The sequence below is a fragment of the Podarcis raffonei genome, chromosome 1 (assembly GCF_027172205.1).
Source record: "Podarcis raffonei isolate rPodRaf1 chromosome 1, rPodRaf1.pri, whole genome shotgun sequence".
Taxonomy (NCBI): Eukaryota; Metazoa; Chordata; class Lepidosauria; order Squamata; family Lacertidae; genus Podarcis; species Podarcis raffonei.
This window is the reverse complement of record NC_070602.1, coordinates 77,323,659-77,858,900: the sequence shown is the minus strand read 5'-3', so window position 1 is coordinate 77,858,900 and position 535,242 is coordinate 77,323,659. Positions and strand designations below refer to the sequence as shown.

The following is a 535,242-nucleotide window of genomic DNA, read 5'->3' as shown; positions in this document are numbered from 1 at the left end:
GCATGCAAGGCTGAGCTTCCATTGTCAGAAAAGCCCTGTATCTGTGCAGAAGCAATTGCACCCACTCAAGAAGATCTTTGTAACCTGAACCAAAATCTTTTCTCTTCTGGCCAGTTGACATAAGCAAGCCTTGCTTTTAGTGCCAAAGTAAATTCAAGAAAGGACAGAAAGAAAGAAGGAAGACTTTGCCTTGGGATTTGAAAGCTGCTTGTTTCCCCTCCATCCCTGTTCTCCAGACATTTGGCACAGAGGGGAGAGATGATTGGGGAGAAGCCTACAGTGGCTCCTGTTTGACAGATCAGGCTCCAGGAAGCTGTGAGGCAACAACGGCAGCTGCTGTGTGCTGCTCTGCCATTTTCAGACAAGAGACTGCAGCAGAAAAGAAGAAGCCAGCTGCAGTCAGGGGGTTCAAATAGATGAGCATTGTCTTCTTTAGGGTCTGTAAAATGTCTTCCAAGTGGGCCAGGACATCATTTTAAGGTGTTCTTCAGTCCATAATAACCAACACATTAAGACACTGTGTGTACTGTTTACAGTGTAGATAGTAAGAGAACGATTGCAGTATAATTCAGAGTGATAACGTGGAGGCTGGCTTCAATAAATCATAAATTAGTCATAATAATAAGAGCCAAAGTACAGCTAAACTGCTGTAATCAAACAATTCTCCAGAACAAATTAAGTGACATTACAGGGCAGCTATACATAACCAGCTATTGCCTACAGCCTCTTTAGCTAAGTTGCCAATGGCCCCGCCCTGTGACATGACTTGGAAGACGCATTCCAGTGGTGCAGCCTCACACCTGTGTATTATGTGTCCAAAGATTGGAGCAGTGTGAGCAGGGCTGATGGCACATTTCTTTTCCACCTGATTCCTGCCCTTCCTCCTGGAGGTGGGGAGGAAGACTTTATCTCACCCATATGGTAGCAGGATTCTCATATTTATTGCAGCTTTGGGAAAGTGGCTATGACATTGTAGCAGGAATGCAAAGGGGGTTTCTGAGGCAAGATTTCAATACTGATTCCTTGTAGTCAAATATAATGCTGTTCTTTGAAGTCTGGAAAACACATCCTAAAAATTTGAAAATTACCAAAGGTCAGAAGCCCCACCCCCATGAGGGAAGGTTACAATGTTGGGACTTCCAATTTAGAAAAAAAGCTAAGTGTGGGGAGAAGTAAATGGACACAACAGGATTGTATAAAATTATGCATAGTGTGGGGAAAGGGATTATAAAAAGTTTTTCTCCGTTTCTCATAATAGTAGAACATGGGGTCTTCCAATGAAGTTGACTGTTGAGGGATTCAGAACAGATAAAATGAGGTAGTTCTTCATACACCATGTAGTTCACTTTAAAAAATGCAATTGCAACACCAGCTTGTCCTATGGGGAGTGGCAAAGCACTCTTGAGGCTTCTCCAGGCTACTGGTACAGTGGTACCTCGGGTTAAGAACTTAATTCGTTCTGGAGGTCCGTTCTTAACCTGAAACTGTTCTCAACCTGAAGCACCACTTTAGCGAATGGGGCCTCCCGCTGCTGCTGCAGGATTTCTGTTCTCATCCTGAAGCAAAGTTCTTAACCCAAGGTAATATTTCTGGGTTAGCGGAGTCTGTAACCTGAGGTGTATGTGACCTGAAGTGTATGTAACCCGAGGTACCACTGTACTTTAATTAGTCATTTTCTCCCCCCGCCTTTTTTAAAGAATCATTTGCTTCTGCAGGGATGGTTTTTCTACATGAATTTGCTAGTTCTATCATTTTTTTGAAAACTGAGTTGCTGAGTGTTAGAATGACTCCATGAAACTTGGGTACTGAGAAAAGAGTCATCAAGGGATTCAGAAACCATTGATATTATACAGGTACTCTCTTGAGTCAGAGAAGGATGTGAGTAGGGACAAACCAACCCCAGAGCTCTTTAAATACTAAGTTGGACAAATCACTGCAAAGTGATAATGTTACAAACCACACTTTCACTGGGAAGATGCAAAGGGTTATATCAAAACTGGTCCAGATGTGGGAAAAGACAAAGTGGAATTATAATTGGATCTATCTCATTGTTTTAAATAAATGGCCCTATTATTGTTGCAGCTGGTGGAATTGTACATCAGGGACTAACTAAGAGCTAAAAGAACTTTTAAAATCATTTAGCCTTATTGATTCACATGATGTTAATAGGTAGGTTTCAAGGAAGTAAATGACTAGAAGAAGGAGGGAGCAGGGAGGAAACCCTTCCAAGATTCAGTTATCCTTTCAAGAGTACGGCAAATGAATGGAGAATTCCAGTGGTAGATAATGGATTTTAATAATGGACAAAATAAAGGGTGGGTTGTGGGGCTTGTGCAACATGCTTAAGAAAACAATTGTGCAAAAGAATAACTCAACTAGAATGCAACAACCAAGCTGCAGAGAATAGCATGATCCAATAATGATCTAAAGAGATGAGTCCTGAACTGAAGAGAGGGGACCAGTTGTGGTGGAGAATGAGCAAGAGGGAGGAGGATGTAAGAATTTGGGGGCTGCTAGAGGAGAGCTTAAGGAGATGGGGAAAGGATGCTGGAATGAAAGGTGGATGTTACAGCGGAGGTTAGCAGGGATAGCAATTACATTGTGCAAAGGCACTGATAGGAATTAATCAGAATTGAACCTCCAGGATGAGATACGTACTAACAATTACCCGTTGGCAAGTAATAAGCTCATGTTGAGTTTCAGCAGTCTTTGGGGAAAGTTTACAATTTGGAATTTCAGTTTCATTGTAAAAACAAACAAATGCTGCCCTTATAAGCTTTAGGTATTTTCTATCAACATATTTTCTTTTTCTCTCCTTATTTCTCAAGCAGATGCCATGCACTGACAGATTTCTTGATTTATTTGTAGATGAAGCGGAAACAAGGCAGTCCTTGTCTGCCAAATGAGGAAAAACAACCTGAGGAGAATTGCATGCTCTTGTAGACAAATGGAATCTTTTTCCCTCCAAGTTTTAAACAAAGAGTGATGGGTCAGAAGCAAAAACAAAATGCTATCTTTCAGGAAATTCTTTAGCTCCTTTAAGCCAATTTATACCCATTAGTTTCTAAAGTTTTGAGACTTACAAAGTAGAATTCTGTGGTTTGAATAGATAAATTGTGTCACTTCAGTAGGTGGCTATCATGAGAGAAGGTTTCAAACTTTCCCAGTTCCACAACCAGGGTAGTTGCTGTTACAGGCTGCCTATTCCAGAGAGAGAGTTCCTTATCACTCTCTCATAGTAAGTAACTACAGTGGTACCTCGGGTTACAGACACTTCAGGTTACATACGCTTCAGGTTACAGACTCTGCTAACCCAGAAATAGTACCTTGGATTAAGAACTTTGCTTCAGGATGAGAACAGAAATCGTGCTCCGGCGGCAGGAGGCCCCATTAGCTAAAGTGGTGCTTCAGGTTAAGAACAGTTTCAGGTTAAGAATGGACCTCCAGAATGAATTAAGTTCTTAACCCAAGGTACCACTGTATTTTGTTTTGGACCTTTTGCGACTGCAATTCTGTTCACACCTACCTGGAAGTAAGTCTCATTGAACTCAGTGGGACTTCCTTCCGAGAAGGTATGTGCATGATTCCACTGTCAGTATTGCAAAATGCAGCTGAGGAAGGGTAGTAACTACGATAGCCAGGTGAAAAAGGTGGGATGCTCCTTCACCTTTAATACATGTGCTGAAATAACCTATTTTCTATTAAAGGTATAGGAGCCCCCTCTTTTTCAGCACACTGCCCTTAGTCAGAACTAACTTACAAGAAAAGTGTGAATGGAATAGTGATAAATACCTCCACATCTGGCATGTGGTAACTGAGCAAGAAATAAATGTCACTTTATAGGAAGTGACAGCATGGTATGTGGTCCTAACAAGACAGGGAGGAAGTGGCAGAATGATCAATGTGATGAAGAGAGAGCAAATTAGCTCCTCTATCTCCATCACTGCCATAAGTGAGTTCTCTTTATACGAAATCTCCAAAAGACAAAACTGACCACTTAGTGAGAAAAGGAACAAGGAGTAAAAACAGCAAGAATTGGTTTAGAGACAAGGTACAACCACAGCTAGCACCAAAGACAATATAGTCAACTGGTTTATATAACTCCAAACGAGGATGAGCTTGCTTTGAATAAAACTTTGCACCATATTTTAATATCATCACAACATTTGACAAAGGCCTCGGGGAGAACTGTGAGGTTCAGAGATCTTGTGTTTCAAATGTACACACTGCCACAGAAGGCTGGCTCTGGAAAGAATTACTTCATCAAAAGAGCTTTCTCAGAGCTGCTTGTTGACCGTCATGATGGTATGATGTAAGAGAGGCTGGCATTTGATGACCCAACCACTTAGAGTGAGTAGTGTTCACCTGTGTAAAGAAACAAAGGGAAATTTCTAGAACTCCAGCTATGAAATACTTGTGAGTAATATTACCACATGATCAGGCCTTCATTTTGGTCACATGGTTGCTATACTAATTATTTCCCCATGATCCCTGGAAGACAATTTCATAATCATCAAAGAGCTTTAAAAAAAATTTCAACATTTTTTATTTATTTATAATCTACACTTTCTTATAAAATATCACAAGGCACTATGAAGACCAAAAACATAGTATTACAATGAAACTAATTAAAATATCAAGCACATCAGTAAGAGCTGCTTGGTGATATTTATGTCGAGATTCAATGATGAGGGAGAAATGGCAATTCAAAAGTTTGACTAACAGTTCATCCTGAAGCAGACATATTTTCATGCTTTGGATTCCATGTAAGTGACAACAGAATTAACTTGTGGATAGATTTTTGATTATTGCATTAGAGGATTCTGCAGCATGATTTCCAAAAGGAACAGAGGCGGTCTCTTCAGTGGCCACTAGTTCCATTTCCCTAGTGACTCCAAACTTACAATACAAAAGCCTGGCCAATTGAGACCTGTCAAGTCATTGTATAGTAAGGCTTAGCTGGAGGATGCATATCCAGAAAAAATACAGTGGGTGGTGACTGTCTATTGAAGGTTAATTGCAGGGGGTTAAAAATAATAATAATCCATATGCTGAACTGCTATTGTCAGAGTAACTCTTCCCTCCCCTTGTCCAGTCACAACTGAGCCACTAAGACCTTTGTGTTTTTTCCATGGGAAAGTTGTGAAATAGGTGCATGTATACAGATATTGTAGATTTCCTGCTTACTGCTAGTTTGGGGGAATGAACCTTTTCCCCACCTCAATACTAGCTGTTCTCTTCTTCCTCATCAGACTGTTGCAGCTTTCAATTAAATATGTGGTGTGTGACAGCAGCTGTAGTCAACCTATCTATCTACATTCAATTCTGGAAGTCTGCAGCATAAACAGAGGGAAAACTAGGGAAACGAGACCTGCTCCCACATCTCTGCTGAAATACCAACTCACTTTGCCTTTTTCTCCCTGAACTGTTTCAATTCCAGCCTGAATGTGCTTGTTTTCTCCTTTCCTCCTGGTTCCCTTTTCTTTTTGTGTCCTGCCTTTTAGATTGCAAGCCGGCTGGAGGGCAGAGACTATCTTGTGTTATTGATCTTACATAAGCAGCTATAGGAGCTTTTTCAGGTAAAGAGTGGGGAGAAAATACTACAACTTATTTAAGTAGTCACAGCTCATAAACACCATTCGAAAAAAGGGAAATGGACATATATTGGTGGATGCGAGAATATATTTGGGTTGCTGTTGCTTGCTTTGAGAAAAGAAGGCATCCGTTCTCTGGAGATATTACCTCTGTGCAAAATCCACATATTTAAAAGGCTGTATTGAGGAACATGTGAAAGATCAACACATTCAAAAGGTTATATTGAAATATTTCCATATTTTATTAAGATCACTTTCCAGTGCCTGATATAATACAATGGAGTACTTCCCCATAGGATGGTTCCAGCTGTTAACAAATTACGTTGCCTGCATATTAGCAACTTATCACATCGGTAGAGCCCTCAAATGAATTACAGGCATTTATTTTTAAGAGAATGCCATCTAGTATTGATCACCTGTAAACTCTGATGCTGTTTTTAAATAAATGCAATACATTTCAACAACTGTCTTCAAGCATTTTTGTATTTGTCACTTGTTCTTATTTTCTGTGTGCAAATGTCAATGACAATGAACCTTTAAAACAAAAACATAAACAAATGAGAAGCGGTTGTCTCTCCTATTCTTGGGACCAGAGATTAGCTCAATACTATTTTCATTTCCTGATTGTAAAGTCACGGAAACTAGCAGCAGAATGTGTGTGTGTGTGCACATGAAGCAATTAATTACCGTACCCAGTTGGAGAGGGTGCAGATCCAGCTAAGCGGGTGTAATGAGCTTAACCCTGAGGTAGAACCACCACTAGCTCCTTGAAGGATGTGTCTTCCCTCTGAACTAGAAGCCAGCCTTGCAGACTAGGAAGCTCCTACCATCAAAGACCCATATCCCAGTAGGCTCATCAAAGGATGGTGAGTCAAAAGAACAGAGCTTAAAGTTCCACAGAGATGGAATATCCATATAGGACTTCTCTGCAGAACATCCTATAGGAGCAACAGGGGAATTGCTTCCTGTAGCCAGATGTCGACAAAGATCCAACGTCATCATAAAGCAGCTTTCCATGACTAAATGGGAAGACACCCAATAGAGGACTATACTTGTTTGGCTTTGTGGGGAGGTAGCCTAAATAATACATTGGTGTGTTAAGAATGTGCAGCAGATCAGGGCCTCTGTTTGCCAGACAACAGAACCACAGCAAGTATTGTATGTGAACTGCTGTACTATAAAGATTCTCAATGCTATGGAAACAGTTGCTTGTGCCACAATTTATGGTAGTCCAGTTCTCTTGAGTTGAGATTATGTGGAAATGGTGTTTTGAAGGTAGAAATTCTGAAACCTCTGTTTTACAAGAACAATTATACATCATCAGTAGGTCTCTTCAAGAAAGATGCAAGTTTGAGTTGGGTTGTACTGGTTATCCTCTTCTTGTTTCCATTTCACGTTGCAAAATTATGACCAAGGGTCATTGCACTGCTCTATTTGTTTGGGGCAATTCAGGGTAATCCATAGGAAGTGGGTTAATGCAATGCATAATCCATCAGGGCACTAACAGCATTAAAACACACACATGCATCTGAGTTCATATTGCCTATTGTCACACTTAGTGTTCCTGCACACTAGTTTAGGCAGCCTGCTATATGTGCAACTGAGTAACTGAGTAACTTACACTGTAACACTCACGCCCCTGACTTTGTGTACTGCAGTGTTTTGAGTGGACCTGCCCTACCCACCAAACCCCAGCTCTCCTTCTGTGCCTTTAATGTCAATGTGACAGACAATGTATCAGATGAAGCTTTTCCCAGGATTATTCTTTCCTTATGTAGGAAAAAGCTTCACTGGTTACATTTCTGTATATCAAGCTGCCCTTAAAGGTACCACTAGAGTAAAGGCAGTTTGTTTGTTTTTAAGTTGGCTTCCCCAGGGTTAGTGGCTTATTAGAAGAGAAAGTGGTCATAAGGCCAAAGTTTTTGTTTTGTTTTGTTTTTTAATTCAACAGGTAAAATCTAGAAAGAAAGTTATACTGAAAGATTTGTAAAATTGTGCTCTTGACACATGACCTTGGGAACTTATGGGGAGAATGTTCAAATTTTCCTCAGATTCCACACCATTCATCTTATTTGATTCATATGTTAATATGAAGCAATTAAAAGCAACGTCTCTACCATAATGCCCTCCCTCTTTCTCAATACACAACAGAAAGGGGAGGGGGAGAGAATGCTTGAGGAAATGCTGTTGGGCTCTAGACAGGGTTTAGAAAGGAGAAAACAAAGTGCTTGCCGGCGCAGATATTAGCTCAGCCAGCTGATCTGCGAGTAACTTGCTCACACAAGAGGCCTACTTGCATGAACAGTGTAACGTTTGACGTGAGGACACACGGGAATATTGCAGCTGCTACTTCCGCGATCAGAACTGCAAGATACATTTCCCCCCCTAAACACGGAAGTAGCTGCTACGATCTAAGTTTCACTGCTTCAGACGTTAAAATGAACATACGCAAAAAGCTAATTTCCTTTTTCTTTCGGAGGCATCAAAATTGCTTGCAAACGGCGACTAGACGACTTCCACATCTATGGCAATGAAAGGGGAAGAGATAAGATAAAACCTTCCATTTTTCTCTTGCAAATGCTAACGATCAAATCAACGCTGGCCAGGCCCTTTAAATGTAGCCCTCAAGGCACACTGAAGGACTTGGGTAGAGCAAGTAAAGGAATTCGTCTCTCATTTTAAGGGCATTTGTTCGCAGGACACCTTGCTGCTATATTCTCTTGTGAAGCCTATAAACACTGTAGCACCAAACAGCACACGGCATGTTAGCAGGGCACAGTCGAGGTCCTTCCTATTTACAGGGAGTCATTTTTACTCTTGACACCCAAAGTGGTGCGAATAATTCTTTTTCCACGAGGCGTTTATTTAAAATGCTGCTTTGCATACTGACAGCATAGACCCGACTCCCCAGATGACAAGCACCCTAATGCCTGTCACCTTCCTTTTTGCTCGATAAACTTGATAGGACAAGGAAAAGAAGGGGGGACCCTATGAAGCAGAAAAGCCCCCGATGAGCTGGGGGTGGGGGAGTCATGGAGATTTTTAAACCCCACCCAAGCTGGTGATGGAAGTCAGGAGGGGGAGCGGGTCTGTATCAGGACACAGTAACGCAGGTCTACACAACGCGGGACACCTTGCCCCCAAATCAAACGGAGCCCATCAACCATGTCGTCTCTTCAGCTTATCTAGGGACTTGACAACCCCATTTCTGGCAGCAAAAATCAAAGGCATGTCGAGTTCCTGGTGGGCCATGACCGGTGAGCCACGTTCGGCTTGGCTAGTTACAACGCGCAAGGATTATTAGGTAGCCTGCCGTATGACGACCCACCAAATCTACACTCAACTACACTCAACTCAAACTGCCCTGACAGTCTTCTCTTGAGGCTCCAGCTTATTTAAAGGGCTGCGGGGAAAGGGGCGGATTGATTTTTTTTTATGGTTTCTTTCGGGTTCTCAAACTATTACTGAGCAGGCCTTGTTTATATGTGTATCCCTCCGCATCGAATCTTGCGAGTAAGCGTGCAAACGGCCTTCATGGTGTCCTTCCGCGGCGGGGAGAGGTGTAGAAACTGCAGAGGCGAACGGGGATGGGTTGCTGTACCTCGCTCCGGCCTGTGGAGTTAAAACGCTAAGGTAAGAATCTCTTTGGCGGCGTATTCCTCCGCTCTCTCGCAAGGAGGTCTTCGCCCAGCCTGCCGTGTCCCTCCGCCGCTTTTGGAGCACACAAGCAGGAGGCGCTTCTTCTGGCTGTGCGAGGAAAACAGGGGGTCTGGAAGGAAGACAAAAGACTTCAGCGCGCAGCGAGGATTTGCCTCAGTGGGTCTGGCTCGGGGCGCCCGGTGTTCCTCGCGGAAGGAAGGACCGTGCCTGGGTTTGTTGTTGCTGCGCCGCAGGGTCGTCGTGAGGGGACTCGAGGACTTTTTCTCTCGGGGCCTGGCGGATGGATCTCTAGGTAGCTTTTCCAGATATCGTTCGCCCTCGCTGCCGCCATCTTGGATTTTAATCCGCCATTTTTCCCCTTGGAATTATTATTTTTATATATATAGATGATTATTTTTTTTCGCCTCTGGCCGAGATTCTGGACGGCGGCGGCGGAGGCTTTGTGGACCTGCGAGGCCGCGGCTGGCGAAGAGGACTGCAGTGCCCAGGGGCAGCTAGGAGGTGAGTGCTTGGCGGAGGCGGAACGAGGGGAGGGGACGGAGGTGTGTGTGTGTGTTTGTGTGTTGGGGGGGTGTCCTGGAACTGGCACGGCGGCGGCGAGGGCCCCACTCCTTCCGGGGAGGGGGCGGGATGGAAGCGAGGCCCCCTCAGGCTGGGCAGGGCCCGAGGTGGGGCGACTACCCGTTGGCGAAGTGGGGGGGGGAGACCTGCTTCTCGTGACGGAGGAGACGAGGGTCTTCGGGGGCAGAAATGTGGGGAGGGGCTTCGTTTCTCTAAAGGGCATCAAATAAAGAGATGGCATCGTGCGCTTCGTTCCCCCTCCGGCGCCCATAGATGAGGACAATACGGTGGGGCTGGGAGGGCGGGCGGCGAAGGAGGCGATGGGGATGGCCGGGGCTGGCAGGAAGAGCCAGGCAGCCTTTCCTTGGAGGTGGCGGAGAGGGTCGTGTCAGCACTTGAGAAGGGCCACCAAGCGCACCTGGGGAAGCAGTCGGGCAGCTGTCCAGCCTTGGACGAGGTGCTCCGAGCATCTCCCCCCCCCCCCTTAGCGGGGATCTGGCACCAGGTGCTGCTCATCGCACACCTGCCCGCTGCGTCCGCATTTCCAATGAACTCTAGAGTGTCATATTAATGGAGGTTCCTCCGTGACTCCCCCATCCAGGCCTAGGCCTCTGCTTGGCTTCCCGAGATGGTATTGCGCACGGGGCGCCTTCGGACCGCTTTTATGGGTCTGGAAGGGGAAGGGGAGCCACCCCCGAAGATCGGACGGGCCACTTAGGCTATTTAGGTGTTAGAAGCACCCGCAGAAAACGGCGCTGGGCTACCAGTGGCTGTGAGACCCGCAACACACCCATCTCCCGGTTGGCTGTGACAGCTGGCATCCCTCCTCCTGCTGCTGCGCTGCTTCGGCGTTTAAGGGGATGCGGATCTTCGGAGAGGTGGAGCTGGCACGGGATTTCTGTGATGGGTGGCGAAAAGGCAGCTTGATCCTGGGTGTCTCGTTTTCCCAGCGTTTGAGCTGGGGTTGGGGAGCGGTGCCCGACACGGAAAGCAGATGTGACTGGATCGGGCAGGGCTGCCTTGAGTGGAGAAGCATTGCTCCCGGCCTTTGAAGAAGGCGAGAGGCGACCTCTAGGGGGCACCGTAGTTTCAGCTAAGGGTCGGAAAGTAGAGTAGACTTACCTCCCTGATCCAGCTGAGCTGCAAAAGAAGTTTGTTCTAATCCTGTCAGCTGTCAGGATTTGCCGGCTAGTTTCGCTTTGCATGAGATTCGAACAAAGCTGTGTGCAGAAATGCTTATTAAACGAGGAAACTTGTTTTGGCTTTTCCACCACAGACACCTGATCACTGAAGAATGAATATAAAAGAGTGTCTTTTAATTACTGACTGAATTATTGACTGAAATTCCATGATTTTTTGTTGATGGTTTTATTAGTTTTTTTTTCATATGTAAAATGAACCCGGTTTCTTCTAAATACAATATGATCAGTAATCTCCTACAGGGGTATGGAACATGCAGCCCTCTAGATGTTCCTGGACTACAACTTCCATCATCTTCCTTGACCACTGACCATGCTAGCTGAGGCTAAGGAATTGGGAGTCCAAAAACACTTTCAGGGCCCCAGGTTCCCCAGCCCTGCTCACCTGAGACAGAACTTTATTTCCACCAAAATGCTTGTTTTAAAGAACATTGTTGTTTTGAAACAGAAGCAAGTATTGGTAAGCAATTGATAGAGTTACTGGTGGGGAATTATGTTCTTGCCTTTTGCTTGAACAAGCAAATGCTGAGATCTAGGTGATGGGGAGTAGAGTGGTTTGATTATTTTTATACTCTGTTCATGGATATCTTAGCATTCTCAGAAGCTAATTGGGATCACAAGCAGACTTTCCTAATCTCTTGCCCAACCACTGTTGCCCTGCAGTATAGAGCTGCATGGGATTGCTGGCTGTGTTCTTCAATCAGTTCATGCAAGGCAATGATGTTGTCCATTAGGGTGAATATTTGCAATGCACAGGGATTTCTTACTGATGTCAATACAGAAAGTGCCCCTGTAGGTTTGAAAACTGCTCCTATATATATTGTTCTCAGAACTATTTCTTACAAACAGCTATTGAAGGCTGCAGGTGGGTCCCACATGGTAGAATTATTGCCTACACACAGAAAACTAGAGTACTAGGGAGAGGTTAGGCTAGAATCCTCTCTGACCTCCTAGTTTCTATGCCTAGGCAATTGAATAGAGCAGTATTCAATCACATGAATCCCACCTACTGAAATGATGAAGCCTAGATAGATTTCAGACCATCTGCTCTTTGTGAGAGCTGTGTTGAAGGGATGCAAAACAGATACAGTGATATCTTTCATTAGAACCCATTGTACACCCTTTTGAGCTGTGGAGAATTGGAAAAGTATTTCGTTGAAGTAGCTTGCCATAAATTTGGCCGACAACTACTGTATTTTTACATTTGTTTAGGTCTCAGTATTGATTCCTTTCCCTTGCTTACCTTAGTTATTTAAATAATATAGTAACATAGTATATCCACCATTGTTGTGGACAAATGTTTGTTCATGGTGTATCATAACAGAAGTTATATTTTGCATTTGTTTTTCATGCCAATTCATTGGAAATGTAGGAGGCATTTCTTTGTGCTCTTAAAGTAAAAACCTGTCTAGGATGCATTCTTAAATGCTTTATTGCCTATTAGTGAATTTAAGAAGCTTTTTCTTGAGTTGGATGAGTCTTGAACTGTGTGATTTGACTATGTGGATAACATTTCATGAGATATTAGTTAAATAAAACTTAAAAGAAAGTAGCAAAACCTAATTGGCAGAGCATTCCAAAACCCCAATCTTCTGTGCTGGAGAGGGTTTAGATGGAGCAAAGTTGCCACTCTGCCCAGCCCTTCCCTGTTCTGTCACTGGAGCAGCCCTGCTGGCAACTGGCAAGGAGTGCCCAAATTTCCCAAAGGGTGGGTATAAGCAGCCACTGATAATACCCCTTCCAGCGGTAGCCAGAGGAAACACCTGAAATTTGACATTTCAGAGACAGAAAGGGGCAGGGGCAGGACTGGCACAGGACCTATCCCTGCTAGCATCAAATGACAGTAGTGGAATTGCTCAATCCAACTCCTTTGCTGTGCCAGTCTGGGAGATGGCAGAGCATAGGGGCAGTTTTCCCTTCCCACACCTTCCACTCTGGTTAATGTGAGCAACAGGGCTGTGGATGCAGTGGTTTTTGGTGCCACTTCACATAGCCATGCTGTTGCCTGTCAGGGATTAGGACAGCCTTCTTAAACTCATTTTTGAATCTCTGTAAGTCACTTCGTGTGCAGGTTTTTTAAAAAATTCTGTACTGTTTTAGAACTTATTATGTTGTAGTTGTATTTGGTACCTGTCCAAAGTGAGCCTAATAACATAAAAACAGAAAAAATACACCAAACTTTTGTCCTGTAGTTTGTTTGTTTGTTTGTTTGTTTTTGCCAAAAATGGACAGCCTCCAAACTACCTTTAGTAAATGACTAGATTAATAAACTTTACGAATTATCATTAATGTCTAAGGTCCTAGAATTAGATGATACTAAATTTAGGGATTAAATAAAAATTCATTTAATTCATTAAAAAAAATTAATTTAATTCTAGCCACTAGGTGATATTTTGGTGTTTAAATTATAAATTCTCCATATTATTTCATGATTCTAATATTTTTTATTCTGATCAAATAAATGTGTGAAACAGTCATTGTGATGTATCGACAGAGCACCACTCTGTTATACCTATTAACCCATGGGATTGCGCAAAAGTGCAGTATCTATTGCTGATGTGATTCTGGCAAAATACCCTAGTTACAACCTTACATTTAGTGCAATCAGTTTGTGCATCATGTCAGCTCTATCACTTTGCTGGCGAGTTGCAGGATTTATCTATTTGAAGTGGAAAACATCTTGGTTAATCACTTTGGGCTGACCTGGGTCTGGGTCAAGAGGTGTTTTCTGCTTCATGTAGGTCAGCTCTGTAATTTTCTGGAGTACACAGGTACGCATACAGGATTGGACATAAACGAAATAAACTGGTGCAGCATTTTACAGAATTGAGCTACCTGCAATTAATTGTGTTTAAAATCAGTGGCCCTTGCTTCCAACAATAAATGTATGCAAGTTGCAGTTGTAGTGAGTAGTTTTTCTAGCAAGATTTATAAGTCTTCTTATAAAGATTCTGAACCATTGATAATGTAATTAAATTGCACTGACTTCATCTTAATATCGAGTCATTGGCAACCTCAAGGGAAAAAAGCTGGTCAAAGGGACAGATCTTGTGACTCTTTATCTTCCTGAAGTTGAAGGTAGACTTCCACAGCAATTCAGTTTTAAGTAAAAAGGATATTAGGACAGAATGGGTATTCAACTGAAAGTAATTGAGTATGGGTAAATAACGTCCGCGCTTGGATTATAGGGATCAGTGGAATACTTGTTCCTGTTTTAATGAGATCCTTGTTTCCATGTATACTCTCTTTGACCTATAGTCTGCTTCCCTTCCTCCCACCCTTTTTCTTTCGTTTAGCTTAGACCTGAAATGAATGCTACATGTTGAACTTCCAGTCTTTGCCCCCTCCCTTTATTCCTAGTACAGTTTGAATACGTAAGAGTCACTAGCGGAGTTTGAAAGCACCTGCAGTACTGTGATGAACAGAAGCTGTAAATGTTTTGATTACACTTGAGTACAGAATCCTATTCTAAACCAACTCTGGTGCTAGGACTGTGCTTTGTGGTACTGAAGCAATTTTTTTTTGTACAAAATGGTAGGATCATTTTTGTTTGTATTTGTTGGATGGCTTAGGATACCTGGGCTGATGTATATGTTTTAGTTTAAACAATTTATTCTGCTTCTGATGAACCTTTAAAATAGGTTGTTATTAATAGCCTCTCCCCATCAATTTTTCAACCACTGGTGTTTGGTACAATACATCAGACTAAAAAAGTTAGCAAATAATGTAAATACTGTGATACTTAGTATTCAAATCACAGTTTTCCAAAGCGCAATGTTTGCTCCCTGGGAGGGGCGCTCCAGCTGCTACAGGTGCTTTTTGCTCTTACCTAGATTATTAGATCTTGTGTGATACTCATAGCGAATAGCCTTGACAGACTTTATTCAACAACTTTTAGCAGTTTTCTTTCATTTGGGATTAAATACTTCAAATAATAATGAACCCCATGGTGGATAAGGAATAGTGGATTCAGTTCTGTGCATTTCCTTTATTACATATGAATACAGTGGTACCTTGCTTTACAAACTTAATCCGTTCCAGAAGTCTGTTCTTAAACCAAAGCGTTCTTAAACTAAGGTGTGCTTTCCCATAGCAGTGTGGGACTCAATTTACAAATGGAACACACTCAACAGGAAGTGGAACATGTTCCACTTCCAAGGCAAAGTTCACAAACCAAAACACCTACTTCCGGGTTTGCAGCGTTCTTAATCCAAGTTGTTCATAAACTAAGCTGTTCTTAAACCAAGGTACCACTGTACTAATCCATTATCCCATAATATGTGGTACACAAACTGAAAAGTTATTTTAAACTTATAAATAATTTTGTAAGCTACTATCTTCTCTCTTAAACACAAAGTTGATTAGCTGTTGGTGTGTAGACAATTAAAAATTTTCATAACCTTCCATAGTGGAATTTTAATATCAATAAAGATACGGCTATTTTAACTGATACTTCTATGTTCACTCAAACCATCGGGATATGGTTGGCTCCAGTGAATAATAAAAATGATAAACTGCTATATTAGTAAGTAATTCTAATTATAACAATCTGGATTTGTGCATTAGAACATGTAGCTGTTTGGAAGACCTCAAAGCTGGAATACCTACATGTTCTTTGACAATCTGAAATCGGTATTGGAAGAATTTTGTGGGGAATTGAAAGAAATGGGTGGGGAAATGAAACAGGCCCAGTACATTTTATCAAAGTGAAGAAACTTAAGAGTTTTTAAGAATCATGCCTTCCAGGACTTTGATCCCTCCATCTTGATAGTTTGGTACGTAAGCAGGTGATATCTAGATCAGTTAAAATAGAATGTGATTATGAGGTCTTGCCCATTCATTTTTTAAAAAAAAATCTTTCCAGCTAGCTATTGATTGATTGATTGCTGTGACCCAAGCAGGTAATAAGTTTTAAGTGAGGAAAGGACCACCCCCAAATTTGCAGATACTCTCCCATAGAGCAGTGGACTCTCACCATCAATTTGACCTTTTAAAATAGTTGGGACTCAAAGCTCTAATAGTGCTAATAATTTTATAGGAAAAAATGTTTCTGAAATTCCCCCCCCAAAAAAACCCCATCTAGTGGTGCATACAACACAAGAGTCCAGTGCATGTACTCTGGAAAGTGGGGGGCAGGAGAATATTGTGCAGCTTTCTTGTGTCTTCAGGAATGAACAACATCCACATTTCTAGACAATAATTCTGCATAAAACTGAAACATTTCTTCTCATTCTAGGACAAGCATCCAATGCTAGGCAGTTGTTCTAGAAACTGCCATAAGACTGCGGCCAATCCATCATTCCGACAGCTTCAACACCCCTAACCATCAAGATGACGGACGTTTTTCATGTCTGTTAAAAATCACTTTAAACATGTTTTAATATTTAATATACTTCCCATTCTACTATGGGGCTGTTGGTGGTCTCCCATTAAAGGGACTCATTGAGACCACATCCACAGTTTCAGCAATGTTGCTGCATTAAATGCTTGGGACCACTGACAGCCTTTGATGGACAAGCTTGCAAGCCCACCCAGAAGCATCTTGTCCAGACTGAAGGCAGTTATGTGGATATGCTAAAGAACAGTTAACCTGAGCATTTACTTGATGCCCTTCCCCAGAACAATCAACCATTATTCAACCACTGATCTAGATACAGATACCTCTGCTCCACAATGCCTTTACAGCTGCTTTGCCAGTAGAACACTGATGCTGACTACTGCTGATGGCCTGTCAAATTCTGCAACACTTTCTTCCTGAACTTTGTACTTGCATCCAGTCCCCTCTGCTGACATCACAGTATACTGCTCCTGTATCCTGCTTCATACTCCTTTATGTTCCTGTCTGCTTTCTAAATGAATTTGCTCATCCCCAACTTTGCCTTCACTTTTTGCTTTGGAGTGGATCTCTTGGTAGCTGGTCCACAATGGATTAGACCAGACTATTGCTTTTTTCTTTTCCTTCTGTTCAGGCAGTGGAATAAGGCTCCCTACAACTCAGCTGGTGAAAGGCAGCAAATCAAGATTCAGCCTGGAGTCACTCTTGAAAGGGACTGCCTTTGCTTGTTACTTTCAGAGTGCCTCACCAAACCTACAAAAAGGATAAGTGTTTGAGTACTAAGAGTGCTGCTGTGTGCGTTTCAGACTGTTTTCTCTTTTAACAAAAATGTAATTACTGGGAAGTGCAGTTACATTTCTGCAGATATGTACTTACAACGAATCATCTTTTTCAAGTCAGTTTCTTGTCATGATTTCTCATACTGAACCAGTGCTGCAAAAAGTTATTCCAGAAGATATAATACAGGTGACTCTGAACTTATGCTGGGGTTACATTCCAGGGATAGCCAAAATTGCATATAGTCAAAATGTATTGGGTTTGATGACGGATGGGATTGCCAAAGTCTTTTTTCTTGGACGCTTGCCCCCTTCCCTCCTCCTTTTTTATTTATTTCATTTTTTTTGCTAAGCACACGAAGCTAAATGCACACAGTTTAAATGTTAGTAAATTGTGAGTTGCTTTTAATCCTCAAAGTAGAAAAATGAAAGAGTTAAGGCCTAACACTTACTCTCATCAACATATGGAATATAGGTGAGCATTGGGATCTGGAAAATACTGAGTTGCTTGCTCTCTGTATTATTGTCAATTGTGAAACCAGTGGTCAGTTTAATGACTAACAGTAGTTAACAGCTTCTAATTTGAAAGAGATGAATGCAGTTATGTGTATTGAGTTACCACGATTAAAGCTTTTGCTTTCATGTTATTTAAAACAGGCTTTTGCCTGGTAGCTTTTACACAGTAAGGAATTTCATGCAGGGAAATGCATGGATTTCCATGTATGTGAATGACCAGGTTGATAGTAGAGAGACAGATCACTCTGTTGTCTCCACCAGCCTTCTGAATACTGTGGTGGCTGTGGAGGAAGGCATCCATCACATCTTGCATGGAAATGCAGTAAACTGGTAGAGAAAAAGACAGAGGAATCTGTTCTTCCTCTACCTGCTATACATGTTAGTCATGGAGAAAGGAAAACCCCTTCTTCCGTAAAGGACTGCTAACTTTTCTGGACTTAATTTACAAGACTGGATTTTAAAAGCTGAGGCTTACTCTGGTAGTAAAAGGTACTTTGTTATTGTATGATCCAAACACTTAGTCTAAGCTTTGTGGTTGACCCTTCCATGAGTTAGTACAGCAAACTCCAGATCAGGCAGTATTATTGGAAAACGAATTACAGACAATGACTGATTAACACACATCCGAATTTTGCACGATTGCACATGAGCACCAAACCTGGAAGTGACCTTAAAACATCACTAAAAGGGTGGAACAGGGGAGAACGAGGCAGGGTGTGCTTATATGCACTCCGAGGCCAGGAATGGAACCCCTGCATGAAATGGTCATCAACTGTAATACACCGTCGTACCTTGGTTCTCAGTTCAATCGGAAGCCACATTGGACATTCAGCTTCCCAAAAATGTTTGCAAACTGGAACACTCACTTTTGGGTTTGTGGCGTTCAGAAGCCAAAACCTTCAAGTCGCAAGGCGTTCGAGAACCAAGCTACGACTGTAGAACTCTGGCAACTTAAATGTATCGTAGTGGTAGTTGAAAAATGACTAGTTTGAGCTGAATTTACAAGTATGTATGTACACTGTACAATAGGGATCAAATAGCTCATGTTTTCTTTTAAGCCAATCGGGATTTAGGGTTCCTGTAAAGATGAGTTCATTCACAGACAGTATTTGTGGAGTATATTTTTTTCAGAACTGTATTTTATATGTTCTGTTGCTTTTTGTTTTAATGTTGTACACTGCTGTGGTATTATTAAGTGTTTAGCAGTCTCTACATGCTCCAAATACCTAATATTCTGTGCATTGCCCAAAGTATGTCAGTTATAGGCAATCAGACATATGCAGTAAATAAATAAATACATCACAGCGGAGTTTTTGACTATTGTGTATTCTGTTTCTACTAGGAAGCTGAACTACAATTAACTTCTTAAAGCCTTTGGAAGAAGGACTAAATGCAACGGGGACAAATTGCCTGTGGGAATGAAGTGGCTGGGAGAATCCAAGAACATGGTGGTGAATGGCCGGAGAAATGGAAGCAGATTATCTAATGATCACCATCAAAACCAGTCCAAATTGCAGCACCCTGGAAAGGAAAATCCAAAGACTGGCAAAAATGGCGTTGAGAGACGGTCAAGCAGATGTATGTATATGCTAATGTGATAGGAGTGATCTCTAGTTAATTATTTGTAATTTCTGGTTTCCTTATGGAATATTGTGGTGTGCATTTTTAATGTAATAAATGTATTTGTTGAGTATATTGTTTTCTCTGTACCTATTTACATTGTTTCTGGTTAACAAATTGCTTTATTGCATGACAGATTAATGTGGTTGAATAATTCTTTCTTATTTCTGAAATAAATCTTAAGTCCCAATAAATGCTTAAATGTGAATATTCTTCTATATTAAATGTGAATTATCAGAAAAATTGTGCATACCTCAATTTTTCCACATTTATGTTGTGTCCCAGAAAAACAAGGGATTATGCTGCAGTCTACAGCTATGAAATCAGTGGGAGATTTGTTGTTTACTTCACAAGGATATGGATTGTGGTCTTGGCGTTCATGGAAATAGTTGCAAGGACCTTGTGTTTATTCAGTTTAATTTCAATTTACTTATGTCTTAGATATTAATAAAAATGATAAAATTGAGATTAAAAATCTGATGATCCTGCTCTATCATATCTAAGGAGAAGGTTGACCATTGTGCCCCAAGACACACTGTACTACTAAAAGGTTATTGGTATTGCATAGCCATATGCAACTAATGACAGAAATAAGTTTGCCACCTTCAGGCATGTGTATATGGTGTTGAAAGATAATCTTTATACAGTACTGACAGAAAGATCCTTTGTAATTCATTCTAATTATGCAGGTGTTTGTATTTCATGTGCCACTACAAAATTAAGTTGGTACAAAATTTGGCTGCCTGAAATTATTAGCTCTAACTTTTTAAAAAAGCAGTGGTACAAATATTTATTCAGAGAGTGGTCACCTGTGTTTCCCTGCTCCCATCTGCCTACAGCATGGGCTGCTTTTCCTTTTGCACTTTTAGAACCTAGAAATTAAGAGCCTTAAAAAGGGGATAGGGATCCTTCAATATCTGTTCTCCATGCTGGACAGCAAGTGGGATGCTCTGTCTCATGTTTCAGGCCTAATCTGAAGCTGGAAGGGGCTCTGCTAATAAATTTTGACAACATGGTCACATTTTAAGCAAGACAGAGCTCATGCACATGGTCTACTTGCATGATTTTTCACTTTCACAGAACAGTATTCATAATCTCATAAGAGATCACAGCTCCCTTATGCTGGTCATAAGCAGCTTTTTCTGCAAGTCAACTGTTGGCATACAATTGGAAACAACTCCGCTATGTTAAGTAGGGCTATACTACTGATGCTTCCAACTGCGCTTCGATTATATTTTAATTTTAAGCAGCTGTTGTTTAATGTTATAAGGGAAGTGAGATAGCTATGTGGCTCTTTATCATTAAAATAGAGAAAGATTTGCCCAAAAGCAATTTCTGCATGTCACAGTCAACCAAGCATGTGCTAAGTATAAGGCCAGTTTGAGAAACTGTGTCTTCAAAATATTCAGCATTCACTAACCAACTCAGCATTCACTATGCTGAGCATTCACTATGCATTCACTAACCAACAGAAAACATTGTTAGCTCTCTGGTTGGCAGGTTATATAGCTTCCATGACTCATTTCACCAGCTCCAAATGTATGGCCCTGATGTCTTCTTCCTTCCCTGTTTTTCCAGAATAGAGCAAAACTTTTGAAAACCCAAATATTGACTTTGGATACCAATTAAATGCATGCATGGCAATTTCTATAATTTATTTTGCATATGCAAATATTCCCAACCTGAGCTTTTCAGGATTAAATAAACATTGTGTGCTTCAGTTGGAAATGTGCAAAGCAAGACCAATATAAAATGAAATACAATATACCTCTTGCAAAAAGTTTTGTGGGGGCATTTAGGATGACATGTAGGCTTCATCTGAAAGGCACCACTGGTCATTTGGTCAAATACAAATAAGATAGAGGACTAGTTTCTTTCTAGAATAGCATCACTGCTGCCCCCCTGCCAATCTTGTTTAGGATATATTTGTTTAGTGCTAGTTATATATTTAATATTACTAATGACACCAAACAACTTTGGTGTCATTTGGTGGCTCTTTATGAATATTCAGTGATGCTGAATTAATCATTATGTCACCAAATAGTTTCATGTGGTATAAATTGGTATAAACTGAAGTTTAGGGGCCTCATTCGTTACATTTAAAACTCTTAATTCCCCAAGGTCAGAGTGATGTATAAATTTAAAAAAGACTATAAATCAAAAAACAGGATGTGATTGGAGTCATACAGCAGAGACCCATTCTCCCATCTTATGCTGCCTCCACTTTGAACTTCTACATTGGGACAAATCACATTGGTCTCAAAGCTGTTGCTCATGTTGTTGTTCTTCATGGGATTGCCTCTTAAATGGGGAAGATCCAGAAGAGTCAGTAGTCTATTTTGGCTAATGCTAATATTTCTTTTGATTTATGCAGGTAGTGGTGGTTCGGGATTTGAGGGCCAAAGTCGCTACGTGCCTTCCTCTGGAATGTCTGCCAAGGAGCTGTGTGAGAACGATGACCTAGCAACTAGTTTGGTTCTTGATCCATATTTAGGTTTTCAAACACATAAAATGAACACTAGGTAATTTGCTTTGCTTTATCTATCTAGAAAACATAAAACCTTGTGTGTATTAATAGTAAATAAAAACGTAGATCTGAGCTCTCAAATTCTGCTTGCTTTAAAAAAAACACCTTTCAAATAAAACAGTGTGTTCGGAATTGTGCTTCAAATATTCCCTTGGGGCCAGAATGTTTGGCCAAGTAGACTCGTTCATTTATACTTTGTTTAATCTCCATTGTCTGCACCAGGTGAGGCTTTAGGCTAAATCCTATAACCAAAGCTACAGAAATTCAGCTGCCAAAATCTTGAATTATCCAGACCATTATATAAGTGTTCCCACATCTTACTATTCATGTGCTGATTAGATTTCTCACTCTTTAACAACATGGACAGCCATTACGATCAATCATAATTTAATGATTGATTGCTGCCTTTTATCACTCAGATTAGCTTTTATTAGGTGATTTGCTTGAGGTAATATGATTTGCAGATTGAACATGTGAGTTCTCCATTTATTGTTGTATTTTGTAGTAGGAATCTTTTCTTGTTATAATTCACATTCTTCTTGTTTTTCTATATACTATTGAGCCCACAATATAATTTTTAGTTAGGTGGGTTCCATTTCTGTTTACTATCCTGGCACCAAGCTCAGTCTTCAGCATAATAAATAACACTTTTAATAGCCAACCTCTAAAGCAGGGGTGTCAAACTCAAATTCATCGGGGGGCCGCATCAGCAGTTTGGTCACCCTCAAAGGGCCGGTTGTATCTGTCACATCACAGGATGGCATGCGCTCAATATAAAAACAAGTGGAGGTTTCCTGAATGCATGTAAAGTGGAGGTTTCCTATGTAGAACGGCCAGCGCTACACGGGCCACATGACGAGGTCTGGCGGGCCGGATTCGGCCCGCGGGCCTTGTGTTTGACACCCGTGCTCTAAAGCATCTTGCTGAACTTAACATTTCATACTGGCTCAGGAGTGTACACAGCTTAGAAGCTTCTGGAATGCTCTGCAGCAACTGCACCACAGATGAAACAAGACCGACTCCTCAAAACAAGTTTGTCTTCGGTGGGGGGAGACACAGTCCCATTGTGCAGGCAGAAGTCCTTCTGGTTACAGAGCAACTTTGTTGAATGTAATCCTGTGAATTGTAAACCAAAGAAAACTTAGGTTACTGCTTGTGGCTTGTTTCAAAAAATCTTATATGAGTCCAGGTTTGGATGGCACGATAAACCAGACTTTGACTGACTTTATCTGTCATGTGGCAGGAGTGGGGTAGCACTCCAGGAACCTTTGGGTAGGATGTGCCAATAAGATGCATTTTCACATTAAACCACAGTTTGTTTTAAACAATAGCTTAATGTGGCATATAGAGCAGGCCACTGTAGAGTTTTGAGATTCCTGTGGGAAGGAGATTCTAAGAAACTTGGAGATTTGTTTCTGTGTAGCTGTCTTTACTCTGGCTTTATTAGATGAGATCTTTCTGCTTAGACACACTTTAAATTGAGTTTGAATAATCTGTCAGATTGTGGTGGCTTCAGGTATTAGGAGAACTTATTTCTGGTTGAAACTCATAGAATCATAGGAGGTTATTTTTCATAAGCCCTTGAAAAGAATGTTGCTTTAAATATTTCAATTCTGGATCTTCCTGCATGTTGACTTGGTGGGGGAAATGTTCTAATTCATAAAATGGTTGCTCTTTAAAATACCTATAAGCCTACTTAAAGATAATGCTCTACAAAAAAAGATAATGTTCTCCAAAAAAAAAATGGTCCAAAGTGATGTCTTTTGAACATAGAATCCACATCTGCTTGATCAAATCCTGGTTTAATAAGCTGGGATATACATGAGCTGCTCGCACTCGCAAGCAGCCTGTTTGCTCCCACCTCACCCTTCACATGAACGAGGAAACAAAGCAGAACATTGTCATTAACCATAGTTTCTTGTTACGTGGGCACTTCGGTTAATGGCTTCCAGACAGGCCAGAATTTGAAAGGCAACTTTCAATTACAGTTCACTGCATCTTCCTGATGTGTTTCACTGCTCATGTGAAGGGAGAAACAAAGCTGGAGCAGAAGGGTTGTGTACAAATTTATGAAACTCATGCGTATCCTGTTTTATTAAGCCAGGATTTGATTGTGTGAGCTGAGCCAGTGTACCTTGTCATCTAAATGAAATTATTAATGAATTTCTGAAGAACACATTTCAGCTGTTTATAAAAAAGAATCCAATCACAGGGTTGTTGTTGTTGTTTTTTTTTTAAAAGAAGTCTTTATTCACTCTATATTCATTAATCTCTTCAGTTCCTTCCTCTATCCTTGTGCTGGAGATGTTTTTGATATATTTAGTCAGTAATGGTTTCTGACACAGTGGTCATGAAAGAGTCGGGATAGATTAACCACTGCAGTAAGAAGAAGATGAGTTAGAGATGAGATTTTCAGAATATTACATTTTCGACTTTCACTTTTATTTTAAAATAAGGGCAAATTTTGCAGCAGAAAGCAACTTGCTGGTCCTCAGCCTAACCACACATACATTTTGACTTCTTCACAATTTGAGGCATAGGTCATCATGTGTATTGGAGATATGAAAGTAAAGTAGTCCTAGGGAGCTAGGTCTGATGCCTTGCTCTTTAATAACCGACTGAACATTTGTGTAGAAGCAGCACACATTGAGTCAGTTTGTAAGTGTTTCTTTACACTGGCAGCATAATCTTTTTCCTTTGACTAACATCTTAGACTCGTCTTGCTATGGCAGGCTAGAGAACCTGTGGCCTTTGAGATACTGTCAGCCTCTATCTCGCAGTGGCCTCAGCCAGTGGGGCCTGTGGTGAGGGATGACTGGAGTTACAGCCCAGCAACATCCCATGGACCACAGGTTTCTTTCCCCCATAGTATGGTTTTTTGTAGCTTGTAATTATTGATGGATAACTCATTCAGTGTGAAAATCGGTGCTCCTGTTTACAGTTGCAGCTGGGGAATACACTTGAACTGGATAACATCTTGTTTGGGTCCTGAGAGCCATTGAATTGAGACCTACCCCAATAAAGTCTGAAATACAACTGTGAAGGTCCATCACGATTCCTCAGCTGCTGGTTTTCAACAGTTTGACAGTCCAAGAGGAATAGGCCTCTGAAATCCCTAGGTTTTTTTTAAAAAAAGTTATTTGTCATAAATTCTCTTCCCACTCCATCAATTGTTTGTGATGAGTTTGGAAAATGCTTAAGTATTTCTGTGTTCTGCCCAGAAGCTTATTCTTGCTTTCTGATTATGCTTCCAGTCAATGCTGTTTGAGCTAGTGTTACCTAGTGTGACCCCAGAGTCAGCCATGACTCTTTTTAAATAATGTGCCACTTTTCTATAATCAGTTTGAGAATAAGTGTTTACTACAAGTGATCTTGATGGTTTTACCAGAGTACCTTGCTGGGGAAAATGCTATTACCTTTTAATACCTCAAGAACTCTGCATATGCAGGCTAGAGCCCCAATAATTTTCTATCCCCTATTTGTTAAGTGTGGAAACCAATATTTTTGCTTGTGGGAATCTTTGATTGTTAGAGCTCTTCCTTTGTTTTTGTTTGTTTCCCATATTAGAACTCACTTTGCTTGCAGTAGTTTGTGGAGAGAGCTGCACAAAATGCTCTGTAGGGAGCCACCTGGAGTGGCTGGGGAAACAGGCAGATGGGTGGGGTCCACAACTGTTCCCAGTCAGCAAACATAATGTTGTGTCCAACGTCTTGTGCCCATTTAATCATAGCAGATTTAACCGTTTCATCCTGAGTATTCCATTTCAACAGCAAGTTATACATTCTTGAAAGTATCTTAGTTTTGGGATCTAACAGTTCTGTTTCCAATTTTGATTTTTCCACCTGGAAGCCAATTTCCCCCCCCAAATTATAGGCCTCTCTTATTTGATAATAATGAAGCCAATCTCGCACTTTATCTTTTAATTTCTCAAAACTCTGCAATTTCAATTTGTCTCCTCCTTGTTCCAATATTTCCCAATATTTCGGCCATTTGGCCTCCATATTGAGCTTTTTCTGAGCCTTTGCTTCCATTGGTGACAGCCACCTTGGGGTTTTATTTTCAAGTAAGTCTTTGTACCTTATCCAGACATTAAACAATGCTTTTCTGACAATATGGTTTTTAAATGCTTTATGTGCTTTAACAAATATGCATGCCACCCAAAAACATTATTAAAACCTTCTAAGTCCAAAATGTCCGTGTTCTCAAGAAGCAGCCAGTCTTTCAACCAGCAGAATGCTGCTGATTCATAGTAAAGTTTAAGGTCTGGCAGGGCAAATCCGCCTCTTTCCTTTGCGTTAGACAGATATAACTAGTATAGGGACAGCTATCTAGAAGCAGCACTGGCAAGAAGTATATACTCTTGGGTGTTTGGTTCAAGATGCCAATAGTGGAGTCCTGTACTTTATTATTATCAAGTTGCAAGCATGGGTGAATGTCTTATAGACACACTCAGTAGAATTCCAAGTGGCTGAAAAGCATATTGCTATTTGTCCATGGTGAATACATATTTTTTTTAGTTCAAGATTGGGTTCTTTTGCATACTCTCTGTATTGTTTTTAATATTCGGTTAGAAGCCGCCCAGAGTGACTGGGGAAACCCAGCCAGATGGGCGGGGTATAAATAATAAATTATTATTATTATTATTACTTAATCCATGATATTTTCAAGTAAGAAACACTCATTTGCAAACGAGGGCTTGCAAGAGATATTTAAGAACATGTTAGGAATTATAAAAATGAGAGAATTATTAAATGCAAACTGTCCTACATACAAACATTTAATTGAAAGCAGACATCGATAAAATATCTTTAAAATGTTTAGAACACAGTTTCACTTCCTCTCTTTTGACTTGTTTTTCAGCCCAAATAAAATTGATACTAACATTTGTTGTCACCAGACTAGAAAATATTTAAGGTTTCATACCCACATCTAAAGTCACTCTGTGTCTTGGGATATGTGCTTCTAAAAGCAAGCATTTGTTCTCAATACATAGTAGTTATATTTGATTTTTGGCTAGGATTGATGAAAGTATTTTGTACACTTTGAAAATTTTGAACTTACACTTTTTTCTATGGCCTATGACAAAAGGAAAGGACAAAGGGGGGGGACTTCAAGAGTATATTGAAAATGATTTTGTTTAGCAGTTGTGCAGTGCGATCCTATGCATGTTTACTTGGAAATCACATTGAGCTCCATGGACTTGCTCTGTAGAAAGTGTTCAGGATTGCAGCCTTAATGCTTCTGACAGAAATGTTGGGTCGGGTGGCTTCTTGACCCCAGTAGCTCACACAGGGAAACTAGACTATAAAACTGCAAGATATTCATAGATTTACACTGCTAGTTTTTGAACCCAGGCAAGTCCTTTATTCTAATGGTTGCAATTTTAGAAATTTGTATTTGTAATGACAATACCTGCCTGTTACCACCTGAAATCTTAAGGTTCCAGTTTGTAATAATTTATTGTAGCCAAACTCTTCTTAACCTTCTGTTTTAGCTTTCCTCAACCTGATGCCCTCCAGACATTTTGGAGGACAATAACTTTTATACCTGACAACATGGCCAATGGTTACTGCTGTTAAATATTTGAAAGTCTCTTTCAAACTTCCCCAGCACTGATCTCCTAAGCAGGCCAGGTTCTTTAATTGTAAAGATAAAATCCCCATTCCCATAGCTGTTCTTGTGATTCATCTTTACATCTGAAAGTCAACAGCAATACAGGATGATATTTTTAAACAACATTCCAGCATTCCAGATGTGGCTTCCCCAGTGTCTTGTGCAAGGGTACTGATGTTTCCCTATGCTTACTGGAAACACTACACCCCAATGTGTTCATTGACTGCATTTACCTTTAGCGTCATCTCATAGGGCCATATCCTGACCAAGATCAGCACTTCCTAACTTCTTGGTGTGCACAAATTTCAGCAATACATTCCTTTTCCTCTCTCAAAGTAATTCCTGAGACTGTTGAATAATGTAGTCCTTGAGGAACTCATCCAGTTTATTCTTTGTTTGTGTTAGTAAAACTGTCTGATTTTCACTAGAAGAAATAACTTTTCTAAGGAATGAGGGCAAGAGTTTTGGAATCTTCCTGTGGCAGACTACATACCTTAGAAATGTGGCCATTGTTTTGAATTTGTGCCTAGAATACCAAATCAGTTGCACAAGATTTTTGAATTCCACTGCTGGTGTCAAGAGGGAGACAGAGTGCCTGCTTGCTTGTAACCATTTTTGGCTATTGGTCTGCAATGCTATGTCTGCATTCTAAGATTATACTTGAGGTGGTCATAGATTGTGGGGATGATGCCATACAAATTTACAACAATCTGTACACAGATCGGGGCCATGCCCAGTTTACAGCTTTGCTTGCTTGGAAATGTAATTTCTTAAACAATGTTACATGGAATGAAGCACCACTCAATACTTAGAGCTGTGTTGTGTGTTAAGCATCTTTAAGGGTTGGTGCCAATGGCTCTAATTTTGAGGGTGAAGTGTGTTGTTTCAGTGCTGCTAATCCCTGTAACCCAGATGTGTGGGATATGTCAGTCTAGACTGCTCTGCTGCAAGACAACATGACTGACAAGAATTGGCACTGGTTTTGTTTTGTTTGTTTATTTATTTTGGTATTTCTGTGCTGCCCCATAACCGAAGTTCTCTATGTTACATCTGCACAGCTGGCTTCCTACATGAGTGCAGGTGCCTCAGAGGAAAAGACTCTTGTCATTCCCATTAATGGGACACTTCCAACTGTTAACAGCTGCCAGGTATGCTGCTTAGAATACAACATTCCAAATAAACATCTCCACAGCTCTGTAAATAAGGAATCTAATAGCTGTGTTTCTGTTACATTTATTTCCTTTAATACTCAAGAGTTGTGTAGAGCCTGCTGATGGCAATGTTCATTTTCATTTATGGCCCTCTCTCAGTGATTGCTCTAGACATATATAAAGTAAGTAAGCAAAACATGACTAATATCTTGCTTTTTAGATTTCGACCAATAAAAGGAAGGCAGGAGGAATTGAAAGAGGTGATTGAGCGTTTTAAAAAAGATGAGCACTTGGAAAAAGCCTTCAAGTCCTTGACATCAGGTGACTGGGCCCGGCACTATTTTCTTAACAAGAACAAAATGCAGGAAAGGTTGTTCAAGGAACATGTAGGTATATTTATACTTAATCCAAGTCCAAGTTAGTGTTTGGTTTACAACGTGTTGTGAATGTTACTCAGCTGAAACTGCTTGTGTTGTCTACCCTTCAGCAAATACTGCTTTGGATTTTTTTTAAAAAAATATCAAATTGATAGAAATTAATTTAATGGAAATTTATGGAGACTGTTTTCCATACTTAACTGGCCAACATGGTCGAAGCTATAATGGTCTGTAGGTACACCACTAGTGTGAAGGGACCATGAGGGCCATCTAGTCCAACCCCCTGCAATGGAGGAATCTTTTGCCCAACGATGGGAGAAAGATGCAGTCGAAAAGACTGTTCAGAAGGAATAATAGGAAATAATTTATTATTTAGTAAATGCCCTCCATAGTTACAGACAGGTGCAGATTGAACACTGCCGATTGTTTAACCATGAGTAAGTGTTCACTGGGATTATGTCTGCACTGCCCCCAACTGAAGGTATATATGACATTGAATTGATGCATTAAAATAATCAGGCTACAACTTTGCCTTTGTCAGTAAGGTATGGGTGGTATTTATGTAGGTTTTACTCAGAGTACACCCATTGAAATTAATGAACGTGAGCCCATTAATTTCAGTGGATCTGCTGTGAGTAAAACTAGTTGAATGCCACCCTAAATTTATAAGTATTGTAGTGGGGTGGTGATAAGTTTTCCACTAAAAGGCCTGGAGACTGAATTGAGGGGGGAAATGAGGAACTCTGAAAGTACTTTAGAAAGATAAGACCTAGTACTCAATGTATTGTATTGAAGCTTTTTTTTTTTTTTTTTTTTTTTTTTGAAGCATAGAATTTGAGTTCCAAGCCATAGATCTCTGGAGAGTTCATTGTTGTACAGTACTTGATGTCTAGACTAAACCAGCTTCGGATATCTTGGGCTAGGATATTCAAGAATGAAGGCCAAACTCTTCAATTATGAAGATACTTTCCATCCTCCCTTTCTCAGCATAAGAGTGAAGGACAGCACTTTTCATAAAACCGTAGAGTTGGAAGGGGCCCTGAGGGTCATTCAGTCCAAAAGCTGCAATGCAGGAATAGGCAGCTGTCCCATATGGGGATCAAACTTGCAATGTTGGCATTATCAGCACCATTCTTTAACCAACTGAGTCAATTTAAGGACAATGTTAAAGGGGTTGTTTTATGAAATCCATATTTAGCCTGTATTTTTCTTTAGTGTAAAGTGATGTGGAGTGAGTTTGTGAGAGAGGATTGGCCATATAAAAATAATAAGCTTGTACACCAGGCATCCCAAAACTCGGCCCTCCAGATGTTTAAGGACTACAACTCCCATCATCCCTAGCTAACAGGACCAGTGGTCAGGGATGGTGGGAATTGTAGTCCCAAAGCATCTGAGGGCCAAGTTTGGGGGTGCCTGTTGTGCACTCATCAAACAACAATACAGTGGTACCTCGGTTTAAGAACAGCCCTGTTTACGAACTATTCGGTTTATGAACTCTGCAAAACCGGAAGTAGTGTCCTGGTTTACAAACTTTACCTCAGTCTAAGAATGGAATCCGAATGGTGGAAGGGCACCGGCAGTGGCAGGCCTCATTAGGGAAAGGGCGCCTCGGTTTAAGAACAGTTTCGGTTTAAGAGCAGACTTCCAGAACGGATTAAGTTCATAAACTGAGGTACCACTGTATAACATAACAGAAGCAGCAACTCTATCTCTGCAACCCAGTAAAAATTGTTCCATAAATGCAACACAGAATTAGTTTTTTTTTAAGGTCCATTTTAAAACTTCTGGTGCTTGTCTAATCTCATTTGAAATCAAATTGCCATATGTGGAACAACTGATTCACATCAAGTAGAGCAGCTGTTCTGGATAATTTCTTTTCTCCCCCCCCCCCTTTGCAGGTATTTATTTATTTACGAATGTTTGCAACTGACAGTGGATTTGAAATATTGCCATGCAATCGGTATTCATCAGAGCAAAATGGAGCCAAAATAGTTGCAACAAAAGAGTGGCAAGTATTGCAATAATATTAGTGCTACACCAAGTTCTTGTGATGTTCAACTTCTGATATGAAACTTGCTGATGGGAGAGAACGTGGGGGACTTGCTTTCTATCCCCCCCCCCCCAGTTTTTAATGTTTGCTTGCAGCCATTGTTCCTCAGATCTGCTATCTCTTCTTCAGTGCTACTTTTTTTATTTCTTTGAGTGATCCCACCCCATCAAGCATGCACCCACCCACGTTTTGGAAGCATATTCCAGTGCCCAGTTGGACCAACTTTACCTGCTCTGCTATGATACATTAGTTTTTTTACCACAGTGTGGTCAGATGGGGAGCATTCTCTGGGGATTGTAGGAAGCTGAATTACTGTTGGAAATGACATGTACTAGAAGTGCAGTGAATTGCTGATTACAGTGGTACCTCTAGTTGTGGACATGATCCGTTCTGGGGTGCCATTCACATCCTGAAAAGTCTGCAACTAGAGCGGCACTCCTGTGCAAGCACGGAGCGCGATAGAGCACTTCTGCGCATGTGCAAAGCACGCAGAACGCTTCTGCGTGCGCACGGCGAAACCTGGAAGTATACACTTCCGGGTTTGCCATGTTCGCAACCCGAAAAGCCACAACGTGAAGCAAATGCAACAAGAGGTATGACTGTAGTTGGAATTGTTTCACTTCAGAGATACCATGTACAGTCTCCTGACTTTTTAATAAGAAGTTATCAAAAAAGATTTCCTTGCCTAGCAAGGGGGACAAGTGAACAAACAAATGTACAGAATGCAACTATATTTCATCCCTTTAAAATATTTTTATGCTGGAGAAAGACTGCATTAATAATATGTATTGTTTGTTCTGTTAACGAAAGAGTTTCTTCCTTCATTTGTTAGGAAACGAAATGACAAAATAGAGTTATTGGTGGGTTGTATTGCTGAACTCTCTGAATTAGAAGAGAACATGCTGCTCAGACATGGAGAGAATGACTTCAGCGTCATGTACTCAACACGGAAGAATTGTGCTCAACTGTGGCTTGGTCCAGCTGCATTCATCAATCATGGTAAGTAAAAAAAAAAATACAGTGGGATTAATTGTTATATTCAGGACTACTTTTAATTTTTTCTTGATTTGGAGTACATTTCTCTCCTGTGTTTTATTAGAATGATCTAGATTACCTTTAATGACCTTTTAAAATGTGCAATATTTTTCTTACTTAGTGATACACCTAATTGTTCAGTTGAGTATTACCATAAGTAAATTAGTATGAAACCTTACTTTAGATGTTTGTAACTATTCATGTTCCAGGTCTTATCAGCAGTTAATTGATTTTCTTTTGTACTTTTTTCAGATTGCAGACCCAACTGTAAGGTATGTGGTCAGGGTTTTAAAATCCTCCAAACTAGCTTTTTAAATATATGGATGTTTTAAAATTATTTTTGATTAACTGAGTAATGCTACATGTCCCTTATTGCCCTTCATAGTTTGTGTCAACTGGCCGGGATACAGCATGTGTGAAAGCTCTGCGCGATATTGAACCTGGAGAAGAAATTTCTTGTTACTATGGGGATGGGTTTTTTGGAGAAAATAATGAATTCTGTGAATGCTACACATGTGAAAGGTATGTTCTAGTCATGTAAACAGTGAACTGAGATACAGTGCAGTTGCACTGTACACCTGCATTGTTGATCTGTGCGTGTGTCGGCTAGTCTTGCAAGAACTTGACTTCAGCATCCAAAAGTAATTCCCCTTCCATAAGAGGTACATTGATATCTCATGCATTCTTGTTGAATCCATCTGTGAGCCCTTCTCTGATGTCCTCCAAAGAAGGACTGAAAAGAAAACATGTGAAAACTGGACTGCTGTGAGTAGCTGGCATTTGAATTGTTGCTTGAAATTCAAGCAAACTCTGTGCTTGAAGAATTGCCATGAGTGAGGTATTTCATCAGTGCCAAAACACTAGAAAAGAATGGTAACTTCGTAGATTGCCCATCTTCTCCCCTCTCTCCCACTACCACAGTAGACATGTAGAATTAAGTGTGGCAAGTAGCTCCAGAGCTCTTTCTGTATAATTCCTCTCCTTCTCTGCCATGGCTCCCAGTTCCTACTCTAAAGGCAAATTTGCATGCTGTGTCAGCCAGGTTCTTGAAAATCAACCCAAGAGTGATCATGCTTGGGATCAAAAGAGCTGTTCAAGGTCGCATCAGGAGCTTCTGTTAATTCTGGAATTTTTACTTTTAACATAGAAGAGCTGATCCCAATGCCATGTTGCACAGACAGCTTTGGAAACCTCATTTGCAAACAAGCTTCACAGCTCTCCAGATTTTCCATGCAATGTAGTATTCAATTTGCATAGAATTGAAGCTTTGCCCCCTCCAGTGTACAGTTATTTGAATCTTTGCATGCCTCACACATTAAATTAAATCATACTTGAGCAATGCTCTTGTTTTACCCAATTCCTTATTATTCTATAATGTTGTGTGCCCATTAAATAAATAAGTTACACTGTACCATTTTTCAACTTAATACTAATAATTTTATTATTTGTACCCCGCTCATCTGACTGGGTTGCCCCAGCCATTCTGGACGGCTTCCAACAAAATATAAAAACACAATGAGACATCACACATTAAAAGCTTCCCTATACAGGGCTGCCTTCACACATAGTTGTTTATCTCCTTGACACGGGATGGCATTCCACAGGACGGGCACCACTATCAAGAAGGCCCTCTGCCTGGATCCTTGTAACTTCACATCTTGCAGTGATGGAACCACCAGAAGGCCTTTGGAGCTGGACTTTAGTTGCAGAGGTAGTTTAAGATCCCTTGGTTCAGTTAAAGTAAAAAAAAAACCCCAAAAAACCCACCACTGCTGCTTGAAAATTTTGATTCTGATGTCACACTATTTTCACTATGATGATTTAGCTGTAGTTGCCTTTTCTTTCTTTATCTTCATCACTACCACACATTAAGAGAGGAAACTGCAATTTAGGAAAAAAAATATGCCCCAGTGTGCTTCCTCTACAATTTTTGCTCTGAGTTACATAAACTGTTGTTTCTCTGGGGCCACTTCACATGTTGCAGGAAGTGCCACTGTGTGTATCATACTATCTTTTGTGAAATGTGAGAGCTGTGTTTGACGATGTGCACATAGTACTAGAAAGCTTGGAAGCCTAACAACATTTGTATACGGCTTTATTGTAGTAATTTAACAGTAAAGGACAGTAAACATGTGAACATCTACATGTCTGTCTAGGCTCACCTGAACAAATTGTTTTAAGTCGGCACTGAAAGGACTACTGGGCAATAGAGTGGTCAGTAAACCAGCAGCAACCCCAGTTGAGCTCTCTGGCCCAGACCCTCTAAGTCCATTCCAAGATAAAGAGGTTTTCTGGTAAAGGAGTCTAGCCTGGTTCTGTACAGGGTACCCAAATGGGCACAGCTTAGACAGGTCAGACCCACCTCGCTCACCCACCCAAGTCTTGGTAATATTTGCCAAAACAGCCCCTTCATACATGATCAGGTAATGAATGAACATGGTCTTACTATGGACTGACCTGGAATTCAGTAACTGCCCCACCAGATCAGTGGGCTCAATGGATAAACTACCAGTAGCTTCTAGAGGAGTAGGAGGGCTAAAATGGGGGTCAGGGACCAAACATCTAGGCCTGTGCCACAGATGAACAGCCTTTCCACTCCAGCTATACCTTTCCTTGCCCACCATCACTGATACTGGAACAGCATCTTCATAACTCTCTGCTACCTGCCTACCCAGGCACATCCTAGCACCATCACTTGGTATCACTACATACAGCTGAGAGATTAGGACCACAGATAATGAACAAAGGACTGGTAGTAGGCACATCCCACACTATTAGACAGAAGATAGTAATGCATGTATATGCATATGGTCAAAAAATCAAATTGTGGATCCTGGGTAAAAGGAAACTTCACAGAGAAGCAGGCATTTCTGTATTTTGTAAAGTTGCTCATAGTAAAATAAAGGTATGAATTTTCCTACTCAACATTACCATCCAGAACTTGGAAATAAAGAAGATGGTATTAAAATTTGCTTGAATTGTTCAGTATATGTTCAAGGTGTTGTTAAGAAGCCATGTTGCTTTTAAAAAAATGAAGGTATGAATTTTCCTACTCAACGCCATCATCCAGAGTTTAGAAAATTTGTTTTCATTTATGCATTCGCTTCCCCAAGGATGTGCATACCTTCATGCACAAAGAGCAGAAACCTCTTTTTCATATGAAAAGTAATTTTGATTATGTTTCCTGATACTATGTCATTATTGTCCTCTATAGATACTTACTTCGAAATGGAAGCTAAAAAAAAGCCTGTTGTTTTGGAATTTTTTATTTTTATTTTTTGGAAATGTTTTTCTTTACCTCTGGTATGCAAATGTACACATTTCCTAGTGTCCATACTACATTCATTTATAGAAACACAAGTAGGATGAAAGAGTATTCTCCTATAATGAGGGGTGATACTGAGATCTAGGGAAAGGAGCTAACATGAAACAGCTCCTTTTATTTAATTTCATACAAGAATCTTCAGGTACCTACGGTTTCCAGGTGGTCTCATCAAGGTGTAACTAGATTGTTCATGCAAACATTGTTACACTAGTTGCAGATTCACATCAAGGACAAGCATTGGTTCCAATTTCATATTTAGCAGGTGTTGATAGATATAGTGTATTCACTTGAGATTTATATGTTTAAAGAAAGGGGAAATAATTTCAGAAAAGTATGAAGAATCCTTTCCTGTAATTTTTACTTCAAGTAATTCCTTCAAAATTGTAAGTGGAATGCTGACAATGTTGAAATGTTTGCATGAGCTCAGATTTGTCTAAATATGTGGTATTGACATGGGATTCAGAATACTGTTTCATCAGATATCCTTTTTTATTATTGCTATGCTGAAGTTATTCACATGTTCTATTCTCTTTTCTAGACGTGGAACTGGTGCTTTTAAATCAAGAGTGGGACTGCCTGCTCCTGCTCCTGTAATCAATAGCAAATATGGACTCAGAGAAACAGATAAACGTTTAAACAGGCTTAAAAAGTTGGGTGACAGCAGCAAAAATTCAGACAGCCAGTCTGTCAGCTCTAACACTGATGCAGATACCACTCAGGAAAAAGCTCATGCAAGTAAGCAAGGGGAGCTAACTTTTTGAAGGTCTTTTTTCTATGCTTGTTGTCCTATAAGAAGACACAATTTGGGCTTTTCATTAGAACTTTTTTCATTCAGAAGTCAAGGGTTGGGGGTAGATTCTGTTCAGAAGTATAACGTGCTGTTAGGCCTCTGAAAATTTATGTGAGTACTTAGAGTGGAGGGTTCCAGGATATATATAATCAGTGCCTCAAAATGTAATAAAATGACTAACAGTTTGTACTAAAAGGGTTTTCCCTATCGTTATAATTATCAGTTATAAATAAACATTAAAAATTACAGAGCAGTTTTTGACTTGGTGTTAAGTTAGCAAGTTGAGTAGGAAAAAAACATTTATCTTTACAAATGTCAGCTATTTTGGTAGTATTTCTAATTATACTCTTTGCCTGTCACTTAAATAACCATTCAGTTTGCTTTCATTGTCTGGCAATAAATTATCACAATATGTGAATCATAGAGGGTCAGAAATTTAAATTTGTTCAGAGCCATGAAACTGTTGCTGTCATGATAAATCAGGGATAACCAACGTGGTACTTTCTAGTTTTTCTTCGACTACAATTCCCATCAGTGTGGCCAGTGCTCTAGGATGGTGGGAGTTGTAGTCCAATAACATCTAACGGACATCATGTTTGCTAACCCTCTGCTAAATCACTGTTGACAACTGAGAAGCGGACAGAATTCTTGGAGCCTTAGACACAAGAAAGACATAAGGATAGCTTTTTCCAGTATGAAATTACAGGCATCCTAACAATGAAACACGATGAGTGTAGATAAGCCCAGAAACTTGTTCTTTTTTAAAAAAAAATTATCCATGAGCAGACAGATCTTGTGTTTTATCCACAGGCAGAACACAGACAATGCGGTATCTCAAAGTAATTATAGTCCATTAAAAAGAAATAAGTGCATAGTAAAACGGGAATTCTTATGGCTCTCTCTTTTCAGTGCTTAAGCAGAACTGAACAGATTGCATGCAGTTAGTTTGTGATTACTGGTACAGTACTTTTTATAGTTAATAGGGTTATACCAATGTAAATTATTGGTGAATAACTTGGGTTAGGAGCCAAAATTACAAATGTGGCTTAGAAATAGCAGACATATGTCTTATACTCTCCTGGATAGATTTGCTAGTGATTTTTAATCACTATTCATTAATATTTTAACCATATTTTCAAAGGTCTGCATAGGCAGTATTCAGTGACTTTCTGTGGACAGTTTTTGATTTAGCTAAACTTCAACACTGTGTGCTGTATGTACATATAATAGAGCCCCTGTTTAGATTCAGAGGAAATGTTACTACTACATGCTAGCAATCAGGCGTGAGAAATAACTTTGAAAGAAAATCTAACTTTATTCTGTTTACTCTTTCAGCTAACCGCAAATCTATTGGTGTAAAAAAGAGCAGTAAGAGTAGAACATTAACAAGGCAGTCTATTTCAAGAATTCCAGCTTCATCAAATTCTACCTCATCCAGACTAACTCATCTAAATAATTCCAGGGTACCAAAGAGATTGAAAAAGCCTGCAAAGCCTTTACTTTCAAAGATAAAATTACGAAACCAGTGCAAAAGGCCAGAGCAGAAACATGCATCTCGAAAACTCGAAATGGGAAACTTGGTTCTGAAAGAGCCTAAAATCGTCTTGTATAAAAACTTGCCCATTAAGAAAGAAAAAGACACAGAGGGACCAGTAAAAGTTGCCGTCTCTGGGGGCTGCTTAACGAGGCATGCAGCACGAGAATATAAACTAAATTCAGTGAAAGGTGCTCATGAACCTGGGGAGATATCACCCTGTACGTATATAACAAGGAGGTCGATGAGAACACGAATGAATCTGAAGGAGACCTCTGACTTAAAGCTTGAACCAAATATGCTGAATAGCTATAAAAACAATTTGACTGGTGTGAGAACCGATAGCTTGGAGGAGCAGTCTCTTGTGATGCACGAGAGTGAGCCGGCTCATGGGACATCACACAAGCGGGAGGGTAGGTGTCAGAAGAGTGACAGGGTTGTGGCCAAAAAGAAATCCCGACAAGGAAGACTGGTGAAGCCATCTTTGAAAACGGAGGAAACTGATCCTGCACACAACTTGTCTGGCAAGGACAAAGTGCCAGATTTGATCAGTTCACGTTCTGACCTAGGAGAGATGAACAATGCTGTGGATTCAGCCATTGGCTATAAAGACTGCATCCCTTCCTCCGGTGGCTGCTCCATTGTGACTTCGGACACTTTCAAAGTAAAGGACCGTTTTAGAACTGCAAAAAGCAAAAAGAAAAGGCGAATCACAAGGTATGATGCACAACTAATCCTTGAAAACAGCTCTGGGATTCCCAAACTGACCCTTCGGAGGCGGCATGATAGCAACAGCAAGACAAACGACCAAGAAGATGATGGCATGAGTTCTTCAAAAATAAGCATCAAACTTAGTAAAGACCATGAAAAAGATAATAATCTATATGTAGCAAAGCTTAATAATGGGTTTAACTCAGGATCAAGTAGTAGTTCAACAAAATTAAAAATACAGCTAAAGCGAGAAGAAGAAAACAGGGGAACATATTCTGATGACCTCCATGAGAACGGGGTATGTTGTAGTGATACTCTTTCTCTGTTAGAGTCACGAATGGAAGTGGATGATTATAGTCAATATGAAGAAGAAACTGTAGATGATTCTTCATCTGCAGAGGAAGAGGAGGAGGAAGAGGATGAGTATGATGATGATTTTGAAGATGATTTTATTCCTCTGCCTCCAGCTAAGCGATTAAGGCTTATAGTCGGCAAGGATTCAATAGATATTGACATTTCTTCCAGGAGACGAGAAGATCAGTCTTTAAGGCTCAATGCATAAGCTTACAGGTCTTAAACTGAACAGGATGTCCATTTTTTAAAAAACAAAATTCCAATTAATTATTCCTCAACTGATGAACTTTCTGAAAATGTTAGTGGAAGCACTTCTTTATTGTTTATTCACTTATATCAACATAATATTGTAGAAAGTGTACAGCATACTGACTCCTTAAGTCATTTGTGCAGATTTTTATTGTACTTTTTAATAGCCTTCTTATGTGCAATTCTAAGTTAGAAAAATGCTCTATTGTAAAATAAAGGCTCAAGCAAAATTACAAAAATGCCATCAAATGTTTCCATGCAGGTTAATTAAATCACAATAATGTGGCTTCACAATTATTTTTAATCCGTGAGAGCATTATTTTGCTCTTACATCTGACTAAACAATCTTAAAAAAAAAAAATCATAGTAGCAGCCTATTTAAGGTTTTCTAGTATGTTAATATCACCAGCAATGAACTAAAGCTTTTCAGTTTATTTGCTAGATGTTTTCCCCCTTGGAGTTTGTCAGTTTTAACACTGTATGCTGTCCCCAGACGTACTGTTTGTGGCCTTTGTTATAGTAGCAAACCGTTGGTTTGAAGTCAAATTGATTTCTTTAAAAAAAAAAGGTGTTGACAGTTTGCTGACTTTTAGTACATTATATGTACAAAGGTAGCAGTATGCAGAATACCAAGTTTGGATATGGTGTATTTATTTCTTGTTATGTAAATTAAAACACCTTGTATTTAACACTTTTTCGATACTTTTAGATAAAATTGTTCTTTGCAAGAATGATTGGTGCTTATTTTTTCAAGAACTTGCTGTGAAACAATGTGATTACAACAGGCAACATTTATCCAATGAACTGCAGCTATCCGAATTGGATCCTCATAGTTTTCTGTTGCACTTGTAAAATGCTACAAGGAATTTAAAGAAACCTATTCACTTTAACTTATGATAGTTTTATGAAATTTAAAAGAAAAAAACCTAAGTCACAGCTTTTGTTCTGTGGTGATCTATAAAAATGTTTGTCTTTTGAGATCCAGTGTAAAGGACTGAAAAAAATGTATATGTTGTAAATATTTGTGTGTTGTGAGAAATTTTGTCATAAAAATTGATAACTTACAGAAGGGTTTTTAAGTTTAGAAAAACATTCATGCCAATAAATAGGAAATTATAAACCTAGTTTTAAATCATTGATTTTTTTAAAAAAAAGTTTTGTTTTAGCTCACATTTTGAGTTGTGTTTTTTTAAGAAGTTCACTTTTTTAGAACTAGAGTGAGAAATTAACTGGTGGAGAATTTAAGGATATAAGTTAACCATTTATTTGAAAGCACATCTCAAATGGTTTGAAAAGACAGTTGAAGAAGAATCAATCAGGGCTGCTCAGCTTTTACAATTCTGTGCACTGAAATTCACACAGAATCCTAGATACAGAATTTCTGAGAACATTGGCTTGCTTTCTACAAGTTTCTACTTCACACAATAATGGATATATGTTTACAGGCAGTTTTTACCAATCGACAGATCTTTGTGCACTCAAAAATGCAAATTGAGCCCTCCATTGAAATGAATAGGGGAGCTCTTCTGAATGGGGAAATTGTGTTCTCGGGTAAGCATCTCATAACAATAAGCAGTTGTTTAATTGGAGAAGGCTGTAATGTGTGGTAATCGGTGAGTCTGTGCACAGCTGTCTTCTCCTCATTGCTTCCAGTTATATTCCTTTTTCCTGTACATTACTTATGCAAAAAAAAAAAAAACCCTACAAAAATTTGGCCACTTTCAGACCAAATTATTGATCTTGTATGCAATAAATACATTCACATATTTGGGTGGTGTATTACTTTTTTCTAGCAAAAAACAACAACCTGATTTCCTTGGAGCAGAAACTGTATTTTTGATTGAATTATTATGATACTTTGGCATAATAGCTACAACAGTGCTGCTGCTACTTCTGCTGCTGTCAGAGTAGCATGGGAAATTCTGGACAAAGCAGAATTATGTTCACACTTATATAGGGAAGATCCACAACATGGGCTTTCCCTCCATGTATTGGGGCTTCTCTTGTTACTGTAACAGCATTCCAAAGACCCAGCACTGCTATAGAGTCCATATTGCCAAGTAACGCAAGGATCCAGTTTGTTTTGCTTGACAGCAGATGAGGATTACAAAAGCCGTTGATCGTGGCATGCTTTTGGAGGAATGGGTAGTTCCCAAAACTTGGATGGTCTGCCCAAGCCTGCAGAAATATTGAAGATGTACAATATATTATTATGAAGCACAATTGTACTGTCCAGAAGAGCTACACCCCAGGCCCCACCCCATGTCACAAACATCAAAACAAATTTGAAAAAAGGACCCATCCTTGGCCAGTTTTGTGTCATCTCAAAGCACATGCCCTTAAACATCAGTTAAATGAACTTGGGCACAAAACTGCCCAGTCATTGTCCCAGGAGAATTAAGAAACAAGTGCTGTCGGACTGCCCACAATTATTCCTGAGCAGTTCTTTAATTTTATAACTGAGACTGCTTTTAATGATGCCAGAAGGGTTACATTTAATGGAAATCTTTCAAAAGTTTGGAATTTGACTTGGAAACTGGAAGTTTTGTCATGTGAATTAGTGGTAAAAGTTTGTATTGCTGAAATTTGATTTCAAGATGTTTACATTGAAATTTTATTTCAGTTCTAGTAAAAATAGAATTGCGGAACTGAAATGAGTGTTTGGCATTCCCCTCTTCCCCATAACTTATGTTGTCACGAACATATTCCAAATGCAATAAATATAATTGAATTATATATCTGTAATATTGATGACGGGTAAATATATTTAATATTGATGCTGTTAAAAGGATTTTCTTCAGCTTTTGCAGTAATCTATTGAGTATCAAATAACTTTAACGCTTGCTCCGAGCTGTATCCAGTATATAAAATGGAACCATCAAAATGTATTAAGAGAGAATTAGTGTACATAGTGATCAATTTTTATTTGTGCCAATATGGATTCGAAATAAATGGGACCAAAAATTTGGAATTTTAAATTCATTAAATACTGAGCTGGCTCTGAACAAGTTTTTACCTGCTTTTAAAATGTTTAATTATCTTTGTGAACATTCAGATTTGCGTGTAAAATATGGAGACTGTGTAACTGAACACTTGGTAGCTCTTGTTTTCAGCATGAACCTGTGCAAAGTTGTTTTTTGGGCAAATAGCCCAGTCAAGTACAGCATTGGGAGCATCTTAACTGAATAGTCCGGCCGTGCAAAAAAACAGAAACTCTATTCACATTAGACTATTGTGATATGAGGCTGTGGCTGTGTTGTGTACCACAACAAAATTGGATCTAGTCAGACAGTTTGAATAATGGGAATTCAAGTGTCGTTTCCTCTAATTGCTTCTCACCTGACACTTTAAATACTGAAGAACACAGGAATCTAAAATAGGGGTGCAGAAGGAGACGCTGCTCCAGTTACTTTTTAAAAAAATCCCCAGTTCAGAACAGTTTCTTCATTCTTCATTTTACTTCATGATGAGAGTTGCCCAGTTCAGATGGAGCAAACTACTGTGGTTTGTTACTCCATGCAGGAGTTGTGGGATTGTGAATTCTCTTATCCCCCTCCATGCAGGAAGTATTGGAATTTAAAGCTATTGTTGGTTAGGAACAGCACGTGGTTTGTTGCAGCATCAAGCTCAGGAAATAATTGGTGGAGTGGGAGCCTTCAAATCCTGAAGCTGTGCCCATCTCTAGAGCTGCTTATCAAGAGAATCAGAGAATTGTAGAGGTGGAAGGGACCACAAGGGTCATTTAGTCCAACCCCCTGCAATACAGGAACCTTTTGTCCGATGTGAGGCTCGAACCCACGACCCTGAGATTAAGAGTCTCATGCTCTACTGACTGAGCTTCTATGTGGGTTCCTAGTTTGATGTCCGGACTTACTAGCAAACTGTGGTTTGAACAAACAATCATTTGCTGTGTTTAGGTCTAGGAGCTTTTCTGGAAGCCTTTTTGGCTGAAGAATGGAGTTAACATGCTTTATCCTCTTATTTTTGATAGTTTTGTCTCTTAATCTTCATCCAAGGAGCACAGTGCCACGTTTTAGACTCAAAAAGCAACCTGTGAAGTATGTAAATCAGAAATCACTTGAGCAGGACCTCCCTTATCTGTTTAAAATTGTATTAGTGGGGAGTAGAGAGACAGAACAGCCCACTAGACCTTGGCTTTCCTATATCCAAGCCTGTTTCTGTTATATCTCTCACTGAGTTGTAAAGCAGATGAAACAAGGGAAATCCTTCAGCACGCCGGTGGTGATGGTATTGCATAATTAGCTTGTGTGTTAAAATACATGTTTCTGGTTTTCAACATTCTCTGTTAGCTCTTAGTGGGACGTAGTTCTGCTGACTCTAGGATAGTTTCCAAACTTTAGATGCCCACTGAACAGTCTTATTTCTGGATTAAAATTGGAGGCACACATCGTGCTTAAGCTGAAATACAGTCAATGTGTGTTCTCTGAGCTCCCAGAACTGTGAGCGCATCCTCCATGCAGCTGCTGGATAAAATGTAACTTTGATGTAGGCACACAGCTGTCTGCCCTCTCCTTTGTTCAGTTAACTGGATTTTGAGGGCAGGACCAGAAAAACTGAGAAACGCAGTTACTGCTGGGCTTTCCCTGTGACTGCTATATCTTCAGCTGCACTGTCCATATATTAGCGGAGGGGTGGAGGGCTGATGCCGTACAGGGATTCCCTTCTGCAGCTACAGAGTGGGGGGGGGGCATGTGACCTTTCAGATGTTGCTGGATTACATCTCCCATCAATCCTGACCATTAGCTATGCTGGCTGCGGCTGATGGGAGTTGGAGCCCACAAGCACATGATTTTAGAATTGCTCCTCTACCTTCCCACCAGCTGAAAGGGAGCAAATCCTGCTCCTTGTCTTTCTCAGTGTTCCCAAGGGCATCTGTTTATTTTCTCCCACTTACTTGAATAATCATTCTTCTGCAAAGGAGCAGCACTATAATGGCAAAATCTACGAGTCTGTAATGTCAACGACTATTCTATTTATATAGTTTTAATATTATGTTCAAGGCAGTTTACATCCAAACTGACAAAATGTACCAAAATACAAATCATAAAATAATGCAATAAATCATAAGGCAGTAGTATGTAAATGCCAAGGTATTAAATGGCTATCCCTTAAAGTTCAATTCAGCAAAATAGAACTACAAAAAACAAGCCCATTCATACAAACCCGTTCATAATACCGTAACTTCATTAATCTTAACAGTCAAATAGGGGGAAATGACCCCAAGTTAAAGGGTGGGGTGCACTGTGTCTCCCCAGGATCCATGGAATATAAAAAACATTCCTACGCTTTCTGTTTAACTAGCATGGAATAAAGGCCAGTTCTCCAAAATAAAGGGCTATGCTGCTGCTGGCTATTGTTGGCAACCCTGCTGCTGGCTATTGTTTCTTTCTTGGCTGAACTTCTATAAACCTTTAGCTTGGTAAGCTTCAAAGTGCCCAATGGAACTTTGCTTTACTTTAGAACTTTACACCTTTTCCTTGGAGGTTCTCAAGCTGTGACATGCTAAATCTCTTGTAGCAGAAGAGAATTTTCCTCCAGCTGGTGCCATCTGAGGTCATCCAAATAAGTTGACTAGTGGTTAGTTTTGCCATTAAAAAAAAAGAAATAACCATGTATGGAACGAAACACTGCCTTTCGTCACATTGGAGGGAGGTGAGAGGTTTAAGTGAACGGATGGTTGTTCACTATGTTTACCTGTGTTGAATTGACTGGAAAGAACTGGACTGGTGGCTGCATTCACAAAATCTGAACTGGCAGAGGTCAGTGAGGAACACTTAGCTACCTTAACAACTGCCTGCTGCCCCTCAGCCTTTGATTTTCGCAGTGAACCATATTTAGTACTCAGCATAACATTTGACTCCTATTCTTGCTATGCTCCAGTGCATGGCTTGATGTTTTCACATTTTGGAGACTTTCATTTTGCATAAATGTTCCGTAGAGGCAGAGCTGTGTGTGGAGCTTTTTATTCTGCACCCCATCCCCGCCCCCCAAAAACTGAGCCTCTTGGGCTTGCCAATCAGAAGGTTGGCGGTTTGAATCCCCGCGATGGGATGAGCTCTTGTTGCTCTGTCCCAGCTTCTGCCAGCCTAGCCGTTCGAAAGCACACCAGTGCAAGTAGATAAATAGGTACCACTGTGGCAGGAAGGTAAATGCTGTTTCAGTTCGCTTTGGCACTCATCACAGTCCTCTGTGCACCAGAAGCGGTTTAGTCATGCTGGCCACACAACCTGGAAAGCTGTCTGTGGACAAACGCCGGCTCTCTCGGCCTGAAACAAGATGAGCACCATGCCCCATAGTCACCTTTGACTGGACTTAACCGTCCAGGGGTCCTTTACCTTTTCCTAGTACCTAATAACAAATATATTCTGTCCACACATAGACACTGATGTGAATAGCTGCCTTTGGCTCATTGATGGCCTGAAAGTTGCAAGAGCATCCTTACCTATTGACTATTTTTTACAGGCTAGAGGAGATCATGTGGCTTATTGGTCCTTGCATAACATGCAGGATGAACTCTCCAACTTAAGCTACTTAAAAAATAATGTGTAGCATTTGCACAGAAGTTTGTTTTTTAGCATTCAAAACTGTGTCATACTATAGTAATCCTAACATTTAGAGCATGGGTCACCTTTGGCACTCCAGATGAATATTGTCCAATCCTGGAGGAGAGCTGGAGTCTAACAACATGGGAGGACCACAGCTTAGCTACCCCTGGTTATTGTGTAGCTATATGCGCTCTTAACTACACTGCATGTGCTCCCACCAGCAGAAGTGTAGCGTGGGAGGTGCCAGGGGTGCTGTGGCCCCGGGTACAATTTTGAGAGGAGCACAAACAGTCACCCCCCACATTAGGCTTCATCATCGGAGCCTGGCTCAGCGCCAGGAGGAACAGCACCTTGGCTGCAGCACTGCCCCCAGGTCAAGCCTGATCCAGGTCTGATCCGGCGGCGGAGAGCAGGTGAGTCGGCAGTGAGGTGTACCCACTGCACTGCCAGGTCAGGCGCGAACCAGTAGCGGAGAACAGGAGGAAAGTGGGCAGCAGCTTCCTCGCCTCTGAACTGTGGTGCATGGGAGGGCGCCCTCCACGCCCCACCCCCTCGGGGGCGTATGTACCCGGGTACGCCGCTGCCCACCAGCATATGGCAATTACACTTGTCACTTTAACCTGAACACCAGCTCCTATGTGCTATTGCCTATTGCCTACATCACCTCATAGAATCAGATGTTTGCTTTTTCCTTTTTGTGTGTGTGTGTGTTTTTAAAAATACGTTTGGATTATTTTCTTTGGGTAGGGTGTGGAATGACAGGTTTCTACCTATACTTTAAAACAGACATTTACATAAAGTCCTTTTTCCTTAGGAAATCAACTGCACACATTGAATAGTAAGTTGTGCTAAATGTCAACATGAGACTGATATAAGCACCACAGCCACCCTACTCAGAATAAGCCTATTTAGGAGACGGAAGAAGAGATTGTGTTTTTTTAAAATAAATATTTATTGAAATTTTAAAAAAATAAAGAAAAAACAAAAAAAAATTGAAAACACATAAAATTTACATTCCTCACTATCAATAACCAATTTCCTTGACTTCCCCACACCTCCCCTTCTTGTATTCCAGTTCCAATTTTTAGCTCAGCAAGTTCTTGTCCCCAAACTTTACCTTATTTTCTTTAATTCATTTTAGTTAACCAATTTTAACTTATAAACCTCAGTCCTTATACATCAGTACTTATTCTTAAAAATCTTTTTCTAAGGTCGACCCCAATTCCCTTCCACGAATTCCCCATTTTTATATTAGTAGCAAAACAATATTAAAAGAAACAGAGTATAATTGTACACCCTTTGGATTCCCAAAGCCCCACCCCCTCTTTCCCGGTTTCGAACCCCAGCAAATGTCCATCAGTCTATCTGCTGTCAGCCTGGCGACCTCACATCCGAGGCTCTTAATTCTCTCTCAATTCCTCTCTGCCGGTTTTTTTGATAGTCCTTTATATTGAACTCCAAATCTCGAAGAAGCTCTGTCCCAATAAGGTCCATGTTTCTACCAGCCAGGCCTCCATATTTGAAAGTGGAGCCAAAATCTTGTTTCTTGCTTCTCTTATGTCCAAATGTCCCAAAAGCTCCAGTTTCCACTTTAGCCAGGTTTGTGATCCATAGGTCTTCAGATCTCCACATAAGGAGATCTCTCCATTCTCCATTCTTCAATTCAAACCAAATTTTCATCATCCTGATCTTATTTTCCTTTGTATCCATCTTAACCGGCCTCTGGCTCTCCTTAATCATCTGTGGCATTATAGCTCCTCCTTCCTTTTCCTTCAAATCATCATGTATCTCTTTCCTCACATTCTCAAATTTCTCAGATTTCTTTTCTTGTTCAGCTGCCGAGATTTTTAGTTCAGCTACAAAACCTTTTTGTTCAGCTGCAAAGACTTGAGTCAAGTCCCTTCCAGGCTCAGTAGATTTATTTACTGTTCCATTCAATATTGTAACATTTGTAGCCAAAACATCACTTTGTTCTTGTAACTTTCCCAAGAGAAAAAAAGTCCTCTCCAGTTCAGCCAGTGTTTTTCCACTTACAGCCATTCTTGTAATGTCCTGAACCCCCTCTAGAGGGGTTCTGGTTTCTTAGTATCTTCCAGTTCCAACCCAAAAGTCAAATTAGCCTTTTCTTCTTTATTTTTAACAATTTATTACCAAATTGTAACAAATATAACCAGCAAAGACAACAGAAACAAAGTTCTCCTTTTTTCCCAACTTTGACAGCTAGTTTGACAGCTGTCAAAGTCTTCTATATCTCTTCAGCAGGCTTTCTCACCGATCGCTCCCGGGTCCTGGGGGAGGGGTGACAATTCCGCTCTCAATATTAGCTCTTATCCTCCAGCACAATCACTTATATTGCCAAAACGTGGAGTTAATTGCTTTTATCCACAAAAGAGAAAGGTGTTCTCTCAACCTTAGTTATAAAATCCTTGCTTTAAGATGTTTACAAGGCGGGTAGGCGGACTTCCTCTTTGCACCTTACCCGGTCGTGCCTAATTCCCAAGAAAAATTTCCCTTTTTAAGTCCAATTTCCGTATTACTCACGGGTTGTTACTTTTAATCCAAATGTTCAGAGAAAGAAGTCAGCGCTCTCCGTCCATGGCATGCGGCTTCACTCAGTAGGGGAAGCAGTCGACTCTCAGCACCGCACCGCTCTCCGTCCCCCGTTCCGGAGCCTTTAAAAAGGCTCCTTCGCGGGTCGGGGGGGCGCAAATGGTGCCCGCCGAGTCACCAGGTCCACAGGCTTCAGCGCCTGTGGTTTCTGAGGGTCCCCGCGTCGCCGCCGCGGCAGGACCCGACCCCTACTAAGCCGATTCCCTCCGGAGCTCGGAGGGAATCCGCCATTAGGCGATGGCGCTAACCCGGAAGTCCAGGAGACGGAAGAAGAGTTTGGAAGAGTTTGGATTTGATATCCCGCTTTATCACTACCCGAAGGAGTCTCAAAGCGGCTAACATTCTCCTTTCCCTTCCTCCCCCACAACAAACACTCTATGAGGTGGGTGGGGCTAAGAGACTTCAGAGAAGTGTGACTAGCCCAAGGTAACCCAGCAGCTGCATGTGGAGGAGCGGGGAAGCAAACCCTGTTCACCAGATTACGAGACTACTGCTCTTAACCACTACACCACACTGGCTGTGGTGTAGGGGGCAAAACTGTGTCTTAGCAAGAGGCAGGTTTGCCTCCTGGGATCTCTGCCTAAAAATCCCAGACAGCAAGATTGGCAAAGACCTCCCCAAAGAGCTTTGAGAGGTGCCACTAGAGAACAGATGGCGCTGGGCCGCACATGCCAAGGTTATAATGTGATAGCAAATGCTGGGATAAAGAAGAATGGAGCTCATAAGGAAACTCTTCGTGTTCTTTATCTAGATGCCTTACTTCTAGCATTTTATATAACTCGGGAGCAAAATGTCCCTCTGCATTATTCTGTGGTACCACGTTGCTATGGTGCATTTATTTCCCAGCCCCTCCTCCTCCTCTCATGCAAATAGCTTTTCAAGGGAGCTTGTGGATGCTTTGATAACAGATATACACTGCGCTCCCACCAGAAGGAAACTCTGGGTTGAATCGAAAGTTGATGGGCTGCGATATGCATCAAAGCGCTCACAACACTTCACCGCGCCAAACAGAACTCATGACTTGGTGCCTTTGGCAAAACGGCTGTGTGGATTGGCCTGTCTGATTCCTTCGCTGTCTCCACTTCTGGAAAACTTTTGGTTACGAGTCTTAAATAATTTTATCATAAATAATTGAATGATCTATCAATCTACATTTATATCCTGCCTTTCCTCCAAGGAGCTCAAGGCAGCATATGTGTTTCTCTCCACACACCTCCATTTCCATTTTATCCTCCCAGCAGCCCTGTGAAGTACAATAGAAACAAAGTAAGGAAGGCCCACTGTAACTCAGTGAACTTCATAGCTGAGTAAGGATTTGACCCTAGGTCTCCCTAGTCTTAGCCCAACGCTTTTATCAGATGTGTTGACTGGGCTTCACCCCCCCACCCCTTTGCAGTGCAGAAAAATGGCTTGCCTGAATTCATTGTGACATAAGGTGATTGACAGGTGGGTGGGGATCTACCCACCCTTGGAAGTGTTACAGTGGATCTTATGGAGGCCAATGGCGTCCGGCACTCTTCTTAGCTGCGTCACTGCTGTCCGTGCCGGTAATAATCTCTTCCCAGCCTCTTTGGCCTTTGTTTTGCATAAATCAAACCCCTGCGTCCAGTCACGCTTCCCTTTGCGCAGCTCTGTTCAGAAGCTGACCTGGCAGGGAGCAGAGTAGCAGCGGTCCCGTCCGTGTGAGATGAGGGATAAATCAAGTCCAGAGACAGTTCAGTTCTTATCTCTAAAGCGTTTATTTACAAGGCAATAAATCCGTCCGAAACTTCCGACATTCTCATCCGTGCTCCAAGAGCACACTCGCAGCTTCTGTTCCAAGCTGCTGCTCAGCGAGAAGAGAAAGTGAGTCTGGAAACAGAGAGACGCGCTGCGTCACTGCTCTGCGACAGCAGACTCCTCCTTTTTCTCCCCCTCCTTTTCTTCCCAGACGCAGGACACCTCGGAGATCTGACCCTGTCAGTTCCAAACTCCACACCCCCTCTTGTCCTGCGTCTGGAGACAGTAGCCATCAAAGCTTTCCCCATACACAGACCCTCACAGAACTCCTCGTGCTTCTGGAAGGTTAATGGTTTTGTGAAACCATCAGCGAGGTTCTTTGTTGAGGGACAGTATCTTAGAGCAACTAGCCCCTCATGAACGCTCTGACATACATTCTGGAAACGTATGTCCAAATGTTTGGTCCTCGCCTTGAATTGCCCTGTCTCAGCTAATTTAAGGCATGGTTGATTGTCTTCATGCACCACCACGGGCAGACAATCCTCTTCACAGATTTCCTCGACCAAACACACATAGAACTCCAGTTCTCTGCAAACCTCTGATAGCGCACTGAACTCAGCTTCAGTAGATGAAAGCGCTATGAGACTTTGCTTCCGGGACCTCCACCCAATCACTGAGTCCCCAAACTTCACCACTAGGCCTGACACTGATTTGCGGTCCTCAAGGTTAGCCCAATCCGAATCCACCCAGGCGGTCAGCTTAACATCACCCTCAGCTGACATCTTGAGGCAAAAGTCTTTGGTATCTTGCAGGTAACGTAGCACCCGCTTAACACCATTCCAGGCCTGTACACTAGGACTTGAAGCCTCTCTACTGAGCAGATTGACAGCAAACGCTATGTCTGGTCTGCTCCACTGTGACAGATACAACAGACTACCCAGAGCTGACTGAAAGAGTTCAGTGTTTTCGAACACCACGCGTTCTACTTGCTGACACTCCTTCACATACCCAGCCTCCATGGGTGATCTGGCACCTGCACAATCAGACATCCTGAACTTCTCAAGCAACTGCTCAATCTTACCTTTCTGGCGAAGCAAAAAGCTTCCATCACTTGCTCTTGCGATTTCTACGCCTAGATAGGACTTGACATCTCCAAGTTGCTTCAGCTTGAACCGCTTACCAAGCTCCTTAGCAAACTTCTCCACCTGTTCACTTGTCCTTGCCATCAACAAGATGTCATCAACAAACACCTGTGCCACTTGCTGTTGCAAGCCTGAATCTCTAATGTAAAGACAACTGTCTGCAAGAGATCTCTTAAAACCTAGCTTTTCTAAGGCTTCATGTAGGCACATATTCCAATTCCTGGCAGATTGGCGTAACCCATAGATGGATTTGTGCAACCGCCACACAACGCCTGGCTCACTGACTTCGAACCCTGGAGGAGGACGCATGTACAACTCCTCCTGGAGATCTGAGTTCAGGTAGGCGACATCCACATCAAAATGGTTCACCTTCCAACCTCTCTGTGCTGCTACTGCCAACAGCATTCTCAAAGTCTCCGCCCTTGAAGTCGGCGAATAGACCTCTGTGAAGTGGACTCCGCGTCTCTGCGTAAATCCACGCGCCACTAACCTCGCTTTGTACTGTGGCTCTCCTGCTTCTGTGGGTTTAAGACGGTAAACCCATCTGCAGCCAACAGCTTGCTGGTTAGCCGGCAGCTGTGTGAGTGAGAACACTCCAAGAGACTCCATTGAGTTCATCTCCTTCTGCATCGCCTCATGCCATTTGCTGGCTTCTTCCCGAGGCAACTTCTGAACATCCTCAAAGGATTCAGGTTCACATCTAGCCACACCAACCCAGACACTCGTGGCTTCATACCTTTCAGGTGGCTTCCCTTTGGTTGATCTTGCTGACCTCCTCAGCGTGAATTCTGGAACTGCGCCTGATTCACCTGGATCAACCCTCCTATCCTCTATGTCAGAATCATCCCCCTCTGACCTGCTGCGCCGTTTAGGGCGAACAGCTGGTCCTGCTGGCGAGGATGGTTCACTCCTTGGCTCAGACTTGACAGAGACCTGTGGAGGGGTCCTGGGACTCCCCTTTGGAGAGATACGGAGCCTCTCCCTTGGAGATCCCGGCTCTGGACTCTGTGGCTGTGGACTGTGCTCATCAGCAACAGGTTCAGCCTCACCCTCCTCTTCCTCATCTGAGTCTACCAGAACATCCGGGTTTCCGTGAAGCCGCTTCCACCCACTCTGCTCGCAAAACTCAGCACTGCCGCTAATAAGCAGCCTGGACTGGTTGCCAGTAGGGTATGCGAAGCGCCACGCCTTCGAACCCGGCTCATAGCCCACAAAGATCATTTTCCTGGATCTTGGCTCCCCTTTCCTGCGCATGGCCTTTGGAATCAGAACCCAAGCCGTTGACCCAAAAGTGCGCAGAAAATGTACTTTGGGCTTTTTCCGATGAAGCAGAAAGAACGGTGTGTCTCCTACACTGGAATTGAACACTCTATTCTGCAGGAAGCAAGCTGTTCTATAACTCTCGGCCCAAAAGCGCTGTGGCAGCCCCGAGTCTGCCAGCATAGCATTCGCTGACTCCTGTAGCGTGCGAAACTTCCTCTCTGCAACCCCATTCTGTTGCGGAGAGTGGGGGGCCGTCAGTCGATGACTGATACCCTTCTGCCTGAAGAACGATTGCAGCGCAGAACCTGTAAACTCCCCCCCACGATCGGACTGAAAGGAAACTACTTTGGTAGAGAACCGTAGCTCTACCGCTGTGATCCAATCCCTGATCAGTGCAGCTGCCTCTGACTTCTGTTGCAGCGCAAATAGCCACGCATGTTTTGTAAAATCATCAACCAGAACCAGAACCCACTTCGATCCAGCTAACGAAGGTGTCGGCATGGGTCCCGACAAATCTGCATGGACAAGTTCAAAGGGTTTACTGGTTTTCCTCTCAGACCTGGGATATGAGCATGTTACGACCTTGGATTGCTTACAGGCTTGACAATCTAGGTATTTGTCACATGCTTTGAACCTGCACCCAATGGTGTTGTCTGTGGCCTTCTTCACATATGACCACCCTGCGTGTCCAAACCTGCGATGCCATAAGTGTAAACAATCATGGTGTGGTGGGACATTGGCACACTGCCCTTGGGCATCGTCAATGGACTCTCCACTAGCCCCATTTTCCACCAGCCCCATTTTCCCACCAGCCCCATCTTCAATGGGCATCTTGACCAGAAAGAGCGTGCCTCTTCTCTGGACACTGTGGATCTTCTTCCCATTCCTGAAAAAGGAACACACATTGTTAGAAAACAAAACATCAAACCCAGCAGCCATAAGGGCTGGCACACTTAAAAGAGAGTGGGCAAGCTCTGGTACCACAAAAGCTTCTACCCAATGATCTATGAAAGAGCAATAAAGAAGACCAGTTTCAGTCAGTGGTCTTTGAGACCCATCTGCTAAAGTAACATAGCGTCCAGTTTTAACTGACTTGCAGTTCCTCAAATGCCCTCTAGAGGTCACAAGACAATGCGTGGCTCCGGAATCGATCACGAGAGATAAAGAGTGTCTCTGGTTATTTTCCACAGATGCCGTGGCGTTGCTAGCATTCCCATCGGTTGCCATGGCCACAGCCTCTCCCCGGCTAGGGCTCTTGCCTTTTCTCAGAGACGCCAGCGCAGCTGTGAGGTGATAAGACGCCTTGTCTTTGTTTTTCTCCTGGCCTGCTGCTTTCCCACGTCGTTTCTGGGAACCGGCCCTGGAAACCTGCTTTGTTGACATTCCACGCCGGCCGGTGTCCTTGGCAGCCTGGGCCTCTAGCGGATGCTTCCCAGCGCTGTTGGACGTCGCCTCAAAGCACAAACAACTTTCGAAGCCTTTCGCTTTCTCAGAGCTCTTGGAATGGCCTGCCTGGCCTGCCCCCCCACTGCCTTTTGGGGTGCAGCCTGCGCTCTCTTCCACAGCTCCCAGCTGCTCTCCAGCACACAGAGGTGTCGAAGCATAGAAACAGCCTCCCAGAACAGCCCCCTCTGGTCTGGCTCCCTCTGGGCGTCCTCTAGCCCCCTCTGATGTGGCTCCCACTCCGGCCTGGAGCTTGCTCCCTTGGCCCTCGGCTTCGTCCCGGCCCTTGGCTCCTGCTGAGCCTTCGCACAGACTCCTCAGCACCTGCCAAGCGGCCTCAGCCGATTCAACGCCCTCCAGGTGGGGCAACAGCAAAGCGTCCACACTTGCTTTCAGCAGGCAAAGCTCTCTCTGCGCTCTCTCACTCTGCAGAGCAGTAGCCTGCATGGGTGGGGCCGGCTCCTTCTGGACTGGACTCCAGAGCCCTTTGGCCACAAACCACCCCCTTGCTCCTCTTGACCAGGCCTCCCAGTTGGCCCCATTCAGCCTCTCACCGGGGTAGCTCTCTTGGCTCTGCTGTGCCTGTGCAGCAGCCATTCTTCTCCCCCCCGGGGCTTCAGCGTACTCACAAGTTTGCCAGCAAGCCGGACCTCCGAAGCAGCCGTTCCTTCTGGCTCTTGGCTCCGCTCTCCGGCACCTCCCTTCTGCCCTTTCCTGGCAGGAGATTACAGCAACACGTCGCTGGCAGCCTTTTCCCTTCTCACACTTGCAGGAAACGCGACACGTCCATAACCTTTGCATAAATCAAACCCCTGCGTCCAGTCACGCTTCCCTTTGCGCAGCTCTGTTCAGAAGCTGACCTGGCAGGGAGCAGAGTAGCAGCGGTCCCGTCCGTGTGAGATGAGGGATAAATCAAGTCCAGAGACAGTTCAGTTCTTATCTCTAAAGCGTTTATTTACAAGGCAATAAATCCGTCCGAAACTTCCGACATTCTCATCCGTGCTCCAAGAGCACACTCGCAGCTTCTGTTCCAAGCTGCTGCTCAGCGAGAAGAGAAAGTGAGTCTGGAAACAGAGAGACGCGCTGCGTCACTGCTCTGCGACAGCAGACTCCTCCTTTTTCTCCCCCTCCTTTTCTTCCCAGACGCAGGACACCTCGGAGATCTGACCCTGTCAGTTCCAAACTCCACATTTGTAGCAGAGTTTACACAGCGGAGGAAACTGCTGCTTGTGTGAGCAATAAATCAGACTGCACACAGGCTTTCCTCTTATCTCCAACAGTCTTTAATGAGTAGAATAACATCGTACTTCAGCCCGGAGAAAAACCAGACATGATCTCCGCTTCTCGGTCAAAACCGAAAGAGAAAAACACACAGAGAAACACTCCCCTCTGTAAACATAGCCACGCCTCAGAATGTGAGACGTCACTCAGAACTTCTTAACCCTGTGAGTTCTGAGCCTCTCTCCACACCCCCTCTCGAATCACATTCTGAGAGGACTTCTGAGTGTTCAACACTTTCCCCATTGCCTTCCGCCCCTTCCTGGCATCGTTGTTAGGCACCTGTTGAACCTCACAAACCTCAGGTTCGCACTGTGCGAAACCAACCCACGCATTGGTGACCTGAAACCTCTCAGGTGGAATTCCCTTTGTAGCCCGTGAAGACCGCCTGGGCACAAACTGGGGTGCTCCTCCTGACCCACTGGGGCCAGCATTTGCGTCTTCCTCATCAGAAGACTCCCCCTCTGACTTGACGCGTCTGTGAGCTTTCTCCATTATGCGCACAGGAGATGAGGGCTCACTCTTGGACACTCCCTTAACAACCTGTGGAGACGCCCTACTCTGTTCAGGGACCTGGTCTCCACCAGCAGGTTCAGGCTCTGGCTCTCTTTCCTCCTCAGAGTCGCACAGACAATCTGAGTGAACGTCAGAGCTCGCTTTGCGCCTTGCCCAACCATCCTGCTCATAGAACTCAGCCTGTTTACTGACCAGAAGCTTGGTCTGATCACCTTCTGGATATGCGAACCTCCATCCCTTTGTCGCAGGCTCATATCCACAGAAGATCATTTCCTGGTACCTTGGGCCACCCTCCTGCTGCAGAAACTTTGGTACAGGCACCATGGCTCTGCTACCAAAAGTGCGAAAGAAATGCACAAGCGGCTTCTGTCGATGAAGCAGGAAATACGGGGTGTCACCTACCACTGAATTGTAGCACCTGTTCATCGTGAAATTGGCTGTCTTTACCGCCTCCCCCAAAAACTTTGAGGCAAACCAGAGTCATCCAGTAGGATCTCGGATGCTCGAACCAGAGCTTTACTCCTAAGCTCTGCCACGCCACTCTCCTGAGGAGAAGTCACTTTGTGACGTATCCCTCTCTGGCGAAAGAAACCCTTTAGAGCAGACCCAGTGACCTCTGAACCTCGGTCACACTTGAACCCCTGCACCTTGGTGGAGAACCTTAGTTCCACCTCTGCAACCCAATCCTTGATCAGTTGCGCTGCTTCCTCCTTAGCTTTCAGAGAAAAAGCCCAGGAGTTCCGCGTAAAATCATCTGTCAGCACCATCAGCCACTTGGCCTTGCCCAGACTTGGCTGTGGCATACCTAAAAGGTCTGCATGTACAAGCTCAAAAGGCTTTGTGGTTACTCTCTCCACCCTGGGATAATTATATCCCTTGTTCCTGGCTTTTCTGCAAGCCCTGCAATTCAAAGGTTGACCACATTCTCTTACCTTGCACCCTTTGGTGCACTCTGATAACATCTGAACGTCTTCACAGGAACCATGTGACATTCTCTTGTGCCACACGCAAGCACACGACACATGAGTGTGATCAGTGGCTTTCCCAGCATTCCCCTCACCCTCCAGAGGTGTTTCCAGAACAAAGAGGTTGTTCTGATTTCTCTCAACACGTACCAGTTGCTCTCCACCTCTGGAAATTGTACAAACATTTTTTTCAAAACAAACCTTATACCCCTCCTGTAAAAGACATGATACAGATAAAAGACAATGTTTTATCTCAGGGAGAACATAAACCTCTAGCTCCGCCTGCAAGAAAGAAACAAACACATTTCCAACAGTGGTTAAATGTCTCTGTGACCCATTAGCAAAAACAACTGTTTTCCCAGTTGAAACAGCCCTGCAGTTCCACATATGTCCATCAGGTGGCGCTGTCATCAGGTGATGGCTGGCTCCAGAGTCTATGATCCAACGCAGCACTCTCTCCTCACTGGAGTTGTCCCTAAGCATTGCCATGGCAACAATCTTCTCGCTGCCCCCATCCTTGGAGCCTCTGCAGATGTCCTCTCTGGTTGTCACGGCAACAGACTCCCCCCGGCAGGAAGACTTGCCCACGACCTTCACAGCTTCCGTAGATGCAACTCTCTCAGTTGCCTTGGAGACCGGACTTATCTCAGCGTTCCCACACAACTCCATAGCTCTTATCTCTCCTTGCTGCAGGTGGCCGGCCTTGAAGCCTTTAGCTCTTTGCAGCTTCCCAGGCTCACGACGTAAACAGCTCTTGGCAGCTTTTGGAGCTTTCAGAGGCATCTCTGAGCTTTCACTGCTCACTGCCCCCCCACTTCTCACGGGGCTCCCAGGACGCTTTCCTGCACCCCCTCTGGTGGGTAAAGGGCTCCCAACACTTGGCCTCTCTCCTGGCTCCTCACACAGACACGTTGCAGCATCCACACAGCCCCCAGGCTCAGCATTGCCAGTAACAGCAACAGTAACAGCAACAGTCCCTTCGCCCCCCCGTGAGGGCTCACAGCTCTTCCCAGCTGTGTGTCGGCTCTCAAGAATGTGGCCGGCGCCATCTTGCCTCTCCCCTTCGGATGCAGCCCCATCTTGGCCCTTGCTTCCCACCCCAGCTTCACAAGCTTCACGGAGTGCTAGCCAAGCAGCCTCAGGCCTCTCAGCATCCAGGACAACCGGCACCAGATGTGCATCCACATTCTCTGCCAAAAAAGCAAGCACACGCTTCTCAACTTCACTTTGCTCTGCAGCTTTTTCAGTCTCTGCGTTCCCAGTAGCCTTCAGTGGGCGCTGTACAACATCCCACAGCTGCTCCCCAACTAGCCAAAACTCTGCTTGAAAACTCCACTGCAGCCAATTATGGCTAGTCAGTTTCTGGCATGGCAGCTTAAGCTGAGCCATTTTCCTTCTCCCCCGGGGCTGAGCCTACTCACGTAACAGAAGCTCCTCCTCAGCTGGCTTCTCCCACACGCAGGCACATCTCAGCAACAGCTTCCAAAGCTTGGCTGACCTCCCATAACCTATGGAGGCCAATGGCGTCCGGCACTCTTCTTAGCTGCGTCACTGCTGTCCGTGCCGGTAATAATCTCTTCCCAGCCTCTTTGGCCTTTGTAGCAGAGTTTACACAGCGGAGGAAACTGCTGCTTGTGTGAGCAATAAATCAGACTGCACACAGGCTTTCCTCTTATCTCCAACAGTCTTTAATGAGTAGAATAACATCGTACTTCAGCCCGGAGAAAAACCAGACATGATCTCCGCTTCTCGGTCAAAACCGAAAGAGAAAAACACACAGAGAAACACTCCCCTCTGTAAACATAGCCACGCCTCAGAATGTGAGACGTCACTCAGAACTTCTTAACCCTGTGAGTTCTGAGCCTCTCTCCACAGATCTAGCTCCCCAGGCCAGCTCTGATCCATGGTGACAAATGTATACATATCACAATTCAGAAGTGGCAATGTAGATTCCACAACCCCACACTCAGGGTTATCTTAGTGTGAATATTCTCTTATAAAAGCTGCCTAAGAGACAGTAAAGAGTAAATAATGATATCCATTATTCTGTCACCTGGTTCTCCAGCAGGTGGTGCTAACACTCCAAATCCTGGCTCTTTCTCCCAACATTGCCCATAATCACCTTAAAATAAAAGAAAAAAAGTAGCTGTGCTTAACTTCCAAAAAGAGCCTGGCAGCATTCAAAACTGCCTGGTCAGTCCACATTGAAATCCCTTCTCTTCATTCTTACATCTATGGAAGAGCCTGCCATTGCTCAGTGGCGAAGGCACTCTGCCAATTGGAAGGGCAGGTTCCTTTATTATTGCTGGAGATAATCTCATATTTGAAAATGCATTCCAAAGCTGAGCCTTTATAACCCTGCAACTAATTAAACTTTGAATCCAGAAGTCCTCTGAAAGAACAGCTGATCCAGTTGGTATTCTTCCTATTTTAACAGAGTATCTGTAGAATGAGGTACGATGCTAAAAAGGAAAATGAGATAATCTCAGTTGTAGAGTGACAGAATGAATCCTAACAATAAAAATAATTGCTATGTGGGGCATGGTGTCATCAATATGGCAATCACACACACAAACACACTTTCTCCTTTCCTTCAGCATGGATGTAAGAAATCATCCTACCACTGACTAACGTTCTGATAGTGTTATTCGTACTTTTTGAAACATAAAAAGAATGATAAAAGAATGGGGAAGGAGCTGATCCATTCTTCTTTTCTTTTTTACTAATATCATGCTGGGAGACGGTACTAATTGGATGCTTGGGAGACAGTTTGAATCTGGATTTGCTACACTCTTTGGATCTTATAGCACAGAACTCTAGAGATCCTCTGTGTGTTCAGCCCAAAATCAGAGTGGCAGTGGTGTACATGTCTTATTCAGGTCAGGGAAAGCCCACATTCACCCTATTGGCTCTAGAGCAGGAAACTGTGCAGTGACATATATGAGTGTGCCTGTCTGTGTCAGTGAGCATTTTCTTAACCTACCAGGTCATTGAGTTCTGATGACGCACAGTGTTGATTTTGGAGATTGATTGCTAGAGCTTCCCACTGACTGACCAGAGTAAACAGTTCACACTGCAGCCAAAGTTCACTGTAGCCAAGCTGAGTTGTCATGTTCCAGTTCTCATTGATAAAAAGGAGGGGTGTGGGGTGGAATATAGAGCTGGAGTCTTGCCAGATTGTTGATGTGTCCATTCAAAGGGCAGCATGGAGCCAGATGGCTGTATTGTTACACACCGCTCCAATCTCCATGAATGTTGCGAGATTCCAGGGGTTGCAGACATACTTACTGGGGTCTGTGTTCCCTTTTGGGACAATGAGGCACAACAGATACTGTGGTGTCTTTACAATATTTGATTTTATTTACACACACACACACACACACACACACACAACTTGTGCCTAGATGGACTGCAGGGCATTCACATCCTATGAGGGTCTGTCTTCCCCCTTATGGAAAGCATTGGATTCAAAAGGCAACCAAAAGCCATCCTCTCTGTCTCTTGGTTCCAGCCTGTCATCCCCTGCTCACTTGAAGTTCTGCCCCTTCTTTGCCTTCTTGCTGCTGACTCCCAGGACCTCCCCCCAGCGTATGCCTTCAAAGCGGAAGCCCTGGCTAAACCTCACCTTTGCCTCTGTCCACTTGCACTCAGAAGAGAAGGTAGCCTTGCCCTCTGATGGGTTCCATGATGGGCCATCACTGGAACTTTGTCCCCTGCTAATGGCCCATCCAGCTAGCCCTGCTGTGCTTGGCTTGGCTCATCCAGGGCATCGGTGCTGGGGCCCTGGGTGCCCAACCACCCACAAAATTCCCCATGAAGAGACCGGGCACCCACAAATTTCAGCACCCATAGCCCTGGGCACCCACAGTCGCGGGGTCATACTGTCACTCCTGTTCTATGTTTAATCAAACCTTGATGAATTAAAGCTTTTACTAAATCCAGGAATTATGGGGAGAATCTGGCCCTCCACAAACCCACATTCATAACAGCATGTTCTCTTTTATGGCAAGCTGATCTTAAGACACTGATCCTCCACAGCTCTGGAAGAACACGACAGAAACCACCTTTCAATACTTGAGTGACACATCCATTAAACAAAACGTTGACTTGAACTTTGGGGTAGATATCTGCTGTCACAGCAATCAAATAATTTGGCTTGTATCTACAGCTTGATATGGAGCTTTGAAATACCATAATACTGAATAATAATCCCGCTTGGAAGAATAGAGAATGTGATCTGGTCTGACATGTTATTTCTATTAGCTTCTGTTAATGTTGTGAAAACATCAGTCTTGTGGCACTCTAAAAGATTAAGGGAGAAATTCCATGTTGCACTGAAATAAATGTTCATTTCTACTTGCCTGATGGAATGACCTTTCCTCTCCTTCCCAGGGCGGGGCTCTCTGATCCCCCAGAGCTGCTTTGTGCTGGTTCCTGATAGGGGAACTACTTAATTGATCTAGCCCTTACTGCTTACTTGTAGCACAAGCTTTCATGGATTAAGATGCATGGAAGGTTGTACTCTGTTGGCAGGAATCTGTATCCATCTGCAAGAATGTGGAGGAGCACAGCTCTGGTCTTCTCCCTCCCTGCCCCCCCCCCCATAGCAGAATCAATGATGCCACATGGCAGAGCAGTCTTTGCTTGGGACACGCCAGACGTTGTCTGGCCCAAGGTCACCTAATGGCTCATGCATGATCAAAGATGTGAATCGAAGTCTCGCCAGTCAAAGTCCAGGTTGCCAGCTCAGTATTGCACAACTGTCAACTGATCCATGACTGTCAACTGGATGTTATTTTGTGTTCTGCTGCTTCTTTGGGTTAACAGAGCTGACACGGTTATGGGCTCTCCATGAGGGTGGGGGGGTATGGGGGCTGGAGTGGTGTGCTCCTTCAAAATTTATCAGGGCATCTGTCCCTCTCCCTCTATGGGGCTGAATGGCAGTGCAAGCAAGGAGAGCCTGTGACAGTTCTATAAAAAATGTAAGGTAAATAAAGTGACCAGAAGAGCAGTCATGCCCAGTTTGCTTTGTTGACCTACACCTGCAGTGGGACAAGAACGCTTGGTCTTTTTTCAGCCCTAAACAAAAATGATCAAACTCTTTAATGATGGTGCTGGTGTTCATTTATTTATGAGTTCGTCCTGTTTTAATGAAATTATGGAAATGATAGGGCTTGAAGCCAAATTCCCTGAAGAAGCTCAAAGCAGGTGTAGCTGGTGACACCGGCATAAGACAATGCAAAAAGGCTGGTCGTGGCTTTTCAATATAAATAATAATAACAATATAGTAATTTATTATTTATATCCCGCCCATCTGGCTGGGTTTCCCTAGCCACTCTGGTCGGCTCCCAGCAGAATATTAAAAACACTATAAAGCATCAAACATTAAAAACTTCCTGATACAGGTCTGCCTTCAGATGTCTTCTAACATTTGTGTAATTCTCTATCTCCTTGACATCTGAAGGAAGGGCATTCCACAGGGAGGGTGCCACTACTGAGAAGACCCTCTGCCTGGTTCCCTGTAACTTGGCTTCTCACAGTGAGATGGAGCTCAGTGTCCGGGCTGAACGATGGGGTAGAGATGCTCCTTCGGGTATACAGGACCGAGGCCGTTTAGGGCTTTACAGGTCAGCACCAATACTTGGAATTGGGCTGAGAAACGTACTGGGAGCCAATGAAGGTCTTTCAAGACCAGTGTCATATGGACTGGAGTTATATGGTCTCGGCGGCTGTTCCCAGTCACCAGTCCAGCTGCCGCATTCTGGATTAGTTGTATAAAGCATTAAAGAACCATTGGGATTTCTGATTCATTTTAAAAGCTGATGCTGTATAATTGCCTGTCACTTACATTTACTGCTGGCGTCATCCAGTGGGATAAAGATATTCAGTACCAAACTCACCAACAGCAGAAGAGGTGTAATTGCCAGTTAACGCTGCTGCACTGGACAGGGCTGCCAATTAGGTCCCCAATTTGCCCCAAATAATGGCATTGTTACTGTGACTCACCAACCTGACTTTATCCTTTAATGGCCCAGGAGGAGTAGGGGAATGTTTCCTTTATGGAAGGTGATGACTGGGAGAATTACAGAGATCATCTCTGGAATGTGAAGGAGCTTTGAGAAAATAACCTTCGCTGCTGGTGGAAGCAGAAGCAGTTTGATAAACAGGGGGAAAGAGAGATTGTGGGTGGGATGAGTTGCGAGCAAAAAGCTAGACGGATCTTCAGGTGTAGGATGCCTGATATGAGATAGCGGTTCTTCTGTCTCGTAGGAGTGCACAGGCTGTTGCTGTTGGGAGAGATCCAGCTGCAACCGAGGAGAAGAATGCTGAAGGTCATCCTTGAGAATATTTGTGGGAATGTGACCTCAGTGGTCCTGCTCTCTGGGTCTTGTGAGATTGTTGTAGCAGCCAATCAGAAGCGGTGTTGGGGCAAAACAAGCAACATTCTGGAGACAGGGTGTGTTCGCATTACCTGCTTCACAGCTATTTACCCCTTAGCTGTTCACATCAGCAGGGCTTCAATTATATTCTGACCAAGGGGCACTGATGGGGTGGGATGTCTTTACTCTAGGCACAGGTTCACACACCTTGGCTAGAGATGAATTAGGAATGCCTTAAGGACTGAACAACGCATCAAACAATAGCATGCTATAACAAAGTACAGGATACATATGAATTTTGGATAACGTTGAGTGAACATGGATTGTAAAACGGCACTGGAAATGAGGTTAGTGCACAGGAAACAGGAGCCCACCCCTAGTTACGCCTCTGTTTGGCCCATGTAAAATATAGAAAAGGGAGTTAACCTACCAAGTTAACCCAGAGAATAGGAACTGTTCATCCTTCTGCCTCTCCCCACAGATGAGACGGCACAGATGCTTGAACTACCGTAGGTGCAGCCAATTTCTAGCTACAGCGCCACTCACTCATTTGCTAAGGCTGTCTTTGCCCCCCTTTCCAGGTTCTTGCCGAGGGCAGATCTAGACAGTGCTTCTTAAGGGATCAGCTGTGCTGCTGGAGTACAACCTGTTCCACACATACCAGGAATATTAGCCCATGCTGGCCTCCATGGGCGTAGACAGGATTTATGGGGGGGGGGAGCAGAACTGACATGATGGGTCAGTTAAGTATTTCTATTGTTTTGCTGAAGACAGGAGTGCCTGGCGTGCTCTGGTCCATGGGGTCCTGAAGAGTCGGACACGACGAAATGACTAAACAACAACAAATTGTTTTGCTTGATGGGAGGGGGGACCTGCTGCCCCCCCGGCTACGCCCATGGATAATTGCTGGCCTAGAACTATCTACCCAGACAGGTTTCTACTTTTGGCAAACAGGCAAGAGTCTCCTGGAGGGAAAATGTTTGCTTTTTCTGAGGATTATTCATGTGCTTTCATCGGAGTGTCCACAAAAGTTGCTAGCAGCTGCCAAGCAGATATGCTCCAGGGGTAAAGGGAAGCATTTTGTATATTGGAGCCAGCCCTGGAAGAAATAACTTGAAACTAACTTCGTGCAGGGCATTTTAATACACAAGGTTTTGAAAATTGTCAATACGGGAGAGAGGCATTTGAAGTGCGGAGGAGAATTTTGGCCAGTGTAGGTTTTACTTTACTAACGTATAGGATTTCTTGGTCCTAAACATATCTGCTCAGAAGTAACTCTTGCTGAGTTCGTATTACAAACTGAAGCACGAATCACTCTGAGGCTCCTGTGTGAAAACAGTCTGGGTGGTTTTGCCTGCTCAAAAGGGAGAATGAGGGAAAGCAAAATCCAGGGTTGTGTGAGTATTCCATGATTTTGTCATGCAAGCATGAAATAAGTTGATATTAGGGCCTGTGTGCAGAGTCATGATAATCTAAACGTATTCATTTATTTTAAAGCCAACAGGTTTCCAACACATATGGCTCTGAAGATAGACTTGAAAATGTATAAACAAAGCCCTGTGAAATCTCACACACTGGACTGAAGGCAAGTAAGATTTCCAGAAGCTGCTGTAAGAGAGAGGCAGGGCTCAGAATCACACCTTGCCCCACCCTGTGGCTAATAGAAATGGAACAAATTCTATATAAAAAAGCACTTTTGTCCAAATCAGGGGTGGAGAATCTCCACCTGTGGGCCAAATTTGGCCTAGGAGGGATCCCAGTTTAGCCCATGAGGCCATTCCTCACAAGTTACACCTATTTGCCTCATACTCAACATTGTATATGATGTAAGGTATGGGGCAGATGCCAACATGGCTACAAAGGTACCATCAGGAGCTAAGGTGAGCCCTTTTGCTGAAGCAAGCACCCCTCCAGCAGCATGAAGCAGTGTGCATTGAAACTGCTGCAACAACTGAAGGCCCTCACCTCCTTTTAGCAGCAGATTCAATGCAAACCACTTTGTGTTACTGGACCAAGGCATGCTTTCCCCTTCAACTCCAGTCTAAATGTGTCAGAATTTGGATTTGTCCAACTTCTTCCTTGATGTAATTCACATCCTGACCTTCAACCAAAACCAATATAAATGAAACAGAAATTTAGAATAAAATAAGAAAGTCAACAGGAAATCCAGCAGCAGCTTAGGTCTTGCATCAACTATAGACATGAAGAGAAAAAATGTGCAAAAACTAGTGCAAAAGACAACTGTAATCTCCATGGGGAAGAAGTTCCACATCCAGGCTGCCACAGTAGCAAGTGTATTGGTGGTCCTAAGTAAATGCCATCCCCACAAGCCCCATTGCTCAGAACCACAGGGCACAGAAGAGGTGGCTAGCTCTGCCAGAAGGTGCCATGGCTAAGAGTGGAAGCAGATGCATACCCATATTCTTATTTAAATTGCCAGCAGGTGTGTTTTACAGTGCTAGATGTATGTTAGCCTGGTCTGGCCTTCAGTGTCTTGTCTGTCTGCAGCAGCAGCCGAAGCAACTCTGCTTCGCCATCTATCTGTTTCCCTGGTCTCAACCAAATTGGTTTATATATTTAGCATCACCCTGTTTTGTAAGTTTTCTTGGCATGCATTTATTGACAGGTAACAATTGTCAATGGAAGGACACCAAAGGGAGATAGAGGAGAAGGAAAACAAGGACATCTGGAGTGGGAAAGTGTCAAAGGCAACAGCAGCAGCAGGAGTGTGATGAAGTCAGGAGGAGGTAAAACAGGAGGAGGCAGATAAGCGGCTGATCTCAGGATGGGAAGACCTTGGAAAGGGAAGACTAAACATGAAGGAAGGGCCCAACACTCTGGAGATGCAGGCAGCTGTTTTGCCACAAAACAAGGGGCAAAAACCTTCACTGATTTTGGCACATAAAATCCACAACCAGGTGGCATGTTTGCTCTTATTCAAGCTGTTTTAGGAATAATGAATAGGTTTTCAGTTGCATCATCATGTTAAGACTAGAAGTATGGTATGATCTTAAGCAAATGTATTTACTCCTATGTATTTGATGATACATTATAATGCAACTATAACCATAATGTTAGCCTTTGGCTACTGTTATTAGGAAGAAGCTGGTATTTCTTCTGCAACATTTCTAAGACTTTGTTGTGTCTATGTCCATGCTTCAAAACTAGATTAATTAATTCAGGGAGGTCTAGTTTTCTGACTTGGTCAAAGCATTTCCTAATCTGAGTATCTGGTGTGGAAGATGCAAGGTCAAATTCTTCCCACTGCCTTGTCTTTATACATGCAGTTTTATTTTGCCCAGTCTTAGTTCGCATCCAATTTATTAATGGGAACAATTCTTCTATCAGAAGTTTAATGTCAGGCGCAGCCTTCAGAGTTGTGGGGAGGGAGGATTTATTATGCTGCACAGCTCCTGAACTCTCCCCATGGTTGGGAGATGCAGTATTCTTTATTTATTTTGCATACCTTTGGCAAAATAAGCCAAGGGAAGCCAGGGGGGGGGGTCACCAACATGGTGCCCTCCACATGCTGTGGGCTATTAACCTCAACCAACATGGCCAGTGGTTGGGGATGGTGGGAGTTGTGGTCCACAGTGGTGGGAATTGTGATTTGCAAGGCTCTGCACTTGCTAGTGCACTGCATTGGCATAATGCACCTGCACTGCTCCATCTGCAAACAACATGCAAACACCTTGGGCCAGGGCTTGGATGTAACTGCAGGTGGCACACCACCCCCCCGCCCTTTTTTTTTAAAAAAAAAAACCTTCCAAGGGCAGACAAAGTGCAGGAAGTGGAATAGCATTGGCACTTCCCCCACCCACAACACCTGTGATGGCCTGGGAATCCGATTCAGAGGCTGAACCGGAGGAACCCCAGCCTGCACAGGAGTCCCCGCCTCCAGGGCCGACTGAACTGGGGCAGGGCCTTGATTCTGAAGCGCCTGCACCTGTGCCGGATCCTCAGGAGCAGGCACCAGGTGAATCCACTCTGGCTCTGGAGGTGGTTGAGGACTCAGTGCCTACAGGTGAGTCTCCCCCTGGGTCCAGTAACCCTTCAGCCTCTCCTGAACTGCAGAGGCTTAGGGCAGAGAGGCGAAGGGAACTGGTTTCTCCCAGGAGGAGTGCTCGCCTTAAGGCCAGGAGAGGCGGGTCTCCTGGGGGCCGGGACTGCCCCTGGCCTCAGAGAAGATAAAGGCCAGTCAGCCCCGTCCCAGGTTGCGGGAGCAACGTCGTTGATGAGCTGTTTCGGCCAGCATCCAGTCCTGTTCCCCAGAGTTCCTGTCCTTGCCCGGCTTCTCGCTGTGGACCCTGCTTTGCCCGAGGAGGACTGTCTGGCGACCCTCAACTCAGGTCCTGGACCTCGCCCCACAGTAACCTCCCCCCTGGACCAGCACAACACCCTCCAAAAACCCAAGAGGTGGCAACTATCCTACCACTCCTCTCCATCTTTGGCTGCTCAGGCAAATGCTGTGCTGCAAAAAGGAGGTCAGGCATTGACATCATGGCCAAATGGTGATGGAAGTAGGCAAGCTTTTCCAGCTCCATGTTGCAGAGCCAGAAGAAGCATTATGCCAACTTGCATCAGGTTGGCAACCCCCAGGTTAGATGCTTGCCTGTATATTAAGCTTCATAACTTTCTTTCCAGAAGGGCTAAATACTTTTCAAAAAAAATAAATGTAAGCTGAGTCTTCTGCTGGCATAGGCCCTGCTGCAGTTAATCTTTTTGTACCATTATGAATTCAGTCCTGCTGGACTCCAGGAAATGCTATTGCCTAGCGTCCAGTCCAAATAACTTAGATATCAATCAGAATTCTGACTTTGCTCACTGGTTAAAAACACTGATGGGCAGCAGCAGCCAAGCTGGCTCATGTAACAGAAACTGGTTAGAATGGTACCTACACAATGTGTTTCGTAACATTGCAGGTGACACCAAACTGGGAGGAGTAGCCAATGCCGCAGAAGACAGAATCGGGATTCAAGATGACCTTAACAGATTGCAAAACGGGGCCAAAACTAACAAAATGAATTTCAGTAGGGACAAATGAAAGGTTTCGCACTTAGGCAGGAAGAACCAGCTGCACAAATATAAGGTGAGGGACATCTGGCTTGCCAGCAGTACATGTGAAAAGGATCTAGGGGTCTTAGCAGACCACAAGCTTAACATGACGCAGCAGCAAAAAAGGCTAATGCTGTGCTAGGCTGCATCAACAGAAGTATAGTGTCCAGATCAAGGGAAGTAATAGTCCTGTTCTATTCTGCCATAGTTAGGCCACACCTGGAACACTGTGTCCAGTTCTGGGCACCACAATTTAAGAAGGATACATTGACAAGCTGGAAGGTGTGCAGAGGAAGGTGACCAATATGACAAAGGGTTCTGGAAACCAAGCCTTATGAGGAACAGTTGAGGGATTTGGGTATGTTCAGTCTGGTAAAGAGGAGACAGATGAGATGATATCTTCAAATATCTAAAGGGCTATCACATGGAAGATGGAGCAAGCTTGTCTTCTCCTGATTCAGGGGCTGAACAAATGGATTCAAGTTACAAGAAAGGAGATTCCAACTAAACATCCGTCATGTATGATGATGTTGAGATTCCTGCATTGCAGGGGATTGGACTGGATGATCTTGGAATCCCTTCCAACTCTACAATTCTATGATTCTATTATTATTTTCAGAAGGGCTACATTTTCGTTTTTAAAGAAAGCTCAAAGTTGGGGGCTGTTTGGGGGAGCCGATGAAGACCTTCATGGGTGCTGGGTTGGCAAAACCTGCCCTAATTGGCTGGCTTCTGCTGACTTTAACTGAAGAACAAGAGAAATGAAGAGCGAAACAATGCAGCAAGCTAGAATTCAGCCATGGTGCTCCATTGCTTGTGTCCTGTTTCAAAGGTATCCTCTCAGTTCACAATCTATTTATTATAACAATGAAGGGGGATGGAGGCAGCTTCAGTGCCCTGATTCTGTGCATACCTATAAATCTGCCACTGGTAGTCCAACAAAATCTGTACTGCACCATGTTGGCTGCCCCTGATGTAGACCATTTGTAATTAATTCTGTTTTCAAACCTTTGCTTTTCTCAGTGTAGAATCTGGACAGTTATTTTAAGCACAGAGTGGACATGCTTCCTATAAGGTTTTCAGTGCTGTAGACACTATTGGTCATCAGCTGGGGGTCATCACAACCCACAGCAAGTGGGGTTCAATCTGATTCAAGGTGAGGCAGCTATTTGTAGGCACTTCCACTTCAGTCTGTTGAGCAAGCCCTGACTATGGCATGCAGGAGAAGGGAAGCATCAGAAGATTGGAGAGATGGGAAAGTGTAAAAAAGTGAGGGTGCGGGAGGTTACAAAATAGAGCCCCTATTGAAGGCTGGAGTCAAAATCTAGATAAACAGCAATGGAAGACTGCTGGTCTATCCAGTGCCAGATGAAAAGAAGAGCAGGGCTCCTTCACCTGTTGTGTTGCAGAGGAATTTCAGCAGCCATAGTTCACATGGTGAAACTCCCTCTTCTATGCAGCTATTAAAAGGTGCAGGAGCCCCTTCGTCTTTTGCATCCTGTCACTCTAGCCGGAAATGCAGCTTTCAGAAAGCCCTTGCACCAATTATTGATGACTTTCATGGTACGTGCTCTAAAAATAAAAATTCTGACAAAGAGTTGGCCCCCGAGCAGCAAGCCTGTAAATCTTCCAACAACAGGCCACTGTGCTCTGATGAGCAAAGCTAATTTGGAGGAACTGACATTGAGGGACTTGGCTCTGAACAAGCTGTGCAAACAGGAACCCAAGATAAAAAGCCTTGAGTAAGAGCTACTAAAACAAACAGTGTGTGAAGTGGCATGCTGGTGGAGTGGCCTCCTCAAGGCTAGAGTAGTGAGTGGGTGGGAAGGAAAGTTCCCTGAAAACGCTGCTTACTTTGTGCTGCACATCTCTCCTTTCCTCTGTGAAACATTTCAGCACATGATCCGAATTACCGTAGTTTGCAGGACTGGCTTGACAGTCACTGAAAAAGAAAGGGGCAATTTTCTTTCCCTAGGTATGTGTTAATCAGCTATATGTACTGTATGTACAATACAGAGGTAAGGTTTAAAAATCTGGACTCTTATTTCTCCTCTCCCCAGGGTTTCCTCCCAGGCACTTCTGGTAAAAGTTAGCTTTAAGTATTTTCAGAACAGCATTCAAAGTCTAACCAAAAGGATGGCATTCACCTCACCAGCCATCCCTTACCTTGACAGAATATTGGGAACTGCAATTGTGTACTATAGGATACAGTTGTACCTTGGTTTTCGAACAGCTTAGTTCTGGAACGTTTTGGCTCCTGAACACCGCAAACCGAGTGAGTGTTCTCATTTGTGAACTGTTTTTGGAAGCTGAACATCCAACGGGGCTTCCACGTCTTCTGATTGGCTGCAGGAGCTTCCTGAAGCCAATCAGAAGCCACGCTTTGGTTTTCGAACATTTTGGAAATTGAACAGACTTCCAGAATGGATTCCATTCGATTTCCAAGATACAACTGTAGTTTTATGTTTCTTATAATAATTTTTATTATTAATAATAATAATTTATTATTTGTACCCCGCCCATCTGGCTGGGTTTCCCCAGCCACTCTGGGCGGCTTCCATAGAAACCAAAAAGCACTAAAATATCACATATCAAAAACTTCCCTGAACAGGGCTGCCTTAAGATGTCTTCTGAATGTCAGGTAGTTCTTTATCGCTTTGACATCTGATGGGAGGGCGTTCCACAGGGCGGGCGCCACTACTGAGAAGGCCCTCTGCCTGGTTCCCTGTAGCTTTGCTTCTCGCAATGAGGGAACCGCCAGAAGGCCCTCGGTGCTGGACCTCAGCATTTTATTAGTTTTACATATAATCACATTGCGTAACATCGTATCCTCTTATTAAATCTCTTTGGCTCTACTGAGCCTGTCGACTTCCCTCCCTCCCGCCTAATGGTTTTCAAAATTAAATTTTGCATCTTTGCATTTCACTTCCTTTCCTATTCTTGTTATATCATTGCCTAATATATTAAATTACTCAACCTGACTAGGTAGCAATTTCATCTTACAAATCTTCAGACAACCCTGCTAGTAATGTTAGTTGCTTACAGTTGTCTTTCAAATATAATATAAATTTATTCCAGTCTTTTTGGAATGCTTGATCTCGCTGGTTCCGGATTCTTCCCGTCAGTTTAGCCAGTTTTGCAAAGTCCATCAGTTTCATCTGCCAGTCTTCTTTTGTTGGTACTTCATGTTTCCATTTTGGGGCTAACAAAATTCTTGCTGCAGTTGTTGCATAGAACATTTTTTTATCTTGTCTCAGTAAGTCTTTATCTGTAGTTTTAAGTTTCTATCCCTCGTGACTACAGCATGGAAACTGAAGCCATGACCACCAGCCTCAGAAAGCAGATGGCATCTGAACATTGCTTCTAGCAGCCTGGTGCTGTAAAACCTGGCATTTCCTCAGTTTGCCCAAGCCTGCATCAGCACTAGCAAATGCTTATAAGAAACCTCAGCTGTTTTCTGACAAGAGGCAACCTGCATTTTAGGCTCCATCACTCAGAGCCAAGCTAAACATACCTGGGGGTAGCCATATTTGTTCTTTACTTGTCTCCCTCATTAATTTATAAAACAGGGAGAAGAGAGAGTATCCAATTTTTATAACAAAAGCGGAGGTAGAAGAAGCTTCTGTTTCCTTCACTCACACAAGAGCTCTTCATACACAAATGTAAATAACAATAACAATAACAATAACAATGTCTAGTTTAGACCCTGGAGATCTTCTTACTCATTGCCATGGAGAACTCTGCTAAGATTCTGCTTTTCTTGGTACAGCATTTGATTTTGATTTTTGTTAGCAGAAAAAAAACATTACCCCATTATGGTTTTTATTGTTGTAAAGCACAACTGATATTCACTTGATGAGTCATAACTGGACCGAAGTTTAATTACAGCAGTGCTGCTGCTACCACATATTTTTCTTTTCTTTTTTCCTGATGGGCAGCGGAGTGGGGGGGTGAGTTCCATAATGCAATTAAGGCAAATGGTTTAGCTGGTAGCACTTCTGCTCATCACAAGCCAAGTGGGCAGGGGAGTAAATGTACTTGCAACAAATAATGGATTGTCCCAGTGTTCTTAAGCACCGCCAATCATTTCAAGGGACACAGAGTCCTCACACACACCTCTTCTGGCAGGTTTGGAACGCCAGCAACCCTGTTGTTAACTGAACCAGTAACGAGGCAGAAGCTGGTCTGGGAAGGATCAGAGAGGACCCCACACTTCCCATGACTCTGCTTCTAAACCAAGAGCTTCCATAGAAATAATTCAGAATATTGTATTCTGATTAAAGTTTAACCAAGTTGTAGTTTTTTTTAGGACACTAGGTGATATTCAGCCAAGTTTTATGCAGAATAGACACACTGAAATGAATGAACATAACCATATTAGAGCCATTTATGTTTATTCTGAGGATAATAATAATAATAATAATAATAATAATAATAATAATTTATACCCCACCCATCTGGCCACTCTGGGCGGCTCCCAACAGAATATTAAAAAGATAATAAAACATCAAACATTAAAAACAGGGCTGCCTTCAGATGTCTTCTAAAAGTCAGATAGTTGTTTATTTCCTTGACATCTGATGGGAGGGCATTCCAAAGGGCAGGTACAACTACCGAGAACGATGGGGGTGGAGACGCTCCTTCAGGAAAACTTAGTTGAATACTACCCTTCATGTTTCAGTGCTTGTCCAAAACCTACTACCAAATCATTTGTCCCCCCCCCCACATTCTTCTATATAATGAGCTTCCAAAATCCATTACCTCATCTTCCCCTATTTCCCATCCTTCCCACCTTCAGTCTTTCTTCTACCCAAATAGTACTTAGATGACCACTCATCTAGCTTCATTACTGTCAGGGAACTGCCATCGGAGCCAGAGGCAGAGGCAAGGCTCCCAAGCGATGCTGGAGAAGGGCCCAGCAGGGAGAGAGGTAGCTCATCGGCTGGGGAAGGAAATCAGCGTAACACCAGGGATAAAGGGGGGCAGATGGGGGAATCGGTGAGGGGGCTCCAGGACTCCTCGCCGGAGACCAGCGGGGAGAGCACGGGTCCTCCGCTACCCACACCCACCCTGCGCAGAAGACTTCCGCGCAGGGAGAGTAGGCGTAGACTTGGCGTCAAATAACTTCTTTGCTGGAAGAAGTTCAAGAAACGCCCACTGGCGGATTCTGCTAGCGACTGAAACAGCCACGAAGTGAAGGGCTGTCCAGACAGAAAAGGTTTAACCAGGCAACCTAGCCAGGAGTGGCGGCAACTTACGCACGAGCAACCCCTATAACCATTACAATTACCTTCCCATCCTAAGACCTCCACTCCTCTAGCCTTTAACCCCATGGCTCTGCCAAATTCCTCCAGCTTGAACACAATAACAACTGTCACACTTTCCTCCCAGTCACAAGATCTACCTGCCCTGGGCCTTGGGTGATAAAATGAATGGATGACTGCAAGCCTAATCTTCCTCTTGGTCTCTGCTTGAGAAGAAAGGAAGGTCTTTACACTGGAGGGGGTGTTTAGAAGATCCCAAGCCTGGAAGAGGAGATCATTCCAGTGCCTCCAGGATAGAACCAGTGCTGATCTGATATTTAACACATTTACTTGTTTGCACAAATATGGATATCCAGATGGGAAGAATTTCCCCCCATACACATTGACTGAAAAAAGACACTTAACACTCCATCAAGACAAAGCACTGCTCATAACAGTGGAGGCAAGAGTCTCCAATAATTTATTGTAGTTTGATAATAGGTCTGAAATAGTTTGCTTTAAAATATTTTGGATATAGTGCACTGTAGAAAAGTAGTAAGCAAATAAATAAATATGCCCAGGACTTGAACATTTCCCCCTTGCGAAAATGTTGACAGCTTTTTATTGCAAAACAGAAGTTTACAGAGAAAGATATATAATGAAACCAGAAGTACATAGTTTTAGCTCATCTCATCCCAGTTGCCCCAAAAGTCCCTTGGTCTGTTGTGCATACTGTCAGCAAATTAGCACATGCTGTACATGGGTGCTACATAGCTTGTACAAATGGTAAGTGCATTAGAGTTCAAGAAATTCCAGTATGTGAACTTTTGAATGTCAACAGCAAACTCTATCCAGATGGCTGCAGGAATTTGGTTACTATATTCTTAATGTCTGTTTCTTCTTTTTACAGAAAGGTAGCCGTGTTGGTCTGCCATAGTCAAAACAAAAAATTTTTTTCCTTCCAGTAGCACCTTAAAGACCAACTAAGTTAGTTCTTGGTATGAGCTTTCGTGTGCATGCACACTTCTTCAGAAGAAGTGTGCATGCACACAAAAGCTCATACCAAGAACTAACTTAGTTGGTCTTTAAGGTGCTACTGGAAGGAAAAAAAATTTTTGTTCCTTCTTTGTTCTCCTTTTAAACAACCCAAGTTTTCCAAATTCTAGGTGGCAACACAAGCATTACTGCTGTGCTGAACAAGGTGCATTCTCCTTGTAAGTGCATCAAGGTGAGTGGAGCACACAGAAGACAATTCCCCCCAACTTTGGGATAGCAGTAGACATTTGGGATAGCAGTAGCCATTTCATCCCAAATAGGGCTTTGGTCCTGGCCATCTACCTGCATGAACCAGCCTCCATCTACATTGGATGCTCACCAGCCCACCCATATACCTTTACTGCTGCTCGCTGCTCCACAGATGCCACGAGGACCATCGTTTGGTCTGTTGGTGCCACTAGAAAATGCAGCACAGCTCTGTCCAGCAAGCTAGGTAGGAAAAGGGAGGTGGGCTGTGTGAAGAGCCTCTTGTTTTCATGTGGAACTTGCTAGAAATAAAATTCACGTATTTGTTGGTTACTCTTGTATCCCACCCTCAGGAGCATTTGGAGGAACATATTATCCAACAACTTTGTGAGGTAGATTAATATATGAGAGCCAGTTCTTATATGGACTGAGCCCTTAGCTGTGATCGGGCAGTAGCATGTCCACCCAGAAACAAGAGGTTGGCGCAAAAACTAAAATCCATACACTTTCTCACTCGAGTCGTCTTTGCCTTCGGTCTGGTGGGGTCTGTATTTATACCTCCTGCTCCCCAAATGGTTTCTGTGGCTTTTTGTCAAGAGAGTGTTTTTCTTTCTGAATGGGTCTTGAATCCTTGTTTCAGGAGGCCTATCAGTGCTCTCTGCAAGCCTCCAGCCCTGGGAGCTATGTGTGTGTTATATGTCTTCTTTTTCCCTTGTGTGTACTGCTTTTGAGAGAATGAGGAGGTTCAAAACCCAGCCTGGAGGTCTGAAGGTTTTGTTTTGTTTTACCATCAAGCACTGTATGAATTTTATGAAATAAATACTGGCAGTACTAGAGCTTTGCCACTGGGGCTGGTTTTCGGCGTTTGGGAACCAAGGCGTTTGAGAACCAAGGTACCACACTGTACTGTATGTGGTCTTTTTCTATGCTGGGGAAAGAGGGAAGTTTTGGAACCCTCAAGGTCATCTTTTAAAGGTCTAACAAGCCTGTATTTCCACACTTTACTTTGCTGCATATTTTGTGATTTTAAATCTCTGCTGGGGTTCTCTCATCAAAGAGAACATACCCCAAACTTGGATCTTGGCATCCACAAGTACTCCTTTTTATACCCATAGTACACTGTTCTGTTCAGCTTGTTTTGTAAACTTTACCAGGATTTTCTCTCTGGACTCCGCCTGCCGTATTCAGCAGCAATTGACTCGGCTGGTGCCCATGAGTACAGCCTGAAGGGAATGTTGCTGTTCAGTTTGCTTAAGCATAAAGAGAGGTGATATGTAAGGCAGTGCATGCTAAGAGCAGTGGTTCCGTCCCTAGCTTAAGCCAATATTTGCCTAAAGCCTAATGGTGATTTATACGGGAGTTATGTTGCAACAACTCCCACGTTACTCATTTGGATTCTTAGATATCTGGTTAATAAATGCCAGGCCGCATCTGTAAGTTCATCAGGTTCACAATATTATCAAAGTGCAATGGTGAGAAGTGAAATGGTTAGAATACCACAATTTGTTTATATCTATATTTTGTAGGATTGTCTTCATAATTTTTATACTTGATTTCCTTACTCCATAAGCTGATATTATCTCTTTTTAGGTAGATAAATATTATCCATGTTTAGGCTTGATGAGGTAGAAAGCAAGTGTGGTCGCCCCATACGCACTAGTTCTTGTAATTGTAAATACTGTAAACAAGTCACAAGGTAACAAGTGAGAAGGAACTGAGGAAAGTCACGTCCTGTGAATCGTTCATCAGAGAGAGATCTGAGAGCAAGCTTACCTTGGGGTTCTGTTCTGATAAAGATTAGGGGGATGTAGAGTGTTTTCATTGTTGCTGAAGCAATAAATTATCAAGACAGTATTTTTTTGCCTAGTCATGTCTTTCAGTACCAAGTCCCAACAATGACATTTTACTACACAGCAAAATGCAAGCAAATAAGAACCGAACTATTAAATTACAAATTGCCCTGGTAAAGTGCAATCTCATTAATGGAATTGGCCTGGGGAAATCCAAAATGTAAGGTTCAATTGGCATAGGTTTATGGAGGTGATGCAGGGAGATATAAAGAAAGAAGTTAGGATAATCAAAATTTGTTCAAGGATTGTTATAGTTTCTTGAATTTGTGTTAATGGGAGAAGACTTCAGATATAATACCTGAATTGTATCCTACACATTCGTTCTAATTAGCCCAATGTAAAAACACATGCCTGATTCTTTGTTAGAAGTTTAGCAATTAGTGACTCTATATTGCAGCTTCCCCTATGCCTTTAATTGTGTAGGCACAGCATAACGATACCACCCTGGATTGCCATGACCCCCTTAAGCCTTTTGCAGCTTGGTGACCTCTACACATAGCAAACTGTTCTTACAATAATCTCACTGTCTATTGAAGGTGTTTCCCAACCCCTGTCTTAAACTGGTTTTCCCCCTAGCCTGTGATTAGGAATGAACCAAGTGGACTGGCTGACACAGAAGCTGGTCCAAATATTTGCTCATAGAAGTTCTTATGCCTCTAGGTGCAAGATAAGCTTGGTCCTCATAAAACTGAACAAATACAAATACTTCTGAGTCAGAATTACTGCACGCACCTTTTTATCAAACACACCAAGCAGAGGGAGCAATTGACTATACCAACCATTTTGTCTTTGAAGAGCAAACCTGTTATTCGAGCAAACTATTAAAATTGATTTACCGCGATCAGAATAAACAGTTGAAGTGATATCCCTCATTATGGTGATTATGATGATTTCAATTTGTCAGTCACCGAAAACACTGCAGTCCCTAGCCAACTGACAACAAATTGAAAAGCAATACAAAAAATTAAAATATAAACAACCTGCAGTTATTCAGCATCATAAAGTATCACCAAATCCTTCATAAAGTAATACTGTACTATAAACAACATACCACCTCAAAGCAGGTGAGCTCATCCTAGCTCATCCTGTCCCATCAAATGCCTGGGAAAAGAGAAAGGTGATTAACCTTGTGCTAGAGAGATGTTAATGTAGGCTCCAGGTAGGCCTCTCTGGGGGCAGCATTCCATATATGTTCAGGAAGTGTGTGAGGATGTTTCCATCTACCATATCCACAGGAACAGCAAGACCCAGCTAGCAGTGGATTGAGGTAATACTTTAAATCCAGCCCTGTACATTGAACGGTTTCATCTCAAGGACTTTTCTAAATGGGACTCTGGCTCCATGGGTTGCTTCTACCCTGGGGTGCAGGGGAGAGGGCCTAGGCACACTTACCTTGTTGGAATCCTTATGCAACAGGCCAGCATATGACCTGAAGGGTTATATGCTTCCCTAATATACAGCAGTATATTAGATCGTACAGTAGGGGATGCTGGAGGCCTCCAAATCGTATGGGAATCAGAAATTGACCACCCACTTACAGAAGACCTTGCTGAAGGTAATCTTGCACTGCCACTAGACTTGTCAGACTTGCTAAAATCAATCCCTCCCTCTCCCCTTTATGTTGGAAGTGTTGTGGAAAACTTGGTTCAATTGTTCATGTTTGGTGGGAATGCCCCGATGCTTTTTTTTAAAAATCATATCCATAATTACAAACCAACCTCTCTCCAAATCCTGCCTTAGCCCTACTAACACTAGACATAGACTTTGGCTCCAGCTTGCAGTACAGAGAACTAGTAGGCTTTTTACTGATTGCAGCACGACTAGCAACAGCACAACAGTAGAAAAACCAGTCTGAAATAGCCCTGAACATAGGGGAAACAATATCTGGATACAGCAATGTCTGAGGGTCTCACTACACTACAGAAATGGATTTAGGGCAGTGTGACTAGTTCCACAACACTGGGTGCCAAGCCTAGGGGGCGCTGTGGAGCATTGCAACTATGACATAGTGAATTGAGCAGAATGGAAGGCAAGGGTGGGGGCTGAATTTTGGCCTTGCACAGGATGCTGCTGAAATGTGAAAGACTAAAGTTCTTCCCTAGTCACTCTACATAGGAGACTGATCAAATGCATGACCAAAAGAGACACCTTTCAGGAAACCAGAACCCTTTTCTTGAACCGTGTTAACAACCAAAATCAAGACTTTGTTGTACCAAGTGCTCAGTCTTCTCAATGGAGAGATTATATTAGTTAATGTGTTTGACTATTGAATGTGTGAGATTATGTTTAAAGTCAGAGAATAGAACAGACACCATTAGATGTACTGCTGGGTAAATGTTTAACGCTTCTTGTTTTTGTATCTATTTAAAAACCAATACAAACTTGTTTTTTAAAAAAGGTCACCAAGATCACTTCCGAATGACCTGTTTATTGAAAATTTATCCTGGCTTGCTTGCACAAAGTTTGCAGGGGGAGGTATGCAGCACCTGCTAGTTACTGAGCATTCATTCTGATTTGTTTGGCGGTTATCCACCGTCAAGTCAGACAACTGTTATTGCCACAGTTTCCAGTGCATTTTCCTGACCCTTTCATTTTTGGAAGTGGGTTTGTTGTGCAATAGGGCAAAATCCACTTTGATTGTGCCATCTGAATTTGCTGGTATGTTCACAGGATTTGGAACTGGAGACTAACTACATCCACTTCAGTTATGCAGTGATGTACTTCTTGGTCAACATAAGAACTTAAGAGCTCTTCTGGATCAAACGAAAGGCCTACCGAAGGACTAGCCAATGTGGTCTCTTCACACGTGAACCACAACTCCTATTATCCCTGAGCATAGTCAGTGTGGGCTGGAGCTGATGGTAGTTGTAGTCTACAGCATCTGGATGGCACCATATTGGGTTATCTATTCTAGCAGCCCGTTTTCCACAGTAGTTGTAATTTTTTTCTTGATTTTCTTGTTTTATCTTATTGTAGACTGCTTTGAGGTTTTTAACAATCACACGATGTATTAGTTTTATGAAACAACCAAAATTGGAGAACCCCTTATATCTGATGCAATAGCAAAATTGCAAAATTTGCTGTAATAGCAACATTTGAGTATAAACAGCAAGTTTCAATCTTGGAGCAATTCAAGTTTCTTTGCACTAGGACTTACCTGTTGACGAGAACAAGCAATAGTCTGTCTGCCGCTTGCTGTTACCAAGGAATAAAATGCCTGCTGTGTTTGACATTTCTCTTTCTTGTGTTTTCTTCAAGGTTCAGGAGCTTTCATTTTGGCAAAGAATAAAGAAAAACAGAGGGAACACGTCGTATCAAATCAACCAGATGTTTTACCCAGCAAAACATAATGATCCATTAAATTTCAGCTAGGAATTGGGAGAGCTGTAATATTCAGTCGTTAATGGGACTGTCCATAAATTATATTAATTGCACTTTTAGAAACCTTCCAGAGCACCTTTTTCCCTTGCTGCCATTTTTCAGTGTAGTACAGACCCATCAGAAAGTAAGCCACAGGTATCACTACACCCCTACCAGTAAAATATTTTATGCCTGCCGTGATGGAATATATTATCTTTATTTTTTTGTGTCAAACATAGAAAGTAATGAATAACACTTTTTTATTTTCTAAACTACTCCTTGAAAGAGTAGGCCCAAACTAGCCACCATGGGAGAGGTCTTCCCAGGGATGTCTAATGAAGGAAGATGCATATTATTACTTCCTCATGCCCAGCACATCACCAGCACACTTCACTGACTTCTTCTGGGAGCAGGGGAAACACTGAGCAGTGCAACATCAAACCGCATATCACCTTTCCTTAGGTGTTATGAGGGAGGTGTGAGTGGCAGCCATATGCTATCTCACAGTTCGGCTTCAGGCTATGAAAGGCGGTGTGTGTGTGTGTGTGTGCGCGCGCACGCAGCGGAAAGCTGGGGGAAGCCTGGGAATAGGGAGAAGCAAAAAGGGCCCAAGGGACACTGGAGCATCCGCTTTGAGTGCAGAAGATCTCCCCAGCATCCTCAGACAGGGCTGGGAATGTCCCCTTTTGAAACCCTTGCTACCAGTTCGTGCAGACATCACTGAGCTTAATGGACCAATTGTTTGAGTCATCATGAAACAGCTTTTTGTGCTAGGCATTCACACTATTCACTGAGTGTTTCACTACTGAACAAAGTTCCATTATGCTGGAAATGGGTTCCCCTGTCCCTCACCTTTTCCTTGCACTTGAATTTTGCTCAAAGAAAACCCAGTATTTGCATTAAAAGCAAACTGACCACATGGAGTCATGCTTTATGTAAGTGATATTTGGGGTCTCTGCTCTGTGCTTGCTGTGCTCTTTCTTATACATATTATTATGTCATTGTTTGAAGATGTAATCTCAGCTGTCATTGTAAGCCATCTTGGAAGCCTTTTTGGCTGGGTGTTTTCAACCAACCAAAATTCTTCCAGCACTACCAGAATCCAGCAACACTGCTGAATCTGAACAGTGTTCACCTATGGAACATTTCTAGCATGTATCAGCAGTTCCATTGTGGTTTGTACATTTTGACCTTTCACCTTAAAAACAACCCTAGCAAATTTAGCATCCATAGTAACAGGAAGTTAATTTTTTCATACTCCAGTGAGCTGGCAAAGAACATCTGAGGCAATAAGAAAACTGCTTCAATCCAAGTCAGTAAGTCCATGAAGTGGATGGAAACCAATATGCTGTAACATATATTGAGTCACTTCTTACATAACCATAGTCAGTGTTGCCAGGGAACAGACTTTAGTTTTCTGGGATTGGTGCCATCTAAGCCTTTTATCTCATGTCTTGCTGTACCTGGGACAGGTGTAGCCCTTTGCTCCCTGCACTGTTATCTGAAATCCACACTAAAGAGCCATGCTATACTTTTGGAAAATAATGGCATCATTCTACAAACCTCTGAATATCTATCTATCTATCTGAACTCAGTGGAGAAATTCTCTGTAATACAAAGATTATCCATTTGACCTAGCCTGCTTCCTCCAATGATAGCAGATCCTGACATTTTAAATCATACTTCATACTCTTCGGCAGGAAGCAAATAATGTGTGAAGCAGCTTCTGGGCCTTAAAGAAGAAATAGAAGGAGAGCACGGATTCTGGTCCCAGCAGACCATTACTGAGACACGCTAGATTAAAATATTGTACAGTATTTTAAGAAAGAATCTCCACCCCAAAACTAGTCAGATCTCTTGAGCAAACATAGATCATAGTTATTACTCCAGGAAGCCCATCCTTCTTCTCTTAGTTGAGCAACAACAAAACTTTTGTTATGTGGACAGGGAAAGAGGATTGCATCCAAGATGACATAGATACAGGAGGGTGAGGAATAGTGATTTTGATGATTCTTGTTTTCATTTAGCTCTTATGTGGATGAATTAAAAGGGGGAGGGGGCATTGTTTTAGGCTCAATGCAGAAGCAGCACAGACTCAAGATCTGAAGAGCTTTTTGTGATTTGTGAGTTTGAAATGTAGCTTCTTTGCTTATTCCTTTATGACAAAAGAGGCTCTTTCGCAACCTGCAAAGCTGACACACTGGTATGTGGCATCACATGATTATGATGTCATCACGCCAAGAAATTGCCCGTTCTAGGGAGAATCAAAATGAATCCCAACCTGAGCGGATTCTTTTATTGCAGAAGGGAGTGGACTTAAGGATACTAAACAAAACCATCCATTTCCTCTAACCACTGATGTCACATTACGTTCAATTCATTACACTATGAGTCAGCACTTGGGACTTTTTTTCAGCCGTTAACTTTCCAGATGCTAAAGTGAGCGGCAACCTTCCCCCTCCCCGTTTTCCCTAAATTGTTGGTGCGTAGCACTCAAGTGTCCAAAATGAAATGCTTCAGTTTTGCACTGCTGCCGATTACTTGGCACTCGGAGCCGTCGCCTTCAAAGGAGACTTTGTTGCCACCAACCTCGCGACAAACAATGCCGCAAAGATTAAATACCGAACGGAATGCGGCAGAATTGCGTCGTCTTTGCAGCCCCGGCGGAGATGTTGATACCCTGAACCACATCGAGGAGGGGGAGGGGGAGGGGGAGGGAAGCCAACTCGTGTCTTCTTGCGTTTCCTCCAATGATGCGGTGCATTTTCATACCCATCCCACCTGCCTCCGTTTCCGATTACTTTTATTTAGGTTTAGTTTGAGATGTGAATCCTGAATAAAATCACCCCTGGTCCACGTGCCCGGGGAATGGGAGGAGGCTGGCTGAATGGATCAAGAAAAGAAAATGGAGTCTACAATACAAACAAGGGAGTGGAAATAAAGAAGTGCGGTGTGTGCGAGGGGGAATACACAACTGGCGGCGAGAGAGGGAGCGTGCAGAGAACCGCTGGAAGATGGAAAGCGGAGGAAGAGCTGCAGGCTGGACTCGCGGGGCGGGGGATGGAGGGAGGGAGTCTGGGCACAGCCGCCACTCCTTTTGTGCGCGCCGAGAGGGGCAGGAGGGAGGAAGCGGGGAGAGCAGCTGCCGCCGCTTGCCGCCACCTTGCTCCCTTCTTCCCCTCCCCCACAACCCCAAGGTTCTCTCCTCTGCATTTCAGTCTATGCGTATCGCAGGGATACGCGCGAGAGCCTAGGCAGCGCCGGATAACCAGAGCAACGGGGAAGGCAGCCAATGGACTTCCCGCGCCGCGTCTTCCCTCTGGACCAATCAGGGAGAGGCGCGGCCGCAACCTTGCGGTTGGCTCGGGCACCTAGCCAATCAATAGAGACGAAGAGAGAGGGACGGGGGGGGGGGTTGGTGGTGCGGAGGCGAGCGGGTGGGAGGGGGCAAGGCTGATGAGCGCGAGGTGAACGCGCGCACGAGGTCCGCGTGTGAGCGGCTATAAGAACCCTCGCGAGCGCGGCGCGCCGCATACCGTCTGCGGGGCTCGAAGGCAGGAGGTGCGCAGCGAGGCTTTTCCTGCGTGTGCGTGTGGCGCTGCCGTTGTTCCTTCTGCCTCCCGAGCTCGCTCTCCTCTCGCTCGTCGGCCATGAAGACCAAGTTCTGTAACGGCGGCGAGGCCGACCCTTCCCCGCTGGGGCTCCTGCTGGGGTGCGCCCAGGGCCCGGTCTTGCCCGCCCTCACCCAGTCTCCCTCGTCGCCGCCGCTGCCGCCTTCCTCTCACGCCGAGGCCGAAGCCAAGCAGCAGCCCCTCGCCTTGCCGCCGACGCCGCCGACCCCTCCCTCCCCGCCGGCGGAGGAGCAGCCCGACCCCCGCACCCGCCGCAAGGCGTATTTTTGGTGCAGGGAGTTCCTGCGGGGGGCGTGGCGGGGGTTGCGGGAAGATCAGCTGCGCATCACGCCCATCAGGTCAGCCATATACGGGGGAGGGGTGGGGTGGGAACATCAAGGGATCAGCCTTCTAGGGTGAATGAGATTAAGAGCTGTGTGTCTCTGAGCGTGTACAGAGTGCGTTCTCGTCGCCACGAAGCAACCACATCTGGCATCAGGTTTCCATGACGGTGCGGCCACTTCAAACCTGAAATGAGGGGAAGGGGTGGGGCTGTTGGCTCTTGTCTGACCTGGCACCTTTTGTCTCCCACAGTCTTACTGATAACGACGTTATGGAGGGGAGTCCTTAAGGCTTCATATCGGATCTATACGCACTGAAATGTTACAGGGAAACCATAGTCCATATGGTGGTACTGTCGTTTTCTACCAAGGGCAAGCCACTGACCTCCCAAGAGTAATGGAAGGGCAGAAGGAGACCTGTGTTTTGGGGAGATGGCAGCTTCACTGCTGCCAAGGACCTGTCCGTGGCCTATATGTATCTAGAGATGTTTCTGTATATTGCAAACATAGTGTTGCCTTCTGTGTGAGAACATTTGAAGGTCTCGCAATAGATAAATTAGTTAAATGAATGATTGACTCATTCCTGATACCTTCCTAGGCCATTGTTTGCACTAACCATGGTTTAGAATCCTAACAATGGTTCGAGCTTAAAAATGTATAGGAATATTGTAGTCTAGCTTGACTGCTTTTGTTTCTCTTTTGCACTCCTACGGAGATAGAGCAGTGGCCCCAACTGTGAATTCAGACATCACAACCATATACAGTTGGCAAAGCTTCTGGTTAACAAGCCCATTTTAAGACATAGTTTGTTTCCTCTCCCCCCAGTTTACTGGATAATTTATGAACCATAGTTAGTGAATTGTGCCATTATCCACTCTTCAGAACCTTTGACACAAATGTGTGGACGTCCATTAACTTTTGGGAGCAGATCTTTTATCTCTTTGTAGTATAGTATGAGACAGATTTTTGACCACAAGCAAGAGTAGGGTGTGCATACATCTTTCAAGCCATCCCACAGGTTGTTGTCTCTGTTAAGACAGACTTGAGCTGTTTTGTTGAACTCAGAAGTTACTTTCATCTAGGACAGAGTTTCCCAATCTTTGGTCTCCAGCTGCTGTTGAACTACAACTCCCATCACCCCTAGCTAGCAGGAGCAGTGGTCAGGGATGATGGGAATTGTAGTCCAAAAAAAATCTGGAAGCTCAAGTTTGTGAAACCCTGATCTAGGAAATTAAATGAATTCCACTACATGTGTGGCTAAATAGATATGTATGTTTGTGCCAAAAATGTGTTGCACTTCACAAGTTTGATTTATTCAGTTTACTATTTTGAATTGATTTCTATACAGGAATTGCTTGTGTTCTACGATTTGAGCTGATGATATTTCTGGAGGTTTTTGTTTGCTTACATTAGTCCATAGTCCGAAAGGAAAATCAATTTTTAAAAAACTCTTTAAGTACACTACTAAGTTGACTTCACTGATTGTCTAGTAGCCATTAAATGGGAATGTACCATTCAAAAAAGCTTCAGAGGTGATGAAAAGTTTAAGGCAATATTTTAAAAATGTGAGTCAAACTTAACTTGTAATATGGTTTCTGAACAATGAAATGTGTATTCTACCCTGTGATTATTTTTTTTGAATGAGACTGCTCAGCAGTATGAGTCATTTTTTGGCAACAAGTTACTGTAGTATCAGGTGCCTTGCTCTGACTCTCAATGCCAGCAATGAGTAGATAACTGGCTTGGGTATAGTATGGGTAAGTAATCAGGAATGGAAAGTTTTTTAGATTTTGTATAATTGCGTCTGAAGAAAAGAAGTAAAACAAAAACCTTTTCTAATCACTTTAATTTTCCAAGAATGCCCAACAGTTAATACTCATACCAGATATGTCAGTGAGGGATTTATTGCCTTGTAATTTTTTTTATTTAAAATGCTTTGTTTAAAATATTTGTCCTGTCCCTTATCCCAGATCCATGGACAAGTAACATTAATTTTGAAAAACTAGAACAAATCCATGGGAATACATATACATATAGCATTTCCCCATTTAACATGTTTAGAATTTTAATAGTTAAACTGAACTCTGAAAGCCATAGTTCCAGAATGTTCACAAGTAGCTGGACTACTTGTATATTTTAAGGGCATTTGGCAGAATCACACTGGTGTGTAAAAGAGGTCATAATGTAACCCAAGAGGTCACAATATAATAGTGTTGAATATTATTACAGCCCAATTCTAAATACTCTATGTTGACTTAGAAATATGGAATACTACTGAACTTAGTTAGAACTTAAATTTCCTTTTAAATATGCTTAGGAATGTAGCTTTAATATCTCTATAGTTTATTTAAAATAGACACTTTCTTAAACACACAACTGTTTGCAACTTTTAGCATGCAGTTCCTGCTGTTGAACGTTAATAATCTTAGCAGCATTGTATCTATTCTTGGAGCTGCCATTTATAAAACTCATCTGAATCCCTGTTTTGTATACATATTACTTTAGTGTACAATCCAATACATGCCTACTCAGAAGTAAGTCCAATTGAATTTAATGTGATTTCCTCCTAGGAAAATGTGTATAGGATTTCAGCCTGAATTATGTTTTAGGAACAATCAGGAATTGTGATTAAATTTGCTTCAAATATACTAAAACTATCCAAATAACCCATTTTTAGTTAACTTTGAGAAGTGGTCTTGTTCTATCAAAACATGGATGAAAAAGATGGGTGCATACTGGTCCCCTTGTGGTATCAAAACCAGAAACCAGCTTCTAGGATATCTTTACTTTTCTATGGGTTCTATACTGTATAAATACATAAGAATACAATTCTTTTAGATACTGATATAGCTGTATTTAAAATAATCTAGGACTGCTGCCTATCTGTTGAGCCATGATCCTCAGCATCGGCAGTGCTTTTGTTTCTGAGCAAGTCTGCTGAAGCTTCAACTGAGAATAGACCCACACGGTTTTTCCCCTTCAGTATCTCTTCTTTCTCACATGCCCTGCAATAAAGACTTTACTCTTGCAAAAAAAAACACCCCCCCCCAAAAAAAACCCCACACACCTGGGAATAGTTCCTTGCTGCTTATCTTTGTGTGGAGCCTCACTTCTGGAGCAGCCTTTGCCAATTCTAGCTTGGTCTGATGGGAGTTGTAGTTGAAAACATCGGGAGGGCAACAGGTTGTTGAAGGCTGTTCTGAAGTACCCAAGTCTTGGGGGTTGTAAACTTTATGGGGCCTTTAGGCACATTTGAAAACCAGAGAAGCAGTTGTTAGATCTATCTAACAATAGGTCCTTCTTTCAACCCTAATTTTAGCAGTTGCGGGGGGAGGACCTTGTGTGTGCCAGGGAAGGCTTCTGTGGGTGCATACACAGGTGCAAGTGCCGCACTGAAGACCCTTCACATCCTCCAAATGTTTAAAATGTGGGCATGACGAAACACAAATTTAGGTTTCTTCTATAAGGTTTTGTTTAAAAGGTGCTAAAGCATTGTTTTTCTGCTACTGTAAACGTTCACTTGTACCTGAAGAATAAAGAAGTGTGTTGTGGAGGGAGGTGCTTAATTTTGCCTACCTGTTTTTCTGGTACTATAGGTTTGTTAGGGTAAACACAGAAAACTGTTGAGAACACACCTGTTTTCTAGTCCGAACCTTCCCCTGCTCAAGCTGCTTTTCTCTCAGAAAGATATGTCAGGTTTTTCAATATAGCATTCAGTTCATCCTTAAAGTGCTGGTTGAAAGTTTTTATTTTCTGCTTCTTTGTCATCTTTTTCTGGTATATAGCTTGAGTATTCTCCATGTAGTCTTAAGGTTCTTAGTGATAGCAAATCAAGGGCTTTTCTTTGCAATTGAAAAAAAAAGTGCCCCAGCTGCACTTCAGTATTGGGTTTCTTGTAAAAGATTAGGAGCGGGGAATAACTCCAAAGGTAGTCATAGTGTAGTAGAAAGATGGGCTAACTTGGCAGAGAGTAGTTTCTGGTACTGTACTCCTTTCCGTTGTGGTATCTTTGTGCAATTTGATGCTCTGGACACAGATCGAGAGTAGCTTTTTGTGGTTTAATTATTAAATTGGACTATTCTGCATCTAGGAAAAATAATCCAAACTAGCAAATGCTGCCTATCTCAAATGTTTGTTCATTTAGCTTCATACATATTTCTTCATTTAGCTTCATAAACCAGTTATGATGGTATGCTTTTCCTCCTGGATGGAAGTGCACAACAGGGCTTGCTTTCAGATTTATTGCTGCTACTACTTCAGCAGCACAAGAAACTGTAAGGTTCCTTGGTGTTCAACTGGTGCTTTATTAAAACGAATAAGGCAGCAGATGCTTTGCATAGGCACATTCTTGCTGAAGGTTCCCCCTCCCCCAACAAATAGATGTGTTGGCAGCCCAGTCCATTTATGAAATAAATGAGTAGCAAATTGCATCAATATGAATTGGTTTAAGTTTCTTCTAGTACTTGAGAACTTCAGCCAGGAAATTCCACCCTTTTAGACTTGCTTAGAAGCAAGGCTACATCATCATCAGCTGGTCTGTTTGGGATTGCAAGCTAGAGTTCTTTCTCTTTCTTCTTCAGGAAAGAGAAAGTTCTGCCTGCCACAGTTCCCACAGGGCAGCCCTGTTCAACACACAGGCAGCATTGCTGAAGTTGTGTGTGAGAGGAGCCTTGTTAGCTATACATTGTGTAGAGGAGCACATCACTAATGTGCCCCTCAGATGAGGGATGGTCCTGCCTGCCTCTTAAATAAGAAGCGGGTGGTGTCAAAGCTATGTGCAAAACTATCTGCATTCTTCTGTTTAGTAATCTCTCTTAAATTTAGAAAGAATGAATGCTAAGCAGGGGGCATCACAGGAAGCTGCTTTTATATCAAATTGGACCATTGGCCCATCTAATTCCATATTGTCAGCACTGTCTGGCAGTGATGCTCTAGTCTAGGGGCTTTAAAGCAGGTTCTTTTCCCTTCCTGGAAATTGCAAAGCAGGCACTGAGCTGCAACCCTTCCTCTTACACAGAGCAGATACCCTAATGGAACATTCCTTTATAACTGTGTATCAAAGGAGTTGTGCCTTGAATTGCTTCACCCTATGTAGTTTGTCATGACAATTGCACTTTGACAGTTGAAATTAACGTCGTAAAGCATAAGCTTCAAGAGGCATCACTTAAGAATAATATTTTATTTATATGGTGCCACCCAATTTGGGAGAAAGGTGGGCTTATATGTACATGAAATGAACACATTATAGAATCGGTGCATGTTGGAGGCACCCACAATAGTGTCCATGGCAAGGGCCCCAGTTTCGAAGCTTTCTTTTAAAAAAGTAAGTCTCTAGCCCTCCTAGAAAGAAAGTAATGAAGCAAAGTGTGCAGCTATCATTCTAAGCAATTTCTGTGAAATGAGTCCGCCTACTCCCTGTCATTTTTTATCCAATCAGTGAGCTGTCTGGACACAAGGCAGTAGGAGTCCCTGGGGTCCTAAATAATTACTATTTCCCCCTACACTTGGGTGCACCTTTCCTGCTTCTGTCTTATTTTCTAGTCCTTGAGTCCACCCATTTGCTGCTCTGCTTATTTTGTTTTGCTGCCTATCAGCTACATGGAGCAGGCAGCTCCTTCAGAGACTTTAAAAAAAGATGTGAGTTGAGGTAATGACCTAAATTAGTCATGGCCATTAATTTCAATTGGTCTACTCTGAGTAAAAGTTTATTACAACCCATAATAATTATAACATTTCCCCTGGTTGTTCCCAAGTTGCTGTTGCTGTTGTGGGGGGGGGGAGTGGACCCATGTAAGAAGAAACATTATCTTCATCACCTTTTCCTCTGCCTGGGATTGTTCTCAAATTGCTTGGGAAGTGGAGAGCATTATCTTCTCATCGTACAAAATTTAAAAATTTTGAGAAGCTTGTAGGTGATATTCAGCCTCAAACGTTACACTAGTTTGGGCCAGTATTGCTCAACTACAACTCTGGTGATTTATTTAATTCATTTTCTATGTTTTTTTCCCTTTTTTCCTTTTTTAATTCAATAAAGATAATATGCGTTTGTATTTCTAACTATGCCTCTGTATGGCTGACTGTAGCAATTGAAAATTATTCCTGAATTCAGTTATATTTTATTTTCTAGCTCTAATGTATAGCAACACGCAGCATAACAACCAAGACTTAAAATTTTGTGGAAAAGGAAGTTTTTCAAACATTTTTTGTTTACCAAAAAAATTTGAATGGATTTTTCCTAATTGGAACAAGTTTTGTTCCTGTGTGTCTCCTTTTTCTGCTCTTTTGGAGATGGTAGTCATTTTGTATTAGGCAACACCTCTGGTAGCAGCCATTTTGTGACTTTGCCCTTGGTATTGCCCTTACGTAGATTGTCAGTTAGGAATAAAGACTAAGGGGTTAAGCTGAACCAATGGCAGAATATCTTAAAGTACCAAATTAACTCCATTACAGCACTCATTGGTCATATACGCACCCCAGCCATCTATAACTATATTCTATCTTCTGAGCTTTCAGAAATGTCCATGAAGTTCCACCATAGCACAGCAGTTTTCACTTTTCATACTCCTGCTGTAAATGTCTTTGGTTTTACAATAACTGGATGGATTAGGCTAGCTTTTTGAACTTAAAACATAGCATTAGTTCTCAATAAGGATATGTTTTATTGCTCTCCTAGATGATGATCTGTGAAATTTTAAGAGCACACTAGAGGCTTTTAATGAGGTGGGAGGTAGTTTCTCTTGTATCCTCTGCACCACAGTCAAGCTGCTTGCAACTTCTCCTTCAGCACCTTGTTGCTAGGATCTCAAATGCTGCTGTGCACCACATTTGCACTGCAAGGAAGAATGTGTTATGCCACTTTGTTCCAAGAGGTAGCCATCCCAGCTTTTCTTCACCTCCACCTGTTCTCAGAGTAGAATACATCCTGGACTGAACAGGGCCCAACACCCAGATGACTTCACCAGTCCAAAAACTCATTTCAGAATGGGGTGGGGTGGGTGGGTGAGGAGAGAGGCAATGCATCACTAGTGCATTGCACCCCTTCTCATCTTTCCAAAACCAGTCACTAAGGTAGGAGCCATGCCCAACCCAATAACTGTTTTAAGGAAGCAGATAAAATAGATGTTCCCTCAAAGCTGATGTGAATATCAATCGTCATTATAGGAAAAAATGCAGACTGCTTAACTTGACTGAGAATGACTAATTGTGGTCAGCCCATTCACTATACCTCAGTATTGTATACCTCATGGTGGTGTTGTGATAAAATCGGATAACTCAATGTAGAGTGCCCTGAGTGAATGTCTTAGAAGTGCAGGATATATGAGAATACGCTTTATAAGCTCAGGACTCTTATATACGGTAGCATTTTATCATTGTAGAGAACTGGATCAAACTGATCCTGTATGTTAAGTACTTGTGCTCATTGTTATAAATAATCTAACAAACATGCTTTGCCTCTAGTCACATATTATGGTCCTTCCCATTGTCCAAAATTATTTATTAGCTGTTCTACCTTAAACAGTGACTTCGGAGACATAAATGCAAAGAACTAATAAACATAAATTTCTTCCTAATTCTTCTAACTTATATTTAAATACAGATTTGGGAATGAAATTCAAGCTATGTTTTAATAAAGTTAGCGTTAGGAGTAGAACCTGGAAGACCAGGGTTTAAATCCGTACTCTGCCATGAAGTAACTCTACCTCAGAGGGTTGTTGCATGGAGGAAATGTGAAATGTAAATGTAGACATAATATAGTCAGTGCTGAAAAAAGAAAGTTAGGCTGTGTAGAATAGCTCTTTCATGGCCAGTTGTCTAACTCAGGGTATTGGAATCTGAACTTCAGTCATGTGAGAAGTGCAAGTGTTCATATGTGTAACTCATAATTCTTTCCTTCTTAGGGGAGGCCTCAGCAACATGTTGTTCCAGTGCTCATTACCTGATACCATGGAGACTGTTGCAGATGAACCACGCACAGTTCTTCTTCGCTTATATGGTGCCATTCTACAAATGGTGAGTATTTGGTGTGGGGGAGTGGGCTGATGTTTAAACATCTTGCATTAGAATAGGCTTGAAAATATTAAAATTAGATTTTATTGCACATGCATACTCTGTGATTTGAGAGCTCTTCAGTTTAGATTTGTTCATTTCTTATTGCCTAGAAATTGCTTTCTATGCAGATCTCGGATGTATAGTTTTTTTTAGTTAGTTTTGCACTGTCTTGTCACTATGCATGCGGACGTTTCCTGGAGTTTTACTATTCAGAAAAATTGTCACTTATTACCCTCTTTGTGCTTTGCAGACTTAAACTGAGAAACAACATTCATGGTAAATCTGATAACTATCTAGAATTTCGTTGAATCATTAACTACAAGCATATAGCAGCTTCAAGTCTTTCCCCAAAATTCCTTCCAGGAAACATGTACCAAGCTTTTACTGTCAGTAATCTAACGGCATTTGGTAGAAGCACTTCATTTTCCCTTTTCTCATTTTGTTGCTTCCAAGTGCATTGCTCTGGATGCATGCAGATGGAAATTGAAAATTGAGGCCATGATCAATTCACTGGTGCCGTACCTATGGACAAAGGATTCCCATAGCTCCAATAGTGCTCCTGTTTATTTATGTCAGGGTTTTACGTTATGCTTCAGCCTCATTTCCGGCATGATTCACAATATATAAATGACAGGATAAAAATACAAAACCCAGAATTGTGATATGCATAGCTGCAACTAAAAGCAATTGAACTTAAAACATGGGAGAATACGTGTCTGTGCTTGGTGCTGAAAAAAATAACATTGTGTGCATCAGACAAGCTTCCCTGGAAAGGGAATTTTACATGCAACACCAAGTAGGCAGTTTCTTTAGTTGCCATCCACTTGTTTCTGATGATAAGGGTGCCTGGAGAAGTACCTCCAGAGATGACCTCCAATAATGGACACGCTGACATGGAGGTGGGCCTTACTTCTGGTACCCAAGTCTCAAGCTATGTAAGCCTTTAAAGGTAAGCATCAGCACTTTGAATTGTACTTGGAAATGGACTAGAAACCAGTATTCTTTAATTACCTGTGAGGATAGATCCCAGTTAATAGGAATATTTTGAGCCAGTTGCAGATTCCAAGCAATCTTCAAAGGGAGGCACACATACAGTTCATTACAATAGCTCAGGGATGGCAAATTAGATCTAGCCCGCTTGTCAGTGGGAATAATTGGGAGTCTAATCAACGTGTGTTTCTGATTCTTCCTTTCTAGCCCTGGCTGGACTGCAAAGGAACATTAATGCTTCCATTGCAAAAATGGGAGGCTTGCTCAGCTTTCCCTAATGAAAATAGGTCTTCTGTTTGGCAACAAAAACAAGTCCAACTTGGGGCAGGAGTTGAGTGCAGTTAGGAGCTCCCAAGTGGAATCAATCCCACTGAGCTTTTATTTTGCACCAAATTTAAAAGGTGCTGAATGAAGGCCTTGCTTGAAGAGGAGCAGTTAATAGTGCACTATAACACTCCTGATTGTTGTTTCGCAGCTGTGGCTGTATCTGCTGTACACCTGACGTCACAGGATGTTGGTGGGTTGGAGTTTTCCAAGCTATATTAGTTTTCCAAGCTAATCCTAGAGGTTACCAGGGTATGGTCATGCTATTCCTGTCTAGAATGAGACTGCAGCTGCCATAATAGTCTTAAGTAGATAAAAAACACTTTGTGTCGCAGAAGCTACCTGAGCCATGTGACATAAGTGGATCTAGGAGCACCTCTTGGACTTCTCTGTTGATTCTGTGGGAATCCTTCACACACAGGTACTGCACCAGCAGTGGAGTGAATCATGCCTCATATTTTTATGGAATGGTTGTGTTTAGCCACAGAATTTACACACAAAAATGCAAGTCTGTTTATTTCTTTTAGACATACGATTCACTGTGGCATGTCTGACAAGAGTTGTAATGTGCCTCTGAGTAAGTTTTCCATTGAGCAGGAAATGGCCTTAGGTCCTAGGTATAGATCTTGGTAGGTCTGTATTAAAACAATATGTCCATGTAGACATTGACATACTCCTGAATTTCCATTTGTGAAATGAACACACGTACAAGATTGTTGTCACTTCTGTGTTTTATACACAACACATTATCATTTAGAAAACGACCAAGCAATTTAGATTTAACGTATCCTGAATTGCTTTCTGACCAGCTATTTTGAATCTAGATTTATCAACAACTGTGCATTAAAGCAGTTAATGATGTAGTAATCTTGCTAGAGAGTGTTGAACTCATTGGCAAAATACAGGTAATCTATGACTAGTAAAAGGAAGATTTTTCTCCTTGCACTCTCCAAGGGTGGCAAAATGAGTTCTGCTGTAACACTGAACAGCTGATGCATTATGGATAAAGCGATAAAGAAAATGCATTCACATATCCAAATGATTATAGCAGTGGGGTAGAGTTCCCACTCCTATGGAGCTTCCTCATTGTAAACATATGGTTAGCCCCCAAAGTATCTCCACTTGCTTGTACTCCATGTTATAAAACTGATATACATGCTATTTCCATATATTGAATTGAAGTGTTCTGCATGCCTTCATATAACTGAGAACAATGAGATTACTGGGGCATCAGTTGGTGCTTGTAAGTATGAAGCTCGGATTGTGTATTGCAGTATACAAAATACTTGGATTTTATGTAAGCAAAATACTTGGAAATATGTAAGCAAGTTACTACTGCAATGTCTTTCTCTGGTCCATCTTAGCAATGTATTGCAAAGAAACAGTGGCTTGAACCATTGGCACTAGAACTATCAATTAAACTAACAGTCTAGCGATAGTTACACTGAATGTTTTATTTTAACAAATTATTTAAGCCACACCCCTGGCTTTATAAAATCTTCAATGTATGAGCTGATTGCATATTATAAGTAACCTTTATTTGTACGGGCTGCCTGTACAAAGTAGTTTGTAGAAATTAGGGCATCAGTGATTTGCTAATGTTTTCATCTGAAAAAAATAAGGCAGCGTTTTCAGGATCTCAGTAGTAATTTCCATCATATCTGTTGTAATCATAGTACTCTGAAGAAATTTTCCTATGAATATCCAAGTTTGGAGAATCCTAAACCAGAACATGGGCACATACTGCTTTCCCTCAATACCCACTTTTTAAACAAAACCTTCTGTGTCCTTATATGAAGAAAATAGCACTGGAGCTCAGACTTTTCCTCCAAGATCTAGTTTGGCCAATTATTTGAGTGTTAATATCCTAACCTTTTTTGTCTTGGTATTTAAGATCTTTTGAGATTTCTAACTTCCTTTATTTCCATAGTGGCAGTGAAATGACTGCTCTTGTTGGTGCAGTTCACTAAGGGTTAAGTAAGCAGAGACAGTCCCAAGGTAAAACTTTCAGATTATATTGAGGGTTTCAGTATAAGCATTTGTCTTTTCCAGATCAATCTTCAATGCATAAGCAAACTGATTGTGTTATAGTTTTAGATCTTCATCTGAGATCTTAAGGAACTTCCTTGTACCAAACAGGAATAAATTAGAAGAAAAAGAATTTCAGTGATGCTGATATTTTTAAAAGTTCCAGGGATGCTGGTTTTAAATACCGTATTTTTTGCTCTATAAGACTCACCTTTTCCCTCCTAAAAAGTAAGGGGAAATGTGTGTGCGTCTTATGGAGCGAATGCAGGCTGCGCAGCTATCCTAGAAACCAGAACAGCAAGAGGGATTGCTGCTTTCACTGTGCAGCAATCCCTCTTGCTCTTCTGGCTTCTGAGATTCAGAATATTTTTTTCTTGTTTTCCTCCTCCAAAAACTAGGTGCGTCTTGTGGTCTGGTGCGTCTTAAAGAGCGAAAAATACGGTACTGATGCACATACGTATAATTTTCTTGCACTATTACTTACCCTCAATATCCATCTGTATGGCTTAAGACAGAAATATAGCTACCAACAATTCCAGCCAGCATTAGCAATCATCGGAGTGATAAGAGTTGTAGTCTAACGACATCTGGAGGGCCATGTGTTCCCCATCACTAGTTGAAACAGATGACATTTTGATTATAACTTAATTCTTCTTTGTTTATGCCTGCATGCAGAAAATAATAGTATCATTATCAAATACACATGTAATCTGAGGTTCAAAGTTTTGCCCCGCCCCACCATTCGTTGAAAAATTTACCATAGAAAACCAGTCCAGTAAATTTCAACTAAAGCCTTCTTTAAAAACAAACACTATTATTTACAAGCTAACAATGACTCCAGTTTGCTTGTCACATAAATTCTGGAAGACACAAATGTCAGTACATACTGTTCAATAAAAATTGTTTCAGGTTGGCTAAATTTACCATGCAAAAATTGCATGGGGCCTCCCTTAGTTATAGCTGTTATTTTAAGCCACATTTTATGCATGCATGATATGAAGGCAGGAAGTGAGCTTAGTTGGGTTGATCTGTGTAAAACGTGAAAGCCTGGTTGAGATTACTATAGTCTCCAATCACATAGGTGAGCTACTTTTTAAACAAGCTGAATATTTGTGCTTTTGTGGAATTGCTATTGTAATTAAACATTGGTGTGTTTGAAGGCCAAATGCACATGCTATATCTAGGATTCCCCTCCAAAAATCTGAAAGGATGTCTTAATAGCAGCAGTTCAATCCTGTTACACACACACACACACACACACACACACACACACACATATGAAAACTAGAGTAGTTGTTGACACCAGTGCTTAGCTTTAAAAGGATTCATTTTTAGAAATGATTTCCTTGTAACAAAGAAACTAATGTTGGTCCAACAAAGCAATTTGAATTTGGAGTTCAAATACAAGTTCTTGCTTCTGTACACTGACACAAACTACTTTGCAGAATTGTTCATTGTTTCAAAGTAGTACTTAATACCCATATATCCCAATTAAAGGAAGAGCTGGCGATAAGGGCCCATGCCCTATTTTTGATGGCCAGGTATAAAACTTGGTTTTGCTATTACTAACTGTAAAATCACAATATTTCATAATAAAGGAAGCATTTAAGACTACTTAATCTTCCTATAGTCTATCATTCACAGTCATTTTGAGAAGAAGGTTGTGAGTACTGACTGCAATTCTGTGGTATTGTATACTTACTTTTTCTGCTTGTAACTAAACAAATATATAGAATTCTGCAATTGTAAAACTCCTTTACTGATGTGATTCTTGCTCTTAATGTCTTGTAGCAAGCAGTAACCACAAATGCCTCTTAGTGGCAGATAATTTGATAGCTGCACTCCTGTTAAGGGGACACTTGTTTTGTTGGGTGGCGTTAAGGGTCTTCTGGGGGTGATGTACCATTTTAGTTGTATGTGCATGTGTTCTCTGCTGCAGGCTTGTCCATGCGATCGTGCCTAGAGCACTCTGGTTTCCAGGTGACAGACACGATTCACGGTATAGTATGAGATCTCTGAAGTTGGAGCATTCTCTACGGGTTTCATTTCTTTATGACTCAGAGTGTGAAGTTATCATGAAAATGCTTGCCTTATTCACATTTTTATAATGTCCAAACTGTTGAGAACTGACTACCAAAATAGTGCATTAAACACCCCACCTTCCTTTTGCTCCTTTTAAAGAATGGTAACTTGATCAGAAGTAAAAAGGATTAGGGATGTTCTTGGTGTTAGTAGGACTGTTGTAATAACATCTCTTATTCTTTCTGCTTTAGCATATTTTATTAAAAATAGTTGACACCACCTGTTTTGATGTTTCTCAGTCTTGAGAAACCTCCCTCTGTAGTCTCAACGTTGCAACTTTTGTACTTATATTTTAAGCCTGGAATACAATTGGGTACAAAACTACCAGAGATAAGTAATTTCATCTTGTAAAGGTTAGGTGCATGGCCTGCAGAACTGGTCAGGATGATAAATAATGCCAAACTCTTGCTAGCTTTTATGATGGCAGAGGAATTGCCACTCTGTCATTTTATTACTAAAGTCTGTATTTGGGTATTGACATAGTAAAACTGAACCTTAGTTTTCCAGGCTGCATTTCAGTTTATACTGGTAGCTTTTCTAGTGCTAAACTTCAGAACTTATTGTTATTACATGACAACCCAGTACAAATATGACCAGCTTCATATTTTGGATGTCCTGTCTCCTCAACTAGATTCATATTATCATGGAATTACATTCTCGCCTCTCATCTGTTATATATAAATAGAAACTGTGAAAATCAAAACATAATGTTTAGCCTAAAGTGCAGTAATGTATGATAATCAGTATTACTAGTTAAATTTTGCTGTTAAATTAGCCTTGCACCCTATTTTCATTTTTAAAAAATCAAATTGTACTACAAAAGAAAGTTTGGGCCACAACAGTGAAAATGGTATCCCCATCACTTCAATTTTATATGGAAGATCTGCACAATAGCGGTTTGTGCATTTTATAGTATTAAATTGGAAAATGACTACATTATTCTCTAGTCTCTTACTTCATCAGAATACTATGGCCTTGAGAGACAGAGGTGGTAGCATCTCTTCATGTTTAAGAGACCAACTAGCTTATTCTATTAAGCAGGTCTTGCCAACAAGCAGGAAGGAGTCTGACAGCATGATTACACAAAGATGATGTATTAGATGCCTGCTCATCTCAAGCCTCTGCAGGATATCAAACAGCTACAGCAGCTTTTTCCTGCAACACAATCCTGTTAGCTTAGTTTTTGGTAGAAGCTGTACAATAGGTTTCCTGTTATCTCCTTGGAAATTGGCCATTGTCCACACAATAAGAGTCCTGTTTTAAGAATGTACTGGGTCACTATCTAAGCAGGTATCTGGAATGTGGGCAAATTAGTCTGGTGGTTTTTGCTTCAAAGTTCATGAAGCAAATACCTGAATATACTTTAGCTTTAATGCTTTCCAGGCCCACTCTTTTTTTGGTTGATACAGTCAAGTGTAGTATAGAATTCTTTAATGATGATATTTGGATATCATATCCATAACATTTTCTTTCACTTCAAGCTAACAAACCAATTTGGACAACTGAGTTTTTTAGCGAAGTGTTTGAAGAGTACTAATGAAAAAATACCGACCAGTCTTTTCAGTGTGTAATCCAAGTACGTTAGGTGGGTGCTTTCTATGATCCTGGGAAAAACCTCTCTAATCCAATTTGCTTCTGATAGATTATACCATCACAGGGGAGCATCAAGCAGTAACTACTTCTGGGTGATAAGCAGCTTTGACTGCTATTCAAGAAGTAGTCAAGGAGAAAATGGGGGCACTGAAACATTATTTGTATAACATTGCTATTTTAATATGCAGTTGTAAACTTGCCCTTGTGAATATTCAAGATATGTGTGTTCATTGAAAGGGATGTAGTTTTACTGTAGCATATACTTATTCTTCTTAATTATAGCATTCTAATGGAAATAATTATTATTTATGGAAAGCCATTTATTTCAAGTTGGAGCAAGGCAGCTGTGAGAAATTCATAGGCCTTTAAACAATTGGTATTGGTTATTTGTCCATTTGGTTCTTGGTTAAGGAATATTCGAGCAGAAAAAGTATCCTCAGTTCCATTGTCCTCATTTAATTTTAATAATTTTAACTGAAGGCTTCCTTTAGGAGCCTCTAAAGTAGCGTTGCCGATTTGCATCATTAGTAGCCATAGTAAACTACAGTACTGCTTAAAGGAACTGCAAAGTGGAATAGGCCTTATAGCTTTGAAGTTCTTAATGAACTACAAAGATTTTATTTCTGCAATTATAGTAAAAGCATGTGCCATTGAGTCCAGAAGCTAAAGCACAACTTGGGACCTTAGAAAACCCTTTGCGATAGGTCAGAACAAGCATGCTTCAGTTCACTAGGTCTGGAACTGAAAATTGCTTTGCTTGCTTATATTGCTTTGAGAAATGACGTAAGATTATATCTAAAATGCCTTAAATATTGTTGTTACTTTACAGTAGAAAAGAGATCTGTCAACAAGTTGTAACTGGGATAAGTGAGTGCCTCCTTTATGTGTTAAAACTAGATAAAGTATTAGGTTTAAATAGTTTGTGAATATTGCTATATTTCCTTTAACTTGTTTCCACTGTTCTACTGGCTTGCTAGCTTGCATCTTTGTTGCAAAACTGAGTTTATAGTAAAGCTTCACTTGGTCCTTCCATATTTGGATGCTTCTGTGTACAGTACTAGGAATTTTGGGCTCCCAGCTGCTGTAGTCATACAGAAGACCACATCTCGTGCTAGTGGTCTTGTATGTTTTGTCTCTATAGGCAAGCTGATATATTAGGTTTCAATGGCACATCCTTTTTTTAAGTATCTAGAGTGATGTCTCGTGTGAAGTTGCATTTCTCAGCCTAATACTCGGTCAGATGAATATCAAGTAAATAGTAGTAAGACTTTCCGAACCCTCCTAATTGTGATGGCTGCAACTTATTGCTTATGTTGATTTTCAACATCTCATTGTAAATGTTGACTTTTCTCATTCATAGAGGTCCTGTAATAAAGGAGGATCTGGACAGGCTCAGAAAGAAAATGATTTACAAGTAAGTATTATCTTTTTTTTGTTACCATATCAGGCTGCTGCTATAAAGTGCAATATGTATTTGCTTTTTTATACTCTTAGAGCTGTTTTTAAAAAACAAAAATCAATTTGCTCATGTCTAGGTCCTGTTTATTTGCTCCAGTGTTTCAAAAACAGTGCTTTCCCCACCTGTCTTTGGGTTCTTACGTTCTGTAATTCTAGTCTAGAGGGGTCTGCATGGTTCCCCTGCATAAAATAGGTTTCAGTAGCAAATACATGACACGCATGACTGATATTACAGTTTGTAAACAGATTTGAAGTGTAACATTTCATCCTAAGGGTTCATACAATTTATTCGCTTTAAGGGTTGTTAACAGTAAAGCATGCAAAACTTCTGAGATGACCTAGGCTATTTCTAGGCTATTCTTCTGTCCTGTCACATTGTGTAACCCTGCAGCTGTGTTTGTATATAATTATGTAGTACCATAATTCACACTGCAAGGTACAGCAGTTCTTCATAAGCAAATCGGTTTAAGAAAAAAGGTTGCAACTTGCTGCCTGATCCAGCACAGACCTGCTGCAGAGAAAGTACTGCAGCCTACCAAAATGTCCCCCATAAGCAAATTACTCATAGGGGGGAGACCTTTGAGGAATAAGAATGCATCTTAAAATAACTACTTAAACATGGATCCTATCTCTGAATCCTGAGTCTACAGTTTCGTAAATGCCTAACTAAAACACTGAAGGATTAACCTTGAAAGTCTCCATTTGAATTAGTCCAATAACTTTGAAGTTAAAAATTAACACCATTCATTGCCTAAAGCTTATTCTCAAATTGCTTTCAAGAGTTCTTTGAGTAAATCATTGGTAATTATAAAAGCCTTTATTTCCAAAGGTGCAATGAATCATTCATAAGATAAAGACAAAACCGAATTGAAACTAGTGTATTTTTACTGAAGTACATCTGAACTAAACAATTAGATCTTGGATCCAAAGTATATGGCAGTACTTTCTAGTATGCCTCTTTGAACTAGCAAACTTATGCAGACTACAAACATCATTTCTAGAATCACTCAATGAATCACATCAGCATTCTGCTTAAAAGACGGTCAGTAGAACAGTATATATTGGTATTTAGTGTAGTGGAATGTGTGCTGTAGGTCTACTTTGTATAAAACTGGCTACCATACATTGGATTGGAATTAATATGGTATGCCAAATCTAATGTAATCACTAGTTTTAGAACTGCAAAGGTAATAGCAAAATCAAGGTTAATTTTTAACCAACCTCATAGCTTAAATTGTTGTATTTTATTTTTATATTCAGTGCAAAAATTCAGTACACAACACAAACAGTTAAATATTTAGAATTCCAAGTCTTCATTGACTATATATTGTGAAGGATGAAAACAGCTGTTTTCTGTTAGTGATAAATTACAGTTTAAGGAATTAATACAGATACAGATTTGGATAGTTTTGGTTAATCAGGAAAGTATTCAGTGTACATGGCCTGACTGAACAGAATAAGATTCTTAATCAGCTGGTGCTATTCAGGTCCTATTAAAAATTGGGGGGGGGGACTTCCTCTTGAGCAGTTGTGAGCAGCCTCTGGCCTATGGGCCACATTACCTTGCCAAAGGTCCTTATTTAGCTTGCAAGGTTGTTTCCTCCCCATTCTTGCCCACCTGGCATCATATGCAACATCAGGTGTAGGGCAGTAAAAGATGCAGCTGCAAATGAATAATGGGGTATCTTAAAAGTGTGCTCCTGGTTTGTTCCTTTTCCAGCTGGATTTGTGCTATGGTCTTATGGCTGGTGAAAGTAGTAGTCCAAACATCTGGAAGACACTAGATTGGTGAATGCTTAGACAAACTTAAAGAGGCGTATTAACTCTCATAACAGGGAACTTTTGTTTGTAAACTCAAATGGTACTCATTTATTATTTTTTAAGCCACTTGTTCTCATTCTTAGACTGGAAGCTAGTATTACAACCCACCCAGTTGGTCAACAGGTAGCCAGTAATAAATTCTAATACTGTGATAGCATAATCTAAGTCTTACACAGTTTTTATTGCATGTTTTGCAATACTGTAGTTTGAATACTGCAATATTCTGTATCCGATTCTATATCTGAATCTAACTGATAGTTGTAAATCTCTTTTTGTTAATCTCCTCAACTGTATCTCCCTTCATATTATATATATTATATAAGTACCTGTTTCAGTTACTTTGTTTTCTTTAGGGTGCAGAAGCTGTGGTTCTGGAGAGTGTTATGTTTGCCATTCTTGCAGAGAGAGCTCTTGGACCAAAGCTCTATGGAATCTTTCCACAAGGCCGGCTGGAGGAATTCATTCCTGTGAGTGCCAACTATTAGTATGTGGTAGTTGTAACTGAATAGGACTGTGTCCTTCCTTGTGTGCTAGCAAAGATAAATGTGGGATATCTGCTAGTGTGTAGCTTTCTGTAGTTTGATTTGGCATAAGGAGAATGGAAGCTGCTGTCTCAGTTTTTGGATTTAATTCCTTATAGCTCTTAATTAAATGGAGCAGAGTGTACTGTACCCTACTCAGTAGTAGAGGAACCTGTGGTAAACTATAGCAGTGGGAAACCAAAGTGCACCCCACTCACTTCCTAGGTTCCTTATATTTGTTTTTCATCATTATAGGTTGGTTGTTTCAACAATAAAGTTGATATTGAAATTTCCAATGCTTGTTTTCCTCCTAATTAATATCCATGCTATATGTTTCAGAGCAGGAAGTTGGATACGGATGAACTGGGCTTGCCTGATATATCAGCAGAAATAGCTGAGAAAATGGCTAGATTTCATGGTATGAAAATGCCATTTAATAAAGAACCAAAGTGGCTCTTTGGAACCATGGAGAAGTAAGCAATTGTAATTTTATTGTCTATCATGTTAGATAACTAAGATATTAGTTATTTAATAATAAAATAAAAATAAAAATTGTTATATTACATTATTAAATTTGTATACTGCTATATACCCGCAGATCTTAGAGTGGCTACAACATAAAATCACAACATAAAAACACTGTATATGTATATATATAACCCCACACGTTAAAAAGGGCATTAGATGTTGATCAGCCAAAGGCCTGGTTAAAAAGGAACGTTTTTGCCTGGTGCCTAAAGGTGTCTAATGAAGTTTAATGCCACTTCTTTCAGCTCAAAGAAGCTTGCCTTCTTTTTTATGGTGTGGAAGGTATCTTTCCTTGCGCTAATTTGCGGTTGCCAGAAAGTCCCTTATAAAGTTTTTGTTTTATTTTTATTATACAATTACTTTGTGATGGTTATAGGGAGAGGAGGGGGAACTGTAGAAATACTAACTGTTCAACAAAATCTTTGTGCAGGTATTTAAACCAAGTGATGAGAATCAAGTTTACCAGAGAGTCACGTGTTAGAAAACTGAACAAGATCCTCAGTTACAACCTGCCTCAAGAAATGAAAAATCTACGGTAACGTTCTAACTCTTGACAATTTTCATTTGCTTAACAACTCTCAAGTGACTGCAGACATTTTCAGTCAAACATAACGTTAACTAAAGAAACAAGTAAACTCTTCCTTGACTTGCATTTTATTATTGTCAGTGGATATTCCTAAACATCTAAGTATAGATGTATTGTAGCCGACTCAGACAACAGTGTTTTGATTGCTTAGGTTGGAAGTTTCCTTTTTAGTGCACCACACAATGAAATTCCAATATAGTCAAATGGTCTAGCGTTCATTGGGTCTGTGCACAATGTTTCAGCAAGTTAGGTCACTTCTGCAGAGTGTTGTCCATTGCAACTTGGATCCATAGAGATAGTCAAGGTAATTTGGGTTTCATACTGTGGTATAGCAGAAGTCTTTAACCTAGTTCTCCAGTGAGTGAAATAAATGATTAGATGCTTTAGAAATGAAAGCTGCTTCTTCCTTGGAAATATTTTAACAAGAGACTCTTACCATGAATTATGATGTCAGCTTCGCTGTCCACACACAGGCAGTAAAGGAATCTCTAGTAGGTCTCTATGGCAGAATGTAGACTTGTTAAAAATAATAATTCTGGAGGCACTACGTGGTTCCTCTGCCCCACCATCCACAATAAGCATACTAAAGGGAGAAAAATAATTTGATACATTAGAATCTCTTAAGCCCTCCAGACAGACCATCACTGTTCCTAGAGTGGGGAAAAGGAAAACCAGCAAGTGCCTAAATGCACTTATTTGCAGTGCTTTGCCTTTTACTTGGAGTAGGAGTAGGTACAAGAAAAAGCAGCTTTAGTGGACACACAACTTGAGGAGTTTTGATTGAGAAGCGTTGTAATGTCTGCTCCTGAGGTTCTTCAGTGGAGGTAGGCAGCAGAGAGCTGAAAAGTATTCTTATTTGCCGTACACTTTCAACACACTTTGCTTGCTTGTCTTTTACTGCTTACGTGAGGGAACAGTTGACATTAGAACTACTATTCAGTTTAGCTCTTTTTCTCTCTCTCTTCCAGGTCCTTGCTTGAAGCTACTTCATCTCCAGTTGTGTTTTGCCATAATGACTGCCAAGAAGGTACCATAACACTGTTGCATTATTTTTAAAATGTAATAACTTTGCTCGAATGTTGGTCTGTTACAAATTAAAGTCATTAGTTTGAGATAAATACCATATCATAATTGAAGGAATATTCTGTTTAGAATCTAGAACTGGTTTTTACTGGGGAAAGGTCTTAAGGCTGGAGCGAGACAGGCTAAGTAGTGATGCAAACCATGTTGTATCTTCATTTGTTGCAGGTTACAGTGAAGAATAATCTGGGCTGTATTAAAGCAAATCAACTTTGTACAGTAGCTCCTGCTTATATTGTATACTGTGATAAAATAATACGGCATGGACAGTGCTGTTCTACAGCAAGTTGCCAATATCCCATCACAAGAAATGGAACCTAAGTTGAATAGAAGTAGGGATAGGTTATTTCAGTCTTTCCCAGTGCTTATTACTTTATATCTCTCTTCTCCCAGGAAATATTTTGCTTCTTGAAGGTAGAGAGGATTCTGAGAAGCAAAAATTGATGCTTATTGACTTTGAGTACAGCAGCTACAATTATAGGTAAATGTTGGACCTTTGTATTTTTTCAAAAATGAAATTTCCATCTTAGTTTTCCAGCTTAGTTTTCCTCAACTGTATTTCTGTACTTAGCCTTTTATTGTTTTATTGAGATTTCCAGTGTTTCCCAAGTTTATTAAAATAACTTTGTGTTTGCATCTAATGCTTGAAAATCAGACTACTTTGCTAAATACTGGAAGGATTTTGAAAGTTTTTGCTAGATATATTTTGATTGTGTTTATGCTAGACAGTAGCATTAAAAATTGCCTATATGTACTCACTTTCAGTTAGTAAAATGTAGCTGCAGCATTTTGTTTTCTTCTAACATGCAGTCTCGACGGTACCTGGCTAACTTACTGGTGTTGTTACAAATGGAAATAACATCCACTGATAATGTTTATGGTAAAGCTCATGCTTTACATGTATAACATCCCCAGTTCACTTGTTTGTATTTTCAGTTACAGCAATTGTTTGTTGGTTAAATTTGTTTGTTGCTTTATCTTGCATAAGGTAACCCAAAGCCACTTAAATCCTCAAGAGAGATACATTAAACCAAGAGGGAAAAGTAATATATTAAAAGCATCCTCCTCACTTCTAAAAGGTCACAGATAGTTAATGACCAAAGACCTCGTTATGGAGGCAAGTTTTTGCCTGGAGCCTAAAGATATATAATGATGGTGCCAGGTGAACGTCCCTGGCGTAAGAGTTGAACAATACTGGCCTTGACTAATGTGATATTTGATGCTAAATGGCATCTGCAAGCTTCTCAAAATTAGGTGTGTATGAGATGGTAGTGATAATTTTTCTGCCATTGTACTGTGATCTCCCTTCCCCAAACACATTGGGAACAATCAAATTGGTGGTAATAATGATGCTACTTGAATCCTGCTCCTAAAAAAAAAAGTATACCATATTACTGTGAATTCCCTATACAGTGAATTCTTAGTGAATGTCTGGTCTTTACCTCCTGCACAGCAGAGACATGCCTAAGCCTCATTCCAAAGTTTTCACTTTTGCCTGTGGTTGGAAGGTGGGATTCTTTAACATCTACCCACATTTCTGTGTAATCATATTTGCAAAAAATAAGCTTCTAGGAGCAACCTGATCTCAGATATTGGATTGAAACTTGTTATTAATATATATGACATGGATTTCTATGTTTGTGGACCAGTAATAAGTAGCCATGAAATGTTAATTTGGGAACAAGCAATAGAATGTATTTTAGGGTTTTTTTGCAAAGCTTAAAAAATTCCTTATGTTTTGAATATTCTTCACTCTAGAGGGTTTGACATTGGAAATCATTTCTGTGAATGGATGTATGACTATGTGTATGAAAAATACCCATTCTTTAAAGCAAACTTCCTGAAGTATCCCTCAAGGAAGCAACAGGTGAGCAGTAAAACAATTACCTTGAATTTTGAGGTCTTCTGGCTTCCAATTCCATTTCTAACTATCTGGATGTGAAAGGGATTTCATTTCAGAGCTTAGTCTGTGGGTGATTGTAGCCAGTGTTGAAGCCAATGTTGCACAAGCAGATTTCTAATCATACATCTGGACCTCCCCTTCCACTCCTGCTCCTTGCAGGTCCCTCAAAGTCTGCTCTACAGCGCCACCCAACCCCAAGCAGGTTTTGAGGGGCATGCAAGGGTGAAGTCTTATTATGTAGCCAAAGTCCATTTCACTGACAGACAAACATAATTTGCTGTATCTTCAGCTTCAACTTTACAACTTGTCATACTCAATTTTTTGACATTGTAACATTTTGTAACATGACCTCAGTAGCAGCTGTTCATGTTGCCCCAGAGTAGTCCCAAAATCTCAAGTCCTCTGGAATAAAGTTTCTGAATTTCAGTGTTTGCTTGAAGAGCAGCCAGAGATGGAGGCAATGTTTATTACAATCCTTCAGGATATCTTTTGTTAACTTCAGTACTCATGTCCCATTTTATACATGGCCAGTTAGCAATTGTTTTGCCACTATAACACTAAATCACATTTAGATTATTATTATTACCATATTTTTCCATATATGATGACCTTTTTTCTGGAAAAAAATAGTGATAAATTTCTTACTTTTGGGATCCCAAAAATAGGGGTTGTCTTATACATGGGGTTGGGTTATACACAAAAAAATATGGTAATTAAATTTCCACACCACCCTTCAAGGATCACAGGTTGGTTTACAGTATAACACAAAAATACATACCGTAGTAAGAAACGAAAACAATAACCACTCCAGCATAAAAGCCATAGATTGTTTATTTAGCCAAAGGCCTGGGAGAAAAGGTGTGTTTTTGCCTGGCGCCTTAAAATAATGTAACAAAGGCACCAGGTGAGCCTCTCTGGGACGAGCATCCCACAATCTTAAAGACTGAGCAACTTGTTTGGCCTCATGGAAATTTGTTAAAAGCAAAACTGGAATACAAAACTCTACTAGGACCAATACTTAGCTAAAAACAAATGTGACTGCAGGTATAAAAACTTCTTTGGAACTGTGTCAGTGATTTAATAGCTGAAAATACCTATTTGCCCAAATGACTGAGCCACTGTTCTGATTGCTTTCTGTGCTTTTCAGCTCCACTTCATCTCCAATTACCTAGTTGCATCTCAAAGTGGGTTTGAAAATCTGAGCAACGAAGATAAGTCCAAAATAGAAGAAGAAATGTTGGTTGAAGTAAACAGGTAACTTCTGTCTTCATTCTGGATTTACAGTATGTGATCCTGTTGCTGAATCTTGCTTTTGGTGAAAATGTAAATTGTACATGCTGTCTTAAGAAATCTTAGCAGTGTTTAATCTAGCCTGTGCTCTGAAATGGTTAATTTTCAGCATTGAACATCTAGAAGCTATATCTCCTTAAAGTAGGACAAGTGGGGACCCATATGGAATATTATCCATAATCATTTGTCCTGACTGAGCTCATTTGCTGCCTGCTTTGAGAACAGCTCCTCCGATTTCCTAGAACTGAAGCAGCGGGGGCATCCAATGGTTAAAATCACAAAAAGCATTCACTCAGGGACATTTTTAGTTCTAAACAGCAATTCAAAGTATTGTTGTTGATCTTGAAAGCCCTAAATGACGGTTCTAGGATACCTTAGGGGCCATTTTCACTCATTCCAGCCTTCCTGTGCCCTAAGAGGCCCTTCTGTGGAGAGGCTGAGGGTAACATTGGTTGGCGTGAGGGCTTTCTCAGTGAGTGCACCCAGATTTTAGAGTACCTTTCCCCATGAGATCTGTTTGGACATCCTGCTTTTTCAATGACTGGTTAAAAGTTCCCTGTCCTGGTAAGCATTTGTCTTGCTGGGCATGAGAGTTTGAGGGGACGGACCCTCACTTTTAGAACGTTTTTCTGCTGAACCTGCATGGCAGATTCCTGCATTGCAGGGGGTTGGAATAGATGACCCTTAGGATCCCTTCCAACTCTACCATTCTACGATTCTATGAACGTGATTTCTGTTTTTCATGCTTTTACTTTATTTTTATGACTGTGGTTTTAGCTGTTAGAAGCTGCCTTGAGTAGTGCATATGTTCTGGAAGGGTAGAGCATAAGTTTTCTACAATAAACAAATCACTCCGGAGGCAGAGTGAGAACACATCCTTTCTTATGTATTCTGTATGGTTGAAATGAGCATGCTGTTGATGTAACAAATCCTAGACTACTTCACTTTGGTTAAAAGAGGCAAGGGTGAATTTTACATTATATACTGGAACGTCTAAAAAAAATACATTGTGTATTGACAGGTTTGCCCTTGCATCTCATTTCTTCTGGGGTCTGTGGTCCATTATACAGGCAAAGATATCATCTATTGAGTTTGGGTACATGGTAGGTCTTCAAACTTTAAATTCTTAATGCTCAGCAGTGTGATTATTATGTCCATGTAATCTAGATTACTCTACCTGATAATTATCCCCTACCAAGCCTATATTTGTACATCATTCAGTCTAACTGCCAGCCAGCCAGGACTGATCTTTGTTGGTGCAATAGTGGAGTAGGTAGTGTATACACGACCTTAATGAAGGGGCAAGAACTTCACAAAAGAGCCACATTCCCTCAGGCGTAATGTGTCGGGGGCCGGAGGCAAAAGTGGGGAGGGCACAGGTATGCATGCACGTAAACATAAATGGATTCAGGATGGTTGGATAGATAATACTTCCCCCCTGTAATTTGTCTTGGGGGAGAGAGCTCCCATTTGTTCTAGTGGTAGTTTCCCCCCACTGTAAATTGCAGGTTTGGGGCGCCTGCTCTAGTTTTAAAGCCAGAGTGGAGAGAGAAAAATGTTAGTCTCCTGAATTTGCTGCATTTCTGAGCTGGCAAGGGAGACAGGCATCTCTCCAGAGACAATCTGGAGGAGGAGGGGAGGGAAGGTCTACCTGCCCAGATAAAAATATTCACCGGACCCAGAGGCTCACCATCCCTGCCTTTATGGATGCTGTTCTTAACACCCCAAAGAGCTGTCCATTGACATTACAGATGCCTTGCTTCAGTTATCTCATCAGTTTGATTTCTCCCATCTTATTATTGCTCTTTGACTTATTTTGAAAAATATGCCTGTAATATTCAGTGAGAAGACTTTGAGTGGAAATGTAAATGTAGTTATCCTTTGCATCCATATTGTATCAGTAAAGATTTAACATATGTGACAGCTGCATTCAAGGCAGGTTTCTGGCATTTCATGCGAAATGTGATAGTTTGGCATTCTTTAATTGCTCTGGCATTAGGACAGAATACAAAATGGCTCAACGATAATACTTTTACATCACTTAGGACTATGCACTCTCAAGATTTGATGCCTACTTCGACCAAAAGAGGAAGCTGAAAGTGTGAAGGTTGAAGACTGGACAATCTGTTTCTGTACTGTATAAGGAAGGCAGCTGGGCAGAAATTCCACTGTGCTTAGGCTACTGTAGTTGTAATGAAGGTTTTGCAAATTCCAACTACTCGGATGCAATGCTGAAGACTGCACAAAATGGCTAAGTTTACTTTTTTTTTTACAGTTTCATAAGTCCTTGGAACGAGAATTGACAGCTGAAGTATAATATAACAGTGCAATATCAAGCTTTTTAATCTAGAAGGTATTATGAGGGAAACCTTGAGTTTTAATGTGAACCATCCCATACTTCAAGAGTAAACAGTGTTAACTGTGGGTACCTATTTTAAGTAAGATATTTTTATCAAATTATCTTAATGCATTCTACATTTCTAGCATCAATGGGAAAACCACAATTCTGTTTAGGGGAAGTTGATATACTGTGAATTTTGGCTAAAAACCCATTTGAACAGAGGCTGTTCTTATGGGATAGGTCAAGCCATTCATCTCCAGAAAACTACTGGTGAACTAACACTAAAACATAATGGCTAAAAACCAACGAAAGGGTGCATTCTGGCTTTTCTTTCCATGCAGACTAAGGTAGCTTTCACATTCTGATATCTCGGTAGAACAAGGTACAACAGCTGCATCTCCAACTGGAACGCACGAATTGCTGTCTGGTTAGCTCATTCCACATCTCTGACCAAGGATGTGCATTCACTGCCCAGCAACAGTCCTGCAGTATTGCATTGTTGTACAGGATGTTCCCTGCGCAGGCAGCACTGGGATGAGTGCCTTGGATTCCTCTACCTGCCCCTCTCTGGCTTGAGGGAGGAAGAGAGGGGCAAATGAGATGGGGAGCAAGCGAGGAACATTTGACCAATTGTGGCATGCTGGTGCCTTGTGGGGGCACACGGCTCCTTGTTTAAAACCCTGCTGCTTTCCCCATCAGATAAGTGGATGTTTCTTGTGCAGAAAAGACATTAAAATATATACGTGAACTTTACAATAAGTGTATGTTACTTTGAGAGCTTCTAGAAACATATCTTTTACCATCCTTATTTGACTTGTGCTTTCTGCTAACATGTATTGTACAAATAAACTTTTTTAAAGTCTTTAACCTTTTGCACTCTTTGATTCTTACTATGTGGCACATGTCATTTAAATTTTACCAAATTCTCTGAATGAAAGGTATGGTAAATATGGATATTGTAGCATGCCACAAATGAAAGCGAGCTTGAGGCCTTTATGGTGTTAAGTGTGAACTTGTAATAGCACAGAAATGAAAGATTCCTCATGGTGGGCTATGTTGATCTCAAGTCCTGTGTTGAATTCGAGCCAGATACAACCCAAAAGGTGGGAACTAAAATAATAATGCCTCTTAATAAGAAATAGCCAGGTGACAAAATGTAATGGTAAGAAGGTTCTGGTAGTTAGGGGGAAATGCAGCAATAAAGATGATTAATTGCTGGCCTTGTTGGGTTGCAGGAGGGATTGTGTTTCATACTTTAGCAGCATGCTCTATTTTCTGGAAGGATAAAATGATATACAGTATGCAAGTAAACCTGCATGGATCAGTAGGAAAATTCCATCATCCACTGTATTCATGAATTTGAGAGAACTGTGCTGTATATTCCTTTGTTAACCCAGAGTGGGATTCACTTAACCAGCCCCGTTAGTGGAAGCCTTGAGGCAGGCGTCATATTTTTAATGCTCTCTTTTTTAAAAAAACAAGCTTTGCATGTCAACAGCTCGCAGGTCATAGAAAGGTTTAATGCAGCCTTTGAGATTTACTATAATAGTTTTGCTACATGTTGGACATTTTTGTAGATGGGAGAGCATTTAGTGATGTGGCCCCTCTTCCTCCACCCCCTGGCAACTGCAATCAAGGGATACGCTCCAGAATGCTACCACCTCAAGTCTACTATCTCTGAAGTGGTTAATATTAGCCACATTCTACATTAGCTCCTTGCACACACTAGGCAACTTCCTCTGGCCCAGGTGTTGCAGTGAATCCAGTTTGCTCTCACCAGTAGTTTTGCCTGAACAACACAGTGAGTCATCTAGCTGTATGTCACTCAGAGCAGGCACATGTAGATATAAGAACACTGCAGTGAGAATGGAACATGTTTCCAAATGCAAGTGGTTGTACTAATTATCAAGCCCAGCAAGGGAGAGGAAACTCTAATAATAGACTTCTTCCTGAATCAAAAGGAACGGAACACAATTTGTTTTCAAGTATGATGAACAAGGAAGTTCACAAGGTGATGAGTTTTAAACATAAAAAGGCGCTTGAGGGTGATTGGCCATCTAGGCCTCATCTGGATTTAGCTGCATCAACACTTGCATAAGTGGTGCTACCGCTACTACTTAGTTTGGTGAGATTAACAACACAGACGTTAATAAGCAAAGGGGTTCTACAAAAAATAGGCAAAGCAAAGGTAAGTCATCTGATCCCCCCCCCCCCTTTTATAAATGATGAGCCTTGGACACAAATTGAAGCAGCAAATGGAAAACATCTCCTTATAGAAGTTGTGGCTTTTCTACCTTAAGCCCTTAAATAAATTGAGCAAGTAATCAACTCTTAAAAACTATCCTCAGTGTTTGGGGGAAATGACATATAAAACCACAGAATTCAATTTTTGTATCAGGACATAATAGCAATAATTTGTTCCTTAGCAGGCGTTAAAATTGGATAAATACAATACAACCTCAGATGAGCAACAACACATGACATATTACACTGTTAGGAAGCTCACTGGGTGACCTTAATCGAGTCACTGTTTCTCAGTCTAAATGACCTCACAGGGTTGTTGTGAGGAAGAAATGGGGAGAAGGAAAACTGCACACCACCTTGAGTTCCTTGGAGGAAAAGTGTGATAAATTGCAAAAATTAGGTGAACAAATAAAATATTCCTAAATTGGCTCTACAAAATGTTTGTGATGGGGAAAATGAACATCTGTTACTGAAAGAATGGTTGAATTCATGCTGGGTGCAGTCAGATTGGTGGTAGCATGATTTTGGAGAGCAACCAAAAATGTGATGTCAGAGCAAAAGTATGCCAAATTCTGGTTCGTGGCTTCTGCAGAAAAATGATAACTTTTCAAATACATTTGGACAAGGGGCAATCAGGGAGTACGGATTTCTTTGCTGTATGGCAATACTTTAATTTTACAAATCAACAAGAAGCACAACAGCAGCTGCTGAAAATTTACCTTGAACTCAGGAAAAGTAAATTGAACTGTCATCTAAATTAAAGATTACTTCCCAAAATGTGAATACTGTGATCAACTCAATACTTCAAGACCAATAACAACAAAAACCTCTTAAAGTAGAAGATTTATCACAAGAAAGGGCCATGGGAAATAATTTCTCAGCTAGCTGAACAAAAATACAGATAAGGAATCAATATAACGGTAGTTGTTGAAACGGTGGAGTTCACCTAACAAGTCGTGTCAGCGTAAGCCGGGGGTCAGCAACCTTTTTCAGCCGTGGGCCGGTCCACCGTCCTTCAGACCATGTGGTGCCCCACAAATAACCCAGAGATGCATTTTAAATATAAGGACACATTCTACTCATGTAAAAACACACTGATTCCTGGACTGTCCGTGGGCCAGATCGAGAAGGCGATTGGGCCGCATCTGGCCCACAGGCGTTAGGTTGCCTACCCCTGGCGTAAGCTCTGCACAAGGTCTTCGCTTGCTCAACAGACCTTTGTCCGGCTGAAGACAAGTCAATTCCCTTCCCCACTGCAGTTAGTAGAGAGTAAATTGCCTCCTGCAGCCATCTAAATTAAATGACCTTGAGCTGGAATAAGGCAAACCAAGGATGCAAGTAGATGAAATGTGGGAGAGCCATCAGGATCTTCCTATCTATCATCTAAAAAAGCATTTTGTGTGTGGGGGAAGCAGAATAAGTACTGGAGAAAGTGAGGTTTAACCTTCCTCACCATTTTCCTGATTTAAACTAGTTCCTGCCCTGTCTCCAGCTGCTATTTTCCATGCAGGAGAAAACATACAGACACACTGCACTTTGGGGCAGAGAGGCATATAGAAACATGTTAAGGGTTTAAAAGCCTCAGTACTGTGCTCCCTGCATGAGTGCTTTGCATTTCACATTTAATTTTATTTTGACCCAAGATCCGTTATACATACACCCCTAGCAGCACACTTGCTACTGCCTCTGTGCCTGCACTCAAATCTGTAAGGAGCATCTAAAGTCTTCCAGCCTACATGGTGCTTTGGCAGGCATACTGCAGGCTGGGTAGACCCTTAATTCTTCACCTACCTAACACCCAATTCTGTAGCTAAATGTTTCCCCAGAATAATCATGTTCTCAGATTAAATTCAATGTTCCCTAGAAAATTGCATTAATCCACCCAATACTAAGAATTTGTCAAGAATGTACAACTTGCTGTTGAAATGGAATACACAGGATGAGACGGTTAAATCAGCTATGATTAAATGGGCGCAGGACATTGGTCATGACATTATGTTTGCTGACTGGGAACAGTTATGGACCACCGGTATAAAGTTCACGGCATGCAATGCCTTAAGAGAGAATATCATGAAAATGATTTATAGGTGGTACATGACCCCAGTCAAGCTTGCAAAAATTTATCATTTGCCCAATAACAAATGCTGGAAATGTAATGAAACTGAAGGTACTTTCTATCACCTTTGGTGGACGTGCCCAAGGATTAAGGCCTTCTGGGAAATGATTTATAATGAAATTAAGAAGGTGCTTAAGTGTACCTTTCATAAGAAACCAGAGGCTTTCTCCTGGGCATGGTAGGCCAATTGGTGTCAAAGAAAGATAGGACGTTTTTTATGTACGCTACAACAGCAGCAAGAGTTCTACTAGCAAAGTATTGGAAGACACAAGAACTACCCACGCTGGAAGAGTGGCAGACGAAGGTGATTGATTATATGGGACTGGCAGAGATGACGGGCAGAATCCGTGACCAAGGGAGAGAGACGGTGGAAGAAGATTGGAAGAAATTTAAATTTTATCTTAAAAATTGTTGTAAAATTAGTGAGTGTTAAAATGTCATGGGTAAAGCATAGCAGATTTGCAGAGATAAATGATTGGACAAGAGGAAAGAAAAGGGTTAAAGAAAGGAATTTATAAGTAATTTAGATCAGGGGTTGCTGAAAAAGTTTAAAATAGGGATGCAGAAAAGGGAGGCATGGGGAAGTCGTTGAAATTGGGTACATGAAAAAATTCATGAAATTATACATGTTTCTATGTTTGTTTGTTTGTGTTTGTTGTTTGTAATGTCTTATAATGTATGTTGAAAAGCCAATAAAAATTCTATAAAAAAAAAAAAGAAAATTGCATTAATCCATGTATCCAGAAATACTTCTTCCCACCACACAGAGCATGTATGTTCATAATGCTTTTATCACACTTAAATAAGCCCAAGAGGTTCTCAAATTTGTTCACAAAAGATGTCTCATCATAAAAGAATCACATTGAAATCTGGTACCAGAAACAACACAGTGTCCCTATGGGACCAGGGTTATTCAGTTGTTTTTTCCTGCCATCGTCCTTGTCTTCCCTGGTGTTGCCTCTGCCTACATCTTCTGAAGCAACAAATGCCTATGGACTTCACTGCTTGTGGCAGGAATTCACAGCCTTCCTTCCACTGTAAACCACAAGACGTTGCTGGCTTAACACTGAGCTCCCTGAACTCCCTGACTTAAAAAGTGCATCAGCAGGCAGGAGCTTCCTGGACATGAAATGGATTTAAAGTTTTCCTCAAATCTGTCTCGGAGCACACTGTACCTACTAAGTACAGTGGTACCTCTAGTTACGAACTTAATTTGTTCCGGAGGTCCGTTCTTAACCTGAAACTGTTCTTAACTAGAGGCATGCTTTCGCTAATGGGGCCTCTAGCTGCCGCTGGGGCAAAGTTCTCAACTCGAGGTAACTCTTCCAGGTTAGCAGAGTTTGTAACCTGAAGCATTTGTAACCTGAGGCATTTGTAATTTGAGGTACCACTGTATGAGGTTCCCTAATGCTCAGAATGAAGCTTGAATTTAAAACTTCCCAGATAGCCCATGATTGTGACTTGTTCAGTGTTAAATACAGATGCCATTATAATCAGCCCCCAGCCAGCATGAAAATGAATGAGTGGAGCATCTTATTGAACATGACAATCCTCTTATATGAAGGCACCATCTGTTTGAAGAGCTAGCCAGTCCAAGACCAGCATGATCCACAGTGGTCCCTCTTTCCTCCCCCATGAGGGCCTTTGATTCTCACTTTGGCCATCGGATGAGGTTGATTTGATCCCCTACCCCATGTTCCCTACTTAGCTCTTCACTCACCCCTTCTTCCCTGGCCAGAGTGTGTGTGCCATTTTGTGACTCTCCTTGCTGGCCCTGCAAATGAACCACAGAGACTGGGTTAGGAGGAACAAACTTTACTTAGCAATGAGCTGCTACCAAATTTAGTATACAAAAAAACTGAAACTAGTCAGCTTTTCCTGCTGCTCTCACCCAGAATTCCCCCATGCAACCATTTCTAAAAGTCTTAATTCCTGCTCACGTTACACTTGACAGCAGACTGAAAAGTATTGCATTTCTATAGAAATTATAGAAATTGTTTTTAAATTGGCATCTAAATGTTTAATTAGCAAGTGCAAATAACTCCTCTTTTTTGGTGGTGCATTTCCTCTCGTTTGGCGATGTTTCAGGGACCACCCTAGTAGCTCCCCTCAAATCTGGTAGCCATTTTAAAGCACAGAAAATGGCTCCACCCAGCTCCCCATCTTTAATGAGTTTGATGTGTCTGGGCTTCTATAAATATCACTTCAGCACTAAAGATGCGGAGGGAATCATTCCCTCCACCCTGACCCTTTTCTTTCCCTTTGGGCAAGTTCTTTCGAGGTGTGTTTGTGAAGAAGCTCATGACACAGAGATGGGAGAGGAGGAGGAGGAGGAAAGATTTCTTCAGCAAGCTTTGCCAGATCGCTGCTCTTCCTTTCTATGCACAATGCCAACTGCTTTGTCACAAGGCCCAGTGGCAGCACAGCCTGGCTCTGAGGCTACAGCACACTAGCTCTGCTATTCAAAATGCAATCCATGCTCACTTGCCCTGCTGCCAAAGTGAAGTCAGTGTTGGAAATAAATAGCACGAGGAGCGTGGGAAGGAGAAGTGGAAAGGGGGGGGTGTCAAATTGGGATGCACAACACATACTCACTCTTTAGATCTTTTGTCTTTTGCTGTTACTTTTGCCTCCTCTGAGCTGGAACTTGCACAGCCATGGCAGATTTCTGTGTGCAAGTAGCAAAGGCTTGTAAGGAATTCTGCCCTGTTTCATCCCATCCTGGGGCACAGCAAGTTGGGAAACAAAAAACCTTGGTGGGGTATAAGAATGTCCACAGTGCATGGCAGGGCTGCTACAGCCCAGGGATGAGTTTTACAGATCTGTGCGACTAGAGCAACATTACAGGACCGGATGAGTTCTTTTGTGTTTAATCTGTAGAGCTCTAGGGAGCTGGGGCTCTATGCTCCATGCATTCTGATTTCTGATAGATAGATAGATAGATAGATAGATAGATAGATAGATGATAGATAGAGTCTAGCCAAAGCCATTACCAACGATTGCCTTTCAGGTAGAATCAAGACTACGTTCAAACCCTTTCAAAATCACAGAGCCAGTGGTTGAATTTGGGCTTGGGAGAATACAGACTTCTTCGGCCAATTCAATGGTGTCTCTGGTCTAGCTAAATGCAATTGTGCCAGGATCAGGTGTTCCTGAGCCTGCCTCTGTAACGGAACAAAAGATACTCAGTGTGGCACTGTGCAAGAGAGTGAAAAGCCTACAATGCAGGGCAGTTCAACATTTCATACCAAGTGGGCTGCAAGAGTACTTCAACACAATGCCTTGTCTTGCAGGGCAGTAATACAAGGATGGCTAACGTTTCTTGGCCAAAGAACCGGGGGGGGGGGGGAATGTGCCAGTAGTGGGTGTGACCACTTCACATTTGCTCTCGCTCACACACTCTTGCAGGAAGATACCGGTACACACATAGGAATGGATCCCTCCCTCCACAGCTTATCTATGCAGATCAGAAGAGGTGGGTTATCACCCCATCTTTCCTTATCAAATGACAAATTGAACAACTAGGAAAGGAGTACTTGGCATTCCCATCAGGGAAATGGGCAGCACCCACCCCAGCTCTGTGTCTATTTTATTTATGTGTCTGCTGCCAAAATCAGCAGGGAGTGGGACATAGAAATTTGCCAGAGGAGCCCCCTCAAACGGGGACTTAGCAAGCCCTACGCTAAACAACTAAAGCAGGCAGCTTCCTACAGTGTAGGTTGCCATCCTGCAACCTACACTGCGAGTCCCTGAGCATTGCACCCATAATGGTTTTGCTCTCTTTGTCAGCCATGTAAGGAGAGGCAATAGGTTTGCGTTGGTTTCCAGCAAAGTGAGGAGCAAAACGGGACGTGCAGTGAACCATCTATTTTGTCCGGTGTCCCAGCTCCAGAACAGCACGTGCCACAGAAGGTAAGAAATAAACAGAGGCTTCAGGCCATACTATTAATGCCTGAGTCGAGAAGGACGTGTGACCAGTGGGTGGGTAGGCCTGGCAGAGTTTACATTACCCCAGAAGCTGAAGAGATTATATCCAGTGTCACAATTCTGGCCAACATAGCCCATAAATAGCACACTGAATAAACTTCATTTGCCTTGCCAGCCTTCACAGAATGATTTAAGGAGCACACTTAGTTGCACTTTAGCACAGTTCTCTACGCAAGGCCGAATACAGAGAGAAATCTCCCTAATGTCAGTGAGAAGCTAAATAGTTTAAAGTTCATCAACACAAGAGCCTGAAAATTCCTTGAAATCGGTTACCATAGGAAACAAGACTTGGCAGGAACCTTAATGGCTACGATACAAAAGTGTGCTTGGATTTTATGTTCTTCAGGCTGCTGGGGTTTTTTTTTAGCTGAAATACATGTTACACCATGTTCTTGACATCATCCCGAGCATAAACAAGTAAATCAAAAGTGAAGCCCACCAAGAGTGTAGAACCACACCCAGTTCTATGAAATAATTCTCAGAAACGACATGAGGCTAGCAGCAAACAGAGAACAATCAGCCTACCCTGCACTGTGATATTAACAGCTTCCATTTGTAACTTGGTTTCTCACTGAATTAAATTCACCTAAAGAGTGCAGGGAACCATTTTTCAGATGCAGCTTGCCAAAAAGTGCAGCCTCCACGCCATCCCATTTTTCATGGCTTACCACAGCTCTGTATGTGCATGTGTGAATCAACCCTAAGGCTTGTCTCACTGTGAGATAAGAACATAACAGCAAGAGAAATGCAAGCATGCATGGGGCACCCATAGTAGAGCCCACTATTTGTATTTCTCCAAGAACAGCACTTGTTTAACCCTAATGCCACTGCCATGATGCCAACCAGGCAAACCCAAATGCAGTGTGTCTCCTTCCCATGGGAATCCTTTAAAGAATGGACAATCCCAACAACAAACACTTTGAAAATAGGCTGAAGTTTTTCTTAGGGGGTGCTTTAGGAATTTGACGTTTGTTTCCAGTGCCAGCAATGGTGTTAGCCACACACACACACACAGGGCCTTCTCCTCAGCTAATCTGCATGATATATCATCTCATGGTTGAACCAATAGCTCGGAAGAGGGCAATTTTCATCTCCATCAGGGCACTAGGTCTGCATCAGGTGTGTGGGGAATTCTTGGCCTGCCAAATGTTGCTGAACTAGAACTCCCACAATCCCTGTTCACTGGTCATCCTTGTTATAAGGTGCATAATCTCTGTTGTTTCTTCAGCTTTGTAAACCACCTTGTGTATAATAATACAGCAAGGCGGTTTACAAATTAAATGCGAAATGAAATGAAACTCTACCAAATTTATATTGGCATAAGCTTTTGTGGACAATAATCAAAACACAATTGATCATGAAGTAGACCCTAGCCCACAAACACTTATGCCAATATAAGCCCATGGGCATTTCCAAACTATTGTGATTTGGAGGTGGGATCCAGTCACATATCAGCAAATTCAGACTGCATAATTGAAGTTGATTTGGAACACTGGTGCAACTCCGGTTCCCGGCAAAAAGGATATTTTTTGCTGAAAGGAAACTGAAGGGAAAATGCACTAGAAAGTATGGGACAACAATTGCTCTGTCATATAACCTCCTTGCAAATAAATCAGGATGAATGCTCAAGAAACAGGCTGTCTGGAAGCAAGCAAGCCATCTTTAAGGTGCCTAAAGACTTCCTGTTGATTTCACTAGTGGTCTTCAGGGTGCTATACTAGAGGACAACAAATATAATAAGGGATCCCACAGCCGTTACATGAACAAACAGGGCTGAATATTGAGTTAAAATTCTGCCCCTTCAGCACTCCAGTGCAAGTTATAATGAAGGCACAAGGTGAAGCAAAATGGAAGGCACTGCCAGGGTTTATACATGCTCCATGATTCTCAGTCAAGAACATACTGTTCTGGGGCAATCAGACCAGCACACCATACTAATGGTCCACTATTTGAAGGCAGTCATCCTACACAGCGTCATGGAATTACCATATTTATCTCTAGAAGGATTCAATATCCTCAGAGTTCGTTGTAGATATACCACTGGATACTCAAGTCCACCTTAACAGTTTAGTCACCAGCAGAGCTGTAGCATGAATTAAAGGTTTCATAATGGGAGTGTTAATGGTTTTGATATTCTATTCCTAGTTCCTTTCCCCTAGGAAGCAAACATGAATAGAAAACTACCCATTTACTGCAATAAATGATGCAGGAAGAGTATATTGATGTAAGAATCCTCACCTACTGACTTCACTCAAGCGGCAGTGATTAACATCCAGTATGAAGATCCCGTTTCTCATTTCCACCCCACAATGATTTTATTAAATTGTAGGTTCAGCAGGGCACCAAAGCCTTCCAAGTCCAGCTCTGCCAGGCCCCAGGGAAGATTGCTTACCACAACACACATACCCCATAATCCTGTCCACAGTGTAGTGCATAATGCAAGGAATCAGAGCAAACAAGGTTAAGCGCCACATCAGAGGACCTTCAAATTAGCCAGCTCCAGATAGCTCAAGAAAGTGAGCCACCCCACATTCTACAGGAGAAATAAAAAGGATTAACTAAGGCAGGGGTGGAGATATTGCTGGGCTACAACTCATTACCACCAACCAACAGCCTTGCCAGCTGAGGCTGATGGGGGTTATATTCCAAGATGATCTAAAGGGCACCACATTAGGCACCCCTAACCTGAGTAGTAGAAGAGTCTGAGAGGATACAAAATCACACAGTGGAAGGTGCCAGAAAATTCATAGCACTTTTTCTTGTGAAAGGGGGATATATATGTGTGTCAGTTGGCTTTATGTTAAAAGCAATCAGATCAGTAAACCAGGGGTTTGCTGACATGCTTACACATTTACTATGGAGGGTCAGCGGTCACACAGCAATTTCTTTTTACTTAGCCATTCAGTTTTCTATCTGCTTCTGGCAAAGCAGGAGCAGGGCAAGGAGTTCACATAACTCAGAGATCATCCTCCTTACCGTTCATTCACTTATGCTGTACTTCCACATTTAGCCTGCCCCAGGGTCACAAAAGTCTGAATTCAAATACTGCATGTTTATTTTTAACTTCTTGAATGGCTAAGCAAAAGATCCCTGATAGGCACACTAGGACATTTAGCTTCCACATTCAGCGGGAAGCAGATCTGTTCCTGAGATTCCACACAGCATTTAATGTAGCGTAATATCCCTGATACGGAAGGGGGGGCATGTCTTCTTCACCTTCTTTGCTACAATATATCCATTTATTTCCGAGTCCAATTGTCAATGTCAAAAGGGACTAAAATCTATAAAATTCATAGAAAATCAACGTGCCAATTTGCTCAATTTCTCTAGGACTCCATGACACCTCCCCTGTCCTCCATAATCCCTCAAGCAAGGTGTCAAGACCCTAATCCTGTCAAATCACTCTGCCAAGCCTTTCCTCCGGGCAATGCCAGGTGGCAGACTATGCATACATGGACCATTGTCTTCTCATCACCGGTACTCAGGATGTACTTATCTGTGCATATCTCCAGCTCTGCATATTCCCCCTCCCTCCTCCATATGTAATCTGTGTAACCCAACCTCTCCTTAATGTATTCATGATGTAATTGGGATGTATTTTGCACTGTATTCTGGGACATGGAGGGAAGTCACCCCTTTCTAACTGTTCAATCTCGCCTTGAACCTGTTGCGCAATAAACTTGGATCTTCTGCAGCTTGCTCCTGTCTCCGGCTGAGCTCTTTTTCCTCCGCAAGGACCCGCGGACTTAGTCCGACGAGCTGGGTGGCAGAGCAGCCTCGCACCCAGATTTTCCTGTAACAATCCCCCATTACAATCTAGCAATGCGCACCACCCCCAGGGTAAACACTAAAGTGCACCAGCCATAGGAACCTCAAGCAAGTTTGTATTTTGTCCTTTAACTTTCATTTGCATGCTTTTTGTTTTTTTAACACAAAATCAAAACAATTAAAAGAGAGAGAGAGAAAAGGCAAATTCCAGTTATTGAAAAGCAATGGGAGAAGGGAACGGACTACAAGGTACATAATGGCAAAGGGACAAGAGGTTCAAATCCTGTGGCTCATCACTTTGGTAGTGGAGACTTAATCTAATCTCCAATTCCTCTTTCTCCCAAATCTGCATGGAAAAATGTAATCTTTTAGATTACTGTACTGTTGTAATGTGCACAAATAGCATCTAGGGGCCTAGGAGCCAACTCCTAGGGGCCAAGGTCCCTTTGCCCCCCCCATAAAATATTTGAGGGGCCCCCCACAGTTGAGGGGAATTCCCATTCAAATGGTGTGTGTGCTGTGTCACATGATCGATTATGCGGAGCAGGGTTTATCTCCCCCCCCCACACAATATTTTATTCAGTATTGGCTGATTAACATTCTGTGGCCTTTTAAATGTGTTTGTGGGAGGAGGGTTATTAGTTTGTGCTTGTTTTTGCTTTGTGATCTATTTTGTGTTCTCATTTTAAGTTTTTATGTTGTAGACCGCCCTTTGATCTTTGGATGAAGGGCAGTATACATTATTATAATTATTATTATTATTATTATTATTATTATTATTATTATTAAGCATACAGGCTTTAGGGCCCAGTTGAAAAGTCAACAATTATATCTGGGATAGGTATTTGCAATAGAAGTCAGTGGCTGCTACATATTCTGCACTCATTCAGAATCCAAATGAGCTTCACTGACATTCTATCTCAAATGGGTGCTGCTTATTAAAATTGACATGGCTTCTATCTTCTTCATCATTTGTTTGTTTGTTTGTTTGTTTGTTTGTTTGTTTGTTTGTTTGTTTAAAACACCCCATTCAGCAACAAAGGCTCTGAGGGCAGGGCACTGCAACAGTAATAATATAATAAAAGCAAAACAAGAATACAAAAACCAACATTCAGCAACAAAGGCTCTGAGGGCAGGGCACAGCAACAGTAATAATACAATAAAAGCAAAACAAGAATACAAAAACCAACTGAAACTGACACGAAGACAAACAGAAGAAGACACCTTCACCCCGGTATGGCTCCCCTTTATCCCATACACAGCCCAACAAGTCAATGACAAAAACCCACCAATAGCATACAAATCAATATGGCTAACCTGATCCAAAACAGCCACCCACCCCACTCACACATGAAAACAAAGACCACCACAGCCAACCACAAATGAATATCCACACCCTAGGCCAACCCCAACCTCTCTCACCACCAAAGGAACACAAGTGAACAGCAAAGAACCTGCACAAGCAATGCTGACACCAAACCCTACATATAGTAAGTAAAATAGAAACATTGCCACCTGACCCCACCCCCACCCATCTCTCCCCCCTCCACCTCTTTCCCCCTTTTCTTCCTAATGTCTCAACAAATGAAACTGACTTGTTAAAATGTTACATGGGGGGGGGGGAATATGAGAGAGAGACATTGCACACACTTTTGTAAATCAAGAAAATCTTTAATAATAATAATAAAAAGAATACAAAAACCATTTCCATCCGAACATGAAAAAGCACAGTAAAATGGCACATCTTAATAATGAAAACTCAGCAGACAACCACAGATAGATATATACGGATGTGTTGGGGGGGGGGGAGAAGAGAGAGAGAGAGAGAGAGAGAGAGAGAGAGAGAGAGAGAGAATCAAGCGTGGGAACATTTAAAAGCTCTTTGTCTGGCACTGAAATGATATAAACACAGGCGCTTTGCAAGCATCCCTGAGAACACTGCAGAGGTGGCGTACCAGAAGCAAAAAGACTCTCTCCGGTCATCACTTACTTTGAATGACTAGGGCACCCCAGTTCATATTAACATCACAGTGACTGAGCAGACCACTAGGGAGGAAGACAGTCAAACAAACATCTGCCCACTAAAGTATGTAGGGGTTTAAATCTCAGTACCCACAAGTTGAACGGACTCTGGAGCCCATTGGGAGCTGGTCAATCTGCTAGCATGAGCTGGAAGTGTAGAGGCAGCGTGGGGTGGGCACACAGTGGGTTTTCATCACAAATGATGAAAAAAGTGTCTTTAGCTTTGCTTTCATCTGTATTAGATGCTCCCTTATATTATCATTATTTCTTGAATTTATATACTGCCCTATATCCAGAAGTGTCAGGGCTGTTCAGGAACACAGGAACTGTCAGGAACACAGGCAGCTGCTTCCTACCAAGCCCAGCATTGTCTACACTAACTGGCAGCAGCTTCAGAGTTTTCAGACGGGAGCCTGACTTGGAGTTGCCAGGGAGTTGGAGCTGTCTACCCCTGAGCCACAGCTCTCCCTTCACTACTATGCTGGCAACTATGCAGGCCCTCATGCAGAGGTCTTCCCCACATATGTTAGCTGTGATCTTTTTAACTGGAAATGTCAGGGATCCTATATGGGATTTTCTGCACACGAAGTGTGTCCTCTGACACTGAGCTATAGCCTCTTCTCAGCTGTAGGCCAACTGGCAGAAAATGTGGCAAAAGAACTTGAGTTCCAAATAGAGAAGGAACACAGGTTTCCTATGCAATCCTAGGCATCCCATTCCTCTTCCTCTCCATGTCCAATTCTTCCCTTGACTATTTTAATGGCAAGGGGGTGTCTGTGTTTTCTTAGTGTGTTTAAGCCCCAGTTGTAGCTACACCATGCTGCCATTAGGTTCCCCAATGCAGTGCCCGTGAGCACAAATGGAGCCCTCAGAACATCCACCTTTGGCACCAATAAAAAATACACAGTTATTTTGGCTTTTTGCTTGTTTGTTTGGCAGGAGAGTTGCCTGCTTTTTTCTTAGTGTCATGGGGCACATGTGGCTGTTTGCTCTGTTTTTTTTGTGGGGGCTGGGTTCTGAACATTGCCAGTTTTTCTCCTGTGAAATGGGTATTTTTTTGGTGCCCACAACAGTTTCTTTGATTTCCATCTATGCCCCTCAGCCCAGTATCCTTGTTTGCTATAAAGTACAATGGCACAGTAGCAGTGATGGGGGAAATCCTTTTCTTCAATGGAAACACCTGTGAGAATGAAAAGAAATAAGTTTTGCATGAAAGAAGCCACGTGGCCTCTACTACTGCTGCTCTGACCAAACTCTGCCTGTCATTATTCACCTCTGCTTAAGCGGGCTTGCTTGGATGCTGCAGTAGCTCCTAGTGTTAAGGAGGAAAGTTTGGGCACATCCACATAACTGCAAAATCCTCCTTTTAAATGAGCAAAGGGTGCCACTTAGCTACAGGGTGCTGGATGGACTGTGCCATGCGATGCCAGTGGTCATTCATATCGTTGGGTCCTTGTTTCCCCAGCACAGCCTGTCCTACAAGCTGCTTGCTTCTGGGACGCAGCTCATAAATGGAAATGAGGAGAGCACAATCCCAAACTATAGGCTGAGGCAGGTGGAACAGGAACGTTTCATTGAAGACAGTAATTGATGTGAGGGTCTTGGGCTTGGATTTCTGATGCTTCTGCTTATGGAGATTGCAGAAGACATCAATCCTTGCATAGATACCTGGAACAGAAAGAGCATCAGAAGGAGTGGCAACATGAACACCAGAGTCTCTGTCAATCCTGGAGTTATTGTCCCAAGATCATAACTATTCCTCTGAATTGGGCAGAGATTTAATAATTTATCTTTTCCTTGCATTGAGGCTGAGAGGGAGGAATTTGATGATTATTGGAAACAGCAGTACCTTCTAGCTCTGTGAGATGAAGGACTACAAATATCTGTGACACAGCCATACAGGAGAGGCAAAAGGAGGAAGAATCGAACACTGCAAATGAGATATAAGCTAAGGCTTCAGAAGCACTAAGAACAACATACTCTGGAGCAAACTGGATATGCATATTAATCTCTAACTGGGTCGCAAGAAAGCAACTACAGAATATAAAACAAGGGTTCTAGTAGGGTTGCCATATTTCAAAAAGTAAAAACCAGGATACCTCGAAAGCTTTCTTTAAGGAAGACCCCAAAATTCTTGAGCTTTTTTTTTTTTTAAGGAAAACCTGAAAGGGCAAAGTGTCATTTTTCGGAAATTCACCCCACCTTCGAAATCCCAGTAATGTCCATGAAAATACGGATGTATGGTAGCCCTAGTTCTAGAGATCTTTTGGAAATTTAGATAAACATGAAAGTCATATTCCAGTAAAACAAAAAAAGCAAGCCTGTAGTCCTCATCTTTGTATGGAAAAGCCTTGTAGTTTTGTATCTGCTGGTGTCAGAGATCAAACCTGGACTTCCATTTATCAGAAGATGAGGGTTCGGGTCCCTATATAGTTCCCCCACTCCCTTCAATTACTATTATTTGGTCATTTCTCCAGCCCACCTATCTCAGTTTTTGTGCTCTATTGCCTTTCAGCAATATGCTACATCCATTCTCTTCAGTCACACCTTTGGAGCTCTTCCTGCACTACAGCCTGAAACAACTTCAAGGGGACAGAGATATTGAGCTGGGATTTCAAGATTGACTTTATGCTTTTAATGCATGGGATGAGGAGAAAATGATCATTTCCCAAGACACTCTCCACCTTCAACTATTACTGCTACAGTGTCTGTAGAACTTTAATCTGGCTCTAATGATACCAAGACTCTACATCTCTGGGTCAGTTTTTATCAACATATTCAAGAATACACCTCTCTTGTGAGTCACCTCTTTCCAGGTGGGACAGCAGGTCAGAAGGAGGCAGCACCAGGCAAAGAACAAGAAAACAGATATATTTACGTTTCTCTGGACTGTTGTACAAGAAGGCAGTTTTCACTTTCAGTAGCCCAACCTCTATCTTCTGAGAGATCGGAAGACACTTCAGTGACACAAGAACTTCTCCGACTGTGTCCTGTGAAAAGATGTAAGGGAAACGCTGGAGGGGAAGGCCAGCAAATCCACTTGCAAATCTCCTTCAGCCTTACCAACCTTAAGGCCCAGGAATTTCCTTAGGATCGGAATGGGGGAGAGAGAAATCAGCTATGGCTTATTCCCACCCGCTTTTTATTTTGCGACTGTTTCTTACTCTGTTGCTTCTATGAGCAAGGGGTGGCAGTTTCTTCCTGTAGATGCTTGTGGGCAACAATTAATGGCGGTGAAAGGTATTAAGTTGTTCAAAAGCCACAGCGTGAAAGTCTACTTGGCACAGAGTGGGCTGCTCAAAGTGAAAAACAGGGTGGGAACTATTACTAAGGCCGTTGGTTGGTTAATCTGTTTGAATGTATTGTGTGCATGTTTGTGTTCTACCCAGGTATTTGATTAAATTGGCTTAATTTCTGTCGTCGTACTTTTGCTTGTTTTCCTTACAAGAGAATAGTTAATTTCTTGTTTATTTGATTTGGTAAGACTCAGCATGGATATTGAAATCCCTCTGGCCTGTTGTCTTTTACATTTCATATTGTTGGTTTCAACCTGGTTTTCTAGTTTGCCAAAATTACATTAAATCTTAATTCTGTCTTTTATGGTGTTAGCTATTCCTTCCAGCTTTGTGTCATATGCAAATTTATAAGCATCCCATCTATAAATGGGAGCTCTGCAGCTCTGGTAATGCACAAAACATGTCTTCGTAATTTTGAGAATTTTCTGGGTGATCTCTCTATGTGGCAGTCTGCTTGTGTGACAGAAATCCACTTGCACAAAGGCACTTACTATTTCTCTTTTTCCACTCCCCTCTAACCCCTCCTCACCAGGCACCCTCAAAATCATTTCTGGAGTGTTCCCTCAACACTTGGGAGGAGATTTTGTGGGCGAATTGAAGGCTGCAGGGGTGAGAAAGGGAAGTAGATGCCCCGTTCCATGAGCAAGTGGCTGCTTGCACTACTCTTGATCTCACCTTCTGTGTCAATAACCTGGAATTTTTATTTTGTAATAAAAAATTTAATGTAGGATTTTGAGAATTCTCCCAAAGTAATGAAGAAAACCCACAGCTACCTTTGTCGCCTTCTGTAATTCTTCACAGAATTCGATCTTTCTGGAAGTATTAAGTGCATTCAGAGCTATTCTCACTTCCCCCAGAGGCATATGCCGGGAATATTTGTCAAAGTGTTTAACCTATGGAATAATTGACATCATAAAATAACAATAACAGTAATAATCTGTATTGATTTATGGTGTTTATTCCTGAAATGCTTCACATGCATTTATCCCTGCAATTCATATATATATATGCATAGAAATGATGATGATGATGATGATATACTAATGGCCCTATAAATTAGGCCGACGGTATTATCCCTATGGATGGTGGACTGAAGAGAGATAGTGGTTTGCTTAAAGCCACACAAAGAACTCAAAAGTGAGGCAAGATTTAAACTGAAGATTTCTACACGTAGACCACCATAGTATATGAAGTTTGAAAAGACAAATCAGTAGGTCGTAGTCAATTAATCTTTACTCAGAGTAGACCCATTAAATTTAGTGGACATGACTAACCGAGTGTACTCTGAGAAACAGTTCAGGCTTCCTCAACCTCGGCCCTCCAGATGTTTTGAGACTACAGTTCCCATCATCCCTGACCACTGGTCCTGCTAGCTAGGGATCATGGGGAGTTGTAGGCCAAAAACATCTGGAGGGCCGAGGTTGAGGAAGCCTGAGTTACTGTAGTTGAATACAGCCCAGTATTTCCTGCAAAGGTCATAAGACCTCAGGGGAATTTCCACTCAGATATGTAAGACGGTGTTGAAATTCCAGGCCTTACTCTGCTCACACAAATTGCTTAAGGAACATTTTCCTGCGTCACGTAGGTTGACCCTAGATGCTGTTTCTCAGTTCAGGTGTTATTAATGTGATTTCCACATGAATATTTTGCTTTCATTCTGTATTCCTTCTTGGTTAGTACTGGGAGGGAAGGGCGAGTGCAAAAGTTTGCACTCCATTAATTAATTAATTAATATTACATTTATATCCCACTTTTTCTCCAAGGGGCTCAAGGTGGCATATATGGTTCTCCCCCACCCCGTTTTTTCCTCACAACAACTTTGTGAGGTAAAGTTAGTCAGAGAAAGTGACTGGCCCAAGGTCACCCATTGTACTTCAAGGCTCGGTGTGGATTTGAATCCTGGCCTTCCAGGCCATAGTACAGCAGTACAACCACTACCCAACACTGGTTTTCTGGGAAATAATCTTCATAACTATCTTACACTTATTTGAACAGACATCCCACCATATTCCTTATTATAACACAAGTTCCATGCTGTTGCTTTTCCCATTATCTGATTTGTTCAGTTGCTGCCTCCCTTTCACACTGGGGTTGATAAAAGCACTATTTCGTTCACCTCCTCAACGAACACATCAAAATTTTATCCATTTGCTTTTTTGTGTAGCTCACAAAAACAGTTTCCCCTACATGCAAGATAAAATGTAGGTATAAACCTCCACCAAGCAGCCTGAGAAGCTTGGGGGAGGATATTATTTTTAAAAAAGTTGGCTAAAGATCCCAATATATTGAGAAAAAAGGAAACATACGCTGACAGGAAATGCACAAATAGCAGTAATGGGGCACCATGTGTCAAGCCAAGCAAAAGGAAATTGAACAAAGTGGAACAGAGGGCAACCGCATGTACCCCATGGTTGCAGGAAAGACATGCACTTATTGGAGATTTCCACAAGATGGAGGCATTGCTCCATAGGCAGCTGAAAGATCAGCAGTTCAGATCTATGATGCACCTAGTTTTTTATTTACAATTTGAAATTATATCATTACATGCTTTGAAAGGGTTTTCTGCCCCACCCCACCCCTCAAACCACATGACTAGAGCCCTGTGTTTATTTGAGGCGATTTCTTGCCTCATTTTGAGAACAGCCACTTCATGTATGAAATGCCATAAAACTTCAGCTTGCAAGTCTCAGTCTTAGTTAGTTGGTGTTAGGGCAACGGTGATGCTTAGCATCTGTATGTATCGGAAAAGCCTACCAACCTGGAGCTTTCTTTTCTGTGTATAACTTCATCCAGAGTTGTTTTCTAAGCCTATTATTTATACAACAGCAAAAGATCTGGACCTTTCTCTGCTTCTGTGTGGTGGCTAGTACTGCAAGCAAGATCCACACTTTCACTGTGTGTGTGTCTTATATCAGATTCCCAATGAATTACAGTGGTATGTTGGTTTTCAAACGCATTGGTTTCCAAATGCCAAAAACCCGGAAGTAAGTGTTCCAGTTTTCGAACATTTTTCGGAAACCGAACATCTGATGCAGCTGTTGGCTATTGTTTCTGGGGCGCTTGCACCAATCAGAAGCTGCGCCTTGGTTTTCAAACATTTTGGAAGTCAAACGGACTTCTGGAACGGATTAAGTTTGGTGCTTTTGTTTTTGCTATTTACTTTGCGTTTTTGTTTTTGAGGCTTTTTCGGTTAATTTGTTTTTGTGACTGTGTGGAACCCAGTTCAGCTACTGATTGATTGATTGATTGATTGTGTGACCGTGGAAATGGATAAAAGCCCCCCCACCCAAACAATGACTATCAGCAGTGCAGGTAAGAAAAAATATTAATGTTAATTTTTCTACAATACTGTCTTATTCATTTTATAGTACAGTACATTGATTATTGCTTTCATTTCATGGATCAATGGTCTTGTTAGACAGTAAAAATCATGTTGAATTGCTGTTTTAGGGGTTGTTTTTAGAAGTCTGGAATGAATTAATCCATTTTGCATTACTTTCTATAGGAAAGTGTGCCTTGGTTTTGGAACACTTTGGTTTTGGAACGGACTTCCATTAACGGATTAAGTTTGAGAACCAAGGAACCACTGTATACCCCAGCCAATCCACACTTCACAAGATAACAAAGATTGCAGGGCGTAGGGGGAGGGAAGAGTGCTCAGCCCCACCTGCAGCCACTGCTTTCCCCTTGCAACTGCCCTCAGGCCTCCCCTTCCTCTTCAGATAGGCTCACTTCCATTTTTGGAGCCTTGGGGGGGGACATTTGCAGTGAGGAATCAGGAGCCGGCAGAAGAGTTCAGTACCACCTCCTCTTCCTCACCATTACACCCCTGCAAGTCCCTTTGCAGTCCAGGCTGGGAACTGTGTCTTTCCCTCAGCTAGGAGTGATGGCACCTCTCAAATGTGTGGGAAGGACCTATACATGATTTTGGCAGCTCAACTGTCTATTGCAGCTCAAAGGAAAATGGCTCAGAATCTCACATTGGACCTTACTGCATGTAGATGTGACTTGAGATTTAAACAAGGGCTGTAACTTCCAGGTGCTTTCCACATGATATGGCGTATTCTTACACATACATACAGCAAGACCAACATTTGCAAGGCAACCCTCATTACAAGCCTAGGAGATTTGGAATTACACTTGACTTCAGTATACTTTATTTATACGAGAACAACCTCCATTTTCATCTCTCTCTCTTGGGACTGGACTTGGTTACTCACCTTAAATACAGACGAACCTATGTTACATACCTACTATTTGTTCCCCCCCCCTTTAAAAAATATTTCTTATAACTGTTTTTCATGTTATATGTACACTGGAAAACAGCAACAGCAACAACCCGGGGGAAATCAACATAACATTTCACAAGGACAGGAAGAAACACCACGGACAGAATATTTGCCAACCAGGAAGAACAAGGATATAGCTTGAGTGCCTCACTTGTAGTTCTATAAATCATCTAATGTGTCAGCACAAATGGAAGTTATTCATGTTGCAGTTGTTGTATAAGGGATTCTTATTTTGACTGGAATGTAATTGAAATTAAAAGATTTTGGAACGCAGAAATAAAGAAAATAATCAAACCATCAAATCTAGCAGGCAGGGGGCCACCTAAATTATATAATTCAGTACATTGGTACCTTGGTTTACAAACTTAATCCATTCCGGAAGTCTGTTCTTAAACCAAGGCACGCTTTCCCTAATGAGGCCTCCCGCCACCAGTGCCCTTCCACCGTTCGGATTCCGTTCTTAAACCGAGGTAAAGTTTGCAAACCGGGACACTACTTCTGGTTTTGTGGAGTTCGTAAACCGAATTGTTCATAAACAGGGCTGTTCTTAAACTGAGGTACCACTGTATTTGAATGATTGGTATTAGAAATTGTATTATAATTTGGTATTGTTATAATGAGGCTATTATTGGATTGTAATTGAAAATTTAATAAAAATTATTATTAGAAAATATTTTAAAAGTCTATTTAAAAAAATAGGTGGGGAAGAGGAATGGAAGAGAGGAACCTTGGGTGAAGCAGGTCTCTGGGCTACCGAGGAGAGGAATCAACATAACAGAAGCATAGAAGGGATCCTGAGGATCATCTAGTCCAACCCCTTGCAATGCAGGAATATGCAGCTGTCTCATACTGGGATTGAACCTGCAACCTTGGCATTATTAGCACCATGCTCTAACCAACTGAGCTATCCATGCTGACATCCTTAATATTCTGGGGCATATCCACTCCCTTGAAGCCACTTGCCACTAATTCACCCGAGTCCCCACCTGCTTGCACTACAGCAACAACCAGGCTCGCCAAGACTCCATTAACATCCACTGAGACACACTAGCATGGGACTCACCCATATCATCTGGCCTGCTTTTTTGTGGGAACAGAAGTTTAGTGCTAAAACACTGAACCAGGAATGTGGGAAGCTCTTCTCTAAATGCGCCCTTCTGTAAAACTATAGAAGACTACCCACTATCGCTCTCACCTGTAACTTGATGCTGCTCCTTGTCAGTTCGGCCTCCTGCAGGGTACAAGTAAACTGGTCCCCAAAGTCTGGGCTGCTGGAGTTCTTTGCCACGTGGGTCTGCCATTCGTGGACAATATACTGGAGATCAGGAGACTGGGAGGAAGCGCAGCTCAGCAGCCTAACCTTGACAAAGGTGTTGGTGCACTGTTGGGTGGGTAGGCCCAGGGCTCCTGTGACGGTCAAGAGGAGCTCCAGCTGCTCTTTGTTGTAGAGAAGCGAGAACTTCAGTTTGCCTGGATACTCATCAGAAACAACTGCATCACTACTCAAGTTGCCCATTTCGTGGCTATTTTCTGAAGCTGGTGGTGAAAAGCAGATCCCAAGCTTCTTGAGCTCCTTTTGGATTCTTTGGATCTGGACAAAATGAGAAAGGTGTGCTCTTAAAACTGACTGACTTCTGAGTAAACAAACATTGGGTTGAACTGTTTATAGGCGTATTTATTTATTCATAAAAATACTTGTATACCATCATTTTAAAAGGATCAAATGGTGGTTTACAACAATTATATATACACAATTAAAAAACACAGATCACTAGCTATTACAAAAAATGTTTTTCTTAATTGTATAGGCCTGGCAGAAGAAAAGTCTTCGGCAAATGTTTAAAGGTTAATGCAGAAGATGCCTACTGAATCTATATTCTACAGGGCTGGGCCAATGAAAGTTTCATGTGGATGTTCAAGGAGTTTCACCAGCTTGTGGAACAACCAGCGACGCTCCTATGGATGATCTCAGTGATCAAGCAGGGGAAGAAGTGTTCAGGCAGCCCCTAAGGTATTTTGAACCTAAGATAAATTAATACAAGGGCCCGGAACCTGGCTCAGTAGTGGATGGGCAGCCACTGCAGATGTTATAATGGTGATGCCACATGTCGACAGCCATGTGTCCCCATAAGCAGTCTGGCCACCACTTTCTGCAGCAGCTGGAGCTCCCAAAGAACAGACATCCATAGAGCACATTGCAGTAAACCAGCCCCAGTGCATGAACTACAGTGGTTAGGCTATTCCTGTCCAGGAAAGGTTGTAGCTGACCAACCACACTTTGGCTTCTAGTGACAGGAATGTACCCAAGAGTACCCAAGCTTACACATCTGCACTTCCAGAGGAAGTGCGACCCTGTCCAGAATGGGAAACTTGCCTACCTCCCAGACATGGGAATCGCCCTCTCAAAGAGCTTCTATTTTTCCAGGATTTAAACAGTTTATTGGCCCTCATCTAATCCAGCACTGCATTCGGACACCAGTCCAGAGCTTGCATAACCACTCCTGATTCAAATGTTATGGAGTAGTAGAGCTGCATGTCATCAGCATACCAGTGACACCTTGCTCCAAGACTCCTAACGAGTGCTTCCAATAGCTTCATATAGATGTTAAATTAATTATATAGGTTCAGTTGATTAAAATAACAAAAAACAAAAAACCATTTAAAAGAGTTGGAAAACTCTTCAGGCATTGGAGGGTGGGGTTCTGATGTTACCAACACCAGCCAATCACTGCTATGCACAGCTGCACACTGGCACAACCAATTTACCCCAAACTCAATCCCAGGCAGGTAATTCCACATATGGTTGCAACTGGGGATTATTATACTTGCCTTGACCTCTTGAACATACTCTCGAGCGATGCCAAGAAGAGGTGTCTGCGATCTTTCCCCCTCGAAGGCATTCTCTTCTACTATCCTTCTCCGGGCTTCATTGGCAAATTTTCTTTCTGCAAGAACAAACATAGCTGAGTGCACATCATCAGAGACAAGTAGGTCCATACATGAATATAAGGAGGGAAGGAACAAATATTTTTCAAAAAGGATCCTTGATGGGTCGGAGCAGGAAAGGGTGATATCCATTGGCCCTGGTTGGGCAGAAGACAGAAAGGATAATAGGCAGAGCTAGGGTGAATGATAGGCAGAGCCAACTAATATCAGTTTCATCCCCACCCTCCTCCCTTCTGAGTTATGTAGCACTGAGACTAAGGAGGAGGCTGAAGTGGAGGGAAGAAAGCAGGTAGGTGGGGGCTGGCTGAGAGCAGACCAAGGTTGGTGGGCAGTGCCCCATTCTCCTGGATGGACCAGCCTCTGCTTGGTTGGAGGAACCCACAGAAACTTTTTATTACAAAGTAATGAGGTCATAAGGAAATGATACCTCCTACCAAGTTTTGCATTAGAGTATTGTAAAATAAAATGAAAAGCTTCTCACATAGGTACTTTATTGGTATCATGCAGCACCTGAGCCACATGTTTGTCATCATGCACCTAGATATAATGCCCTCTTTGTGTTTTCATGCAGCTGTGCAGCTTCCATGCTTGCAATTGCCCCCATTCAGATTAATGGAAGGAGAGGGGATGTGGAAAGGGGATCCGCTTGCAGAGCTATGCCTCCATTGACATGAATGGGGAAGCTCTTCTAAAGGGCAGTTGCAGCTTTTGCATTGCCTTCAGTTCTTTCCTAGTTAGGCTGCAAGTGTTCCTGACAAGAGTAAGAAGCAAGCCCAGGAGAGCGAGGCTTATTCAAGTCACACTCCAACAAGCCTTGTCTCTTTGTGATAGGTCATCGTGATTTTCCGCCTAATTTGGCTTAGTCCTTGATATAATTGTTCAACCCAAAGGAACACATGCTTCTTATCCACAATGTTCTCTGTAACGTACCTTCCCATAATCTGCTGGACTTCCGGCATCTGCTCCGTTGGCAAGTCAGAATGATTAATGCCACCACCAGCAGGAGAACAGACAGTGCCAACATGCCATATTTCCAGATATCAGGGAAGGGCAGCTGAAGTAGGCTGAGCTTTGGTTGGGTCATAGCTCCCTGCTGGAAACAGAATGGATGCCCTTCAAGACTACTAGCAGTCACATCATGTTCAATCTGTACCATGGAAATGGAATCACATGGAACAATGTCCTCCAGATGTTGGGCTCCCAATCCTCATCATTCCTAGCTAGTATGGCCAATGAACATCTGGAGGGTACCACATTGGTAATCCCTGGCCTAAAACAACGTTGGCAAGCCTGCAGTTCAGGATCTAGCTAGGCAATGGATTTGATGTGGCTGCTAACCCCCTTCTTTCCCCCCACTGAAGGCTGGTCTCTACCATGAATGGAGAACCACAGCTTTGTACTGGGGAGGAAAATCCCCTGTCCCTAGACCCATCACTCAGATAAGAGGTTTCAACTTTTAAATATGTAAAAAGCAAAAGCAAATGGGCAAGTGTTGCAAAATGCCTGAATATGTAACTGCAGGTGAAATAACACCATATCTACATGGCCAGAATTTAGTTTTCAATTAGGCTTATTGCCTTTTCCTTCAAGCTGCATTCCCAAGCTATCCAGCTTGCGAAGGCCAGGCCAGTGTTGACCTGGCCTTTAACCCTGTTTTGAGTAGCTTGCTTATTAATAAAAATAAGCAGTGCAGATAAATACGGTTCTTCAAGCCAACATGTAGACATGTCACCGCTGCGAAAGCAGAGTTTAGACAAGATCCAAAGAAGCCAACGTGAAAACCTTAACTGTGCCAACAAAGGTGAAAACTAACAGGGGGAAAGCGGTTGCCTGAGTTACAGTCCTGAATTATGGGATCTGCAGCTTAGCAATCGTACTGTGCAAAATATTAACAGGTGTTCTCTTCAAAATATTTTACGCACATATATTTATCCATTCTTTTCCAGATATCTTGTGCCCCAAATTTAAAAACCAAAACAATGATGAGTCAGTCATGCCTTGTTATTCATGCTTACTTGACTCTCCCTGTTGTGGCTGCTGCTGCCACAACAGGGGAGAGGGATCTTGGGTATGCTGATTCAGTGCACCCAATTCCCAGAAGCTATGCTGCTTAGTTCATGTGAATGGATGGGCAATGTGCAGATTTGCTGGATGCAGACAATCTCAGACTGTGCACAGGATGTTCAGTCATTGGAACTCAGGAGGAGATGCCAATGCTGGCAAAGTGCAGCCACATGCCACACCGTGCCTCCTCTTTGCAACCACCTCTTTCCACAATTCTGATTTTCCTCTAGAGTAGAAAGGCATATTCCATGTTATCATGTCTCAGTGGGAATCCACAGGAGAGCCAGGTGTCTCAAGCTCCTGGCACATTGTGAACCTACCACCTCCACTTGCCACAACACACCCACCCACCCACTCACCCACAAGCCACAACTTCGAATCATACCTTTTCAGACGCCTGCTTGAGAAGGGAGATCCTGGTGCTTGCTGCAAAAAAGTGGTGTAGGACTTCCAGTGCAGAAAGGGCTGGCATGCTTCACCAGAAAAACAAGTTCTGCCTCATACAGCAAGAAAACTGGGATACAACTGATCTGGATTCATTCTGCAGAGCTGAAAAATAAGATCTTTATCTCCTTTTCCTAGAACAAAGTGCATGTGTCCAGGTGCCCAGATCTCTTTTAAGGCTCAGGATCAGCATCTGGGACTGTTTTCAGATGACACCAAATCTATTAGCTACCTTCTTGCTAAACATGGAGCATCTGCACTCCCCTGATTTATGTTGCCCCAAAGCATTTTGTACTTGGCCAACACAGAACCAACTTCCTAGAGCTATTGCACCGTACATTTTAATAGGTGTGTTCATTCACCATGAAACCAGCACATGTTTAGGACAAGAGTAACTAACTTGGGGTGGCTTTGTGTTTTCCTAAAAGTAACAGATTGCTCCAGAATTCTGATTAGAAATATAGAATTCAATGGAAATTTGGATGCAAGTGTCCTAACAGGGGCCAACTGGGCAATGTGCGCTCAGAGAGACATGCACACACCATCGTTCCTATAGGTGAGAGTTTTTCAGCATAGCTAGATTGAATCGCCATAGTCCCACTTTCCAGGACTCCACAGAATCTTTTTAAATTCCATTCTCCCTGATCTAACTCAGCTCTCTACACACTGGACCGAAGTGTATCAGATGAGCCCAGATGGCTCATTTGGTTAGAGCATTGTGCTGATAACACCAAGGTAGCAGGTTCAATCCCCATATGGGACAGCTGCGTATTCCTGCATTGCAGGGAGTTGGACTAGATGATCCTCAGGGTCCCTTCCAACTCTACAATTCTATTCTATTCCAAAAGAAGGAATGTTTCACACATGCAAAGTCTGCAGCTGCACTGATGGGCACGTGCCTGTTTCAGGCCTTCTGAATTCAGAAATACTTTGAAATTATCACAAATGCCAGAATTCGGAAGCTATTAATGATGCCATGGTGTGCCAATTGCACCTCTTTTTAGACTAGCAAGGAAAACAAAGAAAAATTCAGCAGACATTTTTTAAAAGCAGATGTGCTTATTATATTCCAGTATTGTGCCAACCCACATAGAGTTCCCTGTTGCGCATCATCTTCTGCAGCATAGCTGATCCCATATAAAGTAGACTGCCAGTTCCAGTTACTCACCTGTTAAAAAGCCAACTGATATTTTGCAGAGGGTTTGGCACAAGAGCAAAGGAAACAAATTCAAATAGAATGGAACAATAGAAATAGCATGTAAAGAGGGCTGGCAAAGTACAGCAGAATTTCGTAGCCCTAAGCAGGGGGAAAGGTATTCCCATATAAACCAAGAGGGCACCCCAGATTTCTCCTGCAACAGAGGGATCAGGGGTGCATGGGCTTCCTGGCCATACCAAGAACAGTGCAACAGCTGGGCTCATGTGGGAGGGCAGCACTCGAATTCTGAAACACGTTACATTCTCTAGCTTACTAACCTCAGGTGTAGTGGAGGATGCTACCCTGTCACCAGTTTTGAATAAGTTTCAATTGCTAGTCCAATCATCTTCAGAATGTGAAATGGGGGTGTCATTCTGACCTTTGCCTCAGAAGGCAAAATGCCTTTCATCAGCCCTCTAGTTATCACAATTACACATTTTCTGAGATGCTCAATGAAGCATATGTGGTTCCCCACTTAGTTCGGTTTATCCTCACAACCACCCTGTGAAGTAAGTTAGCTTGACTGGCCCAATGTCACCCAGTAAGCTTCATGGCAGAGCAGGGATTTGAACCTGATTGTAGTCCCACACTTTTAACCACTGTGCCACACTGACTCTTACCCATCTAAGGCATTTGCTACAGGAAAAATACACATCATTAGAGGTGTTCCCCTCACTTACATGTGATCATCTCATGCGTGACCACATATATGCGTGCTGCTGAGAAATAACTAAATAATTCAATTCATACCTGGAAATGGCAGGAAAGAGCTTGAGAGTCCCTTGTGGCTCATGAGAAGACCTTCCCCAGAGCCCAAAGAGGACATCAGTGAGGGCGGAGAAGAGACTGGAGGCATGGCAAAGCTTTGTTTAGGCTGTTCAGCCTCCTTGCCTAACAGCTGGTATGTCTGGCAGTGCAGCAGTAGCAGCCATTTTCCAAGCGTCCTCCAGCAAGAAGCAGAGCTTCAGTTCTTGTGAATATTTTTGGTATGGATCAAAAAGAAGGCGGTACAAAGGGCATTTAAAGTCCTCTGGCTGGGACAGGACGATATGGGATTGAGGGGGCAACTCCCATCTCTTGCGGGGATGCAATTAGTGCCAGCACCATCCGTTAAGAGTTTGGGTGTAATCTTCGATACCTCCCTCTCTATGGAGGCGCAGATTACAGCTATAAAAAAGATGGCATTTTTTCATCTCCATCAAGCTAAGCAGTTGCCCCTTATCTCTCTCGCCCTGACCTAGCCACTGTGATCCACGTGACGGTCACCTCCAGACTGGATTATTGTAACTCGCTCTACGTGGGGCTGCCCTTGAGACTGACCCAGAAACTCCAGCGGGTGCAGACTGCCGCGGCGAGACTCCTTATGGGGTCTTCGCTGCGAGATCATATTCATCCGGTACTATACCAGCTGCACTGGCTCCCGGTGGAGTACAGGATCAGGTTTAAGGTGCTAGTTTTAACCTTTAAAGCCCTATACAGCCTAGGACCCTCGTACCTACAGAACCGCCTCTCCTGGTATGCCCCACAGAGAAACCTATGGTCTGCAAATAAAAACATCCTGAAGGTCCCAGGCCACAGAGAGGTTAGGCTGGCCTCAACTAGAGCCCGGGCTTTCTCAGCTGCGGCTCCAATCTGGTGGAACGCTCTGTCACAAGAGACTAGGGCCCTGCAGGACCTGACATCTTTCCGCAGGGCCTGCAAGACAGAGTTGTTCCACCAGGCCTTTGGTCAGGGCGCAGCCTGACTCCCTCCTCTGGCAACCTGCACAGAATTTTGCTTAACGGTTGCCATTAATTTGATTTTAATTAATTTTTATAATGAAATGTTTTTAGAATGTTGGATTATTTGATTGTTTGATTATTTGATTGTTGTTAGCCGCCCTGAGCCCAGCCTCGGCTGGGGAGGGCGGGATATAAATAAAATTTTTTATTATTATTATTATTATTATTATTATTATTATTATTATTGAGTGAGCTCCTGTTGCTCTGTCCCAGCTCCTGCCAAACTAGCAGTTCGAAAGCACGCCAGTGCAAGTAGATAAATAGGTACTGCTGTGGCGGGAAGGTAAACGCTCTGGCTTCCTTCATGGAGTCCCATTGCTCAGAAATGGCTTAGTCATGCTGGCCACATGACCCGGAAAGCTGTCTGTGGACAAACACCAGCTCCCTTGGTCTGAAAGCAAGATGAGCGCCACAACCCCATAGTCTCCTTTGACTGGTCTTAACCATCCAGGGATCCTTTACCTTTACCTTTTTTACCTATATAGGCAGCCAAGTCAACTAGCACTACCTATTATTCTGGTGTGGACTTAGTGAAATTATTCCCTCTTTATCAATTGTAACCACAAAGGCAAATGAGTAAGCAGCAGCCTTCCCATCAGGTTATTCTGCACCACTGAACACAAAGCTCATATGCCTTCAGGCTGGCCATATCCCAGAGCAAATACTGAGCACAAGAAGATTCCTGCCAGGAATGCCAAAAGACATTTCAAGGGTCAGAGAACAAGGTGTGTGGGGCCAGAACATTCCTTTGTCATGGAAGCCTAGCCTGTATTGAGAGAGGGAGTGCTGGCACTTGTCCCCTTGTTGAGACTACGGCAGCATGAGAGCATTGAAAGCTTTGAAAACACGTCATCTAACTTCCCAGCAAACCAATCAGAATGAATGCTCAACAAAGAGGTTGCAGGGAGGAACCCTAAGTCTCAAACATATTGTGGAGCCCATCTTAGACATAACATGGTTGTGTGTATCCAGGCCCCTGTTTGCTTTCACCAGGGGAAAAAATGACCCAGACAGTCTGCAGATTTAGCAACCTAACTTCCTACCCATGTTAAAACCACCCAAGACTTGCCAGAGCTCAAGATCCTGTTTGGAAGTGTTGCAAGAATATTTGAACTGTGTTTGCTTGTTTATTCCTTGTGGACATCCAAGTAAGTTTTTAGCAACCTGTTTTTGTTTGGATTTATGTGTTTTAGTATGGTAGCCTGTGTTATGTTCTGGGTGTAACACAGGCTTCAGGTAAAAGTTTACAGATGCCTTAGTTATATACCACCCTTCCATTAAAAATAAATTAACAGGGCAGTATACAGCTAGGGTGGCTGTGTTTCTACTTTACAGAGCAGGGTCCTCTCTTTGAAGAGCTGTATGGTCCAGATCAGCATGAAAGATAAAGGACTCTAAGAAAAGAGTGTTGCTGCTTGTCTAGGCCCAGTGTTCCCCACTATGGTGAGATTCATTGCCATACATTCACACACACACACGAACATATGGAAGTCTGTGTACTCTTATGGATTGCCCTCCAAAAGTGGCCATCCCATTTACACTAGAAAAGCAAATCATCAGGCAGAATATGAAACAATTCAGCAGAAACAAACAAAACAGCTGGAAGCAAATATTAAACAGAATTTCAGAAGCCCAAGGTTATACAGAAGTTTTAAACAAAGCAGCTAATGGCATGAGGAAATGTAATCATTGGTTTCCATCTTGATTCTGGGCATGAAGTTTTAAGGTGTCATACGACACCTAGTGGTTGGTTCCACAAAAGGTAGCTCAGTCAAACAGAAAACCAAACATTAGCACCTCTTCACATTCTATTATCCATTGGAAGATGAATTAAAACAATGAGTGCTTCCAGGCATGTTTATTGTGGGATCACAATTTAATGCAGATTTACCCTTTTCCAGGGAAAATCTGATGGGGGGGGGGAGTTGCTGGCAATGCCTCTTTTTTTCAAATTAACCCCTAATCCAGAAAAACAGGATCATTTTGCCTGACTCCAAACAGAGCACAATCTTCTCCTGAAAACCTACAATGCTCACCCATAATGCAAAAAGGAAATGATGCACGTTTCTGAAGATTATGTAGGGGAGATGCACTTCCTGAGTAAATATTTTAAGATTATTAGAACAGCGCAATTCTACTCCAACATCCTACCAACAGACCAGGAATAAACTTTTTTTTGGCGGTGGTGCATACCTCAGTGTTAGAGCATTTGTGTTGCGTGCAAGAAGGTCCCAGATTCAACTTCCGCCGCCTCTAGTAGGGCTGGGAATGTCCCACCTGAGACCCTGTAGAGCTGGGCTGCCAGTCAGAACAGGCAATGCTGAGCTAGATGGACTAATGGCCTGACACTATTTAAGGCAGCTTCCTATATTCCTTTGATCTAGGACCTTGGTGTTATGTTCCTCCTTGCCAGCAATGGAGCTGCTCCAGTCCCTCTGGGGTAGCAGAGCCATCCTTTTCCTTCCTCATCATTGTACCCTTGGGATGCTTCTCCTCCTTGTCCACCTTGCTAGATGGAGCTTTGCCTTCCCAGGCCCTTCCCCACTCAGAGACTCTGCAAAGGAGAGCAAAATCTCACTGTGAGTGATCAATTTCCCCTCTTCTCCTCCATAGCCTCAGGCTTGACTCCTTTTCCCCCCTCTTGTCCAGCCCAAGGCTTTGAAGAGCACATGGTGAAGTGGTTAGAGTGCTGAGCTGAGACCAGGGTTTGAATCCCCCTATCAGTTATGAAGTCCACTGGGTGACCTTGGACTTGTCACCATGCCTCAGCCTAAGCCACTCACAAGGTTATGGTAAGGATAAAATTGGGATGAGGAAGAATCCTGTAGGCTGCCTAGGAATTAAGGCACATTAACCGGGTGGCGTTGTGGGTAAAACCTCAGTGTCTAGGACTTGCCGATCGCATGGTCGGCGGTTCGAATCCCCGCGGCGGGGTGAGCACCCGTCGTTCGGTCTCAGGTCCTGCCCACCTAGCAGTTCGAAAGCACCCTTAAGTGCAAGTAGATAAATAGGTACCGCTTTATAGTGGGAAGGTAAACGGCGTTTCCGTGTGCTGCTCTGGTGCCGGTTCGCCAGAGCAGCTTCGTCACGCTGGCCACGTGACCCGGAAGTGTCTGCAGACAGCGCTGACTCCCGGCCTCTAGAGTGAGATGAGCGCACAACCCTAGAGTTTGTCAAGACTGGCCCGTACAGGCAGGGGTACCTTTACCTTTAACCATTTATTCAGTTGAACTGTCATCTTTAGTGTCTCAAGACAGTTACTGAACAATGAGAATGAACAACACCCAGAGCACCAACCTTCACGTAAACCTAGTATTACCTTACTACAAGTCCAGCTACACTAATGATATATCATGATTAACTACAATCAGTCAAGAAGAAAAATAGTATACCACTGGTGTTGCACAGAGCCATACTGTATAGGTAATATTTTCTTTTTAACTTGGCTGTGTATATGGGCTTATTTAGACACTCATGAAATGGTACTTCAGGTCTGAGCTTCTGAATATCCAAAGGGACCAAGATGTGAGCTTTTGGTGTTCTTCACCATCAAAACCATAAGGCCATAAACCAAAACCATAAAATCAGAAAGATAGTCTCTTTGCAATCAAACTTTATTTTATATTCCTACAGGGCTAGATTTGTTGATCAAGATACAAAAAGTTCACTCCTTGCATTCTCAGCAGAAACTATTAATATCAGAGATACTTAACGGGAGGGGCAATGTTGCATCCTAATTTTTGGCAATTAAAAAATGGGCATTATTCCCCAATTTTTCTAAAAGTCTCCAATATAGTTCTTCCCAAGGGAAGAGTTTCAAGTCATCTGCAAGTAACCATTATTGCTTTATGGCAGCTGGCAGGAGACGTATTCTACTTTGTGCTGATCTTAGTATTTCCCAAGAGGCAGAAAACCCACCAGCATATGCATTCTGGACTCAGCAGATAATTCCAGAACTTTCCCCATGCTGCCTCACCACTGAAGTACCAACACATTCCTAGCTTTGAATGTGGTTTCTAGACATATCACAGCTCCATGAAATCTGGAATCATAAAAGTCCATCATCATATGGTCTGGTGACTTGGTATACAAAAAGAATCCCAACAGAAGAAAAGGCAGTCGAAGTGGCCACAGCAATGTTGCACCACTCATGTAACAACTTTAAATCCAGGCTTTGATTCTTCCAGGGCCTTCAGCTCATTATCCACGTCAGCAGTCCAGTAAGTGTCGTACAAACTGCAAGAGATGAGAGTTCAGACATTAATGGTACCGAGACGTCATGCAAAGCAGGTAACCTCCCTTATCTGTAAGAAAGAAGCAGCACACACAACACTCTATTTCCCCAAGGTGAAAGGGCTTCCGATTGTTAACTTCCATTTGTACAGAGACAAGTAGTCTGGCTACTACGCCTGCCACAAATGGAAGTAAAACTTCCTTCAATATTAAAACTAGACAGCGGCTGTTCCTGATTAACAGACCCATGTTTCCAAAGAAGGAAGTCTAGGATTCATATTTTCGTTCAGGGGTACAGAACCTGTGTGCTTCCAGGTGTTGCTGAACTGCTCCATCTCCCATTAGTCCCAGACAGCGCAGCCAATGTAAGGTGTTGTAATTATGGATGTTGGAGGAATCAACTGAAAATGGGTCCTCATGCAGGTTTCATTCTATCTGCTCTTAGGGGTTCAGATGCCATTTTAATTGGGGTGCACTTACGGACTTCTTCATCAGACCCGCATCTCTGAAACGCCTTCCCCAACCTCATTCCCTAAGCCTATTACAGCACGAAAGAGTCACTTACATCAGGTACTTCAGGTTACAGTTGGGACTTCTCACTGCTTCGCAGAGCTTACGCACACCCTCATCTCCTATATGGCTGTAGCTTACATCCAGTTCTTGTAGGCAGGGTTTTCCAACGATGACTTCGGCAAGCTTATCGCAGCAAACCTCTGTGAGTTCCGATTGTCCCAGCCTAAGAAGAAGGGCAGAATAAGCACCAGACATATCCACAAGGGAGGAATATCCCTGAAGATGTCTCCTCTGCTGAACCCACAAACAAATTTCACACTGCTGCCTTTCAAGCAGGCATTCAGCCATGTGAAGAGGAACAAGTCTCGGCCTAGGAAAAACGTAGTTCGCCCTTTAGTTTACCCAAGTGTTCCAGCATTAAAACATGTTCCAAACTGGCAAATTTATTTTTATTAATTGTAAAACTTGTAATTGGGTATTTCACATCACATGCCCTTCTTTTCAAGTATGGCAGGCTGTCACCATAGATGAAACATAGCCATGGAAGAGATCTGTTGCCAAGCCTTAAGGCAGGCTTCCTCAACCTCGGCCCTCCAGATGTTTTGAGACTACAATTCCCATCATCCCTGACCATTGGTCCTTCTAGCTAGGGATCATGGGAGTTGTAGGCCAAAAACATCTGGAGGGCCGAGGTTGAGGAAGCCTGCCTTAAGGCAAAACAAAGAGGCACCAGAATGCCAAACAAGGCAGCCCCCTCTCCTCCGTATTTACAGCAATAACACAAGAGTTCTAAGCTCAATAACGTTTTAGAAAAACCTTAACACACTGTTTTCAAGAGAGCAACAAATGTCTAAGGTGACTTACCAGAGGGATTGCAGGTTACAGCTGGGGCTCAGAACTCCTTCACAGAGATCAGTCACCCCTGCATCACACAGATTATTTCCACCGATATGCAGCTCTTTCAGAGTCCCGTTCATGCTGAGAGCAGAGCCAAGGCTCTTGCAACAGGCTGAAGTCAAACCACATTCTCTTAGCCTATGGTAGACAAATAAGAATATCTCTGACAAGCCTGACAACTCTGCAGTGCAATAGGCCATCTAAGGTTACTTTTCCTTTCTGTGGAGTAAATCATATCTGACCAAAACAATATGAGAAACAGACTCAATACACATCCATTATAACTTCTTTAAATGGTGTCTGTTAGGCAACTTGTAACCATAAACAGATAGTAGATCAATATCAGGCAAATCGCTCCAGCAGAGAAATTAATAGACTGACTGAAGAAGGCAGGAGGATGGGCTGACAAGTTTAGAATGGAATTATTTAGTTCCTTCTCCTCTGGTAATGGAGCAGATTCTTCAACAGGGCCACCCTTGACTTATGGCTCCCTCTGAAGGGATACTAAGCTAAATCAGCTGGGAATTATATCAGGCAGGCTTGGATCTAAAAGACAAGGCACAAGGGCAGCCCCATATAGACAGCATTGCAATAATGAAGTCTTGAGGTTACCAACTTTTAATAAAAATATTTGTTTATATATATTTAAAACTCATGCATCAGTTCTCCATGGTGGTTTTTCAGCAGGGGCTATATTTTGAACTGAACAGAAGGCTGAAGGGTCAGCAACCTTTGCCCCACTCAATTGCTCCCACATGGGCCTAGATGACAAATCACTTTCTTCTCCTCTTAGGAAGAGCCCAACTTTTCATATGTATCATTCACTTATTATACCCGTATGGCCCAAGTTAAGCCTTCTTGCACCTGACATCCTCCAGCTGTTTCAGACAGCAACTCCCATCATCCTGACCTTTGATCCTGCTGGCTGCGGCTGGGGGGAGTTGCAAATCCAAGAAGGGGAGGGCCAGAAGTGAGAGTAGGCTGGCCAAGGTCATAAACTGTGTGGTGTGGGAGATGCTGTACTGCCAGACTGCTGACCAGTGGTGAGGAGTCTAGGAGCAGGCAAAAGGCTATCCAATCCATCTGCTCAGCCATTTCCTAGCAGCCCTGATGACCTGGGCACTTTCCTTGCCTTGGCTGACCTCGCAGGAGAACTCAAACAAGCTTTGGCCAACTTGAAACACCTGACTCATAGACTTATTTGAAGAGTGTTGTTGCTGCACTCACCCCCTTAGTAGGAGTAGTTTAATATTTTACGGGTTCCCCCTCCCCCCCCCTATTTGGTTTTGGTCTGCTGATTTTCTCATGAAAGGCAGCTGTTATTGTTCACTGCAACTTGACTTGGTGGACAAAAGTTTAAAGGGATCCTTATGATCAGAAGCTGGAATACTGTGTCATGCTGAAAGTCCTTGGAGCTGGACTGAGCCTCTTGATAAATATCCTTAATAGTCACAGACCCATCCTGTTTACTCATGACTTCCTTGTTACACCTGCAAAAAAGCCACAACAGAAAAATAAGCCTCCAGCTCCTTACCACAATGACTCAAGTTTAGATTTTGGGTCCTTCAGTCCTTGGCATAAGAACTCCATCCCTGCATCTTTTAGATCATTTCCAATCAGGCTCATCTCCTTGAGAGTCTCTTTGGTACCAATGACATTGGAGAGGTCCTTGCAGCCAGGCGCTGAGATGTTGCATTCCCATAACCTGAAACAATAATCAAGTCACTGTCTTTAGTCACTGGCAAGATCTAAAGAGTTTGTTATAGAAACTTCAAGCTGTGTGTACTGTTTGGAACCCCTGGAGTCCACATGAGCGAGACCGTTTGCTGTATTAAGACAAATGCTCATACACAAAGTTTCCCTCCTGCATTAGGCAGGAGCAACAGACATCTCCAACCAAATGCGTGTGCGGCCTACAATGTAAACCCCATGTCAGTCAAACAGACACCTACCAGAAGCGAAGTGCATTTACCAATGTGTCTAAGCCTGAAAGGTCCAATAACTCCTTAGGGCAGGGATGGCTAACCCGTAGTCCAGCTACTGTTGGAATTCAATGGCCATCAGTCCCAGCCAGGATGGTCACTGGTCAGGGATGTGGTCTAACAATACTGGAAAGCCACAGGCTCCCTGCCCTTGATTACGTCAATAAGTGTGTGTGCAATTTGGATATATGACCCTTATTCACATAAACCTCCACATTTTCTCCCCTGGAAAATTCACCAGTGAAAGAAGCAGCCAGTGCTGCACACGCAGAGTTCCACTGATGCAACAGGTCATCCCTGTCCTCCAACCCTCTAGAACAGATTTTGAGCATTTGCAGAAGGCTGCAGAGGAGGTAAATTCTGTTGCACAAGCAGAAGTCTACTGCACTAGCAAGAACAGCAACACTGGATATGAAACATTTAGAGTTCCATCTGCAAAACTTGTTTGGCAAACATTTACTTGGAGTCCTAGGAATTCACATTGGTGAAAAAAACGATTTACGGAAGATAGAGTCTTTACCATTGATTCCCATTGGCACTGCAAGAGTTTTAAAAAGCATGTTTTCCAGGGCTGGGAAATGTACAGGCTTGCAGGAATGAAGTTTATGAGACTGAATTCTGCACGTTTTGTAACATGAGCAGCTTTCAGGATCAGACATGCAGTTAAACAGATCTGGCTCCTACAACACACAATTCAGTATCCACCAGCACAACACATCCCACTATCTATTGCATTACAAAAAGGTACACATTTAGAAAAAAAATAGAAAAGGAGGTAAAAAATTACAAGGTTTATAAACATATTATCAAAAAGGTACATGGAAAATATTTGAATTACACAGAAATTATTTAAGTGGCACAGGAATTCTTTAAAAGGTGCATAGTAAAAAGACACATTAACACTCACATAAGGACACCAAAATACTGCAACCACAGTGACTCTATTTGAAAACCAAGGAAGATTATATATACATTTTTACAAAATAGTCCGCTCTTGTGACAGCCTAGTTGACAAGCTACACCTGCTCTAGATAAAGCCACTTACCACAGCTTGCGTATTTTGCAGTTGGGATTCAAGGCCCCCTGGCACAAGAGGGATACACCTGTGTTACCAATCTTGTTCTCGCCTATGCAGAGCTCAGTCAAGGACGGCTTTGAACTTAGCACAGCGCTGAGGTCCCGACAGCTGGCAGGTGTGATGTCACAGCTCTCCAGTCTGCAGGAAAGCAAGAAGCCAAAGCACAAATTACGTTCCGTTCAGCAACCCTACCCACAGCTGCTGCCACACACTAGCAGACCCACACATTATTTCAATTTTGCCAAAACTGCAGTTTTGTTGGCCAGTAGTGAAATGCCTTAGAGGCTTATTGAGCACTGCAAACTCCCCCCCCCCAAAAAAAAACCTTATCGAAATGATTGTGCATCAAGAAAAGCAGTGGAATATGCAGTGTGTGTTTCTTTGCCATAAGATGGTTTTAGGAGAAAAGAAAACCTTCAATTGGTTTTATTCAGAAGTTGGCATCACATTAATCTTAAAGGAAGATTCCAATGCGCTGTAAAATTGCATATACAGTCATATCTTGGCTTTCGAACAGAATGCGTTCCAGAAGTCCGTTCGACTTCCAAAACATTCAGAAACCAAGGCACGGCATCCAACTAGCTGCAGGAGTGTCCTGCAGCCAATCAGAAGCCGTGGAAGCCGTGCTGGACATTCGGCTTCCAGGGCAAAGTTCGCAAACTGGAACACCTACTTCCGGGTTTGCGGCGTTCGAGTTCCAAGTTGTTCGTGAACTAAGCTGTTGAAAACCAAGGTACAACTGTAACATGTCACACACACTGCCAAGACTTCTGCTTTAAGGGCCACAATTACAGAGGTTGCAGCAAGCAGGCATTGTTACACCCCACCCAAACCAATTTCTCCCCCCAAGTTACCCAGGAACCAGCTGAGCAGTTACAGAGAGGGGGCTGCTGCTCCTTCTGCGATTTGTGGCATCAAAGCCCTCCACATGCATTGAGGGGGGAGCTCCCATTGAAGCTTCCTTCACTTGGCAGATAACCAGACTTTTCTTCTTAATGGTGCCCCTCACTCTGAAGGCTCGTGAGAGCCACGAGGAGTTTGCGTAACTGCCCAAGCAGTTCTGATCACCGGCAAAAATGCAGGAAGCACTGACAGAACCAAAGAGGTGAGCGCTTCCAGAGCAGCCATGACAGTTGCAGAAGAGACCATGGCTGTTGGTGAAGGATGTGTGGCAGGTGCAGTGAAGCAGGTGCAGCCTAAGCAAGAGGGGCTGAGCCTGGGGAGAGAGCCAGGGGTTGGAAATAGAGGCCTTACTGCAGTGATTGCAGGTTACAGTTGTCGTCCAGCACGCCCTGGCAAAGCTGCTTCACTGCGGCATCCCCTAGTTTGTTGTTGCTCAGGTTGAGTTCCTTCAGGGATGGCTTGGTGCGCAGGGCAGAGCTGAGAGCCTCCACGTTCTCTGCTGAGAGCTCACAGTACTCCAGCCTACAGGAGAAGAACAGAAAGAACCCCCCCCCCCAATAGATAAGAAGGAGGCTCAAACAGTCTGGCATTTTCAAGCACAAAGCTTCCTCCTTCTGAACACACATCTGGACCAGCCCTCCACAACCTGGTGCCTCCAGAGGTTTGGGGGAGCTCCGTTGTCCATCATTCCCACCCAGTATGGTCAATAACCAGGCATGATGGGACCTGTAGTCCAAAAAACAACTGGAGACTCCCAGGTTGGGGAAAGCTGATCTAGACACAATGATTGTTCATGGAATTGTTTTAATGCATAGTTTATACTTTAATGTTTGTGTTGTTAGTTTGTACACCTGTTTCTTAAGAAGCTTATTTTGGCATTAAGCGGTATATTAATTATTATTAATAGTAAATATTTCCACCCATACCAGCTCTGATCTCTCAATCTCTCTTGGATATTGTTATCGGAAAGTGTGTGTAAATCTGAGAAAAGACACTGTACAAAACACACTTTGTATGACTTTTTACAAGCAATTGGGGGGTGGGGAGGAATTGTTCACCATCAGCCTCAGCTATTTTCATCCAACTCCTTGAGAGTAACTCACGACCATGGCAAGATGCATCTGAGTTCGAAAAGAGATGCTTTCTAACTTGAGAAATCTTCTCAGCCAAGAGATCTTTGCTAACAAATCTAGTAGTCACTTACTGAAGCTTCTCCAGCTGGCAGTTGGGATCCAGAAGTCCCTGGCACAAGATCTTAACTCCTGCTGTGCCCAAACTGTTGTCTCCCAGGTGAAGCTCAGTCAGGGATGGCTTGCTGCTGAGCACAGAACGGAGACTCTCACAGCAGCCTTTGGTGAGGTTGCAGTTCTGCAGCCTGGAAGAACAAGGCAGAGTTAAGTCAGCCTCCCTAAAACTCCTCATTTATTGTTTTACCTTGACGCCTAGATAATTGAAATATTATTTGAAATATACTGTACAATTCTGTGTTTGCATAAGACTTTATCCTAAGCTTACATCTATAAATTCTCTGCAGATGATACGGATGCCCATTGTGTTAGCTGCGACACAAGGAATCCCACAGCAGAAAAAGAACCCCTATACAGTGTGTTTCAAGCAGCACCAGCCCAGCAGGTATGTAGAAAAAATGCTGCCTAACAAGTCATAACACTTAACAGAGTTTTCAAGAGGAAAAACAGAGGAGCCTACCCGCTGCACTCCTCTTCTCAGTCATGTGACTAGAGACACCATCCCCTCCATAGTGATATTTTCTATATATTCAAGCCATGTGTTATAACTGCAAACTGCGGTAGGAGAAAACAGCCTACAATATCAGAGACTGCACTGCACTAGTGCAGCCCAGACTGATGGGGGCCATTTAAGTCATGAAGCCATAAAGCCATATGATCAGGAAGGCCGTAATTGCCATTTGAAAAACAGTCACATTTCACTAGAAGCCACTTTCCAGACTGCTCTCTGGGGTGCTGGCGCTAAAACCGAAACACATTGTTTCAGTTATCAGGATGAGCTAATGAACACAAAGCCCTCTTGACACTTGAGGTGTTCTTTGATCTGCTACTAGTTTCATATTTCCAGGTGCCCAGTTCCACTTCACCCAATTCAGGAGTAGTTCACAGAGATCCTTTCCTTGTCCCATATGAAGCCAATAATAACATGTGAGCTTTGAAAGGTGTGAGAGCTAGAAAAACTCAGCATCTAACCCCAAATAGGTAGACAGACAGACAGACAGGAGCCCAAGTTCTGCAATCTAACCTATTGGTTCACTGTGAAGGTCAATCAAGGTGTGGCAGTCTTTTTAGAGCATGCAAAACAGCACCACTACTTCTGGGCAATGTTGGGGGAAAATACATTTTAATGTATTTTTAATCTCCTGTTGGAAGCCGCCCAGAGTGGCTGGGAAGACCCAGCCAGATGGGCAGGGTATAAGTAATAAATTAATAAATTATTATTATTATTCAACCCTGGCGATCAATGGGGTGACAGGTGTCACAGACAGATCGTCCTCACATCCCTATTATTATTACTATTGATTTCCCCGCCCACTTGTATGCCAGCCTAAGCAAATGGTTTGATTATCGGTTAGCAGAGGTCCCACAGTCCAGCTGCTCCAGGAAAAACTCATACAGTGGTAACTTGATGGGAAGAATATAAGAAGCAGAGATCACAGTTCAACAATAGCAAAAATAGTTTACTCTAACCCCAAAAGGAATTCTGAGCCACTTTCTTAGCCAGAAGGGAATTTATCACTGACAACCTTCCTACTGTGGACATTTCCATCTGTGGAGACCTTCGGCTAACAAAACTTAAGCCATGACAGATTGTAGGGGATTTACCATAGTTTCTGAAGGTTACAGCTTGGACTCAGCAATCCTTTGCACAGCAACTCTACAGCAGCATCTCCCAGTTCATTGTTGTTCAATTTCAGTTCAGTCAATGTTTGCTTTGTGCTCAGAAAGGCGCAGAGATCTTTACAATGACTAGCTGATAGACTACAGTCATCCAATCTGAGAATGAAGGGGAAGAGGAGCCGGGTGTTAGCTCTAACAAACCAGCTGAGAGAAACATTTCTCCTCTACAGAATTCTTTTCCCCCCTTCCAGCCTGATTTGGAAGACTTCCAGAATATTTGAACAGCAAAAGGTGAAATCCAACATTGTCTATCAGCAAATTGGAACCCTTGTTACAGCAGATTCCCCATATATCCATAAGCAGTGCTTTTTTTCCTAAAAAAATGTTTTGAGGTACTCATTTTGACTCAAGAAAGTCACCATTTTATAGTTCAAATCGGGGAAAATAAATATAGTAAATGAACAAAAGTACAAAGATTCACAAAATGTTTAGAGGTATGCATACCTCTGAGTCCCGCCCCCCGAAAAAAAGCACTGCCCTTAAGCCTCCCACGCACTCACAAAATAAATCCGCAACAATAAAATAATTCAACAAGCAATAAGGTTTTCAAATGAAACAAGAGCAGACAAAAATGGCTGCTGGTTAGAAACAATTAAGTTAGACATTGCTTTCATTCACATGCAGCACTATGCCAAACCATGGCTTACAGCAGTGATGGCCAAACTTGGCCCTCCAGCTGTTTTGGGACTACAATTCCCATCATCCCTGGTCCTGTTAGCTAGGGATGATGGGAGTTGTAGTCCCAAAAAAGCTGGAGGGCCAAGTTAGGCCATCACTGGCTTACAGGAACAAGCCAAAATCATATCTGACTTGCTCCTTCCCCTCTGTGTGCTGCTGCTGCCACATGGATTTGTCTCTCCCAGACAAACCATGAGCAGTTAACCAAGAACAAAACTTGGTAACTGTTAAATGACAATGTGAAATCTGGTTGTGAGGAGCATCTCTAGGTATTTTGGGGCCAGGACAATGTTTTCAAGCAAGAATTACACCAGCTCAAGTTCCATCGGAATGGAGCCCTTGCAGTTGTGAGACCTTAACATACATGGGTTTCGCTGACATTTTACTTACCTGATGGTTTTGTACTGGCTCAGAGTTGGAAGAAGTTCCTTCCAGCTGGACCCACTGAGCTCTTTGGACTGGATGTCGAGGTCCATTTTTGATGCAACAGCTGGAGAGAAGGGAGAGAGAGAGAGGTGTTATTTCCCTACAACAAGGGTCAAGGGGAAGGCTATTGTTCCCATTCAAACTACAGCATTTTTGTTTGCTTTTCTATAGCAGAAGCCACTATGCTGCCCTCCACATGTTGATGAACTCCAACTCCCACCAGCCTCTGCCACCAAAAATGATGAGTGCTGGCAGCCCAACAGCAGCTGGCGGCCTCACTGCTGGCTATCCCTGGTCTATAGCATTTGCAGCTATCTCAGTTGCAAGCAAGAATTTCTCAAAAGACTCCTGCACTTGCTCAAGAACTAGCCCCCTGCTGAAAGGTACTGTTTGTGGCCGCTTGCAACTTAACCCAAAGAGGCCCCTTCTTAACAAGAGCTGATGCAACAGCCCGAAAGCACACACATGAATCATGCAACGCTTCTGTCTCTCTGTCGACAGCCGGTCTTAACCACATTTACTAGAAGTGAACCTCTGAAGGGCAATGTTTCAACATTTGTAAACTTTAGCCCCATTCTGAAGGCGACTACATTCCTGATCTGCACAGCCTAGATTTGTAGTGAATATGCGAGTTTAGAGAGGGCCCTTTATTAAATGGAGCTGGCACTACGTGTACTCTGCAACTCCGGTATTTGGTACAGTGGTACCTTGGTTTACGAACTTAATCTGTTCCGGAAGTCTTTTCTTAAATCAAAGTGTTCTTAAACCAAGGCATGCTTTCCCGCAGCAGTGGGGGACTCAATTTACAAATGGAACACACTCAACAGGAAGCAGAACATGTTCTACTTCCAAGGCAAAGTTCACAAACCAAAACACCTACTTCCGGGTTTGCAGCGTTCTTAATCCAAGTTGTTCATAAAATAAGCTGTTCTTAAACCAAGGTACCACTGTACTATTAATCTGGACCCAGCTAGGCCCACAGCACCAGCAACTGCACTGGGTTTAACACACACAGCACAGCAGCCATGATGGATCAAATTGGATACGCCATTTATTTGGTAATTCATGATCTATATCTTATGTAGCTCTGCCCGTATGAGCAATAAAATTAATACAAAAGACGGAAAATTCCACCTTCTGTTCCAGTTCTCAAAGATATAAAAGGTGTATTGAGAACCATACTGTGATGTCAGTTGATTCATTCTGAAAGTGTTTTTTTCAGGGTGAGTGTGTTTTTTCTTCTTTTCTTTCCTGATACTTGCTCTGCTTCATGTTCTTTCTCTCACCTGGTGGCCAAAAGATCTTGGTCTGCTGTAAGTATGACTCCCTATATTCCTTGGGAGGGGTGGCTTTAAAAAAAAACAAAAAACTTCATGAGATCTTCTCATAAACCTCCCACATCACACTTGGTTTGGTGCCAAGGTTAGGCCAGAAGAGAAGAAGAGAGAGAAGAGTTTTGGATTTGATATCCCGCCTTTCACTCCCCTTCAGGAGTCTCAAAGCGGCTAACAATCTCCTTTCCCTTCCTCTCCCACAACAAACACTCTGTGAGGTGAGTGGGGCTGAGAGACTTCAAAGAAGTGTGACTGGCCCAAGGTCACCCAGCAGCTGCATGTGGAGGAGCGGAGACGCGAACCCGGTTCCCCAGATTACATGACTACCGCTCTTAACCACTACACCACACTGGCTCTCAGGATTTCTGATATCACTTTGCAAAGTGATAGAACTATTCTATCATTCTCTCCAAGGGGTGCACGTTATAATCAGCTCAGTACCGTCACAAACCACTCCCCTGAACTCCAGGTATTTGGTACCCTTGGGGTTTTTTTCCCATTTTGAAATTTTCAAGTGAAATTTGATATAAGGTTAATCAGTGCTTTTTTTCTATAGAAAAAAGGTGCCGGTATTCACAATGAAGTTGTTACAATAAGTACCACACTTTTAGCCTTTTGGGGGGAAATGGTGCTGGTACTATGTACCTTTCAGTACCTCCTGGAAAAAAATCACTGAGCTTAATTATTCTGGGTTGAAGTGCTGTTACGAGACATTTCTGAAAGCTGATTCACCAGTGAGCTGGCAGAGAAAGCACATTTCATCAGCTCCAGAAAACCCAACCCAAATGCCCAACCTAACGACTGGATCTTCACAATATCTTTTCCTGGAAACAACACAGAAACAGACTCTGTGAATACTTGTCAAGCAGGTCACCTGGTATTAATGTTGCTGTGCCTCAGAAGCATTAAACAGTTTCAACGAAGCACTCACCTATGTGCAACTCCCTCTCACCTCCCTTTTCATAGTACAAAGCAGACACTGGATACTGCAGTCAGGAAGGGAAGTAGGACAGGTGAGCTAATGGTGCTTAACCCTTTCCATACCCTGTCATTTGTCCACTCAAATTACTTTCCACCAGCTTTGGATAGAAAAAGAGCTAGGAAAGATATGTGGTGGGGAGCCTACAACTTTTTCCCAAATGGTTGTGGGATGATTTTGAGTGGAAATAGCAGAAGGAGACAGGGTTACCTACCTACAACACTTTTTCTGTGCCTGATCACAGATTCTGAAACTGTCTGGGGGCAAAAAAAACAACAACACAACCTCCTAAGTAATAGTTCACGAATTATCAGCCTGGTTTGGCCATCAAAGGACATCATCCCATATATATATATATATATATATATATATATATATATATATATATATTAAAAATTGACCCGTGCCACATATTCTTTTTGTAGGCTGATAAACTGCATGGAGAGACTCAAGTCTTGGGGAGGTATTTGGCCATATGATATTCACTTCCAAGTAGTTCCACTAGAAAAGTTTGAGTAACCAGTTTACTACTGATCACCTTTAAAGTAACAGACCACATTGTCAGCATGCTGCTGGGCATATCAAAGAAGGAAGTGTTCCCTAGAGATCACCGACTGTTCCCACACAATGCTTCCGGCTTAAACCATCTGCCTGCAAGAACCTTGCAAATTCCAATGTCACTAGAAATTGACAGTTCCTTCCATTCATAGAGTTGCAAGGGACCAAGGGGGTCATCTAGTCCAACCCCCTGCAATGCAGGAATCTTCCACCCAACATGGGGCTCAAACCCACAGCCTTGAGATTAAGAGCCTCGGGCTCTACTGACTGAGCTTTCAAGCCACATCATATCCTCCCACTTTGCACAGCTGAACGTTTGCCTCTCTCCAGGTAACTTTGTACCTCAATTTGTGCACTTTGTTGTTTCATCTGTCAAAACATGGCAATGTGTATAAAGCTCTGCTGGCTTCAGCTAGAAAAAGGAAAGGGACCAGATCTGCAGATTCCCAGAACTCGGGGCACAGATTCAATGCTTCTCCAATGTTGCCGTTTTATTGCCTTCTGGAGGGACACTCTTGCACTATAGCACAGTGAAAGCATGCGCTCACACATGGAGCATTTGAAGTGTGGAAAGTAGCAGGATTTCAGGAAGAAGCACCAATTGGAAATGAAGCAGTATGCCTACCCCAAAATCTCAGCAGGCACAAACCATATTGAAAGTGGGGTCATGTATCATCAGCCCTATACCATCATGAGCCCAAATCGTAATGAATACACAATAAAAAGGACACCTGAAGCCTGTTCTCTTTTCTACTCCCTACTGCGATGGCTGGAAGAGACCATTAGTTTCTAGACATCAGCTATTTATAGCTGAACACACCCTTTTGGATAATTAGGCATCTAGGGGTTTTCCATCCTTGCAACTCTATTCCCTTTCCTGTTTACATCATGCATGCAAATACAACATATGCAATGCCTGGCAACTCCCAGTCGTTAAGAGGAAAAATGTACCAAGTTGACAGGCTTCACTCAAAGGAAGCTGCTGGTTTTTGACAGCCATTATTTTACAATGGCACAAACGATGGTCCTTCACTTGTTCCAGGGATGGGAAATGTGTGGGTGTCATTCTCTTTGGCTGTTGGCTACCTCCCACCACCCTTAACCATTGGTAATGCTGACTGGGACTGATGGGAATTGGCATCCGGGGAGCCATGGGTTCCTCATCTCTAACTTATACCAACAAAGAGCTGGACTATATGGTCACATCTAATATGATATGATCATAGAGGTTTATCAATGAATTGTAGAGTTGGAAGGGACCATGAGGGTCATCTAGTCCAATCTCCTGCAATGCAGGAATCTTTTTGCCCAATGCTCGAACCCACAACCCTGAGATTAAGAGTTGCCAGAGACCTACTTGTGAAAGCAATCGGCTCATACTTTATGCCTCTCAACTGAACAGTCAAGAGCTCCAGTTTGTGGGGTGGGGAGAGAGACCAAAGCAAGCATTGGGAGGCTGGTTGTAAATTGCCTAGTAGTTGTGAGTTGTTTTTTATCTAGATGCCACAAACAATTAAAAGGAAATTCAGCGAGTTTGATTCCTGTATTAGAGCATGAGCAACAGCTGACAATAGGCAATGCGGGGGAATGCCAACCACATGCTTTTCAAAACTGAAGTGCACTGCAAAACGCACAAAACCTCCGGTCACAAAACAGCCTGATGCCAGCAGTTGAGCAAAGCTAGCTAATGAAACAAAAAATGCTGTTCACAGAGAAAACCGACATTCTATTGGAACCATATAAGTACCAGATTCATAGAGCTTGGGCAAGGGCCTTGCAAAGCCACCGAGCCCAGCCCTCTGCTCTATGCAGAAAACCCAGAGTGGGAGCATCCCCAAACAGACCTGGGAGTCTGGCCTCTGCTTGAAAGAGACAGACCCTGCCTTCCCTCAGACCAGCCTTTGCTAACCTGGTGGCCTCTGGGTCTTGCTGGAATACAGCTCCCTTCAGCCCCAGCCAGCTCACCTAACCAAGATCTGACACCCTCCAACTTCAGCTCCACAAGTTGGCAGCGGAAGGTTTCCATGACAACTTCCAAACACACAAAACACACAGATCACTCTCAAAGGATGAGAGCGGGGAAAGCAACAAAACCCATCCATTTCTTACTGTGTTGCTACTTTGAAATGCCACCACTGTCCTTTGCAAATGGGAGGGAGGAATCCTCCATATACCTACCCAAGTGCGAGTTCTTCCAGCACAAAGCTTCCTATATATATATATATATATATATATATAATATTGTTATTATTAAGAAACTGAGCCACCGCTACACACTTTCTACCATAGTAAAGGGGCAGAACTTCGGGGGAAATTAGCTGACGCCTCATTAAAGTCATGCTATTTTAAATCGGGGAGGGCTGCTATTACAGCATATAAATGACAATGAATTGGGTTTATTTCACAGAAGCCCGAGAGCAAGTACTCATTCCTAGCTAGGAACCATTTTTCCAGCCCCGATCGGCCACTTTCTGCAGTGTCAGGCTCAACAAGGAAGAGGCTGGAGTGCCGCCCTCTTTCCTTGCGACACAAACGCGTCAGAAGCGGGTTAATTAAAAACAGGAACTCAAAACCAGCCTTGCTTTCCAACCCCGCTGCCTAAACTAGAAATCTATTTTTTGCGCGCTTCTCAGGCACCTATGACACCTGGTTTAAAACAAAAAACAACAACCCGACCACGTAGTACTTGTTGGCCAACCCCAATGCCTTGAAAAGAGAGCGAGGTTTGCGCTTACTTACCCGATCTTCGGCCCGCGCGGAGAACCAACCCAAATACAGCTCTGCCGAAGCCAAGCACTAGCGCCGCCGCCCGAATCGCAATAAATAGCTTCTCGGCCAACCCGCCCCTAACGGGAAGCGCTGGAACTAATCTGCCTAGCCGCGCCTCCTTCTGGGCGGCGAAGGGAGAGGTTGGGCCACGGGGATCGCTCGCCTTCGGAGCCGGCTGTAGTAATTAGATGGGCTCTGCTTTCCCCGCAACCAAGACGGAACCGATTCTGTTTGGGCAAGCTCGATTCCCAGGGCGCCACGTGAGGCTTTCCCAAATGTGCGGTGACGCATCAGTCTCCCCTTTGGAAGAGTCATCGCAGCAACCACAGGCGGAAGGGAGTCCTGCTGGTTTTCTACGAGTCCCCTTGTTTTTACAACACCAGAGGTGCGAACGCCTTTGCTAAGAAGATCTGGGGTAGCACTTTTGCTCTGACTTGCCCAGAGTCTGTAAATCTACCTCTCTATTAGGTTGTCACATCCTTGGTTTCGAACATTAGTGTGACATTCAAGAGGTGCAGATTCCCCCATGTCTGCATTGCCACACTGGGAGAAGCAGCTGTGCCTGTTGGCTGCCTGGAGACCTCCCAAAGCAAAAAGCAGGAATCCTATCCCAGGTTGCCAAATTGCCAAAATTCAAAACTTACAAATTTGTCACACACACCCTGAAATTTTATTTATTTTTTAAGAAGTCCAAGCAAACAAGGTTCATGTTTTAAGAACCTGATGCTGGAAGGCTGATCTTTTCACAATTTTCTCCACAGGTTACTTTTGAAAGCGTGTCTTTATGCTTTTCTGCAAACAGATGAACGTGTGCAATAAGCAAACTTTTGCCCACTGTCTTATACTTCCAAGCATGAATTTTCACCCACAACACTGCAATATATTCCATCTGTACAAAATAGGTCCAGTGATAACCTTCTGCATTGAGGAGAAGGGGCCATGCTGTTCATCTCCTCTAACTGGCCAGGGGTGATTGATAGCTTATCCTAGTATACACACTGGAAGGATGCCTTTTTGAACTCAGCAGGCCTTACTCCTAAGTAAACATGTATAGGATCAGTATAGGATCAGGCTGCAAGTGTGCCCTGGAGATGCTCCCACAGAGGAATAGTAAGTAGAGCAGAGGAGCATGGCAGCCAAAACATTTTAATGAACACATACAACTAAATAAGGTTTTCAAAATGGGAAGGCGCTGCTGTGCTGAGAAAGCTTTGCTGCTGTTCACCATTTCTGAAAAATAACTAGAAGTGTACTCTTGCCCAGAAGAGGTATAGCAGAGTGTGTATAGGTGATTTAAAAATAAAAAAACAGATTCCCACCCAGTATATGGCATAATGCCAAAGACAATTTCCAGGAGTACCTCAGATAAGCACAATTCATGTTATGAGGCAAATAATGCTATGTTCATACCTGAAGCATAAAGTCCTAGAAGCATCTCTCCTCTTCCATAGCAACAAAAATATAACAACCTAAATAACTAAAAATTTGCTACCCATTTATGACGTTCAAAATCTAGAACCTGAGGTGGCTGCCTCACACTGATAAATGGGAGAGACGGCCCTGGCAACTGCCACCCCTTGTCCCCATGGGCATGCACACATGTAGGTAAAAATCAGCTGTTCTTGTTTGTCCACAAACCTATAAAAAGATGGAGACAGAGCTGATGTGGGCCACAGAACACTGATAATTGTCTGTCTTCTCCATTCTCTTCTCCTTCTGCCTATGTAATCAATTTCAGACCTAGCCCAAGGCTGCCAGGTCTTTTCATACAAGCCTCTTTCAGAAATCCTCAGTTAATTAAGTGCCCTACACTTTGTCCCCCTTTGGAAGCACCTAGCTTTTTACCAAAAGGTTCTTCCAGTTGAATTTGTTTCTGGCCATTCATGAATCCCATATTCTGTCCTGGTGTATCATCCCACAGCCTTAGACTGCTCCCCTGTCCATACCTGTTCAACAGTGTACTGACCTTCATTAGTCTTAAGTAATTCCTGACATCCTTTTAAAAGACAACTGCCTATGAAGGAAATTCCAGTTTCCTCTTTTCGTAAATGCCTCCAGCAAAGATTACTTTGTTTTCTGATTTCACAAGTTCTAGTTCCTCCTACAACTGCCTGACCTAAGGAGAAGCAAAGGGCTGTTCTTCAGCTTTGCAGTTTAAAACAGGTACCGGGTGGAATTCAGTGTTGCATTATATTGAACAATCTGTCTGCGCAACCTTCTTGGGGACTGTGAAACGGGAGTCTGCTAGAGCATAGGGATGGAGGAATGGGAGTTGTGAGACGTGGTGCTCTTTCACACTTCCACTTGTCCTGCCACTTTCCTCCGGGAAACCCCACTGTTTACTGCCGAATTGGAACAAACATCAATTGGTTTTTCTATAGATTGACAGCAGGGGATTTTCCTGGAGGAAGCAATGGGGCAAATGGAAAACCTCTCAGACCTGTGTTTTCTAGGCACAGAATAAGCAGAAGTGTGGATGAGCTCTTAGTGCAAAAGGGAGAAATTTCAGGGGCTACAGGGAGAGTCTGTTAGGGAGGCAAATGCAGAGAGAAAGGTTCTGTGAGTATGCATGTCCATGGGCTTTTTTAGGGGTGGGGAAACCAAAATAAAGCACTGAAAGGGGTAACACCCTAGTCCATAGGTAAGCAAACTAAGGCCCAGGGGCCGGATCCGGCCCAATCGCCTTCTAAATCCAGCCCGTGGACGGTCCGGGAATCAGCGTGTTTTTACATGAGTAGAAAGTGTCCTTTTATTTAAAATGCATCTCTGGGTTATTTGTTGGGCCTGCCTGGTGTTTTTACATGAGTAGAATGTGTGCTTTTATTTAAAATGCATCTCTAGGTTATTTGTGGGGCATAGGAATTCATTCTTTCCCCCAAAAAGATATAGTCCGGACCCCCACAAGGTCTGAGGGACAATGGACTGGCCCCCTGCTGAAAAAGTTTGCTGACCCCTGCCTAGTCTCTCACCGAAAACAACAACAAAAAGCCTGAGCAGAATTTTGCCCCCTAGCTCAGGTTCTACAAATTCTAGAAACTTGCTCATTTTAAATGATAACTGGGGATCTGGAGATTAGGTTTCACCAGGGGAGGGGAAACTGCTACATGTTTGTGGAATACAGTGGTACCTCGGGTTAAGTACTTAATTCGTTCCGGAGGTCTGTACTTAACCTGAAACTGTTCTTAACTTGAAGCACCACTTTAGCTAATGGGGCCTCTCGCTGCCGCCACGCCACTGGAGAACGATTTCTGTTCTCAACCTGAAGCAAAGTTCTTAACCTGAAGCACTATTTCTGGGTTAGTGGAGTCTGTAACCTGAAGCGTATGTAACCCGAGGTTCGACTATACCTGTTCGGCTCCAGTAATGCAGGCTATGCACCTCAGCTCTGAAACACCAACATATTTATGTACTTAACACCGAGACTTATGAACTTTGGCCAGTTTCTTGACAAAAGACATTGCATCACAGCACAGATGGTAAACTTCTTGCTGCAGTGTATGTAGACTCACAAGGCTCTGACTGATAAGGTCATCCCAACCCATTCAAAAGTCTTATGATTTTAACAGCATGATTATTCAAACCATCTAAATTGGAGGACTTGGTTTTACATACTAAACTTCTTGCTTCGGTGTGTCAGTGCTATATTGACTTTAGCGTGGCTGTGCCTATGCACACTGAAAATAAGTCCCATGGAATTAACTTGCATCAAGAAGTCTGTTATTGAGCAACCTGAAGCTCTTTGTGGCAGTGAGTGGCTGGTGCAAGGCAGTGGGTGGATGTTATTCTGCTTGCATCTTGCTCTTCCTTTGTCTTGGGCTGTAGGAGCCACCCGATCATTCTGCCCAGATACTGAGATCCAGCTCCAAGGGCCTTCTGGCAGTTCCCTCATTGAGACATGAAGTTACAGGGAATCAGACAGAAGACCTTCTCAGTAGCTGCACCCATTCTGTGGAATGCCCTCCTGTCAGATGTGAGTGGTGGCAGCCTGGGAACAATTCCAAGGGCCATCTGAAGAAGCCTAGGGGCCACATTCAGGCCCCAGGTTTCCATCCTTGCCATAGGCACCTGGTCCGCCACTGTGGGGAACAGGATGTTGGCTCAGCAGGGCTCTACTCAAATAAATCCAGTCCCTTTGGAATAAATGGGGCTTTGGCTCTTACCTTTTTTTCTAGACTGGGGCAATTGCTATTGAAAACTGTCCTGACAAATCTGTTGAGTAGTGGGGTACAACTCTTTTAAATAAACAAAGCAGGCAAATGTTCCCTGTGTCCTGCATCATGACAGACACTATTTGGGTATGAGGTGGTGCCCTTAAGAAACATTAGGAAGCTGCCTTTAACCGACTCAGACCATTGGTCCATCTTGCTCAATATTGCCCTCACTGACTCTCCGGGGCTTCGGACAGGGTTCTCTCCCAGCCCTACTTAGACATGCTGGGGATTGACCTTCTACAACCATGGTGCCCAATATGGGGCACACGCCCCACAGCGGGGCAATTTGATTTTTAAGGGGGGCAATTCGAGAATGTGTTAGACCATGTTAATGGCCTTTTAGGCTTCCTCCATGTGAATCGGAGTTCACTTTTTGAACAATAAGAATTATATGTCGCGGGGGGGGATCAGTATTTTATGTGGGGCATGGCCAAAAAAAGGTTGAGAACCACTGTTCTACAAGCAGAGCAGATGCTTTCCACCCCACAGAACTTGCGGGGGGGGCTTTTTCTTCTCTGATTTATTGCGAGCGCTAATCCACGAAGCAGGAAACGGCGTCCTCGCTTTCTAATGACTCATCCATCCCAATCCACTTCTCCAGCCTCATCATGAGCTGGCACTGGAAAATAGTGCGCCATCCCCGGCTGCTGCAGGCGGCTTGCTGACCGCGCCCTTCTTGCATTAGCTACCGAAACTCCTAAGGACTTGCATCCCTCGTTGGCGAAATCCCAAAGACGCAGCGCCCTAAGCCACGACGTAGCAGCAAACTGCGCGAAAGCATCCGCGTTCCTCTAGCGGCGGCCTGTGCTTGAGGTCAACAACTGAACAGAGAGCCTTTCTTTTTTGCACAAAGAAGCGCCATCGCGCCCTTTTATGACCGCCTTGGCCCTCAGATCGACTCTCTGCGCGCATCCCTCTCCAAGCCAGCCGCCGAAAGCTCCTTTAAGCACCCCCAGCTTGCCCGGCCTGCCATACTTACTGCGCGGATCTGCCTTGGCGAGGAAGCTGCTGGAAAACGTCAGCCGGATACTTCCTACTCTCCGCCTGCTTGTATCCGCGCAACCGCCAGAGTTTGGGCTCCGCGCGCTTCCGCATTGCCAAATCGCAAGGAAACGCCTTGGATTGGGCGTGTAAACTTGCTTGGTTTTCTAACGGATGTATGCCCCGATCCTTCCTTTCTGCACTTGTTGTGGGGGGGGGGCAGGATCAGCAAGAGACACGCAGCAAGGGTGGCTAGTGTGTATGAACAAATATATTTCTTTAAAAGAAGCGGGGGGTTAAGAAATGTATGCGGGAAAGTAAAGGGACTGGAAGCCCCCGCTGTTAGGTATTTATTGCATTTATACCCGACCACTTTCTCGAGGGGGTGCACATGGTTCTCCCCTTGCTCATTTATTCCCCGCAACAACCCTGCGAGGTAGGTTAGGCTGCGAGGCTGTGATTGGCCCAAGGTCACCCAGTGTGAGCTTCATGGCCGAGGGGGGCTTTGAACCCTGATCTCCCCCAGTGGTTTTCCCGGGCCGACACTCTTAACCACTACACCACACTGGTTCCGCGCGATCACTGATGCGCTCTGATTCCGAGTACTGGAAGCAACGTCACCCCTTTACAGACGCTTTTGCTATCTACCGACAGCCCTGGAAAGGCACGGCGCATGCGCACAATTTGGTCCAGGCCTGCTGTTGGAATGTTGTAAAACTGCCGCAAGGTGGCACCGTGCTGCTTTCTCCGGCCCGCCCCTTGCGTGGCCCGCACTGACACAGCCGAGGGTTTTCTCTACCATTCCAGTCACGCGCCAGGCTTAGTTACAGCTCCACGGCAACTCCTGATTGGTTGGAACGGCAGCGATTCAAAATGTGATTGGCTGCTTGTAGGAAAGAGAGAGTGTTGGACTGTTTATTTGGAATTCTCCGCTGAAGGCTGCAATTTCCTCAGGCGGGCGTCTGGAATGCGCAGCTACCAGCAGCCTTTCCTCCTCGGCATCCAGTTTCCTATTCAAAAGAGCAACACCACCTTCCTGTCATCCAGCCGCTCTGCAGCAGGTGCTGTCCTGACAGTGAAAGCGGATTTTTGCATAATATGTCTATAAGGAGCAGCAGGGTGCCAACACTTATATAAAATATTTGGCGGGGCAGGAAAGCCCCGCTCCACATAATTGATTACATGATGCGGTGCACACATACCATTTGAAGGGCACTGCCCATCAATTTAGCCCCCCCCCCAAATATGTTATTGCAGCAGGGACAAAGCCCCCTCAGCCCCTAGGAGTTGGCTCTTGTGAGCAGCAATCACAGGGGGGTTGTGTTTTATTCATTCATTTCTTGACCCAAGGAACTCCAAGGACATGGTTCTCACCTGCCCAATTTATCCTCCCCATAAGGCTGAGAGACAATTGCCAGTTCAAGTCTTCTCAGTGAACTTCTGTGCTGAAAACAGACTCGACCCTGGGCCTCTAGAGTCCTACAGTCACTTACCAAGCAGACAGCGCACACATGGAATCTTTAGACTATAAGCCTGTGGGAAGGGCATGTATGATTTTTAATTTTTGTTACAGTGCCTAGCAATTTTAGGCATAACAAAGACAACTATTGAAGTGGGTGAGTGAGCCTTCAAGTAAACTGGTCACAAGCTGTTAAGGGATTTATATATGAATACTAACACATTGAATATGGCTCACTAATAAATCAGCAGCCAGTCCAATGGAAATCCTGCTAAGGTTATGTTTCACCTTGAAACAGCAACTGATGGTCTGTATTGTTTTTCTGGGAGTTATCATTATCTCTGTTAAGTCAATTCATTTGTTCCAGCATTGATTTTGATTTATCCAGAGAGCTGTCTGATTTGTGTTGTAAAATGTTACTGAAGAAGCAGTGTGTTCTGAGTTGTTAGATGGGCTGGTGTCTCTACTGTTTGCTACATTTTGAGCTCAAAGTAGAAACAGAGAGGAAGATCTTGACATCAAATTCAGCTTTGACTTCTTTAGCAAATAAGCAAGGAAAACAAACAGGAACCCAATGCCAGAAAAAAACAACAACAAAGCTATATACACATACCATCAGCTCCTGAAGGAACCATAAAAAACCCTGAGAGAGACAGTGTAGCATTTCTTTTCCTATCTTCCCTGGAGCTCTGTCTTCCCTGAGGGAAGGGAAGAGTGAGGGAGCCCAGGCAAGGGAGTTCTTCCCATCAGCTCCCAGCTGGCCTGAAAGGACTCTGTCCCTTTACATCTTATCTAATGTATCTGTTTTAGCATTTTAAAATGGTAAATCGCCTTGTGTGCCTTGGGAGAAAGGTACAAATCCAGTAAAAAAAATAGCTGACCAATGGAAAAAGAAACTCTGTAACCAGTCTGAGAACCTGCCTATGATTTCTGAGAACTTATCAAGAAAGTTAGAACTTCACCTCGCTAGGCCAATGAAGGATGAGTTCTCCTCTGCATTGCTGAATACGAATTTAAATGTTCACACACATATCCACACCAGGGATGACTCCAAGGAGTAGTAAGAGGTAGCAGGCACACACACACCCTACCCCACCCAGATATTTATACAACTCTATTTGCTGCCACAGTTATTAGCCACAGTAAAATAAAAAATAAAATAAAATGTCCAGTACAGTAGCACCTTAGAGACCAACTAAGTTTCTTCTGGGTATAAGCTTCCGTGTGCATGCACACTTCTTCAGATACTCTTCTATCTGAAGATACTCAGATACTATCTGAAGCAGTGTGCATGCACACGAAAGCTTATACCCAGAACAAACTTAGTTGGTCTCTAAGGTGCTACTGGTTTTCCCAGTAGTGATGTATGGAAGCAAGAGCTGGGCCATAAAGAAGGCTGGTCGCCAAAGAATTGATGCTTTTGAATTATGGTGCTGGAGGAGACTCTTGAGAGTCCCATGGACTGCAAGAAGATCAAACCTATCCATTCTTAAGGAAATCAGCTCCAAGGGCTCACTGGAAGGACAGATCCTGAAGCTGAGGCTCCAATACTTTGGCCACCTCATGAGAAGAGAAGACTCCCTGGAAAAGACCCTGATGTTGGGAAAGATGGGGGGCACAAGGAGAAGGGGACGACAGAGGACGAGATGGTTGGACAGTGTTCTCGAAACTACAGGCATGAGTTTGACCAAACTGCGGGAGGCAGTGGGAGACAGGAGTGCCTGGCGTGCTCTGGTCCATGGGGTCATGAAGAGTCGGACACGACTAAACCACTAAACAACAACAGCAACAAGGTGCTACTGGACAATTTTTATTTTTTTTTTAAATTTCGACTGCATCAGACCAACACTGCTACCTACCTGAATTTAGCCACAGTAAATTAAAGTTCTACATAGGATGAATAAAATCTTTGATCTGTAGGTCCTGCCTCCACCAGCACACGAGCGCTGCCCGGTGGCGGCAAACTTCGGGGGATGGCAGCCCCCTGAACATTGGGGAGGGCTCAGCCCCCTACCCTACGCACACCATGTCAAGAGAAACGTTGCCGAGTTGTCCAGCAGAGGGCGTACAAGATACCCCGGACCAGCGTGATGTTTGAGGTGTCTTCTGGATAGCTCATGACCAAAGCTTCGTGATTGGCTAATTCGAAATAATCATATGAGGAAGAAATAATGTACTTCGGACTATATATTTTGGCAGGTGAAGGATTACATATGTCACGGAGGTATTCATTTTTATATTTAAATGCAGGGCGTTATAATTGACTGATGATCTTAGAATTGCATTTAAGATTTAATAATTTGCTGCAACTGAGCATAACGTGCAATGCTTGCTAACTGGATTTATTAAACAGCATACATTTGAAGCACAGTGGCGCCAGTTCTGTATTTGTAAACTATGAGGCTGAAGTCTGATGATATAATATTATATGCACTGGGATTAATAGAACTAGTCACGAGGTCTAGATTTATTTTATTTTATTTTGTTTCCAAGGAAGCAGACTGCCTTCTTTTCGCTTGCAGAGCATGTTTTTCTTTGTGTTTGCTTTGAATTTTCCACAACCAGGGAAAATCATAACCAGCTGTAACATACAACAAAAACATGACTAGCATGAACAATTGCAGTCCCTTCAATCTCTCAATAGAAGGCTATTTCCTACAACTGTAGGCTTGACCATTGATATAGGATTGTTAGAGGGGCTGCAACAATAATTGAGTACTAGAGGACGAGGCAGGCAAAAATGTAACTGGAGAATGCGGGCATCGATCCCGCTACCTCTCGCATGCTAAGCGAGCGCTCTACCATTTGAGCTAATTCCCCCTCGCGCTGCAAGCTTTCCTTTCCGCCATTATAGATTATTACTCAACTGTGAGTGCGCTAGATATGTTTTATCCGACTTGTTCTTGCGGGAAACGAACTTCCTCGCCAAACTTAAGCCTAGTTAAAACAAACGAAAAGCAGAGATAGGTAAGTTCTGTCACCCAGTGAGGAGAAGCCACGCGGGGGGGGCGGGGGGGGGAAGAAGGAACGGTCCGTGAGGAAAAGGACTATATTTCCCATGAAACCTCACAGCGCGCATGCGTAACGTTTTCCTTTAGCTCGCCCGCGCAGGTTCTAGGCCCCGGCGGCAAGTTCCTTCAGTTAGAGAGAGAAACGGGGGCGCGTGCGCGTGTGTGGAGCAGCTGCTTCGCATTGTGCGAGGCGGGGACTGTTTGTGCTGCCGCTCCTCTTGGCGCGCGCCCGCGCGCGCGCACACACACACACACACACACACACACACAGCGGCGGTAGCAGCAGCAGCAGCATCCTCTGCCAGAGGAGGATGAGGAGCGTGGCGAAGGAGGAGGAACGGATTCCAGCAGCCGGTTCGGCGCGCGCCCACCGCCCCACCGCTCTGAGGTAACAAGAGGGGAGCCGGCGCCGCTCGCTCTCTCGTTCGGGGGCGAGCGAGGGAGCTGTTGCTGGGTCCTCCTGCCGCTGCCGTCCCTCGCAGAGAGGGGCGCGGGAGCCGCCGTCCCGCGGGCTCCGAGAGAAGGCGACGGGTGTGTGTTGTGCGTGTTCGCCGCTACGAAGGGCGGGCTGTGCGGGGATGAGGGCAGGAGGCGTGCGCGCGGGGTCTGTCGAGGGGAGAAAGGACTTAGCGGGATAAATGCATTATCGTGTGTATGGAAGCGGGAGGGGGTGGTCTTGGTTGACAGGCGAGGGGAGGACTGTGCGGGGCCGGCGGCTCCCTTCCCGGCGCCTGTGTGTGCTATGGGGTGGATGTCATATAATAGTGAACGGGTCTCGTGTTTTAGTTGTGCCCGGCGACCAGAGCGCGTGTTTACGTGTGTGTGTGTGTGTTGTTGTTGGGTGGGGGTGGGGAGTCGGGTGCACGCGAGGCTAGGAGGGTGTGCGCTTCCATAGTGGGAGGATGGAATTTGTGTTATCTGGATGTTGGCGGACTTGGGTGTGTTGTGCTATTGTGCATGTGGAGCGCAGTCCTGGGGCTTGGAGAGCTTTTGTGGGATTGTGGGTAGGTCTCATCTGGCTTGGGCTGTGGAGAGTGGAAAGAAGCCGGGATTGGGGGTAAAGTGGAGGGAATATAAGTTCATTGTATTATTGTCCCGGGAGGCTATGAATGGACGAAAGGCAGATGATGTTCAGGGACGAACTGCTCTTTTCTTAAGTAGATGCTTGTGACTACACGCAGCATGAGCGAGGAGGAGACAGCTAGAAGGACCTATAGTTTTTCCCTTCGAGTTGTGACCTTTTCTGTGCTGTAGTTGGCACATCTAGAAGGGGTTGTACTGAGTTTTTAAAATTCTTATTACAGGAATGATTTGTCAGGGGTAGATGAGAAAGCAGAAGAATAATCTGCTAATTTTCCCTTGAAGGGAAGGCATGAATGGGGTTTTTTAGAGCATAAGAAAAAAGAGACTGCATTCTCTTCTCTGAACACCCAGAAAATAATATGTAGTGACCGTTCCCCTCAAATGTGCAGGGTTCCATGTAAAGCACATTTCTACAGCCATAGGTGAATTGTTATTTGTTACCTTTTTGCAAAGACCAGCAAACTGCAGTGGGTAATCAAACCCTCCTGCTCTGTGAGAGGGCTTGGTCCAGGTGTTTGTCTCTGTGCCAGAAAAGTCCAAGCCAGTATGAATACATACATTCAAGCAGTGGAAACTTTAAAATGGCTCATTGTCTATTTCGATGCTTAGTGGGGCTTTCATTTCTTCCTTTGACTAATAGTAGGCTCTGGCTTTAGTTGAGACATTGCTAAGTAATGGAACCTACATTATACAGTTCTTTTTTCTGTGGTTGGAATAGTTGCATAGAAAAACTATTCACCAATAATGGTACTCATCCACTGCAAACCATTTTAATATAGGGCACTGTTGCAGTATGGTGTCAAATAGTTAAGAATTGTATAAACCAGGGTGGGCAAAGCTTGTAAACTGGAGGGAAAACACACTGAGGACATTTAAGAGAAGATTTGAATTGAGGACATCTCACATACTTTATTGTGACTGAGGTCTTTTTGATACATTATTACTTTAATAATGGAATAAGCACTGGAGGTAATGATATGGAATATTTGAGCTCATGAACCAAGGGTTATTTATTAATGAAATCCTTAAAAACATGGAGTACAATACACAGTAATAGGATAGGTACCAAATACTCTGGCATAATCCAGTGAATTTTAGTTGTGAGACAAGTTAAGTGTGAATATCATGCATTGATTTCACACATTTTGAGACTTACTTATGGGGGCCTTAAAAGTTTTGAGTGTGTGAAGCAGTCCACATGCATACATCTAGCTGTTTGCATTCACACACATCTCTTTGATTACGAGGTCATCAAACATATTTGCTTTCATAACAACATTGCTTTGGGGCTGTGCACTTATTTACCCCAAGCAACTGGATTTTGGTTGGCATTTGTAGCAATTCTCATTAGCCAAAAGTCTACATGTTGCTGAGTGTTCTGCTTTGTGTTTTCTTACCTTGCGTTTTGATAATGGATTCTGCATTTAATCATTTCCCCAACTTCTTAAGTAGTCATCCCTGCTGTGCAAAAGTATTCTTGGCAATTGGTTTTGAAAAATTGTGCAGGCTTCATTCCATTAACATCCTAGCAATCTTCTTGTTCCCTTTTATCTTCCCTCCCTTTTTCATGTGGAAGACCTTATCGATTTATGTGCATATGTTTTTCTTCTGATGCATCAGAGCATTTCCTACATCTTCTTACTTTTATTGTGCGTGGTGATAACTATACCTGGGTAATGTTTCTCTGATGTTTTCAAATCACCTAAAATAGCTTTATGTTTAATGAAGGAACTCTTTGAACTCTAAGTAGCCATGAGCACTTTGGATCCATTTTGCTTGGACAATATTGGATTAAGAGGCATTAGGTAATTACTGCATAATATGTGTGTTTTCTGTCACTAGGAGTTCTGAAGTCAAAACCAGTTACATGATTTACTGTAAATGATGAACTGTAAATGTGGCAGGGGACTTTGAAGGGATTAGCTTACTCTTATCATGCTGTTGCCTCTGTACATATATGGCGACTCCTCTGCCTTTGGACTTGCAGCGTCCTTTTGCATTATGTGATGCAGCTTTATAACCTCTGTTATATGCTTGATTTATATAAAAATGCTGCTTTCTGTAGAAGGAAATGTAATTGGAGGAAAGCAATAATCATTTTGATGTCATAACATTCCTGGTAGACCACTGTCTCGATTAGTTTTACTGTTGGAGACAAACTGCTTGTTTGTAGAAATTGCCTTTTACATCACAGCATGTGCACATACATGAGTTAAAACATGGATTATTCTGCACAGAGTCCACTCTCTGGACTTCTTTCACAGATAGGAGTAACAATAAAAGACTGCTACCCTATTGCCAGTCTCTGTTGTTCAAAAATGAATGAATGAGGCTCCTAATCATTAGTGGCTTAGTTAAGAAAAGTGGTCCCAAAGAATGAGGCATTCAAAATGGTTGTGGTGAGGTATCTTGTTGGATCAGCAAAAGCTGGTGAAAGTTTGTTATCTCATTACTAGAAGTTTTATTAAAAGGCATTGTCTTCAATTTTCGTACGAGTTTTGTGTTCATTTTATAGGTCATGGTTATCTTTTTAGGATCCTTCCAAATGAAGGCTTAATACTACAAACAGGCCAGGTTGTTAGCAACTCCCCCCTCCCTGCCCAAACATCAGATTTCCCATTGAAAGGATAAATTGGATTAAACTGTGGGGGGATACAGGTTGACATTTGGGTGACAGTAACGTGTGGATGCTGTAACAATTTACATGCATGAGGAGTGTCATATCCGAGATTCTTGGGAACCTTGGTAAAGGTGCACTCAGTGGGGGTTTTTAATCTCGAAAAGGAAAGCTGTGCCAGCCAAGAATACTCTCATGCTGCTTCCGAATGCTCTTGGTGCACTGTGCACAGGGGATGACTGTCCCATTTTTGCCACGTGAGGTGAAACAGAAAGTTGCTGCCGCTTCCCCACTGAAGCCAGGGTGCTGCTGTTGCCTCTCCTTGCTTTGCTGGTGGCGGGGGGGGGGACGGAGGTGCCCGTGGAACTTCAGTGCAGCCATGGGTGCCTCCCACCCTCTCCTGTTGCTGGAGCAACAGCAAGAGCTTGCCACTGCTTCTCCTCCCTTCTCTGGTGATGGCAGTGTGTGAGCTCAGTGGCAGGGAGGCACAGCTGCGGGAACTGCCACCCCTGGACTCCGTTGGGATCCTGCCGCCTGAGGCAATTGCCTCAGTGTGTCTAATGCTGATGCCGGCTCTGGCTGTGCATAATGAGAACAGCAGAGCTCTTGCAATGGTGGACCCTTTGTGGCCTTGTGTTTCTGACAAATATATGACATTGCAACTCCCTAGAACTGTCTTTGCTTGCTTCTTGCTGCTCACTGTTAGAGGCTTCCTTAGATGAGAAAATTTCAGAGATGTGGAAGTCTCCTTGCCCTCTAATTGTATGGGGTACAATTGTATTTTTTCCTGTTGTGTGATGATCCCTGGCAATAGTAATAATAATCATGGGTGGGTGATATATTCAACTTAGACATACTCAGAGTTAGACCCATTGGGTTCTATCCAAAGTACTGCTATCGAGAACGTTAGGCCAGCGCAATAATTTCTCCTTATGTGACAGGATGATCTCTCCATCTCTTTCCCCTCACCCTACAAAATCTGTTCTGGGGGTTTTCTAACTCCCCAGAGCAGATTTGGGGATTGTGTGGGGCATGTGCAGGGAGAGGAAAGTGAGGAAATCCTGGTGCTATTCCTTGTGCTAACACAACTATTTAGATGAATACTGTACCATGTATTGCAATAAATGGATTTCACCCTATAATATATATATAAATCAGTATCTTGGGAGGCAGTTGAAACCAGAAACAAAGTTATTAAAAGAACTATCAGCACTGCTCCACATAAATCTGTATTACTAGTGTTACAAGCACGTGTTAGACGGTGACTCTGGCATCACTGGGGATGAGCAACACACTTCCCACTGTTCCAAGCCCAGCACTGCTTGAAATTTTGTTTTAGTTCAGTAAAGAACATATTCCTAAAGTTTACTTATTCCTAAAAGTGTACTAATGGATTTGGGCAGCATGTCTGTTTTGTTTCCTTTGTTTCTGCCCTGGTTTTATAACATATTTAAAACTATCCACAAAAATGAGTAATAAGGATATGAGCATAATTGAAACGATTCCAGCAAATATCAGCCTGAAGTGCTAAATCTGTACAACAGTTTTTTGTGTGTGTTTTTAAAGTGTCTGCTAATTCTATTAATGGCACTGTAGTCTGAATGATACAAGACTTATTTCCAGGATGAAGTTAATACTTGGACTCAAACTGAAATTATCTGTCTGCTTGTGGTCTGGTGTTAATAGAGGATAACTGAGAGCTCTTTTCTGTGAAGGAATTTGTGAAAACTGAGTTTGGGTATAAGTGTTAGCTTTGAAAAAAATAATGGCATTGAATTTATTGAATTATGAATCCACAGTTCAGTTGACAATTATTTTTAGTAATGAAAAGGAGGGTTTTTCGGAGTTTAAGAAATAAAGAAATTAAATACATGAGTGTATTTTACATGACTAGCAGATATTTAAGGGAAATGGCTTTAAGAAAATAAGCATCGAGAGAATGCCTGACTTGGATTTATTGTGAATGTCCTTATGAATCCACGATACTATGAAGTCTTGAATTGCATAAATACATAGAGCAATTAGCTATATTTTCCCCATAATAAATGGGAGTTAGAGTAACACACAGCACAACTATACATCTTCCCTCTGCACATTTGTACTTGCTAGTCTTTTGTGGCAGTTTGACTATTCCAGAGGAGTTAGGAAATGTAAAAATTTAAAAGCATTGTCTTAGTCCTGGAAATAAAAGTGGAGCATTCTTTTCTTTGTCAGAATAATTTGATTTAGAATTTTATTCTAGCCCTTTTGCAAACCATTAATAGCTTTCACTCAAAGCAAATACTTAGTCTTGACAAGGATGTACACATGAACCAGCAGGACCCTCCACTGTTGAGCAGATTAAGCACTCATTCCTTTTAGTGCAGCACAGAGTTTCCCTGTTTTGGAAGTTACTTGGCTTTGATCCAGGGAAATTGTCCTTGAAGCATGTGGTATCCATTGCAAGAGGCCCAAAGGATATATAAATCCCAGATGGAGTTATCGTCTATACAAAATTTCTTCAGACAAAACAAAGGAATATAGTCTTGATTGTGGTTCTGGATGGACAGAACCCAGCCTTATTTTTCGAGCCAGTTTTCCTTGATATTAACACCATCATTTAATGCAGGTGTAGCTACTGCCAAATATACTCCTGTATAACGTACTGCTCAGTCTAGCTCCCCTCCAGGTTGTTTCTGCCCTGTTCTTCAAAAAGGAAAACTGGTCTCTCTCTCTTCCCCACCACCCAGTTTTCCTCTCTTTATATATTAAAAATTATTAATCTATTCCTTAGAAAATCAGGAGACAAGAGGGACAAAGCCAACTCTACACATAAATTTCAGTCAGCTACTGAACTAATGGGAAATGTGCCCTGCTTTCCAACTGCTGAAGCTCTCTCACTGGGTCTAACTACTGCTGTAGTTTGGTATTTCAATTTAGAGCTTGACATGTGGGAATTCTTGAACATTTCCAGTTCTAAAGTACATCAGACTAGAAACTTGTTAAGATCATAGCTCTGGAGCTTGTTAAACAAATGTCATGTTCATAGAGCTTCAGGGATAAAGCCAACATGCTGTTCACAGATCATGGGGGGGGGGAATTCTGATTCTTTCATTGTGCTAGATAGATGTTGCTCCCACTCCGCTGGGTGAATTCTGTAGCTAATATGGTAAAAAAATACTATATAATTCTGTAATTGAGTTATGATTGGACTGGGACTTGGTGCATGAACTCAAGCCACTTCCAGCCCTCTAAGACACAGGCTTTGGTGGGAGAGGATGGTGAAGATTGAGGTTGTACTGTGTAATGGATAGCAACATCATCAGCTATGCACAGGACTTTTTTTCCAGTCGTGTGGATCTGTGAACTTCTGAATCTGCCTCCATTGATCTGAAATTATACAAATTCCTTCTTGTTTGTACACTTTTTATTTTTATTATTAAATTCATATATCTGAAAATCACAGAACAAAAAAAATACAGAATGAGAATACAAAATACATCATAAAACAAAAACAAAACCCTCAATATGAATATCAGTATACATTCTGATAGCATTTTTGATTTTGACTTTACTGAAACTAGGGAAGTAACAGATGGCTACAAAATTGTGCCTGGATGGCTTAACCTCTTCTTTAGGGAACAACTGTTATCTCCTGTTGTTCTCTCTCAGATCAACCAAGAATGTCCTCTTTGATTATTTCATCTCTGCTGGTTGCGGAGACAGGACTTCTCAGTGGCTTGCTCACAACTACATAACGCCTGTCTCTTAGTTGCTCCCAAAGGCTGGGCTCTAAGAAGTTTGAGATGGCAGCTGGTGAATGTGTTTATGTAGGAGGTTTAGTTTAGTTTTACTTATGTTGAATAGTAACATGATCAACAGTGCATGCAATTTCTTAACTTTTCTGAAGGCATGTAATTAAATGTCTTATATTTTCCCTTTGAAACCAGATGTTTTGGAGGAATTAAAACTGCTGCATTGGTTTTCAAGACTTCAATATAAATGTTGCCTGCCTGCTTTCATTTTTCCACGTTCATTATTTTGGGGGGTTTTAGTGACTAGAATCTAGTAACACTGTCCTTTTGGCTATCTAAGCTTGCTGTGTAAATTCTCAATATAGACTTGGGAGGTCATAAACTATGACTTGCCAAACTACTATGGTATATGTGGAGTGCAGACAACAGTGAATAACATTTAGTTTTCTGTTCATTCAGTCCTACATGCTTGCAGTGCGTAAGTGCTTCAGGATGAATAGTTTTTGAGCTAGTTTGTCTGCGAATGTTAGGCTCTTGAGTGTAAGGCTTAAATATTGGAGGTGGTTTATGTAACACAAGTTATTAGTTGCACCTAAATCACATGTTGCATGCTTCATACTAGAGAGGGCTATAGGAAGTGGAAATATTTGGCTACATATCTGATAAAAATAGTTGCAGGAACTGCTACAGCTACATGAACTACAGCTCTGGAGATCTTTTAGCTTATCTAAATTTAGCTAGTTCCTCATTTCTTATTTTTTATATGATATCTGACTCTTCTTAACTCCTTTCTGTAGAGTCTCTTTGCTGAATGAAAGGTCACCCACTGACTTGACAGTGCAAAAGGATTAAACTACAAAATCTCATGACAGGGCACTCTTCATTCTCACAGAATTTAGAGATTCAGGATTGAGGCCAAGCTTGCCAACTGAATTTTCTACAACTAAAGCTGTGTTTTTGATGCTCTCTAAGTTACTGGTACATTTGTGTGTTCAACCAAATTAATTCTTAATAGAGGCTCATCCAGAGGGTGGCTGGAGCCAAATCTTTTCTGCTTGCTTTTTATTAGCATGGAGCTCTTCACTTCTGAGGGCCAGTGGCTTCAACTGTCGTCTTCTTATGGCTGGTTGCATAGGGCAAAATTGTGTGGTGTAGTGGTTAGGAGCGGTAGATTCATAATCTGGGGAACCGGGTTCGCGTCTCTGCTCCTCCACATGCAGCTGCTGGGTGACCTTGGGCTAGTCACACTTCTTTGAAGTCTCTCAGCCCCACTCACCTCACAGAGTGTTTGTTGTGGGGGAGGAAGGGAAAGGAGAATGTTAGCTGCTTTGAGACTCCTTCGGGTAGTGATAAAGCAGGATATCAAATCCAAACTCCTCTTCTTCTTCTTATGTGTTGCACTTCCATTAAAAGATAACATTGCATTTACTTTATTTTGTTATGAAAGCCTGACTTCTGAAATCGGTTTGCTATACATGGGAATTGCCAGTTATGCAGGGGTTCCTTTCCCAGCCACTGCACACATCACTAGGGCGCATGCAAGTGAGGATTTCCCCATTCTGTCCTCCCCCTCCCCCCTGTTGGTGCCAAAAACAGCATGCACAAGTCACATGTGCATGAGAGAGGAGTTGCCTGAATTCTGATAAATGATCCCACACTGTTTTCAATATTTATACACTTTTTATTGAAATGTTCCTCTGTACATAATGCACACAGTAAATGCAAGAGTAAGAAGTAATGTCAGATATAGTTCAAATGTTAACAGAACTCATCAGTGCTGTGCTTGAAAGTTGGCTGATTTATCTGATCTCTCCCTTCAGAATAAAAGTATCATTTGGCAAGAACTGAATCTGGCTTAGGCATGCCTCATGATGTTGGTTTTTACTTCTGTTTATTAATTTTGACCCCCTTCCTCTTCCAAGCATGCATAGTATGCTTTTAAAGAAATCCTCCTGACAAATCCGCAGGTAGGGTTAGGGAGCTATTTCTACAAAGTCATTCAATGAGCTTTGCTGCTGAGCAAGGATTGGTGTCTCTCCCCGCCAATGCCCCCAAGTCAAATACCCTAGATGCCAGACCTCTGTGGTTCTAAGAGCCACACAGAGTATATGTAACTTTAGTGCAGTGATGGGAAACCTATCACTCTCCAAATGATGACAGACTACAACTTCAACCATCCCTGACTATTGGCTATGTTACCTGTCACTGATGAGAGCTGGAGTTCAACAACATCTGGAGGGTCATGAATTAGCCACCCCTGTGTATTAAGACCATTCCTGTCTGAGAAGGTGATCAGTAGCATATTTCAGAGTTACTTTTAAATTACATTCTGTTGAAATCTGGGAAGCACTGTATATCTGGCAGTGGCAATCATTGTTGCCTTTTCCACTGTTTTTAAGTGATTCCTCATCTGCTGCAGTAGGGAGAAAGGTTGTGAGATTTATTCTCTTGGTGCTAAAGAACAGTCAAAACTACAACCATGATAACATAAATTACACAATGCAGTACTTAGGCCTTCATATTACTTGGGTCTTATAAACATGCAAATATGAGGTACTTAATCATGCCGCAGAGTAATTCCTAGGCTACTTTCACTGAAAATATTGGCAAAGCACATTAAGTACTCATGCAGAAATTATCCAGGCATAATTATTTCATCTCTGTACTGCTCACACACAGAAGAGTGAATACAAATGAAGAAAGAGAAAAGTGTATATATCCATTTGAACAGTGCTTTTCTTCAGTTATCACCAATGGAGATAAAGGGAAGAAGTAGCTTCAGTTCTAAGAGCATCTTTGTGAATGGTATCTTGAAGTGGTATGCACAGAGATTTGTTTGGGTGATTGCCAATAAAGGTGCACGTAAGAATTGCAAATAATCTGAGAACAAATGCAATGTTAGAGTAAGAGAGATCAGGTCAGTGGCGAACCTTGGGGTCTCAAATTTCAGCAGTACCCTGTGCAACACCAACATTCGGCCCCCTGCACCTTCCATTCTACATCATAGTTGTGGTGCCCCTGAGGCTCCGTGCTCAGTGCAACTGAACCAGCTGCTCTCCCCTAAATCTGCCTCTGTCGGGATTATGGTATCAGATTCATGGGGTTGGAATTCCAAGTTCTCATTTTGAAAAGTAACATATTTGCTGTTGTATCATTGTCCTCTGTTATCTAAAAGAACACATGTACTGCCTCAATTTCATTTGGGACTAGAAATATGTACTTTTAGCACCTTTTAAAAAGCTGTGTGTCTTATAGAGGTATTTGACAATAATATTTAACACCATTGCAAAAAAACGTATTGAGCAGACTTCCTTCAATGATAATGTCATGAGACTTGTTTAAGAGTCCTATAGAATATATAAAACAGAATTCTCTCTGCATAAATAACATGTGATACTTTCTCCAGGTGACAAGTTTTTGCTACATTATGTGTTACTATTAATCTCTCCCTAGTTCAATAACTGTTAGGTATAAAGAGCCTTGTGTACTGTGAATGGAAGATTACAGGAGCAGATGTTAAAATCTAGAGGATTTTAATTGAAATTAAGTTAAGTTAAAAAGTTAGCTGATGTTTTGGGGGAGGGTCAGCTATACAGTGAATTAGTAGAAAGTAAGTTCCCTTCTACTGAAGGGAATATTGTTAGAAAGTGGTATAGGGGAGAAAGAGTTTATGTGGCAGAGAGAGCTAGAATGTACTTCAGTTATTAAACAGTTAATGCAAATCTGTTATTAAAAGCCCACCAAAATAACTTCATGATTTTCAGAACCTTTCTTTCTAGCCTGAACCATCTCAGCAGGATTCACCTGTGATGTTTTATAACTACATCACCTGTGATGCTTGGATTGTGCTTTTGATGATGGCAAGGAAATGATGTCTTTTCAACCTGCATCTGTGGTACCTCCCATTTTATTTAGGTTAATTCACTTCCTAGATCCCATTATGAGGGCCTGTTCCGCTGCAGCAGAGGCACTGCTTCATCTGAAGTTAGATGACATCACTGTGTTATATTCAACAAAGTTGTCCTATTAGTGCAAGGCCTGTGTGTTGGACTTCCTCTCCCACTGTCTTCCCCAGCATTTGCTCAGACTGCAGGGTTGCATGGAGAGCGGAGAAAGAGAAGTCCCATTGCTTAGATAGGTGTCTTTTCACTAACAGGACAACCTTTGATGTTACCAAGTGTGTTTGAAATTGCAAACCTATACTGTACCTAGTTTCTTGGGTGTTCTGAATAAACATGTATAGGATTGTACTGCAACTTCTTTATGTGGCACCATCTAAGATTACAAAGGACCTAGTGAGGTCAATGAAATATTAACACAATGCATTCATTTTGTAGCTTAGAGAGGTAAACTGATGGACTGTTCATTAATCTTCCATTCTTGATAGTCACTTGGTTTTAAAAATTGGCATTCTTGTACCAGACCATCATGTCACCTTAGATTCTGACCTCTGTATGCTGGTATGAAGCAGAATCTCCAAACACAGCCCAGGAGAAGGGGCTGGACCAATGTCTTCATCCGGATAACAGGATTAAAGGAAATAAAAAGCTGAAAGTAGAATAATGGAGTTGGAGTATATAAAAGGGAAGGTGATAGAGTAGCACGTCAGGAACAAAACAGATGGGGGTCCTGCACCGCATTAGCTGCTGCGGATCTGATATAAGTGAGGAACAGGTGAAGAACCACTATGCTCACCTTGGTTGGCATTTCTTGTGGCAAGGAGATTGGGCTTTAATCTTTTCCAGTTCTATGAAATAGAGAAGTGGGGGGCGGGGAAGCAACACATTTCTGATAATCAAACTCCTACAGTGTAGTGGCTGACATTGGGGGTAGAGGGAGAAATTGGCATTGTGTCTACAATCACAGTTTCTCAGATGGAAGGAGTGTTGGGGGATGGAGACAACTGTGTTAGTGCCATGCATTATCCTGAAATAGTTTGAATTGTGCCAATGGATGCCAGGCACTTAGATCAGATGCTGCCTAAGAACATATTCCCAGTATCACCCCTGATATTAAACTGTAGAGTGGTGCTATTCTGTGCTCTTAGAAGTACACACTGTGCCATTTGGGGTTGCAATTTAATTCCCCCCCCCAGCTGTCCATTAAAGGCAAATTCCTGCAAGATATGTGGATGTGTTAGGAAGGGGACACCATCAAACTATAGATTCATGTATGAGCCTTGTTTTCAGATTTACTAGTGATACATAAAGAATCTTCAAGCATTGCAGCTGGTTCTCCAGGTGTAGTTTCAGTTTTGGCAATACCTTTTCTGTTTGTGCCATTTGTTAATGTTAACATCATTAAAGCCCTTGGCTGAATTGAATGGGAGGCAGAGGAAATATTAGCAACATTTTATTTCCCTTGGTGGTCACTTTCACTATTTTCTCTTCAACATAATTGGAAATCTGGTCTTTTCGGGACGCAGGAGAAACTTGCACTCAGCTGCATAGTTAGTATTGTTTTAATGTTGGTGCATTAGACAACATACTGTTTTAATGCACCCATTTCCAAAGTGTGGAATGTTTCCACCATTAAGCGTAACATCAACAGAGAGATACGCATTTCACTGACACTAAAGCAAATTGGATTTCTGCAGAAAAAGAAACAATTTGCCACTGAAGTGGATTTGTCATCCTATTATTTTCATGTTCACTGTGTGTATATGTGTCTGACTCATTCTCAATAAAGTGATTAGTCTCACTTTGGAGTGTGCAGTCACTTAAGTTTGCACTTAAGTCTTACATGCTGTAGCTTGTGGCTTTCCATACTCCTTCTAATCCACTAGAGAATGATACATTCATGATGTCTACAATATATAAAAGTGTTTTTGTGGGGGGTAGTGTATCTCTGTTGAAAGAATTGGAATAGAATAAGGTTTTCATGTAAACTTTTTTGCTTAGATCCTGAGAAGTGTCAGAGGAAGGAGTGGACAGAGGGTGACTTTCTCATTCTTGCTGAGCATTCTGAAAAATCTGTCCTGAGGGCCAGGGAACCTTCCTGAATAAGGCGGGCTGACTGAGGATCATGGAAAAATATGCAGAGGCAGTTTTAGTGAGAAAGCCTCAATTTTTCTTGAGGTAGCCAATAAGTAGTAGTAGGGGGCATGACCCTTCCATAGGGTTCTAGCAGTTATATAAGAATTGAAATAACCTGACTATTCTTATGCAACTTTTCTCTGAAGCTTTTCAGTTGCTTCCATAACCATGTTTGTCATGTGATAATTACTACTTTCATGTAACAAATTGATTGGGTTGTATCCAACAGTCATTTTGTTTGCACAAGGACTTTCACCTGTGCAACAGAACTTCCCCAACTTCTCTTCCCCACACGTGCCTCCCAGATTTGTTCTGTGGTTTCCCCCAACCCTTCTGAGCAGATTTGGATGGTGGCTTGTGGGGAGAGGGTAAGTTCTGATGTGCAAGCAGAAGTCCTTGTGTGAGTGGGGCAACTTCACTGGATAACCTGTTTGCAGTGTTAGAAACTGAGATATAAAAGCTAGGAGGTAAATGGCACCTTAAACCTAGGTTATGGGCACCACAATGGAATGTCTAGGCACACTTTTTATAACAAGAATACAAAGCTTAAAATGAATGAACTGCAGCTAAAATCTTATGTTCATTTTTCACATGATCTCATCTGAAGACTGCAAAAAACAAAGCCATGCTTCCCCTGCGTGCCCCTTTGATATTCTTATGAGGGTCCCTCAAACTGCTGCCTTTCTGTAAAGCCAGCTTAGAGGCAGAACCTATCAGCAGTGATTTCTTGGAAGTCAAGCAGGCAGGAATTTCTCCTCCCACGCCCTCAGCGTCAGCGGTGGCAGTTTTAATTTGAAATTGTAGGCACAGTACTGCACCCTCAGCTCAGAAAATTGCTCATGCTAATGAAATTCCCAGTTGCAAAATGTGCCTACAACAATGGGAGTTTCGAACGCTGCCTGTTTGTATATAATGGGTCTTGTGATTGTAACATGAACACTGTTGTCTTCAGAGGTGAAGTCATTGGTTGTAATTGACTTTTGATTCCTACTGTTGTAATCAAGGACAACCCTACCATTAGGCATGGTGAGATAACTTCCTCAGGCAGCTGCTTTTGAATGTCATAAAAAGGCAGCAAATTGATAAATTATTTAATTTGTTGTATTTTTACTGCTAGTGAGGGGGAGATATGATTGTCGGATTTTCTGCTTAAAATGCCCAAATAACTTGGCTGGACACGGGTGCACGTGACTTGTAGCAGCAGCATGTCTTGGTCTGGGCCTGGCCACAACTGGTCATGTATATTTTGGTTTACAGACTTGTGCTTTCTCAGGTTGGCTTTTGCATGTTCCAGCATACAGTGAATGCAAAAGTGTTGGTTCACTTGCATGTTTGCTTGCTTTGCATGTTGTAACACGTGAATGAATCCTGCAGTAGGCTGCTTTTCTATACACATTTACCAGGAAGTAAGCCCCATTGAACTTACTGGAGTTTAATTCTGAGCTGACATTTGTAGGATTGGACTAAAGCAAATGTGCAGATTGTGAATACTTTTGTTATGAGGATATTTGCATCAATTCAGACATTTGAAAATGTAGCAATCTTGTAGTTGTGGTGGGGCTGGACATACCCTCTGCTTCCCATATGATAATATAAGTATCCCTGCTTCAATTTATTGTTTAGTAACACAGAAATCAGAGGTATGCAAGTAATGAGGGTACATGTGTATGTCTCATCTTTCCTGTTACAGTGGTACCTCGGGTTACATACACTTCAGGTTACAGACTCTGTTAACCCAGAAATAGTACCTTGGGTTAAGAACTTTGCTTCAGGATGAGAACAGAAATCGTGCAGTGGCGGCGCAGCGGCAGCAGGAGGCCCCATTAGCTAAAGTGGTGCTTCAGGTTAAGAGCAGTTTCAGGTTAAGAACAGACCTCCAGAACAAATTAAGTACTTAACCTGAGGTACCACTGTATATTGTGTTGTGGAGTGGAGTGCACACATGAAAATTTGCCATTCACCCATAAGTATAGGATTGCTGTATTTAAAATGTTTGAAGTGGCCCTACATTCCCTCTACTAAACTGATCTGCCACTTGAAACAGCTTTGTCACAATTTCTTAACACAGTGCAACACTTTGAAGTGTCTATTTATCTTTCATTTGATAAATGTGTCTTAGCATGCACAAAATAGTTTTTTTCTTGGTTCTTAGCCTCCTGGTTACACTTTTGTGGTTTTGTATACTTTTGAACAGGATGTAGCAACTGAACTTGATGCGGCATCGGATGAAGCCTAGAAGTATCCACAAATAGAACATACTTTTGCAAGCAAAATGTGAGGTGAATAAAAAAGTAAAGTGAAACACATGTTGCAGTTGCTTTGTTTGGAGGTAGCTGGAACTGGTTGCTCCTCAAATGACTGAAAAGTTCAAGTCTCTTTGCACTTGGAGTGCAATTCCTGTTGATTACTGGAAGTCCTTGCCCCAGTTCCGCTGAAGCTAGTGGCAAACAGTGTTGAAGTTGGTTACTAGTTCCCTGTTCCTTGTATCTACAATAGTTTGACACACAGTTCAATATGACAACATAAAAAAAAATTAAAGTTTGCATGTCCCTAAACCCCAGCATCATATTTGGCTGAGGTCCACAATAGATTTTTTTATGCAATCAAAGCTGTTGCAATTGTGCAATGCTGTAGGACAACTTCATATTAATTTTACCAGTATGGTCAGCTTATTAACAAATTGTATGCTGCACCAGTGAACTTGTGAAAGAAGATCCATTCAATTTTCTGTATTTGAGGTGAATGGCTTCATGTTGATGAAGAAAAAGGTTCTCATTGACTCCAATTTATGCAACCTGGTTCTTTAATGTTGTATGGAAAAGAATTCCATACAGCGTGGGATACTTCTAATCCTGTATTAATGTTCCCTAAAGCTAGATGTTGATGATTAAGTGAAGCAATATTTCTTGTAAGCCTGGTTTGGTTAGAAATGGTGTAGGGCACTGAAGTTTGTTTTGTTGCAATTTCTTATGAAGAGTAGGAGCAGGGTGTGTCCTCACTCAGTTCTAAATGTGGTTCAGTATTCTGTGTCAATCTTGTTGTGCTAAGCTTGGTGTTTATTCTAAGAGCTGAACCAGCAGGAGTCTGAAAACAGTCTGAACCAACACTCCCAGGCAGGTAAGCCCCAAAGAGTGGGGAAGAACACATTTTGTGAGTTATTTGATGTGGATTTAATAGAAATAGTTCAGAATCCACAAGTACATATTTTTCCAGGTGTCAACATCAACTTGAATTTATGTCCAAATTGCATCACTGTTTCATTCCTCCAGTAGCTTTCTTAAGCTACACGGCACAAATTGTTTAGCTGAAATGGCTCTACCAGCGTCAATAAAAAGAATAATTAGGTTTTTAAAACTTGGCTCTGTACACATTTCTGTTTACCCAAGGTACTGCACCCAAAGTACTCCCAATGCTGGTTTGTAAAACAGTGTTCATATGATGGCCACAATCCATATCTATCATGTTGCTTCTGATGGAATGCTGCATTTTGATGCATCCCCCCCCCCCTAGCATCAATCCATATTGAGAAAAAGGTTGAGCTAGCTGTGTTTTAAGATAGTAATTACACAGCCATACAGTAGATTGATCTACAATTAGCCCTGCAAGACTCATGGTTGCTCAGCTTGTCAATGGCTAAATTGCTTTACTTTAGTAGTTTTGGCAAGGTGTCCTCTAAAGTAGCTAGAGCTAATTCACGAGAATCTACCAGGGAGTACTGCACCCTCCTCTAGTATACTATGGGGACAGATGGGGACTAACTTGAAGAAATGCTGCAAAATGTAAAGTATACAATAGCTCTTTAGATCATAGGCACATTTTATGGTGGTGGAATGAAATCAAGCAAGTGGGTAGGGTGGTGAGGGGGAGAAAGGTTTGATATCTGTCATCTGAGATTTTAAACTGCACTATTTACACTTAATTTACAGAGAGGGGAAATACCATAAAATAGCTAGAACACGTAAACTCAAACATGGACTGCTTTGGATACATGAAACATGGGTTGAACGGGAAACCTTGGCTATGGAGGAGAGGTTTTATATTTTTCATTCGTAGCTGCCTTGTACCACTCACCTAGGAGTAAGCTACATTGAACTTGATCAGACTTACTCCTGAGTAAATATGAAAAATACTGTAAAAAAAGAGAAACAACAGCATGAAACTTACATACGTTAACTGATGCTTCTTATTAATGTGTCTTCAGTGTAACTTATTTATAACTTCAGACACAGATGTGTGTGGAAACTGAAGGAAAAGATAGCTGTGTGCCACTTGTGAATTCCGGTTGCTTTTTTCTCTTTCAGAACATCTGCTAATGCTATTTGCAGTTTCTCTTTTGTACTGTACTACATTACTTGTAATCAAAGCTGTCCTGATATTTGCATGGCTACATATTTGCCACACATTCTTCATAGTGTGCCAGTCAGAAGGATCACCAAGAGACCACTGAAATGTTGGTTGCTGTCAAGACAGGAGAATTCCTACGTGCACCAAGAGTTTACTACTGTTGTCTTGGGGAAAAAAATTAGATCATTCCCTTACAGATTACATTAAATAATGATGCACATAATTTTCGTTAAGCAGGTAAATTACATGATGCCTATTGGCCAGTCAAGTACAGTCGTACCTTGTTTTGCGGCCAGGATCTGTTCCGGAGCCCCGGCCACTAGCTGAAAAGGATGCAGGGCAAAGCACTACATCTGTGCGTGGAGCAGTTTGCGCTTCTGCGCATTTGCGATTTAGCGCTTTGTGCATGCGCAAGCAGCAAACCCGGAAGTAACCCATTCCGGTACTTCCGGGTTTGCCGCGGACGTTCGCTGGTATGGACGCTAGACAAGGCGGATGTTTGCGGAGGTATTACTGTAATGGATGTACTGTATGTTTTCAGGACCACATGTGAACAAAACTAAGTGGAAGGCAGGGATTTGGCTACTGCTGTGCTTTAGTCACCAGGATTTAACAGCTCAGCCTTACACAGCTGCAGTGCTAAGTGAATCAAGCATGCTTTGTTCTTGCACAAAGTGTTGTTAGAATCCAGTTAGCTTAAAAACTAAGCTCCATGGAATTACCCAGTTATTCCCAAGAATGTGTGTATGTCACTATATTTTAGGAAGCAGCTGAGGATGAAATTGCACCATTAACAAAAGCAACCAAAAGTATTATATGAGAGACTTTGGGAACAAATGTCTCAATACAGTGATACCTCGGGTTACATACGCTTCAGGTTACAGACTCCGCTAACCCAGAAATAGTGCTTCAGGTTAAGAACTTTGCTTCAGGATGAGAACAGAAATCGTGCTCCGGCAGCGTGGCAGCAGCAGGAGGGCCCCATTAGCTAAAGTGGTGCTTCAGGTTAAGAACAGTTTCAGGTTAAGTACGGACCTCCAGAACGAATTAAGTACTTAACCTGAGGTACCACTGTACCATGCTGGGACACTAATGTGAGAATATATAGCTATTTCAAAGTCTCACCCCCACCCGCTTCCCAAAGAAACAATGGTCAGTGTTGTCCTGTATTGATATTCCATAATTTATCTTTTCTTCACAGTAGTAATCTTTTCTATAAAGGACAGAGGCACCCATAGAAAGTGTTCTCATGCCAAACACTTCATCGGTAGAGACTTGATAAGGAACGGGAATTCTTGCTCCGTCCTCTTGCATTCAAGTGATGAAAAAGTAAAGAACATTAGGTCCTTCACTTGAAGTTATTCAGCATTTATTACCTTGTTTCTGTAGTGTTCTCCCTCACTCAGGGCCAAATTAAACATTATGCAGAGTTCCATGTGACTTTCCCCTGGCATTTTTTATTTTTTTTTTGAGGCTGCAACCGGGAGATGAGGAAGAGTAGATGCACTGGCTGTGGAGAGTCAATCCTTTCCTTTTTTATATTGCTTTTTCTCCCCAGATTACCACCAAATCACCTTTCTGTTTTGTGGGATAGAAGATAGGTTCGTACAAACTTTGTAGCAGGGAAGGGTGAAGAACCCTATACTCTTTCTCCACTCCTACTTGCAGCCTTTAACAGCTGCTTTTCATTTATTTAAAAATGTGGAAACCTACATAGAATTCTCAACAAAAGCGTAGTTTAGTTCTTGCTAATTCTATGGACTTCTTTCCTGTTTTTTTTTTAATATGTTATTTTATTAGTTTTAACAATTGAACAATAAAAACACAGAGAAACGCAGAAAAAATATGAAAGACTACAAACTTTCACAATACATAAAATACAAACATTTAGGAAAAGAAAGAAAAAAACAATCGTCACACATAAAATAAAATAAGAAAAACACAAATCACTCTTTTCTAAATATTCATCTTCACTTAACTTACTTTCCTGACTTCCTCACGCCTCCCTTTTTTATATCCCTTTTTAACAATTAGTTCAGCAAATTCATATCCTACTACTTTGTCCTTATATATTTTACCTCCCAAATTTATAATTTCAAATTTTTATCTCTTATTACTAGAACCCCTTCATTTTATTTCAATGTCATCAGCATTCATACATTTTACAATACTTCTGTAAATAAATTTTAAATTTCCTCCAATCTTCTTCCACCAACTCTTCTCCCTGATCTCGGATTCTGCCAGTCATCTCAGCCATTTCCATATAGTCAATTACTTGCATCTGCCATTCTTCCAAGGTGGGTTTCTTTCCTGTTTGTTAAAGCTGTGTGTATCTCCTCGAAAATGGTATTAATTCGTTTCCATAACCTTGGTTCTTTGCAATGTGTCTCCACTTTCTGTCTACAGTTAAATCTTCTTCCATAACATTGCAACCTAGACTGAAATAGCCAGCCCTCTCTGGTGACAAGTCATCACTTTTCTTTGGTAACCCTCTGTTGTGGACCAGAATATTCAGAAATAGACACATGTATCCTGTATAAGGAGACTGTGCCCCCTTTGGTTGAAGTTGCTTCTTAAAACCAAGAGTAGTTAAGTTAAAGCTAACTTAAAGGGTTTTTAGTGAAATAGCTATGGATGGGAACATGGCTTTACCGTAGATAGAAAGTTCTCTGAAGCAGATGTTAACTTGGTTCCTTGATAGAACCTTTAAGCACTTCCTATTTATGTTATATTTTCCCTGATGTAACCTAAAGGGAAAGACCTGTGTTTCTATCATTCAAGGTAAGTCCTCTGAAGCTGGAATCATGGCATTTTGCTTTATTTGTTTATAGGAGTTTTTCTAAAGTGCTGTTACAAAAATATGTACAATATAGCATTGCATATCCTTTGACCAATGAGGAACAAACTACATGTGACCATTTAATAGTGTGATTGCCATTAATATCCAGGTTTTTCTTTAAGTTTTTGGTGGCAGCAGGATTACAGAGAAGGAGGGGAGCCGTTGAACTCTATAACCCTCCTCACACGGTCTCTACAAAAATGTCATCTCTGAAGCTGCTATTTACGTTTAGAAGGATTAAGAAGCTGTTGGAGGATTCCTTCCATTGTCAAATAATAGCTTTTAATGTGTTTCACTTTAAAATGTACATGTAAATTGCACTCATGCAATTAATGTAGCATTTAATTTAACCCTCTAGTTGTATAGAGCCCTTCCTTGCATTGACATGTCTAGCATGAAACATTAGCGTGTATTCTGGATGTGTTGAAGCTCTTTAATTTAATGTCAAACATGGCAGACTAGATGCATCTGTCTAAGAATGTGTTCAATCAGAGAATGAAAGAAATGTAGAAAATCGCCACAAATGTTTTCAGCTGCTTCCCTGTGGATATGGTCCCTCTATGACCTCTTGATGATTTCACATTCTTGAACCAAAGGCAAGGTTCACAACTGTCTATTTCTTCTTAGAAGCTGAATATCTCATCAGCACTGACTGTTCTTGTTTTAAAACACAACTTCCCTCTTCCTGCAGTTTCAATAAACTTCCACCATAGTGTGTTAGAGTCTTCACTGTGGTTTAAAATTTGCCAAAACCTGAATCCATGGTATCAAAATGTGACTGTGTGTCAGTTTGTTTGTGTGTCTATACAGTGGTAAAGGTAAAGGTAAAGGTACCCCTTCCCGTACGGGCCAGTCGTGTCCGACTCTAGGGTTGTACGCCCATCTCACTTAAGAGGCCAGGGGCCAGCACTGTCCGGAGACACTTCCGGGTCATGTGGCCAGCGTGACGAAGCTGCTCTGGCGAGCCAGCACCAGCGCAGCCCACGGAAATGCCGTTTACCTTCCTGCTATAAAGCGGTACCTATTTATCTACTTGCACTTAGGGGTGCTTTCGAACTGCTAGGTGGGCAGGAGCTGGGACCGAGAGACGGGAGCTCACCCCGCCGCGGGGTTTCGAACCGCCGACCATACGATCGGCAAGCCCTAGGCGCTGAGGTTTTACCCACAGCGCCACCCGCGTCCCGTGAGGTACTATACAGTGGTACCTCGGGTTAAGTACTTAATTCGTTCTGGAGGTCCGTTCTTAACCTGAAACTGTTCTTAACATGAAGCACCACTTTAGCTAATGGGGCCTCCTGCTGCCGCTGTGCCGCCGGAGCACAATTTCTGTTCTCATCCTGAAGCAAAGTTCTTAACACGAGGTACTATTTCTGGGTTAGCGGAGTCTGTAAGCTGAAGTGTACATAACCTGAAGCGTATGTAACCTGAGGTACCACTGTAAATCATTCAATCCAGTAAGTAATGGAATTGGTTCCTAATGTGAACATAAGTTTTTGCCTTGAGGCTGCCCTTGCCATAATCTCGTTGCAGGATATTTTGTATATTTGTAATAATTTCTTGCAAGATTACTTCAAGACAAAATACAGATTACAATTAAACTATTTTATTGAATTTACTTTCTTGATTTTCATAGTGCAGTGATCCCAGAGCGGGACACATAATAATTTTAAAAATGATGTTATACATAACTTTCATATCACATGAACAAAAATAAAATTCCCAACTGTTCCTCCAACAACACAACCAACACTGGCTGCACTTCCCCACTACAAGTCTAGATAAATTGCTGAGTTTCTAACAGGTGCCTAAAACCAAATAAAGTTAGTGCCAGTTGTACTTGATGGGAAAGGGAATTCCAAACCCTGGGTGCTTCCACTGAAAAGCTCTCTCATCATGTAAGTTTTACCCTTCCTTTCCTCCCTTATGCAACCTCCAAATCTGCTTCTGAGGATCCCACTACCCTCAAATACATTTTGAAGGCACATTGGGGGGGGCGGGTTGCTAGGGGAGGAAAAGAAGGTGAAGTCCCATTGTAATATCAGATGTCTGGCTCAGTCGCACAGTGATACCTTTGGAGTTTACCATTTTTTTACAGAATGCAGAGTAGCAAAATGCATTACTATAATGCCAAGCTATTTTCCACCACTTGTTCTCAAAGAATAAAAGTTGCACTTTTGGTTTGAATTTTTTTTATTTGTATTAAAATGTTCACAAATATAATTTCCAACTCTGTCCTCCTCCTCTTTGCTTTAATGGTAGTTGATCTCTCTGGTGCAAAGGTTACTTTGACTGTTCATTTGAACAGTGTGGCTAGATTTTTCCTTCATCAGTCTGATAATCCTCCAGTCGTAGGGGGATTTCTGGATGTTTATTAAAGTAGAAAAAGCAATTTGGGTTCTGGGACACATTGAACTACTTATGTTAATTAGAAATTCACAAGATGTGAATGAATCCTAAGTGCATACAGCAGGGTGTATGCTGTAATTGGTTACAGAACTGAAACTTTTTCCTCTAGAGTAGTCAGCACTTAAAAGCTCCACTCATGTCTAATTTCTAGGAAAGAATTCCTTATGCTAATTTCTTGTGTGTTTTGTATTTTGCACATTGCTTTTTGTTTGTGCAATCAATTCCAAGTTTGGTTACCATTATTTAGGCTCAAATACGATGCCATATTGCTAACGGAAAACATGTTGACATCATACGCATAGCAAAGAGAAGAGGTTTCTCTTCCATTTCTGGTAGATGGGCATTCATCATTTTTCTGTGTTCAGTCTCATTTGGTACGAAGCAGAGATAGAATTGAAGCATGGTGCCAGTGGAGCTGCTTTTTCTTTCTGTCTGAAAGGAGGCAAGAACAGCACAAAAACCATTAATGTTGGCAACATGCACAAATCTCACAGAGTATGCTGGTTATTTCAGCCTTTGGAAAGCTTTATTGTAGAACTTGGGTCGTATACAGATGTCAGGTTGGCTGAACTCCACCCATGGACTCTCCCACTTTAGAGCGAGTGAGTTATTTGCCAGTTCCTCCTTTACCCTGCAGGATCCTGTGTCTCCCATAACAGCATGGGAAGTGATGCTGGGAGTTGCAGTGGTAAGGTGGACTTGGTAAAAATGGCCTCCCTTCCATCTTTCAGTCTTACCCTTGCTGGCTATAGGTGCTTTCTCCAAGCAGAAGTAGTCTATTCATTTGTGGAAAGGGAAGTCTAGATCCATCTCCCCGTGTCTTGTTAATAAGATGGAATTCTCTCTGTGTAGTCAGTGTCTAGATCTGACCTGGAAACTTTGCACTACTTACGGTAGGTTTCTGAAAGCAATTATCCCAAGGAGAAGTCACAGGAATATAGTGTATGCCTCATATCTTCTTCATATGTATGCCTCATATCTTCCTCCTCAGGCTTCTCATCTTGTGAGTATTATTGCTTTGGTAATGCTAGTAAAATTTAAGCTGTTTAGTCTAATATTGGTTGATGTATATGTTCCTCCAGTTCTAAACAAACCTCATTTTAAAAGTTGTTGGGGCCTATTTGAACAATATATTTATGATACTGAGAGCCAGCACTAAAAGACAATCATATAGTTAGCTGGGCCTTAAAGCTAGAATAGGATAAAAATAAAAATGTGTTATATGCTATTAAGATAATTTTCAAGTTCCTTGCAGGTGTTTCAAATACATCAACAGATTCAAGGGAAATAATAGGCTTGATAGGGAATGTAAAAATTTTAAGAAACCAAGTTGGTGGCACATACTGCCAATATCAAAAGGATAATCCTGATATGGCATCTGGTTCTTTTGTCCAGTTAGAGCAAACTTCTAAAGCCTTATTGAATAATAAGAAAAGAGAGGCTATGTTCGAATCATGGAGAAATCTTTTTTTTTCTGCCAAAAAGCGTCATAATAACAAGAAATTGTGGCTTTGAAATACTCTTTATGTCCCGCAGTTGTTATATTCCTTCAAAGCTATGAGAATAGCATTATTTTATTTTCACTGGCTAGCAAAATGGTAAAGTCAGATGAGATTGTTCCATTGTTAGAGTTCAACAGTGGAACAGACTCACATGGGAGGTGGTGGACTCTCCTTCCCTGGAGGTTTTTAAGCAGAGACTGGATGGCTATCGGTCATGGATGCTTTAGTTAAGATTCCTGCATTGCAGGAGGTTGGACTAAATGATCCTCGAGGCCCCTTCCAACTCTAGAATACTATGATTCTATTATTATTTTTAACCTCTCTTGCAAGTCTGAGTTCATTCTGAGCTTTAGCCCACCTGACCTTCTCGCTACAGCTGTTGGCTACTCACTGTTGGCTTCTGTCCTGAATTCCCCTTTCTTCCATTTCTTAAACATGCCTTTCTTAAATCTCAGCTCATCTATAAGTTTCTTATGCAGCCAGACCAGTATCTTTAAATGCTTCCCATTTTTCTTTCTTGTTGGAATTGTCTGCATTAATGCCTTCGATGTTTCACCTTTAAGAAACTCCCATACTTCTTGGACTCCCTTCTCTTTGAATATTTCTGACCATGGAATCTTACCCAGTAGTTCCTTAAGCTTATTGAAATCAGCCTGCTTAAAGTGTGGAGGCATGTCTGACTACATTCAGCTTTCCCTTGCTTCTGTATCATGAAACCCCAAGAGGACATGATCACTTGCTCCTAAGGATCCCAGTACTTCATTTTGTACGTTCAGTTCCTCCGTGCTGGTGAGGTCTAGGTGCAAGATAGACGATCTCCCTCGTTGCTTCTTCTACCTTCTGGGAAATGAAATTATCAGCAAGACAATGGAGGAATTTGTTGAAATTTGGGACCCCCCCCCAATACAATGTTTTACCAACATTGAACTGAGTTTCCTACAGATAGTATTAACAATTTGTTGGTTGATCAGCTTCCTGCCTTCTGGTAGATATAGGGAGAAATTCAACCTTGCGCTAAGACGATTGTTCTGTCTGGACAAGCGTTTCAGCTTGCCAGAGGGAACAATTCTGCCTTTTCTCCCTCTTTAATCGTTCTTACTATTAAAAGGGAATCTACTATTAACCTGAAAAATTGTTGTGCTAGACTGGATTACAGATTGAAAAGTGAGATGTTTAAGTGAACCATCTTTACTTTTTTTCTTGTCAAATATGTACACGTATATTTGGACCACCAGCACATGTATGAGGCCTGCATACTGACATCCCCATAAGAGTCTGACGTTGTGAAGTGCTTTCTTGTTGTCAGCCCCACTGATTGACTGGGGAAGGGCAGTGGGGAAAGCTTGGGGCCCACTACAGTATTGTCTTAATTGCTGTGTTGTTATTGCTCCTTTTCATACCCACATAAGAAATAATGATCTAGGGAGTTATGTTGTATGTTTTTGTTTTTTAAAAAAACTATATTGACTTGATAGACTGGGAAGTAGAATTTAGCACCTCTGCTCCAAAATTATACTCCTAATTAATTCTTCACCTTGAATAGCAGTAGGTGTAACAAGTGGTTGTAGGGCTGGATAAGAAGGGACATGTTTCAATAGCATCTGAAGGTGAATGATTTTCATTACATCAGCTGTGCAATGACTGCCCTTTAAACTCTGTCATGCCATCTTAATTTCATAAGCAGAACATTGTTCAAAGGAGCATTACTACATCCAGACAAGCTTAATGATCTGCATAGGCTAAAAACTGAGACCATTTCCTGAATTAAAAATCAAAATGCTTATTACATTTAGGAGACAATTACTGGTTTCCAGCAGAACATATGCTTTTCTTCAAGGAAATATATATATTAAAATCAGAAAGTGGGCATTACTTGGATATTATTACTTGCTGGTTTATATCCTCCCACCCATTTTACCTTAATCAGATTACTTTAGGAAAAATAGTTCACTCTCAGGAGTCTTTTCCATTTGCCTAAAGATTCCATATATATAAAGATTCCACATTATGTTAGGAGGATCCTTCATGTGTTTATCTGGAGAGAAGATGCCTCGCTGCCAGAGCAGCTTTCCAGCATTTTGCTTTGTAGTTATCTTGTATCTGAAATAGTGTATATGTTGTTGTTCAAAAATATTTCTGTTCCACCTTTATAGCAATAAGACACCCAAGATGGCAAAAACAAAAACCCATGCACAATCAATAGATCTCTCATAAAATTAGCAATAAACCACAAGCATAAAAAGCCAAAGACATAACAGCAAAATTATTTAAAAGTAAAAAAGGTAGCTGTAGATATGCAGAAGCAACAAGTAGCAGGTCACTAAAGTAACGCACTTTCAAATGCCTTTTGGAATAATAACATTATTTTCTCTCCACCAGAACGTGAGTAGAGAGGAAAACAAATGGGTCTTCCAAGGCAAAGAATTTTGAATCCTAGGGTCAATTGCTCAGCGAGTTCACTCCTGTGTGGTCATCTGACCCCTCTTTGAGGGCCAAGAAACATGGAGCAAGGCTCTTATAATGATCTGAGTAACTGGCAAGCTCTTATTTGGGGTCCTTCAGATATCCTAGGCCCAAAACATTTAGGACTTAAAAGGCTTGCACGTAGTTACATTCATGTTCTTTTTAAACAAGACCTGCTTAGGCCAAAACCTTTTTTTCGCTATAGCCAGGAAGATGGTTGTTAAACTGAGGCATGTTCTCTGTAGCTCTTGGCATGACAGCTGGAAGGTTTTAAGTATTTAACCTGTGCTGAATAGGCCAAAATTTGCAACAGTGTAGCTTTAAATAGGAAAAGCAAGTGTTTCCTACTGTGCATGTTAACAAAAGGAAGAATAAGACATCGCTATTTTGGAAGGATCTTTTTGGAATTCCTTCCAATCCCTTTTGTTATTACCGCTGTGATCACTTGGCATGCACCCTTAGCCCAATATTACTTATGAATGAGTTAAAAAGCATAATCTTAATACTCACTACGTGTATCCTTCCGTTGTGAGGATTGCCCATTTGCTCCTAATCTCTGCAATACAAGGAACTCTCTTCTAGTTACTACTAAGTTTACTTGACAATCTTTGGAGAAGCACTTTATCAAAAGCTTTTCAAAAATACAGAGTCTACTAGATCACCTCTATCCACATGCTAACACTTTGCTACCGCTTTGAATTACAACAGTTTTGGATTACAACCAATTTTTGGGGGGGAGGCCCCATTGGCGAAAGCGCACCTTGGATTACAACCTGTTTTGGTTTACAACCGGACCTCCGGAACGGATTATGGTTGTAAACCAAGGTACCACTGTATGTCTAACCCTTTTGAGTTTTTGAGCAATACTAATTCTTCATCACTGGGATGCGGGTGGTGCTGTGGTGTAAACCATTGAGTCTAGGGCTTGCCGATTGGAAGGTCGGCGGTTCAAATCCCTGTGACGGGGTGAGCTCCTGTTGCTCGGTCCCAGCTCCTGCCAACCTAGCAATTCGAAAGCACATCAGAGTGCAATTAGATAAATTAGATCGATAGGTACCGCTCCAGCAGGAAGTTAAATGGCATTTCCGTGCGCTGCTCTGGTTTCGCCAGAAGCGGCTTAGTCATGCTGGCCGTATGACCCAGAAAACCTGTCTGCGGGCAAACGTCAGCCCCCTCGGCCAGTAAAGCGAGATGAGCGCCGCAACCCCAGAGTTGTTTGCGACTGGACTTAACTGTCAGGGGTTCTTTACCTTTTTAAATTCTTCATCAGCAAAACTTGTTCTTCTATATTCTTGGTAATTTCACCTTTAATAATGCTATCTATCGGTTTTCTTACAACAGGCATTTAACTAACCAGCCTGTATTTTCCAGAATCACTTTTTAAGAATTGGTGTTAGATTGTCCACTTTCTGGTCCTCAGGTAAGGAGGCTGGTCTTTTCAGGAGTAGCATCCAGGTTATGGAATGCCTTCCTCAGGGAGGCTCACCTGGCTTCTGTCCTGGCTCAAATTTATTTTGGCTCCAGGCAAAACCCTTTTTGTTCCCACGGTTTTAAAAATCTTTATGTAGCTTTTAAATTAAATACAGCTTTTTATGTTTTATTCTCTGCTCTTCGTTTTTGGTCTTAATTTGGGACTTGTTTTAGTCAGAGTTTAGTTTAGTTTAGATCTGGGTCGATAGTTTTGTATTACTCTTTTTATTGTTGCCTTTTAGCTGCTTTGTTTTTATTCTGTAAGGCTCCTGGAGAACCTTTGTTATAAGGCAGCCTCTAAATATAAAAAATAAACAATGCTTTATAGGCATAGTGCCAAGAAATGTGTAGACTTCTCAGCAGTGGCAATAGTTTGTCTGATAAGACCCATATGCTATTTCTTTTCAAAGCTATTGCTTCCATGTACATTCTTGGATTTCTATCAGCCTACTATAGCTTTTCTGTAAAGTATTCCTATGAAATACTAGTGATGGCTCTTTCAGTCAAAGCAGGTTCATAAGAGTCCAAAATACTTACAGGAATAAACCTTTTTATGAGACTGCTTAAAGGCAAAATGCACACATTGAGCACATTACATTTTCATTTTCAAGGGGCAAAGAAGACTGGTGTTTTTTTTAAATGACACAACATGAAAGCTGACTTTTCTACAGTCTCTTTCATTTTAGCTGCAAGTTCTTTCATCAAAAGGTAAAACCTCTCATCTGAAACTTTATCACTACCAGACTGCCGAAAGTCAGGGGCAATTGATGTTGTAATTAGGGTTTTTAAAAGGCTGTTGTGGAACACTGAAATGTACCGTGAGGTCACTTGTATTTCTGAAGTCTGGTGTCTGGATATCTCCTTTTTGCATGAAACAACTCTAGCAAAATTGTGTGGTCTTCATGTAACATACATTTATAGATTGTATATAAATGAACATCAAACTATTACTGAGAATATTGCCACTGCAGCTGATGGATTGTTGTTGCCTTTAGTGCTGATGAATTATTCTTTTTCCTTGTAATGCAACATAGATCACTGGGAGATTATATAACCTGTCTTACACATGTTGTAGTGTGTGAGAAGAGGGATATACTGTGTTCAGTGCATGGTGATTTGGGTTGTTAAATCATGCTTTGCAGTGTACGGCAAAATAAAAATATTCAGAATAAAATTGCAATGGCTATAATGAAAACACAAAAGCTGCACAAAATTACTAATACTGTCAGTCACATATAAAATTTCACAATCACCTTGCCAAGCAGGAAAAGTCTTGCAGAACAAGTAGGTATTATTTTTTTTCTAAATTCAGGGCCTGTCAGAAGAGCTTCCCTCTTTGTGTTGGACCCAGGCAGTGTTAAACTTCAGTAGATTTTTCTGCAGTACTTCAAATAAAATTTACCAGTGTTGTTTATATATAATACAATAGATGACAAGTTGAAGGTCAGAATCAGCACCTCAGATTGTGCACAGAAGCAAACCAGTGACCCCTGTAGTTGCCTCCAATATTAATTGAATATGCTTCCACTCCCTATACCAAGTTTGTCAGGCCATGAACTATAGCCAAGGTTTTGCTATTGTTTTATTGCTTGTTTTTGTCTGAAGGAGGCAAACTATGAGTCTAGGTTTGGATAATGCTAAGTCAGACCATGGCTTAGCAGCAGGACCATTAGAGGAATACAGCAACTGTGATCTTCACTCTGGAAGCCCACATTTGCTCACTTGTATGAAGCCGTGGTATGGCTTAGTGTTTTGAGTAAACTGGGTCTTTAAGTGGCTTTAGTCAAACCACCACCTCTTAATCTTAACCCTCATCTGTGATGCAGGGAAAATCATATTGATCGACCTTTATAATATTGTAAAGGTTATTGAGAAAATGTTTAATTCACTGTTTTAAAACTTCTAACAAAAATGGTATTTTAATACTAAACAATGACTACATTGTTACTCAATGCCTCCTGCACCATCCTGTAGACATGGGATGATAAATAAAACCTGACTCTCTATGTAGTAGGAGATATGGGAAAGGCCCTTATTTGAGAATGTGTTTTTCCAGTCACCAGGTACAAAGCCCAGACTTCCAGTATGTTATAGTGCTCTGCCTGGACCCCATGGCTTTAAGATGAGCTGCAGCTTAAATAGGGAAGATACCATGTTCACCTGCAAATATTATTGCTAACATGTATTTTTCCTAAGAAACAATGTTTGTGGTTTTGTTGTTCTAATGGTGTTTGATCCCTTAAGGCTGTACAGTTGAAAGGAGGAACCATATGACAGCCCAATAAGCATGTAGCAGAGAAAACAGACAGAAAAACACAGGATTCTGAGTCATCACTGAAGTAGCGTGGAAAGCCAGAATGAATTGATATCTTATTTATTTTTATTTTCAATAATGTATATCCTGCTCTTCCTCCCCAAGGAGATCAGAGTAGTATATAGTAAAACAGTAAAAGCAATATAAAATGTAAACAAATGATAGAAAACAATGAAACTTGGACAATCTCAAGAAACAAGGAGGGCTCCAGAGTCTGATTAAAAACAACAATTTGAACAGCCCTCCTGAGTGAAGGAGACATGCATCACAAGTCCTTTAAGCTGATCTAAATAGTTTAAATGTTTCTAGGAAGGAAGCAAACAGATAAATTAATTGCAGGTAATTGCATAATTTGAACTTGGACATTAATCCTAGGAACAGGATCCTGAGAGTGGTAGAAAAGGAACACATTAATCCTAGGAACAGGATCCTGAGAGAGGTAGAAAAGGAACACAAATTAACAATTCCAATAAAATGCCTGTATTGGTTGTTTAGCAAAAGCTTTCAAATAACAAAAAACGGGGGCTGAATTTAGAGTTTGTAACAGCAACCCCATTAATTTAATACTTTTTTAAAAAAAAACCAAACTCCTGTTTTGAGGCATCTTTATAGAGCTTGCACCATATTGCGGAGGAGGAAAATGAATTGCCTATCCTTTTCTTGACACCCAAAACTTCCCATTCCTCTATACATGGGAGTGTGTTCTAAGTGTATTGTAGCATACAACGTGGTAAGAAGAGGTACTTCTCTGTGGCTCAGGGCTCTCTGGTTGTATATGCAGAGATCCTGGAGAGGACAAGATATGAGTGTGTTGTCTTTCTTCTGAAGGCACAATGCTCTCCCATCTATGTGCTATGGATATATTTTAGTATTGCTTTCAACAAGGTCTGTAAACACTGGTGACAGCTCTTATTCTTTCAGTATGCCAGTGTATGCTACTCCATTAAATATAAATATATAAATATTTTTTTATAGTTCCCTAGTGGTGCAACAATAAAATTGCTAATACATTTGCAATGCAAAGCGCAGGCCAGTATGGTTTCAAATTGGTTGGGGGACTGTGTGTTGAGATTCCTGCACTGCAGGGGGTTGGACTAGATGACCATCAGGGTCCCTTCTAACTCTGCAATTCTGTGATTCCATCAGTGTATCATTCTGTATAAATATATAAAATACATAAAAGGGGGGAAAGGAAGACCAAGGTAACTGTTGACCGGTGAGCTTGACATTGATACCAGCAAAGGTCCTAGAATAGATAATCAAACAGCTGGAAAGATTTGGATGAATATGTTAGTTCTTGAGTTTTAGCCCATCTGCTGAAGAGGCTTTGTTCTCGCGAGCAGCTGGTTACTTGCTGAATCTTACTGAAGCAGCTGGGAGCGATTTCTTTTACAGGACCTACCCTTTTATTGTCTTCTCCATTTCCGCTTCTTAGCATAGATGGGTGTCCTTTATTCCTACCATAGCAGCATATGGAACAGAGGGTGGGAGTATGAGGCATGCTTACCAGAAGTGAGTGGTACTGTGTCCCCAGCTTAGAATTTTCTGGCAGTTTGTGCATTCAAAGGCATTCTTGTATGTGAGGCTAATACTTTTAGTAGTGTTTTAGTGGGACAGACTGTGTCTTAGTGCTCTTTGGAATGTATATGGCCTCTGTCATAAATTTATGCATAATGGTTAATTGAAAATTCAGCTTTGCTTTCAAAAAGCTGTAAAAAACATTCCAGGTACCTGGACAGTGTAGCATTTTCTAATCCCATTTGCTTACTCAGTTATTCTGGAGAAACCAGACAATGTTACTCCATGTTTTCTCTGTTTTCCCGTGTTTTTCTCAAGTTCTCACTTACCTTGATTTTTGGGACTTTAAATATATTCAAGATTACAGTGTAGACTGGTCTCATTCTCTAACTTTCTACACTGGTGTGGCTGGTGACAGATACACGTATTCTGTATTGCATGCTCCTCTGCCATGTACTTTAAAGCAGTGTAGTCCCTTCTGCCATTGCATTTCCCATTTAAAAAATGTCTTTGTGCAGAAGCTCAAAAATCCAACATCAGCAGGGGTGGGGGAACCTGTTAATGCATTAAAATGCAACGGTACAGGGCTACTTTTGTGCATGTTGCACTTTTCAGGTACCTAGAGGGTTGAGGATATTGCCCATCTGTGTGGAATAGGCCCATCAATACCGTGCCACCCACAATTGTAGTTAAGACTGGCATTGTTAATGAAGATAATAGTGCTATATTTAGCAATGTGTAACGCACTTATAATTCCGTATCCAGCTGATTGCAGTAGAGCAGGACTATATAATGCTAAAAGGCTCTAGTGCAGGCATTCCCAAACTCAGCCCTCCAGATGTTTTGGGACTACAACTCCCATCATCCCTAGCTAACAGGCCCAGTGGTCAGGGATGATAGGAACTGTAGTCCCAAACCAGCTAGAGTGTCAAGTTTGGCCATGCATGCGTCTAGTGTAATAACACTGTACATCCTAAAACTGAGGATTGCAATAGTGCATTGCTAATAAGTTTGATTTTGCTTTTTCACCTTCACGGTCATTTAAAACAGGCAATCCCCTAATATTGGCAGTGTATGCTTTATATTTTAGATATCCTTGCTTGTTTCATGCTGCATGTACTTACTGCAGAACAATTAGGCTAACAGATGTTCCATGTATTGTCAGGTCATAATTAGTCCTACAGTTCACTGCAAGTTCAGAGCTCTAACACAGACCATCTCTTTTAATTATGTACTTCAAAGAAAGTCAATAGCAGTCATGTATTTTTACATTTTTATCCAGATAACTGTCTGTTCATATGCATTATTGCATTAATTACCATGAATATAAAGAGATAGATAACCTCTCAGGTCGTGTATCCATAGCAGTGACCAGAGGAGGTATGACCACTGGAAGTAATGCAGAGAGAAGAAACACTGTGATGCATCTGTGGCAGCAAAAAACAGATGCCTTCATCTGCCCCAGTTGCAAAAAAACAACAACAACATGTCTCTCTCATATCAGCTTCTACAACCACAGTAGGCACTGTAACTCTTCAACAGTTTGACTACACCCCCAAAGGCGCACTCCTCCATTGTCTGCTGAGACAGAGGGATGCCAACAGGGAACTTTACCCATGTTATTTTCACTTACAATCACCTTCTTGATTTGTTTGCAGTTCTCTTCTCCTGAGGTGCAGACTGTAGGATAAAATCTTATTTTTTAGAGACAGTCCTTAATTTGACCATTTATGACCTATTCCATGTTGCTGGAGTATGGTTCACATCATGGATGTTCCTCAATTCTGATACTGCTGCTGCTACTACCACCACCATTCCAAAAAAACTATCATTTTTGAACAGCTGATCTAGTTAACTTTAGCTGGGGTTGGGGGTGGATGGTGCTTGGGGAAAACTGCAAGGGGTTACCAACCAACAATACATTCACTGTGTTGCTAAAGTGGCTTCTAGCAGCATACCTCTCCTCTGGGAAAACACATTGAGTGCATGGTAGTCAACTACATTTTTGCTCTAAGGCTAGGGATTCCCTCCTCTCACCCCCCTGTGTACCCTGTGCTGTCCCCAGGTCTGCTCTGGTGGGTTGGGGTAAAACCTAGAAGAGATTTTGGAGGTGCACAGTGGGAGAAGAGGAGTAGATTGTTCCATTGTGCAAGGAAAGAATCATTGCACTGATAGAACTCTCTGCTTAGTGCTGCATTGACTACAACCCCTTATGTGTGGACCTTTCCATGTTTCTTAGAGGTGCTGATCCTGACTGGCAGATACTGGGGGGGATGGGACAAAAAACTTTTTGAGACCTAATAGGAACTCTCAGAGAGAGGTGAGAGCGTATGACTCCCAGACCCAAAGTTCTGCTTTCTCTCTCCAGGATGATCTGTGTATAGGGTTGCACTGTTAGTTATACAGTGGTACCTCGGGTTACAGACGCTTCAGGTTACATATGCTTCAGGTTACAGACTCTGCTAACCCAGAAATAGTACTTCAGGTTAAGAACTTTGCTTCAGGATGAGAACAGAAATCATGCTCCGGCAGCGCGGCAGCAGGAGGAGGCCCCATTAGTTAAAGTGGTGCTTCAGGTTAAGACAGTTTCAGGTTAAGAACAGACCTCCAGAACGAATTAAGTACGTAACCTGAGGTACCACTCTAGTAGGGAAAGGCAGCTGGGAGATGGCACAAAAGAATTGGTGAAAAATGTTGATTTTGAGGAGGTATTTGAGCTTCAGTGTGGCTATAACAGTGAAGTGGCCACTGTATCCTATAGCTCCACAACTGGCATATCTCACCCCTTAAGTCTAATTGAAATGCCACATTGTTTACCGCGGTGGGTGGTGCCTGGAATTTTCTGAAATGTATGTATTTAAAGTAAACTCTTCCCCATTGGCCAAGTAGCTCTCCGGGGGTGTTTTCATTTTGCTCTGATGTAGTTGTAGTAAGCCTTTTAAAGAATGGCAGACCTTTTGGTAACATGAATCCTGAAAGGATCTCACAGATTCAGTCCACAAAAGGCTTGTCTTTTTTTTTTTTAAAGCATCAGTGTAAATTCAAAAAAAGATTGTTATCATCTTCTGCAGCCAATATGACTGAAAACACCCCACTGTTAACAGAACAGACCGTTTGCCAGACCTTAATGATAGGTCAAAAAAAGAGAAGAAAACAAAATGAGAACATCTGTTAAGCAGACGCAGTTTAGTGGTGTCAGATAATAACCAAAGCTCATCAAAAGGGCTGTATTAAGTTACCTGCTACTATGTCAGAATTTTAGACATTGGTCAGCATTGTAAACTATAAGGGGAAGAAAGAAGTGGATGTGTCTTGAGAACCTTGCTTGTAGTTGCTGAACTTCTTATGGGTTAAGACTGTGGTTTTCAAACAGTGTGTCGTGGCACCCTGGGGTGCCTTGAATGATGGTCAGGGGTGCCATGGACAACACTGGCCTCTGTCTCTCTTCCCTTCCCTCCCTCCTCTGATGCCCTATCACATCTCTGCCTCCCAAACGCTTGCACAGCTGTTTGTTGCAGCGGCTCCAGCTACAAGCTCCCCAGGCAAATGGTCCTCTGGGGCTGGCCAGGGGGTGCTGGCTGGCAGAAGCTGAGATGGCTTCAGCAAGCAAGGAAGGAAGGAAGCAAGCAAGCAAGCAAGCAAGCAAGCAAGCAAGCGGGTGAGGGAGCCCAGCTCACCAGCCTGCCAGCCCTTGCTGTTGGGAAAGGACAGACAAGTGGGAGGCTGGGCAGGCAGGCAAGTGTTGCACTGGTCTTTCTTGTGCTTGCTCTGTGCAAGGTCTGCCTGGGAGCTGAGTGCTGGCAGTAAATGCAGTATGTAGCTTAGATTAGATGCTTCAAGTTTTAAAGGTAGACTTGGTGGGGTTTTTTTAACCAAAGCCATGGTGTTCTCTCTTTCTCTCTCTCTCTCTCTCTCTCTCTCTCTCTCTCTCTCTTTTTTAAGAGGACTGTTTATTCCTGGATGACATACTCATTACTACACAGCAGTGGCGTAGCGTGGGGGGTGCAGGGGGGGCCGGCCGCACCGGCCGCAACTTCTGGGGGGGCTCGCGCTCGCACTCGCAGCTCTCTGCCCCCTGCTAAAATCCACGGGTTAGGGGGCGCAAATTACTTGCCTTGCCCCGGGTGCTGACAACCCACGCTATGCCACTGCTACACAGTAAGCAGAGCAACAACAAAAAACCTACTGTTCATATTGTGTTTCCCCATCCTAGCTATAGAATATAGCAAATGGGAGGAAATGAGAGAAGTACAACACTAGTGTTGAAGTATGTGCTAAAACACTGAGTATTCCTTTTAAAGAGAAGTTTGTTTGATCTGCCAGTGTAATATAGTGCCAGCACATGGGATTTTACTGTACAGGACAGACGGCTTGTATTGGCTCTACTGTCAGCTCTCATTTTCACACAGCTCAGAGACCATAAATAAAACAGACCCCCACTGGCAGGATGTCCTGGTTTTAACAGTTTCAGATGGGAGCGGTGTCTGCCCTGAGGCATCGAGATGCTTTGCATATTGGGCATTTGCTAGATCCTGCTGGGCAGAGGGAATTCCATTGATTCCATTTTAGTGTCTATCCTTTCATGCAACAGTAGAAGCACTTCTGTGTTAATGGTTTGGCATTTATTTATTTCATAAAATTTATATAGCACTTGACTGCTGAAAAAAACCTCAGAACAGTTTCTAATCTTGTTGTTTATTTATTTATAAACATAGTTATATACAACTGTATCATAAAGCTATATCACAGTGGTTTACAACAATATAAAAACATAAAACCAAATGATTAAATTATAAGAAGTTAAAAACAAGTTAAAATCAAAAAGAAATTAAAAGCTCACATTAATAGACCATTGTGGGAAATGTACTCTTAATTGCCTGCAGGCATTTAAAAGCTGGCACCGCAGGTGCCCACTGAATGTCTATTGGCAGGGTGTTCCACAGGATTGAGACCATAATCATCATAATAATATTATAATAATTTATTGTTTATACCCCACCCATCTGGCTGGGTTTCCCCAGCCACTCTGGGCGGCTTCCAACCGAATATTAAAAACAATACAGCATCAAACATTAAAAACTTCCCTAAACAGAGCCGTTTTCAGTTGTCTTTTAAAAGTAAAATAGTTGCTTATTGCCTTGACATCATCTGGGAGGGCATTCCACAGGGCAGGTGCCACTACAGCGAAGGCCCTCTGCCTGGTTCCCTGTAACCTCACTTCTCACAGTGAGGGAACCACCAGAAGGCCTTTGGAGCTGGACCTCAGTGTCCGGGCTGGACGATGGGGGTGGAGACGGCCCTTCAAGTATACAGGACCGAGGCCGGTTACACTAAAGGCCATGACACTAAAGGCTCAGTTTCTTGCTGTTGTCAAACATGTCTCAGCAACTTGGGGAATGACCAAAGGTGCTCCTGCAGATGATCTTGGTGAATGTAAAGGTTTCAGCCTATCCCTGAGGTATCCTGGACCCAAGTTGTTCATTGCTTGTAAATCAGTATAAGGTCCTTCAACCTGACTAAGTAACAGAAGGGCAGCCAGTGCAACTGTTTTAACAATGGTGTGACATGTTCTTGACCAGAAGCTCCCATCAGCAATCTGGCCACAGCATTTTGCACTAGCTGGAGCTTCTGAACCAGACCCAAGGGCAGCCGCACATAGAGCAAATTACAGTGATCTAGCCTTGAAGTTACTAATACTCCAGAGTTTCTCCTGCTCCAGAGGGTAGGACACAAACCAGTGGATTCAAGTAACAAGAAAGGAGATTCCAGCTAAACATCAGGAGGTGTTTTCTGACAGTAAGAGCTGTTTGACAGTGGAATGTCCTTCCCCAGAAGGTGGTGGGCTCTCCTTCCTTGGAGGTTTGTAAGCAGAGGTTAGATGGTCATCTGTCATGCATGATCTCGTTTCCCCCCATTTATTTATTTATTTATTTTAACAATGAATGGAATACAGTGGTACCTCTGGTTAAGAACTTAATTCATTACGGAGGTCCGTTCTTAACCTGAAACTGTTCCTAACCTGAGTTACCACTTTAGCTAATGGGGCCTCCCGCTGCCGCCATGCGATTTCTGTTCTCATCCTGAAGCAAAGTTCTTAACCCGAGGTACTATTTCTGGGTTAGTGGAGTCTGTAACCTGAAGCCTCTGTAACCTGAAGCGTCTGTAACCTGAGGTACCATTGTAGTTGTAATACTTAATAAATCAATGAAGAGCATTTTTTTAAAAAAAAGAGAGAGAGAGATTCCTGCATTGCAGGGGTTTTGGCTACACACATTACCCTCGGGGTCCCTTCCAGCTCTATGATTCTATAAATGTATGGACTACAGTGGTCAAGACTATCCCTGTCCCAGGAATGGTCATAATTGGTGAATGAGACGAGTCTAGTAAAAGGCACTCCTAGCCACAGAGGACCCTTGGCCTTCTAGTGACACAGATGTATCCAGAAAAGCCCCCAAACTACACACTTGCTCCTTCAGAGAGAGTGCAACCCCACCCAGAAGAGGTAACTTGCCAATTTCCCAAACATGGGAAGCACTCACCCAAAGAAGCTTCATCTTCCCAGGATTCAAACACAGTTTATTGGCCCTCATCCTGTCCACTACTGCATCCCCACACCCATTGAGTCCAAGGAAATTCCCTGGTTCAAGCCTGTGTTTTTCTCTAGCCCTTCGCTTCTTGGTTTTGCTGCAGAGACAAGCCTCATGGAAATGGATTTAAGGGCTTTGACCTTTGTGCATTATCCTGAGATGCTTGTGTGTGGTCTGGTCCGAAGTGTTAAATAGCAAAGAGGGGTATGATTTCTTGGTTTGGGGGCTGAGGTTTACTCAGTGATGTGGGGTGGGTGGGGGCACAAATAGTATATTCAATTGACAGACATCTACTGTAACTTTGTTTTGTTTGTATGTCGGGAATGAAGTTATGCAAAAATAGCTCCTGAGGCTGGCAGAAATAATGAAGGCTATCAATTGACATTTTCTGTGCTTGAGGTTCTCCACACCTGGCGCTTTTTCTTGGAATGCAAGCTGTTTCTCCAGAAGGAGCCCAAATAAGAGTTTATTAGCACAGAATCGGATATACAGTATTCTGTTGTTGTTTTTTATAATATATTTATTAAAATTTTTAGAAGTACAAAAAGAAAAAAGAAAAAACATCATTTTAAACAAAAAAAATACAAAAAATACAAAAATAAAAAGAAAAAAGAAAAGAAAATAAAAATAAAAAAGACGGATATACAGTATTCTGATCCATCGCACTAAAATTTGTTATTGTGCTAGATTCAAGCTGCTTTTATTGAAGAAATGTGCTAGATCTTTTGTTAAGCACAGTGTACTTGGGTTGCATCCTGCCCTCTACACCAGGGCAAGAGACCTTATATATATATATATATATATATATATATATATATATATATATATATATATATGAGGCATACAGGAAAGGTGTAGTTTGTCTCTACTTCTGTATTACCTACAACTACTGAATGGATAGTTGAATGCATAAACATACAATAGGATATAGCTATCACCATGAATTTGCAATCCCTACAGATATCCTGTAGTTTTAGTCTGGTATTTCCTGGATGTTAAATGACATTCTATATACATGCTGTTCATGATCACTTTACAGATTAAGGTAATCTTACCTTCCTTTGGGCTATAAATAAATATTTTATCTGTATGCCATAACATCAAGCCTATCTTCTGTACAAGTAGATTTTAATTTGACTTTTCCTTTAGGATAGAAAAATAATTTATTAGCCATTAAGAGTGTTGACCAGTCAGTTGATGGGAAATAAGTGATGCTTGTGTTGGTTTGGGGTGGTATTGTCTTTTAGGGTGTAAGTGGGTTTAAGAGGATTTGTCCATGTGTCTTTGAAAATATGTACATTAAGACAAGTATTTCTGGGAATCTGTGTGTTTTATACAAAACACTCTATATTCTAGGGGATATTCTGTTAAATTTCAGGGAACAAAATGTAGCAGGACACCAAGTGTAGTAACAACATAGTCAGTTTTCAAAGTGTGGTGTTTATGGTGAGGGACCACTACCTGAAACCCCCGATAAGAGCAAATGGCATGCTAGCCTCAATTATCCTGAGTGAAAATTGCAGGCAACAGGGCCCCAAATGTGAGAAGAGTGCTACAGGGTTGAAGGGGCTCAATTGTTGGGCAGTGGAGCCTAGAATGATGTAATGTAAGTCTTCATGTGAAGCAACCAGTGAAGTCATTATGAAAGCCCTGTCTGTCTATGCCCCAGGCTTACTTTCTTCTTTGTGTATACAGTTTTAATTCACTGCATTTTGTTCAGAACCACTTTATATCAGGTTCTCAGCTTCTTCCTGTATTAGAGCCAATTCACACTACATTTTGATGAATTGAGAATTTGCACATTATCTGATTTGGCCCACAGACGTCAACCATGATTTATAGATCTACAGGGGGTGGGGTGGAATTCGCATCCATTAATTTCTATAAGGATTGCAAGAGCTCAAACTCCTTCATCATAGTCACTTACAAGTGGGCTATAACCCCCAGATATGTCCTATCTACACCAATAGCACACCAATTTAGTTTGAGTGTATGTGTTTGTGGTGTGTACTGTATAAAAGAAGCTGCCCCGCTTAATTGGCTGTACTGAAGAAGCAGATTCTGTTGCGGTCAGGTTGGTATCAAATCTGGGCACCCTTTTTCCACATCATACTTAGAATCCCAATATGTACAGATTAAAAAGTAAAAACAAGCTGTATTTTTTGGTAATCACTTCATAAAAATATTGAATGCTTTTACAAAAAAACAATTTCCACAATTTACCTTAGGCTGCCAAATCAGTAGTCTGAAGGACTTTCTGAGAACTGTGATCTGTGCAAGCTGTGATAGCTTTTTATGGTTTTGGATATATTAGGCAAAGTGATGACATAGTGGAAAATCCATCCAGTGTAAGTCAGAGCTAAAGTTCCCACAGGAAACTTAGAGAGGTTCTTGACTAACTGTAAGCAATCTGTAGATGTGTATGTTTCTACACATATGTATATACACATCTTGAAACTGTGTGGTTTGCTTACCTGCCCTCTTAGGTTTTGGAGGATTGTAGTGAAGGATGATAGAGACATGGGATACTGTCGTTCTAAAATATTATCCATCCACCAAGCACATGTGGACTTTTACAAATAATTAACCTTGTGCTGGTATTGGCTTATTTCACTAAACCATTGTTAACTCTAACCACAGTATATGCAGATTTGCACATAAGAAACCAGGGTTAATTGAAAACAAAAGCAAATGCTTCTAGTTTTGCATCCACATCAGAGAAGGGGGGCAGAATAAGAGCATGAGTCTGGTGCATGTCACATTGAACTTTAGTTTAGCATTGCACGCAAGTACAGGTATTGTTTTTTTTTATATAAAATGTTGACAAAGATATTTTATTAGAATTGCTTTCATATACTATTTATATTGGAACGAGTGATACATAGTGAATGTAGTGTGCGCACACTCAGAGGATGACCTCCAAACCATCCTAAATATCTTTGCAGAAGCTTACGAAAAGCTTGGCCTATCACTCAACATCCAAAAAACCAAAGTGCTGCACCAAGAAGTACAAAATAACCCCTCTGCAGAGCCACAAATCCAACTCAATGGTGTAACGTTGGAAAATGTTGATCACTTCTCCTACCTAGGCAGTTATCTTGCCACAAGGGCCAACACTGATGCCGAAATCCAGCATCGCCTGAGCTCTGTGAGTGCAATTGAAGTTTAGAGTGTTTGAGGACAGGGACATTCGCAGGGAAACCAAAATGCTTGTTTGCAAAGCTATTGTACTACCAACCTTACTATATGCTTGTGAAACATGGACCACTTATAAACACCATCTCCAACTCCTGGAAAGATTCCATCAATGGTGTCTCTGAAAAATTTTACACATCACTTGTGAAGACAGGCGAACTAATATCAGTATGCTGGAAGAAGCAAAAATCACCAGTGTTGAAGCAATGATTCTTCAACATCAACTTCATTGGACTGATCATGTCGTACAGATGCCTGATGATCGTCTTCCAAAGCAACTACTCTATTCCAAATTTAGAAATGGAAAGCGTAATGCTGGTGGTCAACAAAAGAGGTTTAAAGACTATCTCAAGGCAAATCTAAAAAAATGTAGTATAAACACTGACAACTGGGAAACACTGGCCTGTGAGTGCTCCAGTTGGAGAACAGCCTTTACCAAAGGTGTCATGGGCTTTGAAGACACTCAAACTCAGGACACAAGGGAGAAACATGCTAAGAGGAAGGCACGCTTGGCAAATCCACACTGTGATCAACTCCCACCCAGAAACCAATCTCCCCCACTGTGGAAGGACATGTGGATCCAGAATTGGCCTCCACAGTCACCTACGGACTCATTGTTAAAACCGTGTTTATGGAAGACAATCTTACTCAGCTACGAGTGATCACCAAAGAAAGAAAGTGAATGTGTATGTATAAATTAGAACTTAAACACTATTTTTCATCAACTGTGATGTAGCCCCAAGAGTAATGCTTTCATTTCTGTTTTCAGAAATTTCAACCTACATCTGTTTCTAACCATTGGCACTATTAATTCTTTTCCTTGCCTATCTTATCAATGCTTTTTTTTTTTTTTTTGTATAGACATACCAAATTGAGGGGGGAAAGAACAACTTTGGTTTGAAGTGTACTGCTGTTGCATTCAGCTATCACTGGTTTGGAGTGTTCATCCACTAGTGTGTAGTAAAATAGATTTCCACAACTAGAATTTACTTGCATTATTCAGACTGCACAGCTAGTCACACATGTGTTTCAGTCACTGGGCTTTTTGCCTTGCTAATATCATCTATCTTCTATGGTGGTTAGTACAGAGAGATTTTGTAGTTGTTGTGGATAGCTCCCTGAAAAGAACAGCTCAGTGTGGTACATTTACCAAACTAGTAAATATGTTATAGAAAAAATTAGTAGCAATGCAAGAGTAAATCATGCATGAGGTGGTGTGTGGTAGTGTGCTCTGGTCCATTTTTAAAAATGGTTTCCCCATACCCCAAAAGTGCAAGAGAGGAGATCTTTGTGTTCTTCTATCCATCTATAGCAAAACTGCTTCACAGTTGCTAATCTGAAAGGTCTCTAGAACTGTTAGATCCCAAAACAAACATACTTTCAAGAATGTATAACTTGCTGTTGAAATGGAATACTCAGGATGAAACAGTTAAATCTGCTATGATTAAATGGGCACAAGATGTTGGACATAACATTATGTTTGCTGACTGGGAACAGTTGTGGACCACAGGTATGAAATTCACGGCATGTAATGCCTTAAGAGAGAATATTATGAAAATGATATACAGGTGGTACATGACACCAGTCAAGCTTGCAAAAATCTATCATTTGCCCAATAATAAATGTTGGAAATGTAAAGAAAATGAAGGTACATTCTTTCACCTTTGGTGGACATGCCCAAAGATTAAGGCTTTCTGGGAGATGATCTATAATGAGATGAAAAAGGTATTTAAATATACCTTCTTGAAGAAACCAGAGGCCTTTCTCCTGGGCATAGTCGGCCAATTGGTGCCAAAGAAGGATAGAACTTTCTTTATGTAGGCAACAACAGCAGCAAGAATGCTTATTGCAAAGTATTGGAAGACACAAGATTTACCCACCCTGGAAGAGTGGCAGATGAAGGTGATGAACTATATGGAATTGGCGGAAATGACTGGCAGAATCCGAGACCAGGGAGAAGAGTTGGTGGAAGAAGATTGGAAGAAATTTAAAGACTATTTGCAGAAATATTGTAAAATTAATGAATGTTAAAATGATGCTGGATTGAAAATAAGTGGCATTAGCAACAAGGTTAATAAGAATATGCAAAAATGGATTGATAATGGATGAAAACATATAGCTATAATATGTTAAGATAGAGAGTTAAGATAAATGAAAGAGGGTAAGGATTTGCTGAATTGATTATGTAAATGGGAATACAAAAAGGGGAGGTGTGAGGAGGTCAAGGAAACAAGCAAATGAGCTTAAAGATATCAAAAAATGGATTTGTTTTTTAATTTTTTCCTATCTATTTGTTCTTTGTATTTTGTATTTTTTTTTCTATGTATTTTTGTACTTTTTGTATTTTTTTATTTTCTTTTTTTTCTTTGTTTTCTTTTTATTCTGTAAATCTCTGTTTTTTGCAAAACCCTAATAAATATCTTTTCCAAAAAAAAAAAAAAATGAAAGGTCTCTAATATGTACTGCAAAGTTAAGGGTGATTTGACTGTGCAGACCACAGAAGCATTTAAATTAGCTTGCTCTGTATCAGGCACATTTGGTGACAAGTAAAGCAAATTATTCCTCTGAGATGCCAACAATGAACTAATGTCTCAGATGAGTTATCTGCATTCAGTGCCTGCTACTGTCTCTGTGTAGATTGTCAGTGCCTCATCCCTTCCCCCAATAATTAATTATAGAATACATTGCTTCTGAGGATCACCAGTCTCTCTCCAGATGCCAAGGCACAAATCCAGCTATTATACCAAAAGTGACACACTTTGATAGCCTAGGGCAGCATTATTGTAGAGAATTGCTAAGGGTAATAGTAGCTCATTAACACCTGGCGTGGGTTTCACTTTCTGCCCCCCCCCATAAGGCAAATAGTTTGTTTAGCTACTTCCTATATTAGAGAATCACAGAGAGAGTCATCAAATACGATTACTCACCCACTTCTGTTGCCTGCTATTCTCCTTACGTTTTTAGAGCCCAGTGATAGTGATCTCTCTGGGCATTACTTCTACATGCTTTTAGTAATGGAGAATAGTCATGTATTTTTATGTTACCTAAACTTCTGTATTTGCCTTTTCAGCCAAACACCATGTGCTGCTGGGAAATGCTCTATGTTTAGATATGATATTGCAGAGATGAAGAACCTGTAGCCCTCCAGATATGGTTGAATGCAACTTCCATCGTCCCTGGCTACAGGTCATTTTGACTGAAGCTGGTGAGAATTTGAGTCCAGCAACATCTGGAGGATTACAGGTTTCTCATCCCTGATTTGCTGTGGGGTGAGTGTCATTGGCTGCCAATTCATTTCTGGACCCAGTTCAGAGTGCTGGTACTTGATCAGCACTCAGACCCTTACCTTGGAGAATGCCTTTTTCTCTATCTGAGCATCAGGGTCACCTGGAGCTATGTTTGTAGCAAAAATTATTTAGCTTCCTCCCTCCTCTACCTCTGGAGGTTGGTAAAAACATTGCTTTTTCATAAAGCCATTGGGAACTGCTGATAACTGATTTCTGTATTTTTATGATCTGTCTAGAACACATGTCTTGGGTACTTCTGCTAATGTTTTAGTGTTGGATTGAGTGAGAAATGCTTAAAGCTTCCTGCCAAGTTCGCTTTCTGTTCTAAAATAATGTGGATCTATTCTAATCCAAAATCAAACGAATGCAAATGAGAAATATGTTTTTCCTTTATGTTTCTATTCCTATGCTCTCTTTCTGATTCCCTATAAAACATCATACAACATACTATAATCTGGCATTAAGTACATGCATTCTGTTGTTTGTTCTTCTGATGTGTTTACAACTAAAGTTCTTATTTGAATTACAGTAATCCAAATTACTATATGAAGAGGTGGGGACAGGTCCAACACATATGGAATAAGGTTCCTTCTTTTTGTTTGCATTTCCAGCATATGTTTGTGTTGTTTTTATATATTTTAGCCAATTTACATGTGTTATATAGCACTGGTAAATCATCTTCATGAAGTTTTCTTTTATTAAATAACAGGCTGTAAATTTTAAAACTATTTTCCACAATCTCTCCCAATCTTCCATTAGGATTGGGTATGCAAAATCTTGTGCCCATTTAACCATTACCTCCTTCACTTCTTAATCTTTGAGTTCCCAATGTAATAATAATCTATATGTTTTTGATAATATTTTCTTATTATTTATTAATAATATTATTTTTTTCTAATTTTGATATCTGTGTCTCAAATACATTTTTTGTCTAATTTGAATATTTCCTTTAATTGGTAATATTGTAGCCAATCCAAATCTAATTGTTTGAGTTCTTCAGAATTTTTAATTGATTACTTTCCTCTTCTAATATGTCTTTCTATGTTGCCCAGTTGCTGTCCATGTTTTTCTTTTTAACCACAATAACCTCCAAGGGTGATAGCCACCAAGGTGTCTTTGGCTCTAGTAATTTTTTATATCTTTTCCAAACTGTCTATAATAATTTTCTCATTATATGATTGAGGAAGCCTCTGTGTACCTTTACTTTATTATACCCCAGATATTCGTGCCAGCTGAATCTATTATCCCAGCCCTCCATATCCAATATATTAGTATTTTTCAAAATCATCCAATCTTTCATCCAACAAATGCATAGAGACTTATAATATAATTTAAGATCTGGTAATGTGTAACCTCCTCTATCCTTTACCTCTGTTAATAATTTATACTTTATTCTCGGTTTATTGCCTTGCCATATAAACTTTGCCAATTCTTTTTGCCACTCCTTGAATCAACTTGTTCCACCTATTGTTGGAATCATCTGAAATAAAAATAGCATTTTGGGTAGCACGCATGTCTTAATGGTCGAGATTCTTCCTCATAATGATAAGTTTAATCTACCCCAAATTTCTAAAACGTTTTTTATCTCCCTCCATACTTTCACATAATCATCATTAAACAAATTTATATTTTTTGTAGTGACCCAAATTCCTAGATATTTGATTTTTTTTTACTATTGATAAACCTGTCTTATCTTGTAACTCCTGTTTTCCCCGCTGTTTCATATTTTTCACTAATAATTTCGTTTTGTTTTTGTTCACTTTAAATCCGTGAGAAAGCAGATTTAAAGTTTGATTGTTTCTCAAGACAGACACACACACACACACACACAGAGAGAGAGAGAGACCTTTTTCATCTTATAAAGCAACTTTGGGAGGAGCCAATAAGAAACAGAAATGCATCTGAGTGCGTATACGTGAATGCCTTGTGCTCTTCCTGCCCACTATCACTGTGTTGCCTTTAGTCTGTTTTCCAAATGCATGTTTCAAGGGAGAATCCAAGCTGTTTCTAACAGAAGGTTGCTTCCTAGGAGATGGAGGGAAAATCCAGATGCAGTCAGTAGTAGCATGGAAGAAAAGCAGTGGGAGATGGGGTATTACACTCTAAATAGTTACTTGAAAGGGTGTAATGAAATGATTGGTTTGAAGTCTAAATTTCATTGGTGTTTGCTCTATTAGAGCTTGTATGTGATCCCACTGTCTTTTTTCATTAGATTTCAAAATGCAGTCAGCTTGTACTTGCTTTCAAATGTGTTTTGAATTAGTGTGTATGTCACATTGATTTCCATGGCATTTACTCTAGTGCACTGTGTTGAGCACAGGGATGCCAGGGCTAATTTTACAGCAACATTAGAGCAATTTTCTTTATATTAAACATATTGTAGTATTTACAGTTCATTATGCTTCTTTACAGAAGAAACTGAAATGTGTTGTGTTCTTGTGGCTCATACAAGCTGTTTAGTAACACTGTGCATCCTGAAAAGTCTGTTCTGCTTTCACTGGTACACTGAACCACAAAGTGCTGCAAGATACTTGAACAGCTTCTCCTCTAAAAATACCATAAAAGGCTGTGTCCTTAGAAATTGGGCATGGGATTTTTCCCACCCACATTACTTCAGCATGATTCACTTGGCTGCTGAAACAGTTTCTGAGCTCTGGTGGTTGTCCCATTAACATTACTATAAGAATCTATGCTGGTTAATGTGGGTGGAAAGGGAGAAAGAGGGGGAAATAGGAAGAAGTGGTCATAGGCTAGTGAAATGACTTTTATAAAATCCAGCTTTAAAATGACTGTTTTTCTCCATCTAACCCCACCTTGGAATGAAAAACCACACCTCTTGGCAACAGTTCACAATACAAGACAATAGCTGAATTTAATCTCTACTGTGTGAAATACTAAAAATACCTTCTTTCTTGGAAACTGTAACAATTTCTATTTGAATATGATGCTCAAAGAACACTATCCCCTTTAACTGTCTTTTAATAGTAGTTAACATGAATCTGAATCCTTGTCTGGCTTTTTTCATCCTTTCTCTCACAGCTCACATGCCCTCAATATTGCAACAGTTAGTGTTAATCAACACACTTAAAATAGACACCTCTTGTCTTTTAAGAATGCCCCTTTGTCTTTGGACTCAGATCAAATGTTTATGATATGCTGTAAGAATCTGAACCTTGTCACATACACATGAATTCTGTTTCTATGTGTATGTCTCAATTAGGTTTAGTTTTGGAGGTAGTTCTTAGGCATGAAGATTTTGCTGCAAGTGAAGTTTAACCACATAATTTCTTGGGGCAGGAGCAGAAGAAAACACATGATAATACAATCTTTAAAAAATATATGAGTATTTCGCAATGAAATTTGGTTTTATGTCTACCACTGTCTCAAATTCCTCTAATATTAAGTAATTTATAATTGGAATATTGTGGGACATGGGTGGCGCTGTGGGTTAAACCACAGAGCCTAGGACTTGCCAATCAGAAGATCAGCGGTTCAAATCCCCGCGACGGGGTGAGCTCCCGTTGCTCGGTCCCTGCTCCTGCCAACCTAGCACTTTGAAAGCACGCCAAAGTGCAAGTAGGTAAATAGGTACCACTCTGACAGGAAGGTGAACTCATTTCCGTGTGCTGCTCTGGTTCTCCAGAAGCTGCTTAGTCATGCTGGCCACATGACCTGGAAGCTGTACGCCGGCTCCCTCAGCCAATAAAGCGAGATGAGCGCCGCAACCTCAGAGTCGGTCACGACTGGACCTAATGGTCAGGGGTCCCTTTACCTTTTAATTGGAATATAGAAAACATTATTTCATCCGGTATGGAATTGCCTTGCTTTTATCACTCACAGTTTGCAGAGACTCCACATGGTGTCATCATCCACTTCTAATCATCCCATGTTTTCCCAGTGCTTCTATCTTATTTATTATCACAGAAAGTCTGACATCTATGGACTGCTCTTCCAGTCTTCTCAATCACCACACATGTCCTTAGTGCTACTCTTCCATCTTTAAGAGGGGGCGTTTTGAGATACCACAACTTGGCATGCATACACTATAACCTTAGTGGTAGACATCATTTTATAACATTGTTCAATCTTTCTCTCAAATAACAACCCAAGCACTTACCTGGATAAATCTCTTTTTCACGTATTAAATTGTTAGTAAAATACTTCTTAAATAAGAGTGCTGTACAGTAGTTATATAATGTTATAATATAATGCCAATTTAAAAAATAGATAGAAAACAATCTTTCTGGTTTGCCACTATTTTAGAAATATGCTCTTTCACCTATAAAATCTACACTTTCAGTCCAAAACAAACTTTAAACGTGTTTTTTGACATTTCCTGGGTAGTAATGGGCAATCATGCTTAAATGAGGACAATAATTTATTTTTTTAGGGATCATTTGGATTCTCTGCCCCCCTCCCCCCATGACTGCTTAGAGGCCTTTCTGATCCCCAGTAGCTATTTCATGCCCACTGATCATAGTGGGATGAACATAAATGAAAAGTGCAATATGTCTATTAGTGTGGAAAATCCACTGCAAATCTGCTGATAGTTCAGTGGAAGAACAGTGATTTAATCATGCTAGGAGCCACCCATCTGGGAGCAGCCCAGGATAGCTTGGCTTATGATACAGAACATGTTGGTCTAATGATCATTTTATTTTCCTTAGCATTCACATGAATCAATGTGTGTAATTTGATACTGTCACCGGATGTGGGGTAAGCATAAAAAAGGGAACAGGGAAGGGAAAGGGCAGACTAGGGCTTATGACTTATAGCAAAACTGCTGTGCACGTTTCAAATGGAAAGAGGAATTTCACAGTTTCTTATCTGGTGGGAAATCTTGCCATGTTCTTCAATGGATAATTGTATTTAATTTTTTGTTTATTTAAAATTATGAGCTTTTGGCACTCGAAGCAGTTTACAACAATAATGAAAACTACGCAGCAGTCACTGCAAAAATAGAATACAGTTAAAATCATCTTAATTAAAATTGAGAAAGCAGCTAGACAAGATCATGTATGCCACAGGTTACTACAGCCTCCTCTTGGGCTGTATTGCTTCATTGTGCATTGAAAGCTGCAGATCTGCACTGTATAATTAAGCATTCAGTCATTGGTTTGACTGAATGAGACAGAGGTAGCAGTAGCAGTAGCAATGTAGGTGATGTAATCAACTTCTGTTGATAAAAGTGTGCAAAACTTTATATTTTGGAAGAGTGAGAAGAACGCAATTAAGGACCAAAGACCTTTACATGTTAACTAGTAGAAATTCGTCCTCTTGGGGGTTTATTGTTCCAAATGTATCACTCCATGTATCTGATGAAATGAACTGTAGTCCACTGAAGCTCATGCTGTGATAAATTTGATATTCTTTAAGGCGCCATGAATCTTTTTGTTATATTAGTTGTCATCCATGTAAAAACATGTGAGCTTGGCCCCTTGACTTTCCTATATAACACGTTGTCTGCTTTCTTGTGTCTCCCTCTTCAAATGGTGAACATAAAATATGCTTCTGCTTTTACCTTGTGTCGGATGCAAAGGAGGGCTGTGCCGCAGAGTGCTCTAGCTAGCCCTCACAGAGTTGGAAGGGACCATGAGGGTCATGTAGTACAACCCCCTGTAGGAATCTTATGCCCAACGTGGGAATTGAACCCATGACCCTGAGATTACAACTATCCCAGCTGAGTCACTTCCACATGATCTGCTGAGCATTTATTCTGATGTGTGTATGTGTGTGTCATACAATGACCACAGTTTGAGCACTTGTTCTGATTTGTATGTGAGGAAGTTGTGTGTCAAGACCCCAAGGCCTCTCCCCCCCCATAAAGAATAATGACACATGTACACAGTATATTAGGTTAATGGTTATTGGGCAAAATTTAGGCCACAACTTTATTGGTTACAGAATGTGAGTGGTATTGGCTTAGGCACTGGAAAATGAGCAGACTATATCTGACTCCTGCCCGCCGTGCAGGGAGTCCTGTAAGGGTAAACCACCAATAGGGGGACCCCCCGATGCGCATCGACTCGAGCTCCCCCATGGTTCCCGATGGGGTTGTGGCATGGCCCTAGCCCCTCCGCAGACTTCGGACAAGATCCACACCCCCGGACTCCTTTATCAGAATACCCTTCAACATGGAGGGGCAGGTGATGGCCACACTTCCCCTCCCCCAACAGAGTCATACCAATGCCTAACCGCCAAACCTTACAAAGTTGTGATGATTGCTATGTGGTAGGTGAAAACCAAATGGCCAGTGCCAATTTGCCAGATGGAAAAAATTCCTACCAGGCCCGTCAACAGCGACCAACCACAGTCCATAGGAAGGCCAAAGCTGAAAAACCTGGAAAAGGAGAGAGAGAGAGATCCGAGGACGTGAGCCAGAGGAAGCTCCCTGGCTCACGCCGGTGATGAAATGCAGCCGGCCACACACCCCGGCCAGCCGGATTGGCAGCCAGGCAATGATGTGGCCAGGTCTCCCCGATGACGTGGGATGTTCTTCACGTCCCGAACCCAGCAGGCAGCCATGTGGTCAGACTGCAACCCCGCCCTGCTTGAAAGCGGAGCGGATTTGTACAACACCACATCAAGCAATTGTTATGTAACACTTTCTAGTGCATTTTCCTATTGCTTTTCTTACCGCAAAAAGTCCAGTTTTTTCAAAATAGCAGGTGGTTGTGCAAGAGTGCCAAATCCACTTCAGTAGCGCAATCTGAATTTGCTTGTATGAGATTGAATCTCACCTGTGACATAGCAGCAGTCTGCAAGTGGCATAGGTTTGCAAGTTGTTGTAGGTGGACAGGTGTGGATGAAAGGAGATGGATATGCCCTTTATACAACATCTGATTCAGGTACCTATATGCCCCCCCCCTTTGCAGCTATAATATCTGTGTTGGAGGGCAGTTTGTATCAGGTCAGTGGAGGGGGTGGTCAGAGTTGATTTCTGCTCCTTGTCCTGCAACCCCAATCAAAATTCCGCTGGTTGCTTTTGAGATAAATATGTTGGGCATTCTGTTCAGTACACTTGTGTACTGGGGCACTCTCATTCTTCCTGTTTAATTTTATGTATATAAATAGGCTTATCAACAAGCCTTTTAAGTTGAGATATTTCCCTGTCTGCATCTATATTGAAATTGTTCTAACAATGTTTTATTGTTTTATTGCTTGTTTTATTGCTGAGCTCCTTTGTGAGGAAGGGTAAGATATACATGTAATAAATATATAAAAAATAGTAGTTATACTAGTTACAGATTGTGGGTAGTGGATGTGGGTGCTAACATCTTATAAAAAATTAAATAGCTCTTAAAGTGGATATAGTAAATGAACAAAAATAAATGATCTCAGACTCCATTCATTTGATGTAGACTTGCTCTCCACCCTTTCCTATTACCTTCTGGTTTTTATTCTTATGTTATTTGCTGTCAAACTATGCCCTGTTCTTATCAGTCTGTGGTTATTTTACAGGAAATAGTTGTACATCAAACAGAAAAGAAAACCATGCTTAATAATTCAGCTACTCTGCCTCCATATTAACTGCTTGTGTGCTTAATATTATGTACTGTTAAGTTTCCATTAAAGCTCACTCTTGAACAGTGGATCCACTTTCCTAAGAAAGCTGACTTGATGCATATTTGTTATTGAATGGTTATTGACTATGGTTGTTGTTTTTTCTAATAATGGGTTTCCTTTTGTAGCAGAGGAACTTGCAGGCACAGATCCTGCTGCTCTGCAGCATGGTTATAGCTGACTCAAAGATATACTGCTACTTCTGAGCCCAACAAGATCAGGTGGTTTGAGACACAAATATCATCCCACCTGGTTTTATAGAATGGTCTTGCTCCTTAATTTGACCAGCCTGCTGTTGAGTATAGGTAAAGCTGTTTACAGTCTTCCTGGAAGCCCTACAGGGACCACTTGCGAGGCCCAACTGAAGGGATTTGGAAAAATTTTGCAGTGTGGCATGGAGATCAGGTTAGCAATGTGGGAAGAGTCAGAAATTCTACTGGCATAGCCATGTCCCTTGCAGGAGCCCAAGCAGTTTTGCAAACTTTGTGGTGTGTATGCTAACTCTAAATGTTGCATTTTGTTTATTTTGTATGCAAGTCCTCCTGACCTTCTGTTTGTGGTTTCTTAAAAGGAAATAAATAGTTGTCTTTCAAACCAGCAATTTAAACTTAGTAACCTGGATATAAAGTTCCTTTTGCTTTTAAGTGCCTGACTACAAGTGTGCTGTAGAGCAGGCTGTGCCCCCACATGGCTGCTTGGGTTTGGGGAGGAACAGGTGATAGAAACTACAGCTGCCTCATTGCTGACTACAGTAGGGAATTTAAAGGTTGTCCACTGATCTCTGGATTGTGACTTAGTAAGCCTAATAAGGAATGAGACCCTTGGTTCTCCTCTCTCCTCACTACATTGGCAGGAAGGGTTGGTTAGGGGGAAATAGGACAGTATGTTCTGTCCTATTAAACAGCAGGTTCCTGACTCAAAATTCTAATTTTGGTTTTGAGTCGAGAGCTGTATAATGAGATTTCACCAATGTGAAAATGTTCTGTGATTGCAGAACACATAATAACCAGTTTGAATGTACCCTGCCCCCTCAGCAGCTTATATGTACAGTTGCTTTTTTAAAAAGCTGCTTTTGATTCTGGATGTAATAACACAAGTCCTGCACTTTTTGCAAGACTGAGGGGCCAAGACTGGCACTTATTTAAAAGAGGCTCAGATTGCCATGAATGTGTGAGAAGCCATGTGGTATAGTGTTTAGGTTAGAACGTCACACTAGAACTGCTTGTCCAGAGTTCAAATCCCTACTCAGCCATGAAGCTCACTGGGTGACCTTGGGGACAGGCACAGTGTTGTAGCCTAAACCACCTCACAGGTTTTTTGTGAGGTAAAGATGGCGAACCATGTGTGCTGCTTGAGCTCCTTGGAGGAAAGGCAGGATATATAACTTAAAGTGAAACAAACAAGTATATGAGTCTGTATCACATCATCACTGATCTGCTGCTACAAATGTTGGCTCATTGCTCACCATTCCCCATGTTGGGGAACAAAGCAGCCTGCAGTTGTTTCCCTAGGATGGGAGGAGGTTGTAACTTCAGGGCACTTCCTTTTGCAGGTGCAACAGGAGGGAGAAGAAGTGGTAGAATGGGAGGAAGCAGCTCCCTAGACTACCCACTACTGCTGTGCCGCCACTAAAGTACCTCCTGGGATAGAAAGCACCCTGCAGTTGCAACTTCTTCCCTAGTTCTCCCAACAGGAGGAGTGGGGAGGAGCAGAGGAAAGCAAAGAAGCAGCCAGAGAGTGCCTGCTGCATTTCACAGCATTGTATTCACTGGTATCCTGTAGATGCACAAACTTTTTTTTAAAAAAAGAGCTAAATGTGTTCACAACACATTTAAATTTCTCTTGAATATAAGTCTGTCTTGGGTTTAAAAACATTTGAGAATGTCATTTGTGGCACATTTTATGCTTGCATTTTGATCACTCAGCATCACTGTACACAACTAGGCTAAAAGCCTTGTCTGTACCAGAAAAACTTTGGAATTGCTTTGCCTTTGACTTCACCTTTCTTAAAGTACTATGAGAATTGAGAGCTGTAGCTCTGTTTAGAAGTCTCCTCCAAGCTGATTCTTATTAGTACTAAAAGAACAAAAGGGGTTTTCTTTTTCATTCTCCATGGGTGTTTTCCTGCCTTGATGCTTTCTAATGTGCCTGGAGAACTTAAAAGAAAAACCTGTCCAATCCTAGTTCAAAGCTTAGACTCTTTGTTCTAACACAAAGGACAGAGTTTGTCCCCAGCTCTTGGGCCTCATTTTTTTAAAAAAATCCAGTGCTTCCTTTTAGGCTGCCAAGCAAAACCTCACCTATTATCATCAGTAACTTTACTTGTTAGGTAGTTGTTGATAATATAAAGCCTCCTGAAAAGAGCAGAATTCCCCTGCATCTGTCTCCAATCCATGGCAATTGAAGGAGCTTTTTAGGTGACAGGCAGTATGCTATTTTGACACCTTTAGTTCCTGGAAGCTGGCAACAATGTGAATAAACCAAATAGGAAATCTTATTTCATGTCAGAGAGCTACAAACGTAGCCCAGGTGATTGACTGTGCCCTTGGAAATGCCTCTCTGGCAAGTCTGTTCCAAAATGCTTGAAGAGTAAGGCAAGGAGAAGAGCACTCTTCCCTTCTCTGGTTTCTCCCCAGCCCCCTAACAGACAGCTAACTTCAGACATCTGTCTTCAGCTAGAAAAAGCACCTTGATGATTAATTGTTGAATAACATACTGTGTGCAGTTGGAACAGGGTGTCCATACAGATATTCTACAAAGCAAACAATTGTTCCCAATTTGAGGCAAGCTAATTTTATTTGAGCAGTACATTTGGAGAAGGGGAGATATCTGCCTAAAACTCTATGTGTGTGACCAAGCAGAATTGCCTAAAGGCATCATCACCGTGGCATAAGATGCATGTTGTCCCTGCATTTCATAGTTGGCGTTTTCCTTTTATGATATATTTAGATTGGTCTCAATGCTTGCATTATGGGGCAAAGGGTAGAAGATGTTAAGTAAATCCACAAGCCTCATAATCCCTCAACAACTCCCACTGTGTTGGATAATTTGTGTTCCCCGTAACTTTGTAAATAGAGCAGTGTGGGTGGTTGGGGGCAGCCTCTTCTGGACCCCTTCCATTTAAGCTCTGATTTATCCAACTGTTTTAAGTATTTGCCATATTAAACCATAAATGCAATTGAGTAGTGGTGAGCACAAAGTGATCATGTTCTTCGAACAACAACCACCCCATATTTTCTTACAGACTTATTTTTACCAGGTTCTAAGGTACACAGATATGGGTTTTTTCCATGCTATTTCTGAGAGCACCTTTATAAATTACGTTTGTTTAAAAGGCAAGTACTATTGTTATGGGTGTTTGCAGGAGTTCCCTAAGGAGGCGTGGAAGGGATGATCATCCACTCACCCACTCACCCACACCAGAGAAAACAGAGAAAAGCTCTACAAGTTCTGGCCACTGTGTGATTACAAGGTTTGGGCACCAGATCTATGTGGGTAAACATGGTCTCTGAGTAACTTGTTTCCAGGCCTGTTGTCTCCATAGTTTCTCACTGGGTGAAACTGCTGTTCATATATTAGGAGAACTGGCATCCAGATGACAGACTTTCTACAGCAACAGAAACCCTCAGTTCTTTCCCTGCCTCCCTTCATTTCCTCCTGCTGTTAATTTTCCACAGCTTAACGCCTCAATTTAGGGCCCCATCCATACTTTAGTTGGATTTGAAATCCCGTGATTTCAAGTCACAGGTTGGAGAGGATTTTTATGTGTATCCCTCCTCTTTCCCTGAGAAAACCCGCTGTTTACTGCTGAATCAGAGCAAACGGCAATCCACAGAAAACCTGATTGATGTTTGTTCCAATTCAGCAGTAAACAGCAGGTTTTTCTAGGGAAAGTGGCAGGGGGGGGAAATCCCCTCTCAGATCCATGACTTATTTCCCCTCCCGCTTGGAGTGATCAGGGTTTAATGGTGCTGTGCTGCTAGTTAATGAAAAGTGCCCCTTACGTTCTGCTCTTCAAAATGTGTAAAGGGATAAGAGATTCATGTGCTGAGTACATGTAGGTGTGGTTAATAAATTATATATGATATATAATTTATTAATAAAGCATAGACATTTATTGTAAATAAAAGATGGCCATACCATTTATCATTTAGATCAGGCTTCCTCAACCTCGGCCCTCCAGATATTTTAAGCCTACAACTCCCATGATCCCTAGTTAGCAGGACTAGTGGTCAGGGGTGATGGGAATTGTAGTCTCAAAATATCTGGAGGGCCGAGGTTGAGGAAGCCTTGTTTAGATAGCAATATCTGAATATCCTGCAATTTTATAAACATGGAATACTTCTTATTATATGCAAATTATTTGGAGTGTGTTAGATTGTGGATATATAAAAGGTTAAATATTTTCATTCCAAATTAATTAGTATACAGTAGGTGTTACTTTTTTCATACTCATCACTAATATGTTTTATAAGTTTGGTCTTCTTTCTCACACACTTGTTCTAATCTAACTCTCTTTTTATTCATTATATATGTAATATACAGTGATTCATCTGATGCAAAAGCTACGAGAGAATGTGTTTGTGATCTGTAAAATATTTCTTGTCTTCTTCCACCCTTACCAAAGAACTTTTCATGGCATTCTATGACTGGTGCCGTTTGTATGAATAAGTGTGCCTTGCTTTGTGTGGCTGAATTTCTTTCTGATACCAGAACTCTCATTTTTATCCAGGTCTTATGAATATGAGTTACAAAAATCTCAGGGTAAGAAATAATCAAATAAAAATCACTCTATTTTTTACGGTTGTGTTACATATTTAGGGCTATCATGCATATTATACCTATGCCGTGTGTCAATTGTGTGGTTCTTTCTAACAAATCAATTGAGTCCCAGCCACCTTTTATCCATAATGTGGTATGTCTGTGAACCAGTAGCAGGAAATACAGACCCCAGACAGCTAATGGAAGGAGGGGTTTTAATGGCTGTTTATCCAGATTTTTAAGGGGGGGGTGAATTGTGCCTTGACGATCAGTCTAGACTGGGTGTGCATAGCAGGGAAAGCACAGCTACCAAATAAATTTATTATTATTATAATAATAATAAAAAACCTGATGAGTTTACACGGGTTAGGGCAGAGGGAAAATCATGCTATGCATCACTGATGTTGCAGACAATATCCAGGACTACTAAGCCATGTTTTGTCAAGCAAAATATGCCAATGAGAGGCAATATTGCATTTTAGCAAGTTGAAAATGTGGTATTTGTCTTTGCAGAGATGGATGAAATATCTGACTGTTTCTCTCTCTCTCTCTCTCTCTCTCTCACACACACACACACACACACACACACACACACTAACAGCAGAGATGCTAAAGGATGTTTGTCCGCAAGACTCAGTTCAAAGCTGCAATCAGATTATATTCTGGCCAATTTTATTTATGTATGATCAAGTTGATAGAGGTGGGTTTCAGTAAGGAAAGGGACAAAGTCCTGTTTGGCTGTGTAGCTCACTGTAGTTATTTTGAAAAAGACATATATATTTTTAACCAACTTCACAGAATAGCAGGAAGAATAAAAGGTGGCTATTAGACCACATTGTTGAACCACATCACAGTCAGCCCCAGCCTGTATTGCCAATGGTTCAAGTTGATGGGAGTTTTCATCCAACATCATCTGGAGGGTCACAGGTTCCCAATTCCTATTATAACTGGTCCTCAGCCTTTAGGTTAGATGAAAAAGAAAAACCATGTGCCTCATACATGCACAAATATAGGCCAAGCAGAAAGAGCATCAGTGGAAGTTAGCAGGCCAGCAAACCTCATGCAGTATGTGTGTTCAGTCAGGGCACGGTGACAGCTAATTTTCTCAGTGCTTCCTGCTGTGAAGAACAGCTCAAGGACTCTCTTGAGCTTCTATTCTCGAGGGTTTGGCTTCAGACAGTCTCAGAACCTCATTATCCCTCAGTTTTATTTAAATACCATTATTGAATAATTGATATCCAGTAAGTGTAGAAAGCATCTCTTCCAGTGTTCAGTGTCCCACAGAAAAGGGGGGAGGGGAGGAAGCATCCCTTGCTTTCATTTAGAAAACAAAACAAAAAACATCTTAGAACATATTTCCAGAATGTGAGTTGTTACTTATAAACATCAGAAAAAAATGCAACTGTTAATGTTAATTGACACACCTCTGGGACATTATGTAAAGTGAATTTAAGGCATAAAACCCCATGGACACAGTGGATTGCAGAGATCTGCAGCCTTATACAAAAGTCATTGCAGGGATTTAAGATACAGTGTTTGTAATATTAAAGTGTGCCTGATGAATTTTTCCAGAATTAGAAGTCATTTCCAGCTTAAATGCAACATACAGGTTATGGGACTTTTAAGAAGAGGGTTATTGTTTGGTTTGGGCTAAGAAATTATCAGTCAGAACCAACAAAATTTCCCCCTTCTGGCCATGACATACTAGGTTACATGCTGTGGCTGCTTAATGTTTAAAACAGAGTGCAGAGATAGTTAGCAACCATATTTAACCAAGTTCTATGAGAGAGTAAGGGACAACAAGATATTACAGCACTGGCCTGGCTTGCACATGACACCAAGCCACAGTTTAACAAACCACAAATCAAGACTGAATTGGCCACAGATGCTTTTCTTCTTAATTTCAGGGGTGTTTAAAGGAACTATTTTAATCAGGTTTAATAGCAAACATGAAAATAAAATGCAGGAGAAAGTGGTTGGCAGTTTTGGAACAGGACATATTTGTGTGTGTACAAAACACTTCCAAAGCACAGCTGCACGTATTTGATCCTATATGGAACATAAGAATGATTGATTTGTTTGTAAAATCTGTGAGAGAGGGGCTTAAGAAATATTTGCATGCGTCAAAGATTTTTCTTCAGTTTGTCTACTTTTTCTGGTGTGGTCTGTACAATTTAATAATGTATGTGTCAAGTAAAAGGGATTTTGTTTTGTTTTTTTGTTTTAAACCAAGACCAAAAAAGAAACTCTTGCTTCTTTAGCTTCCATCATCTGGCAGATGAGTTCTAGGCTGAAGCAAAACAAATGTTTGTCTTAATTATCCTCTGCAAGGTCTAAAAATAGCAGATGAAGAATTGCTGTAGAAGTCTTGGAAGAAAATGTTGACACTGAAGAGTTTAGTTTCTATTTAAAGTAGTTTGTCTCCGCCAGTATCACACCTACTTATTAACATCTTGTTTCTTCATTTTAAACTAAAGCAAAGTATACTTCTAACATGCAGAAGCAACACTAAGCTGTCCATCAAGTCTATAGAAAGTAGTTGGGAGTACGACCTGTCCTATCAAGTCTTTACTGCTCATTACAAAAATATCCTCCCACTTATTTTCTGTCAACTCCTTTTGCTGATACGGCTCATCCACAAGTATATTTTAAACTTTTATCTGGGTTGGTGGGAAGGGGAGGTCACAGACTCAGAGGTTAATTTAGTTGAACTGGCCTTATTCCAAGCCATAGGGTATACCTTTATAACACTAAGCAGAACAGGTTTTATACCAATGTGAAATCAAAGTACCGGTAGCTGCCATCATTCTGTTACATTTTCTATCAGGCTAGGAAGGTGCCAGGTTAACCCTGAAGACATAGCTTGAGCACCACTCCTAGTTAGCATAGAGATAATAGGAAATCTCATCATTTCCACAGTAAGCATTATAACTACTTTGTTGCTTGACAACGCAAATAGGTTTGACCATTGCATTGTGCTGTTTTAGAAGTGATGAGTCAGGGATGCTGGGTCAGGTCGAGTAAGACCGAGTGAATGCCTGGATTACTGTACAGGTAGTGAATCATCCTGCTGAGAACATGCTTTGAGTGGATGGGGTCATGAGTGGAACAGAGTTATTTCATATTTGCTCTTCATTCTAAAAGTTGAAAAAATTGTCAATTTCAAGCTGAAATGTCACTTTGTGACAAAATGGCACCAGTCTCATGGAGAAAAAACAAATAGTGTGCTCTGAGTCAGAAGTGTAGCTGGGGGGGGGGCCACTGGCTGCCACACTGTGGCATGTGCCGTGTGGCAGTGACACGGTGGCTCAGGTGCCTGCAGGCTCGCAGTGAGGGGCTTGCGCCTGCCTGCCATCTCTTCCTCAGCTGCCGTACAGCTGAGGGGGAGGCAGTGGCAAGGCTCTGTGCCCTGGCTTGCCCCACCCAATAGGAGGCTTGCCCTAACCCCATGGGCAGCTCATCTGGGCGCAGGGCATGTGCACTGCCCTGGGCACCTGGGCAGCTAGCTGTGCCACTGCTCTGAGTGATTCCCAACTGCTATGAAAATAGAATGATCATGTAAATTATAGCAAAATAGTATGAGGGTCTAACATAGCTCCATCCTGTTAGTGGGTGTGGTGATACAATTTAAAATTCTAGTGTTGTGCGGGGATGGGCAGCTAAATGCTGAATACTCCCCTTGCAACTGCTTTTCTCCAGTTGGACTTGCTTTCAGTACTGGAGCCCACTCTTGAGATGAGCGTGGGTGAGTTTAGCACATCTTGCCTGGTCTCCCACTTTTTGTATTCCAAATTGTACCTTGCTTTGCACTTCCTTGATGCTAAGGATGGAGGAATTTCTCAGTTTCACATTTTTCTGATCTTCAGATCTCCGAATCTTCATTCGTTTGTGATTTTCTTTTCTTTCAAAAAGTCCTCATGAAATGTGAACAGAACTGGATTTCCCTCTCTATCCCCTCTTGCAGCAGATCTGCTTTTGGAGACACTGATCTATGGTCATTGCATGTCATTTCGATTGTTGTCATATAGCTCAATCTCATTGCTCCCTCTTCTCTAATCGAACTGGTTAAAAAGAATCAGTTTAACAACTGGTGTTGTGATTACCATCCTATGCTAGGGTGCTGTGCTGTGTGCTACTTCTTTACATTCTTTCTTAGTTTTTTCCAGAAATCTAGAAATCCAACTCAATCTGTCCCATTAAAGAATACTAACATCTCATTTCTGCTGACATGAGCAAAGACTTGCTGGGAGGCGGGCAGGGTTTTTGGATGAGTTTTATGGGTATCTGATGCATAGCATTTCTTTGAAGCCTCAGTGACCTGAAGATACTGGTGCTGAACACAACTGATTTTGAGAGCCAATCGGCCATGTCAGAAAATGAAAGGCTGATTAAAATCAGATGTTGCCTTTAAACTGAGCTCCCTTACATAAGCAAATTGTCGACAAATGACATCATGCTACTATAGAAATACTAACTCCTGTGCTTCATACTCTCTCACCCTCTCTCTCTCTCATTCATTTTAAAAACTTAATCATGAGTGCCTTGTAAAGTGACAGCAAAATTCCACCCCTAAAAAAAATGCAGTACAGCATGAACAACTATTTATTGTTCAGAATAATTTTTTTTGATAGCTAAGCAAAAAGTATAACTGGTATCACAAAATACACAATGTTGTTAGATTGGGCTAAATCAGAGGTATCCAAAGTTATGTACTATCTAAAGCATACAGTGTGTTTTGCATAAGGAATAGTTTGTCTCTGTGAACTTCTGCACATATTATCTTATACAAATTCAGCCCCTTCCTGAAATCCCTTAATTGGTGGCTTCCCACTGGCAGACCCAGGCTTGAGATTTGTCTACCCCAAACAAGTCATTAGGAATAAATGAAGGAGAAATCTCATGGTTATTCTAGAGTGAGATAAGCCATGAGTGCAGGTTCACACATAATGCTAAACTAGACAATGGTTTTAGCTAGCACAGTGGCCATGATTTTTGCTCTGGGATTTTACATATCTGCTCCCTTACTCTAAGTAATATGAGAACTCAGTTTGTGATGAAGGCATTTCAATTCTTGGGGGGGGGGCGTAGTTTTTGAGGCTTAAAAAGTTATATTTGTTTTCAAATTTCCTCCCCAGTCAATCCATTGGAAGAAGGAAATCATCTGCATAAAAAGGAAACGCAGTATTTCTTTCAACCTGACCAATGATCATCAGTTGTGTAGAAAAAAGCAGAAAAGTTTTCACTGACTATGGAGTTTGGTGGGCAAGGCTGAGAGGGACCATGCTAAGGACTGCCTGAACGTGCCAGCTGCGGACGGAAGAGGTGGATGCAAAGAGGCACATTGAGCACTTGGAATGTTTTCTGTCAGGTAGCATCAAGGAGGGAGAGGCCACCCCAGCCTCAAGACGTGCAGCGTGAGACGTAAGGACCATCTCAGGTAAGGCCTTCCGTGTTTCATCTGCAGCATTCACTTGTTTCATTTCCTGTGAATGCTTATGTGGATTTAGTGCTTTTGACAGAGCAGAATAAATACTGAGGCTAAATAAAGGGTTACCATTATTTAGGGCTTCCAGCTTGTGTACTGACCTACTTAGGATACTCTAAAGAAAGAAAGGGAGACTCAAAAGGCTGAGACTTCTGCTATTCCTGGACTTTTTCAGTGCAGGTGGAATCTCATGATGAAAGAGACCCAAGTTTTTGCTGCTCTACAGTTTTCCACCCAATTTGCATGCCTTTTTCTGCTGGGGAGGTCTACCCCAGGAGGTTTGAAACCAGTTCTGAAACACCTCCATGTTCTGTGATCAGCTGTCATCCTTCACAATCCTGGCAGCATTTGTACCACACAGAGTTGGCCGCCATTTCATAATGTTCTGCTTAACCTATTCCATGGATCAGGTTAGGTGGAAGAACTTACTCCTGATGTTAACTATCTGTTCTTTCCAACCACATAACCAAATTTATTGTGCGTACGGGAGTGTACCTGTCATGAGCCCTACGGAGACCTCTTGGCATGACTAATCAGAAAGAGAGGAGAAATAGGATAAGAGGGGCAAACTTGTTGTTTGGGAGAGGCCCGAGTAGTCTTATCAGAAGACACCCCCACCCCAGTGGTGCCAGATATTCCAACAGAAGATGGAGGTGCATCCACTACCCTCCCTCATGAACCGATGGCAGTCTTGTATTTTAGTATCTGGTTGCAATTAAATTCCTGTAAGGTGCACAGGGGATTTCGTAAATGCAGAATAGGTGCTAAAATATATCTTCAGTACCACCCACCCCTTCAGAGACATTTTTCTTGCCCTAGGTATCCCAAGACTAGAAGTAACCCATGCAAAATGAAAAAAATAGCCAAAAGAAATGGCTTAGGACTAAATTTTAGTTGAGAGAGGTGTTCAGCACTCTCCGTTCTTGTTTATTTTTAATTGCCCTTCAAGCCCGACCTCTGCTTTATGGGAATTTGGTGCAGCCTGTATTCTAACACAGTGGTTGTGCTGTCATCTCATGCAGTTAGACTGGTATAAGTGAACGACAGGATAAATTAACTCTGGTTTTTATCTTGAACAATTCAGGACTGGTAGCTTTCTGTCTCTATTTAAAAAGCATTATCAACATGTTTGATTAGGAGAGTGTCTAGGATTGCAGTTGCATTCCCCTTGTCATCACAAGTATGAGTCACAGTTTCAAGTCAACCCTTTCCTGTTGTTTTATTGCTTTTGTAGTTGCTTTGTTTATCTTTTTTTTTTTGCTATGTTTGTTTTATACTATTGTAAGTGGACTTGAGTTGGCATATTGTTAGATATAATGGAATATAATTTTCATTGTAAATCAATAATACTATACGTATATTCCTATCTGTAGAAAAATTGATAAATGTGATTGAAAACCTGGAAAGATTTTGAAGGTGCTGCTTCTTGCAATAATTACCTTTAGTTGCCTGTCTTTTTCTTGCTGGTGGTGATTCCCCCCTCCAAAAAGCTTGAGTTGTGCAATATGAACTCAGTATATATTTTATTGGGATTTTGCAGCTTAAGCCTGTTATTTAGCTTTAGGATAGGGTTTATGGCTTTTAGTTGTAAGTGAAGCCTTTTTCTATTAGCACATTTGCCCCCCTCCCACCCTCCCTGCTATGACTGCTGTTTATAATGTCATTGTTCACCTTTTCCTTTTCTTACAGCCTTTGACATGAAGAAAGATATAGATGCCTTAATAGCAGAGGAAAGGGCAGAAATCATTGCGAAGTATGAGAAGGTAAGAACCTTGGTTTCCTCCCACTTAATATGCTACCAACCAAAGATTTCTTTTGGCTTAACTGTCTACAGAACGCAGGCACTTGTAGTAAGTCAACCAGATTCAGAAATAGCAATGTGGAATATTCAATTTTCCCTTGATCAGTGCCATCCATCTTCAAATCATCCTTATTATTTGGTTTTTCATACATTTTGGAGGGATGAAGGGACCATGGGGTCCTAGCAAGTGAGGGATTAATTGGCCCCAGTATATTGACTATATACTACGCAGCTTGTTTTCACTGTGTGCCTTCTGGTTCTGCAGCCAGACATGTATTTCCCCAACATTCTGCAGAAAGCAGAAACTTCAGTAAAGGGTTCAGGGTCTCAAAACACAATGATAAGGAAAGCTATAAGTGCTACATTTTCATTTCCCATCCTTGGTCCTTCTTGTCTATGAGGTATAATCTTTTAAATGATCCCCTCCAGTTTCATGCTGAGCCACAGGCAAAGAAGAATACTGCAGTCATTGTAGAAGTGAGGTACCTGCAACCAAAAACAATGTATTTGTGCCCAGTGCATATCATAGGCAAGACAGCTGCCATTGTACAAATATTAGTTCATACCCACCCATCACTTTGCTGACCTGCTTTACACTTACAGCTTATAAAATACACAAAATCAACCCATGGCTAGTTTTGGATGAGTAAAAATGACATAAGAACAGATGACGTCATAAATTTTCTCCATTTCTTCTCAAAATGATATCATCTGTTAGTCACCATAGTGTAAACTATTGTGCAACCTTCTTTACAGGGAAGGCAGGAAGGAGCTCAGATTGATCCGTGGGAAGATGCTGACTTCACTCTCTACAAAGTCACTGACAGATTTGGGTTTTTGCAGTAAGTTCCCCTTTTCATGTCCTCTTCATTTTGCTGAAACTAGTGCTGAAGGCCGCAGTTGCATCCCTTTCACTGTCATGGTTGGGTCCTCCACCACTGTACCTTAGCCAAGTGTCAAGTGGATTTTTGTCCACTGGTGCAAGTCAGAAGCAGAGAGGAAATTACTTTCTGTTGCTTATGAAAACTCCTGCCATGATAAGGGTACAGCTAAGCTATGACAGGGCAGGGTCCTTGGAAATCAATATTTGTGTTTCCTTTATACGGGCAGATTATACACTTAGGATGTAAACAGTTTCTGAAAAGCATGGAAATGCAGCAGTGTTTCAGCTTTCTACAGCTGCCCATTAAAGGGATTCAGGTGTTCAGAGTGGGTAGCATTTTAACCCCTCTTTTTTGCCACCTCTATTATGGTGGTTTATGCAAATTTATAGCTTTTTGTTTTATGTATTGTATCCATCTGTGAACAGGAGCCCAAGGGAGATCTCCTTTCTGACACTGTTTCCACATTTTCTGGGGCCAGGCATCATTGATCAAATGTGAAATAAAGAAATGGTCAAGTTAATCAGAACCTCCTTAGCCAAGTAGCAGACCAGCAAGCTGCTATGGGTAGCCTCCACCTAATGCATCCCATAAGTGCAAGAATTTTCACCTACACAGTGGAACTTCCTCCCTTCTTCACTCATACACACCCTGTGGCCTCTTCAAATCTGCTGTGGAGTGTTGGAGGAGCCCCTATAACAGATTTTTGGGCAGTAAAGGGAGAGAAGAGTGGTAAAATGTTCCATTGCACAAGCAGAAATCCTTCTACTGGTGGAATGAGTCACTTAGTGCTACTTTGGATACAATCCTATGTGTGTGTCCGTCCGTCCCCCGTCCCCCCCATCATTTGAAGCATACCATCAGACCTCCTTTCTGTACAGGATCACTTTGCTTGTACACTTCTTGCATTATGCATTGGTTCATTTAGAATTTTTCATCTTTCAGTGAGCATGAGCTACCAACCCGCAGTGCTCTGGAGGAGAAGGTAGGAACTGGGAGCTTTTCTTTCTCTGGAGTAATTGGGGGGAGGTGGCAGCTGCTGCTGCTGTGTTTGTTTTTCAGTAGCAAGTGATGAAAGACACTGCAATTATTAACATAAGAATCTGAGCTCTCTGGATAAATAATAATAGCTCTTCATCCCAACTTAAACACGCTTGCTTGGAAGCAAGTCCTGCTGATTTCAATTAGACTTCCAGATGACTGTGTTTAGGCCTTAGTCAGCTATGAAGATAATGGAACTTCGTCACAAGGAATATTTGATTATATTTCCTCTGTATATTCTAAAATGCAGCACCAAAGCTTCACATGCAAAACTGGGAGGCTGCTTGCTGCAGCTTAGCTTGACCTGAGGAAGGATGGTCAGCTGCTGAATTCTTGTAAATTTTGCTGGCAATAATTAGAAGGATGGTTGGGCATTATGGATAAATTAGAGATGAGAAAGTGTGGCAATGTAGTCATTAGATCTGCAAACCTAATTGATTGAGGGAGCCTAAGCACCCCACCCTGTGTTATTCCTGTCATTTTTAGGGTCAAGTCCATCATCCATCAAATCATTCAGTATCTTGCTTGTGGGTCATATGTGCTGTTGCAGTTGAATGAAAGAGCATTTGCCATGCTCAGAGTAGGTTTATGCAAACCTAGCTGTACAGCATTGTGTTAAGCCATATCATACATTGTACAGTTTGGAAGAGATTCAAGATAATAATACTGAAGGAATAGCACAGGAGTGCCTAACCTCAAGCTCTCTAGATGCTGTTGGACTCCAGCTCCCATCCTTTTCAGCCAATATGGCCGATAGTCAAGGATGATGGGAGTTGTAGTCCAGTAATATCTGGAGAACTAATGGTTTTCTACCCCTAAAGTAGCATATGAGCTAAAATTTTATTTTGAATCTTCTACTTTCTAGCATAAGGAATGAATGCAGTTGGGGAAATTTCTTCTTGTCTGTTTAAAGCTAAAATATTTAAAGCTAATGTCTTAAATGTACCATATGACTCTATATTCTGATGGCTTGGATATCTAGCTCTCCCTCCTTTCTTGCTCATACAAATTGGAAATAAAACCTCTAAACTACACTTTCAAAATTCTGTTCCAGCAAAAGCTTCAGGAGATTGAACGAGTGGACAAATGGCTGAAGATGTTAAGAAAATGGGGAAAATACAGAAACAGTGAAAAGGTGCGGAATTGTAACACATTTTAGTAGCATTACAGTGGTACCTCGGGTTACATACACTTCAGGTTACATACGCTTCAGGTTACAGACTCCGCTAACCCAGAAATAGTACCTTGGGTTAAGAACTTTGCTTCAGGATGAGAACAGAAATTGTGCAGTGGCAGCGCAGTGGCAGCAGGAGGCCCCATTAGCTAAAGTGGTGCTTCAGGTTAAGAACAGTTTCAGGATAAGAACAGACCTCCAGAACAAATTAAGTACTTAACCCGAGGTACCACTGTATTCTAGCCTTTATTTTAAGAAAATGGAAGACTGAAGAGTGTATTGTGTCCTTTCTTTTCACAATTGTGGTGCCGAAAACTGAGTAGGCCATTGAAGGCTTTGTTTCTGTCCTCTGGCCACTTTCAGCTATGTGAATGAGAAATGTGTGTAAATTTTTCAAGAAGATTGTTTGGGCCTCTGATTACAGCAGTACTTTATCCCAGTTGCTGAGTCTGACTGTTCAGTAACATTCTGTGGTGAATAATGCTCTGTCATACTCAGACTAAGGCATAAGAATAAGCAAAAGGAGACTCCCCAATTGAATTGGAATTTATTAGCAAATTTGGCATTGTGGAATTAGGACTCTGCACATTCTGGGAATGGCTAGCTCTCTACAGAAAGAAGCATACTAGACCCAACAGAGCAATTACGGAATGGTGGAGTGTTCATTTTGTGTCATTCACCCTACATATGAAATCTCAAATGCTTAGTGCCACAACTGTCCCATTGTAATTAGTGTTCGGTTGCATTTTAATAATGGTCTTTTCTGTGTTTTTAGCTTGTTCTATTTTATCTGTGTAAGTCTCCTTGACTAGGGAAAAAGCAGGATATAAATATAATAATAATTGTAAAAATGGATCATTTAGTCAACTGTGCCTAAGGCTTAAAAAAGTCCACCAGCCTTAAAGCATCTTATCATGCTGGAAAAGGAGCCCAAATATCAGTGCTCCTAGTCAGAGTTGTTCAACAACGTGCACTAGTTTTGCTTGAATTGCAGGTTTCAGAGAAAAGGATGGGAGAGAGAGGCCTGGATTATGATCAGTGGCATTTGGCAAGCAGTTATTTGCAGAGTTGGTTATACTGTAATTTTAAGAGTGAATGGCCCCTAATCCAAATGAAGGAAAGTTAAAATGCTTCCTTCTTGTAAGCACCTTCTTCTAAGAAGTAGGTGAGCAGCTCTGGAATAGCATGTAAAATTATTCAGCTCCCAGAGGTTGGTTTGTTTCAATTTGTCTTCTACGTTTTCACCAAATGGTCTCAAAGCATTTATCAACAATAAGATAGCAATAAAAATACAGAATAAAAAAACATATACGAACATAATAAAATATCCAGAGCAAATCCTTTCAGTTGCCTTTGGAAATCCTTCCTTATTTCAAAACGTTAAGAGTCAGAGAAAAACACGAAGGGAAAGAGGGAATTGCTTTCTCAGGGTGGATTATTGTTTCCTAAAACAGTTTGTTTCAAAGTGAAATGGCTGCCTTTCTGTGATTAGCGATTCTCAGGGCACTGAGGCATTTTACAGCTTTGATTTTAAGTGGATGAGAACTTCAGATAGATAAACTAGAGGCAGTTTGTTCATTATAATTTTATCTTGTTGGGCACTTGCTCCCTGCAATGCTCTGAAATGAAATATTGGCAGAGAAGTAGTGCTGAAAGCTATTTACTCTACATGCTGTTGGGTTTGCACTAATTAAAAATCTAACTTTTAGAACCATAGCAAAAATGTGCTCCATTCTCTGTAGATTTCTTAATTGTACAAGAAAATGCAGTTACTACTGATCTCTGAAGCAATGTCGAAAGGAATTTAACTAGCCTGGGATGGCCTGGAATCCTGGGTATCATATAATTTTAGTACTGCCATTGTACCCTGATTTAATGATCTACTGGTATTTATTGTGGCTTAATCTTTCCTCTGCTCATAGAATATCCCCCCCATACCTTTCATTTTCTTTTTCTCATTAAATCAGTACATTCCAGTCCAGTTAGGAATACTGTAGTATTCAGATATCACACTGTATAAACATGGATTTTTTTGTGAGCGAGGAATATGGTACCCTAAAAATCTCTCTGTTTGAAAAATGTATAGCTTTTATGGATACACAAATAAGCATGTTAATATCTGAACAAGTTCTGGTGAAACCATAGAAGCTGGGTGGTGTGGAATGGGGAGAATAGGATTTCTACTGAGCAGTTGGGTAAAGGCTTCAGTGCCTTGCATAGTTCCTCTTTTTCCTGTTCAGAAGTAAAAATAATTATGTAAAAAGAGGTAATTGTATGATTCTATACATGTCTTAAAATGCTTCTGTTCCTGATACAGAATTTGTGTTACGTTGCTGCTACATTTTGTGTGTGTGTGTGTGTGTGTGTGTGTGTGTGCGCGCACACACATTTGTATATTCAGGTGCCTTATTAAAACAATCATGATTCAACAAAGAATATAAGTGAAACTTAATTCACTGGTGCTAGTCATAACAGCACCCATTTATTTCTATGACTGTACTGCAGAGTCTTTCCCACTGCTGGTCTATAATGAAAAAGCCAATGCTGGGGGGGGGGGTTGTTGTTTGTTTAAAGGTCTGGCCTTCTCTAGAATGCTTTATTCCTCTTATTATTCCCTAGAGAACTTGAGGGGAGTGAAATGGAGAGGAGGAATAAGTAAAAAAATGTTTTGCTGAATTGACAGTCACTTGTTTCAAGATTCTTAGAGCTTCTTGAGCAAAAATTAAATAGATCACTGCCATTATATATATGTACACACACGGGCCGGATTCAACTAAGTTGTTGCCCTAGTTGAAGTCAGCATGGGGAGTCCCGCTAGTGCGGTGGGACTTCCTCCCCTCTGCTTCCCCCAAGGGATATCTGACTGGGACATTTCGTTTCAGAATGACTAGATAATCTGTATAAGCACTGCCAGCCTGCTACAAGTTTTGTTACATTTGAGAGACACACACACCTCTCAGCAGTTTGTGCTAATTTACTTTACTTTTCTTTTAAAACTGTGTAGATGTTCCGCAGAGTTTATAAAGGGATTCCCCTCCAGGTGCGAGGCCAAGTCTGGTCACTCCTGCTGGATATTGAAAACATTAAGATGGAGAATGAAGGAAAGTATGAGGTAAGTCATATTTGGTTTCATACAACACAGAAGTTCATGGTATGGTGGGACACTAACCAGCCAACCGCTCAACTGCTTCCCCCCCCCTTTCAGTTCAGTAAGCTTTTCAGCTCACTTTTTTCTTCTTCATATTTTAGCACTTTAACTTACTTTAATTCAAAAGTGAAGGAAGGCATTTGACTGTCAGAAATATGGTGTGCACAATGTTCAGTGCTTCCCTTCTCTGTTTAAAAAAAGATAGAGAGTAAGTGAGCTCTCCCGTGCATAATTGTACAATAGGAGAATGCATACCCTCCAATAAATGAATGAATGAATGAGAGAAAAAAATGTTTTTTAAAAATGCTTATCAAATGCTAAATTGTCCTAATTGGTTATGTGACCAAAGTTATCCAGTTGATGACCATGATACTTCTGCAATCATATACTACACAGCAGTGAATCACACCCAGGAGGAAGAATTTCATTTTCCCAAACACAAGACTTTGCAAACCCTAATGCTGAAAACCTGTCATATCCCCAATACAAAAGCACAGTCTTGAGAAACACGCAGACTGTATGCGATAAATGAAAAATATGGGTGTGAAAACCTAAGATTGTAAAAGATATCTGCACTTCTGTGAAACAAAGTATATTTGACTGCTAAAAAGCAATGCAATTCATATTTTTGGGTCCAGAGATATCTTGCAGAAACAGAAATTTCCTTGTGCAAGGCAGCCCTACCAAATTATCTTAGTTTTCCTCTATCTTCTTGCAGCCCCTTGAATCGCATTGTGTGCCATTCCAGGGGCTCATTGACTCTCTGGAACAGCTTGAGGGCAGGCAAGGGTAGTAGGAGAGGAACCAGGAAAGCTCTACTGCACGAGCAGAGTTTTGTTTATCTAAGGATTCTATCCATTGATTTCTAGGCTGCTCTTCCTTTTAATAAAAACAGCATAATCTGCATCAATGACCAATATATTGGGAACTGTGTGCTGCATAATATGGAACTTGTGAAGAGAGACAAAATAATCAGACTAAACACCAACCTTCATTTTATATGTTACTTTTACTTATCTATCATGTTTTTTTCTGGAGATTTCTCCCATATACTATTTATGATTTTTAGCCTTTTTATATATAAAAAATAAATTAAGTACTGTAAGTATCATTTAAACAAAAGTGTATATAACAGTATTTGCTTTAGCAGTATCTCCCTACCTCAGTTTAATCTCAGTTTTAGGGATTTTTTCCTTGGTAGCAAGCACCTGATCAACAATGATTTGTCACTGACACCCCTGGAAGAATTCCATTTCTAAAAGCAGGCTTGTCACAGATGCAAGAGATTTCCTGTCTTCTGAAATTTTTTGAGCTGTCCTGTTTTCTCCAAGGTTCTTTCCACAGCCAGTCTTGTGTCTCATAATATAAAAGCCACAAAGGTGCTTCTTTTGAAAGCAGAGGCACCATTTATACAGCCAGTTCTGTACTGTAAATGAGAGTGGTGTTTATTAAGAAAAGCAAAAGCATTTTGAAGGGGGGGGAATTCAAATGGCCCTGTCATTTCCCAAATTATATGCATATGCCACAGTTAGTATGGGCCAAAACTTCAGAGAGAACATGTGATTGCCACATGCTCTCTGAAGCCAGAGTGGAGTTAACAACAGGGTCTACAAATAATTCTCGGTAGAACCCTCATCCTCTTTTCCTGGAGTCCTCAGAAATGTTTGATGTGCAATGTTTAATAATTCGGACAGTTTCTTTCCTCAGAACATAGGAATGAGGAGGGTGCTTCATCTGTGAGAATCTGTCAGTTTCTTATTTTGTTGAGCCATTGAGTCCCATAAACAATGTTTTGTCAGCCTATCCATGGAACTTGGAAGTATGGACATAAGACTCCAGTTGGTTACAAAAGAGCGTAACAAAAGCAGTTCTTTCAAAACATCCAGATAATTGCAGAGTATAAAGTAATTACATGCTGCCTATGAACATATGACTGGCGTGTCACCGATCCCAACATTTCCCAGTAACTACTTCCACTAACTAAAACAGCTGTACTTCTGAGGCAGGGTTATCAAGAGAATTATCTCAACTATTGCCTTTGCATCCTGTTCAGGGGATGTTCCCACCTAGCCATGTCACACAGCAAGTGATTAGAATAAACAAAAGTCACAAGCAGTTTAACTAAGCTCCTGAGGGGTCTGCAATAAACAAGAGACTCACTGTATAATAGGCTTTTCATGAACATAAATCCAGGAAATCGGCTCTTCATAATCCTCCTCATCCTTCGTGCCACCTGAGGCCAGAAATTAGCTCTTCGTGATCTCAAAGAAAGTCGGAGCCAGATTTTCATAAGGGAATGTGAAAGGATTGATTTCCAATAAAATCTATGGGCCTTTGTCGTCCAAACTATTTTAAGCATCTTGCTACTAGAAACAAAGATTCATGCTTGCTTTGGCTACAGCTTCATATCCAAATCCAGCACGCCTTCATCTATGCAAAATACATTCTATATGCCCCTCTAGATTGGAGTTTATGTGTCTGACCAAAGTGTGTGCACACACTCTTCCTTCTCTGTCAGCAATCCATTTTGCCAACTAAGGACTATTTCCTTCATTTTGATTTTTCACAAAGGGCATCTGTGTGTTGCTTCCATCAATGAAAGTGTAATGCATTATCCATGTGCTTCTTTGAGGGCAAACACAGAAGGTTATGTTGAAAAGCAGGAGTGTCTGGCATGCAAGTAGACTGACTTATATAGAATACGATGAACTTCCCAGCATGTTCCCTTGAGTAAAAAGAATAACATAAGTGACCTGCAGTTTGAAAAAGACTCTGGGAAGATTGCGAAGATTTATGGGGTGGGACTTTTGTTACATCAAGACAGTTAGCGTAAGAGATAACTGTAAAGTATTTCAGAATGTTTGTCTGCGTTTGAATATTGTCATAGCTTGATAGCCCCAGATAACTGAACAATAGAAAAGCCTCTTTTGAGTTATTTGGTTAGTTAGTTGTTATTACACTTATATCCCACATTTCCTCCAAAGAGGTCAAGGTTCTCTCCTTTCCCATTCACAAACACCTTGTGAGGTTGGTTTGGTTGAGAGATAGTGACGGGCCCAAAACCACCCAGTTAACTTAATAGTTGAGTGGAGATTTTAACCCTGGTCCTAGTCAAACTCTTTAATCCTGCATTCAGGGTTCTGATCCGGCTCTTGGAGCATTTTTTTCTAACTCTCCCAAGACCCCACAAGGTATTATTGGTGGCATTAGGGAAAAAAGCGGGGCAATAAAGTAGACACCCTAGAGCCCCAGCACCCTAGTAAGGATGCAAATTGCTTCCTCCCTGGCCAAACATTTGCTGAGAGCCAAGGGGATGATTAACGCCCCCCCCTTCAACTGATCTGCACAAATTGGCTGTGTGCTATTTATGGGTTCACTCTCATGTATGTGAGAGTGTGGGCTGGCTACACCTACAACTGGTATGGAGCCCCCAGAGGGTTACTCAAGGGTGAATATGGTCCTCTGGCCAAAAAAGTTAGCCATACCCGCTCTAACAGTTAAACCACATACATAAGTAGATTTTCCTTACCAGTAACACCTCTAATCTCACTGCTATATTATTCCAAATTATGTGCATCAACTTCAGTTAGTGTTTTCTGTTGTCTATGTTGTTAAGCCACGCAAAAGCAGAGGTTCAGATACCTCTAGATACTTCAAAATATTTTCTTAATGCTTTAACCCATCTTCCTTCATGCAGAAAATGAAAGAACAAGCCAAGAGTTTCTCATCAGAAATCAAGCAGATAGACCTTGATGTCAATCGCACCTTTCGAAACCACATCATGTTCCGGGATCGCTATGGAGTAAAGTGAGTTTCTCATGGATCTTCCCTCCTATTTTAAATGTATATTATCTGTGATCCTTTGTCCAGCTGCTTCATGTGCTTAATGAAAGCTTCTAGTTCCTGGAAAATGTCAAGGAAAAGTGTAAAACATAATGAACAGAGATCATGTAAGTCTCCAGGGAGATGATTATGTAAGACTAATTAAGAAAAAATAGAGTACATTTTGATTCCAAGAAAATTTAAGCAAAGGAAAGAAATGGTAGCAAATAAATATTGCCCCATGAAAGACTACTGAAGAACCAGACATCACCCCATTGCTTTCAGAGGGAGGGGGGCACACCTTTTCTCATTCCAAATCTATTCTCCATTCCTCCCTCTTCCTAAACATGCTTAGGATTTTATGTTCCAACCTTCAGTGGATAAGGTGGAAGGCAAGACTACAGAATCATCTTGATGTTGTTTAGAGATAATGTTTGACAGGAGGACAGAGTCTCCCTCTTGCTAGCGCACCCTTGAGAATATTGCAACCTGTTTGCGTGCTCATTGGATTCCACAACCCATTTATTTATTAATGAAATTTCTCTACTGCCCTTCATCACAGGGCACTTCACACTATAAAAGCACAAGAATACACACCATAGTAACAAACAAAAACAATACCCCCTGCCCAGTTTAAAGGGCCATATATTGTTTAATTAGCCAAAGTCCTGGGAGAAGAGGAATGTTTTTGCCTGGTGAAGTTGCCAGGCAAGCTTCCTTTGGGAGAGCATTCTCCGTATGGGGAGAGACACTGCACATGTTACCATTTTGCAGTGTGCCAGTTCTACTGCTTAGTTTCTCATATGGTTACAATATCCTTCTTCTGAAGCACTACAAATAATGAGCACCTTAACTGGTAAAAAAATTAAAATAAAATACCAAAAAAGGGCAGATCCCACACTTTGTTGTTTTTACTCACCCTTTTTTTCTTTTTTCTTTAATAGGCAACAAGCCTTGTTTCATGTCCTGTCAGCCTACTCAGTTTACAACACGGTAAGCTGTTAAGAGATTCAGCAGGAAACTGAAAAGTGTTATATGGCAATAATGTTTTGTTTAGCTTAGAATAAGAATTTAGTTTCTGTGCTGGCAAAACATACTGCTCTTGTACAAGAAATGAGTGTACAGAAAGTATTGAGTGGCATAGAAAAATGATGGGGAAGTGCACTGAAAATTGTGGGATAACAGCAGGGTCAGATGATGTCACATAACATCCACACAAACAGATCAGGATGAATGCTCAATAAACAGTGACAATGTATAACCTCCACACAAATTTGGCAGAAGCAAATGGAGAGGAATGCAAAATGAGGTTATCTTGAAGAGCCCAGGGTCATTAAATACAGAAAATGTACTTGATTCAATGTATATCATTTTCTTGGATGGTATATTTATAAAATTGTATTCATATCTTTAGCTCCAGGTGCTGCTAGCAACATTCATGATGCTGGAAGCAAAAACCAAAACAATTAATGGGGGTGGGGTGGGGGTTGTTCATGAAACTGGAAATTCTGCAGATTTCAACCATGCTGTGATAGCTCTGTTTTTATACAAAGAAAGACACAGCCGCATATTTGGGCCTTGCTATCATCATATTTTCTGAGTAGCTTTTCTGTGACTCTGACCTACTATCTGAATGGAAGATATTGGTCAATTCTCTTTGTGACTTCTTTTGCTGCATTCAGTGGCAGCTTCACAGCTGAAGACTCCAATTTGTTACAGTCAGTTAAGTCACTTCCAGCCACAGGGCAGAGAAGAGAGAATATGCTTAAATTAGCTACAGAATTTACTGTTTCCATGAGCATGGGGAGACTCATCCCCACCCCCTTCAACAGAAGATGCTTATCCTATTCTTTGAATTGGCTATCCAGCAAGAATTTAAAGTGGCATGTGTGCAGTGTTTCTGTTTCATGCAGTGCTGCCTATAATGGTTGTGATATCTGAATTCATTTATAGCAAAAGTAAGGAATTGCTTTTATTACTCTGCAAATGCCAAGGCAGATAAAAGTCCATCATTATTATGCCTATAATGCAGGGAGCAGGACTGTAATAGGGAAAGAGTGAATTACACCAGCCAAGTGTTACATGCATTTTGCTGGGTAGAGGTATAGTGTATGGCAACCTTGAAGCTTAGTTCATTGTGGCATATTGGGGATTTTATTGGAGGGGGCAGAGGGGTGCTGTGAAGCTGACTTGAACACCAGTGCAATTGATTAAGGGCTGGAGTGATTGAAGTGAGCCAGGGAAAGAATGGAGAATTTCATTGGTGAATGGGGATGTTTTTGGATGCCTGGTCTACACATAGGCAGATGGCAGGTCTACCCACTGAGAAACAATGGGAGGGGTAGATCTAACATGCAAGCTTCTCAGGGACCAGGTCTACTCAGTCCTCTGCTGCCCAGAAGGGCCTGCAGCCCCGGAAAAATTACTGCAGACTCCCATGTCCAAGGATCACCAGTCACCCCCTTGCCTGAATAGTTTGGATAAAACTTGTGTCCCATTCAATGTACTTATGGGAAAGTTGCCTTTTGTTTTTGTGTGTAATGTCTACTCTCCTGTAAAGCTGATCTTGTGTAATGTGTGTCTGCATCTTTGGATCTTTCAGGAAGTGAGCTACTGCCAAGGAATGAGTCAGATTGCAGCTATCCTCCTGATGTACTTAAACGAAGAGGATGCCTTTTGGGCACTGGCACAGCTACTTACCAATCAGAGGCACGCAATGCATGGTAAGGTTCAGCTGAAAACACTCTTACTCTTCCCTACCACCTTTGCAATATTTTGTTTGTTTGTTTCCTTTATCATAAATATTGTAAAAAGGTAAAGATAAAGGAACCCTGACAGTTAAGTCTAGTCGCGAACGACTCTGGGGTTGCGGCACTCATCTTGCTTTACTGGCCGAGGGAGCCAACGTTTGTACCATCCTTCAATCATATTCCCAGGGCACTTTACAATAGGTTCTGATTTACTGGACTTGGGAATTAGGCTGTCATCACTTTCTTTTTCCCTCATACCTCTCTCATTACCAATATATGCATTTACTACTGGTGTACAGAGAAGTCTCTTAATGGAACGAGGGTAGGCCCTTGTACTTTGCTTTAAATATGTAGCAAAATATAATTCTTAACTGCAACTGTTCCAACACATCCAGAAAATGTTGGTCTGTTTGAAACTTGGCCACATTTAAGCTCCTTTATCATGCCGAAGCTTTGGGAAGGAGCAGAGAAGAATAATCTCTGTGCAGACTGTATTTTATTGAAAAAGGGAGGGTAGTTTGTATAATCCTGTAAGTAACAGGAGATTAAAGTTTGAGAGGTCGCTTTGACCAGCGCCCTGATCCCTCTGCGTATGTCGTGGCTTGTAAAGAGGACCAAAAGAGTCCTCCAGCTCTCCTTAAAAAACAACAACTTGGGTTTAAAGGAATCAGCTGCATTTTAGTGATATTAGAAGTTTGTGGTGCCATGTTGCATTCTACTGCTGTAACTAGCAGTAACCCTATCAGGGATGAACAAGGCCTGGCCCAAGAAACTCAAATCACAGTCTTATGAGCAGCCTTGGCTAAGTACAAGGTATTTTTGGAGAATAAAAATTACTCAACCTTTTGGATGTTCTGGTCTGCCACAGCATCCATGGGCAGAGTTCCAGATCTTGTCCAAATATGAAACTGTAAAACTCTGTTTTATGGACAAAACACTAGAGTTTTATATGCACATGTGACACTCACCTTGCTTGGAACTGCTGGTATTTGGGCATTTTAGGAAAGGTCCCCATTATTGCACCCAGATCAGATGTTGTGCTGCTCTTTTTCTTTCTAATTCCTTCTGACTCTGTGCTTTTCCTCCTTTTTCCTTCCAAGGATTTTTCATTCCTGGATTCCCAAAGCTACAGAGATTCCAAGCCCATCATGAGGCAATCTTAAGCAAACTCTTTCCAAAGCTGAAGAAGCACATGGTAAAAATTTCTGTGGTTAAGTGAAAATTTGCTGTGTGTGTGTGTGTGTGTGTGTGTGTGTGTGTGTGTGTGCTTATTTGTATACCCTACTCTTTATCCTAATGGAGTCCAGGGTAACAACCATCTAAATATAGAGCTATCGAAGTATTATCATCTGTTCACATCTTCACAAGCACATTTTTCATCATGCACCACTTCCTTTTTAAACCTTTATTGCTCCTGTTAATGGAGAATGTGCCATTTATCTCAACAATTTATTCTGCAATTATGGCTGAACAGAATGAGGAACTTTTAAAAATCTGGATAATTCTATAGAAAAGCTAGAAGCAGGCAGCACTTTCAAGGTAAAATGAGAGAGTAATTCAGCCACTGACAGGACATGGCTATCAAATTCAAACATAATACAGTACATGGTTATTGTGCCATTTAACATTTGAGGGGAAATACAAGAATATTTCAAGAATGCCAGTTTTCAGAGTTAAAAGAAATATTGTTTGCAACCCTCTAACTTGTCAGTGAACATTTTCCTCATTTGCACTCTCCCTTAGGACAAGGAACAGATGTCTACAGGGATTTATACAACGAAGTGGTTCCTTCAGTGCTTCATTGACCGGGTATGGGTCTTGAGGAATGAGGTGTTCAACGTGCTTATGACTTCAGTGTCCTTTTTCCTTGCACCATATAATTTGTGTCTGATCAAAATTAATATTGTATTCTGCTTGTATTTTCATTAATTAGGATAGTGATCTAAATTAAGATGGGACTGGTACGCAAAAAGTCCTGTTATACATAGGATTGTCAGTTGGACTAATTTGCTCTTTAGCGTTAAAGTGCCCAAATGGGAATCAAATCTCTCTGAATTTACTTGCTGGAAAGATAATTAATACCAAAGTACAAATAGACTTGACTCTGGCTTGAAGATATGTATTGATTTGATAAAGGACATTTTGCTACTGTGGCTGTGCATTGTGTTTTATGTACAAATGTATAACATCTAAATTTTCTAATATTATAAACAGACCCCATTTACTTTAACTCTGCGGCTATGGGATATCTACATTCTAGAAGGAGAGAGGGTTCTGACAGCCATGGCCTACACTATCCTCAAGTTGCATAAAAGTAAGTTGTTTCTCTTGACTGTTCAGTCTGAATGGTGCTAAGAACCTGGGAGTGTAACTTTATAAAAAGAGAGCCAATTTTTATGGGCAAGAATCCTGCAGTTTCCCAAAATATTTTGTGTTCCTTTCATTGGCTCAAATATAAAAATGGCAATTCTTGGACGTCATATTGCATTTGTTCATGTTTCAATGGTTAGCCTCTTTACTAAATGGGTATCATGATAAGTTGCTCATGTGCATCACGGGCTCTGTTAGCGTCCACTTCCACACCAACTATTGAAGTGCCATTTCATGATGCATCTTCTAGGCCTTCCTTGAAGCCACAGTGAAAGCAAGCAGGAAAACTAATGACCTAATTCAGCTCTTTCTGAGCCTGCAGAAAAGCTCTTCATTTCACCATCCAGTGACTCAAGCTGGATCTGTTAACCAAATATTTACCAACGTGGAGCTGAATGCATTGTAGGTCAGATGAACTCAAAACAAGCCGAAACCACAATTCTTTTCCTACATATGTTCCAGAAAATCTTACATACTGTTATAGAACTTACTTTATAAGGGGTAGTACTAGCTTGTTTGGCTGCTCTGCTGCATATTAATCCAACTATTAGAGCATTGACCGAGTGCCAAGTGTACCTGGAAGTCACTTATATTACTCCCATGTAGTGATGTTCTCTGTAAGCCACCAAATGGAGATATATAAACTATACAGCTAGCTAGATGTGCAGCAGTCCAATGTGCAGTCTTAGTGTTCTCTTCTTCCATCCATTCCTATGCCACTGCGGATATTTAATCATTTGTTGTTTTGGGGAGGAATTCATCTGATTAATGCAGTGAGCCATTGAAAACAAGTGGCTGATCACAGAGGCATTTAAATATGTGGACCCACAGCCTGCTGAGCCCCACCATTGCACTGCTGTGAACAGAGAGGTTTCAGATTACTTAATCTTTTTTTAAAAAAACTTATCTATCTGATTTGTTCAACAAAACTTTGCTTTTGCATGTAGGTTGTCTTGTATATAACAGATGAGCACTGCCAACCCTATGAGGAGTCCTCATAGATTGCCTTGCAAATGCATTCTGTGTCTGCTGCACTAAGGAATAAGCTGGAATACCCATATATCTGTGTGAAAACTGTCTGAGTGAACCACAGTTTGGGTGGAGCTCACTTGTGTCTAGACAGTCAATAAAGGTTACCAGATGGCTTTAGCTAGCTGCTACTTTGTGCAAGGGGGAAAAACTGCCTTAAGTCTAGCATCTTGAACATGTTCAAGGGTTAAAAGTAAATTGTGTGCAGAAAACTAAATGTCCTGAATTTTAAAGGAGACACAATGCAATTTGGTTTTACGTGGTTTCTTTTCTTCTAGGACATATTTTTCTTTTCTTTGTTAGAGCATGTGCATGTGGAAGAAAAAAAGGGAAGGGCAATATTGAAATGCTTTTCTGACAAATTCAAATTCCAGAGGAGGTAGTCGTTTTAGTCTGTTATAAAACTCTCTCTCTCTCTCTCTCTCTCTCTCTCTCTCTCTCTCTCTCACACACACACACACACACACACACACAGAAGAGTCTGATGGCACTCTAAAGACCATTGCACTTACTGTAATGCATTGTTAGAAGTTTTTGTAAGTGGCATTCACTTGGTAGGCCACAACTCAGCCTGTTGGTCATGCAAAGAAAGCTATTTGTTCAGAAGTGAAATCCCCAGGACAAGAATATGTGGGCAGTGTGAGCAAGATGGACGGAATAAATGGATTGCACTGTTATGATGTAGTCAGTGTTTATATGTAGTATTTCTGTGTATGTATTATAGCAATGTATATGCCAAAAAATTCATTTACATTGGCCCCAAAGGCGGAATGAAAAGGAACAGATTTCTGCACGCAAATTATGACTGACATTAGATATGTAAATACAGATGCTTTTCTGTGAAGTTATTCTGAACGCGTAGAATTTAATTCCTGAGGATTGTGCATTTTCATGACCAAACAACATTGTCAGAAGCTGATCTGATGCAAACAGTACCAGGTAATAGAGTGCAGCTTTACTCCCCCTAGAGGTGTTATTCTGAATCTGAGTCTGAACCGTTCTGCATATGGCTGCAGACAGCAGTGTGCCAGACATTGCTTTATACAGGCAAGAGGTTCTGATTAATCTAAATACCACAATGATGAAGTTATGCAACACTATAAATTTCCACCAGGCTAGATCTAAGGGCATTAATTAGAGACAGAGAAAACTGTAAATATAGAAGGCATGTAAAGGCATACAAAGCGGAACGTATCAATGACTCACACTTACTGCAAATTTTACCTTTTTATTGTCTGCATTGATAGTTATTATTTTGTTGAGATCAGCACTATTCAGTGGAAACTATATGTCTGAACTCTCATGTATCTTTATTGTGCTGCATTTTCTGCTGCCTGCCAGAGCGCTTGTTGAAAATGACCCTAGAGGATCTAAGGGAATTCCTGCAAGAAAAAATTGCTGGCTCCTTGCATTTTGAAGATGATATTGTAATTGAGCAATTGCAAGCATCCATGGCCGAACTGCGCAAAATGAAATTTGACCTGCCACCCCCGGGTAAGCAGAAGTAGAATATGTGTTAATATTTTTATCATCTGCTATGAACCCAAGCACACTCCCTTCACCTCCCCATCTCTCTGTCTGAGCAGAATTCAATTGGACTAGCCTCCAATTCCAGTTAGAAGCTAGATGAGGAACGATTAGCAAAAACACAAAGCCCTTTCAAAAGCCAAGACTGGAGAGGCAGGGTCTGGGGAAGTGTTGCTCTACTCCATTAGAGTTCACTTGCCACCATTGGGAAGCCCCTCGCCTCTCGAAGTGCGACTGGGGGGCCTGCATCTGATGTTGGGGCCAAGAGACACAACTAGGGATTCTGTTGGTGTGCTGCCCACCCTGACCAAGCCAGCCGAGTTTGTCTTGGGTGTGATGTTGGAGGAACCCAGAACTATGGTTTTGTGTGACTTCAATATCCAAGATGATGTTGCCTCAGGTCTGGCTCAGGAGTTCATGGGCCTTCATGGGCCTGTCTCAAATGGTAATGGTCATTGGTCCAACACACCCATGATTTAGTATTTGCTCCGTGTGGGGAAGGGGTGGTATTTGACCTTATCTGTTGATAGTGGGACACTACAAACCATGCACTACATCAGAATGGTGTGGTGCTGTGGTGGCATGCAATTAGGGGAGTATATATGAGTTCTCATGAAACACACTAGGAACTGTGGTTCTAGAAGAAGCCCAGGAGTTCTAAATAGAGTGCTTGGTGTCAGCAATTCCTAGCCTTTGGGGGGAAGCTCTGTCAGGTTATATGTACAGTATGAACATGAGCATGATCCAGCAGGGCTCTTCCTAAGGTCCATCTAATAGCCCAGTATCCAGCAGCCAACTAGCTGCCACTAGGAAGCTCTGAAGCAGAGTATGGAGGCAATGGCCCTCACCTGCAACTGAGTCTACTGATTGGATGACCCTTAGCTCTAGTATTATGAGAGGGAGAGAATTTTATCTCTCCATTTCCTCCACCTCACGCATTATTTTATAAACCTCAATCATGTCCCTCCCTTTAGTCATATTTCCCCCCCTAAACTAAATATCTCCAGATCTCTTGAGTTGTTCCTCATGGCATTGTGTGTCTATAAGGCATTCTCACGTATGTCACTCAAAATACCTTCTCAGCCCTACTTGAGCTGTTTGCATATGTGCATGAATGTTAATGCAGAACTAAAAAAAGAACCCCATTTAAATCAGATGAGGTGAGAGCTGCAAATATCACCATGAATTTTTTTTTTGGGGGGGGGAGAATATATATGAATTAGATGCACTAGACGGACAGGCTGTTGTTCCTTTCCTGACCACTTATTAAATTGGGCTACAGAAAGTTTGGGTTCCTTTCAGCTGCCCTTCATTGTTGCACTTGGATTCAAAATAAGAAACTAATGTGTGGCTTTTCATTACAGCAAAATCTGAAGAATTCCCCAAGAAACCTCTGGGGCTGGAGCTCTCTCTCAATCCGGTGTCAGTGAAGCCTAATGTTGCAGCTAACGGCCAGAAAAAGGCGGCCGGGGACCTCAACCATGACAAAGATGTTGTATTGCAACCTTCTCCAGATAAAAGTCCTACTTACTTGAACGAAACAATAGTTAATTCAAATAAGGCAATGCATGAGATAGTCTCTGTTCCACAACCCAATGGACCACCCATCCAAGCTGAACCAGCTGATGTGCACCAAAATCCATTCCAGAATCATCATCAGCCAAGCCAAAAGTTTGAAATGGAAGAGAAACAAGTAGAAGAAAATGCCAATGAAATCCCATTGGAGGATGGTCCTATAATGCCGGATGATATTGAGGTCATTGGAGAAAGTCAGGATGTGGTGATGGTCTGTAAGGTGGCTGAATCATTGGAGAGCAGTGGTGTAGAGAGGTATAGTTTACAGGAAAATAACCCCTGTCTTTTTATAGATGATATAGACCATGCTGCTCCCCAGCAGCTTCAAGGTGAGACAGATGGATTGCCAATGGACAACTCTCTCTGGGAGGAGTCTCACTTGCAGAGCCAGACCTTAGAAGCAGACCTGTCTATCACCCCCAATAGTACAGAGACAGTATCGGAGTCAGAGATATTCTGCCAAGTGCCATTGCTTCCATCTCTTGAAGAGAAAAGAACCTCAGAGTTGGCATCATCTGTGTGCAATGATGCAGCTCTTCAAGATGGGAGCATCACCTGCTCCTCTGAGGATTTATTATCTGAAGATGTTGTGCTGCTTCCAGATCACCTGTACCAGCCTCCAAGTCCAGACTTGTCTTCTATGGCAGAACATAGCCAGTCCACAACATGTGACTTGTCAGAAAGCACAGCTGCTCCATGTCCGACCAAAGCACTTGCTGCTCTTCTTCTCCCATTTCAGGATGGACAACGGCGACCTTCTAATGCATCTCAGTATGATAACCTGTCTGAAGGGGACAATGGAGAAGAGAAATCTCCTGTACAGGTGCCTGGTTCTAAGAAACTGGCAGTTTTAATACCACAGACTGAGCTCTGTGCTCCTGTGTTAAAGTGTACAGTGCCCAAGTCTGCATCAGTTGGGGAGCTAGAAAATCTGCAGAGGCAAAATTGGGAAACGGTAGATTTGATGCAACAGGCCAACGAATACGGCCAGCCCATTTCATTTGCGGTGCTGTATCCTCACAAGAACCACCCTGGTGGGGGCAGTGTGCCAATCTTATCTGAGCTGGACTCCGAGATGCCGTTGCTGTCAGAAGGCTTCCAAGCCCGGCCCACTTCATCCCCGGTGCTGCAGGAGCAGCACAGCCCCTTCAGAATAGTAAAGACTACCACCCCGCTTCACTTGGCTCATGCTACTGAGCAAGACTTCTCAAGCAAAAAGCAAGTGGCTCTGCCCTTGCCAGAAGCCAGCTGCCATGATGCAGGTGATGCTGGGACACTTCCTCCTGTAGCTATGGAAACTCTGGGTGGGGATGCCAGGGACTGTGAGCAGAAGTCACGGAACACTTTGAGTGGTTCACCTGCCCTTCAAAGGCCAAAGCCAAAAATCCCACCCAAGGTTTTCAAAACTCATTCAGATAACAATTTCTACCCCGGCTGCCCTCCCATGGTGCAAATGTCTAAGTCAGTCACATTCTAGTAGAGCTGAGAATGAGGAAATTAAGGTTTCACAGCGCTTATTCATGAGAGGTTTGGAATGAGAAAGCACAGCCTAAGGAGGCAACTGCATTGCCAGTCATACTGTATGCCAATAATTCAGGATGGAGCTTAGAATACAGGCCAGTAGACAATGCCTGTAGATGGATTCTTTACAAATTTGGGTTCTCCTCTTCAGACAGCTCCCAAAGTGCTTTTGAATCCGGCTTTTCATCTCCTCTTTTACAACCGAGTAGATGTCTAACAGATTTAACCTGACAAAACCATTTGAACTATTTCTTTCCAAACCCTTACAGCTGAAAATTTAAGGTGAGCTGAAAATTTAAGGTGAGCATTAGAACACCAGGGAGGTGGAAGGAGTCATTTAAGGAAGCAGGCGGACCACTCAGCTGTAGGTTTGGGCCAGTAGCACATCTTTTCAGTAGCAATAGTGGTGCGGCTCTTCTGTTTCAGTCTAGCAGCCAGTGTAGTCCTGTAAATTAAGCAGTGGATGATTCATGTCAGGAAAGTTAGCTTTTACAGCATCTATGCAATATCCAGCACACGTTCATGTGTGTGTTCTCTTGCAGTGAAACCAGGCGACTCAGCACGCCTGTTCTTTAGCTCCCTCACTTGTTTGCACTGATGAGGATTCTCAAAGATTAGTAAAAATATTTCATGCAGAGGAATGCTTTTCTGTTGAGTTGAACTGTGTGATGTCCTGCACATAGAGAGCAAGTGTAGTTTCTGAAAGAAGCCAAGGTGGTGGGCTGGATTCCATGCAGCTCGCCAGGGATGGGTTCATGTCCTTGGGCCACTTGCATCACCAGGAGGGGTGACTGTGGCAGACAGAAGAACTGTAGGAGGGTCTGTCTACCCACCTCTCCCTCTGTATTTTTCCTGTGCAGATTCTGGAAGTGAGCTGGCTCACAACCATGCAAGTGACTCAAAAAAGCTTCTGTAAAGAGGGGCTGTGCACTTGTACAAAAACGAGAACTGCTCTGTTATTCTTAGGCTGTTGGCAAACCACAAGAGTCCCTTGGAATTGACACTAAAGATACCATTTCCAGCCTAGCCTTGTGGAAAGCATGTTGCAGATGCTAGGAAAGTCATCACAATTCTTGTGAATGTTTACACAGACATAAGCCCACTGAGTTCATTGGAGCTTACTGCTAAGTAAGTGTGCATAGGATTGCAGCCTTTACTTTCCTAGATCCTTGATGCCATTCTTTGCCCATTTGTCTGTCAACAAAATGCAAAGTGGCCAAGACAGAAAACATAGCTTTAGAAGATAGCCTTTTCTAGGAACGTAAGGTGTGCTTTAAGAACACGTATAGTCCTAAAAACTATAGCTTTAGAAGGGAGCTTTCCTAAGGCCTGGTTCTTCAAATACAAGCTTATACTTCATGCCCGACCTTCTTTCCAGAGCTGTTGTCCATCAGTATTTGCCCCCAGCCTTTTCAATGGATTATCCAAGAAATGCCTCCTTAAACAGATGTCTGGTTTGAAGTGAAGGACTCGATAGTGCACAGTTGCTTGTTTGAATGGTCTATTGCTTTTTAATATTTTTACCTAGAAGTGAGGGAGCAAAGCAAGCAGTCTGCAGCTGGCAATCCTAACTTCCCTTTGCTAACCACAAGGAGAGGTTACTTGTTTAGCCCTGGGAGCCAGGAATTCTTCTAATGTCACAGTAGCTTTGTTTATGATTTTAGGGGCTTGTATAACTTCTTGTCCGCCTCTTCCTTTGGTGAGATGGGGAAGAGAGAATAATAATCCTTAATTCTTACCTCATGGGGTGGTGTGAGGCCTAATGATTAGTTAGTTCTTGCAGTGTTCTTGAAGGAAGAGAAGAATGGCGATGGGGGAAGACAAAGATTGTGCTTGTGTGGAATTTTACATTTTACTTCCCTAACTGCTGCACAGTTGTTGAAAAATGTTTGTGTATATCAATCGTTCCAGGATAGTATTTCAAGGGTAATGACTGGTAAGTCTTCATTTTGCTCATTGGCTTCTAGAACAGAAAGAAAAGTGTTGAAAAACGGTTGATATCTAGGTTAGTTTTCCCTCAACGCGCACAAGACTCCTGTTTGCTGTAGTTGGAGCAAAGGTTAATAGGAAAAAGATGGGATCCTGTTTAGTCAAATATGTGTTCATTCTACCAGTCTGATCTTCCAATTTCTGTATATTTTTTAATTTGTACCTCCATTTTCAGTCTAACAAGGTACGATCAGAATTAAGGTCATCATGCAATACATTCGTTTTAAAGGTGCTTATCCAGAAATATTTCACAGCTGTCAAATGCACATCCCAGTTAGCACCTACATGCCTTGAACTTGTGACGCACATTTTCCACAAAAAGAATTGCTAATGGACAATATATGCTCTAGCTAATTGCAGTAGAACAGCCAATAGTTACCTTAAGGAAAGGCGACATTCCAGGCCCCTGCTGAGCTTTAGAGCACTGCACCCTAGTGGAAACAGCAGATGTTGCCTCAATTAGATCTTTGGCTACCAGACGGCCAGAGAGCAGGACTGTGGCCCAATTAAAGTTTAAGATTATTTTTCAAAAATTATTATGAATGCATGCCACACTCTTGCTTGTACAACTCCTGGCTTCAAAATGTTCATCTGTTTCCTGGGCTGCAGGTGTGCTATAACGTGTGGTCTCAAAATCAGCTGTTTAATTTCTGGAGCACTATATGGTTCAGTAATAGACTGGTACGATGACGAGCCACGGTGCCTATCTGTGTGCATGTCCTTTTTCAAGCAGCAGAACCAAGCTGGCTGTTGTTGTTTCGTTGTCCTAGCTTTTTTTGTGCCCCTGTCTACTGCAAACTCCCAAAGAACTGCACAAGAATCAAGGGACACTTTGAAACAAAATGAACTGTAACAGAGCAGACTCTGGACCAAATATACTCTATGAACTAGTCACTTTCCTCCACCCATTGGCTTTCCAGCTGTTTCTTTTGGAGCCTTTCCTTTTCTCTTGATTCATACTGGGGCATTCATGGTCCCTCTGCCCCCCCCCGGCCCCCTCTGGTCATAAGCCTGTGGCAATGAGCTGCTTCTCTTAAGGGATTCCTTAAGAATCTTGGGTTACTTTTTGTCTTTATATTGATTGCATATGCTGATCAGATTGTTTGCATCTTCAGAAGAAAAAAAGAATTGCAATGCATGTACGACTCACTAAACTGGCCTTGCAGGAAAGCTCTAACACTTTCAACTTTTCCTTACAATGGGAGGGAGTACAAATGTGAGTTAAGGGTAAAGAATCTCTAAAAATGACAGTATCATGGCCTGATTTGCTGTGAACCAAGGAGGACAAGTCATTTTTCTCCATGCAATTGATCAAAAGATGCAGGATTCTTTGCTGGGCTACTCTCCTTGAAACACAGCAAAATCCAAGAAATGTCTACAGTTTTATTTAATCCGCGTGCTTCTTAAAAGGGGCAAATCCTCAAAGAGGAGCAGACTTTGTATCACCTTCTTAAGGCATGACACTTCTCAAGCCAATAACTTGAGCAACCCACAGATCACTGCAAGGGGGGGTGAACCTCTGTGAGGAGTTGCAGCAGACATTAACCATGTGTAAGGTTACTAGGAAAATGTATAAATCAACTCTCTGGTCCTACCCAAAGTTAGGTAGATACCTAGAGGAGAAGGCAGGCTATCCACCCATCTTGTTTATGCTTTAGAGGTGTAACTGTCTTATTTACATTAGAAATGTAAAATGTAACTTTACATATAGGAGTTGGTCACAGTGCATATTGTACTTTGAAAAGGCATTCAGATAATAACAGTTGTGCAGGTATTAGTAAAACCTGGATGAAATAGTAGTTAATGTTAGATGTATTTAAAATGTACGATTTCCCTAGGCAGTACAGCCACCCAGGTAAAAACTGATAAACAATGCCTACCCAGTAGGATCTCTGATGTTCATATGTGCAACATTCCCTGTGTGCAGCATTCTCATGTTAAAACCCAGGTGGAAGCATTCTCTATCTGCAGTTATTGTCTAAATCTCTTTGTTGAGGGACTTTGTTGTCAAGCTCATGCAAACATTCTTCTCTGCCAGTGGCCTGTTCCAATTCTAGTTTGGAAGCGGCTGTTTCAAAGTGGAACAGTAGAAAGGAGGGCACAGTACTTTGTTTCCCTTGCTGATTTACTCCCCCCCCCCCCCCCGAAACTCCCTCAAATCCCAGCAACCTCTCTCTTGGAAATGGCACTGGGACCAAAGCAAATGTGAGAGTGACAAGGGGCATAAGAGAGCTTACCTTGGTGCGCATGCCTGAAATTCTCCACCCTAAATTTTAGTTCAGTGTCACGTGCAGATAGGAAACCAATTTGATTCTGCTCTAACAGCACAATTAAATTTCCTGCTGAAAGACCTTTGAGACATTATGGAAGTGGACCAGAATGCTAAAGAATTCAGCTGGGATGCCTGCAGCAAAAAGAGAGGATTAGGTAATGCAAGAGTGTAAAACAGACTCCAAACAGGATGCAAGAGGGACTAGTACAGTGCATCTTACATGGAAAGGTAAGAGAGGGTATTTAACCAAGATAGTAGTTTTTCATCACACAATCTGTTTTTCAGGTTGTCTCAGCTGAAGAGGACTAGTGAGGAGTTAGAAAAGGAGCAACTTTTTGTCCAGTATTCTAGCAACATTAGGGATGCCCTTGTACAAACTAGACTGTCATATGCAGAAAACGACTTGGATTTCAACAGTATCTAGTTTAGGCACTATTTTACATGATGTTTTGTAAGCTTAATGCTTCCTACTTTGGGACAACAATGCATTTACCACCTCTAGTTGCGAAGTGAGCTCTAGAGAGGTTTGCTAGTGGTATTTTTCTTTTGATGCCATTATTTCCTATTCAGGTTTGCCACCTTTTGCTATAGGAGCATGCCCACTGTAAGTCAAGACAGGACAAGTACAATATCTCCCTTGAAAATAATGTGTGTGCTTGGTGGGGGCTGTGGAATATTCAGTGCAAAGACGCTTACCTGTGCAAGTAGGCCAACAGCAACTTCACCTGCTCTATAGCAAACAATGAATGGCTCCTACAGCCTTCCTAAGTAAGGGGAATGGAGCCGGTATTTCTTTAGGAACTCAGGAAAATACTCCCTCCCCCCTCCCCAAATGGTGTGCATGTAGCCCGAGATGTATTTAGTTTTAATGTTCAGCTAGGGGTTGGATCAGATCCAACACTTTTTGAGCAGAAACAGTACACCCATGTGGCAGAAATTCAGCATGGAGGTTCTGGAAACTCTTCCATTGTTGAAACTTGTAACCTCTGCAGTTCAGTAGATTGGTCCTTTTGTGCACTTTGATCGCTCTGCTGCCATTGTCTTTTTTTATTATTACATTTTAATTGCTATTCTTGTTTACACTTCTTGAGAGCTTCCTCTGTAACTCCGTGTATTGTATTATTGCTTTCATGCCTTTTTATGTATATGCTTGGGGTGGGGGGTGGGAGGGAAAACAAAAACCATTCACTTTTTTATTCTGATCCAGAAGGACTGTACAGTGTTCAAATGCTGTGTTTTACATGGTTGTAATAACAGTTAAATTTTAGCACAAATGGCTGCAAATTGATTCTGTAATTTGACACGTGTGGATTTATTTCTCACATCCCTTCTTGTGCTGAGCTCTTGGGCTGGGCTGGGCTGGGCTGGGCTAAGCCACTCAGCTAGAGAGCACCAAGAGTTCCCATGGGCACTGGGCCTCTTCCTATGGCTGCTGGAAGAAGTTAGATGTGGAGAGGAGGGGAGGGGAACTAGAAGTTATTCACCATTTTCATCCTATGAATCTTACTTAGAATAAATTTGGCCTAACTATTGCAGCACCAGGTATGCCAAGCCTGAAAGGTAATATTTGTATCCAACATGGAACACTGCTAGATCACTGCTTGTCAGCACTATTCCCTTGGCTAAGGATGTATTTTGCTTGGAGACACTCTGTAGTAGCTGGGGAGCAATGATTTCAGGTAATCTTTTGCTGGGATGGTGCCAAAACTTTGGAGTTGCCTTCATGTGGACAGTACTATAAGTGTGTGTGTGTGTGTGTGTGTGTGTGTGTGTGTCTGTGTCTCCCGGGATGGTTAATATCCTTTCTGGGCTAATGGCAGGCAAATTCTAGTTTTCTGCTTCTATAGTACTTCACGCTAAGAATATGCAATAGTTGTAGGCTGTGGCCTGTGACCCGATAAACTAAAACTTGTCTGCAAGTCGTGGGTCATGACTCGCTGCTGCATAACAGCCTGACTGAACTTGGGTCACAACAGAACCACATATATATAGCCTTTAAAAAGACAAAGGAATGGGCCCTAAATGCACAATTGAGCTTCTGGTTCTGAAAAGGTAGAACACTACTTAAAGTACGGCAATAATTTACAAGGATGGCAATAATTTGCAAATTCTTCAGTTTTACAGATTGTTCCCCTCTACAGTGCAGATCAGATGTCAATCACATGCATCTCAGATGGATTTTGTGTTTTCTTCCATAAGCAGCTAATTTCAGCTTTGCTATTTGTTGCTGATACGTAAAGGTCTATAAAATTATGCATGGCAGGGAGAAAGTGAGTAAGTTTTTTCTCCCTTGTTAATACTAGAACATGAGATCATCCAATGAAACGGAATATGGGAAGGTTCAAGACAAAAGGACATAAACGGAATCCACTACCACAAGGTATTGTTAGCAATGGTCAGCAAGACTGATGGCTTTAAAAGGGAGCTGGGCAATTTCATCGAGGATAAAGCTATTAATGCCATGATAGCTGTGTACTATCGCCAGTATTGGTGACGTTATGCCTCTGCATACTACTTAATGGGGAGCAGCAGTGTGCAGAGTGCTGCTGGGTTCCTGTGCTGCTTCTAGGTTTCTTGTAGGCATCTACAAGAGAGCTAGTGTGGTGTAGTGGTTAAGAGCGGTAGACTCGTAATCTGGTGAACCGGGTTCACTTCTCCGCTCCTCCACATGCAGCTGCTGGGTGAACTTGGGCTAGTCACACTTCTCTGAAGTCTCTCAGCCCCACTCACCTCACAGAGTGTTTGTTGGGGGGGGGGAGGGAAAGGAGATTGTTAGCTGCTTTGAGACTCCTTGGGGCAGTGATAAAGAGGGATATCAAATCCAAACTCTTATCTTCATCATATTCATCTGATTGACCATTGTGAGAAGAGGATGCTGGACTTGATAGTCCTCATGTCCGATACATGTCTGCTCTAATGTTCTTAGGCAATAGTAGCCGATGCAAAAGATGTGTACAACATGCGGGTCCTTGAAGATGCCTATTGTGTTATTGGTTGCTATGTTGGTCTCAAGCGAGGAAAATCAAAATCAGTTAAATAATGCATATCTTTTCCCCTCAGTTTTAAGTTACTGGAACTGTATGCAAGTGCAGTGGGGAAACAGCAACTGCAATGTTTATATTACTGAATGGGCTGTGAAAATCACTGCCATTGCTGCTCTTTTTCTGCAGCTTGATGCAGCACCTTGTGAACCTTGGAAGTTTGCATATTTCAAGTGCCATCGATGAAGGCTGCTTTTGAAATGCTTTGAGACATTTCTGTGCTCACAGTGTGGGTGTCTTCACACTGTCGCCATTTGTGCTGACAGCTTTTTAAAGTGTGGGTGTGAACCACAGAGGAGGCTCCACAAGCAGGTATTTGCCTCTGAATTGCTTGCTATGTGAGAGAGGAACCACGTGGAAGCAATCTGAGAGGGAGGGCACAGGTGTTTGAAACACACTAAGCTGCTTGGGGAGACTGAAATCTTTATTGATTCTCAAAACAGCAATCATCAGATACTTATGTTGAATGGAATATTTGGTTCTAAGGATAGGGTACTTAAAAAAAAATCCTTGAGTTTAATGTAAGCCTAGTTGCCACAACCAACCACTGCTGTGTCTGCAGTTCAGACATAGCGGGTAATTTAATTCACTGCACAGAAACTAGGAAGTTGGGAAGAAGGCTAGGTTACAATCTTTCCCTCCATCTGTGCAACTTTGTCTGTCTTTGTGGCTTTAGTGGGATATTCCAGGTGCAGGTTTACTGTCTTAGTTGGCTAAAAAAGGAAAAAAAACTTTGCCACTAAACGTCCAGTGAATGTGTTTAGGTTAACGGAAATATCCTGCTAATTTAAATGAAAAGATATAACTTAAGAATTCTTGCTGTGCTCACTGAAGGATTTTATGTATCACAGGAGTGTTTTAGCTAGTACTTAATTAGCATTGCTTGCTTAATAAGCTAGCTTCTACTTTTGCAGAACCAGCTGGAAGTGTTGTTACATTCGCCTTCTCTTAATAAGCACACTGTGTGCCATGACATTCTCCTACATATCAGCTCCCTTGAAAGCAAGAGGTGCTCCTTACAATTAATTCCTTTAAGCTTTGAGCAAGAAATGCTCTCACAGGGCTAGGACCAAAGTGCAAATTTAACTTCTTTGTGCAGTGGCAGTCCTCTTCACAAATGTTTACATAGAAAGTGGAACAGGAGACAACTTGCAGAGAGACTTCCCTTACCAAAGGAAGATGAAGGCAGAGACTGCTGCAGCCACAAGAGGGCACTACCCCACCCTGCTTAGACATTTTGGATTTTAAAAATAGTTTTTCCATGTTATGACTTGTCTTCAAGTTTGCAATATATTGTTTTCAAGCAAACCAGAACATCTGGAATAAGCATGAGTACACATACCTCTTTTGGGGGTGGAGGTGGGGGGGTAGAGAATCCTCTCTTTTAGACTCTGCACTACTGAGTTTGAACATGAGACTTTGGACAACAGCAGCAACATTCTGAACTGGTTCAGAGGGAAAGTGCTAACTGCACTGGAGGCCCTCAAGACTTGTACATCCATTGTTCACATGAGTTTTGCAACCTGGTGCTCCAATTATTATTTTTAGTGGTAGCCAATGTTTTTCCCCGCCCTTTGTGAAGAGTTCCTGCCTGTGTTGTTAATCAGTCAATGAGTCAGTCCTGAATAATGGCTGCTAAGTAGGGCCTGGAGTGGACTTAGGCCCAAGCATGGCTCTTTGTCCTATTTTTAACTTAAACGCAACAGCAGGGAAAACAGAACAATAGTGAAGCCTGTTCATCAGACCAGCTGTAGAACCTATGTTTTTCCTTTAGCTTGGACAATTTCAACCTATCATTAGTCTGTTCTGTTAGATACATTTCTATCATAACAGGCTAGAACTGCATATAGCAAGGAGGAAAAATTTACAGATGAAGGTTGCGGCTGTTCAAGCCTGTGATTTAGATTTAAATGTGGGTTTTCTCACTCATCTTTTAGGGTTTTTTTTGAAGCTTGGCAGTAACAAATGAGCCAGTTCCCTATGCCAGCTCTTAGGTGGATTTCTCCAGCTTGGTTGAATTCAGGAGCAAGGCGGGCTATCCTTGACAGAAAGGAATTTCTTCTGCTCTCTAAAGGGATCCAGCATCAGTTCCATAAAGAAAAAAAGTCACTCACTTGGATTCACATGCAGTAACCCCTCTTCCCTAAGTGTGGGGGACTCTTTCACCCTCAAACTTCAATTATGGGTTGGAATAGTACTGTACTAGCAGACCTTTAGAAAACAGGAAGGCATAAGGGCCCTGTCCCATTTGTTGTCTTCAGAATCCTGGTGCCAGCTGCATGCGTGAAGACCACCATGAGGGCAAAACTAACGTTTGCCTTGTCAGATTATTCATGCCTCCTTCTGCACATCTGTTGTGGTGGGACTGTGGTGATATAGCAGTTTAGACAACCTCACATCATGCTTACCTCACTGTAAAAAAGGTATTCAAGGAACCAAAAAAAGTATCCAAGGAACAATAGCAGCTTTGTGCCATATTTATTTCTCCCATCATCATACCCCTGCTACAGGTGCTTGTTTAACAAATGGCAGAACTATAGAGGCTGCCTCTGTCCTCAGCTCTGAATCAGTAGTTGGATATCTAGCCACTATCTGCTGTCCAGGTATGTGTACACACCTATGTGCCCATGTATCTCAGTCTATAACAGCAGACCTATGTACAAAGATGCTTTCCCCACCAAATGCCATGCCAAACTGAGATAATGAGAAGTAATTGCAAAGAGCCCCATAGGAGATCCTGCTCACCATTTCTGCTTTTGTAGTAGCCTCAAGCAAGTGTTCATTTGTAGCCTTGTTAAGGTTGCATGATCCAACAAACCTGTAGCATGGGGTGAGGAAACTAGCTTTCTCCATGTTGCTCAACTACTTGCTATTGGCCATGTTGATGGGAGCTGTAGATGGCTACAAGTTCTCTACCCCTGCTGTAGAGAATAGAAGTTATCCACAAAGGTAGGAATAATAATAATTTGTCAAGAGAGTGTGCAACTGTATTGAGTCATCTTTGTTACCAAGCAACAGCTATCCCTCTCCCAAAGACAGCCTCGGTTCAAGAAGATCAACCATGGAGGTGGGACTAAGATAGGACAGATTTCTGAGCATTTGTTTTTAAGAGTGAGAGCGTGTAGTCCTATCTTCAGATGCAGCACAAAAAGGTGACTTAATACTCTGCAAACTTTAGAAAAAAGGCATCAAACCAGCGAGATGCAACATGCAAATAGTCAACTTCAAAAATAAACACACTTTTGAGAACAACACTTTTTAATGACATTTAAGGCTAGATTTGGGTTCTCTTTTACACCTCCAACATTGGATCGACCCCCCCCCTTTAAAAATCCACACCAGTCACCTAATTATTGGAAGGAACTTGTTTCCCTTAGCTCAGCTAGGGCCGAGCACCTGGCTTCACTATCTTACTGGCAAAACCTTTAACAAAACAGCAAGTATAATTGGTACAGTCACATTAATACAGAGGAGCTGCTACCTGAAGAGCAGGAATTTGAGCTGTGCATGCAGCAGCATAGGCACAGCGGCTGCAAAGGAAAGAAGAGGTCAGAGCAGGAACAAGGAAACACACTCCTGTGCCTCCAGAGACCAGCTGCCCCTCCAGGAAGTTCACAAGATTTGCAACAAGCACATCAATGCAGTCAGCCCCAGCACAGGCAACAAGCATAAAAAACTGCTCAGGAAATGGCCAAACTTACAACAAAGAAGAAAGCCAACAAGTGACCATTTCTTGTCCATTAGGCACCCCTCCCCACCCCTTCATAAGACACAATGGTTCCGGGGGAAGAAAGACAGCACAGCTCCCAATGCCCCCCCCCCCCACAAAAGGGACAAGAAAGAGCTGTTCTCCTTCAAACTCCATCAGGTAATTAATGGATGAAACAGAAGTTGGGCTCAGTGAAACACAGAGACTAAAACGGAGAATCAAACATCCTTCAGTTGCAATCAACAAGCTGCTGTATAGTCATTTATATATTTACACATACACACAAGTCCTCCCAACACCACAAAGGGGGGGGGGAGTGACATGCTGCAAAGGAACACCCCCCTTCTCTCCCCTTCTTCACCTCCCCCCCCCCACTCCAGGCCTGCAGGGAACTTTCACCAGGCAGAACGACTCTCTGCAGAGAAAACTCACTGGGTTGTTCTAGCGCAGGGGAGAATTAACAATTGCCAAGAACAACGAGAAGGAATCATCTTCCATGTTTATGCCAATGTAAACCAACAGGGGCAAAGGTAAATGAAACCCAACTCTGGGAACAGCAGTTTGAGAATTGGCTTAGAATCCATTCATAAAGGAGGTATGTTTATATGTCTTCCCCCACCTCACCCCCAGAAATGGCTGAGACCCGTAGAGAGTTTCCCTACCACACTATAGAATGACAGAGTGTCAGTGGGTGGAATTTCTTGGCAATGCTTTCTGAAGAGGTATGATCTTCTGCAGGCCACAGCTAACTCTCTTTCTGAGATACAGTGGTGGAGCCACTCAACCCACATTTGCTCCCTTTCTGTAAAAGGCTTCTTGAAAGAAAAGCAGCAGGCCAGGGCACAGCCACAGATCCAACTCGGCTTTGGCCCCTGCCAAGGAGGCGAGCTCAAAGAGGCTGAAGCAGCGACCTGCCTGGCTGCTCTGCATGGGCCTCCCCCTCCCCTCTGCCAATGCCTGCTCCAGAAGAACAGGCAATGCCAGTCAATCCTCGGGAACAGGGACAGAGATGCAGAAACCAGTGTCAAGACCATCATACAATAATTTACTTCCATCTGTGGCTTTGTACAAGTTGCCAGGAGGGGGAGGGAGGCAAGGAGAGGAGCGTTTCAAAAATAAAAAATAGTTCATTGCAGGCCTTGGTGAAGTTTTGAGACAGTCTGTGCAGAGCTCTTGGGGCCTGCAGACACCATCTCGTCTGTCCCCTTCCCTTGAATCCACTTGATTCTTCTTTCATGTCGCCTCTGTCTCTGCACTACACAGTGGAAATCCCTCCAAGTCACAGTCTGGTCAGCTGGTGAACAGAGAAGACAGATATTAGAACAGCTCACCATTTCCTTAAGCACACATGGTTTCCCAATATATAACACACTTCAGAAACCTTTAAACGGACACTTTGCATTCTTCCTACCACACTGTTTTAAACAATGCCAAAAGACACAGAAAATAACTTTGCAGAATAAGAGAAATCCAGAGGGGGGACAGTTTGCTTTGGAGAAAGCAGCTCTATGACACGGTTTTCTCCAGTGTGCTCTTTTCTCAAGGTTTGATGGTGTGGACTCTGGGCGCAACAACTCTTGAGGCATGTTACCACTCATGGAGCGGCCTTTCTGCAGCAAACAGCTAATGCTTAGAATAAGAAGATGGTGCTCTGTTACAGCTGACTCTTGACAAGCAGAGCAGTAAGTTCATGCAGCTGTTAAAAAGCTACCTACTACACAACAGGGCAAATTGCTTAGTGCCGAGTGCATTTTGGGGTGTTGAACTTAATAGCTACTGAGAATTCTCTCCCCCCCCCTACTTTTACTGACTCTACTTCCTTCCAACTTTTAATGGCATGGTTTGAAAGCACATGACACAGCAACCATGAAGAAGCTAAGAAGGTCAGTGGGATGGGAGAGCAGCAGGGAATCATATGAACACAACCCAAAGTTCACTAAATTTTGCCAGCATTTTAATAGCAATGGCTCTCTTCTGGGAAGAGGTCTGAATTAGTCAGTTTCTTCCTAAACCAGATTTAAGTCCAGATTCCCATGTTCGTGTATATAACACATGGTGTCTTGCCCCTCAATGATTTACAGGCGACTGTGTGAATGGTCTCCCTTGAAAAAGAATGGCATCGGCTGCAGTAGCTTAAAAGCTTCCCATGTATGACATTCAATACCTGCTGGTGGCGGTGACAGGTTGGCTTAAATATGATGTCACAGTGGAGACTCTTTGTCAGTCAACTTACAACACTAGCTGGCCACAGAAAGCATCAAGACTGCTTTAATTTCCAGTCACTTGGCCATGCCTATCTCATCTTTCACTACCATTGAGCTGTGCTGTTTTAAGAAGCATAGCAAATTTTTAAAAACAGTATAAAAATACTATCAACGTTTAACTAGGAATATGAAGGAAGAATGTTTGGGTCAGTAATTGTAGAATATTTGGTAATGCTGAACTTCTCATTGAGGTTCCATTTCTTGCAGGAAAAATGGGTGCAGTACTCTTTAGTATCCTCAGGATGATGCTGTGACTCTTAAAGTCCATTACCCAAGTTCTTTGATTTACCCATCCACTGAGCATACAGTGTTTGCTGCATGTGGATATTGGCCTAGCCATGGGATTCCAATATAGGCAAATCTGGAGAGAATGCATGGCCCAATCTGTGATGCCTTCCATCACGTGCTTTAGCAGTAACAGTACCATCCCCTGTTTTTAGTGCATAACACCAGCCTTGTAAATAACTATCCAAAGGATGGAGGGCTACTGTCTGCTGCTCCCTTCACAGTTACGGCACTGGAAATGGCTCTGCTGTCTCACAGCTACTACTACTTTAATACTAGAAGACAGAAGAAGGCTTTAAGTCCACTATGATCTCAGCTCTGCTTTGTGTTGGGCAATGAAGAGATGAATGCATGTGTGGCTGCCCTCTCGTTTCCTTGAAGTACCACCTTTCTGGAAACTCAGAAGGTGGACTTGAACTCTGCATACACATGGGGCAGCTTAGAATCATAGAACTGCAAAGTTGGAAGGGAAAATTACGATCATCTAGTCCAACCCCTGCAATGCAGGAAACCCTTTTGGCTTGAACCCACGACCCTGAGATTAAGAGTCTCATGCTCTACCAACTGAGCTATCTATGAAGAAGGCTAAGGCCTGGCTATCATAATATATATTCATCCTTCTAGGTCTAGCATTCAGTGTTAAGCTGCTTTTCTCAAGGCAGATATAAGATGAGGCTGGACACAGGTCATGTGGACAGAAATGGCTCAAACTCAGTATTTTTTTTTTTTTGCCATCATTAGGACAAAGAGGAAGGAAATATAGCCACAGCAGCCAAACACTATTCCCAGCATTAAGCATAATATGCAATTCTAATATGAAACGCTGGAAGATAGGGGATTACAAGATACAAATGCTACATGAACAGACAGCATGGCAACCAAAAAAGGGAAATTCACCTTCTGTAAAGATAGGACCTGTGGTGGTGGGATAAAAACTTGCAAGAAGCTTTCTACGGCTGGAAAGCTATTCTTTTGCATGACCCTGTCACTCCACTGCTCCCCTTTTATGAATCCTAGACATCACACTTCCTGTAGCTTTACCCCTGCTTATGCAATTCTCCAAAGTCTTATGGGGACAGCTTGCTTTTTCAGAAAGATGCTGTCCAACATAAAGCTGGATCCCATTTGCACTGCAGATAATTACGGGAAAACCAGCTCCCATTTCCTCCACAAAAGAGTCAGGACCACACCTATAAGCATATTGCCAAGTTATGCACTCCTCACTGGCGCAGCTTTCTAGTAAGAGAGAGAAAGAGGGGAGTTCAGGAAGGCCAGACCTTGACATTCCACAAACAACGAGGGTAGTGAATGGGGGTGTTGAAATGAACACACATTTGGCAAGAACAGGGCTTTCTCCTCCCCACAAGCTGTTGGCAGTAGCATCTCTCTCAGGGCAGGCAGTTTAAGGAGCGTTTGGGATTCATCTGTGCACTTTCAGCAGCAAAAGAACAGGAAATGGCCCCCCACCCAACCAAACTCACAACCCCGGCCAGAGGAAATGCTCTCAGACATCTGGATTATTTGCACATCTGGAAACCCCCCTTTAAAACAACAATAGCTGCCCTAGGTACAGCTCAAGAATGGGGTCTGCTGGGAGATCCCAACCGACTTGACATCCATTGACTCTTCTGTCATAATTTTTTCAGGCAGAGTAGAATTAAGTTTCTTTTTTTAGATAAAGCAACACACAAGCTGCTGCTTCCATAGAGAAGGGAAGAACTCTGCTTACTGCTCAGCTACACAGGAAGGGTAGATTATACATTAAGTTCCATACAGTCAATGTAGATATTCATACTCATCTTTGACAGTAAGCCAGTCTAGTCTGAAGCATCTCCCCCAGTAATTGTGATCAAAACACACTTTTAATTGCTTTAGAACTGTAAAACACAGGCTGCAAACTGCACCAGCCACACCCTACCTTCCAAAATGCTTGAGGGACACCATCTAGTTCAGGCATCCCAAACTCAGCCCTCCAGATGTTTTGGGACTACAACTCCCACCATCCCTAGCTAATAAGAACCAGTGGTCAGGGATGATGGGAACTGTAGTCCCAAAACATCTGGAGGGCCAAGTTTGGGGATGCCTGATCTAGTTCATAAATATGAACAACTAAGGGAATCACCCACTGCGAACAAGACTGAGGAACTCAGCACAGTGCCTTTAATGCTCATTGCTTCTGGTTTTGCCCCATTCAGGAGGTAAAAGGAACTCTTCAAGCACTTAAGTTGCAGTCGATGATTTGGGGAAGTGGACATTTTCCCTACATGCTTTGTTCATTTCCCCACCATCTTACCTTAGTCATGATATCACACATTTACAATTCATGCAGCCTGGGCCACTTTCATCTGGGGGATTCAATTTGCGTAGTTTGTGCTGCCGGATCTCCCGCACTAAAGTATAGAAGGCATCTTCAACTCCCTGCGAGAGAGCAACAAAGTGTCTTGAGAACAAACTCCTCCCTCTCACGCACATACATATTCATCAACACCAAGGGTCCATTCAAGAGAGTTGCTAAGAATCCATTTTCTGCTGTCAATGGGGTTGGTTCTGAATGCATGGACACTAGTGAAGAAAACAAACACTACTTCTTTATAGTATAGATGAGTACTTGGAAATATGGATGTTTGATTCCAGAAATCGAGAACACACACAATACCCTGTGGTTGTGAACTAGTAACACACCAGTTCAACCAGCAACTGGTTCACAGACTGACCTATCTCTTCACACAAACATCTGTACTGCCTGTGGGTCTGTAATCACATGGAGAGAGCCAGGTATAAACTACAGGCCATACAAGGATAAGGCAAACTGCTATTTCCCTGTGCTTTTTGCCTCCAGCCAGAACGCACCTCTCAGGTGGGTGCCACTGCCACTGTAAGAGAACAAGAGGTGAGATCTGTCTCCTCTTTTTCTGGAAAAATAGCACTGGTTATTCCCATGAGCACAGCAGCATTTTCTGTGTATTCTGCACTGCCCACTTTATCTGACCTCATGCCTCCATGGCGAGACCATTAACTGAGAGAACACATAGGTGCCTAAACTTGGGCACAGGAAATGGCTTGTGCAGAACAGCAGAGTGAGAGTCCCTAGCGAACCACTGCCTCCGGCTGAATCCTTGTCTTCGCTGTCACTTAGAAGACTGCAGCCAGTAGCTGAGCCAGGCTACTTGCCAGCTTTATCCGAGCATCGCCTTAATGGAAAAATCATTCTCAATCCCAGCCTCTGTAATTCACACTTATGTTCCCCAGCGCTCAGGGGCCATCAGCAGAGGCCACACAACCTGCTGCGTAATTAGCAGCTGGAGCACTAGGAGACCGACAGCACATGTGTGGCGTTTGCTCAGTGGGGCTACGTGCCAGCCTCACTACTGTCAATCATGCAGCAGTCTTATACAAAGGAAAAGGAAAGCCCAACATCCATCCTTCTGTACAACACATGAAGGTAAGCAGGCTACAAGGAAGGGAGTGGCAGAGAAGGGTGGGGAGACAGGGCTTTCTGCCATTACTAGAACAGCTGGACAGTTTCTCCCAGCCAGAGAGAGGGCAGAAAAACACTCAGAGCAGGCTTCTAAACTTGGAAGGCTACACTATGAAAGTTGTGCTCTTGCTGAAAATTGGGGCCAAACGCTCGTTCAGTCTCAATAATTGGACACACCAAATCTGCAACTTGCTGAGATGTGATATGGGGATAGCAGAATCCCCATCTGGTTCACACACCCAAAGCTTTAGAAATCCTCTACTCGGTTTTCATAGAAGAGAGCTAGAAGAACACACTAAAAGACGATTTCTTGGAGTACAGGCTGGATTCTTCTCTTCGTTCCAAAGGTGGAAAGTAATTGCACACCTGCCCGCTACCTACCTGTCTAGTCTTGGCTGATGTCTCTATGTAGGGAATCCCATAGCTCCGAGCCAGCTCCTGGGCTTGCCGGGTTTCCACAGTCCGGGCTGGAAGGTCACACTTATTTCCCACCAATACCATCGGGACATCATCAGAGTCCTTCACCCTCTTGATCTGCTCCCTACAGAGAAGAAACCAAAAGTTGAGGAAATGCAGGAAAAGCCACCATTTCCTGCATTTTTAAGATCCTGATCAGAGACGATGAAGCAATGCAGAATGGTGCTATAGACATTCTCTGCCTCCCAATTTCGCAAGTAGGGTATATATTGCGTTTATTTTATTTAACAGAATTTGTATACCAATTCAACATAAAAAATATCTAAGCGGTTTAAATAAAATATGCCTGAAAATTGTTGATAAAAGCCAAAAGTTAAAAAGAAATGGATCAAAACATTTCAAAATGTAAATAAAACCAGGAATTTAAAGCATACTTTAAAAAGCCTCTTAAAGCACACCTCAACTTTACATTTCTGGGTAAAAAAGGTAAAGGTAAAGGTACCCCTGACCGTTAGGTCCAGTCACGGACAACTCTGGGGTTGCACGCTCTAGCCTTGCCTAAATAAACCAGTTTTTAGCAAGCACCAAAAACGGTACAGGGAAGATATATAGGTTGCAATCTGTGTCCTGCCCCTTTTGAAAATAAATGAGCTGAATAAACTCAAATTCTCTACGCAGAAGGAAGTTTATCAAGGCCAAGGTTCACACTGGCCATTTACTACAACATCTCTTCCACAGTAGCGATGACACTTCAGCAGTGTTTGTTCAGCATTAAGGCATCTTGCTACTACTGGAAGAGCCTCGTGTCCCAAGGGAAATATGTCTTGCATAATTTAATTTAGCACAATATTTGTTTATGCAGAACTTGGTGGCGTTTGAGCAAACACTGAAGTGGTAGAAGGTGAGAACTCACAGAACCGCAGGTTTGAAAAAGACCAGAAGGCAGCTCAAGTCTAATCCCTCCCCACCCCTCAAAGAATGCCAGGAACATTACCAATCCACACACATCTGCCAACAAATTAAAACCCATGGTCTTGATGCAAAAAAACCCCAACAGGCCTATCACAGGAAGGTGTGGGGCTTCGGAACAAAATGGAGGGAGAGGAGGCAAATGAAACAGGGGCCAGGACACAACAGCAAGGGAGCTATACTAGAGGTCTCCTGGTATCAACCCAAGTGCAGAACCACTGCCCAACATCCTGATGCTTGAGGTTCTGAGCTTTCAGCAGACACAAACAGCCAATAACAATAATGATAATAATTTACAAACAGAAGCATAGCTTTGTTAACCTACTGGGGGAGCGAGGAATATGCAGGATGATGTGTATAAAATATCTGTCCAAACAGAAGTGAATATTTCACTGTATTTTTCTTATGGTCAAAAATGACTCAAGGTATCCCTGTTTTTCTGATGTTCAGCACTGAGAATTGAGCAAGAAGTTAGTGCGTATGTGCGTGTGCATGTAGCATTTCTTGAAGGAAAGCTTTGTAGCAAACTCATCAGGAATCTAAGGATAGATTGATTTGGAAAAGCCGTCCTGCATCTCTTGAGTCAATGTCCCTCAGTGTTTACATCTTTTGAAGTAGGGAGTTGAGCAGTCATCTGTTTGAGTAACAGAGGCCTGGCTCTTTCCCTAGGGACACATGGAAACATCCTGCACCTGGACAGCAGCCCGGTGGCTTGGGGAGATGTATGGCCCTGAGCCTGGGTGTAGCCTGTTGTTGACAAAGGGTCTGTGCTCACACCCTGAGCGATGTTCTTCCTGCTCAGCACAGTGGGACCCTGTTTGCCACTCTACAGTCACAGCTCTCAAACATTGCCATAGCAGAGTCTTTCCAGATCAAGAAAAAGAGATCCTCTGAGCCGTTTCAAATACAAGGCAGAAGAGAAGCCCTTATAGTTGCATAAATATGCTTAAATATATATAGGCAATGCCATCTGAAATCTTGAAACCTAGAGAAAGAGCAGGTTACCTTTTTAACAGAAGCTGGGAACAGAACTTCATTGCTCAGGAATTCCTTGTCCTACCCCAAGTCTAGTAAGAAAGGGGGAAGCAGAATAAATTGTGCAAACTAATGTGCTTAATTTGCACAGTTCATGTGGGAACCAGGTTTTCTAGTGCAAAATCTGCATTGTCTGAGCAATATATATATATATATATATATATATATATATATATATATCTATAGCAGGCCGGAAAGAAAAAACATGGATCTCAAGGAAAGACACCACAACATCCCTTTCACGAAAACTACTGCTCCATTAATTAGCAGAGAAGCTGCTTCTCCTTTAAAACCCCCAGAAACATTAAAATGTTACATTACTGAGCTCTCACCCTGGCCCATCAGCAGTCTCCTTGGGATAATAACAACTGCTATTAGCCAGCTGCTGAACTTGATCATCAGGTAAAAGCTCCATTTTTCGGGTGGTGGAATTGTAGCACAGCATAATCTGAAAGTGGAGTCAGCATGGTCCTTCCCCTCTAGGTCTTCCTTTTCAAAAGGAAGATGATACAATGCCCTCTGCTGCTCAGCTCACTTCTACTGACCTGTACTGATGAATGTCTTCAAAGGACTTGGTGTTGTTAATAGCAAAGACACAAAGGAAGCCTTCTCCTGTCCGCATGTACTGGTCTCGCATGGCACTGTACTCTTCTTGGCCTGCTGTGTCCAAGATGTCTAACAAACAGGTCTCTCCATCAATGACGACTTGCTTTCTGTAGGAATCCTGCAGGGCCATAGGGGAATTAAGAGGGATTAGAAGAGGAGCAATCAAGAAAGGGCCAGCGTATCTCCTCTATCTGTATTTCATTTACTTCGCCTATGACAATCCTGAATCCTACCTTTTTGTTTTCCTTCTGCTCCTCTCCTTAGTGACGGAACCAATGGAAGAGTAGCATGCCCTGGTCTCCTGCTCAGCTGCTTAACTTGCTTGTTACCTTGACTTGATGTTTTCATCACTGGGCTGAGACATCATCTCAGCTGGGGTCCTCCCTTGCTCATGGATGTATAGTCCTAGCTTACTTTCCCTAGTTACTGATGGAGCCAATTAGATTAGAAAGCACTCATCTGAAAAACACAACTGAGATGCTGCTCAACTGCTGGACTCACCCAAATCTAGTGAGTAGGAATTTTAAAGAGGGGTGAATTTAGGACAGTTTAGCTCTCTCTTTATCTTGCCACTGCCACCTCCTCCTCCAGGTTCCTACACAAGACTCATTTCTTGAATCTGATGCTCACTCCTGTGCCATCAAATCTATCCATTGTTAAGTCCATGCTGCGTCTGCCTAATGACCACGCTAAGCCCTTCTGCATATGGACACTTCTGTGCAGCACTGGACACCCTGTTTTGGGGCAGGAGCTCTGTTTCCACTTAAAATTCAATTCATGAATTGCTGTGGAAGAGGATGCTCAAATGTCCCAGGGAATGCAGGACATATTCTGTTAGCCTGCCAGCATCAGTACCTTCAATAATAAAGAGAATCACACAGTAAGAAAGGGAAAATTGGCAGAAAGGGAGGACTTTATTGAACATGATACTATAGCCATTATGTTCTTTTCCTCCAAAGGAACCATCTCACAGGTCTAAGGTTGTTGGTGGGCCTGGCTTTAAACTTCCTGGTGGCAGGAGGGGGGGTATGGACTTTTTATCTAGCAAAAAGCAATTCTTACACTTTAATTTAAAGAGCAGGAGGGTGTTAACAGGTCAGGAAGCTGCCTCAGTCTGAGTGGATTTCGATTCAATTACTCTGCTGGTTAAAGCCAGTCTCTTAAAATGGAAAGAGGAACATTTGAAGAAGTGACACCTCTGGTGCCAGAGTAGCAACTAATACAGCCAAGGCCCTGTTCTTGGAACTGACAGGGCTGCCTCAGGACAGACAAGGTATGCCTTTGACACCAGAGCTGCCCAGCCTTAACACACCTATTTTCTTAGCTGTATTTAGTGTATACTAATCCTTCTAAAAGCAGCTTTGCTCAAGGGAGAGTCACAATCATCTCCTGTGGTCACACCACATACAGGCCAGTGAGTAAATATACCGTGGGCAAGCACTGAATGGAGTTCATGTGCAGCATAAGCATTTTCTGTGTGCCTATATCCACAATACAGCACATCATGACTAAGTCACACCTATGAGAACACCCAATAGGTCTATTCTAGCATTCCATTCTGGATGGCTATAAAATACACTGACTGGAAAGGCTTCCTTCCATTCCCAAAGGCCAAGAACCCATTTTCTCTCAAATTCTGGGAGAATTGTCCCTAAAATCCCCAACAGTTTTAACAATCCCAACTCATTTGTGGCATTAGCTGTTCTGAGAAAGTCTTCTAAATGGGATATAGTAATTTGCCAGGTACTTCTGTGATGACAACTTTTGAAGGGCTATGGACTCCCTGAAAAAGTGAGTTCACGCACAGTTCATCCGCCCTTATCTTCCACAGTGAAGTCAGAGGCAAATAAATTCATTCCTCCTTTGGTACACTACCTTGGAGGTTCTGGTTTTCAACTTTCTGCCTAGCAACCTGAAAAGTGAAACTGTGCTTGCTAGAACTGAGGGAAGAAGGCAACACCGGGAATAAGGCACATGTACACTTCCACCATATGCCTCGCTACCCCAGAACTATCTGAATAGTGTACACTGTGCATAGCTGCCCCTTGCTCCTGGAGGAAAACCAAGGGGCAAGGAAGTGAACGGCTTGACCTTCAAAAAGAGCCAAACATTAAGAAGGGGCCTTCAAATTCCTTTGGAAACCAGAGGCAGACGTATTAATTCACTAGAGTGTTACTGTTCTGACACAAACAAGGTTGTATATATATAATCAGCTGCTGAATCCCACAGTCCACTCTTTAAATATTCAGAAACTGCCCAGACTACTACCAATGCAAGTAAGATATGCTTCACTGTGACCATCCTAGTAACTAACTCTCCAAGGGGGGCCTGGGAGACAGAACAATAACTGAAAAGCCCAAGAAGATTGAGTGATTGCTTGGCTTGGTGCCAGCTGCTTTCAAGGTGACTGGCATCTCACTCTTTCATGAGAGAGGGGGAGAGAGAGAGGCATTTATATAACCCCATCAATAATGTATCAGCTGCCTCCCCAATGGCTTTTCAGAAGCGTAATGGAAATGGTCTCTTTGGTTGCTCCAGCACTGTGTTCTCATCTTTGTATATTCAGTGTGGCTCAGTCTGAGGGTGCGTACATCTACTTTTGAGGGAGGGGAGGAAACCTCTCCAAACGAATACCCCAATCCCCACAATCAAAATAAGGGGTATCAATTAGATCACAATATAGAAACCTTCGCAGACCCTTTCTGGCTTCTAAGGGCAAGTTCCCACCTGCACATTCATCTGTCAACTGGTTCAGTACCTAATGATGTGTTCATGTGAAACTTTTTCTAACACAGATTACACACACCACATAAAACAGTTTACACATTTAGCTCCCAGTCATTGCACAACCAGCCCTTAATCTGTAAGCAGGCTAAATGAGCATGTTTTCAAAGCATTCTTCACAACCAAAAGGCTAGAAATGTGGTCTTTTTTTAATTAAGTAAAGGTTCTCAGGATTCTGCAGCTGCACCTGAAATATTCAATTCTACAATGCACAAGACAATCATTTGCAGACATATCCCATATTACTAGATCACTAATTACATGATAGCCTTATCCTGTTAATTGTTTCCGCAGAAGATGTTTGCATTTACATCATAATTTAATTGCATAATTCACATCATAATGTAATTGCATAATAATTGCATGTTTGCATTTACATCAACTTCTCACAAGGAAAACAGAACCAATGCATATACAGATCCTTAGCACTGCACTTTTTAATTCCAAAAATAGCTGAGGAAGGCTGAAATCCTATGCAGTTACCTGGGAGTATGTATCAATTCAAAAAAAGGGACTTATTTTTTAGTAAACATGCACACGTATCTAGTTTGTCCATTTTGAAATTATTAGCCAGATCCATTTGGATTGTCCCCCCAGTTCTTCTCAGCCACCATTTTTGCAGTTAAAAGGCTAACTGGGATTCAGCATGGTAGGAGAATCCTGCCTTGGAATCCTGCGACTGATTAGACTGCTTGGAAGCGCAGCAAGAGCACAGATGTTTTAAAAACAAACCAAAAGGGAACATCAGCTCACGCCAGTCAAGGGGCTCATAAGGAAGAGAAGATCCCTGAGGGAAGCCCCAATCTGCAAAAGTAATCAGGCCCACAAGGTAGTTTTGGCCAAGTCACACCCCCATGCCTTACACCAGATGTTATATTCTGAGACCACCAGGCCTCCCCAATTTAGGCCATGAGGCTGCTTTGGTCAAACCACAACCACCTGCCCTACACTTGGGTGGGAGAACTAAAGACACAACTGGGCCAAAGGAGGGCTTGCAAGCGTTGCCAATCAACTGACAGTTGGGGCCTGCACAGCTCCAAGGGAGGTGCTTTGCAAGCCCAGACAATCAGCTGCTAACCCACACAGGCAAAAACATGTCAGCTGATGTTAAACTTGGCCCCCAGGGGAGATAAAGGTTCAGCCCACCAGCTAGATCCAGTTTCCCAACGCTGCTGTGACACCGGAACTTAAAGCAACATAGTCAGCGACTGTGTCACAGTGCCTACCCCAGTGCCTCCCTCCTTCCCCTAATCAAAATGCCTGATGCTAGGCAGTGGTTGGGGTTATATGAAGAAGCTTTACTCAGCACGTTTTCATTGTACTGGAAGAACTGCAAGTAGTAAATAAAAGCAAAATAAGAGAATAGAAAGCTAAACTGGGAGACACAGAGGAAGCAAAACCAACTTCCTACCAAAAAAAAAAAAAGCATTTTAATGCTTCTCTTAGTCAAAAAGCAAACTTTAATAATGCTCCGACAGCTGAAGAAAGTTCCAAGTTCAGAAATCTGAAGAAAAAAATACATCCCCCCACCCCAACAACAAAAGGGCCAAAGGTTGTAAAGAACAGAAAGTCTGCTGATGAGATCATCTCTGAGATGGTCTATATAAATCAGTTCTATAAGTACAAATTCTGAAAATGTGGGAGATGTGCTGCTTTACACTACTGATATCAACACCTCATTAAATGAACAATTAGAACCTTAAAAATGCTGATGTGGTCTCAGGTTTTGAGGACCATATTTAAGGTCTGGGAAATGAAGAGGCTGAATGAAAAACTTAATTGACAAAATAAATCTAATTGCGTATATGGGAAGGAAGTTGTCTGGGCTTATTACTAACTCCAAGTCGATACAACAGAAAACTTACTCTATTTGTTCTCATCTGCTTAGCTTTGAAAGTTAAGCACAGGCATATGCAAACTCTGGCCCCCCAGTTGTTTGGGACTACAATTCCCATCATCAACCCTGACCACTGGTCCTGTTAGCTAAGGATGATGGGAGTTGTAGTCCCAAACATCTGGAGGGCTGGAGTCTGCTTATGCCTGGTTAAGCACCTTTGGAATCCTTAAATGCTGGTGGAATGACCTTAGCAAATGTGAATGAATGCAAGAGGCCTCAAACAAGTCACCAATTCTCACTTAATTTTGCATTAGCAGAATTTATTTATAAGAACTCCAACTCCCAGGTCTCTTTGTTCCCATTTTATTGTACCCCCAATGGTTCTTCCCGAGGCAACCTATGGAGGGGGGGGAGGAGAAAAAGAGCTTCTGGGTTATATAACACTTTAGCCCCTCAAGGCTATGGAGGGAAACATTCTGTAGCAGGGTGATGCAAAAGCAATCTTTCAACTTCTCTCTTTGCAAGGAAAATCAAGGACAGACGCCACATGAGATTGCTGAAGGAAGCCCAAAGGTTATATGCAGGTGTGCACACATGTATGTGGCATACACATGTACGTGTGTGTGTGTAGAGTTTGGAGGTGTGAGTGGGTGTGTATATTAAAATGTATTTATTTAAGCTATTTATATTCCACCTAAGTAGGTGTGGGTATGTATCTCATAGAACCGTAGAATTGGAAGGGACTCTGAGTCCAACCGCCTGCAATGCAAGAATCTCAACTAAGGCATCCATGACAGATGGCCATCCAACCTCTGCTTAAAAACCTCCAATGAAGGAGAGCCCACCATCTCTCGTGGGATGCTGTTCCACTGTCGAATAGCTCTTGCCATCGGAAAGTTCTTCCTGATGTTTAGCTGGAATCTCCTTTCTTACAACTTGAAGCCATCGGTATAGCTTCTCTAATCTGTTCAGGTCATCTTGAATCCCAATTCTGTCTTTTGTGGCATTGGCTACCCCTCCCAGTTTGGCATCATCTGCAAATCTGATTGAGCATCCCCTCAATTATAACTTCATCCAAGTCGTTTATAAAGACATTGAACAACACCAGGCCCAGGATAGAACCCTGAGGCAGAACCCCACTTGTCACTTTTTTCCAGGATGAGCACTCTTTGGGTTTGGTCAGTCAACCAACCATATGTGTTTTATGAACAGCATGCCAAGAGCAATGGCTGCAGGTGAAAGGGACAATCACAATACCCGCCACTGCAAAAACACACACACACACACACACACACACACACCCCTCTCTCCCTGATTTCTCACATGCAGAGATTTTTCCCATGAAGGCCATAAAAAAACTCTCTGGCTAGTGCCTTATCCACAAGGAGAAAGCATGGCAATAATTAAAGTCGCTACAAGCTCAAAAAGTGGTGGAGCTCATGGTGGCTTGTAAATATTTTTTTACCAGCCATTCTCTTTCAAGTAGGATTGATTTCAAATTGACTTTGTGTCTCCTCCACAGCATCTCTCCTACTGTGCTTATTATTCCATTGAGGGCCTGCCACTGTGCAAGGAAAGAGAGCTTTTGCTTTTCTTCTATAAATTGCTTCTGAAGTTGGGTTAAGCTTTGTATTTGACCGCTTTCGTAGGAGCCCATGATGGATGCAAAGACAACCAAGGCTAAAGGGGGAGGGAGATTAAAAATAAATGTCTATGGGTTAGTTTTGAGCACGAGCAGGTTGCTTACCTCTATCGTGGGATCATACTCATCAACAAAATGGTTCTGGATAAGCTGAATGGTCAAAGCACTTTTCCCTACGCCTCCTGCCCCAACTACCACCAGCTTGTACTCGGTCATCTTCTGGTCAACCCCGGTTCAGGGTTCCCTCAAAACACAGCGGCCTGAAAGAGAAGAGAATTGGATATAAACCACATGAATAGTGGATGAACTCCTCAGCCCCACCCTTAACACAACTATTTGCCATTAATGCTACTTGACACCATGGCACAGTTAACAGCATCACAGCATGACGGCGCAAGAGCCTCTGGAGCAAAGCAAAAGCAGCTCCAGCAAAGGCACCTGGTAGTCAAGGTCAACGGTCTATTCTTCTGCTGATACAAGACCCAGCTAGTTGCAGATTGCTGCCATTACAGGAATGCGGACAGCCCTCAACATCCACCCAGATGCCCTGAAGGGGATTAAAGCCCTCTTATTAGAGCCCTTTTAAGGAATTATGTAAACAATGAGCAGGCAAAGCGAAGCACAGGCACGAAGCAAGAAATGGATATTCATTATTCAGGCCCAGTTAAATCAATGCTTAGTAGTTTGCTTTAAAATACATTGTCAGAACAGTGCAGATGATGAAGAGTGTAGTTTGGACAGGCTTCAAACTCCACCCCTCTCTGTCTTGACTAACATAGCCCTTCACATGGCCAATGCAAAAAAAGACAAAATTAGATAAACACTTCACACATGAAAAAATGGGCTACTACTAGCAGCACAGAATGCCTGCTTTGCTCTTTCGTGCGTTATGATGAAATTTTCTCTCTCAACAATGAAGTATGATTATCAATGTTGAAAATTAACTGTCATTGCTGGGCAATTTTATAGACATTTTGGGGGCCAATTCACATTATTTACATATTACCCAGTTATTTGAGAGACCATCTTACCCCTTGTATTCTCAGAAGGTCACTCCAGGAGAGTTTCTCCCTGAAGATCCTATTTTTTTAGAAGCCTGCTCTATAGTTACTTGGAGCAGGGCTTTCAACATGGCTGCCTTAGGTTTAAAAACAATACAGAACACACACACCTATCTTCAGTTATCAGTTTTTGCATTGTTTTTAAAGCTATTTTTTATTTAAATGGTCTAGAGACTAACAAGGAAGGAGATTCATAAAATACTTTTTTGATGCTGCTGCTACAAGTCCTGATCACTTCTTGTATGCATACAGACATAATTTTATTTGTATGCTGCCTTTCCATAGGCCAAACCACACTCAAGGACGCTTACAACAGGAAAAAATACATAATTACAGCATAACAAAAGTGGTCAAAATCAATAAACAAAATATCAAAAAATATACAACCAAGGTGAACTATTTCCACATAAATCATAAGATCTAAAATAAAGATACAAAAAATTAACATCAATAACAGCAATGACCCTCCCCCACCATTCATGCAAATGTAATGCAATGTAAAAAGGGGGTAAATCATGGAGAGAATTAGCAGCAATTCCTACAACCACAGCGACTGAAATAAGTGCTGCCATAATTAAGGGACCTGGTGCCAGCTGTATGATCACACAATATGCTTGTCCATTGCAAGCATGTGGCTGGAGATGATTCTGACTGCTCATATGTAGATAAGATATGTTCTGTGAACTGGTCCTTATTTGTAACAGCTTCCATTTTCTCCAGCTCTTTCTCATGTTATATTTTTGAGAGGAATTGTCTTTAAATTTGCAGTACGTTTCCGAACACAATTCAAAGTGTTGGTGTTGACCTTTAAAGCCCTAAACGGCCTCTGCCCAGTATACCTGAAGGAGCGTTTCCACCCCCATCGTTCTGCCCGGATACTGAGGTCCAGCGCCGAGGGCCTTCTGGCGGTTCCTTCACTGCGAGAAGCTAAGCTACAAGGAACCAGGCAGAGGGCCTTCTCGGTAGTGGCGCCCGCCCTGTGGAATGCCCTCCCATCAGATGTCAAAGAGATAAACAACTACCTGACATTTAGAAGACATCTGAAGGCAGCCCTGTTCAGGGAAGTTTTTAATGTGTGACATTTTAATGCATTTTTAATCTTTGTTGGGTGGGGTACAAATAATAAATTACTATTACTATTACTATTACTTTAACGCTACGGGAATTGCATACATTTTCCATGGGCAGAAAAAAAATTTAATTTTTCTCTTGATACTCTGCATTATGCCTTTTGATGGCAAGTTTCCATTAATGGCATTAAGATCAGACACAGGCACTCAGTAGCAGAACTGAAAAACAGCAGCAAAGTGCCTTTTATCCCATTTCTCCTTTATCATTTATTATACTGATACCCCCGCCATATGGCCCCAGAGTGCCCTCAGGGCGGCTTATGTAACTTGATAACAAAAATGTAGGAACAGTACAAATATCAATTTAACTTAATAAAACTACAGACGCAACAGAGAAGCAGAAACAATTAAGAGGTCCAGTCTTAAATAAATAAAGCAGGGGGCTTGCTCACATTAGGTGGCACCCCTCTTCCAGAACACTCTCAATGAAAATTCTCCGGGGTTCCAAAGAGAAAAGCCCCTCGTATTTCCTACCAGAAACTCCAAATGTCATGGGGATGCAACAGTGCTTCTCTGGTTAGCTTAAAGCAGAGATGGGAAACTTACAAGCTGCAGCAATACCTGGAAGGCCACAACTCCCATCATCCCTGGCCACTAGCCATGCTGGCTGAGGTTGACAGGAGCTGTAGTTCAACAGCATCTGTTTATGGTCCATTTGGGAAAGGGCCACACTTCAGTGGCACAGCATCTTCTGTGTATATGGAAGGTCCTAGTCTTAATTCCTGGCAACTTCAGGCAAGGATGAGGGAGATCCTAGTCAGAAATTCTGGAGCCGCTGCTGGTCAGTGTAAACAACACTGAGTTAGATGGACCAAAGGTCTCACTCAGCATACGGCAGTTTCCTATGCTCGTCTTCTTCCTAACCTCCACATCCCTGACGCAAGGCTTCAGTGGGGCCACATCCCTGCTCCTTCTGCCTACTCTCCTCAGCTCAATTCTCACAGAAGAGCGGGCAACACGGAACTAATTAATTCTCCACGGGATACTCCCCAATTTCAGAATGAGAGACATTGTAATGAGGAGCCCCCCATGCCAGCTGGAAGAAGCTGACAGTCAAACAAAAATGCACTAGGCATGGCTATTCGCAACCTCTGCTGTGTATCTGGGGGAGGGAGAAGCAGAAAGTGTTTTTCAAATTTGCTCTGCCATTATCAGCAGGATTCCACCCCCAAGCTTTAGCTACTTCACAATACTTCTATGGAAAAAAGAACAGTCATGTCTAAGCAGATGGAGGGGGGAACCCCTAAAACCCTGAGTATTGAAAAAAGAAAAGCAGCCCAACATCATCTCTAGCTTCTGCCTGCCAGAAGCCAACAAAAAGGGTCAAATGCTAATGATCTGAAACTGTGTGTGCCTGTTGCACGGCTGCTTCCATTTCCTCTCACTGGTTGGAACTGCTCACAGGGAGGAGCTGGTCCTGTTTTCATCTTTGTTCAAGCTCAGCAAAAATATATGACCAGTGCAGGTGGCCCCTGGCCTAGAAGCACAGGCATCAAGATCCCACAGACTTTCCATTATGTACTTTGATTGTTGTTGTTGATCTTAGCTTAATTTTCCACCAAGTCTTTTAGATAGGTAGATATAACAGAAGAGGTTCCCTTGCCTTCTCAGCTTCAGGAAAACTTCCAAGGCCTACTGGAATGTTTCCGCTGCAAAAGTTGCTACCTACAAAACACAAGTTTGTTACTTATTCAGGGTCCTTTTCTCTGGAATGCTATCTCTGCACACAGGTTCATTGTTATAGGACAAGGTCAGGCTTCTTCGACTGCTTTGCCTCCTACTGCTGTGCACAGATATAATGGACTGAGAAGGCAAATCAGCGTGGAGGGAGCCATCAAATCTTAAACTGAGTAGAGGATCACATCTCTTGACAGTTGTAACAAAATCTTTTTGCCGAAGGGACAGAAAATTGTTTAAAAGTAAACATGTGCCTGCTCTCATCCAGGGGCTTAACACTTGAGTAGGGCTTCACCTCGGTATCTGAGCTGACTCCTGTTATGATACTTAACCTTTATATTGCACTTTAAATTTTCCAAAAGCTTCATAAACACTAGCTCCATAATCCTTACAGCAGCTCCGTAAGGCAGGCTTGTATCCATCCCCACAAGGCAAGTGCTGACTGCAACAGGCAGGCCAAGGCAGCCTCTTGAAAGAGCTGATTTGTGGATTTCACACCCTCAGCTACCACACCACCTCTGAACAGCTATCTTCTAACACGTGGTGGCAATGTTTTATTTCAGCTTATGATATATGTATACAGCACTTGTCAAAAGAAACCAAAGTAGTTAACGATTAAAACACAAATACATGCAGTTTCAAAGAAATGGTAAAAACAGGCAGCCAGCTGAAAAACTAAGAGCAATACAGCCATAACACCATACCTCAGGATAGGATACGTCTGGCCTGCAGAACAGAAAAGCCTTTGCCATATTGGAAGTCCAATAGAGAGGGGAGGCAAGATAGGCTTCCCTGAATGGGAAGGGGGGGATTTAGATATGTGAAATAACATTGCAGAACAGTTTCATCCCAGGATGCAGCACACAATTCCTAAGGACTTGTAAGCCACAGCTTCTCATGCACCGATGTTGATTTTGAAACTGATAAGCATGGTTCAGGTAGGCTTAAGCCCTGGCATCAATATTTTTACAAATTCATATTGGCCTCATCTTTCCACCACAGCATGGTAATGCCCCCTCTCACTGCTCCAAACTGCCTCATGCCATTTCCTCTTTTTGGGGGGTGGGGGTGGGGGTAAAAAAAAAATCATGTGAAATCATGCACAGCTGTAAAATTAAAAATAATGACCTGTATTAGAACTTCCAAGTGGTGTTTTTATTTCAGACATATGCACACCCACCAATATAAGAGGATATACACATATGCAAGGTTCTCCCCCATCCCTATTACAACACATTTTTAATAAAGTGTAGCCTGTTGTTCGTAAGTATCTTAACACTGGATGGTGTAATTAGTTTTGGGTTGGGGAGAAGAACATGAGCTGACTACTCTTTGCGTGTTTTGAAAGATAAAAAGGTTGTGAGCCCTTCCTACACACAAAAATACCCTCCTAAACAACCTTCGCCAAAGCCCCACATGGCAGCATTTTGCAGGTCACTAATTCTCCATGCCAATTCCACGGATTATTTTAACCACAATCAAGTGGTTATGCAGACGGAATGTTACATCAGGGGCAACCAGGTTTTGTTTCAACCTGAAACCCACTTCAAACTTTGGTTTTAACTCTGCTGTGATTCAGCAATTAATTTCATTCACGCAGATTAAGTACTGATCAGCATTAGAGGCAACTGGCACAGCGGTGCCTATAGTCCCATAACAGTCTCCTTTATGCAGAGGAAAACGGTCACATTAATGGCCTAATTAGTGGCACACAGAGGAAGGTTTTAGGATCCTGAATTCTCTTTTGATGTTCATCCATGCTGTACACACAGCCATCTTGCACAAAAAGGCCCCACATATGCACGGAAAGCAGTTTGTTTCTGTCTCCTTGGAACCTACAGCATCCCTATAGTGCTAAGCTTCCCTTTCCGATGGAGGTAACACAGTGCCCATGCTGAGGATAAGCCCACTGCTCTCCAATTACTCCAATCAGATCATCACCTTGTCACAAAGAGAACACAAGTGAGCCTTACAAGCAGGCAGGCACACAGGACTGGCGCTACAACTCAAGAGTTAAGGAGCAGCAAGAAAAATATGTAGTACAGCAGGGGTTCCCAAAGTGGGGGGTACAGCTTCCTGGGGAGCAGCGGGGTTACGGGTGGGCACTAAGAGGCATGGGGGCGACAGAAGCTGCTGGAGGTGTGAATGACTATCAGATTTTGGAAAGCTGGTATCATTAGATCAAGTTCATCACATTTGTTGAATTAATTAAACTAAACAATTTAAATACTATTTTGACTTACATGTGCAATTAATTGCTACTGTTGAATGTTATTGTGTTATTATTTTCCTTAGTGGGTCGTGCAAAGCACTTTCCTGAATAATGTCTTTTTATAAGGTAGGATAGAGGGGCACAGGGGATGTGTTTATGGAACTAAGGGGGAGGGGGGCCGTGTGGTGGGAGAAATATATGAGCTAGAAGCAAGAATCAGAAGCTATAACCAATGGAACATCCAATAGCCATATAACTGGGGAAACAACACTATTCTAATAATATTCTAACATATAATCAGTACTTCTTACAGTTTATTTTCAGTTACAAAAGTCTGATATCCAGTGGCGGAGATCCACTTCTGCCCAAAGAACACAAAGAAGGTGGGAAAAGAAGAGGTCAGTTTTCCATTTCATACCATACTTTAGATATACTAAGTACAATGATACCTCGGTTTTCAAACTTAATCTGTTCTCGAAGTCCGTTCTTAAACCAAGGAACACTTTCCCTAATGAGGCCTCCCGCCGCCGGTGCCCTTCCACCGTTCGGCTTCCATTCTTAAACTGAGGTAAAATTTGCAAACCGGGACACTACTTCTGGTTTTGTGGAATTCATAAACTGAATAGTTCGTAAACAGGGCTGTTCTTAAACCAAGGTACCACTGTAGTGATGAAAAAAAATTGAACAGTTTCCAAGTATTGTCAAAGTGTGGTGCAAAGTGAGGCTGAACCCTCCCCTTCCTTTGAATTCTCCTCTTAGAGGAGGAACAGAATCTGTTTCTCCCACCTAGCATGATGGGAGACTCCTCCCCCTCAGAGTTTTCCATGGGAGAAACTGAGGCCGGGTTCTTCCACATTATGCTGGGCTCCTAGCTAGAGATAATCACCATAAATGTTCATGATTGTTGCCAACAAGCCAGCAACTATCCAATTGATTTCAGACCATGGCGGGGGATGGGGGCAGACCAACTTTTCTGCAAGGAGTGATCTTCAATGCAGTCTGGTCCAGATGTGCTCAAGCACAGAAAAAAGTGTTATTTTAAAAGACAAACTCTGAAAAGGAGTGGGTGATTATAAAGAGTCATTCCTCATTATTAGTCATACTGTGTGCATGTGCAGAAAACTGGCACCTGTGACCCTCATGCAACCAGATTTCAGGTAGCAATAGCAGCCTTGATGTACAAAATATTTTCCAAGCGCTTGAACTACCCACAAGATGTCTCCACAACTGCATCTCATCCTTGAAGAAAGCAAGACAGACTATGTGGAAAATGAGAAACAAAAGGTACATTTATTATGTAGTAAGCCAGCTGTGCCAAATTGCCTCAAAACATCCTCCACTGCTGTGACCCATCATCCCATGGCAGATTGCAGAAGTAACAAAGTAAATTTCAAAAACACACCCAGGGCATAATGCAGCCAAAGTTAAGCAGCTTTAAAATTCCACTGATATCAACAAGAATTAAACATATGTTCAACTCTCCCACTGAAATATTGAAACTTGATGTGCCTTAAATCACATTATTTAAATAGTCAGACCTGGTTCCTACCCTTTCTTCAAGAAACTCTGGGCTGCAAACATGGCATTATTCTGTTTTATCCTCAAAACCCTGAAAGACAGATTAGTCCACAAGATAGCAACTTCACTTGCTAAAAGTCACCCTGTGAACTTCATGGCTTAGAATTGAACCTAGGTCTCTGCAGTCCTTCAAGTTCAACACTATATGCTCCACCACAATCTTTCACATCATGCACGGTAATAAATGTTTTAATAATCAGTGAGCTGCTAAGGCTTTTAATGCACAAATATTAATGTACTCCCTCTGGCACTGCAATAGTCAATGTGGTGCCCTCCATATGTTGTTGGATCACAACATCAGCCTCAACTAACAGGATCAGTGGTCAGGGATGATGGGAACTGTAGTCTAAGGACATATTGGCTACTCTTGCTCTAATATCTGCTAGGAAGCCCATTTTCAGATACTCTGACTAATCCGGTGGGCCATTCTCCATTCATTCCGCCTCTTTCAGACTTCACTTCAGGAACAAAGATGGTCAAAACCACCACCTTCTAGATTTGCACTAGTGAACAGAATTCAAGCCTGATAGTCAGAGAGCATGAAGTGATGCTATATTGTCCGCTGAAAACTGACCAGTGCTCGATAAGAGAAACATACATTCAAATTAACCCTTTCTCTCTGCAAAGCAAACTCAGACTGTGTGTGCACCATATTTTTAAAGCACATTATTTCCCCCAAATAATCCTTGGAACTGTAGCTTGTTGTTTGGTGCTGAGAATTGTAGCACTGGGGGTAAATTATAATTCCCAAGATTCTTGGGGGGGGGGGAATAATGTACTTCAAATGTATGGTGTGTACGCAGACTGTGTGTGCACCATATTTTTAAAGCACATTATTTCCCCCAAATAATCCTTGGAACTGTAGCTTGTTGTTTGGTGCTGAGAATTGTAGCACTGGGGGTAAATTATAATTCCCAAGATTCTTGGGGGGGGGGAATAATGTACTTCAAATGTATGGTGTGTACGCAGTCTCATTTTCAGACGTTTTAGTTCCATTCTGTATATAGCCTTTTTGACTTAACATGCAACTTCTTCATGGAAGGGAGTAAGATATGTTCTTCCAAAGCGGAAGCTATTCAAAGGTTATTGTGATTTATTTATTTTTTTAAAAAAGAAGAAATCTTTTAGTCATTAAAAATATATTCTGAAAGGTATAAAAAACTGCTGTAGACAATTACTTTTTATTAGTATCTTGCAATATTTTATATGAAAGCACAGTCTATAAATATTTAAATACATAAATAAAATTTTGCAAGAATCAATCTAGGGTTTTCTTTCTCAGTGGAAAGTAAGAAAGGTAGTATGCGCTTTCAGCCAGGTCTAATCACACAGGTGCAAAGCCATCCTTTGCCCTGACATCTCTCAACTACAGAATGAGACTTTGGGGAGCATTAAGGAGTTTGTCTATGTATGCCTTCTGTGCAGGATAAGATATAAATCTAGGTGGCAACTCACTCTGTTGACAAGCTAAGCTAGTCTGAATCCTTTGGAAATGACACAGTCCCCCTCAAAAGCAAGAGATAATATAAACTACAAAGGAACAGAACTGCTGGCATTGTCTGACATGAAACACACACATACCATTCTTACATGAACACTTCTTGAATCATGACATTTTAGGTCAGTCTCATCTGTCAGTTAGCTAAATGTTTACATGCAATCCTTCTTGCATTCAGGATACATCAGCTTTGTCACCATCCTTCTGATGGGCTCCCCAGCAACCTAGCACCCCAGAAACTGTGGATAGGACGTCTCCTATCTGCAGCAGTAGAAAGTATCAAGTTGCACCCAGAAAGATCTGCACTTGTAGGAAACCTCAGGAGTATGTGACTACGAGCAACTTAAAAAGAGCAACCACTAAACTAAGGAGCCCGTCCTCACATAGTTTCATTTGACAGAGTTACAGTTCTGCCTATATCGATGAAGGAAAAAAATCCTTTAATACTTCCTCATTTGCCTAGTCTGATAAATGCAGAGCCAACACACATCTGGAGAAATTATGTTTCTTTATACATATATGAGGAAAATGCAATTCTATCAATGGAAGCGTTCTACTTCTTTTACTACACAATGTGCATTCATTGGGGAAGGAACCACCAACGAATTAAATGTATTTATCACCTTGTTTTCCTATGAAAATTGACTGTGTAAGTTCAGTCTCACAAAAATATGTGTGCCCTGGGTTAGTGAGAGATTTTTCGAAAACAGCAAAGCTTGGTATAACGCAGGGGTCCTCAAACTTTTTCAGCAGGGGGCCTGTCCACTGTCCCTCAGACCTTGTGGGGGGCCAGACCATATTTTGAAGGGGGGGAAATGAACGAGGGATGATGAGTGGCACGCAAAAGGGCTCCGGAGAGGGGCTGCTTTAAATGGCGGCCGCTTGAGAGGAACGCTCAGCCAACTGCGGCTCCTGTGTCTTGCGAGTGGCAGGGGCTGGCTGTGGCAGAGGGAAAATGAGCGGCGTGCGAAAGGACTCCAGAGAGGGGCTGGCGCCAACAAAGCCCAGCCCCCTTCCTCCTCTAAGCAGGGCAGGGAGAAGCCAGGAGGGGGGAGGCGGCGGCACTGTCATGTGAGGGGGAGAGAAAGAAAGCGTGCGCTGGCGATCCACACGCTGGCGATCCACGCAGCGATTACCTAACCATCCACAGGCCGGATTTAGAAGGCAATTGGGCCTGATCTGGCCCACGGGCCTTAGTTTGCCGACCCATGGGATAAGGGGTTCATCTCTTAGCCATAGCTACTTTTTCTTTTCTTGCCAGCTGGAGCACAAACTTCCAGGGTAAGCACACAGAAAGAGAAATACCTGGATATGCTAAAGATGCTCCCAAACTGCAACCCAGCTAATGTCTGCCTATATGAAGCATTAGCAGAGGCATGGGTTAATTAATCTGGCAACAAGGCAATAAATTAAGCAGAATCTGATATGCTGAACTTAAGGGCTGTACTTTAAATCTTTAAATTCATAGGCAGGTTTTCGTCTGTGCAGCAGGGCTGGAGCCATTGTGGCCCCATCTCAGATTCAGCCTCTAGACTCCTTGACTGCATTTGTTTACATCCTGAGCTGTCCTTTCCGTACACAGCAGAGCATCCAGGATCTCAGAAAGAGCTACAGCAAGTCTATGAGCCAGCACACTTTATTTGAGTGGAAAGTGATCTTAATAGCTCACTCATCTGTGAGCCATTCTCAGAGCTCCATCTCCCTCCCCCAAACTGGGCATTGTGAGAAAACTTCAAGACTGAGATCAGCCAATGAACAAGGGACAGCTTGCAACTCTGATTTTTCTCATGTTAGAAAAATAACAGGGGTTGTTGTTGTTTAGTCATGTCCGACTCTTCGTGACCCCATGGACCAGAGCACACCAGGCACTCCTGTCTTCCACTGCCTCCCGCAGTTTGGTCAAACTCATGTTAGTATCTTCGAGAACACTGTCCAACCATCTCGTCCTCTGTCGTCCCCTTCTCCTTGTGCCCTCCATCTTTCCCAACATCAGGGTCTTTTCCAGGGAGTCTTCTCTTCTCATGAGGTGTCCAAAGTATTGGAGCCTCAGCTTCAGGATCTGTCCTTCCAGTGACCACTCCGGGTTGATTCCCTTCAGAATGGATAGGTTTGATCTTCTTTCGTCCATAGGACTCTCAAGAGTCTCCTCCAGCACCATAATTCAAAAGCATCAATTCTTCTTTATGGTCCAGTTCTCACTTCCATACATCACTACTGGGAAAACCATAGCTTTAACTATACAGACCTTTGTCAGCAAGGTGATGTCTCTGCTTTGGGGTACCAAACTGTCTAAAATATTGGGGGGGGGGAGGTAAGCCCAACCCTGCATAATCGATTACATGATGTGGTGTATGCATACCATTTGAATGGCAATGCCCATCAACGGGGGGGAGCTCAAATATTTTTTTGGGGGGGGTAGAGGGACCTCAGCCCCTCCTATAAAAATATCTTTAACATTCAAATGCTCTTTTTCCTAGAGCAACCATCTAAATTTAATGTTTCCTGCAAAACAATATTAAGCACTTCTTAGAAAAGAAGGCATACTGGATGCTTGCCTGTTTTGCATGTTTTCTTTTGCTGAAAAACATAACTGCACACTAAGTAGCGGATTTGCAAAGACACTTCTTGCACTAGAGAGGTATGGATATGGGCATTCAGGGCAGAAAGGAGGGGCAGGAAGTTGTGCAGAAAGCAAACAGTTCCAAAACTTATGTGTACTGTATACAAGAATCAACACTTCTTGAGTGTTAACATGAACTTGCCATACAGACTGAGCCACCAGCACATTCCAGTTCTATTATGCTCCTGATACTAGTCCATTGTGAGTCCTCCTTTTCTCTGCTTCATCCTTCAGGCATATGCAGTAAGAGACACATCTCATATGTCTACCCTCATAGGGTTGCATTAGGATAAAATGAATGGGGATGGAGAGGGAACCATGCTCCTTGGAGAGGAGGAGCTGTAAGAACTGCAGGGACTGCAAAACACTGGCAGATAAACCTTAGGACATGCACTGATAATCCTTAAACATCTCACGTGATAATAAAGTGTAACATCATGACATAATTAAAACCCATATCATTTACTTTCCACGAAGAGATGTTAAAACGATCTCGCCTTATGAAAAAGGTGTGTGTGTATGCATGTGCTAACATGCAACAGCATTCCAGGCGGGCAAAAGGACAAAGTGTGCCTCAGGGCACATTTAATGTGCACGCCATCATGAGTAAAGACATTTCACTTCCTTGCCTGCTTCTCTACTGATCAAAAAAACCTCTGCACAACCAGACTCTATAGAGTTATCATACCATCACTATACTACTTGGAACTCTAGAGCACAGCACTTCCTCAACCCCAACCCCAGTTTAAAAACCTATGTTTCAGTTTTCTCTAAAGCTATCCCCATACTGGGTGAGATGCTGTCCTACATTCCAAATCCTAAAGTTTACAGCCTTCAACATTTTTGCAAAATATGACAATCTGATTAGAAAAACAAGGTGCTTCCAGACAACCGTGATGGTTAGAGTATTAGCAATGTGGCCAAGAGCAGACATAACACTGCCAACCTCTGCTGGAAAGAAGTGGGAGCATTATAGTGACACAGTGTCCATTAGGTGTGGAAATTTGGGATCAGAGATTTTAGTGTCACAATTTAATACCACCCCTCAATAAGATGCTGGTGCTCTTTTCAGCATAAGCTATAGAGAAACGTTGGTTCAATGTGATTCCCCAGGTTTCTTTTCCTGTTTCTCCTTCCTAGCAGAGCTCTATGACCCCTGAAAGATATTAAATGTTGGATTATAGATAACTTTCTAAGTTCCATCTTTATTGAATGGCAGGAGAATCGTGTATCTGGGATATTCTGAGTGTCAGGCTTCTACAATTTCAGGCACTGTGGAAAGTGTTTGGACTATTCAGATTTTAAGTACCCAAACTTGGTATCAAAGTCATATGGCAAAGCAGAGTATGATATTAGCCATCCTTCAGTACAGTTGTACTTCACAAAGTGTTTTATTGGGAACAACACATTTGCTAAGCAACGACTCGCCTCATGATCCAAAATTTCAGTATCATTTATTTCCTCTCCCAACGAATTATCACCATCTGTGCTCAATGATAGCATTTCAGCAAGAGACTCTCCTACAACACTTATGACAAATACCTTTCTGATTATGGTAGCGCAGGACCAAAGTCTTGATTAAGAAATGAAATCTTCTTCAACAACTTTATCTACTGAATGATTTTTAAATATTACCCACCCCCAATAAGCTGTTCACCAAGGCAGAAGTTAAAACCAGGGCTGGGCTGGTTTTCAATATCACGATATATCACCAGCTAAGGGTCTAAAACTGATAAATGATGTTATTATCAATCACTTCATGGGTACTTTCAGCAGCAGGTAAGCCAAAATGCATCCCAACAGGACTTTTGGTTTTGGGCTTGGCTACCAAAGGGTGGTATTCCAGACAATCCAAAGTATGGTGATGAGTCACAATGCATACAAATAATCTGGGACTGCCAGCAGGCCTGCTAGGCAGCAGAAGTGGCAGCAGCCTGGTGGTGGTAGGATCAACAACAGCTGGGGTGGGGGGCAGAAGCAGCAGCAGCCTGGCACAATAATCAGCAGCCTGCGAAGCCTCGCCACAGCAGTGGCTGGCGGAAGTAGAAGTGGTGGCAGCCTGCAAGGCCTTGTCGTGGTGGCGGCAGGAATGGCGGCCTCTGAGGCCTTGCGGTGATGGCAGGAGACGGTGGCAGAACCAGAGGTGGCCTGCAAGGCCTCGCTGAGGCAGGCTGCCACAGCTTCTACCATCTCCCACTACTGCCAGGACTTGCAGGCACCGCCACTTCTTGCCACCATGGCAAGGCCTTGCAAGCCCCACTGTTTGTGTTGCCATGAGGCCTCACAAGCTGCCATTAATATTGCCACCACCTCCCATCGCCACCGCAAGGCCTTGCAGAATTCCGCTACTGCCGTCATCTCCTGTCACTGCTGCGAGTCCCAGCAGGCCACCGCCGCTTCTGCTGCCAAATCCTGTCGCTACTGCGAGGTCTCACAGGCCTATGCCATTACTGCTGCCGCTTTGAGTCGCTGCCGCAAGGTTTCGCAATCCACTGCCGCCACTCTTTGTCACTGCTGTGAGGCCTTGCAAGCTGTTGCCATTACTGCCACCACCTCCCATTACTGCTGCCATGAGATATTGCAGGCCTCCGCTGCTACTGCCGCCACCTCCTGCCAAGCTCCAAACAGGAGGACCTAAGCCAGCTGATGCACATGCTTCTCTCTCTCTTTAACCTATCAATGCTCCACTTCACTTAAAAGAATAAAAAAGCAGCCTGAGTTCCTCTTAAAGAAAATCAATATAACCAAATAAACTTTTAGAAGCTATAAAGGCTTCTATTCCCTTTTGAGTGCTCTCCAGGCAAAAAGATTTATTGTAATTATGTACTGGGCAAGAACCAGTGTTCAACACTCCTATTGTTCTAGGCGCATTTTGTGACACGGAATTTCATCAGCACGAGCAGTTTCTGAGCTCTGGGCGCAGTACTGCACCTAAGATTTCAGATTAAAACTGCGGAGTGGAAGGAAAGGAGGACCTTTTTCTGCCTCCAGCTACTTTCGGAAGACTGGAGAACAGACCCTCTTAAGAATATTAGGGGGTGGGCAGGGGAAGGACTAGACTATGTGAAAAATGAAGATTATATTTTAGCTGCAGCTCATTCATTTTCAGCTTTGTATTCTTGTTATAAAAAAAGTACACCTAGACATCCCACTGTTGCACCCGTAACCTAGGATTAAGGTGCCATTTAGCTCCTAGCTTTCATATCTGTTTCTAACACTGGCAAGAACATACTTCCCCCTCTCTGGTTCAGTATTTCTCAATCTTGATTTTTTATTGTGTTTCCTTGTTTTAACTCAGCTGTTTTTCCTTCTGGTTCTGTCTCAATGTTTGTGGATGCACAGGTAAACTTTTTTTAAAAAATAATAATAACTCTTTTTAGTGGATTTATTTCAAGACTTGTACACGTGTTGCTATTAATGACAATGTAATGTGTGCACACTCAGAGGATGACCTCCAAACCATCCTAAATATCTTAACAGAAGCACTCCAATTGGAGAACATGGACTTTGAAGAAGCATGAACTTAGGGCAAAAAGGAGAAAAGAGCTAAGAGGAAGACATGCTTGGCAAAACCTCACTGTGATCAACTGCCACCCAGAAACCTATGTCTTCAGTGTGGAAGGACGTGTGGATCCAGAATTGGCGTCCACAGTCACTTATGGACTCACTGTTAAGACCGTGGTCATGGAAGAGAATCTTACTCAGAAAAAGTGGTCACCAAAGAAGAAGAATATTAATAAGATTTGGCTTCAACTACAAAAGCAAAATATGAAACCTACTCCTCAGTTATTCTGCATATTTGCCATAAAGATCAGGAATGTTAAGCATTCAACAACCAGTATGGATCTTCTGCCATATTGTAGTCCTATCTTCTGGTAGAATGTTTATGTATTGGGCATATGATTATTTCAAGTATTATACTGATTTTGTAAATCACTTTGTGTTTCTGTTATCCAGGAAAATGGATCCAAAAAGAATGTAATAATAAAAGAAGAGTTTGTAGCAAAATAGGCCAGATGTTGGCAACTATGGGATGGTGCCATTCCAATGAGAATTTGCAAACACTTGGAATCCTGGTGCCTTAAATCTTGGTTGATAAACAGTGCCATAGAGCAAATCCATATAGGCTATCATGAGCAGAAGCCAGCAACTCCTGAAATAGGTTAACATATATTTAAGAGGTTCCAAAACCTCACTGATTTCCTTAATACAACATGTTTAGTAAAAAGACACACATACAAAGAGAGATCATTATCTTGCTTCATTCAATTGCTCCCCACCCAACAAGTTTCATGGCTGAACAGGATCTCTCCAGTTCAAGTCCAACATACTCTCACACCTCTAGTTCACTCTTCGTAGTTCCATGATATCAATGAGGTGCCCAAAAGAGGGTGTCTTATTAAAAACCCGCAGGAATGCATTTAGAAATTGCTATGCTAGTGAAGCTAATTTGCTCAGACTTGTTCACAAGGAAAAACATCAGTGCAGGTGGCGGAGTCTTCCAAGGATCTTCTCCTACCACAACAGCAAAAGGGAATGTAGCAGGAGAGGGAAACACACTAGTTTGCAAGTGTTCACAACAACTGGCAAACATGAAGAAGAACAATAACCAAAAACAAACAAACAAACCCCAAAACTTGCTAGACTTTACACCTATATTTAAGACCTCAGCACCACCCCCTGGATCTTCCCATAGTGACAGCAATTAGAGGTTTCATAACCAGTCTAGGATGGGTAGGTACAGTGCTACAGAACATGAAGGTGGCACAATTTCATAATCCCTATGTGTGTTACAGCTATGAAACTTTTGATATTGTAGCCATTTTATGAAGGGTTGGGAAATTATTTCAGTTGAAGGGCTGCGTTTCCTTCTGGGCAACCTCCAGGGGCCCCATGCAAAAGTGAGCAGTGAAACACATGTAGATTTTACCTCTACACAATAGGTTACTTTGGACAAAGGCTCACACACCCCTGTCAATCCTCCATTCAAGTAGGAGTTATTATCAGTGTTCAGTAATACTTTCCAGTCATGCAAACATGCGAGGATGGTGAAAAATAGGACTGGTGAGGGGTTAAACCTGGGAAATGTGACTTGGCCAGGGAGAATCCCAAGAATCAGATAGAGAGGCCTGGAGGACTGCATTCCGCCCCAGGGCCCAAGGTTCCCCATCCTTATCTTATAGCATAGGTACCTTTGTCTTCCATCTCATTGGTTTGAGAGCATGAGGTGCAGCTACTGCTGTACAGTTTCATCGCCCTAAGATGGATTCTGTTTCATAAAATGGCTCCTGCGCACTGGCTAAGGGCTGGTTCCAGACACTACAACAGTGTGGATAAAATAATAGGTTCGTAACTTTTCAGGTTTTGGGAAGAAAAACCAACCTGAGCCAGACACAAAGCAAGCCAACAGCGGATCCCTCTAATGAGGGACCTGTCTCCAACTTAAAGACTGAAACCAGCATCAATACTATTTCAGATTTGTACAGAAACAAGTCCAGGAACAGACAAGCTGGAGATGGGGGAAGAAAAAGGACATTAGTTTGGACATCAGAACAAGAAGATCCCAGAAAGGAGACGGTGGAAAAGGCTTCATGCAAGGCCACATCCAACTATCACAGCTGTAGAGGCTCACTATTGGAAAAGGTTGGAGCAGTGTTAGAAACTGAGAAGAATGCTAGGAGCCATTGTAGGCACCAAAACAAAATGTCTAGGCAATGAATCAGGGGGTCTGCAACGTAGCGCGGCAGCAAATATGCTCTTTTGCTACTGATCTACCCCGCCAAACACCTGATTCACCTGGCAGTGCAGCAGCAAAAAAAAAAAAAAGGACCTGTCTTTTGCTGCTGGGCAAATCAGGTGTTTGACAAGGATAGAGGATCCATCAGACAGGACCCGTCAGACCAGCTGACTGCAGCCAGGCAGGTGGAGATGTGACTGGCGCCCAGTAATTTCAAATGCTGGTTGGAGTTACCTGTGCCTACAGAGTTTCTCCTTTTACTTTTGGCAGCAGTCTCACCCAACCCTGTATGACATAAGAGGGCTATAGACAGAGCTGTAACCAAAGCAGCCTGTCCCATCCTCAACGTATATGGGTTGACATTGTTTTATAAGTGAAGAGAATGCACACCAGTTAGCCTTAACTGTGGTCAACATCAATCCAGCTGTATCATATGTAATGCCACTGTGGGGAGGACAGGCAAAATTCACACACTATAAGAGAGGTACAATTATGATTAAGTACTGGGGGTATTAAGTGTCTTTTAACTAGACACTGAGCAAAAAGTGGGCATCAAAACTCTTTTCACCTTTAGGTCTTTGCATTCAATTAACAAACCTTCATACAAATGCATTACAGCCCTTTCTATAAAGCAGCTGGCCAGTTTCTCACAAACCTAGCACAGCAAGTAGAAATTTTATGAGTTCTCAAATGTACTGAAAGACGTGCAAAGCTATGGGGGCAGGATTATGCTGTGGAAAGATGTTGGCTGTTGGCCTGGGTGTGCTCTGTATGTGCTGAAGTCTGTGATTAGTCATGCTTCACAAAAGCTTCAGGGATTGCTGTTCTCATCCTACAGACTATTAGCCAACTGTGGGGGTTGAAGAAGAGGAATGGCAGGATTATCCAGATTCAACAGCTACCTGCTAGTAACATATTCCAATTACTTGCCCAGGCCCCACAATGTGAATTTTCTGCAAGATTTTAAACTTACTTCTGTGCGGAAGGACTAAACTCTTTATTTTTTACAATCCAGCCCTATGTCTGCTTACACTCAAAAGTCCTAACACGTGAATCTGGGCTTGTTCTACAGTGTGTGCATGGTTGCAGTGCTACTGAAATGAACTTAAGATTCTAGCAAAGATGCCTAGCAGTAGATGCATAGTGAGATCAGTCCCAAGATACCAAAGGCAAATTTGAGGGCACATGACTAACAAAAAAGACTGCTCATCCATACTTAGCAACTGCAGTTGCCATTTATTAATTTATCCAATATTAAGCTCACCTCAAAAGTTAAGCGTAGGGCATGTGAATGTATAATAATTTTTTTATTTTATTATTATTATTATTATTATTAATCATTTATACCCCGCCAATCTGGCTGGGTTTCCCCAGCCACTCTGGGCAGCTCCCAATAGAATATTAAAAACACGATAAATACAGCAAACATTAAAAACTTACCTAAACAGCCTTCAGATGCTTTCTAAAAGTCAGGTAGTTGTTTATTTCCTTGACATCTGATGGGAGGGGATTCCAGAGGGCAGGTGCCACTACCGAGAAGGCCCTCTGCCTGGTTCCCTGCAACCTCACTTCTTGTGGTGAGGGAACCACCAGAAGGCCCTCAGCACTGGACCTCATGAATATGGGAATACAGTGGTGCCCCGCAAGACGAATGCCTCGCAAGACAGAAAACCCGCTAGACGAAAGGGTTTTCCGTTTTGGAGGTGCTTCGCAAAACGAATTTCCTATGGGCTTGCTTCGCAAGACGAAAATGTCTTGCGAGTTCCTGCAGGGTTTTTTTCCTTTTTCCCCACCTTTTCCCCAAGCTGCTAAGCCGCTAAACAGCTGATCCGCTAAGCCGCTAAACAGCTGATCCGCTAAGCCGCTTATCAGCTGACCCGCTAAGCCCGCTAAGCTGCTAATCGCGCTAATCCGCTAATGGGCTTGCTTCGCAAGACGAAAAAACCGCAAGACGAAGAGACTCGCGGAACGGATTCTTTTCGTCTTGCGAGTCACCACTGTAGCTGATTGGCATATCTGCAATGCAGAATGCCTGTATTCTCACAGCAGCAATACTGAAGTACCCTAACTACCGTATTTTTCGCCCTATAGGACGCACCGGCCCATAGGACGCACCTAGGTTTTTTTTTGGGGGGGGGGGAAATCAAGGAAAAAATTTTTAGTTCCCCCCCAGGTTTGCGCAGCCATCCCCAAGCTAGAAGAGGGAGACGGAGCGCTCCGTCTCCCTCTTCTGCCTTCAGGGACAGCCTCTCCAGCCTCCGTGGGGCAGCGGCTTGCCCTGCTGTCCCCCGAGCTTGTGGGGCTGCCGAGGGGGAGAAGCAAGCTTGCTTCTCCTCCCCCCCCCCCAGTCTCCAGACCAGGTCCGGGAATAGCGGGGGTGGCGGCGCTCCGCCTCCCCCCCGAGCTTGTGGGGCTGGCAACGGGGAGAAGCAAGCTTGCTTCTCCCCCCCCCCCCGCCAGCCTCCAGACCAGGTTGGGAAATAGCGGGGTGGCGGCGCTCCGCCTCCCCGCTGTCCCCCGAGCTTGTGGGGCTGGCGGGGGGGGGGGGAGAAGCAAGCTTGCTTCTCCCCCCGCCAGCCTCCAGACCAGGTCGGGAAATAGCGGGGTGGCGGCGCTGCACCTCCCCACTGTCCCCCAAGCTTGTGGGCTGCAGGCTGCTGCCCGCAAGCCTTGCGAGCCTGCGGGACCTCCCGCCGGGCTTGCAAGGCTTGCGGATAGCTTCCTGAAGCCTGGAGAGCGAGAGGGGTCGGTGCGCACCGACCCCTCTCGCTCTCCAGGCTTCAGCGAAAGCCTGCATTCGCCCCATAGGACGCACACACATTTCCCCTTCATTTTTGGAGGGGGAAAAGTGCGTCCTATAGGGCGAAAAATGCGGTAGTTGTATTCAAGCCTATTAATCATTCGCTTAAATGATAACTCTTTGAAAAGATTGTAAAAAATCCTTTTGTCCAAAGAGCAGAGAACTGACAAATCATTAGCAAACGTGCTCTTCCATATCTTTCCCTTGCGTCGTCACTCTGTCTAAAGTGATAGTTCACTTGAAAGAAGAGTCACATTGATTAAAAAGGCTGTGCTCTGGAGTAAATAAGGCGTCCTTTGCTGATGCTAGAGAGCTTCCAAACCCCCAGTTTTTTAAAAAAGAAACTTCCACTCTTAAGGTCTTTGCCCAGGGCAGCCTCTCAGCCACTGGCTCTCTTCCTTTATCTACTCTGGACAACTGTTAATAACACCCTGTTTATGAATATACACGCCAGTTTCCCCCCTCAGCTATTCTGTGGTCTTAACCCTCACACTGTGCTAATCAACTCCCTTTTTCCATCCAACTCAACTGTCAAAATCCCATCTAACTAAACCTGACTGCCTTTCTTTGACAAATGACTGCAACCTCCAGCCAATTGGAGTCTTGCTCTCATCCAGGCCAATCCTAGTGAATTTACCTGTTCTAAGCTCCGCCTAATAAAATCTCAAAGCGGTAGTCTCACTCTTCTCTGTCAGAACTTGTTACCAAGGTCTATTGCTACACAGGTTTGCAATATCATAACAGTACAAAGCCTCGAACTGTTGCAGAACATTGCAGACACACACATTTACAGACATTTATACACACAGAGAGAAAATTTCTTCACATTCCCCAACTCCAATATCCATTGTGCAATCCTCCAACAGCACCAAGTCCACAAAGTAATCAAAGTCCCTCAGAGATGTTATGTATTTGGGTCAACTTGCAGAGGCCAGACAGCTGTTTCTGCTCAGGTCTGATGGCAGACCAGCTGCTTTTAAGCAATGACTGAGTTCACGCAATGGATTACATCAAACATATTCTGATAGTTCCTGTGCCAGGCCCTGGTTAGGTGACCGAAGTTCTAACTTGGGAGTAGCAGTGCGGGTAAATGCACAACTCTGAGTAAATAGAGCAATTCGGAGACAATGAGAACCAGACCATGACACATCCTAGCAGTACCAACAACCTGGATTCAATGCAAAATGTTCCCAAAAAACCCCTTCCCATCACCAACCTTTAAGGCCAATAATGAATATAGAACAGGTTGATATAGTACACTGCTAGCAGCAAATATCCAAACAGACTAAATGTGACTACACCAATGTATTGTTTACAGTGAAGCCGCAACATGGCTATAATGCTCATATAGATCAAACACTTATTTTATGCTTGAAGTAGATTGAAGCCAAGACTGACAGCATGGTAGAATCAACCATACCATTTCTCCCAGGTGAAGAAGAGGAGATATTGTTTAAAGTCTACATAACCAGGTTTAAGATATGTGCTACTTGCCTCTAACATTTTCACCCCCTACAATACCTTGGCATCCTTACAGAAAGCAGAAATAAAGGTTCTAGGAGTAGAGCAACTTCACATGTAGGTCTCCATTTTGAAAGGGTTTATTGTTTCTTCATCACTACTGATCTTTGCCAAGAGGAAAAAGAGGGTCAATACTTTTTTGCCTATATTATTAAAACACTGAGAGCCCACCAACAAACAGCATAAATTACCACTGCCATCCCCAACAAGCAAAGTTCAAAAGCTTTGCAACTAAGCAGCAGGAAGGACTTAAGAAAACCATCTATCATCCACCATGCCTTTATGGGAGCAAACTCAACCCAGAGAAAGACATAATTTCCATGAGCAGAAATTGTTCAGCTTACAGTATATGGGAATAGACAAAGTGATAGACACTTTGGCCATTTTCACACGAGGCTTAAAAGCGTTTATGCTCAAGTCTGCAAGTGTGAAACCTACATTGGGTAGAATGTACATTTACTTGCTCTTCAGAACTCTATTCTGCAGTAACAACATTCAGACGCAACAGAAAACAGACCAAGAGGGGTTAAAATGTGCTTTTTTAGAGTTGTAAAATATCACTCTACGTGTTTACATAGAATCAAGTTCTAACAAGTTAAATAGGACTTGGTTCCTAGTTAACTATACTGTATTTACTTATGCAGCCCGAGAGAAAATGTCGCAAGACAAAATAATTTTTATGTGTTCCAATGATGCTCACAGATTGAAGATAGCAGAAATGCCTGGAATTTAGCAAAAGCAAAACAAAAACTTAAGGGCTGATACTTCACTACAGTGATACTTAAGATTTCTGTCCCCTGGTCCCAGTTGTTATGCCTTCTCTTTAATCTGATTTTATACACTGAAGACTGCTTCTCAAGTAATGTCTTGGCGAACCCATGGTTGCCACCCAGTAGACACTCAATGGACTGGTTCACACACATGTGCATGAACTAGTAAGAGGCTAAGCAAAGTCTCAGGCTTATACACTCCCCCTCCTCTCTTTGTATATGGCTAGAAGGACTTCACTAGTGTCTAGCTTCCATTTTTACTAATCCTGGCCAGCCCTTAGGTAATCAATCAGTTTCAAAACAAGTCCAGCTTTACACAATGGGTTATGAAGCTGGTGGTATGAAGAATCTCTCCCTTCACTCCACCCCCAATGTATTGTGGGACTCCAACTACCTTTGTTCCTGGACTTTGGCCCTGCTAGCTCAGGTTGAAGTGAGTTGGGAGTAAAACATCTATTGGGTCATAGCTTCCCCATTCACTGTTGAAACCAGGAGTGCAAATTCAACAAGATTCTTATCAACATCCAATACATTCTCCAATAATAATTGGGAAACAATCATGTTAACAAAGGTCTGATGGATTCCACACAACTAACTTGGAAAACAAACTGAACAGCATGCATGATATGAATCCACCCCAGTCCATCACCATTTTATACCCATACCAAGGTAAACTTTCTCTGACTCTGTTGTACCTGGAGGAAATGCCATGTAATTATTAAATATATAGGATTTTTAAAAGCAAAGGAAGTAAATAAAGGAAAGAGGTTTTCAAGAAACACTAAAGGAAAGAAGAGAGAAAGAACACAAGAGCAATAAAAATTACAATGTGAGGAAGATGGAGGTTACCAGAATATGAGAGAATAGTCTCCCAAACCTGTAATTTAATATGACATATTCTCACTGGGGGAAAAACACAATTATCCACCACTGTTGACTATACTGTGCCTTTGACCATTTTGGTTGCCCTCCTCTGGAAACGTTCCAGTTTGTCAGTGTCCTTCTTGAACTGTGGTGCCCAGAACTGGACACAGTACTCCAGGTGAGGTCTGACCAGAGCAGAATACAGTGGCACTATTACTTCCCTTGATCTAGATGCTATACTCCTATTGATGCAGCCCAGAATTGCATTGGCTTTTTTAGCTGCTGCGTCACACTGTTGGCTCATGTCAAGTTTGTGGTCAACCAAGACTCCTAGATCCTTTTCACATGTACTGCTCTCAAGCCAGGTGTCACCCATCTTGTATTTGTGCCTCTCATTTTTTTTGCCCAAGTGCAATACTTTACATTTCTCCCTGTTAAAATTCATCTTGTTTGTTTTGGCCCAGTTCTCTAATCTGTCAAGGTCGTTTTGAAGTGTGATCCTGTCCTCTGGGGTGTTAGCCACCCCTCCCAGTTTGGTGTCATCTGCAAATTTGATCAGGATGCCCTTGAGTCCATCATCCAAGTCGTTGATAAAGATGTTGAATAAGACCGGGCCCAAGACAGAACCCTGTGGCACCCCACTAGTCACTCTTCTCCAGGATGAAGAGGAACCATTGATGAGCACCCTTTGGGTTCGGTCAGTCAGCCAGTTACAAATCCACTGAGTGGTAGCATAGTCAAGTCCGCATTTTACCAGCTTCTTTACAAGAATATCATGGGGCACCTTGTCAAATGCCTTGCTGAAATCAAGGTAGGCTACATCCACTGCATTCCCTTCATCTACCAGGCTTGTAATTCTGTCAAAAAATGAGATCAGGTTAGTCTGACATGACTTATTTTTCAGAAATCCATGCTGACTATTGGTGATCACAGCATTCCTTTCTAGGTGCTCACAGACTGTTTGCTTAATGATCTGCTCCAGAATCTTCCCTGGTATTGATGTCAGACTGACTGGGCGGTAATTATTTGGGTCCTCTCTTTTCCCCCTTTTGAAAATAGGGACAACATTTGCCCTCCTCCAGTCTGCCGGGACTTCGCCTGTTCTCCAGGAATTCTCAAAGATGACTGCCAGTGGTTCTGAGATCACACCTGCCAGTTCTTTTAATACTCTTGGATGCAGTTCATCTGGCCCTGGAGACTTGAATACATCTAAACTAGCCAAGTATTCTTGTACTATCTCCTTAGTTATTCTGGGCTGTGTTTCCTCTGCTGAATCATTTGCTCCAAATTCTTCAGGTCGGGCATTGTTTTCTTTATCGGAGAAGACTGAGGCAAAGAAGGCATTGAGGAGTTCAGCCCTTTCTGTGTCCCCTGTTTGCATTTCACCATCTTCTCCTCTGAGTGACCCCACTGTTTCTTTGTTCTTCCTTTTGCTACGAACATACCCATAAAAGCCTTTTTTGTTGCTTTTAACCTCTCTAGCAAGCCTGAGTTCATTCTGTGCTTTAGCTTTTCTGACTTTGTGTCTACACGTGCTCGCTATTTGTTTGAATTCCTCTTTGGTGGTTTCCCCCCTTTTCCATTTTTTGTACACATCCTTTTTTAATCTTAACTCAGTTAAAAGTTCTTTAGATAGCCACCCTGGCTTCTTTAGGCACCTTCCATGTTTCCGTCTCATTGGTATTGCCTGAAGTTGTGCTTTTACTATCTCCCTCTTAACAAACTCCCAGCCATCATGAACTCCCTTTCCTTTTAGTATTACTGTCCATGGGATCTCACCCAGCACTTCCCTAAGTTTTATGAAGTCGGCTTTCTTAAAGTCAAGAAAGTCACTTATCAGGAAGTAAGTCCCACTAAAAACACTGTGTGGCTTACTTCCAAATAGACATGCCTAGAAGTAGCCTGTATTTGCAAAAAGGCAACATCATACATGCACCTAAGACTGGGGGTGGGAGGAGGGGAGAACACGTGGCTATGACAAGGAATAGACATTCGAGATACATGTAGCTTCCCAACACTCCTTCAGTTTTCAAATATAAAGTTCTATTGTGTAAAAACTAGCATATGATGTCATCTCTCTGAATACACAATAGTAGAGATTCCAAAGATACCATTCCATGGCTGCATTTTAATGCAAATGCTAAATGTATTAGAAACCACAAATCTTTTTTAAAAAAGTACTTACACAAGTATATATGCAGTACACGTAACCATAAGCAATAACAAAAACAAATATAGCAGTGTTCTTCCCGACAGCGTTGTTCAGGGTGATAAAATCATGTTTAAAAACCAAATAGTCAGGGCCTCATCTGAAGGAACAAAAGATGAGAGAAGGGGTGGGGCAGGCCATTGCCCATCAGGCTGCAAATGTCTTTTATTTCCTATGCATTATGCTAATCAAGTCAGTCATTTCCACCTGACTGTTTTCTCCCACCCCCAGAAGCACACCCTACAACTATTGTTCTTGCAGCCAGGATTCCCTTTCCATCTCTTGTAACAACAGGCTATGCAGGAGGCCAAGAATCAAAGCTTTCCAAAGGTAGAGGTTTATCATCCATCAGTCTTTCTATTTGCTCCCATGACTGTCTCTGCCTTTGGAGAGACTCATCACCGTACTTTGGATTGTCCTAAATACTGCCCTTTGGTAGCCAAGCCCCATACCAAAAGTCCTGTTGGGATGCATTTTGGCTTGCCTGCTGATGAATCTGAATGTGTGATGATTGATAACATTGTCATTTATCTGTTTTAGACCTCTAAGTAGTAGCCATTGCCAGAACATTGTCCTGTTAGCCTCTGTACAGTTCCATACTTATTTCAGACATCATGGTAGATTGCAATGTTTATCTGGTGATAACATTGCAGTGTTTAGCTGGTGAGTTATCGCGGTTGAAAACCAGATATTGCCTAGCCCTTACACACATTGTGATTCGTGATATATTGCCAGCTCAAATATTATGAAACAATTATCATGATGTGAACTTCAAACCGGTTTTGGAAGATATATCAATATATTGCCCAGCCCTACTTCCTTCCAGAGTGAGGGGGCATGACAAAGGCTTTGCCAATCCCTTCCTCCCAAGGACAGGGGGTGTGATCTAGGCAAGCCTGAGAGGACTTGAACTATGATCTTAACCATGCACTAACTAGCTGTCATGCACAGTTATTTTTGACTGCAATTTCCCACACTTCCTTACTGCATAAATTCATTTCTTAAGAGAATCACATGAGGATTACAATTTGATGGACACCTCTGGAATTTACCCTATGTATAATAGTGGCACTCCATTTATCATTAAATAAGTATGTAATTCAGCGGCATTAGGGTTAAATAAGTTAAGAAGCATTGAGAAAATATTATGTCTGAGGAGAAACTAAGTACTGTAAAGGAAGGCAGAAGGGGGGCTTTTGTTTGGATTTCTATGAAGCAGTTTGAAAATTGGAGGCGCTTTCAAAATCTAAACTGTCCTTAACTTATGTGATAGGGCTGCCTATTGCTGGTTTAAAGATGTATAAAGGCGAACAATATAAAATTAAAACATTCTAATGGTGTTCCTGAAAGTAGTGTTCTACAAAGCTCTTCCAAGTGTTTATTTATTCCACACATAGACACACCCCTCCACATTTTGACAAGGCCCTCAAAGGTAAGGAATCAGAGACAGAAAATACTTTGAAATTCCATTCATGGACAATTCAAATTTAGGCTGAAAAAGAGGAAAAAGTAAAGGAATCAAACAGAAACAAAGAATGAAAGGGGGGGAGGAGGATGAATTTCTAAATCAAATGTCTAGATTACTCGTCAGAGATTGTGATCTTTTCCAGACCTTTATCATGCCAGTCTAGGACACTACTTTCACAATTTGCCAGCATGTAAAACTGTCAAATGCTACTGATAATATTACTGCAGCAACAACTGACTAAACATAGCTAGCAAACAGCCAACAGCCCTCCTCTGTTGCTTGCACCCCAACAACTAGTGCTTAGAGCCATGTCTGATGTTTAATTACCAACTAGAAAGTTCACTTCAGGCCACTGTTCTAAAAAAAATATGCACACCCCTATGTTTTAAAATGCACAAGAAAGCAGCAAGGAAGGGTTGCAAACATGACCACTTGTCAACAACGCTTACTATAAATACCTCCATCTTTTCTTTTTTAGGAAATTAAAGTTCTTTGTTCTTTCCCAGTACTGTACACAGTTCCATGCAGCCATATTTTTAACAAATAAACTATCCATAAAACCCTATTTATATTAACATTGCTCAAAATGTAACAAACCCTGTTTTACCTAAGCAGTGGGACAATGTTTTAGCTTCTGTAACAAATGTGTCATTAGATTATAAATTACATTTTATACAACATTTGTATAGAACGGAACTACCTACGTCGACAACATGCTGCTGGAGATGTAATAAGGGAAATGCTTCTTTGAAGCACATGTTTATGAAATGTCTGACACTTACAAATTGTGGAGGAAAGTACTAGGATGCATAAATACTACATTAGGAAAATATTTAAAATTGACTGATGATAATATTACTTGAAACCATATACCAACTATAAGGGATTTGATGATGGGCCATATTGTAATCACAATTTTAAGTATTTTTTATTTCCCCTCTTTTTTCCTTTCACTTTACTTCCTCACTGAAAACTTACAATAAAGTATGAATATAGAACATATGCTTATTCATTACTCATATGCAAACAGATTTTACTAACATATCTTCAATAACGTGTTTTTTATTGAAAGATTTTCATGGATAACAAACGTACAGATGGTGCCTATATTTTCAGTTCATAGAATCTTTTCTATAGGTCAGTTACATTCTTAATAACATATTTAACAATAGGTGCAGTCTTAGATACAGGACACAAGAACCTGAATGTAAGAATTTTTATGTCACTTTGGGAAAATGTTTTTAGCAGTAATGCTACCAACAAGTTTATTAGATAAACCAAGAGTCAAGGAAAATATTTCTATCACTTTCAATTGCTGCCCAGATTCATAATTGCAGCTCCACAACTCTGATGAAAAAAATATGAGCAAGTGAAAGAATGATGGTGCAATCCTTAAGCATATCTACTCAGAAGGAAGTCCAACTGGGAGTTGTTACCTAGTAAATGAACTCAGTAGTGCAGGCTAAAAGAAGTGAAACCCTACATATCTAGGCAAATACCAAGACCTCATTAAATTTCAGGAGACTCCTGGACTGATTCCAAGAAAGGACACTGAGTAAATAACCCCAATCCCTTTGTTCATTAATAATAATCCTATATGATAAACCTGTATAATAATAATAATAAAATATTGTATTCTATTTCAACATGAAATTATCATTAAGTAATGAGTTGTTTGAAAGTTACCTGGATTGAGCCTTCCATAAAAGTTCCTCTTTATTAAAGATTTTGTATCTTGTCATGAACTCTCTATATAGTCACACACTCACACGTAACCACTGTTTATGTTTGTGCATGCATGATGTATCATGTCCACCTTGGTGAAGAAACTTACATTTTCCAAGCCTTGAGTAAAAACCTTTTAGATGCCAGCAAAGAGTGACAAATTCATTTCTTTCCCTATTACACCACAAGTGCACACCCCCATATTTTCCACATTTATATATCTGGGAAGCAGTCCTCAAAGTAGTGTCAATGCACAAAGTTATTAGAATAAAATGCTTTCCCCAACTCAACTCCAACCCCACCTACCACCACCCCACCCCACCCCCCGCATTAAAAAGTCTTGTTCCATTTGTATTTTTCAGTCCTGTTTACCAAAGGTAGAACTTCCACTGCCTGTGCATGACTTAATTTGAGCCAGGGCTCAGAGAGAGAACCAGCTTGGTCATACCAGGACCATCATACAACAACATCCAGATAAAGAGTCATGAATAGAAAGGTGTTGGTTCACATCTGAGAAACTACAGCTAGTATTCACCATCTAGAAATAAGAGGTAAATTTTTGAGGGCAGAAGACTTGGTTTTCAGATAGATTTGAGAGCCAGCTTCTCTCTTTTAAAATAAGCCACTATGCCCAGGCAAAGTTCAAACTTTGTGATGCTGAGCAATTTGTCACCAGCACCACTTGACAGCATCAGGAGGAATTACTGATTTGCCAGTGATTTAAATTATTTCAGTCACCAAGCAGAAAGTCGTGATTTGAACTGTTTATTTTCAACCATTTCCCCATGAATCAGTTATTTTCAAGAGAAAAGACTGTTCTAAGCAGAGAGGACCCCCCCAAAATTAACACAAGTGCTAGACTAGATTCAAACACAATCCGATGCACGTTTTCTCAAAAGTCCCACTTGATCCAAGAAGAGTGCACAGGGGTGCAACATCAGTCCATCTCCAACAAGAAGCTACAATAGGACACACATGCTTTTGAGCCATTAGTGTAGCTTACATTCTCTCCACCCCCTGCTAGAATTGTTGTTATTTAGTATGATAAATCATTGTTGATTCCCCAATATTAGTAGGCCCCCACCAACAGGGTCATCTGACTGATGGGAATGATATTAAGTCAAGTGTTCAGAGAGAACAACAAGGCACAAGGGAGCAGTGCCTTCCGCTTCCATGGGTGGAGTTCACAGGTGGGTTCTGAGTAGCTCCCACAGGGAGCTACTACACACTTAGTCAGTGGCCAGATCTCACTGTCTGGAATGACTTTTGTCTTTAACAACAGGATGTGAACCTCTCCCACCCTGCTTCTAGAGGGAATAAACTCATTCCGACTATAGCTCAGTACAGGCTGACATTACTGTTTAGCCCAAGCAAGGACAGAAACATGCTTAAAATGATTTGGCAGTGGCCAATTTCAAAATCTGGCTGCCAGTGTTTAGCACAGGGCTTCCCCCCTTCTTTTTTTTGGTGGTGAGGATTGGGAGGGTCACATTCCTAGGGACACAGCACGGAATTTCTAAGATCCTGGGCCATCAGGCTCCTGGGATTTTGCCCACCATTAACTCGGAGAGCCAGAGTCCCCCAGCAACTATTCTCAAGTGACAGCTTGCAGCACTGGGAGTGGCATAAACTAGCAAGGAAGGAAGCCATGTTAACCCCTCCTCAATCAGTGCACAGTCATACTAGGAGGCTACTACAGGCTAGAAAGCAACACAGGATCAAAGGGAAGGATTAGGGGTCCCAAAGGGGTAAGAATATAAAGCACTCATCGTTCTATGCAAAAAAAAAACCCTCACTGCTGCCGCCTCCATGACCCTCCTCCCCTAAAGCCTTTCAAAACTATAACAAGGGAATCAGGGGCACTGCTATTCTATGCACTTGCCAAAAGAACAGCAGCCACCTAGATCTGCGGCTGTGAACAAACTTACTTCATATCATCTCCGACCACTCCCTAAATTGCAGATGGATGCCAGAAGAGTAAGCGAGAACAAACACAGAGGTACTCAGAGTCCTGGCAAAATAAATAAATAAGCAAGCCATAGAGCAAAAGACTCTGGAAGGAGGAAACAAGCAGGCAAAGGAAGAGTCAGAGCAGGCTTCGGGTTTTGTTTTTTTCTGGAAGATGCAACGCCCCTCCCATATCCCCCTTTGCTGGGCTGGCAGGAAGTGTTTACCACGTAAACCTGGGCAGGGAGGCAGGCGGGCAAGCAGGTGATTCTTAACCCTCCATTAGCCCCAAACACCGTCAGACTGGAGGACAACAAGCACACTGTGCTTGAGCAGAGAGGGGGAGCGGAGAGAGAAAGAGATCACATAGTCAGCCTACTTCCTTGTGTGCAAACAAGATGTGCAGGTCCACAGCTTTTAGAGCTTGTGGTATGAGGTGGCTACTAGACTAGGACAGGGGGTGACAGTATTGCCCCATTACCCCTTCATCTGCACACAAGCATCACACCACGCACCTGCAAATCTCTATGCGGGGATCCCTAAAGCATGGATACGCAAGCATCTTTACGAAAGGTTCAGCTTGTAACAAGTGAAGGACTAACAACAAAGGGGAGGAGTCAGAAACCTCAGAATGAAGAATACAGCCACATGCCTGGAGAATACAAGAGGCTACACCCCTCACCCTCGAACGTAGTGCTGTCACCCCTGCCCTCCCCGTCTACATGGAGACAGGCGCACCCCACTGCAGGCTGATATTCTGTGTGTGTGTGTGTGTGTGTGAGAGAGAGAGAGAGAGAGACGCACACGAGGCCATTTTCCCAATACACACACACATCCACTGTTGCTTCCTTGTCAGAATGTATGACCTCACGCTTCCCTCAAGGCTCTTCTTTCCCAGGGACGCCTCCCAAACTTACCGTCAACAACCCACCCCGACACACACACACACACACACACACGTCCCTGACCGACTCTCTTATACTTGGGCGTTTAAAATGCTACCGTGGGGAGCGGGGGGGGGGCAGAGCTGGACTTCCCCGCTCACTTTGGAAACTCGGATTACAGCTGCAGCAGCTTCAGCTGCGTTCCAGGAAGAGAGCGCGTCCATGGCAGGCGAACCCGCCTTTTTGTTGGCCGGCAAAGCCCAGCTCTGCGACGCCAGGCTGCAGCTCTCCCCGCTGTCCCCACACATGCTCCCTGGGACACGCCGCCGGAGCCACTGCAGTGCTTGCTGCTGCGAACTACACCCATCGCTTGGAACGTCTCCTGAGCAGGCTGCGAGGAGAGACGGACGACGCTCGCCCCACAGACCGCAGGGCACTCGGTTGCCTTTCCTGTTCTTTTGCTGCTGCCAACAAATTACTTTTCCGAGGAAGAAGGCTCGGGGAATGCACTACTCCCGCCCACCCACAAAACAGCAGAATAAATCGGGGCGGGAAGGGGTTTTACTCACCGTCTGCTGTTCCCCCCACCACGAGGCTACTTTTCTTGCAAAGGCAGTAGAGTAAAGCTGCGCTTTTCTCAGGGGAGTCAGTGGGGCTTTTTTCTTTTAAAGGCAGCGTGGGGAGCAATGCAAAGTTTGCATGGGGGGAGGATCAGCCCCCCGGGATAGATCCACAGATCCTTGTGTCCCTTTGCCTGCAGGCGGCTGGCTGCTCCAAGTCACTTCCCCGCTGGCCCGATGCAGTGGTGAACTTTCCACCTAGGCGGTGGCGGCGGCGGAGCCCCCTTCTTGCATCGCCCTCCCCGCATTGGCACCCAGCATCCAGGCGCTCTCTGTGCTGCGGGAGGGCGGGGAGCGGCGGCTGCTACGGCGTCGGCGTCGTCAGCCTGGACAATGTGTGTGTGCGCGCGCGAGGCGAGCCCCAAGCAGCGAGCAGCACACGCCCAAACTCCGCTCGCTCCCCGCCCCCTCGTCACTCACAGCCTCCTCCCGGAGCAGCCGATAGGCGCTTGGGCTGAACCTCGGCGCCCCCCGCCACGGCCTCTCCGCTCCTCCGACCTCGTGGTGGGCTGCGGGGCCTGTCAATCACGCCCCGCGCTTCCTTCTCCCCGAGCCCCGCCTGCCGGCCGCGCTGCTACTGCTTTGGCCTGGGCGCGCGGCGAGCTCTGAAGGGGCTTGGAGAGGAAACGGGCGTCGCGAGCGGCGAATTGCCTCTTTTGCCACGCTTATTTTTAGAGCTCTCCGCTTCCTCCAGTCAAATGAAGCCTCCTCTCCTTTCTTCCGGATGCAACTCTCCCTTTCCCGCTCAGCAAAGCGTTTCCTTCCATTCCTGACTCCCCCCGCCTTAGTCTCCACTCAGCAGGCTCCGCGTTTGCTTCCCCCACCCCAAAAGGCCCGCTTTCTGTACGTGGCGTGGCTGTGGCGTTGGGTGCGCTCTGTCTCTCCGCTCTCCCCGCCTTTTCTCTTTCTCATCCTGCCGTTGCTGCTTCCATTGGGCGCCTGTCCCTGCGCTGTTGTCTGTTTTCCCTGCTCAGGGGTGGACGGCGTGAGCTGCCAGGCTGTGAAATGAACAGGGCGCGGGAAGACCGCCTCCGCCCTGGGGGAAAGTCGTAGTGGGGGTCGCACAAAGGAAGGAAACGAGGGGTCTGTCGCAAACTCGTCGTGTTCTCCCAATATTGGCCCAGGTCAATTAATTAAAACGTTCCCCTGCACAAAAGCGCAGGTTCCAGTGATTCTTTAGAGGACATTCTCAAAAGTAATCAATATTTAAGTTTGGTTTTTTCCAGAAGCTTTCGTTTTGCCCTAACCTCCACCCTACTCCTGAAAACAAGATTTTGAATTAATTTCCATAATCTTGAGTGTGAGCACGATAAACTAGGGCGGAGGGAGGTGTATTCTTTCAAAGCATGTTTATGTAAATATGCTCACCAAACATGCAGAATGCCCATCAAGTTGGCCATAGTGTGAGCAGAGGAAGGTCATTATTACACATCCATGGACTTCACATTCAGACTACAGCTTTAAGTTGAGTACATATGGATAGTTAGTTAAGCATGCGGAATCATGAGAACTCAGCAACATGATTGCTCTTACTCTGCTGCAGTTAATGTGCGTAGCAGGTACGGATTTTTTCTCTTCCCATAGAAGTGGTTGATAGCCTAACACTTGGTGGTCTAGCATTGGGATGGAGGCTTAAGTTGTCCTCTACTCCCAGTGCCCAGGGTGTGGGTCAAGTTTTTCTCCCTTTCAACCAGGGCCCAGATTGCCAACACTTTACACTGTCCCATAGCAGTTAGGGGGAGCCATGGAAAACTAATTGTACTGTACTCTTGTTCTGCATAAGGTCTACCCTCTCTTCTGTTTTTTGGCCAAGCTAAAGTGTCAGAACTCAAGAACTAGCTTCAGTTTTTATACATTGAGTGGTAGAGTGATGACCACTATTATGACAGCTGAGGGACAGAGATAATGAATTGCAATGTACTTTTTAAAAATTATACAGCATAGGTATTATTTATTTCAGTAAAATTATACCCAGTTCTCTTCCATCATGGAACTCATTGCAGTCTACATGGGACAAAATGATCAGATTCAGGCATGCTTGGTTTCAGCAATGCGGTTGTATTATGTGCGCTTGAACCATTGTGGCATGCACTGCAAGACAGCAACCTAGATAGCAGTCTGTAGCTGCTTGTATGGGGCTACAGGATTCCAGAAGGGCAGTATGGCCATTGGAGAGAGCCAGAGAACCATTGTTAAGTGTAAGTGATTAACCCTTCTGTACCATCTTGCAGCTTAATAAATTTTAGTGCCAGTTGCATTTGTTTTCACACATGAAGCAAAAAGTCAAAACGATACCTTTCCCACATGTTCTTAATTGCATACAAGCCCTATGCAGACATTCTAATTATATACATGCTAGCTGGCCCCCGGCCCCTCAGCATATTAGAGGCTGTTGTTGTCTTATTACCCACCCTTTAACATCAGATCCCAGGGTGGGTTAAAATTAAATGTTAAAAACAAATTAAAATGAATTACAGTAACAGGAATGGAGTGGATCCTGGAAACACATATTTAAGATGTCAAAGCCCAGGGTAAAAATGTGTATCTTCAGCATGTGATGGAAGCTATATAATGAAGGTTCCAGGCACACCTCTGGGGAAGGAATTCCGTAACCAAGGAGCTGCCACAGAGACTGCCCACTTTGCTGATCTCAGCACTTAAAAGGGAATCATAAATAATAAAATAAAATTTTATTTATATCCCGCCCTCCCCAGCCGAAGCCGGGCTCAGAGCAGCTAACAACAGTAAAAGTAATACAGCATTCTAAAATAAATTTATTCTAAAATCAATTCAAAATCAAATTAATGGCAATCAATGGGCTAGAGTTCTGTGAGGATTACCAAAGGCTGTGCCTTGGCCAAAGGCCTGGTGAAAGATGTCAAGTCCCGCAGGGCCCTAGTCTCTTGTGACAGAGCATTCTTTCAGATATTTTGTGCCTAAGACATGTAGAGCCTTAAACACAAATGTTTAAATTCATACATTGGACATTCCATTACAACAGGGGCCAACTCAAACCAATGTGTATAGGCTTCACTCATGTTGAGAGCTATGCAGTGGGGCGGACCTGTGCACATGTGATTTCTAACATATGGCCATTGGGCTCTCCAATGGGGTAAGGTTAGCAGAGTCATACCTACCACCACCAACAACCTGTGTACAAATAAAATATCTGCACAGCGCTATAGAAAGATGGAGACTGGAGCATAGACATAGCCAGGATTTATGGGGGGGGGCAGGCTTTATGTTAGTGGGGGGAGAACCAAGTTATCTGCGACACAATTAGTCAGTTAAGTATTTTTATTTAATTACTTTATTTAGGGAGGCAGCTGCACCCCTGGCTACACCCATGTATTTACATCCATGTACAGTACTGGAGAAAGGGAAACAGCAGCCTTTCTGTAAACTGCAGCCTTAAAAAATTGTTTCTTTTTCAAGTCTTGTACAAACAGGAACACCCTGTAAATTCACCCTTCCTCCCACCCACTGATGGAACAGATCCTCACACAAAATATAAATGAATAGTCACATCGAGAGTACCCAATAAAATAATTAAATGAAGGTGTCTGTCCATAGTCTGCCACTGTTGCTCATGGTTGGTAGCCACATTCCTTTGTATATATGCAAATGAAATAAAGTCAAAACAGCCTGCTTCACTTTATTGCATGATAAGGTTTATTGAGTTCCATGAACCTCTTACATTAAAGTAGGTTATACTTTGATATGACACATTTCATGTAATTATTATATGATGTAGTACAATAATCTGTTAATCATGCCTCAGTATTACACTGCAGGCTATTCCAATTATTACAGGCTGAAAGTAAGGGTTTCATACTTGAGCTTTTTGTTCCTTCTATGCCAAGGGAACATGTAATAACCTATGCAAATTAATCCACTTTGTGCAAATTATCTGGATTTGCCTAAACTTGCTTGATTTGTAGAACTTATACTTAAACATTTTTTATCTTTGTTTTTGTTGGGTTTTTTTAAGCACTACCATAGTTTACAAAGGAAAGATCTGATGAACAGCAAGGATGCTTGGGTAGAGGAACATTGCTAGAGGCTATAGAAAATGATAGCCATGCAAGACTTCAATGAACAATGGCACTTTTGGCAGACACATCATGATTTCCTATATAGGTTTGCAACCATGAGAGCTAGAAACTTGCTTTGTTTTCTGAAAGCTGGGTCTAAGATGTTAAGGCAACAGTCATATTTACAAAGGCACAGATTGCTAGATACCAGATTGGGTGAAACAGAATCACAAAAGAGAACTAATGACTTTAACCAAATCTTATGGGGCTCATAATCAGCAAGAGTTCAGCCTAGTGAAAATACAATCACAAGTGAGGTAACAGCTGTTTAATCTGTGACAAACACTCCTAGGGCTACATAAGAAAGATTTAGGAACAGTTTATGAAATGAACTCCTGAAGCTTCACAATATACACTAGACTCAGCTCTATATAATTTTACAAACACTTTTATTAGCTAGTGTAGTAGGGATTGTTTGCTTCAGTCACTTTGGGGCTCCCCTAAGCCCTGCTAATCAGAGAGGGAAGTTGCAGGATTTGCTTGCTTGGGCTGATTCCCCTCCTGCTTGCTACTCACAGTGATTCTCTTTGCATCCTAAGGAGCGCATAAAAGATCACATATGCCCAAATTACAGGAATGCATGCTGACGACAAATCAGGGGATCTTTAAACTACAAAACCTCATCACACAGGTTTTGCTAAATTCTGAGCATATATTTCTTGAGAGGTGACATGAATATACAGAAGTATATTTGCCAGAAAGATAATACAGTGGTACCTCGGGTTAAGAACTTAATTTGTTCTGGAGGTCCATTCAGGTTACCTGAGGTACCACTTTAGCTAATGGGGTCTCCCGATGCTGCCGCGCCGCTGCTGCACGATTTCTGTTCTCATCCTGAAGCAAAGTTCTTAACCCGAGGTACTATTTCTGGGTTAGCGGTGTCTGTAACCTGAAGTGTCTGTAACCTGAAGTGTCTGTAACCTGAAGTGTCTGTAACCCGAGGTACCACTGTACTATGTAATATGAAATATGACTACTACTGCTAATACTAATTTGAAAACTGTCCCAGAGAGTCTGATGTAGTAGACAGCATCAGACCCTTTCCTAGTGACTATTCAAGGCTCAATCATGCAAACAAAAATTTCCCTTAAAAAGCATTTGGCCCTGAACCAGGAATTTGTGAAGCTCTGTGATTCTAAAAGTAGTCTTATTTTTTGTATGGAACAGATATATCAGGGTACCGTATTTTTCGCTCTATAAGACACACATTTTCCCCTCCAAAAATTAAGGGGAAATGTGTGTGCGTCTTATGGAGCAAATGCAGGCTCCTTGGCTTCAGTGATAGCAATGCGAAGCCTCCGAAGTGCAGTGGGAGTGCTTTCGCTGAAGCCTGGAGAGCGCGAGGGGTCGGTGCGCACCAACCCCTCTCGCTCTCCAGGCTTCAAGGATAGCCGCTTGAAGCCTCCAGAGCGCAGCAGGAGTTCCCGCTGCGCTCCAGAGGCTTCGGGTTCCTTTCGCTGAAGGGTAGGTGCCCCTTCAGCAAAGGCGCAGCGCCCCTTCAGCTAAGCGGGAGGAGAAATAGAAGGGGCTCCGTTTCTCCTGCCGCTTCGCTGAAGGGACGCTGCACAGAGAGGGGGATATTTTTTTCCCCTTGTTCTCCCCCTCTAAAACAAGGTGCGTCCTATGGTCAGGTGCGTCCTATAGAGCGAAAAATACGTTAATTAGTACTTTACTTCATCTAGTTGTGGGATTGTAAGGAAGGTAGGAGAGGATATATTGTTTTGATATTATCCCTCCTCACTCATGCTAGTGAGTAAACAGCAAAGCACATTCCCACTGCAACTTATTGGAAGCAAGTTGATGATTTGTTAGGTAAAGGGACCCCTGACCATTAGGTCCAGTCGCGGATGACTCTGGGGCTGCGGCGCTCATCTTGCTTTATTGGCCGAGGGAGCCGGCGTACAGCTTCCGGGTCATGTGGCCAGCATGACTAAGCCGCTTCTGACGAACCAGAGCAGTGCACAGAAACGCCGTTTACCTTCCCACTGGAGCAGTACCTATTTATCTACTTGCACTTTGACGTGCTTTCAAACTGCTAGGTTGGCAGGAACAGGGACTGAGCAACGGAAGCTCACCCCATTGGAGAGATTCGAACCGCTGACCTTCTGATCGGCAAGCCCTAGGCTCTGTGGTTTAGACCACAGCACCACCCACATCCCCTTTATTTCCCTCTTAAAATAATAACAACACAACACAGTCTTCTTTAAAAGTAAGAATAAAATTTTACTCACATTCCGTTCACAGCAGTAATCTGAAGGCAGGCTTTATCTTGTGGTTACAGTGAAAAGAAGTCTGAGCTACATATCTCAGACTTTCTGCTTGTGGGCTCCATCCTTTGTGAAGGTTGAGCCATGAACTAGCTAAGAGTCAGGAGAGTCCAAGAGTAAGAGAGTAAGAGTCCAAGAGAGAGAGGGTTGCGTGGCCAGCCCTTTTATCTGGACAGCTAGGGTCATGCCCATCTACCTGGTCACACACAGGCGGAGGAAGCTCCAGAGCAGGTTTGACAGGAAGTCCTCCCTGTCTAGAGCCACATTCCCCTGTGTGTCCATTCTTGGCAACAGGAAAATGTTGTACTTGACGGCTCTAGTAATAATACATCCCACACTAGCTTTTAATGAAAGTTGTGTTTGGGGGTTTGGGTTTGTTTCTTTTTTAAGGGCACACACCTGTTTCCCTGTTTATTGTGAGAATACCCTCTAGAAATGATTCTCTGTTCATTTTTCCTTCTGAAGCTATCGCAGGAACAGAACTAATTTGAAGTGTACCAGTTATGCATGACTACTGTGCAGTGCAGCTGGTTAACTGCCAACTTAACCTTAAAATGTCAGTCAAATTGATTGATTGACTGAATTTATATATTGCCCTATATTCAGAGGTCTCAGGGGGTTCACAGAATAAAATCAAAATATAAAACCACAACATACATAAGCAAAATAAAAACAACCCAATAACCCCACCCCCCAAAAACCCAACTGAGATTAGCTCCATATGGATCAGCTCAGAAATTCTTGACACAGACAAGCATTACCTCCCATACTGGTAAAGCGGGTGTCCCCACATGCTCCTTCCAAACGATGGCAACAGAGAGTGTTTTTCAGGCTCTCAGCAGGCTAGGAGTGGAGCTTAGGCTCTAAACCTGTATAGGGCAGGGCAGTGGCTCAGTAGTACATCACATGATTCACATGAAAACAATTCCAGGTTCCGTTCCTTGTATTTTCACATAAGGCTAGAACCTGGAAAAGACTGAAATTGATTGCCATTTCGTGTTGACCAAGAATGGAGGAACTTCAGACTAAGGGTCCATCTCTGCCTGGCCCCGAGGACTCCCTCTGGGCCACGCCCCTTCATCCAGTCACATCCTCACTGGTCCTGCTCCACACCCTCCTCAAGTGCTTCAGCCTGGCAGGAATCTGTCCTTGAGCAGATAAGACGTCTTAGATAGAGTGGTTGTGTGTCTAGAAATCTCTGGCTTTTGCATGTCTGGAAAGTAGCTGACAATACAAACCTAAGTGGCTACGCTTGTCCACGTTTGCTTCTTGCCCCATTTGCTTTTGCTTCCAGCTGCTGCTGGGTTGCCTTGTAGAGAATGTGGTTCTTGGTCTGGAAAAGGATCCCTTACCTTTGGGGAAGACCATATTGAGCTTGAGGGAGCGATGGGCTGCCACAGAATAACACATCTTCCTAATTTCAAACTGTGGAGTGAACTGCATCTTCTGAGCCCAATTCCTTCTCAAGAAAGGGCCCTTTCACGTTCTGAGGGGGGACTGCAATGTAAAGGATGGCTGGTTATTTGCAGAGGATGTGCTTCCACCAAGTCAATTCCAACCTTCATCCATGAATATTTTTTCACGAGGTTCCACTTGTTATCTTCTATTGCAGATGGAGGAAGGAACTGAAATTAAAATGTAATGGCTTGGCTAAAGTCACCTAAGGAATTTGTGGCCCGAAACAGGTTTTGAACTGGACCTCTTCACCGCTGACATCCTCAGTCACTATACTACAGTGCTGTTTGAAGTCCTTGGTACAGATCAGGGCTGTATTGGTTCAATACCATCCATGTATCTTTAAACGAGATAGTCCCTGCTCTCATAGAGTGTAAAGGCTATTCAGAAGCAAGTCCCACTGTGTTTAATGGGGCTCACTCCCAGGAGCTTGCAATCCAAGCACTTCACTAAAAGATATCTCACAATCCTGCATCATTACCATAGAAGCATGAGATTTGGCATTGGTTGTAGAACTCAGTCACAGAGAAAACTCAGGTTTTCTTTCCTTGTCTTTCATCATTCATTCAAAGTGTGTTTCCAAGCCTCTGGGCTGGGAAGATTGGCATGAAAGTTTGTGAGTGATGCCTGACAAAATCTCAGCAGCTGGGGCAGGACTGGGGAACTGATTTTACTTCCTTGTTCTGACAAAAGGCTAACAAAATTACTGTACAATCCTGTGTATAACTTCTTGGAAGTAAATCCTATTGAGTTCAATGAGACTTATGTTCAGATAAGTTTGCATATGACTGCAACTTGGGCTGTAATATTATTAAACACTTATCTGGGAATAAGCCCCATCGAAATCAATGGGATTTGCATTTTCTGAACAGGCACACACAGGAGAGCACTGTTAATTATCTAAATATAGGAAGCCCATGCAAATATTGATAGTTTGCATAATTTGTACAGGTTACAGAATTTAGGTGTTTGGATACAAAATTTGAATCAAGTTTGCACAGAATTATTTTAAGGCCACTCTGGATGTCCTGCTTGTTGAGCATTCATCCTGACTTGCTTGCACAAAGCTTACATGGAGGTTATATTATACAGTATCCAGTCTTTACTGAGCATTTGTTCAGATTTGCTTGCAAAGGCATTATACTACAATGAAGATTCATCCTGCATTCACTCTGATATGCCTGCAGAGTGCTTAAACGTCAAAATCAAAATTGGAAACAGAACTGTTAGACTCCAAAACTAAGAATTTGTCAAGAATGTATAACTTGCTGTTGAAATGGAACACTCAGGATGAAACGGTGAAATCTGTTATGATTAAATGGGCACAAAATGTTGGACATAACATTATGATGGCTGACTGGGAACAGTTATGGACCACAGGTATGAAGTTCATGGCATGTAATGCCCTAAGAGAGAATATAATGAAAATGATATACAGGTGGTACATGACACCAGTCAAGCTTGTGAAAATTTATCACTTGCCCGATAATAAATGTTGGAAATGTAAAGAGACTGAAGGTACATTCTTTCACCTTTGGTGGACATGCCCAAGGATCAAGGCTTTCTGGGAGATGATCTATAACGAAATGAAAAAGGTATTTAAATATACCTTTCTGAAGAAACCAGAGGCCTTTCTCCTGGGCATGGTCGGCCAATTGGTGCTAAAGAAGGACAGAACTTTCTTTATGTATGCTACAACAGCAGCAAGAATACTTATTGCAAAGTATTGGAAGACACAAGATTTACCCACTCTGGAAGAATGGCAGATGAAGGTGATGGACTATATGGAACTGGCGGAAATGACTGGCAGAATCCGAGACCAGGGAGAAGAGTCGGTGGAGGAAGATTGGAAGAAATTCAAAGTTTATTTACAGAAGCATTGTAAGATTAATGTTAGAATGATGTTGGAATGAATTTATGTGATTTTAGCAGAAATGTTACAAAGATTCAGAAAAAACAGACTGTTAATTGGTGAAAGGAGGGAAAGTAAATTTATATTAATATCAAGATAAATTTACAGGACAAAAATTTGAAAAGAGGAAAAGGATTTGCTGAAATGGATAAATGACTTAGAATACAAAAAAGGGAGGTGTGAGGAGGTCAGGGAAATAAGCTAATGAAAGAAAACAAATGGGAAGATTTGCTGTATTCTTTCTTGATTTTTCTTTTTGTTTAATGGATTTTAATTCTTTGTTCTTTCTTTTTGATCTTTCATCTTTTTTTGTTTAAAAGGACGTTTTTCTTGATTTTTCTTTTTGTACTTTTAAAAACTTTAATAAATATCTTATAAAAAAAAGAGTGCTTAAACGTCTTCTCATTAGACATTTGTTCATCCCACACTTTTCACTGCATTTCCCCATCACTTTACAAACTGCAAGAAGCCAGATTATTTTTTAAAGAAAATTTGATGCATTAGGGTGACAGAACTCTTTAGTCTGCTTTAACTACATAAACCTAAAGTTCTGGTATGTGCTTGAATCCCTCTTGAAAAATAGTAATAGTCCAGAGGAATCCTTATTCTGTTTTGATTTAAACACCCACACCCACCCACAAAATACAAACACACGCCTCTGCTGAAGGATATACTTTTACAGTCCTGCAGCATTTATCCATAATGTTTCACAGATGGGACACATGCTTTTCGCTCTGAAACCAAGCAGAGTGTTTTCAGAACTGTCCCTAAGGAATCTAACAAAAATAATAAGGTCAAAGTGAATTGGCCCTTAACAAATAAATCAAATTCTTTTTGACTTTCATGCATATAATTTTTATAGCACATGATAAATGTTTAAATCATTTCACATGGGCATCTGCGGGTGGAGGTCAGTGTCTGCACACATGCTTAGATAAACCATAATCCCTAGATTCCCAGCTTTCACTAAAAAAAGAAAAAGAAAAGGAGGTCTCTAGCACTTGTGGAACCCAATTTACGAGACAAAATGTGCATGCACTACTCTCATTAGTCTTGGGATACACCAGTCTGCTTACCGCTTTCAGTCTTTTAACCAATTAATTAAGTCTGAGCAGTGATCGACATTTAAGAAAGCAGATCTAGTCAATTAAACAAGACGGATGCTAGAGTGAAACACCTGTAGACCACATTGTCTTTATTTGTTTTTAAGCTTCTTATGATGATCTTTCTAGGTGCAGAAGTAATTGCTGCCCCATAAAAAAGCAGTCCTGAAATCCAGGATTTTAGTGACGCTGTGATTGGGGAATAGTATGTAACCTCCACCGCCTCCCCAAAAGAGGAAGCAGCAAAGACAATAATCCATGATTTTTCCCATTCAAGGTCTTTCCATACCCAAATGTTTATTCTTTATTGTAAACATTTTAAAACTTACTATACTAATATCAATGCAGATAAAATCTATCACTATTATACCCATATTGTAGAGGGCAGGAGTATGGCTAAGAAAGCGTGGGTCATGCCTGTGAGATAACCAGCCTCATATAAGCAACATGCTTAAGTCTTATTAATGCATGAAGGGGTTAATACCATAGAGTAAGCTGTGCTGCCAGGCTTAGCTATGTCCACTTCCCCTCACCTTGGGAGGAGTTAGATAATCAAGGCTTTATTCTCCTGGAGTCTGAGAATCTTAGCATGTAACGAGGTTTGAGCTGGTTGCTCCAACTCAGTCACATGGCTCTCACAAGCCACTCTTCAGTTCCTATACCAATGGTTTAGGAACTTTCACCACCTTGTAATTAAGCTAAGTTTTACTGCATATGCAACTTTTCTGAAGCACATGAATTTGGAGAGTTTGTAAGTTTTTAACTTAGCAAAAGTTTGGTCTTTTCCTATGCTGGCAAAAGAGGGATTTTTTTTTTTTTTTGAAAGAAACATTTTAAGGGAGTAATTTTGAACTCACTTGGAGAATCCTGAGAGAACAGGATTAAACGCAGGCTACCTTATGAGTTCATAGCCAAGGCAAGAGCTGAATTAGGGACTTACTATCTTAGAAAAAAAGTCACAATGCTACAACAGCTTCCCAAAGAGCTTTCTTAGAGAGATGCTGCTGTAAATTTCTGCTGAGCAATGCCAAGGGTGGTGTTTCTTCACAAGCATATGCATGTATGTCATACCACTTTGCTCTTATTCCAGTCCAGCCTTGTCCCAGCCATTTATTGTGAGCATTTAGGTTGCCATACACAACTTCTCCAGGGCAATTGGAAAATGACATCAACACATAGCTATTTTAGCTAGTCATGTTTGACAAAGATGATGATGATGAATAGGATAGAGGAATATCAACGTATTCTAGAGGAAGGAGAAATGTCCCAAGTCTGGCTCTTGGTTGATTTATTGGCGTTGACTGCAAAAAGGATTCAAATAAATAAGTACATCTCACATTTTCTGGTTATGGTAGCACACACTGATAGCGTGAGTCAACTCATTTAAAGGGCTATAAGCACACACACCACAAACATGGTTGCTAGGACAGACCAGCAGGTCTGAACTTTCATTAGAAGACAAATCATTGGAGCAAGAGTTACTTTTAGTTCTAATTACCAGACATTTATATACTTTATATAAACCATTCCTGTCAGAATTCCACCTGTTTTTCTAAAACCAAATTTAAGACTTTCAGACTGATAAACCTAATGAAGGATCATTTTCAAAATTCAGCCGTGAAGCTCACTGAGTGATGTTAGGCCAGTCACCTATCTCTCAGTCTAACTTACCTCACAGGGCTGTTGTGGGGACAAAATGGGGAGGAAGAGAACCATGAACGTCGCCTTGAACTCCTTGGAGCAAAGGTAAATGGAATATAAATATAAATGTAATAATAAATAAATAATCAAAGCTCAATAGATTGTTATTTCAAGGCCATTACCCTGGTATAAAAACAACTTCATGATGAACACAAACTCCTTCCAGAGTATTTCAACCACAGATCAACATGCTTCTCTACAGAACTGTGAATGCCACACAACAGGAGTAACAACCACTACCATTGTGAAAATGTTTGTTGATTTGCTCAGGTTTCCTGTCCTCATCTGACTTGTTCAAGTGGCCCTGCTTTGAGCATGTGCAGTGTCTATGACAAATTCTAATTTGATTTTCTGACTGGGTCCTAGCATCACCATGACTCTATCAGATTCCCCAGCAGCCCCTCTGTGGGTTCTCCATGGGACAGATCCCTAACACTTAACACTACTTTCACCAGTGAATTAAAAGCATATCCCCCATTAATATAGCTGTGTGTGCACATGTTACCTCCCCACTGAGCTACGTCTACAAGTGTCATAATGTACAGAGTGAAGAAGCTGAATTAATGCTCCTTGTTATGTGTGAAAATGCTCTCAGCCTCTCCAGCCTTTTCTTTTCACATATCCACTTGGTGTGTGGCTACTTTACCAAGAAAACTTTTAGCAACTCTTCAAAGCAGCTCAAAAGCTGATCTGCTGCAGATATCAAAATTGATCATTTTGTCATATATATATTATAGGAAAAGCAAAGTGCTTCCTTTTATAATCACCTTGCAATATGATACAAGGACTTTGCCATGGCAACCCAGCTCATGAAACAGAATAATGTTGATCATAAGGTATAGGTTGCTATGGTGAGTAAAGCTGAGACTGGAGCTTTGCATCATCTAGCAAGCCAGGTTTGTGTCAATAAGAGCCCTTGCCAGGATGCACCAGAGATAGGGGTCAAGCTAAAAGGCTAGTTACTAACAAGAGACAAGGGTGGGTAAAGTGCAGAGCTCTTAGCACACATCTCCGCAGCCAGCAATTAATAATTTCCCCAACTTCTGGAAAGAATTTAGGCTTAATCAGAAGTTAGGAAATTTTTTTATTCATGAGCAGGTGTGATGTGGCACGGGAAAATCCTGTATGATGTTCTGTTTGTGAACGTAGAATCTACTCACTATGATGAAACAACAGCAACTCATTGCAGTGCAGGCTGGGTGCAGGGTGCAATGCAGAACTGTGTAACTTGGATCTGTGTTGAAAACTATACACAGCTCTGGGCAAACACTGTTTGTAGGCAGGAACAAGTTAACTATAAGACTACTTCACATTATGCAACACATCTGAACCCTCTAAAATGTTTCCCACCAATCACAAATGTTGTTATAATGCTTATCCTGTATATATGCGAGTTCTGCATAGAAAAGTAACAGATCCTCTGCATCTCTTGCATTTAATGGCCTTCAACTCCGCTGCCTATGCTCCCCATCCCTGTCTATGTTCACTTCTCTTGCCAAATCCCCCTTCCCCACAACAAACCCCCTTCCCTTTGTCTGGGGGAGATCTCCCACTTTTGTTGCACTGTAGCACAAAAATGCCCTTATTTATTTATTGCATTTATATCCCACCTTTTTCTCCAAGCAGCTCAAAGTAGCATACACTCTTCTCATGCAAGCCCTACAACAACACTTTGAGGTAGGTTAATCTGAGAGATAGCAACTGGCCTAAGGTCACGCAATGAGCTTCATGTCTGAATGTAAAATAGGGCAGGGGAGTATGTGACCTAAGGAAAAAGATTTGAGGGCCAGAGAGAGGCCCAAAGGGCCACATTCAGCCATCAGACTTGAGGTTCCCCATCCCTGTCCTATCTCCCATCCAGACCATGATGACAGAGGCTCTTTCCTGTGAGTAAGGAAGAGATCAGCAATAGGTAATGCATCACAGCAGCCATTACACTCTAAACTATGTTTTTTGAATTTCTCCTGATCAGCAAAACTCCTTGACACGAAAAGGAACTTTGTCAATTCAGGTAATGATTGGATTGTTGCCCCTTATAAAACGTATGACTAAGATGTTCATCTGATGCTGAGGCACTAACACTGAGTAATTTCCCAGCACTCATTAGTAACACTTTTTTTATTTAAGAAAAAAGTATTAGCTATAGTTTTCCCGCAGTAAGCTCTTTAATCATCACAGCTTACTGGCAGAGGGATTTGTGGAGTAGCTTATATGATCACAAAGAGAATTAAATGCATCACGCTTGCTCTGTATCCTGCTAAATGATATATTATAGGAGGAGACTGAGACTGCTGGATTCCCATAAAGTAAGACGTATATATGAATTTCAGAGTTGGTATCCATGTAATATTAGGGAGGATTTTACAATGGTGTTATGCGAGTCCCACTATGCATCTATTAACCTAATATTGCACTCATTCCACAGAATACATGACAGAGCATTTAACCATTCACCCTCAGCAATGCTGTGTGTTTCAGGCTATCTAGAGATATGTAATAAAGGTGCCAGGCAAGCATACATGGGGACAGTGGGGAGCCACCACAGAAAAGGCCGGTTCTTGTGTTACTGACCTCTGGACTTCTCACAGAGGAGGCACACAAAGGGCCTCAGATGATGGTTGCAGGGTGTGGGTTGGTTAATCATGCTATACTGTATATCCACACAAACACACCCTTATTTTCAGGTCACTATCTTTTTTCACTATCTTATTGTTTTCAGAAATTCAGAATCGGCTCTTTAGCTTTCTCAGGCCATGCCTATCTTATTCAGTCATCTGAGCGTGACATAATTTGTCCTCTATTGCAGCTCCAGAGGGAATTGCTTTATCATCGTAGAGCTTTACTGTCTACAGATCTTACAGGCTTCTGCATTCCCTTGGAAAACACCTCCCTGTAGTATTACACAGTGGCAATAATTCAGAGTCTAAATGACTCTTCTGGGATGCTGTGCTAGCAAGTTACAGCTGTTTCTTTAATAGGCTGCATGAACATGCACAGAGAAAAAGAGCAGGAAAAAGAAAGCATATCTTAATGCTTGTGTTTGTGAGCACTCTGAAAGAGTTGTTCCAACATAAAGTGTGATTTTACTCAGAGATTTCTTCTCCTTTAAGGCTGTGGATAGGGGTTTCACAGTCAATTTCTGTATTACATTTTTGTACATGCAGACACCCATATATGTATGTGTGAACAACCACACATACCCTAGCTTGCTTCAATGCATGCTAGGGAATGGATGTTGCATAGAGAATGGCTTCCCAGTAGGTATATGTGGAGAGAAAATAATAGTACAACCTTCCAGGCTGTAAATTTAGGCTTGTGCATTTGATCTGAAGTGTAAGTACAACCTTACACGCACGACCACACATTTGGAGCACGTGTACCAGGATAGCAACTGCTATTGAGGAAAAAGGCACTCCTACAAGCCTGTGGGGATTTTCCCTTACCGCGTTTTACAGACTCTCATATTAGACCATTCATTTCCTTCAAGCAACGTACAGCTCCCTCTTCCCAGCACCCAAACTGCCCACCTAATCGTCTCAGTCATGCGGTTTCCATACAGAAGATTCTTGATCAGCTTTTCGTAGCCTGCAGGAAAAATCCTCCTGGAGAAAAAGGAGAAATACACAACCCCTCCGATTTAAAGCTTGCAACCCGACTGCACACTTATCCGTACCGGGACTATCCCGGTTGCACCAGCGCAACTTTCTTCCGAGGGAAACACGCTTCAGACGTGACCTACCCATAGCCAACCTCCTCCACGCAACACCTTCGGGGCGGGCGGAAGCCCCCAAACCTTCTCCGCAGCTTCTCCTCCCCTCACGCGCAAAGCGCCGCCGCAGCCGCTTCTCGCCACCAATCCGGCCCGGAGGCGGTGACTGGCTCCGGGGCCCGCCGTGCTCATGACTATGTAATGTGCGTATTCAAATCGAGCCGTTGCCGGGGCAACCCGAGGCCCTGTTACTCACGCGAATCCCTGGAAGTACCTGAGGAGGCAGCGCGGGCCCGGGAACGGAGGGAACCCAAGGCTCGCTCCTTCGCTGGGGCTTTTTTTTGGCGGGAGCAGCCCCTTCTGTTTCTTTGGTCCTCTTACTCTGGGGGTAAGGGAAAGGGGAGGGGCGCCACCTTTTTGCAGCCCCAGGAGACATGAAGCCGGTAGGCTAGAGACTCCACCCAGGTGGGTGAGAGGCGGGAAGGGACAGGATGAAGGTGCCGCCGCCCCCCTGCGCTGTTTTAACAACTCTTGGTTTCAATATTAGCTGGAAGCTTTGCCCCTAAGACTTGATAAGGGACATGTACTCTGCATATTCGCGGCTAGCATCCTTACTGGGGCCGAGTAGTCATGCTTATTTTGTGGGGGGTCCTCTGCTAGCATGCTTGTTGGGGAGCAACCGCATTGAACACAGCGGGGTTTCCTTCTGAGTAAACATGCAAGGGAAAACACTGCATGGCTAGAATCCTTTGATCGCTTGCCTAGGATGTTTAGATCAAATCATAGAGTTGGAAGGGCCCATGAGAGTCATCTAGTCCAGCCCCCTGCAATACAGGAATCTCTTTGCCCAACGTGGGGCTCAAACCCCTACCCCTGAGATCAAGAGTCTCATGCTCTACTGACCGAGCTATCCAGGTGGGAATGTCATTTCTTGTAACTTGAATCCATTGCTTTGGGAGAAAATGGCTTAGTTCACTGGTTTAATTCCAAGTGGATTCAGGTGGAATCTTAAGTGTGCATACTTTTTAGTAAGGATGTTGCAAATGGTAAGGCTTGCTTCCAAATAAGCAAGTTATTGTTTACTTCTTGTTAGTGATGGAATTGATATATGCTTGCAGTTCATGTAGCTACATCAAGAAGAACTTTCTGACAGCAAGATCTGTTTGACAGTGGAATAGACTCCCACAAGAGGTGGTGGACTCTCACCTTCCTTTTAAAGCAGAGGTTGGATACCATTTGTCATGTATGACCTAGTTGAGATTCCTGCATTGCAGGAGGTTGGACTTGATGACCCTCGGAGTCACTTCCAACTCTACAATTCCATGATTCTATGGCTCAAGCAAGCAAGCCATGCTGTAAAAGTAAGGCAAGCACAAACATCCTTCCTTGGGGTCACTAAGGCAGTCCTTTTTGACTTCAGATTTGGCATCAGTTAGCCTGAGTGATCAAAAACCCATAGGTTTACTTTTGGGAAATTTTTAGATGCCAGCGGCTAAATATGTTTTGAATAACTTAATAATGTTTGGTGTGTGTTTCTGATGTATCGTATTTTTTGCACCATAACACTCACTTTTTTCCTCCTAGAAAGTAAGGGGAAATGTCTGTGCGTGTTATGGAGGGAATGCCTACGGGTGGCATGCCTACGGTTTTTCCTCCTCTAAAAACTATGTGCGTGTTATGGTCGGGTGCGTGTTATAGAGCGAAAAATATGGTACCTTCAGAGCTGTCTGTCCCTTTGTACACAGAATTATCTGCCTTTTAGCATTTGCCTCTTTTATTTATTGCAGGAAAAACTTATCAGGAAGATAAACAGTAATAAATAATAAACCAGTGGATTTGCTTAGAGAAGATTGAATGACAAATAAATGGAAATAGAATAATAATTCAAAAGCATCAAAAATGTTAGACAACAGATAAAGACAGACAGAAACCATAGCACTTGTGATAGAAAAAACAGCTTTGTATTTGAAGCCCAAAGCATATTTGACATAAATACTTGCCATCATATTGGTGACATTGCCATTATGAACAGCAAGAAGAAATAACTGGAGGTAAATGCAATTCAGGAAATTCTGGACAAATGCATTACTGATGAGGCAACTGCCTTCATATTATTTATACAAACTATTCCTCATACCATTTTATTTCTTGTTTCTAAAATGCAACAGAAAAAGTTGCAAAATGCATAATGGCATTTAAACATACATGTTTTGCAGACTGACTTGGCCTTAGATTCTAATGTACGTTACCTGAAGTTTGCAAAAGGAAATTTCCTGTCCCTACTGTGGCACTGCCCCTCTGCAACCAACTGTGCCCCTTGAAAAGCCTCACTGATGGGCTAGGAGACATCTTTAAGCAACATAGGATGGGATGTGGCAGCCTCCAGAGGGATGGGGTGGGTCCTAAAACAAACATATCAGATGTCAAAGGCCAGGGTAAAGAGGTGCCTCTTCAGCATGCAACAAAAGCCATACAATTTAGGTGCCAAGCATGATAATAATGTATGTGAAGTACTTTTCATGTACTAAAGCAATATGTAAAATACTTTGCTGCTTCCTCTGCAAATTTTAAAGTTGGGTTTGGATTTTCTGATCTAGTTGACTGAGCTACGCTGCCAAAAACAAACCCTAACAGCCCGCTTTTGTGAATGTTTATTAAAAGTGTCTATTAAGGGGCTTATTCCCAGGTACATAGGATGTACATAGGATTACAGCCTAAACTAGGGAGGGGAACCCTCAGGAGAGAGTTTCAATTAGTCTTTCTCTCCCTCCACCTTCTCCCACCTTCTGTTCTCTCTCACCCTGGCAGTCCTCCTCACTGTTCCTAAAACAGATGGGCAACCTTTTTTCTGTCAAGGGCCACATTCCCTTGGACTGCTGATCTGCTGGGAGTGGGCAGAGACAGAATTACTGGTACTTATGATGGACTTTCATTCAGAATAAAGACCACCCTGTTTCAATTTTCACTGGCTACCTCAAAATAAAAATTCCTAATCCTTTACAGGTCTACTCAAGTAAGCCCCACTGTGTTTGGTGGGATTATTCTTAAATAAATATGCAGAGGATTTATTTATTTATTTAGTACAACAGACCAATATAGCTAATGTTCTGGAAAGCAAGTGGAAAAAATCCTTCATGATTCTGGTGTGTGAGAGTGTATTCAGAAGCATAGTTATTTGATATTAGATAGTGAGGTGGGGAAAACTTCTTTTCTGGAAGCCAAACAACCATGAAAACGTTTTTTAAAAAATAAAAAAACTCATCAATTATCTTTAAAAAACTATCATGTGTTCTGAAATGACATAATAGAAGGTGGGGCACTTAAAAGTCAGGAAAAATAAGGAGGAAAGGACTGGAGAGGAACGACCTCTGATGTGACGGAAGAATGAGGCAGTTTAATGGGGCTGCATAAAATGTGGCCTGCAGGTTGCCCACCTTGACCTTGAAGATGGGAGTAAGCCAGGAAGGACATCTGCCATCAGCAAATATGTATTCAGTAATGGGCCATCTTGTGAAACAGTTCATTATGATATTCATAATGTAAATGCCCTCCCTACCTTTGTTTTCACTCACCTTTTAGAATTGTATTCAAATAACAGTTCTGACATTGCAGGATTAGAGTTGTATAGAATGCAGCCTGATACATAAATGTGGGCAAAAATAGTTTTTAACATTAGGGACTGATTGGTGTAATAGCAATTTCCTGGTGACATCATAGTAAATCTCAGCTGTCGAAAGATTTTTTTCCCAGAAGAGGTTATCTACAGGGCACTTTTGCTAAATTACACTTAAAATGGCATTCACAGCTTCCCGAGGAGCCAAACCCTTTGTACAGTCTATAGCTTGCATAGATTTTCTTACTTTTTATTTAGTAGTGCTTAAACAACTGCTATTGCCTGGGAGTGTGGACTGCAGCAAAAGTCTATTGATTAATTTAGACTACCAAGATTTTCATCAAAGTTATATTTTGGAGCTGAACTGTAGAAAGGATAAGTTTGATTGTTAATAGAAATATTTGTCAGAATGGGTGTGGACAAATTATCAAGTGGACAAATTATGTATTTAAATGTGCTTCAAGCTTCTTCAGGAAGGGAAGAGGAAGGGGAAAAGTTGTTGAAATATATTATTCTACAGTATTACTTTGGAAATCAATGCTTTTTTTTTTTTAAGCTTCAGGTGTAAGAGCATTTAGAGCAATAATTTATTGAATGTCCAAATTTGGCAGTTGCCAGGATACTCTGAGGTGCAGAGGTGATGGTGGTGGTAATTGGATTGATAGTTGAACTGATCCAATTATAAATTGCTTTTTTCCAGAGATTAACACCAGAGAGAGAGAAAACATCTTTGTACTGAAAATGGAAAGAGTGCTTGCAAATTGACCTGCTTGCTGGACAGTGCTACATCCGTTACACTCCTTTAGTTCTTCACATGCTTCATTTGTAGAATCTTGTAGTGGATGACAAGTGCAACACTTCAGTTACTTCCAGGTTAGTCACTAAAATGCACTTATGTGTGGGCTGCTCTTGAAGATAATATTGGGAACTTCAATTGGCTGAGAACATTGTGGCCAGATTTGTGCCTGGGGTCAGCAGGATGGATCATATTAGGCCAAGTCCTGCAAAGCCTCTAAGTGGCCTGAGAACAGCATATCTCAGCAACCACCTCTGCCTGTATGAACCAGCTCAAGCCAAGCGCTCAGGTTCTCAGACTCTCCTTGTCTTGTCTTCCCTTGGCCTATGGAAGAGCTGGCGGAGAACAAGAGAGTGGCCTTTTTCGTTGTGCCTAAACTATGGAATAGACTCATTAGGGAGACTTGCTCTTTGCCAGCTTTTAAGTAGGCTTTTATCTTATTCCATTTGGCTTTGTTGTGGCTAGAGCCTCTGCTGATGTTTTTAGCTTGCTGTTGCTGGTATAATTTTATGATGCTATTTTAGCTGCTGTTCTCATTTATTTATTTATTTTTGAATACCTTATATTGAGATTTCTATAACAACTAAATCAAATTTTTGTAATGCAATAACAAAGAAGAAACATAAAAAGCAAGTTATACCATAGAGTATGTACAAATTGACTAGATGACCTTTGTGGTCTCTTCCAACAATTCTATGATTCTGTGATTCTATATCAACTCTTCTGAGCTTACAGACACTTGTGTGCCCACCAGTATTTCCTATGGCACCTGCAAAAGGTCTCCGTAAATATCCCCTAAAAATCTACGTTGCATGAGCAATTGTTTGCTTTTGATGCTCAGCTTCTGTTTGCACTGGCTCAGCCTCTCCTACATTGACCTCGCCCCTTAAACATGAACACATTTAATTGGATGCCAGAACTCAGTGCTCACCCTCTTTCTCCATTTGAACAAAGGACAGGTGCAAAGAACTTAGTGAGTGTGGTGATGGCCGATGTAGGGGTCTTTTTTCCAGTTGATGGGGGGCAGGAGGTGGGGCATGTCCTCACAATATTGTGGTCCTGTCTCTTTTCTGCTCTTTTAGATGTGGCAGCCATTTTGTGTTATGCCATACCCTCATAGCAACTATTATGTGACTGGCATTTGGCAGACTTTATCAGAATCCCAAATGTTCCCAGTGACCCAAAAAGGTTGGCAACTTCTCAACTTGATGTTCCAAGAAAAGATGCTACTATTTTGTCTATCCTGTGTCAGAACTAAGAGCAGTTTAGAAGTACTGTTGTATAGTTGAAATTGAAAAACCCAATATATAATAAAATATTGAATTGCATATTCACAGTGGGTGGCGGCATGCTTCCAGTCGCACAGCACTCATTGGGACAGGAAGGTGGTGAGATGGCAAAATTAGGAGTGCTCCAAGGTGGTTGCAGGCCAGCAGCTGCACACATTCATTCAAAACTGCAGCTGCCAACCTGGAAGTCCTCCATCTTTGTTGCCACCACTTCACCCCAGCCACATTTCAATAAGCACAATACTGCTGCCCCCGGATGGAGGACATCACTATCTCCGCCCTGCCCAAGCCACTTCCATAGATTCATACAGATTTAACAATGAATCTGTGGCACTATACCAGTTTAGCAGTTTTCAATAACAGTACTTAAATCTCTTCTTTGCCACTTTACAGTTCAGTAACTCTACTAATTGCTCTCATTGAACCCTGTTACTCGTTTCAAGAGTTCTACTGTTGTATTACAGCCTATGACAGAAAGATCTTTTTTGGCCATGAGAAGCTCAGGTCATTAGGCACTTGAAATGTTTCTCTTCTTGCCTGCAATCTAGTTGCACTGAAAAGGGGGAAGTGGTCTCTCTATAAAGCTACCATGGGTGTGGTCCTTTTGTGCAGCAGTTTTGCTACACAAAAAGATTCTAATTTGGGCTATCTTTTAATTGCTCCACTGTTAATTTTATTGCGTTTTACACATATGGAGCTGGGCATGAAAATGTTGTTCTGCTTGCTAATTCAGTTGTAAAGCAATTACAAGTACCAGATCAATATTGGGAAGTATAAAATCAGGAGCGTAACTTCAGATATTAAACCACGAATTGATTTTCTTGTCAAACCATAAGTAAGTGTTGCTCTAATACATGTTTCAGAGATAAGAGGGTATTCTGCACGGCAACTGTAGTATTTGGTAGCAGTGAAATAAATAATTTTATTTCTCGTGTTTTGATTAACTCTTTAGGCGCACCGTCTAGTGATTTATGCATTCCCACCATTGCATTTGGTGTCTTCTTATATAGGATTATTTTACAACTTCTCCCAATTTAAATAAATTCAATGCTTTTTCACCCATCAGGAGGTAGAATGGCAAGATCTTGCTCCCATTCATAATTTATATATTTATTATTTATTAAATTTATATATCGGCCTATACCAGGAGGTCTTAGGGCAGTTCGATTTATGACCCTATGGGTTTGAATTTGTGGTAACTGGTGATTGACCAGGAAAGAGCACTTGAGTTTCTGATGAAAATGTCAGCCTAGTATGCAGCCGTGTTAGAAACTGAAATATGAAAGCTAGGAGCTAAATGGCACCTTAAACCTAGGTTATGGGCACAACAACAGAATGTGTAGGCATGGTTTTTTTTATAACGAATGCAAAGCTGAAAATGAATGAACTGCAGCTAAAATATTATGTTCATTTTCCACATGGTTTAGTCCTTCCCCTGCCCACCCCCCTAATATTCTTAAGAGGGTCTATTCTCCAGGCTTCAGAGAGTAGCTGGAAGTGGGGAGGCAGAATAAGGTCTTCCTTTCCCTCCACTCTGCAGTTTTAATCTGAAATCTTAGGCGCAGTACTACACCGAGCTCAGAAACTGCTCACGCTAATGAAATTCCCTGTCGCAAAATGTGCCTAGAAACATGGAAATTTCAAACACTGCAAGCAAGGGAGGACACATTAAAGGTGTGTCTGATTTATACATGGTTTGCAAGAAATGGGTATCATTATACTGGAATGCAGGGTCTTCCAACAAAACTGATGTTGGAAGATTCAGAGCATGCAGTTTATACAGTGCATAGTTAAACTTTGGAATGTGTTCTTACAAGACTGAGTGAACTTGGATGACTTTAAAGAGAATTAGACAAATTCGTGAAGGATGGGGCTCTCAATTAATACTAACCATGAGGACTGTGTTCTACTATTTCTCTGTGTACCAGTTGCTGGGAATCACAAGTGGAGAGAGTTGCTATTGTACTCAGCAGTTGCTTGTGGCCTTCCTATAGGCATCTGTTTGAACACCGTAAAAATATTATGCTGGACTAGATGGATCTGATCCAGCAGAGCTCTTCTTAGGCTTTCACACTGTTACATGATTTCAGGGTTCCCATGAGGAGGCTGTATAAACCCTTTACTTTTTAAATAAATGAACTACAGTAGTTGAATTTCTTTCATTTTTCTCTAAATAAGTAAAGTTTTTAGTGCTACTTTTATTTCTGGGTTGGATATCACTGTTTCATAGTTGTTTTATAGTCTTTAATGGTTATTAATTGACAGCTTTGTTTGTTATTGGTTCTTGGAATGACTGAGCATTTGTGGGTGAATATAATCTAAAAGGAACAGTGGGGGTTGAATGGTTTTTTATTTTTGCCCAGAAACAGTAATGTATCACAGTTACATATATGTAATGAAATGTGAAATTCAGGGTGTATAGGTGTGTAAAGGGAATTGGGGGTTGCTCGTGCGTAAGGGGGCTGCTGCTCTAGGCAACGTTGTCTGGCTAAACCTTTCCCTGGCTGGACAGCCCTTTCTCCGTGGCTGTGTCAGTCACTGGCAGAATCCGTCAGTGGGCGTTTCCTGAACTTCTTCCAACATAAAAGCTCTTTGACGCCAAGTCTCCACCTAGCCTCCCTGCGCGGAAGTCTTCTGCACAGAGTGGGCGTGGCCAGCGGAGGTCCTGGGCTCTCCCCGCTGGTCTCTGTGGAAGAGTCTTGGAGCCATCTCTCCGAAGTCCTTCCCTGCTCCCCTTTCTTCCTGGTGTCACGCCGATTTCCTTCCCCAAAGGAAGTGTTCTCTCTCTCCCTGCTGGTCCCTTCTCCTGCATCACTGGGGAGCCTTACCTCCACTCTTGGCTCTGATGGCAGTTCCCTGACAAGGTGGAACATTTTATACCTGTTTTCAATGTCATTGCAATTTTAACACCACACTATCTAGATGCATCAGACTGACTTTGACTTAAGAATGTAAAAAGTAAGTGCTGAAACCAAACAAGTTTCTCTTCCTGTGGTTAATGTTTAGGACATTCTGGGATGGACCTAAACTGGAAATTAGGCCGAGTCTCAAGACCAGGTTCTGCTACAGTTCGGGTCACAGATTTGGGTCGGCAGGGTCTCCTGAATCCCAGTCCATCAATTAAAGATGATGATGAAGAACTACTTGTGAATGAATATCTTTCCCCCAACAAACTGGTAAGTAGATACCAATTTAATGCATCTGGAATGAGATTTCTGGAATGGAAACAATCAAATTAGTCTTGCTGATATACATTGCATTACTGTGGGATATCTGATGGACTTCCAGTTAAATTGAACTACCGAAAGATGCTTTTGGTACTCCTGGCTATCTCTCAGGCACTTCCATAAACAAATATGACCAACATGAGTATTAATCAGATCCTACAGAGAAGGATTAAAAGGTCCTATTTTATAGTAACCTTATTTATGTTTAATAGCAAAAGGATTAAAACAGTCTATATTCTAACATTGCAAATATGATTAACATCCCTGAATAAGAGAGGCAGAGAGCTGCCTCAGTATATGGGTCATACATTTGGCACATATAAATCACTCAATTTGTTATGCTAGTGGGCTTCCTCTAGCATGGTATTGTCAGCCTTGAATGTCAGTGCAGTTTGCCCAGCATCTCACTCACAATCTTTGAGGCTTGCTTGTTGCTACCTGATAGCTTTAAAAGCAATAACTGCATGGACTGCACCTGAGACCTATCGCTGACCTGAAGCATCCCTTCATCCACTTTTCATTGTCCACAGAAGAGCCAATGTAAAACACTGCTTCTTGTGTGTTGTGCAAAGGAGATAAACTTTCCTATTTTGTTAATATTTGAATAACGTTTTGTGTTGGTAAAATAATTGTGCTGTAGGAAAGGGTATGAGTCTGGATTCCCTTGTGACTATGCAGTTTTTATGTTGCAGCATGCATTATTTACTGGGTTACTAATTAAGGGCTGGGAAAGGCCTGGGGTGCACTGGAAATGGCCCACATCTGCTGGCAGGGGGATAGCTAACAACAGGCTGCATTTTGATGGGATGAAGATGATGGAAAACAGGCAGCGACATGCAATGGTAGACAGGGCTTTCTGTGGGAAAGGAGCTTCAGCAAGGCTGCTTGTGGGCCATTTCCTTTTATTTCTGTGTGGCAGTTGAAGGAAGGGAAACTTTGATTTTAAAAGAAATTTGGGGATTTCAGCGCATAGACTTTTCCCTTCAGACGCTATGCCTCTGTCAATGAGAAGCAGACTATCAAGTGAAATTTCACTAAGAGATGTAATAGAAGCAAAGGCGTAGGAAGGTTGACATCTTTATCAAAACAGCAATTGCTTTTAGAGTGAAAGCATTTTATTTGGATAGTGTAGGGTGCAAAACCATCAGGATGTCCTTGCCCTGATCAACATACTCTGAAAGCTGTAACAGATTAGCAAATGTCCAATCTGATCTCACTGTTGCAGGGATGGGAGATGAAATGTTGAATGCTCTCCCACATTAAAAAAACACACAAAAGCATCTCATTTTACATACACAGCTAGTAAAATTAGTTTGATCCCCTATCTGCAGTCTGAAATGAAACAACCCAGCAAGACCCATGTCTGGTGAGGCTTCAGTCCTAAACAATTTAGCCCTTCAAATATTTGGGGCCTGTTTCCATCCCTGCTGACCTTCTTGGTCTTGTGGCAGTTCCACCTTCCTCAGAAGTGTAGGGAATGGCAGCTCAGGAGGGAGCTTTCTCTGTGGCAGTCCCTAAACTGTGGAACTCCCACCCACAGGAGTGTGAAAAGCCCCTTCATTGTACAGCTTTTGCCCTATGCTGAAGACACACCTCTTTACCCTGGTCTTTGACAGTTAAGGCATTTCGTTTTGTTGAATGTATATTGTTCTGTTCCATTTAGAATGGTCTTGCTTGTTTTATAGCGGCAACAGTTTTATCTGTGTTTATAGTTGTATAATATATTGTTGTGGCCTGCCATGGGATGTTATGGTGAAGCGTGGATGAGAAATACTATAAATAAATAAAATAACCAGTGCTTTTTTTCCCTAGGGGTATGCAGGGGTACGCATACACCTAAACATTTTGTGGATCTAAGTTTGGCCTCATTGAGGGGAAGTATTTCAATATGAGTAGGAAAATGAAAGTACCCCTGAACATATTTTTTTTAGAAAAAAAGCACTGAAAATAACTAATCTGGTTTCAGCACCAACTCAAAATCTTCAAGTTTTCATGTGTCAAGATTTTTGTAATGCAGTACTTACCTTTGACAGTTGCATTCTTTTTTGCCTAATAGGGACTTCTTTCATTTGGCCTGAAAGTTTTGAGTGGGCATTGTTGGAGCAGTTGCTTCCTGTTTTTTAAAATATAGATATACAATATTGCCAAGGAAACGCTAACTATGTTTGCAGCACGCTTTAATAACAAGTCTAATGTAACTATTACTTGACCTCTTGTTGCTCAGGTTGAAGCAGCTGCTTCCATACTGTTAACTTCCTTTTGCTTTTTCAAGTTTAAAAATAGCACTGCTGCTCAACTAATTGATTAGAAACAAATTTCCATTATGTCTTTTTTAGTGTTTAGAACTCTTTAATGGAACAGTAACAGGAAATCATTTTCTCACCAACACACTTACACAGTCTTAGCATTTTTTATAGCTGGGAGAAGACTCTATTAGCCTTTCAGAAAGAAGACAATATTTTAAAATTGAAGCTGTGCGTGCCTGACTTTTCCTTTCCTCTTTCAAAACTTTAGGTCCATATCCTACTTACTCTTGGGTGTGGTAGTGTATAGACAGTTTCAAACCAGTTTGCTCAGCATATTTATTACTGCAGTGAGTGTATTTCCTTGTGCATATCCTTATGCATTTATATCTTTTTCTGTCCTCTCTGAAACCATAAGATGAGTCCAGTATGAATCATGCATGAGCATACAGTCAGTATCGTACTACAACAGCTAGTGCTGGACAGTGTGTAAGTTTGTAGTAAAAAGCAGGTTTCTAGTCCTCATGGTTGTAGAATGATTCTACGATTCTATGAAATAAGCTTGAAAAAGTGTTGGTTATTCTGAGTCTTTTAAGTCTTCTAGTGCTTAGGATTTTTTTGCTCTACATAGCTTCCTGTCCTTTTCCATGGAGCCATGACAGTGTGCCTACCCTCATTTACTCTCCATTACGCCCCCGTGCCCAGATTATCCAGAGCTTTGGGCTGGGCTGTCACCAATATGCTGATGACACTCAGCTCTATCTGCTGATGGATGGCCACACCGACTCGGCCCCGAACACACTGACCATATGCTTGGAAGCTGTGGCTGGATGGTTTCGTGGGAGCCGATTGAAACTAAATCCTTCAAAGACAGAGGTCCTATGGCTGGGTCAGGATGGCATAGGGATGAGGGACCAACTCCCTTCTCTTGCAGGGGCCCAATTAATGCCATTGCCTTCCGTTAAGAGTTTGGGTGTAATCCTTGACGCCTCCCTTTCCATGAAGGCGCAGGTTACAGCAACAGCCAAGGCGACATTTTTCCACCTTCGCCGCATCAAGCAGTTGGTCCCTTACCTTTCCCGCCCCGACTTGGCCACAGTGATCCATGCGACAGTCATCTCCAGGCTAGACTACTGTAATTCGCTCTACGCGGGGCTGCCCTTGAAGCTGTCCCAGAAACTCCAGCGGGTGCAGAATGCTGCAGCGAGGCTCCTCACGGGATCTCTGCCATGGGAGCATATTCACCCAGTGCTTTTCAAGCTGCTCCGGCTCCCGGTGGAGTACAGGGTCAGATTTAAGGTGCTGCTTTTGACCTTTAAAGCCCTTCACGGCCTAGGACCCTCGTACCTACGGGACCGCCTCTCCCAGTATGCCCCACGGAGAGCCTCAAGGTCCATAAATAGCAACACCCTAGTGGTCCTGGGCCCTAAAAAAGTTAGATTAGCTTCAACCAGAGCCAGGGCCTTTTCAACTCTGGCTCTGGCCTGGTGGAACGCTCTGCCTCATGAGACCAGGGCCCTGCAGGATCTGATTTCTTTCCGCAGGGCCTGTAAGACAGAGTTGTTCCGCCTGGCCTTTGGCTTGGAGCCAATTTGATTCCCTCCCTCTCTTTTTTTTCTTTTCCTTCTCCTCCTGCAATGAGGCTACATTTTAATATTTTAATGTTTCAATATTTTAATGTTGTATTTTAATTTTGTTTTTAAGTTGTAATCATTCAACTTGTTTTTTATTATTGCTTGTAAGCAGCCCTGAGCCCGGCCTTGGCTGGGTAGGGCAGGGTATAAATAAAATTATTATTATTATTATTATTATTATTAAATTTGATTTATTAGTACGAACAATTGAGAATGTGGTGTTTCAGTTTATATAATTGTAAATTATATTTTGTTCAGTGACTAACTTTTAGTACCCTGATTGCTGATTTTCATAAATTGTGGTCATTTATTTTTAGGACTGGAATGTGCACATATATGCATATGCAAACAGATGATAGAAGAAATGCTTTTCTCTGAATAATAGATTTGATGGCATCTGGGGATATTCACTTAACTGTACTGTTTTTCACAGAGAAAACTAAAGTTAGTGGGTTCTATCTTATATTTGTAAGACAGAATTACTTCCTTTTTTCTTGGCAGATGATTACTTTTCAAAGTTGAGGTAAATGCATTTGACAGGGAGGCCACAAATAAAATGAACAAGTTCAAAAACATTTCAGACAGTTGTTGAAGTTTTATAGAAAGGTGATGTGAGGGGGAGAGTTTTGTTCCCTGTTGAAACTATTGTATTGCATGACATATGCAATCTAAGAACAGATGCTATCCCATCTATGTGCTTTCCCTTTCCTTTTTCCACTTTGTTAATTCTTTTTTAATTGAACATTTATACATTTAAAAACATTTATACTAATATTCATTTTTAATAGAATTCTGCCTCTTCAGTTATAGAGCAGAATTCTTACATTAATATATATATGTTGACTGCGAGGGCTTTAGGTGCCCTTCAGAATGGTATTCTAACTAGGTGGTGTCCTACATAGTTCCTGCAAAGTCTTAAACGTTGACTGCAGGTCTAAGGTCTCTTATAAAGGAAAAAAGGAAACAACTTTTGTCTACTTCTTGTCTCTAGTGACTATATATTTTCCTATTTTAGACTGCAATGCTAACCGCACTTATCTAGGAGTAAGCCTCATTGAATTCAATATAACTTTCTTCTTAGTAGATTTTAACACTGTTAAGATTGTGCTGTTTGTCTCTTGAAAGAGGTTTCAAGTTGAGCACTACCAACTTCCCATCAGTTCTGGGAAACTTAGACTTTCCCCCAAGCATCTTAGCTGTTTTTCTTTCTCTTTCTAATTCTCTGTCGTATTGCTACATATTTCCCACCCTTCTGTAGAGAACCAAAGCTGTACGGATGTTTAGCACAGAAGCTAAACATCAAGTTTGGGACCTTCTGAGAACCCTTTGTGTAGGACTGCATTACTAGCAGAATACTAATTTCTTTGTAGAATATTATGTTAAAGGATGCAAGTTCCATACTCTTTGCTTATTGTTGTAGAAAACACTGACTGGGCTAGATGATCTGCGTCAAGTGAAAGCTCTAGAGATGCATGTAGACACAAGAGAGAACAGCCTTGGAAACTTTGGTGAGAAAACATTTTATTCTGGCTCAGACCCTCTTAGCCTTTTATTAGAGCCCATTGTGCTGCAGCTGTGAAAAGGTAAATTCCATGCTCAGAACTATTAGGAAAGGAACTAAAAGTATAACTGCTGTATCATAATGCCATTATACAAATCTATGGTGTAGCCACATTTGGAATGCTGTGCAAAGTTCTGGCTGCATCATCTCAAAAAGGGTATTGTAGAGCTGGAAAAAGTTAAGAAAAGTTCAGAAAAGTCAACCCACATGATCAAGGGGATGGAGCAACTGCCCTATGAGAAGAGGGTATGACACATGGAGCTTTTCAGTTTAGAGTTAAATGGAGTTATAAAATCATTCATGGTGTGGAGAAAGTCGATAGAGAAATCTCTCTCTCTCATAATGCTAGAACTGATGGGCATCTGAACTGATTCAGAGCAAACGAAAGCAAGTATTTCTTCACACACCAGATAATTAAATGTTGGCATTCTTTCCCACAAGAAGGAGTGATGGCCACCAAATGGTTAGCTTTAAAAGATGATTAGACAAATTCATGGAAGGAAAGGCTATCAATGACTGTCTGCTGCTGAATGTCCGTTGCTGGGAATCACTAGTGAGGAGTGTACAGTTGCACCTAGGTTCCGCTTGTGGGTTTCCCACAGCCATCTGGTTGGTCACTGTGAGAATGTGATGCTGGACTAGATGAGCCATTGGCCTGATCCAGCAGGCTGTTCTTATGTCAATTGGAGCTAAAGAAAATCTCTTTAATACTAAAGTGGTAGAAAAGTTCCAAATGGAGCAGCTTTCTTTCTGGGGTTTTTCTTGAGGGCGGTGGCATTTATAAAGCTTTCATTTCTAAATACTGACAGAATTTACATTCAAAGCAAGCTGAATGAGCTCTTATTTGAAAATACTGGTTGGTAAACTCATCCCTTATGCTACCAGGTTTCTTTATGGAAGAGCCACAAATCAAGTTACCTGTGGCACACCCTTATTTATTTGATTTTTGCCTCCTGGCAGGCACACTAGGTTGATTGTCTGTCTGAGGCTGCCTCCTTCTCTGGGTGAAGAAACAGTTTAATGAAATAAAATGAACTTGAAGATTTCTGACAAAAAGAAAATAGTCTTCGTTAAATATGCATACGTAGGGGAAAGCATTTGGCATGCATCCGTTTCATGAAGCCTGTTACTTACAGAACTGATTTATCCTGTAATAATTTGCTTTGTAATACTGATTATGACCTAGAAATGGGCTCATATAAACTATGCATAACAATAATCTACATTAGCAGCAGTAAGAAAATGCTTGTGCTACAAAAACTTTAAGACTTATTGAACGATTCAGAAACTGGACAATTAATTTGAATCTTATTTTCTACCTAACCGCATTGTAAGATCAAAATGGAGACTCCCCACCCCACTTGCATATGGGTGGAACAGAAAAGAATACAGAACACATGTACACCCAATAACATTTCACTCTTATTGCTTATCTTTGTTTTTGCAAGTGCTAGAGGGTGTTAATTAATTGAAAGATTTTTAATAGATCAAATGGTTTGACTAGATGTTGTGGCCCTAATAATTCGTAACATACAGAATAAGAAAAATCTTGTTTGAAAGTGTGAATGGTCACAACTATGAATTATTTCTAGATAATACAGTGGGTAGTATTTAATTAAGTTTTACTCAGAGTAGGCCCACTGAAATTAATGCAGCTTAGTCATGTTCATTAAGTCAGTGAGTCTGCTCTGAGTAAAACTTAGCTGAATACCCAGTTCTTTTAAAACAAACAAACTAAGGTTGTGTGGATAAATCTGAAGAGAGGGGGAGATGGATAAGTCAGGAAACATTGGCTGGATACAAGCAGCAGTCCTTGAGAGAGTGTTGAAAAGGCTTTGCTTCCTGTAATATATACACATACAAAATACAACATTCTGCAGAACCTGTTTGACCAGCGGTGAAAATGGGAAGAGTGTGCACACCACCACAACAATCCTTCTTTCAAATCTTCTTTAAATCTGAGAGGTGAGGGGAATAGTTCCCAGCAGAAACAGATGTAGGACACAGGGAGAGGTTCTCAAAGGTAACTTTTAAAATGTCAAGTTGCTAGTGATGTAAAATATAATCTGACAGTATGTGATCACTTCCAGGCAAGCCTTCTCTTGGTATGGATTCTTCATATGGCATTAGTCTGAGTAGATATGTTGCACCACAAGAATCAATCAGAAATTATGGTGAACAAATATATAAGCTGTACCATTAAAACACTTCAGTTATGACATTTTATGTCTAAGAGGATCACACACAGACTGCTTTTACCAAACTGCAAATTGTTCCTTTTCTTCCCTGTTCTTATAGGTGCTTATCTGCCTAATCTAAAACAACTGAAACTGAATAGCAGCATGCTTATGTCAGTGAGGTAAGGAGCTATAGTACATAAAGTAAAGTCCAGAGTACGCTTTCACTCTCTGTCCCCACCCCATAGCAGCACCTCTCAATAACCCCAGAGTGAGCTAGTTCTGAATCTGCTATATACAGGGAAAATCTTACTGTTGTTCTATTGCAGTAATAGGGAACTTGTGGCCTTCCATATGTTATTTGACTACAACTCCACTAGCCAAGTTATTTTCATAGTGTTTAAGTGTGTTTTGCACTGCTTTGGAAATGAAAAATGTGAGGTTTCTACTTTTATTATTTTTTTACTGGATAAAGTGGAATGCTTTTGCAATCTTAAGAAATTTCTGTATCTCAAAAAAATCACATGGAAAGAGCAAATATATCTCGATACCTTTTAGAAAGACATAAGCACTACTGACGATCTGTAAATAACAGAACCACACGTGGTTTTCCAAGTGACGGTAAGTCGTTCCACGCAATATTGTTATACAGTATGTGGTGGTGAATTGCAAAAGCACTACTGTGATCATATAACACAGCAAGCAGAGCTTATGGCTGAGTTTGGCAACAAGATATAGGCACAATTATACCAAGGGAGAAGGCCTGAAAACCTTCCTGTCATAGAATAATTGTGAGAAACACCAAATTTCCTTCTCCAGCCTACAGGAGGCAGTGTTTGTGTGAAAGCATATTTGGAACTCATTACAAAAACTTTTTGAACCTGTTACACTCTTTGCCCTCTCTTTTTAATGCCAAGACCAAAGTGACCTTATTTCTCCTATCTCAAGGGTGAGAGCCCACGCTTTTCCCATTGCATTTGCAGCAAAGTCACTCAATATTTGTATGTTTATTTCTCAAATATCTAGAGGTTGGCCTACTTATTTTTGCGTGGTCAGTAGGGAGACTTCGTACACAGAATGTGATGAAAAGGTATTGCTTTAGGTCCTTGTTAATTTCCTACTTTACACTTATTTTATGAGGCTTTTACTCTATTGCTTCCATCCATCTCTCTCCAGCCAAGTAATATCAGATTTATGAAGTAATAATTGAGGGAGAAACATGGAACACTCTCTGAAGAGAGCAAGTTAAAAAACTATCTTTTACTCTTGCATGATGACATATGTTACTTATCTCCCTAATGATTCTGGCAAAAAGGACTATATTTCAAAGCTAATGGGGTATTCGTTCTAGTCTGGCTAACAGCCACCGTTTTTAATCTAATTGCTTCTGCTTTCTAATTTCAGGGATGAGTAAAAGGATATATGTAAAATCCTAGATAAATACTTTCTTAAAACGTAGGCTGTTCTATTAGATGCAGCATCCGTAGCTGTGCTTTCGGCATATGCAGTAATCCTCAACTATTAAGTGACCTGTCATTTTCAGAGTACTATATCACAAAACCATCTATTTGTTTTGAGTCACCTTTGCACTGCTTTATCAGTTAATGTACAGTGGCTGCCATTTGCCTGGAGGGCTAAGGTAGGAATGCCAATAAACATACAGTACAGAGGTGGAATCCAACATTGTAGTAGATGGATCGTTCTGACAATGCAACCATCTCTCCTTGCCAGAGAGAATGATCTCTCCTCTCCCCACACACAGTTCTGAGGGTTCGCCTGACCTTCCTGAGCAAATTTGGGGAGTGAAGGGAGTCTTGTTGTCCTACCAGGACTCTACCAGGGAACATGGTAGAGGTGTATATGATTATGAATTGTATGGAGAAACTGGATAGAGATAAATTTTTCTCATAATACTAGAACCCGGGACCATCCAGTAAAGCTGAATGTTGGAAGATTGAGGGCAGACCCCCCCCCAAAGTAATTTGTCACAAGGCACATAATTCACCTGTGAATTCTGCTCTCAAAGACATAGTGATGGCCACCACCTTGGATGGCCTTATTATGTATCAGATTTCGAAATTATGTGACCTGTCTCTTTATGTAGAGCCCAGAGGTTGAAAACTATGTGAGGAGCCCACCCTTGCTGCAACATGTTGGTCCCAGAATCAGGCTGCAGTCCTATATCCACAAACATGGGAGTAATTCCCATTGAATCCAGCGGATTTTACTTTTGAGTACTGTAAAGAATTGTGCTGCTGGGACTTTTATCAGGCAGATGGTTGGTTTTCATCAAACCTGGTAGTAAGGATTGTTCTCTTCTTTATGAAAAATCCAAGATCTTCATCATTTTCCTTTCCATTCAGTGCAGGTGTGGGGAACCTTTGGCCTTCCAGACATTGCTGAACTACAACTCCCATCAGTCCCTGCAAGCATAACCAATGGTCAGGGAAGATGGAAGCTGTAGTTCAACAGCATCTGGAGGTCCAAAGGTTCTCCACACCTGATTTAATGTGGTGGATACTCGATATTATATTTTCCTCCTTCTTGCCCTCATTTTTGGTTGCGATATTTAGAAATATGGCTGTTTGCAGCAAACCAGAGATCTAATCTCAGTTTGCAAGCCTCCAGATTTCTATTCAGGAACCCAATACCACAAATGATGCTGTCTGTCTGAAAACAGATACGTACATATCTAACCAATTTGAAATGCACCTGCAACACATTGCTCCCAGCGGTTATGTAGGTTCTAAGTGATTTAGTCAGAAATGAGAGAGGAACAATTATCATCAACCGTTGAGAAAACGCAAAGAATTGAATGTTGGGAGATAATAGTGTAATTAGGCAGCTGGCAGGAGAGTTGCCCATCCTTATCAGTCTCCATGGCAACAGTGGTCCAAAGAGTCGTCAGTTACAGCGAGGAGTAGAACATAATCTTCAGCAAGAAAGATGAGATCTATAAAGAGTTAGTTTTTCACTCTTGTCTGTCACTTATCTGTTTTCTAAGACAATTACCCTCCAATATCAGACTAAGAGAAAAGTGGCTTAAGGACAGTAAATTAATCTGCATTGCTTATTATCTCATTGGCAAATATACAATGAATTCAGAGCTTGAAACTTGAAACTTGCAGTTTATACAATGTATTTTCATAAGTTGGTCACAGTCTACAAATTATTATCTTATTTTTTTATTTTCTAGAAAAATGATATATTATTCTTTTGTTAGAAATATTGCCAAAAGGATAAGTTTCAATTTAGGGCAAAGATACTTTTGAGACACAGGTATAGATTAACATTATAAAATGTATTCTTTAATGCTAAAAGGCCCATGTATGCAGTAAGCTTACAAAAAAAAATCTTTCATGCGTCTCAAGAACACACTACAACAGGAATCGAGGTAATGGTCATTAATATGTGAGTTAGGAGGGAGGTCTAAACAACTTATTAGGCATAGGAATATTAATAACTTTTAAACAATATGATCAAAAGTGCCAGAGTGTACAGAGGCTGCAAACTAGAAATAATAAGTTGTACTGAAGGAGTTCCCATGGAACATGTTTAGATATGGGCTGTCTTTTCACATTGGAAGTACTGTACCTGCTAGTATGTACCGCCCTGTGTTTTTTAGATTTTGCAGAATCAGTCTTTTATTTTAGTGCTGTACAAGTTTATCTTCCCTTCTCTTTATTCATGTTTTTAAAGGGTAATAAATGTAAACATAGCTCTTGTAATTATCTTGCATTGTAAACTATACTGGCATGGACTCAAGAGAAGTGCTGGCAGAAACGGATTGGCAAAAAGTGACTTTTCCACCCCCTGGCACCACAGACTTTCTCATTCTCTAGCACGGCTCAGCCAGTTGTTTCTCCCTGCCTTCTAATTTCTTTATTCCACACCCTCCATTCGAGCAGAAACTGGGCTGTGCAGAAACTGCCCAGCAGAAGGTCATCCCTTAGTATAGTTTGGAAGCTGTACTACGTGAACTTATTATTATTATAAAAGGAAATCAAACAAGTTAGCCATAAAAATGGAGTGATACCAGCTATTTCTTCTCCATTTATTATTACAAACCTTCAATTCCAAATATAAGAAATATATTTGTATGTATATGTAGTCAAAGTTGATAAACAGAAGAACACAAACACATATTGCTAGTGGAAAAGAAGTGTATTAGAAAAATAGGCAATTCTGAAGCATGGATCTGTACAAATTACATGGAGTTTTCTGCTGTGGTAGTGCTTGTGCAGATTTATGCTTTTGCGCTCAACAGTGTTAAAACAAAACAGAAAATTAGTACTAGTTACAGGTAGGTAGCCGTGTTGGTCTGCTGTAGTCGAAGCAAAACAAAATAAATAAAATAAAAAATTCCCAGAGAAGTAAATAAAAAATTCCTTCCAGTAGTAGAGACCAACTAAGTTAGCTATTGGTATGGTCTCTAAGGTGCTACTGGAAGGATTTTTTAATTTTTTTATTTTATTTTATTTAGAAAATTAGTAGACATTTGAGGAGCCATAGGAGATTAGTGCCAGACCTGCAAGAAATGAAAAGTTAAAAGGGGAAGTAGAGGGTATGGAAAGGTGGTTAGTAGAACCAAGAACTGACCCAGCTATATAAAACCAATGCAATCTGCCTGCTCCCTGGAGGGAGTGGTTTTGTTTTGGATGTTTCACCACTTATTGAAGTATCTCTAGATCAAGGTAGTTCAGATTCAGATGGGGAAATAAGCATAGTTGCAGCTGATTGAAGGTAATGTCATGTGGATGACTCTTGATTTAATGAGAGAAGACAGGCAGATTCCAATCCACGCTAAAGCCAAATGTGGACAAGCCCTGAATTTGCACAAATGCTCCCATAGAGATCCTGAGAAAGCACCAGAACATTCACATTAAATGGAGACCTCTTGCACCCCATGCTGCTGCAGAGACCTACTCTCTGATCTCATCCTGCTCATTACTCCATTTAGGAGGGCCAGGCTGCTGGGCTCTTGGCGGGGTAGAAGACATCAGCTTAAAGGTGCTGGGGCAGCATGCCAAAGGTGCTTGGGGCAACATGCCAAGGGAGGGAGGGTTATACTGGAATCCTACAAGGAGCCCCTTTACAACCTTCTCCACTACATGGCAAAAGCAGAATTGCAACCACAAAGTCTAATCTGTATTTGAAAAGACACATTTTTGAGACCTTCAAGTTAGCTCAGTTGGTTAGAGCGTGGTGCTGATAACACCAAGGTTGCAGGTTTGATTCCCATATGGGACAGCTGCATATTCCTGCATTGCTGGGATTGGACTAGATGATCCTCAGGGTCGCTTACAACTCTATGATTCTATGTGATTGGCAGCAATTCCTATTAGTTTCAGGGGGTTGCTGATGTGAAGTGCTTTGAGGCTGGGCTACCACTATTTATTTTCTTTCAGGATCTTTGACATGACATCTGGAATTACTTTAGGTTTAAACTGGTGAAGCCAAAGGGAGCCTTCTTCTGGTATCTATCCAATAAGTTTTTGGCTCAAATGAACCTATTCCCAATAGTTTTGAATAAAGAATTTATTGAGTAAATTGTGGTTCTCTCAAAATGCCACTTTGTGCCAAACCACACTGGCTTTCTCCCTTGTTTTCAAGAAGTGTCCTCAACTCAAAGAATTGGATGTCATGAATGTGTACTATGGAAGGATTTTGCAATGCATAATGAAATGTTGAGTTCTGGAAAATCATTAGTGATCAATTTTACTTTACTAATCCTTTTGGACAACAATTCTAGCTACACTTACCAGGGAGAAAGCTCAAGTGAACACAGTGGAAATGATTTCTAAGTAAACATGCATAGAATTCTGTTGTTAGTCACTTTTATGCCTCTATGACTTCACCTCCAAAGACTCCTTCATGGCTTGGAGAAAACACTCAGTTTAAAGCTTTTGGGTTCACTTTCAAATACTGCAGTGCAAAATTATCCAAGCCAAGCTCTCAGGTATGAATTAATTCAAGTTAGTTTTGGATTGTTGAACACCCAACTCAGTGGGCAGTTACTTTGGGATCACAGACACTTTCCTTTTAATCAATTAATGTATATGTGACCTTATTATAGCATTTATCTCTGGCACTTAGTTTGAGAATTAATAGGGCAGAATATTGTTTTGACACATGGGGAATCAGAGCAGAACTGAAAAAGGATACACCAGGGGAAGCCAAATCGGTGCATCCAGATGTTCCATTCCAGCTACCACCAGCCCCAGTCAGCATGGTCAATGATTAGGAAGGAATGGAGCTGTTGTCATCTGGAGAGCACCACATTGGCTATCCCAGGCTTATATCCTGTATCTCTCTTTGGGTGCACATATGTGGCTTTGCATGTGTGTGATGGGTATATGTATGAATTCATATCTCTGAAAAAATCAGGGGGGTGATGGGTCTGCCTACTCCAGCCTCATTGCCTGGGGCCCAGTGACACCAATACGTGTTCCAGTCCAAGCAGAGCTTCTTTCCAGCTGAGTTACTCTAATACAGGAGTTGTCAACCTGGTCCCTACCGCCCACTAGTGGGCGTTTCAGGATTCTAGGTGGGCGGTAGAGGGTTCTACGGCACAAGTTGAATCCTCCTTCCATTGAGCACTGGTGGGCGGTAAGGAAAGATGCATTAGTGGGCGGTAGGTATAAAAAGGTTGACTACCCCTGCTCTAATATATTCTCTCTCCAGCTGCCAAGGAAGAAACAATGTAAGTGTATGCTGTCATCAGCTTTTGAACCTGAGCAGGATAAACTGCAACATCAGAAATCCCTGCGACAGAAGCTGAAATGTGCTTTCTGTAAATCTCCTGTTATTTATTTATCCAACTAGATTTATATACCACTTAATTAACAAAAAATCTGTCTTTGAAAACAACTATACATAAAATTGATCAAAATATAGATAAATTTAGCAATTTAAAAATAAATATACGTAATAAAATTACATGTTACATTACTCATATGAGCTTCTGAATATAAGAGTGCTACTGTGAAACATAATGGGTGAATTTGACCCTCAATCCAAATCTCTATTGCTTTGCCAAAGATGAAAAATAGTAAAATGAACTGAATACATAACCCTTGGAACTTACAGTGTCAACTTTCCTTAAGGGACCTTGGAACAGCATTGTCTAATCTTCAAGTCCTCTGGATGGCTCGCTGTGGGCTTCCAGATTTAGATGGTATCTCTTCCTGCTGCTCTTTGAAGGTAGGACAGATCTGAAATATTTCTTCAGTTGCCGTGTTTACTTAATGTTCAGCTTCTTTTTATGAGACATTTATGAGGCAGAGAACCTTAAGTTCCTGTTCATTTTCTTTCTTTCTTAAACTGATGCTGGAGCTTTTTAAAAATTAATTTTAGGTCTGATAGAAATCAGTGCCATTCCTTGTACCTAAAAGGTACTTCCATCATAATTTATCATGTATTGTGCTTGGCAATTCTGGGTCTTGAGGGGGTCTAAAGTTCAGTATTGTGCCATATCTCAAACTGCAAGCCATGGGTTCATTGTCATTACTTAATGTACAGTGGTTAAAACTTCATGTTGATAAGGTCCCTTTGGTTTCCTTTAGGAACTCTACATAGCATATAACAATATTGCTGACTTAAGTCAACTTAGCCTGTTGGAGCACCTTGAGATTCTAGACCTAGAAGGAAACAACGTGGAGGACCTCAGTCAGATTCAGTATCTGGGGCTCTGTGTTACTCTGTCTGCCCTTACAGTGGAAGGAAATCTTATTTGCTTGAAGCCAAGCCCACAATCTCCAGAGGTAACTTTGCTTGCTTTTAGATTTCGTTTAAAAATGTGCACCTGTGTTTTAATCTGATTACAAGAAGATACTGCTTAGCACAGCATAGTTTACCATCACCTCATGCTCGGCCAGAGAGGGTTTTTCCAATCAAGCGGTCTATAAATTTTATGAAATAAATAAATAAATGACAACTGGCTTAAGCACCCCCAAGCACTGCTTGAGCACTGTGCAACCCAAAGCATATTTGAAGGGAGTTCTGCTGAAATCAGTGGGATGTGTTTATATGAAGATGTTTCAGAAAAGAAAGAAATAATAATGGCTGCCTGGTTTGTATATTAAGAATGGCCACAGCTTTCTGAAACACCCTTGTTGGTGGCTGCAGTTCAGAACCTATCCTCCATGTCAGTTTTGTTCATTTCTAGTACAGGAATCCCTCCTGCAGGCCACTTTTGGAATTCTCAAGAGATTCAAAGCCAATTTGTTGTGTAATGGAAGTCTACTGTGTAAGTAAGATCCTTGCGGCGTACACGGCAAAAATGTGTTCCCCTGGTGCATGGGCAGTCTTGTATTGATTGCGCTTGTGGCAGTTTAAGATCAGCAGCCAAAATCCTAGACACATGCCTACCACAACAGAGAGGGCTTTTTCAGCAGTAGGGAACATGCTAACACCTGGAATACTGCACATGCCCCATCAACAAAGGCCTTTAGAGGAGCCCCAAAGACTTATTTATTCTCAGCCACATTTGCTTAAATAAGATTTATTGGCCTGCTGAGTTGAATTGGTTTCAGCTATAATTATTTATTGGTGTTCAGTATTGTACTGGACAGTTGGTGGTGGTTTTTTTAAAAATAATAATAATAATAATTGAAACCACTGCAAAAACAAAACTTTTCCCCTCCATTTTAGCAGCGCTTTCTATGAAAACCTCCTTGTGCTGTTGAAGCAAGGCACGCTCCCACCACTCATAAATGGATTGGGAGCATGTCTTCCCCACCAAAAAGCAACCAGGAGCTCTCTTTATGCTCATGGTTGTTCCTTTATAGGCACATGGGTACCTGTCCTACACCTTATACCCCATATGATGCCTGGTGAGTGGCAGGTGGATGTTGTTTACAAGGAACAGCCTCGCAGTCCGAACTAGACCTGCAAGCTGGAGATTCCCCTCCTTGCACTGTTGCATCTAAGGCCATGCTTCATATTTGCATACCACCTTCAAATGTAGAAATAATACAAATATATCTTCTAGACTTCATTCCAAACAAGGATAGCTAATAATTCTGCCTGGCCCTTTCTATGAAAAATAAAAATAAAATTATATATACTGATTCGGCTAAATTTACAGCTCTCTCTACAGGCTGTCGGTTTGCTCAGTGTAATTTGATTTCCAGATGAGCTCATCTCTTCCAGACATTAAAACCCAAAGCAACAATCTAATGATGAATGTGGTGGTCTCTATCACAGCTGTTTCAATAGCACTCTGTGTCCATATATGTGTGTGTGTACATGTAATGTGATGCACCCCTCAACCAGGATAGCGTTACAGACTTGCAGACTGGAAAACCTATAGCTTCCATATAACAGAAGGCAAATGCACTATGTAAAAAGATTATTTTGTCTTCTGTACTAGGTCATTACCCTATTGTGGGAATGAATATAGGCCAAAAGTTCATCAGCCAGTCTTGACATTATACAGATGGAGTAGCAGTTTGTGTTTCATTGAAAGTGGGGGAAATATTCCAGGTGCATATATTTACCACTACTGCTACTTTGCTGCAGTTCTCTTGTAGCACTATACAAAATCTAGGGGTGATGCACCCTCCCAGAATCATGCAATCTAAAGGCTGCTCCAGAAGATACAGTTTTAATGCATGTGTCTAAAGCCATCTGTTAGTAGCCAGCAACTGTGGCTTGGGGGCTTAGTCCAGTCCCTAGGGGCTTCCCATCTGGTCCTAGCCTAGTGCCTGATCTCAAGGATGCCTCATAATGCAGCTTGTCATTTCTCCTACACAAGATGAGTCATAAGCAAAGAACTCTGACCTCCTCTCCAGCATGTGCAGCAGAGGAGGCTTGGGGGAGTCCTCCCTTTATGGACCCCAGCTGCTCCCTCTTTGCTTGGCCATGGCTGAGTCACAGGAGGCAGTAGATGAGGTGCATAAAGGGGGGGGACACTAGAAAAGCCTCTCTGGCTGATCACACTTTGCCTTGCCTTAAGTTTGTGTAGGAATCAGTTAGTAGGAAGAAAGTAGATGTAGCTCAGTAGTTGCTGACCAGGTTCTAGATTCCTATATCTTAAAGTGCAAAAGAAAAAGGTCATATAGAAAGTGGAGTGAGAGGAAGCTTCTGTAGTCTAGATCTAGAGTATGTGCAGTTCAGGTCTGCAGGATCTACTTTGCTTTTTTACTAGAACCCCAAGAACCACAGACAGCCATACACTTAAAATTAAGGAACAAAGGTGCTTCTGAACATGTGCTCAGCCCTGGATTTTCTTCAGCACCAGAACTAACCAAATTAGTCCTGTCACACAGCATCCCACTCCTAGTTTTTCTGTAAGGTTTCTTCTTTTCAGCAGACTAGTTGTAAGGCCCATCTAGATGTAAAGTGATGGAGAAAACGGAATTTACACGCTAGTCTCCACACCACAGTTCTAGTCAGAATCAAGCTCTCTGCGCCTGCTAGTTTGGCCTAGATAAACTTTGTAGTTTAGTCGTTTAGTCATGTCCGACTCTTCGTGACCCCATGGACCAGAGCATGCCAGGCACTCCTGCCTTCCTTGATAAACTAGGGATGGTAAAAAAAAGGGGGGGTTAGAAACTCTTGCAAATCTGCTGTAAATCATCCAGGACTCTACCAATAGGTTACGGTCTACATTCTACCCATCCCTGGACTAGATGCGCTAGTGGACTTGGTTTCATAGTGTCTTTATGTGGTTCCTGCCCACTTCTCAGATTTCCCTCCCCTCTCCCTTGTCAAAATGTGTTTGAAATGACTACACTGAGAAATTTCTGCTTTGGGTTTTTCCCTCCCAGGTCCCAGACTACAACTACAGAGCTGAGGTGAAAAAACTCATCCCTCATTTAAAGTATTTGGATGAAATACCAGCAGACCAAACTGATCTTCCTTTCCCATGCAAGATGAACAAAGAGTGGCTACTTGTCAAGGAATCCATCAAAGATGGAAGTTTAGTTGAAGAGGCATATTGTTCAGGCAGGCCAAATTATTTCCTAAGGATCCATTTTTGCTGGGGACAAGGTTTCAGGGGAAAATAATGTGTACATACATAGATCCATGCACACTCTCTTGTATACACCAAAGCCAGGCCTGGTTATCAGGGATAAGAATGGGCAGTAGCTTTTGCAAGAGTGTACGGGTAGAGTTAGATGTGATCGCAGCAGAAGTGTGTCTTCACACAGAACACTCTAAACAGCTGTAAGACAGAGAGAGATAGGTGTGGGTCCTCTTGTGTGGTAGGTGGGAAAGGAGCTTCAAAGCCCTCCACGTCCTGCTCCCCACCCCCTCTGCTCTCACACTGTTTTTCTTCTCAAGATTTGCTAGGGGAAAGGTGGCTAGAGATAGTGAAACAAGCTGCAGGCAGTGAAAGAGTTCAAAAGCCTCCCACCTGCTGCTTTGCCATGTTTGAAATTGTCCACCTCACCTCACCAGCAGCAGACAGCATTTGAAAACTTTGGTCTCTCACTGTTAACATCAAGGTTCAGCTGAATACTACCCTGATGGAGATGATATTATTATTTTATTTTATTTTATTTATTTATTTCCCGCCCACCTGGCTGGGCTTCCCCAGCCACTCTGGGCGACTTCCAACAAAATACTAAAATACAGTAATCCATCAAACATTAAAAGCTTCCCTAAACAGGGCTGCCTTCAGATGTCTTCTAAAAGTCTGGTAGTTGTTGTTCTCTTTGACATTGGGTGGGAGGGCGTTCCACTTGGTCCATTTGGTCCAGAACAGGAACAATGAACCTATACTGACTTCTTGATGAAGTTTTGGAGCTTATTGATTATACTGCTTGCAGTGAAATTCGTTTCCCAGGAGTCAGACATCCTGAAAATTATGGATTATTACTGTATTTATTTTAAATGCTAATGCATTTCCAAAATAACTCATTAAGGCTCCAAAGTACTTTGTCTTTTGTTCCATTCAGAAGTTAATGACCTAGTATTGTGCTGTGTTCTTTGATTAAACAGTTCCTCTCTTTTCACGAGACCTTCAGGAGATGATGAGAAATTTTAGCTTTGAAAATACAATAATGGTGTACCAACACACACCACTGCTGAAATTATGACATAGATGACAACTTTGTTTGGGGCCATCCTGAAATATATATAAAAAATCAGAGACCAGTTGATGCCAAACCAGAACTGGTGGTATATGTTTTGCTAGACTCCCATTCCATAATTTTTACCTAAATGTGGAAACCCTATAGGTGGATCCAAAAAAACTTCAACTGTTATTTAAGTCATTACCATTTCAAAGTTGGTTCTGAATACCTGCTTCCATACTTGCATTCTAAGCTTCTTTCTATACCTTGCTATCAGATATTTACATATCTACAGAACCAGGGTGGCTGGGAGATGACACTGACAATGAAGAAAGCTAGCACTCTCGAGGCTCCAACAGGATAGCGCATGAGCGCCAACATTACTTTAGAATACGGAAAAGAATTTCCTTTGCTCTGCTCATTATCACTGCTTTGCTAAACTGAACATTTATACCATCTTATTATGTGTTGCAATATCTCACTGAACTCCCCCACCACCACCCTGTTTAGATTCTTATTTAGGACCTGTAGCAAGAAGGCCCGGCTCTGCTGTGAGACCTGCCATAACTCAGCTCTTGTCAGCTTCTCGACCTCAGATTCCACAAAGACCACTTAGCGCCCACTTGCTCTCTGGTAGTAGCACCCTCCTGGAGGCTACCATCTGTGATGAGATGTTGCCTGAAGATGACGCCAGTGACTTGACACATGGTAATGGAATACCTGGTGCCATTTTTGCCTAACCTCCCATTTGCAAACCTCTCTTCCAAAAGCATGTGTGCATGTACACAGATGATTTAAAAGCATTCTTGCTCTCCCATATATTTCCTTCAATGACATGTATGTGCATTGGGCACAGATTTTTGTATATCTCTTTCAGTTAATATGACCCTGGAAATATGCACAGTGGGTTAAAAGGCATTGTTTGATGGCTCAAACTTCATTTCATTTCATTTATATTATTGCTGGCCTTCAGTAGGATGATCCACTATGTCATAGTGAGTTTGTCCCCAGCTTTCTTGCCATACAGATAGACAAACTTCTGCCTTACAGTGACTAGATGTAAAGAGACCACTTGACTATTATGTTGTCTTCAGCTGAGCAAGATGAGATTTGTCCATTATTACTATCTCCACCTCAGCTCACCTTTGCATGCTATTCAGTGGTGTCGAAGCAGTAGCTGTGCACCAATAGTTAAACCAAAATGGGAAAGTCTACTACTTCCTTTCCCTGAAAAGCAATGAATGAGCCAGCTGTATTGTTGAATATGTTAAAGGGAATAAGCAGATAGCATGCATAACAGCCAGCCATTGTTCTTTCTCTTGCAGTCCTCTTTTGCCTGCTCATAACCCTTCTTTAGCTGGCTAAATATTTGCTCCTTTACGATTCCCATGATGCTTGATCCTATGCTGCTATTAAGCTTTTCCCTTGGGGGACCAATTTTCACCTGAATCGTGGGAGAATTTTCTCTCCCTGGAAACCCCCTCCCTCCACTGTGCCTTGTGCTGCTCAGCTGCCTGGGAAACCAATGAGAATGGTGAAAAGAGGGGGTTCAACTGAAGAAAAAAGTTGATCTTTATCTGTAGCTCTCCCCCTTCCTGCCGCTCTGCTGATCACTAGGAGAGTACATTGCAGACCATGTAAGATTATGCAGTGGGTCAGAAGCAATCCAGGGAATGCAGATTGCCCACGTCTGGACAAGACATAGGGAAAAAATGCATATATTTTTTTAGATTATGTGTATTGACCAAAGAATGTGGTCAAGAATATTAAAAAATGCAGTCACATTTCCTAAGGCCTGTTGGGAGAATGTGTATATATTCACCAGTGTTGAAGAAATGATTCTTCAACATCAACTTCATTGGATTGGCCATGTTATTTGAGCAACTACTCTATTCCAAACTTAATAATGGAAAGCGTAATGTGGTGGTCAACAAAAGAGGTTTAAAGACTCTCTCAAGGCAAATCTTTAAAAATGTAGTATAAACACCAACAATTGGGAAACACTGGCTTGCGAGCACTCCAGTTGGAGAACAGCCTTTACCAAAGGTGTCATGGACTTTGAAGATGCTTGAACTGAGGACGAAAGGGAGATATGCGCTAAGAGGAAGGCACGCTTGGCAAACCCTCACCATGATCAACTCCCGCCCGGAAACCTATGTCCCCACTGTGGAAGGATGTGTGGATCCAGAATTGGCCTCCACAGTCACTTACGGACTCACTGTTAATACCGTGTTCATGGAAGACAATCTTACTCGGCTACGAGTGATCGCCAAAGAAGAAGAAGACCAGGAATTGTGCACAAGTCCCTATTCATGGAAAGATTATGGACACATTTTCCATGACACTTGGTGAATGTGCTCAATGGCTGGTTGTTATGCACATTAACCATACAACTTGCATTCCCCTTAACATACCACTATATAAGCAAATGGGATGACGGTATAGGAAGATTTCTGTGGCTATGAAATGGTAAACTGGAACAAACCCTCTTACTTTTCTTTTTCCAGGTGTCAGCAGAGTTATTTGTGGGAACCCCATCAAAGCTCTTCATGCACGGAGACAGAAACTAGGTGTAGGTTTTCTTTCATATGTAATTTCTTTTTTCTTTTTTTCTTGGCAAGCCAGCATGTCATTAATTCTAGGGAGATAAAAGCTGAAGAGTTCTATAGAATTCCATAGATTTCTACTGTGTAGAAGACCATTATGAGAAGAAACAAACTTTGAAAAAAGTTAATTGCATGTCTGTACAGCTCAAGCTGCAAGGTGGTGTAGGGCCTCCCATTGTGGGGTGGGATGCCAGCACATGAGAACATAGAGAAGTGACAGGCATCTATCTAAACTATCACTGCATCCCACTAAACTGCTGTCTACTTTAATGGAGAAAATAAAACATCGTGCTTCAAGACGCTGGGCTTCTCCGCAGTTACGTTTCCTCCTCTCCTTCCAGGCACAGTCCACACTTTAAAGCTGCATGTCTGAGTGTCCTTTTTTGCTTCAGAGATTTCCCTGTGAAATTCTGCTCTCTGAAGCTCAATTGGAGCAAATGGCAATCCACTTAAAAACCGAATTGATGTTTGCTCCAACAGGAAAAGCTCCAGGGCAAACACAACAACAATTGGGCACAGAACTTTTAAGCCTGGACCTGTGCCTGGAAAGTGTGGATAAGTATATTGTTGCAGTGAAGGGGTTTATAACAGGTATGTGTATCTGCGCTCAGAACACATAGATGAAGGATGATGTCTATATTGCAGAGAGAACCAGAAGATGTGTGTGGCAAACAAAAAACAAAAACCCACTCCATGTGTATACACACACAGTGCACTTCTAGGTGTTCTTTAAGAAAAATAAATCAAGACTTTATGAAGTTAAAATAACTACCCAGTAGGAAATATAAAATAAAGGACTCAGAACACATAGATGTGTGTTCTGAGTCCTTTATTTTATATTTCCTACTGGGTAGTTATTTTAACTTCATAAAGTCTTGATTTATTTTTCTTAAAGAACACCTAGAAGTGCACTGTGTGTGTATACACATGGAGTGGGTTTTTGTTTTTTGTTTGCCACACACATCTTCTGGTTCTCTCTGCAATATAGACATCATCCTTCATACAAACCTTGCCTCATAATTATGGGCATTTTACAAATTATTATATAAAATCTACCTTGTGTCTTGGTCAGGCTGGGCTTCAGAGTGGCCTTGCACACGATGGAAGCCCACTGTGAAAGCTGATAGGGGCATTGCTGAGGGGAGAATCACAGCAGGGTGCCCTGCCTCTCCTCAGTTCCTTGAATAATGATGGGTGCTGATGAAGGAAAGGACACTGCTAGGACACCACCATTAAACAAGCAACAGGTGGAATTGTCCTGGAAGCAGCCTGCCTGGCACTGCTGCTCCTTCATCCTGCAGTTGTCCACCAGTCCATGCACCCCACCCCATCTTTTGTGGCTCCACAGCAGTAGCCCGGTGGTGTCGCATGCACTGGCCGCAATAAGAGGAATTCTTTACCTCAGAAAATGGTTGCGAGAGGAAAATTAACTTGTAAAAAACAAACAAACAATCTGTGGTCTTGGAGAAATGAGAAGTTTTCAGTCAAATATATAGTGAACAGCAGATGTGTTCTGACATTATTTCACCTATGTTGTAGCCTACAGTAATGAACCTGTTTCAGCCACCAAGTCAGCTGGCAGTACATCCCTTTGGCATTGAAGAAACTGATTATGTAAATACGGATGACATCTACGCTGAGCTGAAACTCCTGAAAGAGCATCACCTCCAGTAAGAGTTCAAATTTAGTCTTATTAAGACAGTTTGTCAAGTGAGCTACTCCCCAGATAAAGCAACCAGTGAGCACTGTACGGAATGAACACTCAACTATAAGCTGACTTGCTTCTGTCCAGGCCATGACCTAGGTGCAGGATACCTTAAGGATCACCTCCTCCTATACAAGCCTGAGTGCTGCCTAAGATCTGATGGAGAGCCCCTTCTCTATGTCTCTGTTGTAGTGGAGGTACTGTTGTTGGGGAAAAGAGAGAGGGAATTCTAAGGGGTTGTACCTAAATAGTGGAATACTTTGTCTCATGAGGCTCAGTTGGCCCCTTCTGATGGTATTTTGCCTTGGCCAAAACTTTACTGTATTTGATTTTTATTGACTTTTTTTTTACCAGCTTTTTCTGTTCTATCTGTTGCACCTGTCTGTTTTTAATTGTGTGTGTGTGGGGGGGTTAAATAGTATTGGATTTTATAGCAGTATTAATTGTTGCTATCTACCCTCAGCGATGTATAAGCACTAGAAGGGCAGAATATAAATATTTAAATATATATTCTGATTAAAATTATTAAATAAACATTGCAAAATACCAAATGGAATAAAGAAGTTGGTAATATCAACCGTTAGCTTCTTTTCAGAAAACCTGTCTTGCTCCAAGATGCTCTGTGCTGCATCTCTTAGACAATTCTAAACACACACAAAGCTTAAGGCATGTGAACTATGGAAACTTTTGTGACCCAGCACATTTACCCCATTTTTAAGGACCCTTGCTCACTAGATTATCCTGTTCTCTAAATTAGCATATGAAAGTTTAGTTCTCTGCCTGTTTCTTCTCACTGAGATAAGATAAGCACTTAAGCCACCTTGTGGCAGTTCTGAGGAATTGTCCTTCACGCTTAAATTCTGATGTAATCTGTTCCCAGAACTGATTTGTCACCTGTTAAGTCAAGATGTTCTTCCCACGGATGAGGTAGTCTCTTTTTACAAATTGGAAAACAAAGGTTGTACTAACAGAGATTCCCTGCAGACTATGTTGTACATCGGGAATAGGGAACCTATAGCCCTCCAACTGTTGGGGTACAACTCCCATCAGCCCCAGCCAGAATGGCCAATAGTTGGCATGATGAGCATTATAGTGCAGCAAACATCTAGAGGGCACCAAGTAACCATTCCCTGCTGTACATCTTTGGCTCACATCGTTGCCGTCAGTCAACCTTGCTGCTCACCTTGGAAAATTGTCATGCCAGCATGATTGCTGTATGTCTGGAAGGAATGGTGTAGGCAAGGCTTTTCCTCCATCTCATCAATCTTTCTTTCAGGGTTTTTGTCCTATGTTTCAAATTTAGCATTCGAGTGCAATGGGGAGTTCCTGTGTCTATCTGTGTGATGCGACACACACCTACACCCACACCCACTTTTTAAAAATTGTGTTAATTTATTCACAAAAATTTTAAATTACTTTACAACTGCTGCTTCAAAAGCAGTTAACCAAACAACGAAATAAAGCCTCTTGAAACCATCCTATGAAAATTCATATCAAAGCTAAAAATAAAAACACACAAAATGGGGCTAATTTTCAAAAGTACAGAATAGTCTCCACCCATTTCTATAATGCCATGAGAGGGAGCCAAATGAACAGCTCCCAGAAGCGAGTTCCAAAGCTTTCAGAAGAGTTTTTGGCGGAAGCTTTCTCTTTGTGGCATTTCTTCCAAAAAGAGACTTGCCAAAGCTCAAGTCTGAACATCATCTAAAAGTGTTGCGAGAATACAGTGCCAGGGTTAAAGCTTGTCTCCAAAGGAGTATTGTAACATGGAGTATTTTACTCTTACTTAGGTATGGTCATTATATATCTTAAATCTATAGGTTTTTTGTGTGTAGTGCATTTTTTTTTAATATGTTGGAACATGTGGTTCGGATAGGGCAGGAAGAAAATCAAACTTACTAGCATCAAATTTCTGCCAGGCACCTACAAGCTCTCCAAAGGGCAAATTCTCCCCAGGAGCTAAAAACAACACCAACATTAAGTGAGGAGGAGGAACACTACAGCCTGAGTGACAGCTGTGATGAAGATCTGAAAGAAGCCACTCAGGAGGAGATCATGGAAATCACATCATCAGATTCTTCTTGTCAGTCCCATCTTTCTCAGTCGTCATCAGGTACATTATCCAAATGATTAATGCACCCCTTGTTACTGACAAGTAACAGCAATTATATGCCTGCCTTAGGTTTTGTAGTTCTAACGTTCCTGTGATATGTATGTATCTTTGGCAAATTTCCATTTTCTCTGTCAAAAATATGTCCATGGAGTTATCTTTCCTATCATTTTCTTCTGAGATACACACATGGGGATTTTTCTGGCTAACAAAATAAGCACAAATTGGCTTGAGTAATTATTTTAGCAAACTTCCTATTTGAGATAACTATGCTTAAAAGAATCACAAGACCCGAAGCAAGTGCTCAGAAGAGAAATAATGCTAACTTGTATCAACATTTTATTTGCAATCAGATTACAATATTTTTGTCCCTGCCTTCCAATTTCAGAATATGAAGGCAAGGAAGAAAGAGAGAGAGAGACAAAGTAGGTTATGATGGCAAGGTTCCAGAGCTTGACAGGGAGGTGCATGGGAAGAAGCAATTCTGATCATTTAAACTACTGGAAGCCATAGGAGATCAAGATTTCCTTTGATTTCCCATGATTGAATGCTTGCCTACTTTCCAACTTTCCACAGTACCTATTGGGTTTTGTAACAAACACCAAGATTCTTTAGAAGCTGTACCAAGTAGAACGTATAGTGTGGAACAGAGAGCTTTTCCCATTCAATCTTTGTAACTTGAATGATGGGAGAGTTCAACTCATACTGACATTCTGTGTACACTGCATAGGGAGTGAGTGCCATTCCATTTAGTGGGACTTAATTCTGTGTAAACGTGCACTGAATTATACTACCAGTACTTTAATATTTTGAAACCTCTCATAGCTAAATAGATGGAAATTCAGGCCATTCTAATAAGAACAAGAGTTCCTGGTCTAAACCCACCTCAGTTCATGAAAGCCTCTTAACTACAGTTGTTGTTCTTGTTGTTGTCGACATCTGTCTGTCTCAGGAGACAATGGAGGAGTTCGCCTTTGGGGGTGAAGTCAAACTCAAACTGTTGGAAGGTTACAGCACCTGTGTTTGCTGATTTATGCTCTCAAGTGGATGGGAGTGAAGTTACATGCTCTGCTTCTAAATTGCTGTGCTTTCCCTTTGCATTTCAGATTCATTGCACATCCAGGAAAATTCATTGCCCACCATTATAAAGCGCTCTATTGTACCCTCTCCTCCAAAAAGTCCCTCGCCTGCATTCATACAGCGAGTGAGAACTGAGTTTGTTGGAGCTAGACGCCTGAAAGTGCACAGTTCAGAAAAGGCAGTTCTACCGAAGCCACAGCCTTCATCAACTCAGAACAGTGATACAGTGCAGAATGTGTTTGAGAAGACTACTGTTCAGAGTCTCAGCAGAAAACCTGATTTCTCCTTATCTGATACATCTATCTTAAGTCAGAGGCATAGGACTTTTGGCCCCGACAGCAAGCAGACCAAGAGACCTGTTTCAGGACCAGCAACAATTGGACCAACAAACATCAGGTTGGTATACCTAGGTAGCTCTTTCACTAGGATTGCTAAACCAAATGGAACAAATCCACATGGGATAAAGGCTGCTTCATAACATCCAGGATGGAGTGAACTGTGCTTTAAAGTTTAACCCATTGGCTTTGGTTTTAAGCATACCTAACTCTCTCTCTCAAGAGTGTGATTGCAGGCTTTTGATCTTATACTTACTGCTTGGTTTTCTGTTTTGGGTGGTGTTATCCTTCTCAAAATGAGTTCCAAGAAGCTTCATTGACAACTTGCATCTAAGATTAGCTTCAGCTGTTCAGCACCAGTCCACTGCACATCTCCCTTTCATAGATTAACAATGGATCTATCTATCTACCCTGCTTTTCAGAAAAAAATTGTCTCAACAGGTCAGCACAAGGAGGACCATCTGGGAGGTTTGGAGGTTCCTCTATATACTCTTCCTCTTGCAGACGCATCAGCCTATAGTTCAAGCTAAGTTGCACCTGACATTTGCAACATATTCTCCCTTATTATTACTTCTTCTTCTTCTTCTTCTTCTTCTTCTTCTTCTTCTTCTTATTATTATTATTATTATTATTATTATTATTATTATTACATTTATCCATAATTTACTACGTAAAATGTCTCAAAGCAACTCACAGTTGGAAAAAAACATACAAAGGCAAGTATTTAAAACAACATCAAAAGAATAAAACAACATTATTTACCCAAAGTGCTCATCCTGCAGTATTATATAAAGATATGAATCCTACACCACCCAGCTAAATGACAAACACCAAAAACAGCTAGGTGCCATATGAGCCCAGTTAAGAACCAAATGCTAGGGTAAACAATGCCTTTGGCTGGCACCTAAAAGTTAACAATGATGGCATCAGTCATATCTCCCTAGGGAGAAGATTGCATAACCATCACTGAAAAGACCTGTTCTCACGTTGCCACATTCCACACATTCACAGACTCTGGATAGGCTCATATGAGGAGAGACAGTCTCTAAGGTACTGAGGTCTGAGTTACATCAGTCTTTGTAGATGAAAACCAGCACTTCAAACTGAGGCTAAAAACTAATGGGCAGGGCAGCCAATGCATTTTGGGCAGGATCAGTGTTGTATGCCTTCTACTCCCAGTTGACAATCTGGCTTCTGAATTCTGCACTAGCTGCAGTTTACAAATTATCTTCAAAGGTAGCTGCATGTATGATAAAACACATTGCAGTAATCTAGCCTAAAGGTTATCATATCATAGACTACAGAAGCAAGGCTATCCCAGTCCAGAGAGGGCTGCAGCTGGGCCACCAGTCAAAGCTGATGGAAGGTACTCTGTGCCACCAAGGCCACTTGTGCTTCCAGTGACAGTAATGGGTCCACAGGTACCCCCAAGCTGCATGCTATATACTGTATCTCTGTAACTGAGTGGTGTGTTGTTCTCCATGCTATGAGGTGGGACATAGGGGGTACAGAAGAGGTTTTATCCCTCTTTGTTGCATCCAGCGCAGGAGGTTTAAGTGACTATGCAATTCTAGCTTAGTCTCTGAAACATATTTGTGCCAACTCACTGTACTCTGGTGTTTCTTGTTTTCAGAGCCTCTGTAGATAGAAAGCTCCTCAAGATTATCAACTCTCATCAACCTGCTGTTCGCTCATGCACAAAAATGCCAGAGGGACTTGCAGTTCTGAACGTGGTCCGCCCTCTGACTGCCAAGGCTGCCCTGCAGAGCTTGCCGAGCAAGCCAAATATCTCAATGACGGCTCAAAGCAAGACTCCCAAATTGTAGGAAATGCCCTCAGCAGCTGTGCGTATGTTGTTGCCAAGTCACAGACGCTTTCAGCTGCTTTCTGTGTTTCCCATCTTCCTATGAGCAACACAGGCTGGCTTCTCTGACTCATCGCGATCTCTGAACACAGTAGTGCCCTAGGTAAGCAAAGCAGTTTAAATAAACAATTTGATTGACCTCAAACAGAACTGCTGCTGCGAATGGAGAATCTGCAACTCCCCTATCAACCATTTTGGCAGCTTCTGCAAAAGGAGGAATGAAAGCTTGTGCCTCCATAGCCCTTTCAAGTGGCTGTATGCCTAATGTTTACAGCAGCTGCGTGCCTGGCCTCATGGCCAGGGTGGCCCCTTTGACTCATCCAGTGGAAGGAAGGTACAGACCATCCTTCAGCATTCCCTCAGGTATCCAGCTGCAGCTACTTCCATGTGTCCAACTGCTGTCAATGGGATGCAGTCCCTCTTGTGAAATCACACAACAGACTGGGAAAGCTGTGTAGAATGGAATTGAGTGTGCTTTGAGCAGGACTCTCACTTTCAGAGCACATCCTTGATTCAGGCACGAACTTGGATTCCACGTTGATGTAGAAACACTCCATCTTGCTTGAAATCATTCTTCTCTATTCTTTTTAGCAGGGGAAAACTCAGTAGTTCAGAGGGAGTTTGGGAGAGGGGGATTGAGCACATCACTTTGTTTTTTTGTACTTGGAAGGAACTCCTGATGCTCATCCAGAATGCTGTCATACAGATATACCTGAATTGGGTGGGTTGTGTTTTCTCCAAGCCAGATGTCCGTTGTAAATATATTTGCAGTGGACAAGGTTGATTCCCAACAATCTCTCCTTTACCTCATCTTTTTCAAGCGTTTTTACCACAAATGTATTTGCAATCAAATGTTCTGTAACTTTTTTTTATGAGATCAGTTTTAAAGGAATACAAGAATATGTGTGTGCGTGCATGTGCTTGTCTGCACGTGCGCGCGCGCGCGCACACACACACACACATATTCAACCACTGCAGGGAGTTTACTCTACTTTTAATAACATTTATTCTGCTTTAGAATACAATATGAAATGCTATGAACTGGTATAATCTGATCTGGTTTGCATAACAATGTAAACAATTCCACCAGGCATCTTATGGATAAAGTCAACACGTGAGCAGGCATTCACAGATGTTGTGAGCAGCAGTGGTTGTGAGCATGTCAGCAGGAGAAAGCATGCTGCCACAATCATGGGAATTGCTGCTGTCTGCATATGTGATAGTCAAGTTCACACTGTATATTTGTCCACATGAATCCCAAGGACAGTTGGGACTGCTTGCAAGTGGAACAAAAGCTATGTATGAACTGGCACTCAAGACAGGTATACTTCAACAATTATTGTGAATATTTTGAAACTAAGTACTGTAATTGTTTAAATTATTTTCTGGAAGAGTATTTATAATACATGAATTATGCAGCATCCCAATCTGTAGGTCATTTCTTTCTAGTAGAATGTTTGAAATGCATAATGGAGCTGAAACCAAGAACGTTCACACCATATCTTCAGCTTGTCCTTTGAAGCCAAAACATTTAAAGAATATAAGAAGATTTGGGACATTCACACCCTTAGAAGGCATGCATTTCTGCAGTAAATGGAGCAGGGGATTGTAGGAGTAGAATCACAATTCATAGAATGGTGGTTCCCAGAAAATGTGTAAAATTGGCCTTGGCAAAACATGCACCATTTAAGCCAGCTTCCTTCTTTACACCAGTCTCTCACTTTGCAATCATAATTAAAATTCTCCTCTGTATATAAATGGTGAGAGAGCAGGGGTAGCCAATATGGTGCACTCCAGATGTTAGACTCCAACCCTCATCAACCCCAACCATCATGGTCAATGGTGGGCATTAAAATTCAGCAACATCTAGTGGGCACCACTTTCGCTACCCTTGGTATGGGGGAGACCAGCAAGTCTGACACACAATACTCCCAAGTAGCACTGGATGTGACCACAAGAATTCTGGGCAAAATTACCCAAAATTACCCAATCACATCCAATTTTAATAGGAAAAAAGCATATGGGAGAGAGGTGCTGTATCGTCCCTCAACCATGATGTACTGCAGTCATCCTCCCAAATGTTTTCTTCCAGCTGGGCTCACTTCCAATCTGTCTCTTTTTATGTGGTAATCTATGTTTAAAGACATGCCTAGATTGCCCCAAATGCCAAATTATTTTCCCAGTCCCCAGTTAATGTGTGAGTTTTATGTTGCTCCAAAGCCAACTAACAATATTGTTTGGGCCACCCCAATCTCTGCCAAGCGATAGTAAGAGATTTCAGGGGATTTGGCATTTAACCAAGGTTGTGTTTCTGTTGGGAAATCAAGGCGCAGCGGAGACTAGCATCGTTATGAAATATGGTTTATTTTACACATATTTACAACCTGGGTTTTGATGAAGAGAGAGAGTTCATGGCATTTACATCACAAGAGGGACTTGTCCTTCCCAGCAGTGCAGCCTTGGATTCAGAGGCATCCCAAGCACCTGCCCCATGTCTCTTTCTAACAGCCTGCTGTTCTGCCCACTTCCTGCCCCTTCTTTCCAGAAACCCCAAAATGTCTGTGGCAAAAGGATGCCCTCTCTTCCTGTGCTGACATCACGCCCCACTGTTACCCTGGGGACCTCCCCCTCTCAACTTTGCTATTGTCTTCTGCTAACTTAATACACGGCTGGGGGAAAGGACACCATCTGGATGATCAATTGTTCTTAATGGACTGGTACTTAGTTATTTTATTTATTAAATTTGTATACTGCCCTCTATCCATAGACCTGAGAGTGGTTCACAACATAAAAACAGTTCTCCTGTTCTTAATGGCATCGATGCTATCAGCAGTCTCCTGAACTGGTTCAGCATGAGTTTTTTCACTCGCCTGGCATCTTTCCTTCATACTTCAAAAAATTAGGGGTAAATTCTACCACTTTGCTAAATTTAAGATAATGGGGAGTCTGCCAAATTCCTAGCAATATGTAGCTTTACTTCTTTTCTCTGCCTCCTTTCCCATCACCATTAATGTGGTGCTTCTTGTCTTACGCCTTCCAAGATAGTTAAGCTGGCACAAAGAACTGCCTCAGAATTGGAAGGGAAAGTCACAAAGATACATGCCAGGCAAACTGCAGAGTTGTGCTGTGTATTTAAAGCCATGCAAACCACCTTTGCTGCTGACATTCATCAGCATGTCATCTAGCAGGACAGTACCTCCTTAAGTGCAGATCAGTGATAGTGGGCATGTAAGTCATATGCTTGAAGCCATATCTTGAGCGAGCACTCTTCTGTCCTATCAGGGACACCATGGGAAGTGTAGTATCCAGCGTAGTCTTGAATTCCTGAAAAAAGGACACTGCTGTTACCAAAAGATAGCAGCATTTAAAAGCAGGTGTGTGTGGCTGGCGTTTGCCTTCAGTACTTTGTTAAATATAATTATACACTTTATCCAAGCCCAATACTCTGCTACTAAAACTAAATTACACGTAACAGTCATAGAAACTCTAAAGAGGAATCTTGGGCATAGCACTGTTTGGTGTTGTGATTGTTTCATTGTTGGCTGTTTTGTGACTTTTGGTGTGTCATCTAAACAGAAAAAGGTGAGCTTCACAAGCACGACAGAGAGGGGGGAATCAGATCAAGCAACCTTGTGTTGCACCTCATTATCCCTGTCTATCTGTCTCTCTCTCTGTCACACAGAGAGAGAGAGAGAGAGAGCGCACATATGTTACCTGGATGTGATTTTAGTGATTTTAGTACAGCATACCCTTCCCGCCGCAGCGGTACCATTTATCTACTTGCACTGGTGTGCTTCGAACTGCTAGGTTGGCAGAAGCTGGGGCAGAGCAATGCGAGCTCACCCCGTCCCAGGGATTCAAACCGTCAACCTTCTGATTGGCAAGTCCAAGAGGCTCAGTAGTTTAGACCACAGCACCACCCACGTCCGCCGCAATGCTGTTTCCGTGCTTCCGTCACGGTGTTCCGTTGCACCAGTAGCAGTTTAGTCATGCTGGCCACATGACCTGGAAAGCTGTCTGTGGACAAATGCCGGCTCCTTTGGCCTGAAGTGAGATGAGTGCTTTACCCCAATAGTCACCTTTGACTGGACTTAACTGTCCAGGGGTCCTTTACCTTAGTATAGCATACTACTCAAATCAGCAAGCATAGTCCATAACCTGTTATTATAGGATGAATGCTCCATATGTATGATGTGTTAGCGGCAGTGAAATCTATTAACATCTGCCCTTTTGTGGAAGTGTTGAAAGTATCAAAGCCTTTCCCACTCTTAAATATATCCAAGACCTCTGCCCAAAGGAGGATAAAGATTTCTCCTTTTTCAAATTTGGCAGAGAAAAGAGGAACATATTTGTCAAAGTCGCACAACAGACCTGTGACACAAGCTAGAGGCAAAAACATCTACTTAACTCACTAGAAGTTAGGAATCTAAATGCCATTTATTTATTTGCCTTTGAAAAAATTGCCACCTTAATTCTACTAAAATACTAACTGGTTGTGCAGGGGGAGACAGGGAAGCAGAGCAATTTAATTCCTCCACTAAGGATTAGCAGTAACATTTTTTTCCTAATATAAGGTCTGCCAAACAGCCTCTCTGTTCATCTAATTTTCAAGGTTCCTGGAAAAGGCACATTACATGCAAGGGTTTTTTTTACATTGGTTTTAATGTGACTTGTGGGGCTACATAAATGACAGAATGTAATAGCAGGAAGCCTCATCTTTAAATAAAGGAAATTACTCAAGGCCTGAAAATGTGCAAGACTTTGGGAGGCGCCTCTTCCTCTGCTGCAGATGGATGCTACAGCAAGTCATAATTTCAGACATCAACACTGACCTAATGAATTAATAACTTGGAACTGGCAGGTGTGTAGGAAGACTTGAAATTATAGCGGGTTCAGCTAGGATACTTTTTACTTGTGTAATCACAAAATAATAATAACTGATCCCTCACGTGATGTGAACCCAAGGTATCCAATGCTAGTCCTACTCAGAGTTGACCAATTGAAAGTAAGAAGCATGGCTCTCTTGTGTCCATTAATTTCAGTGTGTCTACTCTGAGTAAAACTTATTTGGCTACAACCCAGAATGCATGCATGCATGTACTTATTTTATAATATTTCCTGCCCTTTAATGTAAAACAGTTCCAGGACTGCATTTGTATGAGCAGCATTCACTGTGGCTCTTTCTGTGTGTTTTTCCATAATCATAGTCTAGCACTGGCACTTAGGGGGCAGGGGCTGTTTATAAAGGCCAGAATCTTTGTTCTTCTGCCGTTGCCCATTCTACTCATATTAACCTTACAACAGTCTCTGGGTCTAGTTAAAATGCTGTCATCTTATAGCGCTGCTATCCTCACGCTATGCAATAACCACTGGTTCTTTACAATCTTTTTTGGAGTTAATGGGATTTGCTGCGCACTGTGGAATTGTTATTTAAGTAGACACACTGATATGTATCTAAGCAAGCAAGAGGTAAAAAAAATAGATTTCCAATTTAACACAAAAAGAGGGCTTTCTAGCTGAAGTGCCCGGTGAGTCAATGTTGAGACTTAGGTATTCACCCAGCCACCATGTACTCTTCATTCTATTTCTCCTATTCTTTCTCTTGGGACTTGCCTATATTATCAGTTTATCCTGGATTAGAGCTAAACAAAGGATGGGGATTGGAAAAGGTCCAGATGTTCCTTCTAAAACATCCAGCCCTTGCAGGTTAGCAGAACAGAAGTCCTTATTCTCCTTGAGCTAGATTCTCCCTCTGTCTGCCACCTACAAGCTTTGGATTTACTCCTATAGCCTATTGTTTCTTCAAATCATCCTGGTCTAAAGGAGCTTTTATACAGATAGCTAAACTAACCCCTGCTCCTCCAACTCTGTTATTTAAAGGAACCCCTGGATGATTCCACAGTCTATACTGTTAATTTTATAATGAATGATTTTAGAGTGTTGTTTGTGTTGTACTTTTGTATTGTTTTATTGTTGTTAGCCGCCCTGAGCCCGGCTTCGGCTGGGGAGGGCGGGATATAAATAAAATTTATTATTATTATTATTATTATTATACTAAGCTATGTTTCATTCACTCCCTTTTTATGAGGAATCTACCCAACACCATCCCTTTTTGGTTCTTCCATCATTTCTCAGGCTGTAGAAAGTCTGTCCCCCCCCCCCAAAAAAAAATTAAGAGCACAGTCTCACTAGGTGTACTTGCCCTTGGTGCTACTTCTGTCTGTTTAAAGAGGTGGGTATTAGATGGGCAGAGATCTATCGTGCATGTGAACTTGTCAAAACTCTGCATACATTCACCATAACCTTTGCGGTAGGTACTTTTTATCATCCTGTTTATGTTATTTAATTGATCTCCTAACTAAGGCTAAAGTTTTTCCAGCTACTTTTTTTTAAAAATAATGTTAGCGTGCTTAACACCATAATGCTGTCTAAAAATAAGAAATAAAAAGCTTTCTGGTCATTGCCATTAACCCTGCTGCAAAAATGCCAATGGCCAGAATGCTTAAAAAAAAATTTTTTTTAAGCATTATAGCATAGTGGTGTGACATGCTATAGTGCTTTTTTATTCTTTATTTCAAAAAAATGTTTTAGTACTAATTTATCTTCTGTGTATTCTGGAAAGTTTCCTATACGTTGCGATGCCTCTCAATATATTGTTTACAAATTTGCCATGAGGGTTCCTAAAGTGGGGGTGGTAGTCTTCATTAATGTTTGACATCGGTTGCCATTGATTGGACGTTGACAGACTGAAACAGGTCTTTAGCGTGACGGCCCAATTTTTGGTGGGACAGGTCCAAACTATGCTTATTTCAAACTCTACATGAGGGCTGCTGAAGTGGGGGCAGCAACCGACTGCCATTTTGAATCAAGATGGCAGACTGAAATGTGACTTGGGCATGTCGTTGTCCAGTTTTTGGTGTGATGTGTCCAACCTGCACCAATTTGGACACCTCTGAATATATCATTTCACTATTTAGCAAATTTGGCATGACAGGCCAACTTGTGCCAATGTGGATGCCTCTGAAGATATTGGCCAACTCAGCATGAGAGTTCCTGAGGGGGGAAGCAGCGAACTTCATCTATGTTTTGATGCTGGGTGCTATTTTGAATCAAGATGGTGGACCAAAATGTGACTTTGATGTGACTTCACTCAGTTTTGGTTATGGGTCCAAACGGTGCCAATGTGGACACCCCTGAAGATATTGTTGCCCAATTTGGTGTCACTTTGCCCAATTAAGCATCATGAGTCCAAACTATGCCAATTTGGATAACTTGAAGTTATTGTCCCCCAATTTGGTTCCAAGATGGAGATGATCATCCTGCTCTATGTTTGGAGGCTAGACACAATTTTGAATCAAGAGGGCATAGTGATAGTTGCAGATGAGATTTCCTAAGGTGGAAGAGGTATTTTTGTCTATGTTTGGATACCATTGGATGCATTGAGCCCTGCATCGGGGGGGGGGGGGGCACGCACAGCAGCCATACTCACAAATCATACTATCCATTTAAAAATCACAATATGTTTGGGTTTCTTAGAATTCCCACACAGCATCGGACACTTTCTGCTAGTTGTACTTGTACTATGCTTTGGAGAAGGAAACCTCTGTTTCCTGTTTCTTTATTCCAATGTCTGATTATCCAGCAACCTTGGGCTCAGAGGTGCCTACACAGCATTTACAGTACGACTCTGGGGAGGCCACTAACCTCTCCATGTATTTGTTACTAATGAACATACTTACTCTAGCTTCTGGTTCCATAATTTGAGGCTGCCATGTCTGAAAAGCAAAATCTCCCTCGCTGGTTGAAGAACTGCTATTCTTTTCTGCCAAAGAACAATAAAAGCAGAGTGCCTTATTAGCACTAAAATTCGCCCCCACATGCACTTTGCAATTTAATCTAAACTGAAGATGGTGTCTAAAACACCCCTTCCCCACTTTAGAAGAATCATAAACAATTGAGCACCTTTATCTAGACCCACAGAGCAATGGCTGAGCACAATGTGTTTTGGAACTCACACAATAGCAAGTAAGGCTCACAATTTATCCCTGTCTTACCACACACCTCATTTAACTTATTAGCACATGATTCCACACACTGCAGAAAGAACAGAGCAACTGGGAATGTTGGTGGGGAGAACGTGTTCATGTGTTTGGTACCATCAAATGATGGGGGAGGGAGACATAGCCATACTTGTTCATTTAAAAATGTATATCCTACTTTTTGAGTAACTTCTTCTACAAAGTTGTTTACAATTTCCAATTAGAAAACAATATCTAACAGTAAAATAAGGGTGCTTCAGGTAACCTTGACCTAAATCATTCAGAGCAGGGGCAGGAAACCTCAGACCCAGAGGGTGCCTCTATGTGGCCCTTGGGACACTCCCCATCTCCTTCCCAGACTGCAGCCTTCACTGGCCCTCATCCCCTATGGCACTTCACTTTCTCATTCTGCCTCCTGCCACTTCCTTTTCCTCTGCTGTCTTCCAGTTCATGCCCCTTTCCTTCCTCTTCATTGCTCTGCTGCCAGTCTGAGACATGAAAAACACATTGCACTGTACGAGAAAGTAGGAAAGAGTGTCACTCTTTGAAACTTCCTCCTTCAGCTCTATGTACTTTGGGGGGGGGGGAATACCCACCTTTGCCATGTCATGTCATGTCAAGGAGGCAGTGAATAGGGTGCTCAATGATTTTGTGGGCACCAGGGGAAATCCTCAAGGGTGCCATTGTGCCCTTGACCACAGATTTAGGTACTGTAATTAGATTGCTCACTGCACATTGGTATTGTTTCTTGGTGTGCATCTACACTAAATGAACCTGAGGCTGTGTTTCGTGAGATGTTGAGAGATTTCTGTCCTCCATCCATTCAGCTTCCAGGATATTAGGTGGGAGGGGGAACATTTTTATTACCCATACAGTGGTACCTCGGGTTACAGACGCTTCAGGTTACAGACTCGACTAACCCAGAAATAGTACCTCGGGTTAATAACTTTGCTTCAGGATGAGAAAAGAAATCGCGCGGCGGCAGCAGGAGGCCCCATTAGCTAAAGTGGTACCTCAGGTTAAGAACAGTTTCAGGTTAAGAATGGACCTCCGGAACGAATTAAGTTCTTAACCCAAGGCACCACTGTATTTAGGTCCCTAGTGTAGAATTGTCCTAAGGGGCTAACTATATGGTTTGTGTACACACACCGAATGGAGGCCCAACACCATTCTGAAATGAATAAAACTTTGGAAGGGGGAAGAAGTATTGTGAACAGAGTAGGGAGGACAAAAAGAGGGAATGCTTCTCTCTTTCAGTATCTACCCTTTTTGTGCTTCACATTTGTCTTCCAAAGCAGCAGGGAATGGGAGTGGGGAACTGCTTAGACGGTGATACAGAGCTGAGAAATGATGGACAGGAAATAGCTAAGCAAGCAACCTATCTTTGCTGATGCTCTGCTCAAAACACTCCCTCCTAGAGCTATTTTTCCTTCTTCTTTTCTTAAGAAGGCATCAGGGGTCCATACCATCGGTTTGCGTGTGACGTGTAGTTAGTTCCAGTTATGAAAACATTGAATTAAGCTATGCTTCTAAAATTATTTTTTATTTATTTTGACAAATATTGCACAAAATTCTTCCTTAATGCACATAGCAGTACACAGATTACCGTATATTTAACAACAGATAGAGTTAAAACAGAGTTGACTTGCATACCCATGAGTGGAAGCAAAGTTTTTGAGGAAACTGAATATAAGCTGGAAGTTTCGCTGCTTGCTTCACTGATTTTCGTCCTGATACCTGTGGCACGACTAAGCAGCATTTTGCTACTTTGTGCAGAATCAAAAGAAAAGTGTCCATGGAACCTGAACAGGGAAAAAAGAAGATTGACCCAAGAGGAAGCTCACCCTGTTAAAAGAGTCGGAATAAGCATCAGCTTGCAACCAACACTATCCATTTCAAACACCTGCAGGGCAGCTGCAAACACTTCACACTGGTGCATCTGGGCACTGAAAGTGATCAACCTGATCGACTTTATGTTTTGGAAAGTTGTTTGTACACTGCACATTTGGACACCTCTTGGACACCTCTGTCATAATTTTGCATAATGCTTCCTGAGATCATGGAGCAGGTTTTCGTCTCTTTGGATACAACTGGATGCCATTTTGAATTAAAATGGCAGATCAAACCTTTCAAGACTGCACTGTTCTAAAAATCGGTGCTGGCATCTAAAGATTCAGAGCCACAGTCTTCAGAGGGCATGAGTTTGATATTAGCAGTGTGATAGTAATGTTATGATTTGTACTTAACACTAAACCATAGTTTGTTTTAAACCATGCTTTGTTTAACAAAACGTGAGTTAACCACAAGTTGCCTTACAGACAATCAAACAAAACACGACTTGTTTCTCCAACATTTGTTTGGTTTTTGAGCTAATCTTGCCTCATGCCTTTCTAGTTTTGTGAATTTATAGAAGACAGGGAGTGTCAAACAAGCCATGGTTAAGGAAAGGTGCTAGGTTCACATATAACACCAAACATGTAAAATAAACCAGGATTTGTGAGCCAATAACAAATAATGAATTCAGCTTGTGGTTTGTATGCAGTAAGCAAACTATAGTTAAGTGGCTCAAAAGGGGTCATGCATAACACTAAGCTATGGTTTAATAAACCATGGTTAGTGTGCAAACCATTGCATGATACTGACTGTACTCCATTCCTTCTACCTGTTTTTCACCAGCACACTCCTAGATTGAATCTCTACCTTTTGTTTACCAAGATGCCTGAAGTTCTACGAATTCGTTGGGACGAAGCTACGTCTGGCCTCGAAGGCAAGGACTCAAAAGTTTCATCATCTTCACTGAGGGGAAATTTGTCCACTGAAAGGTCCACATTATCGCTATAGGCATCTGCAGCTGCCATGAAGTGCTGAGGACCTCTATATTGTGAGATAATCTTAGAAGATGAAAGTGAAAGGAAAATAAAGTTATTCACCAGACTTCAACATTTATATAATACAGTACTGCTTTTCAATGCTCCCATGGTAGTTGACAATTTGTTATATCAATGCACGAGAAAAGGACGGATTCTCTCAGGATCTATTCAGAAGTGGATGGTAAGACATTCCCTCTTCTGCTTTCCCCTCAGGTCATGCAAGTCCTTTAGCATGTCCTTCATTCCCAACAGCCATAAATGTGTATCAGCTGTTGATCCAGAAATTACAATCTAGGATCACATACTTAGGTTTATATTCATTTATTCAAAATTTTAGAAGTGGCCATTAATATTTAGCTGCTGGCTTATAACTACTAATGCTCTGCTCCAAACAAGCTGTGATGCCATTTGATGGCTGCACATGATGTTCTCTTCGGGGCAGGGGTACTATAACTGACACACAAAATAAACACACAGAGATACACTGTTCCCTGGATGTGGGAAACCAATTGCAGCTTCACTCGCCATGTAAACAACACCTTAAGTCACAGAAATGCCATAGGTCTTTGGTGACCTCATTCAACAGAAACCAACCCCAAGGCACACTTTGGGTTCACATAAACATCTCACTGTTTACAGTGTGCATAACAGCCATTTCATGTATATTCATGAGCTCCACCACACTCAAATACTGTTTCATATTACAAATCTATGCTTAAGTTTACTCTGATACAATGCCACCCTACGTCATGGATAGCCAATGTGGTGCCCTGCAGGTGTTGTTGGACTACGATTCCCATCAACCCCAACCATCATGTCTAGTGTTGTAACCCAACAACATCTGGAGGGGGGGTCCCACGTTGGCTATCATTACCTTAGGATGGTCAACCTTTTGGGCCTTTCCCCCTTTTTAATTTTTAAAACTCAGAAAATTATAACACACTGTACATCCCTTCCCCTCCAGACTATTAAACAAAGCAATTCACCTGGCCATGGTAGTCACAGAGGCAGGTCGTGCATTCTGGACCCGTTCTGAAAAAATGTTGCCTGCTTAGTGGCATGTTTGAAGCTTGCTCATGAGCAAGGTTGGCCCCTGCAGCCCACACCTATAAAATATAGTGCAAATGGATGAGACACAACATTAATGTATGACCTACAGTACCTCCCATTTTCATCTGTAACTGTAGCCTGGTGCCCTGTTTTTGCAGACCTCATGGAGAGAAAAGCTACTTGGAAAGACAATTTGGAATGAAAAGGAGATCCAGTAAGTGAACTAGTCCAGAAAACTACTACTAATTTGTTAATCCCTTTTGGCTTTGCTCATTAAATTCCTGTGCAGTCAGGAAATCTGCTTTAAAAAAAACCTGGTCTGGCAAACATAAATGCTTGTGCTGATGGAGCAATTGTCTTAGCACGATGTTAAATTCCACCCATATATAGTCTATTATTTCCCTGTAATGCTGGTAGAAATACATTCTGTTTTGTTGGTCAGAATACACATTTCTGGGAAAGCAGCAACATTTCCCATACAACCATTTTGCTTTTTAAAAATATTTTAGTACCCATAAGCGCACAGTACAATTTAGAAATATTTCAGATAGAGACAACTGATTCCTTCTTTCTTTCTTTGCTGAAACTCAACTTTTTTTAGGATATAGAAAAATTTTATAGCAAAAATAACTTTTTAGAGTTCTTAAATCCAGTGGGCTAACTTTCAGTTCATATTGATGTCATCTGTCTGAAGCAAAATGTTTTGGACTACCTGTGGCATGAAATTATTGTTCAGCAAGATAATATCTTATATACCGTAATTTCCATGTATTAGATGAGGTTTTTTGACTCAAAAATCATGTCAAAAAACTGGGATTGTCCTTTACACGGATATTGGGGGGGGGGGAGTTGCGAGCTGCCAGCCAGCTGGTTGGCAGTCGTGCAACTCCCCCCCCCATGCCGCTGTGGGAGGTGTGTACTCTAGGGAGCGTTTCCCGCAGCTGCGTGGAGGGGAAGCTGTGCACACCAGCCAGCTGGTTGGTGGCCGTGCTCTAGGAAGCTTCCCGCCCTCAGTGGCGTGGGGTGAGTGGATGGCCACTATGCCAACCCCCAGCAATGGATTTGCTGGGGTGATTTTGATGGCATGAGTGCAATTCCCCCTAAAAAAAGCTCAACAACTTTGGGCCATCTCGCCTCATTTTCTTTAAATTTAGTCCCCCAAAATAGGAGGTGGTTTATACATGGGGGCGTCTTATACATGGAAAAATACGGTTTGTATATCTATATCACACTCAGGATTGGGAAGCAGGAGAGGTCCCTGCTGCTTACTGTGATGTGATGCTGTGCAGGCAGAATGGTGCCATTCGGGAAACGATAGATAGACACTGGGAAGTCTTTAACCCACTGCTGGATGATGTAGCCACTTAAATCTATTTCCTTGTTCAATAATGTATTGAAGATTCGGACAAATTTGCCCGTATTATGTACACTCACAATCCTTAATGGTCCTGAACCAATATGGCATCTAGGGAAAGAAAGTGGGAAGAGGAGAAAAAAGATGGGTTAGGTGTGACTGATTTAGAAACAATTGGTATGAGCTATGCTACTTATGGGCCTGTGATGGAATACTTCTGGGGTTCTTAAAGTGTAAGGCAGACAAAAGAAGTAAAGTAAGAGATATGGGAGAGGGGAGGTATCTAGGGCTGCCATATTTCAAAAAGTGAAAATCCAGACAGGTGGTGGGTTAGAAGTCAACTGAGAGAAGCACAGGCAATTGTGAAGAGAACAAGTCTTCTCAGAGACCAACTTAGTCATCTGTAACTCTTGTACAGTGGAAGTTTGGTTTCTGAACGTCTTGGAAGTCGGTTGTTTCAGTTTTCAAGTGCCAAAAACCTGAAAGTAACTGCTTCGCTTTTCAAACGCTTTTCAGAAGTCAAACATGCCACAGGGCTTCCATATTGAATTTTCCATAAGTAAATGCTTCCAGAAATGCATGCTTCAGTTTTTGAACGTTTCGGAAGTTGAACGTCTTCCAGAATGGATTACGTTCAAAAACCAAGGTTCCACTGCACTTAGTTTCCAGTATAAGGAAAATGGCGGTCTGAAGCTACAAGAGTAGTAGCAGCTGAGACAGTTGTGAATTTGTCTGGAAACATAGTAGAATTAGAAAAGGGTCATTTAGGGCAAAGCACGGATCACCAACCTTTTCTTGCTCATGGGTGCATTTGCAAATTGGACAAACTGTCATGAGCACTACATGCACACAATGGCCAAGCACACTCTGTAATCTTTCTATTGGCTGCAACAAAATGCTTTTCACAAGCCTAATTTCAGCAGGGGAAGCAAGCCTCTGAGAACCAGTGAATGCCTCTGCATGTGCAACTGCACCCATGAGCACCACCCTGACAATCCTGGGGTAAACTATATTTGGGGGTGGGGGTGGGAGAGACCACATCTATACAAAGTCTAGATTATGTACACTCTATGCCTTCAAAGCACATTCGAAGAACATTTTTCTCCTCAAAGAATTATGGGCACTGCTGTTTGTTAACATGTGGATTTGAATTGTAACTCTGTGAGGGGTAAACTACAGTGCCCAGAATTCTTTGAGGAAAAGACTGTGCTTTGAATGTGCTTTTAAGGTATAGAGTATAAACAGCTATAGTTTCTTGGGTTAACTACAGATATACATGTTTATCTTCAACAGAAATATTTTTATTATACTTCCAATATTATTAAATATTTGCCATATGCAGATTGGCCATTTGCAATTTCCTAGTGAATACCAGGTCTGTGGAGGAGGAGCAGAAAAGCCTGACAAGAAGCTGTGTCACAGATGAACAGGCAAAATAGCACATCCTGTCAGAGATCATATTCGCTCCACTTCCATTACATATTCCAGGAGGATGGTAAAAGCGATAAAAAATAAGAAGCCAACTGGGGAGGTTAAAAGCCAAAAAGTTGTGGGGGGGGAGGGGAGGCACATAAGAAGGTAATTAAAGCACATGGATTGAGAGTGGATGTGAGAGGGAAGTGTTCTGGTAAAGTCACTTCATCTGAGGTGAAGTGATTCTAACAGCTATTCCTTAAGCAATGAGGTTTGTGTGGTAAACATGACGGGATCGTTGGCAGGATGTTGGCTCTCTCTCTCTCTGTGTGTGCATGTGTGCACACACACGTGGGGGCATGTAGTCATGAGTTGAGCAGATGTTTGCACACTACACAAAGTGGTTACAGAGTGGGTTGCTGCTTTGTGAGTTTAAGGTGATGCTGGAGGTGCTAGTACAGTCATACCTCGGGATAAATATGCTTCAGGATAAGTATTTTCGGGTTGTGCTCCACGGTGACCCGGAAGTAACGGAGCGCTTACGTCCGGGTTTCGACGCTCGCGTATGCACAGATGGTCAAAATGACATCACGTGCATGCACGGAAGCGGCAAAATGCGACCCGCACATGCACAGGCATGCAGTCGCGTCTTACGTTCTGTTCAGGATGCGAACGGGGCTCCAGAATGGATCCCGTTCGCATCCCGAGGTACCACTGTAGTGGACTTGTAAGTCTAGATGGCTGATGCTTTTAAGCACACAGTTATCCACATAATGTGAAAAGCCCAACTTCTTCCCAACTTTGCTTCTCTGGGTCTTTATAACTTATGATTCTTTGGCAGCTCCGGATCCACCAGACACCTGTCTGACAGAATGGCGGAGGGTGCCTCAGGGGTGGACCCTACCCTGCATTGCTGAGGGCCTCCTTCATGTTGATCAGCGGTGGACAGCAGGTAGGCCCAGAACATTGTCTCAGAAAAGGAGCACTACACAAAAGGATGGGCAAACTGATGAATGATACAGGGCCTCAAAAAGCGCTCAGAAGTGGGGCAGCAAACACTAAAAAGCTGAAAGTGGGTTGCTTGTTCTGCACTGTTGTCCCAAAGCGTGCCAAGTGAAACTTGCAAAGAAAGGTCTTTGCTCCCTGCTCTGAAAAAGCTTATCTCCACATTTGAAGGCAGAACTACTATTGCACTATGAGAGGATGGGGTGGGTGGCCGCTGGGTGCAGCTTTCAGTGAAAAGGTGGACACAGGTTTAGCCAGGAGTGGTCAGCAGGGCACAGCAGCCTAGGTTGGCATTGGTCATCTGGCTTCCCATGGCAGAGGCCGCTGCCAGTAACTTAAGAGGGAAAAGGTGACAGGGAGTTCAGCGGTGTACCGGCACTGGTGGAGCCCATCAAACACTCCCTCCACTGTGCCCACACTGCGCCAACATCCCTGCCACCTCACCCCTCCCCATCTGGTTCACTTTACCAGCAGTGAACTCAAAATTGGAAAGCCAGGTAGGCAACTGGGTTGCTACTGGGTGGGTGCACCCTGTCTTTTACTGACTGAGCTTTTACTGAGAATCTCACACACAGTGGAGTAACGTACAGACCATCCAGGAGGAAGGAATAATGTTTGCTTCAAAATGGAAAGTAACAGAAAGCATGCAGGAGTCTCTCCTTAAGTCCGGTGAAACTGCAAGGCAGAGGCTTCTCACACCAGAGTTGAGCTCTGAAGGTACTCACCTCCTGCATTCTTCTATGAAGGGGCAGGCCAAAATGTGAGTGTGCATTTCTTCCTCTGACAGCTGTCCAAGAGTGAGACGAGACTGTGCAAGGCTCCAACGATCCAGGGAAGGAGCTTTCGAAAGTTGAAACATAATATAATCATATGGCATATGAATGAAAACTAATGAAAAACTAATGAAAACTTCCAGGGAAAACCGCTGTAGCTGAAAGTCAGACATTACATTGTGGTGATATTAGCTGCATTAGAAAAGGCCTGTGTGCCCTGGGGGAAGGCAGATGAGAAGCCCAAGCCACAGAGCACTGGCCATTAGCTCCGGAAATGACCCTTAGTGGGTCTGAGAGAAGTCTCTCTGTTCTCTCTTACATATCACTTTATGTTTTCAACTTATCAACTGCCTTGGGTGCTTTGGCTGAAAGGTGGGATGTAAATCCCAATATCTATATTTATGAATATTTGTTTATTTATTTAGACACGCCTTTTCCCCCTGATGGAACACAATGCTGCTTACATATAAAAATGAGAACCGCTAAAAACATGGAAAATAACAATCATTAAAAAGCAATTAAACATTGATGGAAGTAAAACTATATACATATATAACATGTATAAAAAAACACCCATACAAATAATTACAATAAAAACAACACGGCACTAGTCCTTTCATAAAAAGCAGTCCATACCCAAAAGCCTGTTGAAACAAAAAAGTCCTGCTGGTGGAAGGACAACAAGGAGGGAAGCAGCCTACCTTCACTAGGGAGGGAATTCCAAAGTATCCTGCGTCCGTACCAGTCAGGATCATGAATGCTAATTTTTAATAACTTATGAACATTGTAGAGTTGCTTTAAAAAAACAACAACTGTTACCTCCATGTCATATGTATTGGATAATTTATCTAACTGAAAAGTAGAATTACCTCACTTAATCAATCAATACACCTGCTCAGCCACTGGCTGAGTCACTGTGCTAGGAAAAGTTAAAATAGTTTAGTTGCTCAGAAAGAATGTGCCAGCACTAGGCGCTAGTTTATTTTGCTTGCCATGTTATCGGGGAGGAGAGGGGAATAACTGCTTTTTAAAAAACCTAACAGACAGATAATGACATACAATTGTGGACTTTAGTCCCCAAAGCTGACGCCATTATGGACGTGTTAGTCTTGAAGATGCCACAAGATTATTTGTTGTACACCTTCTTTGACACAAGTGAAAGGCCAAATGTTCATGAATCTAGGATCAGACTGCTGTAAGGAGGGACAGAGGGAAGGCCGCAGGCAGGGCAGATGAAAATGCTCATGTAGGAAGAGATTCCCTCAGGAAGTGCAGGGAAGGACACAAGGCCCAGAGAAAAGTAGTTTAAGGAAGGGGCTGGAGAAGTCAGGCTAGGGACCCATAGACTGAAGAGGAAACTGTCTTGAGAGGAGGGACAAGACGAGGAAACAACATATGGGGTGAGGTAGCTGTATAAACACAGGGACCACTAGGTGGCGCTGGGCCAGGAGAAAGGGAGGGAAAAAGAAGGCAAGCTTTCAAGCAGCTCAATATGGTGTCCATGTTATCAATTCCATGGAGGGCTTGAGAAAAGATTTTATGTGTCAGCAGAGACAGGCGAGGGAACTTTAGAGGTAAAGCAGTGCTTATTATGCTTTAGAAGACCATGGGGACAGAGAAGGAGTAACCAGCCAGCTTTGCAATAGTTTTCTCTTGTCATGGCAAAAGGGAAGGTTGCCTCTGCCAGCCTGACCAGGCCTAACCCCATGCTTGGTGGGTTATGAGCATAGGGTGGCAGCTTTAGGGCTTTTGGTTTGTGTTCCTGTAAGAACACTGGTGAATAGCATAGCTAAAGAGTAAATACGTGTTTTGTTTTACAGAGAAATCTCACCATATAGAAAGGAAATTCTGTTAACTCTTCCATAATTACTTGTTTGCAGGATTGTGCTCCTATAGCATGGTGATGATTCATCCATAAGTTTTATTTTACTGCAGGAAAGTCATCCACGGACATGGGAAATAAACAATGCAGTCCTATGAATGTCCACTCAGAAGTATGCCCAATGGAGTTCATTGAGACCTACTCCCAAGTAAGTGTGTATAGGATTGTAGTCATAGCCTCAAAAGGGGGAAGCTCAATGAGGTGGTGGGAAATACTGGCATTAACTAACACTAGTTAGTTATACTAACACTAGTTAGTTAAACTATATACTATAATTAGTTTCCTCTGACCCTTGCATTCTATTATTCCCCCAAAGGTGTAGATTTTCTTTTTACCTGCAAAACATGACATGGCTGATTGGTCACTGAATGGCAACAAATGGTGGGGTATAGAGTTCTTAAGAGTGAGCTGTTGAAGGCAAGCTTTTGCCCCCACCCCTTCATCAGGGATTCATGCTGTCCCTTACTGCTTATGGGGGAGGTAGGGAGGACCTGCAACTGATCATCTATGTTCTGTTACTTGTGAGTAGACTGAGAAGCCTGTTGTTGCTTAGGTCAACCTACATAGCTCTGAGCCACAGTGCTCTTTTAAACTGCTTTGTCTATTTGTCATCTCCCCTCCTGTTCTTTATAAAGCTTTGTGATTTAGTTAGTGGGGTCAGAGGTGCATGTGTTTGCCAGTATCAATGATTCTTGTAATTCTCCATGTGCCTAGAATGTTTGGGTTCCTGCTTCAGGAGTCTAGGATCGGGGTTGTTAAAGAGCAAATAGTTAATCTGTTCTCTGGCAGATGTAGGGAGCTGTGGGTTTGCTTTACTCTCTGAGTGAACTGTAAGTGATGCAGGATGGCTTATTCTAGGTTCTGGGGATCCAATATTTAATTGAGCACCCCCAGATTTCTTCTTGTCTGGGGAAAGGGCTGTGAGCTCATAGGGAAGTGGTGGGGGAGACTAATGGCTAATCGAGGCACAACTGGCCAACCCCAAGTGGGCAGCAGTTGTGTGAGGAAGGGGTGTAAGAGGCTCGCATTCTGTCATAATTGTGGCAATGACACTGTTACGGAATACATTAAGTAAAAACCCAACCCACAAGTCTGGAGGAGCTCTGTCAGTAAAGTCAATGCTTTAGCATACGTGGAACAATCCAAGAGATTAACCTAGATTACATTGGGCCTATGTGCATTGCACATGTGTGTGGGTGAGTATGCATTGCATGTGCGACTTTTTGATCAACTAGCCAATGCCGGACTATTTTTAAAGAGGAAGAATTTGAACTTACTTTTCCCCACGGGCATTTTCTCAGAAGATGCTGCCGTATTGAAGGAAGACGATTCTACCATTTTGGGGTCAGGCACTGAGAAGATGTCTGATTTCTGAGAGGTGAGGACAGCCAACGAGGATGGTTCAGAAGGTGAACTGTAAAGTGGGGGTGGGGAGTTTGACATGCATCCTTTGGGCTAATCCAGAATTTTCAACAAACAAACCCACATATTCTTCTTAGTGCTGTATTCAGATGAATACCCAATACCCAATACATTAGGAGCAGTGTGATATCCTATCCACATAAAATGGGGTGCTGTGGCGCAAAGTGCATAACCTATTTGCTTGTTCTTGCAAAAGAACTAATGGAAAATTTGTATTCTAGCACTGGAGTGGGGAGTACATCTTCATCAAAAAGATAGCAGGACTGCTGCACGAGGAAAGGGATTTTGCTAGCTTTTTCTGCTTTACACGGCACTTCCGCATGGAAGTTTACTGTGGACTTGGTACAGTTCGTGCATGCAAGTTTTTTTGTAGCAGTCACTTGACATTGTCCTCATAAAAATGTCACCTTATATCCCGCCCCCGCCCCCACTGCCACCCCAGTTTAATCTGGATTTACTATTTCTGCAGGGTGGCAATGGTGGTACTTCACGGATATTTCACACTCCCTGTCTGCTGGAGCAGAGGCATCTTCTCTCTCTACTTCCCACATTCACTTTAAAGAGGACAGAAACTGACAGCTTCAAGAAGGGGGCATAGCAGGGACACTAGGTTGGGGGGTGGGAATCCATGGTGGCTGCCATGCTATACAACTCCTTGCTTGTCCCCCCCCCCCCGCACAAGAGGAAATACGTAGGGAAGTACTGATTTCCCCATAACAGAGGCGGGGAACTTCAGACCCAGTGGGTGAATGTGCCCCTCAAGCCTCTCTAACTGGCCCCCAGGACTCTCCTCAGACCTCATCCCCTCCCCAGCCTTACTCCTACTGACCCTGCTTCTCACACTGCTTGTGTATTTTTCTTTGGCTGCAGCATGTTGTGAACTGTCGCTTTCTTGGATGGAGGACAGAGAGGGGTAGATTCTATATAGATTCTATATCTAGCCTTCTCATTGATAGAATTGTTGCTCTGCTCACTTTTTATAGAATCATAGAGTTGCAGGGCTGGAAGGTACCTCAAGGGTCATCTAATCCAACCCCCAGTGGGGCTCAAACCCATAACCCAGAGATTAAGAGTCTCATGCTCTACTGACTGAGCTATCCCTGGTCCAAAAGTATGCAGCCTTCTGCTTGAAAAGAGTTCCTTTGACCCTGCCCTATAGCACTGCTGAGAGGATGTAAAGCAATAAACAGAGGACCACGGGCTGCCTTGGATGCTTCTACTACATTCTCAGGTGTATTCAGATACCGACTTACCTCAGACAGGCTGCTGTTTTTCTACCAAGCCCCTTTTGGTCCTTTCTGTCAGAAAGCCTGCGGTTTGCAATTACCTTTCCTGTGAGCTTCCCTCCAGTGCACCATTGTGTGCCTTCTCTAATTTCAGGATTATTTCATCTTTTTCCTCTTCACTCAGCGAAATACTTCCAAACTAAAAAGCAGGAAGAGTGATGACACCGATAAACACCCGATTAAGGAAAGGTAACAATACTGTATTTTCCCGTGTTTAAGACTATATTCCCCCCCAAATTTTTAAAGTTTAAAATTGGGGGTTGTCTTACATACAGAATGTTGCAATTATTTATTTCTTAATTTTGGGCTAAAAAAATAGGGATCGTCTTATACATGGGGGCGTTTTATACACAGGAAAATACAGTAATTCTGTGAAGTGAAAGCTATATTCCCTCCATGAAGCACACTAAGCAAACTCATGCTCAAACAAGGGACCGCCCAGAAGTATATTCCTTTATGTAGGACTGCCAGATTACCTCTTGAAGGCATTGCCTGCTCCTTGGGGGGGGGGGAATACTTGTGTTGAAGTATGTGTACACACTTACTTGTGCGCGCACACATACACAGACTGTGGGTTCGTTTGTGTCAGGTCCTATTTTAAAATAGGGAAATATTGTCCCAGCACCAATAACTACTACGAACCCCAAAATTTCTCTCCCAGAAACAGTGCTTGTCGGGAGTAAGTCGATTATGGCCTCAACCCACACTGAGTAAGGCAGTGACCCACTGTTGGGGGTGTGACAAAATGTGAGGGTTTCACTTCAAAAAGTTTGCAAAACAATAGCAAAACTCTGGCATTAACTTGGAACCCAGGCTTGAAGTATTTCCTGATGTGCTTCCTGCAATTGTGTTTTGGAGTGATAGCTACGAACCTAGCTTTGAGTAGCAATTGCTCAGTTGGAGGGGTGCTGCAAAACATGGGTTTTTTGCTACCAAGTGCTGCAAAACAACTGCAAAGGTTTGGCACTAGTTTGGAGCAGATCCCAAATTTTGGGGTTCATAGTTCAGTCTGTTCTCATTTCAGAGCCATTAACACTTAATCAAAAGTCTATCTTCCTCTGAATTTCACTGGAGTAAGGGAACTTGAACAATAACAAGGTGCAAAGTGTGATTACAGGCAAACTGTAAGCAGGCAAACTTATTATACTAAGATGGTACACTTAATAAGATCATACTGGTTGCCTCTAAGGCTGCTGCATTCAACTGAGATGGGCTATATAGTATTGTGCTAGATGACAGTGTTTTTGTATGTGGGTTTTGAAGAGTCAAGTATCTAGCCCTCACACTCTTCTGGGTTCTCTTGTCTTCATGGCACTGACCTTATGAAAGGCATCCACAAAGCTTGTGTGCTTTGGAATTCTTCGAAGCCGTAGATCACTTGTTTCTGATGTTACCTTTGTTCCTGTCTCTGACCAGAGCTACACAAGAGGGGGGGGGGAAAGTCAGATACTATTAGGGCCTGCCAATCCCTCAAGTTAGAATTTATTTGTTGCATTTTCCAGCTATTGATAGATCAGCCTTTCATGAATTTGTCTAGTCCCTTTTAAAAGGCATCTAAGCCAGTGACCATCACAACACATTAGGGCAGCAACCTCCAGAAATCCATTGTGCATTGTGCAATGAAGTACTTCCTTTCATCTTTCACTGTATGACCAAACCTCTACCATGATGTGGGAGGGAGAGAAAAAACATCTACTTTCTCCACAGTGTGCATTCTTTCCTAAGTCCCATCTTAGTCACCTTGTATTCTAATCTTAAAAGCTCCAAGCATTTTAGACTTTCCTTTCGGAGGAGGTGGTCTAGTTCCCTGATCATTCTGGCTGCCCTATTCTGTAGTGTTTCCAGCTCTGCAATGTACCGTATTTTTCGCTTTATAGGACGCACTTTTCCCCCTCCAAAAATTAAGGGGAAATGTGTGTGCATCCTATGGAGTGAATGCAGGCTCCTTGGCTTCAGTGATAGCAATGCGAAGCCTCCAAAGTGCAGAGGGAGCGCTCCCTTCGTGCTCCGGAGGCTTCACGTTGCTTTCGCTGAAGCCTGGAGAGCGAAAGGGTTTCTTCGGAGGCTTCGGGTTCCTTTTGCTGAAGCCGGGAGAGCAAGACTCTCCTGGCTTCAGCAGAGAGGGAGAGCTGCGCAGCGCCCCTTCAGCAAAGCGGGAGGAGAAATGGAAGGGGCTCAGTTTCTCCTGCCGCTTCGCTGAAGGGGCGCTGAGCAGAGAAGGGGAGAATTTTTTTTCCTTCTCCCCCTCTAAAACAAGGTGCGTCCTATGGTCGGGTGCTTCCTATAGAGCAAAAAATACGGTATATATTTTTCTTTTTCTTTCTTTTTTTTAGATGGGGTGATCAGAGCTGTATACTGTATTCCCAGTTCCACCTTATATTTGTATAAAGGTGCTAGGACTAATCCTCAATCCACCTGGTAGACTAGTCCTTTTAAGACTGAAAAGAGTGAAAAGAACAATGGGATAAGCCATACATCTCTGCAGTGATGGGGGCGGGGGCACATGGGAAGCAAGGATGGGACAAAGGAGGTAGTAGGAGACAATAAGCGACAGAAAAGGCAAGGGCAATGCCTTAGCAGAGCTTGGCCAGAGGGAAAAGACTGATTCAGTTGTAAATGCAACCAATCTGTAAGGCCTGGGACTCAACAGCCATCATAGAGCAGAATCAAATATTTTTGGCAAATGCTCAGGATCTTATTAGTGGTGATGTTTTGTGACTGGAGTTACTTTATATTTTGCCTTTTTAAAAAATATTTTATTCTGATCATTTGCGATGAAGCAGGCTATATATTGAAACAAAATACAAGTGAAATAGCATATGTCAGCACTCTGCATAATCTGGGGCTTTGATGTGTTTGCTTTAGAGAAGAAAAAGGAAAACAGGCATCAAACTTTTTGCAAGCAGTGAGTGCCCCCTACTGGCCAGTTATTGCAATTAATCTTGGGTCTACAGTAACAGTACTGTACTTTTAAAGATGGGTTGCCATCATCTGAGAAAGAGAGAGGGGTATTAGTACTGATACAGACACAAATTGAGAAAAGTGGGATATAAGTGTGGGTGAGAGAGTGTTAGTTCTAGGACAAGTTACTTCAATGTGCGTGCACATAGGAAATAACAGAAGTTTTAACCCAGGCAGGGTGGGGCAGCTGTTTTTGTTTTTAAAATGAAGGATGCCACACTGCCGTAACAAAACCTGAGTAGTTCAAACACTGTTCAAGCACAACACACACACACACACACACAGAGAGAGAGAGAGAGAGAGAGAGAGAGAGAGAGAGACCATAAAGCCAGTCTATTGGTCTACTTAGCCCTTTTACAACATATTAACCAAGGCAGCTCCCTGATTTGATATATAGACACTACAACTGTAAAAATGAATGTGGCTTACAGTCACTATGTTAAAAGTGTTGAATTTGGATCTGAGTTCCTATCACAGCTCAGTTCAGCGGTTGAACCCAAGTGCCCTTTGACAAGTCATAATCCCTCAGCCTTTATTTTTCAGGAAAACCCATTAAACAAGGATTTGCCTCAGAAGAGTACTTATGAACCCTTATTAACTTATTATACTAAGATGGTATGCTTCTGAGGCTGCTTCATTCAACTGAGATGGACTATATAGTATTGTGCTAGATGGCGGTGTTTCTATATGTGGGTTTTGAGGAGTCAAGTATCTAGCCCTCTCACTCTTCTGGGTTCTCTTGTCTTCATGGCACTGACCTTATGAAAGGCACCCACAAAGCTTGTGTGCTTTGGAATTCCCATCAGCCCTAACAAGCAGGGCCAACAGCCGGGGATAGTGGGAGTTGTAGTCTGAAACATTTGAAGGGTACAAGGTGGAGAAGACTGCTGTGATAGAGGTGCTTCTTTTCAAGATTCCAGACTGCCTATCAAATGTGTCCTCCTCCAGAAACCTAAAAATTATAGTCATGTGGAGATATGCATGCTCATGCCCCACACAGGCCCATCTCCAATGCTATCGATGCATTAGGGGCGTGCCTTCAGCAGGGTGAGGGTTGTGGGTCATGGAGATTGCCAACACACATTCAGAAAACTGCCTCTCTGCACACTTGGTCCCAAATGCATGAATAGCAATAGAATCATAGAACTGTAGATTCAGAAGGTACCACGAGGGTCAACTAGTCCAACACTCTGCAATGCAGGAATCGTTTGCCCAACATGGGGATCAAACCCACAACCCTGAGTTTGAGAGACTCATGCTCTACGGACTGAGCTACCCCAAATCAGGGAAGGGATTATGCAGGGCAGAGGGGTTTGCACAGGGTGAACATGCACAATCCAGCTCTCTTGACTGTTTAGAAGTTTCTCACGGGCCAGTCTATGAAATTTGATGCTGAATTTGATGAACCTTGAGCAGGGCTCTTCTTATGCTCTTATTCAATGCCCCTTCAGCTCAGCTGCAGCCTCAAGGTGTCCTCCTTCTCTTGCCTTGCTTTGATGCTGCAGCTTATGTAAGCAGTTATGTAAGTTCTGGACTTTTTCTGAATCTTTTAAAACTCATTTCTCTTACTAAGTTGGCTTACAAAGTCTCCATCCAGGAATCATCATCCTCATTAAGATGTATGGTGCTGGGGTGCTGGTCTTTTTCTTTACTGTCGGAACAGCGCACTCTGAAGAAGCTTGGAGGCTCTCTGCACAAGAGCCTGCGGTGTCCCTGGGCACATGATTTGTAAAATATGGCTTTGCTCTCGCCCGCTCTGCTCCCTCTCCTCTCCCTATCCTCCCATTAGCCACTTGGCTGCTCTGTGCACACCTTTGTCTCTCTGAAATGATGTCAAGATAATGAAGTAATTGCTTTGACCCAATCTCACACCTCTCCTAACCTTTCCTGTTAAGCTGCCATTGCGGAGCTGCTTAGGTTAGGCTTTCCTCTGAGCTTTGAGTTACTGACATCTCTGAGGGACAAAGCTTCACTTTGGCTCAGGAGCTTTTCCTGTTTCTCACATGAGCTTTCTACAGCTCAGCATTGCCCAGGCAGCCATGGGCAACAAGAGCGAGTCATTGGCTGGGAGAAGGGCAAAGAGTTCTGCCCCCTGATCTCTAATTGATGCTCAAAATAGACAGACAAAGGAGAGTGCTGAGATGGAGCTATAATTTTCTTGGTTTCAGTCCTTCTCATGGAACTGCATGCACTCACTGGCGGAGGAAGAGGAGCGTGGGGGGAGCGCACCACCCCCGGCAATGTGATCCTGGTGGGGTTCCATTGCAGCTGTCCCCCCACCCGTGCTGGGCGCCCACCCCCACAGGTGGTGTGCCCAGCCCCGCCCCCGCCTGGTCTCTGCCCCCCCGCCCCCGGTGCTGGAGCATGAAGCTCCACCACTGCATGCACTCTCCTTTGTGGGTTTGTGGTGCACTTGATATGAAAAGCTTCAGTGGCATCCCAGCTACAACCATTTATTATTTTATTACATTTATATACAACCTTTATATACAAGGATCTCAAGGTGATGTACAGTGGTACCTCGGGTTAAGTACTTAATTCGTTCCGGAGGTCCGTACTTAACCTGAAACTGTTCTTAACCTGAAGCACCACTTTAGCTAATGGGGCCTCCTGCTGCCGCCGCACCACTGGAGCACGATTTCTGTTCTCATCCTGAAGCAAAGTTCTTAACCTGAAGCACTAGTTCTGGGTTAGCGGAGTCTGTAACCTGAAGCGTATGTAACCTGAAGTGTATGTTACCCGAGGTACCACTGTACGTGGTTCTCCCCCTTCCCATTTCATCCTCACAACAACCCAGTGAGGTTGGTTTGGCAAAGAGATGGGGACTGGCCCAAGAGCTTCAGGGCTGAGTGGGGATTTGAAGCCTGCTTTCGCAAGTCCTAGTCCAACACCCTAACCATTGGGTGCATGGGAGTTCCTGCCAGGGTGGCCATTTAAGCAACGTGGGCTTGCTGTTTAAGAGGGGCATTTGCAGTAAGTGCAAACTGACAATACGCTGCTACCACTGATGTCACATGGTGGTTTTGACTAGTTTTGGGTCTTGATGCTGCTGTCCTGTGCTTGCTTTCTTTTTAAAAGTGGTTTAGCTCTTCTACATTTTCTTCAGTTGTTTATATATAAACTGTACAGTCATTTGCTGATAGAGGAAGGCAGGTCTGTTGTGAAAGGAACATTAGGAAATACTGTAAAAGAGAGAGAGAGAGAGAGAGAGAGAGAGAGAGAGAGAGCGCAAGTGGCTTCCAGCTCTGTTCCAGTTCCTTGGGATATCATTCTGCATCTAGCACAGCCAGGACTTTCCCCTGCTAACTGCACTAATAAATCACCAGCTAGTGAGTCCATTTGCAGCTCATGCAGTTTAATCTCATTTGAATCCTGATGCATGAAGAATGTCTAGTATTCTGTTTCTGGCCTCAAATGTTTTCCCAGCATCTAGCCAACCCCCTAGCATACCAACACTGCACCAATCCTCTGCTTCTCATTGCCTCCCTCCCTTCTGGTGATTGACAGGAGGCACACACTTGCATGAAACAAGGGATTTATGGTGCGGTGTGAGCCAGTTTAAAAAACACACACACCAAAAAGCCTTCAAAATATTACTTTTTGTAGCAGTCTCCAAAAACCTTTCTTCCCCAGGGTTAGGCATCATAAATGCCAGTTGCATGCTATAAATGCCTCATAGCGCAGGGGTCAGCAACCTTTTTCACCCATGGGCCGGCCTACCATCCCTCAGACCATGTAGTGGGCCAGACTATATTCTGGGGGGGGGGGTGAACGAATTCCTATGCCCCATAAATAACCCAGAGATGCATTTTAAATAAAAGCACACATTCTACTCATTTAAAAATACCAGGCAGGCCCCACAAATAGCCCAGAGATATATTTTAAATAAAAGGACACATTCTATTCATGTAAAAACACGCTGATTCCCAGACCATCCGCGGGCCAGATTTAGAAGGCGATTGGGCCACATCTGGCCCTCGGGACTTAGGTTGCCTACCCCTGTCCTAGCGTCACGTTCCCCCCCCCCCCATGTACTGGCATTTTTCAGAATTTCTATGCTTTCAACACACTAGCAAAGTAGTGAGGCAACAGGCAGCATTCTTGCCGAAGAAAAATATACATGTGGTAGATAAGGTTCAGGATTGGATAAAAATTCAGCCCGTGGCTGGAAACAGAAAATAATTTGAAGTGGAATGGAGCAACTGATGATGAGCTACATATGTATTTCTTGCTTCAAAAATCTGTTTGAACATAAATAATTGTGTGGGACACAAGAAATGTCTATGCGCACCCCGTAGGTACAGCTCTGTGTACCACTTTCGTCTCTTTCAAAAACTGTTGCCTTACATCAGCAACTTGTAAAACCAGAAGCAGCAGCAAGAATATATGCAGTGGGTTATATCCAATGTTAGTCACACTCAGTAGAAGCCATGAAATCAATGAGCCTACTTCAAGTATGCCTTAGCTGGATATCACCGAATGATTATACTTCTGTGACTTAATTATTATTAAATGTAAAATAAAAACACTGCATTCTACCGATTTGCAGTACAGTACATCAGAGAGTATGCATTGTAGCTCCTACCTCGAAGCACTCGCATGCCAATTTGGCCCCTTCATCCAATGAAATGCTAGACTCGGTGTCTGATTCGTCATCCGTCTTTCTTGAGGGGGGTTTTGCTGCCTTTTGCAAATACATAACCTGCATTTTTGTCTTTGCAAGTTTATCTTCCATCACTTTTATCTCCTTTTGAAAAATAAAAAATAAAATAAAGGGAATGATGGACAAGAGAAATAATGGAAATTAGAGGCTTATCAAAAAGCAAAGGCCCAAATTATCTGCCAGCAAAAGAAAAACCAGCAAAAGACAGGCCTCATTTAAAGTTTATTCCAGGATAATGCTTCTTTTCTTGTTCCACTGATTTCACTAATATTCCCAGCTACTGAGATGAGTCTGCATTATCACAGATAAAATGGTCGTATTTCTGCTTAAAGATTCTTGGGATTTCAGCAGATGTTAAATTCGCGAACTCACACTGCAAAGCATATATGCTGAAATATTAGGCCAGGAGCCTGCAATTCACAGCCTGGTGCTATGCATATTTATTCTGAAGTAAGTTTCACCAAGTTCTATAGGGTTTACACCTAGGCAAGTGAACATAGCAATGCAGCCCAATTTCCACACCGTGTGTACAAAGCAGAGTGTTAATACATCCAGTTTTTTAAATTATTTAATTATTTTTATTTATTGAATTTATATTCTGCCCTATACCCGGAGGTCTCAGGGCGGTTCACAGAACAGGTCTGTCACCTCCAGTTCAGACCCCATGAGAATCTACTTGAAATTTATATATTTTTTTGCTCCAACATGCATCACTTGATACTTGTTTACATTGGAGATATAAGGCCTTTTCATAAGTGACTCTGGAATAGGTCTCACATGGCTGTTAATGAGAGCTAGAAGGTCGAAGAAAGGCAGTTTTGGATCAAGTGTACAATCGTCAACATCTGTTTCTCATTATTTTTATGAATATGTGAAATACAAAAAACCATCGTGTTATGCCCAAATGAGCACACACTCTGGCAAAACAAATGTATGTTGACAATAAGGCAAGTGAAAAAGGAATTTGGGAAGCACATTGCTAGAAATATTAAAATCAACCAGGAGAAATTATGAAAATATGCCAGGGAGGAGATTGGACCCTAAATTGACAAGAGAGTGAAAGGTGTGCTGAAGGTAAGTAAGGAGATTGCATAGAATCTAAAATTTACATCCATCGTCTCTAGAGAAAATATAAGACAGATACCTAATCCTGAACTGACGTTTTCAGGGCAAAGTCCTTAAGAACTGACTCAAATAGACATGAAAAGACGTAGGCCTTACTAACAAATTAAAAATTAGCAAATTACTAGGTGCAGTCAGCATCCACCTGAAAGCTGGAATTTTTTAAAAAAAAGAATCCAGGAGGAATCCTGGGAATCAACAGGATGATCCCTGACCCAGCAAGATTTGCCTATCTTCTGGTCCATTTTTCAATATCGCTGTTTGTTTACTTTGTTCTTTAAATTGCCACTTGGAGGTGTTTGTGACATCTGGCCTGTCAAAAAGGCCACCCAGTGTTACTGTGTCTGTTACTCATTCACCTTCTCATGGTTCTTCTTGATAGTCTTCATCTCATCATTCAGCTGGTCAACTTCTGCTTGAAGACCTTCTTCCTTTGGGCTCCTGCAAACAAGCGGAATTAAAACTTTGCTTCAATTTTTCAGCTGTGTTTGGAGAAAAAGAAATCCACTAACATACACATTAGCTTATCTCAGAAACTAATAGTTTCCTATGCTCTGTGATCTATACTTCTTAATGAAGAGACTCTTCTTAGAAACCCTAATGATATTCTGCCCTGAAACTGAAGTCCCTGTGAAAGTGAGTTTTCCCTGGATCCTCAAGATCCTACTAAATATGGCAGGATATAATTAAAAACTAAATAAAAACAGCAGTTTGCATTCACAAAATGGAGCATTAGAAATACATTTAAATGGGTGTGTGCGTGTGGAAGAGTGATGACAAAGGCAACAGCATAATCCATGGCAATCAGAATTATATAATAGGATAAAGGGAAACCTTTGATTTGTACTACTGAAATACAGGCAACTCCCCATTTGTGCGGGGGTTGTGTTCCAGGTCATTGTGCACTTGCATGAAATTGCTTGAAATTGAAAAAGCTGTGAGTGGCTGCTTGTGATCCATAAACAAGGTGAGGTTTGATATAACCTGCCTGTCCTTTCTCTGATCTGATACTGATGAGCATGCCAAGTTGGTAAAAATTGAAGTCTGAGCACATTTTCTCTTCTGAGAACCTTGCTCTGGTTGCTCCCTGCACTGGTTGTGGCTTGCCTCCTCTTGACATGCCCTCTCCAGGACTGATGTCATGCCTTGTGGGATAGCAGCCTACAATTTATATAGGAACATTGCTTCAAGGCAAGATGAACTCTTCCTTGGCTGTCAGTTCTTAACTGCACAGCTTAAACTCAAGCGTCAACTTAAATTCAGAAAAGCAAAGAAGGAAACCAGCAGGATTAACGGTATTGATAAGCGAAGCCAGAAAACTATCTTGAGCAGTAGTAGATGTAGGGCTGTTACACATTTGCTGTGTGGAAATCTGATGGGCTTCCTTCACAGCAGAGCTTCTGTTTTGTGGATTATCACAATTCCCCAGCCAGCACTCAAATGTAAGTTATGTTGCTGGGAAATGCGATTCTTGCCTTAGCTGGTGCATTCAGTGCTCTTAAGGTAAAGGTAAAGGGACCCCTGACCATTAGGTCCAGTCGTGACCGACTCTGGGGTTGCGGCGCTCATCTCACTTTATTGGCCGAGGGAGCCGGCGTACAGCTTCCGGGTCATGTGGCCAGGATGACTAAGCCACTTCTGGCGAACCAGAGCAGCGCACGGAAATGCCGTTTACCTTCCTGCTGGAGTGGTACCTATTGATCTACTTGCACTTTGACGTGCTTTCGAACTGCTAGGTTGGCAGGAGCAGGGACCGAGCAACGGGAGCTCACCCCGTTGTGGGGATTCGAACCGCCAACCTTCTGATCGGCAAGTCCTAGGCTCTGTGGTTTAACCCACAGCGCCATCTGCATCCCTTACCAACAACCATATAGAATGTGTTTGTGGAAGGGTCATGGATGGCTGTTGAATAGTACCTTTGTCGTGACTGGTGATGAGCAGCACAACTCCCTCACACCCAACCCATTTTGTGAGCTTTTACTTTTTAGGGGTGGTGTTCTTTTGGTTTGTTTTTTTAAAAAAACTGCGGAACAAAGGAAGCTGCCTTATATTAAGTCAGACCATTGGTGCATCTACCCGAGTACTCTCTGCACTGACTGGCAGAAGCTTTCCAGGGTTTCAGACTGGGGGCAATCTTAATCCTACCTGAAGTTGCTAGGGATTGAACCCAGAATCTTCTGTGTGCAGAGCAGGTGCTCTGCTACTGAACTACAACCCATGCTGGTTGTTTGTTCATTTATAGCCTAAACCAGATTTTTAAAAAATATATATATCATGAATTCTAAACTTTTCATGGCTAGAAAGAGCAGTCTAGCTATCAAAATACTTTAGGGACCGTCTTCTCCTGTACAACTTCCTTGAATCATTAAGATGAATGGGAGTAGATATGCATACCTGGTTCTTCCTGCTTACAAAGTGAAGCTGTCCTCTGTCAGAGCATGGAGCAGGACTTTAATGGCCGTGCTATATCCTGGGAACTACCTCCCAGAAGAGATCCCTTGCCTGAGCTCCATCCTTCTGTCATTTAGATGACAATCTCCTTGTCACTCGTCGGAGACATTAAAATGCCTACAACATTCTGGTGTGGCGGGTTTTCTTCAATTAACTACTCCATTTGTGTTAGAATCATAGATTTGGAAGGGACCCTGAGGATCAGCAATGCAGAGCAGCTGTCCCTTATGGGGATCGAACCTGCAACCTTGGCATTCTCAGCACCACACTCTAACCAACTGAGCTATCCCGATGGTAAACAGAACTTGCTTGTTTCTGCCCAGCAAAGCATAAAGTTTTTAACTGATTTCACTGAGTGGCATATCTGTATGTACGTTTACTAATGGTTGCATTATTTATTTTTAAAATAACTTTATTTCATTTGACTTATGATTGGCACCCAAACAAAATAAAAATTACCTGTGCTATCAACTGCACCAGATCTGCAGAAATCAGTAACCAAAGCTTATCATGGCACAGAGAGAAGTATGATCTCCTGTTCATGTTTTACAGATCAAGTCATTTTTAAAGCTGGAGGTAAGAGTGCTTTAATAGCTAAGCATTTCAGATACTAGTGATTCTATACTACCACCACGCTGGACTTACTTCTTATGGGCCAGATCAAAAGGGACCTTAGTCAGAGTTTCATAGCACAATAGATGTCCTGGAATCCTACCATTAAAAAAGGCTATTCTTATAACAGGCATTGTGGCTGCCCTTTGCCACATGCAGATTATTCATGTTCTGGATCACTAGGTTTGAATGGGTGCTTTGTTTCCCTTGCTTCCTTTGCAGAGGGAGAATGGCATTGTTTGTCCAGTGAATCATGGGATGGATTGCAAAGTATAACACTCCCTTCCACTCTCTCTCCTGAAAACAAGGAGAAAACTCAGTACAGGAGTAACTCTTTCTGCTGGAGAGGAGACTTGCAAATTTCGTACACAGACAGTTCTCTGCGTAGCAAGATACAGGACAAATAGGGATTTCACCTGGGGAACTAAGTCTGATGAGTCATAATTCTTACTCAGAGCCATTCTCTGAGTCTGAGACACCACACATAGAAGAAAGCAGTAGACTGGGATAGTAGAATTCAGAACTGGCACTGTTACAGGTGCCTTGTAATATCCATTGCACACTTAAAAAATTGATATTCTATTCTAATGTGGGAGCACTCACACTTTGGAACTCCCTGCCTAAGGACATCAGGCACCTTCACTGTACTCTTTATTCCACCTGCTTAAAATAGCTTTGTTCAAGTCTATCTAGATATAGAATCATAGAATTGTAGAGTTAGAAGGGACCCCAAGAGTCATCTAGTCATCCCCATGCAATGTAGGAATCTCAGCTAAAGCATCCATGACAAATGGCCATCCAACATGTAGAAGTTACATGCATTTTCTCTCCTTTTAGCAAGTGTTGATTTTACTATATCTTTTCCATGCTTTCATATGCTTGTTTTTAACCATTTTCACCGATAATTTTAATGTCTTGTTTTATCCTTTTGCAAACCGCTTAGAGGATTGGGGTGTGTGTGTGTGTGTGTGTGTGTGTGTGTATAGGTATATACATTTTATGAATTAATTAATTAGTAATTGTGGATTGTACCATTTCAGATCAAAGGTGGGAAGTCTTCCCCCTCTCCCTCCCATGCACCTCATGTTGCAAATGGCTTGCATCCAGATTACTGTGTGACTTTTGTTGCTCAGTTGCACACCAATGTGCAACTCATCTCTGGTGTAGTGGGGAATCTCACAGGTCTGTCAACACACCAGAATGGAGCCAGTGTCAAATTATTCAAAAAATCCCAATACAGAAACAGCTTAATGATCCTACACATTACAATAATCTGTTAGAGAGATGTATCCTTAAAACTTTGGAAGAGCGTAGCACTAGCAGGAAGGTGGGTATGTGCATGGGGAATGACGTCTGCTTGCACAAGTGAACTTCCACACCATCTCCTCTCCGTATCCTCCAACCCGTTGTAGTGGTTTCCCCAACCCTCCAGAGCAACTTTAGAGGATGTGATGGGGAGAAGGGAGAAAGTCCCATTGCATGAGTGGACCATGTTCTGCACATGCAACAATTTAGTTGAATCCACCCAACATGTTAAGCTTCAATAAATGACTTTAATCTGCAAATCAAGTTTTTAATCCTACCTTTGCGAAAGGTGTTGAACCTTGCTTCCTATGGGTGCATCTGCGCAATACCCTTTGCCCATCACAGAATAAATCCTGCCCCTTCCAGCAAAGCAGCTCTTGCCCTAGGTGTTACCTGACAGCCACGGCCCTTCTTTTTCACCTGTAATTTTGCAAGTGCTTTTCAGTAGGCACATACTCCAGTTTTGTAAGGCTTTATGTTGCTCACCTCCTAAGTGGCAGTTTTTGCCTTGACTTCACAAGTTGCTGCAAAATACAGCCAAGCCGGTCTGATTGATCTCTCCGGTTAGCATTTTTCAGTGCCATGATTTCCAGATCCCTCTGACGCAGCAGCATGAGCAGCGTTCGTGGATTTTCCATCAGGTCAGGGCTCAGCTGCGGAGAATGGGTTGCCCTGCAAAGGAAACAGAATGCTATGGTTTGTATGATGTATCCCGCAAGGAAGGCCACTTCTTGTCTTTTCTAAGCAGGTTTGAATTCTTTCAGAAACCTGCTTGAACAGAGAGTGGGGCAAAAGTACTGTTTATATGCAAAAACCTTTCGCAAAATTGTTGGCTGTCTCCAGCGAAGAAACTGTCATTTTTCCAGGTTGGTTATACATAGGTGATTTAAAGACATGTGAGATAAGAGTTTTTGTTGTGAGCCACAAGCAGTGTTTTGTTATGCCTCCTGCTGGATCTGTATCGTAATAAATCTTTGCTGGTTATCTGGAGGTTTCCAGTTCAAACATGCCATTTGAGGAGTAAAATACATCTATAACTATGGGTCAGAATTCTTACTTACCTGCGCATCTCTCTTAGAGCCAGAGTGGTGCAGTTTTTCCCTGGTATTCTGAAACAAGTCTCTGATGTAGCAGTAGAACAGTAGTGGTGGATTTATACCGGCCCATCCACACACCCTCCCTCATTATTCTGTTATGCTTCCCCAGTGCTAACACATTATTGCTACCTGGAGAGGCACTCTTGTGCTAGAGTGCAACAAAATCATAGAACTGTAGAGTTGGAAGTGGCTACAGAACAGCATGTCTACCCCAAAATGTTTGCATGCACAAACAGCATTAAAAGTGGGGTCGGGTATCTGTTGAATCCTAATGCCACCATGGGCATAAATCATGAATACCCAATAAAAAGGATGCCAGGAGGAGCCTTTATTTGCACTCTTCTCTTTTCTATACCACTGTCATGCGTCAGAGGATCCACCCCCCACAGTGGGTTGCCAGGAATGGATATGACAAGGAAATTTTCTTACCAAATTGCCTTTGATTAAATATTCACAGAGAAAGGCTTAGAAATGCAGCCTCTAGGAAAATGGCATTGCTCCGAGTGAGTCTCCACCCGCTCCCTCTCTCCCATCATGTGTCATCACTACAGGTGCTGAGATGTGCCCTCTGCTTCTGAGCTCTCTGCTCTCCTACTTTTAATGCCTGCCGGGTTGTGGGAGAGGGGGCGTCTGGAATGCTTTCTAAAGACACTGTGTCCCTCAGCTGTCCCCCTCTGGTGCTTCTTCTTCCTCCTCTCCCATTATTTCCCAGCTTTCCCCCTCATCTGCCTCTCCCTCACACCCCTGTTGTAATTCTGAACTGTCTTCTCCTCTGGAAGGGTCAGGCTGGGGAGGCAGTCTCTACCATTCCTCCTCTGCCCAGTCCCTGACAACCACTGTCTCTAAAGTTCAGTCTGCATCAAGTGTAGGAGCCTATGATCCTCCAGATGCTGCTGAACTACAACTACCATCATCCCTGATCTTTGGCTATGCTGCCTTGAGCTGATGGGAGTTGGAATCCAACCACATCTGGAAGACCACAGGTTAGCCACTCCCGGCCCACACATTCCGTTCACCAGCTACTAGAGGAAACAGTTTGCATGTGGCGGCTGCTCCACTTTGGGGCCTTAGTATCTAGGACTGGCCATCAGATGGGTCTGGTTCTCACCCAAATATTAAACCTGTGTGTGGGCTGGATGGCTGCAAGTGGGGAATCTTTAGCATGGTTGAATGCTCCTCCTTTTCCTTCAAACACATACACTCCCCTCTGCACAAAAAAGTAGACGTCAAAGGGGAAGGGATTCTAGTTCAGTTTTATCCCTGGAATCCAATTTATATGTCTATGATTATTTTTGGTACTGAGGAGGAACATTTTAATTGGAGGGCCCAACCGGCGCTTATGCTATCACGTTAAAAGTATATAATTAAAGCAAGTTAAAATATCAGAAGCAGCAATGAAACGGAAGCATATGAATTCAGCAGACAGATAAAGCCAAAATCAAACCCAGTTTAGACTGCATGCCGCAGGCAAATAAAAATGATTTTGCAGGGGACAGGAAGGAATTACATCAAAGTTGGCATCAGACAGGCTTTCCTGGTGAGGGTATTCTACAGATGGGACACAATGACTGAAAATGCCCTCTCTTTCCTTATGCCTTAGGAAGAAGGTTGGCTGTAAACCAGTCTCCATAATTCAGCTTTGAAATGAATGCATTCACCCCTTATTCTTCGAGATGTTCACCTGCAGTCTAATGCACCCACATGGCTGCTTGTTCTTGCATCAAGCCAGTTTCCCCAGATCCCATCTTGACTCTTCCTAAGTTGGAATAATTACAGATGGCCTGCTATTCTGGCCTCTGTTCGATAGCCTCCAGTCTCTTTTCCTCCTTCTTACTCCTCCTCTTCACAACTCAGGGGTCAGCTTATTTTGGCTCCAGCATTCAGGGATTCCTATGATATCTTGGCTCTTCTAAGATTAAGAGGCTTTTCTACCTGCCTCCATCTGTCTCTCATTTATTCCACTTGATCTCACAAACAGCAAGTTGAGTGGTTTTGTTTGTGTTCAATAGCCTTTGGTTGCTAGGTGGGGGGGGTAAACAGCAAAAATATGCCATGTTATCTGTTAGATAAAGGCAAATAAAGGGATGGTAGAACCAATAATTTTCAACTCTTGCTAAAAACCTTCAGAAATAGAAAGCATCTTTTGCATTTCAACCCAAAGGTTACAAGCATGGCTGGAAGCTAAGCTTTTGCAGGCAAACCCCTGCTAAAGCCAATCACTCCTAACTTCTTTACAAGTAATTTCTGAAAGGTAAGGCTAAGTTTAGTAGTTGCATTGCAGAAGGAATTTGGAAGTTTTTCTCATTTCCCAAGCCTTCCTCTAGCATCACAAAATGACAAACTACACCAGATGATATTCCTTCTCCTGCTTGATTACTGAGACTGCAATTCCATCAGTGTTTGCTTGGAAAGAAAACTCTTTAGATAAAACGGGACCTACTAAATAGAGATATATGCTCCTGCGCTGCACAGGTGCACGAGCTGCGGCTTCCTTTACATCTTCTTTTTGGGTTAGCATCCCTCCTTGTGAGCCCAACAAGCTTCATTCCCAGTTTACTTTTGTTTATTCTGTCCCATTATGAGACAAAGGGCATATGGCTGCCTCACAGTCCCATCCTTACAAAACAAAGGGAACGAGGCAATTCATCAGCTTCAATTATATACCCAGGAAAGGGTGGATTCTGTTATTTCAGTGGAGGAACAGTCCCCAAAAGTAAGTGCAAACATGATTGAGGTGTCAGCCATTCAGATGGCAAACTGCACAATCTTAAGTTAACACTGTATAAACCTTAGCACGTGTGTTGGTACAGTAGAATAAAGCTCATGTCTAACCAGCAGGTGTTAAGATACTTATGTTAACTTGGGTCTATAAAAGGCTCTAGAAAAATGACACAGGAGCAAAATTGTGCTGTGCCAGCTACATATAAGAAACGGTGAAGCAGCCTTCCCTAGCTAGATGCCCTCGAGATGGTGTTGGACTCTACTCTTATCTCTGAGCGTTGGCCCTGCATGCTGGAGCTGAGGGGAGTTGTAGCCCAAAACATCCAGAGGGCACCAATTTGGCAAAGGCTGCTCTAAAGGTTATGAAGGAATCCATTTGTGAACAATGCTTACACACTCTGTTTCTTCGGGGGTTCAACAGGAGAAGGGGAAGGACTGGAGCTGTCAACTCTTTCACTGTCCAGATTGGGGCTGAACATCACACTGAGTTTGAGGACAGGAGAATCCTTCTCCTTTACCCCCACGAGCTGGCTGTTAGCGGCATCCCTATCTATTTCATTTTCATCTTCTTCCACAATGACTTGTTTTATGCTGGATTTCTTTTCCCTGTGAAAAAACAGAAATAACTGTGCAGCATAGATTCTCTGCAAATCAAAACATTCTTTACTCTTTTACTCTTCCTATGAATTGCAACCACCAGCCATTTTACACATAGCATACGAACAAAGCTGAATTTACTGCTTAATGTGCCCTTGACTTGACAGAGAACCTCAGCCAAAGTTAGCTTCTTGATCAGTGTACCTATATGATGCGTGCATGCTTTTGCCATCCTACTTTTAGCCACTTTAATATCATACCTTTTAATGATAGTTGATTAAAATGCTAGGTATATACCTTAAAGTGCAGCATGTGAAGCCCCTCCCTGTGTGTTTCTTCTTTGTGTGTTGTCCTGTCACTCTCCCAGTTATAGTCTTCATCTAGAGCTGTTGTGGGCAGCCTATGGTCAATTACATGCAGTTGGCAAGGATGGAATTGTGGGATGGCAGAGAGGGGTGAGAAAGAAAAGGGGATGCCCTACCTACTTTGGCTCTGGCACAGTCAATAATTGGCTGTGGACCACCAACCATTGGTGGCATGTAGGCCCCAGCAATTTACCCCTGAGAGAATGAGGTCCTTGACAGAAAAAAAGGATTGCTCTAGAGAGCTTCCTACTTAGAGACATGGCATAAAACATTACAGTTTTGACCATACACTTACAAACAAGGTATCAGAGTGCAAAATCTATGTGAATTCTGCAAGAAATATCTCTGAACATGTGTGGGCAGCAGTCCATCCTCCTTCGTATGCATCACTTATTGCAAAATCCACATTCCTCCCTCCCCTTTTCTGATATTGTTTCACATATATTTCTTTTCTAAAATTTCCCTGTGTGGGTAAAAAAAATCTGAGATCGTGTATCTGAGAAGAAATGGGAGGAGAGATACAACAATAAACGTTTGTTATCCAATATATTTGGGAACTGATACGCTTTTCATTACACGCACAATGAGTGCATCTATAAAACTCACTACCATATGCATATATTGCAGCAAATATCTGAAATTGTTGTTATTGCCAGTCATGTGGGAGCACTGACAGTCCCAGTTATGTTGTGTGAATGTTCAGTCATGAACTTATTGACAACTGCATGGGAATGCAAACAACAGCAACCAGGCAAATTTTGTGAATATATGGAAATGCAACAGTAGACCAGTGAAAGTTTACAACACCTTGAATAAACACTGTAACAATGCATTCCAATATGTTGTTAATGGGGAAAAAGCTAACTACTAAAAAGAAATAGATTTTGTTATTGAGCAAGCATGTAGTATTTGGTTTATTATTCATGCATTTAAATATTTACTTTTATCAAAACACTGAGAACAATTCAGGTATCACAAAGAAGCAAAGAATGTTGTGAGAAGATGAGAATAATGAGAAGGGTTTGGAGTGAGGTGCCCTCAGAACATGGACAACACTCTTTGCTATTTCTCTCTTCTGAGCCATGTGAGGCTGGACAGGGATTTAATATGCCAGTGTTCTGGATGAGGGATAATAAACAAAAGCTGAATCCTGACAAGACAGAGACACTGGGAGTAAGTGGTTCTCATGTCCTGGAATTAACTGTGTAGCCTGTTCTGAAGGGGTTGAACTCCCCTTAATGGAGCAGGTACAAAGTCTCCCAGATCCAGCATGGTCTTCCCGGGTCCATGTGGGCTCTAAATCCATTCACAGGCTGGTCTACACATGCATGTACATTTTTCCCCACACTATGCCTGGCAGCTAAATGTGTGAAGTAAATTGACTCAATTACAAATATTGTGCTTGAAAACAAATCAAAGTTCTCTTTGCGGGGTTGCATTTAAGATGGCCTATTCAGACATTCAGGTGATATTTGATGCACTTGGTCTGGGAGATGGGTTGAAATTCTTTTTTTGCATAGCCCTAGATAAGCCACTTTCCCTCACCTTTATTCTAAGTGGATAAAATGGAGGTGGAAAGTGACCCAGGGGAGGCTTCTGTTTAGGAAAATGGGGTACTGTGCCCCCAGCCTGCTCTCTGCAAGCCTGCGTTGCAGTGGGGCTGGACTAGAGGACCTATGTGGTCCTTTTCAACTCGACGATTCTATGATTATTTTTCTATGATTATTAAGACCTTGCCTGCCTGCCTGCCTGCCTTCTTACTGACAACCAGCCCAGGGGGTGGCACTGCTTGTCAGCTTCCTCCTCCTTAGGCCCATTGTTTCCCTCGTATAACTCAGCATGGATGAGAATAGGAATGAAAACAGAATTATTTCTCTCTGCGTGTAATTGGCTCGAGCTCCTGCTACTCCTACTGGTGTCCCGCCCTTCTGCCCCACCAGCCCCAATGAGCAACAACCACTGCTGGCTGTGTTACAGGATTGTTGTAAAGGCAAGCACAGGAACACATAGGAAGCACCACCACTTCAAAATGGTCTCTTCAGTTATTCTTCCTCACTACCGCCACCACCAAAATAATGGGATCCAATAACTAGGTTTGCTTGCTTATGTTTTCCCAATCAAATAGTTGCTTATCCCCTCCCTGCCCCATAACCCCCATAACTCACATGGCTATCTTTCCTCTGCTGTTGCACTTAGGGGTGAACTTTGTGATCCTAGTACTGTTGGTTATGTCTCTGCCCCAGAGGCCTAGCAAAGTCTTTGTTGAGGTCACCATAGTAACATAGTAAAGGAGTGGGAGACAATGAAGTATGATGCAGGGAGGGAGACCAGAAGGAAAAAGACCCATTGAGGAGGGTGTTATCTTGGGGCCTTCCTGAAAAATCCGTAAGTCACAGAAGTGATTTAGAAGGAGGAGAACATTTCCCCTGTATGTAACTTCTTTTTCATACGAAGCAATGTTAGTTTAGATTATGGATTCTTGAAATCATCAGCTTTGTATTGACATATTGCTCATACTGTGTTTCCACACTTAACTCCTCCACGCACAACACAACATACCCCACACAAACACATGCCATTATAATTGAGAAAACTGCGACAGAAAAAGAATGAACGGGAAAAGAGGGAGAAGGGAGTACAAAAGCGAGATTTTGGTTTGTGTATATATGTACACCTGTGGTTTCTCATTGCAGAAAAATATGTGAACTGATTCCATTGAGAAATAGTGTGCATATGTGGTTCAATCTTGATGGTTCATTCTCATATGCAACACTTCATGCCGTGAGCAAGCTTATGTGGATTGACAACGTGAAGCATGGCACCCCAAGAAAGGGACACCAATGCTTTCACATAGTTCTTAAATACCAACCAACCATGTAACCATTCACTTATTCTACATAGGAGAAATCCACAAGAAGTTTAGGCAAGGGCAAAGTGAAGATGGAAGTCAGGCAGGGTATGTTAAGACTCTATGGGCACCCAGACTTAAACAGAATGGATTGATAATTCATGGGACAAAGAAGGTAGCATGGAAAAGAAATAATTGTGTAAGCCTACTAGACCACAAAATATGGCAAGTGAACCCACAACCTTTGAAAGAACAACAAAGGTTTTCTAACACTATTATAGCTGGATCTGATCACTTTAGTTCCTGCTCACATTACACTCTCTACCTATATGGATAGGATTTATCAACAGGATGCTGTTTTAACAGAGTTGGCTTCTCTGCTTGAAGCCTTCATAAAACACTTGTTGGCGGAGTTCCCAAGACAGATCGTTTTGTTGAGTTTGCAAATGGAGTGTGTCATATTGACAAAGCAGCAAAGGCAATAAATTATTAAGAGTTTGTCTGTAAAGGCAGAGGCATAAAACATGCCAAATTCTCAAACGGAGCAGAAAAGTATATATATAGAAAATCTCCCTTTTTTTGTATTTGTTACTCCTTCATCTCTTTCAGTCTTTCCAGGCCCAGTTCACATGTCACAGTAAGCCATAGTTTACTATGAATACAGAGATGGTTGCTGCTTCACTCTTCCACTAGTGGGAATGGGACTGACAAACCATGCTTCCTGGCTTAGTATTATATCAGAACTGGGGGTCGAGGGTAGTTTTGTTCCAAACCACAAATGGTAAGCCAAGAACAAGCTTTGGCTTAGCATCATTATTTATTTGGAATGAACCTCAGTCCCTGGTGTGGACATGATGCTATGTCGGGGATCGTGGTGCTCCCAGTTATACTAGAAGTGCAGTAGGAGCCATCTGCTCCTGGACACACGTGCAATAGCACCCTCCTGTTGGTGATCCCTAGCAAGGGACATTTAGGGTCATACTACTCTGATACTGCCTTTCTCTCATTGTTCCTGTGTTGTAACTTGCATTTTGTTTCCGCTTCTGCATATAGTGCTAAACCATGGTTTAGAGTTACGTTTGCACACAGTCATAGTGTTAGATGAGGATAATTTTCTACAGAAGTTGGAAACTCCTACATGGCAGAACTATCTGGCTGAAATATTATGAGTCTGTTTAACACAGGGATGGAACCAAGGAGTGGGCCCAGCCTACCTAGATATGATTATCTTGGGGGCTCAGTATTTAACCTTTTACTTGTGTTAGCTAAACAGAAAGAAATAAAGATATTTAGAAAATTGGCTTTATTGTTTAAAATAAAAATTAAACAAATTAATAAAAAGGGTTTTTCTTGTATGCACATGCAAATATAAATACATGCGCACACATATACACAAAAACATACATACCATTAAATAGACGACAGCTTGCTCCCTAATGTCTCATTTTATTTTATTTTTGGTTTATTTGTCTTGCCTCCTGGCTGGTTAAAGCTTCCTGAGTTAGAATCCCACCCTTTTAGAATGGATGACCCCTGGAGGTTAGTTCCAGCTTAATGTACCGGTATCTATTATAGTCTTTTTCCTTTGGTGTTTCTTGACTTTGATTTGGCCTCAAAACTCAATGGGTTTGTTGACCTAAAGTTAACTTTTAGCCTCCTTATCTTTATATCCTTTTCTTTTAGACTTAGGGAAGAAGATACAACAAAGCATATTTGTAGAGATTTGTCATCCAATTTACATTCAGCTTGAATGGGGCTTTACCTGCTTTTGTGTGTACAACAATAGAAGTTTAAATCCCTCTTGTTGACCACAGATTTCCGCACCGTAATTTTAGCTTGTTGTGCAGTGCAGTCTTTACAGTGCATCTGAGTGTTTCGCAAATGTTGACTATTGCTACTACTTATTAGAGGAAGGAAATCTGGGTGTTAGAATTCTATGCTTTTAGGAACTGCAGTCAGAAAAATGATGCTCTTCATCTCTGCCTTGTGACCTGCCAAAGAATCTGACATTTGATTTGACTTCTTAAGCAGGATGACCTTCTTTTTCTTTTTTAAATATAGTAATCATTGCTAGAGATAAATGCTGGAAGCAAAAAGTGCCCAAGTGCTTTTATCCCCTCCCTGCCAAGGAATGTGTAGAAAATCTGATAAATGCATGGAAACCAAAGTGGGGTTTGAATGGATATTTTGTGGTCAAGATTCAAGCCTTCAAGGCTCCCCGTGCTAATGGTTCTGATCAAACTCAGTAACTTTGGACAAATTTTGTAAAATATTGCAAAATTTATTCTAAGCACAGAATGTGCATTTACTTGCTGCATAATTTGGTTCACATGTGCAAATGCAGTCTAACTTCAGGCCACTATTGATTGAAATTAGGAAATACAGCTGTCTAGAAGCAATAAAATAAGTCATGATCAGTATAACATGGGCTGTTGACAATTCTTCAATATGTCCCAAGCTTCCCATTTCACTCCAGCTGCAGACCAGTTTGCATGTTTCTGCTCAAATTAAGTAATGAGGGATGACTTATATGTAATAAGCTTGTTATCTTTCTTCCTCCCCCCACTCTGTCAAGAAAGGGTGCTGTGTCAAAGTTTCTTTTTCAAGCTGTCTAGACATTTTGACATCTTATGACTGCAGAGCAAAGAAAATCAAGTGTCTTTCCTGTAATTAGAATTTTGTTGCTTTTGCACCCCCCTCCAAGGAATTGATTATAAGACTAATATTGTCTTGGTAGGGGGTTGAGGGAGAATCCAGTGGGGGGCATAATTGCTCCCTTCATTTCTGTTACTTACTTTTTGTACTGTGAATTGATGATACTTAGGACAAAGAGAAGGGAAAGCCAAACATCATGACATATTTTGCTTTATTTGTTCAAGGTAAGGTGAAATGGGGACTGTTTTCAACGTTTAAGGGCTGTTTTAATTGCCTGTGTGTAAAATGTGGTTGTGGGTAACATTTTATATCCTGTTGTAATATTTTCTAAAAATAGGCAATGATTGGGGACAAACTAAGTTGAGATAAAGTATAGGCAAAATCTTAAATGTTTTGCAGCTAAAATGTTTGCATTTTGTTCATCCATCAATTGCATAAATAGGCTTTTTTCAAATTTTTGCTCTGATCCCTTCCTTGGTTGCTAATACAATTTGTTGATGCTGTTTCAAAGCCCAACTTCTTACAGTTAGACTTGCTAATTGGATTTTTACTTTACAATCTATTTAGTCTCCTGTGAATATACAGTATGAACCTTTAACCCAACTCAGCACCCTCCCAACTCTGGTTCTTGTTCTAATAACACATCCACCTGAGCACGGCAGTCTCTGGCCTCATAACAGAGCCTTGTGTTGGTTTCTCTAGTCTGTTGCAACTCTTTGGGGAGAATTGGTATTGTGTGCGTTTCTTTGACAGGTGGCAAGGTAAGGGCCTTTAAACCTGTAATGTCATTTCTAATCTCATTCTACTCTGTGTTCCAGTGTGTTCTAATCTTCTTTGCTATTTACAGCCTGTGCGGTGGTATAGCGATCAGTGTGTTTTAAAACACAAAATCAAAACTCCTCTCTTTTCATGTTTTAATGTATCTCAGGTTGGCCCTAGCTGAACATAATATCAAGTCACTATCACTACCACTTTACGCTTGTTTGCTACAAACTTGTAAATTTGTACTTGCACAGTAGCCTGTGACAAGGAGGAATAAACTCCAGACCAGCAGCAATGCAAGCTTTTGTAATGTACAAAATACAGTGGTACTTCGAGTTAAGAACTTATTTCGTTCTGGAGATCCATTCTTAACCTGAAACTGTTCTTAACCTGAGGTATCACTTTAGCTAATGTGGCCTCCCGCTTCCGCCACGTGATTTCTGTTCTCATCCTGAAGCAAAGTTCTTAACCCGTTACTATTTCTGGGAGTTAGCGGAGTCTGTAACCTGAAGCGTCTGTAACCCGAGGTACTACTGTAGTTGATTGTTTTTCTTATTTCTCTGCATTGTTTTCCCCAGCAGTATGAGTAGTTGTGTAGGCTGTTATTTTTACACTACAGTTTGTTGTAGCTGGATGAAATGGCAACCTGTGGTTAATCAAAAATGCACCCAAAAGCTTCTGAATACCTTCTTGTAGCTGTGCCAGAAGAAGGGATGAATGGGAGTTGTGTAAGCCTGAGCATGGTCCATTCCCCTCACAATAAACTATGGTTTATTTTGACACTTGAATGCGGCCAATGGGTGGGATTCTGGCATTCATGCTTGGAGTAAACCAGTCATTGATTTTAATGGCTCTACTTTAAACATGAATAAGTCTCAATCCAATCCAGTGGTTTTATTTTTTTCTATCAGTTTCTCATGTAACTGTCCAACCTAAGCTCTTGTAGCCTCCATTTTTAAATCTTTGTGACCTTACTGATTTTGTACTTTGCAGCATGGTAGTGTGTTGCTATGGATGCGATTCACAACAGCATTTTTATCTGCAGCTATATATAGCTATCTGCATTGGGTACCTTTCTGCTCACTAGCTATAATGTTGACAACTGTTTCAGGGAAAGAGACCCACTGCTATGGATAGGATAGGATAGGATAGGATAGGATAGGATCCATTAGAATTCAAGGGGTTTGAAGTTAACATGGAGAAAGTGGGGTGGTATGGATTTTAGATGCTGAAGTTAGCATTTACAACATGTTTGTGACTACTGGCTTTCCTAACAGCACATGTTTTATTTGATCAGCATTGTTCTTTGATGAACTGGATGGTAATAATAATAATAATAATAAATTTTATTTATATCCCGCCCTCCCCAGCCGAAGCTGGGCTCAGGGCGGCTAACAACAATAAAACAATACAAAAGTACAACACAAACAACACTCTAAAATCATTCATTATAAAATTAATTAAATTCAAGCCACTGGCCACTATTGGGCCAGAGCTCCGCGAAGATTGCCGAGGGAGGGAGTCAGGCTGTGCCCTGGCCAAAGGCCTGGCGGAACAGCTCTGTCTTGCAGGCCCTGCGGAAAGATGTCAAGTCCCGCAGGGCCCTAGTCTCTTGTGACAGAGTGTTCCACCAGGTCGGAGCCACAGCCGAAAAAGCCCTGGCTCTAGTTGAGGCCAGCCTAACTTCTCTGTGGCCTGGGACCTTCAAGATATTTTTATTTGAAGACCGTAAGTTTCTCTGTGGGGCATACCAGGAGAGGCGGTCCCGTAGGTACGAGGGTCCAAGGCCGTATAGGGCTTTAAAGGTTAAAACCAGCACCTTAAACCTGATCCTGTACTCCACCGGGAGCCAGTGCAGTTGATATAGCACCGGATGAATGTGATCTCGCAGCGAAGACCCCGTAAGGAGTCTCGCTGCAGCATTCTGCACCCGCTGGAGTTTCTGGGTCAGTCTTAAGGGCAGCCCCACGTAGAGCGAGTTACAATAATCCAGTCTGGAGGTGACCGTCGCGTGGATCACAGTGGCTAGGTCAGGGCGAGAGAGGTAAGGAGCCAACTGCTTAGCTTGGCGGAGATGGAAAAATGCCGCCTTTGTTATAGCTGCAATCTGCGCCTCCATGGAAAGGGAGGTGTCGAAGATTACACCCAAACTCTTAACGGACGGTGCTGGCACTAACTGCGCCCCCGCAAGAGATGGGAGTTGCCCCCCCAATCCCATATCGTCCCGTCCCAGCCACAGGACCTCTGTCTTCGAAGGATTTAGCTTCAACCGGCTCCCACGTAACCATCCAGCCACAGCTTCCAGACATCTGGTCAGTGTGTCTGGGGCCGAGTCAGGATGGCCATCCATCAACAGATAGAGTTGGGTGTCATCGGCATACTGATGGCAACCCAGCCCAAAACTCCGGACAAGCTGGGCGAGGGGGCGCATAAAGATGTTGAAAAGCATTGGGGAGAGTATCGCACCCTGAGGTACTCCACACACCAAGGAGTGGCGCGATGACAATTCCCCCCCAAGCGCCACCCTCTGTCCCCGACCAGAGAGAAACGAGCGCAGCCATTGAAGGACTGTGCCCTGGATCCCCACGTCGGCAAGGCGGTGGTCCAGAAGTTCATGATCGACCATGTCGAAAGCTGCTGACAGATCTAGAAGAATCAGCAGCCCCGACCCGCCTCGATCCAGCTGTCTACGAAGATCATCTGTTAGGGCAACCAGAGCTGTCTCGGTCCCATGACCAGCGCGGAAGCCAGACTGGAATGGATCCAGAGCCGATGTTTCATCCAGAAACCCACCAAGCTGTTCAGCAACCGCTCTCTCAATCACCTTACCCAGGAACGGAAGATTCGAAACCGGGCGGTAATTGGATAGATCTAAAGGATCTAATGATGTTTTCTTTAAGAGCGGGCGCACCACTGCCTCCTTCAGTTCCCCTGGGAATGTCCCCGTGCCAAGGGACAAATTGATGATATCCCCCAGGAGGGCCCGCACCTCGTCTGGACATGCTCTAATCAGCCAAGACGGGCACGGGTCGAGAGGACAGGTGGTGGGCTTTCCAGCTCGGAGGAGTCTGTCCACATCGGCTGGGGATATCCGGTCAAAGTGGTCCAATACTGGACCCGAGGACAGTCGAGGGGCCTCCAGTTCCTTTATTGTATCCAAATTGGCAGGGAGGTCATGGCGGAGCAACAAGACCTTCTCCGCAAAAAAGCTCGCAAATGCCTCACAGCCGTGTGTCAAATTGTTATTTAAATTTGGCTGTCCTTCAAGGGACGTTAAAGACCTGATTATACTAAATAATTGCGCCGGGCGAGAGCTAGCGGATGCAATGGAGGCCGAGAAGTAAGACTTCTTAGCAGCCTTCACCGCCATCTCGTAGGTTTTCATAAAAGCCCTATAAGATGTTCTTGAGGCTCCGTCACGGGCACCCCGCCATACTCGCTCTAGCCGTCTGAGGTCCCGCTTCATTTTCCGGAGCTCCTCGGTAAACCAGGGAGCCCGGTTTCTGCGGGGTCGCAGAGGGCGCTTCGGTGCGATCTCATCGATGGCTGCCAGGAGCTGGATATTCCAGCCCTCAACAAGCTCAGTCAATGAGTCGCCAGGGGGAGCAAGGTCCCGCAAGGCTTGGCGGAATCTATCAGGGTCCATCAGCCTCTGCGGGCGAGCCCAAATCGGCTCGGCACCTAAGCAGGGTGGGGGTGGAAAGTCAAACCTGGCTTTCAGAGCGTAGTGATCAGACCATGGCACCTTCATCGAAGGAGACATGATCACATCTATACCTACACCAAAGATCAAATCCAGCGTGTGGCCTGCTTGATGTGTGGGGCCCGAAACAAACTGGGAGAGCCCTAGTGTCGCCATGGAAGACACCAGGTCCAGAGCCTGTGAGGAGGGAGTGGCATCAGCATGGATGTTGAAGTCCCCCAATACCAATAGGTTAGGGAACTCCAAGGCCCAGCCGGCCACTGCCTCCAATAGGCCTGACAGGGTGGCTGCTGGTGCGCTAGGTGGCCGGTACACCAGCCAGACAGCCAAGCTCTCCTCGGAGCCCCACACTAGGCCAACACATTCAATGCCGGGGATCGATGGTGATGGTAGAGCCCTGAAAGAACAATCTTCCCGGATTAATAATGCCACCCCTCCCCCCCGGCCCACAGTCCGTGACTGGTGGAGGACGGAGAAACCCGGGGGCGCCATCTCTCTTAAGGTAACTGTTGCCCCTTCGCGCACCCAGGTCTCCGTCACACAAGCCAGGTCGACCCCCTGCGAGATAAAGAAATCTCGCAGGGTGGCGGTTTTGTTGCCTATAGACCTGGCATTGCACAGCACCAGTGACGGAGGTGAGTAGTCCTTGCTCGCCCTACCCTCGTCCCTCGGGATGAGGCGCAGATTGGAAGGGGTACGAGCATATCCATATCTCGATCCCCTTCGCCTATAACATCTGCCCCCACCGCCATACCTCCCTCGCCCCTCCACGGTAGCAATCCCAAGCCTCATAGTAGCCTCCATTGATGGCAATTAATGTTATTCTTTCGCAGCCTAAAACAATAAAACCTTAAAACAATAAAAACAAAAAACAAAACAACCCAGAAAACAATAAAACAATACAAATAAAAACTGCAAAAATTACAAATTCATCAAAATCTAACGCATTCCCAAGCCCACCCAAACATCCATCCCACCCCCATATATAAAATCTAAAGGGAAAGGAACATTTTAAAACATGTTAAAAAGAACTCTGCGCCCCTCCGGGTCCTCCTGGGCAGTAGCAGCATCAGTGGCAACAACCGTCCCTGTGAGGCCCCACCTGGGCCAGATAGTGGCAGGAGCAGTCCTTGTGAGGCTTTAGGCCCCGCCCCAGGCCAGATGGTAAGTGGCAAGAGCAGGACCCTCAGACATTCACAGAGGAATCCTCCTGGGCAGCAGAGCAGTCCTTTTGAGGCTTCAGGCCCCACCCCAGGCCAGATGGTAAGTGGCAGGAAGGAGCAGGACCCTCAGACACTCACAGGGGAGTCCTCCTGGGCAGCAGAGCGGTCCTTTTGAGGCTTCAGGCCCCGCCCCAGGCCAGATGGTAAGTGGCAAAAGCAGGGCCCTCAGACACTCAGAGGGGAGTCCTCCTGGGCAGCCGAGCAGTCCTTTTGAGGCTTCAGGCCCCGCCCCAGGCCAGATGGTAAGTGGCAAGAGCAGGGCCCTCAGACACTCACAGGGGAGTCCTCCTGGGCAGCAGAGCAGACCTTTGAGGCTTCAGGCCCCGCCCCAGGCCAGATGGTAAGTGGCAGGAAGGAGCAGGACCCTCAGACACTCACAGGGGAGTCCTCCTGGGCAGCAGAGCAGTCCTTTGAGGCTGCAGGCCCCACCCCAGGCCAGATGGTAAGTGGCAAGAGCAGGACCCTCAGACACTCACAGAGGAATCCTCCTGGGCAGCAGAGCAGTCCTTTTGAGGCTTCAGGCCCCACCCCAGGCCAGATGGTAAGTGGCAGGAAGGAGCAGGACCCTCAGACACTCACAGGGGAGTCCTCCTGGGCAGCAGAGCGGTCCTTTTGAGGCTTCAGGCCCCGCCCCAGGCCAGATGGTAAGTGGCAAAAGCAGGGCCCTCAGACACTCAGAGGGGAGTCCTCCTGGGCAGCCGAGCAGTCCTTTTGAGGCTTCAGGCCCCGCCCCAGGCCAGATGGTAAGTGGCAAGAGCAGGGCCCTCAGACACTCACAGGGGAGTCCTCCTGGGCAGCAGAGCAGACCTTTGAGGCTTCAGGCCCCGCCCCAGGCCAGATGGTAAGTGGCAGGAAGGAGCAGGACCCTCAGACACTCACAGGGGACTCCTTAGGAAGGAATCATTTAGGAATGAGATAAAGGGCATTATCACACAACCAACAAATTGAGAGGTTTGACTTTTATGGGGGTGTTAGTATTTGAAAGTGTGAGAAAAAGAAATAATGACATTCCATTCTGAATACATTTGCCTTTTGGGAACACTCTTCTCTAGTGGGCAGGACTGTGAGAGCAGCATTGCAAATCTGTTAGGTGAAACAAGGAAGCATGCAGGCTAATTCTAGATACTCGTAAGTTAATAATGGATCAGCATAGTGATAGCAGAACCTGAAGGAATAGTGCTATGATAATTTGTTGGGGAAGGGGATCCTGGACCCATCTCTGGGTGTGCTCCTTCTCCCCATCATCACAATGAGGACTCAGGAGCATGAAAATTTGGGAAGCCCATACATTGCCAACCAGATGTCCACCATTACCAGAAACCACAGTATATCTGCAACTGCTGTGGCTGTCTCAAACAACAGAAGCCTGACAGCAAACCCTTCTGAAGAATTGTCATGGACTGGCTGGACACAGAGGAATGGTGGGAGGAAGCAGCTGGGGAACCCTCAAAGGAAGAAGGCTAAGAGCCCAGGGATTGGTGGTGAGACAACAATGAGTGGTCTGAGGGAGAAGAAGGAGAAGATTGGGAAGACATGTCAGAAGCTGAAGAGCTAACAGGGCTTAGTGAAGTGAACAGTCCAGAATCAGAGGTTAAAGCCGTAGGAGAGTGTGATGAGGGAGGTCAAGAGGCAGAGAGATGAGTCAGGCTGGTGAAGAGGCATGGGTGTCTCCCCCTTCTTCCGCGACAAGCTCTTCTCCCCAGTCTCCCAGAACCAGGAGAGTCATAAAGTGGGAGGAGCAAAGACAGGCACACAGGCACAGTCTCAAATTGGAAAGGTGGGGACTTAGGCCGCTTTGGGGAGGAGGGGACCTTCAGTCTTAGCAACTGCTTAATGGGGGCAAGTCCTACTGAAGAAGAGTTGCTGTGCTCCTTAGGCCTAATACTCCTATGGGGATCCTGGTTTGTTTTCTAATAAAGAGTTCACTTCACTTCGTGTGATTTACTGCTGGTTCATTCAGAAATAACTCTTTGGGCACATGTGAGAGCTATTTACATAAACGGTTAGTGTTTGCAATGCATACACTGCAGGGCCAGCCTGCCCATGAGGTGAGGCAGTTGTCTCAGGGCTGCTGGTTCCAGATAGCTGAGAGCGGTGGCAAATCCAGTTCTTGAACAACGTGCTGCTCACTGCCTCTGGCAATTGTTGGCCGCCTGCTCTGCTGCATGTCCATTGCCCTCATGCCCATTGCTGCTGCTGCAGGCAGTGGATGTGTGGGTACATGGCAGGTGCAGCATTTTCTGTTTTGCCTCTAACGATAAGACATGCAGGGGCAGCCCTTATACACTTGTTTTAATGCAACCAGTGCAACATCTTTGCACTGGTGAAAGCCAGTACCACAACCCAAGGCAAACAGTGAACGGAGGCCTTTTTCTGTTGAGTTGTTTTAATTTAGGGAAAGTACGTCCAAGAATGGTTTTCTTGGACCCCAATTATTCTAACCTTGTTACTTATAAATTGGATCAGAATAATATATCTTCTACAGAAAGCTGACAGAGTTCTTGAATTTTGGAGCTTAATAATATTATACAAGCTTGCATTGATAGAACAATTTTGAATTACTTCACATAAACATGCATTACATTAAAAAGTAAATCAATACTTCTGGGCCCACATCCAAGACCTGAGGTGTACAATGCACTTCATTTACGCAGTCCCACTTCTCTAGTTGCCTTGTTCTTACATAATTTTGCTTGGTATTCTTTTTTGGAATAATATCTTTCAAACAAAGTCTATAATACTGAACTAAAATATTGCAAAATTTGCCTCATGTTATTTCAGTGGTCTCATTTGCACATAACACCAAACCATGGCTTGTTTAGCTTAACTATGCTTTGGTTAAATGTTTGAACCTAGCCTAGCAGATTAATCATGGTTTTTTTCCCTGTTGGCAAACCATGATATGCGGCCATGGTTTGTTTTTGGCTGACAAAGCATGGCTTGTTTTTAACTGTAGTTTGATGTTATGCTTGATTCCAACAACTTTGCCTAATCAATTTGTGTGGAGCCACCTCCCTGCTCATAAGGCTACAAATAAATGAGACAAGCAGCTGGAAAACCAAGCTTTGGAGAATCAAGGCACATCGTGTTTGCTGGTCTGTGAGGCAACTTATGGTTTATTAAACATTCACATTAAACATTCACATTGTGTATGAATTAAACTGTGAGAGTACATCCTTGCTATGTTCTCTGCTATATTGCTTATGCTAGGGCCAGTGTGTAATCAGTTTTATGTGGGAAGTAGCAACAAATATTGAACCTTGGGGAACTTGCTTGAGTTGAAGATGCATATTGGTGGCACTGGTATTACTCTTGATTTTGCATGAACTTTCATGGTAACTCAAAATAAGCTGGCTGAGTTTATCTGGGTGAAATATTTACATAGCTCATGAGTATGCTTTCAGCTCTTTACACAGGAGATCTTTTATACAAAGAACCAAGGCTTTCTCTGTATGTGCCTAAATCTAAGCTCGATGTCAGCATGTGCCAACTTTGGGAAAGTGAAGCCTGTCTGGGACCCTCAATGCCAGGCAGTTTGGAGCAACTGTTTCCCATAGTGCTCTGGGACACTGTAGAAAAGTAAAATGGCCACAAACTCAGTGTGCTGTTTATTGCCACTTCCAGGACCATTTCACAAGACCCAGGGTCGGAGGGACAGGGGCAAAACTAGGCTTTATTTCACCCGGGTCAAAGACTCAGTTTGAAACACCCCCCCCCCCACACACATTTCATACACCAACACACAGGCTGGGAGTCTCAATGGCGCCCCCTCTGGAGGCTTTACCTGGGGCAAAAAAACCAGTTAGTCCACTCCTACCCCCCATAGCTCTGGCTCTGTGGAGGGAGTCCACTGCAATGCAGTTTTCTGACTCAAACCTGACCCTGCTTGTGTTTATCTCCCACTTCCAACACTTCTTCATAGCCTTTATCTGCATGAATTAAGTATATCCTGGGTCAGGCACAGGAGGCTTCTGAAGAGCAGTACAAGCCTGATACCTCTCTTCTGACTTCTCCAATATTTAATAAGTTACCTGAGAAACAAGCTCAAGATGATGAGCTAGAAACTGTTGTAGAGCTTGCATTCACAGTAAATCACAATTATTTCTTGGTTCACTTCATTTTGCAAATGAATTTACGTAGTCAAGAAGAAAATCCACATTTGGAATGAATAATTAAGGCCATTTTGCTCTCCTCTGTGGCAGTGGCAGGGTAAATGAATACGTAATATGTGATGCTGGATCTCGGCACAGTCACAATACACAGAAACCACACGCAATAATCCAAAACTGTGAGCAGGAGATTTGAAGCTACAATGCCCTGGGATTTACTGTGCTCTAAATACAAATTTGAGGCATGGTTGTTTTTTTCAGGATACTAAATTCAGTAGCAAGTAGTGGTAATGTAATTCATCCCGAGAGTCGTGTGTGCCTCTGTTTAATTATATAGTAGCTGGTCCACATAAGAGCTTTATGAGCTGGCTTATGCTTTCAGACACAAACCCAAAGCAAATCAGCTGCACTAACAGTGCAGCATGCAATGGACTCTTATACAGTGGTACCTCAGGTTAAGAACTTAATTCGTTCTGGAGGTCCGTTCTTAACCTGAAACTGTTCTTAACCTGAGGTACCACTTTAGCTAATTGGGCCTCCCGCTGCTGCCGTACTGCCACCGCATGATTTCTGTTCTCATCCTGAGGTAAAGTTCTTAATCCGAGTTATTATTTCTGGGTTAGTGGAGTCTGTAACCTGAAGCGTCTGTAACCCGAGGTACCACTGTAGCTTGTTTTGCAGAGTTAGAAAAACGAAAACCAAAAGCCACACACGTAGCCTTTAGTTAAAGCTGTAAAAGCTTCGGCTTGTGCCAAAGGCACAAATTCGGTTGTCATGTCAGCACCTTTCCATTGTATCAATTAGAAGAGCTTGAATTACATTTCTCATTTAATATGCATTCAGATAATTAGAAACTCTCTCCCCCCCAAAAAATGTGGAGATGTGATTATCACAGTGAAATACAACCCCAAGTCTGGGTTATAAAACAGATGCTTCTAAACCCCTCCTCCATCTTTTCACAATAATGTCAAGTGATGGACACTGTGGCAAAAGAATCCAAATCTCTCATATAAATTACTGGCATCTGAACTGGTATTGACTCACAAGGAACAAGACCTCAGGGCCATAGTGGATAGCATGATGAAGACGTCAACCCAGCGTGCACCAGCTGTGAAAAATGGTGAATTCCATGTTAGGGATCATTAAGGAACGGATAAAAAGAAAACAAAACTGCGAATATCAAAACACAGTTATACTATGATTATACTATATCATAACCTATGGGGAGACCACAGTTGGAGCAGTAGGTACAGTGTGGGTTGCCTCACTTCCAAAAGGATATTGTCATCTGGAAAAATTACTGCAGATGTTCGTGCCCTCAAGCATGCTGGTACCTCTCTCCCCCTCCCCCACTCTGTTTTGGCAGCCTGAGTTTGCTATTTGGAGGAGTGATATGACATAGCAACAGGTAACCTGTTTGGTTATGCAATATACTCTCTATGTCCCAAGGGCAAGACAGATACAGAGAGAAAACATATAATTTATACGCAGTGGAGCTGATGGGGCAGAAATATTTGTAGGTGGATATACAGGAGCTACATGCACAGTAGGTGGCCCCTGCTCATTATTCAATTGTGCTGAGTGAGACTAGGGCCCTTTCCCACACAGTTTATTGTATACACACCATAAACCTTCCCTCAAGGCTGTGCTTCTGCTGTGGGAATATGGTTATGCTGCGTACTTCACATAGCAATATATGGGGCAAGTTTGTTTCTCTCCCTCTCCACCCTTCTACTATTCACTGCATTTTTTGCAGTTGAAATTATTGATGAATAGAAAGTGGTTATCCAAGTGCCATTGGTGTGTTTGCATAATGCCCCATCCCTTCTTGCCCACAGCCAAATTCAGCTACTTTCATTGGTTCTTATTTTGTATGCGGGAATTATTTAGAGGTTATGTGCTTCATGCAAGACCATTAGGCAACTGCTGCATGGAGGTCAGGGGAGCATTGGAAAGCTGTTGGAAAACAATTGTGTGTCCCCCGTGGCCTGTTAAATGTTTCCTAGGCTAGTCTGCTGCCTTCAACTGCAGTGAGCTAACTATACCATCTTCATTTTTGGAAGAAGAGTCAACTTTCAGTCAGCTTCTGTGCATGGGGTGCGGGATGCTACCTTTAATGTTTGCTGTTTTGCTGTGTTTTTATTGTGTTGGAAGCTACCCAGAATGGCTGGGGCAACCCAGTAAATTAATAATAATAATAATTTGCCTCAGGCTGCAAAATGTCTTGGGCTGGCCCTACCTCCCAATAGGAGCACTAATTAACAGATGTATGGAGATGGAACTCTATGGAGCTCTGCAACTTGTAGGAAAGCTACCCCCCACATGACAACTCTGAGCCAATATGTGAACTTCTTACAACAATGTTGTGGTGTAGTCATGGTGATGCATTAGCAGCAGAGAGTGAGGGGGCTTGAAATGCTCAGGCTCTGACCATCTAGTGTACATAACTGTGGTTTCTTTCCTGCACCATCCCTTTTGCAGCTCGCTAAACTTGTTATTCCAATTTCTTCTCCCAAGAGCTCCAAATTAAACAATTTGGGTCAGGGGTGCCAGATAGAAATTTTGTACAGGGCCCAGAAAATCCTGTGGGTAGTCCTTCTCATGTAATTATATTATTGAAAGGGAGGAGGCTGAGCATTAGCGAAGCCACACCTTTTCTCCTCTCCTAAACAATATCTCTCCATTTTGTGAATATTTGTATTTTTTGGAATTGACATAATTCGCTGCTTCACTGTGGAGCACACATCTTTTTTGGCTTTTTAAAATAAAGGGTAGATGTATGTGGACAGCCACACAGATATCTTCTTATCTAGTTGTAGCTGTGAAATTGCGCTGTTGTCCTCGTGAGTGGGACTCGAGGGAATATCGTGCAAAGGAAGAAATGCAGTTGGAGCACACTTGGACTGGCTGTGTGGAAAGCCCCTGGCACTTGCCTCCTCGGGCCTCGACTGAGTGCCCTTCAATTTCTGGTCAGGTTAGCTGAGTCAGTAACTTTCAACATGAAACCAGCAGTTAGAGTCAGATGTGAAATGACGGTCAGATAAAAGATAAAAAGTTTTAAAATCAGATTTGCGGGAAGTGCAAGGCAGGTTCTTTGCATTGACTCAGCCTCATCCATTCTCCTCTTGTGGGCCCTTTCTCCCCCCTCCCCTCCCACTTGCAGCTTTGTGGGACAGGGCTTAAATAGGATTCCCGTCAAGAGGGGCTCTGCAGGAGCGGCTGGGGGGGGGGGTGGAAAGCGTTGCAGTCATACAAAGACAAGCTCCCTTTGGTTCTTATGGATATTGCCATGCTTTTCACTCAGACAGACACGAACGTGTCACATGACCTAGGGCTGAGAGCCATTCTAGCCCTGAGGCCTGATTGGTCAGTGGCTCCTTTTTTGAAAGCCTAGGTGTCCGTGGCAACGAGAAGCAGATCAGCCATACTTTCCTGGTCTCTGAGAGGAGTGCAGCACGGACAGAAGAAAGATCAGCAGCACACAGGACCACAGCAGCCAGCAGGACTTTCTTCAGGTACCTATTGGCTGTTTGGGGGGGTGTGTGAATGGGTTATTTATTTATTTATTTCTAGTCAAACTTTTTGTATGGCAAATAATTGTGTGGGTGAACTTAGCAGTATTTTCAAATGAGGTGTTATCATTCTTCCCAAAGCCTCGCTGAATGCATCCCTGCTTTTTTAAGAGCTGTTTTACAAGACTCTTGGGAGTTGCACCTGTTATAAAAAATCTGTGAAAATAAGTATTATGTTGGAGCTGTATTACACGTGCCACAACCCTGTTTCTGCTTCCAGAATTTTTCTCGCTGTTCGTCAAAAATTAAATGTGTGTGTTAGCGCTTTTCATAGATGTTTAGACATTAGTTTAACTCTCAGTGGGCTCCTAGCGTCTTTCAAATGTAGCATTAGAAATTCCCTAAAGGCATTTGAGTTACAGTTTAATCTGAAGCACATATACAGTACAGAATTTGGAAGTAACACCTGACCTACTACAACATGGAGTTCAGCTGAATTTTCTTCCAAGTATGCTTGCTTAGGATTGGATGCTCAACTATATGGAAAAATAAACTTTTTTTCTGTTGGCCTCTTGAAACACATCAACTCTTTCTGAATTGGTAGAAAACAGTGGCCAGAAACTCAAGCATCTTAGGGAGAAACTAGATGTGGGCAGCCACATGTATGCATGCATGCATTTGTCATATTCTCATATAAGTAGAGGGTGGAGGTCCCCCCCTTCCCCCCCTCTTTTACACACAAGGTATGTGCAGTGATTCTCAAGTTGAGAATCCTGCATTGCAAGAGGTTGAACAAGATGACCCTCGGAGTCCCTCACAACTCTACAATTTTATGATTCTATGTGCAAGTAAGGGGGCCATTCCATGTGTCACCTGACTGCACTTTGTTGCTTGAAACACTTTTCTCCCCCACCTTGCTCACATCTGGTAGCAAAGCTGGGCTGGAAGAAAAGTCATTTGAGCAATGGAACTGAGTGAGGTAAGGAAGGGGAGGGAGAATGGTTTTGCTGCCCCACACCAGCTCTCGGCATAACATTACAAATACACCCCCTGTATTCCATTTTTTTTAATATATCTGAACAAAGAGGGCACATGAATAAATGAATGTGGCTGCCCTGTCTTTTCTCATTTAGCCCTAAGGCTACCATCCCTCTTACTTCTGAGTAAGTATGCTTGGGATCTTGCTGTAATAACCTGATCTAAGCATCTCCTTGGAAACAAGTTCTTTTGCTTGTTAATAGCAGTTGCAACAGCACAACCCTATGTATATTTAGTCTGAAGCAAGTCCAACTGTAAGAAGTATTCTCTGTGAGGGGCTATGTGTACAGGACTGTGGCCTTTATTTCCACATCAAGTGGCCTTTATAGTATTTCAGCCTAACATACAGTTGTAAGATAATGAATGACCACGTCCAAAATTACGGTAATTCCCAATTGGAGGAGCAGACCTTCTATGTGGCTATGTTAAAACGATTTTCACAAGGCTTTGTAACAGCCCAGGCAGGGTTCCTTTAAAGGTGCTTTAAAATGCACCTTATTTTTATTTGTTTGTTTTATGTTAGACTACTCTCGGTAATGAAAAGAACAACTGAAATTATCACGCGACTGATCCAGGGCTGCTAAACAAATTACAGCAGCATAAGGAAGTTCGCTGCTTCTAAAATATCCCGCCTTTAATGCTAAAGAGAAACCTGTCAGCACAAAGCTGTCCTCTGTTCCCCTTCAGGGCGGCAGAGGAGCGAGTTCTGGGGGTGGGGGTGCTTGGTTAATCCAAGAACAGGAACCACTGGTTGAGGGGAGCTCACTTTAAAGAAAGGCTGGGAGCTGCTGCTGCTGCTGTGTAGGAATCCGAGAGTTAATTTGGAGAAAGATCTTCAAGGATGTGATGTTACTGAATTTCAGGCAAGTTGTTGACAAGCCAAAACAATGCCTTTGCAAACAGGGAAAATCCAAATTAAAAGTGCAGAAGTTATTCTGGAATGTAAAGATCAATTATTGTACATGGCTCCACACTCCTTGCTCTGAGCAACTGGTTGCTTGAATTTGCACCTCAGGGTGCAATCCTGTGTTACTCATTGTTACCTCAGTTTGGGGTGAGGTTAAGTTGTACACAAATAATTTGTTAGCCTGCATCTGTAGAAGTTGACATTTGAGATTATTTCCAAAGATGAGAGTAATGGAGTGCAGTCAGTATCTGTAGTACCAAACCTTCATTTTCAGCCAAGCATAGCAGAAGAATAGACAAGCACCCTATGGAGAGTTATTGCTCAGCTCTCCTGTCTTAGCTTGTTGCTCATCACACTCAGAAATGTTGCCTAACTGCAACCCTTCCAATGAGTGTAATCAGCATAATAGCCTAGATTGGTTCCAGAGCTCCTTCTCTAGGTGGTTGGTTCACGGGCTGATGAGAGCATTTTCTGGCTTTGATGGTCAGGGATAATTAATTTACAATGTCATATAGATCAGGCTGTATTTTATTTATTTATTCTCTTTGCTGCAGAAAAGTACTATAATGTACATTTCCAGATGCTGAGGACAATTCTGGGTGTTGAGTACAACCATTCTGGAAGAAGTCCATTGCTGATAGCGGGGTTGGGTGTGTTTTATATATCAGTGACTTTCATCTTTTGTATACCTACTAACTTTAATCCAAGCTTTGACATGGGACCCACTATTAAGTTTACTCCTCTTATTTTCTCTCTCAGCCCTTCTCTGTTTCACCCTTCATGCAGCCTAGCCAGCCCTTTTGCACCAGCTGCTGATGTACATGTGTCCAAAAGCCACCATCTTAGATGACATTGCACACACAAATATAATGCATGACTTTCCTCCCTTGCCAGAAATCAGTATCAAAGCCTAGAAAAAAATAGAAATTGGTGTGAAAAACATAGATGCATAAAACTTTGGTCAGATTGCAGCCCACTTCTGGGTCCTGACTTATGACCCAACAGCTGAAGGCTACTCAGTGTGCATAGGTTTTTTTACAGGATAAAAGTGTATAGGTCCCTGCCTTGAGGAACTTACTATCTAAAATTCAATATGCAAAACAACAATGGAAATTGAGGTACATGGAGGCAGAGGTAAACAAGGAAAGAATACATACCTAATTAAGGGCAGATTCACACCATAGGTTTAAAGCACAACACATATTTAAAGCATGTGACTCCCCGCACAAGAACTGTGGGAACTGTAGTTTGCCACACACAAAGCTACAGTTCCCAGAACTCTTAACAAGCTGCAGTTACCAGGATTCTCTGACAGAAATCATGTACATTGAATGTGCATAAATGTGTGGTGTGGATCTGCTGGAAGCTACATGCGCTTGGACTTGGTTACAGCCCTCCACACTCACCCAGTCCCCGCCGTTAATGGGCAGGCGCTTGCATGCTGGGCGCATGTTGGGGGGTGCTTGGTTCACGGCCCCCCTGCCCCCCCATGCTATGCTAGTGGGTGAAGTGAGCTATTACCAGTGGAGAATCATGTGAAACAAAATAAGGTGGTACAACAACCTTTGCATACTTTTCTTTCCTTGTGATGTATGCAGTAAAATACTATTGATCAGTAATTGAACTTGATTTAATTCCGGTGGAATGAAGATCATTATCTGCAATCCTTCACTGCACTAGATTGTTTGGTTGATATAAATTACTCCTACAAGTAATTACTGCAATAAGGGCAGAGGTAGTAGTAAATTTCCTCTCACAGAGTTTAATAGTGATATATGCTATTTATTATTTATGGCAGCGTAAATCTGTAGCAAGGTTGATTAGGGTGCAGTGATTTGAAAGATAAGGGTATAGTTGCTAATGATGAACTAGTGGATTGAAGACGACCTGGTTAATTGAACATTAGCAAAAAAGATGTACTGTACTGACATTATAACATATTTGAAAGCAACACTGAAGATCTGATGAAAGTATATGCAATTATGTCCACATTTAGAGCAAAGCAAGCATTGTTAAACCTTTACGCGATGATTGGCCAATGCTTATCTTTGCCTCAAACTACAAGACTTAATTTCACTGGGGAATTATTTCTCAATTCCATAGATGTTTCTTCCAGTGCAATCCTGTTTGCCTTCAGCAAATAGATTTTTCAAGCTCAGAAATAGATATGAGAAGCCTGGAATTTCAGGACTGTAATCCTGTAATAGTAGTAGCAAATGAGCGCACAAAATGTAGCTACCAATTGTTTTAATTTTTCAAGGGCAGTTGGAAGGAGTACCAAGGGTCATCTAGTCCAACCCCCTGCAATCCTGGCATCTCAACCAAAGCATTAATGACAGATGGCCATCCAACCTCTGCTTAAAAACCTTCAAGGAAGGGGAATCTACAGCCTTCCAAGCAAGTCCATTCCATTGGGGAACAGCTCTTACTGTCAGAAAGTTCTTCCTGATGTTTTGTCGGAAATGTAAAAGTGTTATTGAAAAATTCCTTACCTTCCACTTTTTCATGCTTTCCCCCTACTCCTGTTTGCAGCCATTGTTCCAATAAACTTCTGGCACATTGGGTGAGGGAGAAAGGATGTCTCCATTGCTGTGACAACCAGGCCAATTCTCCTTTGCACTAACAGATTTACCCAAATATGCATCCCAGTGGGAGTAAAGTGATTCAAGAGGAACTTCAGCATTTTTATATGCATTGAAATACATTATTTTTAACAGAATGCCTATTTGGGTATTTCAATGTGATGGGTGCATTCTTTATTCACTCTGATAGTTCTATACACTTTTCTCAACAGATGCAAAAAATGCCTAAATGTGCCTTTCTATTTTAACTGAGCACCCGCGAAACTACCTGTACAACAGAAGGCAACCCCCCACCAAACCAAATTAAAGTTTTGATAATATAGGATTGTTGGCCTGAAGGTTTGACACTATGCATGTTTACTCAGAAGTAAATTCAAACTGAGTGGGGATCAGCTGCATCTTCACAACTGCATGGCATTTTGCTCCAGCTGTAATAGGAAATGCATATTTTCTTCATGCTTTCATGGTAAACATGCAGTGCCAACAGCAGAACAAGTCGTCTTCAAAACCATGTGGAAACTCCACCTTTTGCATCTGAAACCTCCATTTCTACTGTGCTTCAAGTCCCAGCAGGTTCCCTTGCCTTCTGCACTGTGCTCAAGCATGCTCGAGAAGTTTTTCTGGAAAAACTTAGATTACCGTTCCCAGTGGCTTCCAGAAGAAATGAAAGTTCATGATAAATTAATTCCCAAATTCTTATTCTGAATCTAAAATCTGCTATCCTAGGAGCGGGGAGCCAAATGTAGCTTTCCCGGTCTCTCTTGATGGCCCGCAGGACTCTTCCTCAGACGACACCACACCCCTCACTGACTTGGCTTTGCACCATCCTTGAATAGTTCTGTCTGGCTGGAGTATGTCTTAAACTCTGTTAATGTCTGTCACTTACATGGCTGGAGGGCACAGAGGGGTGGGTGGATGTGTAGGAACTAGCCTGCTGTGTAAAGTTAAAATTTACATTTTATGTAAATATACTCACATATGCTTTTGGCCCCACCCAATGGCATATGGCCCCTGGAAGATTACCCAGAGATGAATATGGCCCTTGAACACAAAAAGGTTCCACACCCCTGTGCTGTCCTTTTGTAGAAGGGAAATTATAATAAGAACTAGTCTTCTGCTTCATCTTGTGATCAGGAGGAGTTAGATGACAAAGATAGCAACCCCTCAAGCATTTATAGATTTTAATCAATTTTTTATTCTTTGCCTATTTCCTTTGCTGGAATGAGATTTCTGTGAGGCAGTGAAATCTTCATAACAGGCCAACAACTAAGCCCTCCTCTGTTGAGTATAATGGTTCCCCACCTAAAACAGCCCCCTGGATTGTGGTCGTGTTGTTGTTTAGTCGTTTGTCTGACTCTTCGTGACCCCATGGACCAGAGCACGCCAGGCACTCCTGTCTTCCACTGCCTCCCGCAGTTTGGTCAAACTCATGCTGGTAGCTTCGAAAACACTGTCCAACCGTCTCGTCCTCTGTCGTCCCCTTCTCCTTGTGCCCTCCATCTTTCCCAACATCAGGGTCTTTTCCAGGGAGTCTTCTCTTCTCATGAGGTGGCCAAAGTATTGGAGCCTCAGCTTCAGGATCTGTCCTTCCAGTGAGCACTCAGGGCTGATTTCCTTAAGAATGGATACGTTTGATCTTCTTGCAGTCCATGGGACTCCAGCAAGAGTCTCCTCCAGCACCATAATTCAAAAGCATCAATTCTTTGGCTATCAGCCTTCTGATTGTGGTCGTAGCCAACCTATTTCTTCTTCTTCTTTTACTTTGTTTTGCTGATTATACATGCACAAAAGCTTTTGAAGATGTGACTAAAAGGAAGCAATGGCATCTTGTGCTTGTTCCTTCCCTTTTGATTGCTCATCCAAATGCAACAGGGAGACAAACACCAGCTCTTTGTTGAGAATAACATTGTCCTATGCCCTGGGGTATCTATCATGAATGCTGTGTATTTATTACATCCTTTTTTTCATATTATGCATTCAGCAAGGCTGGAAAATAATTGTCCCAAGCCACTCTACCTGTCAGACAGATGCTTAAGTTAATGATGGATTAAGCTGCTTTTGGATGGAAAATGCTGTTAAAATGGATTCTAAGCAGCTCCATTTCCTTATCCCTGCTTTACATTTTAAAAAAGGTAGATCCATGTTTAAAGACATGAATCTTCCATGGTCATGTGTAGTTGAGATTGGAGCTGGCAGGAAGCCACTGCCCGTCCTAGCTCCTTGACCTTGCTTCTGTCTGAGTGTTACATAGTTGTGCAAGCACATATTTATTAGGTTCACACCTAGGTGTATGTAGATAATGAATGTTTCATGTATGTACTGAAAAAAATACAATGCATGTAGCATCTCTCAGAGTTGCAACAGCATATTGCTCCTTTTGGAAGTGTGTGAGAATAATTCAACCATTGCAGTTTCATCACAAGAGTTCAGGTCTGATGATCCCTCTAGAGCCCTTCTCCTCTTCTATTCATGAGGAAGTACATCTTCTGTGCCGAAACATTTTCAGGGTGTCTACACTTTCATTAAGGATGAGGGTGGCGCTGTGGTGTAAACCACCGAGCCTTGGGCTTGCTGATCAGAAGGTCGGCGGTTTGAATCCCCACGACGGAGTGAGGTCCCATTGCTCTGTCGCAGCTCCTGCCATCCTAGCAGTTCGAAAGCACATCAAAGTGCAAGTAGATAAATAGGTACCGCTCCAGCAGGAAGGTAAACGGCGTTTCCGTGCGCTGCACTGGTTCGCCAGAAGCGGCCTAGTCATGCTGGCCACATGACCCGGAAAAACTGTCTGCGGACAAACGTCAGCTCCCTCGGCCAGTAAAGCGAGATCAGAGCCACAACCCCAGAGTCGTTCACAATTGGACTTAACTGTCAGGAGTCCTTTACCTTTATCTTTTTACACTTTCAAGGGCATAGCTAGGATTTATTTTAGGGGGGCAAGCTTTGTTTAATGGGGGCAGAACCAAGTTATTTGCAATGCAATTTGTCAGTTAGTCGAGTATTTTTATTTATTTACTTGATTTGGCTATGCCAATGGTACCAAGGTATTTGGAAGTAGCAGTAGTAGTAGTAGTAGTGGAGGAGGAGGAGGAGGAGGAGGAAGAAGAAGAAGAAGAAGAAGAAGAATTGTTGAAAGGACCAGCAAATCAGTCTTTTTGCAACTTACTGAGTCCTCTTACTGAAGTACTTGGAAGCAATAGCAATACCTGGTCTCTGTATCAAGGCATCACCTGGTGCCTTCTCCTTCACTTTATCTGACCTTATGAATGTTAATTACAAGTAGGCAGATTCTGCACTGGACAAAGTTTTTTGTCAAAACCAGATTTTTATTCTAATTAATTCTACACCAACTCCCGTATTTGATCCAAAGCTCAGCAAGATTCTGGAATTACTGTTCCAGGACCTGTAAAGGACTGCTAAGCATCAGTGAAGATGCACGGAGACTTCTGGCAACTGGTCAATGATGACATTACCAACATTGACATGCAGTGCTCTGGTGGGCTCTGCACATGTGCAGTGAGAGTGAAGATCATCCTAGGCCATGCAAAGCCTTCCTGAATGAGTGTGGTGCCCAGCTCTGCAATCTCACCTCAGTCCTGTACTTCAGGCCTCTTTGCCAACACAACATTGCCACATCAGTAAAGAAGCTTCCTTGTACATATGCAGCACTTAGCATGACATGGATGTCTTTTGATAGAACAGTACTGGATTCTAGTAAGTGCCAGTTTGTTTGTTTTGCCACTACATCATGAATAGAACTGTTGTTTCACTGCCAGATTCTATCTGGAACAGAATTCGACAGCAACTCGACTGGCATGTTTGTCATCACTTTCTCTCATCTCTAGAGCTTGTTTGTTTTGAACATTTTTTATAATTCTTCATAATAATATCAGATTACAGGGTGTTGTACAACATACAACATTTAAAACAAAAGACAAGAAAACAGCAAATAATTCTTCACAACTTCAAAACAAACTACAACATGTGCAAGATTGGTATGTGATCAGGCACTTCAGATATTTGGGTCCCAAGCCATTTAGGGCTTTAAAAGTAAGGAGGAGGAGTTAAGGAACAGAAGACTGAAAAAATAAATTTTATCACTCTCTATTGAAGATCTTCTCTTTAATCCTGTTTCACAGCTCTCAGGACATATACTGGTGCCCCTTAGTCCTGTCCCTGACATTGCTTCTGTCTTAGCAGAAATATTGTCCTTCTAGATTTTAGAAGGTTTTATTTATTGCTTGTAGCTGAGGTTTCATCCTTAATACGGATCTACAGTTTACAGAATTAGCCACTAGAGTGAATTCTAAAACTTAAGAAGTTTTGATGAATTCTAAATTCTAAATATTTAGTTAGTTAAAACATTATAACATAGTAGGTATATTATCTCCTGTAGTTGCACATAAATTAGCCGGTTTTCTTCCAAGAATTCATAGCCACCAGTCATCAGGAATTGTTTTATTTTAAAGAAAAAAACAAAGTAGGCCTAGCATCTTCACCCTTGGATAATTTCTGCATATGCACCCGCCCCCCCCATGCCAGGTGGCCAGGTGGGTAAGTCATAAATTAAAATTTCCCAGTGTTTGGTGTCCTCAATTCAACGACAATAAATAAAGCAACATAAGAGTGCCTCTTATTAAACACTATTATAGTGCGATGACTTGTTGCTTATTGCAGAACTCAAAAGCTTCATAGACAGAGTTGCAGAGAAGATTTATGTGTCCCAGCTTACTCCCCCAATTATGAAACTGAACAGGTTTGTTTCTACCCCAGCTCTTGCCTGCTCTGTTGGTGACCCTGCTGTCCTCCTTGGCTCTGCATGCAGAAACATCTGGATTCTGTCAGTAGGCACTTCAGAGAGACCTTGCTCGGCTAGGTATATCAGTACAGCTCAAACTGAAGATGTGCAGTCTTGTGTTTAAACCAGACTAAATCAACTGTCAGTCAGACACATTTCCCAATGACGCTGATGGACATCCCTTTTTCACATCCCATCTGTGATTAATCTGATTATGGAAAAGTTATTTTACACCCTTAATGTGGATCTCTTCTCCTTGCTGGGTAGTGCTGCGCATGATTTTTTTGTGAACCAGTCAGTCATGCAATTTAATGTGCACAAATGGCTAACGTGTGTCCCGCCAGAAGTTGCCGGGACTCTTACTACCATCATCTCTGACTCTTGGCTATGCTTTAACAACAGCTGGAAAGTCTCCTTCCAGAGTTCCCTTCCAAAGGGCTTGTATACTCAGAAGAACAAAGTAATAGGCCTTACTCCCAGGTAAGCATGTAGGGTTCCACCCTAAATTACTACAGGCCAGAAAGTGGATGTAAGAAGCTGTTGGGGTAGAAGGCATATCTCTCAAAGGACAAGAAGATAAAATGTCATTAACAGAGGGTTAGAAATCAGATATGACTGAAATAACTACTATGTATCATCTGCTTGCTTATTATTAACAATCAGTAGCCTGCTTTGCAATGTAAGAATAACAACCCTTTGGCTTCTCCTCAAAATATCTTCACATTGTTCTCTGTCCGCACCCCAACAAGTGAGATCAGTATCATACTCATTTTATAGATAAGTAGACTGACCTCAGTCAAATAATGATCTCACTTAGTACAGTCTCCTGCATTTTTAATGGGAGATCTCCTTCCAGCATACCTGCTTCATCTCGGAATGCTTGCACTCCATCTGAAAATAAAATTGGTGCAATTTTAAAAGAAGTTGCTGGAAATTAGAATTCATTGTTATATTTAAAATTCAAAACCATACATAGTTAATAATTGAGACCTTAGTTCTTCTCTTATAATGTAAGAGGCTCAAATATCATCTAAGACATTAGGTCAACTCTGCTGTTTAGGATTTTGGTGTCAGTTTTCTGACAATAAAACTATCATTATAGGGTTGCCTCGCAGGGTTGCCATATTTTGAAGAGCGAAAAAGAGGACACATTTGCCGGTGCCTGGGGCAGGGGGGAGGGGAGGGGGTGCAGGAGCAGGTACATTCTGCAATGTCCCTTCAAAATATACAAAAACAAGGACTTGGTCCTTTCCTGCACCATGCAAAACTCACACAGTATGTATATGTTTTGCACTTGGTTGTCTAGTACTGCGTATCCAACATATAAGGTATCCCGCTCCCGCACCTCCGGACATTTTGGCAAATTCAAAAAGTCCACTGGAACAGAAATGTTATCCCTGAAAAAGAGGACATGTCCTGGAAAAAGAGGACATATGGCAACCCTACCTTAGGGCAATACCTGGCTCAGGTCTTGGACTTACCGGTTTATAAGAGAGTATCTCAATAGGAGCTAGTGGTAGAACATGGCTGCTTGGTACAGGGCCACTCTGGGATATTCTGAATGGGGGGGGAGGTGAAGAGGGCAGTAGCATACCTCTCTGCCCATCCCCTACCCCTAAGGGATGATATAATCTAGGTTAGGTGTCTTTGAAAGGCATAGGAAGGAGTTATGCCAGAGTTTGGAGTCAGGGAGTATGGCAGAGTGTGGCAGAAAGGCAGGGATGGGGAAGATGGGTTTTAGGGGCTCATCTGGAGAGCAAAGATGGCAAGTGAATTGCTCCAATTCTCTCCCTGGAAAAACCCTGATGTTGGGAAAGATGGAGGGCACAAGGAGAAGGGGACAACAGAGGACAAAATGGTTGGATAGTGTTCTTGAAGATACCAGCATGAGTTTGACAAAACTGCAGGAGGCAGTGGAAGACAGGAGTGCCTGGCGTGCTCTGGTCCATGGGGTCACGAAGAGTTGGACATGACTAAACGACTAAACAACAACAACAAAACTCAGTGCTAGCTCACATGCAGGTAAGGGAGTTGATCTGTGTATATAACTAAATGATCCAATGGACTAAACTGCAGCCCATGCTGCCATTTACCAGAACAGAGGAAACTTGTGCCTCTGTTTTAAAGTAAATGTGAATTGGCATTTTAGCTTTGGTGGTAATTAGTGTTGGGGTTGTACATGAAGGAGCCAATACTGTATGGGACTGGCAGAATTGACGAGCAGAATCCGTGACCAGGGAGAAGAGTCGGCTGAAGAAGATTGGAAAAAATTTAAGGACTATTTACAGAAATACTGTAAAATTAAGGAAAGTTAAATGGTGTTGGATTGAAACTAAGGGGTTTCTAGCTGTAATGATATAAAGGAACATAGATGGGGGGGAAAGGGTTTGAAAAATAAGGTAATGTTATAAGCTGTAATGCTTTAAATGAAGGATTTGCTGAACAAATAACCTTAATTGGGATACAAGGAGGAGAAGTATGAGGAGGTCTGAGAAATTTGTTATTTTAAAGTATGATTTATGAATTTTATGTCTTTTTTAATGTTTTTGTTTGTTCTGTTTTTGTTTGTTTAAAAAATTGGAAAATCTAATAAATATTCTTTAAAAAAAAAACCATGAAGGAGCCAATAAATATATTGCTGAGAGGGCCAGCGATGTAATGGCAAGGAGGGAGGCCACTCCTTGGCCACAGGCCTGTCCTGGCTGCTGCCATCAATAGGAAAATGTAGTTCATTTTAAAAATAAGTTGGCAAGAATACAATTGCTTATGAGCAGGTTGCTTCTTCCCATCTTGTGCTTGAAACAAGTATGAACTGAATGACTAGAAGGTATGCTAATGCTGCTAACTATACGTCAATCATCGTAGATTTAAAAGTAAAAAGGTCTAGATTCTATTCTTTCCCCTGTCCCAAATGTCTGGTTGACTTTAGGCAACTAATTCCCCCACCTCCCCTTCCACAGAAATAATAATAACCTTGTCCTTTCATGCAGCAATTTGAAAGAATGAATCAAACATAAACACAGGGTGTAGGCCATCATTTCAGAGGCTATTAACTAGGTCTGTAAAACATGACATCACTGTAGCACCCAAAGCACAGACTAAAGCTAAAAGGGGCAGGAGGAGAGGAACAGTACAGTTACATTTAGAGCAGGGTGTTCTGAAGCCATCTTTTCTTATTTTATTATTTTCCTCAGTTCATCAGATATTGGTGTTTTTTATCCTATTCCTGGAATTAATTTTATTTCTTTGGAACTTGGTTGTTTGCTGTTGTTTTAATGTTGCAAAAAGTATTGATGCTTCTCATAAGTGTATTTTTAAATTACCGGAAGCATTTGGTTGTTTACATAAACATTCACAATACACAGTTTCATAACTATTACATTCAGTGTCAAGAAAAAGAAAATAGGACCAGCAAATCAAGAAATACCGAAGAGAGAATCCCAAAAGCAGTTTGTAAAAGTCTAGCCACTGCATGGCATCTAAGTATCAGGAGAGAGAAGGTAAACCTTCCTTAGGTGGGTATGTCCCAGGTAAACTTCCTGACAGAGGAGGAACCTGGAGCAGGGCATGTGAGGGATGTCATTAAATGGTAAATGCTGTTCCTTAGTCATCTTCCAGATTGGTTCTCTCTAATATTTAAAATATTTTTATACTGTACTTCAATCATACTCCCAGGGCAGTTTACATAAAGACTTTTTAAAAAATGTAAACAAACAAAAATAAGCTAAAAGCTGCAACATTAGAGAAGCAGCATAAAACAACTAGTAGGATTAAAACTTCATCTAAAACATCCTGGAAAATAAAAAAAGATCTGTGCCTGACACCAAAATAAAGTAGGGCACCAGCAAACCTCTCTGGGGTCAGTGTTCAACAATGCTCTATGTACTTCTAAATGCAGGTGCCAGTTTTGAAACTACTTTATTGGCTACCAGATCTGAATTTCACCCCCCCCCAAACTTTACAATCAGTCAGGTATGATTTCTTTATTTCAGTATTAGATTGCCATCAACTAAGATCAGAGCTATTTTGTGGTGGCCCTGGATTTAGAGAATGCCTTCCCTGGGTAGGTAGATCATTTTACATCCTCCTTCTGTTTTCAGAGACAGGTAAAAAAACTTTGTGTGTTCTTTCATGCTTTAAGGGAGCTAAGATCTTAGATTGCTGACTTTTTAAGATTCCGTTTTAGTTTCTACAACTCTTTCAATAATGTGCTTTATTATATTAAAACGGTATATGCAAACCATTTTGAAAACACTTTTGAATATAGACGGTATTTAGAAACTCAGGAACAAATTCAAAATTGTGTGGTGTTGAATTTTCCATATCACCATGCCCAATGGAACCACCCCTTCCACCCCCCTGTTTTGTTATGGAGGATTCCACCCTCATCCAATTTTTGAAGCACAAGGGCACATAGGAAGGTGAGGATGGAAAAGCACTGTTGCATAAGCGGAAGTCTCTGTGCACTGCTTTCACTGATGGGCCTCATTAGATGAATCCTGTTGTAAATAATTACAACCTGCTTAAAAAGGTGGAGTCTGGGAATTCTGTTGCCAAGATTAAGCACATACTGCATGTTTGAAACTAACTTTGGTATTTGGTAACAAAGCATACCTTTTTGTTATGCCAGTGGTGCCATGGACCCCCTGGGTGGGCTACATGTACCACCAGTTGGGAACCACTGTTCCCAATACAACATGGCAGGTGGCTTTCCAGCTGTTGCAACCGACTCATAGGCTCATGGCTGAGGAGGATAAAACAGACATCCACACTAGAAGAGCTAAGACAAGTATCCTCCAGTAGTTTTCCAAGAGTTACAACAACCCAGAAAGCTAAGCCAGTATTATTATTCTTAATTGCAGATGGAGTTGGACTGAATATGAGAAAGAGGCTTGACTAAATCTACTTAAGGAGCTCATAGCAAAGGTGAGATGGGCCTTCAAGATTTCCTGGTTCACTGCTGTGTACTTGCCCATTAATGCTACAGAAGCTTTAAGGACTGGAATACTACTAACTAGCACAAGACATGGGCAGCAAATAACGTTGGATGCATGGACGTAGCCAGGGGGGCAGCTGCCCCCCTAGATCAAGTAAAACAACAGAAATACTTAACTGACCAATCACATCAGTCCTGGTCCCCCCTAACAAAAATCCTGGCTACGCCCATGGTTGGATGGTATAATACTCTCTCTTTACCTATGGGTTCCAGGGATAGAGTACTTTGGTTTTTCCTATCTCAGGTCAGCACTCAGTAGAGACAGAAAGATTTATAAGCAGTTGTTGTTGTTGTTGTTGTTGTTATTTAGGCCCAGCCCATGGGACTAAACCACACTAGGGAGGTATGAGAGGCCTGTTCTATTAAAAGCCCCTTAAGAAGGATTCAGTATACTGTACCACAACAGATGGGTGGTGCTGTGGGTTAAACCACAGAGCCTAGGACTTGCCTAGGACTTGCTCGGTCCCTGCTCCTGCCAACCTAGCAGTTTGAAAGCACGCCAAAGTGCAAGTAGATAAATAGGTACTGCTCCAGCGGGAAGGTAAACGGCGTTTCCATGTGCTGCTCTGGTTCGCCAGAAGCGGCTTAGTCATGCTGGCCACATGACCTGGAAGCTGTACCCCGGCTCCCTCGGCCAATAAAGCGAGATGAGCGCTGCAACCCCAGAGTCGGTCACGACTGGACCTAATGGTCAGGGGTCCCTTTACCTTTTTACCTTTACCACAACACAGCATGCTTTTGTAAAATGTTTTGTGGCGCAGTACAGCTTCAAAACAGGCAGCATCTCTCATGGCTCACTTCTGGGATACACACCCAGGATCTGAATTATCAACTCTATCCTTATGCAAGACTTGGTACTAGAACTTGAGAGCAGAGAAGCATTTTGAGAATCAGGGAAGGTATCTAAGCAAGTGCCAAGACAGGCTTGTGCTGTGCTGTGCTGTGCTGAAGTGGCTTCTTCATGTTTGGAGAAGAGAGGTCAGTGCTAGATAAACAGTAACGCTGTTCCAGTAGCCCTAGTCCTCCCATAACACTGTCACTGGGGAGGGAAGAAAAACTCTGAACAGCTGCAGCTTTATGCTTTTGAACCTAGCTGTACAAGAGAGGGTCAGCGGGTCACTGTTGTCAGTGCCCCTGGGAAGGAGGAAGCTTCTCCTGGAGAGTCTTTTAAAAACGTTAACTAAATTAGTGTGACTGCATTGCTAACTGCTTGAAAGATCCAGATGGCTAAGGTCATCAGCTTCCTTGCAGGCAGACACACTGAAGCTGTTTGCATTCCCATACTCAGTAACATAATGAATCCTGCTATGTCCCAGGAAGGGGGGTGGCGGGAATGCATGCTGGTTGGTACCTGTGAAAAACCAACACTGGTGGGCCCTGTGTGGGGGTGGATTGTTACCAGCTCTGTTGCTTCAGCTTTGTTTTTCTTCACAAACTGGTTTTTTAGCACAGGCTACAATCCTAAACACATCTAAGTGAAAACAAGCTTCACTGAAAGTGGTGACCTTATTGCATTTAACATCTAAGGATGCAATCCTAACCCCATTTACCAAGGAGTAGGCCTCACTGAATTAACTAGGACTGACTTTTGTGTAGACATGGTTAGAAATGCGCTGTAAAGCATTCCTTTTACATTGCAATTCTACGTATGCTTCCACTTAAAGTCTCACATGACCATCCTATACATCTATACTTAGAAGCAAGGCCTGTTGATTTCAATAGTGCTTATTCACAGGTTTGTGGATATAGGATTGCAGCCCTAGGCCCTCTTTCAACATGGCAGTTTGCCTCTAAAGAGTAACCTTTGAAAAGGTTCCCATTCACTCAATTTGTTAAAGCATAACTTTTTTAAAGAAATCCCAGTATATAAGTAGGACAAACCAACAGAAGTCTAGGGGTCTTATTATGATTCCCTTGCAATACCTATTTGTTTAGGCATGCATGGGATCACTCCACAAAAGAAATGTGTGACCTGAAAATGGTATTCTATGTAACTTCATCGGCTCTTGGATCAAACCTCAGGGTTTTCTTACAGTAGAGACTACCATGAAATAGTCCTTGTGTTTTCAATGTGAGCATGTAAAACAAAAAAAAGTTATCCATGCAACGCCATCCATTTTCATGGTGCTCTACAGAGCTTTAGCAATGAAAGCATCTCTGCAGTTGGGATGGTGTTAAAGAAAATACCTGTGAGATTTTTCTTACCTGGCTGCCTTTTGCTTCCCATATTTCATAAAATGGAATCATAGCATTGGAAGGGACCCCGGGGGTCATCTAGTTTGCTGCACGGTGAGTGCAAGTTGCAACGTGCATTGTAACACCCAGGGTCAACATTATCACTTCTGACAACAGGCTGCAGCAGCCATGGGACTTTTGCCAGTAGGAGAATGTCAGTGTCAACATGCTACACAGCTTTTGAGAATCACCCATTGATACGAGCCTTGTCCAGAAAGAGAAACTTCCTTGTGAGAATATCTTCTGGGTGTGGTGAGCCAGGAGTCCACCATACAATGTAACTTATCTGCTCCCCCCCCCCTTCTTTCTTTTTTCTGCTGCTGCTGGGGCCTGGGTGAGGAAAAAACTGCAGTCAGTTGCCCACAGTTTCTCAAAGCTTAAACAAATCATGCAGTAAATTCCCAAGTTCAAGACATATGTTTAGGAACATTTTAAATAAATACATACATAAAACTTTCCATTTATAACTTTGCAGTAAGATAATGTTGGCATTTAATTGTCCAGATGAATAAACTTATACATAGTGCATTACTTTTCAAGAAGAGAAAAACCCTTTAAAAACCCAGAAAGGGGAGTGAAATAGGATAAATTCCAGTTAAGATATGAATTGGCAGGAATACTAAAAGCAATTTTAAAATAGAAAATGTTCCGATGTATCCAAAATAATTTGAAATCCATACTTAAAATCCTATTCTTTACCCCTTAGTCCTTCAATGAGTGGGTAAATATGAACAAAAGGACCCATTTACTGATAACATTGTGCAACTGCAGGTGATGAGCACCTGGGGCTTGTGTGTGTGTGTGTGTGTGTGTGTGTGTGTGTGTGTGTGTTTACAAGTGCTGATCAAACACTTCTCTGCTAAGATCAATGAGAGCTGCAGTTTCTTCCTGTCTCTGAAAAGTATCTGTGATGCTCCCGTTATACTTAAGTAGCAGTAAGAAGGAGCCTACCTTTCCTTAGAAGATTTGTTTACTCAATTATCAGGCCAAAGGGATGAGAAAGAAGGGTGTGGGGCTGAGGTGGTCCATCACCAGGTCACCAGGGTCATGGAATAAACCAGAAGGCATAGCTAGGGAGCAACAAAGTTAAAAATTCAGAAGAAGCTTTGTGGCTGTAGATGTCAGATCAAGTAACCACTTGGAGGGTTGTTTAGGCAAACTTACTTTCACAAGGCAGCAAAACTTAATTTAAACCAGGACTCAAATAGGTATTGAATCCCAGGTACCAGTATTTAAATGTTTAGGTAATGCTTTGGAGGACAGGCACTTTGTGTGCAAGATAATTAAATTAGCTGTAGATCAGCTGAATAACAGAGCCACCAATGTATATTTTGTGTACTCGATAAGCATTATAAACAAATTTAATTCTTAACAACTGGGAAGTGAAGTTCATTGTACGACAGAATCAACCACCAGTTTTACCACCTGGCCATCAGCCATTCACATACTATATGTTTCTCCTTTGCATTTAATCTGCATGAAATTAACTCCAGAGAATCTTTGGGTTAGGCTGATCCTTGGAAGACAGAAGCAGACAGAGTTCTGTAGCAACTTTCAGTGTGGCCTTCAGTACTTCAACAAATCAGAAATGAGACCTGCCCAGCTAGTTGGGTAAGTGGAGGAAGCTGCTACGGATTGGGTCTGTTCTGGACTTCTCTGCCTTAGCATTATGTATGAACCTGGACTAAACAGCTGAACTTCAGAGATCCGCGATCTTTAACCTGGATTTGTTCTTGGTCTACTGCTTATGGTTTGTAAAGTTTGTGGCTAGTTTGAAATGAGTCTGGTTAGTTCAGGTTCAGACATAATGCTAAGCAAGCCAAGCAGCTCTACTTCTAGTGTTCTGGACCATTGTTTGGTCGCACTGGTGGTGTGGATGTGGGCCAATAAACTGAGCTTGAATCCTGGGAAGACGGAAGAACTGTGGGTTGATGGTTCTTATGTCTGGGAGCTTGGCCAGTTGCCTGTTCTGGATTGGGTTGTACTCCCTCTGAAAGAACAGGTTTGGATTTTGGGGATGTTGCTGGATCTGTCGTTGCCTCTAGTGGTTCAACTACCCTCAGTGGCTAGGAGTTCTTTTTATCAGCTATGGCTGGTACACCAACTACGGTAATTCTTGGACAAGGATTAAATGACCATAATGATTCATTCATTGGTAACCTCAATTGTTGTAATATGCTGTATGTGGGGCTATCTTTGGGCCTGGTCTGCAGGTTTTATTTGTTGTAAAATGCTGTAGCTAGACTGTTAACAGGAACAGGGTATCACCACCACATAACTCCGGTGCTTGAAATCTTGCACTGGCTGCCCATATGCTACAAGGCTAGATTGCAGGTTCTTGTATTAGCATCTTGGGACCAGGATATGTGAGGAACTGCCTGATCCCTTATATCCCTGCTCAGTCACTGAGGTCTTTGGAGTCACTTGTTTTGGTTCCCCATGACTCGGATGCACAACTCATGTCCACAAGGAGCTTTGCATTCAGTATTGTGGGCATTCAAATTTGTGGAATGTCCAGTAGAGGTTGAACATCTGGTGCTAACCAAATACTTTTGTTTTTATTCCAGCAGGCTTCTTAATTTAATTCTGATTTAACTCATCTTTAGTCTTACTCCATTAGGTCTTCTGTACACCACTTGGTGGTGAATGATTAAGCGGTATGCAAAATGTACAAATACAGTAGGCCAAAACTGCCTTCCAAAGCCTTTTTTAAAGGCCTGCCAACACTCCAGCTTTGCTAGCAACAGTAGAATCTGCAGCAGGTAACATTGTGGCACTGGCCTAGGTAGAAAGCTTTAAGCCAGTCCTAGCCGAGCACTGCAATGGGGAGGAAAATTCCACCTCTGTTTTTCTGATCAAACATCTGAAGGGCAGACAAAGTGAAATGTTCCTCCTCCTCATGATGCTGGGCTGGGCAGAGAGGTTTAAACCCATTCAAGTTCAGTTCTATAATGAGAATGAAAAAGGGCTCCGTGTTCTCTGCAGATCAATCCGAAAGCATTTCTAGACTGTATTCTCTTTCAAGAAGGATGATGTCTTCTAGGGTGGTGCATACGTTACTTTAAAAATAACTAGCAAAGAAAAAATTAATTAAAAGAACAATTAAGGTAGTTGAGTGACATTGTATACACATTTTGCAACGTAAGCATTTAAAACAAGGAAAGACGCTCCCTAAAGCATAATATAAGCCTGACAGTGCGCACACAGCAAATATATTTATTTTAATTAGCGCAAATGGCATATTGCATTTGTGTGACATGCAATCCCAGAAAAAGTGGCCTAACCAGTCATCTGAGAAACAAAGCTTAGAATTGTTTTTCAAAAACCACCTATAAACTAGTTTCTACCACCTCCTTCATTGAATTACCAGAATGTCTGTGAAAAATCTCTCTCACAGCTTGTTATCTATTTATTTATCTGATATATTTGTATCCTGCCGTTTCATAAAGTTGCTACGACCAATGGCGCCAAGAGATCACATTTGGCTATTAGCCAGGCCCAAACATCTGCACTAAATCACATGGCTTCCCTCAAAGAATCTGGGGAATTGTAGATTAGCCAAAACTACAATTGTACAAAACTACAATTCCCAGCATGGTTCCCATAATTCATTGGGGAAAGCCATGCATTTTAAATGTGCTGTATGGTGTGGATGTGACCTATTCTAATACAGTACTTTGACTTGAGGAAGTGATTCTCAGACTAGATGGTGGGCTTCACTTGGGACTGTTTCCTAGAATGTCATGAATTTTCCTGGAACTTCCTTTTGTGTACTGTATATTGATTGGTGCAGGAAATGAGTGTACTGCCAGCCTACTTTCACCCAATGTACCAATAGGGCTCCATCAAATATATGATCTGTCTAGAGGATAAATGGAGCAATTCTCAACCTTTCATAGCCGTTTACCTATTTAATGGCCGTTCCTCCCAGATACTCTAAGCCTTGAAACATGCAGCTCTGAACCCGTGTGTGTAGTAGTAGTAGTATGTGTATCTGAACCGCCCTGAGATCTTATGATAAAGGGCGGTATATAAACAAAACAAAACAAACAAACAAACAAATAGTAGGAACACACAACAAAGAATGGCTAGAAAAAACATCTGTCCTTTTTTTTTTGCCTTATAGCACTGATGCGTTGAAACTGGCAGACCACACTCAGTTTTCCAAAGGATCAAGCAGAGGACAGTTGTCCACTTGCTATGACAGGGAAGCTATTTTAGTCCTTTGCCATAGTGGGAAGGATCCTGTTTTTTCTTGAAGCTTGTTCTTACTGCCTCCCTACCTGCTTCTTTCTTTAGCTTGTATGATTTAGATTTCGGAATACATGTACCTGAATTTAAGGACCAGCCCAAAATCTTTTGAGACAGGGGCTCAGCTTCTTTAAAACCCTAATCTTTAAAGGCTTTAGCAAATGACTGGAGTTTAGAAAACATCAAGTAGACACATTTCATTCCTGGCAGTTCTCTAAACAGAGATTATTTTTTCAAGCCCCCATGTTGATTGCTGCCAAGAAAGGCGACAGTTTTATGGCACCGCCTTATCGTCAGCGAAACACAGGCTTTTAATTATTTTTATGAAGCAGGTTTATCTTGCTGCATTCAACAAAAACTCCCTGTTGGCTTTTCCTTTTGATTATAATCCAAATCAATGTGCAGCAAGGATTTCCCCTTGGAAAAAAACCACTACAACCTAGAATCATATAAACCAGAATGATTTAATCATTCTGACATTTTGACATTCTCTTGTTCAAGTGGCTATTCCAAACAATTTTGGTAAAACAGGCTTGCTCTTTCCCTCCATGGAAATAAACAATGTGGTCTAAAGAACCCAAAGAGACCCTGAGCTGGTCACTGCATCATACACATGCACCTATTTTTTGTAGTGTAAGCATTGTAGTTGTAAAGGTAAAGGGACCCCTGACCATTAGGTCCAGTTGCGGACGACTCTGGGGTTGGGGCGCTCATCTCGCTTTACTGGCCAAGGAAGCCAGCGTACAGCTTCTGGGTCATGTGGCCAGCATGACTAAGCCACTTCTGGTGAACCAGAGCAGCGCACGGAAATGCTGTTTACCTTCCCACCAGAGCAGTATCTATTTATCTACTTGCACTTTGACGTGCTTTTGAACTGCTAGGTTGGCAGCTGGTAGGTTGCTAGGGACCAAGCAATGGGAGCTCACCCCGTCGCGGGGATTCGAACTGCCGACCTTCTGATCGGCAAGCCCTAGGCTCTGTGGTTTAACCCACAGTGCCACCCGCGTCCCTACTGTAGTTGTAGAAGCTGGCAAACAAGTAGCAGTAGCGCAAATGAAGAACAGTATTTCTGAACTGCATTAGAGCAAGATGGCAAGTCTAGGAATTCTCCATGCAAATACCTGTTCTGTTTGCAAAGCCCAAATTTAGGGATAATGAAGAAGAGGGAGTGGGTTGCATCAAATAGACATTTACAAGTTACACTTTGATACAGGAGATCCATGATCAAGATATCCCACAGCTTTTTCTTTTTTACAGATCAAAGCAGGTCTATAGGATGGGGGAGCTGCTGATTGAGCTAAAGATTTTCTCCACATCAGGGAAATAACATTTGTACAAGATGCTTAAAACCAATAGCAAAACCACAATCTGCTAAGGTATTTTTAATCAACCCTCCCAAAAGCTGCTCTGTCTCCCATGGGAGAAAACATGTAAACACCATTCAAGTACCTGTATGTTTTTCTCCTCATATAGGACAAATAACAGCTTTGGGAGGGGAATTTGGTTTAGGAAAACAGCATGGGGTTAAACATTATCACCTAATCCAATTCTCCTCATTCCCTTTAGTTTAAAAAATAAAAAAGCAGGGAATTCTGATATTCTTCACCACACCTGGTTTGGTTCAAAGACTTCTGCTATGAAAACGGACTTTTCTCTAGTGGTAGGGAATCCTATAATTGCTTATGACACCTAATTGCTTATGACATCCAAATAATACTCGCATAAGTAACTGATTAATTCTTTGGATAGGCCACTCAGATGGAGCCACTGAGTCACTTCCTTGTTTTGCTACTAGCTTAGATAGAAATTGGATCAAACTCAGGAAGTGTACTTTTGACTCAGGTAAAAATAAAGGTGTCAGCTGCTGACTGCCAGCAGCTCAGGTGGTATATCAGGTTGTTTTCTTGCAGATGCTGGTAGGATTACAGCAAAGCACTCTCCATGTGTCAGCTCACATCAACTCCAATTACAGTGTCATTCTGTTGCCAATGGAATACTTAGCCTTAGTTGTGTGTGCAACTTAACATTTATCATTGTTTTAGAGGTGCTTTGTTTAAAGGGAACTGAGGGCTGTGATCTCTTTTTATGGACACAGGAGACTCTATGCCTTAAACTGTGGCACGAGAGGCAAAAATCAACAAGGGATAGTTTCCCCTTCTTTGCACCTATTTCCATGCTGGGAAAATCTGCCTTTACCTGCTTATTTATTCCTGCATGCAGCTAAAGGTACAGAGTATAATAGCATAAGAAGAGCCTACTGGATCAGGCCAATGGCCAATCGAGTCCAGCATCCTGTTCTCAATGTGGTCCACCAAACACCTATGGGAAACTCCCAAGAAGGATCCAAGCACTTTCTCCTGAGGTCTGCAACTGGTGTTCAGAAGCATTACTGCCTCTGATTGTGGAAACAGAGCATAGGCATCTTGGCTAGTAGCTCTTAATAGGCTTATCCTCCATGAATTTGCCTAAACCTCTTTTAAAGCCATCTTAATTGGTGGCCATCAGTGCCTCCTGGGGTAGTGAGTTCCATAGTTTAACTATGTGCTGCATGAAAAAGTACTTTCTCTTATCTGTCCTGAATTTTTCTGAATCTTCCAATGTTCAGCCTCATTGGATGTGCATGAGTTCCAGTGTGATGAGAGAGGGAGAAAAACTTTTCTCTATTTAATTTTCCCATGCCATGCATCATTTTATGAACTTCTATCATGTTACGTCTTATTTGACTTTTCTCAGAAATAAAAAGTCCCCAGAGCAGGAAACGAGATGCCAAACCATGTCAGTATTCAAATATGGGCCAAAATGTTCTTAATGTTCTTAACTGGAACGACTGTGTATCATCTGAACAATTTCAGACCTATATACTTTGCCCTGGGGACTTCTCAGAGCAATCACTCTGTAACTTACAGAGAAATTTGAATTTTCTGCTGCTTCTGAGGCTCTGCAGAGGGACAGAGCTAGTGTCCCATGCACAGCCTCGCCACTCAGTGGTGAAAAGGGTGGGAGGGAAGACAGATTGGACCCAATCCCTAGGTCAGCTCCAGGCCAGGATTGGTTCCTACATTAGCCAGCACCAGTTGTGGCAGCAACTTAGTTCTAGCAGATCTCAGGGCAACCCAGGCTCACCCTCGGACCATGCTATTTTGGGGCTGCTTCTTTGCAGGAATACTGCTAGTGCAATTTCCACCTGCCTTCCTGTTTGAAGACTGAAAGGAATGGGAGATCTGCACCAGTGGAAATGCAGATGAGCTGGCAGAATTGAGCAGAAGGATGCCTCTGCTCAATCCAAGCACCCCACAGCCAATGTAAGGGGGTTTGGATTGCAGCTTTAATCTCTCATGGTACTGAAGGATCTGTACTACTGGTTTGTTTTTTCCTTGTGAGGCTTTTAAAAAGCTGTTAGTGATATTAAACAAAACTGAAAGCCAGCAATATTTGTGCCATAAATAGAACAAGCAGGGGCTCGCTCCAAAGTGGAAAAAATGATATTTTACTTTAAAATGCTAGGGGAGTGAAAGACCAATGGGAACATGACATAGGGTATGAAATAAACCCAACCCAATGGTCGAAGCTGTGCACTAACTCACCCGTTAAACCCTTCGCAGGCAAGAGGAGGGAACTCACTTTGAAACTTATCTACAGATAGTACCTAACACCACTGGCAGAGGAACGGGGGGCTGGGGGGAGCGCACTGGGGGGTACCATCCCTGGACACACACCGCGCCCCCCACCGCGCCGGGCGCCACGCCCCCGCAGGTGGCACACCACACCCCCAGGATGCACGCCACACCCCCAGGAGCACCATGCCATGCCCTCACCTGGTCTCCGCCCCCCGTGCTGAAGCATGCTGCTTCGCCACTGCCTAACAACACATAAGCTGGCAGTGATGCACCCAGGAACTTCACCTAGGTTCTGGAGAGGCTGCACCACCATGAGAACACACCTCCACATGTGATAGGAATGCCCTAAAATTCAATCCTTTTGGGTATCGGTCTTACAAGAAATCTGCAAAACAACAAAACAGGTAATAGAAGCAACTCTAGAATAGGCCATACTAAATATTTCCCAAGGCACATGCACACTTACATGACAGAGAACTCATAAGTACATGCTCTCAGCAGCTAGGAGTGTCATAACCAGACACTTCAGGGAACTATCAGGAGTGTCCATGGACCACTGCTACCAAACTGTATGGAAAACCACCCTACTAGAAAAGCTAACTAACAAACAAACTATCACAAGGACAAACAAAGGAAGGTGCCTTCACCCCGGTGTGGCTCCCTTTTATTACATACACAGGCCAACAAGACAGTGACTGATCCTCCCCGACATCATATGAATCAATATGGCTAAATTAACCCAGCAACGCCTCCACCTCACACACATCAACAAAACACACTGCAACCAATCAACTGCAACCAACCACGCCCTGGCTCCTGTGATCTCTTACTCTGCCAGCAAAAATAAGACACCTATCCACGTGATGCTGACAAAAAAATGTGCCACTCATTTACTATGTAAAGAATGAAAGCTTAATGTCTCCCTCACCTACCTCGCTCTTTCCCCTCCAGCTCTCTTTCCCCTTTCACAAAAAGTGTTTCAAATTGACTGTAATTTACTTGTATGAAGAATTCTTCAATTTGAAAACAGACACTGAATGTACTTTTGTTACTTTGGAAAATATAATAATAATCTAGTGGAATGGATCTATATTCCCTGACCAGTGCTTGCGGCTGCTAATGTGAAGATGGCACTTTTTTAACATAATGGGAAGAAAACTAAGGCTACAGTACTATGCTCAACTTGTGCATATCTTTCAATAAACGCTTTCATGGATGATTTTTTAATTGTATTTTAACTGCAATTTGTCACATGTGTATAAAAAAATCCTGTACTGTGAGACTACACTCCTAAGTACACTTAGTATGCAAAATATCATATTGACTTCTTTATGGGCTAATAGCCGTAAATAAATTAAAGTAAGTAAATCATATTGACTTCAGATTTACTTCCAGGTAAGCAAGTACTAGATTGGATTACACTAGATTTCACAATCTGGTGCTCTACAGATGTTTTGGTAACAATTTACAGAAGCCTCCATAGTGATTTGGGGTGGAAATTTTTAGAGTGCTGAATTTTCCTGTGGAATTTCCCCCATTTCAGACATTCATTAGTAACAATGGACAGACACAAATTGCAAATACATTAGGCAAGTTTGGCAGTTTCCACGTTTTTAACCTTGTCTACTAAATACAAGTAACGTAAACATGCTAGATTAGATCGGTTCCTGTGGTTTCTGATATCAGATTTTTTCTGATGCAAACTAAGAATTTTTCAGTGCAAAAGTTTCCCTTTTTGTGCCTAATTTGCACCAATTATTTTTTTTCTGGAAAGCCCACATAACTGGGCCCCAGCTGACAGGGCCAATAGTCAGGGTGAAGAGAATTGGGAGTCCAAAAACATCTGAAGGGAAGGCTGCATTAAACAACTGCAACATATATGCAACTCAGCTTCCAGCCCTGCCTCTTGTTATTATCATCACATAAGATGGTGACTTCATACACAAGTGTTAGCAGCTAATTATGTAGCTAGTAATACAGAGTACTATGGCTATGCAGACCTATGCCATTCAACAAGTCATTGTCTCTTTTTACTAAACAAATGTAAATTTGCCCTTGTTTTGTTAAACTAGGTTAAATGTACTACTCTAGAGTTCCTGGAATGCATTGCAATTTCTAGCAATAAGAGGAGGAAGAATGAGAAATGGATTTGATCCAGCTCTGATTAATGCAAGGGCAAATATTTGCCATGACATTGCAGGAGTATGGGGTGGAACTGGATTAGGTAATTCAGTTTGAGATAGAGACAAAGCTAAGACTATAACATTAATATCCCAAGCGTAAACATACATTATGGTAAGTATAAAGTCCCACTAATTTCAGTGGAACATCCAACCAAGATTTTTTTGGAATGAATCTCAGTGGGGCTTGCACATGCAAAGTTTAAATGTCACCGAATAAATACTTTTGCAACGGTGTCTTTACCTGCCCCATGCCTGACCATGTATGACACCAGATGTGGGATGGGTGGTTGTGGCTTGGGGAGCACAGCCCCTCCAGACCGAAATAGGACTCCTGCCAATTAGGCCCATGGAAAGCTCCCAACTTCTGTTATATTCTTTCTGCTGAGTCACTTATGAAAATAACTTCAAAACCTTCGAACAAGGAAGTGCAGATTCCTGATTCAACCTACCAAGTGGATCTGCCGGTGCTGTAGAGCCAGGATTCCTGGTGCGAGCGGTAGCCTCATTTGTCACCAGGTAGTTAAGAGTCCCAAACTCCCAACGAAGTGGCCTTGGAAGAGGTAAGCGTTGGCTTTGGTCAGGTGTTTGTTTACCTAAAAGCTATGGGGAAAGACCCAGGAAAACTTGGCAATGCTCTGGATGCAACGTGATTGGCCTCAGGGGAAAGCTCTCCTAGAACTAGGGAACGATTCCAAAACCCGCCTTCTGTCACGGATATCGATTTCAAAAAGAATCGCAAGCTCGTCTCCCTCCAAACTTTGGGAATCTGCTGGCTGGCAGCGGAAGGAGAGCAAACGGCGCTTCCTGCTCTCCCCCGCTGCTCTGTTGTACTTCTGCCCATACCTGGCATAGCGGGGGGCGGAGGCCGGGGCTGGCCAATGGGAGGAGCGCGAGCCGGGCGCTCCGGGCCGGTGTGCTGAGGCGAGGCTGCAGGTTGCGGAGACCAAGCGAAGCGTCGCATTTCTTCTGCCAGGAGCTCAGCTGGGAGAAGTGCCCGCGCGCGCCGTGCCAGCCGAGGCTCCTAGTGCGTCCGCCGTGAGGGAAGGCAGGCGCGAGCGAGCGAGCAACTTGCTGCAACCCTCGCGGGGGGCCGCGGCCGTGGGGGGCGCTTTACGAAACCCGGAGCCAGAAGAGCGAAGCGGAATGCTGCACGACGACACCGAGGGGCCAGCTCGCCCACTGGAGGGGAGCGGGTGACCTTGCGCCGCGGGAGGCAGGAGCAGTTCTGCCAGCGCCGAGAGAAGGCGGAAAGAAGCCGCCGCCGCCGCCGCCGGAGGGGCTGGACTCGGGAAAGAGGATTTGCTCGGCTGTTTCTGTCCCGGCTTAAGCGAGCGGAGACTCGGCCAGGTAAGGGAGTGTGCGCGCCATGGACTCTCTGGTCGCTCTTTCTCCCTGCCTCCCACACGGACACCGTTTCCGTGTTGTCCCGTGCGATTTACCCGCCTTCTGCCTTTACTTTTGGAGCCCCAGAACCCTCCTTCTCTCCAGTCCCGTCTCTTCACACAATTATACCCCCCCCCGCCCGCTTCCCTCGCGGGAGCCGCAACAGATGCCTCTTTTCTCTCGCTGGGTCGCCGGGAACGTCTCTCGCTCTCCCTTGGTTTCCTTGGACCTTTGTATTGTGGGCCCCCTCCTGCCATGGGCAGCGCCTTCCACAAGTTGGGAATCACCCGCGGGGCGAATCACTCGGCACTTTTATTTCCCCCTGCTGGTCCCCTACTGGGGGAGGGTGGGGCCACCTCGCGATCTGCCTCCCGTTTCCATTCCCTGGGGAAAATCCACTCGCTCGCAGCCTTCGGCGGAGCGGCTTAGCCTGTTCAACCTGCTCGCGTCTCGTTGCTTCGGCCCCCGAGAGTCGCACATATTTAAGGACCGAGTCTCTGGCTCCGCCGTTTGCCTATTGGCTCCTGGGCTTTTCAGAAGATGCTCAGCCTGCCGTAAAATCAGATTATATGGCCTTGCGGGCTTAATTCTTCTGGCGGCGCGGCGGGATGGGCTTCCCTCTCCCTATGTAAAGTTAGTTGATTTTTTTCCTACCCCCCCCCCAAACCGTGAGAAGATCTCATTGCGATGCTGAAATTGAAGCACGCATTGGCCATTGAAGCTTGAACCGCAAGCACCCACCAAATGCACCGCAATGTATTGTGATTTACAGTCAGCTGAGGCTCAGCTATGCATACGTGTTCCTTGTTGCGCTTGATTTATAAGCATGTGGCCTCTTCCTTGAACTCTGCTATTTGACCCACCCTACCCCTAAGGCTCAGAGCATGTATCAACAGCTATAAAAAAAGAAACCAGTCTGTGAATGCATGTGAGCTGTACCAGAAACCTCTTATCAGTAAACGTGCATAACAGTAGGCTAGAAGACTGCAATCCTCTGTACTTATTTGGAAGTACAGTGTTTAAGACTTTGGTGCAATATTTTCTCCTCCTCCTTTCTTCTGAAAATGTAATTGTTTTCCCCCAACACAGTAATCTATCTGCTCAAGAACATCTTGTATTAGAAACATTTTACTGTACCAAGCAACTATCAAAGTGATTGGTAGGAGGCGAGGATGAGTAGGCACAGGTGGCACCAACAGTGCAGCAGACTTCGTTTTAATTGCACTTGTTGTGTTTACACTCAGCCTGGCAACAGGTTTTCTGCTTTTCCGCGCGGCTCCATCTAAAGTTAAGGAGATGAAACAAACAGCCTTTTCATTATGTAACTTTATACACTTCCCTGCATTAATAAATCCCTTTGCAACCAATGCTGAACTGCCAGTTGCTTTGCATTTGCTTTGACTTTCAGACATAATGAACTGTGAGTAGAAGGAATGCATCTTGTAGAGCTTGGCTAACGATGTAATATTTGCGACTTTTCAACAGAGACCAATTTGCATGTGCTTCCCTTTTCCTGATGCAGACATGCAGCAGCTTCACTAGTCAGTCCATACAGTAGAATAAGCACCTTTAGAAGTGATACCTATAAGCAGATTCTCTGGATAAGGTAAACATGTGTGAATCTGCCATAAACGGCTATGCCTGTTATGTAAATCTGGCTGCTCCCCTTGGGCTTGTCCTATGCTCAACCCCTTTCCCCAAGTGACTTCCTGTATTAGGTGGCATTGTTAGATCATGTGACTGGATTGGAACCCTCTGGGGGTTTGTGCAGAGTTTTGTTACTGACTTGGGTTGTGACCTTAGACAAATTACTCTTCTGTTGACAAAAGCAAGGTAGCGTACATCAAAAGGATTCATTTGATTCACTCATGCACCTTATTGGGTTCTAATTATAATCACCCAGAAGAAAGAGGCTTGGCGGTTGTTCTGGAAGGTTTGGTCAGTGAAAGCCTCAGTACAACATGCAGTAGACATTTTAATTAAAAAAAAAAGCATGAAGGAAGGAATTAAAATGATGCAAATACTATCCTGACCTTATGGAGATGAGTGAGTTCCAGGTGGGTAATGCACTGGAATGTATTCCAGAGCTCACCATATGTTGAGTTTTATGTGCACTGTTCAAACTCAAATGAGTGCAGGATTCCTTGAGATAAGGAAATCATAGGTATAGAGTGGTGGCGCTGGCTGCATCAGGGGCAAAACTAGGCTTTATTTCACACAGGTCAAAGACCCAGTTTGGCACCCCCATGCACACACATGCTGGAAGCCTCAATGGTGCCTCCCTGGAGGCTTCACCTGGGGCAAAAAAACCCCAGCTACCCCTCCCAGCTATGGCTCTGGGCTGCATCACTGTCTAATGTACTACAAAGGCTATAGCAAAACGTTCTCTCCAACTCCAGCTATCCAACAACACTGTTCAAGGATAGACAGCTGAAGTAAAAAGCCTAGAAGGCAATATGAGGCATATGCAATATGAAGGATAAACCATGGCTACGACTTTCATATTTTCTAATGTATAAGCAGAATCTAATGAAAAGGAATACTATCTTTAAATAATTTGTTGTATACATTGTATGTAGATTACTCAAATCTGTAAGAAATTGCTGAATGAAAAGGCATTAAAATATATTCTGATTTGATAGTACAAACACTTAAACAGGGAATACCTTACATTGTTAGTCCTCCTTGTTTAAAGGAATTGTACAGTGGTACCTTGGTTTGCAACCGTTTTGGATTACGGATTACAACCATGTCAAACCCAGAAGTGTGTGTCCTTTTTTTGGATTACAATCCTTTTTCTTTCTTTTGGATTACAACCCAATTTTTTGGAGGCCCCATTGGCAAAAGCACGCCTTGGGTTACAGCCTGTTTTGGTCAACAACCGGACCTCCGGAATGGATTATGGTTGTAAACCAAGGTACCACTGTAATTCTATTTTTTATTACAACAGTTTGATAGCTATAATAGATATGGAGTTTATCTTTAACAGGTTTATACCAAAATGCTACACTGTAACTATGTGGCCTTTTTCATATGCTTCAGTCATGCTCAAGGAACAGGAAATTTTATGTCTAGACCAAGCCACAGCATGTATCAAAATGCTTTTATAAAATGTTTTGAAAAATACATTGAATTTTGCATAACTCACTGTCACCATCTAGTGTCACATTTGTATATTGCACTTTACAACAGATTTAAAATGTTTTATTTGCAGCTGTGTAGCTGAGTCCTTAGTGTTACTACCCCTCTACACGAGATGGGATTAGTGCGTGAGAAGAATTCTGATGGGGATTCACAAAAGGGAGCAACATGCATTGGTGAATCCTTTTCAGTGACCACTGTGGGATGGATGTATTTACCTTGGCATGTTTAATGGAAGTCCTTATGGAATAAGACAGTAGTATCTGATAGACTGCCAGTATGGTCCAAGTCTATTTACTAATGGCAAAAAGCTACTCCAAGTTCACATAGATTTGCTTAATGCTGATGATATGTATCTCTGAAGTGGTGTGGGAATTAAGTGCCATCACAGCACATTCCTAACCATGTCTACTCAGAAGCAAGCCCTATTGAATGCAGGGGATTTAATCTCTGGTAAATAGGGTTAAGATTACTGAGCATTTACTCAGAAGTAACTGAGGAAAGTAATTGTAGGATTCAGTCTTAATTACCGTTGAAACTACCACTTGACATGTGTCGCTAGAAAAATTAAGTTCCTTTAGAATGCTGTTAAAACTATTTGGCAATGTTACATAGGTTTCATTATGTACCGGTATATGTGCCTTCTTGACATTTATAGGGTTTAAGTGCAGTTGAGCATTTAAGATGAGTGGTGCTCTGTGGGACTAGGCATGCTTAACATGCAAAGTATGTCTCATAATGAAAGTCCATAACAAAGCTATTACAGGACAGAGGTGAGAAAGCTTCTTTATTTCCCATCTGCACATGCACATACTGTTCATATTGAACCATTTGCTCAGAATTGTATTGACTTAACAATACCATTTTAAATTGGCTACTGTCTGATTGTAGAATATAGCAAAGTAAAAGATGAAGCTCCAGGATGTTGCCCTAGAATCTGTAGCTGTTAGAATTCTCATTTATTTTGCTTAAAATATGAAGATATCCTTTGATGATTAATGAATATGGTGTAAATAGGCAAGCTCTCTTTGATTGCATATGCTTTGAGTACACTTTGTCATCATCAAGATTTGTGTGCCCACTACATCTGTAGTCCAAAAACTGTAGTTCTGACTAGCAGTTACTATTTACAATGTTTGGGATATGTAGAGGTGTGGGAGAGAAGCATGTGTGTGCATTTGGTTTGTGCACTGAGGAATATAAGTTATGTAAAAGCTTGTGTGTGAAAAGATTAAAGATACTTGAACTAACTAGCAAGTTGTAGGTGGAGTCTTGGTTGGGAAACATAGCTGTCAATGTTTTGCTGCAGAATGTACATGCTAAGGTCATCATTTGACAGACAGTGTTGTTCATTTCATTCCATGAATGCAGTTTACAATTGGGCTAAATCATTAAAAAGAAGCACTAACCTCTATTACACTAAATTTTAAATTGAGTAGGATGCTATTAAAATATGTCAACTGGTGGGTTGTGATCCGTCACTGAGTCACTCATGAGTGGCCCTGTGTGGTCTGCATGTGGTTCTCACAAAAACAGGAGAAAAAGCATGACTCTTTATAGAACAGTGAAAGAGGGAATCCTTTCCAAAACACGTTAGACACCATTAAAGTTGCTTTTCTCAGGAAGTGTCAATCTGCCACCACTTTTGTTAGCTGCTGATTTGTTATGAATGACACACGGGCCCAAAGGAAAAGGAGCTTATACATGCTAGGGGAAGAGTAAAAAAAGAAAAGAAAAGCTAAAGTGAGTATTGATGCAGAAGTCATTGACTAGGCTGCTTCAAATGAAGGTCAAAATGGGAGACAGAAACTTAAAAAAAAATGAAATAAATGTGGGTGTCATGTTGAAGGTAGTCCTTGCATCTCAAAAGATTGCTGTTAAATATATCGGATTAGAACAATTGATTTCTTTGCTTATCTGGATGCTATACGTGTTTGGCTCTTGTGAGTTTTCTCTTATGCTTCAGTGAGAAATAGGAGAAGGGAGATAAGGATTTCACTTCAATGAAATATGTGGGAGTAGCTTGGATATGCTGCCAAGTCACAATACATTAATTATGATCTTCAGGTTGTAGCTGACTGTTTAATTCCTGATATACCAAAAAGTAGAGGTTTGTTTCCTTTTCCCATGGAACAAAACCAGCATGCCTCGCTCCTGATATGGAAGTGATCTAATTGAGCACAAATTGCCACTAGTGATTAAGGGTGGTAATTCAACTTCGTTTTACTCAGAGTGGACCCATTGAAATTAATAAACATGACAGAGCTAACTATCATAATTTCAGTGGGTCTGCTCTGAGTAAGATTTAGTTGACTACCACCCTCAAAATATTGGGTCTGGGGACTGGAGCCTATGTTGCTAGAGAGCAATGGACCTCTTTCATTGCTAGTGTTCAGTCCTCAAAGTTATGAAGTACTAGAAAATAAGAATGGTTGTGGATTTATGCAGAAGAGCTTTTCTTTCAGTATGAAGTAATGGCAACCAGGTGACACTCTGTACAGCAGGGATGGGGACCAAGTGGCCCCCTACATGCTGTTGGACTCTGGCTGTTGACTATGCCAGCCAGCACTGTGATGGCTGGAGCTGATGGAACTTGTAGTCCAAAATGTCTGAAGGGAACCTGGTGTGCGAAGTAGTACCTTCGTCTCTCAGTGAATAGTTTGTTGCAGTGTTGTGATTTGGTTAAAAGATCAGTACTGGAGAGCCGTTATTGTGTGAGGGTATATCTATGCTAAACTCCTGTCTGAGGAATATATTTTCGTTTCAAGAGGCTATTGAGAACTGAAATCCCTGGCTTCCCACCCTTCCCCTATAATGGATAAATATTTCTCCCCTCTAAGGGAAAAGAAATTGCTTCCTTCAGTTCCATGTTGCCATTTTCTCTGAGCTTATAACATAATGTTTGAAAATATCAAGGTAGCACTCCACCATCTGGATATAATACTGATAGCAGCTGTGTTTGTAGCTAGATGAGGGAGATGTGCAAAGTGTAGAAGGGGAAGCTGAGGCAGAGAAAGGAGCATTGTCTTAACTGAGAATACTTGTAAATGACTGCATTCCACTATGTTGATTACGACCCTTTTCTGGGATTTTTCTTGTCTGTTTGACTCTTGGACATGGGCTGTCAGTTTGTCAATTAATATTAAGTCGCAGGGTTGTGTGATTCATATCTCAAACAAGTATGTATTTAGAGTCTTCCAATACCTTGCAATAATATGCCACATAACAGCCATCAGGTGAGTAATGAGATTGAGATCTTAGTGGGAAAGTTGTTGAACACTTTCTGAATAATATGATAAAGTGCTATTTTAGGATCCAAAGTGGTTTTGCTGCACTATCAGGTATTTGGGATGCTGTGAATCAATGCAGTGACTTTTTAATGTAAAGATAGTTGTTATAGGTTTGTGCATAGATGACGTTATGTAGGTATCTTAGAACTGGGAATGCGAGGGGTTGGTTCATTGTCTGATTACTAGACTGCTGAAGTTGTCACTAAATCTCTTTAGGATTTTAATATTTGTGAAGATGGGCACTACCATGTCAGTTTTATCTGCACAGTCCTTCGAGTCTCTGGCCATCATATGATTATTATTTTCTCACCATGTTGTATTGCAAGCTGAGCTGATATTTGTATGCTGATGAAGTCCAGATTGGTTTTTGACACCTGGTGTCAGTTGCTGACCCCCCCACTCCAACAGATTGTGATTGGGTGTTAAAAGCCAATTCAACACATCAGCCAATATAGATAGAACTATGCTTATGGCTGTATAGCTGGACACCATTAAAACAAGCTGTGTAGCATTTGATCTGCACATAGGCTTCTACCTCCACTCAGTTGAATTGCAACATAATGTCAGTTGAGCATTAAGCCCTAATGTGACAGGTAGACACTGACCAGAACCAGTTTGTTTATATCTGGGGGAAATGCAAGCCAATTCCTAGGAGATGGGAGATGTGCTATGCATTATGCTTGAAACATCTTTCCCTGTTGCTGTTGCATAATTATGAAGAGCACAGGTAAAAAAAATGTATCTGATAACGGCAGCATTGACATGATTACTTGGAGCTATTCTGTGATACCTTTCCTCTCTGTTCAATTTAAAAAGACCACCTGCTGAGAAGCAATGATTTGTACTTTGGCAGCTGAACACAAGCTGCTTAGCTTGTGAAGGGTGAGATAACGCTGTGAGTTTTTCTGAAAGATAACAGACTGAATTGCTTAACTGCAGGCATGACTCAGTTTGAGCGGGGGCGGGGAGACCCATTATGAATGTTTTCTGATTAGGATTTATGATCCCCCCGACTAATTAATAACATACACTGCTCCCAAAAGTGGGCACTTGCAAAACACACCAGTATCCTGACCAAATATTTCAGCCTTGAATGAATGATTGGCTACTTGTTCAGTCCTCTGAAAAGGTTGGTTTTTACGGATTTTAAAACTTCTTGTTGTAAATGAATATTAATGAAAGTGTTTGCACACCATTACTGGAAAAAATGTAGCAAAAACCTTCAAGCATACATGAAACTTGGATTTGTTAAGAAACATTCTCTCTCTATGATTCTTAAAGAGTTCCTGAAGGCTTGTTGAATACACATATGTGAAATTTGTGTTCCTACAAAACAAAACAAAACCCTACATTTATTTTCTCATGTGGGAATATGGTAACTATTAAAAGTGATAGATTAAACAAAAACCCCACACCCCAAAACTAATGTCTAACTACACTGTCACCTTGAAAGCTTGACTCTGTGCACATTTACCTCAGAGGTACCACAGAGCTCAGTGGCACATGCTCTTAAGCAGGGGTCCGCAAGAGCTACAACCACTGCTGGAGGCAGATGCATAAGAGGAGGGTGAAAGACACACTGTCATCTGCTTCCCTCACTTCTGCCCTGGATGCTTACTACATCTCAGGTAGTCTTGCATAAACATCAAGCCTTAGTGAGTGGCTGAAGCTGTTATACTTATCCTTCTAACATGGAGAAGGTGCCTTATTGGTACCTTGTAGGCATGCCAGGGGACGCGGGTGGCGCTGTGGTCTAAACCACTGAGCCTAGGGCTTGCCGATCAGAAGGTTGGCGGTTCAAATCCCTGCGACGGGGTGAGCTCCCGTTGCTCTGTCCCAGCTCCTGCCAACCTAGCAGTTTGAAAGCACATGAAAGTTCAAGTAGATAAATAGGTGCTGCTCCGGCAGGAAGGTAAATGGCGTTTCCGTGCGCTGCACTGGTTCGCCAGAAGTGGCTTAGTCATACTGGCCACATGACCCGGAAGCTGTATGCCGGCTCCCTCGGCCAATAAAGCGAGATGAGCCCCGCAACCCCAGAGTCGGTCACGACTGGACCTAATGGTCAAGGGTCCCTTTATCCTTTTACCTTTACCTAGCCATGCCATCACCCTGCTAGTCTGGCATAAAAAGTCTGGGTCTCTCCCTCGTCCTGTTTCTTTATTGACCTGTGTGAGAAGTCTGATTTGACATGTGGCCTTTTCATCCTTTGCTATTAATTACTAATTGATTATAGCTAGTTCTTCCTTAGGGTGGAATTATCATATTTAAATTTATGTCCAAGTGATTTTGTAGCTTGTTTGCTGTAGCAGGGGCACATGTGTGTATTGCTGGCTAAAATGTGGGTTGTTAGAACAAAATTTCTTTGTTGTCCTGGGGAGCGCAAAACAGTGTGTGGGTCACAGCATTGTTAGAGGTCAATTCAGACAATATATATATTGGCAGTGTTTTAAAATTCTGTTTGATAATGTTTAAATTTCCCTCTAGTAAGTTACCCAATTTCACTTTTGAAAACAATAACTGTATGTACACCTTTTTCCAGCAAGGAATTCTGTAGTGCAGCCAATCCCTCCAGGGCCTTCAAATCTGGTTTAATAGTAACAATGAGTCAAATATTCAGAACCGTGTTTTTTTTTTGGCAAATGGTGGGGAGAATGCTGAATGGGGTATTTTATTTACGTATCTTGCTTTTTCTGGTTGTAAATTACTATTTAACAACTTGAGTACCTGTTAGATTTCAGAAGCAATTTATTGTAGTTGCAGCATTATTCCCTGGTCAGCTGTGGCTTTCAGGGTCCCCAAACAGCTGCTATCTTTAACCTGGCAGGAAATAGCCAGTCATTTATTTGCCTGATTCTTAAATGGCAAGAACATTGTGATTCCTAGAATTGCTGCAAAGATTAGTTATATGGAGCAACACAAAACTACTTTCTTGACTCATTACTTTATCAGAATGATTCATGATAAAGATGTGCCATTTCCACTAGATTACATTATTTTCCCTCCCCTGTCCTTATGCTTGTTTGTTGAAAGTGGAAAAAGTAAATAAATAAAAAGATACATTGCTAGTGCTGCTCACTGTTCAAATGCTTGCCAAATTTTTACATGTTTGGGAATCAGAACCATGCCTGTGTTTTTGATCAGTTCCAAAAAAAGACAGAAAAAGTGTACAGCAGCTTCTGTTTCTTGGGTACTGTATTTGGCTTGAATTCAGTAAAGATAAAATTTAAAGACTGCACCATGTTTAGAGTAGAGCACAACATACCGTAGTTTGAGAGATGAGTTTCTGCAGCTTGTAAGCTTCCAGTACAGTATTTGATGAAAACTTTTATCATGGGGTGCAGTGGGGAGAGAACATAGTGCAGATTCAAACCCAAAATGGGTTTGCTTGTGTGCCTGTAATTGTATTCACTGGTTTGCCATGTAGGGTCTGTTTCAACTGGAGGATATTTCTAACCTTTCTTTTTCTCACCTTGGAATTGATGGATACCTCCTTATTTTAAAGGATTTGTCTTGTTTATAGAGCTTTGAAATCCCTTATTCCAGAGTGCTGTTACCTATTTAACTAACTTTACACAATTGCAGAACAATAAATCTGCTCAGGATCACACAATCCGCTCTCTGAGTTGAAAATGGTGGCATCTCTCTTAGGTTCCAGGTAGTGTACTTCAAAAGGCAAGATCGTATCTCCTTTTAATGTTCTGAATTGTAACTCACACTCTGGACTAGCAGTATTTTTTTAAAAAAACATATTCTATGTTTGTACAATATGTGTCTCTTACTATTAAAGATGGTGGTGGTGATGATGATAATAAACAGTTCCAGCTGAGACAGGCTAAACGGACAATAGCAGGAGTAACAACAACTTTCATGTGGTATTTGAGCAATATCGTCATGAACACCATTCCACCCACCCTGTGATGCAAGCCAGGCTGGAAGTGCTTTGTGAATTTATTCACAAGTAAGTTTTCTACTGTAATGAAAGTAGAGGCAAAGAGTGTCTGCTTATGGCCTTCTTTGCACAACTGTCTCTTAGGCTACCTGGTTTGCTGCCACCACACTCCCCTTTAGTACCCTCTGCACCCAGATGGAAGTGATTTCTTGCAGTCCAAAGCATGTATGTTTAAAATGACAGCTGTGCTTCCTGGGCAAATTCTTCTCAACTTATTGGGAAAGCAGGGCTAGCTCCCATCCCAGAGATCAGAGCAGCCTGCTCCCCACAACCCCTGGTCAGGCCACACTCATTCACACCACTAGTATGCGTCCAGTGTGTAGGCATGTGGGAGATTGCCAGTTCTATGGATTATTGCATTAACACAGCCAAGAACCCCACAGCCAATTTATATAAAATTTATTAAAAAAATAAACAAGGAAGAAGATGACAATAGGCACAAAGCAGAGTGTTGTTTCAAGGTGAAAAAACCAAAAAGAACCATCTAGCTATTCTTTCCTTCTCTAATTAAAACAGACTTCTGGTCTCCTCATAAGTAAAACAGCACAGATGGTTAGTTGCAGGTTTTCTGATGGTGAGGGACAAAGACTGTATGGGCACAGTACATTTTAAAATGTTCTGTATCCCAGTTAGCCTTGAGTGACCACTGGTGGTTTCCAGCTAATTACCACTGGGTTTTCCCTGCCTCTCTGCTAGGCATTCTAATCTGTAACCCATGGATTTGGAAAAAGACAAGCCTTTCTTGCTAAGACATGGAGGACAGAGATCAGGACCTTTTTGTCACAGCCATTCCTCTGTGCACCATAGCAGTAAGTCAAGGATAACCTCTGGACTCGAGGGTAGTCACCTGAGTGGAAGAAAACAACTGGTCACTGCAAATCAGGGCACAATCCTGTTCCTCCCATTTACCTGTCCTTTTAAGCCTTGCATGTGATCCCAAGATTGCTCCACCTGCTTGCCTAGCCAATCTGGTGGGTAAGCAAATCCACCCAACCCCAGAGTTTAAATTAACAAAGTTTATTTAAAAGCAATAAAAGAGAGCAATGAAAGAGGCTAATGAAAGAACATACAGAATTCTAAATTGTATACTTACGTTGACTTACGTAAGATCAGCATCAGGCTTGCCAGATGCAAGGGCCTCTCCCTAGTGATCCATAAGAGATGACATAACACAGTAAATAGCCCTCCCCATCAGGGTGACTAGATAGGGGAATGATTGGCAGATCAATGGAATTCTACCAGTCAGGAGCCATCCAGGCTGGGCAGGGTCTGCTTCTGGTTCACTGAGTGTCTTGGGGTGATTCAGAATGTTTATTACAAACTAGGAAAAGGAGATGAAAGAAGAACTGGAATGTCAGTTCCCATCTACCAGGGGCTCAGCAGATTCAGAACCCACAACCTTGTCTTGTAGATTCAGTTGAAATAAATAGGGTAGAAATAAATTCAGATATACTGAAAGAAATAAACTCAAGAGGTATAGTGATTCTCCACAAATTTTCATTTACTATACCTGAGATCTTGTAGTCCCTGGATATTTGTTATCTATTGCTAGCATCCCTCTGTCTTAGTCAGACAACTTTCTCCAAGGTTTCGGAAATAAAAGAGGGGCGATGATATGCAAGATATTGTGGAACCGCTTCCCCAAGTGGAGGAGCTATGACACTGATTGAGTGGTTGTGATTGTTTGTCATCTTTATCTATTGAGAGGGGAGTGATTCTCAAACTGAAAGCATTTGTCCTCATACAGTTAACTGTGATCTGGCTTCAAACACACTTGCACCATGGCGGGATTGCTAAAATAGCTATGGAGAGCTCCAGCTAAGACAGTTTCCTACCACCAAGTGTAAAATTGTGCTCTCCCATTGTTGCAAGGGCACACAGTGTTGCAGTGTCAAACCCCAGGAAGAGGATGACATGAAAACTGAGAGCTTCTTCTTCTCTTAACCCTTTCTGAAGATAATTTCTGATCGGAATCAGAGGTAGACCTCTCTTTTGGGTGAGCACTAGTCATGAGCTTTCTTTATACCATCTATGGTTTCTGGCCATTAGGTATGTGTGGTCAAGTCAAATGTAGAGTTGCTGCTTCTCTATCTTTCCTTCTCTGCAGGCAGGATACTCTGATCCAACCTGTGACTTGCAGATTTAATACATTTAGAAATACAGATGTTTAGTCAGACACAGCTCAGGGACATTTTTCTTTGTCCATAGGATTTGTTGTAGTAACTGGCTGGGCCATACAATGCATTCTTGAAAGGCTCAAAAAGCAGAAGGTAATTTAAACTGGACTGCAACGCCCATCATCCCTGGGCTTTGGCCATTCTAGCTTGGGCTGAGAGGAGTTGGGAGTCCCAACAACATTTGGAAGCCTCCATATTTGCAGGGTGATCCCAACTATGAATTTTTTGAAATGGAAAAAATTGCTGCAAAGAAAGGAGGGGAGGTTTGAAGTCACAGGCACTAACTAGCTCATCCTCATTTTGCAATTGGCTTCTGCTGCAAATTGGTCTCCTGAGCTTGATCCTGGAGGGTACATTGTACACATGAACCAAATGTGGTCCATAGCAGCCACTGCTTAGTGGCTTCTATATAAAGGTTTGTGAAAGTCTTTAAATAGTTTCTAGCATGTCACTGATCACAGAAGAGAACAGACCCGTGAGTCACTATTCCCGGTAGTGCACATTCAGGATTTTGGCATACAGCCTTTCATTACCAACTCTGTGTTCTCATTCTGGTAGTTGTTTATCCTATCAATATCACCTGGAATAGCCGAAGTGCATTTTATCACTGGATCATACTTTTACCTTTGAATCCTTGTTTTCTCATTGTCTCTGCTGATTTATTTTACCAAAACAATACTACTCTGTCTCAGTATGATTCTTCCAAATACATTTATCATAAGATCCCCAGGAGTAATAAATATGGCACAAGTATTAGCTATGTTTTCATAAATGCCCTTTCTCTTCTTCCTGCCATCATTTGCCACTATGTGAGGAGCCCAAGCAGAGGTGTTGAAGAGTTGGTGGGTTGTCGTGGGAAGAATACCTATCTGTGGATGTACGGTAACTAGCTTCCCGGATCAGGCCAACAAATGTTAGTGAAAGTCAGTAGATAATTATTATGACAGCTCACTTGTCATTTTCATTTGATGTGTATTATGTCTGGTAGCTTAATTTACCCTGCTTTCATGGGTTCTTTCTGAGGTATTTTCACAAATTGGGCTTAAGCTAAATGTGTGTTCTTTGTGTTAAGGCATTTAAAACTTGCCTAATTTTAGGAAAACTTTGCACCATCTTATAACAGTAAACTAGGCAGAATCCTAGGTAAAGGTAAAGGGACCCCTGACCATTAGGTCCAGTCGCGGACGACTCTGGGGTTGCGGCGCCCATCTCGCTTTACTGGCCCAAGGAAGCCAGCGTACAGCTTCTGGGTCATGTGGCCAACCTGACTAAACCACCTCTGGCGAACCAGAGCAGCTCACGGAAACACAGTTTAAAATGGGAGCTAAAGTTACTTACAGTGTATAGTAGAATTTTAGCTAAGCTGATGGAAGTCTGCCTGTTTTGCACTGAGAAAATTGGTTTGTTAATTATATATACCACTCCTTTTCCTAATGTGAAAATAAGTATTTAATAGTTAGGCCTAAGCAACTGTCAGAATCATTACAGAGAGACATTATGTCATTTTCTAAAATGTGGCTACCTCTGTTCCTTTTATAATTGAAGTTGTGCGACATTATGCTTCAGTATGCCTATACATTCTTGTAATAGGAGCTGTGGTTCAGCCACAACATATCCAACTAGTTCAAGAGGACAGGGCTCCTACACCTTTGATGTAGAAGAGCAGATTTCAGCAGGTAGAACTTGTCATGTAAGATATACCTACTTAAATTTGCTCTTTTGCACAACTATTAAAGGTGCAGGAGCCCTGTTTTTTTCTTCAAGAGGATGCGGAATGGCTACTTGTTATATTACCTGAATTGAAAGAAAGTTACCCCTGCTTTTAAAGTAAAAACCCATACAGTATAGGAAACCAATGCAGTACAACAACTTCATTGGCTTTGAACTTTCCCAGAATCTGCTGCTGAAGCCCTATTTGTGTTCACAGAAACAGCCATTGTTACACGAGAGAATGGCCAGGTAGAATTAACCTTCCGCTTGAGTAACCAGATAAACTGGAGTGAACATGAGCTGAATGAATGGACACTTTGTGCCTGAAAAGGAGTCATGCTGGCTTTCCAGCATAAGAGCAAGATGATAATATACACATATAGGGTGTACGGAAACATTTTTGCAGCCTGCTTTCTGGCCTTATACGTATGTATGCAACATCACTGCAACAAAAAATGTAGATGGTTTCTCATATAATTAACACAGACTTGTTAATCAACTATCTTACCTTTTGTCTATTAATCGTCTGTCATCTAATATAGTCTCAACAAATTTGGACTATGGAACCTGTCCACCCAGCCACTGCTGTTTCTAATTGAATCAAATGCAACATTACAGAATCTGCACGTGCTGTCTGAGCTTTAAAAGACAAGTACAGCTTTAAAACCGGAAGTTTGTGTGTATATATGAGAGATTGAATATACAAGTACATGCACATTTAATCAGTTTCTTGGATTATGTTGCTGGGTAAAGTTGCAGTAGGGGTTTAAAAGGCAGTGTTTATTTGGATCTCCTACACAGAAAGAAAGGTTCTGTATAGTGTAACCACTCACTGTAGCATTTTCAGCTTTATTTTGTTCATTACAAGCTGTAGCTTCTCCTGCTTTGAAAGTACAGTAAGAAGGAAGTTTGGAATGAACTGGTGTCGTGGAAAATAAAGTTTTGTGCACGAGCCACTCTCTGAATAAATTCTGCTGTGATAGTTTTCAAGCACCTCTGTAACTCAGCAAATGCAACTCAAATAGTCCTGCATTCTTATTCTATTTGCTCCTGCCTTTCCTGTGTCTTCTGTGGTCATATTAGATGGTGAGATCCTTGAGACAGGGACCTACACTTTTGAAGTGTAAAAATAATCACAACAGTAGCAGTTTCACAACTGTAGACCTTTGTTTCTTCTAAGTATGGTATGTGAAACAGGACTGCTGCCTTTCTATTTATTTTATTTTTATTGATTTATTAAATGTATATAACGCCCTTCATCCATAGATCTCAGGGCAGTTCACAACATACATTGAACAACACAAAATCAGTTGCTCTTGGAGTGACAGATTTTCCTCGAGTTTGGAGGAACCCTGACTGCTAACATGCTTCTTGGAGCACCCTTTCTCTTTCCCCACAGCAGCCAAACTTGTATTCTGTTTGCTCTGTGTGAGCGCATATAGGAAGAATTATTTTGCTTATATTATATTATTCATTCAGAGAATGCAGTAAAACCGACAAATCCATAAGGGGTGATAATAATCCTAACAAAGTTATCCATGTGTATATTAACAGTGCAGAACAGTCCAACTCTCCACAACAAATAATGGAAATTGAAGTAAACATTGAAGTTGAAACTAGATTCTCACTTCTGTGCTTATCCTTTTGGAGTAGCATACTGTAGGTTTTTTACCCTGTGTGCTTGCAAATACAGTATAGGAGGGTTTTTTACAGAGATTTTGAAGGGGTTGCAATTTTGGTGTGACTGTTGCTCAGTCTTGATGACAGAAATGACTGAGAATGCCAGTTTCATTTATAAAAATTATCCTAGCAAATGCATTTAAAAAACAACAACCAGTAAATGTAATCATAACAATTCTGGGTCAAGATAGTGGATTTCTGAGTTTGTGAGGCTGTTGACCCTGAAAGTCAATTTAGCAGCTAATCTTCTGCTGCATGAAAATTACAGGTTTCTCCCAATCTCTTCCAAGATGAACATTTGAAATAATCAAGCCAATACGCTTTCAGTGTGGCTAAATAATTGCTATTTATATTGTAAGAAACTACATAAAGATTAAAAAAGGTGCTCTGCTTCTGCTAACCACAATTTGAGGCAGTAGTTTTCTAGCATATTTTGATCCTTCATGGGGTGATACAGCAAAATTAAGATTTAAGAGAAATTAAACAGTAAAAATCGCAAAAGAAAATTGAGAAATTATGCAAATTGGTTCGTTTGCATACTTAATGCCGAATGTAGGTATCAGCTTTTGGTGCAGGATTTTAATTTTTGTAGGACAGATATGTCCATTCCATATAGAGCCTTTAAGTAAACAGTATTTCTGTAGCTGGCTGTTCAGGAGGGCATACATTTTGTTGACATTCATGAGGACATGTTTTACAAAAGAGAAGTAGAGGGAAGGTGATTTAAAATGTTTGTGATCAGCCACACACAGAGAGACTAGTCATTGCAGCTCTTTTCTCCAAATTTTGAAATTTCCATAATTAAATAGGGTAAGTTAATGCAATAATTCCCAGTTGCTTAAATGGAGGATAAAGAAACATACACAACTTTGTGGGAAATGTGTACATTGTGGATCCAATAAAGCCTTGAATTTCCCTAACATTTTAAAATAGTCCAAATAGTAGTTAGCCAAAACGGTTGCCTTAAATGGATTAGAGAAAATAATGTAAGATGAAAATTGTGCTTGCTAGGGAAGGCAAGAAGATAGTAAAATGGTGGCAGAGCAATAGTACAGTAAGGGTGCATTTTAGCCAGGCCAATGTCAAGGATTTCCACACACGTTGGCACCACACATACCTTTCCATCCTTTATGCTGGCAAGCGGAATACAGCATCACAGGACCCATTGCAAGGAGGGCCTGGAGCAGGGCCTACTGCATAGACAGATTCGTACCTCTGCATTAAGCCATAGTTAAAATAAAGCCTTGACTTGCTTCCCCAAACAAACTGCAGGTGGCAAACCAAGAACACACCTTTGTTTCTGCTTGTGGTTTGTCTGGAGAGAAACAACCCGTGATCCTGGGCTTGGAAGGACACCACAACGGGAGGAATTCAGCACCATGCTGTTATGATACTTACCACCACAAGCATTTGTGTTTGCCAGATGGAACTATCCCCCCCACCCTCACTCTTCTGGGGGTTCTTCTGCCTCCTCCAACCAATTTGAGGGGGCAGGGGAGGAGACTGGGTTATGTTGTGCTAGCAGTTAAGTTTAGTTGAATCTGACCATGTGGCTTGGTTTTTTCCAGCAGCTCAGGTATTGTAGAGAAGTACCTGTGATTTCAGCAACATGTACCAACACACTGCTCATTCACTTTAAACTATAGTTGATTTTTACTATGGTTAAAGTGGTGTGTGAATCAGACCAGTGAGTTGGATCCTGACCAAGGTAATCATATTATCTTGGTTTGGACACTGTAACTCCTGATCTCCAATAGCAGAAAAAAACCCCTGTGAATATACTTCCACTGTGTAAAGTATTACTGTACTAGATTTTACGTAATTCTTTTCAGTCATCATCATCATAATGTATTATTTATACCCCACCCATCTGGCTGGGTTTCCCCAGCCACTCTGGGCGGCTTCCAACCGAATATTAAAAACAATACAGCATCAAACATTAAAAACTTCCCTAAACAGGGCCGCCTTCAGTTATCTTTTAAAAGTAAAATAGTTGCTTATTGCCTTGACATCTGCTGGGAGGGTGTTCCACAGGACAGGCGCCACTACCAAGAAGGTCCTTTGCCTGGTTCCCTGTAACCTTACTTCTTGCAGTGAGGGAACCACCAGAAGGTCCTTGGCACTGGACCTCAGTGTCTGGGCTGGACGATGGGGGAGGAGACGCTCCTTCAGGTGTACAGTACTGAGGCCGTTTAGGACTTTAAAGGTCAGCACCAACACTTTGAATTGTGCTCAGAAGCAGATTTCTTTTTTACACACACACACACACACACACACACACACACACACAATTTCTGTTTCTCAAAGAAATTTCCAATTTTATAACTAATTTAATTCAGACCTTGGTCAAGCTCACAATCGCTCTACATTATTAGTTATTTTCCCAATAGCAGTATTAGGATGCAGTAGCACCTCAGCAAATAAATAAGGTATTTTCTATGGTGGCACAGGCTTGATTGGTACTACCACTAAATTAATCTATATTTCTTTTGCAGTCTGGATGAAATATAAAGACTTACTAGAGAGTAAAACTCCGAGGTGGCTATCACCAGTGGAGGCCAAGGCCCGAAAAAGACCCAATATGGAGGCCTATTGGCCGAAATATTGGGAATTGACTGAAAAAATTGGAGACAATTGGAAGTTGCAGAGCCAGGACAAACTAAAAAATAAGGTGCGAGACTGGCTACATTATGCTCAAATTCAAGAGGTTTTCAAAATGGACAAAAAAGTTGGTTTCCAGGTGGAAAAGTCGAAACTAGAGACAGAATTGTTAGAACCAAAGACAAAGCTCTTATCTAGAATGTATAACTTGCTGCTTATGTGGAATTTACAGGATGAGACAGTTAAATCTGCTATGATTAAATGGGCACAGGATGTTGGACACAACATTATGTTTGAAGACTGGGAAAGGTTATGGAACACCGGAATGAAATTTACGGCCAGTACGGCCTTGAAGGAAAACATTATGAAAATGATATACCGGTGGTACATGACCCCAGTCAAGTTAGCTAAGATACATCACCTGTCAGACAATAAATGTTGGAAGTGTAAGGAAGCAGAGGGGACTTTCTTTCACCTCTGGTGGACATGCCCAAAGGTTAAGGCTTTCTGGGAAATGATTTACAATGAGTTGAAAAAGGTATTTAGGTATACCTTTCCCAAGAAACCAGAGGCCTTCCTGTTGGGCATGGTAGACCAGAAAGTGTTAAAGAAGGACAGAACTTTGTTTATGTATGCTAGTACAGCAGCAAGAATACTCATCGCAAAGAACTGGAAGACACAAGATTTACCCACGCTGGAGGAATGGCAGACGCAGTTGATGGACTATATGGAGATAGCTGAACTGACCGGCAGAATCCGAGATTTGGATGTAGAAACAATTGAGGTGGACTGGAAAAAGTTTAAAGACTACTTGCAAAAGTATTACAATCTGTATGAATCTTAAGACGGTGCATGATTTGAAAATGATACGCTTTAGCAATTATGATTAAGTAAATAGTAAACTAAGTGATAAAAGAGAAAAGGAGATAATATGAAATTGAACATGTTACGTTTATTTTAAAGGTATAAAAATTCTGACATAATACATTGAGTATAGATACATAACATGTAAAAGTTACAATAAGGTATGACATAAGGTAACAAATTGCTGACATTGTTAATATAAAGAACGCAGAATCGGAAGGGGTGGGGAAGTCCAATTTGGGATTTTTGTTAAAAAAAAAAAAAATGGTTTCTTGTAAACTCCTTGTTTGTAATGTATAAAATTTGGAAAGAAACGTAATAAAAAATATTATAAAAAAAAAAAAAATAAATTAATCTATATTTCTGTTCTTTAAAGCATGTAATATTCTGAAAGATAGGCTGCTACCCTACATTTTATTAATTTCTCAGTCCTCATTTTATAACAAACACCAGACTATTCAAACAATTAATTTAGACAGACTAGCATAATACATGCAAACACCAAGAACATTAAAATAACAGAAGAATGCTAAAACTATACATTGCAAGCCTTCTGAATAACACATCAGTCCTTTGTGTGGAGTGATAGCAGTAAAATGGGGAATCTTGCTATTTTGAATTTTCACATAGGAATGATATCACAGTAAATGCTTTTTATATGTTTTCTTACCCATAGTTTGTGTGAACACTGCACATGCACACACCCATTTGTTTTTCCATTTTATTAGGAGGCCATGTGAAAACATCATCCAGAAGATTGTGCCATCTTGCCATCTGTCTCAGCTCTCCCTGTCCTAAGTATCCATATTTTGGGATTTTGAAAAACAAAATGTGCTTCTTGATATAATTGGCTTACATAGCAAAAAAACAAACAAACCAGTATGCCCCCCCCCACATGATTTCTGGATTCAGAACAAGAATACTGTTATTTTGGGGTTAGCTTTGGCTTTGCTTGGAAACTGAATGCACAGGTATTATTAATGCCTTCAGGTGTAAACATTTTCCCCATCTGTGGAAGACTTTGATGTGGGCTCCAAACACCACTTCATGAAAAAAGGAAGCTGCAGTTAACAGACAAAATGAAACTTGCTTCCTCCTATTGCTGTTGGTGTTGACAACCATTCCACTTCCAGACACTGCATTCTAGCAGAATGAAATCAAGCAGCTAAAGCCTTTCTCCCATTTTATCTTACACGTCAGCAATCTGGAATGCTGCTTGTATGGGAGGCTGAGCCAAAATTTGACAGTTCTGTCTAACTTTAATATACACAATCTCTTCAAAATAGTTATGCTTAGCACCAAATGGTCATGGCCACATGCCCATAGCCTTTTTATTAAGCTAAAATGATGACTGAGCAGCTATCTTAAACTGAACTGGCTACGTGATGCACATAGATTTTACGAGAGTGGGCTGTCTGGCAGCAGAAGTGTAGTCACTGTGAACGTGAATATGATTTTACAAGTTTTGGGATTGTTTACGTCTGAAGTTTGCTTTTCTAATGAACTGTAGTGTTGGGCTTATGTTGCATTCCAGTTCAGCAGAGTAAAAGACGGACTGGAATTCTCCTTAATGTCATTGTCACCGGAATTCTTCCAAAGTAAAACCAGCTCTAAGGCTATGCTCAAGGTTAGACCAAATAAAAATGCAGTTCAGGGATATTTAGCCTCCTTTGTTTCACTGGCTTCTTAAGGTCAGCATTAGGGATGCATATTGATGTTTTTGCCTGGCCTAGTAAAATTATCTTGAATTTATTGGTAGTTGTAGATTATCGGCTAGAATTCAAACTGGAATAGTTTTAAAGAGACTTTTTGGGAGTACCCAAAATCAGACCATTCTGATTGCCTGCAGTCATATTGCTTGGCTAAGATTTAGGCCTCCCTATGCAATGTTATCTTGGAAGGGATGCAGGCCTGGGGTGTGTTTTTTCAGAGCAGGTGTGATTATACTATTGTCTCAGCTCCCAGCTATAATTGACTGGACCTTCCTCACTTTTGCAAGTGAACAAGCTGACGATGAGGCACTTTTTGTGACATATTAGCTTAAAGAAAGTAAGAGAATATGGGAAATAAGCAGAGATTAGATCCTTTCTTATTTTTCTTTTATGGAGTTCCTCGTTTAAATGGTAATATTTCTTTGAAAGATGGTTTGCATTTCTAATTTAAAAACCAAAGGGTGAAAATCTTTGGTTAAAGCTCAACAGGCTTTACAAATTGAACCTTTGCAGTAGAATTCAGCAGCACTGAATTCAGTGGAGCTTAATCCTAGGAAGCTGTGCTAGGGTTGCAGTTATACTGATCCTAAGGAATGGGGGTTTATGCTATCAGCTGCTGGTATGTGTGCAAGAATGAATCAACACAGCCGCCTTAGTTTTTGTACTCTTCTTGTGTTAATATGTTGATGATTTGCATTAGAGAGAATAATTGAGACTGTGTCCTGAATTCTGGGAACTGTAGTTTGTTATGGGTTGCTGGGATTTGTAAACCACAGTGTCTGGAATTATTTGTGAGGAAGACTATGATTTGAATGTGCTTTAGTGTGTATTCTCTAATCATGTTTTGAAAAGGTTTCTGTACCTGAACCGAAGACTCTGTAAAAATGTATTGTTTCTCCAAACTCAGCTATTCCCGCAAATGATAAACTGTCTCCTTAATAATGGAGACTTCCCACTCAAAGCCAAATAAACTGTTAATGGAATGGGAGTGTCTTCCAGATGCCCAGGCTTCAAAAAAAGGGGGGACGGGGCAAGGAAACAATAGAAATATTGAAACAGGAGGCTTCCTCTTGATTTAGTTTCTTTCCAGATACTATACAGTGGTACCTCGGGTTACGTACGCTTCAGGTTACAGACTCCGCTAACCCAGAAATAGTACCTCGGGTTAAGAACTTTGCTTCAGGATGAGAACAGAAATCGTGCTCTGGCGGCACAGCAGCAGGAGGAGGCCCCATTAGCTAAAGTGGTGCTTCAGGTTAAGAACAGTTTCAGGTTAAGAACGGACCTCCGGAACGAATTAAATACTTAACCCGAGGTACCACTGTATTTAGTATACCATACTAAATCTTTGGCATCAATGGTCCTTGTCAGGTGGGCCCACCTTTTTCAGTTGGGGGGCACTACCTCATCCAGGGAACTAGCAATTGTGCAGGTCAATTTGCCATGACAGAGCAAGGACTCTTGTTATAATGGGGTTGCTGTAATGGTACGAAGAGATTTTTCTTTCTTTACAGGCAGAATAAGGCAGGCTTTTCCCCCCCATTCCACTTAGGAATCACTGCCTATGAAACATCTTGAAGCAGTCTAAAAAATAAAAACATATATAAAACAATTTCATATATGGAAACTTTTTTCAAATCCAATACAAGTCAGACTGATATAAAAACATTAACTTAAAAGGCTAATTGAAAAAAGAAGGTCTTTGATAGGTGCCCAAAAAGACAATAGAGAACCTTCTTCTTCTTCTGACAAGTAATTGGAGGGAGTTTCAAAGGGTAGGTCCTGCAGCACTAAAGGCCCATTTCCTACATCTTAAGCATCCTCATGGGGGCCATGTTTGCCTTTGAGACTCAAACAGTAGGTTACCCATTGTTCTCTCCTGAATCTGTATAGACAATATCCTTCTTCAGTATGTATTTTTAAAGAAGTGCTGTCTAATAATAATCTCTGAGCATACCATGAAGACGGAAACAGGAGTGTGTGATGTATTTACCAATCTGAAAAAACAATAATCTTTAATTTACTTTTTAAGTGCACCTTTTAAAGGTGGGAAAGCACATGAGTGTAATGGGTGAACCTCTCTAGGGATTAGGGATTAAGTAAACAGAAAGCAACACAGCTGGGCAACATAAAGAGGTTTGTGTTGTCTGTGATCTGGTGGTTTATAAAACACACACACCAGAGCCTATCTGAGATGACTTGATGTTTCCTAGCAACCTGAAATACCTGTTCTTTGAAGCAGGGTTGTAGGCTTTTATCTATGTAAGAACCTGTTTAAATGTAAACACACTAGCTCATCTGGTTTGAGTAATACTTCTCCTTATCCAGCTGTCAGTGTGACCTGCTGCTAAGAATCACAACATAATGTGCATGTGGGGAATGTTGGTATGGCTTTTCCTGCCTTTTGAGAGTCTTTTAATTAAACCCCAGTGATAGAAATTTGAAGATAAACTCTGCACACGCTTGCAAAGGGATTAATGGGCCTTGTATTCTAATTGTTCTGCTGTTTTTGGTTACAAAGGAGAGGAAGAAATGGCGGGGGGGGGGGGCAACCGCAATAGCCTGGTAGAAGTTCTCTGAAAATCCCTATCTAGATAAAGCAAAAATAAAAGTGTAGTATCAGGCTAAACTCTATTGTAATGCCCCTCACGACTGTAATAATTTTGGATATTCACTATAAGTTTTGTGCAACTTAATCAGTTTTCTGGGTAGTGGAAGGATAAGGCAGAATGGAAGCCACATATAGTAATCATTTTTCATAATTCTCTCTTAAGTTGCAGCTTTGCTTTACAGGATTTAAGGTATGGGAGAAGTTCAGCATTGTGCTATTACGATTATTCCGTCAGTGCAAACATTTATGCTTGCCAGATAGAACCATCTCCCCTCTCCTCCCCCTGCATGTTGTTCTGGGGATTCTCCTACTACACTGCCCAAGCCAAATGGGGAGGGGGTGCAGCAGGAGGAGAGGGGGGCAAGCACAGCTTTGCTAGTGGTACTTAATGGTAGCTGTTTGCTGCTACCCATTTAAGAATCTACAAGGGCAAAGAACCAAAAATATATAATGGCATGTGGTTCTTTTAAATCATTATGTTAATTAGAGCTACCACTTTCCCTGCACCCTTTCCCCAGTGTATATAGGGTGTCCCCCCACCCACAATTAAGGAGCAAGAACAACTATGTGAAACATAGCTGTTGGTTAAATTGTTTTTCCTACATTGTACTTGCAGAAATTACTATAGAGGAGCTGCTGGTTAATGATTGCCAAGGGTAAATAAGCAGGGCAGGGCAGCAGCAAGCAGCAGTCAAGTGGGTTCCCCCCCCAAAAAAAAAAAATACAGTGGTACCTCGGGTTACAGACACTTCAGGTTACTCCGCTAACCCAGAAATAGTACCTCGGGTTAAGAACTTTGCTTCAGGATGAGAACAGAACTCGCGCGGCGGCAGCGGGAGGCCCCATTAGCTAAAATGGTACCTCAGGTTAAGAACAGTTTCAGGTTTAGAACGGACCTCCGGAACAAATCAAGTTCTTAACCTGAGGTACCACTGTACCTGGAACAAACTTGGCAAGCATTCAAAAATGTACAGTGGTACCTCTGGATGCGAACGGGATCCGTTCCAGAGCCCCGTTCGCATCCTGAAGTGAACACAACCTGCGACTGCGCGATTCGCCGCTTCCACGTATGTGTGTGACATCATTTTGAGCATCTGCGCATGTACGAGTGGTGAAACCCGGAAGTAAGGCGCTTCGCTACTTCCGGGTTGCTGCGGAGCGTGACCTGAAAACACTCAACCTGAAGCATATTTAACCTGAGGTATGACTGTATTATTTTTTCATGCCTGAACATACAAAAGGCTTAGCTGCACTTTGCTGCAGTGTTTGTGCTGTTTAGTGGAGGTTTTCTCCAAGCCATTTATGTTACTTCTCCAATAAAAATAGCAAGAGGCAGTGGTTTGTAACTTCTAAATGACCTCTTCCTTTTGCTTTCTGGACATGTAGGTGTTCTTGATTTGAGTGTGCAAAAATTGTTTAAGAACATTACTTGCACCTCAGAGGAGGTTGATTTAAATGCTGGATTAGCTGGTGACAAGTAGGCCGGAGGAAGTAAAAAGCTGTCTATCTGAATTGTTTTGTGCAAGTTAGATTAATTTGAGAAATTAGATCCTCCTCAGAATATGAATACTTCTTAACACCAACAAAAATGCCTCTTGTTTGCCTCATAAGATTGCACAAGCAACTTAAACTATATTTTATGCTTAGTCTGGTTTTTTTAATTGACAAAACAGCAGCAATAGTTCATTATAATATTTCAGCTAAATTTTATTTCACTGCTGGCAAAACAAATTTAGGACAGTAACTTAATGACAGGGCTGGTTACTATGTTGTTTTAATGGCAAGCTTGTTAAGCTTTGCTAAGATAGATTTCATAAGATCCACAAATTACAAAGATGTTAGATAAAGGGACCCCTGACCGTTAAGTCCAGTCGCAGACAACTCTGGGGTTGCGGCGCTCATCTCGCTTTACTGGCTGAGGGAGCCGGCATTTGTCCGCAGACAGTTTTTCCGGGTCTTGTGGCCAGCATGACTAAGCTGCTTCTGGTGAACCAGAGCAGTGCATGGAAACTCCGTTTACCTTCCTGCTGGAGTGCTATCTATTTATCTACTTGCACTTTGATGTGCTTTTGAACTGCTAGGTGGGCAGGAGCAGGGACCGAACAATGGGAGTTCATCCCATCGCAGGGATTCGAACCGCCGACCTTCCAATCGGCAAGCCCTAGGCTCAGTGGTTTAGACCACAGCGCCACCCACGTCTTTACACAAAGATGTTGGGGGGGTATTAATATTTCCTGTGAGAGCATGTGGTGGTGTTATTGTGTGCTGTCTAAGCTGTTGTAGTGCAATTTCTGTTAATCCTTGGCTATGAAAGGCTGCATTGTGTGGGCTAGGAACTGAAAGAAAATGTCCATATTTTCCCTATCTTGGATGACATACTGTTCCATATGAGAGCTCAGGCAAGACCTATGGGTGTTTCTACTCCTCTGTGTTCCAGATACTAAATGTTATAATTTTTCTCCTTTCTACCTTGAACTTGTCAAGTTACCCTTTTTTGGATTCATAGATTCCTTATGTAGGGTTGTCATATTTCAAACAGTGAAAATCCGGAAGAGTTGTTTTGGCAAAAACATGGAGGCAGGAATCCATTTTGGAGCTTTATTAATGGGAAATTGACAAAAATGACATTGCTGCCATGGGCTGCCATATGTCCAGATTTTCCTGGACATTTTTTTCTGACTTCTGGCCAGACACTGCTGCTGATTGCAGTATTTCAGATATGTCCGGGAAATTCCGGACATATGGCAACCCTACCTTCTGCATGATGATTTTCCCCACTGTGTTCACAAATCATAGTGAGATAAGGATGTGATCTGATTTTATGAAAGGATTTAATAGGAAAAATTACTACTTAGAAGGTGAGAGCAGCAGTCATAATTTATTTAATAAAATTTATATTCCGTTTGATTGTTAAAACAACAACAACCCTCAAAGTGGTTTTGGGAGCTTTGGGCAAGTTGCTGATTCTCAGTCTCTGCCCTCTATCTTGCAAGTTAGCTGACTTAAATGTATGCAGCTTTCCAAAACTGCCCATTAATGGTTAGAACTGTAGACATGCTAGAGTCATATCAAACTAAATCACTGCACAAGTGGAGCAGCTTCACAAGCACCACAGAAATTATCCTCCTGATGCACCCTCTTAAATCTGTTCTGGGTTCTGCCCGCCACCAAAAAACCCTCCAAAACACATTTGGGGTTCATGTGTGTAGGAGATTCTGTTGTGCTTGGGAAGCTGTTTTACTCACGCAACTTCTTCCTTGCATTCAACCCGTGAATTCTAGGTAGGCACCACTGGAGCAGAACTTGTGAGTGATCTCTGGTCTATCCTGCACTTTCCAACATTCAGCTTCATTGATTCAAGAATATTACTTAAACGCCTTATAAAGATGAAGGAATGTCTGCGTACAAATGCAGTGCAAACGTATTTATCTGAGGTTGTTTCTGGATGACCTGTTAATTGAGCATTCATCCAAAATTGTTTGCTCAAAGTTTGTGGAGAGGTTAGATGATGCCAGCAATTTATTAAGTGGTCATTCTAATTTGTTTGCAGGGAGGTTAGATGATGTTGTGTTATGAAAGTTTTATCCCACATTTTCAGTGTTTTACCCTTATTGGAAAAAGTCTGGTTTGTGTGTGTGCACGTGCAGGGGAAGCAGGTTTGCTATGCAAGAACTCCAAATAAACTTTAATTGTGCACCCTGAACTTGCTCTTACATGATTGAATCCTGCAGTCTTATAGCAGACCTAGGCCAGTCAGGGTACTGGCATGGGATTACTTTGACTCCTGTTAACTAGGAGTACAAAGCCTTAGATATTGACTGCAGGTTCTGTTTCTCTGTGCAGCTCACCAAAAGAATAACTATGCCGTTTTTACACACATGGTTGCAATTAAGCCTGTCTGCCCATGCATCAGACCTTTTAAATTTGTGGTCTTGGAGAAGAATTGGATTATTAATGTCAAAATTGCTTGTGTAAAGAGGCCTCAGCTGCTGTGTCTGACAACTGCAGTCCACGCACAGTCTGTTCACTCTGCCTGAAGAGTGTTGTGAAATGTGGCTGTTTCAACTTTATTGGAAAGCAGATGATTTACAGAGTTTATGGATTCTTTATTATACTGCTGATATTGAGAATGCTATCCTCCTGCTGTGGTAAAAGGGTGCTTACTGTCAGGTTGTGGTGCTGAACATACAGGTATTTGACAAGGAGCCTTTAAGGGAATGCCCCTCCCCCAACCTACTTATGCAGGTGCCTTTTAAAAGCTGGGCACTTAACAAGAGAGACTGAAGTGTGCAAGATGCATCCTTGATTTACAAGATACCGTGCCTTGCAACAATATGAAGGAGAGCATGGGAATTGTCTTCAGATGGTTATCTGAATATATCAGGCTATTCATATTGGCTTATTTGAAGACATCATACCCTTGGGAAATCTTGATTACCAGTACAAAGAAGGGATTAGTACTATTGAGTTTATTCAGGGGGGGGAATAGCGGGGAATCTAGTTGCCTTTGTTCCTGCTAAGGAAGAGTGAATAGTCTCACTCAGAAGATTGCCACTTAGCACTTTCATATTACAGCAACGCTGTCCTTGTAGTAGTAGTAGTAGTAGTAGTACTGGTAGTAATGATGATGATGATGATAATACCCTGCCCATCTGGCTGGGTTTCCCCAGCCATTCCGGGCAGCTCACATCACATACCAGAACATACTAAAACATCAAACATTAAAAATTTCCCAATACAGGGCTGCCTTCAGGTGTCTTCTAAAAGTCAGATAGTTGTTTATTTCCTTGACATTTGAAGGGAGAGTGTTCCACAGGGAGGGTACCACTACCAAGAAGGCCCTCTGCCTGGTTCCCTGTAACCTTGCTTCTCGCAGTGAGGGAAACAGCAGGAGACCCTCTGAGGAGGACCTCAGTGTCTGGGCTGAACAATCTGGGAGAAGACACTCCTTCAGGTATTAAAGGTAGAGTTAAAGTTAATAACACTTCTGAAGATGATATCCTCCTAGGCCTTACTAACTTACCAGATATTTTCAATGTATGTCCCAATTTTGAATTAGCAAGCAAGCAGCAACTTAATGGTCCGTGCATTACTTGATTGTTGCTGCTTAGTAGATGCTGTCCCTTCCCCCACTCCTTCAGGAAATAAATGTTTCTTTTTATAGTCACAGTTGTCTTGCCTCCTGTTACTTCTTTCTTCACCATGTGCAGCTTTAAAAAGCTTTTTGCATACTATATATTAACTACGTAATAGGATTGAAAGAAAGTTTTTAAAAATGCATCATAAAAGTCAAATCTGACTGCAAAAAAGGGATTATTCTTACTCGTTGAAATCCACCAGCTTTCCCCCTGCTACTGATGATTTATAGAACTACTTCCTGTTCCCTTCACTTGTCAAAACTGTCTGAAGTCACTCTTGTGAAGAATAGCTGCATTACCATAGAATCCATACAGTGAGTTATTGAAACACTAGTGTGTTAAAAAATAATAAAACGGAAGTACATCTTTAAAAGAGCAAAACCACCATAAATAACTTTATGTGGTGCTCTGCAGCTCATGGTGCAGTTCATTATTGGTGCTTCCTGTTTATTGCTTAATATCCACCTTACTGAAAGCTTCATGAAATATTTGAAATGGGGGAGATTCATAAGTGCCCCACACATCCCTCCTCCTCCCTACAGTTGCCTTTTTATATTTCTCAGGAAGTGCCTTATTTCATCCAGACATTTAGACCTCATCTGTAGACAAAAATAAGCACAGTTACTAAGTCAGACATGTCAGGATTTACAGCCAAACCTAAATTATAGCACCTGAAAGTCACCACTTCATATAATGTCAACCTCTTTAACAGCTGGCGTGCTTAGGCGCCACTGATGCCAGTCCGTAATGCAGCCCAAGGCAGCATTTAAGTCTACCAGTTCCAGGAAATTTTAAATGTTTTGTCACATTTCTGTGATAGAGCTTAAGCTGGGCCATTTTGCAAAGAATGCTATATTTCCCCAAGAGTAGCAAGTGGTATTTCTTTAGCCTGGAGAGTCTGCAAGTGAATAAGGTTGTGGGGCTCTTCACTGATGTTGCATGCTTGCTCCTGTGAATAAAACAGATATACAAAGAAGCATTTTTCAACAGTGAGCAGTTTTACATGCAGAACCATCTAAATTGCCTTACGACTAAACATCAGAAAGAACTTTCCCCCAGGAGGTTATGGACTCTCCTTCATTGGAAGTTTCGAAGCAAAATGTTGAATGGCCATCTGTCATGGATGCTTTAGCTGAGATTCCTGGATTCCAGTATGGGGTGTTAGGAGAGGGACGGTATCTCTGGTGGGGCATATATCGTGCTTCTTCTGGGTAGTTCATCCACCATTGGTCCCTGTGATCAGCTGTTATCTGTGGCTCCTAGAAGCTGTCAGTCTGCAACAGTGGCCACACCCCAAGTAACAGTTTTGACCAGGTGAGGGTAGCCAATGGGTCTTGATCCCTCGGTATGTTAGGGACTTTTCTATCCCCTGCATGCGAAGACAGGCTCCAGCAGATTAAACGGATGAGACCCAATAGTAGGTCCAGTGGTACCAAGAAAGCGGTTTCTGCAACCGCTGCACAGGTAGGTAAGGGGCAGATGGGGCTCGTCAACCTGGGATGGTAGCCTGCCTAAGAGAAGTAAAACTCTGATCCTAAACCTCCACTGCCTTGTGGCTATACAGTGGTGCCTCACAAGACGAAATTAATTCGTTCCGCGAGTCTTTTCGTCTTGCGATGTTTTTCGTCTTGCGAAGCACGGTCCGTCGCAACTGTGCCTCTTCAAGCGGCTTTAGGAAAAAAGCGAACAAACTCGCAAGATGTTTTCGTCTTGCGAAGCAAGCCCATAGGAAAAAATCGTCTTGCGAAGCAACGCAAAAACCGAAAAACCCTTTCATCTTGCGCGTTTTTCGTCTTGCGAGGCATTCGTCTTGCGAGGCACCACTGTACTCATTCATGAGAAAGGCTTTGGGAGCAAATCCTGGGGAACAATCTGTACCCACTGCCTTGTGGAACATCTTCGGGAGAAGAAAAGGCTAAGAAGCAAACCTTACACAAATCTGGAGTGGAGTCCCTAAGGTGGTTAGACGATGTCTTGTATGCCTCCTTTTGGCAGCTCCTGCAGCCAAGCTGGTGCCAAACATATTGCTCTGCTTTACTTTGGATCACGTTAGCAAGGCAGCCCAGGACCTCCATATACACTGTCCATGCTCGCAACCCAGAGGGGTCACTTCAGTGCTGCAAACACAGCAAAAACAACATGGGACTAGATGACCCATGGGGTCCCTTCAAAATGTACAGTTCTATGATTCTATGTGTTTTGTTGGAAAAGTCCAGATAAGCGAGCTGCCTTCAAGCACAGTGCTCTTAAAACAAAATTATCAAAGACCTAAAATCTTAAAATTCCAACATAAGAAGTTTCCAGGACTAGGACTTGAGTTTAAAAAAGAAATAGTTGTGACAAATTGATGAAGGTTTGGAGAAATGTGAACTGGTTCCTTCTTTTTGTAGCATGTTTTTATACATAACACAACAACTAGAGATAATCAAATAAAGTTTATTGATTAGGGGCCATTTACACAACTCTCTTAGACCTTGGCAGATGTCTGCAAGTCAGCCCATGATGACTTCAGTCATGTCAAGCCATGCTGAGCCAGTTGTGTTTGTGCCAGCTGCTGCTATGTGCTGAATTTTAGACCAGGATTGGGTTTTGACATACCATCATGAACAAAAAATTATGAATAATCAATCCCTTTCAAGTCCTTCTAGTAATTTGGTATTTAATTCTGTGATACAAGCACTTAATATGAACTGAAGCTACTTTCAATATTTATAACTGAGCATGTACCAAGATCAAACAATATCAGTTCAATATTACTGATGGAAATATTTCTAAGTTACATCTGTTTCTGGAACAGGATCAATCACTTCAGCATCTGTGTTGCATTTGCTTCCTGGATTGTTTTTTAATCTGATGAAGAAATAACGGCTGCCATATATATATATATATATATATCTTGCCCTTCATCAAAGGCAATTGGATTGAATGGAAATCCCCATTAGTGATTAAACATTCTTGTTGAGAAATCATGATTTATTCAGAAACTGACATAAAATGTATTCTTTTATATTAAAATGATTTCCGCCCTTTTCATCTGATACTTTCTACTCAAAGGTGCAGCACTAAATGCAGATTAGATGTGTCTGTTTTGTTCTCCTGGCCTGCTGAGATTGGAAAATACCTGCACCTGGAAGAGGTGGAGGGACAGAGAATGAAATAGCAACTGTTAGAAAAGATGAGCCAGTCAGAATGGCAGCTGAAGCTTGCCGGGGTGTGGAAGACAGGGGAAGACAGGGGAAATGGAGCCTACTTGTATGTCCTATCTAAATAGTATAAATGCAGTACAGTATACGTGCCTTTTTTCTTGCCTTGTTGTATCTGGCTTGCCTTGCTGCTTTTGTCATCTGGAGTTTGCATGTGCCATTTGTCTCCCAGCCACACTGCTGGACTTAGCCCCTAGCCCCACCCTTTAATATGCAGGAGTTTTCATCTGTGAAATGTTGGCAGGGATGTGTTTATACTGGAAATCTCTACCAAAAAAAAAATTAGTTCAATAATTACTGCATATAAGCATTACACTTTTAAAAACAGAACATTCCTGAAATGTTTAGTTTACATATTTGTGGAAAACCGAGATGTGAGAACATATGCCTGCTTCATGTTTTGCTTGAAACTCTCTAGCAATTTGTTGCCAATGTGGATGGGCTATACTTTTAGGGTTTTCAGTTTGATGATAGTAGCAGGTGCTGAGCACATGTTCTTTGGTCCAGTGGTGGAGCGCCAGTGGTGGAGCACTGGGACACAGAGATGTATCATGGCTTGGATCGAGCGACCCTACCTGATCCTACCTACCCATACCTATTGCTCTAGAAGCAGATAGCCAAGCCAAGACCCTGGTGGGTTGAGGTTAGTTGCTGTGTGTCCCACTGCACTGAATATTTGCTTGGGGCCAGCCCTCTTATTAGGTAGAGTGAGGCAACCACCTCAGACAACATGCTGGGGAACAGCAATGAGGTGCTAGGAAAACAGCACTGTGTGCCATGCAACTTCCCCTTTGCCCTACCAAAGTTAGGTCTCTGCCTTCAAGTATGGTAGAGGGCACTGTATATTACTAGTGGTGAAGTCATATTCAATTGCCAGACTCATTGAGTTCTGAATGTGGACTATCTGGGAGTCGTCACCGCCCGTCTGCCCCATGCAGCAAAAGGTGACAAGCTCCCAACAATTAGCAGTCCCAGAGATTCTTGTGTCAAGGTAAGAGAAGAGCCCCAGCGTGGGTTGTGGCGTAATTTTAAAATTAAAATAAGAAGTTTTATTTTCATGACTCATGAGAATGTATGTATGAAATGGGGTTGTGCTGGGCTGAAAAAAAAGTTATGGTTGATCCTCCTTTTCTCATATTCTTTTGTTCTACTATTCTGTGCAACAACACCTGAAATGGTTAATGTTTTTCTCTTAGCACTATAGGGAGAACTCCATGTAAATCTTAGGTGTGAGTTGAGAAATCTGAAATGCACCACTAACAATGTCAAAACTAACCTGCTCTTTGGCATGTTGTAGCGATATTATGGGGTGGGTGTTATTTTCTTTTCCTTTTTCCGGGTGATGTACTTTTGCACTTCACTCTGGCTGGGAGGAAAGAACATTTTTCAGGTGTGGCACTGTCGGCCAAAGGTGACTTTGTAAGAAGGGCTGGAATCCAAGAGGCTGATATCCAGCCAGTAAGCCACAACCCTTCATTCTTTTCATAGTTCTGGTAGGCAGCTGATTAACACCAGATTAGCGCTGTTTAATATTTAACTTGCAGCATTCTTGTTCTCTGGTATCTGGGCTGCTGAAGCATTGCCAGCTGGGTTCTTCAGGTTTGTTGCACAACACTAAAAAATGAGGAAAAGTGACTTGGAGAGACTTTGGGTTAAACATACAATTTCCAAAATGCTTTTAAAATAAAATAGCTTGTTCTCTGACTTACACAGATGTTAATATTTATCTCCATTTAAGTTTCATGTCAGAATTACAACAGTAAATGTAGTTATCCTCTGATTTATCCGGAATCCTGATAAACAGAACTATGCTTCTCTAAAGACTTAAGTGATGTATCTTGAATAACTCTGAAAAGGACTTCATCATGTTGATGAAGTGAGAAGCAGAAGGAACAGGAGCTGATTAATTTGTGTGCAGCATACCACTTCAGTCAGGCAATTTTTGAAAAGGGCAAAGCAATTTTCACTAATCTCTTAGCCGGTTAGCCTAACCTATTATCTCCAGGAACCTGTTTTAGTCCATTAATGACACCTGGCCTAATGCAGATCTGTATTTCTATTCATACGATTCAAACTGTATGACTTCACTGCTTTATATGCTGCGGCTTATCATATGATTGCAGACTTTGCTTATCTGAATATTAGCTAAAGCAGATAGAAGGTGAATTTACTATATGCATATGTTTGTATGATTTCTTATGGATGCTCTGGCAGCAGTTCTACCCTCTTATGTCCCACACAGTCTTAAACTGAGCACCATCTCTGATCTCATCTAAGTTTTCTCATGCTGGTTGGCTACATCTAGGCAATGTGTTAGGATTGTTGTTGCAATGCCAAGCTCAACAACATTTGTGTCTAGATTTTCACTTTTTGAAATATGGCAACCCTATTATAAAACAGAACTATGCTTTAGACTCCTGTTACTCTTCATTCATGCAAGCTACCCAATACAGTCCATCTTTGGGAACTCAAGCAGAAACATGAACAGGATAAACTGTAGTTAGCTACATAAATTTATTGGTTTCTGAAGTTCGTGATTAGCAGGGGGCTATTGCTGACCTATCTAGAGTGGTGAAATGTCACATCTGCATTCTGAATTGTCCTAACTGTTGTATTTCATTTTGGAGAGATGGGATAAACAATCTAGGAAGCTGTGAAATTGAAAAAAGGGGGGGGATTATTTGCCATTTGTTTTTGAGCCAGAAGCTTTTTCTAAGAAAACCTAGAACCGTCTGTTGGAACAGATGGGCTAGAAATTGGAGGGGTGGGAAGAAGAGGTATAGACCCCTCAGAACTTCCTTGCATGTCAGCCAATTAGCATTTTTGCTCTTGAAGCAATCTGGAGCAAAAAAATGTATGTGAAAATGAAATCAGACGGCAAGCTTAAACTCCTCTTTCTTTAAAACCTCTCTGCAGGGAAGACCTACTGCAATGATCCAGAAAGTTTAATCTACTGTTTTGGTTATGGAGCTAAAGGTCTGGGTGGATGGTGTCCAGCGGGTTGTATGCGGTGTCTCCGAACAGACCACATGCCAGGAGGTTGTCATAGCATTGGCACGTGCCATTGGTAAGTAATCGTTACACTTGCTTGGTCTAAAAGTAAGCTAGCAGTTTAATCCTTTACAAGTTTCATTGGAAGCAAGATCAAATGAAGTTAATGGAGCTTATGCTAGTAAGGATGGCCATTATTCTGTAATACAATGGAGATACATGAATGTTGCCATGTTTGATATGCGTAGCTTCCAACTACCTTTTTTGTCACCACGTTCATTTTTTTTTTTTAATAGAAGGGATATTACAAAACTTTGTGTGAAAATCATTTGTGTGTCTGGGCATACAGGTAGGCTTGTTTCCGAGATTTATGCTATTGCTGCAACTGAAAAAATAAACCTTCCCTCCATTTTCCCTACTCACCCCTTCCCTCTTGTATTTTTGCATTTATTTATTTTTTTGACTTCTAAGCACTCTTGGGTTCATTTGGGGAAGCTAGTGGGCTTGGTGGACGAGGGGAGGAAGAAATACAGGTAAAGGGGGATAGGATACAAGTTTGTACTGGGGTGAGGTGAAAATAGGGACAGACAGCTGGCTCCACTACAATCACTAATGAAGCTATTAAAGCGCTTCATATTGTCACTGCTTATACATTGTTCAGCAAACTCGCACTTCCAAAACCACATTTGCTGAACTAATGCAGGTGTAGAAGAGGCTTTTGGATAGTGCAGAGGTTGATTAAGAGTAGCTTACCCCTTCTGGCCACTTCTCCACTACCAATTCTTTCTAAGCAGCCTCCACCTGAAATGGACTTACTCAGTGGTAGGCAGCCTAAGGCCCGGGGGCGAGATGCAGCCCAATCGCCTTTTAAATCCGGCCCGCAGATGGTCCGGGAATCAGTGTGTTTTTACATGAGTAGAATGTGTCCTTCTATTTAAAATGCATCTCTGGGTTATTTGTGGGGCCTAGGAATTCGTTCATCCCCCCCCAAAAAAAAATATAGTCTGGCCCCCCACAAGGTCTGAGGGACAGTGGACCGGCCCACGGCTGAAAAAGTTTGCTGACCCCTGGCACTTACTTCTAATTCAGGGGGTGGGGTTGCACTGCAAGAGCGTACAACAAATAAAAACTGTCAGAGGATACATGGAAGGGGGAAATGAGTTGGGGGGAGATTTAAAGAGCCAGTCTCTCGTATGGGTACTCCCTTGCAAATTCCTGCTCGCTCTTAACTTTCCCTATAACTCAGTGCAAAGAGGAGAAATCTCTGCCTTTTCCTGAAATGTTCTGCATGTGCCTGAGGAATTTATGAAGTTTGTGTGTGTGTGTGTGTGTGTGTGTGTGTGTGTGTGCAAGTTGCTAGTGAGGACAAATGCTATCTGATGCCCCTTTCCCTCAAATTATAGTTGGGTTGCTATTTCTGCATAGTAGGATGTTCTGCATTTCATTTATGCCTTTTTAAGTCCTTTGTGAGACAATTGGCTTTCAATTCCCATAACACATTTTCCCGAGTAGATAATGAGTGATGCACTAAAGTAGTGATTGGGCAGCTCTGGTGTTTGTTCATGAAGCCTTCTGACATATACAAGAGGCTTGGGTATTGTTTGCCACCTCCCACGTTCAACAGTCATACTGCATTTCACATGGTCAGAGCACAACCTTGATTTACATTTGCAACATACAAGGATGACTCAGAGCCTGCGTGTTTGTTTTCCCCTTAACTGTTTTCTGGGCAGCTCAGTACTCAGGCTTACGCTGTGTTTTCTGATGCGGAAATGTGCTAGGAACAGCAAGTGAAGCTTGTATTAGCCTCCACTTTTGCCCTTTAACTAGATTTAGGGGTACTTGTGTCCTGACTCTGCAAGATAGGGTTTCAGTTTCAGCTTATGTAAGTACTCCATGACCTGGTAAGGAATCATCAGGGCTTTTAAGGCAAAAACCTTGTGGGCTAGCAGCTTATTGACTCACTACTGGAAGCTGTTGGAGCTCACAAAATCTTGCTAATGATAACTTTGCCTAAAAGGGTTTAGGTTCCTGCATTAAAATGCTCCCAAGAACTGCAGCCAGAAAAAATGTTAATGGAATTTGAAATAAATCTTCCAAAGTCATTCCAGATACTAAGTGTGTGCATTAAAATGTCAGATTGTGGAGAGGAGAGGAGGCCTTGGGAGGCAATATAGCAAGTGTGGGAGAAGATAAAGAACCCTTTCTGGTTCCCCCCCAAAAATCTATAACAAATGACAAAACTAACAGTGAAATAAACAGTTAAAGGTCTCACATTGAATTATTTGCAAATACCCTGAGCAAGGATGGTCAGGGAGTTCCAACTAGATAGAATCCACAGATATGAGGCTCCTCAACATAAAGCATCTCTCCAAAAACCCTTCTGAGAATTTGGTGGTTACATTCCCTCAATGGATTAATAAATGGTATGAGTAGGAACCAAACAGTGTCAGAACACCTCTGGTTGAGACTGACCCTTTGCCTACCTGACAGCATGGGTTAACTTCTCAGATAGCACTAAGCACTAAATTGGGCTGCACCAATTGTCCAAGGAAAAGTCTGAAGAAGATTTCCAGCCACCTGGTGTCATCAGCCTGTCAGCTGCCAGGAGAAAGCTCATTGCTTCCTTGTCTGGGGACCTATTGACAGGGTCAAAGAGGAGGACTTGTGGAACTGGTTGTTTCATGATTTTTGAAAGGTGATCAAACACAGGGTATGGGATTCAGTGTTGCGGTAAAAGGGCTATGAAATGGGGAATGAGGTCCATTCACATAGCACCTGTTCCCCCTTCCCACTGTTCTGGGGTTTTCTCCAACCCTCCAGAGCGAAGAAGTGAGGCTCGGCCACTTAGCCGAATTCTGCCCACACTCCCCAAAAGGCGCATCTTCCCCATCACTCCCAAAGGAGTCTATTTTAGCAAGAGGTTTAAGCATGTTGCTAGCTTGTCATGTGTGCAAATGAAGCTCAAATCCTAGCTCAGGGTACAAATAGAGGTGGAACTGCTGCATTTGGAATGCTTTGGTGTTTCCAAATTTGGTATTTCCTCCCCTAGTGGGTGTAAACATTAAGGTGTAAATGATTAAGTTCATGCCTAACCTTGAGTTATAAGAAGAAAAATTGGTGTGAATGTCCAAGCCACCCTCTAAACCAGAACTGCTTTCTGATGGAGCAGTAGGGTAAACCCAGTTCTCAAGGATGGAATTTCCATGTCAAATGTTGAGCTAAAAACATGTGGCCCAACTTGGAATGGGAGCTGCGTGGGCTGAGGGTCACTGGCAAGACTGCCTATTGTTTAATTTGTTGACAGATCTATCAGTTTTCATAAATGATCAGCATCCACCCACCCCAAAAACATCCAGCCTTCTGGTGTAATGGACTTGTCCTTGTGAGAGGGATATTAGGGTGGAATGTGAGTGTGATGCAGCTAGAACGGGGCAGGAAGGGTTATTGGTGTTTCTGTAGTGAAGAAATGCTCCCCACTTACGCCTGTCCCTCTTCTCAGGTCAAACAGGTCGCTATGTTCTCATCCAAAGACTACGTGAGAAAGAGAGGCAGCTTCTCCCACATGAATGCCCTGTGGAGTCCATGGCCAAGTGCGGACAGTATGCCAATGATGTGCAATTCATATTGCAGCGCACAGGCCCCAGCCTCACCGAGAGACCTTCTTCAGACAGTGCTCCCCAGGTACCCGAGAGGACGTTTGTCAGGGCTAGCCTGCCCATCAAACCCAGGCCGGTCGGCACAGAAGTGCCCAGGCCCAGGCAGCCCAAAAAATCCTTAACCTTCAACCTGGGCCCTATGGCTTCCAGTGACCTGCATGCCAAGAGCAAGCTGAAGCAACACAAAAAGGACAGTGTGGGCTGGAGGGAAGGTGCTAGTGGGGGCCTGCTTTCCAAAGAGGAACTGTTCAAGACCATACTGCACCAACAGGAGCATCTCTACTCCCTGGAGATGCAGGGGGATGCCTTGGAAATGGACCTCCGGCACTGGGAACACAACAGAGGCACCTGCCAGGAGGACGAGATCCTGCACCTGGAGCAGCTGATTCGGCAAAACGAGAGTGAGCTGGGTGAGGAAGGGTTTTGGCAGAGTGAACTGCGCTCAGAGAAGGAGTGCGAAAGGGAGCGCCAGGAGAAAGTCCACACCCTGCGGGCCACCATGGAGGAGTACACGCAAAAAATACATGAGCTTATGGTGAAAACGGAGGCCTTGGAGAGAGAAATTCAGTGGGAGATTTCCGAGAGGGCCAAGAGGGCAAAGGAAGCCCCGAGGCAGAGCCCTGCTGAACTAGAAGAAATGGCAGCTAAAATGAAAAGGGACCTGGAAGCCAAGGCCAGGCAGAGTGCTCATCTGGAGAGCAGCCTGGAAACTGTGGGGAAGGCCTTGGAGGAAGCAGAGCAAAGCCTTCAGGTATGCACTTCACAATCATGTTCTTTTCTGAGGGGATCCCTGGATGAGTGGTTGAATTCCATGATGCATGATCCATGTTTTTAGGCCTCTAAATGTTTTTCAGAATGCAGTTGAGCATTATTTTTACTTATTTCGCAGTTTAAATTACTTGGGCACAGAATAAGGATGCAGCTAATAGTATATCTGTTAGACTAGGATTCTAGGTCTAGTTGCAAAAAAAAGTACATCCCCATAAGACAAAATTCTACGGGAAATCTGTGTTGGGGTCTCCTTTGCAGCCTTGGACTTCCTTAGAATTCTACCCTTCCAGGCGTTTAGCAGTAGATTAGGTGAGTTCTGGAATCTGTTGAGTTATAAACCTGGCAGATAGCAGTAGAATGTGTAGCTGTTACATCAACCAAATGGAAATGATCTTGCACAATGTTGTATGTTCTGAGATGGGGCACTAAGCTCTTGGTTGTTTCTGTTGAACTTAGTTGAGGACTCTTCCCATGAGGATTATTATGTGGTTTAGCTGGGATGGAACCAGGGAGATTAGCATCTTGCAAGATCATCAAACCCAAAGGAATTAAAGCTGTTCTGTGCCCGAATTGATAGAACGGGCCTAATAAAGTTATACTGCAACTCTTGCAGACATGAATTGAACCTGATTATGAGGTGTGCAGTCCTTCAGGCATAGTACTGTGATGTGTTGGTTTACATAGGAATTATATTTGTGGGCATGTGTGTGCACACACTTTGAGTGTGCAAAATGGTCATTTGCATGTAATCTAACCCTGAAAGCATCCTACAGTAAAGGGAACATTGCTTTGGAACAAATGTAGAAATAAAACCATTAAATAATGGTAAAGGCTACTTGTTTGCCAACATCAAACCAGCTACCACTGTATTTGTAGAGTAATCCCCAAACTTCATACCCTCCAAGTGTCCCTATTTTCTAGGGACGTCGCTGATTTAGAGAAGCCGTCCCAGTTTCTGATTTGATCCCGGAATGTCCTGCTTTTCCTTAGGACGTCCCTATTTTCATTGGAGAAAGTTTGGAGGCTATGGAGTTATCCAACCCCTGAGCCGTCTGAAGGCAATCCTGTATTGGGAAGGGTTTTTTTAATGTTTAGTGTTTTATTTTGTTTTTATATATGTTGGAAGCCACCCAGAGCAGCTGGGGGCAACCCAGTGAGATGTATGGGGTATAAATAGTAGAATTTATCATTATGGAGTGGGACATCCCTATTTTCATTAGAGAAATGATGGAGGGTATGCAAACTGTGCACCAAGCACACTACTGTGTGGTAAAAATAATAATATTTGAAATAAAAATTAGTCGTTTGTGAGCCCAAAGCACCCACCCACAGCAGAACCAGCCTGCTGTATCCCTGCATGAATCACTTCTCTGATTTTTCCTGCTTGCACTGCAGGCATGTCATTCAATACATCAGGTGTGTTTCACCCAGCTTAGTCACTTCCGTTGCAGCAGCAGCAGCAACACAAGCAGAATTATTTGCCTTTGGAGGAGGGAGGCTCAGAACTGTGATTTTGCTCAGGAGCATTGCCGGGAAAAGCAAAGTACTGTATCCTCGTGTTTGCTTCCAGTTTAATTTAGCTATTAGAAATCTGTGTTTGAAGGTGTTATAGTAGCATGTTAATTATGTGCATCTTCAAAACACAGGCAGCTGTTGCTTCTTTTCTGTTCTTTGCTTTAAGCAAAAGTAAGCAGCAGTAATAGTCCCAAGTCTTCTCCTGGTTCTTGTTTAACTGTTGACTAGACGTTGGCGCCATCTTATGGCCAAGTAGAGGAAATGCTGTGTACTGTCCTGTACCTTTTTTTCTTTTGCCTCTGTCAGACTCTGATTATAAGGACATGATTGTGCATGGGTCTGTGGGGGACCCATTAAAATAATTCCAAACTGTAAGAATAATAATAGTCCCATGCACATCTCTGGGTTTGTTTCTCCTGGCTACAGGCAGGGCACAATGAAGTGGGAGCAATTAAGCAGCACGCTCACTGTCTTGACAGCTAAATAAATAGACTATCGTAACATAGAAGAGCCATTACGAGAATCAGATAGATTGTTTGTCTGCAGGTCTGTGCTTTTCACAGTCTATCCTCAGTCTTTATAGCACGGTCAGAATACATGGGTTATCTTGCTCTCATGTTTCAGTCTCCATCTTCAGCCACATTTAGAAGGAAGAGAAAATATTGTCATTCTGTTAGCAAAGAGGAAAATGGGCCACCTGAGCGATGCAAAAGTGGTGTGGTGGTGTGCTTGAGATTGTATGGGGTTAGATGCTTTGCTAGCAAGTTGTCTAGAACTGGTGGATAGGTCTTCAGCTGCACCCCCAACACCCACCACACAGACCCACACCAGATTGCCAGCAGATACTGACTTCATGATAAAGAAGCTTTTGGAATGTGTAAGCATCCAGGAATGAACACCTGGCCACCTACCATATTATTCCTGTCAGCTCATGTAGTTTCTGGTAGATTTCTGCTAATGGTCAAGAAGCAGAGAGAAGCGAGTTGGAGGAGGCTGGGGTGGGATCAGAAGCCTTTCTTCTGCAGCTTCATATCTCAGATGAAGATAAGTTCACTCTGCCTGTTCCTCCTATATCTTGCAGGCCCAGAACCAAGAGCTGGAGGAGCTAAATAAGGAGCTGAGGCAGTGTAACTTGCAGCAGTTCATCCAGCAGACAGGAGCCATGGTGACTTCCCCACAGCCCAGATCAGAAGCGGAACCCCAGCTGGATGAAACCAGCTCTGAGCTGCTGGCTCACCAGAGAACCGGAGGTTGGAACACAACTCAAAGGGTGGGCAAAGTTGGGGGGAGAGGGGAGGCAGGAGACCTCACTTTAGTTAAGGCCTCCTACTGTGCTTCCTCTCATGTAAGCTGGTAGGGAATGTCAATATCCCCAGTTTTCTGGCCTCTAGTTGTGACATCAGCAAACAATCAGCAGCCCATGGAAATGCATTGGTGTGGCTTTCGTTGAAGCCTCCCTTTAAAATTATCTGGCTGGAGAAACAAATGGACAGCAGATACAAACTTATCCATAAATCTATACTGCAGTAGCAGGGAATAGTTTGGGGGGCGGGGGCGGTGAGAAGGTGGATAGGTTACTGGGCATCTGCTTGAACTTTGCTGTATGGATCTTGCATCCAAACACTGTGCTAGGTACAGCTTCCTTTGAAAATAGACCTAAAAATGAAATGTGAAGAAAAATTGGAAGTTCTAAGTGGAACATTTAGCACAATTATTAAGAAAGGAAAAAGTCAATTTCTGATTGTTGAACTTGCTCCATGTTAAACTCTGGATTCCCACATATTACCAGAAGTGCAACACAGCTTAAACAGGGTAGATGTCTAAAAGCATTTATATAGGTTTTGTGTTGGTAAGGTAGCATCAAGCACTACAAAGGTCCACAACTACAGCAGTGATGGTGGCAACTGAAATATGGTCCCCTTCCCACTTATTCAAGAATATTTCCTTTAACATAGTATCCGGGTGGGCAGCCTCTGGGAAATGGTCTGGACTAGAGGTCTGTTCTGCTAGTTGCCTATCTCAGCTTCAGGGGGAAAACAACACAGAGTATTGTGACATCTTAAATACCACAGATTTACTGTGATGTAAGCTTTCATGGGCAGAGAGAGGGGTTCTACTGAGATCTGGCATTCTCAAAGCCCAGCATCCTATGGTATTTTAGCTAGCTAGCCTAGTCTTTGAAGATATGTTAGCCTTCCCGTAACTTTGCAGCCGCTGCATATAGGCCAGCCTAAATGAGAAACTAACTGGGTGATATTCAACACTTGCCCTCAAAGCAGACTCATTGAATCTAATGGACATTACCAACTTAGGTTCATTAATTTCAGTGGGTCTATTCTGAGTAAGACATAGCTGAATACAGCTCATTGGTTTTTTGGGGGGGACCCACCTGTGCTGAAGCTCTTGCTGTGGAATGTGGGCAGCAATTGCAGCAATGTAGTTCACTGGGTCTTCCCTGGGTCTGTCTTGGCATGACCTGCACAATGCAGCACCACCTCAGGTATAAATTTTTCTAGTTCCCAAGAAAAACCTTGGAAGTTGACAACATGCATGTGTGGAACAGGCTTGGGTGTCCCCCCCCCCCCCTTTTGCACCAGCACACAATTATTACTGATTTTTCACACTGATGCGGTATCGGCATAAGGTGTGGCCTTCCACAAAATCAATCAATGGCAAATGCTGGTGCCTGCCTGCCTGCCTGGTCACAGAAGTTGGGTCCACTAGTACTCCACGATTGATACAGTGATTTATCCAGCTGGAGAAAGCTGAATTGGGATGAAATAGCAGAGATACCAACTGTGAATGTGGGTCAGAAGTGGCAGCACAGGACACATGTTGGGGACCATTGATGAGGGGGAAGTGTGCCTTAAAAAGTTTGAGATCCTTTGCCAGAAGAAAGCATATTGCCACATACCAATTAAGCAGCTTTAACATTTTCCATAATGGTGTTTTTTTGGGGGGGGGGGGGGAGAGACAACAGTCTCTTGTTTAGTTGTGTGGCAAGCAGTGTTTCCATGGCTGCACAGCCAGCCAAATCAGCAGAAGCAGGCCATGGTAATGCTGTAGCATGAGTTTATGCACACATTGGTTGTTGTTGTTTGTTCGTACAGAGTATAAGAGAGAAGGAATCTGCCCTGAGCAGCTTGCAATCTGAAATTCATCACAGAGGAAAAGGAGGGAGGGATAAACAGGGAAGCAATGCTTAGTTGCATATGTTCAGATTCATTACCATACAAAACCAGGTTCAACATCCTATTTGTACTGGACAGGAGAGGGAACTTGAATCACATGGCCATCTCTTGACCTCTTAACTCTGGTTAAGGAATTGGGAGCAATGTGTGTACTTATAGTGTACTGATTATGCTACAAATGGGGGGGGGTATGGAGAACAAAACCAAAGGTGTAACTCCAGTGCATTGCATAAAGTTCAGTTACAGATATATACCCAAATTTCAGAAACCCAAGGAATGTAAGGGGGTATGACTCCAGAAAGGCAGAGCTTAAGAAAATACGTATCGAAGTGCTGCTCCTGAAAATTCAGGCTATTTTGTTGTACTTTTGGTTAACCGAACTGTCACCATGATTATTTTCCCTAGATCTACTTGAGCCCAGCACAGATTCACCTCCCCGAGCCACAGCCAAGCAGTTCCTCGGCAATCCACGAAACCTTCAGAACCCCCTGGTGTCCAGCTTGAACCCTGAGGGTGTGTATGTTTGAACTGCCCTAAGCCTCTTGTGTGCTGAAAACCTGGTCTTGTCAAGCAGTCCTCCAGACGTCCTAATCTTGCTATAGTGGGGGGCAGCTTTCATCTCCAAGGAGGTGGCTGTTTCTACAAACTCTTCTTCTACTCCTCAGTTTTTCTCTCCTGCCTTCTGTGCTCCTCCTCCTCCTCTCTCCCTGCTCCCTGAATCAGCAGCTAGTGGCTCAGTTGTTTTGCAGGGGGTACCCATAAACTGTAGCATGTTGGGGCCAGCAGTAACCAAAGAGAAGGGAAGAGAAGCTGAGGGTGGGAGTAAGCAGAGAATAACAGGAAGTTATGCCTGCTGTATGAAATGATAGGCTTGGGCCAAGACTCTGTATGCTCCACTGTGCAGTGGGTGAGAGATCAATAGACACTCACCAGTAACAGTCTAATCGCTTGCAGGATGGCATTTTGTCTCGGAGCAGTTGCTTTAGCTACACAGTGCAGTATTGCTTACTCAGCTGTTTGCTAGTTCAAGCCTATTTAAAACTTGACTAGCAAAGACAAAGCCCTGCATATGCAATTCGCTTGTCCTTCACCCAAGGTCATTCTGCCAAATTCCTTTAATGTCTCATATTTTAGTTAGCAGCTTAGATTCCTAAAGAGTTGATGGCAAGGGGATCTTTTCTCTTTTATAAACTCTTACAGAATGTGTGGCTGGCTATCCCTGATGAATTAATTGCAGCCCTTTCTTCATCCACCATTGTTAGTTTCATTTGACAAATGTAAATTTTAACCCCGTATGCTGTGGATATGAAATATCTTGCTTCAAAGTGCACCAGAACTGGTATGTACAATTTTAAAATGCTAGTCTGTACTTGCTGTCCAGCAGTGAGTTCTACCCTGCATTCTGCATGGATTGGCTGTGCGATCGAGTTCCCCGCATATGACGTCAGGACCAGAGGTTCCCATTCCTTGTTTTAAAAAGACACAGTTTTAGCTTCCTGGTTTAGCTGGTCAGTTGAAGCCATTTCCTGGGTTATGGCTGTTGTTGCATGCTGACAGCTTCTAAGAGCCACAGGTGAGCACATGAGTACAGGTTGGGAACCAAAGGTGAACAAATTACCCTGGAAGGAGCATGATGTATCCCCCCACCGGAGCTACCCCTCTCCTAATGCCCCACAGACCCCAGCCCAGCAGGATCTTCATGCACACTGCCCAGACTTGTGCCCTAGGGAGGTCACTTTGGTGCTGCTATTGCAGTGGTTTGACTTCACCCCCCAGAGGTGCACTCCATTGTCTCTCAAGACAGGTGGATGGCAAGAACTATTTTAGCTCTGAAGGAAACAAGTGGTAATTTTATACAGCCTGGCTGAAAACCATCACAAAGTATAAGGTTTCCACTCACATCCTGCGAAGTGGTGTCATGAGAGAGAGACAGACAGACAGACAGACAGACAAAACATTTTGTGTTTTGTAATGCAATCAGTGCATTCCACGTGTTGTCCCTATGGACCTTAGTCAAAGCTACTTTGAGACATAGCAAGGCAAGTAACGCAGTATGTCCACGTTGTCTTTCCAGACCAGTTTTTAAACCCTTGAATGGTGATGCTGGTGAAGATATCACTTTGTGGGAATTAGGACCCAATCCATGGAATAATAGTTTGGTGATCTAATTGGCCAATGATGATGGGCCCAATATCCAGTTTTAACGTTTTTATCTATGCAAATAGATTTATCTCCTGTTAATTTATCCTGGGCAGGTCCCATTTGTTTGAGTGGGTTCTCTTTTTAAAAAGGATTCCTGTGGAATGTTCCACTAGAGTGTGGCGGTGGTCCTCATCCCAGCAACCTTCACTTTGTGGGCAACCTTCTTGACTGAGTCTATAGAGAGGGTTAAAATTAAAAGCCAGATCCTCAAGATATTTCAGAAGCGATCCAGGTGCAGTATTTGGGGCTTTAAATTATCTTGACTATAGCTTGCAGTTCCCTCCCACCCCCATAACTATTTTTGATGGCTATGGAATCTTAGTCTTATCACAACGAAGAGCTAGGAATCCTTTACAGTTATAGCATCACAACAGCCTTTCTATCTATTTTCTTGGCTGTGCTACATTAAATCAGAGTTGGTTTTCTCAAGCTGGTATTCTGTTCTTGGAGAGTTCTGCATATTTTAATGGTGAGAATGGCTTCTGAGAAAGCTGATACTTTGCTTTGAATATAGGAGCAAATGATCATGAAATTCTATGTTGACTTGAACTAATTTTCTATGCTTATGGTACAGATTAGGTGGGCTTTCCCATTTTGTGATACTACCACAGTAAGGTACACCTCTGAAATTTTATCGTGTGATCATTTCAATTGGATCATGCTTTCATGAAGAATCTGTCACTATTTTTGTTTGAATCTGCAATTGCATGGAATAGCATATCCTCCCTCCCCACCCCTGCCTTCCTCTCTGTCTTCATCTTCTGGTTTATCAAACACTAAGCCATCATAATGGGGTCACTTCATTTATTTTTATATGTCTTGCAGTCATGTCAGCAAAGCAGAGCATCTGGAGGTAAAAAGGCCAGCCAAGGAGGACTGATTGCCTTGCGAGTATAACTGTATAGAAATAAAACCCTATTTCATGTATGTATTTGACTTTTTATCATGAATGGATGGATATAGAAGGTTGTGCAAAATATTTTTACAGACTTTTTTTTAAAAAAGAACTGAACACATTGGAAGAAACAGACCGGTTGTATTTTTTATCACTACTACCCTGTTTGTTATCATTTAAAATGAAGATGCTGTTTGTGGCTTCTCTGAAAATTTATATAACCTTTCTATTTCAAAACTTCATCCCACAAGAGGACTAAATGACAGCTGCCCTGGAAGGGTGTGAAACCTGCTGGAGACAAAACTATCCAGAGTGTATACTCATGAGTCCTCTGTGTCCATTCAGAAGGTTATACTGCAAGCTACTACCATACAGTGAAAGGGTATTTTATCAGCCAGACGTCTTTACTGGACTGAACCAACGCACTATAGTGCTGCCACGTGTGCATGATAGCAATTTTTACCTTGTATGTTTGGTATTTTGTGAAGATGCACATCTTGCTTTCTAAGTTGGAATGGGATAAACAAACTGTTCTGGTGAACATATAAAGATGAAGAAATGTTGCCCCGAGACAGAATTTGTGGCCATCAACAGGTCACTTTCATACTAAGGACCTTTCAGATCTGGTAAAATGGGATTCTGGTGCTAGCAGTATCTTGCCATTTGTGCCTCGTGCCAAGTATTGCACCATCCACTATTACACAAAGAGAATCAACTCTCTTCATCCTGTCCAGGTATATTTCTCTGCATAGTTTGGTGAAGGAATGTATAATAGTCCTCTGTTCTAAACTGTTCCAAGGCCCATATGGCAAAACTAAACTTTTCCAAGCGGGTTTTCCCAGACTTTTTCCAATTGTTGATAACTGTGAAATTACTCCAGCGGGGACTGCAAACTAAGAGAGTTCTCCTCTGTTGTTGAGTGGCCAATTCCTGGGTTTGTGTATCTTGATATTTCTCCTTTGCAAAGTAGCTTCTGCAAGGCTGCTTTTTTGTGTTGCATATGAGATCAGCCCAATGCTGCTCTTCAAATGAATTACGTGTAGTGGCCTCTGCTTCGGCAAAAGCCTCTATGTCGTTTGGAGAGAACACACATCGTAAACTCAAGGTTCGATTAAGTGTGGCTTAAGATGCTCAAGGCATCTGCTATAAATTAAAAAATGAGAACCCTAGGTCTATACCCCTTTTCACATTTATGCCAGTGCCCCACATCTCCTGTACATTGGCCTCTGCTTGTTGTGGGCCTTATCAGATGGGTGTGGAGTCCCTGTTCAAGGATTTTGAGGGTGGGGGCAGGGAGGAGGGAAACGCAAAGCAGTAGTGGCAGTAATGAGTTTATCTTTCCCTTACAATTCCCAACAGGAATTTCCTTTCAAGTTACATTACACAGGACATGCTGTTGAGCTTAATCTGGGGGAAAGTAGAAAACTCTGTGTGTGTGTGTGTGTGTGTGTGTGTGTGTGTGTGAGAGAGAGAGAGAGAGAGAGAGAGAGAGAGAGAGAGAAAGGGTGAGAGTGTAGGGGAGCATGTATATATATGCATGCTTGCATGTGTGTGTGTGTCAGATTGCCAATGTAAAAATTTGCATTCTGGTTGCTGAAAGGGGAAAGATTCTTCCCACCTGCATCTCCCACACTCTTAGTTAGTAGCTTTTTGCATTGTTTGTTAATATGACTTGGTTGGGTGATCAGAGTAGACTGTGAAGGTGAATGTGCCGTTCAACATTAACTTCAATATGGGCATGCAGTATGTTGCTGTAATTTAACTGCTTTTTTAAAACACTCTCTTTATCTCTTCTTTAAAAATAAAAATGGGAGATTTTAAACAAGTTAGAATGCTGCTTCCCCTGCCCCCAGTACATCCCTGGAGAAGCTTCATACATGAAGTGGCATTTTCACATCATGTTGATGCTGGTTATTCAGAAGCCTAAGAGAAGAAAGGGTAGCTTCAGAACTGCTCTGTTGAACACCTTCCCTTTATGAGGCTGATCATATACTACTGCAGATAATCAGCCGAAGCATGTAAAGCTATATGGAAGAAACCCACCTTGTTAAATATTCAGCCTACTAGGTGGGACCTCAGAAGTACCAGTTATTATGTCTGATAGAACAATTCCCAATATAATGTAGTCTTCTGTTTTACTGTCTTCTTAACTACTTGGACATGGGTGGAATGCTATCATTTCTCCATTTGCAACTTAAGCTGCACCCATAAAGCTTCTGTCCTGCATAAGTTCAAAATTAAGAACAAAAAAATGCTGAGACATTCCTTAGATTCAGTGGTGAAAGGTGCAGCCAATAAAAAGAACCCTATCTTCTTACAAACTAGTTGGAAAATAATTTCAACATTTTTTTAACCCTTCTTGTTTTGGTGCTTACATTTTAAAAAGAGAGAGCTCTTGCTCATTTTTTTACCAGGTCTGAGTGGAGCTAGTAATGAATTTTTACTAACACTTTTATGTTGCAAACCCAACTTGCTTCCAAACACATTCCACATTTTCTAGGACGGTAGCACCGAACATCCTAGACTGTTGCACTGATGAAACCAGATAGAACCCCTTTCATTTGTATAAGTTTGAGTCTATTTAACATACATTAATTTGGTCTTCAAATAAAAAAAGGATAAACTTTTAACTCCAATTTTCAAAATGTGTGATGGAAGCTGCTTTTTAACAGCCGTGTGTTGGGGTATGATGGAGGGAATGAAATAACAATTATTGGTAGCATTACTTCCTGAACTCTTTATTTGGCCAGTTAAGGTACATCTTTTGTGTATTTATAATGTCCAAAGCTGATGTGCATTCTCACTGTGAAACCAAGAGAGGCAAATTGGCATGGGAGGGTTGAATGGATGTTTGAGTGGGAGGCTGTGAATGGCTCTGGGAGCCCTGATCTTGTTTTAAAATGTCTTTTGTGTATTATATAAGAAATATGACTTGTTTTCTGATTAGGAAAAAAAATCTTTGTATGAATGTATATCCCATGCACTGGCATTGTTTGGTTTCAAATTGTAATAAAATTCCTGAAAATAATTTGCTCTAAGGTGTGTCTTTGCGTACCAAAGGAGTTCCCCAGCCTTGTTCCTGGGCGATGACTCCACCTGAATGTCACAACCAGCCCATCCACACATTTCATTATAGCTCTGAGCTGGAAATGCAGTGGAGGAGTAAAATATCATTGCAGCACTGCTGCTTGCAGAACGTCCTGCGTCCAACAATCCCTATCAGCACGAGTGGTGATCACACTGCCATGTGGCATCTATTAACACAATTGCAGGTGGGTTAGAAAAGAACGGAAGTAGAACACTTTCATCTTGTTGGGGTGGCTTACCTTCCCCAGTCTAAAAAAATATAAGATAAAATTGGGGTGCCAGTTAAGATCTAGACGAATTGCAAAAACAAAACACATTGTGGTTACTTTTACAAACCTCATAGCTGTAGCACTTTTCAGGTCAGTCACTCCCAGAGCCTCATCTCCTTTTAGCACAAGGATAGTGATGTGTCTCTGGGACGCGGGTGGCGCTGTGGGTAAAACCTCAGTGCCTAGGGCTTGCCGATCGCATGGTCGGCGGTTCGAATCCCCGCTGCGGGGTGCGCTCCCGCTGCTCAGTCCCAGCGCCTGCCAACCTAGCAGTTCGAAAGCACCCCCAGGTGCAAGTAGATAAATAGGGACCGCTTACCAGCGGGAAGGTAAACGGCGTTTCCGTGTGCGGCTCTGGCTCACCAGAGTAGCTTTGTCATGCTGGCCACGTGACCCGGAAGTGTCTGTGGACAGCGCTGGCTCCCGGCCTCTAGAGTGAGATGAGCGCACAACCCTAGAGTCTGTCAAGACTGGCCCGTACGGGCAGGGGTACCTTTACCTTTACTAGTGATGTGTCTCTAGCACATAGATGCCTCTACAGTATGCAGAAACAAGGGTGCTGCCCAGAAATGTAGGCACAGCTGTTGGCTTGCTTAGTAGTCCATGTAGGTTGCCCCTCTTACCCCAAAATACCTTACTGCTCAAGAATATGTAGAATAGTTGTAGCTATCTAGAGAAGGGGTCAGCAAACTTTATCAGCAGGGGGTCGGTCCACTGTCCCTCAGACCTTGTGGGGGGCTGGATTATATTTTTTTGGGGGGGATGAACGAATTCCTATGTCCCACAAATAACCCAGAGATGCATTTTATATAAAAGCACACATTCTACTCATGTAAAAACACACTGGATTTAGAAGGTGATTGGGCCGGATCCGGCTCCCGGGCCTTAGTTTGCCTACCCATGATCTAGAGTGATGAAAATGCAGGCTGTACTCTTGCTTGCTTTAGATGTTTCTGTCTCAGAGTTCCACCTCCGGGCTTATACTGTCAAGAACCCTGGTTCAGATTAGGTCCTATCAGCTGTATTGCAGTGCAGAGAAGGCAATGTGATCTTATCTGATACCATTCTGTGTTCTAAGAGACAGCAGGCCATTTAAATCAACATTGGTTCACCCTGCTCAAATACAGATGCTGTGTTTAACTGCACCCCCACTAAACAACCTCCCTGTTTTCCTGTGGGCTCCTCCTGCAGAGCATATTACCTGCCTCTTTTTCCCCCCCAAGCAAAGCTAATAATCTCTGCAGGCTCCTTTTTCAAAAGTAATCTAATCAAGTTGGTCTGTTTCTGCAAAAGGACTTCACCATTGTTAATGGTTAAATTTAAGCATCTTTTTCTTTCCTAATTCTATCCTCTCCCCAACTCTGTCAGTCAATACTGGAACTCCATCTGCTACTATGGCTCCAGCAATCCAGGACTGATGGGCAGATGACAATAGAAAGGTGGTCTCTTGGGGGCCCTTCCCAGCCAACCAATAAACGAGGCTTGCATTCCAAGCAGTGAAGAAATGGTAGACATCATCTAGTGACAATGGTGCTAAATCCCATCAAAAGAAATATATGAAGTAGCCTCACTGTTGGAGTGGTATGTTGTCAAGAAGACACACAAGTGGGAAGTGCAACAAAATGGTGCATTAGATCCTTGCCCTTCAATAGGACTGCGCCACCCTTTTTTTGAAATATTTTTTATTTGATTTTACAAATATAAAATTATAACAATACAACCATACACACACACATTTGGAAATTCCTCAGAATCTCTGGACTTCCCACTTTCTCCCCAATGGGTCCTATTATTAACCTTCTCAACTGCATATTTTTCAATAGTCCATATTTTATATAACTCCATTATCTCCATAGTACTTGCTACATTGAAAATGTGATTGCAATCCTGCTAACGTTTCCATCTGCTTACAGTGGTCTCCAAGATAAATAATATTTTTTTTCCATTCTTTGTTAAAGTTTTGGTCTTTTTGGTTCCTGAGCTCCCCGATCAGTCTTGCCATTTTGGCTTAGTCCAACAGTTTAATTTGCCATTCTTCTCTGGTGGGGAGGACTGCTCCACCCTTTCTGCTGTTAGGGGCACGAGCAAACAAATTAACACTCTGCACTCAGTTTTAATTTTTCAGAAACACTTTGTGGTTCCTGAGCATGCTTGGTTCCAATGGGCTGCATTTGGGAGGTTTTGCCTCACAGAGCCACCTTTTGTACTTCAGCACACTTTGGGTTACTGGAGCTTGCTCTTTTGTTTTCGAGGGCCCTATTTGGACTCCATTACAGTGGTACCTCAGGTTACATATGCTTCAGGTTACATACGCTTAAGGTTACAGACTCCGCTAACCCAGAAATAGTGCTTCAGGTTAAGAACTTTGCTTCAGGATGAGAACAGAAATCGTGCTCCGGCGGCAGCAGGGGGCCCCATTAGCTAAAGTGGTGCTTCAGGTTAAGAACAGTTTCAGGTTAAGAACAGACCTCCGGAACGAATTAAGTACTTAACCCGAGGTACCACTGTATTGTCAACTTGGAGGCACTCACTTGGTTACTTGGGAGGGAGTAAAATAATATGAAAGGACTTCCGGGTTAGCGCCAACGACGGATGGCGGAGTTCCTCCGATCGGAGGAACGGGCTCTGTGGAAATTGGGTCTTCCCGCCGTGGCGAAGGCGGGGGCCCGCTAGAAATCCCAGGCGGAGAAGCCTGGGAACGTGGGGTTCAGCAGAGCACCAAGAGCGCCTCCCCTACTCACGAGGAAACCCCTTTTCGGGGCTCCGGAGTGAATAGGGGTGAGCAGCGCGGTGCTGCGAACCGATCGCTATTTCCATGGAGGGAAGCCGCACAGCCATCGCCGGAGAGCGCTGACTTTTTCCTGATGACATTTGGACTCTAAATCAAGTACCAGTGAGTAAAAACGGAGAATTGGATCAAGAAATCTGCAAAATTTATGAATTAGGCACGAAGCGGGAAGGTTTAAACAGGAAGTCCGCCTTCCGCTTTTTGTATATAAACTGAATCAAAGACCTTGCAACCTAATAGCCTGGAAAACTGTTTTAAAGTTGGAAATTTCCTGCATCCACAACCAATAAAACCCCCTTGGAAGCAGGAGAAAAGGGGGGGGGACTTGACTGTTTAATCCTGCAGGAGGAGAGTAAAGGAATTTAAGTTTCCATCGTCCCAAACCTGGGGACGGGGTGTCAGGACAGAAATTGTTTGAGACGTCCATTGATTGAAAGTGGAGTACTTTGACAGATAGTTAAAAAAAGAGAAACAAACTAACTTCCACGCTACTTTCTGCATCTCTGCATTTTAAAGAAACAAAGTATCTGAAAATCAAAAGTATTTGAAATCGAAAGTAATCTCCTTTGTTGGATACATTTTAAAAATGGATACAAATAGAAATTGTGTCCCCTAGAGGGAGCCTGTCAGTTTGTTGTTGCAGCTTACTTGGAGACTCTACAGCTGCAAGATTGGGATCGTGGGACCAGCCGCTTGACCTTGAACAGAAATGTGTTGGAAGGAAGGTTTGGTGTCTGCCCTTGGCATGACAAATGCTTTGCTGGAGCAGCTGCATGAGAAAATGAACTTGATGCATGAAAAGTTGGACTTGATGAGTGCTGTGGCCAGTGAATATGATTTAACAGGGAATAAGGATAAAGAAGTTATACAGCGACCAATTCAGGAATCTGGTTTGACAAGGCAAGTCCAATTGCAGATGAGGAAGGAAGAGGCAGTGATTACTCCTCAAACAACACAAATGGAGAGATCCAAAGTCCTGCAGGAACAAAAGCCACTGCGTTGGAAGATTGAATTTGGAGAGTGCTTGGAAGTGTTTGAAGTCAAGGAAGCTCTTAACTCTAGTGGGACTATGAAACAGGTGATCAATTATCTTTTGGATAAATATTTTTTGGATTACAAAGATGACGATGGGGAGTGGGAGTGGGACTGGGGGGAAGGGGCTAGTTTGACTAAGGAAAATGGAAATTATTACCGGATGGAACCCTCCGGAGACCCACTCCCCAAGAAACCAACAATAGACAAAGAAGTGCGTAAGCACAAACAAGAACAAGAAAATCTGCAGAAGGGGCCTAGAAGAGACTTAAGGGCCTCGGACATAAGAACACCAGATTGATGGACTGGATGTAATGGACAGAAAGGACTGACATAACCCGAAACCAGGAAGAAGGGACGTTGGATAAAAATTAGAGATATTAAGGGAAATTCTTTTGTCAACTTTGGAATTAGTGCAACATTAATGAAATATCAGGGAATATGCTGGAAAGGAACTAAATTGGCGTTAGCAGAAATGATTTAAGGAGATATGTATGAATATGATTTAAATTTTGAAATCTTAAGATTTTTTTTTTTTTTTTTATAGATTTTTATTGGTTTTTTCCACACATAATACAAGACAGTACAACACAGTACGAGACATACAAACATATAAACACGTATAATTTCTTAACCTTTCATTTCTTAAGCCTTCTTTCAGCGACTTCCCCATACCTCCCCTTTCTGCATCCCTGTTATCAATTTTTTCAGCATCCCCTAATTTCAATATAATACTTTCTTTCGATCTTATTTCTCATATCCAATTACTAATTACTGCAATTCTTTTTTGCATTACCCAAGACATTTTAGCATTCATTAATTTTACGGCGGAAATCTTAAGATTTTTAAGATAAGATAAGGTTAAAGAGATTAAGGTAAATTGAATAACAGACTATATTAAAAGATGGAAAGGATATGTTGAATTAATAAATAAGATAGATTGTGAAGATTAATTATTTAAATTAAAATTGAGAAACATGGGAAGAATTTGCTGGAATAACGAATTAAATCAGAATACAAAAAGGGAGGTGTGAGGAGGTTCAAGAAATAAGCAAATGAAAAGTTGTAATCTGATATTTGTTGGTTTTTTTGTTTGTTTTTTGCTGTATTTTTCTGTTTTTCTTGTTTCTTTTTTCGGGTTTATGTATTTATGAAAATTTGAATAAATATCATTTTTTTAAAAAATAAAATAATATGAAAGGAATTTAAGAAAAGCAAAAAAAAAAAAAAAAAGTGTGCTAAATAGCAGGTCCAGAAACCCAGTGGGAGGAGAGTCTGGGTGGATTTCATGGTGCTGTGTTAAACAGCTGCTCAAATAATTCTTTTATTTTCACAAATATTTTTTCTACATGCCAGTGCCACTAGTGGAGCCCACTCTTCACATGGCATCAGGTGAGCCTCTCTGGCCAGAGCATTCCACAAATGGGGAGCCACCACAGAAATGGCCCATTCTTGTGTTGCCACCCTCCAGACCTCTTGTGGAGGAGGCATACAAAGAAGGGCCTCAGATGATGAATGCAGAGTCTGGGACAGTTTATATGGGGAGAGGCGGTCCTTCAGGTATAGCGGTCCTGAGCCATTTAATACTTTATAGGTCAAAACCGATACTTAGAATTGGGCATGGAAACCAATAGGCAGCCAGTGCAGTTGGGCCAGGATCACTGTAAATGCTCAAACCATCTTGCTGGCCGCCTAATCCTGCAGTAACTGAAGTTTCCAAACCATCTTCAGAGGCAGCCCCACGTATAACCCAGAGGCACCACAATGGTCCAGCATAGCCACTGCCACACCTGCAGATGTAAAGGATAAGCAGAGCTGTGTGTCATCACATATTGCTGGCAGCATACTCCAAAACTCTGGATAACCCCACTCAGCAGTTCCATGTAGATGGAGGATAAAAATGAACTCTGAGGAACCCCACATTGAAGGTTCAATGGGGCCAAAGAGCATTCACCAAGCACCACCCTCTGGAAACAACCATTCAAGTAGGACTGGAACCACCACAAAGCAGCGCCACCGAACCCTAATTTGGACAGCTCCTCCAGAAGGATACCATGGCTGATGGTATGGAAAGCTGCTGAGAGGTCAAAGAGAATTAACAGGGACACATTACCACTCTCTCCCAACAGAAGTCACCATACCAGGCAACCAAAGCAGTTTCTGTGTCAAAACTGGGCCTGAACCCCGACTAAAATGGCTCTAGATTGTAATTTTTTGAAGACCAATATGTAAATTAAGCAGGATCCATTTTTATTCTACTAGATCCAACTTTTACCAAGATGCAGTGGGGGGGGCAGAGATCTTGAAATAGAAGGGGCCATGGCTCAGTAGCAGAGAACAAGCTTTGTCCCATACTCAAATCCTAGCATGTCCACTTGAAAACAGTATGGTCTCTAATGAACAGCACAAGTATCATACCAAATGGGGTCAGAGGAGGTATGTGTCCTGGTAAGCATCCCTGGTAGTAGTGCCAGGAGCAAGAGAAAAACTTCAAAGTCTCCCAGCTGAAACCATAGAACTCGGTACGAACTACTGCAAACTAAGCATGCTCCTGTCTGCATAGCCCCTCCACCCTGAATTGTTTTGAGGCAAATCTAAGCCATTCAAATTCCACAATGTCCTGCAATGTGTTGGATCATCCCTTTGTGCTTTACACTGGTTTTCCAGTTCAAAATAGGGCCACAAAATAATCTCCTTTGTAAGCACATCAAATGGATAAATTGCTTTAAGAACAGTGCCACTGAGCCACTCCACCAACGATATCAAGTCAGCGTCTGATGGCACTGTTTGGCTTTTGCACGCAAGACAGTTAAGATGCTTGCAATTCCTGACTATCGATCCAGCCCATCAAACTGTTCTAGAAATAAAACCATCTTGTTTTACACGTACCCTCCTACAGCTCCATTGCTGTTGCAGTGGGAAACAAAGCTCAATAACTCTTTGTAAAGAATGTCACAGAAAGTACTGATGGTTAACAGCACACATCACGGGCTTCTGCTCATATGTATTCGTAAGCCACCAAGGATAGAGTCCACATTATGTGCCATGTGTTTTGTCCCCCATGACTTTTATTTTATTTTATTTTAACTTTTGAAGGCTTTATCCCCAGTAATATGGAAATTCCCAGAAAACATCACATCAATGTCTAATTTTCCTTCATTGTGTGCATTTTGAGATGGCTGCAGTGATTTTTTTGTTTAGAAAAAAATATGTCCCTGTACGCACCATGAAGTTGTTATAATAAGTGTCACACTTTCAACATGGGGGAGGGGAGGTGCTAGTACTGCATATCCTTGAGTACCCCCAGAAAAAGCACTGGCTGCAGTGTTAATGATTTCTGACAAAATGGATTCTGCTAACCTGTTGTGGCAGCAGCACAACAGCCATTATCTGCCGGGGGTGGGGGTGGGGATCCTCTAAATTAGATGAAGTAAAATCAACCTCAAATCTGTCCTATGGGACAGGATTTATTAATGAACCCTTAAGGATATTATAGCTACTAGTTTGCCTTTCTGAAATTCCCTCAGTCAGGGAAGTCTGAAAGTGGTGTTTACACTACTGCCATCTACTTAGTATTTTACTCTTGCTGCTGTCTAGGAGATTTTGTGGGTTAGCTATAAAACATAGCTGAATAGCTGCAAAGCCAGTTTAATATGCTAATAAAATCCATAGAATAATGGCTGCTGGTGCCTTATGATGACATTTGGTACAAAAAAAAAAATAGAACCAGGGCCAAGCAGAATGCAAGATGTGTCCGTTTTGGCTCCATGAAAGAGATTGTTTTCTGCCTTTCCCCATACGCTTTGTGAAGTCAATAGGCTACTAACACAGCATCTGAGGAGTCGAGTTGTAGGGCTCTGCACCGCAAAGGATTCTGTCCCCCCAGTACCATATTCCTGATCTGATTCAGGTCTCCTGCAAATGGTATTAACTTTTTCCCTGTAAGCCCACATAAGACTCTAAAGAGAATCTCCCTCCCGAAACAAGGTCACTGACAGACCTTAGTTCTCTGCTAATGAATTCTGTGCCGCTCAAAAACCTGCATTCCTATACCGAACACAAATTTGTTGAAGGTAATCACCTATTTCCACCCCCTCATCACAACTAATCAATTGACAGTGAATATTTTATGATTTTTAATTTTATGCATGCAAAAGCTTTACTAAGTCTAAAACTGGCATTTATTTTAAAACTGTTTTATTTTTTAGAGGCATTGTACAAACAAGAACATTCTGCAACACATCCTCAAACCAACATTTTTAATGGTGCCTAAGGCCAGCTAATTGGATTTGGTTTGCAAACAGCTAACTCTGCTACAAACCATTTTTATTTGCCATGTTGGGTCAGACAGGACACAGATTTCTTTAGAAATGTAGGCAACCTTCATCCTGTGATGACTTAAAGGCTTGCCACAACTTAAAATGAGTGTTGAATATGCGTGTAGATGATTTATATTTAGTTTTCTGGGTGGACTTGGAATTTAGTTTCTCAGGGGAACACCTGCACATGATGTCTGGGGGAAGTTAGAGATGCATATGTTCACATAAACAATGGTAAGGATAAAAAATCTTTGAATACCTCTGTTCTGGCATGAGAAACAGCACAGGGACAGGCGTCCCTCCCAGTTGTGCTGGGAAATAAATAAATTATAACCTGGAAAGGCGGGAGGGAGATGAAAAGTCTTTGCGCCTCATGAGGAGACCCTCCTCAGAGCCCAAAGAGGACATCAGTGAGCCAAAAGTCCAGGGAAAAACCTACTCCAAGGGCTCCAAAATGGCACATGGGAGCTCTCACTGCTGCCGCACTACCCCACTCAACAGGGAGATGGGCCTTTTTTGCCCAGGATACCATTACTGCGATCTTACCTTGTGAATGTTATTAGTAGGCCAGCCTCTCGGTGAGGAACACAAAAGACCTCCACAAATACCCTACTCCCAAAGTTCTCTACAGCAGCCCTCTCCTCTTGTTCTTTCAGACTACAGTTTGGTTGGGGAAGACTGCTCTACAGAATGTAGAATATCACTTTGCTTCTGCCCAGTATTACCTTTCAACAAGATACCTTCACTTAGCAGAGAGGCAGAGGCAGAGAGAGAGAGGGAAAGAAACACTTCAGCCCCAAGCATCTTGAAGCCATTCTGCTCTGCTATTTATGTAAAAGGAAGCTGTACTTCTTGTGACATGCCACCAGTTAAGTAAAGAGCTTTCCTTAGCTGGTGGGCCTCGCAAATCTCTTGCTCTCACTTCATCACACCAGTAGCAGGCTAGATGGATGGTTATTATTCCTGAAAGCCAATGAACGCTGGGCATATGCTCTCATTTAAAAGCATCTGCACATCTATGACAAAAAAGGCAGGCCATCTCCATGTTCTACATTTCTCCTCCTTCGGGTGTGGTTTTTAAAAAGGGGGGTGAGCTTTGCGCAGAGGTGGCGTCAATAATACATTTCTGCCATTTAATATTTTATTGATGATTTGACTTCTGCAGCTTGCTGTTCCCATTTCAAGGCTGCTGATTGTTTCTGATTAAAGTTTTATGCCTGACAGGAGAAGCCTCCTCACTACACGGGAGATGCTTCTGGTGCTCCCCCCCCAAACCACTACAGAGCAGTGGGAAGGAATTGCTGGCCACCGTACAACAAACTATTACTTAAGCATGGTGTGGAAAATGAAGAGGAGATCGTGAGGAGGAAGGGCTTGAGCAAGATTCTGAGCCCTGAGTGCCTCAGCTGGCTCCTTCCTGAGGTATTCTGTGGCAGCAAGCCCAACTGCGCTTCTCCATGTGGGCATCGGCCACAGCAGCTGAAGTCGAGGTGCTCCAGCGCAACACTTGCAGTCCATGATGCGCTCATCCTTAGTTTCCATCCATTGTTGATTCCAGAAACCCCAATGGAACAAGCCATTGACAACATTTGAAAAAGTTCTACGGGTGTTCAGAACTTCCCATAATACAGGCCTCTCCTCTCCACTTTGCCTCTTGGTCAAAATTTGTGACTTCAGTAGAAGCCAGAGTCTAATTAACAGGTCAGAGGACCAGCAGCTCCAAGCCATTCTTGTTTAAGCAACTCGCAAATCGCAGATTAAAATTTCAAAGCCTGGTAAGGGAGAGGATTTAATTGATTGAGGCTAAGAGCTAGGGTGCTTTGGGTTAGACATGAGCAGAATGCCCTTGGCTGTTCAGTGCTACTGATCACAAGGAAAAGGAGACAAGACTCCACAAGAGCGCCTACAAGTCATTGTTATTAGCAAATGTTATTGGTGGGAAGGCTGGTAGCTGATAAACTTGCCTCGCCCCCGCCATCTTTCTACACTGGGCCAAGTATTGGGATGAATGCTCAGGCAAAAATGAGAAAGGCCTGGTGCTGAAGAATGGTTATGCTTCAAGCTTTCTACTTCTGTCATACAGTTCCTAAGAGGGATGGGGCTTGCCACTTGCCTCCTAGCATGGAAATTGTGCAGGCAAAGCAACAGTCTGCCTGTTTGGAACTCAGCACTTAAGCAACACAGTTTCCCCAAAATCCTGCCCTAGATATGTGAAAGCACTGTGAAGGCACTACTAAGCAACATCAGATCAATACTTTTCTTCCTCCTGGAAACTCAATGGTAAAATAGATATTTACAACCACATAACTATGACAAAGCCTTGTATCATTCTTTTCCTCTGTTAGGACTCAAATGGACCGTGCTCTGGAAAATCATTCCCATTTTTTAACACATTATTTTCCTCACAAGTTTTAACACCCACAATTTCCAGTTTGAGATAGTTCTGCTTCCTTCACATTTGAGAATTCAACCTCATAGTTATTTAACGAATAACTATTTATATATGCAGTCATTGCTGCATATATATCTTGTGCAAATTCCATGTGCAAGTCTTCCCTGTGAGACATTTTGATCCCACTTGACCAGCCATACCTGGAAATAACCATGCATATAGCTAGCTGGCATCTAAATACATCCTCTGGGATACATGATGTCTGGACAAAAAGATGACATCCTTGGATGGTGGACGGATATATCTTGACAAAGAACTGTGAGCTACATAGCCCATTCTAACAAGCTTTAACTTCCCAAATCTTGTGAGCAGGAAGTACAAAGGCTGCTGCAGCATTCTAGAAGATGAACCCTTGCGTAAAGGAAACTGGGTTGGCAACTGCAAGTGGTGCAGGAAGGACACCTCTCGTGGGTCCTCTCCCCGTCACCATGTGGTCAATTAAGTCCATGCCCAGCAAAGTGGTCCCCTCCAGTGGTTTTTGGACTCCAATCCCCATCAGCCCTCAGCACCACAACCATTGGTCAGGATTAATGGGAGCCATACTCCAAAACATCTGGAGGTTACCAAGTTGGGGTAATGGCTAGAGGCCATTTTGTTTATTATTTTATTTTTGCTTTGTTTCTGCTGCCCCCCCTTCTTTCCCACCTAAATCCCTTTTGGGAATGAACCAAGATTTCTTCACAAAAGCATGTAAGGATGCTGTTTGCTGACAGCAGGGTGCAGCCACGAACTTGCCCCTGACGGGTTCCTTCAGAAGGAATCATGGCCAAAGCAGGAGGTGAGTTTACTTCTGCTTTCATAACTGGATTCCCTCCTGCTACAAGCTTAATAATTTGTACAGAGTCAGCATCTGATTTTAGCTTCTATGCTGCCCCAAAGATGTCAGGAAGAACAGAGATGGAGTCTGAGGACATTTTTATGTATTTGAAGGAGGGAGTATGGGGAATGGAAGGAGTGTCTCCTCTTCAAAAGCCATTACTTATTCAAAGAAAAAAATTTTTTAATGAACAATCAAAGGGTTGCTCTCTTTACACAGAGTAGGATTTAACTTTCATGGCCCAAGCTGGGATTTCAAATCATCTCTTTGTGGGCATCATCAGGCATCCCCCCCCCTGCCAGCTAGACAAAGAACAGTTGAGCAACAACATCACATGGGTGGATATGTTGTATTTCCAATAGCTGATGAAGTCATACCAGAGGGGTAAGGTCACCAGTTTGGTTGTTTTTGTTTTGTTTTTTAAGATGGCAAACATCAGTTCCTAGCAGCATTAGTAAGCTTATTTCAGATTCAATCAGACTTCAGAGTCACTTTCTATTGCGCTTGATGCTTTCCTAGTAAACAATGCAGTAAGCTGCGCATTTCATGGAAGTAGTGAGCAACGCATTATGCCAGCATTACTAAACAAAATGTGGAGATATGGCGGGGCGGGGAAGAGAGGGCCAACAACTCTCTCTGCACATAACAGAGGGAAATCTAGCCAATAACATAACAGAGGGAAATCTAGAAGAACCCTACAGAGAACAAGCATGCTATAAAGTGTGGTGGTTGCCTGATGTTGCCTGCTCTTTCTGTGGAGGTGGCCAGTTTGCTCTTCCTGCAGCAGCTAGAAATATTTGATAATGGAAGTTCAAGAGCAGAAACAAGTTTTTTTCCAACGCACCCAGCTTAATCCTCCTCCCTCGCCAGCTGGGCACCTCCATGTATTACATATCTGCCATTTCTGCAAGATCCAGAACTCATCATTTTGAGTCCACAATCAAAGGAGAATCTGTGGCCCTCCAGATGCTGTTGGCCTTCCATCAGCCTCAGCCAGCCAGCAGGGATGATGGGTGTTGTAGTCCTGCAACATCTGGAAGACCAGAGAGCGCCCACCCCGGCCAAGAATGTGTCTTGGCCTTCCCGTGTAATCTAGGACAAACCAAAAGGTAGACTATGTAGCAGCAGTGCAAATTTCTCTATGTTGGGTTTCTTGCAGCCAGCTTCCCCAAGTCTTCTTTCAGGAATTGCCTGTTACATAAATCCAAGGTCTAAAGTACAGGAAGAGACCTGGCTGACTCCAACACCTTTCCAGGTGATGTGCAAACAGGAGTTTTTTATATACTAGAAGGGGCTGCTTTAGCCAAGAGGGCTCATCATCTTCAGGCAGATGGCTTGCAAGTAAGTTAAACAAGAGCATTTCAATCAGGGAAGTAAGACTCAGTAACACACAATACAAGCCTGTTATCTCTGCCGCTGCCTTGTGTCAACACACCCACACACACCAGGCCATCCAGATAAGCAAAGCTGCTCTCAAATAGTCTCATGCTTAGGGTACTGCAAATGAGTCAAGCAGTGTAACTTCAAAACCCAACAAATCCATAAGGGCACATGTCCTATGCAACAGACACTTAATAGCAGGGAGACAAGAGTTTAGGATTCGCCTTATTATTTTTTCAGCGGCTCTTGTTCTGTATCAAGAGATTCTGGCTGTTTCTGGATGAGCAAGTTCTCTATCCCAGTGGAATTTCCTGCCAACTGATTTTAAGAAGCATTATGTAAGCCTCTGCTTACATTGATGTGAAAGTAACATGTTCTCTTCCGGTGCTTCAGAAACATACTGCTCTCAGCCCCAAATGCTGTTTACATTCTTCTAGGATCCCACTGGCATAGTCAAGAGACTCTGGTGCATTTTAGGAGCAGGGCAGGGTGTCTCAACCTGCCTTCTCCAAAAGGAAAAAAAGGAAGAATCATAATAAATCAGAGTACAGTGGTAGCTCGGGTTACAGATGCTTCAGGTTACAGACTCCACTAACCCAGAAATAGTACCTCGGGTTAAGAACTTTGCTTCAGGATGCAGCATGGCAGCAGCAGGAGGCCCCATTATCTAAAGTGGTACCTCAGGTTAGGAACAGTTTCAGGTTAAGAACAGACCTCCAGAACAAATTAAGTTCTTAACCCAAGGTACCACTGTATCTTAGTCAAAAGCATTCTTAAGAAGTTAAACGGCCTTCATTGGCAATTCTTACAGCACTACAGTACCATTGTGGCTATTTCTCCAATCAAATAGTGTTATGCATCAGAACATAACAGCCTGGTGGATCAAGCCAATGAATCCAGTATCTTGTTCTCACGGTGGCCAACCAGATGCCTGTGGGAAACCAGTAAGCAGGAGCCAGGCACAAGAGCACTCTTCCCTCCTATGGTTTCTGACTCCTGGTATTCAGAACTTTACTGCCTCAGAAACTAGAGGCACAGCACAGCCATTGTAGCTAGCAGCCATTGATAGCCTTATCTCCATGAATTTGTCTAATCTTTTAAAGCCATCTAAGTAGATGGCCATCAATGCTTGGAGAGGTACTATCACCTTTCCTGAACCTTCCAAAATTCCGATTCATGAGATGTCCCCGAGTTCTAGTGTTGAGGAGGCAGACTTTTCTTCATGCACTTTCTCCAAGCCATGAACAATTCCTTGCATGCATGCAAGTCACCACTTCCTTGCCTTTTCTCTAAAAGGTCCTGAATGCTTTCCTCATAAGGAATTGCTCCGTCCCCTTGAATCACAGGACCTCGCATCTTTTTACTCAACTAAGCTTACCTCAGGAGTCTTTTTGAAAGTCCAAGTATACTCTGCAAGCTGAAACAACTATCGGTATACTTAAAACTCCCAAATAACTTATAATCAGTTGTGAGACAGGACTTGCCCTTGGAGAAGTTATGCTGGCTGTGTAAGCAAGACTTGTTCTCCTATGTGCTTGTTTATTTTATATTTAGCAAAACTTTACACCACTTGAGCGTCTGATCTTGTATTTTTTTATTATTTTTTTAAAGCAAAGCCTTCATACTTTGCTTAAGTAGCCTGCATTTGAATTCTGGTATCTTTGCTTTCATAGTTACATGCTTTAATCATGCATGACCATGGATCTCAATTCTCAGTATGTATTTACTGGTAGCAAAGCAAGAATTAAGATAATTTGACTTTTAACTCATAACATTCATCAAAACAGAAATACCTGAAAGTTACCATTTAAGAGCCATGCCTTATGTTGCGGGGAGGGGGGGGTTCACAACAAATAAATTGATTTTTCTCATCAGAAATGTGCACTGTTTGCATTGTTTAGAATTAAAGGTCCTCTTGAGATCTCTAGAGTCCATAGTCTTGATGAGGATACTAATATTTCTTATTGTTCCTGTACATATCTACAGGTCAGCTAAATGGCAAATGAAGTCACAACGAAAGGGGAGTATAAATGCAGTGACTTGGATGGTAAAGTGAGGTTATAAAAGAAGATGAAATTAGATCCCCTTCTGATTTTCAGTAACTGAGGATTATCAAATGTGGCTCATAGTAAAGCATATTTCCACCCCAAAAGTAACACACACACACACATTTTGGTTGCAAATGTTTACTGATTTAACAATATGACAAAGATGAAGTGACAAATAGTATTTGCCAATGCCAACAACCTTCCAGTAGATTATATGATGAATTTCTTATGTTATATAATGCTTTACAAACCCTTATTCAGCCTTGCCACAAACCTGCATTAGGTCATAATTATTCCCATTTTACAGATAAGCATACGAGTTCATGAGCCACTGCAATGGGAAATTTACTGGTGGGGTACCCTGAAAAAAGTAAATCTTCCTTATAGTGAATGTAATGCTATATAAAATCTTGCTTATTTTGAGCAGTATCGTATAGGTAATTTACACACAGTTGTAAAGTTGAGAACGAACAACAAACTATAGGTAAGTTGATTGTTGGTGGCTAATGGATCCATTCTGTTCGAAGAAGTCATCCACTTTCATTTAGAGGATTACGTTAATACATAATGAATATTTCTCCAGGTTTCATCACTAAAGCTGGTTCTCACATTCACATACATCACTTGATTACTCACAGCTGAATATGTAAACCAGTTCCACTGACTTCTTTTAAAATGAGGTGATAAAATTATTTCATGTCTTTGATTGCTCATTCACACATGCTATTTGATCTTCCAGTATATCAACTGAGGAGCATGCCTGGATGAGTGTGCCTCCCTGCCTATATGACAGAAGTATATGTGTGTTGTCAAGGGAATTGGTAACAAGCAAAGCTGGCCATTTCATCTATGTTGTTGGTACTGCAGAAGACACATCTCTCTAGGAAATTCCCTCTAACTTACATAGTTCACAACCTCTCTGATGAAAAAGACACCCAGTGAATTGCAATGAGGTGTACATTGTGAGGTGTACTGGAGCACTCCCAGAGTCTGGAGGAGCACAGCACACAAACCAAAGAAGAACATTAATCAACCAACAGCTGTCAGCATCGCTTTCCTTTCTGTCTGGGGATTGGAATTAGACTAAGGCAACTATGTTTTTAACCTAACCTACAGAGGCCAGGTAGATCTGTGTTACAATCAGAAGCTGCAAAGTATATGTAAGGAAATAATATATATTTTGGCAACACACATTCCACAAATGATGCTAGTAAGACATTGAGCACTACCATAGCTCTTTGGGGTAGTACACAATTAATATTTGAAGCAGTTTTATGGTTCCACATTTGTGCAGCTGGGGAGGCATATATAGCATCTCCTTTAATGTTTGCATACTGCTTTGTCAGTAACTACACCTTCATTTTCCTGGAACCTCACTGTGAAAATAAACACATCTGAACAATGAGCCAATGCAACACAGTGGATTGCTTGACTACCTAGGGAAATTTGGGTCCAAATTCCAGTTGTCACCATGGATTCCTTAAGTATCACTGCCGAGAGTATCTCCCTCACAATTCTGGTTGGGAAGGAGCGCAATGACCTGCTTAATAAGATTGTGATTAGGAGGAATGGAATAATGATTGTACAACATTGCACATAAAACTAGTGTTAGAAGTGATACAAAACCACGCTAATCTGGCAGTTTTTACATCATGAACAGAATGACTTACAAGAAAATTTTAACCCTTCCTTCAAGCAAAATTATTTCATAGCCAGACATAAAAAAGTAATAATTTGGCCATCCTAGATTCCTTCCACTGGACACAAATGGTAAAATGATAGTCAATTGTTAATGCCGCATTTTCACTATTCACAGGTTGTGCTTTCACCTCTTTAAATGTTATACCATAACCATCCCAGGTGCCGTGGGAGAAGACACCCCCCAAGGGCATTTGCCTACTCCACCTTGCTCTGTGTTTAGACTATGATGCAACCCCACAGATATCCTCCGAGCTTGCTCAACTATTTTCTTTACTGTCCTTTTCTCTGCTCTCTAGGGAAACAGGGCCTTGACAGTTTCGGGGGGGGGGGAATCAGTGTGCATCCCCCACATGCCCTTTTGAAGAGGAAACTCCCCTCTTCTCTTTCTTGAAGCAGCAGCAACAGCTATGGAGTAGCAGGGAAAGTAAGAGTGGGTGAAGCTGTTCCCAATATTGATGAAATTGAAAAAGCTTTTCTTCCCATCACACTTCTGCAGGGAAAATGTAAAAAATGTGACATGGCAGATTGAAAAACAAAAAAAGGACTTCAGGTACAACACCTCTTCGCAGGTTTCATGAAAATGAAAGAAGCCTGAAATGCAGTTGTAAATATACTTTCCGGCATGGCCAATCAGTTTAAAACCCTGACAGTGCACATAAAACTGCATTTCTGCCTTTCATGCAGGAGAGAGGCTTGTGTTTGTTTTCCTACATTTATATCCTGCCTTTCGTCCATTATGGAATTCAAGGCGGCACACAGGTAGCTCTGTGGGAGAGGGTCACTCATCCATCTGACCTAGATCAGATCAGCTTCAGCAATGCGGTGGTCTCATGTGCCAAGGACTTTTAAGTGGTCCATGTGTCTGAGATTACAGGCCATTGCTTAACCCCTTGTCCTGTCCTGATCTGCACCTACAGGACAAGTAAGCGGAGAAAGGAGCAAGAAACCACAAAGATCTCAGAGGAAGGGGGAGGGAGAGAATGGTTGCAATTGATGCTCAAAAGATCAGAGAGCGCCCCTCACACTTGTAATTTCTCAACTGCCTGACTCACTCACCCATTACTATACCGTGACAGGAGGCAGATTCTTTGGTTCAATACAATCTCCACTAAGCAACTTTTTAGAAGTGTATAATTTTATTTTATTTTGGCAAGAGTGTTCAATCCCTTAGACTGACCATCATACATTTACCCACACGGCTCTCTACTTCATTCTGTATGCATTCCACTTCATTGATTTTATGGGAAAACCCAAGAGAGTCCAAGCCAAGTAGTATTTGCCAACTGCACGCCTTCCCGAGGGAAAGCACAACCTATTTAATAGCAGCTCCAACACATTTTATTTTGAGTCTTCCATACATCCTCAAAGGAAGGAACATACATGCCCATGAGTGTGCAAACGTCAACTCTGCTCTTCTGCAACAGCCATGGACGTGCAAGCTTGTTAGTGGTTGATGTCCAGCTCTTGAAGGAGTCTTTTCTCCAACTGCACTCAGACTGGAAGAAGTCACCAGGCTCCAATGTGTTGTTTCTTCTTGGGGAAGGGGCAGGAGGTAGCAGAAGGAGACATAGTGATGCCCGAAAAGCAGGTTAGCCGCTGTCACACGCACAGTGGGGGCACTAGCAGCACAATGTGCGTTAGTCAGTGGCTCACCTGCTTCTGGAGAGTTAGACCAACCACAGGCAGGCTGGCTCTTCTAAGATGTCAGCAACAGACACCCCATTACCACCACCCCTGCCCCTACCAACATGGATCTGAAATACACAAGAAATAGATCAGCAGCAGAGTCACCACCAGCACTCCCTAAGCCCCAATATGTTCAGCCATACTACTTCCCATATTTCAACACATACAAAAATAAGCCCAGAAAGCTTCTGTTTCAACACCCCTGGGCCATTCCAACATGTGCAAGACAGATGCAAACCACACCAGAGGGACTTTCTACAACACAGGGCAAGGCGTCAGCTGCAGGCATTTTGAAGTCTCTCCCTTTGGCCACTTTTTGTTTAATTCTGTACTGCACTTACCCAACACAAAACATCATGTCAACTTGGAAGAAACAGTTAGGTCAAGTCCAGTCAAAAGTGGATTCAGACCCCCAGCTAATTCACAGAAAAGAAAGGAAGAGATTTTGCTGTAGAAGTTGGAGCAATAAGGAAGTTCCGCTTCCACCTGGAGGACAATTCCCCGCTGCCACTTTTACCCACTGACTTAACTGGATATGAATTACATCCTCCGCCACCCCACTTGGTGTTTATACAAGCACAGGCAACCGAACAGCGCAACCCCTTTTTGCAAGTCTGCTCAGAATCAAGTTATACTGATCGCAAACCAAAACGAAGCAAGAAGCCCCACTCCTTTCCTTGCACACCCTGAAGCGGAGCGAGTGTGGAAACCTGGCCGACCAATTAAGCGACTGGCTAATTTGAGACAAAACTGAAACTGCTTCTTTCCTCCTCAATGGATCAGCTGCAATTTCATTAGGCAACGAAGCGTTTCGAAATAATATTAAGAAGGGGAGGAAAAAAGTTAAATGGAAGTTCAGAGCCCTTTCCCAGAGCTTTGGGGGGGGGGGGGAAATCGAGGACTGTCAATGACCTGGTACGAACTTGCTTCCGTTCGTTCCTCGGCGAACATCTACACTTGGCTTTGACGACTTAAATTCTTCCCTGAGCACGGATGCGCCTTTTAATTGACTTGGCCGGGAAAGGGGGGGGGGGAATGCTCTATGCCGCACGCTGAAAGTGAAACCAAGAAATGCTGTCCCCCCCTTTTTTTAAATGCTTTCCCTTAACTGCGCCCAACCTTAAAACACCCAGCCGGAAACCAAGCCCTACCCCGAAGCCCCAGCACCCACCTCCCTCCCTAGTTACCCCACTTACCTGAACTTCGCAGGCGCCGCCTCTCGGACACTTTCCACCCGGCTCCTTTCGGCAGCCTGCGCTGCCCACTTTCCACAGGCAAAGGGAGAGCGCGAGCGAAGCAGAGGCAGCGGCAGCGGAAACTTCTCCTTCCCGGCGCTGCGCTGCGCTACCCAGCCCACGCCGCTGCCGCGCAACCTGCCTTCTCTTTCGCTCCCCTACCCCGCCCTGGCTACATGCAAATCGAGGCTGGTGACGTCGCGCGGCGGGTCCGCCAATGGAGGCTGCGCCCGGCTGCCGGCCAGCCACGCCTCCCGCCGCGCCCGCCAATCGGCGGAGACCCCCTCCTCGCGCGGGGCTAGGCAGCTCCCTCCTTCGCCCTGCCCCGGGAGTTACAGCGCGGGGTGCGGCGCGTTCGGTTCTGCACGTCCTTACTTTAGGGAGGAACCAACTGTACTTGCCCGAGCGTCGATGCCGCTCTCCTCCCGCCCGCCCGTCCGCCTCCCTCCCCCCCGCTCCCTTTCCCGCAATGGTTGCCGCCGGCCAGGCTCCTTTCCAGGAACGCGGCTGGCGAAAGGGCCGGGCGGGGTCGAGCCCGCGGCGTCGCGTCCGCCGCCTTTCTCAGTTGGCGCGGTTCGGCTCCCCTCGGCCGCCCCTCCCCTCCTCGGGGGCGCCGAGTGGTACAGCCCAGCCTGGGCTTTGCCATGAGGACAGTGTCAGTGCGCACGTAGCAAGCGCAGGAGCGGCAGAAGGCCGGGTCCCAAGCGGCGCGCGGTGCCGGCAGGGGCGGGCGCGCGCCGCGAGATGTTTCCCCGCGCGGCCGCCGAGGCAGCTGCTGTTTGCAGCTGGCGCGCGCTGTCCTCAAAGGCACTTTCGAGCGCAGCCCGGCCGCTCCTGCTCTATCCCCCCTCCACCTCTCCAAAAAGGTAGACGGAGCGAAAGAAACCCCGCCCTGCTCTTTTACCTCATTTGCTTCTTTAAAGGATGCGCGCGCGTGTGCGTGTTTGTGTGCGTGCAAAAAGCCCAAGGGATCTGGTTTATCTTTAGCACGGGAACAGTACATTCAAGTCTGTGCGGCAAACGCTACAAATCTTGCACGCTGCCTGGGGTGGTGGTGGTGGTGGTGCAAATCGAAGGCATTTGTGCACCTGAGCCTCGTTGGGCTCCTTGGCGTCCATGAATTGCATGGCTCCTTTCGGACACTTTCGTAGTTTTTTTCTTTTTAAAAAAGTGTATAGAACCATAGTCGGAGAGGTGCATTTGAATTTTTCTTAAGTGATGCACAGAACACATGAAGGGGCATCTGAATGTATTGCTTTCAAGCCCCGTTATGTCTACCTTGATGCGATTTTGAGATGCTGTTTCATCATCTTCCACTGCACGAATTCTCAGGGTGGACTTTTAGTACAATGTGACCTTTTATGAACTGCATGGCACTTTGTGCAGGAGTTGGGGCAAAAGACTTGCATGACAATGGAGGTCTCTCAGCTGATCACATAACGCCTAAACGTTATTATAGCAAGCTCCCCTCTTGCATTCCAGAAAGGGTATCTAGTGGCATGGCCCTAGAATGCACACACAACACGTGCACATGTTTGCACATAGATTATGTTTGACATATTTTTCTTAATTACACAATTGTTTTTGTTAAATGTGGGCTAGCAGTATCCCGCCCGCCCCCCGGCCGTCCCTTCCAACTTTACAATTCTATGACTCGATCAAGTATGGGCAAAGGATAAAGTGCAGAAATGGCAATGACAATGCACTACTACAGCAAACCTTCCAAGTAATTTGTAAAACCTCTTTCTGACTCCCCACCCCAATTTTACGATGGGATTTACAGAATTGGTGTCAACTAAGAACAAGAATCCTTGGGAGGAGGAGCGTGTCGAACGCCTTCAGCGCTTGCACTCCGGCTCAGCCTCAAATAACAGTGTGGCAAAAGTGTTACATAAGAGGAGAGACTCAGCCTATAGCGGCGGCGGAGGCTGCAGTCCAGAGGACGGGAATGCCGGGCAGGAAGCTTTCAGGCCAAAAGAGCAACGATGCATAAGGGATTTGTGCACAACTTATGCAGGCATGGAGGGGGATGGCTACGGACTACTGCCCCCTTACCTCACTGCATAGGAATGGGGCACGGGTGGCCATGCTGAATAGGGGCACTGGGATGATGCCAATTAACAAGGCATTAATCTTACTGCTACCGTTTCCCTGTCCATCGTCTCCCTCCTACCCCCACTCACTTCTGCCCAGATTTACTCCTTTGCCATTTCTCCACCTTCCACACCCCTCCCCCGCATTTCCCCTTTTTCTTCCCTCCCTCTCCTCTCACCAGTGCCACAACTTGCTGCTCTCTCCTATGTTGCTCTTTCTCCCCACTTCGCATCTGGAGTTCGTGTTGGACCTGGAGCATCTTGCCAGAGCTCAGTATTTGTGCTTGGTGGGACCCTGCGCTCCCCTAATGATGAGCAGCCCCATATAAACCCTCAGCAAACATCCTCAGTCAGTCACGCTGGGTCTTTCCATAGCTCCTGCTGCCCCCCTTTCCCTGGTAGACAGCAGTGAGTGTTTTTTCCTAGCCCCCACTAAGGCAGAAGGAGCCCTAGGGGCACTCAGCTGGTGAGCTTTCAGAGGACCCCAGAGAGATCAATTTAGGAATTGTGTAGAAGGGGAAATTCCACCAGTTGCCGCTCCTATCAGTAAGAACTGCGGTGGGAAAATATTTTTAGGCAACTGAAAGGTATAGGAGCATCTGGACTAGGCAACCCCCTCCCCTTACTCTCTGACAAGCATCTGTGCAAAAACAAAGGGAGGGCTAATCATATTCTGCTTTGCATTCACTCCCCCCCCCCGGATTACTTAGTTAATTCCACACTTGCTCACTGCTTTTTAAGCTGTATGTTTGCCCCTCTGAGCCAGTTAATCGGCTGCTTTTAACACATATCTTTTTCTGCCTTTAGAAACAGCGTTGCTTTCATATGTCATATGTGACTGGCATACATACTAGCTGCCAATCTAATGTAGATTCAGTGCCAAGGAAAGTGGAGTTCTGCAACCAGAATGAATTAGCCAAAGTAAGTACATTTCAGAGCATTCATTCTGCTCCCAAGAGGAAGTGTTTCAAAGAGTTTGGGATTTTTAGCAAACACTGGTGTTACATGAACCAGAAAAAGAAAACCGTCAACCTGCGATGCTCCACAACTTCCCTGCCTCTCGTGTTCCATGTTGCCTGCCTATTCATACAGTTAAGGCATGTTTCCTGGTATTCCATCTAACTTTGCTTGGTAATACTTGAATCTGTGTTCCTAGCTGTCCCACAACAGCACTAGAAAACTGCTGCTTTCCATTTCTTTCGGTGGCTTCTTGCTTACTTCATATGCCAATTTCACTGGAGCAAGCTGTCTCTGGTGTTGGCAACTTGATAGGCTGAAAATATTTCTAGTCTACATACACAGCAGACCAGCACGTGTACAAAACAGCACGGACTAACCTCCTTTACTGGAGTGTAGTAAGCTCATTGGTTAATCTAGTGCTGCTGGCATACATGCAGAGCAATACCAATGAAGTCATGGAATTACAGTGGTTTAGAACCACTGTAAATGAGATTAGACTCAGGCTAATTGTCTTTTGCAGGGATTTGCAGTAACTAAGCCCTAAAGACTTAGATCCCTTTGCATGAGTTTACACAGTTTTAATACTTGTACACAAGGTCTTCCAATACATACCAGTAAAGAAAAGGAACTGGTTTTGTCCAAGGGTGATGGCTAATCATTTTTTCAGGTGGTCATTGTGGCAAAGATTAGCACATGATACAGGTTTTTAGCTGTGTTGTGAAAAGTATTTCCTGGTTTTTGCAGACCCAGCTGCTGTTTTTCAGCTGCTGCTGAAGGCACAAGAACAGGTTGTGCAGTTTTTTTCATGAGCAGTTGGTCACTTTACCCGTGTCTGCTATACCACTGGATTGCGACAATTAGGTGATCTGTGAACTGTAGCTCCCTACTGCCCCATGCTGAACCACATGCTTGAGAGCAATGGGGCAATACATGGAGGCTTAGAGTAAACTCCATAGAAACCAATAAGGACTTGCCCCTCCCAAATAGTTATGTATCAGAAGAGAAGCATCCCAAAAAGCAGGGGTGGGGAACCATTTTCAGACTGAGGACCAAATGCCAGGAGTGGGTGGGGCCAGAGTCAAAAGTGGGCAGGGCAACAAATGCAAATGTTGCTCTCATGTTGTAGGCCACTGGCCACGCCTCCTCTATTCGCAAAGCATGAGGCATTGTAGGAGTTGAAGGACACATTCCAGCCAGGCAAAAATAATCGGGTGTGAAGCAGGGCCAGTTAGAGGAATGGCCTAGGAGAGAGGTCTGAGGGTGAGAAAGGACTATTTGAGGGCAGCTGAAGTTCCCTTGCCCTGCAGGATGGAAGGAATAGCACCCATTGTCCACTACATTCTAGTGGACAAAGAAACTTGTGACAGACAACTTAAAGACCAACCATTTTATTATGATGTAAGCTTTCCCAAATTACACTCACGTCATCAGATACATGAAGTGTTATCTTGAATTTCAGGTATACATATGGGGTTTTTGTGTGTGTAAATATCTTAAATTGTAAAGCTTTTGAATGTGTTTGTGGGAGGTGGGGGTTATGGTTCTGTTGTGTTTGTTCTAACTGTTTATTTGTGCTTTTATCCCTTATTTTTATCTTGTGAACCGCCCTGAGATCTTGTGATGAAGGGCAGTATAAATAAAATAAATAAAATAAAATGCAGAGACGTGTAGGCTGATAATTATGTTACTAATTGTGGTCGTTATCCCTGTCTGTACCTTCCTGCATTTTCTGCTATACCTCTAGAAGTTCTTGTACAGTTTTTCCCTGGAGAAAGGAGAAATACCATCTTTTAAAAATCAAAGTTTGTAAAACATTTTCTGCAGATTTACTTTGTTCTAATGGGTGGTTCCTTGGCCATTTAATAATAATAATAATAATAATAATAATAATAATAATAATAATAATAAATTATTTATACCCCGCCCTTTCCAGTTCAGAAAACCAGGCTCAGGGCGGCTAACAACAAATTTAAAACACTTAATTGTAGAAGCTGCATAAAATACAGTATAAAAACATGAATAACAATAAAATTCAAAGTTCAAAAATCAATTTGGGGGAAATCCATCTAATAAGCATCAGCCAGGGCTAGCTGGCTGAATTAATCCTACTTGGGCCAGCAAGGAAGCCAGGGGAGAATTAGCTGTGGGGTCGCAGAGTGGGTAATCTTCATAAAAGGGGAGGGGGAGGGAAGAGAAGGGAAATAAAAGATCAGGTTGAATTCAAATTAAACGCCAGGTAGAATAGGTCTGTCTTACTGGCCTGACGGAAGGAGGTTAAATCCTGAAGGGCCCTAGTCTCATGGGACAGAGTATTCTACCAGGTCGGAGCCATCACTAAAAAGGCCCTGGCCCTGGTGGAGGATAGTATGAATTCCTTAGGACCTGGGACCTCTAAACTATGGTTATTCGTGGACCTTAAGCTCCTCTGTGGGGCATACCAGGAGAGGCGGTCCCATAAATACGAGGTCCCTAAGCCACAAAGGGCTTTAAAGGTCAAAGCCAGCACCTTGAACCTGACCCTATACATGACAGCAGTGTGAGCCTGAAGATACTGGTTATACTACACACACACACACATGCACATTGCTGGTAATGCCCTTCAATAAAACCACGTCTGTTTATAGCTCACAGACACACCTAGACATTTGCACAGTTTATATTCAGCCTGCCTCACAGCTGAAGTCAAGGAGGATAAACGGACCATACAAAGCTGCCTTATATTAGGTAGACTTCTTGGTTCATGTAGCCCAGAACTGTCTCAAAGTGAGACAGACAGTGAGACAGACAGATGCTCTTCAACAGCTCAAAGGAAAGCCTTTCCCAACTCTTTGATCATTTGGAGTTGAGGGGTGTGAAACCTTCCACATACAAAGCATGAGACTGGCCTCTTAGTGGCAGCCTTTTCCTCAGACTGAGTTACCGGTAGTTGGAATCCAATAACAAAATTGATGTGTGTCAAGTGGAATGTAGAAGTGATAAGATTTCATACATCCATTTTTCACAGAGACTCTAGATCAGTGGTTCCCAACCTTTTTTTAGCCATGCCCCACCTAAGCGTCTCTAACATCCTGATCCCCCATGACATATAATTCTTATTATTCAAAAAGTGAATTCCTATTCACATGAAGGAAGTCTAAAAGGCCATTAACTTGGTCTAAATAAGCTTCCAAATTGCCCTCCTTAAAAATCAAATTTCCCCCCTGTGGGGGCATTGGAAATCATGGCTCTGGATAGTTTATATAAAATATTAAAGTCCCAAAATCCCAGTTTGCTTCAAAGTGGTTTTTTTAATATCCAGTCCACCCCCCACTCCCGGCATAAGGCTTATGATTTGTCATGCTTAGCTTTCCGCAGTTTTTATAATTGTTGATAGCTCTTTCCTCATTGACCCAAACAATGACCTTGTGAGGTAGGTTGAAGGCTGAGAGAGGGAGAGTGACTTGCATGAGACCACACAGAGAGCTTGGTGGCTGGCCTGGGATCATCTGATGGAAGCCTGGGAGAACAAGGATAGCTTTCCAAGTTAGTGTTCTTTGAATTTCAGTCCGATCTACTGAGGAGATCTCCCTGAACAATCTAAACTGGTTGAGCCTTTATTTGCCTTTCTGTGACTCACAGAAACACTTTTACAGCTCAGCAATAAAAATGAACAGTCCATGGCTGGCTTTACGTGGGAAATGTGTCTGTAGTTCTAATTATCCCAGTGTTTAGCTGTGCGTGACCATACACTGGAGAGCACATCGGAGGCTGGAGTGGATTCAAATCCTCTATGTGAAGACAATGGGGTGTTTTTCAGTCAGAGCCAAAGTATATCTTACAGTCAGGGACCACAGACATCAGTGGCTGTAATGTCCAAGAAATAATTGAGATGGTGGTCTGTCTTTTATCTTTTCTGTCTCTGATGTTTTAGTGTTTTATGGTTGCTTTATTGTATTTATTGTTGTTGTCTTCAAACTGTATTTAAAATGGATAACTTACTCTTCTGACTTGTGGTGGTAGCCTCCTTGGGCTTTTTGAGGAAGAGTAGATGACGATATCATTATTACTATTATTTTATTTCTCACTACAAAGAGGAAATGAAATAATTGCTGGATTATATTTCATTCTTTTAAGTCAGATTAAAAACACAATTTATTTAGCAAGATATTCGTGTACATTCTCCAGATTTTGATCAGCTTTCCAGCATTGTAACATTTTTGTTTTGTTTAGAAAGCAATAATGTATAAATGATTTTTAACATGTATGTGGGCACCTTGCTAAATGTTTCCCATAATATATTTTTAGTTAAGTCAATCACTGCTGATAAACCAGTGTCAATCTAGGGCAGTGGTGGTTGAACCTATGCCACGCATGCCAGAGGGGGCACGCAGGCCGTTGCCCCAGCACAGAGCCAGCAGAAGGCAAGGGTGGTGCGTCGAGTCCTTAGCTCAACTTGGGTGGCCAGAGCACCATGTGCGTGGAGGGTTGGCGCAGGAAACTGCGTGGGAGGAGTGGGATGTGATGCCCGTCAGGGTGTTGACTCTCTCCAAAATGGGGGTCGCAGCTATTCTTTGGCCTGAGTTCATTGCGCCCCATTGCAGAGAGGCTTCTGGAGCATATTGTGGCAATTAGTATTTTGTTCAAGTGGGTTGCAAAATAGCGCTGGCAATTATTATGGTGGGCCCTCAGTTTCGGATGCTGCACAAGCAGGACAGTAAAGAGCCAAAATCCCCAAACTGGCCTGGCTGCTGCAGCGCCTTTAGAGCTCCTTTTGCTCAGCCGCTCCACGCGGGATGCCCAGACCGAGAAGGCGCCCTCGTGGCTAGGGAGGCGCAAAGAGAAGGGCCGGGTGGGGCATTGGTCCCATTCGGATACGTGACACTATCCCCAAGCAGGCGCTCATGTTGTTTTCAGAGGCTGGGCGAGGATCCTAGGCCTTGTGTCTGAGTAGAAGCGCCTCAGATGGGACGTCAGGGTGGTGCAAAACAGAGCCACAACCCCCAAGGTGCATGTTTTCCCTTGGGGAGCTTCTGCTGTGGGTGGGGAGGGCACAGCACTCTGCACTTGCTCAGAGGCAGGCTGCCTCCTCTTGCTGTGAGGTTGAGGCTTTACACCCCTTCTGGCCACGCCGGACACCCTGCATAGGGGCCAGTTGGGGCTGGGCGAGGGAGTGGGGCTAGCACGTGGGGCAGCCCTCAGGGCCCATTCAGAAAACAGTAGTGCGATGGGGGTCACCGCTCTGCACACGCTCAGAGGGCCACGCCAAAAATGCTTGCTTGCTCGGGCTGGAGCTTACAAGCAGGGAATCCTTAAAGTGGAATTCTCTGCCAAATAATTTTAAGTCAATGAAAGCACTTGGGATTGCTTTCCTTACTTAGTTTGGATCATCTTAATGCAAACTTTTACAAGTTGTGTCATTGAAAGCTCTGTTATTGTGTTTTTCTTTTAAGACAAAATATGTTAATGTATGCGTTGTTTTTTCTAAACTAAAGCCTCAGTATTCAGGTTAAATTGCCGTGTTGGCACTTTGCGATAAATAAGTGGGTTTTGGGTTGCAGTTTGGGCACTCAGTCTATAAAAGGTTCGCCATCACTGATCTCGGGCATTTCTTGCAGCTCATCACAGCAATATGCTTTGTCATCATGTGGCTCTGAAAGCTCACAGCTTCCTGTGTTTCCTGAGAAGTCAAACAGCCCAAGTGTTAGTGGCAACTAATCCATTTATTCTAGGAAGCTGCCTTATACTGAGTCAGACCTTTGGTTTATTTAGTTCAGCATTGTTTACTCTTCACTGGCTTCCAGGAGCTTCTCAGTGTTGCAGGCCGGAGTATTTCCCAGCCCTGTCCGGAGATGCCAAGGTTTAAACCCGGGACCTTTGGATGCAAAATGTGACCTCTACCACTGACTTCCCTCTCTCAAGATCAGCTGATGAGGGCCCACCTTAGGATGCTCATCCAAGCATGAATTTGATGGATGAGTGTAGTGATGGGGAAATGCACCCCTAAACTGGGGCCACTAGTCACAGAACAGTGTATGCGATTAGAGCTGTACCGAAGCCAATATTAATTGTTTTAGTTATTTATATACAGTGGTGCCTCGGGTTACATACGCTTCAGGTTACATACGCTTCAGGTTACGCACTCCACTAACCCAGAAATAGTGCTTCAGCTTAAGAACTTTGCTTCAGGATAAGAACAGAAATTGGGCTGCGGCGGCAGCAGGAGGCCCCATTAGCTAAAGTGGTGCTTCAGGTTAAGAACAGTTTCAGGTTAAGAACAGACCTCCGGAACGAATTAAGTACTTAACCCGAGGTACCACTGTATCATGACTTTGTATGCAACACTCTTTGGATACGTAATCAGCTTACGATAAAATGATGAAAGCACTATAAAATAACGAATACATAAAAATAAGCTAAAAAAAAAAAAAAGGAAGCATACAAAAGGAGCATCAAAACAGCATCAAAATAACCCAGATAAAACCAAGCAAGGAAAAGTAAGAAGCCTGGTGGTATTTGCCACTGAAAAGTGGGTCTCTGGCAAAGTTTTATGAGATGATCATTCCAAGGCTGAGGCAGCACCCCTGAAAAGGCCCTTTTCTCTGCACTTCATATGGGGGGCGGCTCTGACAGTGATTCCAGACTATGGGAAGGCAGGTTTGGAGTCAGGTCCTTTGCTCCAAGTCTCGAAGCCCTTTCAACATCAAGACCTTAAACTGGAATGAGAAATCCTTGTAATGTCTGATCCCGTTTAGAAGCGCAGCAGCAGTATTCCGCAGTTTCTGAACCATCTTCAAAGGCAGATCTTCCTTGTTTTACTTTGCCAGGAGCTTTTTATGACTTTACTTGTCAGCACTGCAGACCCTCCAAGTGTCCCTATTTTCCAGGGATGTCCCTGATTTAGAGAGGCCATCCCGGTTTCTGATTTGATCCCGGAATGTCCTGCTTTTCCTTAGGATGTCCCTATTTTCATTGAAGAAATGTTGGAAGGTATAGAGCTGTCTGAAGGCAATCTTGTATAGGGAAGTTTTTTTAAAAAAAAGTTTAATGTTTTATGATGTTTTTATGTATGTTGGAAGCTACCCAGAGTGCTGGGGCAACCCAATAAGATGTGTGGGGTATAAATAGTAAAATTATTATTATGGAACAGGACGTCCCTATTTTCATTGGAGAAATGTTGAAGGGTATGGCATTGTGTTCCCCTTGTTTTACAGCTCCAGCATCTTAAGAATTAAAATGGTTGAGATATCTTTGAAGTATTTAGAGAGTACCAGCTGAAGTTGAATGTATTCCTACTTTTTTTTAAACCAGCCCAACAGGCTGAAATTCCACAGGTAGAGATTTCTTATCTCCAAGCCAGGAAAAGCTTTGTCTGCTACATTTCTGCATTTCAAGGTGCCGGTACAGGCACAAGGACAAGTAGGAAACATCAGGTGATTACACAGGGACTCTGCTGTAGATGAAAGACTAGCATTTGGGGTTTAGGAGCACTAAACTAACTTCTCTAATTCCAGCCCCCCCCCTTCCCTCTTCCTCTGATCGCCCCCCCGGAACTGTATTCTCTGCTAAGAACAGCCCCAAACATCAACAAATCCTGCTTTGTTCCAAAAGAGTGCTTCAGATTGCATCTGGGCGGGCTTCCATTCATAGCGGAGGCCTTGTTTTCCTCCTCAACATTCAGCGTCTCATGAATTATAGCTGGAAAGGCCGTTTCCTACTTTTGCTTCGTTTCATTCTCAGCGTTGCTAGAAAGGGACAGCTGAGGCTGGTGTCGTGCTTGCTTCGCTTTGCTTTTTTTAGTCTTACCAGGGAAAGGCACTCTCTACCCTCCCCTGGTTTCTGACAAGATCCCATCCCAAGGCTGAGCAAGAAACCTACATGATTCATGAGTACATGTTATGTATGAGGGAGAGAGATTGCTTCGTACGTTTCCCAGTTTCCTTGGGAGTCTTTTGCTTTCAACAAACTGCCTCTCCTTGCAGATAAACTCCAAGGTCAGTCTGATTCTCTGCGTGCCTACTCAGAAGTAAGCCCCACTGAATTCAATGGAGCTTGCAGCCACCTATGC

At 42.4% G+C, this 535,242-nt stretch overlaps 9 protein-coding genes, 1 long non-coding RNA gene and 1 other non-coding gene across 31 annotated transcripts; 5 read left to right on the top strand and 6 right to left on the bottom strand.

The window, feature by feature from the left end:
• The first annotated feature begins 8,965 nt into the window (after window positions 1-8,965).
• On the top strand, window positions 8,966-41,964 carry KMT5B (lysine methyltransferase 5B). 4 transcript variants are annotated; one of them, XM_053395434.1, is made up of 10 exons: window positions 8,966-9,227; window positions 18,984-19,219; window positions 21,636-21,783; window positions 28,773-28,938; window positions 30,828-30,937; window positions 31,812-31,978; window positions 32,267-32,286; window positions 32,400-32,536; window positions 35,878-36,074; window positions 37,465-41,964. In XM_053395434.1, the coding sequence occupies exons 2-10, from the start codon at window positions 19,060-19,062 to the stop codon at window positions 38,934-38,936; spliced, it is 2,577 nt and encodes an 858-aa protein (XP_053251409.1). In that variant the 5' UTR covers window positions 8,966-9,227; window positions 18,984-19,059; the 3' UTR covers window positions 38,937-41,964. The 4 variants fall into 4 exon arrangements, with proteins under 4 accessions (XP_053251409.1, XP_053251400.1, XP_053251427.1 ...); XM_053395425.1 differs by lacking the exon at window positions 8,966-9,227 and adding an exon at window positions 9,238-9,755; XM_053395452.1 differs by lacking the exon at window positions 8,966-9,227 and adding an exon at window positions 16,742-17,315.
• A 41,095-nt stretch (window positions 41,965-83,059) lies between these two features.
• Window positions 83,060-111,022, top strand: CHKA (choline kinase alpha). Its single transcript, XM_053395371.1, has 12 exons — window positions 83,060-83,579; window positions 91,460-91,571; window positions 99,988-100,041; window positions 102,260-102,373; window positions 102,767-102,900; window positions 103,386-103,490; window positions 104,510-104,568; window positions 105,015-105,102; window positions 106,380-106,488; window positions 107,672-107,778; window positions 108,836-108,917; window positions 109,860-111,022. Exons 1-12 carry the CDS (start codon window positions 83,260-83,262, stop codon window positions 109,917-109,919), a joined length of 1,344 nt encoding a protein of 447 aa, XP_053251346.1. The 5' UTR covers window positions 83,060-83,259; the 3' UTR covers window positions 109,920-111,022.
• Window positions 111,023-124,141: 13,119 nt separating this feature from the next.
• On the bottom strand, window positions 124,142-135,907 carry LOC128417115 (synaptotagmin-5-like). The gene is made up of 6 exons (XM_053395384.1): window positions 135,754-135,907; window positions 134,707-134,822; window positions 133,073-133,468; window positions 128,362-128,481; window positions 127,171-127,282; window positions 124,142-125,960 (listed from the first exon to the last, which is right to left on the bottom strand). The coding sequence occupies exons 1-6, from the start codon at window positions 135,905-135,907 to the stop codon at window positions 125,659-125,661; spliced, it is 1,200 nt and encodes a 399-aa protein (XP_053251359.1). The 3' UTR covers window positions 124,142-125,658.
• A 7,999-nt stretch (window positions 135,908-143,906) lies between these two features.
• Window positions 143,907-164,948, bottom strand: RNH1 (ribonuclease/angiogenin inhibitor 1). 2 transcript variants are annotated; one of them, XM_053395359.1, is made up of 10 exons: window positions 164,778-164,948; window positions 153,912-154,011; window positions 152,769-152,939; window positions 151,121-151,291; window positions 150,268-150,438; window positions 148,981-149,151; window positions 147,488-147,658; window positions 145,921-146,091; window positions 145,109-145,279; window positions 143,907-144,546 (listed from the first exon to the last, which is right to left on the bottom strand). In XM_053395359.1, exons 2-10 carry the CDS (start codon window positions 153,995-153,997, stop codon window positions 144,459-144,461), a joined length of 1,371 nt encoding a protein of 456 aa, XP_053251334.1. In that variant the 5' UTR covers window positions 153,998-154,011; window positions 164,778-164,948; the 3' UTR covers window positions 143,907-144,458. The 2 variants fall into 2 exon arrangements, with proteins under 2 accessions (XP_053251334.1, XP_053251326.1); XM_053395351.1 differs by lacking the exon at window positions 164,778-164,948 and adding an exon at window positions 159,558-159,680.
• Window positions 164,949-168,359: 3,411 nt separating this feature from the next.
• On the top strand, window positions 168,360-255,373 carry LOC128417083 (uncharacterized). 3 transcript variants are annotated; one of them, XM_053395327.1, is made up of 15 exons: window positions 168,360-168,462; window positions 232,103-232,404; window positions 234,142-234,215; window positions 235,010-235,095; window positions 236,080-236,119; window positions 237,230-237,310; window positions 240,354-240,461; window positions 244,195-244,304; window positions 245,264-245,312; window positions 246,922-247,042; window positions 248,170-248,264; window positions 248,813-248,878; window positions 249,284-249,383; window positions 251,810-251,962; window positions 253,360-255,373. In XM_053395327.1, exons 3-15 carry the CDS (start codon window positions 234,150-234,152, stop codon window positions 255,045-255,047), a joined length of 2,763 nt encoding a protein of 920 aa, XP_053251302.1. In that variant the 5' UTR covers window positions 168,360-168,462; window positions 232,103-232,404; window positions 234,142-234,149; the 3' UTR covers window positions 255,048-255,373. The 3 variants fall into 3 exon arrangements, with proteins under 3 accessions (XP_053251302.1, XP_053251293.1, XP_053251311.1); XM_053395318.1 differs by lacking the exon at window positions 168,360-168,462 and adding an exon at window positions 169,388-169,637; XM_053395336.1 differs by lacking the exon at window positions 168,360-168,462 and adding an exon at window positions 169,672-169,780.
• TRNAA-AGC (transfer RNA alanine (anticodon AGC)) lies at window positions 168,986-169,058 on the bottom strand. Its single transcript has one exon. It is a non-coding gene; the product is annotated as a tRNA-Ala (tRNA).
• A 10,260-nt stretch (window positions 255,374-265,633) lies between the features above and the next one.
• On the bottom strand, window positions 265,634-330,034 carry HRAS (HRas proto-oncogene, GTPase). 3 transcript variants are annotated; one of them, XM_053395412.1, is made up of 6 exons: window positions 330,012-330,034; window positions 281,525-281,679; window positions 275,096-275,274; window positions 272,511-272,670; window positions 270,945-271,069; window positions 265,634-267,396 (listed from the first exon to the last, which is right to left on the bottom strand). In XM_053395412.1, the coding sequence occupies exons 2-5, from the start codon at window positions 281,633-281,635 to the stop codon at window positions 270,950-270,952; spliced, it is 570 nt and encodes a 189-aa protein (XP_053251387.1). In that variant the 5' UTR covers window positions 281,636-281,679; window positions 330,012-330,034; the 3' UTR covers window positions 265,634-267,396; window positions 270,945-270,949. The 3 variants fall into 3 exon arrangements, with proteins under 3 accessions (XP_053251387.1, XP_053251372.1, XP_053251382.1); XM_053395397.1 differs by lacking the exon at window positions 330,012-330,034 and adding an exon at window positions 313,690-314,367; XM_053395407.1 differs by lacking the exon at window positions 330,012-330,034 and adding an exon at window positions 312,218-312,331.
• A 132-nt stretch (window positions 330,035-330,166) lies between these two features.
• On the top strand, window positions 330,167-369,167 carry LRRC56 (leucine rich repeat containing 56). Its single transcript, XM_053395306.1, has 14 exons — window positions 330,167-330,424; window positions 334,295-334,467; window positions 338,686-338,855; window positions 344,204-344,291; window positions 346,643-346,703; window positions 353,628-353,724; window positions 354,087-354,284; window positions 357,294-357,471; window positions 359,055-359,252; window positions 361,052-361,116; window positions 362,690-362,820; window positions 364,775-364,968; window positions 366,072-366,441; window positions 368,014-369,167. The coding sequence occupies exons 2-14, from the start codon at window positions 334,437-334,439 to the stop codon at window positions 368,204-368,206; spliced, it is 1,974 nt and encodes a 657-aa protein (XP_053251281.1). The 5' UTR covers window positions 330,167-330,424; window positions 334,295-334,436; the 3' UTR covers window positions 368,207-369,167.
• A 2,189-nt stretch (window positions 369,168-371,356) lies between these two features.
• On the bottom strand, window positions 371,357-409,521 carry LMNTD2 (lamin tail domain containing 2). Of its 3 annotated transcripts, XM_053395167.1 has the most exons (15): window positions 409,398-409,521; window positions 406,664-406,876; window positions 402,939-403,124; window positions 398,444-398,525; window positions 396,885-397,046; window positions 390,658-390,756; window positions 389,380-389,477; window positions 387,908-388,044; window positions 384,701-384,815; window positions 381,473-381,668; window positions 380,140-380,259; window positions 378,984-379,174; window positions 377,937-378,085; window positions 375,984-376,066; window positions 371,357-371,568 (listed from the first exon to the last, which is right to left on the bottom strand). In XM_053395167.1, exons 1-15 carry the CDS (start codon window positions 409,505-409,507, stop codon window positions 371,422-371,424), a joined length of 2,088 nt encoding a protein of 695 aa, XP_053251142.1. In that variant the 5' UTR covers window positions 409,508-409,521; the 3' UTR covers window positions 371,357-371,421. The 3 variants fall into 3 exon arrangements, with proteins under 3 accessions (XP_053251142.1, XP_053251149.1, XP_053251157.1); XM_053395174.1 differs by lacking the exons at window positions 371,357-371,568; window positions 375,984-376,066 and having other exon boundaries at window positions 377,937-378,128; XM_053395182.1 differs by lacking the exons at window positions 371,357-371,568; window positions 375,984-376,066 and having other exon boundaries at window positions 378,995-379,174.
• Window positions 409,522-409,540: 19 nt separating this feature from the next.
• RASSF7 (Ras association domain family member 7) lies at window positions 409,541-504,359 on the top strand. Of its 11 annotated transcripts, none has more exons than XM_053395215.1 (9): window positions 409,541-409,617; window positions 425,927-426,047; window positions 440,229-440,292; window positions 450,009-450,178; window positions 489,014-489,174; window positions 492,601-493,508; window positions 496,125-496,293; window positions 498,640-498,747; window positions 501,262-504,359. In XM_053395215.1, exons 5-9 carry the CDS (start codon window positions 489,072-489,074, stop codon window positions 501,291-501,293), a joined length of 1,320 nt encoding a protein of 439 aa, XP_053251190.1. In that variant the 5' UTR covers window positions 409,541-409,617; window positions 425,927-426,047; window positions 440,229-440,292; window positions 450,009-450,178; window positions 489,014-489,071; the 3' UTR covers window positions 501,294-504,359. The 11 variants fall into 11 exon arrangements, with proteins under 11 accessions (XP_053251190.1, XP_053251200.1, XP_053251181.1 ...); XM_053395232.1 differs by lacking the exon at window positions 409,541-409,617 and adding an exon at window positions 409,643-409,660; XM_053395225.1 differs by lacking the exon at window positions 450,009-450,178 and having other exon boundaries at window positions 489,024-489,174.
• LOC128417074 (uncharacterized) lies at window positions 485,906-496,128 on the bottom strand. Its single transcript, XR_008331374.1, has 3 exons — window positions 495,955-496,128; window positions 487,384-487,469; window positions 485,906-486,374 (listed from the first exon to the last, which is right to left on the bottom strand). It is a non-coding gene; the product is annotated as an uncharacterized LOC128417074 (long non-coding RNA).
• Window positions 504,360-535,242: the final 30,883 nt, after the last annotated feature.

Excerpts from the sequence above, each read along its gene's own strand:
- RASSF7 (XM_053395206.1), top strand. The coding sequence starts at position 489,072 with ATGGAGCTAAAGGTCTGGGTGGATGGTGTCCAGCGGGTTGTATGCGGT. Across the intron at positions 493,509-496,124 it reads AAGCAGAGCAAAGCCTTCAG|GCCCAGAACCAAGAGCTGGA; the intron begins GTATGCACTTCA and ends TATATCTTGCAG. Across the intron at positions 496,294-498,639 it reads GGCTCACCAGAGAACCGGAG|ATCTACTTGAGCCCAGCACA; the intron begins GTTGGAACACAA and ends TATTTTCCCTAG.
- LMNTD2 (XM_053395167.1), bottom strand. The coding sequence starts at position 409,507 with ATGGTGACCTCAACAAAGACTTTGCTAGGCCTCTGGGGCAGAGACATA. Across the intron at positions 389,478-390,657 it reads TTGTGGATGCCTTTCATAAG|TTTGGAAGTATTTCGCTGAG; the intron begins GTCAGTGCCATG and ends CCTGCTTTTTAG. Across the intron at positions 379,175-380,139 it reads TCTGTGACTACCATGGCCAG|ATTATCTCACAATATAGAGG; the intron begins GTGAATTGCTTT and ends TCATCTTCTAAG.
- LRRC56 (XM_053395306.1), top strand. The coding sequence starts at position 334,437 with ATGACAAGTGCAACACTTCAGTTACTTCCAG. Across the intron at positions 346,704-353,627 it reads AGCATGCTTATGTCAGTGAG|GGACCTTGGAACAGCATTGT; the intron begins GTAAGGAGCTAT and ends ACTTTCCTTAAG. Across the intron at positions 362,821-364,774 it reads CTGAAAGAGCATCACCTCCA|GCACCTACAAGCTCTCCAAA; the intron begins GTAAGAGTTCAA and ends AATTTCTGCCAG.
- KMT5B (XM_053395434.1), top strand. The coding sequence starts at position 19,060 with ATGAAGTGGCTGGGAGAATCCAAGAACATGGTGGTGAATGGCCGGAGA. Across the intron at positions 32,287-32,399 it reads ATTGCAGACCCAACTGTAAG|TTTGTGTCAACTGGCCGGGA; the intron begins GTATGTGGTCAG and ends TGCCCTTCATAG. Across the intron at positions 36,075-37,464 it reads TCAGGAAAAAGCTCATGCAA|CTAACCGCAAATCTATTGGT; the intron begins GTAAGCAAGGGG and ends TTACTCTTTCAG.
- CHKA (XM_053395371.1), top strand. The coding sequence starts at position 83,260 with ATGAAGACCAAGTTCTGTAACGGCGGCGAGGCCGACCCTTCCCCGCTG. Across the intron at positions 102,901-103,385 it reads CTCTTTGGAACCATGGAGAA|GTATTTAAACCAAGTGATGA; the intron begins GTAAGCAATTGT and ends ATCTTTGTGCAG. Across the intron at positions 107,779-108,835 it reads ATGTTGGTTGAAGTAAACAG|GTTTGCCCTTGCATCTCATT; the intron begins GTAACTTCTGTC and ends GTGTATTGACAG.
- LOC128417083 (XM_053395327.1), top strand. The coding sequence starts at position 234,150 with ATGAAGAAAGATATAGATGCCTTAATAGCAGAGGAAAGGGCAGAAATC. Across the intron at positions 235,096-236,079 it reads GACAGATTTGGGTTTTTGCA|TGAGCATGAGCTACCAACCC; the intron begins GTAAGTTCCCCT and ends TTCATCTTTCAG. Across the intron at positions 248,879-249,283 it reads TTCAGTGCTTCATTGACCGG|ACCCCATTTACTTTAACTCT; the intron begins GTATGGGTCTTG and ends TATTATAAACAG.
- LOC128417115 (XM_053395384.1), bottom strand. The coding sequence starts at position 135,907 with ATGACCCAACCAAAGCTCAGCCTACTTCAGCTGCCCTTCCCTGATATC. Across the intron at positions 128,482-133,072 it reads GGAGCAGCATCAAGTTACAG|GTTAAACACTTTGACAAATA; the intron begins GTGAGAGCGATA and ends ATTATTCCATAG. Across the intron at positions 127,283-128,361 it reads AATTACAGAAGGCGACAAAG|GACACAGTCGGAGAAGTTCT; the intron begins GTAGCTGTGGGT and ends ATCTTTTCACAG.
- HRAS (XM_053395412.1), bottom strand. The coding sequence starts at position 281,635 with ATGACCGAGTACAAGCTGGTGGTAGTTGGGGCAGGAGGCGTAGGGAAA. Across the intron at positions 272,671-275,095 it reads GAAGACATTCATCAGTACAG|GGAGCAGATCAAGAGGGTGA; the intron begins GTCAGTAGAAGT and ends TCTTCTCTGTAG. Across the intron at positions 271,070-272,510 it reads CATCAGCCAAGACTAGACAG|GGAGTTGAAGATGCCTTCTA; the intron begins GTAGGTAGCGGG and ends GCTCTCTCGCAG.
- RNH1 (XM_053395359.1), bottom strand. The coding sequence starts at position 153,997 with ATGGACCTCGACATCCAGTCCAAAGAGCTCAGTGGGTCCAGCTGGAAG. Across the intron at positions 147,659-148,980 it reads TGCAAAATACGCAAGCTGTG|GTTATGGGAATGCAACATCT; the intron begins GTAAGTGGCTTT and ends TTATTGTTTCAG. Across the intron at positions 145,280-145,920 it reads TGTAACCTGCAATCCCTCTG|GCTGGGACAATCGGAACTCA; the intron begins GTAAGTCACCTT and ends CCTTCTTCTTAG.